The sequence below is a fragment of the Lepisosteus platostomus genome, chromosome 24, assembly GCF_059453375.1.
Source record: "Lepisosteus platostomus isolate fLepPlt1 chromosome 24, fLepPlt1.hap1, whole genome shotgun sequence".
NCBI lineage: Eukaryota > Metazoa > Chordata > Actinopteri > Semionotiformes > Lepisosteidae > Lepisosteus > Lepisosteus platostomus.
In genome coordinates this window covers 9,384,013-9,880,569 of record NC_142634.1, presented here as the reverse complement: position 1 = coordinate 9,880,569, position 496,557 = coordinate 9,384,013, and the positions used below count along the sequence as shown (strand labels likewise).

The window sequence follows — 496,557 nt, the reverse complement described above, 5'->3', positions numbered from 1 at the left end:
CAACTGTTACAAATGTTTATCAGCCCCTTGCGTCTACACTTCATTGTGAGCAACTGCAGGCTACAAATATCTCTTCTTTTTCCTTACATTACAGAGTCTTCCATTTAATATTAAACTCCCACAAAAAAGGACATGTAAGAAATAAATCTGTATATATTTTTATACAAAAGGTCATTCAATAAAGGATTTAAAACATTAAAAACATTAAAAGAACATTTATAAAGTGAAAATGCAGAACTGGTGGACATTACACAGCAATCTTTGAACTGGAAGCCATGTCTTAAAGTGTACCAGAGAGGTAGGGAATTTAATGAGATTGGCCTGTTATTCCTCTTAGTCTTGTGAGTACCAGCAAGAACTACTTGATGTTACATGTAGTGTGGATCTATGTTGCAACATTACACTCCATCTTCTTCCATTGATTAAGAAGCACCATGGACTGACACTCAAAATCTTACTGCAGTTGATTATCATTAAAGATTTTTTGTTTCATAAGCCACTTTTTTAAACTCCAGTTCTTCAGATGCCTTCACAAAAAAATTGGTAATATTATCCTTTCATTCTGAGTGACATTTTTTATTGTGGGATGCCGCTGCATGATAAAGAATACAGTGTAATCTTCATTCCTTTCAGTGTGTGATGCTGAATTCAAATTTGAATGCTGTATTAATCAGTTTCTCTTGTGGGAGGCTTGATTGTGGGACGCAAAAAGGTCTAATCAATTTAAATTATGCATTTCAATGACAAATAATGTAAAAATGATACAATTTTAACACACCAATTCGCAAAGGAATTGAGAGTCATGTTAAAGTACAACAGGAAGGTGAAACTTTCAAACATTCCCAGTATTTTTTGAGACGCAAGCATTTGCAAACATATTTGATGTGCCATTAATAGAAAGTATCACGTTTCTCTTTCCATTTGACGCAATGTTGTGTGCAGCCTAGCCTTTTCTTAAAAATGGATTTTCTAATTATTATTTCTAAGACTGTTGCTAGCAGTAGCAATGTGGCAGGGCTTTTGCATTGAACTGAATGATCGGATTTTTCATGGTAAAGTGTCAGCTGGCAAGAATATTGTCAGATAAATTTCAGAATTGTCATTTTTGCTGTAAAGAGACCTGTGGATGTTCATTGCAGGAAGGAGAAGTGAAATTCTGTTTGTTATGATGCATTTCTGTGCTGGTCTACCACAGATGCTGTGTTTACTGCACACATAAAAAAATCACCTTTTCCTAAAACCCACATTGTTTGGTATATGCATTTTAAATTCATGAATATGTCATTATATAGTGCATACTGTATATGCAATGCTTTGCATGCTTAGGAGTTTCTATGCTAATATGCTGCAAATAGACCACTGTTTTTGTGAGTACTTTTAGCTTGTGGGGTATATGCTCTTGTCTCTTTTTACAAGATGTGCATTTCCACATTAAACTTCCAGTATAAATAAATCATCCTGATGGATCCTGGAGTATAACCTAAAGCATGTCTGAAGGCACCCATTGGCCAGCTCACATTAGGTATGTGGGTGTGAATCAAGGCCTTGGAAACAGATCATAGAGATGACTAATGCAGAATATTCTAAAAACCATCCAACGTCAGCTATAATCTCCCGAAGTCTGGATGAGCAGGCTGCATTTTGACTCTATAATATAAACTGAAAATTCATAGTTAAGTTAACGTGTAAAAACAACAGGACCCCATAATGAAAATACAGAAAATATTAATGAGATGAACTCATCACAAAATATGTAGAGGAATTGAAGGTCAATAGTTGACAGAGAAATTAAATATCTGTTAACTTTTAGCTTTGAAATAAAGTGGCAATGAAACTGTTCTTCCTGAGTTCTGCCAATACCTGAAGCTCATTACTTCGAAGACATGTGTGGGAAAATAAATCATAAGGATACATCTAAGCATTTCACAGCGAACTTTTATCCAAATACTACCCTCTCTTTCTTAAGGAGTTGCAAATCCACACTGTAGCCAACATCACCCATTTCTCTCCTGTTGTTTTTAGCGCTAAACATTTGGGTTTGATAAATGTTCATCTAAGATTTAACCAGACGAAATATCAAGTGAAGTACACAGGAGCTATATTTTCAACAAGATAAAAAAAGATTTGACTAGATCGCAGGAAAAACAGGCTTGCATGAAATCACAACCAAAAAAGCTAAATCAATTATATTACACATATATAACTGTATGATGTACATATTGTATATATGTATCAGGTTCCTTTGTAATCTTCCCTGTTCAAGACTAAAAAGGTTCAGTAACATAAGATCCCTCAATTTAACTTTTCTACTTCTAATCATATATCCTGACATTTTGTTTGCCTTTTTTTTGCTTCCCCATGTTGTCTAGAGCATTTGTTCTTAAAGTGTGGTCCATGGGCCACTGGTGGTCCGCAAGCATGTGCCAGGTGGTCCACGGACTGTCCTAGTCATCTCTCTTAAAGCAAGTCTAAGAAGCTCCATTCTTCACATTAACTTTCTAATTAATAAAAGCATTTGCAAAATAAGGCATTTTGTTCATACAAATATTAGTATATTAAATTCAATATTAATTTTAGTACTTTAATAGGTGATTTTTACAGGGTAAGAAGTGGACATAGGCATAGGTGGTCCACCGCATCTGTGACTTGGTGTAAGTGGTCCATGGACCATAGAACTTCGAGAACCAGTGGTCTAGAAGACATACTGTACTGTAAATGATATGTTATTTACTATAAGCCTGCACTCTTTACTGACAATGGCTCATTATGATGAAGAATCACAAAAAAACGTTCAACAGATTTCATTGCTGTGCACGTACTGTAGCACACTTACTTCAGTAATAATAATAGAGCTGAAGATGTGAATGAAGAAAGGATGGACACTGAATCATTAAACTCTGAATCCTTTGTGTTTGTTGCAAGTGTAAATGTATCAGAAGAACTATTTGTCTTCTCTTAGAGATGCTTCATTTTTAAGAACCTATTTATGAAATATTTGCCTTTATTGACACAGCAATTGTCATTTTCTATCTAGACAATGTGAGGATATACAGTATACTGTAGTTAAAAGCACAGAGAAGAGCAAGTGGTACTCTGACAGGCTAAAAGAATTGAATAAACTGAACTGAAGTTCAGAGAATAGTCCTCAAAGACTTGCAAAGTTAACTCTCTGATTCCCCCCCCCCACCAGAATCAACAGTGAAACACAAACCAAGAACAAAATAGAAACTAAGGGGAAGTGCATTTAAAATTAGGTGTAAGGGGGACTAATTAACACAAAAGGTTGTGGGAGTTTGGAACAAACTGTGTAGCTGTGTTGTTGAAGCTGATACACTGGCTTCTTTCAAATAGCTACTCAAAATCAAATGAGATGGATGGGCTAATAGCCTCTGCTTATTTGCAAACTCTCTTATGTTCTTAAGTTCTGACATATAGAAAATTCCAATGGCTTCTTCTCACATAACAAAATTAAGTCAACAGTTAAAAACTGCTCCCGTTATGTTTTTTACAGCAGAACAAGACCAGAAAAGCACCTCTGTTTTTGTTTGTCATGAAATGACCAAGATCACTGTGTATCACTGCTTTTGCAAAATGGGTTGAAGTAACTAGTGATTCGTTCTGATCTACTTTTCGTACTCAAGAACTGCAAGAAATAAAAAAAGACAGCACTCTAACCTCCATGTTTAAAGTCATTCAGATTCATTTATACTGTGTTTCTTGTTTTGAAGTGCACTTAAGTATTTGAATAATATCACTCATTCACCTTTCTTCTCCCCTTTTGAAAGGATTAATGTGTTTCTTTTTCATTTAAAAAAATTATCCTGTTAAGACACTCTTGGCACATGGTGGGTGTGTAAATTATGGACCTAGCCTTGCTGTACTGTGAGATTATTGGAACAAAGGAGTTCATGTACTGTTTCATTTCTTTCAACTTGATCACAGGAACTATAATGGAAACAGATTTTCTTTTTTTTTTCAAACAAAGCATCAAAGAGGCTTGAAAATTCAGAAGATGATATACAGAACCTGAGTCAATTGAGTGTGTGGTCATGGTACTAATAACTCAGGCTGTTGTTCTGCTTTGTAGTTTTCCTTCTGACAGCAACAGCTGTCATTTAAGTTACTTTTCTTGTCTTGTAGTGGAGCTGTGAAAGTTTCCAGGTGTTCTCCTTTTTATCAGCCTTTTTATTGGCTCTGACTAAATTAATTAAAATACTTGAAATATGGTCACATCATGTCCCTTGGGTCTTACAAACACTAAAATAATGTGCATATAAATATTGTTTTCCTCATTTATCTATTTATGGTAAACAGTATCTCTGATTAAACACACCGTCTCTTCTTCAAGATTGAACAGAGCTTCTGAAAGGAGCTGTTTAGGAACAGATTGGAGAATTTAGATCAGCCTGTAATCCATAAGTGACAGAAATAGCATTAGACTCCCTTAACATGAACACAGATTAAATCGCAAATTTTCTGATAGAGTGATTTTTTAAAGTTAATAATTAACTGGAAAACAACTTACTTTCATTAATAAAAAATACTGCAAGGATTTGTATTTCAACTTTTCACTGCCAGACAATTCACTGGCTGTCTGGGGTGATGGCATATTCTTCAGAATTTCATTCATATGCAAATCATTTTTAACTTGTATGTATACGCTTAGGGGTCTTGTTATACTTTCTTTGTTGTAGCAACAAAAATACAATCCTATTGCCTAAAGGCAGTACCAGTACTGATTTTGTAATAGGCTACATTCACTGAATTTAATGGCAAAGCTCGCTAAGCATATTGTTTTTCTAAAAGGAGAGAGTTTACTTCATTCTGTAGAAGTAAACAGCCCACTCAGTATTGATGGAACGGAAGTGGAAACAGTCACCAGCTTTAGGTTTTTGGGAATTCACATCTCTAAAGATCTAACCTGGACTGTGAACACTGACTCTATCATGAAGAAGCCTCAGCAGCGCTTTTATTTCTTGAGGTGCCTCAAGCGATGGGGGATGCCAATACATGTGTTGGTGAACTTCTACCGCTGCACCATCGAGAGCGTCCTCACCAACGGGATCACCGTGTGGTATGGCAACACCTCTTCGCGAGAAAGAAAGGCACTGCAGAGAATGGTCAATATGGCCCAGAAGGTCATCCGCTGCGGTCTCACCGAGATTAAACAGCTCTATGAGGACCGCTGCCGTGGTAGAATTCTGGCCATCACAGAGGACAGTCACCACCCCGGGCATGAGCTCTTCACCCCACTGCCCTCAGGCAAGAGATATAAGAGCATACGGACACTTACCACTAGATTCTTCAATAGCTTCTATCCACAAGCAGTGAGACTGGCGAACACATTTATCCATCCCCCTCGGACCACACCTACACCATCACCATCTACCTCTTTATGATTTCTTATCTATTGCACATCTCCAGTCATTGTTTACACGTCTGTATTGTTTACATTCAAACTGTCTACATGTTTACTTGCACATTGTCTATTGTTTGTTTGTACATTGTCTTGATGCATTGTCTTTTGTTTTTTACACTTGTTTTACAATCTAGAGACGTTCTGTACGTAAGAATTCCATTGTACCAGTACCGGTTACATATGGCAATAAAGTTCAAGTTCAAGTTCAAGAACATGTTAAAAAAAGGAAGTTGTTTTGTACAGTAAATATCAAGTTGAGGAAGTTGGAATTTTTGTCTTTTAGGAAGTAATTTCAATATTAGAAGTTTAATTTCAGAAAAGAAAAGTTAAAAAACTTAGAAATTTATAACAACTTCAAAAGCAAATGTCACTCTAGCAACAGAACGGTCATTTTCTTTCCCCATTTTTTGGTTTAACACATTTGGCTATGCAATTAAAATTCTCACACAGTGCTGAGTGCTCCAAAATGTGGCTTTAGCTGATAAGGAGTGATCCAATCAACAGAATTGAAGATAAGAAATAACAAAACAACAATAAAAATGCCCACTGTTATGGGTGAAATGAATGAGGTAATTACACAGCATGGAAAAGTGTATTTTCTTCTATCGCTGACCTATCAAAATATTTTTTCTGTTAGTCATCCACCTAAATTCTTTAACAGAAACAATTTGCTTCTCTTCATGCTTCACAAAGAATTGCAAACCAAAACATTATAACTCTCAATTCTAATATATCATACTCTATAATAGCTCTGTTTCATTTTACCTATGCAACATGTGCAGCACACTTACATTCCTTTTCCAGTAAGTACCAGCTTTGTGAACTGTATTAAATGACTACAGTAAAGCCTCAATTTCTCTATAGTATAAAACATGGCAGAAAGGAAGGGTGAATGGAAAAAACTTAAGAAGACAAGATGTGATCATGTGCGTTATATAGTAAAAACTAATTTTCTCTACAGGCCTTAATTAGACCCCTAATATAAGACTGACACAATTCAGTTTATTTTGTTGTTTTATGTACTAGTATCTAGAATGAAAACAAACTGGCAACAAACCTAGTAAATAGGTGATTAATGGGAAGTATTAGGAAAATGAACAACACGTTGAACAAAGATGACAACAATTGACTGGTTATGTATTTGTGGCTTAACCACACCAAGGGTTCAGCTGACAATGGTATCATGTTTTGCAGCTTGGGTTTTGTTCACTGGCTCTTACCTTTAACTTCTCCATTCTCTGGTCTTGAATAGCTTTTATGAATGTGGAATTGTACTGTTCAATGTGGTGTCTAAGTCTAGATAGCAAGACTGGATTTTATTTGCAAGGCGAGTGTTATAGTGTTATGGAGAGTGTTTGCCACCTTCTCTGCCATAGCAGCTCACTGTATCCTGGCAAAGTGTCTGAGTCACAAAGGCTCTCCAGACCATGGTGCCATGTATTTTTGAACCAATCATTGCAAATTCCTTTTCCGATCTCTGTAATGGATGCTTGATGTTTTTATTTTTATATAAAGGAGATGCAGTAAATTCTGGAAAGATGACTTCATTGCTTACACACATCCAAAGTGGTATTGCCTTAAAATAACCGTAAGCCTAAGATAGGACAGTGGCAAAGCTGACAAACAATACTTCACCCCAACAGACAACAGCTTTGGCTTTTCAAGCAAGCTTGCAAATTTTTTTAAGGTGCATGACTTGGCGTCTAAATCAAGCTGCTCTCTTTTTGGATGCTGAGGACGGTATGTTGAGGTTTAGACTTCATACACAGTCAGCTAACCTTCATCGACCGCAAGGCTTTTTGTGCGCCATCCAAAACCACTCACCATCTCTTAATACTTTTGTTAACTTTTTTGGTCATTTATTCTTAATAACAGGGAAAATAACAAAGTCAATGACAACACGATTATACCGTATAAAATGATAAAACTGAATGAGTTGCTTTATCGGTATTGCCTTGATTTTGATAACATGCTGCATAAATATTTTAAAATATTAAAAGTTACAGGATTCTAGTTATTTAACTTATACTAGCTATTCAACTTATGGCAGCAGCTATATCACAACTGGCAGCCCACTGAAGCTCAGCAGATGTGAGCCTGGCCAGTACCTGGATGGGAGTCCTCCTGGGAAAGCTAAGGTTGCTACTGGAAGAGGTAATAGTGGGACTGGTAGGGGGCCCTGTGTGGGTCCTAATGTCCCAGTATAGTGATGGGGCCACTGTATTGTAAAAAAGGCATCATCCTTTGGATAAGACATAAAACAGAGATCTTGATTCCCTGTGGTCCTTAAAAATTCCCAGGAAGTTTTTCAAAAAGAGTACCAATTGAGATCTGGCAGGATTTTAGTCATTGGTCAAAGTCATCCCTTTGATCTCTGCTGAAGATATCATACAACAATAATAAATTAGTCAAGAAATCTGGTGCATTAAATTTTCAGCAGCATTCCAGCTCTCACAGCTCCGGTTCTATTTTTTGAAAGAAATAAAAAGCTCCTTCAGAGACAAGCAGCTGGATGAGTGTGTTTCCCACAATAAGGAATTACTTGGAGCTCATAAGCTGCTGGAGAATATTGGTCATGTGGTCATATGTCTGAAAAAAAGAACTCATTACTTTATTTTCCTCGGTCCATTAGGCACAAGAACGGCTCACACCAATTTCTGCAACATGGCCTTGACAATAACATGCTGTCTTACAAGAATGTGTTGGTTCAATCAATGGAATTGCATTTGAAAATTCTATCATTCTGCTCAGTGGTTTCCATGACGTCAGTTTCTTCAGCATTTTAAATCTCTAAGGATTAACCCTTTGCAAGTGTCTTCTATTAGGTTGGAACACCTGTTTGTCTCCCAAACCTATTTTTTACACATCTTTTAGCCATTTAACTCCTCACCAAAATACATGGCTCTGATGTACACTACCTCATAAAGGTTTTCATACTATAGTAGAATAACACGAATACTTCAACTCTTGTATATCACTTTCATTTGCAGAAAACATTGACAGTTCTACATGCAAATGAAATATAATGGAATATTGATGCTATTAAGAGCAATAACTTGGTGTAAATGTAAGAGATAAACAACCTGTTAGAAAAGTAACTACATTAAGTGTATACTACAATGTGTCTAAGTTAGATAATAATACTAATAGTAATACTACTGCTACTGCTACTTATATGTATTTATACTGTTCAAAAGATAATGTTCATAATGTGATCTGTGGTGTAGGTGAACTTCATTGGGGGATAAAGTGGGTCCCCTCCAAAATGCAAAGCCCTTTGGGAACATCTGAAAACAACTATGGATCCATTTAGCCTAAGAATTGTTAAGGTTTTTCACTGCTTTATTGTATTCTGTTTATTGAGGTAAAACTGTTTAAGCAAGGAATGACAGACGTGTGCTTCCTGACTCGATTGACCTGTTTACAATTACAGTGACAAAAGAACAAAAAGGGTTTCATGGTCTGGATTTTGGACAGCAACCATGGTAAAGTTCTTGAATGTGCGTTTTCACAAAATTGTAAATGTCATTGTTAATTTTAAATGACCTTACATAAAAACATTTCTCGGTACATTAAGAGTCCATGTTGTTGTGTTCTTTTTCCTTTCTGGCCTCTGAGGAATGTGTCAGAGGTACCAGTCACATGTAAGAGTCCAGAGTGGATGTACAGTAACTGGCTCATGCTTCAACCTATTTTGCTTATGCTCTTGAAATTTGCACTATGTACTATAGAATCTAATATTTTTGACATTATTCAAAGGCAATTTTCCAATCGGAGAATATACACAAGAACAAAGAAACTGCAGCTACAATGTTAGAAGTGCTATTTACAGCACCTTTGTGTTTCAAAAGGGTCATTTTACAAAATGGTGGCAATTCATCTTCCTCACTCATGGCAGGAAATGATACCGAGACAGACATTGGCCAGTCACATACATATATCCTAACTATTACAAAGCCTTGGGCTACTCACTGGTATACCCATTAAAAAAAAACTTGCACTTAATGTGTCAAATTCACATGTCAATGTGCAAGAACTGCACGGATTGAGAGTACCACATTGTCCATGAGCATTCTAGTTCTGATTTTACCTGGGCTATTTCACTTGCATTCCTTGAATGCACTTGTGCTCTTTCACTTGCATCATGCATTCTAAAATGCAGTAACACCGACATAACCATTAACAGACATGTAGATATTAGAGTGATCTGACATGAGTTAATTACCATGCAATCAATCATTATTAAGGGGCCAGTCTTTGTCAGGTTATTCAGATTCTATTCATTTTCTGTCAATCTGTTACAATGCTTTTTGCTTTGAAGTTATTGAGAAAACATTTATAAATAGAACATGAAATCAAAAATCAAATAAAATAAATAAAACAACCCAACTGCATTATTGTTCACATTTTTGTATTGCATCTAAACTTCAAGGCTAATGTCATGATTTGTAGAGCAGCAGCTCCTGTATAATGACCTAAAGCACATTAGCAATTCTGTGATGTCTAATCAGTTGTCCCTGCACATTTTATATAGAAAAGCTTTATTAAAATGACACGTATAACCTCTTGATTAGATGATCAACATACAGTTTAGGGAAATCAGGCTTCCTGAATTAGGTCAGGGACAGAACACTGTGTGTATGTGTGCTGTGTGTGGAGGAGGATGTGAATACTGTCTTGAATACTTAATATGTGGACTATAAATAGTCTGGGGACTGTAAAAGTGATGGGACAGTAATTTCACACAGTGCTGCGAATGCAGTGTCTGATGCCTGTCAGTATGATACACATTGAAACACTAATAATGACTTGAATGTTTTGAATTTCCTAATTGTAAGAATATATTCATCTTAACAACAAAGGAAATCACATGAAACTTACATCTGGCTGTAAATAACTCGGGACCTTGAATTTCACAGCTCATCATTTTTTCTCTTTACTGTAGGTCTTTGATTTGCCTGCCCAATAGAACTCAAGCAGGCGCCCATCCTAACTATTAAAATATTAGCAATATCAACTGCTGAAAAATTAGGCATGATCTCTCTGTGCCGGGACAGATGCGATGAGGAATAAATGTTGGCAATGTGTGCATTGTAACATTTGAAACTGCAAATTTGATAACCAGTTTGTCAACCTCACAATTGTACTGATGTGTTAACAATGTGCCCAGGCCTACCAGTCAACTGTATGTAAAGCAGTGCAGCTTTCATCTCTGTCTTTGTTCTTCCTGTTGGGTACTCCACTACCCCCTCATATTATCTTATACCTACCGTACAGTAATATCAAGTGATGATGAAAATAGAATGCAATTCCTCTGATGACAAGGGTTAACTTTTTACATTGATAATAAACATCTTTGTTTGAAGTTCTGTCCATTGGCAAACTATCTATATGAAGTAGTTCAAGTAGGTACTGTAGCCGCGTCAGCATACAGTACGTAGGCTGCAAAGGAACAAGTAATAAGTTTATTTCATGCTGAAAAGAGAAGAAAGGAAACACAGTGTTTCTGCTGTGGAGCCTTCTTCGGGTGCTTTCCATCTCTACTACAGTATAGACAGTTGCCAGATCTGCCAACAAAGTAAAATAAACTGTTGTATCTTGTGATGATTTGGGCAGGAGAGACTAGCTGCTACAAAACTGGCAACTAGTCAAGCAAGGCAAAAGAATGTAAAGCACAGCTATTTCCTTTTACAATACATTATTTGCAATAACTGAAGTTGTATGTTTGTGTTTTTGAATCACACTGATGTGTCATGCTTGGAGAGGAAGATTATAATGCATAGGAAGTTGTGCAAGTAAGCAAAACAGCAGAATAAATCATTTCAGCAGTGATGGGACATCTGTGTAAAACTTATCAGATAGGTTAAGTACCAAGACGGCAATGTGGTAATGTGCTTTTACAGTGTGAAAACCCTAGGAAGTCAATTCAGTAGCCATTTAATTTTACCTAAGACGTATACACATTAGTTTATGGAAAATAGACATGTTGATAAACATATCTCATCTGTTTTTTTAAACCTTGTGAAATTTTCCTGGTACATTTTTATTGCTGTAAGAGAGTATAAAGAAGACATCTCACATCTGTTTACTCTTGTGCTTTTCCTGAAGACAGTACTGATATTGTATTATTTGCACTTTCTTATCAGAGGAACATTCATTTATTGCTTGAATTGTTATTTAATTATTAATATTATTATGAATGATTATTATTGTACCTATAAAGTTTTAGTATTTTAAACACTATGCTTTTCCACATTACAATCACTTTCATTGCAGCAAAAAATTAAAAACCATTCCAAACATAAACTGGAACAATGTAAATATGAGTCCCTTGAAGCGGCTCATTCATAGTTAATATGTGTTTAGTTGCTCAGTGCGTTTTCTGTGTATGGGAGTTTTTATTGAAGTAATGGCACATTAGCACATAAAGAACAGGATTAAGAAACCTCCACCATTTTGTAAAAAATTAATCCATGGCTTCATTTATGAGAATAGGGACTGAGAACCTGGCTTCTCTCTGGATTCTAAAAGTGTGAGAAGATAAGATAACCTACAGACAACGAAAGTCAAGAAGATTGCCATCATTATCCAGAACGGATTGAAAGATTTTACTCAGATTTTTATTCAGTTTTACAATGATAACAGAGTAGTGCAAATCAATAACAACAAACTGCATGGCACACCCAAAGATAAATGTGCTTAAAACCAATTTCTCTATGTTGATAATTTGACATGGGATTGTGTTTACTGTAGACACGACCATGTAGTGGCTGGTAAAGCAAACTATTATTATCTGACTGTGGTGTCAGAGAGCTCCGATGAGGGTGTGCCTGGAAAACCAAGCAGCCCAGCCAGTTATAACACTGTATTTACCATTCGCTCTATGTGGAGATGTGGTAGGAGGACACTGCTGAACATTTTCAGAAACATTACAAAGGAGGTCAACTTGCACATTAGACTGAAGTGCCAATGGTAATCATTAACAATATACAGGACACAGTAATGGTGTAGGGAACAAGACAGATGAAGAAGACAGAAACAGTCAAGCTGAAGAACTTGTTGATGTTGATTATTTCTCTCATCTTGCATAGTAGAATTTTTTCTATATCATTCCCAGACAATACCAGGACAATGTCATAAATCACAATGATCATTTGTATGTGAAATGTGGAGGTTAGGTGCACAGAAGACAGATTCCAGTAATTTAAAGTCCCATTTTGGGTCTGTGTGAAGTTATAAAAAAGTAATAATTTTCTTTGTCATACAGTAGTTGCCCATTATTGCCAAAATAAAACAAGGCATTTTTTCATACAATAAGCATCAAGATAAGCTTATCACTTTATACACGTATACTAGAAAAATAACAATGAACAATGAACACCAGATTTTGGAAATTGATTAATGTTTTGGCATCATTTTGATTAATTGATCATGGCTGACTGTGAAACACTTCAGTGACTTTGTTGCATAAGCAATAAACTACCTTATTAGTGAGAAGATGAGCACAGATGATGAGGTGAAGGCCAAAGCTGGTGAAAATCACAAATGAAAATTACAGAAAGGAAACCAATGTGCCTTATTGTGTCTCAAGAAAACAACACCTTCATGCAGCCAGTATGTTTCAGTAGTGGAGCACGGGTAGCTTTAGTGATAGATCAATTTGTCCTGTAAAAGTATTGTGTGCAACAGACTAATCAATGGAAAGGATCTTGTGATAATCTGTACAGGAGTGACTAGTTGCTGCAAAACTCACATTTGACATTTAACTTGACTGCATGTCTTCAGACTGATCAAGTCCTGCAGACTCACTCACTGACGTTCCTGTTGGCCCAGCCTGACCTACTTTGAAGGGTACACAGAGGACAGAAAGAGCTCACATTTTCCGATGTGTGGTGATACCGTAACACAGATCAATATTTTTAATAATGAAATAACATCATAGCACTATGACTGAACCTGTTTCATCTTGAATTTTAGATTTTAACTTTTAAATTTAGTTCAGTTTTAATTTAAATTTTACAGTTTAAGTTGCCTCTTGATACTGTGCTTGCAATATCTAACAACAAAGAGGAAGGCAGTCTGTGCTGGGATTTGAGCCCAGGCAGCACCCACAATCTTGATAATACACCTGTAGAATGGGCGAACAATCTTGAGAGATACTGTAAAACTGTCTGACTTATTTGTCGCAGTGCATAGATTTTGCAAACATACACTGGCGTCATAATCATTGCACAATGTATCTCACAGCTGTCATGCTTTCGGAAAAGATAACTAAATGGTAATCATATGATTATTTAGGAAGTCAGAGTGAAGCAATAATGTTGGGATGCACGTGCTGCATTGTTTTAACTAAATTAAGTTTTTAAAGAATTTCAGAGGACTTTCAAGGTTTAGAGGAAATTAATCTTCAGACTTGTGACAAGAGTCACTGGCGTAATAGGAGTGCCTGCACAGATAGTTTAGTTTAGATTAAATAGATAGTTGCCGAAGCGATGTTTATTTGAGAAGAATCTGACACATTCCAAAAAGCTCATTTATTCTGCACAAACAAATATGACAGCACTTCATCATATTTACTGTCTCATGAACCACCAAGAAAACCAGATAATATGTCAATGAACCAGTACAGGTTTTGTTTACAGAAAATGTGTGTTAAATCAACAAGCTTCTGGTATTCCACTGGGCAGAAGAAATGTTTAACCTATTGTAATTTGTATCAACATTACTCCTTTACGGAACGCCATTAAGCTAATTATCGCAGGGTGTTACAGTATGATAATAATATAATATTATGAAACTATTATATAAGATGATAAGCAGTCCAGAGAACAAAAATGATTACAACGACATACTTTTAATGTATGAAAATATTACATAGGTCATATCTTATTCATTAAACTCACAAAAACATCATTGTTACAGCACAACATACTTGTTAAAAGTAAATAAAATTGCACACAGTTCCAATAACATACTGGTTCTGTAACTTAAGATTTATTAACATTAACATCTATTATATTAGCGTGTTTAAAGTGCTTTATAAAACCAAAGAACTTAAAATATTAACCATGAATGTACACTCATTACTTCACAGTATTGACTTAAGCATAAACACATTGAATAATTGAGCCTTTTTAACATAATGCATTATAGGTCCATATATATTAATTAGGCAACTACAGCTGTTTTCACTTCTCATTTAATCTTTGTTTTTGAGAATTCAATTTTGCAATACAGATGACCTTTGATATTGCACTGCAGTATTACAGTATATTGGTCCTGGAGTTCCACAGTCCTGTATTGTTCAAAGGTAAGACCGAAGTCCTGGAAACAGTAGTACTGTAAGTCATTAGGAGGTGGGGGTAGAACAAAAAAAAACTATGGCTGCATATACAAGGGTAATTATCACTGGTATAGAACTACTGTAGTCCTTGACATACTGATATCTACATTATCAGAAGACGGAAAACCTCATTCATGATAGTCTTCAATCAATACCATAACACTACAGACGTACCTCAGGAATATGAACACAAACATGGAAAGTAACTCCACAAAAGCCAATACTGAAATATATGTCTTGGCTGTTTTTTGTACATATCTTTAAATGTAAAAGTAAAAGTAAAAGATGCAAGACAAAACACAATTTTTTGTCTTTGGAGCCTTTCTTTAGATGTGATAAATGATATTGCAGGTCAAAAAATGTTATAATACTATAACGCAACGGGGGTTCAGGCGGGCGCCCTTGCCGCATTAGGTCGGCCCCCCACCGTTGAGGGCTCGAACCCGGGACTCCCGCGTCACTCAACAGGGACCCAGCCCGGTGAGCTAAAGAAAGATCTCTCCACAGCCCAGTAGCTGTAGTCCTGCTATCACAGGGAAGGGCGGCGACATCACCTGCTCTGGTAAGCCGGCTCTTACACACCCTGATGGCAGTATGCGTTACAATACTTTTATGAGGAAGAAACATGCTGAAGATATTTCACTGAACATCCCCTTTAGTTTTCGTGCAGATGTCATTTGAATACATTCTTATGTTTTACTTTTTCTTCTCAGACGAGATTTCTGAATTCTTCCACCCATCGAGACTATTTTGTGCTGATGTGTGTCTTACTTTTCTAGAAGAAACATGAACACCTGTACTTGTATTGTCATTCACAAGATCCTCACCTTTCATGCAGAATATGTACTCTGGGAACATTTTAGAGAGTTCTAATGTTTAACTGTCCAACACTAACTTTTTGTGTTCCAGTTTCACACCTCCCCTCCCTCCCCCATATCATTGGTTGAAATGTGAAGTTTTGCTGTTTTCAGTAGGGTTTACCACCCTTTGTGAAAGCTTTGGTATCTCTGCTCTTATCATGTGAGATTTCCTGTATACTGTTTGAACACTTATGTTTACCATTTACAGATTAGTATAATTTCCAATACTTATTGAGCCCTTGAAGCAGAGTGATTCTTTCTGATGTGACTGTTGTCTGAGAACCAATAGCTTAGTATCATGTCAGTAAAATCCTGCATTTTGTTAACATTTCCATTTTAAACAAAAGCCATGAATGCATAATGTGTACAACATGCCCATGTTACTTTTTTATCGTAATTATTATTTCATATATATTAATGATCTCCCACTGTTTCACAGGTACTGCAGGAGCTACAACTCTTAGGTTAGTCACATGTCTTAAACAAGCGTTGAACCTTTTTCAAATGCTGAACTTGTCCTTGAAATCCGTCTGGTTGTGGTGCGCGCATCTTCACTCAGAGCATTTTCGATTTTCGACAGAAAGGAGACCCTGAACTTCTCCTTGAAGTCTTTGCCCATGAACACATAAAGGATAGGATTGAGGCAGCTGTTAGCAAAGGCAAGGGAAACTGCCATACTCATCCACTTCAGGAAAATATCAGGGCTGTAATTATAGTGGTTTATCTCCAGGATGATAAAAATGTGATAGGGTAACCAGCAGAGAAAGAAAGTCACTATGATGGCAGTCATGATCTTGAATGGTTTCAAGGATTTTGCCATTCGGTTTTTCTTCAGTTTTATAATGATAATGGAGTAGCAGAAGGCTATGACAATAAAAGGAATGACAAATCCAAAAATGAATCTTGTTAAAGCAACCACTCCATGAAGATTTTTTTTAGACATACCAGAGCCATATTTGTTAAAACAATGAGTCTTCTCAGATCTGACTGCAGTGTCTCGGAAGATCAGTGAGGGTGTGCTCAATAAAGCAGAGATAATCCAGGCAATGAGGACCACTACAGTAGCAAATCGTGTGGTGCGGTAATTTTGGGACCATACTGGGTAGAAAACTGACACACTTCGGTCAATGCTGATGATGACCAGGAGGAAGATGCTGCTGAACATGTTCAGGAACATTATGAAGGAGGTGAACTTGCACATAAACTTTCCAAAGTGCCAATGTTGGTCACTGGCCATTTGTACAATACTGAACGGAAGAAAAACACAGAATAAGAAATCAGAGACTGCCAAGCTGAGGAACCAAGTGGTGTTAATGGTCCTCTTCATCTTGAAACCAGTTATACAGATCACTATACCATTTCCAATCACTCCCAGGATGAAAATTATGGAATTTATCACAATGATCATGATATTCATTACAGATGGTTGTTGCATAGTATATGGTTTTGAGTAAGTCTTTTCTGTGCTGTTATGATAAGAACTCTTATCACTACTAGAAATATTGTAGTCATAGTCATAGGATTGGTCCATTCTTGCAAGAATAAAATACAATTTTTCTTCTTTCTCTGTGAAAACAAGACAATGAAACAAAAAACGCATAATGAGTTCTAATGGTAAGAGCATTGAATGCCAAACCCTGGACAACTCCCTTTGCAAGTCCATTACAGGGCACGTGCGTGCACTACACATGCATTACATACACCAGTCAGCTCAATATTGCCAAAATTAAAGATAAAATATCCTAAAAGTGTGAATAATGTGTCCATTATGTGCATAATACAGTATATAGCTACTGTAGATGGTTATGGATCCCCGATCACATGTTGAAAAGTACTGTAAGTAGAAAAACACAACATTTCTGCTGTGGAGCCTATTTGGGTGCGTAGGGGAGAGAGGAAGAGAGAAAACATCTGAAGCCGAGGAGTGGGGTAGGAAAGGCCGAAGAAGGGAGTGAGAACAGGTAAGGGAGGTGAAAAGGGGTCTAAAGAAATGGAAATCTGGCCCATGAATTCCAGGAAATGTGGGGAAGGAGTCAATATTTAAATAAATGGAGAGTGTAGAAAGAGAAATGTTGGTCACTGAGTGCTTGGAAAATGACTGAACCAAGCTTACGGATAAATTTGGCTTCTAACGTGTTTCTGGTTTTGGAGTCTTTGAAAGCCTGTGTCAGCAGAGATAAAATGGGCAGCTCTGGGCTTGGAGAGATCTTTGATCTTCTCTGCTCTATTTGCAGCAGGACGCATATACTGTACATGTCCCCTCTAGTCACCTGAAGGGCATTGTGCTTGTTCTTTTTTTTACTGCGTTTGCTGCAGAGAGGGATCTGCCATTTACATTGAGGAAACCATAAAGAAGACCATGATTACAATGACCATGTTGTCTGCATCCTTTCACAGGGATTCACAAGCTCCTACAATACACGCAGTAGTATTGTAATTGAACTTTAGGAAAGATTCTTCATGTTATTCAGCTGCTTGACATTTTACATATCAGAAATACTATAGACGAATTCTGGTTGGTATGGCCAAGACGGAAAAGATATTTCAATCACTGCATCAAAAAAGTTTTAAATATGATTGCGGTGGAGGGCAAAGGCTTTTCCTTTCATCTTTCCAATGTAAAATGCTTTATATTCTATTCTGATTCTACTTCTACAACAGCAAAGTAGCACCATGGAGAAGTGCTCTAGATTTATTACTAAAGAAATTAAATTAAATTCGAATCAATCCCCAGATGAGACACTGCGGTTTTATCCATGAGTAAGGTACTTCATCAGAATTGTTCTGCTAAAATCTTGTACTCAACTGTATAAATGGGTGCAAATGTAAGACATCGTAAACACATCAGCCGAATATATACTGTTTGATTAATTAAAAAATCTGGATGTACAGTATGTGAACTGAATGAAACTTATTTTCTGAAATTTTAAATTACATTCTCAACAATCATGTTATATGTATATTTTTAAAGTGTATAGGAAAACATGAATGCCCAGAAATTAATAAAATGTTTCAATAGGCTTTTGAAAATAATTTGGTGTAAACAATTTATTTCTTGCTCACGTTTATGTTTAATGAAAAATATCAATTTTAAAATACAACAATGCTGCTGAAAGACATGAAAGGTTTTTGTTTTCATGTGAAAGAAATTCCCTTCAGGATCCCAAGCCAGATATTTCACCAAACTTCTTCCATTATAATAATTGCCAGGTTTTATGGACTCACTCCAAGTGTGGCGATGTACATGTAAATAAACATCGCCACACTTGGAGATTAAACTGATTTTAAATGTCAATTCAGAATGGATCACCATTTCAAAGGAATTTGTAAGATGTAATATGAAAAATACTAGATTTGCAATTAGCATTTATCTAATTTTATTCATTTGTCTTATTTCTAGTTAGACTGTCACATCATAAAAGTGCTGTCATGTCATAAATAATAGCGAAAATGAATCACCTTTTTATAATATTACAATTTCATGAAACTGTCCTATAAACAAGCTTATATCTATTTTTCCAGAATTTGATCCATTTTGTATGGACATAAATATGTTTAGATTTCATACATTTACATTTCTGAAGGGAGAGTGGGATGATACAAAGAGAAAGGTAAGAAGTTAAAACTTACCTTAAGATTGTAATTGACAGCAAAAGGCAAATGCTCAAGTCTCCAGTCTCATCTGACTGATCACAGGCAACATTGCACTAGTGTACAGAATATGACCAAAACCATACTTCCGTGTAAGCATCGTCTTTGGTCAAAAACTTTAAGACACAATCTCCACCTATTGTTTGACTTCTCCAAAACCAAGACCTCATTCTGGGTGCTGTGTTCTTTACTCCCTCCAGTGTTGCTTGGGTGTCATAGCTGTTAAGCTAGTATCACCACTTAAGTTAAATGTGGCTTAATTAGGCCATTGGCATATTAGGGAATAACGCCTAGAAAGATAACTCCAATGCTCCAAAACTTTTTTTTTTAATTTAAAGCCATGTAAGAAAAGAAAGTTACAAAAATTGAAGATGCTGTGCAGGTGACGTGTATTCTGAACACATAGCTTTAATTTACTTTTTAAATATATAGCACTAATTAGCCCGGGCTCATTAGTGCAAAGAGTTTAGGTTTAAAACCTAAACTCTTAGGTTTAGGTTTTATAACCAATGCCCTCAGGCAGAGGACGTGGGGCGACCTGGTGCTAGGCGGGTCTCAGGACATCCAAATGACAGAATGCTGAGCGAGAAATATATAGCCCCAGAGAGAGAGACACCGGAAGGACAGGAAAGCACCAGAAACAAGGGACAGGACAGAGAAGGAGCGCCCTCTGGCTACAAAAGGCGTGACACATATGAGGACAGAGAGATAAGTAATTGAACTATACAGTATACTATACATTTCAGGTAAAGAAGAAAAAAAGAATTTACCAATTGTTACCTTCAAGTTGCAACATGGCGAATGCATAAACCTGTTATTATTAATAAATACATTATTATTAATAAATTATTCAGAGTTATGCCAGCACATTTCAGCACTTTACTGATAGCTTCTTCGGTTTCACATTAGTTTATCCTGTAAAACTGTTGCCATCTGTGAGACAAGCTGGAGCAATTCTTTGCTGCTGCTGTCATTCTGCTGACAGCACAATTAGGAGGTGGTGGATAATGAATTTTGTAAAGCTGTAAATTAAAAAAAACAGAATTGTCCCAATCTCTTGGACGAGATATATTGCTTTGTAATTGCCTTTCTTTTAAATGCTGTATGTAATTTTGCGAATCTAATGACATATATTACGAGTATGAAAGCTTTATTTCTTAATATGGGCAGCAAAAAAAACCCATGAAGGCATTAAATCAACAACAATACAGTTGAGGAGCTTTTAAAAACAGAATAGTCACAGAGGAGACCGAGGGCCACACTCTCTTTAGATTTCCAAACGTTGTTTAAATCAAAACAGATTGTGTAAAAAACATCTATGATTTCAACCGATGTGTCCAACCTTCATCAGACAGGAGAAGCGGGTGTTTTTTAAAAAAAGGGATCAGTCATTCAGATGACAGACTTGTGACAAAGAACTATTAATTATCAATCTATCAAAAATTCAATTGGGCACTGTACAATAAAACGAGCACAAAAATATTAGATATCATAATTATAAATATTAATATATTTTAATAAAAAGCTCATAATTAATTAACAAAATTGCTATAGCAACTGTTTATTAGTAAACATTTACACAATTGAATCACCCCAGACAGGATACAGATAAATCAATTGGTGTAAGCGAAAAGATAACTATAAGATGGAAAACGTATTTACTTATTTTAAATAAATCTAAAGAAGCATAATACACAAGGATCAGTTGTTAAAAACAGATGCTGTAATAAAATCTAATTTAAAACTGAAACCCAGAGGCATCAAGGTTCCAGTAAATCCAGTTAAATCCCATATGTTTCTCAAGATTTAAGAAAGATATCAATACCTCTTCGCCTTTTATTTTGTGTCACAATTTCAAATAGAAAAAGAGATCAGTACTATACAGATCTCTTTATAAAAAATGATATGGTTCAGGAATGGTCCGATCTTTACATTTTCAAGTTCCCTTGCCGTTTTGCCTACATAGAACAATCCACAGGGACAACGGGTAACAGATACCATTAAAGGAATCATAATTAATCACTTCTCAAGTCTGAATTGCCTAGTTGCTATGGGGTGGAAGAATTCTTTAATTTTTCGAGTACAATGACATTGAGTTTCCATATTGATACTTACATGAAGGCAATAATAAAATAGGAATGTTTGGTGCAAAATGTGACAAAATACTTTTGTCAAATAATTTGTTAAATGTCACAATACATACAATGGTGAACTACATACTTATTATATGTAGTTCTCCTATGTGTTAGGAGGTTATTCAAACATACAGTATTACCAAGAGAATCAGGAGAGAATATACCAGTGTTTTCAAGTGCACCATATAAGTACTGTATTATCATTTGAATACATCTTGTACTCTGTACATTGGATGTAGTGAAAAACTCTATTCTTATGCAGTAGGATGGCAGCTGTTGACATATAAAAACTTTTATTATTTAAAAAATGTTCTGATAAAATATCTGAAAATGTTGTCAATCCATCCTGTAGCTCCGCTAAGATAGTTCCCTTCACAATTCACTCAGACATCCAAGACAGTAATATGGCCACATTTCAGCATAAACAGAGAATGTTCTGGGAACTTCCTTCTTTGGTAGTTCTTGACTCACAAAGTGCAACTGTAACCCATCTGTTCATTCCTAAAAATAACATTTTTTGACAACTTTAAGGTAGTTCACACAAAATTAAAGAACAAGCTAACCTTCCCATGCAGTGTTAGAAATGCACTCAGGACAACATTACGTTCTGCGAACAAAATACTACTGTTGTCATCAACATTATATATTGGGGATTTGGGATACAGCTGGGATTTACTGGAGCAGGGTGAGTCAGGTACAGTACCTTGCTCAGGGGCACAACAGTAGCGTCCCACCTAGTATTTGAACCCATGACTCTTCAGTCAGGAGATGCCCAGACAACAATCAAGGTCTGTCAAGGTCTAGCTCTGAAACATTGTTCTCTGCAGTTTTTGTACAATGTTTTATCACAAAATTCAAATGCCAAGTTGTCCTTTTTAGGTATCCTAAATCTTTTCTTGTCACTAGTAGAAGTCACAACCGGTATCACAAACAGCCATTTCCTGGTATTCCTGGAATTTCGCCAGTATCTTCATGTCGGGTTCACATGCTTATCCAGCAGCCATATCACCCTGCAACTCACAACTGGCAACCCACTGAAGCTAAGCAGGTGTGAGCCTGGTCAGTACCTGGATGGGAGACCTCCTGGGAAAAACTAAGGTTGCTGCTGGAAGAGGTGTTAGTGGGGCCAGCAGGGGGCGCTCACCCTGTGGTCCACGTGGGTCCTAATGCCCCAGTATAGTGATGGGGACACTATACTGTAAACAGGTGCCGTCCTTCGGATGAGACGTAAAACCGAGGTCCTGACTCTCTGTGGTCATTAAAAATCCCAGGGCGTTTCTCGAAAAGAGTAGGGGTGTAACCCCGGCGTCCTGGCCAAATTTCCCATTGGCCTTAACCAATCATGGCCTCCTAATAATCCCCATCTATGAATTGGCTTCATTACTCTCTGCTCTCCTCCCCACTAATAGCTGATGTGTGGTGAGCGTTCTGGCGCACTATGGCTGCCGTCACATCATCCAGGTGGATGCTGCACATTGGTGGTGGTGGAGGGGAGACCCCATTACCTGTAAAGCGCTTTGAGTGGAGTGTCCAGAAAAGCGCTATATAAGTGTAAGCAATTATTATTATTATTAACCCTTCACATCTTCATACTGAAGTCTGACGTCATCGTCAGCAAACAAAGTTAAATACAACATGTCTCTATATACTCTACTCTACTATACTGATGGGAAAAAAACGCAACATTTTCTGGAAATAGAATACTATATTTATAGCTTGTGTACTTTCACAAAAAGTTTTCAATTTGTTTCAAGCCCTCTGACCAGCAATACAGCTTGTGCTTTGAGGCATTGCAACTTGCCAATCACACGAAAGCTCGTTAGGTGCACTTTTACCCAATGAGGTCCAGGTGGAACAATGCCTGATCAGGTCACCTTTAAAAAGGCCTTAATTCAAAGCTGAGGTCTTTGCAAGAAAAAGGCCACTCAGTTTTCTGTGCTTTCCATAATGCCTCGAATGTCACCAGAAGCAAGGGAGAGGGCCATTGGCATGCTGCAGGCAGGCATGTCATGTGCCAGCGTTGCCAGACACTACGGAGTAAGCCACTCCACTGTGTCCAGACTGCAGAGAAAGTTTCAGCAGACCGGCAGGACAGATGACCATCCAAGATGCGGTTGCCCTCGAGTGACCACACCAGAGCAGGACCAACGCATCAGACTGGTCCATCCAAGAGATCATTTCAGATTTGCCACCTGTACTGCTGCTGAAACTGCCGGAAGACACAATGCCCACATCAGTGACAGGACAGTGAGGCTTAATGCTGCTGGCCTTAGAGCAAGGCAACCTGTCAGAGGCCCTCTGCTTACACCTCCTAGACGTCACACACGACTGGCTTGGGCCAGACAGAGGCTGCGATGGACTCGTCAGCAGTGGCATCAGGTCCACTTCACGGATGAATCACTCTTCAGCCTGTCCCACGCAGATGGAAGGGCCAGAGTGTGGAGGAGGAGGTGTTGCGTTTCTTTTTTCCATCAGTATATTTTTATGTTGTGCATCTTTTTACTTAGTTGGCATGGTGGTGCAGTTGTTCGCATTGTTGACTCCTGGGTTTTCTCTGGGAAAACTGGCCCTGGTGTCTGATCCAGGGTGTATCCTGCCTTGTGCCCTTTGCTTGCTAGGATAGGCTCTGACTCCCCCACAACCCTTAATTGGAATAAGTGGTTAGAAAATTGATGTTTTTTTACCCCTGTTGTTTGGGTAAGATTTGGAAGAGACTCAGCTCTGCTTAGTAACTACTCCCCATAATCTGGTCCCTTTAAATTTATTTTCTTTTTAAAATGTATTTTAAAAATATTTATACATTTAGTTAAATATTGCTAAGAATTTAAAGGCAGCTATCATTCAACAACAAAGACATTGAAGTTCATAGGACCCAAATTTTATTAGAGAAAATGTAAACAAAATATGGTATTTAATAGTAAACAAAGAAATAAAAATGTGATATATTTTATTACAATGTTGCAATCACAGTACAAATAATTGTTCCCTTTATTACTCACTTAAAGGAAAATGATTGTATCACTTTGAAAATATAGAGCCCACCATTCAGTTTTTTTAAATCATTGTTAGAATTATTAAAAACACATAAGTGGGTACAATTTGCTTCTTTTTTTACCCTTTTAGACCAGAAGGCCACAAGTGTAAATCTCTTTGTGAGTACTATATAAATCCATTCAAATCTGTTAATCAAATTGGAATGATGATTTTGGTGCGTGACTTTTCGGGTTTTTCAGAGAAAAACAATAATCAGAAAAAAGCTGATATTTGAATGCTAAAGGTTGTTTTGGTTGCTTGTGGTCTAGCATTTAATAATTCTTTTATTCCAGAATTTCTGTGATTCATCTTTTAGTTGATAGATTCATTTTCCATTCGATAAAAAGGATGTTATTAAAAGCACATACAGTAACATACATTTGTGATTAACAGTTTAGTGGAAATGGACAAGCTCTGCCTAAGTCTTACTGTTATTTGTGAGAACGCACATTATTCTTGTATACACAACTTTTGTAGAAATACATGCAGCAGATTTCAAACCCATTAATTACACAGCAACAATTCAGTTCGATTTGATTAGATTGAGATGTGATTGACTATATACTGAAACACTTTATATAGTATACTTAAGAATTTGTTTTGAGTTTTCGATTTTATGTTTTTAAAGATTTTGTTCCATGTGATTGAAATTGATTACATGATTAATTACAGTACATGCATATTAATGATGATTAGAAAATAGTCTAGCACTGCCTCAGTTATTACATTAGTCATACAAAACATACATTGTTTTCAAAATTTTCTCCAGCTTTACTACAATTCTACATTCACGGCTTGCCATTTCTTTTTAGTGATAATCAGAGAAAAAAACATCCTCATTTTTAAATCTATTACTACATTACCTGTCAAAAAAGTTTCTTGCTGGTTGTTTTATAAGCAAAGCTTCTGAAGAAAACCAACAAGAAAACCTAAAATTCACCTTTAATTCTATATCTTAAAATTACCGGCTGACTTGTAGTAATTGAAAAAGAAGGTGAAATATTTAGATTTCTCCAGTAACACTCTCCTTTATATATTAGAAAATATTTAGGATGAATTCATGTGAATCTGTAATATGCTGAACGCAAGTTAGCAATGTAAAAAGGATCAGTCAGAATCACTTCTGTGCCTCAGTGTCATTTTTCTTTAAGGGTTTCATTTCTTCTGCACTTTTTCCTTCTCCGCTATCCTGCACCCCTGTGAGAAACGCATCCTCCATCCAAGACATCTTGAGGTCGCCGCCCATGAAGATGTAGACGATAGGATTGATGCAGCTGTTTGCTACTGCCAGCACTGTAGTAATGGGCAACCCGTAAGCAAATATTTTGTGCATGTACGTTGGAGCATTGAGAGCCATGAGCATGAACACGTGATAGGGTGCCCAGCACAAGAAGTACAGGAAGATCATCACACGGACAATTCGATAAGTTCGGGAGGACTTGAACCTATAGCTGTTCTTCAGAAATGATACCAAACAGGAGCCAAAACAAATAATAAATAAAGGAAGTACTATACCAAAAATAAATCTGGTGGCAATAACAGTTTTAACTCTAATTTCACCTTCCACGGTGTTGATGTTCAAGAATCCAGACCCATAGTTGTCATAACAGACTGTTTTCCCAGATTTATTGGCAATGTCACGTAGCACCAGCGATGGAGTGCTTAATATTGCAGAGGCAAACCACGTGGCCCAGACCATATTGGTGGCTGTCAGAGCTGTGCAGCATTTTCGAACACAGCCATCAGCTATGGCTGAGAAGCACCGGTCAATGCTGAGCAAGGTCAGAATCAAGGCAGTGGAGAACATGCTGATGAACATGACGTAGGAATTCAGCTTGCACATGATGAGCCCAAAGACCCAATTGAAGTCGTATAGTGCATAGATGATGGCAAAGGGCAAAAAGAGGCAGAATATGAAGTCTGTGACAGCCAAGCCAAGGAACCAGATGGTACTGGTTGTTTTCTTCATCTTGCATGTCATACAGATGACTAAGATGTTCAGAGACACTCCTAGCAGGAAGACCGTGGAGTATAAGACTGCGTACATATACTTCAGAGGTACCTTCTTCTCCGTTACATTAAGTTCTCCTGGAAGACTGTTGTCAATGAATGGATTATTGTTTGTTTCACTGTCATTGGCGACATAATCATAGTCGTAAGAAAATGGTGGTAAAGTCATCATAGACAATTTCCTTTGTCTGTGTAAAAACATAAATCAGACATAGTACAAGCTATAAAACACCTCAGAAAACAGGGCACATGAAAAAAAAATACATAAAAATGAAAACTATCATCTACAAATACTCATGTACAAATGTGGTACACATTAAAACATTCTAATGCCCAAGGCCCCAGTATGGTGACAGGGACAGAGATCTGTAGGACAAAATATTAAGTATTTAAATTAAATATTCTATGAGGACATACACACTGCATACTGTATGCCTTCTTGTTTTCACTGCGATTGGCAAATATTGTATGTCTTCCTACTGTCCAACTGCAGTCTTCTAGCTTTTGTCCTACAGTAAGTGGTAACTGGGCCATTTTACCACTTAGGGCTATTAAATAATGAGATTGAACATCTGTTTTTTGCAGTTAACCATTTGTTTTAGAAAGGTTTTACTTTAAACATTCTGTTGATGAGAAATGCTCTCTTCAGCTCTGCTCTTAACTTGTTGAAAAACTGTTGCTCTCTTGCCACTGTCACAGCAAGTATTAATGATGTATCAGCCAGAGACAGAAATAGTAACTGCATTGTATCACAGGCATTGCTACTATTATACTCTGTAGGGTGCTGTGCTTAATTCCAGACAGACATCAGTTGGAACACAGCACCCCAGGTCTGGAATTGAACCCAGGGCCCCAGTGCTGCAAGGCTCTACGGTGCTACCCACTTCAATGGACTTATATAATCCAAAAATCGTGCAGAGCGGTGGCTCTGTGGTTAAGGATCTGCACCTGTGGCTAGAAGGTTGCAGGTTCAAATCCTGCAGCCGGCAGAGAAATCCTACTCCATTGGGCCCCTGAGCAAGGCCCTTAACCCCAACTGCTCCAAGGGCACCATATAAATGGCTGATCCTGCACTCTGACCCCAAGCTTCTCTCCCTGTCTGTGCATCTCATGGAGAGCAAGTTGGAGTATGCAAAAAAACAAAAACAAATTCCTAATACAAGGAAGTGTATACAGTATGACCAATAAAGTGATCTTAAAATCAATAGATGCAAAACAGCTGGTAAAAGTTAACCTAAATTACCAGGATTCGCAAACGGCAGAGACATTCATCTTTTGTTAAAAGGGTGCAATGTATCAGAATGGCTCATGTCATTTTTTTAACAATCATCTTTTGCAGCTTTCTCACATCTTGGCAACAAAGGGCTATTACGCAAATTGCTTACTATCACGTATTCCGAGGGGAAAGGTAGGGGAAAAGACCGCGTGCAGAGTCTAAGAGTTAAAACTTCATTCCAGGGCGAACGTAACTAAATCGTACGGTAGAGCAAGGTCAGTGGGTCAGAAATTGAGAGGGTCACAGGCACGAACTAGAAGTCGGAGTAAGACGCTAACCGGATGCGTATAGTACCTCAAGAACGAGTGGAAGTTTAAATAAACAAGGTGAGCGATCGGCTGCTCGTGGGAATGCAACTGTGCCTGCGTGCGGTCTGTGACACAGTACATCACCAATGTAATTTAAATTTGCCTTGTTATAATCAAAGAATCAATAAGCATAAAAATGTGTTAGAGATGGCTGAATTGCACAAAATAAATGACTGAAAGAAATAAGTTTTGTGTTGCGCACAAACGTTAAAAAACACAGTATAATGCTTAACTTTTCCTTTATCCTGCTGCAACTGTTTGTTGCTGCGTTCACCATTAATAAAAAAAAAGTCTTAACTTACCTGACAAAATCACATACAAATCTGTGTTTAAATCTATATTAAACACTGGTTGGCACTGTTTTTTTTTAATTGCTCAATTGCCCCGTCTTCAGTTTCCACTGGGATAAAAAAAAAACTACGTGAGAAAATGTATAGATTTTTCCTTCGAAAGAAAAAAAGGCTCTGATTGCACAAAAAAGCAATCACAGATTGTATGAAGATATCCTTTCGGAATCTCTTGAACTAGGAAATATGTTAAAAAGAAACAACGTGCAGATGAAATTTGAAGAAATTAAGTTGTCCCTTCTCTTTAAATCCTACACTAGCACTTAATCTAATCTAAACATGGTTTTTGGCTTTAACTGAGCTGGAATGTGGACAGCATTCTCTTTTTCTCAGTATTCCCCACCTACAATTGGGACGATTAGATTATTCTGCTCAGAACGAAACTGAAAGTATGAAATCCACAGAAAGTGAATCTCCATGTTGATAATACCAGCAAAGAAAAAAGGCAAAGAAAAAATGGCGTTAAATGGTTGACAATACCTTGACCTCATTATTGTTCACATTAATTTGCATCTTAGTATCTTACAAAACTTTATAAAATAACAACAAAAAAATTAAGGGAGCACATTTTTTCCCTGTTGTTGACATTAGGACTTTTTTGATCCAGAATATCTGTTCTGGGGGAACAGCATGGCTGTAGCATACTTATCTAAACATGCTGAAGCTTGTCAGAAGAGTTTTTTAAACATAAAAGTGTGAAGACATCACGTTTTTTTGTGTGAAAGTTTATGTTTTACAAAGCATTATGTTATGGAATTTTCCAGTTCTTAGCTGAGGTTCAGAAATGCTGGATGTTGTTTCTCTAAAAAAATGAACATGAATAGTGATCACAGGTTGTATACTGTAGTTTTTTAGCTTGACTTTCGATCACTTGTATACTGTATGTACAAATATTGTATTTCAAGAGACAAAAATAATGAAACAGGAAAAGGAAGCAGAATAGAGTCAATCCAATGGGAGCAGCTGGATATAATAATGGGATGTTTGGAAAAAAACGCTTTGCAGGAGGTTTGCAGTCCCTACTTATCACTAATTTTAGAGTATCTAACGCTAATATACAGTAGGTAAGTGAACAGGACAAGTGTCACTCACAGACCCAGTGGGCCTGTGAAGCCATTCTCTTAATTATTAAATCTGGATTCTGCCTTGTTGAGAGATATGATGGAGCAAGCAGATGAAGAAAACCGTGTCTTGCTGACAGGACGAAAATCCAATTGCTAGAGCCCAGTGACAGCTCGGAGACAGACAAGTGGTGAAGGGGATAGTCGGAGCAGGACAGAAGGCAGAGGCTGAGGGAGGTTGCTGGGACAGGACGGAGAGTGGTAGCAGACAGGACCAAGCAGTGAAAGAAGGCGAGCGCGGCTATCAAGACAGATCCAGGCAGGCAGGGTGGCCGCGCCACCTCGAGGTTTGCGGGCAGGAGGTTCGGAAAACAAGCTGCCAGTCCAGTGCCCGGCTCAGAGTGACAGGGTGCAGGTGGGAAGACCGTGTTGGATTCAGGCTAGGTGTCCTTCTGAGACGCTGTGAATACTACCCAGGTCGGAATGTCTCTCAATGACAGAGCACTGGATCAGTGGCAAAGCATGGGATTAGCTCCCCTTAATAGCGGGAAGACAGCTGGGACAATTGGCCCAATTAAGTCCAGACAGCCCCGAGCGCCTTCATGCAAATGCTTACAGTTTCCAAGGAGACCGAGATCTGCCAGCTTTGGCTCACCCAGACATAACACTGGTCAGCTACTTCATGCAAGTGAAATACGAACGGGAAATTTGACTTATGAAACTGGTCCCCGGTTCTCAAGGGCTGCAGTTCAGAGAAGTCCCTGATTTCAGCAGTTAGTGTCCCTTGATTACGTAGTTTAATGTATCCTAATTGTAAGAGTATCTTGCATTCCATCCTATTTGGAATCCTGCTTCTTAGAAAAATTGATCTGGGGTTTGTGTGCTTTTGTGGTTTGTTGCTAAGCAAGATATCTTTCACCCACAGTGTCCACATATGTCTGACTCTGATAAGGATGTATGACCCAAAGAATTTGTGCTTACCACACTTCTTTTACTTCCTGTGCATTGCATGTACCGATTGAGTATTCTAAGTTGGAAAATATTTAATTAATAGTTCAATAATTAAGTGATGGCACTCTTAGCCCCTCCTTGCCTCCATGAATTTGACAGTCACAGCCATTGGAAGTCCCATATAAATATCTCAATGTAACATTTCATCATGTCACATTTAACATGTTGGCACATGTAACCAGAACCATGGCAGTTCAGGCCAATTCCTTTTTACAATGACAACCTGGAAGATACTCGTTTGGACAGCACAGATTGCAGTGGAGCTATCTGAGGGAGGTATCTTGCTTCAGGTTACAAGAGCAGGCCTCCATCTGAGATTTGAGCAAACAAACATCTTGTTATATTTCTGGAGCACTATCCCTATTCTGCACACCTAATTATTAACAAATAAAAGCTTATAAGTTTAGAATGCTAAAATGAACTAGAAACATAGCACAATTCCCGAGGAATTGCACTGTTGGCCTTTAACGGGATTTCAGTTGTTTGGTCAAATTCTAATAATGGTGAAATGAGCTGCTGAAAATAAGGGGATAGCTTTGTATTTAACTCACCTGTCTGTGGAAATGACAGTGTTGATGAGAAATCACCTGGTCCAATCCTTTCTCACTTACGAGGAATGAGCCAGGGAGACCTGCTGCAATGGTGATGTTGGGGTGGAGGGAGGGGTACAAGGGTGTTGCGTGCAGAGCTGTGTTCGGCCAATGAGCTTTTATGCACAGGGATGCACAAGTGCAAGATTTGAATTTTACCTCCACCCGAACTCCTGTTTCTGTCTGTAACAAAGTTCAGGGATGAGAAAACGTAAGCGTTTGGCTTTCTCCAGACAGATCTTCACCTTCAGGTGGGAAAAAGTCCACTTCCTCTTGCAATCCTGTATGGGATAGTCTCATTGTATTCGTATTTCCAAACATAGCTATAAATATTGGAAAAGAATGAAATAAAATAATAGAGAACACAGACTCAAAAAATGAGAGGTTACTAGAAAGTGATCAAAACAGGCTTTGCAAACAATTTATTTAAAAAAATAAATGGCTCTTTATCAACTGTGTGCACAGTACAAACATTTAATAACCATTACAAGTATTTTAATTGCAATTAACACAGTAACTAAGATGGCACAAATAGATTTCCTTCAAATACATTATTGTACACAGAGATTAAGAATCGACCTAGAGGCTAGATGTGATCTTGCACTGCAGAATCCAGGGCAATATAATACACAGTAATTATGTTCAGTAATCCCCTTCTCACGTTTGGGATCCAGAATTAACTAATTTAAAACTCAAAAAGTATCTTGTTTAAATGCAAAAAAAAATTTTTTTTGGAGCAAGCTTCTGTAAGAGAGGCAAAAAATAATAATCAACTTCTCTGTGATGACCAAGATATTAACTTCACATTTCATGTGTTCTTATTTTTTCTTCTGTTAGAATATAATTTATCCTAATATACATAATAAGATATGATAAGAACACAGCCTGGCAGTTTATCACATGTATCACACGTGTCACGATGGTAATCCCTCCTCTTAAGGGCGCTCCGGCTCTTCTATATTACCTCATTACATGCGCCCAGTCCTGCCCCTCCTTATTTAAGCCTGGTGTTCTCGCTATTCTGGGCTCAGCACTGGGAGATCGACGTCCGGGAGCCGGCCTACCAGCGGGTCCAGGAGCGACACGACGGCATAGGCTTCATCACCGCATCCTGACCATCTGAGTCCGGGGCTCGGAACGTCTGGTCTCGTCATCCTGTTTTTATTTCCTGTCCCTGTACCGGATCGCGTCCCGTTTTTTTTTTTTGTCCCTGTGTTTTGTCATAGATGGATCACCCACTTTTGGACCTTGGACTTCGCCCCGGACTTCCCCCCTGGACTCCTTGGACTTGTTTGCCTGCGCCACGCCCCCCGAGCACCAGATCACTGTCATCACCCCCCCTGTCTGTCTGTCAACCCCTCCTGATCCTCGTCATCCTTCTCCACTTACTTCCGGATTATACCGACTGCATAGGGTCCTGAACTACGCTTCGCCTGGACCGGCTCCCGTTACACATGTGTGCCCTATTTAATATCAGCAAAGTAACAGTTAAATTCTTAGAGAATAAATCCATAAGTAACAGACAAAAATAGGTGAGTTTAGCAACATGGGGACAGATCTGTACACATTTTGTCTTAGTAAAACGTTTTAACATTTTTGCTACAAAAATATCTAAGGTTTTCATCCTGGAAAAATATCACAAATGTTATCATTTAATGTGAACATCTAATCATTTAATCTAATAATAATAATAAAATAATAAAAATATCTTTCACTTACAACATATAACAGACACTTTTCTGGACACTCCACTCAAAGTGGGGACTCACCTCCACCACCACCACCAGTGTGTACCCCCACCTAGATGATGCAACAGAACGCTTACAACACATCAGGTATCAGTGGGGAGGAGAACAGATTAAGCCAATTCATAGATGGGGATTATTAGGGGGCCGTGAATGGGAAATTTGGCCTGATGTCAGGGTAACACCCCTACTCTTTTCAAGAATTGCCCTGGGATTTTTTAAGACCACAGAGAGTCAGGACCTCAGTTTTACATCTCATCCGAAGGACGGCACATTTTTTACAGTATGGTGTCCCTGTCACTATACTGGGGCAAACCCACACAGATTGCAGAGTAAACACCCCCTACTGGCCCCGCTAACACCTCTTCCAGCAGCGACCATAATTCTCTCACCCAGGTACTGACCAGGCTCATGGCCTTAGCTTCAGAGGGTTGCCAGTTTTCAGTTGCAAGGCAACATGGCTGCTGGCACTCTCCAGTGTGAAGGAAAATTATTGAATTTTCCATTGCAGCCTCTCTATGCTGAAACAGCTCCCGATACAAACCTCTTAAATATCAAACGAGTGGCACTGAAGTAGAAAAAGTCATATACTGTATGAGAAATACATACTGTAGTTAAGAATGGTAAAAATCAAATCAAGGCAAATTTGGTAAAATGATGCAAAATTGGTCTAAATTTGGAATGTTGTGTTCTGGATTGCTGCTCCAAAAGTACTACAAAACAAACCAACCAGAACCGAGGGAATTCCACATTCAGACAGTTTAAGGGAATAGAATGATTTGTCCTGAAACAGAAAAGTTTACCCAGGGATTTGAATTGTGTATTCAAACTCCTGAGAGGCAAAGACCATGTCACATCATACTGTAGGTGACCTCTCCAAGATCAACAAAAGTACAGTATAAGGAAGGAAGACACATATAAAAAATAGGAGAACAGAAACAGATATATGTTTTTATATTATAATCAGGTAATATGGTACACAACAGAAAATCCCTGATAGTATAACTAGTAAACAGAATCTTGTGATAAAGGGTAATTAGCAAGCTACCTTACCATACTGAATATCATTTTATTTATACAAATGTAAAAATCGTTTGAAGAAAATACTGACAGTTTACTTAATTGCTGGATACAGTCTTTGCACACTGTTTGTCCTTTACAATGGTTCACTGTTCTGAGATTTTTACATGGAGCTCCTTGCAGTGATTTGTGAATCCTCAGCCAGTGCTTTCTTTAGCCGAAAGAAAATAGACTGCCTGAGTATACCTTGGAATTCTGAGCCCATGAAAACATACAGAATAGGGTTTAAAAAACTGTTGGCCGAGGCCACATTAAAGGCAACAGAAACAAGAATCGTGCAAGTTACGGGCCTTTCATCGCAAAAATATATCTCGAGGATATGTACCCCATGAAAAGGCACCCAGCAGATAAAAAAAGCCACAATAATGCTCACCATGATTTTAAGAGGTCTGGAGGATTTGGCAAGATTCCTGCTCTTTAACTTCCAGGCGATGATACTGTAGCAGAGAACTATCAGCATGAAAGGAATAAGGAAACCGACAATGAACCTCATGAACACAACCATTTCATGAGCCGGGAGCCCCAAGCTGGTCTTGTAGTTGTATATGCACAGGACTTTCTTGTGAAGGGGCTGAATATCCCGGAAAAGAAGCGAAGGGAGGCTCAGAACAGTAGAGGAAACCCACGCAACCAGCACCACGAAGGACGCCACTCTCACGGTTCGGTGGTTCTGAGACCAGACGGGGAAGGCGACCGTCGCACAGCGGTCCACACTGATGACGGTCAGGAGGAAGACGCTGACATACATGTTGAGCAACAGGATGAAGGAGAGCGCCCTGCACATGTGAATGTCGAAGAGCCAGTCCTTGTCTCTGGCTACATTCACGATGGTGAAGGGAAGGAAGACACAGAACACAAAGTCAGCGATGGCCAAGCCGAGGAACCAAGTGGTGTTGACTGTTCTCTTCATCTTGAAGCCGGTAATCCAGATCACTAAACCATTGCCGCACAATCCCAGTATGCAGGTTATTGTGTGCAAGAATATATTTATTATTTTCAAGGGTTCGGGTGCTACTGAATCTACAATTGGAATATTTGTACCAGGCATTTCTGGTAGGGGATAGTCATCAGTATAACCATCAGTATAATCTGCAGGGTCATCCATTTTTGTAATCTAAAAGAAATATAAAAAAAAATTACAATGCTAAATTCACTGTTGCTTTGTACATATTAACCACAAACTACATAAACTACTGTTGCTTATTTGGAAAGTCACTACCTCTAGGTTTGTATCTGTCCAATATATCTCAAACTGGAAATGGTAGCATCCTTAAGTGACACGCCACTTGCAGATCTTAAGCTTCAAAGTATTGCAAGAAGTCACTAGTGGAACGTCTTTTGAGTTAATGAAAAGCTGTACAAACAAAATTTTTTAAAAAATTGGACAAATTCCCCCACTTTTTCTTGCTCTTCTGTGGTGCAAGAAAAATAATAATGAAAGTTGAACCTGACATCATGGTTGCTTGTTATCAGTATTTCTTTTTTGTTTCTGGGAAATACTTTTATTTATTATATTCTTATTTATTTATACTAAATATCAAGGCTTCTCCATTTTTTAAAAGACAGCATATTCTTTTTTTTTTAAAATGAGATGCCTGTGTTATTACTGGTATAAACAAAATATAAACCACAAATATTTGATCAATCACATTCTTTTTGGCTTTTTTCTTTTTACTGTTTTTTTTTATTTATATTACTAAAGGCACCGAACCCTGTTCTAAACATTTTGGTCTCCCCTTACTTGATCTTACATTTGCTTCTTCTTTCTTTCCCTCTTAATGCATATAAACTGTAATTTTAAAGTTTACATAAAGTATGCCAAGAACACAATTAAAGACAAATATATGAAAATATCCATATCAATCCAGATAAACTTACCAGCATACGATATGCTCAGTGCAGTTGTATAACCAAAGAATTTCAATTCAGTTTTGTCTGTGAAATCTTCAATGCTCTGAAATTGTTAGGAGTGAAAGTCAGATAGGACGTTTGACGATATCCTGTACTACAAGAAGGAAGTCAAAATAATGAGGTGAATCTTACAAACCTTGCAATGTACCTTACAGTACATTTAATATGAAAAAAAACTTAAGAACACAATTTTGATACTCATGTATCCAATTTAGGTAGGTTCCTTATTCCATGTTGTTCAAATATAATTAATGATACAAAATGAAAATATAGACATATTGAAGAATCCTATTGTATATACTATTCATATACAATGTAAGTCAGACACAATGTCAAAATATAAAGGGTCACGAGATAAAGGTTTTTGTAAAATAGAAGTGTATGACATAAGGTCCTGTTTGTAATAATCAAACTAATTTCTGCTCCCCGCAGTGGTAGTAGCTCTACAGTTTGATGTCATTGTATTGAATGTATAGGTCAGCCTACTTAAATATTCTAGCCAGCCTTTTAATAAGAAAATGATTAATCATTTTTGATTAATATTTATGTATGTTTGGAAACGTCTTAATGTACCTCGAAGAAGTCTCTGTTGTCCATTGGAGGACACAGTTCGCCTTCATTGACCAATTGAGGGGAAGTTTGTTTTTGTCATGATTTGTTGTTATGACTATTCAAAAGAAGAAAAACTTAGTCATCATTAATGATCATCATTTCCTGTTAATAAATACCCATTCAATATGGCAACGACTGTTTTAAATCGTGTATTTGAAATGACCAAAAATACTCTTAAAGAGATAATACAATTAAGTTATTTTGTTTAAATAGGATGGTGTGAAGGTGTGTGACCTTCAAATTCTTCAAATTTTCTCTGGTTTAGAAGCAGTAATAAAACTCTGCCGTTGTGCTTCACATCGTGAGTTCACCACAAAAATTCACAAGTCACATTCTGACAGGAAGAGTAAAATGACACCTGATAAGAAAAGGTTTATTTAGAAACAACTTAGTATTATAAGTAAAATAGCATTATCACACGATTTTGCTAGATGAGGTTAATTAGATGTGCGTTGAGATAAAATATATAATGTAAGGATAATACAAATATATTGATTAAACAATGCTTAAACACAGCACTGTTCCCCCCAAAAAAAAAATAACTTGGAGGACTCAGATACTACTAAGGAATTCTGAAATCATAATTGATTATCGATATAAATATTATATACTTTAAGTAAGAAACAAAAAGTGAAGATAACATTGAAATATCACTTTTCCTAACTTTCATTTCTGTCCTTAAACACAGCCATGCAATCCAAAACGTTGTATGTTTTGTCGAATCCTAACCCTAACCCTAGCTACGGGTTTGCAAGAAAAACAGGTCCCACAGTCTTACACTGGTTTTATTGCAAGAAATACTTTACTAAATAAAATGTTTATTGAGAAATACCTCCATCAAAAGAGAATGTTCAGATTTCATTTTTGACAAATATTTAACTTTTTTCTCACTTTTGATCGATCGGAATTTACGAGCGTTTCCTTTCAGGCCAATGCAGTGTAAATAGTCATGTATGTATGTAGATATTCTTGTATTTATTGCTATAAATCAATGAGGTATAGTTTCATGGTCTGAAATATTCAATTGATTAGAATTGCGCTCAAACTTTAGATGATTGGGATTTGAAACCCTTGGGTGATTGTTTTACACGATGTGATGTTATTTTATAAATACTTAATCTAACTCTGCAAAAAAAAAAATCTTGACTTTTATGAAATTATATATGATATTGCTGAATATCAGCCTGGCATTGACTTGCATTTCATTCTTAGACATTGGCTTGCCAAGTTTAGCAATGTGCAATTTTGTTTTTGTCAACATATCTTTAAAAAAAATCCTCCTAGCATAAAACATGTTTGAAGTGACCAAAAGTATCAATCATTTTAAAGGTTCATGATGTGCAGGCTACATTTTTTAAAGAAATAAAAAGACTAGAAACAAAATCGTTCTTTTAATTGGGATGTAGAGGTGATGTAGCAACTGTTGAAAATTGTTTAAGTTAGTAAAAAAAAAAAAATTTGAACAAGTCATGTCCTTTTAATCTCTTTCAAAAAACTGCACACTGTAATGTGTTTCAGCAATTCAGCAGTTTTAACAAGTTTTTTTTTTCATTATTATTCATAGCAGGTCTGTCTGCTTTATATGAAGGAGGGGGAAATTCTTCTTCTTGATTGTAATATACACAGTCAGCACTGTGTCCCGTTACCAGACCTACAAATTTAGGCAGACCTTGTGAAAAACACAATAGTGGAAATATGCCATACCTGGAATAAGCTTCTTTTTATTAATGTTTAACTTATTTAGTTAATAAAGTCAAAGAGATGTTCCTACATTCCATTACTTATTATAGTGTACTTTACTAACCAAAGTAGTTCAGGTGGGTAGCTGCATCAGCATGCGTAGGCTGCAAAGGTAGGCTTCACGGCCGAAATGTTGTGTCTTCTTTCTTCTTTTTTTTCAGCATGGAATAAACCTATTACTTGTTCCTTTACTAACCAAATGCCACACAATGACTAAATGTCTTTTTTTGTGTGAATGACAAAACCATTGTGGAGACTTCAGTTAATTATCAAATGCTGCTCACATTTGATTTATCTTATTAAATGTTCCATAACTGGATACAAAATGTGCCACTGCTTTGTGTTTTAAAGATGCTAAATTAATGGGATGCATATATAGTATGCAAAGGGAGATATGCATTTTGAAATATTTAGGTCTTTTTTAATGGTTGTTTGACTCTAAGTAGCAACTTTTCAACACTAGCATATTTGCATTTTATAAAAGATTCTCAGAAAATACCTTTTTACTTTACATGAAAATTGTCCTTTTTTACAGTGGTTCTCTAAAGCCCTGTGTTGTAACTGTGTTTACAAGGCCACTTGACTGAAAGGGACAATTCCTGGGTGTATGAAAGAGGGCTCTCCCAACCAAGAGACTCCTTCTCTGCTGGTGGAAAGGGGATGGGGGAAAGTTTGTTTAGCGCACAAACACTGACTTCTGGTTTTCAGCAGTAACTCTATTAGCACAACAGGTCTTCAATTTATGTTGTCTGGTTGCCATGGAGAGGAGTTCTGTAGTGCTGGCGTTTGCATAACGTGCTTGCAGTGACAGGGCAATCGTTCGTTTAATAAACAGTTATTTTTAGATGCCTCACATCTTTTCCTGTCTACTACTGTGCAGTTCTCTCCATTGAATGTGAAACAAAAGCTCAAAACTGTGAGATTCCATGATGTCATTAAACAAAGCAGGTACAGCTAATAAAAATACTTTGATGATTCCCCTAGTGCAAAAAATCTGTGGCAAACAATTTAAAATGCTCAATAGCCTTTTAAAAAAAGTAACCTGTTATTTATCATTCTTACTTCCAAGCTCTGGTAACTCAGCATCTTACTTTGCTGAGTATTATTGGCTGATTAAAAGAAAATGATACATCTAAAGATCCTACGATTTTATCAACTTTTGAAAATTTAAATATCACAGAGATTCTGTTCTGTATCAGTATTAAATGACTGAAGTGAGATAGGAATTCAAAGGTATAGATGACATTGATTTCCTCTCTTATGGGTCTGTGCTGCATTAAAGAGTTGCAGGGGGATAAATGACAGGGTTTGCGCAAGCCATAAAGCTGGGGTCAGTAGATTGAGCCAGTAGCCTTGTGTGAGCAAAACATAACATGTACTGTAGATTTGAATAGCAATGCTACAGTATGATACTGTATGTCTTCAATTTTTGTGAAACACTAACTGCACTTAAAATCCTGATTGTTATGCCTTGGGTATAATGCCAACCAGTGTTTACTAGGGTTTTTTGTAGTAGGAGATGGCCTTCAAAAACTATATTAAATTATGTTATTCTCCCTGTGAAATATCAGCTTTAGCCAAAGAAAGAGAAACAGAACCTAACTGAGCCAAGCACTTAAAACAATGCTTATAATCTTCCTCACCGTCTTTATTCTACATAACATCTTTCAACTGCACAACGTCTGAGGCACTTCATAATAACACAAAGCCAGAACATAACCATTAGAAAAACATAATTTAATTCAATACATTAAACAGAGTCAAAAGCTAATAAATAAGTTTTAAGACAGTGCTGACTGACTGGCAAGACAGTATATAACATGGAAGGTTATTCCACAACCCCAAAATTCAGAGCTTTGTTTTGGGAACTGAAAGTTGTCCAAAGTCCACAATGAGCAAATAATGATGTATAGATGTATACCATGGGTTAACTGGGAAATAACATTTCACTGATGCAGTGCGGAAGCATAATATTTTAAATTTTATTCTTATATCAACAGGGAGCCAGTGCGAAGACGTATACTTTGATGATGCTTGTTTTAGTAAAATATGAGTAACTGAGTTCAGAACATATTGACATTAATTCATGTCTTTAATGTTACAGATTTTTTTTAAAAATTCACAGCGCTAAACATGAGCTTCAAATGACTCAGATCAAATGTGATACCAGACTTCCTGACCAGAGTCTGGAAGATCTACTTTCAAAACTATCAATAGTCAAAGTAGCACAGTTCCAGGGGTGATAAAAACAGCCAATGTAAGCATAACTGAGATCCTATCAGAGTTTGGATGTAAAAAAAAATTGTTGTATACATTTTACCATCATTTAGGCAGTCTTGATAAGGCAGATCGCTCTTGAGATAAATTTCAGTTTTCATGCAAACACAAATCTGAATGCATTACTAGATGTATTAAAACTGCAGTTAGATATATTAGTATATAAAATGAGTCGGAGTCAGAAGATGCAATCTGCCATTTGATGTAATCAATTTTAGAGTAGGATAACTATTAAAATTGATTGCATTGATCCGTAGAGTTTTCAACTGCAGTTTTCTTAAGCACTGTGTTAAGCCATTTAAGAATCCCCATTTGGAAAAGTTTTTAAGACTGTATGAATCACATTACCTGATCTACACTCTCATTTTCCACTGGAAGGGCTGAACAATTAAAAACAAAATAGAAAATATTAGCTGATGCTTGAGTTTTTGTCCCACAGAATGTCTATGGATGTTAACAGTGAGATGTTGCCAGTGTTATATTTACACCTGTCAGTTTCTTGACTTTGCTGTGCAGCTGTGACGATTGACATTCCAGGCAACTCTGGCAGAAAGGAATTCTCTCACACAGAGCTCAAATGCTTGAACTTTCTGCACTTTTCCTCTTGTGAATACACAAGAGCAGATGCCTGATTATGCCTTTAGCCGTGGCAGTCTCACAGGAATCATGAAGCACAGAATTTATTTCTTTAAACAGATACAGTGCAATTCACCTTGTGTAATCACAGCACTTAAAGCTTTACTTGGAAATGGCCCAAGGGAGAACATAAAATTAATGTTATGGAACAAAGTTTTTTTTCATTTTTTTTTTATTGGGTAACTGTTACCTCAGGCCTGGGTTAATTATCATTTCTTGCAGCTACCAGGGATCTGAGATTACAAGCTGCACCTGAACCAGATTGTTTCAATTATGCTGCTTGGTCAATATAAGCTGAGTTTCACTTAAATGCTTTAACATTTTGATAAAACGTATATTCCTCAACTTTTGCATTCTAAAGCTGACTGGGAGATGACCCAAAACATTCAGAAGGAAATTGCATTTTTCCAATCTGCTTCTTCTTTAGCACAACTAACAATCAAAAAGCATTACTATTTTTTTAACAAAAAACTCCAAACACAAGAATCAGAAGCAGAATGAAGTTTATCTGGAATGATAACTCTATACATACTAAACGTCAGCTTGTTGTAACGGTATTATTCTTCATTAATATTTCTGATAAAAGTTATAACAATAATATTAGAGGGTGTGTGAATGGGAATATGTACATTTTGAAAAAATATCACAAGGGCCCCATATCAGTGAGGTAAACCTTGTCTGGAATTACAGAGTTAAACAGATCAACCCAGTGTAAAAACACCTAAAGTATGCAGTTTAATTGATAATACAAAATAAAATACAACGTAAGGTGCTGTGTTTTAACTTTTTAAAGTTAACTTATTCATGAAGGTTACAAGAGAAATCTGTGATGTTCGAGAATGATAGTTATGCACTCATGTACAGTCATATACCCGCATAATGTGTTTAACAGTACAAATGTTTTAAATAAAAAGATTGCAAAGAATTCATGAAATTGCACACTGAAAAATGTATAACACCGCTATGCCAAATAGCATGCACATTATACATAACAGAAGCAAAGATAAAGCAGGGGACATGTGCAGCACAAACTGACAGTGAAAAAAAGTCCAGCTGTATAATATATTAAACACTGTAATTGAGAGATTGGTCCTGAGTTTTACACGTTCAAAGTTGCAGTTCTAGTGGGCTGGAACAGTGAGTCTCACAAACATGGTGCCAGCATTTCGAAGTGTCTTTCTCCTGATGTGTGGGGCCTGCCTGTCATAAAGGAAGAATTCCTGATTAAAAATTGGTCTATTGTCACGTAACAAGTAATCTTATTAAGATAACCTTGATCTAAAACTTCCAATACTTTCTTATGGGAGCATAATTATTATATTTACAGAGGATAGGAGTTATGTGCTGATGAAAAGTTTTTTTTAGTTACTACAGGGTGGCGGATTTCTGGACTGACTGAAACCTACAGCATTTACTATCTTAGTTGACTAAATTAGATGTCTCATATTAATTAATTGGAGGCACATTTCAATATTTCACCATCAGATATGCTGAGAGAGGGTCTTAGCCAAGCAATGTTATACCCTTGTGATATTGCAGCATGTACTTCAAACAATGACCATGTTGTGAACAATTTCACAATTTTGCAACCAATTTAAAGCTGGGAACCAGTGAGCAAAACCTCAGACTTGTCACAGTTGAGCTTATAATCATTCTGTGGTATTCATATCTGACGTTCAAACTGACACCTGCAAGGCACACAATGCTGTGGAACAACCCTGTGTGAAACAACATCAGATTTGAAACAAGAAACATTGATGAATTGAGGTTTCTATCTAGACAAGATCAGTCATTGAGTGAATTAGCTTTGACACTGTGCTACATTCTCTAAGTCTTTGGCTCTCTCACCAGCCAATGTGCAAAAAAGAGTGTACAGTATGTTTATTGAGAAAAATGTCAAAAGAAATGAAAACTAATTTCCTTCTGAACAGAACAAAGTAGCTTTTGCTGTGAAGCGTATCCCATCAGGAACTTCTAAGAAAGAAGTAATTGATTTTCATAATTAGCTTCCTCAGCATCTAAATAAACATACTCAATAATACTGACGTTCATTCCTGTGGTAGCTAGATGGATGGTTTAGATGGCAAATGTGCAACAGGGGGAAAAATAAACCTTTATTGATGTATTGATGTACTTAGCTTTACTGGGGAGGGTAGATGCTGGTGTATATCATTCAACAGCAAAAAGCAGATTCTTAAAAATGATACACTTCAGGATAACACCACTGAATTTGTTTTGCAGTTACAGCATGTCTGGCAAAAAGAACTGTTTATCAAGCCGGGGTATTGAAACTCAAAGGGAATCACCATGTTGGTGTACAAGGCATGCAGGTTAGGCGGGAGAGACTCAAATAATTTCCGATAAGACCGAATCTTTTACAGCTTAGTGAAAATATTTTGAGTTTTGTGCCAAGGAAAATAAGTCTCAACGCTGCTGTTTTGTTTTCATAATACACAGAAATGCAAGCTGTTATATATCCTGGCCTTTTCTTATATTTCAACACCTATGATTACTCTAGACACTATAGGTTAGATCTACCACTGATAAAACTATGGTTACACACAAGGGTTATATGAATGATAATGCCTGAAAGACTAAATGCTTTAATAGATAATGTTGCTGTAGGTGTCATAAAATGAATAATGTTGCTGAAATTCAGCCACAAAATATCAGGAGATTCTTTGAGATTCTTTACTTTTCTTCTCTCTTCTTCTCTCTGCTCTGCTGCTACATCTTGATGAGAGGGAACATTTAATCGATAATTAATTCTTTCTTTAATCCTGGGAATTTTCATGACACATCAGTAAACAATTTTAAAAGCATGCACTCTTATCAATAAATTGCATTCAAACCTTTTTTAGCTTTTTATTTTAATTCCTGTTTTTTTAAAGTGTCTGTAAGAGAGCAGCCTTTCAAAGGAAACAAAAAAAGACTCTGACTTCCTCTCAACTACATTTTAAAGAGTAATAAGATGCTTTGAAATATATTGCTGTTGTCCTTTCTCCTTCAAATAATGATTCTTTTCATGATTGGGAATGGCTCAAGGGAGAATATAAAATCAATGTCATGGAACAAAGTGCAATAGAACTCTGTTTTTACCTTCAGCCAGAGTTAATGAAACTTTCCCACTGCAACCTGAGTGTTGTGCAAATCTAAACAGTGTTGTAAATGGATCTTTTCAGTTCTGTTGCTGGTCCTACCTAAATGCATTAGAATTTAATGAAGGGTATATTCTTTTACATCACCATTTCTAAATATAAAGGGAAGGAGAAAAGCAGATCTGAAAAGGTCCTGGTTTGGAATTTGATAAGGCAAACGCAATTCTGTGTTGAGAAAATGCAGCAAAATTGTCTCTCATGAAAAATGGATTGCTTATGGCTTTAACCCAGTTTTCCCTGCTTCACCACTCCAATTTGTTGCTCTTCTTTTAGATACCTGCAACTGAGGTCAGGCCTGTGGCAGAAAAAGTAGCTTTAATTCAGAAATTTGCACAAAACAGATTCACAAGGTGTCAAAGTGCCCTCAGAGGGGCACAGCTCCTCACACATACAGTACAGAAGCTGGGGGAAATTGCATTTGAGTGCTTCTGTATTACTTTATATGGTAACTACACACACTGCATAAATCATAATCATTGATGATTACGTTGAACTAATACACATGGGAAGTTAGATTTTGAAATGATTATTTTTAAAAGGTAAATATGAATTGACAAATTAAGGAATATTCCTGTATGGTACCTGTGTTTATATCTTGCTACGGTAGTTAAGTTTGATCTATTTTTGTAAGGACCATATAAATTATTCAAGCACATATCATGTTCTGTGCAGAGAAAAACCTCAAGCATCAGTGCAAGCTGTTAGCTTCCTGTGAACTGCACAGAAGAGTCTAGATCAGACGATTTGTTTCAGTCAGTGTCCACAAGATGCCTTCACCCTACTTCACCACACTGATGCCTAGTCTGAGTGTCTCTTCCAGTCTGGTACACACAAATAGGTTACATTCTTCACTAGAAACTCTGAAAGTAATTTGTACTGATGTTTCTATACAATAAGTAAAAAATAAAAAAATAAAAAATGAAACCATAAATTTAATGTTGTTGCTGAAAGTGCCAAAAAGAAATCACGAATAAATGGAACTTTTTAAAATAATCATCCTTTCACATAAAACCAGAAACTCCATGCTCACATTTAGCAATTGTAACAGTTTTTTAGGACAAAATTTGGAAGAAACAGACTGTTTTCACATCAGTGCAACAAAAGCACAAGGAAGATAAACAATGTATAAAAATGGTAAATGTTCAATACGGACTTGTTAGTCATTTAGGAGGCAGTCAATCTCATACTTGTGCTCTCTTACGTATAAATATTCAGTCTGCTGAGCCCCCCTTAGTGCTCATATTTTCTCACACCCATCTTTCATCCCACCTTCACCTTTGAAGCAGCCTCCCTGGTTCATTCCTTTTATGTGAGAGGGTCTGTCTACTCCTTAAGGAAGTAAGGTACTGTCTTTAGCCATTTCTTGTCACTCATTTAGAATTTGACCAACCACCTGAAACACAGCAGTTTGTCTCTTTCAAATATGGCTAATGAGTCCAGAATAAAGAAATGAGTATAAAGGCAACAACAAGGCAGGATGTGTCCCAAATTAAGAGTGATTCGTGCTTACATAAACAGAAGGAAAAATGTCACTTCTCAAATTTGAGTCTGAGCCTCCTTGTCACAGTTTTACCACAGGGGGCAAAATCAAATCAGTAAACCAGTGGGGTACTTAGGAAAGCTGTTGATGAAAAAAAGCAAAGACAATAAATTAACCCAAATCCTGATCAAAAAGAGAAAAAATAATAGAAGTTTTGAAAAAATAAATAAAAAAACAAATTAAAGCCCCAGTCAAATGTATTTAGTGATTACAGAAATTTCTTTAGTCGGATCAAGAACTCATAATCCAAGTCCACTAGAAAATGGTGAAAAGGTTACTTTCACTGGAGATGGGGGAGTTTTGGGGATCCAGACAAGTCATCAGTCATGGTGCTGTTCAGTTCCTTTTCTTTGATTTCCAAACACTGTTTTCCCCTTTTTTGTCCTCTAGTTCCTTAGAGCACTAAAACACCTTACTGACCAGTAAAACACCTTACTGACCACTAATCTTCAGTGTTTTGCTCCTCATCCTAATCTTCCTTTTATCTTTGCACATCTACCCAGGTAGTGACCATGCCCAGCCTTCGAATTGTCAGAGCTTTGCAGAGTCACCAGAGAGATAAACCAGGCTGAGCTAAACAGAACTAAAATGAAACAGAGGAACTACACCTTCAACTGGTGAAATCTTTAATTGGGTGATATGAAAGTAATTTAATCCACCCATCAATAAAAGCATTTTAAGAAAAATAAGAAACAAGCCCAGTCGTGGGATAGCTCAGCTGGGATGCAGTCAGATATGAGCGATATACAGCATGTTGCCTGTAAAGAGAGTGTACAAGATTCCAAGGCCCTCTGAAGATGATTTGTACAAAGCTTTGGGTTGTGATTCTCGTGTGTTTCTCATTATTGTGTCTGCATATGCATCGAACAGCATTGTAGTAATGTGTTACACATTTCTGATAGTGTTTTTTATCAATATGTGTATGTTTTATATCTCTTCAATAATTTGGCTCAGAAGTAATATTTAAGATATTTGCAAATCTAGTTTTGAATGCTTTGTTCTTATACAGCTGTTAAAGATACAAAAGTTGATTTTCTGATTTTCTGGATAAGGTGTGTTTTTTTGCAAAGATGTAATACTATCATTATATTCCATAGAGGCTGCATTGCCAGATATAAAGTATTTTCAGGTTGTTTTTGGTTCTAACAGCTCCTGGATTATACACTAGAAGGGTTCCTGAGAATCTAAGAGCTATTATTAATTTCTGATTATTAGTATTACTCATTAATGTGAAAAGGGCAAAGCAGACAATGTGTTTATTCATCAAAACCTCTGGTAGTGCCCAGTTTGGAAAGATCGGAGTCATTTATATTTCATTATAACATTATTACAACTCTTAAAATGAAAGCAACAAAGATGGAAAACACATCATTTAGTTGGTGATGTCTTAACTACAAGACAGTTCTTTAATGAAATAAAAATGAAGCATGTTTCCTAGAAGCAAATGAAAGAGCATGGTAAAGATTTGTACACAGGAGTCCATCAAATAAGAGGTGTTTGTGTTCATCAGCAGCTCCGTGCTCAAGATACATTTTTACATACAGTACTGTCACGTTTTTTTAAAAAACCGAAACAATTAGTTTTCATTCTTTTGTGTTCGAGCCCTCCTATTAAAGGTCAACTCACTAATTCTGAGTAGAACCACTGCATCTTGATGTGGTTTCCTCACATAGAGGTATCAGGCTGGGCCTGTTTTCCCTTTCAAGACGAGTAAATGCATAGGTATCATTGCATTTGATTGACTGAGGACCTTCTGTCATTAAATGTACTGTCTCAGTCTTCCTCTATTATCACATGATTTTACCCACAACATTGTCTTCTTCATACTTCTTGTGTGTGCTACATTCATGTTAATACCCTATTGCTTTAGAATGTGCTCAACACCTGTTACATAATCACACAGAATGAAGAAAGGGTTTTGTTTTTTCTCTTTGTAGCTAGGCTAAATTGCATGTTAGCCAAGGACACTCCACAGCTCCCTCTCCCATGTGTACGAAATACTTGGTTTGAATCCAAGATTGCTACACACCCATAGTACAGAAACCTGCATTTCAGGCTTCTGTAAAATAAAGACTAAAAGAGAGCTGAGGTGTTTGGAAAACATTTTATTAGGAGCAGTAAATACATTCACACTGTCACAAGCTCCCTTAAAACTCTGCTTCCCACTGTGCAGCTAGATTCAAACCCAGAGGATACTATTAAAATTTAAATTTGCAGAATATTTTTAGCCTTTTGTTGTTTTCTATATACTGTACATAAACCATGCATTTAGTTTGCTTTTGCTTTGCCCTAGTTTAGGAGTTTGTTATCCATTCTATGCATACCTGTCTATGAGAATGCATACCAAGCTACAACCATGCATGTGTACCTACTGTATTGTCATCTATATCTGTCTGTGATTGTGCATGCATATGTATGTTTTGGTCATATTTGGTCATGATTTCACTCTCCTCTACTAAACCTTGCTCACCTTTTACCATGGTAAGCCACTGCAAAGTTTCATATATATGTAGTTTCAGGTTAATATATAGTTAAATTATGATAAAATAGTTTTAGAGGGATTTGTTGCAAATTCTCCTTTTGTCTTGTTCCACTGTACGACTACTGTATGTCATCACATACATTCCTGTCTGGTTAAACTAGTAAAAAACCTCAAACATGATCATTAGCCTTGATGCAGTTCAGCCTCTAAATTCCTATAATTATGGTAGAATTGTATAGGGAGGTTTGGACTACTGAAAATTCCATTCAAACAACTAAGATGAAACAAAAAGCACAGGTTACAAGCAAAGGATGCAGTCTGGCTCAGCACCCTAGAGTGTGGATATAATATGCATCAGTATACAAACATCTAATCATATACAACATGAAAAGGCGACAATATTATTTCCTTGCTGCCCCTTAAGGTACTGTACAGGTGAGAGTGAACATTAAAAAACAAAATCTCAATCTGATGTGTTGCACTGAGGTATGGCTGCACAAAAAGGCATCTAGTTGTGTCAGTGAGTTATGATTAAAAAATTTTCTACAAGCCTACAAGGGGCTTTTTTCTCTCAGCTTCATCTATCAATCTGTCTGCAGTGCTTTCCACTTATGAGCAGCCAGAAGAGAGAAAAAAAGGCTTTACAATGCGGCATCTTGAATAATTCAACAGCCACTGCTGCCCTTAGGATAAAAAAAGACTCCTTCATGGCTTCATGCAATCTTTTGAAGAAACAATCCATGACTTTTTATGCGACATGGACGTCTTGTTTTCTGCATTATATATATTTTCGGAATCTCCTCCTCTTGGACTCTGCTGACATTGCATGCATCCATTTGTGCTAGGGTCAGCAAACAACCCCTGTAATGAAACCATTTTAACTCTCCCCATTTACACAGGCATGCAACTTTGTGGGCCTCTCCATCACTGAAACGCCAAGGCAGTAAATCTGCATGTGCCATCGATGTCAATAAGTGAACGTTGTTGGTAAAAATTGCAGAAGGAATTATGCATGCACAAGTTCAACCTCAAATAACATCATGTAAACTAAGCATTTTGAAAAGCTCAAGCACAGCATTCCAAATCTACAGGATGTGTGATGCAGACTATTTATTGAAAGCACAGCACGGTATGTACTACAGAAGCGTCTTTGCATTTTCACTGGAAATTCTTGAGCCATACAGTAAATCTTTCTATTGGTATTGTTGTGCTCCTTCTTTACATTGCATTGTACTGCTTCTTATTTGATTAGTTTTTAACATCAACCTTATTATATCACTCTGCTCATTGTAATATAATCATTGCCTTGCTATTATATTGAAAGTGACCATGACATTAATCTACCTTACTGCACAAATTGATTACGTTTTGTAAATTGCCTTCAATACAGGGATCTCCTAGATAAACTAATAACAATTACATTATGCAACACCTTTTGCTTCCTAATCTTCACTGATCTTTGAAAATCTAAATATTACACCCATATCTTAAATCTCCCCAAAATGCTGCATTAAAAAAAAATCTTTCCAGGTCCTGCTTTATTTGTTTCATATGCCCAAGTATTTTGATTAAGAAATATGAAAGTATACCAGGCAGCAGTTTTTGTTCCCATTTGTTCTAGCAAGGCAACCAAATGGAGAGTCATGATTTCTTTGTTGAGTCAAAAATTGCAGCACTGCAGCATTAAAGACAGAGCCACACATTGTAACCTTTTTTCTGTCCTTGATTGAAGGAGAAGGAAGTTTTTACAACACTGTTGGAAGGATTGTAGATCAGTTCATTAGTCATCAGTTTTTATCTCTTTCTGTATGTTAACTAGTGAAGCTACAGTATTTTAGCATTTTTTATTTTTTTGAATGTGCCTGCAACATATTTCACATCAAGTAAAAGAGTAGATTATTATATTTATAGTGAACTTTCTCAATCAGTTCTTGTGGAAAGTTCTAGTTGCACTTTTTTTCTCAGTCAAGGTTAATCTTTGATGAATAAAATTTATGCTGTATGTTTGTTGTTTTTTTTTTAATCCCTGCATGATTTGATGGCAGCCATCTGCAGTGGTTTTCCTAATATTTATTGTTATTTCTTTATATCCATTTTTGTAAAGGGCAGTTTTTCCTATTTCAAAGGTGTATGTGAATTGTTTGCTATTCTTTGAAAGATGCAATTGTTTTCACAGTTTATTGTTTGTTTTAGAGGGGAGAAACTGTCAAAGCAAACTGCTTAATAAGGCAAAAAGGAAACAGAGCTTATAGCAATTCATGTGGAAAAAAAGCAGATTTGTAAAAACTTATTCAGGCTTCTTGTTACTTACTGTACTATCTGTATATATATACTACATCTGACATACAGTATGCAACACTGAATACAGTGAGGGTACTTTAAATATTAATGTGACTTTCAATGAAAGCATCTGCATGTAGTAAAGCTTTACTAATATTTAAACCTATGCAAAATAGTTAAATAATAATTAAATAAGTTATTTATTAATTCTGAGATTGTAAAACAATGAAAGTGTTGATTTTTCTGATGTTATATTAACACAGGGGGCACTTCTGTCAGATTCGACCTTCACATTTCTTTCTTAATGGAAAAGTTTAGATATCAAATCTGAGTTGGAAGTGTGTACGATTTCTCTTAATTGATCCTGTGTGTCTCCTACAGAAGCCACTCTAGTGGAGGTACCTATTGCACATCACTGTCTGAGGAATAGACAAGGCACAGGACATAAGAAGGGGGGACTCACCAGGCCTTGCCTGCATGCCTCTTGAATTTTACATGATTTGTTTGGCTTTGAAATGATCCACTGACTACTGCAATTGAGACAGGTTCATTAGAGAGGGATGTGAATACAGCCCTTATGTCATTATTGTTAAAAAAAGACAAGGATCATGTACTTTGTGTGAGCCTTTGTCCCATCTCTCTGATTTGCTCTGACACTAAGCTGTATGTTAAAGTGCCTGCATGCTGACTTGAGCATATACAGTATGAACAAATTACTGCTCCATGATCAGATATGCTTTACTAAAGGGTGTCCTGTAACTGACAAAATTACCTCCCTTCTCCACGTTATGCATGTGGATACAGATATTGCCTCTCCTTCCTTGCTTTTCTTTCAGTGGGTCATGAGAAGGCCTTTGACTGGCATGAGTGGGACTTTTTTGTGTATATTTTCATATGCATCTAATATCTCTATTATATGAGGTTTGGGATCAATAAGGTATGCTAGCCATTAGGTGCAAAATCTGTAGGTGGCTGAAGGGGTGAAGTTGAAGCACCCTCAGATCCTCGACATTCCCTTTCCTGTCATCAGTGAATCCTGGTGGTCTGGGAAAAGGTGCCACATCTGAAACAGTGGGGGGGGGGAGGCTGGTAAGTGGGGAATTTCACAGAGGAAATACAGTGTTTGTTCTTGTTCTGTTCATTTCATTAGTTATGGTTGAATAAAATTACATACAGTAAATCTGTTCACAAAAGCAAACTACTAAACTTTCCTTAGCCTTCAGAAGTACACGTCTAAAGATCCCATAATACAGCAATACTAACACTAAACGCCCCAGATTCAAATGTATTGTTTAACATATTGGAAGAACAACAGCTTTCATTAAGATTGACAATTAAAATATGGACACTGAAGCAAGTGAATAAGAGTCTTAGTACAGAAAACATCATCTTTAAAAAAGCTTGTGCTTAGTCATTTTGAAGGTCCTTCACAGTTTGGTTTTCTGAATTTGAGGACTGGCTCATGTGCATATCTCTTTTTTATAAAAATAAAATATCTTTTTTTTTTCATTAACGAAGCACTCGGGAGACTAGATTATGGTCTTTTTTATATTCCACGAGCTCCTACCAGCCTCAAAGAAAGTAATTCTAGTCACCAGTCTCGTAGCATTGGAACAAATTACCTGTTAAATTGAAAAGTATCAGGAGCATTCATGTATCTGAAGGCTACAGGGTGATCTTAACGAAATGAGATTTGCAGAGGCAGCCAGAAAGACACTTAGCCCCACCTCAAGCTCCTGTAGCTTTTCCTTTGATTTATTTTTTTGATTCATTCATTAACTCATTCATTCATATGTGGGAAATTATTTCAGTGGGATTGACCAATGAGATGTCACTTTCTATGTCCAAGCTTGCTTTACTCACTACAAGAGTCATAAAATTTTAAATTGCACTTTTGTTCCCATTTAAATTACAGAGCCCTAGTGGTATTTTGCAGTTCTGTAAGCTAGAACATTGGTGATTTCTTCCATTTCCATACTGTCACTGTTTTTAACAGATTGTATCCTTGAGAGTTTTTAACTCTGTATGTAAGAAATCCTCCATTATTTTTCTTAATTTCAGTGCTTCTGTTCAAGTCTGCATGTGGTGCATGTAAATGCCTTTGTAACATTAAAAGATATTGTTATAGGTACTTGTTCAGATACTGAACAAGTATCTATTCAGCCTGCTGGGCCAAACGGAAAAGGCATGGGTTTCAAGATGATATTATTTCACTTTCAAGGTAGTATTGCAAGGGGGAGCCAAACGGAAAAGGCATGGGTTTCAAGATGATATTATTTCACTTTCAAGGTAGTATTGCAAGGGGGAGCAACCCCATTGTTAATCAGGATTAACATGATCAAATAGATAGTGTAATAGTCTACACTACAGACAACATTAAACAACTGGTAGTCATTCCAGAACTGTTGCATTCAGGGAACACATCAACTTTCCCAAATCCAACCAAAATTCTGTTTATATCTAGCTCTCATAAGACAGGAAGGTCTCATACGTCTCATGTCTTTTCTTTTTTAAGGCCCAATATGCATCATTCAGTTTGGATAATAATAGAATAGTAAAAGCTATTCAGTAGTTTGGTAAAATTTGAATAACAATGAAACAAGCTGACATATATAAAGGGACTACATATTGAATACTTTGGTGTTCACTCTCCTGGCTGAGGAAATGACAGCCCCGGCCAAAGATTAGAGCTGTTACAACCCCCCTCACTTATGAGGAATGAACCAAGGAGGCAGTTGTGGTGGTGAAGCTGGGATGCAGGAAAGGGTGCTAGAAAAGATACACAAAGAGTTTGAGCAGCCAGTGAGTACGTATATGTATAAGCAAAAGTGCAAGATTATAATTAGACCTCCTCCTGAACTTCTGTTAAAGAAGGGTATTTGTGTGCTACATGTACTCACCTATTACTGAATAAATCTCTGCTAAAATCCACAGTTTGATACAAGTTTAATTTATCAGATGTTCTATCAAATGTTCTCTTTGGACAAACACATTGGGAATATACTAAAGGCACTTGAGGAAATTCTGCAGTTTTGGCTCATTGTTAACACATCACACTGCCTATAGCAATCTCAAGGAATAAGGTACACCTTCCCACAGAAAGTCTCACAGAAATTATGTTTACGTATCAAAGAAACATACCAGTTCCAAGTAGGTTAGATAGGCTGAATTCCCTCCTCTTGTTTTTAACTATTCTTATGTTTCTGTATATCTAAAATTGGACTTGTTCTTGCCTCAAGCAATAAATTGCACGACATGAGAACTATTTAATTGACTTCACTTCAAAAATTTAGAGTATCAAATCTTACAATCCTTCTGACACATACAGTATAATTTTCTCTTCGTAAACCAAACAGACTTGCCTTAAATTGCTAAAGTTATTAGATAGTGTTGTAATTGTTTTTTTCTGGCAGATACCATTCTGTATTCTGCACAATACAACACGAGTGCTACACCACACTCATGACTAATTATTTCATTACTACACTGTACAGAAAGGTGCATTTGAAAATGTCAAGCCATGATCTAAATGCTGGAACCCTGGGAGTCTTTTGTTTCAAACGGGATATCAATTTGAAATATCTGTTATATGACACACATATTAGCAGTTTAAATGGATACAAAAATGGGAAAGATTGCTATATTCCAAAATAAAGGTCATATCTGTCATTTTTATCCCTTTTTTGACTGCACTGCAATTATTTAAGAAACGCATATTGGCTTAAGACAAGAATTGTAATACAGCTCTATCTGATGGCTTCTGTGAGCTCTTAGGTCAAGTAAGCCACTATGGTATCGATCAAAAAGCTTCCAATTTTCCTGATGGGATCAAGCAACTTTTTGTCTTTAATGAATTAGAGGCATGTATAGTTTGATAGAACTTTACATTGTTGATGGCTATAATCCTTTCTGAAAGCCATACTTCAGATGTCCTCTTTCATGAAACACACAGCAAGTCACAGGTCAGAAAAGCCAGAACATTCTAAAGATAGAAAAACATCAAATATGATACTGAGACTTTATGTTTATTTTGTTGTGTACATAAGTGAACCTATTTTGGTACTTGCATTATCTGAGAAAGAAGTATCAAAAACATCAGCCAAAACATACCATTAAAAGTACTTATGTGTGTGTAAGTTGTTACAATCTTTGTCCAACATACTGCTTTAAAATCTATGTATTAGACATATTTCTGCAAGGCACAGTTGCAAGGAGGTGACTCTAATCCAGACCTGTTTAGCTGTATAGCTCTTTTTGACAGCAAGGCTTTGACTGAAGGAGCATCCTGTGTGTACATAAATAGTTTAGTACCTAAACCTTCTGGGTTTCAGTCCCAGAAGACTCCATTTCTGTCCAGGTGGCAGTCCAGACAAAGTCACTTTCTTTTCTGCTGTCACTTGAGCCAAAAGCCTAGACAACAGGAAAAGATTAGGTTTCTTACTTGGACTTGCTGGTATAAATTATTAACATAGACAACAGCTTAAAACAGGGGACTCTGTACTCTGGACTGTGTACTTTGGGTCAGACAAGGAGATAGTGATAGAAGAAGTAAAGTAAAAACACCAGCAGAAGATAAGAAGCCAGGCCCTACTATCCTTTCTATATTTTGGTTGAAGTTTAATTATGACAAAATGACCCGTTGTAAATAACGGGATAGCATACTTCATAATTTACAGTAGTGTTTGGCGCTAACTCACCTGGCTGAAGAAATGGCAGCACTGGGCGAATATCAGTGCTGTCACAACCCCCTTAGCTTACGCGGAATGAAACAGGGAGCTGCTGCAATGGTGAAGTTGGGGTGTCTGAAGTGGACCTAGAAAAGTTTTGGGCACAGTTGTGTGCAGCAGGCAAGTATTTATAAGTAGGAGAGTAGAAATGCAAGATGACAATTTGATCTCCTCCAGAACTTCTGTTTAACTGCACTGGCACTAGGGGCTCTGTGGCTAAGGATCTGTGCCTGTGGCTGGAAGGTTGCCAGTTCAAATCACATGTGTGGCAGAGCAATCCTACTCCTTTGGGCCCCTGATGAAGGCCCTTAGCCCCAGCTGCTCCAGGAGTGCTGTATAAATGGCTGACCCTGTGCTGTGACCCCGAGCTTCTCTCTCTTTGTCTGAGGTATGTGAAAAGACAAATTCCTAATGCAAGAAATTGTATATAGCTAATAAAGTGATCTGATCTTATTTACAGGAGCCATAAAGAGCCAAGAGGCTCTCACCAGACATAAAATTGCAAGTCACTTTGTAGTGGCTCCCCCAGAGACAGGTATTTCAATATTTATCTGAACTAAAGTGTTAGGAGTTCAAAAGGCACAGAAAAATATGAAACATCAGATATACTGAGGTGGCTGAAATTTTGGCATGACACAAAATGTTTTCAGAAATCAACTGTTCTCTCGCAAACGATCATTCAATAATTTCATTATTTTGAGCTCAGGTTTTATCCTTGAAAAAGGCTTGACAGAACAGGCAGAGAAGTGCTGCCTTGTCATTCTGCATTCCTAAGCCTTCTTTTTAGATCCCTGTTAAGATGGTGGGTGTTTTCTATGTTGAGCAAGGATCACAACAGGTGCAAGATGACCTTCTCCTGCTTAAAGGCAAAAAGTAGTGAGGTCGAGGGGTTACAAATGCATTGCATATCCCATGTTTAATCAGACCTGATCATATACATTTTAAAGTGCATAATCAGACTGCACAGTTTATAACATGCTGGCAAAACAAAAATCACTTCATCTGTCCGTGCCTATAAATAAATGCCATACTGCTGAGATATGAAGACTGACGTGGATTTCCTGCTCTTTTGTTATCTGAGCAAGCATTAAGTTCTTTTTTGATCAAGGAAATCTCTGACATGGTTTGCATTGCAATGGTAAGCTGGAGATATGTATTGATTGATCAAAAGCTGACAAAACATCCTCCAGTATAAATTCTATTAAAAATGGGAATTTAAATTATTTAAATGTATTTAACTCACATGGACCTGGATATAATTAGGGCTGGGATTACTGTGTTTTCTCTGGATGCAGATGCTGAACACTTGCATTCTGCACAATTGGAAAAATTACTCAGCCATTAAATTGGTGCATTGTACAACTGCACCTTTCCCTAAAGCTGAGATTGAGTCAAAATGTGTTTTTCTTACTTCTGAAGAAGAAAAGAAGAAAGAAAAATAAGAACATTGTGATTTGCTCAGCTTTAAATATCTCTATTACCACTGCAATCATAACATCTTTAGTCTGTAAGGCTCTCATCTCAGCCTGCTTTGTTTGTGGAGGAAAGAGGAAACAAAATTAATCTTCTAGACATTTCTCAGGCTTGCATTATTAATGCCCTCATTTTCATTGGCTACACAAATCATTAATTCGGACAGTACAATGGAAACTCATGAAGTGTCTAACGAGATGATAGCAGCATAGTTCACACTAAAACAATAGCATTTCCTCCAAAGCCTTTATGCTGCTACTCCCCAATTGACAGTGCCTTCCAAAACCAAACAGCCCATAAAATATTTCTTTTGGATTCAAAACCAGAAATGTATATGAATATTAATAACAGTGCTTGTATGACCTTTGTAGCTATGTTTAGTGCTTGACTGAACAAGTCTGACCAGGGGTGTAGAACAGTTGTGATCCCAGGTGACACATATGTGTATCACACAACAAGGAAGAACTGTTGCTGATACCAGCCCCAGGGGTAGAGCTCTTGACACTACAGAGATGACAACTGCTGAAATGAGAGCAGTAGGATTAACAGTGTGTGCGTAAACATAAACCCTCAACAGCTCTGTGGGACTTCAGGATAATATACCAGCAGCGAAGGGATTAGAAAAACAGATCTCATGGATTGAAGTGGGAATGCACACCTTTATCCTGAAAGATACAAGGATAAAAACAATACCAACAGCAACCAAAAATAATAATTTTACCAGTGTCTTGTAGATGGGACTTCACCCCATCTGCCTATAAATTACAATATGACTGTGACAAATAATGTGATCATTTTGAGAACCCATATTCTGTTAGCAATGTGCTTTCTTCAGATTTGGTGCAACACAGTCCAAAAAAGCAGTTATCTAGTAAATCTATTGTGTTATATTTCAAGATGTAATAGAGTTTGTTTTCATACTGTATATCTACTGTATGTATGTTTTTAAACTATAGGACCATTTTTGCAATGAGCCAAAAAGGCTATAATAAGTCTGCAAAGGAACAAGTAATAGATTTATTCCATGCTGAAAAAAAGAAGAAAGAAAACACAACGTTTTGGCCATGGAGCCTTCTTCAGGTGTGTGGGCAATGTTGTGTGCAGCAGGCAAGTATTTATAAGTAGGAGAGGGATCTCTCGCTAATGATCATTCAATAATTTCATTATTTTGAGCTCAGGTTTTATCCTGAAAAAAGGCTTGACAGAACAGGCAGAGAAGTGCTGCCTTGTCATTCTGCATTCCTATGCCTTCTTTTTAAATACCTGTTAAGATGGTGGGTGTTTTCTATGTTGAGCAAGGATTACAACAGGTGCAAGATGATCTTCTCCTGCTTAAAGGCAAAAAGTAGTGAGATTGAGGGGTTACAAATGCATTGCATATCCTATGTTTAATCAGACCTGATAATTCTGACCTGACCCAACCTGACCTGATCATCTGAAGAAGGCTCCACGGCCGAAACGTTGTGTTTATTTTCTTCTTTTTTCAGCATGGAAGAAACCTATTACTTGTTCCTTTGCAGCCTACACATTCTGACGCAGCTACCCACCTGAACTATAATAAGTCTATATGCTGGAATATGCACTAATGTTTTGTTTGTTTAACATTTTTCCTTTCCAAACCTCGTCACTTGGGTCTACAATTGTCATGGGCCGCAGTCATTAAGCTCTATGGCCTCTATAGCACACTGTAAGATCCTAGACTGCTAAAATACTATAATTGAAAGAACTTAGTTAGAGAACATCAGTTCAATGTGTCCATGCACACAATGTGTACAAATGAATGGGATCTGTTTGAGATTCCCCCCATGTTTCGGATTTTCATTGTGGTCTTTATTTAACAAGGTTAGTTAACTCCAGTTTAAGCCATTACAATGAGTGTATGATTAAAATTACTAAGGTGGTTTACAGATTTGAGATTTCTCACATGTTCATTCCAATACATATATTTTCTTATTGTGAGATGTAGATTATGGAGCAGCTGTGCATTACAGAACAATATTTTTAAAAACAGAGTTTCATGAGGATGTGCAGACACATAAGATGATAAACACTGGTAAATTTCATTGCTACAGACAGGAAGTAACAGTAATAATAGTTTGGTATGCATGTGCAAATTTGCTTACATGACTCACATGTGGCCAAAACAGGGCAATATCCTAGTTTCCTTGCAATTACATTTTTTGGTATCTGTCACACTAACATTAAAGCTGATCTGAAGGACTACAAGACTTCACTACAAATTGTAGGGTGTCTGGACACCAGCCATCAGAAAATCTAATTTGGATGGATTATTGTCGGGCTCTTGCTCCCTAATATTGAAATTTGCATTCCCCAGGGTTCCTGCTTTCCTGACAAGAATCCCTTCTAACTAGATGAGAAGCAGTACAGCTCATCCATCTGCAAGATCAAGAGATCTAAACTCATCTACCCATGGATTTGCCTCATCCTTATCCAACCAGCAGCCTCACACCAAAGGCCAAGCAGAATGTCCAGAGCAAAGCAGAATGTGAAGTGTTTAATGCACATGCAAGAAACGTTGTGATCTGTAGATGAAAGTCTGTGATTTTTGTTTTCAACCAGCATTTAGATAAAACACATAGAGACAGAAAATCACAACAGAGGAGACTCACCAACAGAAGTCAGGGAGATTTAATTGGTTTCCCCGTTATTGAATATGCGAGACGTCTTTTACTTTCATGCATTTTTTAAGTCATGCAAAACCCCCAAATGCAATAGTGGAATACAAGGACCCTGGAATCACACATATATAGATATAAAATGTGCTGCATATACTGATTGCACAAACTGAAGAATTACAACAGTATGCATTTAAACTGGAACTGAATAAAATAAGTGTAATTACTGCATTGGTATTCACAGGAGATGTGTTTTAAGTGCAAATAAAATCCCAGTACTGTAAGGCAATTTATCAGCAGTCAATAGAGTATTCCTAAAAGGGAAGGAAATAAGGGTTTAGCAGTCAGAACAATCTGCTATTCATTTGATATACATGCAAGGCTCTTTAATTGTAAAATGCCCTGCAGATCTGGGATAATAAATATCAGAAAACAGGAAATCCTAAAGGGACACAAAGAACACAAAGTATCAGTAGTTTGATGTGTATGATGTAAGCCTTATAGAGATTTTTTTAAAGATGTAACAAAAGTAGACGTGCAGACAACATTCCCAACACATTCTGCAAGGTAGAAGTTTCTAGATATGCAATGGGGCTGTGCACTTAGTGACGTTTGCAGCGACAGAATTTCCCCTTGCAGGGTAAAGGTGATATTCACAATTGAATTGAGGAAGCCTATTGACTTGAGGATTCCCTGCTCCTCCAAGGTAAAAAATCCAGCTGTTTTTGCTGCAGTTGCTTGATTGAACCAAAAACCACATTTTCTGGGACTTCCAGTTTTTTCCCCCAAAGATTTTATGACATCTTTCCAAGGGAAGTAGCACCAAACTCCTAGGAACAGTAGAAGCCAAATAAAAAAAATCCATTCTTTTTCCAACATTCTTTATTCAGTGATGATTTTAATGGTTTTTGTGACATGTTATGCTTCAGGGACAAGAAATCAGTACTCACAGTGTGAAGTAGATTAGGAGATATTTTTGTAATTCACACTAGTTTGTGTGTGTGAAATGACTGCAGATATAGCTCTAACTATATCAGTATTATAAGATTTCAATGTATTGTAATTGAACAGTTTAAAGGAAATTAAAACCTTGATTATCCTTCACCCTCCTGGCACTGCTGCATCCCTTTATTAAAGTACTCAGTCCAGGATGAGATCAATGTACATTAAAAATGAAAGGCTTAACGTTCAATAAAACAAGAGACCGGCTGCCTTTTAAAGGAACGCAATCTCTGCTGAGACCACATCCAAGAAACAAAATAGCCTTCCCATCAAGATACATGAAGTTCATTTTTCATATTCTTCCAAACAAATACATCGAGTTTACTTCTTCAGTCGTCTATCTTCGAAATATCCAAATGACCAACATGTGAACTTCCAACAATGAAAGCTGTTGGATATGACCAGGTAAAGACACAGTCAGATCCAGTATGTTTTTGTTAAATATTATTTTGGCAGGTTTCTGTAGGGCTTGACATATTTTGAATAACACTTTGTTTTAACAAAGCACATGTTTTTATGCATTTGGTTGACAAGAAATTAATCCACAATAGTGTCCCCCTTCACATAGAAAATATGCAAGTCAGATGTCGTCCTTAATTGCCACCAAGTGTCAATAACAGTAATAATTGTGAGGATGAAAGTCTATCACTCTAATAACAAAAGACAAATCTGTCTATCTTCAACAAGCCAAGAGCAAAACTGACCTTATTCTTGTCACTGAAAAATCCCAGCAAAGCTCTCAGGATTACTGGACAAATTGCCTGCGATGAGTAAGAGGCCAAGACAGGTTATACAACCGGTCAGCACTAAGTCACAATTTATCAGCTACTCAGTAAAGCCCCTCTGCCAATTGAATGCAACACCACTGACCACAGCAGCATCAGTAATATAGAAGTGAGAATGTCTATCTTCATTTAAATGTGAGTGACAGTGGGTCAGATGACGTCTAAGATCTTCCGCACATTCAGGTTAACGATACTCTAAAACAAGATTAAAATGGGTTTTATGCTAGACAAAAAGAAACAAAAAAAAAATAATTTAAAAATCACAGAGCTATGGATTTATTCAGCTCTCTCTGGTACCTAAGAAGGTTTTTTTCTTTCCTGTGGTAAGAAATAATTGCTTGTCCCACATCATTAATGTGTTCACTATATTGTCAAGCTTCTGAACAAAGAACTTCTTTACTGACAGGATTCTGTTTAAAGTCTGTCGAGACCAGGACTGCACGACACGTTGTCAGACAGGACCATTGTAGAAATGCACTCATTTTTAATTCGGGATTCGGTCAGCTGGAGATGGTCTTTGTTGCATATGTTAGAATGAAAAGGTCCAGAAATTTGCAAAAGTGAGGGGAAAGTTTTTCACAGCAGCATGACAAGCATGACAAGTTGAAAAATGTATACTGTATATATAACGTTCTGAGAAAAGTCTCCTTGTATACTCATCGGAGAAATGAAATAAAACATATTGACCAAAAAAACTGTGAAATATTTTGTCCAGTCACTGGTTCTGAAAGCAGATAATACCTTTGCTCTGCTTATACTTTAATATAATTCAGTTTCTGATGAAAATGTAAAGAATACAGGTGGATTATAATTAAATCACAATTGACCATTAATTATTTGTCAACTTTTGTCATCCAGCAATTCTAAAAGTGTCCTCTGATGGTAAGTTTACACTTGCTGTTCTGATTCTTTACAGTTTTGTGAACTGCCAGGGTAATTACTGAGTAATTAACTTCGTAAAGAAGATATAGCTTTATCACTGTTCCTGCCTTGCTTCTCCCTTTACTTTCAAAGATACTAACTCTGTGATCATGCTTTACAGCGTTTACAAGTGGGTCAGAAAAAGACAAGGTGACTGCATGTTTCTTTGTTCCATATTCCAGGGCATCAGCTTCAACGGCATGCCTGGCTAGCTTGTTTCACTCTCCCTCCGCCCTTTGGTTGAGGAAGAGCCTCTGGTTCTTAGTTTTAAGTGTAGTTGATTCCAGGCTATTCATGTGAGAGGTGTATTGCAAAGTATGGGTCACATGTGTGGGCACACCAACACCTCTGGCAGTCGTGAAGCAGAGCAATACTTTCCAACAGATGGAGTATGTCACTTGCTGAGAGACTATGTCTCACAGCTCAGTCACTTGTTCTATCTACTCTTACACCAGTTGTGTGTGTCGTTGGTTTAAGCATAAATAATGCTTGTGGCTTGTGAATAATAATGGAATAAAAATGGATAAATTAATAAGAAAGTGAAAACTCATTCAGTGGCTCTAGATGCTGATGAGTGTATTATGAGCTAAAATGTCCATAGTGTTGGCCTGCACTGCTTACTCAGGGTCTTATGTTTCAAGTCATGGTCTTTCTGATCCCATGGACTGCTGAAACATACTGTATACTGTGGCTCCATCAAGGTCTGTAGAGTAAATATTAAGAGTAGAGTAATATAAAGCACAAACCTGAACCACAGCAGGTCATTGCAGTTTCTATAACATTAAAGAGACTAGAGAACACTTGAATCTCCCTGGGAAGTACTCCAGTCTATCACTCCAATGACCCCAGGTTATGCTGGTCCCCAGTTATTTAGCTGGGTGGACTGGAGCAACTAAGATAAGGATTTCGCACAAAGGTACATTGCCTGCAGCAGGGTTTGAGCTCAAAACCTGTCAGTCACGACTCTATAGGGTTACCCACTGCACCGTCTCCAATCAGCACAGTGAAAAACAAAATTGTTCTTGCTTGTACAAGTCTGCAGTTTTGTCTGTTGGCCCTTGATTGCAAGCTTGAGTCCAGGTAATCCCAAAGCTGAAGTCTAACCTGCAGTTACCATAGCAATGTGCAGCTAACACACAGCCGGAATTCTAAGCACTGGTGTCCTCCAGTTGACTGAAAACATCGACCTAATAAAGAAAGGGAATTCCATGTCTTAGGGTTTAAATGATTAAAATATCAATTTTTTCCATGACATTTTGAAGCGATAGCCCTTCTTCGGTTGTTTAGAAAGACATATTGCATACAGTGTGCTTTGCAAAATAAAAAAAAAAGAACTTTCTTCTCTTTTCCCAGTGCAACCTGCTATAGAAATGTCAACTTAATAATTTCCAGTTGTTCAAATGTGACAAACTCTTGTTCGTTTGGATTATTTCTTAAAGGCAATGATGATTGTAATCATACATGAAGACGACTGTAAGAATAAGAGGATACAGCCTTACACAAAGCCAGCTTGCCACGTCTGGTGATGCATTCTTACCAGCATCACTCGGATCTTTCTTGTGGTCATGACCTCACGTACAGGGTGGTTTCATTATTAAAGAGATTTAAGCAAGCTCTCCTGATTTAAATGAAGTGAGTCTTACAGATAGGATCATTGCCAAGAAAAAAAGAGATGTCTGACATTTAAAGAGTGAAAATTCTGCAAGTAAACAAATATACTAGTGAATATAACCCTACTGATGATGACCTCCACTATTTCAACACAAAACTGAAAGAGACAAAATTCCTTGTGGTTTTCTTTCAAATATTTTAATAAAACAAAGTGAAGCCACAAGGAGGCTTGCTTCCAATTTTAAATATAATATATTCTTTGTTTGTTTTTTGTTTTTTGTTTGTTTGTTTGTTTGTTTGTTTTTTGCTTTGCTGAATGATTTGAAGTCCAAAACTAGTCAAACAGGTGATGCAGGAAACAATGGAAGGATCTTCGTGGGAAGAAAGGAATTAAAAAACCAAAATTAGTGCCAGAGAAAAGGATGTCTACTGCTGTTACATAAAGTAACGTGGAGCTGTTTATTCAGAATGGCTCCAGTAAGGGAACTGTAGGGGTCCTAAGCAATTAATCAGCTTTGACTAACCCTTCAATAGGCCCATCCCTATCTTTACCTTTGATTTATTATTGCAATTTGGCTCAGTGACCTGCTGCCGGTTATTGGTTCTAACATAGCTCTGGGAAAAGAAACAAATGGAAACAAGCTGAACTGACAGATTCGTCGACTGCTGCGGCTCAAAGGCGCCTGAAAATACAGATACTGGGGATAATAATCGCTTTTTAAAAGCAGAATGTTTAGCACACTATTCCAAGTCACCAAGTTGCGTTTTAAAAAAAAAAGCATTTGCAAAAGTCGGTTAAATCACTACTGTGCTTGGAACTGGAAACGGGAATTTGTCAATGCGCTATATAATATTAAATCACTTGTTTTGTGTCCACGGGTTATGTTTATTGGAAGCGCGTTATTAACGGAGCCGCCCGAGACGGTAGGCGCAGCGGGTGGGCGGCTCAGAGACCAATCGGTGAGAGAAAACAGGGTTGGCGTTCTCACGATACAGCAATACTTAATACCTGCAGCAGCTGTACCCACTTGTTCTCTGTATATAAAAAAAAAGGTGTAACATACATTCTTTCCTCTATGTCGAAAGAATTAGTTTTGGCTGTGGTAACCGATTAAAAAGAGCTGGGAAGGGAGTACGTCAGTATTTCTAAAAGGTTAAGCTTGAAAGGGAGTAGCTTTCTCATCGGTTAATTTTCAATTGTAACCCAGTGGTTACATGGACAGCCGGTGGGAAATACAGACAAAAGTTAGCCTGGGATGTTTCTCCCTCCACACTTCTCAAGCTTTTTTCTCTACAGGGTGCATTGAAAAGTGCTGGTTAGGCTTAATGAGAAGCTTAGGGAAGCTCAACTCCTCACCAAGTTGGTGGCAGCCCTGGACATGGACTGTTAATGACAAATTCAAGAGGGGCTTGTGAGCTATGGCCCTACCCAACCCAGAACCTACTCTGAGGCGGTCCGAAAATGTATATACGTGTAGATTTATAGTTGGAGAACATGTTTTGGATGACTTTATCAGGAAGCTAGGGCTGGTGAAAAGGCATTCTGCTGTAAATGAGAGAGGCATACAGTGGCTTTAAGTGCTAGATATTCCTTTCTACCTAGCTTGGATGCTATTTGTCTTGATGAATAACTGAAGAATTCAGGTCCAAAAATTTCAAATGCTGTATGTGATGGGTTCCTCTAAATTAGAAAGGGTTCAGGTGTGGTGAAAAATGAATTAACCAAAGCTTTGATCTATAAAATGCCACCTACTGTACAGTATATCCATATCTTCACTTCAGTCAGTTGTCTTACTTCTTACCTGAGGATCTACCTTCAAGGCAGTATATAAAGAATGCTAAAACCCTGAGTTTCTTTAAATCAAGCTGCAAATAGATTTGTAATGTTTTCTTTTTTCTTAAAATCGATTGTCACTAGAGCAAACTTGCTCTAATTGTGCAAAGCCTTCTTAAACCTCTCAGAATGAAGGTTATGAAAAAATAATGTTGTATTGTTGTGGACTGGGAAAGTCATCTGTTGTGACCTATCCTAGAACATTGCTTGTAGCTAATAGTACCTTTCAACACTGAGCCCTGTGCAGGAAATACGTGTACCACAGAAGTACTCTTCACTTACTGAACAAATCCTGTAAAAATAAAGTCCTCATGAAGTGGAAGGGGTTTTAAGCTAAGAGTGAAGGCTGCAAGATTTCACATTGTTAAAAGATCTGATGGTTGTGGTGATGTTTTAAATCTTAAGATTAAGAGCTTAAAAATAGATGTCAAAGAATCTTTGCCAAGATGCTTAAAACCTTAAACAAGTTTCCATTGTTTGAAATCTTCTGAAGTATGTTAGATAAAACAGCAAATTAAAAAAATGCCTTCCACACCCAATTTCCACTTCTGAGCAAGAAGGGCATATTTTTTTTTTTTTAGAATGTGTGCATATGCAGTAGATGTAAATTTGTAGCTGGACATAGTTTTGGGTGATTTTAGCAGAAAGCAAGGATTGGTGAAACAGCATTCTGCTGTAAATAAGAGGCATTCAATAGTGGCTTTTTTAAAGTGCTAGATATTCCTTTCTAACTAGCTTGGATGCTGTTCGTCTTGATGAATTCAAGGTACTCAGTTTGTGTGAGAAACAATCGGGTATTTCAGTTCCTTCCAGTCAAACCTGAATCCCAGCTTTGTCTTTGTTATATTTGAAAGATGAAACTGTCAGCAAATTAAATGTTTTTATAAATGAGAGAGGACAGGTCTGATAACTGATACATTTTTTTTTGCCAATGAATTAATGGAAGCCTTACTATTTCGACACATCACAAGGCTTCAGATATGCTTTGCTTATTGTAATATGAAAGTCTTTTGTAAGAGGTTAATTGCTATAGACACATTACATATGAGTGCAATTGGGTTGTTCCACACTCTCTGTAGTGAGTGACAGCTTGTTTTATACAAATTCATGTATTTTACTCTTGAAGCAGCGAGCTTGGATGAAACAACCTTGACAGGCATTCAAGAATATTATCTAAACAAATATGTACTTCAGCAGGAATGCTCATTTAAGCATACACAGCCCTGCATTCAAAATGTTTAGGTACTTAAATTCCCATTACTTCTTATGGGGAATTCAAGCAACTGAGTGTTTTAACTATAAAGCCCACAGTATTGTATAAGAAAGTATTTTCCTATATTTTTTGCAGTGTGCAGTAGGTCCACAACATGTCTTAATAATTGCTAATAGTTATGGTTGAGTGTGCTTGATTTTACTGTCAGAAAAATCCCACATTCATATGTGTGATATTAGTGTGTGAATGGCATATATTGAAATGGTGTGGTACAAAGTCTTTAACTTAATTCACAAGTACTCTGTTTGCAAAAAGTGACTATTTCGCACCTTTTAAAAAATCTGAATACTGTATAAGATACTTTAGGAAAGCTTAGTTTCATGCTTCAATTAGCGTTTTAAATCCGGTTTCTTACACAGTATTAATAGGAAATTGAGCTGTAGGTCTAGAAATCTTGTAACAACCTTGGGAATGTCACCGAGACCCATTTAATCATGTCCTAACGTCTAAAGCAATTTTCTGCACTAGAAATAAGGCAGACACAATTATTGGTGCACTCTATTGCCAAAAATACTATTCACTAATTAATCGTGTAATGAATACTATGTGTTAAACTGTGTACAGTTTGTATTAATAGTTTTCTTAGTTTGATGAACACTCATTTGTGGAAAGGTTTCTAGTGAATAAACTTATTTGAATGCTTATTTCTAAAACTCTTCAAAAACCTGTACAGAAGCAGAAATTGATCCATTCGGCTTTCCTAGAACAAAACAAAAATCTAAAATATGACACCCATCAGAAATATTTGGAAAATTGATAAATGGGTATGGACCTAAAATTTCTGGGACCTGTGCCTACAACTGTAGACTTTTTTGTGTAATTCTGAAATAGCAAAGCATTTGCTTATCCATTAAGTTTTTAAAGATAATGCATGATTTTTCAAAGCTTTTGTTTGAGAACTGACGCCATCTTCTACAAAATGATTCTTAATGTATTCTTTTCCCCAGATAATGGATAGCATTGTAACGATTTTCCTAAATACCAAAGCCATCTATTACTGTGCTGTCAAAGACTCGATGCACTTCACCTGCTTGTGACTCCTCTTGTCTACAGTGCCCTTGTTGCTGGCGTCACATTTTGCTAAAGGACGTTGACAGTTCCCCTGAACTTCCTCTTGTGAATGTGGTGCATGACTGAGTGTGTTGATAACAACCTTGAAACCTGGAAAAGGGGAATACAGTACGGCAGAATTAGTTATTGATTTTTAACAAATGTGTTCCGAAACACTGCAAGCAGCTAGTGTGAATCTGCATTAACAGAAGAAGAACAAAGTACGTATAAAAAAAGAACAATGAATCTACCATACCTACAGGATATTTTATTAATAGCACAAGCTATCATTTGCAGACAGTGTATGCAAGCTTATGTGAAGACCGTTTTGCCCCAGTAAAATCTGTGTTTTTGTACTGCATTGTCTGATAGTCAGGTCTTATTTAGAGACTTAATAAATATCTCTAATAGCAAATTCAAACCCATGCAAAAATGTGTTCAGTTCTCCAGCAGATCATTGTCTTTACTTTGATTCTTTTGGAAAGGTGTACCTATACTGTACATGCATGTAATTGACTAGAATGTTTCATAATTTAAAACACATAAACCAAAGGAAGTAAAGAAGACTACAACATTTGGTACTGTAGCTACACAAGCCTCAAAAAGCGGAACATGATGAGATTAAATCTGTATGTCACCTACAGTTGCTTTTCACTGATTGGTAGTAAAACTACTCGTGAGGCCTCAATTAGACTATTGTGTACAATGCTGCTCACCATGTTATGAAGATACTGTATTGCTGCTGGAATCAGTCCAGAGAAGAGACACCAGATACATCTGGGGGTCTGAAGGAATGTCTTGGCCTGGTTCCAGATTGAAAAAGTCAACCCAGTGGAAGCTTAAGAATAATCAGTAGAACATGAGGGAAAAATATGTGGAAGTGCGTTTAAAATTCAAAACATTAAGAACTTTTTTATATAATGGGCTGCGGTCATATGGATCAAGCTATTATTGAAGCTGAACCTCAGTCTTCTTTAAAGGAAAGGCTTGGTAAGCTCTGTGGATCAATTAGGTACTATAAAAAAAGGCATAGATGAACCTCATGACCTTTGTTATGTTCTCCTGCAAACCTCCACTGTCATAGTTCAAGACAATGATTTAGTTTCACAACTGTGCTCAAACAAAGGCTGGATACAAATTATAAATGCAAATTATTATTAATTGTCAGGAAACTGATTTAATTTAAGGGACTGAAACTTGTCGCTGTATCTAATTAGGACATTTTACTTGGTTTCACCACATCCTAGGATGGGTAAAACAATTTGAATCAGTTTCTCCACAATTAATTTTAATTAAACTGCTTTAATTGTTTGAAGTAGCTTAATCAAAGCTCTATCTGCTTTTTTAAATTTAATGAAATGTGAAGCTTTAATGATAAGTAAGGGGACATATGCCTGCTTTCCTCCTTACAGCTGTAATGTAGTTAAATTATCTGCCATTCCTCTTTAATATCATTGCTCATTGAACATAACGCACCCAACTGGTAAGGTCAATAGATCGGGACAAGAGCACAGCCCACTTTTCATTGTAATCATTGTTGCTAAAAGTGTTTTAATTATCCGCCTAGGAATAACATTTTAGACTGTTATTGTGATTGACTGTCACAGGGAATTTCTGTATGTTACAGTGTTGGAATTCTCACTTCAATGTTGTTTATTAGTATTTTTATAGAATGCTTGACAAAAGTTCAGGGTGATATTACTGTACTTCCCAAATCACTTTCTCTCCATTTGTTCTCAATCACAATCATATCCAGAAAGCTATAAGAACCTTGAGTAATACATTTCTTCTAAACATTTTTTTCTTCAATCCACTCTACTGTGCTCACGACACTACAGTATCCAATCCACATTGAAGAAAAGGCTTACCTCACACAGAGTGAATAATCTAATGTATCCATTGCAAAAAAATGATCAGTTGTGGGGCCAAAATCAAATTCTTTGTAATAAACTGATGAAAGCAGTTACTGTATGCTCTGTTGTGATTGGAAGATACATTTCAGTTCAATCCATGTCTGATTTTAGCTCAATTCTAACCTTTTTTTGCCATGTAGACAGTTAATAAGATAATTAGGAGACAAGGGGTTGAGAGACTTATTATACAATGGCACAGTAACTAACAACTTGACATTCCCTACTGTACTCTGATTTTTGTTTTAGTTGTATACTGTGTCATGTAACGCATTCATAGCTCCTATTGCATAAGTGATGACTAAGACTCAAGAATGAAAATTGTGCTGGGCTATGGTTTTAATACTTCTGCTTTTTACTTATGGGAAACAATGATTATTTTCAATTACAGATTAGTGCAGGAGCTGTTTTCTGTACTCTGAGCTTTCCTTAGGATGCCACAAAACAAGTTTTTCTCTTAAAACCTTCACGCCTGAAAATTATTTAAGTTTTGACATAACACAGTTGAAATAAGTGAGACATTTGGAGCTTTTGTTGACTCTTATGGCTCATTAGATGCTAATCTGCGAAAGCTTTGCGTTTCCGCAACCCTACTTTATAAGGATATACAGTTGGTGCGTACGCTCGAGGTAAACATGATAACTGGTGTTGCACTGCAGTTTCAAGGCAGAGATAATTAAAACGTGTTGTCCTCATCACGGTGTGTTAACTCCCTAAAGGGCATGGGGCTAGGAAAGGCGACTCGAGCTGTAAACAATGAATTAAACATGCAAAGCAGTGCAAGCAGCAGGAATACATTACATCAATGCAGTTGCTGCTGTTGCTTGTACTGTGCCCATGACAGTCAAAGCCTGTTTTGTCATGTTCCTATTTAAGGGTCTCCTCACCCACCCCCTTCTCCACCCTAAGAAGAAATACAAGGTTACCTGATAAATAAGTTTGTTAGCAAAGATGAATTATACATTCTTTTAAGGGGTCTAGTGTCAAATGGTAAGTGGCTGTTTTAACACTCTCTGGCTTTTGTGGGTCTCTCTGCACACAATTCACAACACACCACTAAGATCTTTTTTTGAAGGTTCTGTTTCCCCCTCTAAGCAGTGTTGGTATCTCTTCATATTTCACACCAGCTTGTGTTCCAGATCTCAGGCATCCATCTCCAATGTCTCCAATGTGCTCAGGAAGAACATACAAAAACGTTTGGTGCACCTCCCCACGTAGGCTTTTAAACAGAGAGAAAAAAATGTGAAGCTTCCAAACACAGCAGCCGAGGGGATGACAATTACAACTAACAATTGCATTGTAATCTTGATGACTTTCTGTTGCTATAAACTGTGCTCTACCTCCAATTTGACATCGCTTCTGACATGCTTCAGAATGGTGCAAATCTTTATTCAAACTGAAATCTGGAAGAACAGAAGTTCTGTAAAAATGGAACATTTGTAGCTTAAAGGATAAGGAACAATCATTAAGTTTGGAAGGGTGATTTGCGATAGCAAATCTATGGACATACCTGTACCATTCACTTTAAACTATAGTTTACCCATCTATACAATGATCTTTCTGGGTCTCAGTCTCATCAAGCACATTGAAACATTAATATGTGATCTGCGTTGCTGAAACCAGGCTCTGCAAAGTTATCAATTTTATTATTCTCACTGATCAATTCTAAAAGGTGGTCTTGAAAAATCCAAAGTAAGCTATTTAAACTTAATTAACCTTGAAGAGAATGGGTTTAGGAGTGTACCATAGGCCAAGTGTTTTCCATCTCAAAATATGGCTTGTGATAAAGTGAAGAGATACTGTAAGCCCCAACCCTTGTTATTTATTAAACAAGTGAAATAGAAATAAATGCCACAGCCATCAAATCCCTGTGTATTACGTATTTAATTTATAGCGTGAATTAATCTCAGAAAGGGACCTTTTAAAAAGGATTATATTGTAAAAAGATTATGCTTTAGCCAGCACCTGAAGCCAGTACCAGACCCACACAATGTTAAAGGAGAGAAAAAATGATGTGCAGAGGAAGCACTGTTTTTACTGATGTTTGCATTAATTTTAAATATCTTAATCATTCTCAGAAATTGGACCAGGCCATGTCATTGGAGCTAGTGCTTTAAATGCATACCACCTTCCATCTCACAGTCAGAGATGTGGCCAGTTATATTTTCATTACAATGATGGCATTCATTTAATCATCTTTATTGCGTATTTCCAACTAGGCTAAGGGCATAATCCTTTCCATCCTCAAAATCAACATCGTTTTGCTAAGCATATAAGAACAAAACATCTGGGTGGATCACGGGTCGTGTCACAACCCCACAAAAGACCCACCCTTGCTTTCTTGCAATATCACTGGAAAGCACAGACAAACATAGGATTGCCAAGAAGATTTAATGTCCTCCTGACCCCTAATGAGAGCAGAGACTGAAGAGCACCCTGAAAAGCAGGGGAGTAGTGTTTTTGGCAATGGTGATGGTGACCTCCAAAGAGATAAGACTGTCTACAATATCAGATTGCAATTCAGCAACAGGATGGCTGATGAACACAGCCACTTGAGGAAGTTCAAACACAAACCATAGACATTCTGTCTCCAGTAAAGGAAGTTAAATTGTTTATCTGGGATAACCTTAAGTGTTTTGAAAAAACAAAAACCTCTGAGCCGTGTTACTGTGTAGATGTGGGTATTTCATGGAAACAAATATTTTACGTAAACAGAATGTCTGAAATATACTCCATCTTTGTATAGAACTCTACGAGATGACTTGGATACTGTAGCTCGAATGTTGACTCAGCCAGATCTACTCCCACAAGATTGATAAGCAACAGCATATCTCTTAAAGTCTTAAGAACTTATATTGAAGGAATTTGACATCAGATAATTTCAGAGATACAGATCCAACCGCGATATCAGACGGGTATGATATACTGTAGGTTACGACAGTTTGTACCCTGTAAGTTTCCAATAAATTGGATGGACTGTTACAGAGACTTTATAAATACACTGCACAATTAATGCAATTAAAGATACGATTAAAGAATAACATCAAATACAGGTAGTGTTACAGTATGTGCAATGTTGCCAGTAAGTATTAGTAAGCATTAGTTAGAGTAGGAGCTATGTGCTTTAACTGTCATTACCTGATCAATTTTACCACACCGCACACAGTATCGATGCCTCCTCAACACTGCCCACTCTTTCCAGCTCTTCGCTCTACTAAGCAAGTGTGAGTTTAAGTTTTTTTTTTCTGTTCAGCACTATTACTTCTCCCTTCCCACAGGGCCTTTGAGATGAACACAGTTCAGAACTGACTGCTCTACAGATTGATGCTTCCATTCAATGGCTATAAACAGGCCAGCGGCCAATGTCTTTGCAAATTGTCTTTCTGTGCAAATGGCCCTTCATTTTCCAATCTGAGCACACTAATCCGCAGATGGGGACTATCACATGCTTCCGCTACTAAAACATTGCAGAAGAACACTTGCAGAGATGAGAGGGCTGCTGGTGTATTATTGCAGAACGTGCTTTCAGCTCTTGGGGATGAGGAAGCAGGAAAAAAATATATATTTCTGCCCCATAGGGAAACCTTTCACACATTAGGTGATCACTTCCAGATATGATAATACACAGGCAGCAGATCCAGCATGCAATCTTCCTGAAATCATTAACCATTTCACAGTGCTCTTCCCTTTTTATTCTTTCTTTTTCACATACAGACAGAAGAAAATGGAACAAATAAAACAAACAAATAAAAACGTCAATTAAACATACAGACAGACATGTTGAACAAAATGCACAGATATATAACACACACAGGCGCACAACAGAGGACAGCAGATGACAGGCAGCAATAAAATGTAGTAGGTTGCATCTACACAAGTAATATTTCTAGAGTGGTACGTGTGAAACTGGTATTTCTAATGTTGGTAGCGGAAATAAAATATAAACTAAAGAAAGTTCTTGTAGTGTTCTACTCCCAGGAGTGGCCTGTTTGGGAGCCTAGAATCCTGACCCCTTTTCCTGCCTCTATAAAAAGGGGACCCCTTTCCCTCTCTTTCTGTCTCACACCAAACCCCAGGCTGAGCAGTTGCAAACATTCCTCTTTCTCTCCCCTCCTAGCCTCCTGCCTGCCTCTCCTCTCTCATCACTAGCACTGCCTTGTACAGGAAAAGGGCAAGCAAACCAGTGATCTGCAGTTACCATCTCCTGCTGCTCACTGCAATATGAATACAGCAGATATTAAAAGAAAGGGAAAAGAACAATAACTACATTTGAAATGACAATGGTCTACGTACTGCATGTGTGAGGTATCTGGGCTGGTGTATGAGTGTTCGTTTGAGGAGGTGTCATTAGCACCTCTGCAATTTTAGAAAGTGGTAACCATATTTCATATCATTTTAGTTTTTTTAGAGAGGTTCTGTTAATAATTCTAACCATTGTGAGATGGAAAGCTATCCACAATTGTTTGAGTTTATCAGGATTGTTCTTTTTGCAATAGTGAGGGCGATGAGTACGTGGGTGGTGTTTTTACTGAACTGATTGATTTTGGCAAGTTTTCCAAGTAAGCACAGGGATGCTGCAGCCTAAAAGAAGTGATGTTTTGATAACTCCTTGCCAGAACTGTTGGGTTAGTGTGCAAAGATGTGAATGCTCCGTATATACAGTATCTATAGTGAGCCTACAGTGTTTGCATGTATCTGAGCCAATTACTCTCATTGTATAGATCTTGTGTTGTGGGATACAGTATGTTCTCCAATTAGCTTTGTTGGATTTTAGTCATGTTGAAAGAATTCTTACAGATTTGTGTCCAGATGTCAGCATTGGAATTGCCCTTTCTGTGAATTGATATGTGTTTATACAGTTTGAAGAGGAGTTTTTATGAATTTATTATTTTATCAATATGTTCCTTGAGTGGAGGTGGTTGAAAAGTGTTATGTCGATTTTTGCTTTTATTGCATTGTATTATGAATATATCATGGTGGCATTTCTTGAAAACTAAGGAGTGAGTTATTGAGTTACAGTGAGTAATAAATGCTGTAGATATGTGTCTACCCTCCCATTAATATTCAGCATTTAAAACATGTTTTGAAAATAGGATTAACAGGTGACGTAAAGCAGACAAAATACTGTATATGAGGAAATATTTTAGAGTATTGGGTTTTTTCAGATGTACGTGGTAATTGGAAGTGTAAACGTTTCTTGCCAGTTCTGGAGTTCCTGTCTGTTTGAGATGGCTAAACTACAACAGAGCTTTGGCTGAACACCGAGCAAGTCTGGATTTATGTTTGGAAAAAACACACTTGTTAGGGCTTATGTTCCTATCATTTGCCTATGATTGTGTCTTGTGTTCCAGTACAAATCATTTATCTGAAAGAGCTTGAATGCATGTACACATATTTTCAGAACTCTTAACGGAAACAGTCCCTCTTAAAATGATTAGAATATTTGTTGATTCTCGACACTTGACTTTTTTCAGCAGAATTCTATGCTGTCATGAATAGTTATGGCTTCACTCAGCATGTGAAGATATCTATTGATTAGAGAGGCCAAGCACTGGATTTTATCAGCTGCATGTTATGAAAGCCGGGCTGGTCTCCCTTGGAGGGTGATGTTTAGACCCTATGTAAGGCAGCAAATCCAGAAAGAGGACCATAGAAAGGGTTCAGGGGGACTGGTGCTCACAGTGGAGTAGGGAAACTTCTTCTCTCTCTCTTTTCTGAAACGTTGTGCTTGTAACCTTCAAAGGATGTCTATCTGTCTGTCTGCTCATTATCTTTCAGGCAACATTAACAGTCCTATATCAAAGTACTGCCTGCTGCTGATTCCCTACTACAGCTGCTGACTGATGCTGCTTCTTGGGAAGTCAACAGAAGAAGGAAAAGTAATCCCGGAACTCTTTATGTCCACAATTCATCATCTCTTAAATCCAGTTAAGAGTACCACTCTTGAAGAGTCTACCGATCAATGCAATTGATTTTCTGAGCATTTTCACTCTAAAATTGATCATATCAGAAGTGCGACTGTGCCTTTTGATTCCACTTCCAAACACAGTTTATGTACTTTCAAGCTGAGTGCTTCTCATGTTGTATTTTCACTCACTCTCCTCAATAGACATCTGAAACGATCGTTTAAATGAAATCCCTTGCATGTTACTTGAATCCTAATCCAGCTGTCTTGTGGTTTTCAAATGATGTAATTCCACAAGTCCTACAGTCATGCATATTACCAGTGAATGATTAAGATTTGGAATTTTTCTCTACAGTTCTTAAACTTTGGTTCCCATCTATTGTTTAACTTCTGGTCAATTTTAGGTTCTAGCATCGACTAGTGCCTTTCAGTGCAAGTTCATTTATTTTACTGTTACCAATTTTAGTACAATATGAGTTTTTAGTGCTGAAAAGAGCCTTTGTTAGGATTACCGATGAGTTATCAATAACGTCAGAGTGGGAAGCTGTATCAGAGTGTGAGCTACACAGGAGGCAGCAGAGGTTAATTCCAAAAAGAAAAAATGTTTCAGCTGTCCTGTCTTCCAGGAGAGTGGGTGGGCTGGTGCAGAAAGCAAGAATATAAACACAAGGGTAGTTTGTAACCTTTCTAATGTTCTTTGGTTGGTACTGGATCCACTCCCAAGTGGGTCTGGGAACCTTGGCTTCAAGATTAATCCCGCATCTGAAACTCGTGATCACAATGTTGTGAAGATTATTGCGATATGTTCAGAACTCAGGTTCTCTGATCTTAACTAAAATGCGTGGGTATTTTTTTCCTGTGTAAATTTCCTTTAGAGGCACTCAGTGGGTTTTGGAATAATATTTAATCTTTGATGGCTTGGATGCTAGGAGTCCCGACATCAGTGAACTGTTGAATTTCCTTACACACACTCACATCATGCGCACTCTTCAGTCTCTGGTCTTTCTTCTGTTCCCAGCATGAGCCTTTGAACATGATTAGATACTTTCTGCTCAGTTGCACCAAGTTTTTGGAATGATTATATAAAATATGAATCCATTAATGTCATGGTAGATCTTTCTAGTCATTCAGCTCTTTTAAATGTTGACTTTAAACGTACTTTCATTAGATGTTAATTTCTTTTTCATGTTTTAGCATTAAATTGTGAATTCATGAGTGTCTGAGGGTTTGCTTTTGTTTTATAGTAGAGCACCTTGGGATGATACTGTACATCATGAAAAGAGCTACATACAGTACAGTAAAATAAAGATTTTTAGTAGCACACTTTCAAAACGTTGAGAGAATACCAGCAATTTCTCACTTCAGATTGATTTTACACTTCGTTAAGTGCTTTAATCATTAATGTAAAACTAAAATTCAGTCAGGCTGAAGAAGGAATACAAACATTTTTATCTGTCAGTCTGCCTTCTGTTAGCAGCTTAGACTTCGGAAATTCAAGCGGCGGTAGGAAACTATGCACAATGTTTCCACCAAAGATAACAGACCCCAGTGACTCCTGGAGAAGACCTGAAGTAACAAAGAAGTAGATTATTCATTTGAGCAGGTCAGGCACAGAATCCAGAATGGCGTATGAAGATACCAGTGTTACATGATCTGTGACTAATAAGTCATCTCATGCAAAGACATTTTAAGAGAGCCAAGAAGAGAGTACAGTTTGCTTTTTCAGTCTTACAGATGAAGCTAAATGGCATCAATATTTTTAACCAGTGCGGAGATGCATTTCTCGAAACACACATGGATATGTCTACAGCAATTATTCACTTTAAATTACAGAATGCAAGAAAGTTTCACTGGGTTATAAACTGGGTATGAAGACAGCTCATTTCATTTTATTCACCATCTAAGTTATATTGCAAAGAAAATTACCAAAACAAAGGATACTTTTGCAAATGCCCAGAATGGAAAACCTAAAAAAGCTGTTTCTTCCATTTTTGTATTTAGTATTTAGAATCTGTTCTGCCTCCTGAAATTCTGGGTCCTGGAGGTTACCTTGCTAGAATGCAGTTCTTCTCAGAAGACATTGCAAATTCAAGTCTGGGTTATGCCGCTTGTCACAATAGTGACACACAAATGGCTTAGCTTCCCAGAGTTAAGCTTAGAGAGCTTACTAGAGGTCTCTGTGCTTTTGGAAAGCTGGACTTCCACCTTCCCAAGTGCCTGCAGGCCTGAAGCGATGTCCGAAAGCAACCTGTCTCTCCTTCAGTTGACACAACACTTATTTTTCTGTAAGGCACTATGGTGCTTGTATTTTGTGAGCAGATGAATGGCTTCTTGGGAAAGAAGAAAATGGGGGGACATGATTTAATTATTCCGAATCTATACTGGTACAACCCAAATGACGTCTTCAAGATCAAACGTGAAACCACAAACCAGAGAACACAGAAGTCCAATTAAAAAGGGGAATTAGGAGACAGGAGTTAGGAGCCATTCTTATGCCCTTCATGTTCTTAAAGTTTAATAATATTGCAATGAAATACCTAACAAGACTTTAAAATCAGAACACTTAATGTATCACATGAGATTTTGAAAATTCCTTATCGAACAAAACATGGGATTCAAACACTTCATTACATATGTAACATAAAAAATATAAATGTAGTAGTTTTAATTAGTTTTGGTGACTGAGTCTATTTTCAAGCTTTAACCTCAAATAGCATTTCCCATAATGTCTTTGAGAACAGAGGAGCAGAACTCGGGGACCTCTGCTACTTAAAACATCTTTCTTATTAATAAATGAACAAGGTTCTAAACAGTCTGTAGCAGCCACAGCTGAAAGCAAATTAAAGGGAAGCAGAGCAGTGTGTGCTGTACTAGGGACTGGGGGGATGCATTAAGCCAATGAAAATGTATTTAAAAAAAGAATCTGTTACAAAACCTAACATCTCACCAAATAAATTCAAAGTGAAGCATTCATGTATATTAATGCTGTGAGCAGACAAACTGTAGTCTGGCACTGTAGTGACCATGAATCTGTCTGATCCTGACATTTTTGCAAACATTCATTTACATTAATCCATGCAGTCTGTGAACTGCGTAAACCTTAGCCAACAATGGATTCAGTGCCAGTTTCTGGCAGCTGTGCTGTGGTTATCATTACATTAATCTATTTTGAATCCCCTACCTGCATATACAGTGCTACCATTTCATTTGGAGATTAAAACCAATATTCAGAAATTGGATGGGTCGGAAGGGGTATAGATAGTGTCAGCTCAGGAGTCTATTTCACACTCAGGAGGTGAAAGGACAAGAGGTCATAATGAATTTCTAATGATCAGAATTCCCAACCAGGTGAGTGAGGCTGAAACTCGGGGCACTTTTATGAAATGCCTGCACAAAAGTTCAACACCTAGCTGCTAAACTGCATTCTGCTAGAAGTATTTTCCAGCAGTCAAGTATATGTAACCCTAACATGATCATTAACACTGTAGGAGGCCTCTTGTAATAATACAAAAGAGGGCAGCAAGCTATTTTTGTTTGCAGGTGGGAGTGTAGACAGGTATATACAGTTTAGGCCATTTCACTCAGGTGGTTCTATAACAGAAATGAATGATTTCATCATTCCGATGCCAGAGTGTGACAAATAATATGACGTGTCTGTCACATGCACGTTAGGATATGCCAAGTCTTCTTCATCTTCTGCGCTTCACTATGTAGCTGTGAAAATGCTAGTCAGACTCAAGGTCAATGCAATATTGTCTTAGCCTAGGGCTATTGTGTAGAGAGATTTGAGCTTGTTCACCTTGAGGCATGAATTGTTCTCAAGAAATGCGTGTTGCCACCTGAGAGGTACGCTTGTGCGTTCACCTCTGACCAACTACTGTATTTCTATAACCACTGCAAGTAAAAAAAAATCAACCGAAAAGAGCAAGCAGATGAATACCTCTTAAGCACCTGCCTAAAGGTTCATGCACCTTTGAATGAGTCCAGATGTGGATTTGACACACAGACCAGAAACAATTGCCCGCTCTGGCTCCTAACAAATCACTCCTAGTACAGTACTTTTTTTTATTAAGGGGCTTGTGGCAACCACACAGCTGCAGACAAAATGAGTCATGTTAAGTACTTGTGAAGAATCATTAATTTATTCTTCTAATTTTAAATAGATTAAATGTTTTATACCAAACCTTTAGTACTAACGTTCCTTCCTGTGTAGCATCATAAATTCTTCTTCATCTATAGCCAATCCAATGACAGCTTTTGTGGTCGATGAAGAGTTTCTAACCATGCCAGGACGGCCCAGAATAACTTGTGCATGTAAACACTGCAGCTTCTGCATAAAAGGACTCATAAACCAGGCACGTTTACACAGGAATGTGCTGTAAATATTTATACTGCATAACAAACTGAGGTAATTAATTTATGCAGGACAATTTTTTTCTGAAATTTATTTTTTAATCGCATTTGTCTTCTCAGTTTGTTCAGATATCAAAGGGCATGTTGTTCAAAGGCTAAAAAGCAGAAGTTGGCTGCCGACAGATTGTTGCTTTTTATCCCCTTTCCCCCTCTATGTATTGTTTACTCTATAAAGCAGATGCATGTTATAAATCATATGTTAGGATTAATGCAGAAAAATGCATAGTTATTTTATTCTGTAAGGTTAATCTAATTAAGAGTCATTCATCATAAACCTCCTGGGCACATCTTTTTCAGCTGAGCATTCATTAATCAGGGAAGGATTTTTCAAATATTACAGAGAATGTCTTTAAAAAAAACAGAAACACTATCCTCTCCTTCCTATTCACATCAAGCTCTGCTAATAAAAGTAAAATTAAAATAACTGTTCCAGACAAGCAATACTGAAATGTGGTGTCATTAAAAAGAATTATCATTTCAATGCCTTTTGACACACAGCATCTTTAAATCAAATGCTATATCAGATTCAATAAGCTTCTCTGCTCCAGGAACTGTTTCAATGACTAATACCAAACAGAATGAAAACAGACAGCCACACAATGATTATGCAAATACAGTCCAGTTGCCTCATCTTTAGTCTACATTTAGTTGATTTGTTTTAGTTCTTTCTTTCTAATAGCCTTTACCATTGATTGGTATATACAAGAAGACTTATATTACATTCTTGTGATGCATTCACACATCGGTATATTTCTCAGAATCTGTAGCTCATTTCTAGATTAATTTCCATTTTTTGAGCCTTGAATTCAGCAGCCTATTGTTGGAGAGACTTATGAAATTAATCACCAGAAAAGATCAAGGCTGTTTTATCCCAGCTTGATGAATGTAGGGCTTTCATGTGTTCTTTTCTCTCATCCACACAAACCTTCCACTGTGGAGATCATCGCATTAGATAGCCATTAGGCAGAGCTTTTTCTTTTTCCAGTCGTATAAAATGTACTTTCTAAGCCATCATTAGGTTTTAACAGAATGGAAATGCATTTAAATCAAGCCGGGATATCTCTATGGTTTTAAAACAATGTTATTACACAATGCAGATCAAATTTGGCATTTTTAGAAAAGCTATATTATAAAAACTCTAAGTATACTTAGCAGAAGGTAGCAATACTGCAGAGATAATCTTCGCTTCTATTAAAAGAATTGAAATTGAGTTAAAGTAAAGGGAATCCTTTTGGTCTGTTTCCATAATCAACCTAAAAAGGTTTCAGTGAAGGTCTGGAAAGTTAAGTTTCGTATTGCATTTTAGGTATAATTTAAAGATCTCCTTTCCATCTTATATTATTTGTCCCAACTATTATATTTCGTCTTCTCTGTCTAAATTATGGAGAGATGTTTTCTGTGCTAGCTGTATTCTTCTTAATTTGTCTTGGCCCTTTCTGTAGGACAGCAGGACATTGGTGCTCTCATTCACCAGCAAAACAAACGGTTTGGCCATGCAATTTCCATAAAAGTGCTTCACCTCAGTGAAGTACAGTAAATAAAAAATAGAAAACTACTCAGCATTATTTGCATTAGTAGAATTTATCATAACCTTTGAATAAAGTCCCAGCCGGTAGTGATTGATGACTTGCTTAGATGGAGACTCTATAATCCCTTCACTTTCATGAAAGATATCATTCTCATATTTTAATGAAAGATAATACCGTTAAGATATTGATACCATTAAGACGACATTGTCGCAAATGGCCAGTATTATTTTTAGGGTTCACACAAAAAGGGACCATTTCCCTCTGACAAGTTTTTCGTTTTTATCCATAGCCTTGTTATTTTTTCAGTGGTCGTTTTGGGGATTTAATTTAATTTCTGGCTAGTGAGTATACATCCTTAAGAATGATATGATTGTAGTGGCACAGCACCTTGAATTGACTTCTATTACAGCCATAACGTTATTTAGATAAGTGCAGAAAACAAAGCGAATGATTTTAGTTGCTTGATCTACAAATTCTAGTCAGAAAATGAGTTTAATCTCTGTGTTCTGCCAACTTTTGGTCAAAGAAAAGGTTTCTGTTGTCTTGTCTAATTTCAGAGAGTGTAGTCCATAATGTTGAACAGTCCATTAATTTCACACTTAATCCTGAAAGACAAATTGCCAACAAGATCAGTGTACGTTTTTACTCTCTCCCCTCACTTTTAATGAAAAAAGAAAACACATTTAAATTATTGTAATACCGGGTGGCTTTTATGTCCCACCATTAAGACAATAACTGTAAAAATATCCCAGGGATTAGGTAGACTATAAACCACTGACCTTTGATCACACAGTTTATGATGTATCTGCACCCCTGTGCTTCATTATCCTCTTGTAATGGACTCCCAGGAATATATTATCCAAAAAGGAGAAAATTAATCCTCAAACTGAAGAATATTCAGGCATATAAGATGATTACTAGCCAGAAGAGGCCATTCTAAACATTATGCTCATTTGTTTTGTTAGTAGCTTATTGATCAGAGTGTCTCAGCCATCCATTTCTTTAATTGCCCCAGGAAATCACCTTTAAAAGCATGGCATGGGAGCTTGTTCAAGACACCCACCACCCTTTGTGTAAAAAGCTCCTCTTGGTACACTTTCTGTAAATTTGCTGTTACAGCTCTGTGAGTTTTGTTTGCTGCTGAGCATAAAGAAAACCGTGGGTATGGTTTTGACAACACCCTTCAGGATTTTGAATATGTGATTGTTGATTATAAAGCCCACTCATAATGTCTTCTGCTTCATTTTTATGCATAACATGCTTTTTAGACCTGGGATTATTCTGGTTGTGATATCCTTTTCATACTATGGTTACAAGAATTATAATACAAGGAAGTTTAACTAATACATTGTTGAGGTTTTACAGTACATTATTGTTCATTAAAATATAGAGTAACCTATAGTTTCCAAGCTAATATACAGATCTGGACTGTCATGTTTACTTTGGAACACTGGTATGCATGTTATTCTACCTATTTACTATATTATACCTTAAAAGATAAATAGAGAATATCTGAGTCTTATTATACTGTTTCCAGATTTAGATTATGAATCAAACATGTTTAAGAAAGCTAAAACTCCCCCTTAATATTCTTTGTAAAGCACCTTGATACATTACTTAACATGAGCAGATCCTCTATAAAACATGATTGATTGAATGCCCATCTACCAAGGAAGGCAAAATTCCTGAAGGCAAAACAAAATATAATCTTCCACTTCTAGCACTGTCCCAGTCATAAAACCAGAAAGCAGATAATGCATGTCTAGAAAAACGTAACAGTTCAATATTTCTTAGGCTGTAAGAGGTGGTAAAATTATAATAAACAGTTGATGTTATCTTACGATCTCTAGATGCTGATTTATTTTCTATTGTCTCTGGACACTTACCTTCTACAATCTGTTTGTCCTGATATGCCTTAGGAAAAATGTGAAAGGCAGATCTTTTGTGTGAAACAACTGCCTTAGTTAGTCAAATACAAGATTTCACATTCCAAAGTAAAACGGAAAGTGAAACTGACCATCATCAAATAATGGTGACCACCATCATGATTCAGTTAATATGTATGGTGATTCCTGCAGATTAACCAGTTCCTTTATGATAGGGCTTTGGATAAGGTAGTCTTAATAGATATAGAGCTATATCAAGTCTGATTCTGATATAGAATTACATGTTAAATCCCCTCGGGCAATTGTGTTACCTCCATCTCTGTTTGTTTGATGCTTTGTCTCTCAGTGGGAAGAACAAGGACAATTGGTCTAATTAAAACATAAAAATCAGGTAATTGAGTTGCCACAGGCATGGATTAATGGACTTCTCTGCTAATGCCTTGTGAATTGACAGTGGCCCAGGCTCCTGCTGTTCCCTGCCTTTGGTCACAAAGGCTAGGTGGCTGCCTGTCTACATTTAAGACAGCCCATTGCACTAGCCAGACAAGTAACCAGAGACACAGAGTCTCATAGCCTCCAATAATCGAATAACTCGGAAATCTTTCCTAACATCAACATGTCCTGCCTACAGAGCTGCATCTATTGTTTGCTGCAATGAAATGGTCATGATTTTTTTTTAAATCATATTTGTAGATCAGAGTAAGGACCTCCTGAGGCCAGGACACTAGCATTCTCAGTTTCTAAGTTGGCATTTGAAGGCTGCTCTGTGGACATACACAGCATGGAATGATTATATGTGAGTAATCGGCCTTCACCATCTTGCCACAAATGGTCTGTGTTTTCTCCATGGTGTCCATTTGCTTATTTCACACTTCATCTTTCAGATGAGGCCTTCAGTAAAAAAAAAAGGCTCTGGTTTTCTGAAATGCTTTAGTTCTGACGGCTGCTTATCTTCAGCTGTACAAAACGCTGCAGAGGACAGCGTTGAAGATAAAGGCGCAGATACAGAACGCCAACGCCGGATTTTCGCATCTCCTCAGTCCAAAAGGCAAGGACACCAGATCCAAATCAAGGACACAAGATCAGCTTCGGCTGTGTAAAGGCAGCTGAGACAACAACTAGCCCATGAAGCCCGCCTGGCGCTCTTGCGGTCTGCTTCGGCTGTCTGCCAGACCATATAAGCCTCAACTCAACACTGATTACATAACGGTCTTAGCACCCTTTTTAAAAAGATTCATTTAACCCTACATAAAAGATTTTTATTGCAACAAACTGACTCTCTACAACATACACTATGCCGTCAGGGTAATGCTGATAACTATTTCCATCAGGTAATGTCTTAGAGGAACAAAACGTTCTTCTTTACCTATATTAGTTGAGCGACATACTGTATATTGTTGTTTCTTCAATGAAATGGTCTATTTTAAAAAAAAGAAAAGAATTTGGCTTGCAGGTACTACAGCAGCTCTGCACTGGCAATCTTTTGGTGCTATTCCCTAATCTTGGTGATCCCTTTTCTTTTTGGATACATAGTTTCTGGAGCTTCCCACAGCCTGGATTAATGGGCCTGGAGGCCTGACTCTTCACTCCTGGGAAATCTGGGATAGAAATTCACAAAGCTTCTGCTCCAGTCGCCTTTTTCTGTTTCTCTTCTGGCGTTTTCCATCTGTTCATATATTTGTTTTCTTTTATGCTGGACTTTTGCTTTGGCTGACTGATGATGTATTTTTTTTAATATGGGGCAGGTTTCCATACTGGGAGTGATGGGAACTGGAATTTTCCCACATTCTTTTTTTCTTCTTTAGTCCCAACAAAATGGTATTTCTCCTGCTCTCCTCAAAGGCACTGCTGTTCCCCTTACGTCACACTCTTCCTTTCTCGAAATCTCTCGGTATTTAGCACCTGTGGAGCTGAACCTGAACAAGACTCCCTGCTACATAATTAAACAGTAGAAGTAAGTGCATACAAAACGAAGCATCAAATCTGAAACTTCTTTAATGTGAACAAAGTACATTGTAATGAGAATCAAATAAAATAAGTCCAGTATGCAAATGTTAGTGTGTGCATAACACCTAACCACAATAAAGACAAAGGGAATTAAATTAAAATGCTTGATCAATTATTTGGGAAATTTTCCATTTGAATACATTTTTTTCTAGCCATTAGTAAGAAAGCAATTTATTTAATATGTGTGTATTTGATCACCTTTTCAATTTAACGTGGGAGATAACAACAACAGCTGAAACTCTGATCCAACAGAAATTTGGTGAAAATTGAAATAATAGTTCTGCCCATAGTTCATTCTATCTATCTAAGCAGCTGAAGGCATTTTGAACAGAAGAACTGTACCAAAAAAAGAATTTTGTAATCATTTAAACCTTGTATGCAACATAAAAATGTGCCTTTTGTCAGTCATCTACGTTTTAACAACCATTGTAGGTCCTGCAAGATATGACAGCATACAGTCATGCCAAAACAGTGCTGCACATCTTTAAAATGGACCTGCGTCCACTGGGGCTGCAGTCACTTGCTTTTTCCCTTTGGTGTTTCTGAGTCACTGCCTATATATTGACTATGAGTTTCACATACACTTCACAGAGCTCACCGAGGCCTGAAGCCATGTCTAGTAATAGGGCTTAGTGCTGCTTTTGTACCAAATAGTTTTCCAGTGTGTGACAGAAATGTCAAGTGACATGGGTCTACCAATGCAATAGACATGCTAGAATCAAGCAGAAATAAAAATAAAAAACAGAAGTGTTCCTGTGGGGCTCCAGACGTAGACCAGAAGACATACAGTACAGCCATTGCTGTAGAAATAATGTTAAAAAAAAACCCAACAGCTGTGTGAGATATGATTGTAACACTAATATTTTTAATCAACACTTTCATATTTGGAAATTCAATAGTTCAGTTAGCTCCTAATGAATGTGAGAGAGAAATGAAAAGGAAATTTGGTGAGGCTGTCCGAGCTCCAATCCGAGTCTGTCCAATGTTGGACAGCCATCCCAAACCCCTCCTAAGTATTGTGAGGAGTCAGCTAGGGAGTTCGCTATAGGGTGTAGCTGGGGAGATGGGGGGGAATCGAAGAGAGACAGGGTGAAAGAGAGTCCCGGGTACGAGGTTTATACTGTATACATAAGCACCCAGAGGTGTCTCTCAGGATCCATAATTCCTCCTGAACTTCTGTTATGACTTGTTGTAAGTCAAGAACAGGTGGTGAAATAGTCTGACCTGAAAACAGGAAAGATGGCTTCAGAAAAGCATGCGTCATATTAGTGTTGATAAACCAAAGATCTGGCTACTTGTGAAAGTGATACCATTAGACTTTCAACCCCTCTCCCTTATTAATCAGCCTGTGGATGTTGTTCAGTGTTTCATATACCTAGAAACAATAATAAATGAACATTTAAACTTTGCAGAGAATACCCATTGCACCTTTAAGAAGGTGCTCAGAAGCTCAGCTTTTATTTTTGATCAGGATATTTGAAACCATGTGGGGTGAGTTAATTAATTTTAGCGAGGGTTTATAAAACGTTAGCAGAAAACATCCTTACTTTTGGTATCATGGAATGGTAGCCTGAGTATTAAGAGTAAAGGCCAAAATTGTCAATATTGTTATAATTTGTAAAATTATTGAACGATCACAGGAACAGCTTAATGAGCTGTGTAACAATTTAAAGTAAAGCTCAACTTATCATTGATGACTTCTCCCACCCTCTTCAATCCCAGTTCCTTTCAGGGAGGTGGTTTAGAAAATGTAAAGAAGAAATGTTTTGTTCCCTGTGCAATCAATATATTAAATACAGCTGAGTGACCACTTCCTGCATGAATCTATCAGATAAGTATAATGATAGGGTAATAAGAACTTTATTACCTTATTAAAAAATAAGATATTTATTTATTGTCATTTGTTTTTTGTAGTTTTGTATAACTATACCAAAGACAAAGCTCCACCCTTTTGGAATGACAAAGTTATATCTTATCTTATAACTCCATTAGGTGGTTGCCTAAAAACTCTGATTGTTTTTGATGTATGTTATATATTAAAACTTTAATTATATTATAACAAAAATAATAACCAATTTCATAACCAATTAGATAGGATCCTATTTCCATTTCCGCAGGTGCACTTTACCAGAAACCACATGATCACAGTACAATGAAGGGATCTGCTCTGATATTTATCCACAAACCCCAAGGTTTTGTCTAGGATTTACAAAATTCCTCCTTTATTTCACTTCAGAATCCCACATTCGACCATGCTGCAGAATTCTAGGTCTATTCCACCCATGTGGAACAAACAACAAAAAATATATTCCCAGTTCTTCTTGGAAACTGAAAAGTGTTGAATGTTTTGTGAACTGACCTAGAAAACTCTGCCCTGGGAGAAAATAAAGTGGGCACATCATGCTAAGAGTAGGAGCAGGTCTAAGCAGCGCTGAAAAATGTACAATATACAGTATACACTTTATGCAGTTTGCTATGAAATTTTACAGTCTATTATTTATGCACACATGTAAATGTTTGTTTTTTCTTTTAAATGCATAAGAAGATTACACTGCAGAGAGAAAGGAGCAATGTGGCTCTAACCTGGTCTGAATAATGAGGGCTGCTCATTCATTATCTGGACTGTTATAGGCCACACATTCATAAATTCACCATTCCCTTTCTCGATCCTGTTCTATAAATAGGAAACTGTGACAAACCTCTTCACAGCAGACCTCTGCTCGGCCTGAGGGTGTGATTAGTGCAATTAAATGTCTGCTGAGTCCATTACCCATTATTTCCAAACTCATCACCCAAAATTCCTTTCCAGTTTGGTTTGCCAGGCACTGGCATTACAGCTACCTACAGGTTTGCGGCAACGTGGCTGACTCACTTGAGGATTAGAGCTGGCAATGGGCCCCCAGTCGTAATCGCAGATGGGCGAACATGCTTTTGTGTTTAATCTTTACATTAACAAGCCTTTTCCGTGATCAGTTCTAAGCTCACGAGGTGAGTAAGTGAATGAATCAGTGGGTTTTTCATGCGTCCTGCATACGCAGTTGGGTTTGCCAATACAGACAGCTTGAGTGCCCCCATGTGTTTGCTAGCTCCTGTGCTGTTCTGTTCTCCCGGCTTGATCTTCTTGCTTCTGTGCCCAGGGGCACAGCCGGTTGTGCTGATCTGCGCATGACATCCTCCATGAAGCAGGCAGACGCTCATTTCAGGGCATCTTTAACTGGCCTCAAAACACACAAGCTCTGGATGTGGAGACCTTAATGATGACATCGCGGCTTTGATGCTGGTGCCTCTGAGGTCTGCCCAAACATTCTGCTCCTGGGGTGATGTAGGGTTCCAGCATCATCATGGCACATGGTGTGTGTTTCCATAAAACACCAGCTTGCCAACCGCTTGCTCAGCTTGAAAGCTACATTGAACTAAACACGCATGGTCAATAGTGTCGGTCACGGCCACAGCCATGTGGCAAATTTACTTATTTGTATCATGAATTGTATGTGTAGACATACTGTATAAGTGCATGTGTATTCAATACTGAGAGGCATTAACAATGCAACAAATTCAATTGGTCGCAGTACTTATTTGTTGCACTTTTTACACATTCCAATATATATATACTATATAATCATTCAGCAAATTGACTGTCCTGCAACTAGAATGTGCTCATTGCCCATCTAGAGTGTATATGTATATAACTGATAATCATATAAGCCATCTGTAACTCTCACAGCACAAGGAAGAAAATCAGAATTATATTTGCCCCAACGTATTTTCATCAGTACACAACAGTAAGAAAGAATGGCATTTATGCAGGCTGAGTGAAGAGTAGTGTCAAAATCATTTGTTATATAAATGGCAGGTGTTCTATTATTTCCTGAACACAAGCAATAACATTGAGCACAGGTGAAATCCCAGGGCAGTGGTATTCTAAAGCATTTGTGACTATAGACTATAGAAAGCTGGTATGCACGCAGGACAGGGTGATCTCCAAGGAACAATGTCAAGGCTCCTCAGCACAATGATGACTTGAGGATTATATGTCACTTACCAGGTACGGCACAAACCATTCCAGTCTCCCCACTGCCAGAACGCCTGCCATTCCATATCAAGCTGACCATGAGCAGACGTCTGGAAAACTATAAGCGGTTCCCACCTCTAATGAGCCATCTCAAAAGAAGCAGTTGATCAGTTCTGGCATGAATTAGCAAGAGAAACCATCAGCATCACCTCCTTTTCCTTCCTCTTCAACTGCTGCAGAGCGCTGATGATAAACGTTCACCGGGGACAGTGCAGACCGAAGGGGAATTCATTTCATGGAACCACTTGAGAACAGAAAGAATTTTTATTTGTTTGTCTGGGCAGACGGGCGTCTGTATGTTTTCTTGTTTTTCTAGCTCACAATAGTGTTGGCTTGGGGGTAATTAAACATTCTTGTCACAAAAAGATCAGTAGGTAACCTCAGGTCAGATGTTTTTATCCCTGGAGTAGAAATGGTGTCAGCTGAACCCTTTATATAGTGTCTTTCATAGTACATCATCTCTTTAAACCTTTTCAGCCAGAAATACAGGAAATACTTTGTTGGTACTATAAATGTACACTACCAACATTTACTAAGCTTTTTATATGCTTTATATAGTTACTATATAGAAGTCAACTTTTTAGTTGGAGAGCAAGCTGGGGTATGCGAAAAGACAAATTCCTAATACAAGAAATTGTATATGGCCAATAAAGTGATCTTGTCTTCTCTAATGTTTTTATATTTAATAGCACAGCAACAAGATCTGAGGAAGGCAAGAGTAATAGGAAGAAAGTGTAATTGCTTCCAAGAGTCTTGTAGTGCGTCCAACAACATCTTAATCTGGAGAAAACCCAGAATGGAAGGGTTGCAGTTTGAGTACAGCGCTGCAAGAATATTAGACTTAGGAAACATATCTTTCAAAAGATTATTAAACATCTTCTTGTCTTTTTAATGGCAACCATCTAAAAAAAATCCCTCATTATTAGATGAAGGGCTACCAGTGAGTGTGTTGTACCAGTGAGAAAATGCGATAAGACCGTTAAATGCAGAAAAGGAACATTGAGTTGGAATTATATAGTATTAGATTTTCCTTAAATTAACTGAATAATTATAATATAGTTAACCTATAACTACTGTGTATAGTTGTCACCATATACGTAAAGAAAGATATTTCCTATAATTACTAAAATAAGATACTCAGGCTCTTAAACTACAACAGCTTTTCATATTTGTTTACAGTTCCTGTAAAGCTGTGTGGTCACCATAAGTGTTATTAGTAATTTCCTGTGTTACATACCATTAAGGTTGCTATGCTTATTAAAACAGGGCATCATGTTATTTTCATTTAATCTGAAATTTGTTTAAAGTTGATATAGGCAACCTCAGATACACTCTTCTTTCCCAAAGCAGTGTCTCATCAGTGACATATCCAGTGCACCCTCACTGGAATCCAGCACGTTAACAAAACAAAAGTATTTTTCTTTTTTGTTGATGAAATTTACATTGGGTTTTTTTGTGTAATTTTCTTTATCGTTCAATGACACAGTTAAGAGTTTACTACACCCTAGGTGATAATATTTTTTGCTAAAAAGATCAAGTACTGTCTAAATTGCTTCAAATTGTGGCTCTACCCTAAAGCACACTACTGCTTATCATTAATTCCTTAACCTACTGCAGTCCTCTGTGTGAATTTCTTTTTTGGATGCAAAAAGACATGCTGTAATAAATAAACCTCTAGAAACACCTATGATGACAATTGCATGACTGGAGTAAAAATATACAACTAAAAATGTTGTAAACCAACTTTGACAAATGCATCCAGAGTACAACCCCTACTGTAGATCATAACAGTACAAAGTCAAATTGGTACAGTACAGCTAGTCCTATGTGCTTTCAAACTCAACTCAAAAGTAATAAAGTAACAGCTATGGGTTTCTATAACTGTTGGTACTTTGGATAGAAACACAAATCTTTTTTATCCGGTATCAAAAGTTTACATATACTGTAGCTCTGCAAGAACCAGGAGTGTATTATTTTACTCTGTGTGGATTAAGGAAATAAAATTAATTACAAACTAATTGGAGCAGCTGATTTTTGTTCAGTAAAGTATGATTAATCCCGTATATCACAGTAAAGCCCAGAGGTTTAGAAAAAACCTCCCTGAACCTTTGCCCATCTAAATCCACTCATCTGCTTATGATCTTCTAGAAAGAGGATAATAAATCATAAGCAGTTTCTTAACAAACCCAGGCATGAAGCTGCCTTTTGTATGACTGCTTGCCTTTATTTATGGGGCCCAGGTAATGGTTTGAGTGTCGTCCTGGTAATGGAGGGACCATTGGAAAACCAGTTTAGATTCTCTAACAGTCTAATAAATCCTTGGGTTAAAGCTCTAGATATTCCTCCTCACATGGCACAGTTAATAGTGGTTATTATACATTTCCTTTTTTTCAAGTGGTGCCTCCACATCCTGTCTAACACATCTTTGTGTTAATGATCACAAGTATATATTTTGAGATGTACTTGACGGTAAAATATCAACAGGTTTGCAGGGAGTGAGCTGGATGATGGTAATCCAATGACAACTGCTGAAACACCCTCATTCCACATTGACTGCTTTCTGTACATGCACAGGATTGTTTGAATTTATATTAAGGAATCGTGAGCTGAACAGGAATGAATTTGTAGTCACTTAATAGTGCCTTAATTTTAATAAACATAATAATTTTATTAATGTCAGCATCTTTGCTTTACCATAGCAAGAATTTGTTTTGTTTTTGATGGTTGTGTAGCTGAATAAGAACAAATAAGAACATTACTCTTGTTAGGGTGAAATAATCATGTCGATATTATTGGACTTAGTATTTGTAATTAGTGTATCCTTCCTAGGTAATAAAATACAGGAACAGCAAAAAAAATGCTTTACATATAAGAGAAACTCTGGAAACAGCTGCTGCTTTGACTCTGGAAATCTAGCTAATCTTTCAGGCTACAGACTTTATTAAAAGCACTGTAACATCCTTTTGGCATTATTATCTCAGCTTTGTCTGACACCTCCCTTGACCAGAAGAGAATCTTTGCTAAAGCTCTGAGTCTATGTTGAATTCCCCCAACACACCAGTTTTGCACTTCTCTTCTGTAACCGTGTTGCTTTTCACAGCGTCTTTCTTCTGTAGAGACTTTCACCTCACCTTGACCCGGCATGCTTGGTTTTAATACAATATTCGACAGCATATTTAAACAGCTTAAGCTCTGGGAAATCGAAGGCTACACAGCTGAAGTGGCAAGGAGGCAGAGAGGACGATCAACCCAGGAAGAATTAACCCCTGAAAGCACTTCTCCTGTTTGTACTAACACAAAACCCAGTGCATCACACTGGAATTTGTGGTAGCTTTTATTCTGCTTTTTCTTTAACAAATTCAGTTGCATCCAAGAACAGATCATGCATTCTCAATCTCCATAATGCTGGAGAGATGTAAAGGAAGCTTACTGAGACTCTCCATACTGAGACAAATTGTATTCCTGATAGAATTAACTTAGTGCGCTGGCTTCCCAAGCGAGCCATTTCGATGACCTGACCACCCTTGTTTTAGAATTCACCTACATCCCAGTATACATTCCTTTCAATATAAGGATGAAAGGAATGTGTTTGTCACAATGGCAGCTCCCAAAATTTATTTTGTTGGCCTCTACGGATTGATCTGCTGACAGAGATATTAATCTGGGTCCCAGAACACAGTTCCTCGGCTACGACAGCCAATACCTGTTCAAGCGTAGAACTCTGGATGCTTCTATCTATTGTATAATGTTTCAGCCACGCTAGTATCTCTGAAGTTAACCCACCCAATGGGTTGGGTTGAAATAAGCTGAAAATAGAATTAATTTCACAGGTTATGCAGGTGATCCAACAAGCCAAATGGGAGCGATGTGCTGCACAGAGTTTTCCCCTTTAAACCAGGACCCTAGAATCGACAGCAAGTCCCAAACAAGAGAATAAACATGGAAGTATTCCTTAAAACAAGAATGGGAAACTATTAGAGTCTGGAACAAGCTATCCAGCCATGTTGTTTGAGACAGTGCCCTGTCTTCTTTCAGGAAACAGTTGGACTAGATTCTTGAAGCAATTTGCTACTTCTTACCAAATGAGCTTGATGGGCGGTGTGGTCTCCATACTTGTGATTTTATCCTAAGGTTGAGTCGAGACTCAATTATTTTCTAAGTTTAATTAGCCCCTTCAACTGAAAACAAACCGAGTAAAAGTGCGCAGTGAAAATCAAGTCGTGCCTGCCCAAGCTGCCTGTCTTTGTTGTACCATTATGAAAATAACAAGCAGCCCTTGGTTCTTTGCACTCGCTCCTGTGCTTTGCCAATGCCTGCTCATCTACAGAGGCAGCAGTGCTCATTTACATGTTCTCAAGGGTTTTCTCTGAGTTCAAAATGGATGCAGATAGTGACAAGCTGGTCAAAGTTCAAATATCTTGGAGGGACCTGCCGCATTTTTCAAGGAAGCTGTTACCTGACAGGGTGCAAATTGCTAAGAGATCCACTGTGGCCTATTTTTTGTGTTCACTAGCGACAGACAATATTAATTGCCTACAGGGGTCTGGCCTATTGCCAAAGAAGCTTGCTTCAGGATGTCACCGTTTCTCCCTGATAAGAGGTGTCTGCTGTTGCTATGCAAACTCCATACAGAAACAATGACACCTTAAAAACACTGCGCCTTGCATTTCTTCCTGATAGTGAGATAATGCTACTGCCTCATTTTTGCAAGCAGGAGAAAAACGTGCATCCACGTTCATTGCTCATTAGCTAGCGTCGCTGAATACATTCTTCATTCTTCTATGAGACTGCATAAGACTTGAATGCAGTTTTGTTAGACCAAGGTCTGCCACTGCAAACGCAGGGTGATACTAAGATTTGAATCCCTTCAAGCTTCGGGTTGTTTAAAGGAAAAGTCTTGCTTGCTAGAGATAAATTAAACAGTGTGGATTGAATGAGGTCCCCATTTCACACAGCTGTTGTTGATTTTGTGGCTGGCTTGACATGAAAAGTGAATGATTGTCCTGTAAACAGCAGAGGTCAATCAAGCTACATCAGCTTTTTATCTTCCTTCTGCATGTACAGTTTGTTTATTCTTCAGTAACAACATTCTGTTTCAGCTAGCCTAAAACACAACGAATGCATTTAAGCTTGAAGGTACAGTAGAATTCCACAGCAACAAATACACCTGAGTTTTTCAACATGTGGGTACTGCAGGCAAAAAAAAATCAGGTTAATTTTTAACCAACAAATAATTTTCAGCGGCTTTCTGAAAACTTGCTCTCAAGTGTACCCACTTCGACGCCCACAGCTCATTCTCCATCTGCACTAGTGTCTGCTGCAATCTCAATAGTGGATATAAATAGCTCCAGCCAAGCAAGTGGGGGTTTTACATTATTTATACAAATTCTGGCAAGTGGTACACTTAGGCAAAAGAACCATCAGATGCTTCAATCAAGGAGCAAAGGGAAAAAAAAACATGTGACTGGAGCTTATTAAAAAGTGGGGGTTAGATGTTTCACCCCTTGGTCCCCTTAATTACATTTGTTAACAGACTAACTGAACAACGGCCATCCCTGATGAACACGTGTTGTTAAACTCCAATTAATTTGTGGTCAAGTAATCAGAGAAAACTAGCGGGTACCTGCTGGCAATGAGAGATAATAAAATATGCAGTGCACATACTGTACATGGAGCTTTGAAATCGTTCTGTATGTACTGCTGGGAATAATAAAAAAGGAATCTATATAAAACATGGTTGGCATCAAATGTATCCCATCTCCCTTCCTTCTTCTGCTTGAACAGCACTTCCTTCTGTGGAACAGGACAAAAATTGAATGCAGATTTGAATAAAGAACGACACCACAGAGCCATGGCCCAAAGCATTCTTTTAAATTGTGCAGAAGAAAAGGACTCTCCCAGAAAAAAAACATTAAATGAAACATAAAAATCTGCCCGCTACCCACTCCCTGATACTCTCATTGCTTGAGCTCTTACATTCAGGGTGAAAGGAATAAAAGCTTTTAGAGAAATGGCAAGAGTAAACCAGTAGGAATCACCTCGTCGGAACCTGGAAATCCATCAATTCAGAGCAGCCTGTAAAACTATTTGCCAGAGTTTGCCAAAAAAGCAACTGAGCACCGTCACAACTGTATGGAGTATCATTGGAAGGGAACCTCTACAACAATGTTCCCCTTGACTCTGCAAATATGTCTGATCAGTTCTCACTTTCATTTCTAGGTTCACTGGCCTTTACTCATCACCATTCTGCAATAATCAATCAACAATAACCATCTAAATGAAAAGGAGCTAACACATCCCTGCATAGCTCTGCATTTCAATACATTAGTAGTCAAGATCAATATTGCTTTTGTCCTTCTATTTCTAATAACTTCTTAAATGGAAAAAGTAATCAAAACCAAGCAAAGCCCAGACTAACAATGGAAAGGCTCATTTAATTATTGAATAAAGAATCAAGCATGCATAAAAACTTTTCTAGTCTTTTTTTTATCTTCAGGCATTTCTGAGTGACCATATCAAGTCCTGTCTCATGGTAGTCACCGTGCATGAAACAGCTGCAAATGTCTGTTCTGAATGAATCTGGACTGGCAGGAACCTTCAGCTTGGAATCATGTGCTAAATCTTTCTCGTTATGCAGATGTTGAGTTCATGAAGCCTGAGGCCTTTGTACAAATTATCATGTTTGCTGATGGGTCACAATGCAACTCCACCAGACATGAACTTGCTACTTAAACAACATATGGCTTGCATTTATGAATTATGTATCGACAAATACTGCATTGCTGGCTCAACACCAACAGACATGTTGCTTGCTTTCCAGATTGCTTCAGACAGCTTCAGTGAGAGTTTAAACTCAGGATGTCCTCAAAAATAACTTGATAAAGGCTTGTGGACTGATTAATTCAGTATGCAGATATGCATACTGAATTTGTATGCATATCCTCTACAAAACAAATGTTCATTTCTTGACTTAAAAGCATTTATTAAAATTTGAATTGAGATAATAAGCCAACCCAAAACTTTTCAAAGCAATTTGTAGTGATATCACCCACCCCAAATTTTGTTTTGATGGAATACCAATCACTTTTTTCTGAACCTTGAACAGTTCAAGCACTGGCTTAATTGCTAATTAGTGATCACATCAGACCAGGTGTGCTCTTCTTGTTTAGTTTAATACGGTTATAGATAGCACTCTGCTGGCAGCATCGAAGCATGTCAGAACACAGAATCGGACAGGTGAGTCTTAAATCATTATATCTGAATGAGACTCTCGCCCCACTCTCCTCCAGTGTTACATGGTATTTGGGAACTGCAGCTGTGCGTTAATGAAGCAGTTTCATCTCACTGGTAGCACTTGGTATTTCATACATTATGTTGGTACAGAAAAAAACAAGCAGGATGAGGCAGATATTGCACTAAAAGGTTATCTCCACACCTTCAATAAGACTCAAGGAACACTAGGCAATATGTTGATTAAATGTAAAACATCATTAATTGGGATTGCTGTAATTTTATGATTGAACAGGCAATCACACTGGGTTTGTGAAAATGTAATAACATTTCTATAAAAGACAGCTGAACTTAATCTAAGCAAGCACTCTGAAGTATTTAAAACCCTTCAATAAACTGTGCGGACCATCAGTACTATTTTCAGTTGGTCAAGGAGATGTTGGGCAAACTGTGATGTTAAAAGACCCATCAGGCAGAGACCTACCACTTTACCATGTGTTCACCATACTTTAATCTGCAGTTGGGCAAAGGCCTTGAGTGCAGGTTTCAGAACCGCCTTTCAATTAGTCACCAATTAAGACCTGGAAAGCACAGCTGATCAGATTACTCATCTACTTAATTAGTTCAATTAACATCATTAAGGTCTGAGATGGAATGAAAACCAGAAACAAATGCAGCTTTCAAGGACAGGAGTTAACTACCCCCAATCCAGCTAATGAACATTATGGGTAATGAATCAGAAAGCCTGCCTTCATTATTCTTTGTGTGTTTCTACATATAGAATGCAGCAATTAAAATGTTTCTGCACAAAGAAACAGGTTTTTAACCCTGGCATTCATTTACTGAAGAAAGATGATAAAGAATTTTAATCTGTGTCGTAATTAACTATAGAATCTAATAATAATAATATTGCCTGCTATTTATACAGCACTTTTAATCACAAAGGATTTTATGAAGCTCTTCCAGAAAGTAAGTTTCAATGTTAAGTCAATATTCTTCAACTAAATAAGACGCAATATTCTGCTTTGCACACATGTTAAGTGGCAATAAAGAATCTTAAATAATCTTACTTTGATTTCTTGGGGTAATTTTAGATTAATCTGTTAAGAAGGAAAATTAGTTGGTTATAAACTCTTTAGCAGTAATCCAATATTTGCTTCAATATGATAGCATTTCCCCACGGGTGGACTAAAAAAATTCCCATTTCAGTAAAATTGATAGCACAATTCCAACACACAGCCCTTTGTGATACATTAAGTAAAAAATCCCATTACAACAAAAGGTAATTAAAAGAGAGGCCTTATGGTTACAATCTTTTCAAATATCGTTATTGAGAACATGCTTTTGAAATAATTGTTTTTGTAAAAATGCACAATTGGAAACCTAATTTAGTGAAGTCTCAGAGTGAGATTTTTTTTTCTCCAACTTTAGGTATCAAATAATCAGGCCAATGAAGTCTATGCATTGTGCCAGCACTGACCCCCACCCAAACAAACCAATAAGCATATTAATTTGACATAATATAAACTAGTACCATCACAGGTCCAATGAAAAACTCTTTCCACATTTCCCTGGAGTTTATTAAAATAAATGTGGGCCAGTTCTTTGGCTCTTCTGACTCCAAGTTGTGATTACAGTCATGTTGTATTTACCTACGGGTAACACTATTCATTATTAATCCATGATGAATAAGCAAATATGACTAACTCATGAATTTAATATATGACCAAGCTCATCTCGTGTGAACTCTATCACTCCATATCTAAATGCATTAAGAAGAAACAATAGCTATTTATTCTACAGAAGTGGGACAATAAGGTATATTCCTGGGAATCAGAGACTACAGCTCACATATTTAATGCTCCTCTGAGGCCAGGGGTTGCAGTGGAGCTATTTTTATAAAGCTTTTCCTCCACTCTGCCTCTGTGTCTGCAGTTCTTTGCATATGATTGTGTTATTCAGCCCCACTGGTTCCCAGCTGCCATGGCACAATATCCAAGCTGCCTTTGTCAAGAAAGAGCTCTGAGCTCGTTAGGCCCTCAGTCTGTGAGGGCACTGAACAAGAAGACGAACAACATGAAACATGACTTTTAGCAAGTGACTGGGCCAGATCAGAGCTAAGAAATACATACAGGACAGTGTAGTGTGTCATGCTGAAGTTCTCCTCCTGAGGTTTTATCTCATTTCTGAAGTGAATTGTAATTGTCTGTATTTCTGGGGTTGACTGACATCTGTATGCTTTGCGTTTATGCGTTACTTAACTTCAGATGTAAACTCGCAAAGGTTTTAGCAAGAATAGAAATCTGTAAAGAACGTATAATGCATCAAAATACCAATGTTTTACACTTGCTGTGGTGGCTTATATATTAACCAAGGAAAAATGGCAGTGAGGTAGCACCAGCGTTATGGTTAAGCAGCAGAGTACTGTTAGCGCTTGCATTGTGGTAACCACTTAGAAAGCGCTTTAGATGTACAATGACACCAGCTACCCTAGGGCACAGTGTAATGGAATAAAAGGGGGAATGATAAAGGCACAAAGTGAATTCATAAAATCCATTCTTTTCTAATGAAAGAGAGGGAATACTCTAAGGAAAGTGTCCCCCTTCAGACTGTATCATCTTTTATCACCCTCTAAATTCTGATGGCATTTTGGAAAGGCGTTGTGTTGAAAAAGTGCCTTTCCCCTCTGAGACTCTGGTGAAAGGATGACCTTTCTTTCAAATTAAATGCTCGTGAAGCTCAATAATAGGATGCTAATTAAGGCTAGCAGCTTTTTCTTTTTCTCTGTATCCACTCTGCAGGACAGGCGAAGTATTCTTACACCCTCCACCCCCTGCAGATAGGTGTAGTGTCTTTAAGAATGATATCAGAGCATCACTTGCCATCCTCTTCTGGCAGTTACTGCACTTTTTTTTTTGCTGTTTTGTTATTGAAACATTTTTGTAACAAAAAAAAAACAAGGAAATAAAAAAAAAACAAAGAAACAACTGACCTTCCCTGTCCTGTATGTCTGCATAAGAAATTCCCCTAGAATCCATCTAAAAGAAAATCCCACCCTGTGGTAGAAACATGAAGACCGGGAATGATTGTGTGGAAATTTAAATCAAACAGATAAATCATTTCCCTGCTGAAATCGTTCGTGCATTTGTGAAACATGCAGAAAGCTAAGACGAGATATAATGAGATTTTTTATTGTGATCTGAGAGGCTTCTGGCTGTTTAGAACAGCTCTTAAGTCCTGTTTTCATGGGTTGACCTCAGCTGCCATAAAATGGTAATGAAATAAAACTTCTTCCACTGCTGTGAAGATTTAAACTAGGGTGTAAATGAGTTTCCACAACAAAGGAAACTAACACCGTTTAGTTTTTCTCTTCTGTATCATTATTATAAGCACATGATTTAACCTTAAGCTCAGGGAATAGAAACACAAAACTCTTCATATTAGGACCTGTTCAGTTAATCAGTACAAGATGTGAAACAGACTTTGTAAAATCTTTTTCTTTGGAAGTATTATTATGATGTAGTCTATCCAGGTGATACAATCACTCTCTAAATAAGATATATATTTTTTGTAGACTGTCTGTTGTCCTTAACTTAGTTTTTACTTACGTATCCTACTTAACTATTGGAGACCATATTATATGCTTGAAACATTTAAGCAGCAAAACAGACTGAAAGGTACAGTAACAAAATATTCTCAAAGAATTTCCCCACTCTTTCAGGTGAAGATAGACTGTTCCGATTTCTGTAAAATTGGAAACACCTTTAAGTGCCACTCACTAGCTTTTAGGATCCTCTTGCTGTTTTTTAAAAATAACATACATTTAATCTATCAAGCAGTAGAACATACAGAGTACTTTAGGTGTACATATTTAAACTTCTAAAGCCATGAAGCATAATTAAGATAATTTTAGGTTTTTAATTCTTCTAAGTGAGAAAAGCACAGCAGCATTTTTCTGCTCAATATAAAAAGTAAAGAATCTACAATTACTGTATTTTGTCCATGTGTTGATAGTGACCGTGTTAATCACTTGTTAATGCAACATGGTGTATCTATGGTTACTGTAAGATAGTTACTTTGTAGTCCATGCGTATACTACAGCTTAGCTAGGCTTTCTCAATCTTTGCTTTAGAGTTTCACTGACACCTGCTACAATTCATCATTTTAACTTAATTCACATCCATGGCTATAAACAGGCAAACCCTTCACAAAATATCAGAGGTGATATTGATGTAGTTAGTTCAAATCACAAGGCTATCAATGATGAGAGTCATACAAAATATGACAAAATAACAGACATTTGGAAACAACATCAATAACCCCTGTTCAAAGTCACATTAGGTGCTGTGTAGGTGAACCGAATATAAAGTACAGTACATCTGATTTCTCCATGTATTTCTGTTTCTGTCATGGATGATAAAGTGGAGAACTAACTTTTTTAACTCGAGCCTGGAAAACACGCTGCTTTTTCAATTATTTTTGAAGAGCCACTTCTCTCTCGTCTTTAGTCACAATCTAGGACTTCTGTCTGAGTTTGTTCTGTAGAAAACAGCCCACAGTGGTCTCATCCTACCCAAACAATTATGTAGAAGCAAGTGCTTAGAGCCAGACAGCCGTGTATTTCCTATTGAAAGCCACAGATGTGTTTTCATTTATTTCCCCCCCCTGTTAGACACTGACAGGGAAGGACAATATTTTTTTTGCTTAATTAAATCAGCCTCTGTTTCTTCTTCAAGTGCGGAGGCTTACAGCAGTAATGAAACCCCCAAAACATCAACTTCTTCACACCACAAATTATTATCACTGCAGCAGCTGGCAGCTGTGGGCTGAATTATTACAATGTTGCTGCAGCAGGAGAAATAAAACCTAAAGCAAAACAAATCTGGCATCTTACTATAGACAGAGGAAACTAATAACAAGAATCCCAGCCTTTCCTCACAGTCCCACACTATCGCTTTATGCTGTAGCCTTTAGAAGCTTGTTTGTATTTAATAAAATATCACTGACATCAACAGAGGGTTAGTAAATAATGCAGAATTTTATTTATTATTAAACCTCACAAAATCATGCAGGACAAATGGCCAGCTCTTCTCTTTTTCTTCTGCCTCAGCCTTTCATTTTCTGTGCTTGCAAAATACATTCCTTTTTCTTGTGCTATTGCTCTACAGTCCTTCCTTATGTTCCTGAGGACAGGAATGACGCAAAGGCAAACCACAAAAAGGATATAAGTAATTTTAACGCAGCCCTTGAACCCCACATCCTCTAAACCTAGAATGATGTTGAAATGCTGTGAGCAATCGTCCCTTTTTTTCCTGTTTTACTAATTCACTATGGAAGAACTGTTTTGGGCAGGAAGCTGAAAAAAAAGTCTTGTTGCTTTTTCTGTTAGGCTCAGGCGTTTCTTTGTACCCTAAGGTCTTGATTTTCCAGTGCTGTTAAAAAATGTTAATTCTTTTTAAAATAGCAATTTATGTGAATCAGGATAATTGTTCCGAGGCATTCAGCATGCGTCACAGTGAAGTTAATGATTTTCCATGTGTCCTCACATAAGGCTGTGTGGTCATCTCTGTTTTGCTGTTTTGGAAATTCCTGGAGGAAGAAGAAAAGCACTCTTTCTTTCTTTCCTCTTTGTGAGCTTGAGACATCCTCCTTTAATCTCCCCAGCAAGGCCTCACCTGACCTTCTGCTGCTCATTTGTTGTCAAACTCTTCCATTCCTCAAATTTCTAATGTCTCCATCCTTGCCCCACCCCACCGCCACTCCCATCACGATCCTTAACTCTCACAATTACATTTGCATTGAGAACCCCTCAGTGGGCTGGTTATGTGTGAATTGAAAAAAGAAAACCAATGCAAGTTTCTGAGAAACTGGACCATTTTCTTTGTAAGAATCAGTTTAGAAGCTGTTGAAGCAAACTAAAAGGAAGCAAAAGTAAAATCTGGTTAATAGAGGACAAAACAATTCTTTAATGTTATTAGAACACAATACCTAGTATTAGATGAAACTGCTAAATGTGATACTGCAATGTGCCAGAGATTTGGTAGATCCTGAATATTAAAATACAGAGGAAGTATGAAGTATAACAAAGCATTAAAATCCTCATTAAGTCACAAAGACTATTGAAGTCACAGCTAGGGACCTAGCACAGGAAGAGTACAACTGTCATGTTAATGAAGTCTGTGGAGATCTTTATTATACTCATAATGACCCCTGTGGTTTTATATTCTGCTTTCTTAGTTGTAAAGATTGATTAAGCTACAGCAGAGGGGCATACATCTACCTGCATTATACAGGCTGCTTTTCAAAATGTCTGAAATGCATAACAATATATTTGATTTTTTTCTATCAGTTAGACCCCGGGATAATGTAAAGATAGGCTCACAAAGAACAGTCAAAGTCGATAGCTCATACACAATCTTGGGATATTGATTGAGCCATGGTAATTTTTTCTACAGTAAATTAAACCCCTGACCCAGCAATTGACTGTCACCTATGCTAACCTCAAGGCCATTTAGGTTGTAACAGGATGACTGGAAAAGAAATCACTGTACTGGCTATTGATTTGGAAGTAAACTCAATTTATATTACAGTGCATTCTGTGCTCCTAGGAAGGGAAATAGAAGTACAGTACACAAGCATAATAAAAAGCAAAACAGGACATGTGGAATAAAAAACATTCTTCATCTTAACTCAGCTGTTTTTTTAATTTTCCTGAAACAATTAATCAGGTGGTGAACCAACTAGTTAATTTGTGTGGATTTTAACATTTGCACAAAGCCTTTCATGACCAAACATTTAAGAGAGCCATATTATTTTAGCCTGCCCAGATTGCCTTTTCCATATTTCACCAGCTGGATTCACGAGCGAACGCAGGTCCTTGTCTAACCCAGAGAGCCTTAGCCGTGAATTGTGCCAGTCTGCTGACCTCAGACGTGAGCAAAGCTCAGACGAGCTGGTCGGCGTTGGAGGGACAGGACGACTGCTCAGTGCCGACTGCTGTGTCACACTGAGGCTAGCCAGCTCCCGCTGAGCTCCACTTTCTATCCCATGGCCTCAACAAATGTCATGTTGCATTCTCTGTGGGAGATGCTGGCAATGTGGGCAACTGTGCAGAACAGTGACACTCTAAACATGTTGTTCACCCTAAAGGTTGCCCTGTATTACTTTGATTTAACAATGCAAATGCTTGTCCAATTTTCCCATCTATACTCACCTTTTAAATAGGATTGTTCATGCTGGCATGCCTGTCTGCCTCTGACATCCCTGCCCATCGCCTTAAAGAAGCATGTTTGTTTTAGGCCTAGAAAAAAATGTTTTTAATTAAACTTTTTTTATTGGTGACAATCTGAGAGCCGAATTCTTCAGGAAGGAGCCAATGGGAGAGGAAAGGGATTTTTTTTTTTGCAAGTTGGGACACTGAACTCCAAAAGACAAGAGAGTTCCTCAGAAAATCAGGGGTTACAGCAAGTTAGTTTAGAGAACAAGAGAGTAACCCTCTTTCCTCTGGTCTCAAATATCGTCCCCACTCAGTTGCGTTGTAGATAGGAAGTTCCGTATTGCTGGGGCACCATAAAACATGTTTAGACTGAAGATGATAAAAAAACTGCACACTCTTTCTGAAAACTAGTGGTGCTAATCTGAAAGAGCCTTCGGCAGATATAGTAAAATTTAATTCATGCGTTCTAAACAGCCTCTGCCTTACCGATTCTAAGACATCACAGTTTCTAAATTCCCTTTCATTATTCATTAAGATACCAAAGGAAAAAGTACACCAATGTCATTTTGGCCTGTCATTGTAAAATTAGTGGGAGAATCAATGTATAAAACTAGCCATCATACAATAGTGTTAACACACCTTTCTGGTCCCATTTGTTTAAGAAAGGATGCGATAATATGTATTGAAAAGCTGTAGAAGATATTTAGTTCATCTTAATTTTATCCAAAACCAGATTGACAAGATGAATGTCATTTGGGAAGCATCAAAAGCACATGTGAGTGGGATTAAATTATCACGAATGAAACTGCTGAACTCTATTTAATATCCTATCAGTCAGGCAACTGCTCATGAAAAAACACCAGTATACAGTAGTCAGCACCTAGTGTACTTTGTCTGACGTTCTGCCAGACTGTTTTTCTTTGCTTTTGATAAGAGATCATTAGATAAACTAGTTGGGGCATATGATAAAGAATATACAGAACAGGTAAAACACGTTTTTAAAATAAATATTAATGCATGATGCTGCCGAAACAGTGTCTCTTTATATTCATCTTCTGTCTGTGGTTTAAAAACAACATATAACAAAACTCTCAGTGGCACTGTAACTCTCAGGCACTGTCAGATAAACTCTGTTTCCTTCCTTTATTTCACCGTTAATTTTTTTTCAAGGTCACAGCTTGTGCATATCCTTTTTAATATTTCATCAAGACCTAAACCACAGTTCAACCGCAGTTTCTAAAACTGAAATGGTTTTTACTTTAAGTTCCCAATTCTTGATAACCCACACTTTCATCCCCGTGTTTGACGGTAATCCAACTTTCAAATTCCAGTTTTCAAGTTCCTGCCATAATCATTTATGTGAACGAGGCAAAAAGCACACTCATAACATAAGCACAACAGGACTACTCATTTTCTCCTGACCTCTCTCTTCCTAGAGTTCTGCTCTTTGCTTCCAACTGAAGACATGGCACCTCTCATCATGAGACTTTACAAATAATTGTGTGCCTGTAATGTCATGTGCGGAAATGATTGTAAAGGATTATGCATGTTGTTAAATCATCTTGTATAGTGCCTTCAGAGGAGTCCTGATTGACTGTTTTTAGCCTGATTGACTGTTTTTAGCCTTTTAAATAAAGTATTACCTAATGATGTGGCTGTGTATGTAACACTATTGATCACAGATTAAGGAACCTTCCCTAATGTGGTTTCTTATCCAGAACTCTACAGAGAGTTTTTGTAGGAGGTGTAAGATTCACATATGCCTGTATCCATTGCTGCATAATTAAATGTATCGTAAAGTATAGTGTAATTACTTGGCAGTAGTTCGATAATTATAACATAACTAGAGGATAAATAAATTTGGTCATTACCAAAGAACTGACACTTCAAATGGATACTGACAAGCACATTTCATTTGCAGCTGTGCTTAATTAATTGCTTCAGGCATACTATAGCTATTACACCCATGCAGAAATTGTTCCGACAAAAAAACTTGTGAGAATGATGATGTTATTGTTATTTAAATACAGTCCCAATCATTTAACAAGTGAAGGAGTTGTGTGCAGCAGCTTTTTTGATAAGGAAAAGGCGGGACACTTGGATGGAAATCATTGTAGCCAAAATTTCTCTGACATCCCAAAAGCAGGAAATCTTTAATGTAGTTGAGACGGATCGTCAGGCTCTTAATTGTGGATCTAGTGACAACAGGCATCCAAGAAATGTGTCAGTGATTCAACAGGAGACCTGCTTGTTAGGGACAGTAAGGTTTAATATCATCTTGCATCAGGCAGAGTCTGATGACAGAGGTCCACTTGGGACAGATACAATACCACAGGTTTGGGTTTCAGCTGTACGGATTCCAATCAGATGCCAGCACCTAAATCCAGGACAGATCTTTGTTTAGTCCTGGGAAAGAGCATCCAGAATTCAGTTACTGGGACCTGAGTAAAACAGCATTTTGTCTTATCTTCATGCAGGGATCCAAAAAAGGGCAAAGCAACAATTGACATTTTTATACAAAGAAACAGGTGCAATAGTGGGGGAGCAAGATTAATGCTTTCAACAGTGAAGTCATTAAGTAATCAAGAAATGGTGTGGAAGAGCATCCTGCTGTTTCTAAAGTATTTTATAGGAGTGGGTGTGACTCATTACACTGTAGAAACTTCATGAAGATTGTCTTTAAACTAGTATTGTAGTATAAAGTGTAGCATATGTTTACACCATGTTGCAGTACTACCACATTGAATTATACGACTGATCATTTAAAAGAATGCATGCTGAACCCCCAAAGACAGGGCCTAGTACTAAATTCCTGCTATGAAAAGAGAATGTACAGAAGCTCTATTCCATACAAAGAAGCAAACTGTTTCAGAATTCATTAGCGCCACATATTATTAGAGAACTTAATTGATTTTATTTATGAGTTAGGTGAGAAAACCATCATCCATTTTAATTGATGAGGCTATTTTGTATTCATGAAATTAGTATCAAGGTTAATAAGGCAGCTTGTTAATAAAGCTTAGGGAATCCTTGAGGGCTTTAATGCCAACAAACTGCAAATGGAATAAACTGAAAATTAAAAAAAGAAGAAGAGGATATTGTTTCCTAAGACATACCTTATTAAGCCTTTATTATATAGTATTCCGAAAGGATCTGAAATTACAGCTTCTTAAAAAACAAAGACAAACATGTTTCATTTTAAACATACGGGGAGTAGTGTTGTGCCGGTGGTCATGGATAAGGCATTGTTGGCTCAAGTTAGCTGTGTAAACATTGCTATGGTTATAATATTATATATTATGTTGTATACTGTACGTGGCCCTGATTGTCCCAGTCTACATAGCTGGGGGAATGGGCACAATGACTGGTGGCAGACAATCTTGTGATGGACAATCAGGGGAGAGGTAGGCAATCCTGCTTGAGGAGTGCTTCTGCAGGAGCTCATCCCTGTGTTTGATCAGATCAGTTTTTCCCAGGTCTTCAAGAGTGGTGCTTTAAAAGGACTCGGACAAACTGCGAGTACATTGGCCATCCCTGCTATGGTCACTTAACATTTAAGACTGGGATAATGTTTGGCTGGGTGAGCCACTAAACTACTGAGGATGATCTTTGCTTTTACTATTAAACGTACCAAAGAATTTGTGATATGCAAAATGTGGTTGCCCATCATTGATGGAATCATGAATTTGTTGTTTTATCAGCCATTCATTAGCTGAGCTGAGAGTAGGTCATGCAGCAAAGACAATTATCCTTACCTACCAAGCAAACCTACAACAGAAGGGCTGCAAATAAGAAATTTAGCATTTTGGACAGGCCAAGTCTGTCCATACCTAACCACCCCTGAAACGTTCATACAAGGAAATCCACAAATCTCACCAACTGGAATCACTTCTGTGAGGAAGAATGGGCCAAATGTCATAAAAGCCGATGCAAGAGAGTAATAAACTGTTTTTCTGGTCAAGGAGGTGCCACCAGCTACTGAATATTAGTAATTAATCTACACAAGATATCTTGTGTCTTTGTGTTGTACATTATCTTTTAAAGACTTTCTTTAAGAACTAATTAATTTTTAGTTAGTTTGATATAATGGACCAGCCTAGAGTGTTCATAAACTTTTTCTTGGCCCTGTATACTACTGTTGGTGTTGCTTTGGACTGTCTTTTACTGTACAACTAATTACTTTCACTGTTTCCCTGGAAACAGCATGTTCGTCTCAACATAGACAATAGCAAAAACCAATAAACCCCAATTGAAATCCAATTAATAACTACAAACAATACCAATTCTACTGTTCAACTAGTGTGTTATATCCACTATCCACATTACTCAGCTGTTATGTGGATAAAAAAGGAATTAAATTGTTTACTTAGACACTCACTTAGATGCACAATAAACATTTAAATCCTGACAATCTATCTTTCTGTGGATGCAAACAGCTAGGTTTATTTAAAGTACTTCTCAAAGACAGTGTTTAAAACTAATTGAATAAAAACTGTATATGCTGTATTTCTCCTATAAATTTAAAAAATGCACCATTTCTCATATGGTAGATTATCGTTTTTCGAAAAAGATCTGCAGCTTAGCATCTGCTACTAAGATGTCAGCCTGGTAAACTACCTTTGATTTAGCACTGTTATGTAGTGTTCTTTAAAGTTTTGGATGAGTGCTGTACTGGAAACACAAAAAAAAAACAGTTGCAACCTTTCGATGGATAAATTATTTAATGAATGTTCAGAAGGTGAGGACAGAAGCCATGTATTCCTTCACTTCTGCTACTCTAATTTGTAATCCTCCATGATGTCTCTTCCTAAAAAGGTAGAAAAGCCTTAGTGAGACCCTCTTTCTTGCTCACATTTATTTCTCTGTATGCCTCATCCAGCCCATATCAACGTTTGGGCTGCCCCTCTCTGCCCCTCTCTGAATCTCAACCAAGCAGGTTAACCAAAGCTTCCTACAGTATGTCTGGCTTCTCAATCACCATTCCTAAGCATGTGTCTGGGTGTTGTTATCCCTGGTGAACAGAATCTGTATTTGCAGTGGTTTGTGGCTTTGGTTTCAGTCACCTGTTTAGAAAACCTGTAAAAATGAATTCTAGCTGAACAGAAGGGAGAAATGAAAATCAAACTGACAGGAAAAACCAGACGACCTGCAAATCTCACCAGTAATAATACTGCAAAAAAATCATAAAAGAAACAAATGAAACTGTTGTTCATCATTGCTTCAGGGGGCAAGTGGTAAGGTCAGTCATCTGGAGAAACATAAATGTTAACATGTTGGAAAATAAACTGATTAGATTGTAGAAAACGTATGCTATTGTATTTTAACCTTGAGAGCTGCTCATCCAGGTCCATATTGCTCCTTGGGAAATCCTGTGAAAATTATTTTATCCAAACAGATCAGCAGAGCAGTAAACATTATTTGCAGAGTACAGTGTGTGCAGGAAAACTACAGTAGCTGGAAACTCTTTCTGTCAGTTGTGAAAATGACTGTATAAATCACTGAATAAGAGGATGATAATTCCACATTCAAAAGCAGAAACCACATTTTGCCTGTGGTACAGTATCTTCTTCAGGAGTGTGGTTTCATTCTTGAGCTTTTGTCCAATATGCTGTCCAAAGAAATACCACACATTTTTGTACCTTCTGAGGTATCTCTTCCTCATTCAATCTGTTTGGTGATCAACTCTAAAATGTGATTAACTTTCTTGCAGTTGGTAGGTATTTGAAGAACATTAAATTCTCAAATATTGGTGGTTTGCAGTTTCCTCCGCCCTTGAAGCCATAAACAGATTTCTATATGATGTCTATTTTGAAATTCTGGATTTTGTACAGAACTTAATGCAGTCATGGGAATGTAACTCATTTTTGTTTGAATGTGCATGATTATAATGTATGCACTTTCTGTCTATGTTTATGAGAGATGGGCTATAAAAAACATCTTTAAATGGTACCAGTGTTTCACACACCACATTTTAAATTCATTATGTAATAAACCATACAGAACAGGGTGCCTAGCTTAAAAATATGCTTTTTCCAGACAGTAGCGGCAGCATTCATATTTTCTGAGTCATTAGCAGGGGCTGTTATCCTTCAATTAAAATGTAATTTAGACAAAGTCATTTTGTTAGCAAACCATGGCTCACAATTGCTTTAGGGAATTACTGCAATTACCTACAGAAATTGCAATCAAATTATCCATAATGCTAGGTAATTTAAATGAAGATCAACGTGTTTCAGGTACATAAATCTATATATTTTTTTGCAAATGTGCGATCCCAAATTCAGGGCTGGTTGTACATTCAAAGATTGGTGCCTTAATGGTCTTTGTTCTTAATAATACACTTTGGTAAGATTTTATTTTAATGTAAAATTAAAGGGCATTTTTTTGTTCATGAGTAACTTCACGTTTTCAAAGATGGACTTTATTCAGCTCTGTCTTTGAACATCAGAAGTACGGATCACATTAATTTCCAGCACACTTGTGAAAAGTGCTAAAGTTGTTTTTTATCATAAAGCTTGCGAATTTATTTTTAAAAGCTAATCATTGTTCAGAGCCTCTTCGGTTGCAATGTACAAAGACCCAGTTGTCACTTCAAGGACACAATTTCCTCTAATTTGAGAGACCCGGTACTATCTGGGCAATATTAGTGGTTTTGATTTTTTTTAAGAGCAGAGTAATGGCCCTGAACTTTCAAAATGGGAGAACAACTCTCTGAATCACCAGCACTCTGCATTGCTGTAGAATTACAGTTTCCTGCTCTCTTCACTTTCCAGAAGGCTTTTTGTCCTAACTGTCCTAACTGTTTCATGCACATCATTCTCTGCCATAAACACAAGCTTTGCAATCTCCTTAAAAGCTTTGTGCTCATATTGAATGATACCTTCAGCTCTTCTGTAATTAAGCTAGGGCTTGGGTTTAATTGTGCACTTAGTTGTTTTTGGTTGCATTAACATTCCTTTTTTGTAGAACACAATAAACTGATGGCTTGTATTTAATCAAGATGAAGACAGAAAATTATATACTGCCACACACATCACAGTATTTGAATTCATAATGGGAGGAGAAATTCTGGCTTCTCAAACAAGAGATTTTAGGTAAAAAAATTAATGAATTACAGTTTAAAAGCTATAGATGCTGACGATATAATGTACAATATTTTAGCCTCTTGGACTGAAACATGGGTAGCCTGGGGGAGACCTTAACAAATTGTTGAAGACATTAATTGTAAGGGTTTTTTTCTTTCCAATTAGCTACTCTGTGGGTTTCTGACTTTAAGGAAGCGATGTGGAAAAGCAGAACTGGACTGCAGAACTGAAGGTTATGGCTATAAATCCTGGATGGCATATTACACTTCATCTTACTCCTAAAAAGGCTTCTTTACTCAGTAAATATCCAAATGTATAAACTCCTGCTCTCCAGCTCAGCACAACAAATGTGAATTTGTCACCAACTGATGTATTTGGTTAAATAAGGAATTCTGTCATGAAATATCAAACTATTAAGCCAAATAATCCAAATAGTTCTACATCAGTCAGCATATGGATTCAATGTAGTTCTATTTAACAAACTTGAACAGCCAAGCTATCCCAGCTTCCCACACCCTGCTTCACCCAGTACAAACTTCTCTGTGGTGAGGCACAGTGCCTTGTCAACAACTGGGTTTCTGTGCAAACCGAGTGTTCTTGTCCAGAAGTCAAAAGCTTCTTTCAGTCATTCCTTCCCACTCACTCATGACCCTTTCATCAGACCTGTGACTCGAAATAGCTAGCATTCTTTTTACTCACCTTGAGATGGATAGAACTGAGGTCATTACTGTCTCTTATGCAGTTAACTTCTGAGAAACAGCTAAGTGGTTTACATCTGAATCCTGACACTGCTAGTCACGTGAAAGTTTCAGGCTTTTGTACAGTCCCCTACTGTAACAAGCTCTTTTATTTATTTCCTAATAAAAAGATACAGTGCTCTGTGATACAGCATTTGGGTATCTTTTCGCCTGTTCATTAAAAAATAATGGCCTGCGTCTATACTTTACGTAAAAGTCCATCTTTAAAAAAAGGCTTATGTCTCATTGCCTCTTCCTTGAGTTTAGAGATTTCCTTGTGTTGATTTTTATTTAATTAAGTAAATAACATAAACATTTGTCATATTACCCTGGACTTCCATGTAAATAACACTTGCAGGGGTTGTCATGGAAACTAGCCTGAAGCAAGGAGGTGGGAGGCTGCTTACAAACTGTATCACAAGTTTGATACCCTTCAATGTAGCAGCAAAGTCAGATAGGTAGCTGGCGTTTGTGTTTGGGTGATAAGTTAACAGTGAGGTGATGCATGCAGACAACAATTACGTTACAAAGTCACTAGCTTGTGTCTGTCCCAGTCTAACCGACATCTGTGCCTCTAACTTCATTTGAAAACTGTCAAAAACACAGGGTACCTTGTACTGCTCCCACAGACTCCAGCAGGCAGGTAAACCCATCAGCACCATGGACAGAGTCCTCTTCGCCCACCCAACACATTTCACAAAGAGCAATCTAGAGTTCTCAAGGCTTTTTGGAAGAGAAAAGGTGCATCACTTGCAGAACTCTGAAAGCCAAGTATTTCTCATTTCTTTTCTGCTACTCTGCCTAATCTTTAGAGGGGGCCTGCCTTTACAAGCCTTCAGCCTGTGCGGTGTGGTTTCCTGATTGCACGTTACTAATGCTGAACACTGAGCACTTCCTGCAATGACACAGAGAGGGACTTCCCAGCTGTGACTCTCATTCCCCCACCCCTACCCACCCCACCTCCTTACACACACAAGCTCCCTTTCCTCTTTAACGCAGAGGGACAGAGTGTGCAAAGCCCCAGCACTTTCTTCTTCTTTAATGAGACTGCTGCATTTTAATAAGACTTTAAATCCCAGTTTATTTCCTCATATGCAGCACTCGCTCTGTCGCATGCAAGGTTTATAGGCTGCAGGCTGGTTTGATAGCCTCTTTATATCATTTTTAATGCAGAGGAGTATAGGCCTGGGTGTTTTGGATAGGTCTCCTTATTATTATTAATGACTATTGCCAGCTATATCCTCTATTTAAGTCTTACAGGGAGCGGCTGCAGTACTCCCTTGGTTTATGATTCAGCTGGAGTTATACCAGGTGTATACCTGTCTCACTGTTTAAGCGTCATGAAATGGAGCTCTGATGAGCATAGCATTACCCATCCCCAGTTGTTACCTCGACTGGTAATTTATTAGAAATTTGATCATCTCATTCTCACAGGATTTTTAGACTAATATCCAAATGCGCTACCTTTCGAGACACTGTGCTGCTTGAGGCTGTTTTCTGTTTGCAGTCACTCATGGCTGCTAGGGAAATGCCAGCAGCCCTCAATCTTTGGAAGGGAGCTATTTCTTGAGCAGCTTCAGGTGACGCCAGACAGACAGATTAACAGGCTCAAGGACATCACTCTGTTGGATGAATGCATGCAGAAGTTGTGAATGTTCATGCATTAGAATTAAAGGTTGTCTGAAGACCGCATGTAATGTGTTTGCATTACATGATTGAAGATTTAGGACGGTTTTGAAGAAAAAAAGGCCAACGTCTTGCTACATTGGAAATGGCAGTGAGCATGGAAAATGGAGCCATGCTAGAGAATGAAATTCCCTTGAGATTAGATTACAGCATTAAATTAGGCTTTTTCCATCTCCCAGTCTTTATGTAATATATTAAAAACATATCTGTTTCTACAAAGAAAGAAAGCAGTAGAAGCATGTGGTGGCACATTACACTAAAGTTTTCTGACTTTAACGTTGGCTCCTTAAAGTGAATCTACACGCTATTGACTTAAAGAACATCAAATCATCTTTCATGGTTGTCCCAAACTGTGTACCCAATCTCAATTTCCATTGATAAATTTAGTAAACCAATATTCATTTTAAGGAACAATATACTTTTCACACGGTTGTTCAATAATCCAAAAGTTCCACCGTACAGGAATTGCTGACCCAGTTAATATTGTAGGTGGCCACTCTGATATCACAGACTCGATCCTTCTGGACTGCTCTGACGTTTCGGGCAGATGCCATTTTTCCATGCTATTGCTCAAGCATTACAAACACTACAGCCGCTCCCCTGTGGCGCAGAGCATTTTGAGACTTTTCTTTAAATAAAAAAGCTTTATTGCAAATGTATTTAACAATGACCATTCCTTTGCTCAATGTTCCTCTTCATGGTTCTAGAAAAGGGGGGAAATAAACATCTTATTCCTGCTGAAGTGCATTTGCTGTCATTTGTTAGCAAGACAATTTACACACAACGCAGAAAAGAGAATAATTTTCAGTTCCATCTTCCTGCAATACATGGAAAGGCCTTTGTTGCAGGAAATAAATAACAAGGCTGACAGGGACAGTGAAGCACATTTTGGCTGCATTTTATCTATAGTGTACTGGAATCTCTTTGCATTTGAAGTAATGCATCTCAGAGTTCAGTTTCATTGTGAGTTTTTTGTTAGTACTATCTTTCAGCCTAGACAAATATTTGGGCTACTGAAAAGCCCTGGGTACAAACAGGCCCCCCAAAATACACCCAAACAGCTTTTACATCACATCTGTTATGAGATTTTTTGTAAAACAGCAGTTTTAATTTCAAAATGAATGTAGCCATCAAACTGATCATACTAGACTGAAGCAGAAATGATCTCTGGACTGATGTCCTTCTTCATTGTGCCATGCTGTAAAGAATGGGAGAAAAACTAGTGGGACAAGGATAAGACATGACTGGGTTTTGTTAGGAATTTAGCCCAGGCCTCATTAATCCATGATCTTGAGATCGTTAATTTACTGGATTACTGAACATTGCACTGTTTTGTTTCTTGTATTCAACTCTTTTATAAATTCTGTTACACATTGTGTAGTCTTGCAGTGTTTCTAATAGTCTGTGATTGTAGCAGCTGATGCAAACACCTTTTGACCTATAAACATGGGCATACTGTTTATGCTAAGACTTATCCGTCCGGATGTAAACTAATATTTCCCCATTTGCATTAGATTAATTTTTCAACGCTGCTGCAGAAAGTCAAGCTGAGGCCAAACCTGCATGTTATTCAGCCTCTGCACAAGCAAGTCTCTACTTGTGCCAGCACCACGTCTACTGATTTCTGTACAATGACACACAGAGAAGAGAATTACAGTACCTTGTCATATTTCCATGGGGTCACAGGGGAGCTCTTGTTTAAGAATGCTTAGCAGCCAAAGAACTAACATGAATGAATTGCTTTACTTTTTCCAAGAACTGACAATGGCGTTAAACCTCTGACAGCAGATCAGGATTTTGGTATTTTTCCCCTATGTTAATGCATTTCCTGTTAATGTGTGTGGGGAATGCTTTTTAAGTACTGGGAACAGAGGCAGGTCATTAGGAGCTATACAAATGAGTCACACACCGTCTTCACATACTAGTGTCATTAGTGGCACCAGAGCCACAAGAAGAAGATTGCCTAATGCAATATTAAGTCACCACTGAGCTGTGACATTATTGACAACCAAATTATCCCAGCAGCAGGCAGACATATTTCAAAGAGGTCGATGAATACCCCCGTTCATTCATATTCCACATTTTTAAGAGATTTTTCCCATGTATTTAAAAGGGACCCCTGATATTTATTATAACACTGGTTCCATCCGAGATACCGCTATGCTTCACAGCTTTCCCCTGTGGTTAATTATGTATTTTTATGAGCTCTTTTTCATTTTATTGTCAATTTTCTGCTCCTACGATTGTGGATGTTGCAATCCGAAAACTACCTCCTGAAAAGGAAAAAAAAAATCCATAAATAAATGATGGCACAGCACATGCTTCGCTGTATTTCTCGCAGTCATTTTGAGAACAGTTGCTGTCAGTGGCCCTGGCTGCAAGAACACCCTGTTGAGACATGATTTCTTCCTTCCAACCAATGAATAATTGAAACGGGAAAATAAATAAATGATGGCGTTATTATTCTGTACTACGTTTTAAAAAAGTATTTACTTTAATAACCTAGAAAAAATGGTACATGAGTCACAGGCTTTCCTTAAAATCCAAAAGCCATTGTTGTACCATTTTCATTGGCTCAATACTTGCTGTTGTAGCTCTCTGAAAAGAGAGCTTCAATTGAGATATATTACAGGACAACTCCAGTTGGTCTGTTGGTAAACCCCTGGGACTTGATATTTTCTGTACATCTCAAAACAGAGTATTGTATAGGAAATCCATCCCCAGATCCCATGGAGTGAAATGAGCACGGCTGATCTAAGTTTATCTCCCCAGCTAGGAAAGCCTGAACTCGGCCTCTCAGGTTAAAGCACACACAGTTTAGGGGGGAAAGGTCACCAGCAGCTCCTTTGACATTTTTTAGCACTCGGAGGATCTTCATAAAGTATAACGTAATGGGAATGAATGTCTGACTTTTGGGAATTAGTTTTGGATTTCATGAGTATCCCTTCCCCGAAGGTTGCACTTTCAGTTTTATTCACTCTGGTTACCCTTTCGTTTTATGAGAAGCATTTGTTCCCTCTTTCACTTTCTTTTCAGTTGGCTTTCTCTGCCCGCAGACCTTCAGCAGCCAATCGCAACCACAGCAGAACGCAGATTACCACAGGAGTATGATGTATGCGACTTCGCGGAATGATCTCTTCACAGTATAAACACACCCCAGGTAAACAGCCAGGTATAGATTTAAACCTCATCATCGACAATCATGTATTTGACTTGTCATGAATAAAACCCTGGCACACATTTGTATTCCGCTTCTATCTCAGCACAGCTCTTAGAGTTTTTCTAAGTATTTCGCAGCTTTCTAGACACCTTTCTTCCAAGGTTAATCTAGATTAATATTAATAATGTTTACGCTATAGGTTGAGGAGAGTGCTACACTGCGTCATGGGAAAGCACAGCTTTATTGATCATGATACAAACAGCCAGAGGGAACTTAATCTTATTAGCGAAGAGCATGGGATCAATATGAACAATATAAATTGCCAGTCCTATAAAGGTGCCAGGCATTCCAGTGCCTTGGGGTGTGCAGATTATAAATTACCCTGATATACTAGTCGATGATGGCAGAGTCAGGTAACAGTAACTGGCTGTATTGAAACATTCAAGTGGGCATTTATTTGATATATTTAAAAAAGGTACAGATAATGTAACTGCATTGACGATTTGAACCATATTTCAGCTTTGGGGAATGCGGATTGCTATAACCATCTTCTCAAATAATTCCACTCAAGTGGGGGGGGGTAAATACTGAAAGAACTATGTAGTGTACAGTACGTGCTGGGCTTCTTACAAATAACATTGCTGCCAGATGGAAAAAAAGTGGCACTTTACACTGTGAAGAATCTGCCTTCAGGGTTTATCAAGAACCTTTCTGGAAGTGGAAAGGACCTCACTTTATAAATCATTGCAGCAGTGCCTTACAGCCAGACCTCTATTATTGAGGAATGACCAATGGGCAAGGCAATGTGTGCGTTTTCACAGGATCGACCTCTTTTTGCTGTAAACTTTTGCATCTACAAAGGTGCTTTCTTTTACAACAGACTGTCAGTTTAATGGCATTATTGTATAACAGCAGTTAATCATACTGGACGTTTTGATTAAAGTTCTCTCCAGGACCACGTTCTCTTTTGCCCCTCACCTCACAGGCACACAGGAATCTGTAAATACAGTTGGCCGCTCAAATGGCACAAAGTACTGGCAGAATCTCCCAGATGTCATAAATCTAGCACTCCACTCGTTTGTCTTTTTACAACCATGCGGGGAAAGCTGACAGCTACTGCTTTAACCAGTTCAGCCCCAGAGAAGTGTTTGTAAATAAGAGGAAAGGGACAGAGATCTGCTGCCCTCACATCCAAACCATCTTCCACGCAGGCCGTGCAGAGCTGGGCTTTCACAGGCTGGAGCAGGCTGGAACTGACCCATCTGTGGTAGCACGTGGACGAGTGGATCTGTCTTGAGTGAATGGAGGAATCCAGTGTGGATGATTCCGCTATAAAATTCCAGCGGATTCAGTTTAAGCAGAATTGCTAAGAACTTCTTTTCAATTCTAAATTATTTTTTCAAAGTTGTCAAAGATGACAGTACTTTCTATTAAAATGGCAAGGTTTTTAAGTTGTTTTTCTGTTCTGATGAGCCATACTGTAAGAGGACCATAAATGTAATTTTGTGAAAGGGAATGTGAAAACCTCTGTGACAGTACCTTAATATTAGGCTCTGAATTGCAGGACAAAAACAATAATAAATGGACAGAAAAAAGGCGTTTTGAGAACACACTAGCACTGGGCAGCAAGCCCAAAGTCTATAGATTTATATGTCAACATCTGCAGTCGGTTTGAAGCTCCAGAATTCCCCCATAATACAGGTTTGCTGCCACTTGGTGTTTTTCTTGAGCACTGGGCTGTGAAAAGAGAGAAAGCATGCCAGTCTTGCCAGGTCTCTGCTTCCAGACAATTCCCCCAATGGGTTTCTACTCTGCAGCACATGAAAGGATCTACCACACGGTGGCTGACAGCTGCATTGTCAATAAAAAAAGGAAACAGAATAATGGTTTTGATCACAGTTCATTAGAAACTGAATGGCTCTAATGTCACTCTTGTGTGCTTTTTGAAAAGCCATACTGTGTAAATTTCCATTGTATTCATACTCAGTTCTTAAGCTAGAATTCGCCATGCACATTATGACTGCTCTATGTCCGAGCAGATTTAATTAGAAGCCTTTTGCTTCTTTTTTTAAATGTTGTTCAGAAAGGCTTTTTGGAGTGTGTAAAGGCTGTCCTCTGGTGTTCACAAAGGGAACAGCTCTGAGAAGGTCTTAGGAAGTGGTGGAGGTTTTACCACAGGCCAAATTCTTGACAAATGTTTTTCTCTGTACTTCACGATGCAGGTCAATACATCACTCTTTTTTTTCCTCAGTGTCTACAAGCTACACATAAAAGACACACACAATAATCAGCCTTCATTTAGAGTATACTTTCTTTGCATGTTGTTATTTTTTTAATTCCTCCTGTCATTTTAAATCAGTTTTGTCAATTTAACTTTGCAGCTCAGCTGCATTATTGCACCAGAAACAATTATTAATGTCAGAATTAATCCAATCAAAAGCAGGCATTTTCCTCATGAATATTGCAGTGGGCTATTTTTAGTTATTATACACAGCAAGTAGCTCTGATTCATTCTTATGTTATTCTTTGGCCGGAAAAGCAAGCATACTTTCAAACTGCATTTGTCAGTGAAGTCTAATAACAAGAAAGGCAATCAAACATCATAATACACTTTCTTGCCTGTGTGTTAGCACGATACAGGAAAGGTAGAGTGAAGGGCACTGATTATAGTGGGAGAATGGGAGAAAAAATAAGACCAACAGGTTTTTAAACCAGGAATCATAGTGGAATTATCATGTAGTGGATGTTTTTTTTCCTGTTCCTTGTGAATCCATTGATTGTTATAGTTTTTCCCAAGTTACCCCTCAGTTACTCGAATAAACCCATCTTTGAACTAATATCCTGTATATTTAGACCTTTCCTGTAGCTCTTAGTCTACAAAAAGTAGTTGATCTCAATGAACACACAAATTACAGAGTGAAATTGCAAATAATTTTTATACCTGAAAATTGTATTAATACCAGAAGCCAATTAAATTATTTCAGCCAGATGTCATTTCTCTTTGTTGTTAATTTAATTCTCCTGTGGTGCTCCAAAGCTTTGGAATTCTATCCCCAAGGATATCGGAGAGTCACCTTTCCTGATCACTTTCTCAAAACCTTCTCCATCGGAAAGGCTTGTGCCTTATTGAAATCTGTGTCTGCTTCCCCTTTGCATCTTCTACTGTATTATAAACCCTTGTTTATATAATAATAATAATAATAATAATAATAATAATAATAATAATAATAATAATAATAATAATGCATTCTGCCAGTGAATCACTGTGAAGCTTCAGGACACATTTACTGATGGTTGGCAGGAAGCTCAGCTGGCTCATTTAAAATGGTGTGGTTGCTGTTGCTGAAATGTCATTCCTCTGTATAGATAAATGCACAAAAAAAGACATAGCCACATGAAACAACATAAAACAGTACAGCACCAAGCAGACTGTCCTTCTCAACAGAGCCTCAATAAACCCATCACTGTCTCGTTCATTTAAATTCACATTCCAGCTTGAGCCAAGCTGTACAATCCATTTGTACTTATCCTACCCCTGTAGAGTGCTTTCATCTCTTTTCTCATTTAGCTCAGGTATCAATTCTAGTGCATAAAAGGCAACACAGTGAAGGTCAAGGTCTCAAGCATGGTTCAAACCAATTATTCATTGTGGAGCTGAATGTCACATACAAAAATATTAAGAGTTTTAGGATCACTGGTGCATTTACACATTCAAAGACGTCTGCTCATAGAGCTGTTTAACTGCGTCAGTCCATTCTGTGTAAGAAGAGGATATCATCTGGTATAATTTTCCAAATGCTGGGAATGGCTCTGGAACAGCACACAAATCCCAAAGCCAACAAATGCTTCACTCTCCACAGTGCATCAGTGTCTGCTCCAAACAGATAAAGCAATAAAAAAACATAGACCCATAAATTAGATATTCTGCATTGCAATAAACTACAAACAAACCCAATTCTGCCAATTCCCAATGACTTCATCAGTATTCTGCAGTCTGGCACAGTGTTTGTCTTTCCCCAGTTTTAATCATGATTTCAAGACTAACACCCGTGGGTTCAAGATTTATATTATGAGATGTAGAAGCTGTATTTACAGCAGAATAGAGGGAAATGGGTAGACGTTTTTCATTTTTCTGCTTATCTGTGTTTCATCATCTTCTCCCCTGGGCAGAAGCTTCTTTTTTCCAGGCTCATCAGTTTTTTAAATATTAAGCAAGGCAATCAAACATTACGTAGCTTAATCTGAGCCCTTCCTGGACTGAACATACACACTTACTAAATGATCTACAGGTGTCTTGCATAAAATAGGTTGCCCATGCTTTCCAAACTAGCGTAAAAGGAAAAGAATTCCAGTGATGCCATCGAACAGCAGCAAGTGACTTGATGTCTCAGTTCCTGCAGGCGTAGATAACCTCCAACTGCTTCACAACCGGAAATGAATCTTAGATTATTCAGTTTTGTACATAATTGATTAAATTAAGAAAATGAGATCTTTGAGGGACAAAACAAAGAAAACAATGGGCCAAAAACCCATTGGTTCTTCAATCTCAAGGACTGAACACCCCTATCATTGAGGCAGAAAGAACTTATTCAGTATTAAACAATAGAGCACATACAGTTACTATGTCATCCTGTGTCAGTAGATATCAACATGGTCAAAAGAGAGAACAGTCCTGCCAAAACATGAAGTATTTCTTGACCAAAAACTGACAAATACTGACCATTTCTTGTGGTACTGTCACAGGCTTAAAACATTCTGCTGTTAATCTTGCTTAACATGGTGTTACTCCAGTCTAATTAGTGTTTCCCATCTTCAAAAATGACCATAAAATATTATTCATCTGAAGAATTAGACAAGCTTGCTTCACACCGTGTTTTTATCTCAATGAAAATAAGAGTCATTTAAAGATTTTGTGAGGCCTCCATTCTACAGCTGCTAAGCCCCTTACAATTTCATCTCACGTTTTAATAGTTTTTTTTTTTTACAAAAAAGGTTCTATTCTTCATTAGTTACAGATTTAGTCCTCTGCGGTTGATGTGAGCTGAGAAAAAGAAATCAATGCATTCCTGAAAGTAATTGCTACTTAACTAAGAATATTGATTCAGGAGCAATCAGCCTATCTTTTCAGTTCTAATCAAATGACAGGTGAAGAAGACCCTGCAGGGCAATGTGGCTGCTTTTCTCACAAATCACTCCTTTCTGCCTGAAGGTTATGGGGCTCCTGTCTTCAATGGTATGACGTATCTGAAGTTTGCTGTACGAGATGTTAACTCACTCCTCAACCTCCACAGAAGGTCTCAGAATTGTCCTTGAGAAGATACTTCCTGTCAAAGATGGGATGGTGAGGGCCAAGATCATGAAATAAGCCAGCAGTGGTCAGAACTATCATAATTGGGTGGGCATGGGTCATTCAAGGTCACCTGGATAGTAACCCCTGTGACTCATCAGATCCGGAAACCCGTGTTCATGAGCAATGCATAAACGGCTCAGATCAGTGCTCACTGTGTTACAAGCTATTCTGCATCTACTGTAACACTGTGTTCAATGGCAACTGGCATGTGGAAGATTCATTTTCTGTCCCATGGCACACAGACTTTGTAGTAGTGAGACTCCTCCTGGAGGTTCTCCGCTGGCAGAATACAAAATGGGAAAAGAAGAACAGACAACTTCAATCTTTAAGGGAAAAAAAAAACATTAAAGATACATTCTTGAAATACAAGACTGCAAAAATGACAAAGTGAGAAGAAGCTGACAAACCTGTACTTTTTATAGTAGTATATTAGTATCTTTTTGAGTCTGTGTCCATGTCAGGACCAATTGATGCACTGTTAAATAACACTAACCTATACCAGAACCCCCTGCATTGTTCTGGGGTATTGTCAAACTCTGCTGGGAGCCCATTTGCAAAGACACTGATGGAACATGCTAGCACCTGCTTTGATAAATATCAATAGAGTCCAGCTGAGGATTAAGGTCTCATTTTAGTAAACTGTATTATTCCCTCTCTTGGCAGAAACCCAATAGTCCAACCTCAGCGGCAGGAAATGAATATAAAAAAAACTCAAAAACAGTCCGCATTTCGGAGGCGCTCCCTGTCCTGTACAAAAGGAGAGGTATTAGATTCTCATTTCTTAGCTGAGGTTTCCAGGCAACACAAAGGGCACCACAATAAACCTAATCTGCTATTTATTAGCATCATTAGGCAAGGGATCCTGCCTGGACTGACTATGTGAATGTCAATAACTGGTAAAAAAGAGCCCAGTGTTTCATAAAAGGCCTACAGATCCCCTGCAATGCTGCTTATAAAATCAAACTGACTGTAAGATGTGAGAGTTACTGTATCTAATGCCTTGATTGCATTTATGATCATAGGAAAACACATTCTTATTCTTGTAGGAGTTCTGTGTTTCAGAATCGTTATTTAACTAAAACAAATACAATCCTAAATGAAGAGTTTTGCTTTTTCATGAGGCTGACATTGTTGAAATCTTGGAACCATTCAGATGTCATTTTTTGACAAGTGTTCATTGTACACTTCTTGAATATGGATGAGAATGATTTTCTGCAAACTATTTTGACTGCTTGCGCAAGCCTTTTACCAACAGATGGCAGTATAATCAAATGAACAAGAATTGCACACTGCCAAAAAAACAATAAACAGATGTATGTATTAGAGCAGATCTTGAACAGTAGCAGAACATCGCATGCCTGGCTGTGATGTTTTCAAAACTCTTCCAAAGTATAACTTATATTATAATCTTTGCAATAGAAAATGAAAAATACAGTCTGATCTGAGTCCTTCATTTACAGTATATGTGTTAAACATCCTTGTTTGTTAATGCCACAGTTCAGCTTAGAAAAAAAAAACTTTATTTTATTACAAGCATTGATTTAAAGAAACTTTGATAAAATCAAGGAGTCTTTTGAATTTTATTATTAACTTTGGATATATAGACCTGCCAAAATGGTAATCCTAACAGTGAAAGACCCAACCTCAAGTGGTCTCTTTGGGCTCTTTTCTACAATTCTTAATTCTTAATACAAACACAGGACTACGCTAGATTATAAAGCTATTTGCAGCAAACAATGTATATATTATGTATGGTGTAGGCTTTAGAGGCTATAATACAATATATGATTTTTTTTTAGATGCTTAAAAATAAGATAAATGGAATTCGTTGTCCAATGCTCCAGTCCAGGTCCTGTAGAGCCTCAGTTCAGCAGCTTTTTCAGGCTGCCTTTAAATCATCCATTTTTAAAAGTATGGAACAATTTAACTGAGATCAATTAAAGAAGTGGTGTGTTCAATTAAACAATTTAGATATAATTGGGAACATCTATGCATCCATTTTCTAACTGATTCGTCAAATACAGCACTGCAGAGGTGCCAGAGGCTTGCCCCGCCAGCAGCAGGTGCACCCCAGATATACCCTGGATGGGAGGCACAGTTTTTCCCAAAAGCCAGTTAACGTACCAGTATGTGTTTGGACTGTGGGAGAAAACGGGAGCACCCTGAGGACAAAGGGAGAAGACACACATTGCTCACAGATATTACCCCAGTTATGGAATTGAATCCAGGGCCCCAGTGCTGTGAGGCAGCAATACTAACCCCTGCGCAACAGCGCTGCCCATCATTTGGAAGAAAAATCAGAATATTGTTCATTCCCCAAGAACCAGTGATACCTTCACTGATAACTTACTTGCTAAATCGACCAATTGTTTAAACAAGTGCTCTTAATCTTTTAATAACAGGTGATTAAGGCTGACCTGCAAGAATTGGAGGATCTACATGACCAGGGTAAATTACAAATTTCAGTTTTAAACCCAATGCATGTAGGATGTTTTTTTCTGGCGCAAGATCTGTAGCGACATCTTGCGTCCAATTTGTGTTTCATTCGGCTCCAGAATCTTAAAAAACGTTAACACAGCGGTTGTATATGGTGCAGTTTGTAACTGTGTGTTATTTTTAAGTGAATATGTTGATCTTTTGAAAAAAAAATGAGAAAACGTTAGGGTTGTGTCCAAAAAAATAAAAATCTTAAACATTGGAGCCTGTTACTTAAGATACAGAGTCCCATTCCAAAGTTCTGTCAGTCACTTTAATTTAGGTGCCTCTATTCGTTAACAAAATAAATATTATCTCCCTCGCTACCTTCTATATTGTAACTTTCTTGTCCTTCTTCCTATTAATATATATAGACGCAAAGTATCTCTCCTTTTTTGGTGGATCACTGCATCAGTCTGCATGTTATTACGATTTTCAGAATAACGTATTAAGGTACTGATACTGCAGCAAAAAAAACTGCTTCGTAAAGGACTTGCCAATCAATATGGAAAAATAGGTGGATACCTTCCGGTTCCCCCAATCGACGGAGGATTACGAATCTCCAGCGGCCAATCGTATAGTTTTACGAGCCGGAATTTCCGTATCTAATAAGGTGCGTCACGCAAGGAATAAACCAATCATACCTAAGAAGCAAACTATAACGGGCCAATAGCGTTGAAGGATACAGACCAGCCTCTTCCTGTCATCTTGGGTGTTGAGTTGATGATGATGTGTATTTCAACTACTGTAGAAGCAGATTTCTAGTTAAAACTGCTCATGCGGTGATTAACTTGTAAAACTGACATTCTTTTCTTAGTGTGGTTGCATCATCGGGATTCACAGTGGTGAGTGTAGTTTTAATGTTTTATTAATTATAGCCGTAGCTGGAAATGATACTTTTAAGATAACGATGCTTTTCATAATTTAACAGTTTACCTGTATCCACTCGTTCAGAATTTCAGGCTAGCAGAATCTTTTTAATCTAATATTACTAAATGTGTATTGGCCTGTTCGTGTTGTCTGTTGCAGGATACAAACGTGTTACTTGGTTTTGAGGTGGAAAGAGGTGAAAAAAATTCCTTTCTCTTGTTATGTTTCTTAACTTCGGTCATTTTATTCGATGTATATTAATTGATGTATATATGTGACGCCAAAGTTGTTTAACATCCATTTCAGGAGATTTGGCAGCTGTTTGGCCACTGTTGCGATTTTGTCATGAAATATGCGCGACAAAATAAAACCTAACCAAACATCTCGGGATCCCATACATTTGTTTTAATTATGTCTACTAACGTTATCGTTTTACAGTATGTAATGCTAAATATTGTATAATGTAAAGTTTCATCTTGATGGCTTTATCACTTCGATAGCTACCGTAGCTACTTCGTCATAGCGACGTTCATGATATTGCTGTGTTCCGTGACCTGAATTAACGTTATTCGCGTAGTCTATTGGTTTATCCGTATGTGTGCACTTCGTGAATGCAATTCAGGACACACTGACTTTTTTTGTTAACTGAACAGTAAAAGGTGTTGGGGGGGGGAATGTAATAATATCTCTCGGTGCCATTTTGCATTCGGATCTGAACTTGATCTTGATGCACAGGCAGATGCGGCCTCTGGGTTTTTCCGGGTGGCATGTTGGCGTCCTGTAGGCACCTGTCACGTCATGTGTTGGCGCTTTCCTTGGTTCCGACCACGGTGTCTTCCTTCGCCTCTTCCAGAACCCGCGCGCTGCTGCTCCGGACTCGCGGCGGGCGCGCCATGGTGGACGAGCTCCTCGGGAGGGGGCGATGTTCCAGCTGATGGCGGCGGTTGCCTTGCGCTATGCGGGCGGCAGGCTCCTGTGCGGCTGGACGCCTCTGCTGTGCCTGCTGGGGGGCACGCTGCTGGCACTGCTCCTTCCCTTGGCCGGAGTGGAGGAGCACTGCCGCGCCACGCTTAAGGGGTTGTCCTTCCTGAGGTGCCACCTGTGGGGAAATGACTGGCGATCCGCTGTGCACTCCACCAGCCTCACCGTCCCCTACACGGGCCAGGACCTTTTGCCCTACAAGCCCAAGCCCAGCACAGGTGAGCCGTCGTCAAGTGGTCAATGGAGATGCACATGCTTTGGTCATGCTGGTGTCTGGCCAGCAGACAAGCAGGAAGCTGGTGAAGAAGCTAGTAAGATGAGCTTGTCACAAATGCTATCAACCAACCACCTGTATTCCCTGTTTTCCGTGAAGATAGCATGAAACCTGTGGAATTCTCTCCAATATGCCACCTCAGCTATGGAGTCAGATGTATTTTTCTTGGAATATGGATAGCTTATCAGCTTTTTGTGCTTAATCACTTTTGCTTGCTGCTTGTAAATATTTGGCCTGGCACAGTGAAATGGGTCCAGTGTCTTTCACCCATTCAGCTCTTTTATGCCCATTACATAATTAATAGGCATCTTCTGAATCCCAGGAAAGCAGAAAAGGAAGTCCAACTACTTGAATTCTGCAGCAAAGAGTTACAAATGCAACAACTATTTCATTACAAAACCGTTTCTATTTTTGTACTACTTATCACAGAATAAAAATCTCATATTTGAAAAACAAGCTAAGATTTTGTGCAATTGAATGTAGAATGGAATGACTATACTAGATTGTATGTAGATGCATGTAGATTTGGAAGTATTGCAATTGCATGGTTTCACAGTACAAAATGCCTTGTTTTGTGGATAGGGACTCTGCTCTCAGAAAGGAAAGAGTAATGTAGGTGATATTCCTTCTAACGGGCAGAGTCTTTTGTTGTTTAAATATTCAGATCCAAAATGGATGGTGTGTTATTTCATTCTAGAGCTCCAGTTCGAAGCCAAAGCAGCTCTTCAGCAGGCCGTTGAGATGAAGAGACAGGGGAAGAGAGACAAAGCACACAAGCTCTTGGTGCATGCACTCAACATGGACCCTGACTTTGTAGAAGCTCTGACTGAGCTGGGGGCCATCCTGGAAGAGAACAAGGATGTCATCCAGGCTGACCACCTCTACTCTAAAGCCTTAGCCATCTCCCCCTGCAATGAGAAGGCCCTGGTCAATCGGGACCGGACCCTGCCTCTGGTGGAGGAGATTGACCAGCGCCACTTCAGCATCATTGACAGCAAGGTGCGTAAGCTCATGTCCATCCCCAAGGGCAACACAGCCCTACGTAGGGTGATGGAGGAGACGTATTACCACCACATCTACCACACCGTGGCCATCGAGGGCAACACGTTAACCTTGTCGGAGATCAGACACATCATCGAGACCCGGTACGCCGTGCCGGGGAAAAGCCTGCTGGAGCAGAACGAGGTGATCGGAGTGGACGCCGCCATGAAGTACATCAACACCACGCTGCTGTCTCGGATCGGCTCGTTCGCCATCGCCGACATCCTGGAGATCCACAGGAGGGTCCTGGGCCACGTGGATCCTGTGGAAGGCGGCAGGCTGAGGGTGAACCAGGTGTTCGTGGGGCATCACCTCCCCCCTCAGCCCCAGGACCTGGACAGGCACATGCTGGAGCTGGTGCAGTGGCTCAACTCGGAGGAAGCCATGAATCTTCACCCTGTGGAGTTCGCCGCCCTTGCTCACTACAAGCTGGTCTACATTCACCCCTTCGTGGACGGCAACGGGCGCACCTCCCGCCTGCTCATGAACTTGATCCTCATGCAGGCCGGGTACCCGCCCATCACCATCCGCAAGGAGCAGCGGGCCGAGTACTACAGCACTCTGGACGCGGCCAACGAGGGCGACGTGCGCCCCTTCATCCGCTTCATCGCCAAGTGCACGGAGATCACCCTGGACACTCTGCTCATTGCCACCACCGAACACACGGTGGGCCTGCCAGCCTCCAGCCACCAGACCTGTTCAGACTGCAAGCAAACCCTCCCGGTCAAGAACTGACACTTCACACGGCCAGATCCGTATCGGCATGCCAGCCAGTTGGCGCCTGTGATTGTGTCTGGCGCCTGTTTTGATACCGGCATGCAACTACTCTCCTTCGAGGAAGAACCTTGGGCAAATGTTACAGTAGAAACTTGCCAAAATAACCAATTCTCATTTTTTCCAGGATGTACAGAGCCCTTCAGCCGTTGTGTTAAGGTGTCAACATGAACATAGGCATTCGAAAATCTATAGGTTAAATTCTATTCAGTGCTGGCACGTTGTAAGATTGTGTGAACTAGTTGCTGTGTATTTGACGTTCAATTACAAGAGGAATATTTATTTTTTGGATTACCATCCAAAATGGATAAAATGCTTTGTGAAAAGTATTAAAAGGAAGAAGAAATCGTGGAGTAACTAAGCTGTTTGAGAGTCTGATTATTATCTTGACGAACTTACCACAGAGACTAGGACCACCGTAGTTTGAAGAAAGATGTGGGATTTCTTCAACTTCACTTGAAGTTGATTCATAGTCTGCCTGTTTTTCTCTAAGGCAATCTCAGTACTGCTCCTAAATGTACACATTGGATGTTTATCAGAATAAGTGGATAGGAAGCCACATCCATTTGTTGTATTTGTAAAAAATATATAATTTAATTTTGTTGAACAGTTGGCACAGCCAACTACAGCTATCGTGGCTTGGTGCCATATCTCAAGCAACTACATTTCCTATGGTTTCAAAGCCTTTTATCACTTACTGGTGTAAACAGCTGAAGGACTGTTGTAGCAATATGTTGCTAGTTAGAATCTGTGATCCTGCCCCATAGTTACAAATACCTATAGGAGTTTTATAGGTTACCACATGCAGATAGAATACTCCTAATTATTAAAACAGCTGCAAGAAGAATGAGAAGAATTAAAGTAATATGACTTTGTTATAGTGCACCACTTGATTTCTTCACCTGAAAATTCCTCCCTTGTACATATTTGTATACATTTTTATACTTGTATACACTTTCCCTTGTAACACAGGCTATAGACCCATAACTTACCGATAGACTGAAGCATTTTGCCTCAGTTGTCCATACTAAAGGTGGTACGGTCTCAGACTCTCCCTTTGAGTGTACTGGATTATATGAACATGGTTTGACTGTGATTAAATATCCATTTTACAAAAATAGTACAGCACATGAGATTCATTGTGAAGTTCTCACTGAAGGCTTACAGGATTCTAGAAGGTTCTTACACCTCATGTTGTTATACTTGTTTAAAATAATTATAATTCTAGTTTTCCTTGCCTGCTGTGGTAACACTGACTTGCACTTTCATAACTATTTAAAAAAGTTATTAATTTTATTATAAAATAAAATTATTTTATTATACATAAGCCCTGTGACTGGTGTGTTTATTAACATATACTGTACATTATTTTCCTTCTTTGAGTAAAAGGGTTGTTTAAACTGTCTTTTTTTCCTCAAAATATTTTAAATGAAATCAGTTTTATTTGTCCAAAGTCTCCAATTGTTTTCATCAGCAATTCTACCCATCAGTTAGTATTTAAAGTGAAAAGAATAAAAAAATATTTAATTGCTTTTAATGTAGCGTTTTGTAGGCCTGAAACATCACAAAAATTCAATCACATGAGAAGACAAAAGACTTAGGTTTTTGTACAATATCAGAAACAGCCAAAAAACAAAATCAGGAAACCTTTAAAGAAAAGCCAGAAAAAAAAAACGCATAAAAATAAAATGGTCCATGTGTAACTGCCTGTCGGCATTTAAAATTTTAAAACTTAAAAAAAAAACTTCAATAAATGATTTCCAGCACAATTACCAACATTGAGGTCAACAGACCAACATATTAAACATCAACAAAAAAAATACATTTTCAAATGTCAATACAATTTGAATACCACCCATTGATACGGAACATCAAACGGACATAAGCTTTTTTTCTTAATTCCTTTTACTAAAATAGGCCACTGCGGTGATAAATGTCACTAGCAATCGCTAATTTTATCCTCTTGTTTTAAAACATACAAACTCTATACAAAACTATGGTCAACAATTGGTGATGCGAGCACTGAACATCTGACTAAAACAGATTCTAAGTGTCAGTAAAACAAAAACAAAAAAGGCTAGCTGGTGAATCTATTTGTTGTTTTTAATTTTACCACAAAAATAAAAAACATACTGCGTGGAGGGAGAAGTGTTTTCTGTACACACTGTAAGTGTTGTTGTTTTTTTCAATTGAAATGTGTTCCGGTTGGCTTTATTTTCATTCACTTATGAAGACGTGTTCTTGGAGAAAGATCAACGTAAAGAGGAAAATATCACAGCTATCCTATGAGCTTGAGGATGGGCCAGGAGTCTTGCAAAGTTCCTTGAATGGTCATCAACTCGTCTGATTTTAGTCCATGATTACGGTATTGCTAGTTGAAGATCGGTGACTATTTTACAGAGCACATTTCAATTCTACGAAAATGTAAGTTTCCGTAAAGAAACGTCTACCTACAATAAACAGGTGCATAGATTTTTCTCAAGCTGCTTCCACGAGAGGAAAATGAGGAATTGTTTTTGCAGCTTCTTCGCCGGTTTCAAAAGCTAAACCACCATCTGTCAGGATCTTGAACTTCTCCCAGACCTCTCCCTTCTGCAGGTTATGGGACCACGTGAGTAATGGGGGGGGGGGGGGGGGGGAGGGGGTCAATGAATTGTAGATTATCTTTGCACTACTTGCACACTCATTTGGGTTTACCAAGAGTTTTGTTAAAGACGTGGCTGTCTGGCAATGACCTATGTACAGTACTCACTCAGAAGAGAATGAGACTGGTAGGCCATGTAACATTACTCTATGGGCACAGGTCCCTGGTAATTCACCGTCTGCTGGAAAGAGCCCCCTTCTGGAGCATTCAGCCAATTATATGCCCCCAGTTAGGGATTCCTAGTCATCGTTGTATACCAACACAACCTAGGCTCGGACTCGCACCATCTGGGATAGAGACTTGAACCCCCGTTTATCTGGGAGTGACAATGATGCCTGCAGGAGGAATACAGGTTAAGGCAGGGCTACACTAGATAAATGAAGCCAGCGACAGAATAGATTTCAACAAGAATCACACAGAAGTGTTCAGAAAACCAGGTTTACCTTTGATATTGGCTCAAACTCCCGAGAAAGCTGCACAAACCAGGCAAGGTGCGTTAGGCTTGTAACTGTGTATAGACAGCATTCATCTGCAATGTGGCCCGGGCTGGGATTGTACCTCGGCAATATTAGTTAACAGACATTAATCAACCTCTGCTGGGAAAACAGCAAAACTGGGATTATTTTTTTAAATAAGCGCCCTCAATGTGAGAGATCTCATCACCAGACTTCAAATCAGAACACTGGGTTTCAATGGATAACCAAAAAAAAAAGCCTTAACAACTGCCTATGAAGAGTGCCATAAATTAGCAAAGACAAAATAAGGTAATATTAAAGGTTACAGGAGTTCTTTGTTTCATTATGAGTTGGGTTAGTATGGGACAGACTTCCCTTTGTAGGAATTCCAAGAAGGTTTTGAGAACTGAAGGCAGAAGCAGAGAACTGGTTGAATAGTCAGACAATACTAAAAAAATATTTTAATTGCTTACTTAAAGCGTGACTATTTCTCCATTTTGTCTCCTTGAAGTTGTTTAAAACACTAGGGATGTAGTTTCCCTAGCGGAATTTCTTTAAAGACTTTTTTATACTTAGTCACATGAAGGAGTTCCAAATGTAATGTTCTCTGAGTAATACATCTGAAAAATGTCACTTGCATATCTGCTGATAAACCTTTTTACCAAAATCGTGCTTTTAACCTTATTTTGTTTTTGCTGGAATGAAATGTGGAGATTGGCAACCTTTCTTAAATGCATTTTTAATCATATAAAGGCGTCACTTTATATTGTTAAAAGCTTCAATAAAACTCAGTTCTTACATATTATTAAATAAGATATTTAAAATGGCAAAGGAGGAAAACCTTTCTTTTACGTCACCATTATCCTGAGAAGTTATATACAATGCAGTTTCTGTCAGCATCATTTTCAGAATGCCTACAAAATTCAATCTTATTTCTTATTCTGTAAAAGTTTCTACTAAAGTTCTAAGATCTACGGTGTATGCAAAAATTGCCATAAGATTACAAACCCTGTATTTCCCATTCATGAACAACAATTAACAGAAGCCGCAAGGTAAAAAGAAAATCTATAAAACATCATATGGTAAGGATTGGAGATAAAAAAAAAATAAAAAATGAACTGAGCTTTATTAAATCTAGAAATCTATATATTGTAAAAGTGAATAATATTTGTAGGCTTACCAATCTCCAAGTAAATGTAGGCTGGTCTGCCCCCACCCCCACAAAAAGACTTTCAGAATGTGTGGAGCCCTGGATCATTAAGGCTTTCTCTCATAGAATTGGCTACAGGGGTTTTCAAATATTTACAGCAAAATTACAATTTTTCTTTTTTTTTTTTTTTAAGGACACAAAATGGCTTGCGTTAAAAAGGCAGTTATTTCCCCATTGCTCTGAATGTCCACAAAGTTACTTCTTCAGGAGCAGCCCGGCGAAGTCCGCGTTGGACAGGGGTTTAGGCTGTGCTCCTGAGGCGGACGTCGGCTCCTCTCGTACCGGGCCCTCCGGCTGGCTCTGCAGGGTCCCGTTCTCCGCCTTGGCCTGCAGGGCAGGCTGCCGGTGCAACGCTCGAGGGAACATCGAGAGCTGGGTGCGGCCTTTCCCCCTCCTGCCGAATGCGGGGGACAAAAACAAGCATTGGGCTGCGATTCCCAGGTGTCGACATGCCGTCACGTTTCATTTCGAACAGCCCGGGCCTTGTTTCTCTGCCACACATCTTCTACACAGTAGAAAAACAGCCCCCCGATTGCTTGAGGTCGAGCAAGCATTTACAAACCATACACGGGCACAAGAACAGGCCAGCACAAGTGTCTGAAATCTAAGACTTTGTCTCCTCCTTTGTTGAGTTGCCTTAAGGATTTTAAACTTAATCATATCTGCTGTGACTGCAAATCCACTCCAAGCTGCCAATCAGCCTAACGACTGCCATTCTGTTCAGCACACTGGATCACCTTCTTCTTGAACACAAAAGCGTACTGTGATCTCTTGTTCATTTTGGACAATCAAAAATGAATATAACTTTTTTTTTATCACTGGATAACATGTTGGAACTAAGAAGAAACAGCAGTCCATCACAGTCGGCGCAAACAATTCCACACAGAGTTTAGGACTCTGGTGGCAAACATATCAACTTTGATTTTTTTTACTTGTATTCAAATATAAGCAAGCAGCACAACCCTTTGAAACACAATACAACCTTGAAACCTGGGGGGAAAAGAATGTCTATTTTGGGTAAATACAGTATCTGCCTTCCCCTTATGTGACTTATTGCTTTTGTAACATGAAGTAGGTCAGAGTCAACAGGGTATACTTACGCCCCATAGAGTTGCCTTGGAATCATGGACCCCAGGAGTCTGCTGGACTCTGGCTTGCCCGTCACATTCCTCTGGGGAGGATTGCTGATGGCCACCTTAATGGTGTGATCCTGGAACACAATTCCGTCCATCTTAAGGACGGCACGGGAGGCCTGCTCCTCGTTCTCGAACTCCACGTAGGCGAGGCCCTGAAACAAACGACATCTAAAGACACGGGTATCCACCACAGCGCACCGACGCACAGTCGGGTAATGTTACTTTCCCGGGCAAGAACAGAACAGCACTAAAACCAACGCATCGCCAAACTGTTTTCGAACATTTTTCTAAAGTGGAAAGGTCTGAGTGATGTGGGGGGTTTTTCTGCGTGCCCGCTCACCTTGGGTTTCCCAGCTCGGTTGGTGACGAGGCGGATGTCTTTGAAGGAGCCGTGCTCTTTACAAAGCTCCTCGAGCTGCTCCTTGGTGCAGGAGAAGGGCAGACCCGAGATGAAGATCTTGTGTTTCTCCAGAGAGCTGCTGTATTTGAACACCTGGAGGGGAGGCAGGAGATGGAGGCAACGTCATCACAAAACCGCCCAAGCCATGTTCAAAACACATTAAGAGAGAGCAATTTTTCCAAAAGAACCAACACTGTTATAAAGTGGCTTTCGACTCTGACTTACTCAATGCCTGCTCCAAAGCAGGATGCAAATGTTGTCCAAGTTCACGTGAAAAACCAATTGCACGGCTTCCCTGCCCAGCAACCCGTATATATCAGGCCTCACTACCATTTTCCTAAGACAAACATTCTTCTCTCATACTACTGCGGGAGTCAGTAACAACTTAAGCAGGAGTAATGCCCCACACTACTTAAAAGTCTTCCGAGGGCTGACCATACCCTGATCTTCCCCGGTTAGGTCTCCTTACAACTGTACCTTGAAGTTTGGATTCTTGCTTTTGTCCACACAAGGGGAGACAAACATGGGTCTGCCATCCATCTCTTGTCGGTCAAGCTTAAGGGCCTCCGGGACCGTCTTCGGGTCTTCAAACTGCACATAGCAGTACCCTCGGAAGGTGCCGTTCTGTTTATAGACGGGACGCACTTCCTCAACAGGGCCACACCGTTCGAAAAAGTCCCTGATTTTCGTCTCGGGGTCCTCCAAGGTGAAGGCCAGGTTGCTGACGAAGACGCTTTTCCTGTCATTGCGTTTGTCTTGGTTGCCCTGCTTGGCGGCAGCCACCTGGGGTTTCTTTCCAGCAGACACTTCCGATGTCTTCGCCAAGGGGGCTTTTCGGCCAAACAGCCCAGTCTCTGTCTCCATGGCTTCTTCTCCAGCGTCTCTGAAGCCCTGGTCGCCCTCCCCTTTGTGCTTTTTCATGGGCTGTTCTGGAATGATTCAGATGACAAGAAAGTTAAAATAAACACTCGCTAGTATTTAGTTAACTTAATCATTTTCATAGACTGAGTAGGATTCTGAATCCTCTGCGATCCATATGCGGTGAATTTATTAAGGCTTGACAATTCCTAACCTAATTAACCTAACAATACAGATGTAGACAAAATGAACACTTTTTTCCCCACTTAAGCACAGTTCTGGGGTTTTAAACAGATTAAATTAAGATGAGAAACATGCTATAAAAAATGTTCTTTAGTGTTGAAAATCTTTTTTTTAGTTAAATGAAGAACTTCCCATGCAAATGGTGCAGACTAATATGTCATAACAAAAAATTGACTTGAGTTTAGAGTAATAAGATTTAAGAGTTAGGATCCTAGTAAAGACATGGATTATTTATCATTTGGATGACTGTAATCTAAGGGACAAAAGCAACTCTTTACTACATTTCTGTGCAATAAGCCACTAAGAACCAGTTTTTCAATGACATATGATGCCAGCCTACACAGGTTTCATGTTGCACAGCTGATAAGCGGTCACTTGAGTGCACGGCCACCCACCAGATTCCTCTCCCCACTCATCCTCCTCTTCCTCCTCTTCCTCAGCTTTCCTCTTCTCTCCAGTCCGGCCCATTTTCTGGGTCTTCCTCTGAGCCTTCTTCTCCGCTTTGGCCTTCCTCCTCTGCTCCGCCTTCTCCTCCTCCTGTTTGGCCAGCAAAGCCTCCTTCTCCGCCACCTGTGGATGGACCAGGAGTTAGCTCGGCGCTGTCAGACCTGCCACATAACCTGTGGCACTGCATGCAGATGAATGTTAGAAGAAAGGACTTGCTTTGGCTCTCTGCTCGTTGACTCTGGTCAATCGGTTTTCTGTTTTTTGCACAGCAATGTCCCACTCTTCCAGAGTGCCTTGAAGAGAAACAGAACATTTCTGGAACATACATGTATGCTTAATTTCCAAAATAAAATTCTTAATTCTAATCGGAAGAGAAAGCAGGACAGGTGGGTTGTTATATTCTGACAATGCCACCAAACTGGAATCAAAGCAGGACAGGTGGGTTGTTATATTCTGGCAATGCCCACAAATGTGGAATCATAAAGACTACTAACTCCAGTTAAAAAGGAGATTTAGAACAATTTTTTTAAGGAAAAGAAAACTCCAGCAACACCCGGATATTGTGCACATTCCAAATAGCAACTAACCTTCCACCCTCTCGAAAGTGAGCAGGACCTCGCACACATGCTCAGGGTAGTCAGAGGTGCACTGGACAGCACGGTGTAGGGCCTTCCTGCAGTGCTGGGTGTCTCCATACGACCTAACATTCACACCAAATACACATCAGAGCACAACACAGCCAGCCTCTCTACCAAAATGCAAGCAAGAAAAGACCTACAGTCCCAGTTCAGTTTCAAAACTGAACGAGTGTCAGACAATTCTCATTTTGTACATATAATTCAGATCTCAGACTTCACAGATAGTATCCTGACAACAAGTGTTCTAGGGTAGAGATCTGCCAGAGAAGAGCAGTAGATACCTCTCCAGGTTGTAGTACTCCAGCCACATGTTGGCATACTTGGCATTTCCTTTTGTCATGATGCTATCCCACAGTTCCCTGGCCTTCTGCATGTTCTTACAGTGCAATGCCTGGAAAACAGCACATTGACATAGCTCCTTCAATAAACATTTTTATTCATCAAAACTTGGGACCTTCATATCTAAGCTCCTAACCGCAACATATCCGATATTCTATATGTAGGCTCTGTAGTCCTACAACCGCATTCAGCAAGTAACAGGTAACTATAACTCTTGACTTGACAGAACAGCATCCCTGAAATCCCAAATCTGATACAGCAGCATCACTGTCCCTCTCTGCCAATATTGCTCTCTCCCTGTATTTACACTCGGTTCACACAGAGGTGTAGAGGATCAGGCTGCCTAGTAATATGTGAGCAACAAAGATCAGATTACTTGCGCTGCGGTCAGTGGAAACATTTGAGATTAATCAGTTGAATTTAAATTTAACAGAAACAGAAAAAATAAAACAATCCCCACCTCTATCCTGGCCCAGATCTGCATAATCGTACAGGAAGGGTCACCGCTCTCACTGAAGCCTAAAGAAGAGCAGCACATTGTAATCCAAGAGATTAACACGCAACTTTGATCTCAAACACTGAACACTGTACACAGGTCTGCTCGGCTCCAAGATGGCACACAACAGGAAACCAAATGCTGAACTCACGCTCCTCCACGTCCTGTTTCATGTAGTCAAGAGCCCGGGTGAAAGCTGCCCTGAGCTCCTCGAGCTCTCTACTCGACTCTGCAGCGAAAAGACACAGAAAGAGGAGGTACCCCTGTAAAACACGTCTTCTCATAAAACGCAGCCAGCACAACAAGGCTCAAATCCATCTCAAGACACAAGGGAATTACATTCTGTGATGCAAACCCTGTGAATATCAGTAAAAAAAACAGAAGAATAGGTGTGTACACACACACACACACAATTACTTAGACCTGAAGCTCAAACTTTAATTACATGGAACCTCGTGTGTTTATTCCTAGGCTGTTTGTAAAGCTACAAAGCGGCTGTTGGCAAAGTATTTCAATATGTTTTGCAGAACATGCAGAACTTAAGACCTCAGACGTCACCCTACCTTTGCTGAAATCCACTCGCCTCCTCAGGTAGTCCAGGTAAGCTTGCCATATTTCAACGTAGTCCGTCGCCTGAATAAAGCCGGCGTTCAGGGCCTTTTCAAAGTTGTCTACAAAATAAAAATCCAACATTACTCAGGCAATTCCTTTCCCAATGACACAACTGCCACCATTCCCTGGATGGGCATGCCCAGGGTAATCTGCTGGAGCACTGTGCAAGCCAATCTGTGAGCCGTTTTGTCCATTCCCATGTAAGATGATTGTTATGCTCCATAAATTTTGCTTAGAATGAGTTTACAAATGTGCAAGAAAGCTTCAGGAAGCAGGTTCAATGTTGAAGGGATTTTGCCCAGTGAAAGATGGCGCGCTCTGGGGAGTACCTGACACAGTCTGGTGCTCAGCGCCATGCCTCTCCAGGGCCAGCAGGTAATTCTTCCACAGGCCCACTGTCCAGGGGCAGTTCCTCACCGCACGGTCGTGAGAGGAAAGGACCAAATCTTTAATCTTCAGCTGCCTGTCCTGAAGAGACAGAAAGAAAGCCTCGTATAGTTGGCAGTCCTTTCCTCCTAAACATTATGAGTAAATACTGTTCATACAACAACTACTAATATGCTGGCTACTTTCAAAATGATCGTCTTTTATCCTTTTTAAATTAAGTTGCTTAATTGTCCAATAACTTTCCACTAAATTCTCAAGACTAGAAACAATGTTGGCAATATGATCATCTATTTACTTTGTAGTGCTCACAATAAATTTATTGAAGCCTCTGGGGTAGAAATTCTAATAAGGACATGCAAAAAATTTCCATGAGTCCCTAGTGCAAATCCCTCCTCTTCTCGCTAAAGGGTTTTATACACATATATATAAATCTCATGTAGGTCATTTAAAAAAGATTTGGCCTTTAATGACTTGGCTCCACAGCTCCTTACCAGGTACTGTGTGTACTTGGCCCACATGTCAGGCACCAGGCAATTCTCAGCAAGCGCACGTTCAAAGATGACCTGAATTCGAGCTGGATCGCCTTCCTTTAGCTCGTAATCTATGTAGGCCTGATATTCTGCCAATTTAGGTGGCTCGGCCACCAGCTGCAACAGAGGGGATGTAACAGACATAGCCGAGGGTCACATTATAGTCAAGAGAGTTCACAATTTTCAGGACGCAAGTGACAAACTGCAGCCAATAACACGATTCCTTTAACACGATTCCTGCAATCTTCACCTTATCGCTTATTAATCATACATGTGCTTTGTCCATATCAATTAATATGTGCTAACACAATAATATTCACGAATTAAATAACTTCTGGCTTGTTGAAAAATCCAACAACATATGAAAAAAAGCTAAAAAGAATACAGAGTAGCAGTGCTTTAGTTTAAGTGTAAAAGAATAGAGAATAAATAAAATACTGATCTAACCAATTGCGGTTCTCTAAAATGTTTTTAAAAATTATACTTGTCACCATTCACACTAATTCTAACCTAATCTGATCATCGCTTGATATCTATTGATATTTAATTAACCTTTAATAGCATCTTATAGGAAACTGATGATAAATTAAAATGTCTATTAAACCTTCACTTATGCAGTTTAATCTAAAGCATGACCCAACACAAGATGTCTGAACTTAAAATAGTTGGAAGATTAAAATGGGAACTGCAGAGACAGAATTAAGCTGTCAAGGGGAGGATAGAAGGTCAATAAGCAAGCTTAAGACGTGCACAGGTTCAGAGGGCTGGAGCCCTGAAGGATCAAGGCCTTGTAGCAGATGCTCAAGATGTAGACAAGAGATTAAAAAACAAATAATTACCAAAGCCTCCTCATATGGCTTGCTCTTCTCCATCTGCTGCAGAGCTTTCTTATACTGCTGAGTAACAGCAGCTGAAATAGCTTTATCAGACCACTCCTCGTACTCAGCGTATGTGGCCTCCATATCTAGATTAAAAGAAAAAAAAAAAGAGAGAGAAATGTCCTCTGTATAGATATGCATGGTAACCTTCAGGTATTTTTTATATTTTCATCTTTGGCAACACTTCTGAATTATTATTTGGCTTGCAAATAACGCATTTTCCTTTTCTCTTTCACAAGGCTGTCCAGCATTTTCTAAGAACCAAAAGCATAGTACAGCAAACACCAACAGACAGCACAAAGAAAGCTAATAGACCGCAGCAGGCTTGAGGGCAACTCTCTGCAAGCTCACAGGTGAACATGCTGGCATGGCAGAGTGGGCCAACCACACCGAGACACGGCTGGGACTCCCTCGCTCGAACGAGGTCTGGCTTTTCGGCACGGGATTCAAGTGAAAAAATCTATTCATTTTCACTGAAAAAAGCTGGATAGGATACAAAAACGCCTTCTGACATGCTGTGAAGTGCAGCTACATCTCTCGTGCGATAATAGCTTTTTCATTCAGACCTAAAGAGTAGCAAGGGGAGGCATTTCAGAGTTTGGAGCCCCTAAGCCAGAACTCCATCCAAGGGCCTAATGCAACTCTTCCTAAGTGGCTGTCTTTTTTCCCCCCAATAAAGCAGAAAACCTTACCCAATAAAGGGACAGCCAGCTGGCGCCGGAACAGTGTGTGGATTCGCTCAAGCTGTGCATTCAATAGCGCCTGCTGCTCAGGAGTGGGAACACTGCCTGGAAGGGGCTGTGGATATAAAAAGGTATTGTCAGGTTTTAACCATATGGAGCAGAACTAGCAGGCATCTGTCTAAAGGGAAAAACAATGGGGAACTAACACAGAAATCATACTAGAGGCTCCAGGTGCAAAGGTATGAGCTCTTCGTGAAGTACTCGCAGACCAGGTGGACACAATACTTACTGGAGTGTGCATATACAAGCTCTGTGCCGCAGATGAGCACATAATGTACTTGACACACTTCCACATTCAAATTGCCATTGATCATTTCCAACTCAGTCCTGGAGAGCCCCAGTTCAGTGGGTTTTATAACTAACCATGAAATCACTCATTTCTAAACACTTACATCAATTTCCTTTGCAGGTGATTTGTTAAACGTTGCCATTTTAAAATAATATGAAACGGAAGACTATGCCTCAAAGAACAGGGTTCCTTTAATTGAGCACATTTTTACTTCCTAATATAGTCATTTACAAGGGCTCTTATTTTTTAGAAATGTGATTAAGAGCGACCTGTAAGACTTAGTGGATTGGTCTCTCCACAAGCCTGGTTGGAGACCACTGATTTCAGGACCAGGACTGGAGAGGCACCACTCTGCCCGGCGTGCCTTACCTGTACAGTTCCCAGGATAGCGTTCTCAAACTCTCTGAACGCCTCCCACACGGCCGTCCCTTTAGTCATATGCAAGCCCACAGCTGTCAGGGCTCTTTCAAAGATCTCTCGCACTTTCTGTATCCCACCCTGAGTCCCGATCCCCCCAATGGAATACTGAGCGTATTCCAGCCAGATCTCGGGGCCTGCATTCCAAAACAACATGGCAGGAAATTAAAGAGTCCTGATGAATAATCAGTTACAACAGTGCTGGAGACATAACCTATTAGCATCTTTTTTTGGTAAATGAATAAATGTCGTTGAGCCTAAAAGTATTTCTGGTTTGACATATCTTTTGGTGGTTAAAAAGTGATAGTTTTGCAATTCACAAAATTCACATGAATTTAATAAAGCACCTTAACATCACTCAAGGAACACAAAGACAAAGAGCAACATATAAAGGAGATGGCAGGGCTTAATTTGGTATGCAAAATAAGAATGGGTCAAGCACAATCGAGCCCAGATTTTTAATAAATTGTAAAAGAAAACAGTCTTACTTACAGATGTAATCCTTGACTGCCTTCTCAAAGAGCTCATACACTTTCTCCCGATCAGAATCTTGATCTGCCATGCGTATTTCATCTTTCAGCCAGTCCAACCAGATCTCTATGTAGAAATGCATGAGACAAAATACTTAAATTTATCCACAGAAAATACAAGTATTTCCTTCACTTTTGTGCAAACAAATCACTGCACGGGACTGAGGCAGTCTGTCTCAACTATCCATCTACAAGGTGCAAAAGATCTGAACCGAGCGCTTGCAGAGAGGGTAAGACAGGGTTAATATGCATTTTTACCCAGGGAAAAGATGATGCTCAAATTTTGCTCGTTTTCCCCTTTTCACGCAATTTAGTTCTTTATTGAAAGAATGAAAACTGACATGAATATTTAAAAAAAGCTTCACTTCCATTTTTGCAGCTCCATTTCAAACACTTGCATGTACTGGAAGTGACAGACAGCTACTGTCCTATGGGACCATGTTCGTGATCGAGATCAGTCAGACTGGTGAATCAGTGGACTCCAATGTGTACAATACACAGATTGGCTCATATGTTTCTAAAGCCTGTAATCTCAGTATCTGAAAGGGGTGTTTAAAGGCGAAGTTAACGAATAAGCGTAGTGAAAGAAAACATGGCCACCCACCTTCCGTGAGAGGGAAGAGTTCGCTCATCTTCTGCCGCGCTCTGTGCAGACGCACCAACTCCCCCTCCTGGCGGAGCAGTTTAATCAGGTCCACATGGCAATTATAGTCGAAGGCGTTGATGGACAGCTGTTGGGCAAGAGCACATCACAGGTGAGCAAGCAAAGCCCAGTCCACCCAAAAACAAGACAGTGTCCAGTACTTTATACAGAGTGGGGAACAAGAGGGCCATAAACTACTAGGTCTTCTCCCCGAATAACACAGAAAACTCACTGCAACTTCGGTTTCACCGGCCCATCACCACAATCTGGTAAAGTCACAGCTACCCAGAAAACAACACCCTAGAAGACAGGATGTCAGTCCCATCTCGAGACACTCACACTCACACTCACACTCACACTCACACTCACACTCACACTCACACTCACACTCACACACCTATTGAGCACATGTCTAGAAACACCCTGTGAAATCCTACACAAGAAGAACATACAAACAGCTCAGGAGCTGCCCCTGTCCAGAATCAAAGCCAAGGTTCAAGAGCTGCGAGGCACCAATGCTTACTGCCACACCTAGCTTAACAGCACAGCCAATATTTCCTCTAGGCTTCTAAGCCCATTTGCCACACAAAACACATCCCAGTAAAGACATTTTTAAATTAATGAATGAGCAACCCCCCCATCTAAATATCCATTTTACACCACCTGTCTTTTTTTACTTAAATGACATGCATTGTGAAAATGGTTGCAGCTGTGGCAATAGGACACTTTAAAGTTGATCTTGTGGTCTTTATCACACATAGCACACAGGGCATTTCAAACAGGTCTTTCGTAAGAGGAAAGCAGAAAATTAGACCATGAAGCTTATTTCTTTGAAGCAATACTTTGTCTTACTAGTCTTTTGTCAAAAGATTAAAGATTGGCTATATGTAAGGGAGCTGAAACGCTGTCTTCTTCCCAAGCCAGTTATCAGCTAACACAGGCATGTGAAAACAGATTTCTGTTTCTCCACTCTCAGACAATACCTTCCCTGCCACCAAGTAAATGGAGCCCATTATTTAGCCTTATACATAATTTATCATTATAACATGCAACCTTATGCAGCATGTCTTTCTCATTATAATTTATACAATGTACACATTCAAGACTAGAAAGATCATATTTGCTAAGGATTTAAAGTCCATTTGGCTACATTTAATTAACCTCTGTGCTATGATCCCCGCTCTTGTGTGACGACTTTCCTCTTTAGCTCTTAATTGCCTTCCATTGCTTTCACCCATAAAATATTTCACCGCATAACGACTCTCTGCGCCTGTTTCTTTCCCTGGCTTGTTTTTCCGATTACAGACACCCTGGACAAGAGCGAGAACAGGGGTAAGGGCTAATGGTAGCACAAGTTTCACACCCGGTAAAAGGATGACGGCCAGTATCCTTATGTTAATCAAACGCTAAAAGAGAGCTAAAAAGATCGATTTTAAGGATTAAACGCAACGACTCGTCAATTGTATTTCAGTAATGTCACTGCTAGCAGTGTCGGGCATAAACAGTACAGTACTTGTAAGTCAGTAAAAACGGGGTTTTATCGGGGAATCGTCACGTGAGGTTAACCTATATCTAGAGGGGCACACGATCGTTACTGACTTCTGGGCTTCCGCTGGGAGCTCAGAGGACGACAGAAATAAACCCCGCTTCTCTAAACGTGCAAACCCGCCGCACACCAGCATTTACAACAGCCTCCTGCACCATTCGGCAAATCTGCGCAGCATGCCGGGCGATGCAATGTGTCAAAACCGAGGGGTTACGTACGTACACACAGTTTAATTACATTCGTATTAAAGTGCACAACCTCCGAAGTGAAGCAACGGTGATTGTGAAGTGTAGCTAGCTAGCTCTGCGTTTCGGTAAGTACGTTGCTTTCACCTGCATACGGTGCGCCTGCTTGCTAAATGAATGGGCGTCGGAAAGGACTAGATAGCGCAGTAATTTAAATCCCCAGGCGTGTATGAATATGCAGCTATAAAATACAATTTTTTTCATTAGCGGTCCAATTGCGTTTTCTCAACTGATATGCCCTTTGCCGTTTCCACGGCCTGCATTCGCCTTGAGCTCGTAATTTTTTTTGTGCAGTTAGGACTTTAGAAGGAAAATATTACTGCTGGGCTGCAGTTTAATTAAACACCATTTGCTAAGTGAATCATTCCATGTCGGTGGTGCACTTGCAATATCGTCCAGCCCCATTCATTCATTTCCTTACTTGTTCCTCCAAGCGCTGGATTTCAGCCTCGTTTTCCTTCTCATCGTCCGAGGAGTCTCCCTCCTCCTCCTCGTCGGAGCCTTCGACTCCCATGCCTTCCTCTTCGGACTCCATCTCCCTCTCTCCGCCGGCCGCTTCTTCCTCCATGTCTTGCAACTGCGTCTCCTCTTCGCTCCCCGTCGCCGCCATGTTGGGACTCGATCTGCCTGGTAACAGCGGTGAGCTGCCCAAGACACCGCCCGGCCCCACGAAAAAATCACAAGGCGGAAAAATATACAACGCAGCTCAATGAAAGCGCGCCGACCTCCTTCATAAATCAACGGTGGGAAAGGGCAGTCAATCGCGATACGATTTATACGTATAATTTCACTTGAGTCGACTCAGATGTTCAGGCGATTTCACAGGTGTTCAGACGCACTTTTTCCTCAGGACCTTCAGTCACAAGGGACCAGCAGCGCTTGCAGTGAACCACGTGATTATATTAATGCAGCGGAGGGCCATGTTTCATAGGGTCTTCGAGTAATGATAGAGTGTTACCGTAGTAATAGTTCAAAAATTCCCACCCCCTACGAATAACAGAGTGAATAAATATACACCAGACAACTACATCATTATATTTCATTTTACACGTAAATATTTTTCCATTCAACCATTTACCGGGCAACCTTGAATTTTCAGTAACGGCTTCGTCCAATACACGGTCAATTAATACAGCATTAATAAAATATATTTTTTTTAAGTACGGTATGTGGAGTTCGGACTTTTATTAAGATACAGACGAAAGTGCAGCACTGTCACTGTCCCTCAGTATCCCAGTTTTCTTGCACGTTAAGTTATGGTTGTGTAAGCCTACTGTTTCATAAGCTTTTGAGCATTTATTTCCTCCTGCTGTGTTGATTTTCCTTTACAATAAAACGGATTGGCAGATGGAAAAGAATAGGTGTACCCCTCTTTTATTTTTCAAAAATGTAATGCAGCATAAAATAATACAAAAAAAAGTGGAGAAACGGACTCCAAAAAGATGGGAACAAATCAAAACTCTGCCAAGAGTTCATTACGAATCCGAACAGAATCAGTTACAAAATGAATATCCGTCAATTGTGTTGGTGCGTTCGTGATGTTTCGAATGTAATTGCTTAGGTAATATTGCATGAAAGAAATGTCCTTTGCAAAACGTGTGGGAGGTATTAGACACAACTCCTCCCCCCGTTACGCACGCGAGCAGGAAGGTGCTTATGCGCTCGCTCCGGCTGCCTCGGGACAGTTGCTGTCTCGCATCCTCGCTGGAAAGATGGCGGTGGCGATGGTGAAGAGGTGTTGCTCCCCGCTGTTTTTCTTCAGAAGGCTTTCGGCGCCGGAACTCACCGTGTCGTTTCCTTATCACAAAAAGGTAACGTGGAAACAGGGTCGTCTTTCACCGCTGCCGTCCAGGTGTCTGCATTCTCACCGTTTGCGTTCCCGACTCTTTTTTTATGTAGTGCGTATGTCGTAATGGGATACCTACAGGGGGCGTTCCTTTCTGGTGTAACTTTTAACTGCGTTTTAGAAAAACACACGCTTTCGACAACGACACCTACAAAAAGAAGCAGCTGTGGGAATTGGCCATCCGATTCCAGGTGGAGTTTAAAACCCCTGTTTTGTAACGTTGTTTTTAATGTCACCTCGTGTGACGGCATCGGGTCGGGTCATGTTTTGACTGTAACGACACGGCGGTGAACCCCTCCAAGTCTTCTGTATTCGATAGGCGACACGGTTGCCTTTAGAATTTTTCAAGACGTAAAACGTTTCAAGGCGTTTTTTAATCTTATGTTTGGACTGAATCATGCAATACGGCGCGCTGTTATGCTGTCATTAATGCCGCTATGCGCGTAGCGTTGAGATGACTGTAGTGACGTAAACGTAATACGGATGACTTGTTCTATTCTGCAGTTTTTCGAAAACTTGAACCGCTTTGATCCAGTCAACAGTTAAACCAATTTGTGTTTGAGAGAACGGTATTGTAAGTACTTTCAGCGGGCATCGAGCTGTCTCCTACAATACCCCGCTCGCTAACTAATTAACTGACGAGAGAAGATAGTGCTTTTCCCTACAAGTTAGTTCCTGTATGCATTCTAGAAATAGGTTTTATAGGGTTTATACAAAATAGGGGCTATACTTAGTTTGTATAGCATTTAGTTTTAGTAATGAAATCTACCCCAAGGTAAACAGTATTGTATAGCAGTTTCATATTTCAGTGAATCCCTTTTCTCAAGATCTTTGAGGAAACGGTGTCTCTCTTACTGGAGTTCACTGCCTACGGCTCTTTTGAGCTTTGGTTGCTCAACAAAGCATATTTAAGAAAGATATGAGAGAGAACACAAAATATGAATGCATATAAAACTCAGATGACAAAGAGTTAGTAAGCTTTTTAAGAGCAATATTTAGTATTAATACAGCCTTGCTTAGCTTCTGAGATCAGACAAGATCAGGCTCCGAGGTTGTGTCACAACAGCACATTTAAGTACCCGCTACACTTGTGAGAAGAAATCTGGGTCACTTAAATGTTTATACCATGCTTAGAGCTAAGCTGTTTTTGTCCTGGCTAGCATTAACCCACCTTTTGTCTGTCACTGACATGGTGGTGATTTCTGCTTGGCAGAGTGAAGATGAACAGCCTTGTCTGGATTACAGTGCGTGGTAAAATGGGCATTTGCATTAAGTTGTTAAGCCCCTTGGGTAAGCGTTCCCAGACATGACCTGAGTTATGTGATCTTCCTTTGCAGGGTACAAAAGGTGATGGCACAAGAGATGAGTAATAACGTGTTTATCATCTGTCCTAATTTGCTGAAGCATGAACTTCGGAAACTGATTGCAAGCTTTATTCGGAGAGGAATGACACTCATTCAGAGTGTGCTTTTCAAGAACGATTCATGATTCACCCTTTTATTGCTTGTCTTGCCACAATATAATGATTAGACACACATGTTTTTCTTAGCGTATGTTTGTGAGGCAGTATTGTCTGGACTGGGGTGGCATGATGGCGCAGTGGTTGGCATGGCTGCCTCAGAGTGCTGGGGCTCCTGGGTTGCTGTCTGTGTGGAGTTTGTATGTTTTCCCCGTATTCACATGGGTTTCCTCCAGGTGCTCGGTCTCCTCCAACAGTCCCAACACATACTGGTAGGTTAATTGGCTTCATCCAGGGAGTCTCCTGCCTTACTCCATTGCTTGCTGGGACAGGCATCCGCTCCCCTTCAACCCTGTGCAGGTCAAAGTGGTTAGAAAATGGATGGATCATGTCCGGACTTGAGAATTTGAGAATGACCTCAAGATTTTTTTAAAATAGATTCAGATACTTGGGATGCGACGGGGACCCAGACTTTTTTCACTCAGATTTGTGAATATCTAGTTTTATAAATGTTTTTTTTTTTTTGAAAGCATAGATTATTGTAAACTATATGGCATTGGGGGGAAAAATTACCTGGGCCCAATTGCACTATAATGATCAGGTTGTGTGAAATGTTACCCACACAAGGTTTTCCTTTGCTGGTCACCATTAAAAATAGTTACTCTCAGTTTCACGCAGATGCCACATTTTACAGGAATCATAATCTTGTGTTCAGCTTTGTCTGTAATCTATTAAAGCCCCATTAGCTTCATCAGTAAACCTTAACCTGCTGTTTGATGTGTGAGAGTGTGACTCGGTGCTGCCCAGAATACTCTATTGTAGGGTGGGGGTGAGGATCGGGTGCTTAAATGTACGATTGACAAGATAATCAGCCTGTTTTTCAGTGGATCAGTCTGTTCTGGTTTTTGTTTTGGAAGGTGGTGGGACTCATCTTACTTTTTTTTTTATCATGGTGTCCTTTAAAGTCTTCCACCCATGGGGTCACGATTGCAATAAAGACATAGAAGAATAAACCAGGGACATTTTTGTTTCTTTAAAGGTGGTGGATCATTATGAGAACCCCAGGAACGTGGGCTCCCTCGACAAGAATGCAAAGAACGTTGGCACTGGACTAGTGGGAGCGCCCGCGTGTGGCGATGTCATGAAATTACAAGTAAGTTAGTTGTGCAGTTACCTGTGCATGATACACCCTTTACATTCCTGTTCTACTGTGATTGCCACATTTTCTATGATAATGTGACCTTAACTGAATACAGCTACCATCCAATTATATTTAACACGTACTTTGTCAGGATAAATACAAAAAGTGTTATGTGCTTAGCTTTTGAAGCTTTAAAGCAAACTGTTCTTGGTATCCGTGGCCATTAACAGATGAGCTTGTGACTCCCATGAGACTTGCGCTCGTATGGGATGTTTGCAGTTGAGAAAAACTAAATTAAGCTCACGTTTTGGATGAGAAGTATTCACCGTTTTTAGTAAACCCTGACCTTGAATTTGGCCCCGTGTCTTTGCAGATTGAAGTGGATGAGCAGGGGAAGATTGTTGATGCCAGATTTAAAACGTTTGGCTGTGGGTCGGCAATTGCATCCAGTTCTTTGGCGACAGAGTGGGTTAAGGGCAAATCGGTAGGTAACTTTTTACCTCTTCCACAATTATTTTTGGAACATTTATCTTATTTGCAAGGATTTAATCACTGAATTTGATCTTTTCTTTGCAGATTGACGAAGCCCTTAAAATCAAGAACACTGAAATTGCCAAAGAACTTAGCCTTCCTCCTGTCAAACTGCATTGCTCAAGTAAGTTAATGCACTATTGTTTCCAATCTGTTTTCAGCACAAGACCCTATCACCATCTTTTCATTCATCTCCTAAAATTGCTAAAAAATGTAAATTTTTATCAGCTGTAACGGTGGGGTTTTAGGACTGATTTCCCATACTCAAGTTAGTACCGGTCCAGAACTGCTAATGTAGATTGTTAAATAGACCCTGTTTAGCATTAGTCTTGGACTAAGAAACAAATGCATTGACTTATGAACCTATCAGTGTCCATTCTTTTTAGAGCACCTAACATCTAACAGTGTTGCCTTTATTGAAAGTATTGACCATGACAAGTCTAACAGTTTTTTCTTTGTTTTGCCAGTGCTTGCTGAAGATGCTATTAAAGCTGCTTTAGCTGACTATAGACTGAAACAGCAAGACAACGATAAAACAGCACAAGCCAGTAATTAGACGGGCGCCATCTACATCATTCAAGACAGAGTTCTCATTCCAGCATTCAAGCATTGCAATGTCTACAAAGGCGAAGAAAACAGCAAGTTTTACACAATCACTCTAGACTGGAACGCACAATGTAATATAGCTTCTTTGGTGATTGATGTGAAGTAAAAGCCTTATCTGTCAGGAAGATTGCATAGCTGTTTTTTTATTATACTTGTTTTGCAGCCATTTGTTTTTTTCTGATTTGTATCTTATTGTATGGATTAGTTTTCTGTTTAAACATTTTGAAAACTGATAGTGGCATTATAATGCGCACACACAAGAAACAGGTGGAGTGATACCAACATGATAAAAATATATGAAGCCCTACCAAGACCTGCAGGACATACCTGGAATTATTTTGCATCTTCATTAGTAACACAAATGTGTCTGTAACGGGAAAGAAGAAAACTGCATCCAGCATTCACATTTTATACCATGTTTATTTGCTGTGTATAAATTGGCAGTGCAGTTCTGTGTTGGCTAAATGGTTGTAAAATGCATCTCTTTACAGTATGTATATAATACAGTGTGCAGTCTGTATAATAAAAAAAAATCATTCAAAATGGCTTACTGTATGATAACTAATGGTCAAAAATACTTATTTGTTACATTGGGAGGTTGGGGAAAAATGCTGTTCACTACGGCTGTAGTCTCATTAATGTGACCTTTTGAGGAGAGGGAATTCTTAAACGTTTTTAGCAAAATAACATTTGGCAGATTTCTGTGCTCCTTTTTGGTGAAACAACCTGCCAGCTAAATTGGTACAATACCATTAGGATCGAGTGATCGTTCGGTTTGCATTAGACATTGCTTGTACCCATTAAAAGCATGCCAGAGCGCCTTTCTTGTTTTAAGACTGTTCAATAGGAGCCACCCTCCGGTTTCTCTCTAATATTTTTTTCAGCACCACTATTACAGCCAGCAACACGAGGAGAACCAGCACGCAGAGAACTGCCAAGAGGGCCACGATGGCGTTTTTTTCATGTGGGGGGACTGGCCTGTAAAGGATTGTGGGCTGGAAACTGGCCTTGTCGGTTGGGAGTACCACACTAGTAATTGTCACATGGGTCACGTTTTCATGAGGAGAGCTGCCTGTTGAATCCTCTGAGCATCTGGGACTCTCCGAGAACGTCGGCTGCGCTGTGGAGGTGAACGAAGCTCCAGGAGATGTGACGTCGTTCCCAGCCATAGCTTGGCAGTCCACATAGTTCATTTCCTCCAAAGTGTAACGTGGGGCCAAATCTTGAGGGTTCTGCTGATTTTGACGAGAATACAAAGCAGTGTCTTTAGATAAGTTTTGTTTGCCCTTAGATTTAACTGCACGGGCCTGAATCAGTGAATATGTTCCAGTGATGGGCGTAGAAGAAGAGATCTGAGCGTTATTTGACAGTGCTTGTCTGGGGCTTTCCTGCAATTTATGAGGTAAACCAAGAACATTATAAGAAATTCTTTCATTTGGCCTGAGAAAAGTGGGACAAATGGCCACCACAGACAAAGTCAGCAGGAGCCGCCTTGCTAAATGAAGAGGAGCTGCACATACCAGATCAGTAGCCATCTTCAGCCTGCTGTTTAAAAGCCACCTGTAGAGATACAAAATATCGCACTCGCAGGCCCATAAGTTGTCGTCCAGCTCTACGGCTTTCAGGCTTGGCAGGCTCTCAAAGGCTCTGTCCGGTATATATTTTAAATGGTTGCTGTTCACTTTAAACATCTGCAGGTTCACCAGGCTGGCAAGAGACGTCAGGCCTAATGTGGAGATGCAGTTATGCGACACGTCCAGGTGTACCAGGGAGCCTGGCAGAGAGTCGGGGATGGAAGACAACCTGTTGCCTTTCAAGCTCAGAAACCGCAACTGCTTCGGGCCATGAAAGGTTCCGGCCTGGATGACGCGGACGCGGTTGTCCTCCATGTCCAGCCGGGTCAGGTTGCTCAGCTGCCTCAGGCTGCTGGCCGTGAGGTAGGTTATCCGGTTGACCCGCAGCAGCAGGGTCTCCAGGCCGGCGGGCAGGCCCCTGGGGAAGCGGCTCAGGTCGTTGTGGCTCAGGCTGAGCTCCCGCAGCCGGGAGAAGGGGAGGAGGAGGTGGTCGACGTCGCACAGCCGGTTCCGCGCGACGGACAGGGCGGACACGTTGGGCGGCACCGAGCGGGGCAGACTGCGCCACCCCTGGCCTTCACAGAGCACGGAGGAGCCCGGGCCGGGGCAGCAGCAGCCCTCGGGGCACCAGGGGTGGGTGTGCGTGCTTCGTGAGAGGAACAGGAAGAGCAGCAAGCCACAGAGGCAGCCAGGCATGGCTTACTGCGGGGAAAGAGAAAGGCACAGCCATCATACTGCAGTGGATTGTCCTCGTTCTCAGGCATACAAACCTCAATTTCGGGGTTCCCTGTGATTTTAGAACTAGCTTCATGCCATGTTCAATGGTCCACAGAATTATATAGGTAGGAATCAGTCACAAGTATGTCTTGTTTTTTTTTTCCATATTCCCAACTACTCTACAGATTCAAACAATACAAGTTTTTAATCATTATCACCATATCACCCTGCAACTCACAACTGGCAACCCACTGAAGCTAAACAGGTGTGAGCCTGGATGGGAGACCTCCTGGGAAAAAAAAAAAGGTTGCTGCTGGAAGAGGTGTTAGCAGGGCCAGCAGGGGGCGCTCACCCTGCGGTCCATGTGGGTCCTAATGCCCCAGTATAGTGATGGGGACACTATACTGTAAACAGGCGCCGTCCTTCGGATGAGACGTAAAACCGAGGTCCTGACTCTCTGTGATCATTAAAAATCCCAGGGAAAAGAGTAGGGGTGTAACCCCTGCGTCCTGGCCAAATCGGCCCTTACCAATCATGGCCTCCTAATAATCCCCCTCTATGAATTGGCTTCATTACTCTGCTCTCCTCCCCACTGATAGCTGGTGTGTGGGGAGCGTTCTGGCGCACTATGGCTGCCGTCGCATCATCCAGGTGGTGCTGCACACTGGTGGTGGAGGGGAGTCCCCATTACCTGTAAAGCACTTTGAGTGGAGTGTCCAGAAAAGCGCTATATAAGTGTAAGCAATAATAATAATAATTCTGAGATGTGATTTTCTGAAACTGAAAAGTGCCACACATTTCAACTGTCGAGTTTTTTTAGACAATGATGTGTTGTTGTTGTTGCCTATTACCATAGACTCAAAAAGACGTAAAAATGGAAGATCGATCTAAAAGGTGATGCAAATGGACCATCCAGGCATACTATTTTTGCAAAAAGTAAATTGTGATGTATTTTTTAATAGCTCCTAAGAAAGCCCACTATCTCTATTGCATTCCACTGCCATAATTTCAGTGAACCTGTGGCCGTTTTCCTAAATTGAACCAAAATTTGTATTTTTCACATTTTTACATTTGGATATAAGAATTTGGATCACTTGAAAAGTTTCTGTATTTGGATACAAAAAAAATAGATCTACAGTATGGTAATCAGGTGCCCAATACACTCAAATGAACTCTGTGTGAAAATGGCAACATGATCTGGATTCCTAAAATCAGAATTAAACAGGGCCTACCATATCCATAGACGCCGAAGATGTCTTCTCCTTGCCGACTGTATAAGGACTGGGATTTTCAACTTTCGCATAGTCCTGCGTGCTTCTGTGATGCTTTCTAGAAAGAGGCTGGTCTGTGCAAATCCCAAACCATCAAAGTTTAATGGGATCTTAAGGTGTTCCATTACTTGTGTGTCTTCGCTATCTGGATAAATTGAGAGCTTTTGTCCTGCTACACCCGTGACGTCGGTCGCGGGGTAGTTTTGTTGATTTGTTTTTTAAAAAATTAATGAAGACTTGTTTATAGGGATGCTCAATATCATTTATTAGCAAGAAGCTAGTTATTCGTTTTGCCGTCTGTTAAGTGTCTTCGCCCCTGGTTTGCATTGCGCACGAAGTCCCGAGAACACAAAAGCACGGTGTTAATTGAAGTTCATGGAACTGGCAAACACGCCGCCCAAGATCCTGAAGAGCAGAAGTGAAGGCTGCAGTGCACTATATTCCGGAATTATTTAACACCTTGCCGATGCTGAAATGCTGAAACCCGACCCTGAAACAAGGTACCTGAAAATGCTCAAGTTTCAGCTTTCACCGAGGGCTCTTTCATCTGCATTGTCTTCGGGGGTTGTCACTTTTTATCTTTGATGTTGTGATCTTCATTCATTTTAGAGCATAGCTTCCTGTCATGAAACAAAACAAACAAACAAACAAACAACATTTACAGTAAAAAACAATCCCGGTCAGAAGAGTGGTTTTGTTAACGTACTATATCTTCATAACGACTACTTTTCGGATCTTCTGGGGACTTTTCAAAATTAGTTTGGACAGAAAACGGAATAGCGGGGAGACTACCTTGCGAGACAGCCTTAAATCCAGCCTGCTTTGCAACACCTATATGAGTCACAAGATGGCGGTATTGAGGTTGTAACGTCGCGTCTCAAGACACTCGAGAAATGAAAGTACTGTAGAAATTAGTTCATTGTAATAGGTTTATTCCATGCTGAAAAAAAGAAGAAAGAGAACACAACGTTTCGGCCGTGGAGCCTTCTTCAGGTGTCCAGGTGTTTTTTTCAGCATGGAATAAACCTATTACTTGTTCCATTGCAGCCTACGCATGCTGACGCAGCTACCCACCTGAAATTAGTTCATTTACGAATTGCTCCCCAGACGAATCCCTCTCCCAGACAGACTGTTCTTGGAACCTGAAAGGTATTCAAGATCAAATTCATAGTTAGACAAAACAAGTTAGAATATCACTTTTCACAGCCTTTTCACTAGTGCACTAAAGACAAAGAGCCAGTGAACCGACCGGCAGGCAGTATCACAACCCTGCTCCCATCTTGAGCTGCTTCATTTTCATTAATCTGCTCTGGAAAATCACGAAATTAAAGAGCAACTGCAAGATTTATTATAATGGCAGTGTAAGTGCTGCACCACACAGAAAAAAAATTAACTGTTGGAGCATAACAGGAAAAAACAATCCTGTCCACGTGTGACGCAGGTCTTTGCATACAGAGTTGGAAAATCAAAAGCACCCCTTTTACATACCAGAAACTGGCTCTTAATTTCAAATAAAAAGGATTAGGGGGGACTGTATAATAACGTCTATATCATGTTAAACTCTGGAGTGAACTACTACACAGTTGTATGAGATTTTAAACATTTAATGGCCGAACCAAAACATAATGGCAGGTCTATGCCACCGCAGTGGAAGTGCTTTTAAAAACAAATCTCTCAGACAATGAGTTATTCAGTTGTCCACTTGTTAAATTTCAATGTGTGCAATTTTGTGTAATTGGCTGCTGAAATATTTATGAAATTTTGTAGCACTGCCAAGATTTGAAAGAACCCTTTGCATTGTTGAGCTCTGCTGTTTTGGAATCAGTAGCTTTGGTCATATGGGTGTTAAGTGCCAGACTATCTTTGATGCCTGTTGTAATGGTGCCAAGTCAGTGTTCATTTTCATCCATGTGAATTACATAGGTATCTATTAACAGGGATCTATTAAGCTGAGAATTAACAATCAGCTGCAAATTAACAGCTACATATTCTGTATTTCGGGCGTACGTATAGTAGAGAAGAACAAAACACTAAGGAAATACAGTTGAATGCCACCTTTTCCTACTGATATCTCTGTCAGTGAAGGCTTCTAAGTGTAAAAGTGAACAAGTGGTTTTAGAAAGTGACACTAAAATAGGTTTGTTTTCCTGTATCCAGTTTTCTTTCCACTGTTTTATCAAAACCTGATTCACTCTGGAGTCGACCATACAGTATCTCCATATTCAAGCTTTTCAAGTAGGCCCTCAGTTCCAGTTCTGAAAAGTTGTCTTTTACTTCACTTAAAACCAGCAATAAATATTGAAGAGGTACAGCTGTTGGTTTAATTCTGCTTTAGCACGTAAGTGCTGGAGAATGCCTGTAGTAAGCAGCTGGCTTGGGTCATTGTGACCACAGGATGTGAAGAGTGGATCAGGCCTGTTATGCCCAGAAACGCTGGCTGACTTTTCATAAAAAGGAGTGCCGTTTCTTGACCCTGGCCTCTTTCAGCAGCAGGGCAGAGGAGCACTGTCTAGGACATGAGAGAGCAGAGGCTCCAAAATGACAAGCCACAGAAAGTTTATTGGGAACTAAGTCTTGTTTTGCCATTGTTTGTATGATAGATCACTTTCACCCACAGTGCTCCTGCTGCCTCCAAGCTTGAGGCTGGTGAAATTCTTGAGATGACGTTAATGTATACTGTTTCCCATGCAATGCTCTGATAGCTATTTTCTGCCTTGTTTCAAACATTTCCCCTTTTTGCGAAGCATGACTTGTCAAATGTCGATATGACATTTATGCACTCTAAAATGTTTCATTTCGCTGTGAAATTGCATCTTGAAGTCAAAGATCCCTAAAGGTCAGTTTGGCCTTTCAAAGTCACGGATATCCTAATTAATCTTCTCATGTTGAGTTTCTGGAGGGATGAGAAGTATGGTATCTTAAGTCTAGAAAGAAAGAAAATATTTTTCTGTATTATTTCAGTTCAATTAATTTAACTAAGCAAAACACATTTATATAACAATATCTTCTTCTTGTCTTTTTATATATCAATATCCGGAATTGTCATTTATGAACCACAAGGACTAACTGCTCACACCTTTTCCTGGATACGGGCTACCATTGTCCTGCAGAGTTCTCAGCAGGGACTGCACGAACAAGAGGAGTGAACTAACCAAATCAAGCACTTGAGACAGCTGGCTCGTGGTATAGCCCAGACCTGAACTGGCAATATCTTACAGTAGATTATAAGACTTAACCTTCAAACAAGTGTCTTTATTGTTGAACCATATGGAAGTCAACGATATCTTTGGCTCACATTTGGTTCAACAATTATATGGACACATCCAATATATCGACATTCTGAACTGCCAGAAAATTGGGACGGTTATATTGTGCCATATGGGAGTCTTAAGCATTGAAGTCTAGAGGTGTTTATCGAATTGTAAAGTTGCAGATGTGACAACATATTCATTTATTTTAACTCGGGACACTTGCGTTTAAAAATCAGTTTTTCCCTTCCATTTCTGCTTCTTCTTTTCTCACATGTGTATTGCATTTTGGCTAAAAAGCTCCTTCGTAGTTTTCTGCCCCTTGTGTAAGTGGATTAAAATCTAATCAAAAGAATTTATCTTGGAGGAAACAGGCACTGTGTTGGCTAAGTACTGCTTAATTTCCACTCTTCATTTGAATCTGTGTCAACTTCTGTGCATAGAAAAGAGGTGAGAGGGAGACTTTGGAAAAGAGGCCTTTCATTTTATTATTCCAGAGGGAATAAAAAGGAAATAGTCGGCATAGCTTTTGGCCCTAGTGAAGGAATGAAAGGAGAATGGATATAACAGCATGCTCATTGGAGCCAGCATTTCATGATGCTTAGTGACCTCTGATGAATTATATGAACTACCAGAAAATCAGGACTGTTATATGTTCTATAGCTGTAGCTCTTGTTCTACTTTATATTTCAAAGAGACAAAGTTTGTGAGAATTCCTCTAGTGATGATAATGTGGCATATCTTTCTGCTTGCTTTACAATGAAGTGCTTGCCACAGTGCATTAACTTTATCAAATGAATATCAAATTTGTTCTTTTTCTTTGAACTGCATATAGAACGAAAATGGGTGGCAGGGACATTTTTTTAATTACGATTAAATACCAGGAACTATATCAAAAATAAAAGGGAAGATTTATGTTAAAGAAAAGAATAAGTAACTTTTTACTCTCCTGCAGAAAACTGTTGAAACCTCTTCCTGGACTTGTGGTGTAAAAATATTATAACAGAGTTTTCTTGACAGTGTATAATCTTAGAGTCACTCTTTCAATTTTAAAATCTTCCAAAGCTGCAATTTCAAACCGGTCATTTATTTTTCTTGGAACACAAGAGAACTTCTTTCAATTCCATATTTTTTTCACCAAAGTTGCCTTAATTTGGCTTCCATGATGTACGCTCCAATTTTCAGTGTGTATTTATATCAGTCAAACTGAGAGTCAAGCTGTAATTTAAAGCAGATTAAGGCTGCGACTGCCAGTGTTCTTTATTTGTAAGACAAACATCTAATTTGGGGTCTGCAGCTTCTTTAATGTTTTAAAAATACGAAGGGCACTCTTTGTTATTTTTATGTCATGAGGTAATATATGCTGAAGTCTCACTAAGCATGAATCCCACACGATTCGCCGCATATGGGCCCACCACAAACAAGAAATTAGTTATTTGTTCTACAGTTTAAGGAGACTTAAATTGTAAAGAATTAAGAAAATTATTTCTTCCCGGGGATCATGTGTAGAAGCCACTGCTGTTTGAAAATCATTATTCAGATGGAATAGAATGGTGTAATGGACATGGACTGGTACAAGTGATCTTTGCTATCTTTCCTCTACACTTTTCTTACAGAGTACTTACAGAGAAGTACCTTCAGTGATGGCTATCTTCATCGGAATAGGGCTAGACTCAATACAAGGCATGGTATATTTCACTGTCCTTGCATTAATAGAAGTCTTTTAAATGGGAGTTTGTCCAAAATTCATAATCAACTCACTCTGGAAATTTTAAACCTCTCACCTGGTGTAAGGTAATCTCATGATTTGTATCTCAAGTATTAATAATGCTCAATCAAACCTATTTGCTCATTGTTTAAAATTTAAATACTTTTATGTATGCGATCAGTGAGCTATTGACGTAAACTTGTTGCAGTTTCATTGTAAATCAGTGTCGATTATATTAACTTGTTCCTGGGGGCAAAGTTATCAAAATAATCCATGCTTACACAGAGCCACACACAGCGGGTTGACGCAAATATCATGTCAAATGCTCACTCGCACAAATCTCTAAGAGCACCCTTTGAACGCGGGAGATGTTTAGTGGCACGTCATGATTTTCTAGAGGGAAAATCAGATTCCTCTCACAGAGAAAAAATAAAAACCCACAGAGGGAAACTATGACACCAGCTCATTTCAGGAATGTTCGGATTAAATATTTATGCAGTGAACTATTTTGGTGATGCTCATCTATTCATTCTGGAAAGAAAAGAGGAGGCTCTTACATTCTTAACATCTCGAGTGTACTATTTTAAGTTGCTATGAGAAGCATTTCAAGCCAGGCCTACAGAATGGTTCCTGCCCCTCTTGTATGAATAAGGAAAGGGAATTAAAAAATGAACTGCCTGTTATGCTTTTTCTTACGTCCTTTTATATAAATCTTGTTAACTTTGAGACCATTTTTAGTGATGGGAATGGGTATACATTTTCAGTTTAATAACTGTATTAATCCCAATAATTAGATCTGCATTTTCATAACCAGATGTGGGATTTTGTCATTATTAATGGGTCATTTTAGCAGAGTTCACCATTCCTCTCTGAGAGTGAGAAAATAGTTCTGATATTTATTGGCCAACATTTGTGAGAATGTTCTACAATGACAGGGGTCACTGTTTTTCTTCTGCAGCATTAAATAATGAAGTACTGTTTCTCAAGAGTCTTGTGTGAATATTTTTGTGGGGGAGGAAAACTGGGCACAGGGTGATAGGAAAGAAATAAAACTGCAAGCCTTAATAGGAATTTTTCACTTTCCCTTTTTTCTCCTCTTTCAGACTTCTGCAATGTATTTATGTAAAAGAAAAAAAATATATTGTTCAGTAATGTTTTTATTTCCCTATAGTCTTTTTCAGAAGATAAATGCAGCTGTAGGGTTCCAGTAAGGTGCGTTGGCTCCATAAATGAGTGTTGAGAAACCTCAGAGTTCCCAAGTGCTTTTTAAAACTGAAACACCTACACTTAACGGCTAAGGGCACTATAAAAAAGTGTTTTAGATAAAGCGTGTAGGTGTATTCAAAGGAAAAGAGAATGTTTTGTGATCTTAAGAGTAGTAGTTAAATAAAACAATATTTTGAAACTTTCAGTTGTGATATTCAAACAAAAAAGCACAAAATCTATAATTTAAACGCATTCCTCTGTTATTGGTGTAGCACACGTTACACATTGGACACTGTTTTTAGTGTGTCATGAATGCCTGGCAGTTTTTTGATTGGTTTAGGAAGCAGATGGAGAAGGCAGAGATGTGGCAGCAAAACAGCTAGCACAGGCCTGTGACAGCAGAGATCAGCTGTTTTACATTGTCAGTAGTACAGTCGAGTACACTGCAGCTGAGCTGTGGCCTCTCATAACCAGTTTAAAAATCGCCGAGAGGAAGGTACTGTAAGAGTTAAAGTACGAAGCAGTAGTTCAGAAGGATGCCAAGATATCTGTGCGGACAGTCCCACTTTTGGTCTTTGTGTTAAAATAGAACTGTACATATTCCTCAAACAGAATATGCACCACATGTTTTATGACAGGGCACTCAAACTGCGATTGTTTACAGTGTTGCAGCATTTCAGATCTCTTTGGACAGTAAATTGTTTGGAATGCAGTTGCAATTGCCTTTTACATTTATCAGTTCCTAAGGTAAAGCTTTCTTTTCTATCCTTTCCTTTTAGCCCAACATTTTCCTTCAACATTTAGAAACACAGACCCCCAGATTAGCGTTCCCAGGGCAACATTCTCCATTACAGCAAATTGAAGTTTTGCTCAGTTTCTAGTCAATATCAAGAGGGACTCTTACTTCTGATTTGCACTGCAGTGAGAAGAAACAGTCCGTGCAGACCATCAGCAACCATTATCTATTCAGGATGTATTAAGGTCAATTAGTAGGGAGAGTGATCTGGAATGTGCAGCTGCTGAAATGAGATGGCTTCTACACATTGTGATTCAGGTTGATTAGCAGGACCCTGAAGACAAATGGTTTTAACAAGCCCCTCAGGAAACCTTGAACCAAGGCTGTGTTATTGGTGGGCTGACAGCCTGTTTGTTGCTGATTGATAGGGGTTTCTAACATCGCCAATGTGCGAAGCTTATTTTTCATGGGCTTTTTAGAGAAAGTCAGGATTATTACTTATACATGTCTGTATGTATATAAGGATGTATCCAGAGTGATGTTAAAAATGTTTAATGGAACATGCACAATAATTCGTTTGAAGGTGAATCAAGTCCAATGTAAGAGGGACACTGAGAATGTGTAGATGTGAGTACCTTGATCTCTTGTGCTCTGAGTCTCTGATCCTTCATAGCTTTATCATATGGTGCAGTTTGAATATGAAGTTTATCATATAAAGGTTGTTGCAGAATTACCTTGAAGTCATTTCATTTGTTTTGATTCACTTGGTGGAGAAAACCGGGCAGTACCTGACTGAAAGCATAGGGGTGTGTCCAGGGTGTGGTCACTTAGGTTGCTGTTACTGGGGATCACACGTTGGCAGCGCCCTCTCTGTAGGTACAGCGCCACTTCAACGTTTGCCATCATAAAGGCAGTTCAGACAAACACGGCAAAACAGACTCGGGGAACACGTAAACTTAACTTTTTCTCAATAGATTGAATTCTTGCGCGGGATGCTTGCATCAGATATTTTTCAGACATGAGGGGATTTATTAAAGGAAACCAGCAACAGGAAGGCCTGTCGTAAACATTATCTTGCAGGCAGACATTCGCTCTTCTAATTAAAGCGCCAGCAAAGACAACATGACTCACGATCACAAAAAAGGTTTCAAAAGACACATGTTGAGGTCAAACTTATTTCCAAGTGGAAAACAAGGAAGTAGATGAAATGACCTACAAAGCAAAGGAACAGCCCGTAAAACAATTTTGTTTTTACACAATGCAGAAGACATGGTTTCGCCTGTTGTTTTGTTTCCAGGCTTACTTTACTTTAGTGCGTCTAAGGGTTTATCACCTGCATGGATAAGGCATCCAGCTAAAAGTTCAAACCAAAACATTAAAAGCCACAAACAGATGGAGAGGAAGAGAAAAAAAATGACTGTGCTGATGACTGGACCTTGAAAACAGTTTATTTAATTTATAAAAGAAACATGATTATAATATATCAACCCACTCTAGAAGTTAGAGTAGTGGTCACTTAAATATTGCAAAAATGAAACAAGAACAAATAACTGCAACAATACTGATGGCTATTCTATTTCTTCTACGCTAGAAAAAAAGCCGAATATTTTCTTTGGCATAAAACAGCACCACTGAGGTGAAAAGGCAATTATTAGCACATTATTTTTTCCACAGGAAGAGAAATATTAAGTGTGATGTAATCATCTGTTGACCATATCAAGGATGTTAGCATTATTTAACTATTGAACTGCATGTTCTGCATGACGAGCAGGATGTGGACTGGTATCCCTTATAGACTTTCCTGTGTTGTAAGAGTATGCTGAAGTGTAGGTGAGCACAATGAGGTATGTTAAGGCATAATTTGGAAAGTCATGGCTAAGCAAATTCAATATGTGGGATAACCACTATACATCTATGGAAAAACTGCAGAAATACCATGGTATATCATTGTAAGGGCTTGGTCGATTTGTCACAATTGTTTTGTTCATTAAGCCACAATAGACCTACCTTCTTCTTCACAGTCCTTGCAGGAGTTCAGTGTTGTGAATGAAGCAGTGTGGGCACAAAGGGCAGACATATCAAGCAGAGTCACCAAGCGCATAATAGAGTGAAAGAATGACATCGTGACTTTGGAGAATGAATCGGAAGAAATAGAGCAGAGTTATAGGCTGTACATGAAATTTACACTGTGTGTTCTATTGATTAAGGCATAATGTTGAAAACTCAAGGGGAACGTTCCTCAATAATAATAAGTAGAGGGACATACTGTATTGTACTTGAAAGCATCAAGCAATATTATTCTCGTTAAAAGAGCTGAGTGTATATGATTGAGAATATCTAACAAGCATTTTTAATGTAGTATATATCATTATCTGTCAGATTTTAAATAAATGTTTCTAGAGTAATCGGAAGGGTTTGTATATTGGTAGATTTACAAACTTATTGCAGTGAAGAAAATTCAAAAAGACAAATAGTTTTCCAGACTCGCAGAGTTATTGCATTCCACAGAGAAATATTTTTGCAAAAAAGGAAATGTGTCTGGCCCTGCCAGGATTTCTTCTTATTAAATAAGTAAAATAAAAAAAGAGCATAGGCTTAATTCGAAATGCAAAGTACCATAGCTTTCTTTAACAATGACACTGTCCCAATAACCACAGTTTGGCTTACGACACATTTTACAGGTAGTCAATATCAGAACACTTCGTAAAGCAGTCATATTTCTTCAGGGAGAAAAGCTTTCCCATCCAGGTCTTAAAATCTTAAGCCGATCAAAAAGATAATTAATGAATATGGAAAAATGAAACAAAAATACTGTAGATTTGTTTTCTTTTTAAGGCCTCCTTTGGTATTCACATAATGAAATCAACAAATTCGGAGCTTGTGAAGTAACATTGTGGAAAAGATCAGAGCTTTCTGGGGGGCCCATCTGTTAAAATGCTGTGGTCTCCCCACTGACAGTTTGAACTGCTGGTGCTGGAGTGTCCTGGGGTTGGTCGCTCCCGGCAACCACAGGCTGCGGGTCAGTTGTGGTGACTTCCTGGGCCTCTTCAGTGGCAGGCTTCACTTCCTGCTCAGCCTCCTTCTTCTCTTGGCCAGAAACGTCTTCACCCTGATGAGGTTCCTGCACTGTGGGGCTTTCTTTCGGTGGAAGTGGGTCTTCCTTTGGGGGCGTGGGGTCCTGCAGCTGGCTTTGGCAGTCCTGAGGTTGACACGGACACGAGTTTTGCTCAGACTCTTTGCTCGGGGTTTGGCTCGCGTCTTCTCCCGCGGGAAGCTCGGGTTGGCTGGCGGTCTCCTGGTGAGCCGGAGCCGGAGGCTGGCTGGGCGCTTCTTCTTGCACAGTTACTGGAGATGCAGGGGAAGCCTCCTGGGGACTGCTGGTCTCTTGTTGGGTCTTTTCCTCCATGACCTGTTTGCTTGGCTGTTCTGCGGCTTGTGATTCTTGGTTGGTCACAGGAGCCTTGCACGGGGATCTCAGACTCTGGGCGGCTGCCTGGATATCTGCTTGGAGCTGCTTGGTGGAATCCACCGGCTCCTCTTGCTGGGAGTTGGGTGCCTTTTCTGGAATCTCACTAAAGGTCTTTGCGCCCCCCGACTTGTCCTTCTCATCCACGTATTTCTTGGCGGGGAAGGAGGAAGGGTAGTAGGCGTTGACCTTGTGCTTGTGCCTCAGGATGGAGGCGCAGCACACGATGAAGATGATGACCGCCAGCAAGGAGGACACCACGATGATCAGCAGCATGTTGTCCCTGAGGAAGTCCACCATGTGGCTGAGGATGAAGGGTTTGGTTCGGGTGCCATTGGAGACACGCACCGTAGTGGAGATGGGATGGGAGCTCTGTGTGGTGTGCAGAGAGAAGGATGTGGCCTCGTAGTCCCCGTCTCCACTTGTCTCCATAAAGGTGCTGCTGTTGGACTGGAAGGGGGTGGAGCAGCAACGAGGAGCCCACAGCAGGAGGAGGGACACAGACACCTGCAGAACAACCAGGGAGCTCTTCATGGTTCCTCTGATAACCTGCAGCAAACAAGGGCGAACAGTTGCTGTTGATGACGTAGTGTGAAAACATAAAAGCTTGATAACTTAAACAAACGTATGAACAGGCCAGATATACAGTCATACTGACACAATATCCAGTGCTCAACATCCTTGGTTCAATTGTGTTCTGTCCAGTTTGACAACCTTGAAGCTGACTTCTTTGTTTAACAATTTTCTTGTGTGAGTAATTTGCTACCTCAGGAATAATCTCATGGTATTAACTGGCTTTCAGATTTGTAAATGATGTACATGTGCTTTAGTAAAATAATGATGTTTGAGTCATAAACGACATGTAGTCAGTCCTGCACCTGTAAATAAGAGTTGCACAGTTATCTTCCTGGTGCTTGGTGTCTCTTTTAAAAACATTGGGGGCTTTGGAGAATTGCTCATATATGAAATAATATATGTATATAAGGTAGAGACTTGTTTTTTGTGCTGTGTGTGCAGATGAAGTGGGGTTTTATCTTTACTTTTCTTAACAATCCATCCATAATGGTTCTAATCTTGTGACTTAGCACATGTGTAAAACACATGTCTTAACTGTTTCTTCAATATCCTATTAAGTACTTCAATGCTGCACTAAGATACAGTACCACATTCAGAAGCTACTATGTCTAATGTGTGTGTTGAAGTTAAAAATTCTCTGTGTGATTTGGTGAACAAGTCACTAAATGAAGGATGACCCAGATTAGTTAGCAGAGATCCATGAATCTTTTACTAAATAACCCAGTTACTGTAAGTATAAGTCCGTTAACCTGGTCAAAAGCCAGAAGTTGTTCTATAATAATAATTTTGCAATATTGTGCTGAGATAATTGTTCAAGTGTCCTTTTCATTGTGTATTCTTTATTTATCATAAGTGTAAGTGTCCTGCAAATTATGGTGCTTTTATCACACATTTGACATCTAGGCAACCTTAGAACGGAGAGCATTCCTCATTATTGCGCTTCCTGCTCAACTCATCCTGACTACCTTGTATAGCTAGGCAGGATATGTTTAGATTTCTGTATAAACACAACCTGCTGTGTTTGGGAACGGAATTCTTTGTCAGACAGGAAGGAATGCTGGTCCTCATACTGCACACACGTGTTGCATAGTCTATTTCTGTCAGCCAACTGCTGCGCTCTTCAATTCAATTCTTCACATCTACATCTGGATAGAAAACGCATATCTTAATCCCTAATTCACTAGCTTGTCTTGCCACTGAAGACAATCCCATCGTTTCAGAGAGTCTGGTGCACTCACTACCTTCCAGCTACTTCTGTGTTACAACTGACAATAAATTCAGCTAAGGCCTGCAGTCAAAGAACAGTTTACATTTCTCTCCATCACCAGTCCACACCAAATGGTGTGGTTTAACACTAAGACAGATACCTTCATCATCTGAGTCTTCTATGATTCTGGGGAAGTTTGAAATACACAACATTTCGGCAGCAGAGCTTTCTTCACAAATTAACCTCTGTATGTTCCTCTTCTCTAATTCTGGACAAAGGTACAGTAGTTGAGCTTCTGCACAATTTGACCTCAGTCTTGACCTCAAGACTATACTGTTTCCAAAGGGAGTTAAAAAGCAAGGGAGACACAAAGCACTTGATTGGGGTTGGCTTCTATTATTACACATTGAACCATAAGACCAGTATATAGCAAACAAACAATCAAACAACTGTAATAGAACTTTTTGCAGGAAGAGGCAGGAATGCTGCTGAGCATTTTATTAACCTACAGTTTGGAGCATTTGGTAGCCCAAATATAGTTGCCTGTTTTCATTTCTATATAAAGCACATGATTCAATTATTACAAAATTATTTGATTAGTAAAAACCAAAAGTTCAGGGACATCAGGGTAAGCATAAAAGTGAGAAACTTTTAAGTATTTCAGAACAGGTTTAGTTATGACATAGGTCTTCCTGTCTTTTTCAACAGCACATGATGAACATTTTTACAGCTGGAACTAATGTGATTATGTCAGTCCCTTAAGGAGTATCCAGATTTTGAACATTTTAGGACATCATCTAATTCTGTCCATGCTTTGCAAAATGTAATTTTAAAACTAGGGTTTAATTCAGTTAAATGTTCTTCTGGCAGGCATACTGAGGTAAATGCAAGGTCATAAATACATATTAAAGATTGAATACATGAAGAATGTTTACTGAATTTAAACAAGATATGAGTGCTGGGCAAACTGAATCAAAACAGACTGGTTGTTAATAAGCCAAGAAAATCAAGCAAAATGTAAAACTGTACTATATACTATTAAATATTAATATGATCCTGTCTAAAATCCTAAAATCACCAATGATGTTTCAAAAACCATTACAAAATTATACTTGAAACCTGTTTCCTGGCAAAAAATGCCCATTACAGCTCAAAAGCATCAGAATAAGTGAAGGACAATAAAAGGTAATGATAACGCATCTGGAATGAGCTCTTCATCTCTTTGACAGATTGAGATTCCGTCTTAATTACAGCACAGCTGTCAGCTTATGGAAGAGAGCGAAATGTATTTGTCTGATTGGTTTGGAAAGCTTTCTTTTCTTATTTTGTCCTTTTAAACGCCTTGTGTCTTAGCAGTTAGCCTCCCAGGCCTTAGTGGAGCCACATCAGTGTGAGCCGAGCTTTTTCTGAAGACGCTGCCTCTGAAATGATTAAGTACCATGGGAATGTGGAAAAGTAACTCGGGCTGATATGCTGGGGAAAAGGGAGAAATGGGGTTGACGTCATAGACAGTAAATTGATGGTCCCATTAGCGTCCATTGCTGGAAGTGCTTTATCAGATGCGGGGTAGCTGGCACAATGGAGACACGAGGTCCCTCTGTGAGTTCCTGGCAATTGCCCTGAGGGGGGCGTCTGGTGCTCAGCGGGCTGTCTCTCAGGGACCCATCACAGCACGTCCTCTTTCCAGCCTCTGACCCCCTGCATTAACAGCTTGCAGATTGCCCTTAGAAGTCTCTTTTGAAGGAAGCCGGACTCCTGTGCAAGTAATTGGGGAGCAAGCACTTTACAAACCGCTGGTTTCTTCATAATGCGGTTAGCGTAGTGTTCTTCAAAGAACTCCCGCCACAAGATGTGAACTTTATTGGGTTTATAAAAAAGTCTGTTGATAGTTCTCCAAAGAGTGTTTTTCCTTTATTTGCCTCAATGTAAACTAAAGTTCCCCCTAGTACAGCATTGTTTATTTAAACACTCGTATTATTTAAACACATACGTATTTGCTGAGCATTACTGATCTCTGGGCTACATTTTGACCTCTAGCTGTTTTATAAGGTAACTGAATTTGCTCAAACTTGTAGGTTTTGCAGAAGTACTACCATATAAGTTAACAATGAGTCTCCTATACAATGATGTACTGTATATGCCTCCAGTTATGTTGTCTTATTAAAAAGATATTCAATTCAAAGTTGGAATATTTTAATGAAGGCACCTGGTTTCAACAAAACAACTCCTGAACTGGACATGTTACTGAAAGCCATATGCTATACCCAGCCGCAATATTAATGACCCTTAATTACATCATAGCCTGTTTGTCTTGATTCTTCATTCCAAACTCACCCACATATACCCTGTCCTGCAGCTGCAGGAAGTTTTACCTCCCTGTTCTGGTGCTTCAGCACATCTGAAAATTGCTTGGTCTGACCACAGTTCACCAGTCAGAACCAACTAACTAAAGCAAGCTTTGAATGTAATTCCATTCAGTCTATGGAAGCAAATGACTTATTGCTGGAAAACGGAAAGATAATAATGAACTAAATTCCTAAATACTGCCTCCTCTCCATCTCAAAGTTGTGGTTTCATATGGTCTTTCTTTCATCTGTTAGACATTCAGACAACAAAGAGCCCTGCAAGGTCCTCTGTATTCAAAAGCATTTAAATAGTCACTAATTGAATTCTGATGTTAAAAAAGGCTTTTTGGAAATGTGAAAGCTGATTTATTTCACTCTAATGCAAATGACACATAGACAGTGATTAAAACTAGTTAAAACAAAAGTTAATTTGCAAAGAATTCATGTAGCTGAGTTTTCTATAGGTCAAAGATAGAGCTTATTTTTAAAATGGAACCACTGCGCTGCTCTCCATTCAGCTACAGTACATTCAGAGGTGTGGAAGCTGATTACTATAATAATAGCATGTATGCCCCAAATAAAATCTGGTTTATTATCCATAAGCTGTGCAAATCATATTTATAATAACCAAATTCAGTATATGCTATGTGCTCAACTGATCATTCAGAAGTCACATAAATGTGTCGAATTTTGATTGAATTAAAACAATAATCTTTTCCCCTGGATGTGTTTTTTTTTTCACAGTTGAGGTAAAAGGGAGATAAATGCTGAAACTTATTTCAAAACACTGTTAATATTACAACAATTTAAATTTAAACTAAATTCTGCCAATACTGTATAACTGAGCTTTTGTTTAACCGAATACATTATCCAGACAGAAAGTAATCCAGTTTTTTATGTTGAGTGCAAATGAAAAACTTGGAATAGATCTCCCTCTAAAATACAGCTGTACAAATCTGTTTCAGTACTCACAGACTTTGAGTGCCGAGCGAGACAGAAGTCTTTCCCTGTGTCGTGCTGCAGAAGAAATCCTTAAAGATGAGAGAATCTTTTTTTTTTCTTAAAAGTGCGAGAGAGATGTGGCCAGGTTCAGCTTCTTTGTTGTCTCGCTCCCTCCTCCCAAGTGCTGCTGCAGCTTCTGACTGTTGTACTGTAGGTTTCCTCACAAATAAAAAAGAAAGCGAGAAGGGGAAAAATCCTCTGGAAAAGTTCCTTGCTGTTTGGAGAAATTCCCTCCTCTCCACCTCCCCCCCTCTTCTGTATTTCCTCCTCCTCCTCTACAGACTGGCAGTAGACTTTCTGGGTGCTTTACAGACAGATTGTTTTCATTAGGCTTGGTTTAATGTGGTCTGGTTGGTGGGGAGGGGGGACAGAGCTCCTACAGACTTCCTTCCCCAGATCCCTCCAGCTCTGCAGGAATAATGTAGCTCAGGCAGGAAACACTGCATTTATACAGCACAGTTGGGGGGTCACAATGTTAGGGGGTAATAGGGAAATCCCACTACACCCACCAGGTAGTGGTTCCGCACTGGACTGTGTAAGGGCGTAATTCACCACGGATGGGCAGATCCATTGCTTTGAAAGCAGTTTCACACCCAAAATGAACCCGACCCAATGCAACAGAGAATACATATGGATTTGCATTAGGATTCAGGGTGGGGAAGGAAAGATTATTACATTTCAAACCAGTGAAAATGTTAACAATTTATTTATAATCTCTCTAAGTTTAGCACTCACCTCCAGAATATTACACCATCCTGCATATTTAGTCAAAACTGCTGCTCATTTTGAAACAGTAACTGGAAAAATTGATACATCTATTCATGGTAGAATTTGTGTGTTGAGAGGCAATATCTTTCCTTCCATTTTCAAACTCCTTATCCAAGCCAGGATCACAGGAGAGCCAGGATGCATCATTAGGGGCACTAGTGAAGTTTGAAACTTAACACTCTGAAAGGATTTAGGCTACCCTAATTTTTAACTCCCTTGAAAACAGTGGACCAGTAAAAAGTGAGTGTAAAACACTCTCAAGCACACTAAGCCTACTGTATGACCATCATAAACTCAACAGAGACACAGACACAAACATTCGTTGAGAGTCTTGGACTTTTTTATTCCTGCTGCATAATTGCATTAGAAAGGTTACAAAGGAGAAGGGATCATGTGGGCTATCTAGCATGTTTGCTTGATAGTAGCTAATTGATCCAAGGTTCTCATCCAGCCATCTCATCATGGCTGGGTAGTTACCTACGCTACCAGCTCTTTGTATAAAGTGGTGCTTCCCTTTTCCCTACTGTAAGTGCAGTTACTGTACATGTACGGTATTTTCCACTTCTGTCACTGTTCATTCTGAAGACATTTGCTGTGTTGACTGGCTTGGCAATGCCACTGAGCATTTTGAATACTTGGATCGGGTCCGCTGGTAGTTTTCTCTGATCGAGGTTAAAAAGTTCTAGTTGTTTTACTTCAATTTCAATCTCCTATCCTTTCACATCAGTGCACACTCGCAGTGAAAGCAAGACCTGATACAACATGAGTGACAACTGGAAAAATGGTCTGATACTGCTTCTCCCAGATGCTGAGGTACTGCTACAAATTAGCCACTTTTCCTGTGAATTCACATTTATTCACATTTCCCAGGAAATGTGTTTTTATTCAGACATTGTTAGTAAAGACATAGACTGAAGTCTTTGGAGTAGCTCATCAAACAGGAACAAAGTACAGAATTGTAGCAGGACTAAATGAGCTAGTAACTTTTACATTTTTAGAAATATTTGAAAGAAGACAGGCTTATGAGATTCATTTAAGCTGTGTAAAGGACTTCAAAAGAAATGTTCTTGTGTTGAATTCTTGTTTCAGTTCAAATTTAAGGAAGGAATGATATAGATGTGAAACTCTATTGATCCTTGCTACCATACCTATCCTTTTAGATGTCTGTAGTATGCCACATAAGAAGGACAGTGAATTTGATTTACTGCAGACATGGGTTTCAGTGAGCATGTCAAAGTTTTGCTTCACTTAATCAAGAAAAACTACACAATATGAGTCAAAACTGACAAGTTGAGTTCAGTAAAGTTCAGTTTACAAATAGAAGAAAATCTGCACTGCAAAACTGCATACTGTATGTTAAGTGTGTACAGAGGTCAGCACAAAGTATTGAGGAACCTCTGTCCAGTAACTTTGAGTGTGTTCTCAGAAATGCACACAGCCTTTTTCAGTGGGACAATCCTCTGACATTATAGGCCCCTGGGCCTGCAGGCTTCTCTCATAATAACCTATCATTTGGCAGACCTGGGCCTCCATGTCTTCTCTTTAATTTTAACTATGTGATTACAGCCATGTGTACCACACGTACAACACCAGCCCAGGGAGCTCATACTTATTTCCATCCCACTCCTCCACCCTTTTCTTGTTAAACGCCCAACCACTGAAGACTGTTCTCCCCTGCTGGGACCATGCCCAGTCCAGTGCTCAGCTGCAGTCTCTTCACCCAGTACAGTATGTCTGCCAGCTATGCACCAGATGGAAGATGAGAAAACTGCTCAATCTGCATTAAAGGTGGTAGCATTCCCCCCAAAGTACTCTTCTTTGTTAAGGCTTATTTAAATGTCTTGTGGTGTTCCTCTAGTTTCTCCCTCTGTGATCTTACTTTGCTATCATACAGAGCTTCCTGCTTGCTTACACTGTATGAATCTATTCCTGCTTCTTAAAGGCAACTTTGCACATCTCTGCCTCATTTTCCCAAAAAGATCACATATTTTGCTGCTGTGCTATCTTTAGATCAACGGTACTCGTTTTAAGGCTTCTGTGTCTCTTCCTAAATGTAACTGAAAGCTCGCAAACAAGGCATCAAGCGACAAAATAAAACCGTTTGATTCCTGGAGATATTATTCACTTGGCAAAACAGAATTCTAATCCCTTCTTTCGACCAACAGAGGTCGCAAACGAGTTTGGTTTTTTTTGTCGGCTTCAATTACTAAGTGTAGTTTCTTAAACCTTATCCTCCAGAGGAGACAGGGGCTCCAAATAACTTCAGGCTGAAGGACCCCTTTCCAAGAAACCCCTTGAATAAAGACACACACACACATTAAAGCATAAAAATAAAATGAAGTCTGTAATTATTATCCAGAATACTGTTATTTATTACCAAATTATTAAGGTTGCTGGTCAGCAGACTCAAGGTGACAAAATGTTCACTTTTCACACTGCTTGACTCTTGTTTTTGGAGACCTGGTTGAAAATCTCTCCTCTAGAACAATCCTATCTCACAGGTTTCGAGAAGAAATGATAACATTTAAATGTGGAAATCTACCAGAATGAAACAGATTTTTTTTTGCACTTAAGCATTATCTTGGGAAAAATGAGTATCTGAAATTAGTAAAAGTAGAGCAAATTCTATAACCGAGCAATGTGCCTAAAAATTCACCCCTTAAATGGTATTAACACAAACTAGTAACAAAAAAAAATAGCTATCACAGATTTGTGAACAGACCTAAATCTGTCCGCATACAGTACCAAGAGACAAACACTAATTTCCTAAACTGCAGTACTGTTAATAAAATTTGGCATGAGATTTAGACAGCTTTCACAATCCTTTTGTAGTTTAAAAAGCAGTTACCTTCTTTTTCTGTCTGGACTGATGTTCTGCTGGGGGCCTGAAAAACTGTTAAGTGGAAGATGTGAGATTTTTAAAGATCCAGAGAATCCAGCAATTGCACAGACCTGTTTTTTTTTTGCTTCAGGGTTTAATTTTGTTGTGACTTAAATTGCAAGGGCACCTCAGGATGTCGAAAGAAGGGCTGTGATAAGAACACACCCTAGAGTACCGAAAAGGGCAGCTGAAGGCCTCCATCGCGCTCCTCTACAGATTAACATTGCCCCAAACAGGAATAATAACAACAAAATCATTTCCTGTAAGACATCCTATTAGAATTTTCACTTATCACTTCCTAGCTGTTTTAGCCACCTTGAAACCTTGAATGAGGAAAAAAAAAACATTACATGTTGCTCCATTAAATCCCAGTTCAAGACCATGTTATTTTACAGTGTGCAACAGGTGGATCAGCTGGAGTTTTATCTTTAAATGGGTGTATGAGAATCTAGACTGTGACGGCAGCTTACGTAGTTACTACTTTGGGCACAGCACCAACCTTGGACGGATTTCTGTGTTTTTGGCATTAGATGAAGAAAATAGCAATAATGAAAATGAACAGTTGTGGCTGAATATTTGTAATATGACATTTCCCCCAAACAATTTTAATAGCTGAATTATTTTTGAGGCTTCTCATAGAACAAACATTGCTAAGATTGTATCTTATATAGAATATTGCTTTATATTACATTACTTGTGTGCCCTCTTATCCAGTACAATATATTTTATACTAGGAAAACTACATATTTTATGGGTCAATACAGACAACAAGAGAGCAGTGTAAGACTGTTTTATTTCACAATGAAGTACAAATGAGCATGTCTGGTATTGGGACTGATAATGAAGTTGTTGAATAGGCATTTATTTTAAAATACTCCACACAGTTTAGGACAAATGGGAACTTTAAAATAAACCCATGAAAGTGTGTCTGCCCTTGGGATAAGGAATATGACCCTCTTTAGGAAAGAAAGCCGTCCATCAGCAATAAGTTATCTGGGAGAGTGTGGGGGGAGCAGACTTATGAGACATTCTGTATGGAGGGGTGACCTCTGTTTTGACTGGATTTTTTTTCCTTTATTTTCCCAGGGATACTTCACAAATTAGTGGAAACGTTTTCATTTTAAGTGCCAGTAGTAGGTGGGATCAATTTCTTTTTTATTTTGCTTTTTTTTAATTTCATTCTGGGATCACTTTCCTTTTTGTATTTTGTTCTTTTTTCAATTTCATTCTTTCTCCACTGTAAAAGAAAGATGTCAACTCAGGCTTTTGACTTTGCTTGTTTAATTGAATGTTATTGAATATTGCACGTCTTTATCCAAAGCAATAAACAGGGGTACCATTAACGAAAATAAAACTGCCTCACGTATAATGATTCTGGGAGATCCTGTGTTTAGCAGGATGCAATACAAATCCTTCTGATGATTCCTCAAGCCAAGAGGATGTGAAATAGAGGAGATTGTGACATGACCACTGCAAGTCAATGCTCAACAGAAGGAAATGGGGAAATTTGGTGAGGACACTGTGCAGGCAGATACAGTGCTAGTGCTGTTTAACACAGAAGAGAATTGAAAGAGTACGTCTTCAAAATCGTTTGTTGTTTATCGTTTTTTATTTTCTTCAAGCATTTTTGGACAAGAAAATGTTTTAGTGTCCTAAATACCTGTGATCAACTTGGAACATCCAATTTAGATTTAAACCTTTTATTGCAAAACTGGTGAAATCGTTGCATGCATTGCTATACATGCAATAGGCTAAGAGGTCTTGGGAAGACATTAGTCTGCCCCGTTGCTCTTGAGGAAGCCTGGATGGAAGGCACAGCTCAGGGGAGCATGTGGTTGTCACACACAATCGGTCTCGCCCCCAATCAAGCCCCAGCTGGAGGTAGTCCCCGCAAACACTGCCGATCAGATCCGTTAACCGATCAGGACAGCTCACTGGATACCACACCCTCCACATGCAGACATATTTAAACGCTCTCCCGTTCTCATCTCACTGCTCTGTATTGGTAGCTCCTTGGGAACGCCTGGCCTCACATTTTGTCTTGCTCTCTCTCTTTCCAATATTACGAGTGGCCTCGAATTCAGAAACTGTCCTCGACTTCGTTTCTCATCTAGCAATTTGGCTTTGGTGTTACCCATTACTTTCCCAGTTCACATCTTTTCTGACCTTCGTCCAGAACTCCGCATAAGAGCTACTGCCTGCTGCCCGGGCTAAGGGGAGCATTTAGGAAATTCAGTATAACACATGATGGGACCATAAGACTTGTGGTGGGCCCTGGCCATTAGCTGAAATGCATTACCTGATAATTTTAAATGAGTAAAACAAGTCACTTTCGTGCGTGTCTAGTAATCTGCACTGCAGACATCTCGCAAAAGAAAATAAAGGAAATAAACCATAGCCTTTTTTTTTGTTAAAAAATGTACCATAGTCCTTTTTGTTAAAAATGCCAAACATTCCAACAGGAACAAGAAATTCTGTGCGTTTTTTTGAAAATCCTGATTTGATGACTTTTTTTTATCAACCCCCACTAGATTTCTGTTGGTTCTTGGTTTGTATTCTTGCATCTTGTACACCCTTGAGGTGACCTTTGAACCTATGCAGATATTTTAATGTGAAAATTAGAAGCGCCATAAGGGTATTTTTTATTAAACGTGTGTAATGTTGTTCAGTTATAAGAGTCTTGTTGTATCTACCAGATGCTGAAATATAAATACATAACTTAATTTCATTAAAATAGATTCATACCATACTAAATAATGCTTTACCTACTGGGGGATCTTCCAAGTTATTATTATAGGCTTGAGTTTGTCAAGAACCTTGTGGCTCATGTGCTTACTAAAAGTATTTATCTTTTGATACTTGTCCCAGGTTATCTTAACAACTTATTGCATGATTACAGTCCATCTCTTATTTTGAGATATGCCGACTCTGGTCCTCTCACTCTGCGGAAGACCAGACTCCGCACAGAGGATGATAGATCATGTGTGCTGCATCACATCTGTGGAACTCCTTGTCCAAATCCATTGGAGACTCTCTGACCATCAAAGTGTTTTTAAGTCTCACTTACGGACCTAGTTTTTCACTGTAGCTGTTAATACATCATTTAGTTTTTACTTTTAGTTTTAAGGGTTCAATGTTCTGTGCTTTTTCTTCTTACTCGTTATGTGTCATGTGCAGTGCTTTGACTTTCTGGAACGTGAAATTTACAGTAAAAATTATTTGCATTAAAATTATACAGTAAAGCCTAATAGTGATGAGTAGTTTGAGCTGGCACCTTGGAGTTACCCTGTACACTCTGGTGACGTAGTGCCACAGATCAAATGGATACAGAGATATAATCAGATCAATCAGATCATTGCTTCATGAAAATGTGTTGGGGCAAGAGAAAAGTGCTAAAGAAGGAAGGCCAGAGATTCTAACATGTTTGTGATTTTATTTGTTTTATTTATTTTACATGAAAGAATATAACTGAGTTGAGCATTTTTTGTCAAAAGGGAAATAAATCATTGGAAAGCGAACATCACTATTTTACACACGTAGCAACAGACCTCCTGAAGGCTCACTGGCCAGAAAGCACTTAGCAGACTTTTAATGACAAATTGAAATGTTTTCAGTTTTAGAGCCATAGGCATGTGAGAGACTGCTAATAAACTCCTCAAAATATGTTTCTTTCAACTGGCAATTAAGGATACAATTTTAGAGGGCTTTTCTCTGAACGTCCATGGCTCTATATGGAACTGTCCAGCCTTCAGTACACCAACTCACCATTAGACCTTTTCATTAAATGATACCAGAGTTTGAGCACTGAACACATTATGGAACAAGAGTTTCCTTTGTATTAAGCGGGTACACTACCTCCCAATAAACATATGGCTTCTGGGTAAATTCTGCATGTCCATCTTTTCCAGACAGGGTCTTTTATGATCATGTATCTGCTCTTTCACAAAGAGCTCTGTCAATTTCATGCCTCCAGTATTCCATTCACAAGAAGCAGTTTGTGCTCTACAACAGGGCCTGAAAAATAGCAATTTAAAAATAATAGAACAAAATCAAGGTAAATACTCCTTCTGCAACTGGGAAGTCAAAAGCTGGAAAAACACATCCTCAGGGAGGAGAGAAAAGGTTTTCCTGTACCTTTCAAGAATGGTCTGGGAGAAAACTGTGTAGGGTGAGGTCATCTCCTTCACTGTCGTCCGTGTTGGGAAAGAGGGCTCCATTGCTCTTCTGGGTCTTGGGTCTGCTCCTGTAGGAGTTACTGCCATCAGGGAGCAGTGCAGAGATGCACACAAGCTCTGTGCCATTTGCCTCCTTTACCCTGTACCTCTGCTTGTTGCTGGAGAGCTTTGTGCAGAGCACTATAGTGCAGACCATGAAGATGGTGGCCACCCCAGCCAACACAGCAATGGCAATTAAGCACTGGCTCACCAGACCATCTCTTTTGGGTGTTTGTGGGTTGCAGGGGAGTATGGAGTGGGTTGAAGTGCTGGCCCTAGGGTTTGCTCTAGTTGAGGTGGTCAGGCTGGGTGGTTTCTGGGTGGTCTTGGGTGTTTTTCTGGGAATCATCCTGGGTATCAAACCCGCCATGGAGGAATCGGTGGAATTGCTGGTGGTCAGACTGAAGGATGTAGAGGCACTTGAAGACACTGTCGTCACTTCAGGGCTTGTGGTGGGCTCAGATTGGCTGGTCTGAGAGTCGAAAGCAGTTGTGGTAACGTTTTCGGGAGAGTGTGATGTCACAATTGTTGTATCATTTTCAAGAGACTGAGATGATGTCGTTGATGGTGATGTCATTGTTACGGTTTCATTTTCAAAAGAGGAGGATGATGTCATCCCAGATGTTAGGGTAGAAGACACAGAATCAGTAGACACATAGTTAGCAGTTGAATGAGCAGTAATTGCAGTGCTGAAGGTATCACTCTCTATGCTATGTGTTATATATTCAGTGGTGTTTTCCACTGTAGCAGTAGGGGTAGTCTCTTTAATGATTGAAAAGACGCTGGCACTACTTTGCTGGGTATGAGTTACAGTGGAAATCTCCTCTCCTGTTGCTGAGGCTGGACTGGTTGACAATCCCAATGTGTTAAATCCCATGGTTGTTTCAACATTTTCAGTGGTTGCTGTGATAGAAGCGTTGGATTTCTCCTCTGGTAAATGATTATTAATGCTTGTTGTCATGTGCTGTGCTGTAGCCAAGGTGTTGTTCAGCTGACTTTCTTGTAGATCTGGGACAGTAGAACTTTCTGATGAATTTGAAGATGGAATATTTGGATCCCCTTTTTCAAGGAGAGCTGGGTGGAAATATATGAAGCTCAACAGTATGATCTTCCAAACCTCAGCCATCTGCACACAGGAGCGCTTGTGTTCTGCAACGGAAAAGAAACATACAATGTGATGACTTTGCTAAGTCAATACTTACTTTAACCAACAGATTTATACAGTACTTTATCAGGAGTCACCTCCTGTTTGTAGTCATATACTTGTAAACTGATGGGTCTCTTATTTTAAAGCCTGAAAAAGGCTTTTGCTGCTACTTCAGAATGACATAGACCTCAAATGCAGGGGGAAATTTGCACTGTAGTTAGATTGCTGTCCTGTGGGAATGTCTTGCTAATATTTAAATTAACAGATTATGTTAACATTTTCAGTGCAAGACATCTTGTGCTTGCAGTGTGCTGTACATTCTGAGTACAAAGACCTCTGATTGGAAGGTTTTCTATCATTTAAATGACATAAAATTAAATTAAATAGTTTTATATGCAAACCTTCAGTTTTTTATCCTTTCGCTAAATATTAATAGATGTACAATATTTTCCTCACTTGTTGTCTAACACAAAAAAAGAATGGTAATAAGCAATATTTTCTTCTATGATCTAAAGATCTAGATTCTTTCCAGCAAACTAATTTTATTTTGATGTTAAGAATTAATTATTTTGTGTTGCAGGAAGTCCAAACCAAGATTAAAAAATAAATGATAAGTATCTGCTAAAGCTTTATGACATAATCAATGTTTCATATCCCCTTCTTATTTTGGCTCCTAAGAGTGTCTTGGTGGTGGATGTTCACAGAAGAAGAGAAGCCCGACCTGTTACTATTTAATTACAAAATAAAACGGTAGTTTATTACTGTAGTTTACTGTAGTTCATTAGTAGAGGAAAAATATTTAAAGACCATCTTTTCCACTCCTTTATTCCTTCATGGCTGAAAGAAAAAGAAACTTGGGTAAAGCAGTAGTTCTCACCACGAAATAAACAAAGCTCTGAGGGGCCGTTCGTCCTGTTTGTGTGAGCATCAGCTCCGAGTCGTGTCAGTCAACACACTGCGATGAAGCCGTACTCAGTGGGGCGCTGCGAAGTGAGATATTGTTTCCGTTTCAGATTTTTCTCATCGGCAGTTGGGCTCGCGGTTTCGGCAAGAGTCCCTTCGCTTCAAAGTCTGTGACATGCGTGACCGTGCTCTTGGTTCAAAAGTTCACTGGAAAGACCAGGATTGACTGCTGCTCACCTGCAGCTGCTTCTGAATCAGCTGCACAGAAGCCAGAAACTCCATCACCGCACCTTCTATGTATTTTGCAGGGGATTCAGCCTGAATCAGTGTGAATCAATGTGCCATCTCTATGTTAAGCACATGTGCCACATGTCACTATGCAGCGGGAGATTTTTAGTTATTTACAGTACAAGATGCTGTTTTTTCTACTATCTTTAGTGAAATAAAAGGCAAACAGTTTATGAAGGATTTTATCTCTCGTGCTGCACTCGAAAGCAGTTATAACTTTCCTGTTCGGTTCACGAGAAGCGGGGGGGCTGTTTTGTTGCTGTAGAAGTGGATACACCCAAGCAACACACAGCAAAAAAAAAACAGGGGTGGGGAAGGAGAAAGAACAGCCACACCAGTGAGATTCAACATCAGACACGAAGTGCATCGACTAAATCGGAAGGACAGGTGTTAAACCTGAAAAACTGAAGTAAACTATGGCCGATAAGAAGACTGTGGCAACCTGGAGGCACACTGTCCATTCCATATTGTTTAAATTAGCCAGTCAATTTTACCACAGTTTGCTTGATGGCAAAATCAGGTGTGGAGTGCCATGCACAGACAGAAAAGCAATAGCCAGAGGCTGTCTTGTTTGCCAGCATGAGGGCTGACGTAGCTGTGAGAATTCATCCTTCCACTCTTAGGGTGGGACACTGAAATCTAGCAGCTCCTTCTGATTTTCACCATTCATGCACTGACTGGCAGTCATGCACCCTGGCTGTGCTTTGCCCTCGGTTTCTGTTTACTTCTGCTACACTGTAATGTGCTTTTACCATAAACTATCAATGTACTAAACACGCAACGCCTCCGGCCTGGTAAACTTTCAGAGATTGTGAGCACTCAGAGCAACATGGAGGAAAAAGCTTTGCCAGAAAGGTCGCTGGACGGTCAGCAGAACTTTCTCACTGGGGACCTTTTGTGACAGGAATGCAGGTGTACACAATGATATTTACAACAATTGTTATGCCCTTTCAGCAAAGTTCGAGGACAGTCTCTGTGCTGGCATCCTCAAGGCTGTCTAAGTGCAGGACACGCAAGCAGTCTTCGAGTAACGACGCCCAGCAAAGCCCAACTGAAAAAAGCACCCAAACCATTCTCTAACCGCCAGCTTTTGTAACACGTCACATCTGTACGTCCTGTGAGCTCTATTTCTGGAAAACGAGTTTATGCAATGATAAAGGAGAAAGTTGTGAGCTGGTGGAGAGGGTATACAAAATGTTCATTTCTTTCATATATAACCCACAGGAATTTACTTAATAGAAGTGCAATCATTTCTGCCTTCTTGCCTAAAATGTCCAGGATGGGAGTAACGTGCTTTCTAGTCCTCTTAATGCTACAGAAGCCAAGGTGAGCGGAGGCCCAGACAACCTGTGAACTTTACCCTCATCATTATCGCCTACATATATGTCAGACAGCTTAGAACTCCAGGCTTGTGGTAAAGAAGGGTAAAACTGTCCATCTTTACAAGAGTTACTCAGTACTGCACAGACTAAGTTTCACATAGCCTTTAATACAAGCTGTCTTTACGTATGAGACATGTCAATAATAATAATAAGGTTCACCGTTTGGCCTCTTTCATACTAATAGGAACTAATCTGGAAAAATCAGGATTTAAACTCGGTTTTGTATAATTTAAACTGTACAAAGTCCTTCTGAAGGAAAAGGAAAAATACAAAACAGTTTTTACGTTGTGAAGTTTACTCTTCCTTTGAAGAGTCTTACCTGGTGCTGTTGTGCATTTGAGCTTTCTTTCTCATGGAGGAATGGTCAGATTTGGACAACACAAAACCTTTATTCCAAATAGTTTTGAATAGTTCTGGTAGAGAAATTTCTGACCTAATGCTGGCGTGAATGAATCGGAAAGGAAGAGGAATCGACTGATTGTTCAACAGGTTTATGTTAATGAATTCTCTCCACAAGTCCCGGCTCAGATTGCTCCTAACCTCTTGTCACAGGCCAGTTACTCGAGCAGCCAGCGTAATGGATGGTAAGTGACTAAGCCCAAGATGACACACGTGTTTTACCATCATGTGCGTTCCGAAAGAAGGAGGCACTAAATGCTGTTACAAAAGAAAATCATGACTCTCAAAACAAAAAAATATGAACTGTTACAGACTTAGCAAGCTAACCACAGTTTCATGAACAGACTGAAAATTATTTCAAACCAAGTATTAACTTACATTAAAAATAGAATATCTCAACCTTGCAGTAAGACAGCCATGCTGTTTGAACCACCCCGAACTGCAGAACACGAACTTGACAAAAGGCACGATTTGAGGGAACCACGAAGTCAAACACGTACCTTCTTCACGGCAGACAAGAAAGGTTGTGGAAAGTGCTCCTTTCACGATGCCCAGACTGTTGAATGATTTTTCCTGCTTCAGCAAGACAGCATGTCTACTCAAACTGCTTCTGGCATGGCAAGTACCTGGTTGCAAAAATACAGGAAGTATACAACCGCTGTTCGCAGAAGTTTAAAAAAAATAAGTGAACTTGTTTCGTGCTGTCGGCCTGTTTGAACAAATTACGTAAGTGCAGACTGGCAAATGAGAAACTGGAGATGAGCTTTAGATTGCATATCTCGAAAACAAAAGGAAATTGAGCGATACAAGTTATTTTTCTTTTTTTACTTTAGAATTTTGTAGATGTAGCATTTAACTTCTTTTACCCATAAAAATGTTCAGTTCAAGCATGTTTTTTATTATAAATACTTTATAAAGTGTATCTATCTTTTGTAATTCAAGAAAATAGGTAATCATTGAAAGGGAGTGAAGACTTTTGCAAGATACTATACATTCCATTTAACTGAATTTTGTTTGGTCATTTTTGTCCTTCTGTCCTTCCATATGTTCGTTATTAATTAGTTAAGCATTTCATTGCTATTGTAAGTTTGATTTACTTGTCCTTTAAATTAATCTATGATGTGCTTCAAATTTTTCTATTAACATTTGCCATCCATTCTCTGCTTGTTTCACATCTATCCTATCACATTCTTAAACTCTCATTTAGGTGTGCTAGAATTGTAAATCTTTACTTCTGCAGCTATACCACAGAATATATCATATTATGATTGCAGAGCCCTAATGTTTCTCTAACCTCTGTTTTCCTCACTCTTGTTTGAATAGAATGGATCGATTCATTCTCTCTGGCAGGTTTTCTCACAGATAGGCAAGGTAGCCATGAGACATTTCCACCATTTCAGTTTCAGCTGCTGAGAGCATTTAATGATTTTTTTCCAATCTATGTGAGGAAAAGTCCATTTCTCTAACAGTAATCACTTCTTCATATATGATTTCATAATATAAGACTGAATCATATCTGATACCTGATTTTGGCAACCTAATATATACACCTAACAATTTGCACTTTGAATGCTTTTTATAAGCGTGACCTATGTAGATTATGAGGTTTTGGACTCATCTAGGTTATTTTACTCTGCCTGAATGAGCTTTTTCATATACAGTGCTACACCTCCACCTCCCCCCTTCCCATCTTAGTTTATCTACCCCACAACCAGCTTTACTTAATTGTACTTCATTCAAATGTTGTCGCTTAGAATGTAGACTTTACCTAGTGGGTTGGTGGACTGTGGTAAGACACGCCTACTGCAGAGGGAGCACAAAATCATACATCATTCCACAGTACTATGTGGCCACTAAACTTCTGTTCAAAGCCTCAGCATGGCCTAATGAAACTCATGACCGGCTTTGCAAGAGCTGAAGAACTTCATCCACTGCCTGCGCCTCAACTAGAAGGCAGTAAACATCAGTAGAGATAAAAATGAAAGAGATCACCAGCTACTGAAATAGCTCAAAAAGCCTGACAGTTAAAGCTGGTCATGTACAATCAGCATGATCATTTTTTAAATAAAAAAAACTGAGCTCTTGTTCATGTTCTTTAATGTCTCCCATGAAAAATAAGACTTCCTCCTTCATTAATGTCATGAGGCACAGAAAATATTGTTGGTGTATAGAAACGAAAGTGAAAAAGAGCAGAAGGGGATTATACTTCTAAAGCAGACTCCCACTTCTATTTTCATGGCTTAAACATGAGCCTTAAGAGATCCTGTTTTCACTGAGAAGGAGTTTCCTATTTCTGGCGTCTCTGCACATTGCTGCAAACCTGAACCACAGGAACATCACAGCAATGAAACTACGTGCTTATGAAACACAGAATATTTTGCACAGTTTTTGGATTATGAGCTTCCTGCTTTCCTTGTGGTGTACACTTTAACCAAGACTAGGTTAAGAGAACAGCCTTACCATCTTAAATCTAACCAGCGTCTAGAATGCACATACTAACATCATGCTGCCTTTTTTACAGTATGTGATGAAACCAGCCATGAGCAGCTCGATAAACAGAGGTCAAATCAACACACGATGGGAGCTAACAAGTCAGTTCACATCACATGTGCCTCTCAATTTCCCTTTTGCAGCAGTGCAACGTCAGGGTCTCGTGGCCTGCCCTGAGGCAGGCTGGGTGCACGACTGACTCCATTTGCCTTTCCTCCTGAGGCAGCTCATTTGATTCGAATTCCCTGGCAATGTCTTCTTACTGTGCGTGAGTGGCTTCACTAGAAACGTATTAATAACAGGAACTTTGAGACTGAGCACAGCTTCTGCTTCTCTGGAAAACAACTGACACCAGAAGCAAGGCTGAGGTCCTCTGTAGACTTACTGTAGGTTGATACAAAGTGCACTACTTCCTGCCTATAGCCTGTCTTTTTTCTGCCTGATGATAGAATGGAAATTGTTCACACACAAGTGTTAAAATGTTCTTCTGATTTACCACTACTTCCTCCCACTGTGACACAGACAGGCCTTCTCTGTCTCTGCCTCTGTCCACAAGGGGGTCATCCTCCTCACCGTCTCCTCTTGCTTTCAGGGCTTCTGCACTCTCGGGTGTCTCCCACTCTAAGTGGATTGCAGGGTTTAAGGCCGGGTTGGTACACAAGGGGCATCAGATGCAAATATTCCTGAAAGAACGCCCCTTCCCAATTCAAACCGGCACATACGGGCAGGGAAGTAACCAGGATCGAAAAGATTTAATTCCTTTAATATTCTTATCTATAGTACCCCCCCTCCCCAAATTGTTTTCAGCCACGAAACCAGTTCAAGGACTGGTCTAGCACTTTGCAAGGACTAGGTTAGCTGTGCGGCACCACAAGAACTGACATTTATTCAAAGGATTCAGCTTTGACTTACAAACACGGCAATACACTGGCTTACCCCCTAGTCTTATAGCTGGGTCCTCAGCCAGAGAAAATTTCAACATAGTTCATGTAGGAAGCTGCATCAGCATGCGTAGGCTGCAAATGTGTAGGTGAAGAAGGCTCCACAGCCAAAACGTTGTGTTTCTTTTTCAGCATGGAATAAACCGTTACTTGTCCCTATGCAATTTAAAAAGATAGTTGGTTCGTCAATACAAAGCTGCACATCCTTGTGCTTTATTTTGGGAGCAGCAAGTGCCAGTCAGCAAAGGATCTCATGAATGCAAAATAGATTTTGAAATGCTATGAACCTGTATGGAAAAAAGATTATTAGTGCAAAGCTCACTAAATGACACTGCAAAGGGCCATAATTTCACACGATGAAGGTGTGAAAACCTAAAAGCCATAATTATTTTGTACTATTGCAGCTTTCACACCTGCTTGTTGTACAGTGTTGCAGAGAGTGGCTATTATTCTCAATCACCCCTGAAAAAGCAAACACAAATGTTCACTTGCTTTGTTACATTTGTTTTCAATAATCAATCCCTAACACCAGAAGTAGAGTGTTTGAACAAAATGAGTGAAGATTCAGTTTTATTATTTTTCAATAGAGACCGGAGGTTCTGTTCTCTCATAAGCAGCACGCACAGCTGGTAAGGAAGCCCAAAAAAATGGCCAAAACTGATGTCACCCACAGTAACAGGAAAATGTTTCAGCTTCTCTGTTAAGTGTTTTAGCAATACTGTTACTGCCTAAACACACATCTACCCACCTACAAAGTTTGAAAACTCAGGAAGAAAGGAGGAGATCCTTTTTAACTTGCACTAAAAAAGGATCATATACCTTCTATTAGTTGTGTTCTACAAGGTTTTATAAGCTATGACATGCAAGAAAAACACAGGACTTTGATTGCATTACAGAAAGTGAAAATTGTAATATATTTTTTTCTGAGATGTTACACTCTGTCACTGGTGTTAAGAATAAATCCATTTCCACTGTTCAAAAACTAAAAGTGCTAAAACGATTGGATTTGCAGGATTTCCCTTCATATTTTTCTTTAATTGCATGACGTTTGATAGGAGCACTCTAAATCCTAATTTCCTAAGCAGAAAGTGTTGGGCTCTTGAGGGTTAATAACTTGAAGGTAAATGCGCTCCAAAAATGTGAGCAAAGCACATCTGTCCCACTGACCCACGTACCACTGACCACATGCTGTTCGCCAGTGAGGCAGTGCATAGCTTCAGAACAGCACTGGAAAAACCCTTCAGGACAGGACTAATAAGGCTTCGGAAACGCATCAGAACCAAGCAGAGAACTGAGTCAAACCTGTAAGTGAACATCAAAGACCCCAATACAAAGAACAATTCTTTCAGTTCTCTTCCTCGGTTCCATAATTCACAACTTGACGATGTTTTGCTTTGAAGCCCCCCCCACCTTGTCTGACACTGAAACACCAAGGAGAGTGAAGTTTCTTTCCTTGAATTTTCAGTCAGGTCAAAAGAGGTGTAACTGCTGGCACTTCTAAAGGGTTAAGGAAGTTAAGCAAGGGGATTTTGAAAACTAGCATGACTACGGAATGGCTAACACAGGCAGCTTTTGATATTTTAAGTCTTGGTGATACACATCATATTTCCTGTTTTACTCATGCAATCTATAATTACAACACTTGCAGTGATACTGCGTAACAGCCCTTGCACAGACCACCTATTTAAAAATACTTGGTAAAACTATTGTTTTGGAACATTATCCAATGCAAGTGAAGTGATCTTGAAACCCAAATATAGAACATTTTCTTTTAAAATCCAGTCATGTCTTCACAAAGTCCAAACTTAGTTTAAAGTATTAATTGTTGTCCAAGTAGAGAATATTTATTATCCATAAACTCATTTACAAGTTTAATTACTGGACAGAGCCTATCTGTTGTGTTTAGAACGTCTGAATTTCTCGTTCAACCGGAGAAAAGATCAGATCAGATCACTTTATTGGCCATATACAATTTCTTGCATTAGGAATTTGTCTTTTCGCATACCCCAGCTTGCTCTCCATGAGACACACAGATGGGTAGAGAAGCTTGGGGTCAGAGCGCAGGGTCAGCCATTTGTACAGCACCCCCGGAGCAGTTGGGGTTAAGGGCCTTGCTCTGGGGCCAAACAGAGTAGCCTTCCTCTGCTGGCCGCGGGATACGAACCGGCAACCTTCCAGCCACAGGCGCAGATCCTTAGTCACAGAGCCATCACACTGAAAAACGTGCACACGTGATGTCAGTTAGAAAACTGCAGGATTGAAATGGGTGTTAAACTGAGTGATCAGCATCACCTGTCACCTTAAGAGATTGATGAAGCAAAAACCTCAGCAGCTGTGATGTTCAGCGGAAAACAGCTCGGGCCTCATTTTATAAGGGCTTTAGGGTCTTTAACTGGGAAACAGAATAGGCAAAAGGCAAACAAAGTAACATTCTACAAGAACAAGAAAACTAATCAAGGTGGGGGCACTCGCAAACAAGCTACACAGCCTCTAAAACTAATCTCCCACATGCATTAATGGACACTGGAGATCTCAATAGATTTTGGCAGTTACCATTGCCTCTAAGACCTGTGTCAGCACAGCATATAAACCAGCAACATTAAGACCAACTGTGACTAGGAAGTCATTGGCTGATGTCGCACACTTAGTTGGGAGTAGTTGCCCAGGGTTGTGGGTGAATTGGTCAGCAGAGCTCTCTGTCCGTTTGCTGAAAAGCTGAGACGGTCTCCACTACCTCACACTTCCACCTTGCCAGCAGCCATTTCACCCTGCAGCTCACAGCTGGCAGCCAACTTAAGCTCAGCAGGTGTGAGCCCAGCCAGATACTGGATGGGAGACTTTTTGAAAAAACTAAGGTTGCTGCCGGAAGGGATGTGAGTGGGGCCAGTAGGGGACACTATACTGTAAAAAGGTGCTGTCCTTCAGAGGAGAAGTAAAACCAAGGTCTTGAAACTTTCCAAATTTCCTCCTGGCCTCCCACCATGGCCTCCTAATAATCCTAATAATAGAGTGTTATCACTCTGTTCTACTCCTCAATGATAGCAGGTGTGTGACGAGGGAACTGGCACACTCTGCTTGCCTTCGCATCATCCATGTGTGTGCTACACATTGGTGGTGGTAGTGGGATTACCCATTACCTGTAAGTGGCTTTGAGTGGAGTGTCCAGAAAAGCGATATAACTGCAGTTATGCTGATGAGCGTTGGGCGCTGTGGAGCTCGAGACAGGTCTCGGTGCTTGACGGCTCTGCAGACGGGCACCCAGGAGCAGCATGGCAAACAGTGTGATCCTCTCCCAAGCACATGCAGTATCCAGACCTATCGATCAACTGCAAAGAAATAATTGGATAAACTAACGAAGCATTTACTGACCTTCTCTAGGCACCATTGTGAGTCGGCAGGTTCTTTAGCTTGGATAGTAGCTAACGAATGCTATTTCAGGGTACTTCAGCTTTCACTTCTTTCTCCATATCACTTGGTGGAACACAGGGATTTTAAATTCAGAAGAAGAGTACTAGGACTAGATTACTGCTCTAGCTATTGTACAAGCTTTACTACAGACAATCTCATTCCACTTTTTCCTAGCGAGTTGTGATCCAGTGCAAGAGGAAAGTGCAGAATTTGATGGACGGGGAATTGAAGATTCTGTCACCTCGGGAACATCAATAACAAGAGTTTTCTGGAGAACAGAAAATGTTAACACTTAAAACTAAGGATCTGCCTCAGAGTAGATCTGGTCTGTCTTTTTTCAGAACAAGATAAACTCTGAGAAATTTAATAGCTTTTTATTCAAAGTTTTTTATAAATCAATTTCTTCAACCTGCATTAAGCAATTCAGAACACGTATTGAATGGAAATGGATAATTGTTTTTTCCAGCAGAAATATGCAAGGTGAACTTGCAGCATGAACAAATAAACTGCTTTCAGGTTTAAGGATTAAAAAGGGAAGAGGTTTGGATTTGTAGAGGTCTTAAATTGCAGCAAAAGCAGAAACATACGTTCGGTCAGAACACCAATTTCTTTTCTTTCCATTCTCTGCAGCTCTGAAGCCTCTTGGAAACAATTCTGATCTTCACCACCTGATGCTGAAAAGTAACTTTTAAATTACAACAGTGGTAGACAAGAAAAGCAACAGGAAAATAAACCTATTAACTTCAGCCTCAAACATGCTTGTTTTTAAACATCTTGGGAAGGGACATTACACTTATCCTCAATTTATTTTTTCAGAAGGATGTTAAATACAACTTTTGTCATTTATGTTACAATTCACAGGGACTATAATATTGAAAATTTGATCAGAGACCCAGCTTTAAAAAAATAATAAAAAACAATGCTAAAAAAATCAACATAAAGCATAAAGTAACCACAATAGCCATCAGGTTGTGAACGGTATCTTGCTACCAGTTTTTCAGTTTTTAAACTGGCTTGAGATCAAGGTATATAGGACAGAGAAGGCTAATGAAAAGAGATTAATACAACTTTAAAGAGATTTATTGTGGAGAAGACTGTTTTGAATGAGTAAAATCTTTATTGCATGCACAGACTGTTGTCAGAATTTGATGGGAAGCATGTGGCAAGACATTTGATCCCTTAGAATATGATCCACTGAAAAAAATCTAAAGATGCCTATTTTGTATAGTCTCGGGGATGCTAGTTTGCAAAAAACATTTACAGCAAAAAGGATCATGGATTCCTTAAGCTTTTCAATACCGTACCCCAAGCAATAATGGCAATAAACAAACATCAATTTCAATTTGATACCTCCCCATTCAGGAAATGTTTTTCTTTAGACAGTTTAATTGACCGCAAAAAACACCCCCCTTCTTTAAACAATACCATCCTATTGCATTGTCCCTTATGTTTTGTCTTTTGAATGCAAATAATAGCAAAGAAAAATACTGTCAAGGAGGTGTGTAAACAGAACTCCTTTAAGATTTGGCAATAAGAAATTAAGGGAAAAATGCAATACTGATAGCTACATATAAAACATCTGGGTATAACACAGTAAGTACAAACTGTTCACATCAGATTTTTCTTGGTCACAATTAAAAAAAAAATCAGACTTTTCAACAACAAAAAAAAAAGAGTCAGATTGCCACTTATTAAAATGTATGAAAACTTTCAATAAAAAGCTGGAATATTAATTGCAAGAATTGTTTTCACCGTGTTAGTGGGGGGCAAGGATAAGAAAAAAAGTTCATCTTGGAATGTTGCTTGGAATCATTGCTAGGCAACCGGCTTCAGGCGGGACACCGTCATCAAGGCTGGCAGTGACGTGCCCCGCCCACCTTGCCTCCTCCCAGCCAATGGATCGTCCTGAACAGTAGCGGGGGCGGGTCCTCAGATTGCAATCTTGGACATTTGCTCTTCTAGTTTGGCGATTCGCTTCTCTTGACTGCTAACGAGGTCCTTAAGGGATTTGATTTCTTTAAGGACCTCGTCCATCTTGGCTTCATTTTGCTGGTGGAGAAGGAAGAGAGCATCTGGTGAAGGTTCAGTTCCACATGGCAAACACAGTGCTGAAAAGTTTATCAAGCTCATTTAGGCTTCCGTAGCATCGACGGTACATAAGTTTAATTCTAGATGAGCTTTCCTTCCTACTCAACGAGGTATTTTAGATCAGCACCCCTCCATACAAACTCAAGTCATGAACGAAGGATACTCTGATCTCCCCCCATTTTCATTAAAGGCAGAGCCTTCCACCCAGCTACTGAAGTATGCAGAAGTGAGATAACAGGACAATTTCAGCTTTACACGGTATTCTTCAAAAGGAAGTGTGACGGGGAGCTGTAAAAACTGGATAAGACTGTGGGCTGGATCAGCAGGAGAGAAGATTTTGCTTGTGGTTGTTCTAGTCTGGTGGGTGAGTGGGTGGATGAGTTATTTTATAAAAAATGTACTTTAACAAATTTGAAAAGGCCTTTACCATGCCCATCTGTTATCCTGCGCTCACCAAGTAATCTATGCCAGAACGCTTCATACTTTAAAAAAAAAAGTCTGCTTGAAAAGGACTGAATTTCAGTGCCAGTAGGCTCCAGCCCCACGTTTCTTCTGGGAGATGACAAACTGTATGTGATTATAGATTACAGTCACAAGCTGGAGGTTCACATTATGAAGGGCTGGGTCTTTATTAATAAACGCCTTTAACCGAAAGGCTGCTGATTGCAGTGGGACAGGCTCTTGCTCAGTGACAAGTGGCATCTTCTGGTTTTGTGGGTCGGAAGGGAAAAATTTAAGCATTGCTGCCACGTGAGGACCTGATTGTAACCTAGTCTTTTTTTTTGCCAGCATCATACAACATGCAGATTGAAGAGTTAAGTGCACAAACATTCCAAGTCCATACAGTAAGAGCTAGATTTGTGTTAGAGCACCGTTCCTGAGAAAGCCTGCAAATTTGCAGGATTTGCAATGCACAAATGACAGACCCTACAGGGGAAAAACTGGGCTTGGTTCCCCGATTTAGAGAGGTATTTTATAGTACTTTCTTCCAGGTTATGTATTGACATAAAAAATAAACTGTTAAATCTCTTCATATATGTGTAAGAAATTAACAACTGCTCATGTTAATAAAATTGATATACAATAAGTAAATTACAGAAAACATTAACAGGGTCACCATTCAGGATTTTTAAAATTTTGAAAACTCAAATGGCACGTAAGGCACATGAGCATGGGCTTGAACATGCATTCTCCCAAGGAACAAAGCAGCAAGACAACCTGCCCCTGTGTGCTTTAGGCAACAGAATGGGTTTAAAAGGTGATAACAGATAAAAACTGTGCTGTGGGTTTTGTCCAAGTTAAACACCTGCTCTGGCTTATGTTATTTCTCTATCGAGTTGCATAGAAGAGCTCTGCAAACTCTCATGACCTCAGCAAACTTTCAAAGCAACTGCAACATCAGCTAGCGACTGGTAAAACATGGGCATCAAAATGCTGACCAGATCAGTGAACCTCCAAGTTCTACTGTATTAACAGGTCAGGCAAAAAGATTTTTTTTAAATGAGAAGTTACTGACCACCGACACCTACTGGCCACATGTGGAAGAACAAGCAGACTTCAATCTCCAGAATGGGGCCGTTCCTGCTGTGTAATACTCACTATTGAGGGAGTGGCAGAGGGGGTCTTGTGAGCCAGGCCCGTGTGCTCCGCCTTCTTGTTCAGCTTATTGTCCAAGATGTTCTTCTTGACCACTTTGAGCTCCCGGTTCTTCCCGGGGATGTAGCCTTGCTTGAGAGAGATGAGGATGGGGTCAGCGTTCTTGCCCTCGAACCACTCCTCGGCCTCCAGGGAGCAGTCCGGGCCAGCCGTGTCCGGGTAGAGGTCATCCTGGAAAAGGTCCGACTGTAGGAGGGGGAAGCAGAGATGGCCGTCAGGACAGGAAATCAAAGGGAATAGGAGGTGCCCAAGCTCATCACAGCAAGCTGCTTCCTGGTTCCAGGAGTCACTGAAGGCTGTCCACACAAACTTATCTCCTGTCCCTTTGCTGCCATTGACTTCTATTGGAAGGTCCCATTTTAATGTAGCACTATGGCTACACAAAGATTGTAGTTTGCTGTGTGATCTTGCAATGGACTATTAGACAAAGATGTACTTGGAGATATCAGGAAGGCAAATATCTGAGAATGCTTTAAACAATCTAGGGAAAAAAACTTACATTTTCTTACATTAATCATTCCGATGCAACTGACTATCGCTCATCCCTAATCAACTCACTGGACTCAAATACACTGACAGCTGTTTCTTAACAGGCTATATGTTTAGTATATGCAATAGTACATGTCTCCACGCGTTTAAATCTCACTCAGAACAAATTAGATGCTGCACAAAATCTACATTAAAGTGGACAAGTCAAGTACATGGAAAACACTGAATGCCAAAACATACTTCACTATAAAGACGTTCATGTGGGGTTAAAACCAGCCCTGCTATCTTCATTAAATTGTGTACAAGCATTCTACAAAATGCACTAGTTGGCACTATCAAGCATTAACCCGCTCACCTTTCTGGGCACAGTCATGATGATGGGCTCACATTTTCTCTCATGCAACTTATAAAACCTAGAAGGAGAAAACAATGCACATGTAACAGAGGTTAAGCAAATGTGGATAAAAGCAGGAGTAAAAAAAGACTGCTGCTGGAAATGTAAATTCTCACAGCAATCAAGTACATCTAAAAGCTTTCTGTGCTCAGGGGAAATAAAGCCTCTCTGAACTGCAAAAACACACTGTAGATTCTCGGAATGAGCAGGTTTTTCATTCTGCTAGAATCCATTAGTTCCAGCAATGACCAGCTGTGTGCTAGGTCGCCCTCCGGAGGAATCAACCAAAAACAAGACGCATGGAAATCTCATTTATTACTATAAAATAAGAACATGGTCATCATTTGAGGAGATTCTTAGCCCATTAACCCTAGAAATTCCCCCACCCCTATTCCCTGCAAGGGCTCAGAGTGTCCCAGATGCAGAGAGATGATCCAGCTCTTCCCAGCCACACAACAGCTCTGGGAGTGTCAGGTTTACCTGGCAATCTCACACTTGTTCACATCCAGTCCTCTCTTGGGCATGTAGCCCATGCCTCGCTGTGGCTCCTTGGTGGTAAAGGTGTTGAGGTAATGGACAAAGGGGGCTTCATCTGTGATCTCAAAGTAGCGAATGCTGCTGTCACCCTGGATCGTGCAGAAATAGCATGTGAACAGAGGTTAATGCAGGACAAGCATGACCGGGTTTCATTTTCCTGGCGAACCCCACAAGTGAGAATCACTACAGCCTCGAACAATGTAACACAGATAAAAGGTAGACAGTTATCCCATTTTTGGATTAGGATTGAGCATTCTATAAAACACATAAATCCGGAAGGCATCAAAGATGGATCACAATAAAATATTTTAGGAAAGATTAAATTTTAAACGAACACCGTCTTTATTTTTCTCTCCTATTTCTCTCGTATTTCCAATAGGGCCTGGAGCCACACAGTGCAGTGAAGAAAAATTTCTATGAAACAGAGGGAGCATAAAGGACGCTTATCTGCAGTTCATGCAGTACCCTCTTGTGGTTGCTATGTATATTGCATTCAAGTATAACATCAGCAAAGCAGAAAATCCCCTGGGCAGAAACAAGGACCTAGCAGATGTTTTTATAAAATCACACAATATTGTTCAAACACTACAAATGTTGGGGGAGAATCATAATTTTATATGTTGTGCTTTTTCACTTTGCAATCAAAGTACCAAAAAGTTAGCAGTTATAGGTACCTGATCATTTCACATCACTTATTTTGAACCAAAACATGTAGCCGTTAGTCATGAGAGAAGAATTTCAAAGTGCTGACTACCTTCGGAGCACTATTACAATTTAAAATGAGTACGTTTTTTGGTGTTCACAAGAACAAAGTGAACAAATGTAGCAAATAAATCATTTGGAATATTACAAAACAACTCTTGGTGCCAGTGGAATCACAAATGTCTCATCATTTAATGAATTTTTGTGGCAGGATAGCGATAACTTCTTGCATCTCCTTTACAACTACAGCCAGGCACAGAAAGCCATTGCATTTAGTGAAGGTCCATTTCTCTTGTCTAAAATCAACTGAACTCTGAAATGAAAGGAAAGCAGATGCGAAGCTTCAAAGGTATGATATTTAGGTGCAGGATACTGCCCTGCCACATGGGGGAGCTCCTTACCTTTCCACACAAATACACCACATTGGTGTCGGGATCGTAGAAAGGCAGGAGAACTCCATTACTGGTATCCATTTCATGCACCGAAATCGGTTCATCCATGTTTTGCTGTGAGGGAGGGCAAACAAAAACATGGAATGGTATGTTACATTGTTTCCTGGCGACTTATGCAGCTACAAAGAACTGTCAGCTCTAAAGTAAATCCCAGTCCAGCATGAGGAATGTACAGCGAGAGATATTTAATACTGGAACCAGCTGAATCTGAGGTATGTCTGCCATTCCGTAAGAAACTCACCGGGTTCCAGAGAGCGAGCTGTCGCTCACTCATGCGGCTGAAGCCTGTGGTGAAGATATTGCCATCAGCCAGGAAGATGGCTCTTATAGGGCGAGCACCTTCATGGGCTTTGTCCTTCTCCTGCAGCACACAGGCATGATGCACAACAATTAGAAGAGGAACAGGGTACGGTCCCAAACACTAATTTATCGTTTGACACTGAGATGAATGATCCCAAACCTCTGCTGCTACTTCACACCAGTGCAACTACATAAAGCAACCCCTATCCCATGGTGTAAGCATTAGAACCTGAAACTAATTTTGCAGCAGCGGCACATCAATAGGCTACAATGCAGCATGAATCGTGTCACAGATGAGCGATACTGTGATTCACTGCCCACGTTAAACCCCATGGGGAGAGGGGCCTACCTTCAGAAATAGGGGGATTGTCTGCCGTTTCTGTGGGCTGCATGGGTCAGGCCAGAGAATTAAATTCAGAGACTAAGCGCACATGTGACCATCAACTCAAAAAGAGTTCCTCGCCAATAATCCCCAGTCAATTGATATCCGGAAGCCTGATTTCTATGGCAAAGCAAATACAGTTAACACTGCAAGGAATAAAAAGCCGAACGCAGGACTCACCGCAATGATCTCCTCCTTGCGTGGATCGATGACCCGGATTTTCTTGTCCTTGCAGGCTGTGCAGAGGAGGCTGCCGTTTCGGTTCCAGCACACACTGTAGATCATGTCCGTGTGCATGTCCTCCAGCTGGATCATGGCGTCTCCCGTGCCCACATTCCAAATGATGATCGTGTTGTCACAGCCTGAGATACAGCAACAGTAAGTCCTGGTCACCACATTATAGAACAGACAGAGCGGCTCTGGAATCGGTCTAGAGAAGAGCCAACATATCTAATTCCAGGGCTTAAAGGAACGTCCTGCACTGCAAGCTGAAAAAAGCTCAACCTTGTTAGCCTTGAACACAAAAGACAATGAGGCAACCTGAGACAACCATTCAAAATCCTCCATGGCACGGCGAAGTCAATAAACTAGGAGGTATAATGAAGCAACACCCCGGCTTCATTTAAGAAATGGCTGAATGAGATCCCTTGATCAATTAACCGTCTACCCATTTAACAGGCTTTAACGGGCCAAATGGCCTCCTCTTTTGTAATCATTATGTTCTGAGGCAGTGTCTCTCAACCAGCGTGCCTGCAGAAATTCATGGGTGTACCATTGAATTTTGGAAAAGTCACAAGACTTTTTTTAAAAAAATGATAAATTCACGAAAACAAAGGTTTTTGTTCAAGACATGTTTTCAGTTACATTATCTGGTGTACATACCTGCACAACATCTAACCAGGCTCTGAGGTGCAACCACAGGCAACGTTACTTTTGATGGAGTGACTGTCTTGTGTTATGAACTGCACCAAGCCTTAAAACAAAATCTAGTCGTCTAATGAGGAAGTCTGACTGTTCAGGATTTAATTGCCGAGAAGAGACCAGGCCCTGCACGAGCGGAGTTGGAGCCCCCTGGTTTGGAGTGTCAGGTCAGGGCCCACACATTGCGGCAATACCAAAGACCCACCAGCACTGAGCAGCACATTGCGAGCCGTAGGGTGCCACATCACAATGCCCACTCTCTTGGAATGACCTTCCAGGACCACGACAGGCTCAGAGAGGGGGCTGGTCAACCCATTCTCAGGAATCTGCCATACCTGTAACAGAAGAATGCCAACTGAGAACCCGTCTGACAACAATACAATACAGCAGTACAACGGAGTAGTTATTTTTGCTTTTGGGTAGTTTTACAACTGGTAAACTATTTTCTGCAGGGAATTTTAAATAAATTAATAATCAAATGCAGTATTTGCATGTAAGACCACTAGTTCTTCACTAATAGAAATATTTTAAACTGATGCTGCACATTAGAAAAAGTTAAAAATCTTACAATGCAACAGTGAGCTCTCTCGGCTTTTAATGTCAAATTCACTTGTATGTATAAATTGTCGTGATTTCTGGGCAGAAAACGATTATGTTGCATTATGGATTAAAACTGCTGATCTTGTAGCCAAGTTCACAGATAGTTTGCTGGATGTCCTTGCTTCTGGTTATTCCTCCCAGAGAGCTCTGTAAGCAGTGGGTCTAATTATTTCTTATGGTGGCAATCAAAAGTATTCACCCCACCCCCATTTTACTGTGTTACGATAAAGAATCACAATGTACTTGGGATTTTTTGCCATTGATAAACACAAAATAGTATGATGTCAAATTGACATTGCATAAGTATTCACCCCCCTTTATCTATGACACACAACTAGGCTCTGGTGCAACCAAATGTCTTGAGAACTCACAATTTGTTGAATCGAGTCCACCTGTGTGCAATTGGGGTGTTTCATATGAGCTCAGGTTAAACATACCTATCTCTGGGAGGTCCCACAGTTGATTAGTACAGCTCCCACCAAAATAAAAATTACACTTATACTTTGCCAGACAGCATTTGAGAGACTGTGGTCTGACGACACCAATATTGACCCTTTTGGCCTCGACATTAAGTGTTATGTTTGGCACAAGTTTAACAATGAACATCGTAAGAATACCATCTCTACTGTGAAGCATGCTGGTGGCAGCATCATGCCATGGTGATGCTTCGCTGCATCGGGGTCTGGAAGACTTGTGAAGACAGAAGGAAAAATGGATGCAGCAAACAGAAATTCTAGAGGAAAACCTATTGCAGTCTGCAAGAGACACAGGACTTGGGAGAAGATTCATCTTCAAATAGGACAATTACCCAAATATTGACTCAATGGGGGTGAATACTTATGCAATGGGTTATTTTGCTTTGGGTGGAGTGTCCAGAAAAGCACTATATAAGTGTAAGCAATTATTATTATTTTAGTGTTAATATCTAATTTAGGAGAAGTGTTGAATTTGGTTTTCACTTTGACACTGAGTGTTTTGTTAATCAATGGCAAGAACTCCCCGTTAAAAACATTGATTCCATATTGAAACAATAAAATGTAAAAAAAAGTCCAAGTAAATTGACTTGCAACCACTTACAGTGGAGTCCACTGTAATTGGAATACTTCTAACCTCTAAGAAATGAATTCTTTAATTTAATTTAAATCAAAAGACTAGGTCATACCAGAATTGTGCTGGAAAGCCCAGCCTCAGAAATTTGTTTGAGGTGATGTTAGGATTACTTCAATTCTACTTGGAAAACTACAGATGGCAACAGAGAGCTACTTATACACACACAGACTTCACTTTGTGAAACAAATGTATTTGAAACACGTATCTTTTCCACCTGCTTCATTATGTTTTTGAGAAGTTAAGCAAGACAAAAGGATCTTGTTCTTACTGTACAAAATAGGAAGTCCACAGTTCTCCTATTTTGTTCAAGTGAAACTGAACTGTCTGGGTTATCTGGTTTAAAATTATCATTCATCTTTTGGAGTTCTCTTGATTACAAATCAACCGCAATTGATCCTAATGGAAATATTTCTGAAATTCTTGTGCAGGAAGAATGACTGTGGAGGAAGATTAATTCTTTTGTATCCACTCAGGTTTCCATAATGCAGAACATTTCTCTATTTAAATCACTGCCACAAGTAAGGGTTAAAATGTTACTTTTATACACATCACTAGCAACAGAAACAATGAGGACTCCTCTGCTACACAACAGAAGCAAGGTTGTAGAGCTTGGGGTGTAAGCCAACGTCAAGAGGCAAATTAAGATTGCAACAGGGCATCGGAGAGAAACAAGTTAAAGGAGTATCTTGGTCAATATTCATAAATACAAAAACAAACCTTTTCACTTGGCTGGGACATATGCTTCACTCTGAGCTTTGTCTAACAAACCCTATTGTGGTCAAAATAAAGGGAGCAGATTTCCCATGTCCCATGAGCCCCTCAGAGTAATTCAGGACAATTTCTGTTTGGGCAGGAGGGCTGTGGCTTCACCCCAACAGATGTGAAAGGACTGATCCACCCAGTTGCTATAAACCAGCTATCCCAACTCTATTCTCCAAAGCCACAACCAACTACAGTACAGGCATATGATATTTTCTTTTGTTTGCCTGGTTATTTAATAGGCCCCTTAAATCTGCGAGCCCAATGGTGGTTTTGTGGAACACGCCCATTCTTAGTCTTACAGCCAAAAGACCAAATAAGGGAGCACACTCAGAATGAACGCAACAGAACCCATGAATCACTTCTTTTTAATTACTCTTGCATTCTTCTCAGCCTAATCGATCCCAGAGAAAGTGACAGTGTCTCTCTGTTTCAAGCAAACAGCGATGGCTGCAAGGTAGGTTGAAATCTGAAGGGAAGGTTTCTACAGCACTTGGCAAACACAACCCTCTGCTACCTTTTGTTACATTCCAGGTGAGCACACCATAGCATTTTACGTGTGGGTTCAGGGGTGGGATTAAACCAGTCTTTGAGAAAGGGAGACCGATTCATAAACAGGTGCTCATTGTCATGTTTGCTGGTTTGTGAAAAAAAAGACGAAGTGACCTTCACCGTTGAGCCAAGAAACAAAAGAGGGGTGAGAAACATTGAGAAGACAGTTCTGTACCATCACAGTGCAATCCTCCGACCCACTGGCGATGACTTGATCATTGTGTGGGCACCAGTCAATATCCAATACTGGACCTGTGTGGCCACACACTGTAGGGTAGGCTTTGTCGATTCTTCCAGTCTGCAAAGAAAACAAAAAACAAGTTAGCCTTTTTCTCATCACAAAGGAAACAATGGCGATATCAAAATTTGAAAGAATGAAGATCAGTAAAAAATTAAACACTGGCCTCCAAATGGAACACCATCTTTCATGTAACAAGTCAAGGGTTTCAAAATGAAAAGACAAAACTGTTTCCATTTCAAACTACAAGGATGTAGACCTGACCAAGGGCTGCTTAAAGTTTAGGGACCGCTTAAAGAAGGAACTGAAGCCTCTGAAGACCCTCCAAGTTAAAACTATCCATAGTACAAAAAGCATTCGCAGAACTGCCTTTATCACTGTTTCCTTTCATAGCCAAGGACAACTTAGAGACAAAGAACTTCACTTAGTTGTTTTTTAAATTTAAGATGTGTATGCACTCATTGTGTGACATCTCACTCTACTGTTTTGCCATACAAACTGCCTGCTTTTCAAAGTCGCAGGTCAAGTGTGAACATCTGTCCTAGTAGATTAGTCTTCAATCTTAAGAGAACAGATGTGCATTGTTTAAAATGTTAGGAGTGATTTTTAATATTACTAAAGTAACAACAAATGCATTTGATGGGAGGACACTACTTCAAGGTTCAATGTTGGCTGTTTCTAATTTCCCGTGTATAAATAATCACTTATCCAAAATTTAACAGTGTCAGTTATTCCTGGAGATCTGGCCTTAACAATCAAACCTTAACAAAAGCTTCCAACAAAAGCATACTCTTCCACCCAATCAGCTGACTTCCTGATGACATCATCCAGCTCACTGGGCCAGTTCATGACCCATGACCCCTGATGAGTGTCAGGTGCTCTAAGTGGCGTCAGTGAAATAAGAGAAATGAGTGATCTGCCCACCCCTTTGTTCTGCTAATTCAATTAACCACACAGACTTCTTCACAAGCATCTTTCTGGGTGCAGGGCTGAAACTGCAAAAAACAGTCATCTAAAACAGAAAGAAATTGGTCAACTTTGGTCGCTAGCTAAATGTGTCAATCTTTCAGATACAAAAGATTTGAGCACAAGGCAGAGAAGTGCCATATGGTTTAAATAAAAGTATTCTGAGAACGAATCTAAAAATTGTTGGGATAAGCAAAATCACTTGAGGAGTGCACTTAATGTACATCCAGTATCCACAAACCCTTCTAACACATGCACAGGACAAAAATCTTCACCTGACATTTTAGACGTCATAGCAATACTTAAAAAAGAGACAAACTAATCATTGCAAACTTCTGAAAAACACTATTTTGCTGGATGATGAATTAAGCAGCAGAACAAAGTTCCCTTGCAACAGTCACTGCTGAGAATCAAAGTGATTTTAAGATTAATCACTGCCTCAGATGAAGCAGTCTTTAGACCTTAACATTTAGACAATGTTTTAAAATTTACAGTTGAGTCAAAACATATCCAAGGGTGACCCACTTTATCCTCTCTGTATAGCACAAGCCAGCACTCATATATTGTGCTCAACAATCTGACTAAGATGCAAATTCTCTGAAGAGCCTGACATAAAAATGCAAGGGAAATTCTGCCTTGTGTTTAAGAATCCTTTTCCACCAAAAAAGTACCTAAACACGGTTTGAAATCTGGTATTCTGGTACACAAAGGGAATAAAAAAAAAACACCGGTTCTTTTGTTTAACTTCCCCTGACAACTCAGTTTTCTATCGTTTAAGGAAGTGACTCAAAACATCCTGGAAGTTTTATTCTGAACACAAAAAGTTTCACAAAAGTAAAACAGATTGTAAGAAGTACATGAAACCTTTTATTTGCAACCTGAAATTCTCATTTTTTACGATTAAATCAGATTTTTACTTCTAGAGAACTGGTCTATAAGTACCTCAGCACCTCAAAGAAAACTGCATGTGATGGAGTGGGATCTGAGGGAACAACACGGCCGACCGCGGACAGAAACCTGTGGCGAGTCGTCCAAGTATTAAGTTATATGCTGTCGCGTACTACAAGAAGCCAACTCCCTGCAGACTCACATGACAGAAGTGTAGATGAAGAGTGACGCATGCTTTAATGGGAACGTTAACTCTGGCTGAGGATCAAAGTCTAGCAAGCAGGAAGGCAACCGTATTTCCACTCGAAAACCAAGATCAGGGGCAGATCCCAAACTTACTACAGCGCTGATTCTGGAAAGAATTTAATGGGGAACTGCAGTCCCAACTTCTCAGCCCTGATATTAAATTGGTAACAAAAATTAATTGATGGTATCACACAATTTATCAAATTGCGAATGAAGCACAAAATGGTTTCCATTTTGTGGCTGACTGAAGGAGCACGGTCCAGCTTTAAGTGGGGTCTGCAGGCACGTTTCCCCACAGGGAGAGTGGTCGTTCTGGAAAGGAGGAAGTCAGACATGAGCAGCAGCAGCAGCAGCAGCAGCAGCAGCAGCCTGGGTTCTGAAAAACATCTGACCAATGTCCCAGCATGCCGCAGAGGTCAGCTCTCAGTCCACAGACGGGAACAACGCGATGGCCGGTGCTATTTCAGCGGAGCACAGAGCTCGGCTCTTAAGACGGCTGGGCTGTTTTTAAACCTCTGAAATTAAATGCAGGGATACAGCAACCGAAGGATACAAAAATGAGTTTTGACAGCATTAAAAGAAAAACGAGCATATCTAATAAACATGCAGTTTGATAGCACATTTAATCGTAAGTAAAAAAACCACTATAAAATGCCTCATTAACCATGATGATAAAGCCACTGGCCTGGGATTTATGCTTTTTTGGTACAAAAAGAAGACAGGGCCACAGAATACATGCTGGATTTAAATTAACTGTGGCTTTCTATTTTTTTTATGATGCACAAAAAAATGCAACACAGGGGGAGGTAACAGCTTTTAGCACGTGGCTTCTCGCACATAAGGAGTGCAGAGAGGGTGGATCCCAGCTGTAGAAAAGCCAGGAACATTAGCCTGGAGTCCAGATGGTTGTAAAACACTTACTCTGGAAATGACAAGCTATTATACAGACTCACTTAGCACTAGTGGCAGGGACTATTAACCATTACTCAATCACTCTGCTATACAAGTCCCCAGATCTAAGGCAGAACAACCTCCGGGTGTCAGACATCTTCATAGGAAACAAAACCTAACGTAAAAGCTGCATGCAAATTCCTATAGGTTAGCAAGACCTGCATTTTCCAAGTATTTCATTTAAAAGGAGCTGTGGGGCATACACCATGAGATCAGAGTTTTTTGTGGTAGGGTTTTATTCCCCTCTGGAGACACCCACTAATAATGCACACACCATCCACCATCCAAAGGACAGATGGCTGACCCTGTTTTGTTACAGCTTTACAGTCACTTCACATCAAAGGAAGCAGTAAGGGGCAAAATAATCATTAAGCCTTATTTCAATTATTTAAGAAAAACACCCTGTGCGCTGGCTGCTCAGATATGGCACCACACAAGTAAGCAAATGCTGCAATGTCATCTGACAAAACCAGAGCCTGTTTGGGGCAACAATACAAGCTGCTTGGCTCATTCTTTGGTAGATCTGCTCTCACATTCAAAGACAGCAGGAATGAAACAACCACCCATATTACTTTAAGGTGCACAAACCCAGAGGATTCCAGTATGAGCTCAGTTTTGTAGACAGAAAATTTCAGACTATCAGAACAATTTCAAATGCACATCTATTTTTTTTTCTGGGCACCCTCTGTACAATAATCCCAGCAGAAGATGCTGAAATACCTTTACACTTGATTGCACAAACAACCAAACGAAAATACATGTACACCCCCACTCAAATGGTTAGTGAAGGTGTAGTCTTTCTATATAGCCTTAGTCATGTTGCTCAAAGGTCAGAATGCATTGGCAGGAAAGTGCAACATGTTTAGTATGTATCATTTTGTATATCAACGTCATTTTATATATAACCTGCTTAATTTAGGGCTTTGCAGACCAATCTAAGGTGTGGCGCATTACTGCAAGCTGATAATGAAGCAAGAAGGATCTATTTTAAATCAGGATTTGAGGATGGGTATAGAAAGTAAAAGCATTTTCAGGTGGGAAGATAGGAAATGTCCATATAATGTAATATGAAAAAGTAAACTGGATATTTTTAGTTATAAGAATTTTACCAGTTTACCTCTTAATATTGCTCTGCAACAGCCAATTCCAAAAAAAGACTAAATGAAATACTCCAAACATGGCTGGTATAAAAGATAAAAAAAGAAACAATATTGCTGATATTGTTAGGAACATATGCAGCAAAAAACTTGGCAGGTCAAACCTACTGCAATGGGAGCTTCGGCACTCAGCTCTGGAGAAAAAGTAATCTGGTTTCTCAGTGCTGCACCAACAGCAGAGCACAGACACAGCTCACAAGACTTGCTGATTTGTGAACAAACTGTGACATTCCTCCACACTCAGGGCATTTGCAGGTCTGCCCACAGACGAGGATCAAAGGGTTTAGGCTTGAGTTTATCATCTTTCAGACGGGTAAGTAGGTTTGCTTTTGGTATATGCAATTAATTCCATGGTTGGAAACTCAAACAAGGGAGCTCCTGTTGAGCTTGGGAAAATATCATTTGATAGCATCAAGTTCTTAATTGGAGAATCCAAAAAGGCAGAGGAATGCCTGTGGAAATAAAATTAGTGTTACTACAACTAGGCTGCCAACTTTTACAGAAGCCCAGCCTTCAAAAGAATAAAAAAATAGAAGGTCTCACTTCACAGAATTTAGTGGCAGGATTTCCAATTCCACTTGCATTCCAAATATTCAAATCACTGTTTTTAATTAAGTGGTGCACCACACAGGTGTCATCTTGTTTGGTCTCAACACACCCATCAAGGCAGGTGAGTGTCCAGGTTGGGGGAGTGGAATGAGCTGCACTTAAATGTCGGCCAATACTTGTGGCCAGGCAAAAAACTTTGAACTACCAACAAAGCAGTCAGCCTCCAGTGTCTTTAGACCATTTCTTTTAATTAATTAATGCTTATATTTATAATTGTAGAAGACCAAAGCCTTTCACATCAAGTTAAAATTACTTTGACTAAAATTGAGAACGGAGAGTGATGTATTTGTACTGCTCTCTACCAGTAGCTTCCAAAGAAAATGACCAGTCTATTACAGTGGGAAAGCTTTTCATTCAGCTGAAATGTGGTACATCTGAGCTTTAAAACTATTTAAGCTATTCTAGTGTTAAACACAGCTATTTGCTTGAACATCAAAATGCATACTTCATGCTATTTGTAGTGCACTATGACTTCAAAATTATGCAATGCCTACACAAACTTGCTGGCTGTTAAAAGTCGTGTTAAACGGTGCAACCTTACCCTATTCTCAGCCTGTTGCCAGTGAGATGACACAGGTAACAGGACAGGGGCAGAGGTACCATCATTACACACTGGGCTGAGCCTGGTCCCTCAAACAGACAGTCTGGGGCTGAAACGGTACAGCCTTCCTTCATGGCCCACCCTTTTATTCTGCACCCATCTCCCCTACTCATGTCTAACCTCAAGCCCAAGTGTGAAAGGCAATGAAGCCTTAAAAAGCTTTTGCTTACAAAGGAACATTTAAGGCATAGTACAGGTAGATTGCTAAGACTCAACTTTGCAAAGTTCTTAGCCACTGATCAAGATCATCTGATCTTAGCTGGATTTGGTGCACAGGATAGTTGGTCAGGCTTTCTTGCTTTAAATGTGGACAAACCATCAGCCTCGCCCATTCTGGTGATAGGGGAGAGTGGGAGGGGTGTTAGAATGGGCCTATTTTGCATAAGCTATACAGCAAATTGACACTTGTCACTTTTTTTTAAAAAGGCAATACCTTAGAAACGATTGAGCTGCCGACACTGTGGGCAAGCCACAAAACCGGTCACCGAGCATTTGCAACTGTTTTAATTGGCAGTTCGGCGTCTTGCTTTGCCGAATCCTAAAGCCAGCGAGGGTTCTGCAAAAGGCAATCTTCGAGGGTGGAGGGACGAGGAGTCATACATGTACCAGAAGGCCAACTCACATATCAGTTTTATATTTATAACAACACCTTTGCCCATCTCAAAAAACACCTTAAACATAAAACTAACAATTATTTCACGTTCATTATAATTCATATAATCCTACATTAAATTTATATAGTACCTTTTGCAAGTTTTGCATACAGGTATGACTCAAGCACGCTAAATGTAACGACGAATGAAAGACAACGCGCTGGTTTTTTAAGTTTGTTTTATCATCAGAGAGTTCGGGAATGTTCCATGTGGAAAGCGCATTTGTTAAGGATGCTACACAGGCTCTAAGGGAATTTTGTGGTACTGTTACACAAAATCACCTGGATCTATAAAAACAGATTTTCTGCATGAACCAGAACACCACTAAATCTAATCCTGTCTGGACAGCCCAGTACTTATAACCAAAGTTTGAGTCAGCAGCAATATAAAGAAGCTGACCTCTTTAGGTCCACAACATGCAACACACCGTTCAAAAAATGGTGCACACTTCAATTACACCAATCTCCGAGAAATTAACCATACAGAAAACGGGAGTATCACCTAATGACACTAAATGATAGCTTTACGAACAGCTTACTTGAAAAGCTGATTTAAGATTTCACTCTACACAACATGAGCTAAAGGAAAAGAATACTACCACAGTGGTATGGTGGACAGCAGCTTAGCATTCCTAAACGTGAGTGTTATTCAAAGTTTTACATAAAGAAGCAGAAGGTCAAAGTAAATTATTCAGATAAAGGAGAAAGATACTTCACGCATGTAGATAAAGAGGTATCCTAGAAATTGTGTTATCTTCTGCACATCAAGGACAGTGAGACATTCTACTATCAGCTGCATTTGCAAAAGGCTAGAATCTTTGTATCAAATTTAACAGCTGAATGAGTCTGGGGCACAAAAATCCCCAGTCAAACGGATGAATCGAGTTTGGTGGAAAATTAGAAGTACTGGAAAACCGGATTGCTAGGTTCTTTATTCCCCTAATCCACTGGAAACGTAGTGCAGCATGTGGCCCACCTAAACTGGATTTCAAAATAAAAATGCTAAAAAAGCCTACGTAGAGCCCAAGAACAAGCCATACCTTTCATAACCCCTCGGCCACAAAATATTTAGTGATTTTCTAGGAATCTGCCAAAACACATGAAAACTTCGTCACAAACGAAAATGCACGCAGTAAAAACACCTGTACATTGAAGTAAAACTGTTTCATGGGGAAAAAAGCTTCCAAGGAATATTCCAAAAAAAAAATGCTAGGCAGCCTTTCAGTTTCTGAATTATTTCAGTTCCCCATGCTTAAAACACATTAAAGATGCATTTGATCCAGTCTGCGCATCAATAAGTACTGTAAACATTAAAGGGAAAAATGCATGAAACGTTTTTGGAATGAGTCCCAGGAAAGTCGACAATAAGTCACCCGTCTTCTTGTAGCGGTAGAAGAGCTGTCCAGTACAATGCAGGCTTCTCTTCAAGGGCATAACCTTAAATACTTCGCTGCGACGATCACAATACACTAACCATTAAACTGCTTGGGAAGCAAAGGGAATGGAGGGGATTACGGATTCAATGGGCACCGAGTCATTTCCATTCCAGACCAATCAAAGAGTCGCAGAGGAGAGAATGATTAGATCTCTAAATCAAAAAAAAAAAACGAATCACAAAACCATGCTGATACAAGATACAAGTGAGGCTCAATCAGTTCCACTGAGCAGGTCCCCTCACCATGAGAGACACGTCAGGCTGTCCTTTCCCCCAGATCCTCCTGTCAACACTGCTAACAGGAACGGAAAATTCCACTTCCTCATTCTCTACAACAGGCTTCGGCTAAAAGGATTTCTCCTGCCTCGCCTTCAGACCTGATATGGCGACACTGAGAAACCAAGTATAAATGTGACTTCTTTCTTTTTCAATAAATAATTATCCCCATGTTCCAGTCTCTGTGTCACAAATGGGAAGGCAGTAGGTCAACACTGGGGGGAGGGGACAGTAAACACCTTCACAAACACATGAACTTCTGAAGTGGATCACTCTCTCTGCAAATATGCACGAGTGCACTGCAGCCTACAGCAGAAAACAGCACCGGAATGCCCTCACTTAGGAGCTGAGCAGGTCACGGCCCCTGTTGGGCTTCACTACGGCCTGAAAAACAACTGGTCTTCTCCAGGGTGGGGCACAGCCACCAGCCTGCGAAGCTCAGAGGCAGGCAGGCTCCAACACGAAGGGGCAGAGCAAGGAAGAGAGTTGCTCTTTTCACCCCGTCAGTACAGGTGTCGACATGTCTGTCCGAAATAGGCTGCAAAGATTTGCTATTACTGAGCCTGCTGACTAGTTATGCAATACTATTAACATGACTGTAAGTGGGGGGGGGGGGGAGATGTTTTTAATGCAATAAAAGATGGTGTTCAAAAAGCCACATTCACAGATATTCTAATTGGGGTTTCATTTTGAAAAGCCCACCTCAATTATGTACACAGATTACATTCTCATTCACTAGCAGACAGTGAAGAAAAAAATGTTTTGTATCATTTGTCTGCCAAGACCTCCTAAACTGGCAGAGGCCTCTGTCCATTTACATGGAAGGCAGCCATTACAAATGCTGTGGAAACAAACCTTCTTTCTATGGCATTCAACAAGCTTCCTAGCCTAGAGAGACCTCCTATTTTATCATTAACAATGAAATTTAACTTTCCTAGTTCAGAAAAAAATGGAAAACTGATTAAAAAAATGCAGGAAATAACTTAATTTCAGTCAGACCTCAAAAAACATTATACCTTGAAACAAAACAGGAAACCTGGACATTTAATGTAAATCAAGAGAAATGGCATGTGATCTTGAATGCTTTAAGGCTTGGAACGTGGTGGAGGCGCCTACAACACTGGACTCAAAGTGGAGTCTCTTTTTGCATTTTTTCCTCTTTAGCTGTATCCACCCCTATCCCACAATCCACTGGGCACCAGTCTCCCTCCCAGCCAATGGCAAAGCAGGGAGGAAATAGCCCTGGAAGGCTGACAGGCAGAGAGCTCTGAATGGCCATATATGGTAAAATCTGCTGTCAGCAGGGCTCTCGAGTGCAGCGGCAAGCTCCTGGAATACAGATTGGGGAGAATCACGCCGCACTCAAGGAGGGGACACGACACATACACAGGCGCACGAGCAGAAGGGAGAGCGAGTGTGCCCGCGCGCGTCGTGGGGCGGGGGTGCCGTCATGAACACAAGCACTGAAGCAGACCGTAGCCTGAGGCAGGAAAGCAAATTTGAGGGCTGAATAAATAAAATCTGTTTCGTCTGTCTTGGCTTTTATCAAGGCCAATACAGAAAGAGCGGTATCCAATCTCGAGCGCGCTGCCCTGCTTAGTGCCATGCAGCGATGGTGGGGCCCAGAGGCGGCTCCCAGACCATGGGACGGGAGATGGGTTAACGATGAAGTGTGGGGGCGGGGGGCAGCTGTCTGCCATCGGTACGCGAAAGGAAAAAGCAGCGCAGCTTGCGTACGAGCCGGCCATGCCTGCCTGCGTCCGTGCGCGGGAAGACGGGAGGTAGCAGTGAGCAGAGCCAGAGAGCGCCGTGAAAAGAACCACTGTAATCATGCAGCTTGGTCAAGGAACACAATACCGCAGGAAAGAGGAAGAAAGCAGGACCCTTTCATAGGGCCTGCGGTCTGCTTCCTTTCTCCAGCTCCAGTCCGAGTGGGATTACGGGAAGCAGTCCGCAGGGCTGGCAGGGGGGGTCTGGTTTTTTTTCATATGGTAATGAGGCAAGAATAAACGATCAAGCTTCAGATCGAGATCTAAATACGATTAGTCAGACACCTGATGCCCTCTCCTCCCGCCGCCGCCTGTGTCCCCCGCAGCCTGCCGGGGAGCAGGAACAAAGCCCTGGGCTGACCCGGCCACGAGGCCTGCCTGGAGCACCTCTCCGCGCGGAGGGAGACAGGCATGGCTTCCGCCCTGTGCCCAGGAGAGCGAGATTATTCACGCCAACAGCACAGCACATTTCAGGGACCAGGAATACCAAGAGAACGAGGGACTGACAGTTTGCAGTCTATATAGGAACCACAAGCAGCATTTCAGCTCCCCTTTAAAACAAGCAGGAGTGTGGAGCAGAGATCAGGGTGGCGCTGGGCTCTGGAAGACTGTGGTTAAACCCCGGGTGTTGTGCCCCTGAGCAAGGAATTGCAATCGGATTTCTCCAATAAAATACCCCACCGTATGAATGGGTGCAAATGTAAGTCACTTTGGGCAAAAGCACCTGCCAGATATATTGGTAATATGCACCGTTCACAGATTTAAGGTGTTCTACAGATCTATGAGACTTATGAATACAGGTTACAATGCACATGCTATGCGTTTTCTTATACAGAGGAGACATTTCAAAATGCATTCCATTTGACATACGGAATGGTACAAAAATCCAATCACAGAGAACTTGTTTACAAAAAGTACAAAAAAATCTGGTTCGGGTAAATTAAAACAAAACCGTCTTCACACGAGGTGGAAATACAAGGTCCTCAAAGGCTTTCCCTAGTAAAAAGGATGCAGAAAGCAAACTCCAAAGAGCCCAACATTAAGCCAGAGGACTCCCATGGGTGTTAAAACAAAGCCATTCTGCAGGAATGACCCGTTTAATGGGCTCCAACTCCACTGGAAGCCTAATTACAACAAACTTGGGGCAGAGAACCCTGCAGGGCCTTAGGCATGCTCCAGAATAATGACTTGCAAAGCACAGCTGATCACAAGAGAACTAGAATGAGGAACAGCCTGGACAGCTGGGACTCAGGACAGATGCTCCACTGACATGTAGGTAAGAGACGCAGCATATGGGGTAAATCTCCAAGCCTGCTGCCATACACAAATAAGGTTTGTCTTGTTCCTCATGCACAGAGTGTTACCATCTGAAATCCCACACTCAAGTAAGTTAAACATCCATGTCATGGCAGAAATGGATTAAACGTTAAATCACTGCAAACACTCAATGTGAGCTCCAGTGCTCCGGATTCTGCACACGGTCCACGCCTAGAACCAAACTCGCTGTCTAGTGCACTTGATGGGGGGGGCTAAACCTTAACAGAGATGTGTTTCCGAGACCGTCTTCCCACGAGGCTGTAGTCGCAGGGCCTCAGAAAGTCCCGTCTGCTGGAGAAGCCAGTATGACAAAGCAGCCGCGTCTGAGCAAACCGCAGCGCAGGAGGCAGAAATAACAGCTCTTCCCCTCTTTGTCTCAACTACGAGGGGTGGCCCTTGTGAAGTCACGACCACACTGTTTGTTTTTAAAATACATAAGCATACTCAGAGCGCATTCTATAAAAACAAAAAGATACCAATACCATGAACTTAAAAAAAGAACTCAAGGCCTCAATACTGAGTAGTGTAATCGACATGACGACTGGGCGCAAGATCGTACTCAGACCCCAGTGACGGTCCAAGAACAGGCTCATTTCCAGTACCCTAAGTGACTGGTTGAGGTGCTGGTCAACAGCAGCTCTACACAACAAGTTATCACGTTCTTACCTGTCAAACCTGAGGCTGCTGTAACAGAGCTAAGGCAATTGGTTTGCGAGAAGAACAAACCAATGCTGTGGTTTACTACTGTTCTACAGATCAGAATCAGCCAAGTCCTATTCAGTGACTGAAGCGCTGCAATTTGTAAATATTTGCATTAAGTTTACACAAAACAAATGCGGACCCTTTGTAGTTTTCATTTTTCGGCTCAGCATTTTTTATCCCACAGAAGGTCCGTCATGCAGAGAAAGAAAAAGTGCTGAAACCGAAAGCCTGATCTTGTTGGTTTGCCATACAGACCATTCATTAAGCATTTTCAATGCATTGATGATTTAAGAATAATGAGTATTTTTCACAGATTCAATAAGTAGTCGTGCACAAAATACAGAGGAGCAGTTTAAGCCATCTTGGACAAGAATGTCATCTAAACTGCATTCAAATAATGACACGTTTGCAAAAAAAGCTGAAAAGGGTACATCTGCATCAGACACTCCTCGAGTATTTTGATAACAATTTAGCTTTTTTTAGTTTGCCATATAATCAAATGGTTTGAAAATATTGCCTTTTAAAAACTGGAACTGCTTTCAAAGCACCACATGCAACATACTCTTATTCCCCCCATCGCGAAAACGTGACACCTGCCAACAAGCAACTCCTTTTGAAGGGCCTACATTCAGCCCAAGAACCATTCTTACTCAAGCCATTGAGCTTGGGAAGCACGTTAATGTTGCAGAGGTAGGCTGATGAAAGAAAAAAAACATTAAAATCACAAAAACATCAGTATAATAAGCTTGCCCAGGGTACAGCAGAGAACGGCCAGCAGGAAGTATGACCACAACATCCTTGTGATATCTACCACAGAACTGCTAAAAGACACTCCCCAATGTCTTCATACAAACTAGCAACTGGAGACTTCAAACTAGACTCATATGTGATGCATTGAGTTATTAAAAATCATTAATAGTTCAGGGAAAATTTCAGGAAAATCAAATCTATGATTATATCTGATCACTGCACAATAAAAAGATAATTCCTGATCATTCAGAATGTCAGCTGGACCTAGAACAAAAATCTTATTTGTGAAGCATGCTGGGCTAAGATACCACAATGAAATGTGTCACAGATAAGCACAGGCTCTCAGCAAACACCTGCAAACCTCTCCCATCAACAATACAAGACGCTACCTGTAAAATAACAGCTGAGGTCTAACACAGCTCGTCTCCGGACGAGCCAGCAGCAGCACAGTTCAAATGCAAATGTTTATTTACAGTTGGAGACCAGGTGATCTCCAGAAGTGTCACAGCGACCTTTTATTCCCTAAAGCCATCCCACTGCTGTTGCAAAATAAACAGTCTGAGGGCAAGTCACTCCCCCTAGGCATTTCAGGAACCGCTGAGTGCTATGTGAAGGAATCTGTAGCATGTGTGAAATAATTTATGATCACCTGCGCCGATATCATACTGATTGTATTAAGTAACAGACTGAGGCACAATACAGATTTTTTTCAATCATCAACAAGTGATATTTTCCCCAACTTCAAAATTCCTAATCCCTGTGGCAATAGCCATTTTAAGTTATATCCCAGAAGCAGGAAGTAGGACTCTACACAAGTGACCGTAAGATCCGGTAATTTGTGATTAATATAATCAACTGCAGAACCGCAAACCATGTATTTGGTGTGTGTTTAAGCACATTTACCCCATCACCCGTTTTAAAAACCAGAGGTATATTGTGCTAAAAGAACTGCCACATCACAGCATGTGTATAGCACTCTTGTCAGACAGAAACAGTAATGACAGGACTCGGCTCTGGAAGAAAAAAAAACTGATCTAGACTCTGATGGCGTCATGCTGTTGCTATGTCAGGGCATGTGACAAGTCCTCAGGGTGGACAGAATATGCTTACTCGCTGGAACAAATGAGCGAGAGAAAAAAATATCCCTTTAAATAAACTGCGGGAAGAGCTTTCCATCTCACCAACTTGTGATTTAGCAATTTCAGACTAGCAATCTCAGCGGTACACTCAAATCTACATGGCGCGGAGGGTTACTGCATGCAAGTTTTTAAAAGTGCAGGCTTGGGCTTGGTGGCTGCCTGTGTCCAATGCCACAAAGCCAGTCATGATTTGTGTTTGCCTGTTGCTTGGGAACATTACACATTAGCCTCAAAAACAGATCTGACTTCTAAGCTATACGAGCTGTGCACATCTCACACGGTTGAGCTTACTTACTCCGTCAGATAAGCGTACAAGGAGATGAATTTTGATTTCAGGCGCTCTATTAAGCATGCCAGATTCTTGGCTCCGGTGCAGTGGCACTATTGATTTAATCTGTACTTTGCTTGAAAGAGACAAAAGATCAAAGAAACACCCTTCTTTAAAGATCTGAACAGACCAGACACATTAAAGTTCATCCATGCCATGCAAAGGCAATTTCTCACAGGCGCCTCTTCCCATGAAGTCTTCCACTGCTTCCCCCTGGGACACTTCACATTACTCCGAAATCTAACGCCAGTGCTCCGGGCTCAATAAAACGAGAGGAGTTCCTTACCTTGTGCAGTGGAAGAACCAGGAAAGCCCCTCCTCCACTGGCCTCGATGATTATGGCAACGAATCTGGGGTTGACCGCACAGAAGGAGCTGTCCCAGGTGACCCGCGACACCCGGATGTCATCGTAACACTGGTCGTTCTTCACCGCCTGGCCAAAGACGTGACGGAATTTGCTCTGGCGCACAACTCGTCTGAACATATCTGCGGAGGGAAGGGGGCAAAAATGAGGTCCAACACTTGACGTTTTCAGACAGAAAAGCCCGAGTGCCCCTGTGCTAACTGAGCAATGCGAGACAGCGCAACCCTGAACATAATTCCTGGTGTGCATCTTTAGGAAAAGGAGATGTGAAACTCCTGTGGTATGGAAACACCGGTATTCTGCATATCTGAATAATATGCAAATGCTAATCTTGCGGGAGCTAGTGGCCGATGTTCTAAAGCTTGATAAACTCACCGTGATCTGTGCGACTTTGAAATGCATAAATACAGCAACAGTGCCACCCTACACCCCTCTAAGCTTTCTGATAAAATTCAAAACAGTGACAGATCTCTCATCTTTATTATCAGGTTTGCTAGCTGCACTTCAGCCTGCGACCTCCAAAAATGCAAATTGGCAGGGAAATTAAAGTCACGTGACTTCTACAAAACCGCAGACAACTTATTTTTCTAAAAAAAAAAAAGGCCAGGCAGGTGAAGATCTAGATCAGGCCTTTTCAGACTTGGCCATGCAGGACCTCGGAGTACCAAAAGGGCAGCTCTGTTATTTCAGAGGGGCTACCATGTGGACATGGTTCCTTTTCATTTTCTTCTAGAAATGCAATATCCAAAAACTACACAGCGTCCACGTTGCAATATCTTCCCCGTTTCAAACAAGTCCAATTTTTGCAACAGTAAAGAAGGAAAAAAACAAGGTCTTCAAACTGCAGCTTCAAAACCACGGGTAGCTCACAGGCTATACAGTGATTTAACTTAAGAAGGCTACATCTATAGCCACAAGATGTCCAGTGAGGTTTTAAATCGCTAACAAGTACACCAGGATTTCCATTTCCATAAGAAGTGATGCCACAATGGAAACAGCACTACTGTTTAGTCATCAGCTGATAAATACAGCAGGAAGCTGTACAGCAATCACTTACCAAGTGGATAAGTAACTTAATAGCTGCCCTGCGCAATGAGAAAAGCAATGTTTGTGCAGTGCAGGCAGGCAAATACTCTGGAGGGCAATTAATGGACTGAGGCAGAGTAAAGCAGGGGGTATACAAAGCTCCAGAACAGCAGTATAGGACAGCTGTGTACAAATACAGACTGATGCACAGTTACTGCAGACCAACATCACCGGGAGACAAACTGGTTTTTCTGATTTAGCTTTTAAACCTTACCCTTCCCACCAATATTAATCTAAATTAAACAGTAAGAAAGACTTACAGGGTGCACACTACTATTCCACACTTTAAGTCCTTTAGGTATACACTTTGCTCACTATAGTTCATGTGCATTCCAGCACAGAGCTCTAATAGATTTAAAGTCACACTCAAAGAACTTTTTCTGATCAACCACTGTGAGATGAGCCCATAATATTGCAGAACAGCCTAGAGGACACTACAGATTTGAGATCATGACTTCTTTTACAGATAAATTAAATTGCACACGCTGCCAAAAGAGAACAAGGAGTAAAAAAATTACTGATTCAGAGTTTAATACCATCCCAAAGAAACGAGCAGTTATTTCCCAATGAGGAACTAGACAAATTAGAATTTCTTAATGTATTCACACAAAGCCAACGATGATAATAGCTTGTTAGAATGTAACAGTTATATCCCATTTAACAAGGCCCTTGACTGTATTAAAAAATTGATGTCAATTGAAATAAAACTGAATATTTGTATATAGAAAGTCAATTTAACATCTTTATTGTAATATGGACTTTAGTTTAGGTTTACATTTAACTCTAGGAGTTTCTGCACCGTTTCCCATAATGAAATATTTCAAACAGCTGTCATTTCCCTAAACAAATAAAACAAACTTAAGGAGATCTTTGTAGCCGTCCCAGCTGAAATATACACACAGTAAAGCTTTGTGAAGTTCAATGCTGCCGTTCCCTCATAAAACTCAATTTATGACCGTAAGTTTCGGCAGCCCTGCAATGTAAAATACCACATGTTACAATCTAAATATCACATGCAGTATACTGAAACGGCAGTTCAGATCACTTCAGCTTTTTCCCCAAGGGGCATATTTTAAATAGAACACACTACAGAAAAACTGAGGAAGTTACAACTTTTCCTGCACTGAGCATTATTCTAACCACTACAGGCTGAATGCATCGTAAACATACATTTTAAAACTACTACAAGCAAAATCAGAAAACTGGATGTGCGTAAAGACAGAAGTAATGATTGTGGGGGATTTTAATTGTCCGCAAATAGATTGGGGGGGAAAACATCAGGTTTTTCTGGCAGAGATTAACCAAAATGCGAGACAAGCAACATGAAAATGAGAGCTGGTTAATGGAAACAGAACAGTACAGATAGCATCAATTCTTATTTGCTTAGTAAACTAGTAACTTTCCCAAATTAAAGGGCTAATAAATACTGTGGTTGTGGCAAAGAGACTTATACAAGTCTAGACTGGGCAATCACCTGGCAGAAGACATTCAATGTAGACAAGAGAAGATTGTTACATGCAGGTAGTAAATCTAAGCTATAAAATTAAAAAACCTGAATTTAAGCCATTTCTTGGATCAGGCGTTAACGTTGATATTTATATTTTCTGCAAAAAAAAGTGGGGAAGCAATGAAAAGACAAACAAGGTTAGGATAAATGTGCAGAATGTAAAATAAGGGATGTTAAATTAAAATTTTACAGTTCACTAGTAAGATTTTTGTCACTTTACAAAAAAGATTATTGCTTCCCCACATTAAAGTTTAAAGAAGAGCATCCAGAAACGTTCCTGGACTCATATCGCATGTCGTACTGACAGGCTAAAAGAGCTGAATATAGTCGCCGGGAACAGAGAAGTTCACAAGGGAAACTGCATCAATGATTAAAAAATTCCCAAATGCCCTGGCATTCCCAAAGGCAACCCACAGGCTTCTTCTGAATCAAAAAGGAACTATGAACAAGAGGACTTAAGTGAAAACTACAGGGAAGTGCAGCTGAAACTGAGAAAGAACAGGAGGCACCTTTGAGAAAAGGGAGGTTTATCATCTGAACAACCTGCCCCACCATGCTATAAGTCCACACCCTCGTTATGTCAAGAAATACCTAGAAAAGATCTTAACAAAAAGAACACAATGGGCCACATTTGTCATCTCTATGTTCTTGTGTGCTGTTGGACATTGGCCTCCCTCTCTCGACTGCGTGTGACGGCTGTTCTGTTCTGTCCTATTCATTCACACTTCCGATTTAAAACATTCTCCCTTTCCCCAACCTTAGCAGTATATCACCCTGCTCGGATGCTGCCGAGATCCTGCTCTGATGGGCACAAAGACAGACATCTCAAGTCTCCTAGAGATCAGCGTCTCCTCCCTGACTCCCGCAAGTGATCCATAATCTCCTGGAAATCGCTCCCTGCTCTCACGCTTTTCTCAAATCTGCTAAACAAGCCGAATCAAGTGAGATTATTCAACTGGCCTGGTGAGTTATAGTATTTATAGTGTATTGGATATATATTATAGCACCTATCAGATGATGTCTGCAAAGACATGAAATTCTAATTTTAAAAACACATTCATCACCAACTTAAACCTTGAGTTAAAATCTGACTTTAGCTACACAGGGCATTTAATATCCCACTCCTAGTTTGAATCTTTCACAGAATCTTTTTTCAAAGCATGACAGCATTAATCTTTTATTATGGCCAGAGAACTACTTTCATTTTAAAGTGCTCCTGAGATTTCTTGAAGACTGCACTCAGCTGCCCGACGTATAAATACCTACAAAGACATTAGAGCAGGTTTATCGTGCTCTGTTTCACAGCATAAGAGTGCAGCATCATGATGGGTGAACAGTCAGGTATTGAATATTCACAGCCTTTTATAAATGTTTTTCAGTAAGTCAACAAAGGAAGTTACAGCTCAGAAATCTCAGCCCAGCATGCATTTAAATCCAATGTGGTCTGTCTGACATTTCACAAGAACCAGCAGATCTTCATAGGGTGATAATGTAATTTGGGCTGCAACCTAGAGAAAGTGTGACCAGTTTTTTTACAGAAGTATATATTATTTTTTTACTTCTCTTACCAACTAGATGTGCTGCATATCTGTAATTAAAAAACACTCACATTTCACCTTTCCCAAAAGCTGCACCCAGCTCTCATACATCATTGCAAAGATATGTCGGTTTATTTCCAGTTACAAACTTTCTAAGCCACTGTCCGCGACTTCCATTACACCAAACTAATGATTCCATTCACAGTTTTATGAAACTGTGAAGTTTTAATCAGGCATGCATAAATGTGAATGACCTCTGAAACATCCCTTAACAGAGTGAGTATAATTCATTCTTGCAATGAACAATCTATTTGTCTTGTACTACACAATAGCCACAGGCACTAATGGATTCAACTCAAGACAGGGAGAATACCACAGAAGACCAACTTAACAGTATCAAGGAAAAGAACCTCAGAACTCAAGCAGATTAACCCCAATGGTCACTAAGCTACTGGGCCACACAACCCATAAGAAAATCATCTTAACACTTAAAAAAATACTTTTAAAGTATTGTAAGTGTTAAGGTGATTGCTCCTTGCATGACCTCTTATAGTACAGAGACAGTCTTTTCCAAGACATCAGCCCTGAACAAAGCTCCACAGTACCTCCAGTTCACTTGCAGTTTATGGCTTTGTGGATATTTCAAGGCTCTGGCAGTTAGGCTGAATATAGAAAGGCAGGATAGGTGCAGGAAACACTTCCTGTAGTGGGGCAGGGCGACTTCTGAAGCACATGTGCAATGCATCACCACCCTGTGAACCAAAGGATGTCTCCCTGAGGGAGTGTGGGCTGTTCCAGGAACCACCATGTTAAAATAAAAAACATTCTGGAGTTAAATCTACAGAGACCTGCGCCTCACTCGCACCTCGCTGACTTTCTCATCAAATCGGCAAGCGTTCGATATCCGCTTTCTCATCTGCATCCATTTCAGGCAGCAGCCAGAAGACAGGAGAAGTGCTCTCTTGTTGGACACTGTGGAAGCGCGCTTTGCAAAACCTACCATCTGCAGCAACTTTACAGAGAAAAAAAGACTGCGTTCTCTTCCTGCAACCATCTCAAATGAAACCTGTAAGGGAGGGGGAGTTCATGAGAAATAAACAGCAGAAGTGAAACACAAAGGACAGACGGGGTTTTTCGGATAGACAGAACCACAAGCATCTGTGTAAAACGCTTTTCCCCGATTTCTACTCCCTTGGAAACAAGGTTTTCCAAACAGACTGCCTGGCTCCAGCACAGTACAGCACTGTAACAGCTTCTCCACTTGGAGCTCACCCAAGTAAAACACCTCTTCCGCTGTGAGCCAGCAATGGGTGTCAAATAGGATCAAGAAGAGCAACTTCCTTATTCCTACCTTTTTGCACATTGCTCTGTGGATTTGGGGGTTTTTAGTGCATATGTAAGTGCTAGCCAGACCATAGCACACTAGTGCTTTTATAATAGGCAATAATAAGGTTATTTATTGGTAGTGAACTGTGCAATAAATCTGTAAGATATTATGCATAAACATTTTCTAGGAAATATTTTGTATTGTTTAATTTTCAATCACATTCACTTTTCTGTCAACACAATTATATGATTCTGCAGTATTGTCTCTGAGCATCTGATACGCCCTAACACACCCACAACTACTGCTTTACCAAAAGCATTCCTGTTCAACAACTGCAAAAAGCAAATAACTGTCCGCCTATATTGTTCAATGTGTTACATGCAAAAGACACACCCACAACACACCATATAGAGTTTTCAAGAAGCTTGAAAGAATCAGTCAAGCCAACCTAAGATACTTTTTTTTTGCTGTACTACAATGAAGGCAATCTGAAGAACGCTGCTTCCTGTGTACCTTCTACTTTACTGTATTACAGAGGACTGCAAGTATAAAACATAATAATGGGAAGAAATCCCAGGTCATTTAACAATCTACCAATTGTCCTGCCAAAAGCACAAATCCTCAGCAACAACTGGGACACGAAAGATTAGGAGTGGAGCCAGCAGAGCACTCCATAATTGCAGAGGAATTTGGGCACTAACAACATGTCTTTTGGTCGGATTCAGCATTTTTGTTTTGTTAACCCAAGCCCAGTCAAACATGTTGTGCAGAATTAAGGGACTGCATCACTAGAGCTTATGTACGTGTATGTCAAGAAGCTGTAAGATAAGCAGAGCCAAAGGGTACCATCCCTTAGCTTCCTACCCATAGCACAGCACTGCAAACCTGGCTTCACGGAAAACAGGACAGAGCCAACCTGCTGTGATGGTTCGAGATCTCTGACCCTTGTCATCCTGGTTTGTGCATTACCAAACTAGTACCACTACACTCAGTCAGTCAGCACTGCTTAGTCAAACCCTTTCCAACAGGAGCGAGGTGATCCTAACATCTGTTTCTGGACTGCACCACCAAAGGTTTGACAGGAAAAGAGGTGAAAAAGAAAACCTTACTTGCACAGCGTACCTCATCACAAAAACTGCAATAGCCCTGAAATGCTGGCGATCGGTTAGCATGTGGGCAAGTCTGCTGCGCTGGTAATCTGCGTGCATACAGAGGACAGCCCAGGCTAGCACCTCAAGGCTCAACAGAACGAGAGATTTCACCTAAGTTACTGCTCCAACCTGCAACAATCCTGGAGACTGCCCCCACCCCACTTCCTCAGAGCTGAGACCCCCACAACACTTCCACACGTGTGCCGTCCCCACCATGATGCCTGCTGACAAGGAGGCATTAGGGGCCTTTAAACACTGAGCTGGTAACGAGCCTCTTTGGGATACCCCATGTTAAGCAATTAAAAGAAATGGCAGCTGCACCAACATGCAGTCAGGAACCACCAGCGCCACCACACACACCTGCACAGGGCAGAGCTCTTCCAGCCCCCAAAAACAGCTTCAGCTCCCAGCAGCACCAGGATGATCCACAGCAAGGCCTTTCCACAGGAACAAATGCATCCTGAAGCACTGTTCGAATTGTCTGGCTCCACTACCGCTGGTCAGATATCTTTCCAGCCGAAAGATGCTCACGGCCCAGTATAAAGTCTTAATCTCAGACCTCATGGTTAATTTCTTCAGCACCATTAGGAATATCTTCCCCGTGCTGAAGACAAAACACTAGCTTGCTTGCTAAGCTGTAGAAAAACACTTCTCAAAATGTATTTTGAGTAACACTGCAGGTCACTTAGCAACACTACATAAACATGAAAAAACTAATACAGGATAGGCACTGAGTCAGGAGTAGATTAGCTGACGAGTACAGCCTTTTATGTACAAAAGTAAATGGGAAGAAACAAGATAACTTATCACTGGTCCACCTTCAAAAATTTTACATTGCAAGACAGCAGGTAAACTGCATCATTCATTTCCCAGACCTTTATCTTAATTAGATTTGAGTTGAAGTTGACCCAAGTTCAAGCGTAACTATTTATGGGTTTAAAAAGATCCTCTTGTTGCTTGTAATGCACAGGTTTTAAACAACTGAAGTCAAATATGCAATTTACTCTTGGAAAATTCAAACATGCCATCCTCAGAGGCTTTCATTAAAATCTCCTTTCTCTGGAAATGTGAAAAAAGGACAGTTTTCAAATTAAAAAAAAACTTGCACAGCTTGTAAAACAGAACACTATTATCAAAGTAGAATGTTTTAACTGTTATCACCCGCCACCATTATGAATTGACACCATTTACATCATTCTTTGTAAGCAAACCAGTACATACCCCTTTTAATAACATTTTACAGTTTTTAAATACATGTTGTTACATTTACTTTTTATACTGAAAAGGTAAGAGACAGCAAGGGATTGTGAATGCTAGAAAACCAATGACGTATCAAACTAATTTATTCCCTTGAAACAGACTACTCTGTTTGTCTATTATTTTTGTAATTAACAAACTCCTGGTGAAGTCATTTTAAAAGGATACAGAATTCCCCCCCACCCACCCCCTCAGTTTTGATAGGAACATTGCAGCAACCCTAACACTTGGATGGCTGATAAGTAACAGAGCAAGCATTATCAGGCCTTCTGCATCTGCCCAGGGAAAGCAGCTATCTGTAATCTCGGCAGCTATTTAATGCAGAGCCAAATGTTTATTTACATGTCTAAAGGACGTCACACGCCAGCGCCCATCAACTCCGCCAGCCTGCACAAGTGTCAGCTTGGGCTCTGGCAGTCTCTCTCACTGCAGCGACTACTGGCACATTTGTAGATAAAAGGATTAGTGTCCAGCTCATGGACGGGGAGAGGTGAAGCAATTCGGATGGGCTAAATTAAAGCAGAGGCTCAATTAAATCAAATCTCAGGGCAAAATGACTCATTCCAAAGGTTCTGGGAGCGTAAATTACTTGCAGATATTTTATAGCTTTGTAACGCAATTTACCGTTTGTCAGTACAGTGAAGCACTTTGCCGGAAAACTTTAATTTTCTGTGATGCACAAGAACCACAAACCGATTTCAGAATAGTTTCTCTCTTCTTTTGTGAAGGGCATATCTAAAAATTGTTTCATCAAAACGCTAGGAGGTATCTGTCGTGGGGGGATTACTGTATGTATTCAATGTGAAACGTGAAAATGGAATTCATTGAAGGGTACAGTTAAATCCATCACCTGGTACCACTTCCATCCACAACATGGTATAACTGGGGCACATCACCTCCCATTGTCTCCGGGCAGCTTTGCAAGTACATACACTTATTAGCACATTAGGGGACATAAGGAATTTGTACAAAAACTGATGACAACATGCATCAGGGATTCCAGAACGCTGGCAAAGACAGCTATTGAAGCCTTTGGAGACTACGCTTCAGGCTGGAATTTGCTGCATCTCGCAAGGCACACAGAGGAATCTGACCAGCCTCCATTTTCTCGACAATTAGGACCTTATTGCTTTCACTCCAAAAAAGTTTAGCTAACACAGGGTGAATTAACAATTCCACATCAAACAGCTCTAGCAGGGAAGCAAAAACTACAAACAGCAGGCCAGCAGATGTCTGTACATGTATCATCTGTTAAGCAGTTTTTACACAATTTAGTGGCGGTAGTCAGCACTGCCAGAAAAGACAAAACATTAAAAATGGTTCTTTTTTCAGATTTCATCTCAGATATCTTCCTAAACAACAAACAAAAACGCCCCCGCTGACCGCTGCAGGAGAAATGGACAACATTAAGGCTAAGCAAAAACACAAACAACAGGAATCTGGTATTATTTTAATTGACATTAAGCCTGCTGAGCAGTGAAACTAAAAACTACTAAACATGAACTGCTCATTTTATAGTCATGTTCAGTAAAATTGACATTTTTTGCCCACTAAAATTGGGTGGAAGATGTTTATATCTTGAATCCCACACAGACGCAGTGAAAAAAGGAGACGATGAATGCACTGCTCAGCGATCCTTGGGGAGGTTTGCTCTTTTTCGTCCATTCACCGGCACACAAGCAGAGACCTTGGTTCTCCAGCAGACCACTATTGAAGAGGGTCCGCAGGCCCCCTTCTCATGTGCAACGGTTCTGACGCTGCATCGTCTACCCCCCCACACCCAGTCTCTCTCCTGCTAACCAAGATCAGAGGAATGAATCACCTGCTGCAGGAGCCCGGTGTCGCAGCCTGGGGAGGTCACACAGATCGGGCTCCCGCTCCTGGTCGGTAATGAATGGTGCCGGGGCACTAGGGCTGGAGGACAAAAGCTCACCTCCGACTTCACCCACAACCTATCTCACCCCACCCGCAGTACAGAGGAATTCAACAGGACTCCCCGAGATAAAGGCTGTGGATCGTTCTACGGTCATGTTATTTGGAACTGAAACACTGCAGTTAATATTCACCCATCAAAATTAGTCACCAGCTATACCACTACAGAGACCAGAAATTGTACTTTTTATTATTATGTACAAACATCACATATACTAATACTGTAATGGATGCCCTTATAAGATAAATATATTTAGTGAATAAATTACTACTGACCCATAAAGGCAAGAATGCGGAGACTGTTAAAAGCTCAGCTGCCCCCCCTTTCTGATACGCAGAGCACGACTTACAAACTGGTGCTCCATCCTCCCTCAGTGGAAAGTTTCCAGTCTCAGACTGCAGCCTTGGAAAATGGGAGACTGAACTGGCATCAGGTACTGGCACCCACTGTCCTCTTCGTCACATCACATAATTCTCTTTACCATATTAAGATAAAATAGATAGCGCCCTTATCTGTCTGCTTACACAAGCAATCCAATGAGGCTGAGGACAGAAAGGAATGCCACTCACAGTGTTCAGAAATGCTTATTAATAAAACTAGGGTTAAGAAAAATTTACCAAACCCCCCCTCATCCACCCCCAATATCTATTCACATCTGTGTGCGCAGCCCAAGATAATAATTGATTATTGATAAGATCTGATTCTGCACATTATTTAATGCCTTCCCCTCTACCCGAGGAAGATGTGAATAGATATTGGGGGTGGATGAGGGGGGGTTTGGTCAATTTTTCTTAACCCTAGTTTTATTAATAAGCATTTCTGAACACTGTGAGTGGCATTCCTTTCTGTCCTCAGCCTCATTGGATTGCTTGTGTAAGCAGACAGATAAGGGCGCTATCTATTTTATCTTAATATGGTAAAGAGAATTATGTGATGTGACGAAGAGGACAGTGGGTGCCAGTACCTGATGCCAGTTCAGTCTCCCATTTTCCAAGGCTGCAGTCTGAGACTGGAAACTTTCCACTGAGGGAGGCCCACATGCTGAAGAATTAAGTATGCAAACGATGGATTTAAAACGAACACTGAAAAACTACCCATCCAAGACCACCCGTCAAAATTTAAGCCTGTTAATGAGAGGAAGCCATTTGACCCATTCTGCTCATTTGGTAGTTTAGTAGCCAAAAGTTACAATTTTGCACAGTCATTTCTAGGAAATTACACCCATATCTCTTCCAGTAAAGAAGGTTTAAGCTACCAGATGTGATCCCATATTCTTATTTCTCTACCAAGTGTGTAATTATGCCCTGGGCTGACCCTTTTCACACCCCTTAGGATTTCATATACTGTACTTGGATCAATTGTTCTACTTCTGTTCTTTGAAAAGGGTTGGCTGCCTTAACCTGACTATGTATGACAGCCCCCAGAGATCAGGAATCATTCCTTGTGCTCTGCTTTGAACTTATACCTAAGGCTATAACATCACATTTCTGTGGTGTGGTAACAAACGTAACTTTCTAAATCAGGTCTTCCTAACATATTGAATTCAATATTGCACTTAACCTCCCTGAATTTGAAGTAACTCTTTGTTCTATGCCCAAGCATCCAGTTTGCCTTTTTTTTATTGCTTCCTCACATTGTCTTGACGAGGAGATAGAAGAATCTGCATGAACACCCAGATTCCTTTCATGTTTAGCTACCTGCTGCTCGGAACCCCCAGATCAGATGCCTGAGGTTCAATGTGCACACTAGCACCCCAATATTTTTGATCATATTGCCACTGTTAACGCATTTGTACTTTGTTCACGTTTTGGCAGATGGCCAGGAGAACTGTAATTACACCATACTGAATAATTTAAGGTCTTGTCTGGGACGCCAAAATCAACCTCCCTCTCTATTAATTATGATTCTGTTAATTTATTAATGGCTCATTAACGAACCACAAGAAACTGATGTTTGATCTAAAAAGGCAACTGCGGAGGACAGCAACTGAGCAAACCCAGCATATGCTAGATCTTTCAGAAAAGGGTCATTTTGTCATGCGGAAAAACAGCGCTAAAAACTCCAGTATCTCCACTCAACCTGACCTGACAGTAAGAAAGTGATTATCCAATGAGTTTAACGATGGCCAAGAAGCCTGAACACCAGCGTCGAAGCAGAAGTCCGGGCCAGACATATCACCAAAGCAGAGACCCACGCGGCTCATCTTTAATGAGAAAGGAACTTCTCTTTTCACAAATTAAGAGCTTGTTAAAGGTTACTAGAAAGGAACAAACCCTGTTCTGAGAACGGATTGGATAGATTTCATCATGACACAAAGTTCTGCAAAACAAATGCGGTGTCCCATATTCACAGAGATTCGGTTTCTGCACACTAAAGACACCGCAAATAACTTCATTAGCATGAAGCGCAACACAAAGCAACACGTTCTTACTATTAATCAAGCCTTCATTAGATCAATAGTGCGCATTTCCAATACCTGTGTAGATCACTATATCATAGCTAAATTTAACTTGCCAAGCATATTAAATGGTACTCAACCCATGATTTTATTAAGTCTTAATAATTCCCTTGCTGTTATTTCCAAATTGACCACTCTTCCTATTTTTATATCAAATCATTGATACAGATATGGAACAGCGTTTGCTTTCTTTTTTTTTTTACACAGAAAAATCCATCCAATTGCTCTTTAGAGAAGCGTAGACTATGACCAATCTGAGAATGATTTGGGACCGACAGCAACAGATGAACGAGGGCTACGGAATCTATGCATGACTTCTGGAAATGTACAGCATTTTCAAAGAAAAAATCAGTTAAGATCAAAGATCTTAAAACTTCAAAATCAACAGTTTTCAGATCTAGGCTATTTCTGAACAAAAACAGTTATACATTTCCTGACCGTCTGTTGAACATAAAACTTGTCAGTTCACATCCAGTAAAGATAGACATATCTATTCACATTCAAATTCACTGAAAACATCACACAAGGTCATTCAACTTTAAAAATGGTTAAATACGCAACACAAGGGAATGTGACATTCTTTGAAGTAAACCAAATTATTTTTACAAGACATTAAATTGTTTTTAATTACAACATACAAGAAATGAAATTGTTTAGCCTATGTCCAACTGTTTTCAGTAGAGTGATCCTCCCCAAAAAATGGTCTTTGGCTTTAAGAGAAAGGAATTATCTGATTTATATTCCTTAAGATTCATATGCAGTTTTCGTTATGTTTTAAATGACTAACTGTATGTTAATTCCACATTTCTTGACAACTACAAAGCTTAAAAAAGGGAAAGCCCAATATAAAACACTATGCAAAACTAATAAAATACCAGCAGAAGTAACTGTAAACACCAGTGATCTGCTAGATGTAGCCTTTAATAGAAGAAAGCTGTGGAACTATGAAGGCAGAGGGCTCATTACAGCCTGTGGCAAATCACAGAGCCCAGCCAGTAGCCAGACTGCAGGAGCCCGCAACACTGCAGTAGCACGTGTGCCCAGTTTATTACACTCCTCTGTCTCCAGAGCCAACTTCAAAAGCTTCCAGACACGGACCGGAAGTCTGCTAATGCTGCGAGCTCAACAATGTTTTAGAAACTAGGCCACACTGTAAACTCAACTCTTACATGCATATGAAAGCTGCCTGCTGGTTCAAGGCATAACTTAGTAGGCAACATCTTAGGCACTGCAGAAAATGCAAAGGGATTCATAAGTCTGTCAATCAAACCCAAAAACCAATCCTACTAAGACACTACGTCCTGCCAAACAAGCCTAAGTGTGATGAAAGGACTGGCACCATTTCACTTATCACAAAGCACCTCATAAGAGGAAAGAGGAGGAAACTGGGTGGAATTATACATAGGGTGTGTATTGTCACAAGAAAATAAAGCAAAGCAATTAATCTGCTAAAAAAAATCCATACAAAAATAGCAGTATTAGTATATTTCCCTTTCAAAGGAGATAAACAATGCCTAAAACACTTCCAAACTTTAATTAGTACAGGTTCTGTAAAGCACTGATACTTAACATTCACTCCGTTTAAAATCACTAATTGCCCTGATATATTTTTTCCCCATATCTGTCAAGATAACACAGCAAAAGAATGATTTCCAAGGTGCAGCCTGCCATAGCAAACCGTGCTTATTAATTCACTGGAGGTTATCAAATTCAGTGTTAAAACCTATAAAGCCTACCGTAAATAAGTTAAATGCATTCAGGCTGTTCATCTATAACGCACAAGACCAGTAATGAGAAAAAGCCATGGCCATGAATGCAATTCAGGCACACAATCAAGAGAAGGCCAACAACGAGCTTTGCCTAGATACTGCTGCCGTGGTCTACAGAAGTCACCAAACCCATTGTCTTCCCCCAGTCCATCAAAACCACTATATTACCCGACAAGAGGGTTAGTTTCCATTAGGAATCCAAATACAGTTTGTGACAAAGGGGTATGGAGATTTGTCAAATTCCATGACGATTCTGGGAAAGATGCTCTCCTTCACTGTTCAATAATTACCAAGCTGTGTGGCCTATAACAGAAGCAATTATATTCTGACATAAGGCTGAAGAAATGCTATAAAGTACTTGCAGGCTTCAGAAGAGGCCAGATTGACCGATTTTATTTCAAATATCTGCATGGCCAGATTGTAAAAGCCATAAATGGCAACGTTCAGCATTTCTTTCACCACACGCTCACTCGCTCTCCTCTCTAAATAAAGGGCTACCAGCACTGAAACAAGGCCACAGGGTGCAGCAGAAATCTCCCCTGCCCTCCATTAAGTAACACGCTGCAATACACTGCAAGGGCATGGCTGAGATCACCCTTAGAAAGGACCATGCTGGGATGCCAGCTTATCATTAACAGACTAACAAAACTGCTCACGGATATATATCCAAGGCTACCTGCCAAAAGTTTGTGAAGGGGCTAGCATCTTGAATAGAACCGAAACAGCAGGATGCACAAAAAAGAGCCTTGTCTTCTGCGATGCCCCCAGCTCTATTAAGAGAGCCATTGTGCGCTGCAGTCAGTCGGCGTGTCATGCCCTCCCAAGGGTAGCCTGGTGCTATTTATAACCAGTCTGGAGAACTGAACCCTGCAAGGGGGGGAAAGCAATCGCCTTCTTTTAACTTACCAACCACCAGCCCAGCACAGTTACCTGATTTTCTTTTTCTTTTTAACATGCGATATTCGAGTTAGGCAACATACAATGCCATGACGCATACTGATGACAGATGGACCATGAAATAAAATGCAACCATCAATTTTGGTCTCACTTAGGGCAGAGGAAGATTTTAGAAGGCACCACTAGGAGCATTAATCATTCTTCCACGCAGTGCAGTGCGGCCTGCCATGCAGAAGACTGAAGCCAGCGTTACTGCTAGAGGGGTCTCGGACACCATGTGGGAGACCATGTGACAGAAGACTGCATTCCATATAAGCAGTCATAGCCCAGCCATGTTTCCACACATGGAGCATCTCAGCATGGAAACACACTTTAAAGATCTCTGAAGAGGAGAAAAAAGTACAACCTGTGGGTTTTTCAGACTCCAAACGACGGTGAAAGGAGATCCACGCGTTTCCTATGGGTGATACAGAGTTGAGAAAAACTCAGCTTGCGACTAGTGAATATTGTCAACAGCTCATGGGACAGTAACTCGGGAGGTTCAGCAACTGGCATCTCTGGAAACATCCAGAGAGGATGTGGAGGTGGGGAGGGGGGAGGGGGGAGGAATCTGGAGTTTTGCAGCTGGCAGGCTGGTCTTTACAACTCGGCAATTCAACCACTGTGTCCAGCCAAGAACAGCAGTCAAAGGCCAGAGCACTGCCCACTTTTATCAGAATGGAACTTAGTTGAAATAATTACCTGCTTTTTTTTACACATTAATGAGTTACCAATTCAAATGAACAAGTCTACTGGACTGCAACGTTTGAAGATGAACTAGCTACCCTCAGCTAAAAGCATGCCATGTCAAATCACAAAATGCACTGCCTTCAACATCTACTTGAAAGAACTACGAAAATTCAAAATGTGTTGATTCTAGAAAAGCACTTAAGAGTGTAAGTTCTTTGCCTTTCCTTCCTCAATTTCCTAGACAGCCAGGTTACAGCAACACAATTCAGGAGCTCCGTTGCTCAGCTGAGACTCACATTACATCATTAGAACAGCATCCTGCTCCCATAAAATCGCTTTAGAACACTTCCTTCCGAGTGTGTCCCTGTTCTGTACGCCCAGTGTCTCAAGACATTATTTTAATAAATGATCCATCTACTACTACAAAGCCTTTCCTATCCTGTAGGCACAGGGCCTACAAGGCAGGACTACACCATGAATGGGATGACAATTCAATGTAAAGTAGACGCACAAAGAATTAAGAGATGCCAATTCATCCAGTCAGTACGTCTTTGTACAGTGGTTGGAAAGTGAAGCCCCTCCAGAGAAAACCCACGTTAGTACAGTAGTTGTTTCAGTCCAGAATTGAACATAGGACACGAGAGCTATGAAGCAGCCGTGCTACCCACTGCTCCAGCCTTATAACCTAAATTACAGGATAATGAATTCTAGCTCTTTTTAGCTCAAGTCCAAGGAATCTCATGAAACTGATTGGAAAGACAGCATTTTGCAGGGGAAAGAAGCATTTTGAGTTTCCTTTTATATGTGTGTGGGTATGATCTACCATCCTAAAGCAACAGCCGAGACAAATTTCATGTTCCTTTATTCTCTGGGAGTAAAATCATTGAATAACTGGGAGGCTCAAATCTCAGGTAAGACTGTCGTACCCTTGAGCAAGATACTTCAAGCTAAATTGGTCCCCAGAAAAACACTCAGCAGTATAAATGGTTACACATGTGAGTTGCTTTGGATAAAAGCATCAGCCAAACAAATTAGTAGCCGGCTAATGAAATGCACTATCCAGGTGAGCCAACTTGTTCTTCTGCACAGGAGGAAAGAATTATGACTGCTGTGAAGACGGTGATCCATCAATTCAAGGACAAAAGAAGCCAGAAGTCACATGCAGGCTTGCTGGTGCATGACGCACGTCCATCAGAAATCGCAATCGAGACTGATTAAGCTCTTTTTTTAAAAACTACACTCGCCTTGATAAACATTCACATGCAAGAAAATGTAAGACATACTCTACCTGATTGTTTTAATAAATACAATTGTTTGTTTGCTGCTTTTGGCCACAATGGATCACGTAGAACCTTAACAGTACTGATGCTATCTAGCATTTCATCTCAGAAGGAGAATATCAGTCCTAAAAAAGCAACTTCAGTTTCCTATTTTGTGACTTACAATCGCTCTATCTGAAACTTGGAATAAAACAAATAATACAACAGTTTAAACTTCAGTTTAGAGGCAGATGATGCACACTAAATTTTCAAGACAAATGCTACTTCATTTCGACATAATTATTGGCTAAGACACTGGTACCCTGGGCAGAGGGACAGGAGGCTGAAGGCGGGAGGTTGGTTGGCACCTTTATGTCACTCTTAATATTTTAACACCACACTCCACTTGGAAAACCTCTAAATTAGAGGCTGCAAATGTGACTCGTCAAGTGTTAACGATTAAATAAGTGAAACTGCTGTCAAAGCAAAAATAAAAAAAGTAACCAAAGCCATTTCCTGGAAGAGGAAGATGAAGCTCGTTTTGGAAAACGAACTCTGACAGCTTGAGTTGGGGGGGCTCACACACTCCCCCAGCGTCCTTCCTCCTCGCAGGGGCCGCGCACAGCTCTGCGGAGAGACCGGCGGATCCAGGAAACTCCAGACACTCCATCCCGGAAGACCCGTTTCCCAAGCCATTCCTGCTTTCCGCTCAGGTGGGACCAAAGCATTTCTTTGCCATAAAGATACTGCCCACAGCCCCCCTCCTCTCTTTGACTAAACTGAAGGGGAGCTGCAGGCCCAATTATTTCTCCGACTGGTTATTAAATCTCAGTAACAGAAGTCTTTCACAGTAGAGAAAAAATTCACAAATTCAGAATTAAGCACAAAATTGTGAACTGTACTGTAAGTCGCAAACACTGGTGTTCCCACAAATTGCTGCACTTCCTGCTCACTAGTCACTGGAATGACTAATGTAATGTGATGCACGAGGGAATAAGGACAGGCCATGCAGCAGACACTTCACCGCAGAAATGCTCAAACGTGATCTGCATGCAGAGTTAATAAATAGTATTTTGGGCAAAACCGGCTCAAAACCGAGAGTAATATTTCTGTTGGATTAAAAGAGATGTATGCAAGAGCCTGCTTCTTTACAATGCAATAGGGCAGCTTCATGTCACCGGGAGTTTTGGTGTCGCACTCCGAATCGCAGAATATGGTGCTGTCCATCCCTGGAAATTTCACCTACTTGGTGGTTTTACACATTACTGTGCATTTCACTTTCATTGTTGTTTGAAATGCACTCAATGCGGATTCTTTCTAACCCCAAAATATAAACAGTGTTGCCGTTCCCATTTAAAACTTGGATGAAAGAGAGCAATACACATACAGTTTAGAATGTATATTATTTTCTACGAAGTTAGTACCTTGTTTTTCTATCATTCTCAAGCATGTCTCAACTTAATACCTGGGGCTCTTTTATTCTATATTACCACAGTTCAAAGAGGGTCAGGCAGAAGCACAAAGAAAGAGAACAGTGGAGCTACTATCCCACCTTAACTCCGATTATGAATGATACACGCGTGACGAGCATAAAAAAAAATATTCATGAATTCTGTTGCTTTCTTTAAAAAGAGGCTGACAACTAACTACCGCCAGGCTAGGTTAGAGGAACTCAGGCGTGACGTGGAACAGGTTCTTACAAGCACAGCAACGCAAGGTTCAGGGTGCGTGCGTTTTCGCACACAGTCATAGGTCGTCTTTGTACAGCGGATTGCACAAATCACAGCATCTTCACAGAACAACATTCCTTTGGCTTGAGTTAGGTCACTTCAAAATTCAACATCCATCTCTCTTCTTACCATTCCAATTAAGAGGGGGGTGGGGCGCACAGTTTTACTACTGCTATATTTAGGTACAAGCCGAATAAGTTAGACAGAAGCTGCTTTTATTGCTCCATTCTAACCCATCTGCAACATTGCATGGTGTTCCCATCTATAGGCAAGTCCACATGGATAACCACTCCCTTCCTGTACCAGTGGCGGCCTGACTGTCAACTTTAAACCCTGACAAAGGAGGACAATTTTATATCAACCACACTGCACTGACCTCAATCCAAGGCAGTTCTCCACAGTGCATACTGTGGATCTGAGTACACTTTTGACGTGACATCACAGAATGTCTTCCATGTGTTCCTAACCTTAGACTAATCTTGGGCGCGCTTTCAGCAGATGTGGTGTCTATAGACTCATCCCACAACAAGAGTGAGTGCTTTGTAATTGTTAGCTTATTTATTCTTGATAAATCAACTGAAAAAATTTAACTTACAAACTAGACACACCCGCAAAGGTAGATGGTTTCAATGTCCTCTGTAAATCAGTCAGGTCACCCCTGGAAGCAAGCTAAACAGATGTGCCCATAACTTTTTCCTGTACATCTGTACACTGCACTCCATGCTACTCCTTCCAAAATTTACAACAGACATTTCAAGGAAGGCACAGTGCTTCAGTTTGAGCAGGGCCCGGCAGTGCTGTAAGTGTGGAGTTTGGACGTTCTCCCCATGTTCACGTGAGTTTCCTCCCACAGACCAAAAACGTACTGGCAGTTTCTGCGAAACCTGGCCCTGGTGTTTGTTTCTGTCTGTCCTGTGAAGGACTGGTGTCGCAGCCAGGGGTGTTGGTAGCCGGTTGCTGGCCGGGAAAGACTCTGGCTTCGTGACCCTGAACTGGAGGAAGCTACTAGAAGATGGATGCCTGGATGTGTGCCACTGTCATGTTATCTCTTTAGCCTTCTTCCACAGTCATACTGGCATTGGAAGAAACTTAAGTGAAATGCTGCACTGCTTTGCCAATCTGGTGTAAAGTGCACTTTACTTTGCACTAGATGTTGGGACTCTACAGAGAACGCACAAATTTCACTCGAGCAACTTCTACCCCAGTTGTAAAGGTCCTTTTACTTGAAACAGTCCTTAGATCAGCTTTGAAGTGTATAATCTACGTCACTTTCTGCATTTAACAAAACACTATCCCCCACCGTTTTACTTCTTCAGCTCTCTGGCTCAGGGTCATTCCTAAAAACCTGCAACATACATCCAATACTGTAGGCTTCGCTACAAAAACAATGTTTTTTCTTAAAGCAGCTGAGCTGCAAGAGGAACGTGCTGACTATTTTCTTCTCTCTGCTTTCTTTTCCATGGATCCTTGTGTGTTTTCCAAATTAGCAACATCTGCTCTTTATTGGCGGCAAGCACATGAAATTGCCCTGCACAAGCGATTTGCCTTTGGAGGTCACTCAGGTTTGAAGATTGCCTGTCAGCTGGGGAAAAAAAAGGCGCAAGTCCCATGATTGAGTTGGACAGCACTCAGGAACAATGATTTGAGAGAGACGTTCTACTTCACTTCCTCTTAATTTTCCCGATTGCCCATTTCACTGTTAATTTGTATGCTTCCAGGTAGCTTTCCAACAGCCTTACACATACAGAACATTTTCAGTCATTGGCACATTCAGCATTCTACACCAGTCAACACTGAAAAACTACAAAGATACAAGTGGTTCATTAAGATGATTTCCAGTGGATCCAGTTGAGTTAGCAACATTTTTAGAATTTTCTTGATAAAGACTATGCCCAAACCAATTTAAACCCTTTTAACAACTGATATCCTGACTGAGGTCTTCATGCCTCCCACGTAATTTTATATACAGTTCCACATAAAACACTGAGACATTGTGAATCATATACAGGATACGGTGTGCACGAGTCTTAAAAACGCCAGCAAGGCAATAGATATGCAAGAGAGCCATAAAAGGCTTGCAGACAAAGATCAAAATCGAGCATGCTGAGCAGAAAAAGGAACGCCCCACAAGTCCCTCTGAGTAATTCAGAGTGTGGATTGTCCTGTAGCTCTCCTACAGGGCTAGACGCCCCCTGGGTATCCTCCAGTTGATGGGATTTCACCAAAGATGCACATTTCACACACCACACAAGCACTGCCCCATGGCACCCTGGACAGATGACTGTACAGACAGACCTGAAGACACTTCCTATCATTCTCTGACCGCAGCAGACAGAAACTCGGTAGTACTTTGCCAACGCCTCGCCGATATGATGAAATGCAGTCAGTCAGGTTTCTGTCAAAGCCCTGACAGTGAAGGGCTCTTTGAAGCTCTGGCTGTTTTAACTTGCTAATATTGCCATCAGTGGAGATGTGGGAAAGCAAGCCCTAGCTATTCCATGACCTAAGGGATACAGCAACAACGCAGAAACGAAACAAAAATAAATGAAACGAAATACTTTACCAGCACAAATTAACCTACATTGCGATACATTAATGAAGACACGTCACCCACCGATTATAGATGAAAGATTACGTTATGCACATTTAAAAATGCCAGATATAACCCTGTGCTTATGTTTGTCCACTGAACAAGCCTAAATGGAAAAAAAAAATGGAATCTCACTTATTCTGACAGCGCTGGCCACTGAAGACGAGATGAACACACCACAAGTAGAAAAAAAGTATGGGACGTTTCGGAGGAAACTGCTTTCGCTCTAAAACACAGCATATGAAAGGTGAATTTTCTTTTCTGCAACTCACAGCCATCCACCCCTCTTCTGACTGCTTCTTCCAGTTCTGAGTCTCACCGGCGAGCCCACCCCGGCCAGCAGCCCTGCTACACCCTGGACAGGGCACCAGTCGGTCGCGGAGACCACACGCTCACACCAGGGCCAGCTTTCCCCAAAAGCCGATTAACCCACACCTGTTCTTAGACTGTGAACACAAAACCAACGGAACACAGAATGTTCTGCATGAACACAGGAAAACGCCTCAGAACTGAACCCAGGGACCCCGCGCTGCGAAGCAGGAGTGCCAACCACAGACCCCCCGTGCCACCCCGAACCACAGCCGTACCCCACTACGTGCCACCATGGGGAACTGAACGCCGGCACCGAAGAGCTGCTGAAAGAAAAATAAAGCACCGAGACGTAGCTCCCGGTGTGCGAAAGACTCCCGCCAAGTCCGGGCCGAGACGGGCAAAAAACGCAGATACCGGCTTCGAGGTACCCGAGGCCACGCAGTTCCCCGGCCTACTCAAACGGCGGCCCTGTCGATGGCCCCCGAGAAGCCAGGTCATCTGCTGGGGGACATCTGCTGCTTTTCACAGGCCACTTCCACCCACTCCCTCCTTTCCCAGGCTTGCCTGCCCCGCGAGGCTGGAAACATCAAGCCTGGAGCCCTGCCGCGGCCTCGGCCATCTGCACCACCCCCCCGGCCCGGTTTCCTCAAGAGCGCCCGCCGCGGCGCCCTCCTCCACCGACAAGCCGAAGCCTCGGCGACGGGGGAGGCGTCCAGGAGCCGGGCGAGCGCTTGGAAACAAGATAAACCGCCAGAAAGGCACGGCTTCTCCCCAACCAAAAAAAGGAAGGGCCGGCCACAGGCCTCAACCGAAACCGTTGGCGTTTTTCCTCCACCATCCCCTTAGGCTTCCGCTTGGATTTACAGGTCTTGCCACTGCGGGAGCGCTTCAGAACCCCTCGCGCCAACTTGAAGCTACGGAAATCACACCCTGGCCTGCTCCGCAAAACGTGGTTCTAATTAAACCCCGCGCACACAAGCCAGGAAGCGCTGCCCCAGATGCTCCGTGTAGCCACGGAAACCACCTTACATCCCACTCTCCATTCCACACACATTCCTTTTCAAGCCAGATTTCAGATATTTCCGCACGGGATTTACCATGGCCCAGAAACCCCATCTCAGCTCTCCCAGCGACCAAGAACAACACTCAGTGGAAAACTGGCCTTCTAAGAGCGAGCAATCAGGCTTTTCGCAGGCCTGTTCTCCCAAGAAACTGGAAGTCTGCAACGCTTGCAATAAAACACCCGACACTAAAATCAACAATTAAAAACAGAATACAGAGGATGCCACAATGACCTAGCCTTGACTGGAGAGCTTAAAGACAGTAAAAGCTCATCTGTAGATCTGCAGTGGTTGAGGCAGAAGACATGAATATTTCAGATCTCGCAACATGGCACACATTTTTCATAGTAGAGCATCCGCTGCCTGTAAAAACGCACAAGCACAGAGGCCTGGTACTATATTCAGGCCGGCAGAGCTCCCTTCCTTTCTCGGTATGTCAGCTTACTCCCACGACCATCATTACTGAAAATGGCACATACCACCTTCCAAATTCCGGCAACCGCCCTGTCCCTCGTACCGGGAGGGGAGAAAGGGGCGTCAGGTGCCTGGCCATTTGGAAAGCATCTCTCTTCCTCCTAAACCGCCTCGCCAGTGATTAATCGGTCACGGCAGGCATCTGAGTGGCAACAGCGAAAGGGTGGCTTAGGGTCAGCGACAACTGCGCACCGGGAGAAGCTTTTACATTTCGTGCCGAAGACCCCCCCCCCCGCCACAAGTCAGAAGCGTCGGCGATGGAAAAAATGCATCGGGAAAAGAAAAGAAAAAATGAAATACACCTGTTTTACCTCCCCCCCCTCCTCTACAGGACCCATCTCCATCTTAACTGAGCCAGCGCCGCAGTCACGCAAAAAAAAAACGCCTGTGTTCCAGTTCACGGCGTCTGGCCCCGGCGGTGCGGCTCTGTCGGAGGCGACCAGCAAACACATCAAGCAGATCTATTACACTTTACGATCCGTGTAAAGCCCATTAATGGCCTTCATTTGGCCGAATTGATTTTATCACCATATTTCTCCGATAACGTTGATGGCATTCATGCGGACACGCCATTCAGTTCAGCATCGCGCCGTTACACTAAACTCACACACGCTGAACGGCTCCGTTTTGACACACACGATTTTTACAGCGGGTTTGAAACCTCGCCGTTTATAAAGCCGGACGGTAAGGCGTTCAAACTCAAGGCTGCATTACATAAGCGGGCTTTTTGCTGTCACCGGGCACACCTCTTTCAACATTTCGTCATGTGCTTCCCCGCAGAAGAAAACGGCTCGATTCACCCACCCAGCATAAACCTCACGAGTGGAAAAACGACCCAGTCTAATTTCCCACCAACGGAATCGGTCGATTACAACGGCCCCGGTTCCACTTCAACCAAACACAACGGGCTTGTTAACGAAAACGGGAAGAGATGGGGGGCCCCGAGTGGCTGGCCTCTCTGTTTTTCTTTTTTTTTTCTGGAAAGGGTGACCCGCTTCTTTCATTTTTGAGGAGACTACGAAATCATCTTTTCCCTTCCTCCCCCGCCCGTTCACGGCGCACAGCCGCTCGCTTTGATTTTTCCCCCATGAGACGATTACATGTCGCCAAAATGGCATTTCGAAACGCGTGGAGACACCCATTTCCAAACACACGCCGCACCCCCCCCCACCCCGTGAATTTCCATTCACTTCCCAACTGCACGGCGACAATGCAAAGAGCAATCCCCACAGCAAATAACTCGAGCAGCACCGCAAATATGCACCTCGCCTGCTCCGCACAGCGCAACCTTTGCCAGAATTAACCTAAAAAAAAAAGACGACGGGACCCGGTCCTTTCACTCCCCAGACTTGCAAACCCCCGTTTCCCCCCATTTTAAACTGTTTTATCCATATTAAACGGGCTCAGGAGGGGGGGGGTGGGGGGTTTCGACACTAACAACAGACAACGAAACGAAGAGACCCGCAGTTTCGCATGCAACTAAGCGCGGCCACAAACCACGTCCCCCCCCAAAAACAGGCTACATTACATGAGCTTGCTCATTTCAGAGCTTCAGCGAAGCTTGTTTCCCCCCCGCCGAAAAAAAGGCAGCTCACGACTGCATCCCTCTTCCTTGCCATTTCACAACGCACCCGCCGCCGCCGCCACCGCCAACGCAAGACAAGAGGGCGTCACAAAAGGTAAGAAAGCGCACGCTTACCTTCTGGGTTCTAGGCAGAAATTTAAACCCCTGGCTGCTGATTGAATAACTTAAAAAAAAAATCATGCAACTCTCTTTCTTCCCCCAGTCGCGTTTCCTCCCCGCCGCAGTCGCCTAGCGCTCGCCTCTCTCCTCTCCGGATTCCCTGGCACCGGAAGCTACGCCCTGCTCCTTCCCCGCCCCCGCCGCCGCTCCTGCCTCTGCGGACAGGCTGGGAGGCTCCGTGAGTGGCAGCCCGCCGGGCCAATCGCCGGCAGCTTGGTGGGCAGCTCGGATACCGCCTCCAAAAACAAGTCCTGGAGGCGGGCGTGGGAGGGGGGAGGAAGGTAGACGGTGCGTGGAGAGAAGGAGAAGTGGAGCGCAGAAAATAACTGCCCCCGACCCTCCCCCCCCCCCCAAAAAAAAAACCCGAGATACCCCAAGGGGTTTCCTGGCTGCGTGTGTGCGGGGTGCGCGGCGAGGGTCTTGGGTTTTTGGATGTGATCCGAAGTGGGAAAGCGGGGCTTGTTCCTTGGGGAGGGTGTGGGGGTCGTCCTTGGAGAGAGAGAAGAAGGAGAGAGAAAGAGAGCTGTGTCCCAGGAAATCTTGTCTCGTTCGTAAATCAGATATGCTGCTGCACTGAAAACCTCATTGTGCCGCGGCATCTGTGAAATTGGCAGCCATTCGTCTAAAGCTTCAGTTCTGAGAAAGATTACTGGGCTTCGCTGGGGATTCTGTCACAGCTCCTGACGCCTGTAGCTGGAGCAAATGTCAGAAAGGGAAAATGCGTCAGTTATGAGAGCTGTAAGATAAAGCACGTCCCCCCCCCCCGTCCTTTCTGAGGCAGAAAAATCTGTATGTACAGCAGCTGTGCCGGGTTGTGGGTGCAGTACGTATGGTATAGCACAGGCTGGCTAATTGACCAACCATTGTAACACTTTGTGTGCAAACGGCACACCAAGCTGCATAATAATAATTTTCTTCCATTTACATAACACCTTTTATCTTATAGGATCTCGAAGGTCTTTAGACTAGTATTGGAGAGGTCCACATCACTCAATACTGAAATACAGCCCAACCTACTGTATACACACAGCATATTCACTCTTTCACAAAGGTATGCAATGCACAGAACTGGGAGTACTTCTGGGAGGTGGCGAGAACTGAAAAGGTATCACTTGTTGTCCACAGCTGTTAATAACATTTAATAACTGACTACTGCTACCGGTACTCCTGGTGTATTAACGCCAAAAGATATAATAAAAAAACATCAATATCTGCCATTTCCATTTTGAGATAACAGGGACTGCAAGATGCAGACAGGCTCTTGCCCATGATTATACTTTGAATAAGTTCTTCTTTCTAAAAGAAAATTAAAGAGAGCATACTTTCTGTTTAAACTCTGTGAGAGGTGACAGATTTGAGAAACCAATCAACCTGATGAGTTGAGGGCTCATTTATGAAGAAAACAAGGTTGGAATGTTTTGCCAAGAGGCTGGTGGTGAAAAATGTAGAGACACCAGTTGACCTAGCTGGCATGTCTTTTGGAGGAGGTAAGTACTGTAAGGAAAAAAATCAGGGAAAATCCACCTTGACATGATGAGAACATGCAAACTCCACACAGAAGGACCTGAGAGCTGGAATTGATCCCAGGACCCTTGAACTGTGAGGCAGCAGGGATAACCTCAGCACCACTGTCTCGCCCATATTAAGGATTTCAGATTGCCTGCCAGAGTCTGCAGATGTCAGATTTTTGTTTTTACAAAATGAGGTGAAAACCGAACAGACAGCCAGTAAGGAAAGCAGTTTTGACTCGTGGCTTAATTCCAGATAATTAGGTGCTTCTGATATAACTTGAGAGACTGACCAATGGCTTCTAATGGAGATGCTGGTTGCAGCTGTGCTTGGGCACGCCATCTGCTCTGTGAAGTTTTACACAGATTGCATATGTGAGAGCTCACACAAGAACAGTCAGATCTGATGTGCTGCACTAAACTGGCTTCATCCCCACTGAGAAAAGAACCTGCACGGTCTTTAAACTTAATATTGACGATATATTTTAATTTTCATATAAAGGACTAGTTTACCAGTTCCAATGACTTAACTGGTTCTGCAGTTCTGTCTCTTTTGAGATGAATCGAAAGAGCAGGGCAGACCAAGACCTTACTTTGAAGGCAAATCTCCAGATCTCCCTGACATGGTGGAGTCCACTTGAATGCATTTGCCTCTGTTCCACCTTTTGAAACAAATGTTGCATTTTTAAATCAAAGACATAGGTGCATAAACCAAAATATTGCATTGAACAGATTTGTGCATATTTGTTTTTAAAAAATCATACACCTTTGATGATAGCCTTTCCCTACAAAGAAATCATACATTAGTATGATGAGTATGATCAAAAGTGATTACCTAACTGGAATAAGGCTTTAGTCAAAATATTGAATGTGTGTGTGTGTTGGAGGGGTGTGTGTGTGTGTGGGGGGGGGGGGGGATTTGACCTTGAAAGTCTGAACCATTACTTTTGCAGCCTGACAGTGTAACTAAGGGAAGACAAAAGGATTGCCCAGATGGTTTAATTAGTGAGCGTCCATTACTACTGCCTTTTCCCCAGAGGACGGAAGGTTATGTAGCGAGATTCGTGACGCGAAAATGAAACGCGAACATGTGGATATGATATCACGAATGCTTGCTCAAAGTGTTCAATTACAAGGGGCAAACTAAACCAATTGTGAAATATGAACAATCATTCATATTGCAGAGCGATTGGGAAAGTGCTCAGTGTGTTGTCAGCTGGTGACATAATGGAGGTGGCTCAGGAAAGCGCAAAGGCAGTGGTGAAGTCAGCCCAAACCCAACACATTCGGAAAGGTTTCACCCCAACAGAAGACCGGACTCATGCACCTCCCGTCTTCCGGGCCATTTATTTAAAAGCCGCAGAAGCGTTTCAGTTGTTTTCAATGTGGTACCTGTGAAGATCACTCTGAGTAATGCATCACAATGAAAAAAAGCGCACAGCAGGGCTAAAATAACATGGTACAGTACGTCAGCAGGGAACAGCGTTGTTTGTTGTGTATCGGCACAGTCAGTTGTGAATTTATTCTACAGCCAGTTTCATCTATTATGTTTGAAATCCAGGGCACAATTTAAAAGGAGTCACTATAATATTGAAAAAAATCTATTTTTATAAAGCCGAATAAAATCGTTTCAGAGCTGTTTCAGAATCAGCATTCAATGTTGGTCGTCTCTGTCATGTAGTGAGACCGATGTGCGACAGCTCCGGCAATGCTGTTAAAGGATAGATTAGGTAAGAATCTCATTTGGGGGACAGCAAACCACTTTAGTCAGGACTTGTGTCTAAAGATTTCTCCCAAAGATGATGTCAGCAGACTATGACTAAGCTAATTAATTGACAAAATGGGTCAGGGGCATTTATATATAGCGCTTGGTCATACAGTACCTCCAGGCAGGGAGCATTTAATAAAGTTAAGATTTATTTTCTTGGGGGTCACTCCATGTGCTTAATGACTTTATGCACCGCGCCAACCTGATGTGCTGCCAAAATGCGTCTTCCTCTGTCCTGTCGGAGCACTCTGAAGCACTCCATCTCTATGACAATTTATTTCATTAAGCAGCAGGTCGTTTGCACACTTACAAAAAGCAGGATACCCATATGAAGTCTTTTTGAGTGCAAACGGAAAACGCTTCCCTCCCTGATCGCCAGGATAATGTAGCCTGATTTGCAGGAGAGAGAAACCAGCTCGACTGAAGAATTATGGGTATTTAACTGCTTCCCGTGCTCCTATTGCTTTTAAGAGACGCACCAGTATTTTATAGGATTGGAGGCTCCTGGTTTGTGTAGAACCCAGGACTTCAAAGAGACTGATAATATGCAAGAGCAAGACTTGAACACTCGCTGCCTCCATATGGTGCTAGCAGTGCCAAATATCTCATCTGCTTGTGTCACATTTTATTTTATTTTTTTTGCTCACTGTAAAATTGTTGCACCTCCTCTTTCGGATTGTGCTTCACGAAACAACATATTTTCAACATCTAAGAACCACGGCCTTGCTAGCAAATGGGTTCCTGCGGTTAAACTGTAGTGAAGCAGACTAAAAAGTACTGAAGTGCTCACACGGGGTTGCTCGGCGATTTCACTACAAGCTGCAGGTTTCAGAATCCATTGCAACCCACATCACCTGGAGAGACCAAGCTGCAGTGTGACGAGCTGTATCTACCTGGCGTTTTTTTTAACGAAATTACGTATTACTCGTTTCGAGAGCGAAACGTGTCTTAACAGAGCGGGCCATCGACGTGTTTTCGCTGACACGTACGAGGCTTTTAAACCAATTAAACGGAAGCAAGCTCTGTCAGAGAAATAGGAATCACGAAAGCATGGTTTTATGTAGGTGTGAGAAAGAAGAATGCGGTCTGACGCCTTTCTAAATTTGTGCTTTTAATGGCATATGGCACACAACTGCGCAACACTAAATCATGTTGAGCTGTTACAGTAGTTTTGGGAGGGAACCAGAAACGTGTTTGTTAACCATAGTTGAAACCTGCATGTTTTTAACATGAATATTAATTATAATTCTCAATTCTTCAAATGTGCGGGAAATAGGGGTTAGCGTACAACAATTTATAAAGTGTGAACACACCTGAAAGATCTATCGGAACTGGCTTTCACAAGCGTGCAGTAAGTGAAATAAAAAAAAACATTTAACCTATATATCAATCCATTCATAAATTACTGTTACTCTACTCTGAAACAGTAGCCTTCCGACGTACGAGAGGTGGTTGTAACCAATGTTTTGTTTTTTCATTTTGGACAATAATTTCATTTATATAACTGGAAAAATAGGAGAACTTTGAGCTTGGTTAATGCCTAATGTTATTAATAAAGTCCACTAGGTGGCGCTGTCTCCCAATTCCTTTAAAGCTGCACATAATTTATTAATGCTGTTATTCGTACTCATTTCCGAGGTAAAGTTGTATACCCGTTCCAATTAATCACTTGTTATGAATCTTAGAAACGACAGACAACCAGCTCTACAAAGAATAACATAATAAAATAAAGTAAATGCTCTTGAATCACAGTTTACATTCAGTTGATAAATGAAAGCGATTTCTAAAGCAAGAATAAGACCATGTGCATGTTTTTTTTTTAAATACTCTTTTGGAAAAAAGTACGTGGAAATAATACGTGCAATTCAGGATGACAGTAAATAGTATAGTAATTATATTTGAGACATCTGCCATTTTATTGGTGTAATAATGTTGAATAATGAAGGTATTTTTATTCATGTTTTTAACTCATGGAAAGATGAATTACAATAATAGGAAAGAAAACTGCTGTTGCGCAGGTGGAAGGTCATCTTGAATAAAGTCTTTGCTTCTGCAGTCTGAGATCCCCTATCTGCAACAGCAGCATCTCCCTCTGTAGTTTGAGACTTTCATTTCTGTCATTCCTACATGTCCAAGCAAGCACCCCTCACAACTGTGCGTGAAGAGAGGTAGGTGACTGGGTCACTGCCTGCTGGTCGTCAACACGTTTTCCCAACCACAGCTAGGTGACAACGACATCTTTAACATAAGAACACAAGAAAGGTTACAGATGAGACAGGGCCCATCTGCCCCTCTCGTTCCCTTTTAGCAGCTAGTGGACCGGAGGAACTTCTTGAAAGAAGCCAGGGGATCATGTAAGCACTGCTCCTTGTAGGCTGAGGCTGGACCTTAGGTCACTGCACCCCGGACTAAATCTCTGCACCATTGTTATGGAATGCCCTTCCTCAGATTCCTCTTCAAATCTATATCTAAAACCTGCCTTTTTACCAAGGCCTGTGTGTGATTGTCTTACAGTTTGTCTTGTATGTTCTTGCTTCATTTTATTTAGTTTTTCTCATTTCTTCTCTTTTTTGTCTTGATCAGTTTGTACAGCATCTTCGGATTTTGAAAGATGCTTTATTAAATATTAATGATTATTATTATTATTATTGGACTTGGACTCTTTATGCCTCTGTATCTTCACACTCTTTTGAATAATTACCACACTCTGGGTGTCGGATGATCGTAGAGACTGGCCAGGAACAGCCTTCTTTCCAGCCTGCAGGTACAGTAGGTACATTTCTGTACAGAGTCTTTGTTTCACTCATGGCATTTCAGTCAGGTGCTTTTTAAGATTGCTGGAAGCGATTAAAAACCGCACACAAATGCAAACCCGAAAATGTAAATAGCTAAGAAAATATCCAAATTCTCCTCATTAGAGGCGTCTGATAAGCCACATCACTGAAGTCACTACTAAAGAGCAATGTGACAGGAAATAAAAACAGCTCTTTTTGTCCACAATATTGAGGAACATCTTCATAATTCCTGAAAAGCATGACAAATGATCTCACATGTTCAAGAATTAAAATTTTAGCTTGTTCAAATTGAACTGGAAAATCTAAAACTGAATTTCACTGAGATAATATTCACTTATGATGACGTTCTACTTTATATTTATCTAAATTTCTATTAGAAAATGTGATGAAGGTGTCCTCAGAATGTAAATGTAAAAAATATTTAGGAACACAGTATACAGTATTGTGATAGAAGCCACTGTAAAAAAGTGTGTCTAGCACTTGAACTCTTTGTCTTCAAGCTGATTTGCATCTGCTATTACACAGTACACCCTGATCTCATTTACCGAAATGATACTGTTTTTATCTTACAATACACAAACAGGCAACCTGCTACCTTTTAGAACTTGCATCAAATTTCTATTTGACATTTACAGTATATACATAAAGTAAATCTAATATTTAATATTTGGGTTATTACAGTTCAACTTAGACCAGAGCATCTTTTCATTCATTCCACAGAAGTATATTAAAATAAAATTGTAACCTCATGAAGAATTATTGCATCGACAGCGATCTCGATTTTTTACTAAAGCACTGAAATCCAACCATACATCCATTTTCTCACAGCTTTATCTAATCCACTGTACAGGGTTACTGGGGAGCTGGAGCCTTTCCTGGCAAGCAACAGGCTCAAGGGGGTATACACCCTGGACAGGCAGCAACCCATCGCAGAGCACTGAATTCTTATCTGTGAAAAAATTATCTGTGTATAAATACAACGTAAAATATAATACATAACAAAACACTGTATTATAGAGCAGTGGTGAAACCAGTAGATTATCACACAGTTAATGCCTTACTTGAAGATCATTTTAAGTGTTACAATAATTAAAGCATATCACTGCCATCAAATCTAGATTCAGGGAACCAATATAATTCTGTATACTGTCACAGGTCCTATGTCTACATACGTGTAAAAAAAGGCTTTCTCTTCAGTGATTTGTGTTTTTTGAAGTAGCCTGGAGCACTGTGGTATTCTCTCCCACTGTGTGAATGTGCTTGCTTTCTCACAAAAGGAATGAACCCATCACACGGGGAACATACCGAAGAGACTTTTCCTTTTAAAGAGATGCCTGCTGGCCGAGGACGTACCACAAGGATTAAAATACACACAGCAATACAGATGTCACATCACCCGCCCTTAGTTTGTTTATGCTGAATGCAGCTCCTAAGATAATACTTTTTTTTTTGCTTTCAGACACAAATAGCTGCTAGCATTTAGCACTCTTTCCAGCCCCACTCCTCTTTTTTAAGTGTCCTGCTTCAAACTCAGATTTTAACCAACGATTGCTTTTTTTCACTTGAATACTTTTTTAGGATTTTTCTGGTGAGCCTCCCGGCACTGTATTTGTTGTGCACTCTTTATCTCCTCCATATCTACACCAGAAAGACTATCTCATAAAAAATGTCTCTTCAAAAGTAGGAAACATGATATGCAGCATCTTTTTACTTGGTGCATGTGTCTGTTTTTCACACACCATTGTTTCATTAGAGTCTCTTTTTTTGTTCAGCAACTTGGACCTGGCTGATCTTCATTGGATCACTATGAACTTTTAGGCTTGTGTAGAAGTTGGTGGTTAAATTTTATTGTTTCCCGAGACAATAGAGTGCACTGCTCCCGAGAACCATACTGTAAACACTAATCAGACGGATAAAAAATCTTAGCTCTTAGCTCTGTCTTACCTTTCTTTGGAGTGCTCTTTGTCTCACAAGCCTTTTCCTTGGTCTTTTTGGGAGAATCAAAGGCCTTTTTCATTAGTGCCACATTTACCTTCTTCTCCTGCTCACCAGCTGAGTCTCTCATCCCCTCATGCTGTTTTTGACCATCCTGTATGTCGGTCTTTTCTGAGCTTCCTAATTGCAGCTCCTCCTTGGTCTTTTTTTCCTGCACCTGAAGTCCTTTGTGCTGGTGTGGCCCATCTTTGCAGTGCAGGTTGCCTGGAGTAGTTGTGTTTTGGGGCTCAGTTGAGACCTTCATGGGTTCCATGGTATCAGGCTTCATTTTCAAACCAGAATCGTTCTCTGTTATGAATCTTGAACTGGTGTCTTCTAATGTGCATTCGCTTGATGTCTTCTCGCTGAAGCAGGATGCCCCATGTTTGGTGTCACCTTTATCTGGGCCAGATGCAAGATTGACATAGAGGGTTTCTACATCGTGGCATAACCCTTTTGAGTCCACATTTTGCTTGTCACCCTTGACGCCTTCGCATTGTTTAGGTGCGGAGTCCGCATTACCTAGGAGGGTTTCAGAGGTCCCTGCATCCACAGGAGATTCAGTGCTGTCATTAACCTGAATGTCTCCTCTCTGGTCATCATTGATTCCCTGTCCCTGGAAACCGGGTGACACTTCAGAAACCTTTTGATTTTTCAGACAGCTTGGTATCTCTGGAGTACACTCTCCTTCACTTTCAAGGGATTGATCTGCACCTGTAGGATCATGTACTTCTGCCATAGTGGTTTCTTGGATCACTAACAGGGAATCCTGAAGCTCTCCTGCTTTGGCTGCCCAGCTGGATTGTTCTCCTAAGAACTCTGGCGATGGATGTTTTTCCTCTTTTGAACATTTCCCATGCGGATGATCTTCTCCTGACAACTGAATGGTCAGTGTAGAGCTTTTTGCCGTTGCCCTTCCCATTGTCAAACTGTTTCCCACCTTTCGATCTTCCACCTGCGTGCATGAACATGGGCTGGTCTCCCACTGTGTCTTCCTGTCGTGGGGGCAGGCTTCACCCCCAGTTTCATTCTCAGCAGGCTTCAAGTCCTCCTTGTTGTCCTCCATTACCCTTTCCTGAGGGATGAAAGGAGTGTCTGCCTGAGGCCCCTTCTCCGTTTGCTCCTTCAAGTACATTACCATTGGATCAGAGGTGGACGATACCTCCTCGGCTAAGCTTGTACATTCTGCTTTCTCGTGGTCTAAATGGCAGTGGCTATTCACATCCTGATCCTCCTGTGGGTACAATTGTTCACTCGTCCCTTCCTGAGCCATCTCAGCCCCTAATGTGTTTTCTCTGTGCTCTGAAGCAGTCCTCGACCTTCCTTTGGCTTCTGCTGAGTCGTGATGAGTTCCCCGATCCGTGCTCTCAGAGCGTTTGCTCTCACTTGGGCTGCTCTCCGGCTGTTTGGGAGTTCCTGGAACTGAGCTGCCTGGCTTCTCTCCTCCCTCATTGGCAGGGAGGACCGTTACTCCCTGTGTGCTCCCCTCTCTCTGCAGAGCAGGTGCTGCTGGCTCCATGCCTGATGTGTCTTCCGAGCTCGCTGGGTTTCTCTTCACAGCCCAAGTGCCCTGCTCTTCAGATCCACTGGCCCTGCCTTCCTGATGGGCTGAGCCCCCTCCCTGCATTGCAAGTGCACTGTTGCCTCCAGAGGGATTTCCAGAGCTTGAGTCAACCCGTTCATTGTCTGTGCTGACGTCTGGTGCAGCACCACCTGCGCCATCTTCAGGACACTCCTCAGGCGTGTGGTCTGTGTCCAGTTTTTGGCCCATTTTCTTGTCTGTGGAAAACAGACATAGCATTACGCTTGACAAAAAGCAGTCACCTTCTCATGATCTTATGTGTTTGGAATGCCTTCCAGCAGTGTGTTTGACAAAACTGCATGCTCCTTCTCCCACGCCAGCTCTATCTCCCTGGAATGCTGCAGGATTTTAGATAACTGTGTTGGCGTTACTCGAGACCAGGTTTGATGGTAGTTCATAAATGAACTAATCATCAGGTTATAACAACTAGAGAGTAAGATGTAAAGGGAAGAAAAAGAATCCCTACCAGAAACATGTAAATTTTTTTCTAGTGCAATAAACAGTGGGAAGGAAGCAGAAAAAATACAAAGGATAACTAAATAATTAAGTTGATTTCTCGTTTAACTCATAGGGTATATAAGGTTGTTTATCTCTAAAAAAACTTAGAACACATTAAAACATTTAGACTACATATTAATATTTTTGTAAACAAAACAATCTTGCAAAAAAACATTTTTCGCCCACTCTTTTTGAAAAGCAGTGCTTGCTAAACTAGTATTCAAATCACTGTAAATGATTATAAATACTATATTGAGGCTTTATGAAAAAAAAAGACTTGAACAACATACTGTGTTATTAATATGTACTGGCAATGGATTATCACTTCCTGAATATGTCTGAAGCAAAAAGCTTAAACAAAACCTAAACTATTCGTCAGATCCATAGAGAGTGGGTATGTCTGAAAAGTACTGCAGTCTGACACAAACTTTACATGCTTCACATTGTGCCCACTGCTGAGTGATTGATTTTCAGGCTTGCTGGGAGACACAGATTCCTCAAAAGGACTAACTTCAGCCAGGAGTTCTTTAGGAAGACATAAGAACATAAGAAAGTATATAAATGAGAGGGGGCTTTTGTTTCAGCTAGGAGTAGCAAACAGGCCCAAAGTCCTTCACTGGGTTACTGATCACTGCAAATGTTACAAACTCTTTAAAACCCCTGTAAACAATATGTTTAATCACCTGACAAGCTCTTTCATTAGTGCAGTGCGGGGAAATAATTGTTTGGGGTAAGATACATAATGGACCGCTGATAAGTCCAGAAGCCTATGAGATCATCTGGAACAGACCAATATGGAGTTATTTCAAGGTAGCCTACAAGGGATGAATTCTGTATTTTCCTTACATACATCTGAGTTCCATTTGTATTTGAGTTAAACCAGCAATCATTTTTGTCACCTAACAAATTGGCTTTCTTGAACTGACCTTCCGATCGTCCAATAACTGAAAAAAACAAATACTGACATCAGCTTGTGCTGTGTCAATCCCCCGTTTCTCAGGCCAAATCGGTCTTTACATTGTCAGCATCTGGACAGCTGTGGGTGACTGAGAATCCAATCGCAGCCCCTCATCTGTGCAGCCATATCGAGGTTGAAAAGTGACATCATCTCAGTTTTATTTTTCCAGCTTAGCTGGTGAAAACAGTTGCCCCTCATTAAAATGTTTATTCTCCATCTCACATCATAATGCTGGTGTCTGAAAATCACAGCCCCGGGCTGGTTTAGATGAGCTCTCCCCCTCCCTCTGCTAAAACCAAGAATTGTATCTGACAGAGAAAAGATCTTTTCGCTACACAGTGAACACATTGTTACAGTGACACTCTGTTCCCAGTGAATCCTCCTGCCCCTCCTTCTTAAGTCAGCTCGTTCCTCATGTGATACAGTAGGTTATTTACCAGTGATGCATCATTAGAACCTTTCTGAAGAAAAATGTGCTTTTCATAGAAATACTAGACGAAAGGCCATAACATCTCAATTATTCAGTCTTTGGTTTCCTATAATCATAAGGCTCCAATGATTATAATACAGATAGCATATTGCAGAGTTCCACGTATAAACAGATGTATTTTAATACGAATTTTAGGGGTATTCATCCACAAATCCACATGCTTGCAGCTTGTCTGTTAGGACATCATTCAGCATCTTCTTGTTTGAGTTCTAACAGTTAGACAGATACATTGCATATGTAATTAGTTCAGGCATTACATTTGTCACCACTGCAGATATTTACAATAATCCTTTTCTGATTCTTTCAACATATACTGATGCTAAAAACCACATTATCTAGCAGCTCTCAAGACTGTTAGGCAGCAACTATTCAGTATCTAGAAAAAACATTTTTTTGATCATTTTAATTAAGGTAATGTGCTAACTGAGCACTCTGGTAGGAGTGTGCTCAGTACTGGCTCTGTGTACATCTGTCTTGAAGGAAACACAAGCTTGTCTCTAAAGACTTTGGAAGTGCATGGTGGGTATATAATTCAAAAGCAGTAAAAGACCAGAACCAGGATATATTCCAGAGGACATATTCCAAAGGAGACCAGGACTGCATCATGTCTCATTTTTAACGCCAGGGCCAAAAATTGTCCAATGTGAGGGATGCCAAGTCCCAATTAGCCATCCCCAACAAGTTTAATGTTTTCTAAAAAACTGCAGCAATCAGAAATTATTGGCGGCTCTGAGGCTAGAAAGTCTTCTAATTGACAAGCAATAATTAAAAGCTATAGCCAAAGTCTTGCTACCTCTGGGATCCAATCTCAACCCTGCTCTACTGTCTCATCAAGCACTGTAGACACCCTGCTTAAGGCGGATCACTTGATTCCCTTGTGCTTCGATCCTTGCAAGTGCAGAAGCCTAAAATGGCAAGAGGACACAGCCTGGCAGGGTAAACCAAGAGTTAGAAGGCACAGATATTCCCCTCTGGAATTCCCCAGCTGTACATTTTCAGCTCCTCAGACGCATCCAAATCCTGTACAGAGATTTTCAGCGAGTAGTGAGATCACAGCATTTTTAAAAGTTTGCCAAGAGAGACACTTACCAGTGTGGATGCAGCAGTAAGCAGCTTGCAGTCTGTGGACTATAGAGCCCCTATTGTCGGATAGTCCGCTTCTGACTGTCAGGCAGGGACGCTCACTTGCTTTAACTTTTCTGCTCATCTGTGATGTCAGACTTCATTTGCCTAATGCAATCAGTTACCCTTTGACTTTTCTTTTCTCAGTCACTCTTTTTAATACTATCTTCCAGGGTACACTGGTGTGACTAGATTTCAAAACACACGACACTTACTCTGTCCCTGCCTGCCCATCATCTGCTTAAAAGACTTGACATATTTTCCACCAGTTTCAATTGTTTACCAATTCACGTTTTCGAGACCTAACTTCTTTATTTGTTCAAATAGTTATATTTCTGAAAAGTTCACATTTGAACTAATTTTAACATATACTTGATGATTAGTCAGGAACATTACAGTGACAGCTCTTCAGAAGATGTTGAAAATTGATTTTTCAATAGAATCATATCTCCTTTATCACATAATACCATTCAACATAATAGTGTGCTAGTTCACATTGCCAATAATGTATATGGTCCTATTGCACTTAGTATCTAAACAATTCAGGGTTCTCTGTCTTATGGACCCATACATTCTATTCTATTATATACATTTTAACTCATGGAATACTGGAGTTTTAGAATACAGACAGAACAGGGCTAATAAATCATGTCATGTTAATAAGGCAATTATGCAAAATATCTTCCGTACTGCAGATTTTTAAAACTGCAAATGATAAAATCACACAATAGACCAATGTTGTTTTTCATGAATCATACTTCATGGTTTTTCTTCAGTGTGTCCAAGAAAACATTTATTCTCTCTGACTCACTACACGAATTAGAAGTCCACAAATAACCATTAACATGCTATTCCTCTTGCTAGCCCCTTCATAGTAAATACAAGGGACATTTATTCATTTTTAAGTTAATACAGCATTATGAGCCCAAATGTTATATTTCCTACTAATTTTAGAGTGCAAAGACAATGTTTTCTGGTTTCAGCCATTAAAATGCATATGCTGACTAGTCATGTGTGCATCCAGGCGTACAAAATCTGATCCAGACGAAATTAGGACACAAGCTATCTCTTCAGTGCCTCACTAGAACCTGGATTTCCAAAGACAAAGCTCGAAGAACTGACCTGTCAATGCTACATGTTTACATCACTCACTTCTCCGAATCCCTGGTCTTGTGATTGCTGTGAGGGAGAAAGTAGGAGGACCTGCAGCCTGACTGGTGTCTTACAACCCCAACAGCCAGGCGTGGTGACGAAGCGCCTCTCTTATTCAACGTCATTAAGTGAGTGACGGCCAGGGGCACTGAGAGAAATGTTTGCTGCAGCCCTCATGGAGAATTGAATTGCATGTTTTCTTCCAGAAATGCTAAGAAACTGTATTTTTCTGGACAGACTTCTCAGCCTGTCATACCTGTTTTTCCCTTGTTCATGTCTCCTACGCTTCAGGAACCAAAGGCTGAAATGTGTGTTGCATCACTCTCTGGGTGAAGCTCTGCACCAGCCTGCTTTTTGGAATTATGCTGACCCACTTTTTGTTTTGCAGAAAGAAATGTCTCATTGGCAATCTCAAGCATTGAGCTCCCTTGAGCTGCAGCTGTCCTCATTTAAACTGCCTAGGTAGACTGTCTGCTTCATCTGTCCATGGGCCTTCCATAACACAGCCATGACAGCCCTGTTCCTGCCTTTGCTATAAGTGCTGCACGCCACCTCATGACGGCGGCTGTGAGCAAAAGGAAGATATGGTCTGTGCAGCCACACCAAGAACTTGGTGTTGGTGTTTTATGAGGGGTCTGCAAGGGCAGTGTGGCACAAACCTCCTCGAAGCATTTGTATTTGAAAGTAAGAGCAAAGAAGTTCCAATCTGAAGTTTTTAAGCAGCTGGCAAGCTAGTATCTGAGGCAAGAGGTCTTGACTCTTGTACTCTCTGCACACTGACTCTCTCTGTCAGGTGGCACTGGAGACATACAGTATGAGCAAAACAAACTACTGCTATTCCTCCTGTCTGCCGTGAAAGGCTTTACCGGTGCAGACAAAGCCCTGCCAGACTGGGAGGAGAGAGGAAAAACATGAAATGTGTTTTTCGCAGGTCTCCGTGGCAACTCGACAACAGGATACTTCTCCAGATAATAAAACAAAGGGAGAGTTATGGTTCCGATGGCAGCAGTAGTGCTCACCGGTGCTCAGGGCCTAGGGGTCAGGAGAAAGCTGGCTCATTGCTCTTGGGAGATCGCTTGCTCTTCACACCAGGGGGACGCCAGGGTTTGTCTTTAAATGAGCTCCGTACAACATCCGAGGTCTCTGCCTTTCTCCAGTTCAAGAGTTGATATGGACTGCTCTGGAATGACAATTGCAGCAGGCCACGTAGTGTGACCCTCAGAGTCTTGGCTTCCCAGGATTTTGCAAATAAGTGGAACCTGATCAACCGTCTTGTTCAGCAGCCAAACTCGACAGCCTTTAAAAGACAGGCCTTTCCCATTTGCACCTTTTACGTTTTCCTTGCCTTTAGGCAGTTGTGGAACCCAAGTAAGAATCTTTCCTGGCATAACTGTGCCCCTGAGCTGGAACTAATGTTGCTCGTAAAAAGCAAAAGCTCATAAAGAAGTCTGGCAAGACTGCACCTTTATTTTTGCAAATCACCCAATTTACAAATGAGGGCAATGAGATGGTTACGTTCTATAAGTTGATATTTAAAAAGAACAGCTTACCGAATGATGCTTATTTCCAATTTCAGAAGAAATTGAAGTGCAATAACTAATTGAAGTGATGCTCACCGTCTGCTCAATGGGCATGCACTGTACTTGTGTTTTTCACTTATTTCTTTATTCTTGAGAATTGGAATAGTCTAAAAGAAATGTAGAAATAACCCTGGTAAACAGGATTACAATGTTGTAAGCATATAAAAATGTATTAAAAACCCAAAACCCTTGTATTTTACACATGCAGGAGCCATTACACCTCCAGTTTATTAGGAACCATGGCTATAAAGGTCTCACAGTTTCCATCTTAGTAATAACTTTAAACCCACAATCGTAAGTTAATGGCATGCCAACAGCCTGACAGCCAAATATTAAATATTCCAAGAACTGTAAAATTGCAATGGTTGTTACCAAGGTACACAGCAAACAAAGATGCTATTTTAAGAGGCCGGCCACACACTATCATACAATGCATTGCCAGGTTTCTTATGTTTTTGTGTAGTGCAACCAAGAATGACTGTGATGAATGCCAACCCCCGAGCCACGAGCTGCAGTCCTGACCCAGCGTCTCGGCTTGCATAACCCCCTCAGGGCTCCCAAGGTGTACCGGTAGTCCCCTTTTGGAGAAGCCTGCTCAGTCCCAAAAAACAGTCCTTCACAGAGGTATTAGTTCCCAAAAGATCTTCTGCTCCTCTTCACACGCGGATCAACTCTATTCCACCTAGAGAGATGGAACAGATTAAGTCCTGACGAACTTCCGAATTTTCCATTTCTCTTCTTGCCTATCCAATATAACTCCTTCCTCTCAATCCCTAGCACCTCTGGTGCACTCAACTGGGCTCTCCCATCTCTGGCCACACTTCCCTTTCCCAGGAAGAATCCTGTCCCATTCCTACTCTGGGACCTCCTGGAACACTCAACTGGGCTCACCCTTACACTGGGAGACATGTTCCACATCTCTTCCGAGACCTGCTGGCGCCCAAATACAAACACTATAAAATATGGTCACAGATGCGGTGGACCACCTACAGTATGCCTATGTCCACTTCTTGCCCTGTAAAAATCATCACCTATTAATGCACTAAAATTAATACTGAATTTGATGTAAAAATACTAATATTGTTACGAACAAAATTGTATATTTTGCAAATATTTTAATTACTTAAAAAGTTCAAGTGAAGAATGGAGCTGCTTAGACTTGCTTTAAGAAAGATTACTAGATCAGCTCGCGGACCACCAGTTGTCCACGGACCACACTTTGAGAACCACTGATCTGGTACACTACAAGGGCTACAGAGAATTCAAATGAATCCAGGCATACAGTACACATTAGAGACACTACTTAATTCTCTCTGTGGATCCATCTTTCTTTATTGAATCCATCCATAACAAAATCCTTGCAAGTCTGCATTAGATCTCTCCAACTTCTCAAACCTCAGATGGACCTAGAACTGCCAGCTGGCTGTGGATGCTGATGCTAAAACTCGCTACAATAATGCTTTTGCCCTTAGAGACAGCTCCATGCCCTCTCCACCTGACTGCTGCTGATTGAGGAATGTCCCAGGTAAGCACAGGGCCAATCACCTGAATCCTTTCCTGCCTGTGGAATTCCATTCCCCTGGAGTTCAATCCGTTGGCCAAGGCTGGTGTGTCCAATTTACTGCAGAGAAGGAAGAGGCTTTACCTAAGCCCCAGGTTGCTCCATAACACTGGCATATCATTAATAAATTTCATATGTAAAAAAAATAAGAGATCGCACGTAAAGAAGCCATTCGGCCCAACTTAGTTATTTAACCTACAGGCAGAGAAGTGATTCGATTGATTTTTTGAAGCGGGCAGGGCATTAGCTTTTGAAAACATGGCCCGTGTAGCTTTTTCCCCCACAGCCCTTTTGTGTAATTAATAGCCTCTGGTTCTAAAAACACTCCCACCACGCCTTGCTTGACATTCCTGAACAATTGAAGAGATTCCCATATTGGGCTGCGTCTGCTTGCACAGGCTGTACAGAAACAGGTAAAGGTTCATTCAAAAAAAGTGTTTCGGCTGTGAGGCCTTCAAGTGCTTCTTTCTTCATTTCTAAACAGTGCTGTCCTCAGTTCTTAAGAGTCCAGGAAGTCCAGTTTTAAACTGCTCCATTTTAGCTAAAAGAGGGCCAAAAGAATTGTTTATAAAGGTACAGTAAAATGTGAAATGGGACTATTACCTTTTAAAGAACTGTAAGACTACTCATTGCACTTGTGCAATTGGTTTGTTACCATACCCTCAGTGGTTCCAACACTGCCTTTTCTTTTTGCTAACACAGCCTTTACACAGCATTTCAGCTGTGCTGTTCCAATATTCTGCATAGTCATCATAGACGAAGTAAAGATCATCTACCTCCAAAAAAATACACTTAAAACCCACTCAACATTTTAGATATTTATAATTACACAGCACCCGATCTTCACCCTAATGAAGTTCTTATGCATTAAGTATTTATGTTAAACACCCCCTGGTGATGTATTTACTGTACACTAGTGTGGTCAGTAATAACTAGTGGGTGCTTGTGATCGGCTATCGGCATGTCATGTTTTTTTCCTGACTGATAAAAGACGAAAGACAAATGTTTCAGGGAAAATGAATCAATTTGGCTAAATGAAAAAAATTTATTTCCATAATAAACACATACAGTACATTGTTTTAACAAATGTAAAAAAAAGTGCAATATGCATTCAAACTACAGCAAATTTACAGTACAAAAAACAAGTTACTGCATACTTAAATATAAAAAGAAAATGGTAACAAAAATGGTAAAACATCCAGACAGAAAAAGTCACTATTGAAGTGATCCTTTGCATTTTTCTTCTAAGGACCCACAGTAATCTTGATCAAGCAATCTGTTGATGAAAACAGTAGATGGTATGGCCACATATGGACTGCACTACAGTCCTTGCTACACTAAGACTTCAGCATCAGGAGTGCACAGACATATCCTGGGCGTTTCAAGTCCTGAGAGCCTCATTCCCAAACCAACCCTTTCAGTATCTTTCATGTGGTGTGCATTCCAACCCTCACAGAGAGCTCCAGCCTCCTCCGACATCAGAGGAAACCAAAACTGTTTTGACTGAACACCCCCCCCCCCCAAAAAAAAAAGGTAATTATGGCTAATGAGTATAGCAAGATAAGGGTATTGTAAGAAGGGATCCGGCAACAATTGCAAGTGAAGTTCTGTAACAAAATATCCCCATGATGCCCTGCACTACCTTACCCCAGAAACGAACTGAAGTGAAAACAAATGAAGCAGCCAGTTGCCACAGCAGCTGTAGGACTACTGAACCCAGCTAGTTGAGGAATAACGCTGGGGAGGAGGGGTGTCCCTTTCCAGACACCCTCCCCGAGATCCTCCTTGACAGCCAACAGTACGACACAACAGCATACACATACACACATAGCACAACGCCTATCGTATCATGAGTTAAGGCACTTATGTGTAAATATAAGAAAAAATAGACGAATAAAAGCAGTAACAATGGAACACAAAGCAGCAGCACTGGTCATGCAAAAACACAGAGCAGGGCACAGCAGCTGCACTGAAATGAATGGCAAAGGGGCAGACTTCCATTTTCCAGAGCACACTTCAAACGTGTTGGCATCGTTTCGCGTTGCAGTACCTGGGATCGTGCTCATTGGCAACCAAAAGCACACACACCAGTGGCATGAACTGAACCCTGCTGTGACTGGCGAGGCAGCAGGAGGGGATTAGGGCAGAGAGGCTGGTATTGGATAATTTAGTTTGAGAGAGAAGCCAGATCCGCTGCAGAAATGATCACACCTCTAACCCTGCACGTCAGTGACATGGGTTCGGAAATATAAGTAGTCTACAGTACAGATGACCACACTGTTAAATACAGAGTCAGGATGACAACCACAATAGCCTCAACTGTAACCACAAAGCAGAAGTAAGATACTTGGGTATGTGTGTGTACATATATAAACATGCATACTGTATGTGAATGTCAGTATAATACAGATGTAGGAATAAAATATATAGGCCTATATATATATACAGACACACACATTGCAAGCTTTGTAAAGAACTGCTAAAAACAGTGTAGAAACTAATAACCCTGATCTCACTGCACATTTGTCTCCTGATATCCCTTAAACCCAGATCTGACTGGCATTTGTTGATTTGTAACTCTTCTTATGGTTTCTTCATCTACCTGCAATATCACATACGTACGTGGAAGAGAGGTATGTATGCAAAAGTGTATACAGTCTTCATTGTTCCTAATGACCACAAACTATTTTTAAATATTTCACAGTAATTTTGTAACGCCTGTGTTACTCGCATGCACACACACAGAACTGACACACTTGAAATACACCGATTTGACTGCATAGTGAATGGTACAAAATAAAAAAAGAAATTCAATGGCAGAATAGCGTCAGATTGCATACAAAATTCCTATGAACAGATCTGCATATTATGTGCCAATACATAAACATAATAAATACAAAATAAATAAATAAATTAAAACATTGGGTGACTTGGAGAACCGACACAATCTGAATTACACAAAAGAGGACTTTGTCTCTATAGTGCAGTACAGGGGCTGTAGTTTCAAGAATTTCCAAGCATGTAACCTCACAGGCTAAAGAAAAGGTCACCAGGTTTAGGAATCGGGTTCAGATTAGATTTGTACACCCTTTTTAAAAAGCCTGAAAGTCTGGACTATGTAAATAATAGACATCTCCCTTCCCTACACAAGGCCCAAATTCAGGTAAAATGTATGTGAAGTATAAAAATGCAGTAATCTCTTCCGAAAGAATAAGAAATGGGGTTTTTGTTAGTGTCTTAGACAGTCAACTAAAGTAAAAAAAAAGGCTGCATTTTACAATCTACCAGTATTGACCGAAATATCTATGGAACAATTTATCTTAGACCGAGTTGCCAAATCGGACTAATCCAGCAAACGGGCTAACCTTTGTATTGCTACTGTAGGACAGAATACTTCGATTTCACCAGGACATCCCACTACAATAGAAAGGCTATGGGATGAAGTAAATCTCGATGGAAGGAATTTCATTTCATGTAATGCAGTGGTTTGAGCTCAAATCTATATTACAAAGTATTTGGAATTAAGAGTGATCTTGTTAACCAGTGTACAGGACAGTAGAAATTGCCCAAACGCACAGCTCCAGAGGGTACAATAGCTGTAAAAGAGCTGTAACTAGTGATGTGATAACGAACCAGTGACGATCAAAATCCTTTAAGAATACCCATCAACAATGTAATCATAATACTTTTGATTAGCCAGCACACCTATAAGATTACAGTATCATAATCCTCATCTGGGTCAAATGTCCAGTTAACTATCAGCCACCTGCAGAACAGATTAGAAACTTTCTACAATGGATTCAATAACTGCTTTCACTGACACTGGTCTATTGTAACCACAGCTGTTTCAGTGTTTCAGCTCCAGGTCTAGACATTACTCTTTAGATAAGTACTGTCAGGATGGAGCACCACTGTAGTTCTATGCAGCACAAGCCCAAATTAGTACTTGTATGTTTGTTTTAAAAAATAAGATGGTATTCACAGCAAACCCTGAATGAAACCTCATGATAAACTTTTAAAAATAAATTTGAACTCCGTTTTCAGAAAACTGATTAGCCTTTTGGTGACAGAATGTTATTTTTGTGTCTCCCTCTGAATTGTTACCTATTTGATATGACAGTCTTCTTGATGGGTCACAAGTACCATCTTATCCAAGTCTTCAGCAGATGAAAGATTAAAAAAAGATAGTCTCTACAACCTTAACATCTACAATTAAAAATCTGACACCCTATGTAGTAGAGAAAGACATTCTGTAAAGTGATCAACAACTCTAAAAAACGTTTTTCTTAAACTGGTCTTGAATGTGGATGAACAACATTTTCACAGACCTTATTTCTGAATTGCTGGTTAACACAAACTGTGATTCCGTTTTGTAGTCACGTGCCCAGGAAAAACTACAACACCCAAACATTTATCCTATTCTGAAATATTGGAGGTAGAATGGTCCTAGAATTTTGAAACAAAACAAACGGAAAAATGAAAAAAAGATTATGTCCTTAAAGCTGCAGAGAAACGGGGCACTACACTGCAAGACTGCTCTGCACCTGACACTAGCCTTGGAGAAAGGGCTTCTGTTCTGAACCACCAGTCTTCATGAACACTGCCTACCTCAAAATCGGACACTGAGGACCAACCAGAGTTTCAAAAAGGCATTGGTTCATCCAGAAAAACGTTTTAGGCAGGGAAAGAAAAATGTCAGTTTCAAATGGCTGCAGGATTTTAAAATCTAGAACAGTATTTCCTTGTTTCCTGGCCCTAATATCCTATTGTCAGCTGTAAGGAAATAGTTTGAGTTGTATGGCTTGGGTGGACACTACATCTTCATGGCCATGCTATCAAGTGGGCAACCTATATAGTTATTGCAATGAAATTAAGTAAGCAAAACATGGTGCCCAATAACCTTCTCTCATTTGCATCTTTCAGGAACCTAAATATATGATGAGATTCACTAGTAGTTTCTTTCTTCTTTAATAGGAGATATTGATATGCTGTCTGTATCCTATTTAACACACCCTGTTGAGTCAGTTTCTGAATTTGACAGTCAAAAAAAAAACTTGCACTGATGATTGGCTCTGATGACGTTCAACCCTTATGATAAATCCCACAGGAATAAAGTAGGTGGTTTACAAAGTGGTGAAAGAGACCAGGACTCATTTTTACAACCTGGTACCCCTGGCACTAAGATTAAAACAGAGCTTCTGCTGATTAAGAGACAGTTCTTTCTCCTCCACATTACCAGTGGGGAAAGCCTATGCTGTGTAGCGCATATTATAAACCAGAAAGCAAACGTAGTCCAAGTCATTACATGGAACCCTAACTCCTAAAATGCTGAGTACCACTAGAAAAAACAGCCAGAACGAAGAAGCATTCTTTAAACGTTCTTCTTATTTGAAGACTGTTTTACTAGAAAGCCTTTTCTTTCCTTCTTTTTAAAATGGCTAAAATATTGAACCCAGAGAATATGCTAAAAGTCTTATCTAATTTTTGAAATTCAGAACTGGCAAGACGGCAAGAACAGGAAGAAAGAACCTGGACTGCAAATCCTATTGCTGGTCTCATGGCACCCTACAGAGAATGGCAAAGCACAGTCCTGCTGAGGTTCACTTGCACACATTCATAGCGCTCCATGCGGGAAAAGCCTGATACCAGAAACCACCTATCAGCAATATTTGGATTTTTAAAAATATGATGTGGAATTATATTAATATATATAATATGTATATATATTACACGTTTTCTTAAAATTTTTATAATTTTGCATGCTCGGTCTCACTCAACAAATGCCTTTTCTTACTAATGACAAGCAAGGCAGGAGTGCTATCACTCCCGATGAACATCTAAGCTGAAAGAGATCAACTCTGAGGAGGACATCCAGGACTGCTCCCAATCAGCGGTTTTGTCCAGCTTCCTTGGATCAGCGTGGCTTTGACTGGGTGGGAGCCTGGTACCAACCAGCTCTCGGCGTTACTGGCTTCAGCAGACGTGGAGAACAAGATGGTGTTGGCGTCTGATGAGGAGCAGGCGGAAGACAGATCCTCAGAAGAGAAGGTGAGGCTGCCCAGCTTGGCCAGGGAGTTGGACCTCTTCAGCTTGGAAGACACGGTCAGCCCAGCCAGACGCAGCCTGGTCTCGATCTCCTGGGTGCGTTGCTTGACCAGGCCAGGCTTCCCTCTCACGCTGTGCAGGCTCTCGGTGCTGGAGCTGCGCGTCAGCGTGGAGCCGTGTGGGGAGGAGACGGGAGTCAGCCCACCCACCGTCTTCAGGATGTCATTTGGCAGAGATTCCGTGCCCTCGAGACGGCCAACACAAGGCGTGGAGGTTTTGTGGCAGGCCTCCGGTAAAGTATGGGAGTCGATCTCCATGTCCTCCACTGTCTCTATCCCATCCGGCTCCTCAGAACAGGTGTCCATTTGCTCTGGAAGTTGGCTGCATGGTTTGGGGGACTCCAAGGAGAGACTTGACAGCTTTTCCAGCTCCTTTGTGTGCTTGCGGACCAACCCTGCCTTCTGGAGCTGCATTATGGACTCCTGATGCTGCATCACATAACTGGGCACTATGGGTCTCTCCGCCTCTAGACTGAGCTTTAGCAGACTTAAATCTTTAGCAGATTTTCCAGAACCCTTTCTGTGCTCTACTTCAGACAAATCATTCATGGACTCGGCCTCGAACTCCCCGTGCTGGTCTCGGGGCAGCTCGTCGCAGTTCATCGGCGAAACCTGTTGATGGCGATAGGCTTCCATATGTGCTGCCGATGCCGAAATACCACTGTTGGCACAGTTACTCGGTGAACAGCGTCTACTGGTGGTCCTGCACAGCCCGGACAAAGGTGACATGTTGGAAATGGTGGCGTGTTCGGCTAACGCGGAGCCAGAGTTCTGCACGCAGATGTTTGTGATGCTACACATTTGCGCAGGGTTAAGGCGATGGGCACGCTCCACAACCATGGGCTCACAGAGCTGGCTTTTTGGGGAATGCATGCAGTCTGTACAGGCCTGGTACGGAGGCTTGATTTTGTATGTGTTCCTGGTGTTAGCACTGTCCTAAAATAGAAGGACAAAAAAGGAGGAAAGAAGAAATGTGTGGTCAAGAGTTGCAGAGAAGAATGTTTTTTTGATTTTTCTGTACCTGTTTTTAATAAAAAGCCACAACACAGCTGCCAGGCACGGTCACAATTTAGTAACACTATGTGCAAAGAAGGTCTGATCAAACGGTTTAGATGCACATCTTCTACTGATCATCCATGAGTTACTATGCAGTTCAGTTGAACACCTTCCCTCTAGGCCAACGGAGAAAGTAAGAAAAGGCCATACTCACATCAAACCCAGGTGGGCAACTCCTTTTGCTGCTGCTGAGGCTGTTGTTGTTGTTGGCATTCTCATTGTTGAGCCTGTTCCTGTTTGCCAGGGAGGAGGAGCAGGGAAGCGGCCCGCCTTCTTCCTTCTCTTCCTCAAGCATGCCTTCGCTCCCCCCGCCGCCCCCTCCCCCTCCCCCTCCCACCCCCGGGGCGGTCAGGGGCACCATGTCAGCTTCCTCCTGCTCCTCCTCCTCCTCCTCCTCTTCGTCCTCGTCCTCCTCCTCCACCGTGCCGAACTCCAGCTTCATGCGGATGTCGGCCTCCAGGGGCTCCAGGCGGCAGCAGGTCTGTGCGGCGGTGCCCTCCCCGGGCATGGCAAAGTGGGGCAGGGGGCACTCCCTGGTCTCGAAGCCCTCGTCGTCCAGCAGGGCGTCCCGCTCCACGTCCTCGATCTCGATGAACACGCGCTCCATGTCCAGCACGGGCGGGGCCCGCACCGGCGTGCAGGGGTCGCTGTCCAGGGCCGAGTCCGAGAGCCTCCTGAAGTAGTAGTTGTAATTGGGGGGGTCGGCGGGGTCCACCTCCACTCCGATGGCCCTGCAGGGCGAGGGCCTGGCCTCCTGGCCCCCCCAGGCCTCGGCGGGCTCGGGCGCGAGTTCCCCGGGACCGTCCGCGCTGCCGCACTGGGCGGGGGGCTGCTGGCCGTCGGGGAGCTCGCTGTCCGAGTCTGGGCGCCACAGCTTGTTGTGCCGCTGCTTGCTGTGAGGACACAGGGGCAGACAGACCCGGGAGAGTTGACCACTATCGACTCCAAGCAGAGCTTATCATTACGATACCTGCGTGAAACAGCGGCTAAACTAATAACCCTGATCTTGCTGCACGGGACGACTGATATCCCTTTAAGGCCAGATCGGATTGGCCTTTGTTCATCTGGATCTCTCCATCTCCCTGCAGTATCACATACTTACATGGAACAGAGGTATATGCACAGTCTTTTGTATACATACAGAGATATGTATACAGTCTTCATTGCCCCTTATGCTCTTTTATTAAAAGTGATTTTTAGATATTTCACAATCAAACCTATTTTTAGATACGGGATCTTTGTAATGCCCCTTACTCGTATGCAGACACGCACAAATGCACAACTGCCGAAGAAACTTTGTCTTAAGACTGCGCCTGACAACAGAAAAGCTATAAGCGTTACAAACCTATTCCCTGTAGGCAATCAAAGGTCTCTAAAATCAACAATCCTATGAACAAAATTATTGGGGAGGGAGTCCGATACTTTGAATCCTTAAGGAACCTAGGACCAAAACTGATGTTTTTAAAATCTTTAGATTCCTAAATTTCTCAATAACATGCCAAAGTTATTTTAAAATTTAAACAAATCCATAAAAATAATTACTAATGCTAATGTTTTTGGGAGTTATTTATACTTAGGTCCTCTGTAGGAAATATACAGTAAGTGATAAATAAAAACAGAAAGAAGATGTCTATCTACTGTTCATTAGAACTACAGAATATTGTGCACAGTGATGCAAAACTAATAAATATATCTTCTGATTCCACTTATACCCAGTAAAATATTACACTGAAGTAGAGAGTTATGTATACATTTCTGCACTAATTCTAGATTATAAACACTTACAGTTCTTCATAGTGACAGAGGAAATAAATATTAATTCCGAGTTAAATAGAGGACCATGCACATTTAGAGATTACAACAGTGTGAAACCCAACCACAGGAAGAAAAAATGCTCAATTCACAATTCAGCTGGGACTTGGTGTCATCACACGGTGGGAGTCTCTTTCTTTTGCGTGTCCAAGGGTCGAAGAAAATCTCAAACTTCGTCTCAGGCCTGACAGCAGAGACGCATCGCAGCGTGCCAATTGATTTCTGAGGTCATGCCGGCGGACAGGTGAGCGAAACGCCTCCGTGTCCAACACGAGAAACGGAGGCACAGGCGGCGCCTACCTGGCATCGAGGATTCCTTCGTACTCTCCCAGCTGCCTCATGAACCCGGCGTTGGGGCGCGTGATGCTCCGCTTCTGTTTGACATAATTGTAAGCCTTCTCCAACGTCCAGCCGTACTCCTTCATTGCGTAGGCGATGACGGTGGATGCAGACCTGCTGACACCCATCTTGCAGTGTACCAGACACTTGGAGTGGTTCTTCCTGTGTGGGGGGGGGAGGAAATATTTTCTTTTTCAGGCCCAGTTCTCGGTTTTTCTGGCTTCTCTATGAATCTCTGGATACATTTCAACAGCCTGTTCTACTGTTTGATAAAAGGGGACAGGATTGTAGCTGCACATATCGGAAATCTGAGAGGTATGCCGATCTTGTAAGTCACAAGCCTTATCAGAACCCTGAAGGTTAATGTACAAGTGCCCAAGAGGCTCAACCAGTAAAGGAACAGGCTCATTCAAGCCAGGGCCATTGCAAGCAATTTAACCATACTTCAGCTCATTTCTATTTGGCTAGCCAACTCTCGTCTTTGACCCTGCACTCCTCTAAGTAGTTCTCGTCGCCACAGTTCAGTTGATTCCCCCTACAGTTTGGTCCATCCACTAGCTAATACAGTTCTAAGCATCATAAAATCAGTGGTCCACTCATTAAAACGCAACCTGTGAACTTACTTAGCTTTAACTATGAAGTTGTACGTGTCATTCCAATGAGCCAGGAGATCTGTGGCTTCATCATCATAAACCCGTATATTGTGATAGGAAAACATGCCTGGGAAAAAGTTGTCAATTTCTCTGGTCACGTTCAAGATGTAGCCAACACTGAAACAGAACACATTTATAGTCATGGCATGCATGGAAATTGTGATATTTCTCCAGAATTTATTTAGGCTAATATTCATTGTTATAGAGATTATTAACAAACACAATCTGGAATTACTTACACTTGTGAGGTCATTTAAACAACTCTTAGACTGACTTATGAACTGCACAGCTTTGCATTACTTCACATGTTAAAGAGAAAAGTTCTTTTATTTTGTTTTTAACACAAACTTAATTCCCCTGGCTCCCAGGAGCATTGTGCATTCTGTTCATGGAATAAAACCTGGCAACTTCAGATGTTTCAAAACAAGGCTTTAAGTAAAAAAACTGCCACTACTGACACCTAGCAGTAGCATCAGAGAACATACAAAATAGGTTTGATAGCTTTAACATATTATAAATAGCTACTCCAGAGTAGCTCGGTCTTCCACCTAGATCATTGCAGAGGTGCACTGAGCACATCTGTAGCGCAGAAGAGATAAGGCAGCATGAGGAACAAAGTTCAAACTCAAGTTACCCGGAGTCCTGCAGTTCTTCTAGGTTGGAGGCATTCCACTCTGAGCCCTGCAACAGAAAAGCAGTAGGGTTGAGCCAGGATTTCCCTAGTCATCAGTGCACTGTGCAAATGGCACACACACTCCTTCCTCTCCAGAGCCCTCCTGCCAACCCAACCTCTTCTTCACGCAAGAGACAAGAGCCCTCGTCTCCAAGCGTGGCTCTTCCTCCCGGCTCCAGCCATAATGTTGAGGCTGGTTCCCATGGAAACGAGAGTTTCCACAGAAACACCACTGAAGCTACCTGTGTGGTCAGCCTTAAGGGTGGCTAATGACAGGAATGCCTTCTTCCATTTATTTATTTGCTTAATTTTCTTATATTTTTCCTCAATTAAGGACCACTTACGACCAATTAAAATTCAATTAGAGAACACTTCAGACATTCCAGAATACAGGTGGAGCAACTAATTGGGAAATACCCCAGTAAAACATGCAACTTATCTGTATTAAGTTGCAGTTGCCATTGAATTTCATCTGTGCTTTGGTAAGGTAAGGCATTGAACAGTTAATGACAAGTACCTTACATCTAAAGCAAGATTATCTTCACACCTATCACTGTTCTTTAAAGTGGAAGGCTACAGGTTTAAAGTAAATGTAGGTGTAAACAGTATGGAGCACTTCCATCAGCTACTATAATTGTAAAATTAATATTTGAATGCACAAATGTTCAGTAATTCTATGGTAATAGATCTCAATATATGGTCTCCATAAAAAAAAGTTTGTGTACATGTATACCATTTTTATTTTTTCCTCAAACAAGCAAAACTGAATGATGAGAACCTGTACTATGAGTATCGAAAGCATCTTAGAAAGATTCCATAATCAAAACAAGCTTTTAGTTTCAATATAAATCTTGGTAATTTACCGAGTTGGATATGCTGGGTCAATCCAGGTATGATCCCTTTCTAAATGATACATTAGTTGAACCTCTTGTCAGGAGGTCAGAGCCTTAATCACTGTACAGTCATGATACAGTTCGAATTCTACTGCCTGACAGAAAGTGTTACAGTAACTAATTCGATCCTGATCGTACCAGATAGAGATGGTCGAAAATGAGCGTGGCTTTGTCCATTTGCCCAAGGATGAGCAGCATCTCATTATCAATGAACTCTTTGTACTCCTTTAGATTACAGTTCATGTGCTGCTCCAGCTCATTTCGAATCTGTAAGAAATTGGAAAACAAAACAAAATTTTTACAAAACAATCTAAGTATGAGATGAACAGGTAGCTCATACACGTGGTTCCTCTTCTATACTTATTAATTGCAAATTAAAAGACTTTGGTTTCATTAGTTATTGCTGCAAATCTTTGGAGATGGAGAAATATACATACAGTATGGCTGTTTAACAATGTTAGCAATTGCACCGTGCAACATTCTAAAGCTATATGTGTGTGCTTCAAATGTAATTATACCTCCAAAGTGCTACTTCATGACATACTGGTATTCTCATATAAAATGAAAGTCAAAATAAATATAATTAGAAGTCTTCATTTTAAAGGTTACCTGCACAAATGTCACATGTCTTAGTATTATCTGTCATGTACAAGTGGGAATCTTAACATGCTTGCAGTTTTCTCTTACAAACAGGGTGCAGGATTCACCAACCAAGAAACCCTGGAGCACTATGACATAGTCGATGTGGAAGATGGACACCTGTATACCGTAGAGGACAAAGTCCTCAGGACATGCATATCACTGCCATATAATCTATGATCTTCTTTTCAAATGAAGAAAAGACAAACCAGAAGAAATTAGTCACTCAGAGACTTGCCTCTTAAAACAAAGAGTGTATCATAATTCATGACGTGTTTGATCAGCAGAGCAGGATATAATGATTGCATGGACTTCTACTCCATCCCTAAATGCTGATAAGCAATGCAAAGGAATGACAAACGGGAAAACACACTGGCATGGTTTAAGCTTTTTTTTTGCCAAATCAACACACACCTCCTTGGAAGTAACATTCTCCAAATCTTGGAACATCATTATGCTCCTGAGCTTGGCTTTAATAAGGCACTCTGTTCGCTCCCTCTCTGTAGGCCTAAAACAAAAGGAAAATAGAACAGCATGGTTAAGTGCAGAGTCCTACAGCTAGGCAGGGGTAATGTATGATGAAGCAGGGCAAAACTCATACTCTAGAACAATGAAGCTCAGAGCTGGGGAAGAATGTTAACCTAGTCTCTGTGTCTTAGGAATTCCAAGTTTCTCAGAACACTAGAAAGATAAAAGGTACAGTACTTACGAAATTTGAACTTGATCAAGATTATGGGGCTAAGTACCAAGAATGCCTCTATGATGTTTCCTAACTTGTGATAGATAGCGCCTACTGTATGTGTCAGAGGGTTCAACAACAGCCCACTTACTTATCAACAAACATGGCAGGGGAGTCAGGCCGCATGGTCTCCAAGTCCTGCATGGCGTTCCACTCATTAATGGAGCTCTGGTCAGAGGAGATGCAGCTCTCATAGTAGCCCATCCAGGTCAGGGCCATACCGCCTGGGAAGTAGTTGTACCTCCTTGACACCTCACATGCCTTGTGCAGGATCTGCAGTGCTGACCTACACACCAATAACAAGGTTTTTACCATCTGCTGCAAACAAGCACCTCTTTGCACAAAGCTCCACAGCACTGCTCTGTTCATGTCCCAGAGAAACGCAATGCAGCTGTCCACAGCTGGGAATTTTCCCCTCTGTAGGTGACGAACTGCTCCAGTGACCACTGTACAGTACAACACGTGCAAAAGCCCTTAACAGATATATATATATTTTTTTTAGACCGTCAACGGTCATTATATGACATCATTTGAAAATTACATTCAGAGAAAACTACTCCTCGTCACCAGTTCATTCGTAGGCCACTAGGTGGTGCAGGGGCTCAGCAGTCTAACGTGAGCACATTTAGATGAAAGCCGTATGTATCATTTTCATTAACTAAACAGTTAACCATGCATTTCAGTCTGTACTTGATATTACATTCTGTATCCATACTTTATTTGATACAATCATATATGTCATGGCAACTAAGATAATGCCATGTTTTAATCACTTGTTAAAGAAACCAAGAAAGAATGCAGTTCAAGGGCAAAAAACCAGAATGAATCAGGTACATTGCTATTTTTACATACCACATGGCTTGGACAGACACAGGCTTGAAGACGTGAGTTCTTCCTGCTGTATTTACACTGAAACCTCTGTGCCAAAAAAAAAAAGAATTTTAGCAACAAGTTGCAAAAGTGCAAGTGGTGTGCAAAGGCTGGGCTAAACAATTGCAACATTGCAACAATAGATAACGAAGAAGCATATGAAGCACATTGTGCTGGGAAGATACAGAAGTGCAGATTGCTAGAGCTCTAGCTTCTGTCATCATAATTGTCTGGGAGCTCTTTGGTTTCATTAGTTATCACTGCAGATCTAAATACAATGTCCAGTAGATGGCAGTGCTGCTTAATCTCCCTAAAGCATCAGAGCTGTGCTGCATCTAGAAAACGAATGCATCTTACCCATCTCCATCCAAATGGATCTTGGTATCGCTCCACAGCGGCAAAACCATTCCGATTGAGCAGCTTTTACTGCAAAATTCAACATGATACTTTCTCAGTGCTTAACCAAAAAAACTCTACAAGGCTTAAACCAATTTCTATTATTTTTTCATATAAACAAGCATCTGTCTTCACATTATCAGTCTCCCTCTGCCATTTAAAAGCTCTGCACCACCCTTTTATTTCAACAATCAATATATAAACGATATAGTTCAATTTCTACGATCAAGGGAATTCAAATATCTTTTTGCTTATAGGACTATGTACTAATACAGTAAAGTTAGCTTGATATTAAATCAGTTAATGGACAAGTATTATAAAGTGATACAGCAATGGTGTGATGTGATGTGACCTATGTACCTGTCTTTGTTGATGAAGTCCATGCCCAGCAAAATGTTCTCTTCTGTGTCCTGGCGCCCACTGGTGTAAACTACTACCATGTACCGCACGCGATCTGACCACGCGCTTTCCAAACGTACTGCCTGCAGAAAGAAAAAGCACAGAGTTCCCACCTCAGTTTCCAGGCCTTTTTAGAGCATCCCAGAAATGGGTTTTTCAACCATCCCATGTAGAGAACGTTGCTCAATAAGCGAAGAACAGAAAACTGAAAATAGACCAAAAGAAATGTAGTTCTACTCTTTAACATAACCTAGATAAAAAACACAAAGACACTGAACTGACAAGACGGTGCCAGAAGTCACAACATCTGTGTTTGTATGGGGACTTTTTCCAGTTATGTTCTCACCAGTTTAATTCTGTCCTCTGAACGGAGAAGATTTATCATCACCTGCAGGTGCTGAGGTAAATCACCTGTCAACAACAACAAAGCATAAATATAGACACCAATAATTTTAAAACAAATCATTTGAATAATAGGCCTCCTGGGGATGATTTGTGCATTAACACACCTGTACAGAGAAACCATCGCTGTCTCTTTAACCAGTTTAGAATTGAGCCTTGAGGTCATTAGTAACTTTTGCTAACGCTAATTACCGACATCTCCACAGAAAATAAGCCTGGTAAAAAACTTCACATACACTTTCTGATTCTTTTGAATAGACACTTGGACACAAGCACTAATGAAGGGTCCTCAAGGGCTAAGAAAAGGCCTTTCTGAGGTGACAAAAGCCTGTTCAAACTAACCAGGGGTTAATAAGAGTCTGTTAACCCACCAGAAGGAAAGTGCTGACTGTTTATGCCTGAAGGCACAGGGCAGAGCCTAGGCAGACCAACAGAAAGGCTTTGTGCTGCAAAGTGTTTACCAAGCAGCAGCTGGACAGTGGTACAGTGTGTGCCTCCCACTGAACAACTGCCCCTGTCCTCCGTTTCAACCAGCTTGCTTTATCTCCTGCACAAAGGCCTTCAAAGGGCTCTGTTTACAGCTCCTGTCGTGCAGCTATTCACAAGGTCAACCACATCCACTGCAAATGGAGGCTCTCACCCTGCCCAAATTTCTCCCAAAGTAAAACTGGCTTGTTACTGTGGATCTGAGGTTTTCCCAACATTCTCAGATAAAGCACGCTTTCTTTCCTGAAAGTACACGGTGGACTGCTCATTGTAAATTGCTGTCAATCCTGCTTCTCCACATTGCGTGATAAATTGAGAGACTCCTTCCCTTTCTTCCACTTACATATTACAGAATTAGCATGAGAACAAACCGCAGCAGCTGAAGCAGGCAGGAAAAGAAACATCTTGCAATCGAGGCAACCAAGGAATAAAATGGTCGAAGCATAAAAACATGGCTTCAGGGCAGTTTTAATTCCATCCGATGGCATAAAACAAATTACAGACTGCCTCAACGGTGCAGAAGCTAGTCATTCGTCATGCAATAACGTATGTGCACACGGCATGTTAATTTAAATTGCTTAGCTTCTGGTACAAGTCTGACAGCTACACCTTGACGTTCAAGCAGGTTCACACGAAACGAGACTGCATGCCTTCTGTTACTGACACAGGAATGTTCCCTTTGAACCCTGGAGTTCTTTTGGTCTTAAGAATTTGTTTAATTAGATCTTATTGCAAAGATGTACCTCTTCATGAAGCAAACAGGTTGATGGGGAAACATGAACCTGGAAGCAATGCATTTCAGTAACAAAATAGTAACTTTTATAGTCTATCTTACACAGAAACACAGCTCAATTAAACCTTAAGGATCTGTCATTAACAGCCATAATTCACCACTTGGGCTATCAGTACCCAGCTTAAACAAGCCAGATGATGGGATTCATATTAGTCTGGTATTTTACCTTTGGATTCCCATTAAGGAAACTCAAATGAGAGCAGGAAGCAGAGCTGGATACAGCTCAACTTTTAGGTTCTCAAACAGGATGTTGCGCTCTGACGTTTTATTTTGTCTCTTAAATCCTGTTGTTGAGTCATGGACAGGGCTTTGTTCAGTATTCAGTACATCTAGAGCTACCTCAAATCCTGCTGCAGAGATTAAATTACCATGCACAGAAGTCCTAGAACAAAGCCTTTGGCTACCCTACTCAAAGGGGTCAGAGAGAGTTTGATCCTCAAAGTCCACCTAGTCTTTCAGCGTCTACATCTGCGCTCACCCACCAGATGTCTACCAACAATAACATTCACCCACACAGACAAGGTAAACGTTGTGGTTACAATAAGCAACCATTTAATGATAAGGCTAGTAAATATACTGTAATCAGACTTCTGGCACGCTGAGCATTGTTTAACTGTAATTGACCATAACCCTCTTGCTATTCCGGACCACGTAAAAACCGAGATCATCTAAACGTGGGCTGTGGCAGAGCTCTGCTGCACTGCTGTTTCCAAGTGGCCTTTTACTTTCTTTAGGGACGTGTGATCAATCAGTTCCTGTGCCAGCTTGGGGGGAGAAGGAAAGGGAAACCTAATTTGACTTGCTTGCTTGGCACCATTATTAATAGCTCCAGCGTGTGAAAAGGGAGTGTGCGGACAAATCTCCTGCTAAACGGGCCTGGCCCTTTGATTTAGGTTGAGTGTTCATCTTCCCTGTCTAGAGCAGAGAAACTCGGATCCTGTGTGCAAGCAGCACCATTTAACAAGCTGGCAGGATACACCTAAGGCTTCTTCCTGCTTTGTTGTCCCGTTTCTGGCCCACATCTCAGCTCTCTGGAGCAGACTACCCTTATCAGTCAAGTGCTGCACATCGTATTTTTAAATCGTGTTATACTACACTATGTGCAAGTAATCTTAAATTGCTGGCGCAATTGAAGTTCTTTTCACATTCTGGTGACAAAATGTCCTGGAGAACGCGTTGAGACTGAAAACCTACGTGTGCTTTTTATGCTTCTACGTTCCTCACTACCCGCATAGAATGCTCTGAGATTGCAACACGGATTTAGATCTATCCTTTCCATTTCCATCACAGAAATGATGACAATGAGTGCAAGGAGAGTTACGCAGCGTTAAAATCGCAGGTAGTGTGAAAAAAAGTAAATATAAAATTACTTGTAAATATGACGCACACCCTTATAATGTACACTAACAGTAATCTAGGACAAATCGCTAGGTCTACATTACATTGATCTGCGTTATTGCACTGCGCGCAAATACTAAGGAGACTGCTTATTTTTTACACTGTACGTGCTTATTTCTTATACACATCATGTTGGTTACTCTGCAATGAACTTTGTCCTTTTTTCAGTGAACACATATACTGTAGGTTGTCTTCATACTTCCTCTACTGAACCCAACTTCAATTCTGTACTGTACTTTGTCGCTCAAATAAATATTCGCAACATTCTCAGACACATTCGATGCAGCAGAGGGGCACCTTTACTAGTTAATCTAAAGATATGGTCCTCAGTTTACGTCAGCCCCTATCAACAACTCTGTCCCACGATGAAGCACAGGATGTCCCGGAGCGTTCAGTAGATAAAAACAACCCACTCAGACAGAACTCAAAACACAGTGTTGCCTTTACAAACCACTATCTTCTGTTTTCTAAGATTCCATGCCTGATCTTCACTGTCGGACCAACCATACCCGACAAAGACAGAGACGGTTCTTTTAAGATTGGTCTAACTAGTTTTAAGTCACATATTTTCCGGGAAAAAATCTGCAGAGTCAGCACACAATGTTTTCAAGCATCCCTCAGAATGATCATTTATGTGAACTTCATTATCTAACCTGAGTGCCAGGTAAGTGTACCTTGACATGATCAGCACTAAAACCAACTGGATCAGGGTCTTACTAACTAACTCCAGCTGAGGAGTGTTTAAAGAGGAACCCAAGCCATCACCCTGAATCTGACCTCAGGCTTAAATCTTGCACCTCTTGACTATAACTTTACAAAGCCAAACCCAAGTTATGCGGTCTCTTGATGCATATTTAAAAAGTTCAGCTCCTTAATCCTTTTTGCGTCTGGGACATTGTTACTAATGTCTGCTGCCTACGTCAACACAAAGCATTTAGCGTAATGCCATTGTCTGACACATCAGAGATGGGGGGGAAAAAAATGCATTGTCTTCAACACTGAGCAGGTTATATGAAGATAAGAAAAGCAGCACACGTCAAGGGTTAGAAGGAGGGTGTCTTTGCGTTGCTTCGGAATCACTTCAGCTGTGCTTACATTTGAGCTCTGGCTTCGTCCAACAATACATCCCACCTTCCGCTCCCAGACTTACCTGCATGTTTGTGATGGGGGTGTACCTTCTGGCACTGCGGACTGCTTCCCTGCTGCAGAAAGAGAGCTGCTCCCTTCACCATGAAGAAGCTCTCACTCAGGCTGAAACACAAACGCAGGGTAAAATGACATCTTGCGCCTTACACGGCACACAAACCACAACATTGCTTAGAGTGGCAAAGGCACAGGATGAAAACGTAAAAAGAGGAGCTGCTAGCAGCAATCAAGTACTGCTACAACAGATAAGAATTTAATTTGAGATCGGTCACTGTGAGGACGGTGATAGTACAATGCTGAAAATGATACAGTGTTCAGAGAAAGTTATCCCCGGACCTCACAAGCTGAAACATCAATGCAGACCTAAGTGCTGTCTTAGTCCTGTGTTAGTTAATATACTGATCTTAGCAGCAGGATCTCTGAGCCCGCTAATTGAATGTAGAGACTTATCAGTAATCTCCCAGAGTCCGATGATGAAACAAAAAGCCATGAGCTTAGTGGTTCTGTGAATTACTCTTTGATATTCTCCAAGTAACAACCTAATGTATTGTGAGTTTCATTCTATAGTTTACCTGTTACCTTAGAACAAGTCGAAATCTGCTTTTCATAACACTGGGTGCGTTCCTCAGTAATACAAAATATATAAAGAGGCATTCTAATATTAGTATAGCTTCTGAAAACATATTCCCAGCTCTTCAGGCTCCTGTGACTAAAGGTTTAAAAAACACAAATTCAAAAATAATCCTTACAATTTACACGATGATATCCAGAACCTCTAATTCCACTGGTTTTCATTTTCATGCTAAGCCAATGAGATAATTTAGCCAGACATTATGTGAAAATGCACAGCGCGCACAATGGCACAGACTGAAATTCCCAACCCTTTCTCTTGTGGCTTTAAAAGCCTCTCACTGGTCTGTGCTTGTCCCTTCCGACAGATAGCAATTAACTATCCAAAACCATGACAGCATTTTTCAAGCTTTTGAGTGTAAGCTCTACACATAATTCAAGATAAGATACAAAATAATGGTCAACGAAGAACTCGATTGTGTACAGGCTTTTCAGACCCTGTTTACTCGGCTCAAACGGGTTCCTCAATTCTAGGAAAACACCTCTCATTGTGTTCTCAGATGGCTCGGAAACGTGATCTGTGGGGGGGGGATGTAATCATATCATGCCTTAACCTTGGTCAGATTCATCAGTCATGCCCTATTGTCTGCAGCTCTGCTGAGATCACTGGACTTCCTTCATCCAGTCCGAAAGGAACCAAGCCCAACCTCAGGAAGACGAACTGGAAAGTCAAGGAGGCCAGCTTTGGTCGGCAGTCAAACTGCCTTTCATAACCAAGACAATACCCAACAATGAAAGGACAATGTGGTGGTGCTTGTTACACGGTTTTCCCTTTTTCTAAAAAGCTGAATACCCAGCCTTTCAGGGGCCAACAAATATAAAGCACAGCCACGCAGGGACTTATTTTTACTGTGATCAAGATGTTAAATGACCTTGTTTTCTAGCTTTGTCCTCTGTACACAGTCCTGCAGACATAATGAAGTGATTTCAATGAACATAAGCTGTTTGTAATGGTAAAACAATGAAGGTCAGTTATATATCTGTTTTTATAAACCTGGACTTGTCAGGTGTCAATTTATTCCATCCATCTAAATTAAAAAAAACAACAACTGTGTGTATACATAATATTCATACAGACTGCACAACCTTTCTTTTAAAATAAATATTGCACGCATAGACACCCTAATTATCCAGACAGATCCTCAGCAGTCTCTCTGGCAACATGTCAGAAAACAAGTATCCCCATTATCAGACAGTCTCCACAAAAGCCTTGTCTAAATATATCTCTGCTGATGTGCATTATCAAGCAAAACAAAACAGGCTTCAAAGGAACATTGGACAGTCATCCCTATTATTAATATTACACCCTTTACACTGGGCTTAAGACTAGCATGGCATACATATTACTGCTGCAACTTACATACAATCATAAATTACACTAATTTAAATATTTATCTGAATAAAGTGCAGTATATCTCACCCACTCATACAAAGAGTGCATGGAGCTATGTGTCAGAAACCATACCCTGCATTACCACGTTTTTATATTAAGTTCAGAGACGATGCCTTCTAAGAACATATTTCATCCGTACATTCCTGATTTTTCACAAATTGTCAAGGTTCAGCTATTTGAACGAAGACACATCAATTCACATAACTTCACTATACAATATACAGCTTTCTCTTGAATACAGAAATCTTATATAGAATGTTTCTCTGAATGACCAGAGTTCAAAACGAAGTCAAAATAATAGATATCAATAGTATGTATAAAAATAACTCCACATGGAATGAAAAAAAAAAACATTTGGCTGTTTAGCCTTCTTAAAAACTAAATATTTTACTTAATGAAAACAACAAATCTAGGTATACACAGCACTGATGGTAAAAATATTTATAAATACCAAAATAAGATGCATATATGCAAAAATTGTTAATCAACTCTTCTTATCTTTTCTGGTTTAATGAAACGTTTATTTTAAAAGACACACTAATGCAAGAGTGTGGACTGTACAGGACACACGAACAAAACCTCTCTCTCACTTTTACAGTAACTTACAGTACTTCACACTCTGATTGAATACAGGCCTAAAGCTCCATTCTTCCACGAAACATACATCTAAATACATTTACACACACCGCCAATCACTATAGTTAAACACAGTTCTACAGTAGAGAAGTTGTGCCGTGCACAGCAAGATCTTACATGCGATAGATTTCATTCTGACTCAGGACAGCATTCTCCATAAAATAAGGCAGCATCTTGAGTACAGCGTCTTGCGAGGATTCCACTACTAGATGCATTCTGGTTCGTTTCTTTTCCTGGCGCTGGCTCTTCTTTAAACGGCAAAAGGATTTTCAGATCCGCAGGTGTAACTCTGAGGAAAAGGACAGCAGCTAGTCTGGCCCCATCCTTCACCGGAGATGGACTGCTGTGTGAACCCTCCCTTTCTCAGCACGCAAGCAAGACGCCGGCAGCGCTCGCCCTCAGCGGCCGCAGGCTGGGGCTTATCTCAGCAGGCTGGCTCAAATTCAGCAATCCTGCGCTCTCTCGTTGAGAGCCTCCCCTCAGCAAATTACAAAAGCTCCAAAGAGGTTTCCTTCACAGGGGGGAAAAAAAAAAAAAACCTATCTTCCAAAACTGCTGTTCGGAGGAGACATTTCCCGACGTTCAGCAGTTTCCCGACATTTCAAATTGGCTTTACTGAGGCTTCCATCGGCTCACGCTCAACTTCATTACCCTTGAATTTAACATTTGTTGCAGAAGAGCTTGCATTAAATCTCAACAGAATGTGCTTATAGACTTCTGTCCCAGTTTAGCTCGAAAGCAGCAAAAATAGCCACCTCTTCAAGAGAAATACATCTTGGCCTGCCTGCCTCTCTCTCCAGGAACACTTTCCAGCACTTAATTCCTGCAGGTAAAAAAAGACTTAATTTTTTGCTATGAATTCTATTATTCACGCTAACCAACACAAACAAAATGGTATCGAATGGTATCAACTTATCAAAACCAAAAATCCAGCCTTACTCAAGTTTAATTCCTTTTAAACGTCTTAATTTTCTAGTAGCACTGAACTGCACGGCGCCACCTGAGCTACTGATTCTACAGCAGCTCTTCCAGTAATCTCTCACATGGAATGCAGAGGATAAGGCTAACCAATGTGCCTTCCTCAGAGTGATCTGGCACAGCAATACTCCTTCAACTAAAATCTTATTACCCTCTCGGCAGCTCTGGCCCTAGCTCAGCAAAGGATATCACCTTATCTTTCCTCTTAAGACCAGCTACTGCTGTCCAAGAGTCCCATTAAGGATCCTAAAGCTGCCGACAACAGAGTAGGACAATACGTAAATAAGAACAGAGAAAAAAATGCGGAGTATGAAAGCCTGCGCTGAAATCCATACGCATACACCTGTGTTTCTTTCCTTCCCTTCTCTGCCTAACCTTGCTCGGAGGCTGACGGAGGACTAGAGGGCTCCAAGGACTCTGTGTACAATGAAGGAAATGAGATGCTGAGGAAGTGAGAACACTCAGCACACTCTGTCCAATGAGCCCACAGCTGAGAGCACATGTAGACACACAACTCAGATTAATGGGGGGTCAGCTAGGGGGGCTCTCTACTATAAAATACCAGGCAAATACATATCCCAGCGTAACAGGGCCCTTTCAAGGGGGGTCCTGTTAGGCATTCTAGGGAACATTAGGGTGAATCTAAGTAGCTCATTATTCTCAACTGAATAATCAGTGCAATGTCAAGTGTTAACTACTTTCAATTTCATACTCAATCTGGATCTACCTTTCTGTTTGGATCTGTATCAACATCTTTCAAGGGATGAGGAAAAGAATTACTTCAAATTTATATGGATCCCTTTTCCTGAGGAAGAAGTCTCTGTGTAAAATCTCACTAAAGGGTCCATTGCTAAATAAAAGAGCAGTGAAAAGCAAACAAACCAAACCTGATGCAGTCTTCCCCTCTTCAAAAGTATTAATAATGTCTAAATATACATGAGCAGTTAAGAACAACCATCTCTCATCTAATGCAGGGAGGATTAGCAAAGGGTCCCAAGGAGGGAGGTACTGTAGGTACTTCAAATCAATAATCAACACTCTATCTAGCGGCTGTTCTAAAAACTAGAAGTATCCAAGCGATGGGAGCTCAACTTGCTCCAACAATCACATGGTTTAGCATTAGAATAGCTTAAAGTGCATCAACGTATTTCAATTGGCTTTTACCCCTCTTTTTGCACATTTTGGAGTGAAATGCCTAGGGCCTACAACCACCAAAATCCAGCCCTGGCTACCACGTTTGTAATGTTGAAGCCAAAGCTCAGGTTTCTCTTATAGAACGGATCCTTTGATCAATTAACTGATAACTACTATCAATGAGCCGAGTGGCCCCACTCTCATTGACTCGCACTCTCACTAGTCCTGTTTTCAAAACACTGACACAAAGCTATTTACAACTGTTGACACCGTGATTTCTCAAACTCGTTAATGGAAAATCAGCTCCTGTATTTTTTTTTTTTTTAAAGATGTTTTCAGGTCTGCTGATGTACAACTGCCCCAGAAGCCCGCTCTTTTTGGGGACTGCGACGCCAGAAGCCATTGAGGCGAGCACGTCCCTGAATTTCCAACTTGAAGGATGATTTCAAGCCGGGATCGACTGACAGAAAAATTACTACATCTCCTTCATCTCACAACAGAGGCGCGCAGAGCTCAGCTCCGCTGGGAGCTCGCTGACCTTGTGCTACACTGCAATCTTTAAAATCGCTGCCCTGCTCTGCGCAGAGCCCTGGGTTTCAACTCAATGCGGAAACAGGAGACGGAAAGACAGCACCAACACCTGTGTTTTTCAAAGAGCAAAAGCGTTTATAATTTCAAGAGGCCTGGGTTTCACAGGGGACTTACTCCTGGCAGGCTTTCTCCAAGAACAAACTATTTGGTCAGGCAGATGACTACAGTATGCCACTGTATGGATAAAGCTAAATTAAATCAGGGTGAAACTAAAGGGGGTCATGCAGAACAAGCCACTACAATAAATCAAAACCAAGAGACCAAAAAAAAATATCACCATCACTGTCTTTTTCCTGATATTCCTTCGATTCATGCCAGAGCTGCTCTTAACTAAAAGGTTATGTATCTCACTGTTCCCAAAAGTGCTTGACGGTTTTTTCTGCTGTCCTACAATCTTGCAAAAATAATCAGCCTTTGCTTTATGAATGTGTGCAATACAAGAGTCCTGTGGATATAGCTTGAGGTATTCTAGTGCTTCTTTTACTAGAGAAAGATACTTCACTTGCATTGTTGATCAACTGCAGAACAGGAGTGTCCCATCTGGGACTTGAAAGAGGTACTCCTTATCCCTCTCTCCCAAATTTCCAATTTCGTAAAAAAAAACATTTTTTGGTACCTGTTTTTACACCTGGCTTTGGCTTTGCATATGTTTGCACAGGTAGAATCATCTGGGCAATGTACTTTGCTCAAAGTGTCCTCACCTGAGATTTGAACCCGTGATCAAATGCCTAACTACTGACCCACATTGCTGTGCTTGCTGTTTGTGCTTCTCCATTAACCACAAACAGTTACTGCACTTCGGTCTGCTATTTACAGCCACTCCTGCCGTTTCTGTGAAGCTTTCTACAGGAAGTAATGAGGCATGGAAATATTTCATTGCTGTGCTTTCTTCTGTGCACCCTCCGATATAACGGCAAAGTGATAGGCAGTGCCTACTACACTCACACCACATACTGTACAGTTAAATTTGCAATCATTCCTTGATCTGTAAAAGTTATCAGAACAAAGAAAAGAAAACCAAAGGAGAGGCGATATTAGTATAAAGAACAGGGAATCAGGAGTTTTAAAGCACACAAAAGGCACTGATGTATTCTCATAATTAAAAAACTAAGATTTAATCCTAGTTAAAAAAGACATTACACACAGAACTCACTAACATTTCATGAACAATTCCCCTGAAAAAAAAATCACACTTCCCCAGAAAATCTAGAGAAACGTACAAGGGATTCGGAATACTGAAAGCAGAAGCCCTGTTTGCAAGAGAAAATGCAACTCTGTAAGCAGAACCTCATGTTATTTTTTATAAGATAAGGGTGACTTTTCCTGTCTAAAAGGCTACCTTTCTGCCAGGAGGCTTCATGACGGGTGTGGTGGATTTCAATACCTCCCAAGTGGACACATCGCAGGGTCCTGCCCACCCGCCTCAGTGCTCTGTACATGCCTGTGAAGTGAAGCCACTTTCCACCATTCCAGAGCCGCACTGCTCTCAATCTGCAGTTCTGAAGGGCATATGAGGGGTGTGAATGACAGTGATAAATAGCACATCTTTCTGAGGGCAGAGAACAGAACTTCCTATGCGGGTCAGAGAACAATATGGAGCTGAGAAAACTGAAAGACACTTCTTTCGAACATCCGTCTATAAAGGCAGATTTTTGCTGTCTCTAAAGTAAGCTTGTATACAGGCTAACTGTTACTTAAGAGTATTAATTGAGAAACATTTGTACCCAAACGTTAGTCTGCCAGCTGCTGCTCGGCCTGCTTTCCCACTCACGTGCTCTGGGACCTGTGCTTGTCAAAATAGACCCGCAGTGACGCCCACCCCCACAGAGGACCAGTCCGTTTCCACATGTGCCCAGTGCCCTGACAGAGAAGGCTGCTGCCAAACAGCCTGGCCCCAAAACTGCACCTGCCAGGGGTTTTCAGACCCTAATCAGACCTGCATTTACTCCTGTGATATCGAACGCAGAATTGTGATATTTGCATCCACAATCACTTAGTCCATGTCTTTGTTGCGCACCATGAATAATGTGGTTAGTTACCCCGAGAACTTCTGTACTCCAATCCTAGGTTGTTGTTGTTTTTTTTTTTACTACATCAGCCTGACCACCATGATTAATAAAATGAGCTCTGCTGGAAACAGCGGTCCTCTCGCAGATTTACTTCCAGGCCTTTAGCCCGCGCTTTTCCTCAAAGATATTTAGCTTTTTTTAAACAAATAAAACCACCCCCCCCTCAGAGAAAGTAGACAAAACTACTTTTGAATTTTGAATTTTTTTAATTCAGAATTTTGAAATTCTGAAAAGTGGTGATTTTCTTCATCTTCAAGAATTCAACACTACTCTTAACCCAAGCCGGGTATTCTGGCTTGCTACCCAGAGTCTGAATATGTGGGTCAAGGTTTAAGCTTGAGGGATAGAAATGACCGATTCGCTTGCAGGCCGGCCAAAAAAACGGTTAGGCCTGCCTCTTCAGACGACGTTCCTGTAGGCAACAATAAATCTCCCTGTCCAGACTTTACAGAAAAACCCCAGCAGCAGCTCCGCCTCGGGGTAGAAAAGGCCCAGAGCTATTTATATCAATATCTTGGACTAAGCCACATCCATTCACTGAGGTCAAGACACGGCTGCTTCCCCAACTCTTCCCTATTGTCCCAGCACGCAAATGCAAGAAGCAGCCTCTCTTGCCAGGGTGTGACTCAGCATCCTGTTTCCAACAAGAACAAAAGTCAGCAAGTTCTACAGAAAACAAGTGTCCAGAGAGAGAGAGAGGGGGGGCTGGGAGAAAAATCACCCTTCAGGTGAGCTTGATCTGTGAACTACAGCATAACAGGGACGGGCTCGTGAACACCATGGCGCTCTGAGGAGTCTGTACAGTAGATCATTTCACCCTTCCAGAGGCCAAGAGCAACCTGCTCCAACCCCCCCCAAAAAACACACAGCATCTCCATGAGATGTGGTACCCATGTGGTACCTAAATGGTTAACTCCGCCAAGCTTCAGGAAACCATGGCTTTAAAAAAAAAAAGCCTTTCTGATGTTGCCTTTCATGAATAGATTCTCCAATGTTTCATAGGGATTCAAAAGAACTACTGTTTGAGCACTAGTCTGTGCTCCAACAGAAGATCTTTTGAATCTCTGACACACACTGTACACAGAACAATCACTAGCTGAATAACACATGAACACTTTTTTTCAGCTTGATTTTGTTTTCCACGTAAGCTTAACTTAGCTGAGAGCATCAGATAGTCTTCAAGACTTTGGATCAACTTGAATACCTTTTCAATGTCTGTACTGCTTTACTGTACTCCTGGAATTTCTCTACTTGTCAATACAATACAGTTTTTTGGTTGTCCTGAAACTACACGAACGTGGAGCTAGATGGAAATTCTTAGCCGTAACATTCCAAATTTTAAGACAACTATCAAATACAAAGTTTTCTTTACTGTTTGACAGTAAAATTACCAGATTGTCAGGGTTTTGGATGACTAACATGGAATTAGAAAATTCACATGTAATCCTCCAAACTGTACAGCAACAGGTACAATAATTTTTTAGTGATTTGATATTAGCCTAGTCCATTGCCTAGATTCAAAATAGGTGACCATAAAGCAAACCCACTGGGATACAGGAGAATGGAAAATGAAAAATCTCAGAATTAATTGACTTATTCATGTAACTCTTTAGCTATTCATCTATCATCAGAGCTGCATCCTAATATGGCACGAGTAATATAGCAAAGTTAAGAAGAAACTCTAAAGATCAAACTTTCTGGCTTCAATGTGCTTCATTTTGAAAAGGAGCACAACTCTCCCGATACTAAGCCTAGATTTTAAGTGTAACAGAGGCAATCTAGGACTCTTTTGACAGTCTGCTGGGATTTCAGAGCTTCTTTAAGGTTTCCCTCTTTGCACAAGCTTGGAAATGCATAAAGAATGTGACAATATCATCACAGTCATTTTTTAACACGCATCACAGCACCACTGCTTGGGGATTAATTAGGCAAATACAATTTTCAGATTCCTTTCACAAGCTGTGACTTGATTTCATCAAACTCTCCTGGTTTTCAAATTCTCAATAGCCAAGGAAAAGCATGATCAAAAGTAGATATCAGAGTATGTTTAACACCTTTACCCATTTCTTACACCTGAAGAAATTACCAAAGTAAAAAACAAATCTGAACAGTCTGGAGCTCCAATAATTATATGAAATGGTGTAAACAGACTGCCGATTTAGAAAAATGTACAGAAAGCAATTTGGCACGACTGTCATATCTGTTGACACTAATTGCAATACTTCAGCTTTAAATTCCTGAAAGGTTAATGGCAAGAAAAGAAATTTTGACCCTTAAATGTTTGTGTTGAAAAAAGAAACTGAGAAGTTATTTTTCCTTACTTACCTCTGGTTTAATCTACGCTCATCATCGCTTCCAAAATCCTGCAACAAAAAAAAAGTTAAAAATTAAAATCATTAAAGATAAAACTCTTCAGAAATTGTCTTTTGAAATTCATACCTGAACGGTGCATGAACTTGAAATGAACAGATTGCAATCCAGTGATGTGTACGAACATGATCTGAAACTAGCTACCAGGGCAAGATCTGAATCCAACAGGTGGAGAAGCAAGCCTCTGTTATGCATGACTCAGGTAACTCAAAGGATTTATGTGAAACACTTATTGCCCTGCTGCAGTTTTTAGCTTTGCCTTTGAAAACGTGACATGTGTTGATTGAGTACTATTTTTACTACCATTTGTCCAAAGAGCACTATTTGTCTAGTTTCTAAAAATAATTTTCAAATAGCAGTCATTTGTAAAGAAGTTTTAAATTTACACATTCAACACTTGTACTGTACATACGATGGGCCAGTAAGACAAAACGCATCAAAATCAAATCCATACTGCTTGTATTTTAGCTCTCTTATACTAAGCTGTAAACCTAGCAAAAAAAAAAAACACAAAACTAATTGAAGAACATTAAATCATAAGTGTTTATTAAACTGTATATATATATATTTCTAAAGGTCTGCTTAAGCAGAGAAATGTTAAGTGAAAGTGAAATCGGGGGGCGCTCACCCTGCGGCTCATGTGGGTCCTAATGCCCCAGTATGGTGATGGGGACACTATACTGTAAACAGGCGCCGTCCTTCGGATGAGACGTAAAACCGAGGTCCTGACTCTCTGTGGTCATTAAAAATCCCAGGGCGCTTCTCGAAAAGAGTAGGGGTGTAACCCCGGTGTCCTGGCCAAATTTCCAATTGGCCCTTACTAATCATGGCCTCCTAATAATCCCCCTCTATGAATTGGCTACATTACTCTGCTCTCCTCCCCACTGATAGCTGATGTGTGGTGAGCGTTCTGGCGCACTATGGCTGCCGTCGCATCATCCAGGTGGATGCTGCACATTGGTGGTGGTGGAGGGGAGTCCCCATTACCTGTAAAGCGCTTTGAGTGGAGTGTCCAGAAAAGCGCTATATAAGTGTAAGCAATTATTATTATTATTATTAAATCAAGTTAACATTGTAATTGGGTCTTCTTGAGTCACATTTCAGAATTAAATTATGAAATATTTACATTAAATCAGGATTTAAAACGTCACAAAGTTCACCTAGACGAACTCTTGATGATCATAACTAGTCCTCTGGTATTACACCCTCACAGCCGCAGGCCCCCACAGTGCATTCGACAGGACATTGCGGATTATAAAACTTTGTAAAACAATCCAACTTGGACACAAGCAAGGTCATTACAGATTCTTAATGGACAAAGTGCTAACTCAGAGGTGAGAAAGCTGGAAATGCTGGGTACTGTACTAAAACTGGAATGCAGCCACAGTGCCTTTCTTCTACTGCCCACCTAGCACTGCTCCCTTTCACAAGCACATTCCACACCGGGTTTTCGTTGCAACAACCCCCTCAGCTACTGTACATTTTTATGTTTTTCAGCCTGATGTGAAAAGAATAATAATGACAGCATTAAATGTCACAGGCTGTTAGAGCTGTCGAACTTGTCCTGGGAGGAATGCAGATTAAAATGGTACCATCTGGAGGCATGACGTGCAGAGTTTGGAGACTACAGTTTCAAGTTTTGGGATAGTTTTCAGGCCGCGAGGTTACCCTTCTGAAACTCAAAATGTTTTCACACGTTGGACTGTTTTAAGAACAATAGCCTAAGCATGAGAAATAATGATATTACACTATTATGTATAACAGGTCAATGAAGAGTGTTCTGGATAATAAAGGGAACCACACTATCCAAAGATCCCGAGATCCAGCTAGACTGTGACAGACACCTGCCCTCGGGGAAAACAAAATAACTGCATTTGCCATGCAAATTGTGTTATAGCCAAAAAAAAAACCCGAGATGATTTGTTTGCTGTCGAAAACACTTAATCATGCAGCATATAAATCAAATTACTCGGCTAAGCTTTCAACTCTCTTACTTACGTGTCCAACTAACTTTTTTTTTTAAATCAGATTTCTTAGCAAATTAAAAAGTGCCAAATCCGCCGAGCACAGAAGTCTGACAAACGATTTTTTCCTCTCATTTCTATTCTCGGTATATGCACATCGTATTTGTACGGCTGTCACAACGTCACAGCCATTAAAATAAATGGTTAAACGATATATAAGGGCTTGCCAGGAAAAAATGTTCTTCATATTAGCGCAGCTAATGAAAACCAATCATAATATTTTTTTAAAGTAACCTGAAACCTTTACCATAACAGCACGCTATTGTGGTTAATAACAGAAACTAGTTTTGAGGGAACAATGCAGTAAATGTCAGTGAAACTCACTTTCCATCCCCCAGAGAGGAAAATGACTAAGTCAAGAACAGTGCTGCCACTTTTTCTACCACCTCAACAAAAAAAAAAATGAGATGACACTACAGGAGAAAAAGACATTGCAGTATCCGGTCAGACAGGCACAACTGACTATAACATGTCAGCAGAGAATAATAAGATCTATGCCTATTTAGTGTCCTTTGCTGTGTTTAAGAAAGGTTTCAGTTTCACGCTAGGTAACCTAAAACAATTCACAATGACAAACCTTACCCCGCGGGCATTAGACTTTAACTGTAAGAACTGAAAACTGAGCTGTACTGCAAATTTGTGCTGCAAGAACCAGGAACTGCCTTTCAACAGAAAAGTGGCTTGAAAGAAGAATCTGGTTTTACGGGGACAGTTTTCTGGCATTATAAAAGTATTTTCCTAAAAAGGCGCAAAAAAAATAAAATTCAACTGGAGTGCGAGGGCCAACTGCCCACTAACAAAAGTGCTTACAGTGAAGACCTTCATGAATTATTTACAGTATTTCAGGAATGCATTAAAAGCGGACAGCAGAACAGGAGTGCTGTTTGTCTTGGGTCCACAGCGAATGCAATTCAAATGTCTAAGCCCAACAGGGAATTGGCAGCTCTCATCCACTGAGGCGCAAGGCCTGCCATGTGCAGTCTGCTTACTGGAGAGAAGGTTTCAAAAAGTGTCGCAATACAGAGATCGTGAGCAATTGGGTTAAGTGCTTAACAGCTTAGATTAACTGGGAGTTCCCTTCTGTGCTCTTAAGCACAACAACCTTATAAGATACCATGTGGACAAAATAAAGCTGCGAATCTGTGCATGATAAACTTTCATTACATTTTAAGCCTTTAAAGCTAAGGCTTCATCAGAGGTGCAGGAGCATGCAGTCTTCAATCATGGACAATTCGGTACTAAACTCGCGAGAGGGCCTCATTCCTGTCCTTGAGGATGTTGCGTTTTTGCTTGGACTCTACACACACAGGAAACCCACCGCACTCTTTGATCAGTCCCCACAATGAAAAAGGTTCAACGGCTCAGTGGCGAGCAGAGCTTTGTTTCTGAAGAGGAAGTGATGATGAGGTTAAAAGCGGATGGAGGCAATTTTCACAGGCCGGAGTTTCCTTTTATTTCCCTCCTACCCACAGAAATAAAGGATTTTACTCTTGAATGTGCACCTCCACAAATCAAAATGAGGTTAAACTTTTATGTTTTGTTTGGTACTTTCTGCTCTTCTCTATGCCGGACGCAAGACCATTGTTTGGTTGTCGGAATATAAAACTGTAGTTATTTCAAAAAGATCTCATCAAATGAAAAATAAAACAGGTGAATGGTTCATCTCTACTTACAGGGTATATAAAATTCTTCTGTAGCATGAGAAGACTTCCATTCAGAACACTGAAGCACTGCAAATTCTTCTGGCACGTGATCAAAATCGCTGTCTAGCTGCTGGAACAAACCACCCCTCCCCAAGAAAAGTCTATTACATCACTGCTGCAGTCGTCTCCTCCAGACCTCCCTGCGTCTGCTCAGAGAGGACTGCGGGCCCTGCTCTGAATTTCAAATTGAGCGTGAAGAACCGTCAATAGGGAATCAAGCTTGTGTTCCCTCCAGCCTTTTCCTGGGGGCGCCTCTCCTGTCTGAATCGCCGTGATCAGGCTCGAACATCAGAGAGCAAAATTAATCCCTTTAGTCCCAGCCAGGACCGCGCCACACCTCTAAGTTACCAGTACAAAATGAGCTGAGACCCAGATAGGATCCAGGTGCTCTCCCCCTGTTGTTGTTGTCTGTCCTGCAAAAACTTGATTTCCCTCCAAACAGCTTACTACATTTAAGCTTCAGTCTTTAAGCTCTGCCTTAAATCTAATTTGTTGTCAACAGTTAGCCCTCTTTAACATCTCTAAAATAACAAAGTGTTCAGGCTTGTCTAGCATATTGATTACAATCAATCTCTGGATTCTGCTCTTTGGCTGCTCTACTGCCTTTTTTTAGACAGCACCTCTCCGAAACCCCTACTTCTAGGGTGATTATGTGAAAAACAATCACCACTGCAGATGGCTTCTGCACAGCTATCTGTACGTTCCTTCCAAAACGTGCTTATTCCCATTCACGTAATCAGTGTTACCATTGCAACCCAATAAAATTTCACCATGGAAAGTAAGAAAGGAAAAAAAAAAAACCTTGTTCCTAAGAATAACACACCTCTATTTGCACATCAGCTCGTGATCAGAGTGCTCAGCCTGTTTCAGAAAATCTATATTTTTCCAAGGGCACAAGAACGGATTTCTATCAGGATAAAGGGAGATGCTTGATCAACCTGAAGGCACAAGGGCGCCCTCAGCTGTCTAAACACCTACAGTGATGCTTTGTGAACAATTAGTCTAAGTGTTTTTTTCCTATTTCCTTCATCTCTGCGACACAGCAACTATCCACGTCTATAAATATCTGCCATTTTGCACAATTACAGCACCATCTTTCTGTATTTTTTTTAAATTGTGATATTTCAGACTGCCTTAATCAGCAGTGAGGGACAGAGTGACAGACCCAGGCTACGAGGCATTTACTTCTCAGTTTCACATTCCAGTTCTGTCACTGAATCTCCCTGTGACACCTCTCAGGGACAGATCACTTACAGTACACTGGTACCTCCACCTTTTGAAGATCAGATAAGAAAAACAAACAAATTTCTTAAACCTCATTAACAAATAGAGCTACGTTTTGAGGTGGTATTTATTGCAAGAGCATGCCTACAGGCCTAAATATTTACATTACATATGTAAACCTCCAGAAATGTTATGATTTCAGATAAATGATCATCTACATTTGAGCTCTTAGACTTCTCAATTAGCAGATGGAGAAAATTCAGCATGTCTGTCATTTACAATCCAAATATTATTTTAAACAAAGCTTGCATCAAACAATTAGGTTTAGACTATATACAGCAATGTACCAGAGAGGAGATGTTCACAGTATATATTGTACTTTTATTACAGTTCATTTGAGGTTAACACAAAACATAAATGTCTTAACTTTTCTAATTGGGCAGTAAAAAAAAACATAAGCCCATCTCGTACGTTTCAAATGTTACTGTGAACAGCATAACTTTCACTGGTATATCTGATGGTTCTGTTTGTCCTTTTCATTTGCAAGTATAACATTTTAATTCTCTACATTAAGCCTATGGAAAACGCAGCATATTATATGGGTACACAGGTATCGCTGAAGAAATCCAGCTAACACTTTCATACCCTCTTAACTAAAATGAGGAGTCGATTAAGGTGACCCTATAATAAATAAGCTTCACCTGTTGAGGGTTCTAATGCAAACAGGTCTATCTAATAAACCAAATGTTCACCAGGGTTCACTGAAGCAAAGGGATCTCAACAGTGATTAAAATTAAAATAAATGTTATTTTCTTTTTTGTTTTTAATCAAGTCCCTTAGGGTATAACTTTTTCCTTCAGGTTTTTTTTTTTAAATGTCAATATGAAGTTCAACAGAGCACACTTGTATCACATACTCTTAATTGAATATGGACATTGAAACTGCCTATCATCAGAGGGAGGGCTGCAGATTTCAGACTGAATCATATTGCAGGCCAGTAATGACAAAAAAAAATAAAGGTGGTCCTCTCTGAAAAACACTGTCACCCTGGATCCTCTACTTACAAACTTTTTAACAGCTTGGGGGGAAAAGAAAAGGTAGAACATGCAAAATCGAAGTATATCTGCCTGTCTGTTGCATGCAGCGAGTGCATCATCACACACAATACACCCTCCACATGATGCCATATGACTAAACTACCTTTCACCTCAGTCACAGCTCTTTCAAAATGTGATGACTAGGCATGGTTTAGAAAACCTAAAGCAGGGGCCGGCAAATCTGGCCCTGGAGAGTCACAGTCCAGCTGGATTTACACATCAGCTGCACAATCATCAAGAGCCAAGGATTTGGAACATGTGCGTTTTGACAGATTTAGTCAAAGAACTGATCCAGTTAAGGCAGGAGTGGCCTACTGTTGCCCTTGAGGGCTATGAACTGGTGGTTATTTCATGCTTACGTCACCTCTCCTATTTAATTATAGGTATCACCTGCATGAGTGACTTAAACAAAAGCATTCCAAGTGTGGTCCATTGCTCCAATCTTGCTGGACTGTGGCTACACTGGACCAGGGCTGGCCCGCAGAATAAATGAAAAGATGAAAAGAGAAAACAGTCTATTGCCCACACACAGGTTTCAGCTGAAAGCTGAAACTCCACTCTTATGTATGGCTTCCAGGCAAAACGTTTTCCGAACAATCTGTAAATGTCTCTTAACTAGAACCAGTATGACATCATTTCTAATGGGAGCTGAGGTAGGAAAGCAGAAACGCACTGTAAGGAAGTTTCCTATTACTTTTTTTAAAAAAAAATCTGACATTTAACAAGCTCCCCATAAAGATGTTTCCAATCGCTTTAAAATGGTGTTGCTCCCTCTAGTAACATTCTATTCAAATCATATTTGTTTCTTGAGAAATAATGTTTGCAGTGCTCATCGGTTCCCTTAAATAAACACGAGACTGTAAATCTGAAAACTTTGCACATTCCAAATACATATACACCAGAGCCTTAATGTAGATTTCTCCATATATAAACCGGTTTTATTCTGGATAATAAGCCCATATCTGTGATGCTCTGCTATATGTCCCATAATAACATGAGAGCCTGAATTCAATATCAGCTGGTACAGATCTTCAATTCTCCACCTTTAGTCTGACTTTTTTAAATATTCTATGTGGCTTCCTGGATACTTGTGTAATTAAGCACAAGTATCAAGTGAAATTAACATCTCTAGGTGCAAAAAGAAAAGAAAATATCAAAATGAACAAATCAAACCGTTTACTTCCGCCAAGAAAAAAAAAATACCCACAGGGACGTTATTCATATAAGTCACTTCTTAGGAACTTCTCGTTTCTTAGCAGTTCCGAAAAAAATAAAAATATCTGTCTAAATATTGTTAGATCTGATCGCTAATAATGACTAAAAGGCAACTAAAACCAACAATAAAAAATAAATGGTAGGACTTTTTAAAGCAAACTGAAGTTGATACTACAGTTATAAACATTAAGAACAAGACAAAGCCTGAACACATTTTTAGTGAACTGGGTTGACTTCAGACAATTGCTAAATAATGGACGATAAAACGTCTGGACAATAGGTATCAGAGGCCTTGTGATCTGAAGAACAGCATTATGAAACAAGGTTACCTTGCATGGGGTAAACTGTTTTCGGATTTTTTAAAACAATAAAACTTAAAGCAAATAACAGTAAGCTTCCCCCTCAAACGTCTTGTTGCTTAAACACACGAAATCTCCCTTGAGCATACGTAAACGCGTAAATGCAATGTTGTTTTTCCAATTCTGTATGTATTTTTACTGAATTTTAAATCGAGCCAGCTTGTCACTTGCAATGCCAAAAATCACCGAGACAGGGATCGGATAAGCATGCAATTTGCATCAAAGTAGCCTGCATGGATAACGACATGCAAAGAAATGTAAAGAAAAAAGCTCAGGGTGCATTAGAACCTACTGGGGTGTTATTTACCGTGGCTTAATTACTTAAAATAATGTCAGTGTCCTATTTACTCATCTCCCATCACGGTTTTTCACAACACAGGCCAGTGTTCGGAATAATAAACAGTAGCTCACAATCAGAAGCTACTGATGTTATTAAGGTTATTTTGCCATAACGCGTCTGGTTAATTCAGTTTTTTCCCCCGATTGTCTTCTGAACTGGCGCACGGATTTCTAGTCTGTTTCTGTCATTCCGTTTTTAGATACAAACACCAATCTAACAAGCAATGCCAAACCGGTATTTGAAGACACACGTCTTCATTTTTTTCCTCTTTCCTGACCAGTCCCTATAATAAAAACAAGATTTTTTTTTTAAACAGCAATACACCGTTTAGGTGGCATATACTATACCACTAAAACGGCACAGTAGTAAGGTAATAAACACACCCCAACCAAGACCCTTTTCCCTCTGACTATTAGGCCTACCCGACTCCTGCACATCCTCGGTGTGTCCTTATCAGCACGTCCCACGTAACCCTTTCCCTCCGCCCCTTATAGTATCTCACTCACCTCCCCCGCGTTGGTGGTGGCGGTGCTCGCAGTGGAAGCGGCGCTAGGGGTAGGTGAGCGCTGCAGCGTTACTAAAGCCATGGCCGTCAAGGGCTACAAGGGGGGCTTCCCTGGCCGGACAAAAGCGCTCTGGTACCGGGCAGGAGCCGCTGAGGTTGTCCCCTTGAGTTTGAAGCAGCGCCGATGGTGCAGCAGGAAAATAAGCGTGAACAATTCCAAGTGGCCGATTCCGCCGCCTTTATAATTAATCCATCACGGACTTTTGGCAATCGGTGCTCCGCAGTTCCTATATATTCTATAAGTGATGCCTACGGGAGTGACAGCTGAGAGTCCACTTTCTTCCTTCATGTATCAATTGACAGTTCAGTAGGGTTAAATACATACACACAACAGTTCCAGCAGGAAATAGGAGGGGCGGATGAGGATGCACAGATATACCTCTCCTTTCCCTTTACCGATGCTAGGTCTATCTCATGCGGTGTAGCTCATGTGTGTTTTCATGCAGCAAAAGCTATTTGATACTGGGTCACTGGTCCAAAATTGTTCGATGTGACGCAGTGTCACTGTCAGCCAGTCTCGCAGTTCAACTTAGGTGCCGGGCAGCCCCTCGCACTATGCCAGATAAACTGAAAATTTGAATTAAATGTGGTTTTAAACGGCAAATTACACATTGGCTGGATTCGCTGACAATTAGAAGTGAAAGTGCGTTAGGGTTTCCCTAATTTAGACGAGTTTTCCTGTACAGTATGTCTTTGTCTTGCTACAGTGCATTCATTTTGTAAACGACGTTATCTTTGCCGTGCACAGTATTCAGAAGCAATGCAGTTATGTTTGTGAGTAGCCAGGGCTAAGTCATTTTCCGTCAAAAGAATAGCTGTGTGTTGTAACCTCCCCCACGTCTGGGGAAGTAAGACCTACAACAGTTTTACATTTTTCCATTCAACACTAGCGGTTTCTTAATGTTCAAAAGGGGTTAACCTAGGTCGTTATTAGTATGTTAGTTTTCGGTTCTGCAAAATAAAATCAATTTTGTTTGGGGTAAGAGGCATAATTGATCAAATAGTTGTTTTATTGTTGATACAATATATGTGAAGTACTGCTCTTTTATATCTCATTTATTTTAATTATAGAAGTGCAGTTTCAGAAACATATTGGTGCCCACAAGGCAGAAGTCTCAAGCTCAGCTGCTAAGTGACCCTTGGTCTTCTCCTTTTCGTTTCAACCACATTCTCAGTTGCGGTGGTTCAAATTATTTAATTAGTTGCATAAATGTAATAGTTCTAATCAGCCTCCAAGGTTATTTATAAGGAACTGCACCTTTTTATTAAGTTTTAATTTTTATTAAGATGTCTGGTACCTTGTAAAAGACCTTAAAAAAATTCGATACACATATCCTATTTAGAAAATAATGAGGCTAATTGTTTAATTCACTACTCAGGTTGGAGCCAAAACCAGAAGACAGGAGGCCCCAGAAGTTCAAGAAACTCAGTAGTGTATCCACACACACACAAACTGTACATCGTTATTTCTTAAGACACTAATCATTAAAGAAATTGGTGACAAATTCTAACCTGTTTTACCTTGACATTGAATGACTACCAAAACTGTGAAGAGAAAATGAACATATAATTGCAGCAAGGAACCCACAAACATTTCTAGGTACGTGAGCCAGGCTAAGATGTGCATTATGGTATCCGATTTAAGTCACCTTGTCAGTAATGTTTTTTTTATACTCGTCAGTAGGCTTACAGAGGGGGGGAATCCCGCCACAGTAAATGAAGGAGCAGTTGTTGTGAGTATCTGTGTGACAGGCCTCTTAGACGGGTTATGACCAAGAGAGTTTCAGATTTTGTTGACCGAGGACAGAGAACATCTTACTGTAATGTTAATATACTGTATCTAATTTAAGGCTCCCTCTAGGTGAGTCAGCCAAGGTGAAAGTATAAGTAGTGTCACACATATGGCTCAGTGTTTGATCTGAGAAAGGTACTGTACAAGCTTAGCTCGCATTTTGAAAAGCCACATTTGGACAAGTAGACAGTGAATCTCCTTGCAGTAACAACAAGAATAAAATAATACTAATAATAACCTATTCAACCGAGCCATTCTGTATCTCTGTCCTATTCTGATTTGCTTTCAAATATATAATTTTTTTTAAACAAATTTTATCAGAAAGATGTCTCAGATAAGGGAGTTTTTATGCTTTGGGTCCAAACCTCTGCAGTATTTCATGCAAACCTATCATTAGCTTTGCAAAGCAGTTGCCACAGTGTCGGTAGGAGAGCCTACACACACACAATCCACAAGCAAAAGCTGAACGTGGACAAAGTTTTGATGATCTGTAAAGTGCTTGCCTCTGTACAGACAAGATGGGCCACACAGTCTCTCTTTCGTAACCTGTCTTGTGTGTGTGTGTGATAGTTGTGATCTTTGACTGGATACTAGAATTGCAAATCTGAATTGAGTCTATGTGAGTTTCATGCAAATTCTTGCTGTTTGTTTCTTTTCTACCTTGGTATTTCATGTACTCTGTATAATAACCTGTATTGTATACCACTGTGTTCTGCTGTAACACAACTTTATAAAGTGCTTTTATATCGTATGATATTTACCCTAGATAGGAAAGTTACAAAACAAAAATACATTTAGCCGATTGCCTATGAGACGGCTGGTTTGATCAGAATAAATTTTCAACGTGGGAGATAAAGAACCAAGTGTTAAACATTTGAGATGAAGTCAGTGAAAATATCGCAGCAGTTTTTTAAATCCTTATCGCGAGGACATCGTCATTAGTATAAAAATAAACAAATTGATAAAAATGTGTTTTTTTTTCTCCTGCACAGTGGGAACGAAGGAAAAAAAAAACAAGGAACCCAATGAAACATCACCGGTTCAAAGTTCTTTTTTTGAAATATGAAACCCAACAGGTACACGCCTGCGAAAATAAATTAGATGACCTCCTCTACCCTGTAAGGTGCGGAGCAATTCTGCAAGCACTTTTTAAAAGTAATCTTACATTTCTCGGTTTTTAAATGTAATAACATTTTCCTTTAACTCTGTGACGCGCAGTTACAAGTTAATATTGCAGACATAACGTAGAATACTGCAAAGGAACTACAGAAGCTTCAGAAGGAGGGGGTAGAAAACACTGAGGTTGGTGGAAAAAATCTTGTTTTTATATTTATTTCGATTGGATTTGCACGATGCATATGTGAATTAGTATTGCGGAAATGTCTGTTCTTCGTCTGTTGTGTTCCTCGTGACTGTAATTTGCTAACTCGAGACACAGACATGGCCAGATTCGGTCCTGATTCTATTAGCGCAGCAATCTGTTAATTCATAGGCAAAGTTGATACCGAAGAGAACATAATCTTATTAACACTTTCCTTCATAATAAGGTCAAAGTATAAACTTGTATATTTTCTACTTTTCTACATACTGCACTTCTTTCATTTTCTTTTTTCTCTTTGGAGTGGGCGTTATTTTTTAGTCAAGTCACGTGTTCGTTATAAATAGTAGGAACTAAAAGAGACCCGTGTTTTCTGTGAGTATTGAGTTTATGGGTTACAATCACACCTAAAATCGAATGATTAGAGAACTGTTTTACTCCTAGACTTGCTCATTTCAGATTTCTTTAACAAATAGTGCAGAGATCTTTTGCTGTAAGCAAAACAGTATTCATTATAAAAGCAGCAGTAGTAGTAACATTAAACTTGACACAAAAGAAAGAAAAACTAAAGAATACAGCGTGTCTGAACCAACAGAGTAGAGTGTTGAAAGTTTAAATAGACTCAATGGAAATGCTGACTATTTGAAGGGATAAGAAAGTAAAGGAAAAAGCCCATTCCTCGTCTCAAGCTGGGTTTTGTCTGGCTTTGATGAGGAGCTTATTTAAAAACCACCATGCTGCATGTGAACAACATTTAAAATAACATTGGGGATGTACTTTATTTAGACTTCCTCTGCTATGTGCTTTTGATGAAAAGATTTGGTTCTGTCATTCATTAATCATTTCTAGCACCCTCCCCTCTGACCTGTACAGACTGTACTCTTTTTATGACTTGATGGCCATACTGTATTATGATTTGGAATCAAAGATGATATTGTAAATCCTTATCAAACTTTTCCTGACTTGCAGAGTATGTTCTTATTCTACACATGTCCCCAGAAATTCCCTTTGCCCCCTTTTTATTGCTTTCGTGCAGCTCCTACTGTAGGTGCAGACAGGAACAGCTCGTGAAGTTGAATTTCGCAAAGGGGCAGAGCAGCAAAAACTTCAAACAAGCTTCGTCTCCCACAAGGCAGAACACCTGGTTTGCAACAGAAATGAAAACGGTAACAAGAATGGTTTTGGTGCTTTTCTCCGGGTTTCTTCCCAGAGTTCCAAAAACCGCTAGTAGGTTAATTGGCTTATGGGAAAATTAGCCCTGGGAGTGAGCACAGTATGTGTGAGCCCTGCAGTGGACTGGTGTCCCGTCCAGGGTGAGCCCTGCACCTGCTGCTTGCTCCAGTTCCTGTCACGATCGTCATCCCTCCTCTAGGGGGCGCTCCGACCCTTTTGTATTTTAGTTTCACTGTTGACGTTCACCTGCCCCTCGTTCCCCGTCTGTTATTTCAACTTCGTTCCTCTGAAGCTCAGGGCTCTGCACTGGAAGACGGACGCCCGGAGGCCCGCCCAGCATCAAGTCGCCCTACATCCGCGGCGTGAGGGCGTAGGCTTCTGAACGGCGTCCTGACCAGCCTCGTCACTCCGTTTTTAACCACCTTGTTCCTGTTCCTGTCCCTGACCCTGCTCCTGCTTTTATTCGTGTCTCGTCTTGGATGGTATACCTGGTATTGGATTTCGGACTGCGCCCCGATTTCCCCTTTGCACTGTTCTGGACTAGTTTGCCTGCGCTCTCCCCTTGCACCTGGAGCACTGTTTGCACCGCCCTTCCGTTCCTCACCGTGTTTCCCCTGTAGCCCTTCTCCAGTCACCTCCGGATTATACCGTCTGCACAGGGTCCTAAACTACGCCCTTCACGGGAGTCAGGACCGGCTCCCGTTACAGTCCCCCAGCGACCCCGAACTGGAAGAAACAGTTAGAAGATGGGTGGATGGATGGCTTTCGATGTTATGAAGTATCCCATGCCTGACCGTGAAATCTGACTATTGCTCTTCCTGCGTCTCATTGCTGTCTTGTTCTCCCTAGACATGCGGGTGGCTGTAATAGGAGCAGGAGTCATCGGGCTCTCCACAGCCCAGTGCATCTATGACCACTATCACTCCACTGTCAGCCCTCTGACTATCGAGGTCTATGCCGATCGCTACACCCCTCTCACCACCAGCGATGGAGCTGCAGGCCTGTGGCAGCCCTATCTCTATATTGAAGGAAACACTCAAGAAATGTAGGTCTGCTGTGTTTATTTCCTGTTTTCTATCTTGGATTATGGTGGTGACATAAGGTTACACATGCATTTTGTTTGATAGAAGTAGATATAAACCATGATTGCATGCAGGTGGGGAGATGCTGATATACAGTATGCTTCAGTGTCTACCTTTTTTAAGTTTAACACTGCCTCTTGTTCCTTTCTTTCCTTATAGTAAGTGGAACAAGGAAACATTTGATTACATGTTATCCTACATGAACTCACCAGATTCAATTCAAATGGGAATTTTCACCCAGTCTGGATACAACCTCTTGACTGAGCCAGCCCAGGTGAGTGTCTTTACTCCCCCAGCGCTTCATGCAGGACTTTCCCAAGTAAACCAACACCATCCGAGGGCCACATCTGGAACAGCTGTCCTTTTCCAGTAGCCAAAACTGAACTTATGCTGGCCGACACATTTCTGAATGTTCAAGCTGAATGTCTAAGCTAGTGCTCCTGAATGTCCAAGACATGTTTCAAAGCTTCTCTTGAAACTGCTAAAACCATTCTTAGCAAACCCTTCGGTATTACCCCTTTTAAGGTTATGGAAATAAGCTTTAAAAAATATGAAAGGAAGCAACTTTCAAAGAACGAGTCAATGTTTTTTCATGCTGTGTTCCATTCCATGCAGGAACCGTTTTGGAAGGACATTGTGCTGGGATTCAGACACCTGACCAAGCGGGAACTGGAGATGTTTCCTGGATACAGGTATATCCCAGACGTCACACCTGACTCTCATCAGAAACCATCGCCTTCAAATTGTTGAAGGCTTTGCACAATAAATTGCATTCCTTTTCAGCCTGCAGTTTGTTTTAGTATCAATGTCGGATAAGGAAAAAAGTGCTTCTTACAGTCTGAGGCACGTATCGTGTCTGAATTTTTACATTTCTATGTTAATTTTTTTACATTAAATGCTTTATCTAGCATATCATGCCATGGACTAAACTATTTATCATATTGGATAGACGAAGGGATTCAGTTCACACAGAATGAAAAACTATCACAGTAGAATAAGGTGCAAAGGACATTAGGTCATTCAGCTCATGCTCATTCAGGTCATTCATTCGTGGTTGTTTAGTAGCTAAGCAAATCTAAAATTTAATCGAGCCTCTTCTTGAAGTCCAGAGTTTGGGCAGCTATGTAGCTGGCATCGCTGTGCCAAATACATTCAAATCTTCATGTGAAGAAGTGTTTCCACTTTTCTGTTCTAAATGAATAACTGTTTACTTTCCAACAGTGATCTCAAGTCCTTGGTTCACTGAGTACAAAATAGTCCCTTGGGTTGATACTACCTATAGCTTAGAAGCATTCATATACCTGGATCAAATCTCTTTTAAATTTCTTTTGTTCTAGCCTTGTAATATTTACTGTCTGCTACCTGTACGTACTGTATATGACAATCCTCTGTGATCAGGAATCATCCTTGCTGTTTTCTGAACTCTTACTAACACTATAGTACCCTTTTTGTGCGAACCAAAACTGAACACAATAGTGAGATCTTACTAGTGCATTGTAAAGGTTGTTCTTCACTTCCCTTGATTTAAATTCCACGTTATTTTCCTTTGTGCCCTAGCATGCAGTTAGCTTTTTTACAGCTTCCCCACATTGTCTCGATGAGAGCATAAATGAATCTGCATAAACTCCCAGATCCCTTTCATGCATAGTTTCATGCAGTCACCCACGCAGTACGTGAGAGTTTCTCCGACCTCTGTGGATCTCTGTACACTTTGCACAGAGAACCAGGACCAAAATGGATCCCTGCAGCACACTGCTGCTTACATTGGCCTCTTTATCAGTTGTGGCACATAACATAGTGTGTTGTTTTCTGCTTGCTGTACAGTTGTTAATTCATTAACACAACCCTGTGTGGAGAGGATGCCATTCCCTGCTACTGCGGCCTACAGCCACCCAGTTGCCAGTCTCTTCCACTGTGGCTTGAAGCGTCCTGCTCTCTTGTAATGCTTGTGTAGTGTTTCTGATAGTCAGAAGGTGCTTTTTGTCCATTTCATTGCTACAGAAAATAACATGTAACATAACATTTATCCTGTAATTAAAGCATTCCATGAATTCCTCCTTATTTTTAGTTATATCTGGCTGATCGAAATTTGCCTTAAGCAGTGAATAGCCGAAAAGCCCTTTTGAAATGCTTGAAAGGTGAAATGTCCAAGCAACATGTGGTTCACTTTAAGAGCCAGCCCTTCTATAGACATTAATGAACATCTGGCTGTATCCAGTATAATGATCTTCCATCAATTAAGTTAGAACTAGGTGTGATACAAATCAATTGCACTGCTATCTCTCAAGGGTAAATACTGGTGGTAGTGTATCAAAAGAATGAGTGCACATATCATCTACTCTTATTTTCTTTCTTTCCCATTTGTTTTATTTTCAGTTGTGGATGGTTCAACACTGCACTCATGATTGAAGGCAAGAAATATTTGCCTTGGCTCATGGAGAGGTAAGTCATTTGTTAATAAATATTAATTATTACAATCAATCTTCTATCTAACTTTAGCATTCAGCAGTCAAAAATACATTAAATCTTATTGTTTAATGTAGAATTTTGCAACTCATTTCCTAATGGGTATAAAAAACATTGCACAATTGTTAAAGATAATTCAGTAATAACTGTAAGGGTTTCAGCAGAATGCGTATTTTCCTTTCATTTGTTTTTTTCTAGGTTAAAGGAACGGGGAGTGACATTTTATCAGAGGACCATTGGATCTTTCAAAGAGGTGAAAACATTTGACAAAAGCACATTTGTTAATACTTACATAGGAGCCAGGAATACGTGCTACACCAGACTCTCAAATGATTATCAAAGCACCAAACCAACTGCCGTCAGGACCAGTTCCTCAGACTACTCCAGGGCAGACTGCCCCAGTTCATGTCCTGTAAATATGACAGATACTGGAGGTCAAGCAGTGGGCCAATAAGGATGGCAAGAGAATACCTTGTAGAGCAGAGGGCTGGTGTGTCTGCCGGTTTTCATTCAAACCCATCTCTTAACACCCTCAATCAGCTTATTTTTGGATTAATGGGACCAGTTCAACAGTCCCCCCCCCCCCCCCTCCCCTTGAGGTGCTGCTGCAGTGAAGAGAACTAGAAACCCTGAAGACACACCAGCTCTCCAGCCCTGTTCTACTGCTTTCCTTTCACACAGAAGCTAAGCCACGGGTCAAGACATTGGTGCTGCGTGTGCCGCTGCCTGTCTCTGTCTTCCCCTCTGATCTCTTCCTCTCCTCCCTTGTGGCTGCAGCTGGCCGACGCCGGGGTCGATGTCATTGTGAACTGTACTGGGATAAGGGCAGGGGAGCTCCAGCCTGATCCGGAGCTCAAGCCTGGCCGCGGACAGATCCTGAAGGTGAGGCACGGGGCCCCAAAGCATTAGGAAAACACCTGGAGGATAAAGAGGATTTTCAAATGATAGCTGTTTTTCTAAACTCAAGAGAGCAAGAGCCTTATTCATGGCTTAATACAGGTAGAGTGGTCCAGCATTTGCCTTATGTACTGCGTAGCGGTGTTCCAGTGGTTGTTTACTCACTTTAAAATATGATTTTCCTGAAAATGGATCCCTTACCTGTGAAAATATTCATAATTGAGAGTTAAAGAGAACTGTTTCTTCACACAAATACCTTGGAAGGAAAGTACAGTTGTGTTGCTTGACACACAAAATTAATGTTTAAGTTTTATTGTTCATAAAGTGTTCTGAACAATGGAATTATCTGAACTCTCTAGTTCTTTTTGAATTCTGGCTTTAGGTGCATGCTCCATGGATAAAGCATTTCATATTGACTCATGACTTTAAGGCTGGTGTCTACAATTCCCCATACGTTATACCAGGGTAAGAGGAAATTTAACCTGAGCAAGTGTGTACCCACTGACATAACCAGTGAAAAGGCCAGCTTTTACGAGCTTAGCAAGTGATTAAAGAATGTTTTTGCTCACTTTTATAAACTTAAGAAGCAAAAACATCTTCTGTGCACATATTATACATCGCATTGTATAATCTTTGTCTTTCATTCATTGTGAAGTAATTATATTAATGCATATGTTTATGAAAACAAGATTGTCGTAGCATGTACTGTATATAATAATAATAATAATAATAATAATAATAATAATAATTGCTTACACTTATATAGCGCTTTTCTGGACACTCCACTCAAAGCGCTTTACAGGTAATGGGGACTCCCCTCCACCACCAATAATGTGCAACATCCACCTGGATGTATGTATATCATATACACTGTAAAAATAAATGTTTGCACATATATTTTTTAATTCTTTCTGTAAATAGAGGTGTCAGGGTAGCACAGTACTGCTATGTCCCAGATCTTAGATCCTGGGTTTGACTTTATAACTAATGTATTTCCTTCTTTTTGAAAAAAAAAATCAAAATAGGAGTGAGTTGGTGACTTTAGGTGGTATCTTCCAATTGGGAAACTGGAGTGAAGCAAATAACTCCGCAGACCATCTGAAAGTTTGGGAAAGTGTCTGCAAATTGGTGCCCAGTCTCAAGGTTAGTAACACATCTCACACTTCTCATACAAAGTCTTGTGTTGTCGCTCTGTAAAAGGTCAAGCTTTATGAAGCATATTCTTACTGCATAGTATCATTTGATGGTGACAGGATTTTAAATATCCCAGTCCAATTACCGTTGAAAGCTTTTGGAAACCAAGAAGATAAGTTGACAACTTTAAGAAAATTGTGGTTCAGATCTCAAAGTAAATGTGCTCCTGTAACCTCCTGAGCTTACCAAAGCTGTCAGGTGTCCTGAACAATGCCTCTGTGCTTAATGAACAGTCTGCTTCATTCGCATTACTACACCATCATGAACATGTGCAGACTCATACCCTGTACAAGGGTATGCAAAGGAACAGGTAAAGGTTGATTCCAAGCTGAAATGAAAAAAAGAGACACAATGTTTCAGCTGTGGAGCCTTCTTCAGGTGTCTTCACCAGCCTGAAGAACATGACACATGAAATGAACATTTTCCTGTTTCCTTGCAACTGTGATATCTGACATGAATCCCATTTCTCAGCATGCCAAGATCGTGGATGACTGGTCAGGTCTGAGACCCGTCCGCAGTAAAGTCCGTGTGGAAAAGGAGACGCTAGAGTTTGGAGGAACCAAGTGTGAGGTGAGCACTATGGTGACAAGACTGGAAACCAAGTTTGGGCAGAGATAAGCAGCAGAAGAACTGGATCGCAAGGGGACCGAGAGATAACCTTAAGAACTAAGTACCTGCAAATGCCAATTTGTTTAGTAGCAGGCTACTGATGTTCTAATGTACACTAATGTCAAAGGTGCAGGTGAAAAACAAGGAGTGCTGTTCGGTTCTGTTTCACTGGAATTAGAAAGAATTACAGTGCATTTGACTTCTGTTCAAGAGAGAGTGATTTTAAATTCTAAGCAAGACAACAGCGGCAAAAGAAAGTCCACGAAAAAAGGGGTTTCTAAAACCCCAAAGATAAATGTAAGTTTATTTAACCAACATTAGTTCTGTGCACATATCAACATTCATTTTTGCACATCCATTTTTACATAACGCAAGGATAGCCCATCAGTGCTTCTGCTAGGTTAATTTCCATGATGTTGGGGTGAGTGTTCCTGCTAATTCACTCAAGCCTCAAAAAGCATTCCTTGCTTCATACTACCTAAGCGAGTCTGTTAAATGTCTCACCTCAGGCAGCATTATTATATATAGCCCTAATTTATTTGACATCAGGTAAATGGAGAGGCTGCAGTGCTGCAACATTGCACATTACATTTTCAGAACATGAAGCTAGTTCAGAGTGAAATCACAGACCTGTTGACCGTGCATCTAAGTGCACAAGTGAATGATAGTGGTGATTTCTCCTTGTTCAGGTGATTCACAATTATGGCCATGGAGGCTATGGCCTCACCATCCACTGGGGCTGTGCTATGGAGGCTGCTCGTCTCTTCGGACAGGTCGTTGAGCGGAAAGGCAGGCGGGCACTGTCACGCCTGTGAGACAGTGTGCTTCGTCAGCTGTGCATCTTTATCATTATAGGCCTTTTGAATCCACAGCACACTCAGAAAATAGGAAACGTAAACCATTTTCAACCAACCTGAGAGTTGAAAGCGTTGTAAATCACCCACAGGAGCGATCGTAAGGTTGAAACCACAGTGCTTGCTGCAATTAAAAAAATTCTGTGATAGCCAGACAAGCATAGAATCTTTAAGAATTGTCCACAGACAGTAGTTTCACCTTCTAATCAACAACACTAAAGATTTTTTATTTGAATGCAAATGTTACGTGTATTAATGTTATGTCTTCCTTAATGTTTTGGTTTAATCATTGGTTAAACTGGTGTTTTCTAAAAGCACAACAGCAACACTAAAAGTATTATAATTCCAGATATTTACCATGTATTTTAAAAGTAACAGAACAGGTTAATGCGATTGTTCATCAAACTCTTTTCTTTGTCAGTATGTTTGTGTTTTAAAAGTTTTCAATCACATATTGCAGTATCAGGTGACAAAAAATAATGGTACAATCCGCATAGAAACGTGTGATTGAAACTTTTAAGGTAACAGATTTTGTGGTATCAATTTTACAAGAATTTTAAAAGAGTCCTAGAGAACAAACATTTAAGAATAATCTTAAATTGTAATTAAATTCAAAGTTTTATATATGAATGTAATTTTGATATATCGATTGTTAACATTTTGTTTCAGATTAACTGGATAATGTGGTGCCATAAAACTAGAAAATAAATAGCCAACACTTGCACGATGTAATGCTGTTTTTTTAAACATAGTTCATTGTATCATACACATTTACATACAGTGCAGTGGCAAAAATCTGTGTACAGACACGTAAATTTAGCAATAAATTACAAAGGCAGGCATGTAATTGACAGATTGTATGATAAGTGCAGGACTTTCCTGGTCACTTTTCTTGGTTCATTACTTGCAAAGAGGCACAACGCCTTTTTCAAATAACAGCATCAATTAAAAAAAAACTCACATTTCGTCCCACACTCAAAAGTAATTGTTCTCAGAGACAAATCAGCATGTGTACATTTTACCTTAAACTTGAAAACTGCATTCAAGGGGGCCTGATATGTAACCTAAATAGGCATGGGTAGTGCTGTTATGGACCTGATATAGCTAGAGCTCTGCATGTTAGTTCACTGTGCAATCTGATTTACCAGTGGTCGTCGTTAGAGAGACCTGAATGATGGAATCGGAACAAGAGTTGTTAAGCAATCAGGAGTTCCTTTAAGCATAGACAGTAAATACAATAGCTCTGCTTTAAAGCATGGTCTCTATCAAGCTACAGTCAAATGTGGAAATTTAGTTTAACTAATCTAATGTAAAAATGGAAACCTACAGTGTTGCAGTTTTAATTTTATGTTATCATAACCAGGGATTGAAATATAATAGTGTGTGCCCCCCTGGCAATTGTGTGGTTTCTCTTACTGTTGTAGCTGCCTCTTTATTTAAGTTTATTATAATAAGAGTCACAGGTGAGATCTCAGTATCTCTTTATGCTGTATGCACAATCTGTGATCAGATTTGAAAGGTCGCATTCAAGGTTTATTACAGTATTTATTCCAAAATGAAATTAACCTAAGAAGGCTTTTTATATCTTTCAGTACGGAGGGCTTCTGTTTTTCTTTTTCCTTCAAATAAAAGCAAACAAGTAGGTAATGAAACACCGTGACTCGTGTCTTCTTCAGGTCTATCCAGGGATGGTTTCACACTAAGGAACACAGGAATCAAAACGTTCCTTGCTAGCTTGTTTGTCTTACAGTCTCTTACGTGCTACCGCACAACCTCTCACAGAAAAGACAGCAGTCTAATCTGTGTATGAGGGAAGAATGTTAAGAACGTTTGGCCCGTGTAGCTCGTTTTGGGTGCAAGCAGGTTAATTGATCCGAGGTGTGACGTTTGATTAACAAGGAGCTGATCAAAATGTTTGTTTCAAGGCTCCGTTGCTTCGTAAAAAGTATCAGGGAAGATATCTTTCACTGAAAAAAACACTCGGGACCTGGAGACCCGAGTGGACATTGTGGGATCTTAAACACTCTGCTTGAAGGAGACAAGGCCAAAGTCGCTTGTCTCCTTTTCCCCCACTGCTCTGATTCTTCCCCTGAAAGGACTCACCGCTCTCCAGCAGAGCAGTCGCTTCACCAGGGGGGACCCGAAGACAAGGATCTTCAGAGACGCAGAACCTGTGGCCAGTAAAGGTCACATTGGCAAGGTCATTACATAAACAGTAGTCAATGATGGGACAAAAAATAGAATGAAACCATTGCACAGGCAGGCCTCCTCCCAGGATGCCTAGGTACAGACGTGGTGATCGTCCAGGGCTGTAGGGAGACTTGTCTTGGCCCCATTCCCGTCGCGCGCTGCAGTCCACCGTTAGTCCTGTGACCCCGAGCTGGATTGTGGGATGCCCCCGGATCTGTGCGAGGCTCTGCCCATCATCTCCTGACCCCATTCCCTGTGGCTGGACTCCTGCAGGCCCCTGCCGGTGGTCTCGATGGGCAGCAGGCACGAGGCGATGGCGGCCAGGATGCAGCAGGAGCAGTAGACCGACAGGGTCAGGTAGACTGAGGATTCCAACATCACCTGGGCAGGTGAAACAGTGTGAAATAAGGGAGGCGTTAGGACATAAGGCCATAAGTGGGGTATTGACTACAATACAGCATCTGGGCCATTTGTTATACACACCTGGGACAAAACACGCCTACAGATAATTAATATTTGGATCCTAAGGTGTTCATCCACGAAGTGGCTCCAGATATAGCTTCAATTTATGCAGGTTAAGCAGTGTTTGGGGAGTTTGTTACATATCAGGTTAAAAATATTTAATGTCATTTATACGCAGGAGAAACATGATTAACCCTGTTGCTTCCCCCTTACTGAACAATCTGTAAAACGTTTCTACGATTATACATTAAGAAACTTGTTTTTTTTTGTATCAACTCTTCTCGCCGATAAAAGTAAGAAAAATATTTTAAAAACACAAACTCGATCTGTGCAATAAAGACTGTCACAATAAGGATCAGGGTGTATTAAAAAGATTGCAGTTGCAGACAGGGAATACAACAGTAGTTAACAAATGCCACACAATACAAACGTACCTGCGAAATGAACGGGGTGATGAGTGCACCCACCCTGGCCATCCCACTGCTAGTCCCTAACCCTAAGGCTCTGGTAGCAGTGGGGTATACCTAAGCAACACATAGAAAGCAATCAGTAACAACACCTGATGCACATTGAGCTGAATGACACTCAGGCAGTTTCAGATTAGAGGAGGGGGTACACTTTTGACTGGGGGTTTCAGATTCCATTTTTGATTTCATTATAATATGCAATAGATTAAGAGTATGTTAATAACCAAGTATAGATGCTTCCCTTTGACAGGCCAGTAATAAGTGAGCAACATTCCCCAGAAGCCTGAGGGCGTAACCTACTGTATGCTGTGTCACCTGACCACTTTGGTAACAGTGATTGGTCAGTTGACAGTATATAAAGAGGAAGCACATGGCCCCCCAAGGTCTGACATCTGTCATCTAGGGATGAGGAGCAAATCCACATCCACATTTCCACACATGAAGTGTGCTGCTGTAATGGATTGGAAGAACAACCGACCAAGACAAAGCTGAAGATTTGTGAATTTGTGATTAGGAGTGGTGCATTTGTTGATTTTGTTATAGAATTGAAGAATTTTAGCTGCCCCGTGTATACGTAGGAACTTTGAGCTAGGCTTTTGTTTTGTTTTTGTTTAGAATTATAAATTATATGACAACATTTCATCTCATTGCTGGATTTGTTTCTATTTCCTGACACTGCACCTAATTAAAAGACCCATGATACAGTGGTAACACATTATGAATGATTAATGTTGTTTCACGCAAAATAGCAGTGGGTCTCAATTAAGTGTTAATGCACACCTTGAGGTTTCCAAATACATTATTGAGGATGGGCTTGAAAAAATCTCAAACCCTTTGACTTGGGGATTTTTCAAAGTTGCTGGTTTGCTCTCCTGTAAAGAAATTTAGAGGTCTGGGGCTCTTCTTTCAAAACAGCAGGATACGTTCTGGAAATTAAGGGCTTGTTATAAAATGACAACAACCTAGATTACAGGGGTCCTTCAATAAGGATTCTGAATGTTTTACAATATGCTTAACAACGGGCTTTGTCTATAGACTCCCCAGTGATTCCACACACATCCCCGGAGGTGAAGAAGAGGTGAAGAAGAGGTTAGAGAGCCTGGACAGAGGTACTGCATGCAGACACAGAGCGTCCTTACCTCAGGAGTATAGACATAAGCTGCTTGAAAGCCCCCAGCAATAAATGCCCTTGCAATGAAGATGAACACAGTGAGAGCTGTCCTGTAAAAGCAAAACATCAAAGAATGATCAGAGCTCCCTGCCCTTCAATCACCAACTCTTCAAAGACATTCTTAACCTCTCTTAGAGGTCTTCCGGGTAACAGGATATAAGCCACTACAAGGAATCTAAGAATTTAAAAATGCAGTCTTTTACTTTCTGAGATGCTAAAAATGACTTCAGGTCTTTCTAGCACTCTTAGTTTATCAGTGTATTTTAATAAACAACATAATAATGCATTAACACCAAAAACATTCTGCTTCAGTTCTAGGATTAATCAAAAACATATGCCTGTAGATCTAACATCACTAGAAAATGCATAGACTATGGGTCTCCTGCACACAACTGTATTTTTTTGTGAAACACTTCACTGTAATGCTTTAAATTCACCACACAACATGCATGTTCCTGTGTGGAAGCAATCAGATGCTACTCCCTCATCCCTCACCTTCCCACACAGGCAAACATGGGGAGTATGCAGATAGAGAAGATGAAGAAGCAGAGGGCCATGGTTTTCTTGCGCCCAATGCGGTCGATGACCCACAGCGTTACTATCAGGCCTGCCAGAGACAGAGACAATGTCACTGAAGCAACACTTCCTCTCACTTGCAGAGAGACCATCAGCATAGGCAATAGGCACAGACAAGTAGAAGACCTATCTTATTAGTTGGAATAACCTTGAGAGCAATTCTCCTCCTGAATCAGTGCATTTCACTGTCTGCTAGTACACACTGTTTGCAGTTGAAAAGCTCATTATCATAGCTGCAAAAATGTGATTTGGACTACTGGCAAATGTGTGTTAATCATTATGCTATCTTCTCCAGACCAGAATATACACAGCTCTGGAGATCGTGGACCAGTTTATGGTCCTTGCACTTGAGTTATAGAGTTGTTTGAAATTCAATCTATTGTTTGTACATGTTCACTGCTTATGGATCTGTCTCGTTCATTCAAAGTACAGTTATATGGCTCCTTTGTGGTACCTCTGTCTATGTGGAGTGGAGGTTTAGAAGAGAAAGATGTGTGGAAATACCTGAAACAAATTCGTATTTAATGGCAATTGAGAAAACGTTGAGCTTTGTTTCCTTCCTTTCCTAACCTTCTGACAATGTGGCACTTCAGGAACTGAAAGAGGTGGCACAGTGCCCTGGCAGTTAGCACTGCTGCCTCACAGTTCATGGGTCCTGGGTTTCACTCCAGGATGGGGCAACTTTTCTGAAGGCTCTCTGGAATCCTCCTACCTTCCAAAGACATGCTGGCTATGTTAATTAGTGTCTCTATATTGCCCTGTGTGTGTGTGCCCTGCGATGGACTGGCTTCATGCCCAGGGTGTAGCCCAGCCTTGTGCCCTGTGCAGCCAGGATAGACTCTTTGCTGCCACAATCCTCACCAGGAATAAGTGGATTGCTGGTAATGGATGGACACTGTAAAAAAAGACATTAAATGGGACATTCATGCTGTCCCCTATTCTATATCAGAAAAAACGGTCTGGTTTAGGTGAAGAAGTAGAGGGAACACTTGGTAAATTCGCTTTTTTATCCCATGCATAATTTATTTTCCCCACTGGACAAAACAGCTCTTTCTCCTTGTCTAGTCCTAATGATTTTACCTGAAGGTGCTTTGTGTGAGTGATACAGGTTAGTTGATATTCACCTGGGAACTCTGACAATGTCGTCCAGAGCAGGTCTTTGTAGTCATCTGTTGACAAGTATTTACATTCCAGACTACACCGGGGCTCCATTCTCCTGCCCTTGGAGACTGAGAGGAGACAGTATATTGATTAGGAGATGCTCTGTTTTATTCATATATACAGTAGACGATAAACTTCGAATGGGTTTCGCACAGGGCAATCTGAAAGTATGACATGATCCTTGATGAATCATTGTCTTGGTTTATGGTGCATGCTGAATACAACAAGTTTAGTGCTAAAGTTGATCCAAAGGGCAGCTGAAACTACACTGTCACAAAATTTAATTTAATGTCTAAAGGTTTAAAACAAACTTCTGCAGACAAATTGGTAGGTTGCCACCTGTATGATTTGACCTTGTTTTCAAAACTAAAACAGCACAAATCTAGCAGTATTTTGAATAATTTTGTAACTAACTGATTCATCAGCAGCTGAACAGAGCAGGCTCTGAGAATAAGAAATTGTCACACTCACCACCACACACATCTCCTGCTTGAAATAGCTCTGTGGTCAACAAGACCAAACCGTAGTAAGAAAAGGCATTGGAGAACCTGAAACAGAAACATCAAGATGCATTACTTTCTCATAACTCCTCCATCCTGGTGAGACCAATGGAAGGAACCAAGCTGAAGTAAAATGACAGACCAATTGCACCCATTTCATTTTCCAATTTACTTCCTTACTAGGAATTCTAGATATATATTTTACATGCACCTGTCTTTCATAATGATATGTATCTTATTCTAAAAAACATCATAGCTTCCCATACTGCCTGTTGTTCATTTTGTGGGTGATGTTTCAATTTTATCTGGAGTTCTTTACATACTGATGCAGAGAGTTAACACTTGGTGGTATCTAAGTCCTGTACTTGTTGTGCTGACCGAAGCCTTAAAACTCACCAAATAAACCACAACAGCACCGTGGTCCATCGGAACTGAGGCGAGAAGAGATCCTGGATCTTCCCACGGCTCTCCTGTCACACAGAGACAAACAGGGGCTACTGAAAGCAGGGCAGAATGTATTGTGCAGGGTGTTAACCCTGGTGTCCTGGCCTTCTTATAATCCCCATCTATGAACTGGCTTCATCACTCTGTTCTCCCCACTGAGAGCTGGTATGTGGGGAGCGTACTGGCACACTATGGCTGCCGTCGCATCATCCTGGTGGGGCTGCACACTGGTGATGGTGGAGGGGAGACCTGTAAAGTATTTTGAGTGGGGTTTCCAGAAGATCACGATATAAGTGTAAGGAATTATTATTCATTTTAGTATTTGACCATTCTTCCTCTTCTTCTTCTTCTTATTATCATCATGAAAATGGTCACAGTTAAAATGAAGACAACACAGCTCTCTCCTGAAGTGTCAGACACTGTTAAATTGTCCTTGGAGGGGCCGAAAGAATTCCTGTCTGGTAATGCGATGTGATATTTACTCCCAGTGAAACCCCACAATAAACAACTCCAAATTCTGGGTAATGTGCTACCTCGTGTCTGTTCAAACTCGGAACTTGCGCAGCAAGTTAAACAACAGCTCAGATTCAGCTGAGCTCAGTTCTAATTGTCCACTGTCAGTCCTTTATGAAGTACTTGAAATCCCTCAGTTTGCAAAGCTCGGTAGGATTCGTGCTCAGAATATTTCATTCCCCGCAGTGCATGACAAGGTAACGGGCCAGTGAGCTGATGAGGTAAAAGGTCAAGTGTGGTATGGACTCCCACTGGGGGTACCCAGCCTATCCTCCTCTCCTCACCTGTCTAGCAGCGATCAGTTTCCCCAGGGGCATGGGCGCCCCGTTCTCAGTGGCGATTCGTTTCAGAGTGTGAAGGGCCTTTTCCTGGTTCCCTGTCAGGACGTCGTACCGCGCGCTCTCCGGCAGCCACTGCAGGGGCCAGGGAGACAGGGCAGAGGGTCAGAGCCAGGAGACATTCACACCCCCCTGCTCGTGGTGAAGGGACGGAGCTCGACACGTTTGTCAACTGGAGCCAAATGAACCGAAAGACACGTGCTTTATCTTTTAATAGTATGATTCAATTTAAATGGCTTTCATACACTATATTGAATTTGTAATTAAAACCTAATAATTTTCATTTTACGATTTCATTTTCATTTAAGTTCCACAGATTGGGTTTTCTCTCTTCTTTAAACCCTCAAAACCAGGTCATTTCTACATGTTTATTTCTGTGTGTAAGCACAGCCGTCTACTGCTCTCTTCTTCTGCTAGTGAGACTCTCTCATTCACCATTATGGACCAATAACAGTGAATCACCTGTAGGTGTCATCAGACACTATACACATGGTAAAAATCTGAATGTACTGCAACAGGAAAAGAGATAATAAATTGAGGTCTACAGATCATACGTTATATATTCGGTTATGGGTTTAATTTATTTGAGATTTCACTGAGTATGTTTTAAATTGCGGAAGCAGTCATACTCTAATGGCAAATTCTGTCTTTGTCTTTTTTTTTAAGTTTGAAACTGAAAACAATTTCAACAGAAAGCAATCCAGTTTTCAACAGGGGAATTCTGAACACGTAATGTGTATCATGCCAAACACTGATGATAGTGTATATTTACTTTTTATTATTAAAACAGAGCACAACAAAACTAAAACTACAAGGCAGTGCCATTCCTTTCTTCTCTGTTCCCCAGCACACCAACATCACCCACCCAACAAAGCAAGAGCACATGATGGATTAGGTATCGGATTAGAAAGAGTAAATTTCAGAAATGGAGGTTATACCCAATAGTTTGACACTGCAGGACAAATTCAATGTATTCCCAACAAACGTGACACAGTGAAGACACAGGAGGAAATAGATGCTTTCCTCCCAGCCCTGGAACAGGGCGGAGCTACTGAAACACCTGGGTTACTTACGAAACACAGGAAGGCAAACAAGATGAGCGGGACAGTGGAGAAACCCAGCAGCCAGCGCCAGCCCAGTGTTGGCATCACCATGATGGCCAGGAGGACTTCAAACACGGTGCCCAGAGCCCAGAACATCTGCAGGGGCAGTGCCAACAGGTCAGCAGGGGGAGAAAGAGTGCCTGTCTTTACAACGTCACTTAATCAGGAACTAGAAGGAACGTGATGGATGGATCATGCCTAGTGCTGGCATTTCATTTTCTGAAATAAGAACTGAGACAAATTGTATGCATTTATTTACAGCAGCAATGGCTAAGAGAGCCTTAGGGGATTTTGTTCTACATTTCATCACAACAGTCCCAGATTTTTGACAGAATACACATTTCTCACCAGTAAACCATTACAGTTATCTCGAAAATAAGTGGATTTTGGGGACCAAGGTCGCACATGATCAATAATGTATATAAAGGGAGACATGACATTTTTAAAAGGAAACACAACATATTAATTTGCTAGTTCTCTGTATTATTTTACCACATTCTATAGGGGACTATGGCTGGGGCCCATGAAGGCCCAGTGCTTAGCACACTGTATACCATGCAGGGGTTGGGCCCTGAGCTGAATTCCTGGGGTGCTGTCTGTGTGGCGTTTGTATGTCCCCCCTCCCCACGTGTTCCTCTAGGATACCTCTGGGTACTCCAGTTTCCTCCCACAGTCCAAATTATAATAACAATAATTGCTTGCACTTATATAGCGCTTTTCTGGACACTTCACTCAAAGCACTTTACAGGTAATGGGGATCCCCTCCACCACCACCAGTGTGCAGCCCCACCTGGATGATGCGACGGCAGCCATAGTGCGCCAGAACGCTCCCCACACACCAGCGATCAATGGGGAGTAAAGAAGCCAATTCATAGAGGGGGATTGTTAGGAGGCCATGATTCATAAAGGCCGATGGGAAATTTGGCCAGGACGCCAGGGTACACCCCTACTCTTTTCAAGAAACGCCCTGGGATTTTTAATGACCACAGAGAGTCAGGACCTCGGTTTTACGTCTCATCCAAAAAGACATACTGGTAGGTTAATCGGCTTCTGGGGAAATCGACCCTATTGGGGGGGGGTGTCTGTGTCTGCACTGCAATGGATAGCCTTTCAATCCAGGGTGCTCCCCGCCTTGCGCACATTGCTTGCCAGGAGAAGCTCTGGGTCCTCCGCAGCCCTGTGCTGGATAAAGCAGTTCGAAAATGGATGAATGGACTATGGCGATCTGAAGTCTTAAGTGGCAGACAGGCCTCAAGGCAGGACTACACCCTGGATATGATGCCCGTTTATTTAAGGGCATAAACAGGGCCAATTCAGAAACACCAATCACCCTGTCTTTGAAGATGGGAACAACCCAAAACACACGTGTGAAATGAACACAGGAGGCCCCCTAGGCTGTCATCAAACACAGAAGCCATGAAGGAGCAGTGGTAAACGCCTCGGGACGGGAAAAAAAGACGTTTTCCAAACCTCTATCAGCAAAATGCACGCGGCCCTGGATTTCATCGGAAGGAATTCTGCATAAAGCGTGACGCTGAAAAACAGAAGATCCAAGCGTGCGTAATGAATTCACAATGCCATATTACACTTCTCCTTCCAAAGTACGCTAATGGCACCATCCTAACACTCGTGACTTGGTGTGCTGCCAGTTCACTCTTCTATATTGCATGACCTTTGATGTATACTTGCATAATAACAGAAAAGTAACGATAACATCTATCATCTAAAACCTGGACTAGAGTATCACAAACAAATGTGTCTGACGCCCTTGTTTTCTGTTGACTGCTAGGAATGTTCCTTGGATACAAGCACCTATAAGTACCCTGTGTCCCTGGTGTATATCACTGAATCTGCACTGCAATGATTGCAGCTTCCATTAGCAACACTCTGAACAATTTTAAGGCTGCAGTTGGTGTTACAGAAACATTTCACACCACTAAAGGTTTCTGGACAAGAGAACTGGAGAGAGAGGGTGGCGACGGCCATATGACATAACCACTCCAAATCTCCCGTAAAAAACCCTCCAGCCCAGGACTCAACACGCTGCCTGTCTCAGGTCCGACTTACGATTGCGGAGTTCCTCCAATGCCGAAGCCCACGAGCGCTCGGAGGAAGAGGATCCAGCCGTACACCGGGGCAAAAGCACTGAGAATGCCGTAGTACATCGTCCACAGCACGCTCATCTTCAGGCCCTGCCAATCGCAGTCAGACAGCATGAGCGCGCCGACAAGCAGGCTAGCAAGACGGGCAGCGTCTAAGCAGTTTCATACGCTCATCAGCTGCCGCGTTGTAGAAAAGCATTAAGACCAATCTGGACCAAGGTGGTGCACAATGAAGTCTTGGAAAACTGAGTTTAGTGAAACGATACAGGCAGGGACAGAGAGGAACCTCTCAATAAAATTGGCGCAGCTGCCGATCTGAGCCACTTGAGGCCTCTGAGCGGATAAGCCTGCCAGCGTGCTGCCCGGTGCACACAGACATATTATAGATGCAGATTTTTTGAAATTACAGGTGAAGTCACGCCACGTGGAGACTTACCGTTTTCCTTCCGTACTTATCCGATATGTTTCCCCAAAGGGAGGAGCTGATCATCATCCCGATAAACACCACCTGAAAATGGCAAGCCCAGAAACAGGACAGTACTGGTGATAACCGTGCCTCTGGCAGTAGTGTTGATTAAAAGAAAAACAGTCCTAAAAAACTTCTAAAGACATATATGTTTCTAGATTTATATTTGGATCTAAAGTACAATAAAAAAATATTTTTTACACATCTTTCCACAAAATGGCTCTTAAGCTTAAACCCAGTTTGTAATGGTGCTGAGAATTAGTCATGGAAAACAAACGCTTCCTGAGCACGTTATAATCTACTATCAACTTTCAACAACTGGCCATACAGGATGAATAAATCTAAAAGTATATGTCAGATTAAAGAAGAACACCTAAACCTCTTCTCCTTTAAGGTCACAGGTAACTCATTGTTGTTTTGTTCTGTTGACTTTCTCAGTATTGTAATGCAATTTTCCACTTTTCAAATTTCCCATACTCTATGCTCATACGCTACTCATACGCTAGAAGGAACTACATTCATGCTTTTGGTGGTAGTGGTTTGGTGACTAATAAATTTGATGCAGTAAATCGCAGTAAATTCAGTAAATGTGAACTCATGCAGAGTAATATACTTCAAATATTTTTTACACAGTTATGTACTATCCTGTGAGCACGCTATGGAAATACTCGCTATGGTATGACTGTGCGGCATGAGACCTGTCTGTGTGAAAGGTAAGAGGGTCTGACACAGTACCGATGTGAGAAAGGCCACTTGCCAGCTGGGTAGCCTCCATTCGCAGTGCAGCTGTGGAGCCAAAATACTCAGAATCATCATTTCCATGGCATCTGCCATCTGGACAAAGAGAGACAACACAGAAAAGAGAGTTTTACTGGTACAGTGGCAGAGTAAGCACTGGCCTGCTTTAATTATACTGCTTTGAGTATTTTACTTATCCATTTTAATTTTATTATTACAATAATGACTAGACACCACGTAACCACCGAGATGTCTAACACAACTACACAATTCTGAAAGTAAAGTACATCTTTGGGTACCACAGGTTTCACAGCCTCAAGAGCAGGTCTGTGCCTGACGAAGGTGAGGCAATATGAGTCAGTAAAATGAACTAGAACTCATCACTTTGTTGCCCCAATGTCAAAACAAAACAGGATTCAGCATTTCTCCACCTTGATGTAACTAACATCTCCAGCACCCACAGGTACAGAACAAACTGGCTGTGTTGGGCTGGCTTCCTGCCTTGTCCCCTGTGTGATCCTCACCAGGAATAAACAGATGAATGGAAAACAAGCATCATATGCTAAAATATACACGTAATTCTAAGGTGGTAAGTAGATGTACAGACAATGTTGACTGGAATGTAGATCTGTGTATTCTTCAGTTTTAACTCAAGTATCAGAAAGATTCAGTAGACTTAGTACCTTTGTTACAGCACACAACTGAAACTGCGGCACTACTGATCATACTACTGATCTTATCAAAGCACAATCGATACTTATCACAGATGTCTGCACGGGTCTTCAGCTTTGTGCATGCCCCATCCCTGCAACAGAAGCGCAGCTCAGCTACAGTACATTAGCTTCTCACCCATGATAATCCTGTGAGAATGGAGAGCTTCCACTGGAATTTTCCGAAGCCAATAGCTTCCACCGCATCTTCCACCATAAATGTGTCTGAAAGGAGAGAGAGGTCTCTGAGAGCTGGCTATTCCTGACAGGAGGTGGAGAACGGGTATTGTGGTACAAAGCTTCTCCTGTGCCGAGCCCACAGTCTCCACAGGAGATCCCCATGGTCACTGAAGATCCATGCAATACGTGCATAACAAGAAATCAGACTTCTTGGAAGGTACGCTGCATGGATTATTTAAGACTGCAAACGTTTTTTTTTTCTCCAATACGATTCTTGTTAAAGCTGATGCAATTGCACAGCCTGTGCAATTAACTTCTAAGAACTGTACTCTTTTTGTGATAAGATAAATTATCATTCTGATCCACTGTCTGAGCTCTCACAATGCTGGATATGCTGGTACCTTCACCCCTCACTGCTTGACCTTTTTATGTTTCTCAGATTAGGGGTTTAACTGACAGAAAACGATAAGCCTGCTATTTCTACCATAATTCATGATTTTGGGCTACAGCTGCAGAAACAATTAGTAAACCAGAAACTGCAGTATGAGGGCACTTAACCTGAGTGTAATTAGCTATGTTTGTTGCCGAAGCAGAACTCTAAATGCACCAGTGATCAAGCCTAAGGGAGGATGGTATTTGCACAGGCCGTAATAACAAAGAGCTAAGTGATCTGGCTATTTAAATAAGTAGTGCAGTGTGTTTAGTCAAGCACTTGGTCTAAGTTTGGTTTTCTTTGCTAATTTTCTAAAATTGCCTTTATGTTGGGTGAAATGGCACCTGCTGCTTCTTGCTACACTTTTTTGGGGGATTTTTCATTCCCAACGCCACAGTGCAGGAATACTGCTGACTGGGTATTATTTTTTGTTTAATTTACAAATGTTTCATGCCAATGAAAAACCTTTTGCCAAGCCCAAAAACCTCCAGGTGTGCCTGCTGTTCTGTGTGAAGCCGTGCCTTGTGGTTGTTGAAATGTGTGCGTAAGTTACCATCGGTGGGGTTCGCAAACTCCCTGGGGACCGCAGCCCCATCGCCCAGCTCCACGGGGTCTAAGGGTGCCCGCACTCCCTCAATTTGAACTTCGTGCTCCCCGCACATGATGTCATCCTCTGAGCGCGCACTCTCCCCCGTGCGACGAAACTTCACCACACTGGGGACAAGCGGGACAAACACAGACAGAAGAATGGCGACAATCAGGTGCACTAGGTAGAATATGGAAAGCAGCCAGGGCCAAATGTGGCTTCCCTAGCCCTGAGAAGGTCGACCAGGTACAAAACACAAGCATCCAAGTATTATCCAAAGTGCTGTTTATGAAGAAAAGATCAAGCAACTTTTCCTCCCTCAAAGACTTACAGTACAGACTGTTGCATTCATGACTTGACGTAAGCGAGCTTTGATATTTAAATCTCTATAATCAGCCAGGATCACCCTTCAGCATCTGACTTCTGGGGATGTTTAATGCAGATCTTCTCCCATCCGTGTACTATATAATTATCCCAGGCCTGCATTTATTTCCCTTTAGTTTATTGTAGCATTTTACTTGATTGTGATACTCTTTGAAAAATAAAAAGTAATTTATATAAATGGCCAAAGAAAGTGAGAAGTTAAACTGCTTGCACTTATTTATGAAAATAGCTAATAACTGCAGCTACAAATTAACATTGCGTATTTGCATTGCAAATGTCACTGTATCCTGCAGTCACAGCAAAGAGTGAATTTTTCACTCAATGAATATCATGTCAGATAACAAATATGGTTCAATTGTGTGTGCTTCTTTAAAGGTTAGGTAGGAGTAAAGTGTCCCTTTTGCTTTCCTTTTTTAAAACCCACTGGAAAAGTGAAAGAACATAATTTATTATTTTTCAATTACTTTAAGCCAAGTGACAGTACACCTAATTTTTAAAATATGTTTTAAATGAGCGATACAAACCGGAAGATGTCATATCACTGCACTTATAATGTGATTATTATATACAGTAACAGTACAGTGAAAATAACAGAATGTTGTTTTTATTTAATGTTATTCTTAGATTACAGGTTTGTGCTTTTCTGTATCACACTTTTTGTCTGTAAGGGGTGCAATCTTATCTAATGCTGGAACATACAGTACATAGAAACATGAGTTAAATATATCTAGTATGAACAGATAGTGGCCCAACTGACTCAAAAATCCATACAGACATACTGTACCTTATTTCAAAGTAAGAACATTACAGAACAGAAGTGAGCAGATTGGAGAAGAACATTGTTTTTTTAATTACATCTGAAAATGTGTTGAATAATTTAACTGTAGGGAGCTGAGGGCACAGCCACAGTTTTCTGATAGTTATCAGAAGATACATGTTCCATTATCAGTTCCCTGATTTCATGTAGCTTCTCAAAATAATCGACTAATTTTGTTACCTTGAACTGGAATATTTTAGATTAAAATATATTATTAACATATTACTATAATATATAATATTATTATAAAGACGATAATGTTTTGAATTTAAAGGTTCTGTAAAATTCAATTTGATCCATTGTGGCACTTGAAATGCTACATTCAAGATGCACGGTGTAACTCTACCACTAAATTAAAAACAGTTTATTGCAAACATAACAATACAGGAATAGGTACAGTACGTCTCACTTGCATCAATACTAGGATATGTGATCTTGGACACAACATAAACCACACCGTGCTGATCCATATATTTAAAAATAAATCAATTCAATGTTTCTTAAGAGTTTTCTGAATTCATTTATTTCAAGTAATTAGAAGCATTGTGTTAAAAAAACATTACAAATACCTGATTCCAGAATCAGTGCAATTCTCAGAAGGGACCTTTTGGCCTGTGTTCATTTTAAAGGCTACTGTACATCTGCTATCAGGAAGCTAAGATTCACTATGGGCTGTCTAACCTGTTTTGTGTTCTGCTTCAAATTACAACAACGCCCTTAACTACAATTCCATTTTTTTGTCTTTGTTACTCTCTCACACACACACACACAAACACACACACACACACACACACACACACACACACACACACACACACACACACACACACACACACACACACACACAAAGGCTGGAGCTGAAAGAGTGGTGCGCCCAGTCTGTTATCGTGTATTATTCCAATGTGAAGTGGGACATACCCATTCTGTAACATGAGAATTCCCTCTTGCTATCCCCCCACTATGCTATGCTAGCAATGCCAAACCTTTAAAGTGTGCTTTACATAACATTAAAATAGGTTGTGTAAGCCCTGAGGGTAGGTAGGAAATGTAACACCCGAGAGCTTGAAACTGCTCATGCTGAAAACTAAGGCTATGCATTTTAACCCCGATCTCCCTGTACCTTATGGGTAGAGCACTCTTATTAAAAGGTGCCATGATGGAACTGTAGATCTGTCCTATTAATATCGAACGACAAGACGAAGATGATCTAACCTCCTCTGCATTTTATTGCATGTACTGCCTTCAGTGGGTACTTCAAAGTGTGGACCCCTGGGGTCACTTGGAGGGCCACCTGTGTGACTCTGAGGTCCAAGCTCAAACATTTGTATTACATACAACACATAGAGCTACCCAGCAAGCAACCATACCAACCCACTCCATTGCAGTACCTTAGGGCAACCAGCACCATAACTGTTGTATTGACCCAGCTATCTGTCAGTGAAGGGACTGAGGATTCTCCAGTGGAGTGGAAAGGAAGGGCTACTCAGCCATGTTGTCTAAGCTGAGCGTTGGCTTCTTTCAAGAAATGGCTGGATCAGATCCTGGGATCAATTAGCTGATGGAAAATAAACAAATGAGATGGCCCAGCAGTGCCTGTGACCTTTCTTGTGTGCTTGTGTTGCCTTGAAACTGCGAGTGTCAGTTCCAAGCCCGTTCTGTTTCAGGAGTGGTATAGAAATGTCAATCCCAAATAGATCTGAAAAGCCTGCCAATGTCTCTGGCTCACTGCATTGCTCACTGGAGCTACAGGACGGTTCCTTCTCTCTCTCTGTGGCATTTTAAGCTAAGACTCCTCAAGATTAATCTCTCGGAACTGCTGATCATACCAATGGCTGGTTATATAGATGTCATTTTAGTAAATTAGTTATTTTTGAAAACTAATTTACAAAAGATGGTATCCTAATCTCCAAAAAGATGTGTTGTGTGGACTGCATCTTAGCCTTCATGTTTCTAATGTTTCTTCATCATTTTCTCCTGCTTCTGCGATGAAAAGTATGCCTAAATGGTTAAATAAATACATACATTTTAACAGAAGAATTAGGTAGCTGAATTGTATTTTCTTTTTCCAGTCCACGAATAGTGTGTATGTGCATGTTTTATCAAATTAATTTGCATCTGATTTGCTTTACTAAAATAAGGCGAAAAACTGAATAGCAATTCAGTGCTATCCAATCCACACAAAAGCATACAAACTCTGCTGAACTTCCTTCTATATTACAGTAATCTTGTACGTCACAAAACGAGTAATGTAAATACAGACGACCAAGAACTGTACAGGCTTAACTAACCTAGATGAACGCTTAGAACAAACAGTGTAATATAATTAAATACAAACATTACTTTGTACACGTTAAATAATATTATATAATGAGCTGAGATTCCCTGAGAGACCCAAGGAATTCTCAAATGTTTTTCTAACACGAAATACGTGAGTACATCTACTCAACAGTTAAAGTGTCCATACAAGCAAACAAAAAAAAAACTGTCATTCTACAAAGGGCGTTATAAATGCCCCGATTATTTGCAACCATCCACCAGAAAATAAATATTATGAAGTCAACAGAGAGAGCGTGGACTGTAGGGTTCTTCATTTAGATTTCGTCCTCGTCTATTTACAGTGACCGTGAAATCCTGCTGTAAATAACCCTTTTGCGTTTTTATGCGACGAGGAATTTTTTTCTTTCCGTTTAAAACTGGCGAAGTGGTACACAAAGGTGTCAGCTAGCACAAGCAAAACGAAGCGAAATTTCTGCGGGAAAGCTGCCTGTTTCGCAAAAGGCCGTGATGCATTCCTGGAATAAAATTAACAATTTTATAGCGTGGTATCTGTGGCTTTTAAGCCCCGTAAAACATGACTTACGGGAGTTGTCGGAGCTGGAACAGATCATCGTCCATCGCAGATGCGTTTTTCGTTGTCTATTAGCGCTTTGTTTCATTGCAGTTACTGTACATTGTTTTCAAAACGAGCTGAGATGTCAGCACTACAGGCTCCTGGACAGCGACTTATTCTGACTATCAATGGAGATCATGCAAACGGAGGGGCGGTGTTAGGATTTGAGGTCTTCACGTCATACTAATTGAAGTGACGGTGAGAACGGCTGTTAATATTTAATGAGACGTCAGAGTGAAGTCGGTCCCATAATTACTTCGAATGACCATTGCAAATTAAGACACTTTTTCCTCGCGCGTTTTAAAATGAACGATAAATCTGCTAAAAAAGATCTGATAAATCTTTCAAAAAATACAACTGAATTAGAGGTGCAACCAAATCTATACGTGTGAGACTAATAGAATACACGATAATTTTACGAAATGAGTGGCAATGTTTTATTTTAGCAGACCGATTTTGCCCATTTGATGTTTCGTCTAAAAGCCTTGTAGATGTACAGTATCGACTTGCATTGTTAAAGTATATACAGTACGTAGCGCACCAGGATGTAAGAAAATAAATGGCATCATATTTCACCTTATTTATAAATTTAACGTTTACATAGAACTACAAAGGTTGTGAAACAGCGTTAACAAGTTAACAAGCGTTAACTTGGCGCCCAGAGAAACAGCAAAGGAAATCACTCTCAGTTGATACTGTTAAACCAATTACAGAGCTAACGTCGTCAAGGTTGGGATAAGATTGCTAAGCAGTGCGCTGTGTCGCACACGCTCCTAAAAGAGATTCTTCTCGAGTCATCTTTTTGATTGTGTGACACGAGGTGCTTCATTTTTGTCTTTCATTCACGCTTTCCACCACAAGAGCTTAGATAAATGGGGGAAACTCTGCTTATGAAATTTGGGAATTCTAAGGTCGGCTAGGGAACAATAGAACAAACGTAAATCCAGGTTGTTGTGTATTACTTATCCAAGATGAGTGAAAATCAGAACACCGAACTCTGAAACTATTCCAAAATGAAAGGGGTGTAGTGCTACTGCAGAGTTTGCCAGAGAATACTTTTAATAACAGCTCAGAAAGAAAAAAAAAAGATTCTGTTGGCTGCATTCCTTGAACTTGAGCGAAATATTGCATAATATATTGTGGCACACTTCGTTATTAATGCCTATTAAGCACGCTTTGTGGAATTTAAAGGAGAGCTTTTAAAAGAAAAATGTTTAAACTGAGCCGAGAAATGCTATATCGTCATTCATGGTCTGATTAATATTGTAACGCAACGGGGGCTCAGGCAATATTTATGTGGCTCTATATGGCAAATGGTCTTATTTCCTTCTAGCAGTGGAAAAGGCCATTGAGCCATTTCTTACATATGTTTGCTCTTTTCAAAGAAGAAAATCCAGTTATTTGCAGACGTTAAGGACAACATGCATTTGAGTAATTCACATATGGTACAGCACGATGCTGATAAACCCGTACTCTCCCCTTTTATGTTAATATCGATATTGTACTACAGCAAACACATGAACTAGATGGGCCAAATGAAGTTCGCTCATTTGCAAAATGAGTTTTCAACAAAAAAGTAAGAACCTTAGGAAATCTACACGCACCCACAACTCCCTGCTTAAAGGACGTGCTCCGCTGGTCTTTAAAAAAAGTTTTAAATGTGTTTCCATTTAGTTCCCACGTTTGTGCTCTGAGTCTTGTGTCACAGGCGTTCTACAGGTGTAGAAGGTTGACTTTGTCAGTGCTCTTGAGGATTTTCAGTGATTGAATCAGGTTCCCTCTTAATCTTCACTTTTGAAGACTATAATTATTTTTAGATTAGTTATTTCAGCCTGCCAGAGGAATGTATCAGATTACTCTTCTGCCAGGGTTGTAACATCCTTTTTAAGGACACAGAAAAGATTAAGAATGACAGGAGTCCACCTGACCACTCTCCTTCATTTTCTCAAGTGGCGAATAAAGAACATTGTATTTGTAACTTAATAGACTTTGATTTAAATGATGTACTTTTAATTACATATCTTGACATTCTGATTTATTTTTTATTTCTCACTCATTATTCTCCAAAAATAAACAAAACAAAAATAGCATGCCTGCATCCTGTGAATATCAAAGCCTTTCTCATGGATAATATCAAAAAGATCAGTGATCCCCAACTAATATTTATAGTATATATTTTTTATAACATGTTACACTCTGCACTTGTCTATATTAAATGTAATAAGCCATGCGTGTACTATCACACTGTCAGAATGTCAGAATTGATAAGGTCAAATGAATCTCAGGTCTAATTGTATGGGCTATTGATAGACTGGATTAACCTGACCAGATCTCCATTTAATACGGCTGATTTATTATAAATCGGTAAAACAGCACTATTTTGATTAACATGCGAAATCGATCCTGGAGCAATCGGGGGAGGGGGATGTCATTTTGATCTGTCGAGTGACGTTAAAAGTTGTCTAGGGTTGTGTGACCTAAATAAGATGGCGTCATTTAACACCCTCCATAACGAAGAGGGCCACTCTAATCTTTGAATATCTATGGGAAATACCGACGGCCGACTTTCCTGTAGCGCTGTTAATTGCCTCCGTGTAGGAAACAACAGGACCCGTCAGTGTGAGTTCCGGACACAGTTGCGGACGGCGTAGGACCGCTGTGCGCTGGGTTGTAGCCGCGGCGAGGATGCAGTGCAGGACTGAGGCCGCAGACAAGCTTGTGCGAGAGTTCCTCAGGACGGGATCCACTGTCAGGTCAGACCCGAACCGGTGCGGAGCAGAACTACAACAAGGGAAGGGAGCAAAAACACAAAACAAAACGTCAGCGGGCTGCGGATAGCGAGTGAGCACCCAGACCAGTAGTCCGATCATGGCAGTAATATAGTCGTTGGTAAAGGGCAGTGCGCTTACAAAAAGCGTCGATAAAGTTCATTTTCAGGCTGTGCTGTGCTTTTGAAAGTAGCATGGGCGATCGAGGCAGCTGGCTTTTGTGTTTTAAAAGAAAGCTGTGATTAAAGACGAGCTATGGTACAGGTGGAGAGTGGCTGTTTCAGCTTCGTGCATGCGTTTAAACGCATCTGACACTTCGCTTAATTGTACTCTGAACATGAAGGGCATTTATAACTAAGGATCTGATTCGCATGTTAAATTAACACGAGTTTGCGAATGAACACTTTTGTGACATATGGATGGCAGGTAAGCATGCGTTCTTTGCTGGTTTTATTTGTGCGCCTACATATGACAGCAGTGCACGTAAAACAGCCAATGTTCAAGTATTATGAAACAGACTTGTATTCTAGAGGTTTTGTAACTTTTGATTTGGTTTTGAACAGCAACTTTTTCAGTATTGAGTTGGATTTTGATGTAATGCACTCAGGTCCTCATTTAGTTTTAGTTTGTGTATATATTCACTCTCAAACTAGTTAAGTGTTTGTTGTTTAAATAAAACTATTCTTATTTTAATTTTTATGTATTATAAGAATGTTATTGTATAAGAATACTAAAAATATTAATTCTTATATATTAATACTGTATGCTATGACATTATTAATTGTTGTTCAGAAGTTTGCTAATGATTAGAGACTTGTATTTTATGTGGATATTTTTGCCCTTTCTTTGCGCATAACCGCAGCATTCAGGAACATACTCAATGTGCACAGAACTGCTCCAGGTAAAATATTTTTAATTTACAGTTCTCAGACTTGGGTCAAGTTCAGACACTCATGAACAGAGTCATAAAATGTCAAAGCTCAACTGTAAATCCTAGAAGTGTCTTGTTTCTAGACTTTGTGTTTTTTTAATAGCTAAGCTGAAGGGCTATGATGCAGTGTATCCAGGCCTGTCATAGGCATGATGACTAGTCCTGGAAAAATACTCCCAACATTAGTTTTTTTTTTCTTTACTGCCACTTAAAGTTGAACAGCTTTTCTCAATGTGTTCCCCTGTTAAATATAACTGTACCTAGCATTTCTTTGTGGAAACCTGTCAGCAAAACACGTCTTGTTTACGACTGTCCTGATGTGTCTTTTTGTGTGTTCTGTTACTGGGCTGTGAAGGACCCAAGGCTGCCAGCCTCGTTTTAAACTGAGTTGGAGCTGCTTCAGGATCTTTTGAAAGCACATTTCCACGATATTGGCCCCCTTACTTTGACACTGGGGCCCCTTTCCCTTTCGTGCATAAAAGCGAGTCGTAAAAAGCCAACTAATCTGAACATCACCCCTTCCGTTCTTCAAGGAATAAGATGATGAAAAACTGGGGAGTCATTGGGGGGATAGCGGCCGCCCTGGCCGCTGGAGTTTACATCCTGTGGGGGCCGATCACCGAGAGGAAGAAACGCAAGAAGGGTAAGCCGGGGTTTTTCTGGGAGGGGGGACGAAGAAGAGAGAGCGAAAGAGAAAACACTGTGTTAAAGTGCAGAAGCGTTCGCTTTTTTTCTGGTTTGGAAAAATGGGCCGTGTTGTAAAGACCCACACAAAAGGAGTGTAAGTATGGTTACAAATGAGAGGCATCTGGCCTGGTGTCTTAGACCTGACTACTGGGCAGGAAGACGTCCACCCCAGTCCTTGCTGAATGGGCGGTTCTTCCTGTTGGGGATGGGGAGATGTTGCCAATCGACCTACATGGCTTGTTCGTAGGAGCTTGGAAGAAACTAGAGAACCTGCAGAAGCATCGGGAGAATCGGGAAAATGTCTTTTTCTTATAGCTGAAGCCTGCAATGACGGTTGTAAACAATTCAATTGCTGGGCTTGCTTTGTTTTTCTCTCCCTAGGTATGGTTCCTGGGCTGTTGAATCTGGGCAACACCTGCTTCATGAACTCTCTGCTGCAGGGCCTGGCAGCCTGTCCCTCATTTATTAAGTGGCTGGAAGAGATCACGGGCAGAAGCGGTCTGGACCAGAACCAGCAGGAGAGAGAGCTTCAGCTCTCCAAAACCCTGCTGCATCTGCTCAAAGGTCAGTACAGGGCGACTGCTGAGGCAATTGGAACAAACTGTGCTGTGGAGGGTGGAATGTCTTATTATACGAGGCTGATCTGACACGTGTCAAATATCTGCGTATAATGTATTGATAAAAACAACACATTCTTTGAAAATTGTGAATAAATAGCTCACTCAGGCAGTGTGATTTTCAGTTCTCTATCCATAAATTGTAGATCATAGAACTTAATATCTTTTTTTCTGTAAAAATGTGCAAATCTAATCAGGGGTAGGACTCATTTTATGTTACTTTATGAATAATATAAATTATTTAAAACTAGTGCTGTCATTTGAAAAATTGCTGAATTCAAGAGAAGAGCCGCTGTCTTCCTTCTGCAGAGAGCCTAGTGTGAAAGTGATGATAAATATAGACAGTATTTGATGCGCTTTCCAAGCTTGGTTTATTGTAAGGGCCCATTTTAATGTTCTGTGTTACATCTGTAGCTCTCTCTAGTCACGAGGCCACGGAGGATGATGTTCTGGATGCGGGGTGTCTCCTGGATGTCCTCAGGTCGTACAGATGGCAGATCAGCTCCTTTGAAGAGCAGGTTAGGGCAGTTAATTGATTAATTGATTAATTAAGCCATTACGTGACAGTTTGGCTTTATGGGGCTTCTGCTTGGCTAGTCATAATGACAATAACGGACATGCTTTTTGAAGACATTGTGCGACACAAATTGTTTTTCTTTGAACCGCAACGTATTTTCATGAGGCTTGGAAGCAGTTTTGTGGTTAACTGAAGCACTGAAACAATGCGCTGAGCATGATAGACAGCAGTTTGACCCCATTTATGGGTCCAGTTTTATTTTTCTCAAACACTTCTTTGCTACTATAGAGCACAGTGGTTCATGTGTCCAAAGGACTATGTATATAATCTAGATTAAACCAATCACTAAGGGAAATCTGTCAGTACAGTAGGCAAAATATGACATTTATATTTAATTTAGAGAAAAATGAAACTGCATTACAAATGAGCAATTCAGGGACCTTTTTAAGCTTTAGTCATCTGCCATGACTGCTCTCTTCTGCAGAGAACGTTCTGCACTCTCACCACATGGATTAAGTTCTTTTCAGTGTAGAACGTGACCCTCCCGCCTCTCTTTTTCCTCCCCAGGATGCCCACGAGCTCTTCCACGTTCTCACGTCCTCTTTGGAAGAGGAGCGAGACCGACAGCCCCGCGTCACCCACCTCTTTGACATCCATTCCCTGGAGGTCAGGCTCTGAATCGCCTTCTTCCTGCCGGGATGAGCTTGCAGGTTTAGCCAAGATGGGATCATTCTGTGTCTCCTGACCACTGTTGAGACAATGGGAATTCTGTACAAACGTAATACTTACCCATGCTCTAAGGATGACGGGACATGTTTTTTTAAATAACTCTTTCTAAGGAATTATGTTGTGTTCTATCTTGGGACACGTCAGTAAGAGCAGAACAGGCTAAAAAATGTTCCTAGAAGTGTTAATCTTTTTCAGATGTTAACAATGAAGGAAGGTGTTTCTTTCAAGTCGTGTTTTAAGAACAGTTTAAGATCAGTTGCAAACCAGAGGCCATCTGGCCCATCTAGACAATCGTTTGGTAGTTGTTTTTTTTTGTCACTGATCTCAGTGCCTGTGATTCATTTCACAGAGTCCCCCAGAGCAGAATGAGAGGAAAGTCACCTGCAGAAGCCGTGGTGAGTCGAACATTTTGCAGCACATGAAGGATGTTTGCAACATCCCAGGCCATCGAAAATCCTAACCTGTGCGGAAACAGAGCGATTGGGCATGATTCCACTTGAGCGCTCAACTTGACTGGCTGATAGTGCATGCAAGACTACATCGCATTGAAGGTGTGAATATTCATTAGCTCATATCCTGTCACAGCACTCCAGGGAGTCAGCTGTCAAAAGTCAACAAGAGGTAGTGAGATGGCCCCCTCCGCCATAGTGCAGTCATAGGAAATGAGCGAATTAATATTAATATTAAGGGTGCATTGTCATTGTGTGACTCTTAAGCACGCATCCTAACCTGGAACGGTTTCCTTTGTAAGATAATATAGCGTCTTGTTTCTGTTTACAAGGAGGTTATGTGATTTGTGGAAGGGGTACATGAAGGACATGCTAGTCGCCCAGAGCTGTCAGGACTGTTGAAGAGTTAGAGGACTCTGTCGGAATTTAATTTTGACCCCAGCTTTCATGTAGTCTGAAACAGCTGCCTTTTAAAATCCACAGTAAGAAATAAAATCCCCCTGTCATTTTTATGACAACCTAGCTTTGTCATTCACGCAGGAATGGAAGAAAAGAATGACTGTGAAATTATGAAGAGCCCCGTACGAGGCAGCAGAACCCCGCTCATAATAATGCTCTGCCCCTGCAGGGCCTCTGCATCCTTTGCCGAACCCTTGGAAATCCCAACACCCTTTTCATGGACGGCTGACGAGCAACATGGTGTGCAAGCGCTGTGAACAGCAGGTGACTGATACAGTGCTGTCTTACCGAGTGAAATGCTGGCGCAGAGGAAAGGAAATGGCCTCTCCAGCTCATGACAGACTGCTCCCTCCCCACGAAAACAAAAGAACATTTACAAACGAGACAAGCCCATCTCACCTGTTTGGTGGTTCAATGGTTGGGCTGGATTTGGCCCCTCTTACCCACAGTGCACTTCAGCCACAAACTAAATAATAATAATAATTGCCTACACTTATATAGCACTTTTCTGGACACTCCACTCAAAGCGCTTTACAGGTAATGGGGACTCCCCTCCACCACCACCAATGTGCAGCATCTACCTGGATGATGCGACGGCAGCCATAGTGCGCCAGAACGCTCACCACACATCAGCTATCAGTGGGGAGGAGAGCAGAGTAATGAAGCCAATTCATAGTTGGAGTTAATTTAATGGAGTTTCATTAAACTCCATTAAATGAAATGGAGTTTATGGTTGAAGTGCCTTTTATCATTCCTATACATTTCTGCGATCAGTGTTTTTAGGCTGAAGTAGCTGATTCATTGATGAGTGAGTTCAATTCTGAGATATGATTCTTAACGCTGATTTATAAATATGTTCGATAACATTTACCCTGTTTTATTTAAAACTCTACGTGTGTTTTTTCTCCATTGCAGAGCCCTGTCCGGTATGATTCTTTCGACAGCTTATCTCTCTCCATCCCTTCAGCACCCTGGGTATGCACACGGACTTGGGATATTGTCAATAATATATTCACTAGTGCTATTGATTCAGTCTGGTTGGATACATATATTATGCCTGATGCCTAGTCATTATGTTATATTATAAAATAAGCACAGAAGCAGGTGTTTAAATTTAAAAAAATCTTTAGATATTTCTTTTTTCTAGCACTCGACTAGAAAATTGCTAAGAAGCTGAGCAAATCAATATTTCTAATAGGGTTTTTGACTTATCTTTAATGTTACAATCATGTTAATTAATATGCTGCAGATTTTTTAAAACATTTTTAGGAAATGTTTGCAAAAGCCAAATTGATGTAGAGTTTAAAGCCTTTCTCTAGTGTGACTGTGGAGTAGAATGCATTTTCACGTGAAACTGATCAAGTATATCCTTCAGGGTCATCCCATAACTCTTGACCATTGTCTCCAACATTTCATCTCCTCTGAGACCATCAAAGAAGTGGAGTGTGAGAACTGCACAAAGGTAAGTTGGAGCCATCTATATTTTCAGCACAAACACTTTAAGGCTTCTACTTTAAATGTACAAATAAATCAACTAATATGGATTTAGTGTGATGGATCGTTTTAGCAGGATTGTACAAGTAATTACACTTCCACAGTCGTCTTCCGATTTGCTTGAGTAAGTCTTTGCACTATTAATTTGAAGGTGCTATATGCTTGAGACTTTAATGTATCATTTGGTATTTTAAGAATGATGCTGTTTATTGATTGATTTTTATGAATCAATATTTTATTGGCTACAGTGCTCTTTGTTACAGTTTTCCACAGTGCACTTCACAGATTAGCTTGCTGGCCATGCAGGCACAGACCAAAGTGAAAACTCTCCAAGTGGGAGAAAATAAATCTCTGGGGGTCCCAGGTCTGTTGGTTGCCCTCCCTTCAGGCTCTGGGTTTGTGGAACATTATAGTAGATCATAAACAGTATCTGCAAAGTTCAGGGCGGATATCCTGTGTTCCTGTCTGCCATCTTGGTTATCTGGGAGAAGGTGAAGCAGAAATTTGCTGATTTACTTGGGTCTGGCATTGCAGCTTCTAATGTCACAGGCCATCGAGGGGACATACATGATGTTAAGAAGGATGCATAGGTCTTTGGCAGGAATGCTCCTCAGCGCAAGCAGAAAGCATGCTGTTGCTCTGCTGTTTACACTGTGTTGGCTGGTCTGCTTTAGATCCAGGCTGGTGGCATGCTGAATGGACAGCTTATGGAAAACCAGAGGACAACCTTCATCAAGCAGCTGAAGTTGGGCAAGGTTGGTGCCAATTTGTTCTTTCAGATCCCCAACCTATACGTTCTACAGACAGATGCGCTTTGTAGCTCTGTGTACTGTGCCTGGAAAAATGAGTAATATTTAAGCTTTTAAGTATAAAATGAGTGGACTACTATCAGAAACGTGATCAGTAAATGCGTTGGCATCGATTTCTTTCACACATTTACAGGATTACCACAAAGGAAACAGTAGACCAGATTCCCTCACTGAGAATCTCATTTCCATTTTCTACTTGAGAGTCACGCTAAGGAAAGGCTTCAGACTCCACAGATCTGCTCAGAAGATTCCACTTGCGTTGTAAACCTAAAAACGTTATAAAGGGGAAATACATTTGTAACTCCTCTGTACGCCCCAAATCGTAGAGGTGCAGTTCAGTAAAAAAACAAAACTTATGAGATAAACCGGTTGTGCGCGCAAAAAAATATTAGAATTTGTCACTGTTGTGGCATACAGTACCTCTGTGTCGTAGCCATTCCTGCGGACGTGCCGAGCCCTCCAGAGAAAATGAGATGGTGAAATGACAGCTGCTCTGGGAGCGAAAAGGCAGTGAGACCGGGGGGTGCTTACCTCTCCTCACTCCTGTACGGATGACATTTGTTTGGAATCATTTAAACTCTCTGGGGTGTTTGGGATACAAATTTAGTGATTAAATAGGCAGAAATCGAACCCGTTTTGCGAAATGCATGCTGGGAAGTGCAGTCTACTCCCTCTAGAGAATGCTTGCTGGGAAGTGCAGTCTACTCCCTCTAGAAAATGCATGCTGGGAAGTGCAGCTACTCCCTCTAGAGAATGCTTGCTGGGAAGTGCAGTCTACTCCCTCTAGAGAATGCATGCTGGGAAGTGCAGTCCACTCCCTCTAGAGAATGCATGCTGGGAGGTGCAGTCCACTTCCTCTAGAGTACATGTGTGGTCACAATGGAGATGGGGGGGGGCCCTGATAGGTGAATCCCCGTTAATTGTCCTCTCCTCGTGTGTCTCCCGTTCAGCTTCCCCAGTGCCTCTGCATCCACCTCCAGCGGCTCACCTGGTCCCACCAGGGCAGGCCCCTCAAGCGGCAGGAGCACGTGCAGTTCGCCGAGTTCCTGTCCCTGGACTGCTACAAGCACCGGGCGCCAAGCCTGAGGTCCCGCCAGCCCAACCGGACCAACCGGCCGGCCAGAGGGGACAGCCCCGCAGAAGCTCAGGAAAAGAGCTCCCCCAGGGGTTCAGGTAACGGCGTCTCAATCTCACCGACTGTTATCGGCTCTGCATTAGCTTCTGTTCCATCGGATGAGCATGGAAAAGAGAGACTAAAACAGATTTTCAATTTGCAGAGACAGAACGCTTGCGCAACAATAGAAAGCTGGTGCCCAACGGAGCATGCTCAGCTTTGATTCTGAACTCCCCAGCTTTGAGCTCCCAGTTCCCAGCAGTGTTTGACTGCAGGTGAGTGGAACTTCTCCGAAAAATACAGTGACAACCGAAGATCTGGTCACATAGCTGCCACTGTTATGGGGAGGAACAATGAGCTAGAGAAGGAAAATGAGCCTGCCTGCTGCCTGGTGAGTATAGGTGTAGAGGAAACGGAATGCCATCCATAGCAGTGATGGAAAATGCTGGAGATTCATTTCAAATTTGGACAGAAGGTAAAACGGAGTAAATTTCGATCTGTCAAAAAATTGCCATGCTGGCAGTTATTTCATATAACCATTAAAGCAAATGAAATGCAGACACTCTGCCCGATGTGTGTTTTCCCACAGCTCTTCTGTGTACCTGTTCCGCCTGACAGCTGTGTTGGTCCACCACGGAGACATGCACTCAGGACACTTTGTCACGTACCGCCGCGGCCCCCCGTCCCCCAGGAACCCCCTCGCCTTCAGCAGCCAGTGGCTGTGGGTGTCCGATGACTCAGTGCGCAAGTCCAGCCTGCAGGAGGTGCTCTCCTCCAACGCCTACTTGCTCTTCTACGAGAGGGTCCGTCCCGCCAGCACGAGGCAAGAGTGTGAGGCCACTGGCTGCCCGCACTGAACCGCCCACCCTGCCGCCTGGCGCTCTGCTGTGTGCTGGACATCCCTACCTGCAATTCTTCCAGCCCCGCGTGCAATTCTGATTCACCTAGTGCTGTTCTTTTGTCCAGTGTCCCGAAACTCTCTGGGAAAGGAGTGCAGGAACAGATGGAAGATGGAACTTTTAAGTGATGGATCTCCTCCTATCATGGATGAATCTTTTCAGAGTCACACAGAGAGAGGAAAGAAATGACAGGGCAACTGCGTTGCACCCCCTCTCCTCTCCTTCCGCTTACACTGTCCTTCGAAGTGATATCGATCTCCTCAACACCTTAAGCAGTGACAAACCGTAAAGGAATGAAGGGGGCTGTGGCCACGAGGATGCCTGTTTTGCCATATAGAAGCAACGCCTTCATTCGATCACCAGATCCAACTGAGAGCGGGAGACCTCAAGCATTATAGCAGAGGTAACAGAATGAACTGGGTGAAAACATATCTTTACCACATGCCTAGATCTGTAGCATTATCCGGAACTTAATGTGCCACTCTGTAATCAGTGCTAATGGATCGTTTAATTTCTAATGAATATATAATGGAGCAAGGTTAAAGACAGACTTGAAAATCTGAAAATGAAAAAAACTGGCACAGGGGACAGAATATTTGACTGTTTTAAGGTTGTCTCAGTGGTATTCAAACATCTTCTTCCTAAAACGCACTTAAGACCTTGTTAGTATCTTAGAAATTGATTCCAAAGGCTTGAAATAGCAAAATAAGAAAATGATTTTGAATAAAGTGCCTCCTTGCTGGGCTGAACTAGAAGTGGGGGTAGTGCTGCTCATCCTTTGTTATTCAGGGGATCACAGGTGTTTTATTGTTATTTCATTGTTAATTAAGAAGGGATCATTGCTTGTTAAACTTTGTCTAGGATGCTTTTGTTTTATTTAAAAAAAAACCTTGGCTAATTTACCATAAAAGCAATTTGGGTACATTTATGAATAATCACTCAAAATCCAGCATTTCAGTTTTGATCCAATATATCTTTATTAAAAAGTTCTCTGCATCACGGTATACTGCTCAATTACTTGTAGATATTATGGTTTTTATGAGATGTGCCTCACTACACTGAAACTGCCCCATCTCTCTTCGTGAGAAACAGGTTTTGTATGCTGTTGCATCTTTGATGTCTTTTTGCAAACAACAGGGGGCATAATTATTTTTACCCTTTGCTTATATTTATATAATGTGACAGCTACAACAAGCATTTGTACTTTGATACAGGCTTGGCAGTGATGGCTTCTGTTTTCTGCCCCTTAGTCAGAGCCCCTGTGTGTACAAGCATGTGGTTGATTAAAAATGTCCTCAGAGTGACCAAAGCCCCTTTTGTACAGTATATCCAGTCAGATTGCCCTGGGATAATCCAAGAATCACCAGAGGAGGTGACTACAAAGACCAAAAAAATAAACTTGCCGTTTTCTGGAGAAATATGGAAATGTCATATTGATGTTCATCTTGATGTCTTGCAATAGTGTCAGTATTGAACTCCTCAACATTGTTATTAGTTCCAAATATGGGGCAACAGCTTACAATTCCCCTTGTCCCGTTCCTCTTGGGAAGTGTTTACATTACTGTATAAATTCTCAATCAGCTCGAATGGACTTGAATTTAATAATTTCATGGCAGTACTGTACATGCCATCTTAGTGCACAGTTTTTTGTTGAGAGAAATGAACTGCATGATCAGAGATACCTTCCTAATTAGATAACATCCACAGGTTAATCCCTTTAAAAGAAGACAACAGGATAACATATTTTGTGCAAGTCCCCTAGATCTGTGATTTTAATAGGAACAGGAACAAGCCAAAATGCTATGACTTGCTGAACATACAATTTATTACATGAACCTTCAAGCTGTGAAAACAAACCTGCCACTAAGTCTCATTGCTGGAACTGTAGGACAAAATGTACACCCTGAAGTAGTTTGCTCACTATCAGAGTGAGAATATTAATGAAATTGTTTAATGCAGATTTTATACAGGGGTGGCACAGTGGTTATCATTGGTTCCCTGGGTTCAGTTCCGGACCCGTGTGAGTTTCCTCCTGGTACTCCAGTTTCCTCTCGCAGTCCGAAGACAAACTGGTGGTTTAACTGGCTTCAGGGAGAAACTGACCCTGGAGTGACTGTGTGCACGTTTGTTTCTATATGTGCCCTATGATGGACTGGTGTCCCATCCAGGGTATATCCTGCCTTCCGCCCTGAATTGGATGAAGTGGTAAGAAAATGGGTGGATTATGTTATAGTGAGATATAAAAGGAAAACAGTAGGCTGCATTTATTCCATACTTGCTCCTATATGTAACTCCCCTGCAAGACGTTTGCACTAATGTATGTTTTTAGTATTTGTTGTGCGATCTGTTGCCATGCCAAACATGTTTTGACGTGTTCATAGATTTAAATATGAACAAAATGGAAGAAGTTATTAATAAAATGGATTGAATAAGATAACGCAACCAAGTTTTTTTCCTCTGTTGTTTCTGAATAGGTATGAAAGTGCCTTGTCTTCAGTCAGCTTTAAAGGGGAACTGCAGTCCCAGCTTCTCAGACCGGTTATTAAATGGGGGAAACAAAATAAATTCAACAACGCTATAGAAATTTTCAATTTTCCACAAATTCCATTTATCTGCGACAGCGTCCAGAAATCGGGAGCAGTATTTCTATTGGATTAAACGAGATGTATTTACAAGCCTGCTTGTGTACAATGTAACTGGGCCACACCACATCACCGCATGTTGTGTCGCCTCGTTTCTAAATTGCAGAAGATGGCGTTGCACATACCTGGAAAATTCATCTATTTTGTGATGTGAATTGAAGGTTTTACAAATTATTGTGCACATTTTACTACGTTCATTGTGGTTTGAAATGCACTCATCAGCGCTGGTTCTTCCTAACCCCGAGAACCCTACAACTGCTAAGTAACACAACTAAAATTCTGCATTTGATTCAAACTCCCACCTCCTCACGTGATCGTGTGATATGATATGGTACCACAGTTGGACAAGGTTCTTCGCTGCCTCGTGGGTCTCTTAACAGTATTTATTTGTTCGTATAATTTTTAGAAAGTCAACATCTCTCGTGGGAAAAGCGCTGTTTTACTAGAACAGCAGAAACGGACACTGTGCCGTTTGCAGCAGTCTGCTAGCGGGGGAAACGCGCTGGCGTCAAGGGGGGGCGCTGTGCCCGGCGGGCGCTGCTCTCCCCCGACCGTCCCGGAGGATGCGCCGGAAGGTGAGGTTGACGCGGGGCAGGAGGACCCTCTTCCGCACGGGCAGGCTGTGGTACCAGCGGGCGTTGGTCGGGGGGTTCATGAGCAGCAGGCTCCCGTGCTGCAGCTCCAGCCTCACGGGGGCGATGCGGGGGGCGGGGGCCCGCCGGCCCCGCGCGTCCTGGTGCTTGAACACGAAGTCGCGCGCGGCCCCGAAGGACACCGAGGCGATGGGACAGGCATGGTCGAGCTCCCGCTCGTCGTCTCGGTGCTCCCCCATGTGGTCGCCTCCGTCTCTGTACCTGTCGACGGCCGAAGACAGAGCAGGCTGTTGGGCGCGACCGCTGCCCTTTCCGAGAAGCCCCAGCCTGACCTGCGCCCCCATGTGGGGGATAACTGTACAGTTTCGTCCTAGAGCTTAAGACGCCTGAGGACTTCAAGCGTCTTAAGCTCTAGGACGGCACATCGCCTAATCAAAACTGTGTCACATCCTTCAGGGCAACTAACAGCAAACAGTTCAATTCAAACCAAAATGTTTTTTACGGCATACCCCACTCAGTTTGGGATTGCTGGCTAAATGTTTAAAAACAATTGTTTACACTGTAACATTTAGCAGTACTGCAGAGGGAGAATGCGGACCTGGTTGCTCATCTTTTGATGCCCTGTAAGTGGCTACAGGGGAGTTAATTATGACGAGGTGTGGTGCATCTCTGCCTGACATCACTGTGGACCCAACAAGTCACCAGAGAAAGACCAAAAGACCTGGGCAAACATCAGCCCACCCTACCCTAGCTCAAGCTGGGCTCGCTCTCAGGAGCCCCAACAGCACCTGCAAGCCCATCCAGGATGATGCTTTCCTGGGAAGTGTGGAAGTCTGTAGAGGTTAACGACTTGAAAATGGGGAGGAATTGACTGACGTTCCTGAACTTAAACAAATAAACAAAATTTACATTCTTTGCTTTCAAATCCAGTAATAATTGATAACATTTTCTGAGCCTAACCTTCGATGAGGCAACCCCTTTGCATCAGCTGCGGCTATAATACCGTGTGAAAATGACACATCAGTGTTTCCCAGCTACTCTGGAGATCTTTCCCTGCTACGAAGTTACCTGTTCACGAGGACAAAGTTGAAGGTGTGCCCGGTCGCCTTTGTAACGCAGTCCCGGATATACTCCAGCACAGGGGTCCAAGGCCTGGCCAGGTGATGAACCCCAGAGAAGGAATACATCAGCCCAGGGTCTCCGTAAGTCGCTTGCTTCCTCGGAATATTATAGAACTTCCCGAAAACCTGCACCTTGGCTTTCTCGCCTGCAATACACAGGGGATTTGCTGATGGGATATGTGCACACACACATCGCTTCGACAAAACCCAACAGGTAGAGCAGTGCTGGTAAGTGTAACATCTTCAGGCAATTCCTCGGACAAAAGCCATCATTACTGAAAAGTGTCTGAACACTTTGAATATCGGGGCATGAGGAAAGCTGGATGGCAGTACAGATGATTTCAGATGAAGACACACTGGCAGCATGTTCATCTTCAAAATCTGGGCTACAACCTACCTTGGAAGGAGAATGAAGGTAAGATGTTTCTCGTTTGTTTTTTGTATTTCGGACTGCAAATAGAGGGGCATTTTTCCATCTATCCACTTTATGACCACTTCATCCAAACTAGGCCACTGGGGAGCTTACTGTGTGCAAGCAAACGGCACCCTGGACAGGAAGCCAGTCCATCACAGGGCACACACACTCACCTCAGGGCTAGTTGTCTCTGAAGCCACTTCACCTGTCATCATGTCTTTGGAGCGTGGGAGGAAACCCATGCAGATATAGGGAGCAAATACAAACCAGCTGCGTTTGTACTTCATAAAATCATCCAAATAACCAGGAACACTAAGAGGAAACATGTCAGTCGTGTTTCCTCTTTCCTGTCTGGACCACTATCGAAATGCACCTGGAATGATGCAGAACCAGTGGAGGCTGGCGTGCAGTTGAACCCTATGAGCACTATTAGTCAGTGCAGGGCACTGTAAGAACACGAGTCGGACTGTACCTGAGAAGTATTCGATCTCTTCCTCCAGCTTTTTAAAGAGCCTGTCCGCCTCTGCTTTCGAGAAGAGCACAGTATAGTCCAGATCCAGCGCCTCTGCCTCAATTTTCTGCCAGGGAAGAGGAGCAGAAAACTCCCCGTCGTATTCCTCCTCATCCCCGGACACCGCGCACCGCGTCTTCTTTCTCTCGTCGGTCGTCTCCAGCTCGTTGTGTGTCGCCACTGCTACTGCTGTTGTTGTTGCTGGCCGTTTCTTCGTCCTGGTCACAAACCTGTCCATACGAACTGCTGCCAAACAGAGGGGAAACACTGATCTCAACACAAAAATAAGAAGCCCGCTGCAGTCCTATAGTCCAGACGTCCAATCGCAGCTGACGACAGCCGAGAACTACAGTATGGCCAAATGTTTTTTTTTTTAATTTTGGAATTTCAATTCCCAATGTAACAAAGCATTCGGATAAGTTCAAGCAAGTGCGTCAGCACGCGTAAGCTGCAAGGGAACAGGTAAAGGTTTATTTCGTGCTTAAAGGAAAAGAAAAGAGACACGTTTCGCCTGTGGAGCCTTCTTCAGGTGCGAAGTATTCGGATGACAGTGTTGCATTGCTGGAGTACAGGATTAGCTGAAAGGAAATCCTGGTTTCCCTTAAAATTCAACGTGCAGCCATACCTTTGAATCATAAACTTATATTGATATATTTTATATTTAAGTAATTGCAATGTGCACTTCAACCTGGGAAAGCCATTACATAATATTGTGCGTTTTAAGAAATAGGTGCGTTCTGCACACCCTACCTGCAGACAACAAACAGATGCACAAACACAAACACACACACCAGTGCGCTGCTCTGCCCGCCCCGCTCACTTCCTCTTCGGCTTGTGAGCGAACTCTCGCGTGGGGCTTCAAAGCTGGCGGGAAAAGCGCTATTCCGCAGCCTGTGCGCTAGTGAAGAGGCGCTCTGTTCTGGCTCCCCGAACTTTAATATTTTTATCACGTATATAAAGTGTTGTAAACGCGCGGAAATAAAATGATTGGGCAGAAAACGATTAATTCTTATTTTAACCCCGTGAACAAGAAAAGGGCTTTAGAAGAGAACAATGAGGCAGGAGAAGACGCCAAGGAGAAAAAAGCGGTAAGTATAATTCTTAAAACGGCAACGCGCTTTCATTGTGCTTGGAAATGAGATTGTATTGCTTTATACACATTCCAGTTTTAGAATATGTTAAGACTGTTTTAATGGCAAACGTTAAAGTGAGTTAAGGTCACGTTTGCGTTATGGTCCTATAACTAAATGGTATACCTACGTTTGTAAATCTAAACCTCTAAACAAAGTTTTCAAGTTTTAATTTTATTTTGAAAGCCGCTATAGAAAAAGAAATCGTATTTTAGTCATTCATCCTTCTTTTCATCCAGAATTGGGAATAATCTAGACACCTGCTTGTTGTAACTGAAACCTGGCGTTATAATACCTCAGTTCTTTGGTACCATGAACGGAACGTCCATTGTATTTGCTTCTAGATAGATAATTGATAATTTTTCTGTTTCTGTTGATTCAATCTTTTCGACCACGTTGTTTTTCCCCCGCCTCCTAGCTTGTGGCATGGAGTTGGTTCTAGGGGGCGTGGTTTAGACCAAGACAGCCAATAGCTGGGAAGTGGGCGGGACTTCAAAGCTTCTTTTTTGCCGCGAAATTACTGCATGGGCGCCATGGGCTCCGGAAGTAAACATGTTGTACATCAATAATATTTAGCATTCATAATAGAAGCTCGGTTGCAATTTTTTTAAAGTACTTCACTTTAAAACTACCTTCTCGGAGTTATTTATTCGAACGGCATATACTAAGTAGTAAATCATTCTAAAAAATGTTGTTTTCGCATGGATTCAGGTGTGCGTCAGTGTTTAAAATCAGAAGCAGGGCTAGTTCAGAGTTTATGAAACTCACACGCGGCATTATTACAAAATATACCAAGATCACTCCGGTGAAAAGGCAGAAAACGGCCAGCGATGAGGCTCCGACTTCCCCGCCTCTGAGTCCAGAGCAGCTCGGCCGAATCGAGAGAAACAAGCGGGCCGCTCTGGAGAGACTGGCTGCCCGCAACGTGCCGGAAGGATTCGGAGAGAGCTGGAAGAAGGAGCTGTGCGCCGAGTTTGGCAAGCCGTACTTCATAAGGGTGAGAGCAGTAAAACCGCTCTGTTCAAAAACGGCTTTAAGTGATGTTGTTTTTTAGTTTAGTGGGTCGCTCTCCGACAGCATCTGCTTAACCACTTTGATAATTACTATGATAAAGGTCAAAGAAGCTGTGACTCTTCAAACAGCGGCTAGAACAGTGGGTAAATTCTCAAGTTGTGTATGAGTTGCATATTTGAAACATCTGCAGATTCTTTCCAGTGAGCCACCTGCACTAACTTATTCAGGATACATTATTTAAACAAAAGAACAACTGAGGCTGATTAAGCCCCAGCAAAGAGGAAGTCACAACCTTCAGACCTTTTTTAATTAATCTGGAACTGTTTTTGCACGGTAATGCAGTTTTTGTTTCTTAATGCTGTCTAAGATGTTTAAGTCTAAATGCATTAGTTTAATGGATATCTAATGCTTTGCTCTGAAAACAGATGCACAAGTGCTGGCTGTGGTGTGGACGAATGTGATGATTGTGCATTTTTCTTGTCTTCAGCTGATGTCGTTTGTAGCCCAGGAAAGAGGACGCCACACTGTCTACCCACCCTCTCATCAGGTGTTCACCTGGACTCAGATGTGTGCCATTCGGGATGTGAGTGTTCTCCTTCTGTGCAACACCACAGTTTCAGATTTTTGTTACGAGCATAAATTTATATGTATATATTCAATATAGTTTAGGACAAGTGTCTCCTATCCTGGTCTTGGAGAGCTCCAATCCAGTTCGAATTTTAGATCACCTGTCCCTAAAGATTGGTAACGCATATAAAGAATCAGTCAGTCAAGTCATCAAAGTGTTCAATCAAGAAAACTGTAGACATTTAGGGCAGAAGAGTACTTAAATCTTATTCCTAAAGATTTCTGAACTCTATAAATTAACATCACTTCTTTAGTTGAGTACAATGAAATTGCATCAGGTCTTTTGACATAGGTATGTAAATAATGACCTAGGAAACCTGCTGGACTGTGGTTCTCTAGGGCCAGGGATAGAATTCCTGTTTTAGGAGAATTTAAAAGATTACCAGTATTTGTTGCTACTTGAATCCCTTGTACCTCCTCCAATGTGTCTCTCTTTAAGCTTTCCTGAATTTGATTTGAGCCTATCGATGACAATGTTTTTGTCGTGACCTACAGGTGAAGGTAGTGATCTTGGGCCAGGACCCATACCATGGCCCCGGGCAGGCTCATGGGCTGTGCTTCAGTGTGCAGAGGCCCGTTCCACCCCCACCCAGGTATTGACTTTCAGACTTCTACTGCTGGAACCCGTGGGGTTGACCAGTGTGTAGTCAGAAGCTGGGGAGCCCTGTATTGTCTTCATCCTTCCAGATGAACTCATCTACAGCATGTAATGTCTAGAATCCTGACCAGGCCATGTGCAAGTAATCAGATTACTCCCGTCCTGGAGCTGTTGCACTAGCTTCCTATCAAATTTTACATCAACTTTAAAATCCTCACGGTCACCTATAAGGTGTGTGGCCTGGCGCCTCAGTACTTGTCTGACTTGCTGTCGTCCTGCTCCCCACCTACAGCCTTTGTTCTGGCCTCCTGTCTGTCCCCCAAGCCTGTCTGCACTCCGTCTTCTCCCACTAAGCCACACAGCTCTGGAATTCTATCCCTAAGGATGTTGAGTGTCACCTTCCCCGAGCCCTTTGAAATCAAGAGTCGAAAATCAAGCCCTTAAGAAGGGCTTTTATTTAACGGATCTATGTCTGTCCCCCCCTGTGCTTTCTGACTGTATTCCAAACCCCTATTATAATTTTGTAATCCTGATGTCTCCTCTCAGACTATATTTTTTTCTTACTGTAAAGTGCTTTGAGAAGCCACTTGTAAAGGTGCTATATAAAATTAAGTTTATTGTGTAATGATAATATTATGAAAAGTGGTAGTTGTAGGTTTACCAAGGTCTTAACCTTTTTAGCTTAATTGTTTAGAGCTTTTTAACTGTACATTTTCTAGATGGGAAATGCACTGCATAAGAATTTCCTAACATAATAATAAAATATTACTACAGACATAAAAGTAATTTAAGTTAATACACTTATGAATGGAGAATAGATTTTTGGATTGTCAGAAGTGGTACTCTTGTGGACTCACGGGGACTGATAGAGGTATATGTTTGAGTGCATAGTAATTGATTTCATTTTCCTTTGCTTGTATTTTGGTTTTCTGCAAGTTAAGTTAAGTCTGTCGTGTTGTCCGCTTTGTGACTTTGTCTTTTGCTCCCAGCTTGGAGAACATGTATAAGGAGCTGTCTACAGATATAGAAGGTTTCCAGCACCCAGGACATGGTGATCTGACAGGATGGGCCAAACAAGGTATTTGGATTCAACCCAGCAGGAAGGAATACAGTTTTGACAGTAGCATGTATTTTTGAAATATTATAAACTTCTTAAAAAGAAGAAATGTCCAGTTTGGAATGCTGAGAGGATTTCACACAAGCAATAGCCTGTTTTACACAAGTAGTAGAACTGAAGCCCAGCTGTTCTTGTGTACATGATTGGGGGTTTCCCCATGAGCTCCGAGACACTGGGTCCTGCTCACTGCGGTTCTTGGCTTCAGGTGTTCTGCTGCTCAACGCAGTGCTGACTGTGAGAGCCCACCAGGCCAACTCGCACAAGGACCAGGGCTGGGAGCAGTTCACGGACGCCGTGGTGCTGTGGCTCAACAGGAACCTCGAGGGCCTGGTCTTCATGCTCTGGGGGGCCTATGCCCAGAAGAAGGGCATCGTCATCGACAGGGTAATGTCAGCTCGGCCTGGGGGAGGGGGGGCTTCCAAAGAAGTGAGCAAAGCCAAGGCCATGTCATCTCGTTGTAGTGTTATCAGTAATATAGGCAGATAAAGAGGAAGTTTATAAGCTTTTTGAAATTGCTAACGACGCCCAGCTTGGAGGGCTCCCCTACAGTCCTGGAGCCCTGCTGCACTTTTGAGGTGTCTGATGTTTGGGGTCTAACGCGGGCATGCGCTGCGCTGTGCTGTGCCTTGCAGAAACGCCACCATGTTCTCCAGGCTGTCCACCCCTCTCCGCTGTCGGTGCACCGCGGCTTCTTCGGGTGCAGGCACTTCTCCAAGACCAACGAGCTGCTCGTGAAGGCCGGGAAGAGCCCCATCGACTGGGAAGCGCTGTGAGGCCCAGCCTCGGCCCGAGACACATCTGCCACCGGTGGGCCTGCGCCTGTGCCGCGCTCGAGCAGAACGGAACGGCGGAGCCCGTTTCCGAACGGCGTGCCCCAGCGCGCGGCCTGCCATGTGGTTCGGCTCTGTCCGTTTGTGCTTGGTGGACGAGCCCTCGCTAAACACGGCAGCTCAGCTGTCCTTTCTCTCAACCGGGAGGATCTGGTGTGTTTGTAGTGTGCACAGAGCTGCAGTAGCGAGAGAAACTGGGCTTTGAATTTGTGAGGTTTGACTTATTTTATCATCGTCTCTTCAAGCACGTAAAGGTGCTAGGAGAGGAGAGGTTTGCTGGTCCATTATTTTTAAATGATGTTTTCCATGTCACAGTTCCATGTAAGTTAGATTGGTTATTGTATGCGGTTTGCTTTATATAAAACATGTTTTCACTAGCTCTTTAAGCTACAGGATATTTTTGGATTAAACACTGTAATAGGCCAACATTGTAACAAATGAAAGTAGAATTATTTTTTTTGTTGAATAAGCTATTTCGATGCAAGTACTTTTTTTCTTCTGTGTCCAGTGCATTGGTTTTTTTTTTCCCCATCAGGCACCTTGGGGAAAAAAAAAGGCAATTTAAGCCATCTCGGTTTTGATTTGTAAATGTATGTATTATGCCTAATCACTTGCATTGTAAATATTTGCTTTTAGGTTTTTGTATGTATAAAGTTTATAATGTACATTTTAAACAAAATAAATTCTTGTTTCATATATAATTTTAATGACCTTTTTTAATTGTTCCTTCACATTTCAAACACCACTCTTGCATTTTCTTTATGCAAGTATGTGCAAAAATGAGGAAGTCACCTTTGTGTCTGCAGAAGTTTTGATCTGCCTGGGATAAGAAGGAATAAAGACGTTTAGACAACTTATTTTTTCCTACACTGTGAAATTGCAGGTGTGTGTTTGCAACGGGTTTTGAGAGTCTCCGTCATCAGTTATTGCAGGATAAAAGACTAGAGATGTTGGTAAGAAAAAGCTAATTTTGGGACAGCTGAGGAATACACTGATAACAAGAACACTTCCTAATGGCTCCTCGAGGCCTGTAATCGTTTTGTAATTGCTATGGCAACCATCATGTCACTCTCTCGGCGACCGGAAATGAAGTGTCACAAGAGGCTGGGTCGTCTCGTTTGCAAACGAGAGCCGGGGGGCTGAGGGGGCGGGACCTGTTCAAAACAACCTGTTAGGAAAAGCGACGCGAGTTGTAGTCCCGCAAGTTTGTGGTGTAAACCTTCAGCTGGGTTTCTTTTTCAAGAGGAAGTAAAGCAATGCGCCCGGACCATGAACCTCCTGTGAAAAGATTAAATTAAATGATGACTTGTATTGAAAATGGTAAGAGTCACTTTTGCGGAGGTGTTTTTTTTTTTTGTGATGAACGTACTCAATTCGACAATGTGCAACGGTATAACATTATCGTTTTGTTTAAAAAAATGTTTATATATTACCATTTAATTTTTGGAACCTAGACTTTTTATAGGCGAAATCGTACATATTTATGCACACATGCCGAATCAAACGCACTACAGTATATTATGTCGATGGTTAGTAAAGGTTGTTTCCGTCCGTTATGTTGGTGATTATGAACTGTAATATTAGGAGAGGAAGCTTGTAAGAAGTGTTCAAGTTGCGTGTTTCTTCAAGTTTAAAAGGACGCTTTTAACTGCAGCTTCAGCCTGTGGTTAGCACTATAGACAGTTGTAGCTTTAAGAGACATGCACTCGAGAATGATGGGTTCGTTCTCTACTTAGAATTAAGAGTAATTGTATTTTTAAAATGTTTATTTTTAAAAACTTTAACGCTGCAATGACGCGATTTCTTACAGCATTTTTCTATTTTAAATGCATAATATTTTAAGCTGTAGAAAATGTGAAGAACATTTGTTGGAAATGATCTAAAAGAAAGGTTTTAAATACAGTATAAAGGGGCATACAGTATGTGACTGAACTCATTATTTTATTGTTTTCACCTTACTTACAGTTAACCATTCATGAAACACATGGGAAATGTTATTTTTTCATATTGCCCCTCGATGGCTATTCATTTGAATATTTCTTTCAACAGTAGTAATTGTGTGGTGTCACATACAACTATTACATGTTGCATTTACTGAATTAATTAGTGCTTTGGCATTTGTAATTCTTGTGCTGGTAGTTTAATGTCTTAGTGAGAGTGATTTAGGAATGAGTGTATTTTTGAATACCCAGATAGTTTATTTTGGTCCTAATCTTATGTTGAGAGCAGGATCAAAGTCCAGTAGATAAAATCTGACTTTCAGAGTATTGCAAGGATGTGTGGAGTTAGTTTTACAGACACGGAGAAATACATTGAGAGTCAAAGTTAGCAGCTGAAATCCTGTCCTGAGCAGGACTTCAGGAATAAATCATGTACTCCCCTTTCCATGCTGCCTGTTATTTCTGGGTGCAGTCAAGGCTTGTGCTGAACAGTATCTCCAGATTGCTTTCAGAGAAAACAACCCTTCAAAATACTTTGAAAATATATATATTACTTTGAAAATATATAATATAAACTTAAAAATATAAGATATAAAAAAAATATTTCTAACCTTCATTTTTACCAGTAGTTCCCGAATACATTTTTAAGTGTTTTATTTTACAGTAAAAGCACAAAAATCCTATATTTAAAGATCTGACGAAAAAGCCATTTCAAACACTAGAGATTAAAGACACCAAGGCAGGTTTGCTTTGTTGAAATAGCAGTATGTTTTTTTTCATTTGTTCCTTTTAATACCCCCAGAGACTTTCATATGCAAAGCCCTTCAGTTAAATCAGAAAATTCCCTGAGAGTCAAAAAGCAAGCAGCCGAAAAGCCCTTGAGTTTACAGTGGGAGGTTTACACTGCAGTAAGTCTGAACGTTTGTACAGTATAACCACCTGGAAAAGGGTTTGTCGCCAGGTCAGTTGAAAGTGTGACTTCTCATGCTGGAATTATCGACAGTTTTTAGCACTTGCTTTTTATTCCCATAGGAACAAGCAACACCAAAAGATCAACAACATTGCATTGAACAGAGGGTTTTTTAGGTGCTTTTTTTTAAACCCAGTGACCTTCTTGTCTGCTCGGTTTACCTGAGCTCGCCTGCTTTGTTTGTTTGCCCTCCCTGTGTCTTTTCCCCTGTGGCTCTCCCTGTACAGCCAGCCCTTTGCCCGCATTGGCACCGCGGGGGGCTTGGGTGGGCTGACTGGGACTGTTACATGCTGTTCCACCCTGTCAGCTGTCCCAGACATTCTGTTCAGGGAAAGCAGTAACTCAACACCCTGCCGCCCCCTTTCCCTCTTGTAAATGCCAGAGTCTCAGAAACAACCCGCTTCAGGCGGCTTCGGTTTTCGAAAGGCTAAAACGCGTTTGAAATTCTGTTTGTTTTATTTTTAGTGCGTTGACCCTCCTTCTTCACACGTGTGACTGTGTGTGTTTTGTATACTGCCTGGGTTCTCATTCCTACTGCCATTTGGGTTTAGGCCCGCGGAAGAGACTTATTTTCTTTCCTGTGCCTGGCGATTAGAGGTAAACATCTCTTCTGCGTCTCCAGAGAGTAGCACACTACAGATAGCATTCTGGGATTGACTGTCTCGTTTACTTGAGCCTAATTATTTTTTAATGTGTATCAATAAAAACTGATTTGTTGTTATTTTTGTGAAAGGCATACAGCATACTTTTAGAATTAATGTAGAAAAATACCATGAAAAATATTGTGTTTAAACTGGGATCTTAAAACACAGGTATAAACTATGAGGGCAAAAATAGTCTCTGGCTAAACAATATATACGGCCTGGGGATTTGTTTCAAGTGTCTTCAAGCTTGTGTTCTTTTTTACATTTTTTTAAAAGTCTCAAAGGTCTTGATCTGTGTCTGTAACTCAAAATATTTACTCTCCGATCAGTTAAGCACTGAACTAATCATTTAGAAAAAAACAGATACGGTGAAAAGTCGTATCACCACATAAAGGAAATGACTCACCTCGTGGCTATTTTCTGCTTTCTTAATGCTCATTACACTTGAATGTTATTTTTAAACAACTCAATATGTTTATAGTAGTGCCATGCTAAGTAGCATTTTTTTGGCTACCATACAGTACATACTGCTCCAGATGATATCTCATATACTGCTTTCCTTATCAATCTATTTTTAAGGAAATCCTGTATCACTACTGCAGACCCCCACTTTTGAAGTTCAGTTCAAAAGATCCGAAATGGAAAAATGCCTTTTGTTTGACAATCATTGGTTTATTTTCTTTGTAAATAAGATTTTGTCTGGACAAGGTTAAGACAAACATTAATTCAAAATATGTTTATGTCCTATCTCATAGGGAAAACGTTCTTGAATGATTCTCCTACTCCTCTCTGGACTCTTCATATTATGGTTGGTTTGCAACACCTTGAAGGCCAGGACGAAGCCTGAGACTGAAGTGAAAGGGCAGGCAGAGGCTCAAGCCTGTGAACCCAGACAAGAGATGGAGACTCAGCCCTTAACACAGTCCCAACCCAGTGGTGCTTCAGGTCAAGCTCAGACCACAGCTCATTCTCCAGCCAGTAGCTGTCAGACATCGCCACAAACGCCTTCTACCTCAAAAGAAGTCGTGGAGACATCAGTTGCCAGCATTTCTGTCTCTTCAGCTCTGGGACAATCACGCACGTCAGAGGCTTCTGATTCGCACCAGGCCTTATCTCTACCTCTTACTGAGGACTTTGTGTCCCCCGGGCGGTCTAAGGATCTTCTCACTGGCCCTGCTGTGCCAGCGCCAGAACACAGGGCAGGCCACAAAGGCAGGGATCGTCTCAAGTTCATCCTTGGCTCCTCTGAAGACAACTCCTCAGACGATGAGATGATGGTCTGCGACCGGAAAGAGGGACAGACACTGGGTACAGCATCCCTCAGCTCTCCCATGATGTCAGGATCCCCCTTGTCATTCCGATCTTCATCACTGCCATCAGTCTCCTCATCATCAAGGATGCGGTAGGCTCATATTGATTGGCCAAAGAGTTGAGGGGCCACTCCAGCCTCTGCTGTTTTTACATGTATGACAAAGAACATCAGATCAGGTAGTGGAGAACAAATGTTTCAAGCTCAATAGCTTTCCTTGTTTGTTTGTCAGGGAATACTGAAAAAACTTTTAATACCTTCTTCAAAGTCCTTGCATCACCTTTGTCATTTTAATTGTGTTTTTGTTTCGGTGACACTGTAGCAGTAAGCTTCACAGACCAGTCCAGGGTCCTTATAGATCTGCTGTCAGTTCCAGCCTAACTCTTAATTGAGTGAATACTCTGATTAATTAGACATTTGGAAATGTTTTCTGCTTGCAGTTGAGGTTTATCTATCGATTTATATATGGTAAATCATAATGTCTTACTGTTCTAGAAATGAAAACTAAGTAAGGCCTAAGTAATTGGTTATATTTGGAGTTGATTTGAATTCTGAGGATCTCATTAGGAAAAAAAAAACACCACCAGACACTGGGGTCAGGTGAACCTAGTATAGGGAGACTTAAAGAACCTAAAATTCAATCTAACATGTTTAATTTAATAAATTACAATGCCAATATTAGTTCAACAATGTGAACAGTTCTACAGTTAATCTGGTATTGACGTTTATGTGTTGATATTTTACAAAATAGCTTTGCCATTGCCGTTTTATGTTTTTTTTCATGATCATAGGTATTCCTTTCCTTATATTTCTAGTGATCTGTAAGAAGTTGTTGAATATAAAAATGCACAAACAGATAACATTAAATAAATATGAAATAAACCAGATTGAAATATCTGAGTTACCTGTATATTGTGCCTTTCCCACTTGGAAATTAAGGCTGTCCATTAAGAAAATGTCTTTGAAATGCTCCATCCTGCTTTCAGAGCAGAATGTGCCTTTAAGATAACGAGGAGCAGGTTGAAGGGCATGAAGTGTGAATGGGAAGTTATATGTAGTGGGGAGCAGAGGGTGGGGCAGCTGGGAGCTTTTGCAGGTGTCAGGTGGAGTGATTCCCTGCCTGCCTGTGTAACACCTGTTTTGCTGGATGTTGGTTTGGGCCTGTTCTGACCCTAAAGGTTTGTTGATTAAAAAAATTAATAAGTGGGTTTTGTGGTTTTTAGGTTGTTATGTCTTAAGGAGTGTTTTTGTATTAATAGGCTTCACTGTTTGTAGTGGCTTAGGTAAAAGTCTTGTTCTGTTTCATTCGATTACTCACATTTGGTTTTCAAGCAAGTGTAAATACAGTGTTACTGAAAGGTAAATGATTCCCATCTTTATATCTACATTCTGAATATTGTTCATCACAAGTTACCTTCAGGCAGAGGAAAATGTGTCAAATGGGTTCTTTGTAAACTGGAAATGTTTGGCTAAAAGGATAGCATTTTGAGATAATGTGACAAATTAAGCTCATGCCTAAAATAATGTTTGTCTTTGTTATTAACTATTTAGCTCATAACACTGCATTGAACTGAAATATGTAGAAAGTGGTCAGGCTTTTAGCCTGTCCTTGGACCTTGGGTTCAAAGTAGCCTCCAAAAGAAGAAACTGCTTGCCGATAATGGATATATGACGCACATTTAATTATCTGCAGTGGTAATCAGTGTTATACCTCGTGAATGGCGCTAGTAGGCGCTGTTGTTCCACTAACAAGCTGAATAGGAGTGAGTGAACGGTTTCTGCGATCTTTCAGCGCTATTTTAGCAGGCCCGGTGACAGGAGTACTTGGCTTGGTGCTATAAAAGGAACAGCCGATTCTGAGCTGAGTCTGGAATTATAACAAACAAAAAGAGCACGTGGTTATTTAGTGATATCCTTCAGTAAACCTTTAATGTCACACATGTTCAAAAATGTATTGCAGTGCGTAGCTTTAACAGAGAAATTATCCATTATCCATGAAACAGAAAATATAATTGTTTTGCTAAAACAAGTTTTTGTTTAATTTCAGTTTTGTGTATGCTGCTGCAATGTGCGAGCAATTTTAGATAGATTTTATGCTTGAGAAGCATATTTTGAGACGTGCAATTGAGTATCTATTCAAATATGCATTACATTGAGGATTTTAAAGATATGGAGCAAATATTCCATTTTGGAAAAATTCACATTTATAGGATGCACATGAAATACGTGACCACACTGCGACTGAATCACATTGAAATATGGCTGTCACCTTCATCCGGCTGTTCACTTGCTCCATCTTGGAGTGATTACCCTAATGGAAATAGTAGTCATGCGCTGTAAGAGGCAAATGCTTTTTTTATGCTTCCAATGTTCCAGTGAACAAAACAGTGTGCTTAGATTAAGGTAGGCTGAGGTCTTTTTCAGGCCTGAGCTTCAAATGTATTAACTTAGGAAACACTGTCTTGTGTTTCTGTTGTTCCCTGTAAAGTTGTCAAAACAAATGTAACATGCTACAAACTTAAACAATTGCAAGGTAATCCTGGCGATTTCCTTTTTCTTTCACAAAGTTCACGATTTGGTGCTCAATTTGAAATTTGTCATTTTCTGTAGCGTCAAAATAAATTTATTTTGCTACCAAGGTTTCGTAACCAGTCTGAGAAATGGTTTACTGCATTTCCCCTTTAATTGGTGTAAAGATCATAAGCAGCAGACATGCTAGTGCTTCTTAGTGATGTTGTGTAGCACTTTATTGCTGTTCCAGCAGAAACCTGACTTAAGTGTTATACAGTGAATAGGGACAGATAATGACTTACTAGGCTCCCTGGAACTTGCTCCCAGGATGGGCGAGGAAGTTCCAGGGAAAGGAGAGTGTATGGAATGTGGGAGGAGGTTAGGATTTTATGGTTAAATACAGAACCCAGGCAGTAACTTTGTATCATCTTACTGAACTGTACAGACACTGGTGTTATTGTCACCACCTGCACTGTCGGCACTAGTGGACCGTTATCAACACGTGAACATAACGCACAGGGCTGCTAATCGTTGCCATGTGGGTTAGTGATTGGGAAGGAAGTTGGAGTGGAGCTGGGGGGGAGGGGAGTGAGCTGAAGAGAGGAAGGGAGGGACAGAGGTCGCGGTGTTTTGGGCTGAAAAGCGCTCCGCTCCCACAGCGGTAGAACTCGTAACAATGGAGGGGGACGACAGACAAGCCCTGAACTGGTTTCAGTGTCTCAGGAGGTTAGTGTCCAGCAGCCTTAAGAAAGAGAGCAGCTGATTAAGAGCTCTTTCCCTCCTCTGTCGAGAGATCTGTGTGCAGCTTGAGGCTCTTCTCTGACTGCAGAGCCTTCTCATAAAACTTGTCTTGACAGTCAGAGGAGTGAAAGAAAGGAGGAAACGAGCCTAGTGTGAATGTGTTATTCGAACAGCGAGCTAGCGGTAAGTCCAGACATTATCCCTGTGGTCAGGAGGTGATATTGTGGATAAGAAAGAAGTTCTAGTTACACATTTTAAGAGCCTGGTTACAGGGGAGTCCTAGAGGTCTTGTGAATGCAAAGCCAGAGTTTTACACAGGCTGTTTCTCAGCTGCATCTGTCTTTTATCTGATCTGTAACAGGAGGCTATTTGTTTCCAGTAGTGTTTGCACAATAAAAGCATCTTCAAGACTAACAGCACTTTGTGACTAAAATAAACATCTTACAGGATAAATGTCTTTCCTACCGCAGCCATTTTTTTCCCAAGTATTTTTTCATTGTTTTTGTTCCTTGTGAATGCTTACTTTGCAAGGACACAGAAGTTTTAAGAGAGCTAAAAAAAAATTCTAGCTTGTTCAGTTTAAATGTTCATGTAGATCTTTGGATTTTGCTTTATTTCAAGGCAAAAACATTTGCAGATAATGTTTGTTGTCTTGAATGTGACTATCGGGTTATCTAGCATGTGGTAAAAAAGGAAGCTTTTTTTAAGTTGCATGAAAGTGCTGCTTGTGCTGTGATAAGACTAAATGTTTATATCATTGATGCACAACAGCCCCTACCTTGTCATCTGCTGTATGAGTTAGTAGATACTGTATGAAATACCAGTTATAGTTCTCATAGTCTGTATAGAAATCTGTAAGCATGTTTGTAAGGATGGCAATAATATTTAGCACTTTTTTTTTTACTTACCCAGGAAGTGTTACTGCTTAGCTTTGTTTCCAAGTTCCTGCCCAACAAAGTTCAATTTTACTCTAGTTGTTTATGACACGAACCCCGAATATTCTTGTAATTATATTTTTGTTTCCATATATATTCCCTTATGAATGATCCTTCTGTTGTGACCATGTATATGCTTGAAAGTAAGACCTTTGAAGAATGTTAAAATACACAGTGTCTTCATGAAAAAGCTAATATTAACACTGAGATACCGACCCCTCATCTGTTGTACTTCAGAGATCGTCTGGTATCATGATGTGTTGTGAGTCAATTGTTGGGTTTTGGCAGTTAGACCTGGAAAAATGCTGTCCTTGGCTTCAGGACGATTCCACAGGCAGATCAGCAATAAATCCCAGGGGCTAAATATTCAATAAAAAAAAAATCTTTAATGAACTGAGATAAAGGCCATTAAATCCCTCTGCCTTATATTTTGTTGTAGCAGCTTTTGCCATCTTTGTTACTGAAGGGCATAAGCTGCCTGGTATGTGGTCAGCAATGTTCATTTAAAAGAAAGACTATTGGATATTCAATGCAGAGCTAAATTTAAATTGTATATATTGCAAGGAAATATCTGCATACAATATGTAGCATTTGTGAATTCTGAGTTGAGAGATGCATCAGTCTGCATTGGTGGTAAAGAAACAAATAAATGTTAAATTTTGCAATACATTTAATCAATCCTTCAGTAATGTAATTAATTGCAAGAAAAAAGTATAGCTTAAGTACTTTTATAGTAAAACTATAAATGTATCAGAGATGTACTTTATTTCCTTGATGGTGTTTTGTTGAAGAAGGTTCTGTTTATGTCTTGTGGAGTCACGTGATCGGTTCTTTTGCCCTTTTTTGAGCGAGCAATTAAAAGTAACAGCACTTCACTTTCTGTTAACCCCTGATGTGCATTGGGTGTCAAGAATAGTTGACTTACTGACTCAGTTTCTCCTGATTTCAACATTTAGAACAGTCTTACCTTCTACATTCAGAAAAACGTCGTTTATGAGAATAGTTTCCGAGACTTTTTGAACTGTTATTAAAGTTCCCTTTGATTACTTTTCAGTTTTATGTGTAAATCCTCTTTGGGTCTCTTGGGTAATCCTTTTGAATTTTGTGCAGGGATTGTGTGTGTGGGGGAGGTGCAAAAAAGAACTAAGCCTAATGAAATGGCCTTTTTCTGTACTGTTTTTATGCACCGGGTATATCTGTCTGTGAAGGAATTATGAGCTTGTTAAAAAGAAGCTTTTCCATATACTGTTGTGTGTTTATGTGCCTGTGCCTTGTTTTTCCCTTGGGTGGTCAGTCAATCCAGCGAAAGAGTTAACTACCTCCAGGGTTTGATTTTGATAAGTTTACCTCTGCAGTGCTGATACGGTCTGGTGAACTTTAAAAGCAGGTCAGACAGAGAAGTTAATGAAAGGGGAACATGGTGTCAGGTAACAGAAATAGGATTCTTAACTCTGCAACATTTGTCAGACTGTATACTGTCTGACTGACAATAAAAATATTTAATACTGTTGATTGACACTTGTTTGATGGGGAAAAGTGGATCTACAAGGACCAGCCTTGTACTGCAGTTGTTAATGACTTTCAAATGTATTTTTTACAGCAGGGGATAGGCTCAATCAACTTCAAAAGCTCTGAGTGATATTTGAAAGCAATTTAATGCATCATTGTTTCTGATTTCAGCACTGATTCTATTAAGTGCCTTTCAAATTTATAATCACTTCCAGTTTTGTTGCATTTTTGTATTATTCTTAGTAATAAGTAACTTTGTGAAATTCCTATCTGGTGGGTATTTCATAAATTATGTGCGTCCTCAGCAGTTCTTGGCAATAGAAGGGAACAAACTGTTCTTTTACAGTGCGATATCAACGCACAATATCAAGTGTTTAGTCTATGCAGTGATCATTGATGTAAGAAAGCTTTTAGAGGAGAACAGGTCTTGTTCAGATGGTTCTGCTGTCTGTTATAGTGGACCATTCTGCTGTCTTCTAGGCCCAGCATGTCCGGCCTGCACTTGATGAAAAAGGGCAGAGACCACAAGAGACTGGACCTTCACCGGGATTTCACAGTGGCCTCCCCTGCTGAGTTCGTCACTCGCTTCGGTGGCAACCGTGTTATCGAGAAGGTCAGCCCTCTTTCTTCGCGTGTTCTCTCAGCGCACACCAGAATCGTAACGCAGGGCACACCTTGCCACGCTGTAGCTATCAACAGATTCTCCCGTCTGCTCCCTCTCAGTTCAAGGAGTCACTCCACATGCCTTCCCCAGTGGCCTTAACGCTCAACGCTGGCTCACAGGGAGGATGATTACTGGAAGGGACAGGTGTTAAAATGACTGTTTCTGCCATTCTTGCGCATTTATCCTATTCTCCCCCGCATCTCGCTCGGCTTGCCCCCGCAGGTCCTGATTGCCAACAATGGCATTGCAGCTGTCAAGTGCATGCGCTCCATCCGGAGATGGTCGTACGAGATGTTCCGAAACGAGAGGGCGATCCGCTTTGTTGTCATGGTTACGCCTGAGGACCTCAAGGCCAACGCAGGTACGGTCGGCTTGCTCTGAAATTGGGGAAGCTCTCGGTGTGAGACGTCCCGATCGAGAGACAAAGAGGACCCACTGTGTGTAAACTATGACTTCAGAGCACTTGGAATATGACATCCTTGTACTGATCTGTTCATATGAGTTTGTCACTAACTTTTATTACCAATGGGGAGTGCCTAAACTAGTTCTTATCAATTGCTATAAATGATAATACTGTGCTTAACTGTAGATTTTAACTGCATGATAATTCCTTTCCTCTCTTTCCCAGAGTATATCAAAATGGCAGACCATTATGTTCCAGTTCCTGGTGGACCCAACAATAACAACTATGCCAATGTAGAGCTGATTGTGGACATTGCCAAGAGAATCCCTGTGCAGGTGTCTGATTTGACATTTATGATAAGTGATGAAATTCAATTGCTCACCTAATAGCATAATAGAGCATTTGGGATTTGCATAATAGAGCATTGTAAAGCTGTTCAACGTTTTTAAAATGTTATGCCCTGTTATGTTATGTGCTGGACCTTTGAGTGAGACATGATGGTGTAACTCCCTCTGTAGGCTGTGTGGGCTGGTTGGGGTCATGCTTCTGAAAATCCCAAACTCCCAGAGCTGCTGCAGAAAAATGGAATAAGCTTTTTAGGTAAGGTTCAATGTATTGGTTGCTCACCTCTCTTTGCTATCCTATTAATGCTAGCTGGCTTTAATATGTTGGCGCAGCACTGGCTTTTACTTTTCTTATGTGCGACAGAACTACTGTATAAAAATCATATTTCATGGATGTGTTCTTTGAAGGAAAAGGGAGTTATTGTGTTTTACATGGTTTTTCTAAATATCAGGTCCTTCCAGCAAGGCCATGTGGGCATTAGGAGACAAGGTGGCTTCTTCCATAGTGGCCCAGAGTGCAGACATTCCCATTCTGCCTTGGAGTGGAACAGGTAGTGTGTGCCATGCTTTGTCATTCTGCGTATACACCAAACCAATATGTTTTTATTACATCCCGTTATGGAATGACTAGAAACAATGGCTGTCATTTGCATGTGAAAAAATATGCAAAAGCAGTGGTCTTCTTTAATGATGCGCTGGCGTTGCCTTGTCAGCTTTGTGGAAAACGTATCAATAACAGTTCAAGAATGGCAAAGATCTCGCTCTGCTCTGACCCCTGCAGGACTGAGAGTGCAGTGGGCAGAAGAAGACCAGCGGCTAGGCCATGTGATCAGCGTGTCCTCGGAGCTCTACTCGCAGGGCTGTGTCCGGGATGTAGATGAAGGACTAGCGGTAACTCTCCCTGCTGCATTCCCATAGAAATCCCACTGTCTTTTGGAATAATGTACAGTAGCACAGGATAGGATGACAGAGATTGAGTAGCCCTGCAGAGGTCAAAAACGTTCTTGAGAGATATACAATCATGAAAGTTTACTCTTCTAAAATGTTATTCCAGCCTTTCATCAGGCAGTTGAAAAGGATTAATTTATTTCTGCACAATGTAGTGAATTTCACTGATGTATAAGAAGGCTCCAAGTCCAGTTAAGTACTGGACTTAACTTGGTCAATTTTGGAAAAATAATGGGAGAAGAGCATCTATCTTCTGAAATTATTGTTTGTCCTTTATAGAGTGCAGCAAAAATAGGTTATCCTGTGGTCATCAAAGCTTCGGAAGGAGGAGGAGGAAAGGGCATCAGGAAGGTGGACAGTGCAGAGGACTTTCCCAGCTTTTTCAGGCAGGTAAGTGAGACCACATCTTCCTTAGGGGTTCGAAAAACCTCGGTATCAGAAAGTATTTTGCAATTTAGAGGTACCCGTTATTCTTTCGTGTAGGTTTTCCTAATTATACTCATTGGGGAAAAAAAGACTCCTCCATGTCTGTATTAACCTGTTTGGCAGGTGGTCATCATCGTAAAAGTGTGGGTATAGACTTAGGTCCTAAACAAATATGTGCAGTATCTGGATGGATGTACTGTAGATGGGGTGTCTGTCGATAAAGAGCTGAATTAAGCACCGATCTTCTCTGTTTTTTAATTGTGTCTGCAGGTGCAAGCAGAGGTTCCTGGCTCTCCCACTTTTGTGATGCAGTTAGCAGAGCACGCTCGGCACCTGGAGGTTCAGATCCTGGCGGATCAGTACGGCAACGCCATTTCCCTTTTTGGGCGTGACTGCTCAATCCAGAGGAGGCATCAGAAGATTATTGAGGAGGCCCCAGCGACCATAGCAGCTCCATCAGTCTTTGAGTACATGGAACAGGTAGGGGACTGTGTGGGTCAGTCTGCACACTTGGATTTGTTCCTGACAAAGCTGATCATTTACTTGCATCTAATCTGCTGTGCGGCTTAGGTTTTTCTCCCTTTTCTGGGAAGGGTAATTAAAGCAGCATTTTAAATCGGCATCTCTTGCGACGACAGGTGTTAAGCCATTTTCTTAAGGGAATATCGTAAGCCATAGTTGACTTTATCCTGTTTCAGTAGGGCTGACGGTGTACCCTTGTCTGGCAGTGTGCTGTGCGGTTGGCTAAGATGGTGGGCTATGTGAGTGCTGGGACAGTGGAGTACCTCTACTCTGAAGATGGCAGCTTCCATTTTCTGGAGCTCAACCCTCGTCTGCAAGTGGAACATCCCTGCACTGAAATGATAGCAGATGTCAACTTGCCTGCAGCTCAGCTCCAGGTGAAATTCAGTATTAGGAATACTGCAAGACCTGTTTTCTTTATCAGAAGGAAAAAATCACTCCCCGTCTGTCATTAGTGAAATACTAAATGTTTTCTAATGTAACACTGATAAAAATCCACCATGGTGTAGCTAAGTACACCTTCAACCCTGTGGTTATAAACAAATTACAGATTGTGCTGGCTGATACACTTACTGTATATGTCTCGTCGTTAGAAATTGCAAAGTGTAAAAACGATATGAAGAGTTTTGGGGAAAGGGATTTGGGAAATTTCCACTGAATAGAACATAGGTGTAAATCTGTAATTGTAATTGCAATTTGTAACGGAGGATGCTGTAAATATGCTTTTCATTACCTACTGCAGATTGCAATGGGAATCCCCCTCCACAGGCTCAAGGATATCAGAGTTCTGTACGGGGAAACACCCTGGGGAGACTCGCCCATCAATTTTCAGGCTCCTTCCAGTCCTCCCAGCCCCCGGGGTCATGTCATTGCTGCCCGAATCACCAGCGAAAACCCTGATGAGGTATGGGACTGAACGGGGGAGGACTTTAAAGCACAGTAAAAGGCTCTCTTAACCCTTAAAATAAAATAAGTAGACTTTTTTACATGTACAGCTTTGTAGTAAATGTTCAATGTAGTAGACATTTTTAGTCTAAGTGTTTTGGGGATTTTTTTTTAGTAGCAGTGATTCAAATTAAGTGGATTTAATATTTCATTGCAACCTGATATGATGGTCAGCTTCTCACAGATGCTACATTAACTAAATATTCAGTGGAAATGTTTCCTTTTAAAGGATTCTATAATGGTCTCTGAATCCTAATTACTAAGGCCCCATGTAAGCAGTATTCCATTATTTCCCAGTGTAGAGTGTGCTAATGTTTGCATAGCCTCCTGTGTTTGAAAGTTGGTGTACTGTCCAGTTAAGAATTGGCATCCACTTGTGAAGAACAGCGGGGCTGTTGACATTACTGTCTTTCCCCAGTCCTTTAGATAAAGACCTTTTTTCTTTGTATTTTCTAATTTAGTACTTTTCAACACTGTTAAAAGTATACAGTAAATAACCATTATCTTTTAGGTTTTTTTTTTAATTTCTTTGAATTTTAAAATGAGTTAATTCAATACCAAGCTCATAAAAAACTCCAAACTTTGTTCTAGCAAGGCAGTTAATGCTGTATCTGAAGTCCCAGGCTGGAGGTGCACTTGAGGAGCTGCAAGTAAAGCTCATGTAACTTCTAATCTGCTGTCTTGATTTTTTTGGTTTTGATCTTCACAAGGGTTTCAAGCCAAGCTCGGGGACGGTCCAGGAGCTGAATTTTCGCAGCAATAAGAATGTTTGGGGATATTTCAGTGTGGGGGCAGCAGGAGGTCTGCATGAATTTGCCGATTCTCAGTTTGGCCACTGCTTCTCCTGGGGAGAGAACCGAGAGGAAGCCATTTCGTAAGTGTTGCTGTTAGCTTTTATTAACTTTTGTCACTCACCTCTTATCGACTTCCTGTATCGCAGATATCACGGTATTCTGTCATTGGTTTGAATAACAGACACATTTCGAGACAATATTAAAAGTTTGCCAACTGTTGGACATCATGAACAAGCTGTTTTCTCGTCATCTAATCTCTAAAATGTCTGTGACAATTATGAGGCTGGAATTTGTAGTTACTCAGCTTGAAAGAAAAGGGTGTAGGATTTCTTCCATTGGTCTGTAATAAATTTTGTTCCAGGAATATGGTAGTGGCTATGAAGGAGCTGTCCATCCGTGGGGATTTCAGAACCACAGTGGAGTATCTGATCAAGCTCCTGGAGACTGAGAGCTTCAGGAACAATGACATTGACACAGGGTGGCTTGATCATCTCATTGCAGAGAAGGTGCAGGTGAGACCTTGTGTAAATCTGTGATGTCTCTGGACCTTAGTTGGGGGTCAGCAAACTCATGCAGTCACGTATTAAAGGGCTCTATGATAATTACTGCTAAAGAATGAATTAATCCCCTGCTCGTTAGAATTGAGGTTAAATTTCAGTTAAGGTTAGGTACTGTTGTGGTAATTAGTCAGGCTTCGTTTCTTGCCTCTGATATATTTTTTACAAAATATGAAGTAAAGGTTATGAAGGATGGTAGATGTGGAAACCTGAACAAAAGTATTTGTACTCTGCAGAATTGTATTGACAATAGGTAAATATATACAGTTAGTACAGAGTCATTCCTGAACATTGTTTTTATTTGTGTGATAACCACTGTTATGTGCTTTTGATGTTTCAGGCGGAGAGGCCAGACACTGTGCTGGGTGTTGTGTGTGGGTCACTGCATGTGGCAGATGCTGGTTTCAGGAAGAGTATGTCTGAGTTCCTGCACTCACTTGAGAGGTGAGCAAGACCTTAATCTCATCAGTCTCAGCTGTGTCGCCGTAATACAGTTTCTTAAATTATTTGGCAAGGCAACAACGGCAAGATTTGTTTCTGGAAAGCGGAGGAATAGTCACAACCTGTCAGATGTCATCAGCAGACTTGATACCACTGTTGATGTCCCCACAGGGGCCAGGTCTTGCCTGCAGACAGCCTGCTTAACGCAGTAGGTGTGGATTTGATCTATGAAGGAGTGAAGTATTGTCTCAAGGTATGAACCATTTAAGCAGTCTTCATTTTATTCTGTTGAAATCAGTGTCTTCCAGGAGTATACTCTCTCCATAGTTTGTACTATGCATGTGAAACCTTTTCTCTAACCCCACATGATCCATAAACCTAGGGACAATCCAGAAAACAATGTAAATGAAAGACTATAGAGAAACTAATTTGAAAAACCATAGCAAAACACAGGGCACACATCACTTTACCATATTCCTTATTTCTAGAATAGCTTGAGAAAATTGCTGCTTTACAGTTTGTCTGCAGAGGTTAACTGAAAAACAGATGAGCAAGTCATTTTGCTGTTGAGTTGCAGAAACTTTTCCTTAGGCTGTGTCTAACCATGTCTCTTGCAGGTGGCACGCCAGTCCCCAACTACATATGTGATCATCATGAATGGCTCCCATATTGAGGTTGATGTTCACAGACTGAGTGATGGAGGGCTCCTGCTTTCCTATAATGGCAGCAGCTACACCACATACATGAAAGAAGAGATTGAAAAGTGAGTCTGTCTGCAGCAGCTGTTTTCCTAGCTGACATTGTCTGTATTGGGTATAGGTCTTGCTAATAAATAGTAGTATGAAACTCTCGTGAAAATGAACATAATTTGAGCAGTCTGTCATGTTAAAATTAGATCATGTATTCTAATAAAATATTTATTTTGAAGGTACCGAATCACAATTGGCAATAAAACCTGTGTGTTTGAAAAGGAGAAGGATCCCACAATTCTAAGATCACCTTCTACTGGTAAACTGCTACAGTACTTGGTTGAGGATGGGGGCCATATCTCTGCTGGCAGCTGCTATGCAGAAATTGAGGTATACAATGCTGCTTTTCATTAGTTTTCACAACTTGCGATTTTTAAATGTGTTGGGGCTTGTGTAAATTCCCTGATCCTCTGCCTTTTGACGGCTACACCTGGATGTAATGTTACTTGCTTTCTAGGAACCATGTATACTACACAATAAATTATATCTCTGCTTTTTTCCTGAGCTTGATTGTGAATTCTAGGCTCTATATCTCAAACCTAGGCTTGGTTCGTCTTATCACAGCTCATACAAGCGAGAATGAATTTAGCTTACTTTGGTGTATAGACTGACGTGGCCTGGGTGTGTCTAGGTGATGAAGATGGTGATGACTCTCAACGTGCAGGAGTCGGGCTGTGTCCGCTATGTGAAGAGGCCAGGGGCCGTGCTGGAGTCCGGCTGTGTAGTCGCTCGCCTGGAGCTGGATAATCCCACCAGCCTCCACCCGGTAGGTTCATCAGGCCTTTATGGTGGACAGTACATTGGCTGAGCTACATATTGGGCATTCAGCTGACAGCTACGTCCATGACATAAGAAATGGAGCCAATTCTTCGGATATAAATTATAAGCAGAATGCCTCCTTCATCCTCACTAGCCTTCAGTTAAATAACCACATCATGTATGGTGAAGATTGTTTATCTGCTTTAAGTGAAATGCTAATGCAGTCTTATAATTGTGCTTCTGTCTGTGGGTAGTTATTTTGTGCCCCACACTCAGGCAGATGGACTAAGCTGTTTCTTTGCCTTCTCTTGCGGCTGCAGGTTGAGCTAAATACAGCATCCCTGCTGCCACAGCAGCCCCTGCCCATCACTGGAGAGAAGCTCCACCAGATCTTTCACAGTGTGCTGGAGAACCTGGTGAAGGTCATGGATGGGTACTGCCTCCCAGAGCCTTATTTCAGTACCAAGGTATAAAGATTGCCTTCATATTTCAAATTTTGCATTTTAAGAAGAGGCAGTAAAGTTGATGTGTAGGTGTAAAAAGCACATTCAGCCCTAGGTGGGTAATTCAAATCCCTGTCCTTCTCTACAAACCTTATTGCACTGTCCAGCCTCCTTCCCAAAGAAGTGCCGGCTAAAAAATTCATAAAAAACACCGAATGTCACATGAGATTGTATTGTACTTGCTATTAAACATGAACGGATCTTGCATTCTGGGTTATGGCAGAGCAAGAAGTGAAAAGGACTCTCCCTCTTTGTTAGGTCAAGGAGTGGGTTGGGAAGCTAATGAAGACCCTGCGAGATCCCTCACTGCCTCTTCTGGAGCTGCAGGAGATCATGACCAGTGTCGCTGGCCGGATTCCTGTCTCCGTGGATAAAGCCATCCGTAAAGTCATGGCCCAGTATGCCAGCAATATCACCTCAGTTCTCTGCCAGTTCCCCAGCCAGCGGGTTAGTGTTCGGCTAATATGAACTGTAGCATGTGCTCTCAGACGCAAGTTCTCAGCTCATTCAAAAAAGTCTCAATAAAATTGATAATAGGGTCTAGATAGTCCAGCCTGGGGGTTAAAGAAAATATCCTCAATTTATGTTCAATAGTTGAGAAATTTGTTGGGATTAAGACCTATTTAAATGCGATAACATGACAGTGCTGTAAAGGACCAGTGCTCCCTTTCAGATAGCCAATGTCCTGGACAGCCATGCAGCCACACTACAGAGAAAGGCTGATCGAGAGGTCTTCTTCATGAATACACAGAGTATTGTGCAGCTAGTGCAGAGGTGAGTGTTTTTATCTGTAGATATTCCCCGTTGATGATGAAAAGCAGCACTTTTACCAGCGTACGTCATTGTTTGTCTGTTTTTCCCCAGATATCGTAGTGGCATTCGGGGTTACATGAAATCTGTAGTGTTGGACCTGCTGCGGAGGTACCTGCAGGTGGAGATGCAGTTTCAGCAAGGTAAGCATTCTTAACCCTGCAGAAATAGGGAAACTATGATCACTTCACTCAGTATTTCAAGTTAAAATCTATATATAATAATGGAAAAGGGGTAGATTAAAAGCTGTATTGTAGATGTCTTTGATTCAGGAAATTGAACTTGCACGTTGTTCTCACACATGCTTCTGTTCTCAGATCACTACGACAAATGTGTGATCAATCTGAGGGAGCATTACAAGCCTGACATGACTCCTGTGCTTGAGTGCATCTTCTCTCATGCTCAAGTCTCCAAGAAGAACATCCTTGTAACTATGCTGATTGTAAGTTTTCAAGCTTCTGTATTTACTTGCAGTGCTGTAGTTCAAAAATAAACATTTGCCTACAGTTTTATTCCCTTATGTGCGAATTCCTTTGAGTGTAAAAGACATTAGCCTTTTAAAGCTGTTCAGTGGAGAATGTGATAATGCCTATGGAATAATCAATACTTTTTCTCTTACATGAAATGAACAGTTGCAACAACATGCTGCTTGTCAGACTTTTGATTTGACTTTGGAGATTTTGATTTTGTAGTACTGAATATATGTTCCAAAACTGGCTGGTAGACCCCTCCTGCACCTTTCATTTCTCTCTACACCAGGATCAGCTGTGTGGAAGGGACCCCACTCTAGCCGATGAGCTGATGGTCATTTTGAATGAGCTCACGCAGCTCAGCAAAACTGAGAACTCCAAGGTCGCCCTGCGAGCCAGACAGGTGAGGCACTGGGCACTGCTTAGACATCAACTTCCTGGTGCAGAAGCTCCAGTCTGTGCTTTTTCTGAAGAGTTCGTTTGCAGTTTTTTTTCCTACCTAACTTTATATTGAATGTTGGCAAGGGCAGAACTTTTGTTAGGTGGATCTGAACTGGCAGGACACAGCAGTGTGGAATAGTGGGGTTTCTGGACTCATAACTGGACGTTTGTGGGTTCTGGGCCCAGGTAGAGTACTGCTGTCTTCCAGTGTAAGTCACTGAGGTTGCTCCTGTTAAGTACACAGCTCTATAAGTGGTTACAAATGCAAGAATAAGTCTAGAAATTCTGATGACTGGATAAACTTAATAAATTACATTGTGTGATATGTGGTGATCAAATCTGAAGAACTGACTTCATTTAAATTAAAGGCGCAAATCTGACTTCATAGTAGTAGGATGGGCAAAAACAAAGTAACAGTCTATCACAAAACTGTAATGAATTGGTCATTTTTAATTCTCAGGCTTTGATAGCATCCCACCTGCCATCCTATGAGCTGAGACACAACCAAGTGGAATCCATATTTCTGTCAGCCATCAATATGTATGGACACCAGTTCTGCCCAGAAAACCTCAAGGCAAGTTGAGTGGCTGAATTTTGATATTTTTCTATCTATTAACACAATACTTCTCCTACCCCCCATTCCTTATCCTTCTTACATTTTGCATCCTAAATACAATTTCAGGCACCCCATAGAAAAAATCAGGATAGACAGACTTTAAATATTGAGGTTCTGTTCCACCTCGTGAACCTGTTTATCAGACTCTGTGGGGCTGTCCTGCTCTGTTCCACATTCCCTGTAGAAGTCAAACCTTTTTTTTTTGTTGTGTGATTCACACCAGGTGATAGCCAGATACATTTTACTGTAGCTAATTATAAAGCCTTTCCACCTTTCTCTCCAAGCAGAAACTTATCCTGTCTGAAACCTCCATTTTTGATGTTCTGCCCAACTTCTTTTACCATTCAAACCGGGTGGTGTGCATGGCAGCCTTGGAGGTAAGTCTGCTGACAGTCTGTTAGATGCCTTTTCCATTTTATCTTGCAGGTGAAAGGATGTGAGGAAACATCAAAGGGGCATGAGAGCAGTCTTATCAGTTATTGCAGGCACTTTGATTACATATTGGTGGCCAGTGTTTTAAGTACTTCTCTTTTGGTCTTGCCAATTCATGTTTGTTTTCTTGCAATTGAGATGTTTTGTCATTTCTTTTTTAGGTTTATGTGCGGAGGGCTTACATTGCGTACGAGCTGAACAGCCTTCAGCATCACCAGCTGCAGGACGGGACCTGTGCAGTTGACTTCCAGTTCATGCTGCCTTCATCTCATCCCAACAGGTAGGTTTTTGAGGTTGAAGTTGGGGATGTCATCTTTTCCTTGTGTTGTTGGAAAGAATGAGGTTAAGTACTAAAGAGCATTAGATAACAAAATGTTTTCATTCTTTAAAAGAGAGTTTAGAAATGTCATTCTTTACACTTTCTCAATCAATTATGCCTTATTGAAGCATTTATAAATCAAAATACGGCTTTTGCTAAACACGGTTAATGACTGGGGGATTTGCTTTTGGAAGTCTTGTCCAAGTCCTTAAAGAATTAACACATGGAATTTACAGTCTCATTTCTTTAAATAGTTTTAAGTCAGAAATTTGACAGTAACTTCTTACCTGTTTGTCAGTCTTGCAATCACTGTGCATTTTAAAGTTATTTAAAAAATGATCAACCTTTGTCTGTCTTGTGTGTTCATTATGTAAGAAGCCTCTACTCTGCCATGGTGCCAGTTTTAATGTTTTAACATACTTGTAGCCTGAACACATTGAACATAACCCCTGTACTAGTGGACTAGGTACTATGTACAGTAAAACCAATTAAACTTTAACTTAATGCCAATACTGCAGTGCATTGCAGTAAAAATCCAAATCCCCTGCTAATGTATACATATTGATCTTATTACAGAGGAAGCAGCCCTACTCTGAACAGGTAGAGTAAAGCTTCTTATGCTTGTGGCACTTGTAATTGCACTTTTCCGATTATCCTAGCTTATTTGTATACAGCATGCCTATATATGTACTGTTCCATGACGCCTTTTTCTTATTTTTTTCCATTGGTAACTGGGTTATACGTAAAGTCTTCGTTCATTTTTATTGGGAAGACCTTTTCAAGACATCGCCTCTTTCTGACAACCTGCTGTGCATTTTTATTTTCTCTTTCTGTGTACTGAGGTACGAAAGCCTGAGGAAATTGGCTTCACTAAGCGTATAGGCTCCCTCAGGTGGGGATGAAAAAAGTACCTTCCATTTTTTTCCACCATTTTCTTTGTGGGAACGCTCCTGGATGTGTATAAAGGTGCACATGCCCACACACAAAGTCACGGACCTCTCTGTCCAGGTGTTTTAAAGACTCAGCTTCCACTCCTTCCCAATGGCTGCTGTTCCCCATTAGGGTGTCTTCTCTTCTGGCAGGATGTCTCTCCCTGTGAGCGCTGGCCAGTTCGAGATGAACCGGCAGGGTAGTGACCTCTTCATGGAAGGGGGTCTTTCTCCACCATGCCAGAGAATGGGGGCAATGGTTGCCTTCCAGTGCTTTGAAGACTTTGAGAGGTAAGAGACCATCAGCAAGGATAAATTCTGCAAAGCACGTGGTTTTTGGGAGGTTGTAACTCTTAGAATAGAATATGTGAGCCATGCTGGGTGACCCAGGCTCTCGGTTATACAGTTCTCATACATTAAGACACATCAAATCTGTTGGAGAGGCCTTTAGAAACTCTTTTTTTGCTGCTGTAGTTTTCAGTGAAAAGTACATGTATGTACTGGCAATTCAGTTAAATTAAAGGCGCAAAAAACCCTAGCCTTTTAGTGCTGCAGTGTTTTCTGATTTTGATTTATCACCACATCCACTTTTGAGGGGGGTGTGGTGGCTCTGTGGCTCAGGATCTGTGCCTGTGGCTGGAAGGTTGCTGGTTTGAATCCTGCGGCCGGCAGAGGAATCCTACTCCATTGGGCCCCTGAGCAAGGCCCTTAACCCCAGCTGCTCCAGGGGCGCCGTACAAATGGCTGACCCTGTTCTCTGACCCCCAGCTTCTCTCTCCCTGTCTGTGTGTCTCATGGAGAGCAAGCTGGGGTCTGCGAAAAAGACAAATAAAGTGATCTTGTCTTTATCTTCCCCAAATACCCCCTGAATCTAGAGCTGCTGTTAATCTGTAGTCCGCAGGCTACACCCTTGCAAGACCTGAACTGTGCATCCTTGTATTTAGTGTCTGGCTCATTTTTGTATTGATTGGTGGAGGTTTTTCTTTTTAGGAACTTTGACGAGGTGATCTCATGCTTCGCTGACCCCGTGCTGGAGAGCCCTCTGTTTACAGAGGCACGGTCTACCCTCTATGACGAAGAGAACGGCAAGGTGAGGGTCTGGGTGCCATGCAGGTGAAGTGTGTCCCCCTTCATAGTCTAGAATTCTGCAACGATTGATCCTCTGCTTCTTTTCACCAGCAGAGTATGAGGGAAAACCCAATCCATATCATCAACGTTTCTATCAGGTCCGCAGATACAGAGGACCATGATGCCTTGGTTGCAGCCTTCAGCTCTTATGCCCAGTCCAAGGTAAGACTGTCGGCATTTACTGTAGCCCCTATTCTAGCAGGATAGTACTCTGAGATCTGCATGGTGATTCTCACTTAATTGTGGAAGTAGTCTGATAATAAATGCAAGTTTTATGAGCATATCTAACCCCAAAATATATACATCTATGTATGTTGTACTCTGCATAGATATTTTCAAATTTATTTATTTTTTTCCCCCCACATAAAATGCCTGTTATTAAAAAAATGGGATGGAAGTGGCAGATTGTGATGTTGGATTATATTTTTCACTAAAAATGAAAAGTCAAAAGTATATGACTTGGCAGTAAATGTAAAGCACACCTTAATTTGAAACTTTTTTTCTTTCAGAAAACCATCTTCTTTGAATATGGAATAAGAAGAATCACATTTTTAGTTGCACAGAAGGTGAGTGAAGCCAATCTCTTATTTCATTTGAAATTAATTAACCCCCTAAAGGAGTTAAGAGTTTACAAAACTGCAAACTGTTCGCATAAAATCTTGAAATCTACAGGATAAATGCCTGTTTAAAATAAAAGTTTGCTAAATTTTTACATTTTACTTTTGTCTTCCCCTTAACAGGAGACTTTCTCTAAAACTGGAGCAATATTAAATACCGTATGTTCAAATCCAGTAAGCATTTCACTTGTTTTGTGTATTACAGAGAGAATTCCCCAAGTTCTTCACCTTCAGGGCAAGAGATCAGGTAAAAGGTTAACTACGGTGCAAATTTCCCAAGTGATTGTGATTATATAGTGAATAATGTGCATTAGGAGGTATTTCAGCCTTGTTGCTTGCAATGCATGAATGTGGTTTACAGCCAGCAGTGTTAGTCTGTCACACTGCTGCAGTAATCTTGTCACTGTCATAGTGGGATTATTGGTAAGCCCGTTATGGTGTGCCTGCAGTTTCTCTTTGCCGTTTGCAGTTCCAAGAAGACCGTATTTACCGCAACCTGGAGCCTGCCCTGGCATTCCAACTGGAGCTGAACCGCATGAGGAATTTTGACCTGACTGCCATTCCTTGTGCCAACCACAAGATGCACCTCTACCTGGGGGCTGCCCGTGTGGAACAGGGGGCAGAGGTCACAGACTACCGCTTCTTTGTGCGGGCTATTATAAGGCATTCTGATCTCATCACCAAGGTAAACTCTCTGGGTTCCACTTTTCAAATCAGCCTTTTTGTGTCTCGGGCATGTAGCTCACGTCTTGCTAACGTTCGCTAATTCTCCTCTGCCTGGAATGGAAACTTTAAGAACTTTTAAACCGTCCTTACCAAATGTTTTACAAGGAACAAGCAGGAGGGAAAACTGAAAACTATGCTGGGCGTGAAATGAAACTGATCACTCTATACATGTATGCTTAAAATATGTGGGTTTTGTAAACCGATTAAATTGATCTTTCGTGATTGTGCTAAATTTGTATAACTGTTGCATAAAACATTGAACCACCTCATAGTGGCGGAGTTGGTCAATGTGTTGTGTTAGACTACCCTGCCTGGCTGTCAGTGTGTGAAGCAGACAGGCAGACTGGTATGCCAGTGGTTGATTGACACACAGAAGATCAGTTGAATGGCAGATTTAGAGAATATGCAGGATTGCAATGCAGCAGCTACACTGTTGACCATTCCCTGACCAAAGAGAAAAGTACTGTATCTCTTACTGTGCCCTGCTTTCCTCTCTCAGGAGGCATCTTTTGAGTACCTGCAGAATGAGGGAGAGCGCCTGCTGCTGGAGGCCATGGACGAGCTGGAGGTGGCCTTCAGCAACACCACAGTGCGCACCGACTGCAACCACATCTTCCTGAACTTCGTCCCCACCGTCATCATGGACCCCTCGAAGGTCAGGCTGCCCAGCTGTCTGCGTGCCGAGGCTTTTGGGGTTGGGGCTTAGCCTCTACCCTTTTTTTAATTTGAACCATTCAGGATATAGTTCAATTTTTGGGGGGGAATGTATAAAAGAATTTTCAACCCTCACAGTGCTTCAGACACGTGTCTCTGGAAGTCAGTTCCTGACTCCCCCAATCCCCCGTGTAAAGAAATGTGTGCTTAGTTGGATATGAAATGGCCCTAAACAAAATCTCCAGCTGTGTTCCTAGATCAAGTCCCCTGCGTTGACTTGGTCAAAGCCATCCAGAATCATAAGTCCCCAGGTAGTTTCTTCCAGGCCAAAAAGATGCAAAGCTCTTACTCGGAAGCAAAACAAGGTGATGAGTGCTTAAACTTGTTTTTGGAATTGCTACCTGATGCCACATTGTATAGGGTCTAGTATAAAGTAAATTGAGAAGGTACAGCTGAAAGGTACCTGAATCTTCGAGGAAATGAAACTTCATTATGTTTGTAACATGTTTCCAGCTTTGCCTGGCAGCACTGACTCACCCCGTGCTGTAACCTGCAGATTGAAGAGTCTGTCCGCAGCATGGTGATGCGCTATGGCAGCCGGTTGTGGAAGCTGCGCGTGCTGCAAGCGGAGGTGAAGATCAACATCAGATTGACGCCCACTGGCAAGGCCATCCCCATCCGGCTCTTCCTCACCAACGAGTCGGGCTACTACCTGGACATCAGCCTGTATAAGGAAGTCACGGACCCTCACAGCAGCCAGGTACTGTGCTCATCAGCCACAGCCCAGTGGAGCATGGTTATCAACACGTGATCATAACGTTTTGAAAAATAGTGGCTCTGAAAACGTTTTGTAAGGTACATGAGAGATTCGCCTGGATATTTTTAAAAAGGATGCACTATGTGTCTGATAGCTGCACTGTAGTGAGACAGTTGGTTTTAACCTACTGAAACCCTATGTGTTGTTGCAATAGTCATCTTGCTCAATCTGAGAGGAACTGCAGGTTCAGACATCTGGGGTCTGCGATTGCCTGAGGAGCCAGTGGTACTGAGATACCATCTGTGGGATTCTCACCGGACATCTCTAAAACAGTCTTCCCTCCCCCGAAGCATACCAGTGTGGAATTACTGTGTTGAAGATGATAAAAGCTTGTTTTTTTAGATATATGAAGATAAGGACTACATATGTATGCTATCATATATATGCTATCATGATGAATCATGTCTAATATGTGGTGCTCAAATCTGAAGGAGTTTGGCATTTGGTTCAAAACCACAGATGACCAACATTCAGAATGCACAATTTTCAATATCTTCAAGTTTCTATATCTTGTTGTCCAATAACTCTCATCCATCTGTGTTTCCTGTACAGATCATGTTCCAGTCCTATGGGGATAAGCAGGGTCCTCTTCATGGCATGCTTATCAACACTCCATATGTCACTAAGGATCTACTGCAGTCCAAGCGGTTCCAAGCGCAGTCTTTGGGAACCACCTATGTCTACGACTTTCCAGAAATGTTCCGACAGGTACGGTAGTACACCTCTGTTTGTCGGCTAGATCACAATGAGCGCAAATGGAAACAGAGCACCTTCTCTCCATGATTGTAGTCAATTCTGCACTGCAATGAGAAGCCAAATCCAAAATCACACCTGTGAAACCTGTAAGACTCATCAGACATTTTGGAACCTCAGTCATAGGATCCTGTAGCTGTGCTATCATTAAAACTGATTGTGATCTTACATTTAGATCAATGGGAAATGTATTAATTGTTTTTTATATGGAGACATTTAGCTACAAATGAGAGGTGACTGGGTGTTCAATGTATTAACCTAGCCAATGTGGCTGGGCAGCTTATTTCAGACTGCCACAAACCTTTTCTCCTATAAAAGTGCTTCCTGTTGTTCATCTTAAATGCCTTTTCTGTTTTCTGTGGTTCATGTTTCTCAATTGAGTGATTTTGTCAATGCCTTTGAAACTATTGAATACTTGAGTCCCCCCTCATGGGGAAATTAAAGTCTGTTTTGGGTTTCAGTAAAGGGGCAGTGAATTGAGGATATCTTTTGAGCAGGTTCATCAATTTCAAAAACATTTTTCCAGGCTCTATTTAAGCTCTGGGGCTCAGAGAAGGATTATCCAAAAGATGTGTTGATGTGTACAGAGCTTGTGCTGGACCCTCAGGGGCAGCTGGTACAGATGAACAGGCTTCCTGGAGGAAATGAGGTACGTGGGTAATTAATAATTCACTAACTGCTATGAACTGTCTGCAGAGTGATGTCCAAACAATGTTGTTTTATACCATCATCTCAAGTGACTCTAAGGACCACATTTCAGTGAAAACACTTTTTGGAAGTCAGAGCAATGGCGTAATGAAGACAACACAAGAAGTCAGAACGGGTGTTAGGTGGCAATTTTCTCCTCTGCTGCTGCCAACAGGTGGGGATGGTGGCTTTCCGAATGAAGATGAAGACCCCGGAGTACCCTGAGGGGCGTGACATCATCGTGATCTGCAATGACATCACCTACATGATTGGGTCATTCGGCCCACAGGAAGATCTGCTCTTCTTGCGTGCCTCTGAGCTTGCCCGGGCTGAGGGCATCCCGCGCATCTACATTTCTGCCAACAGCGGGGCGCGCATTGGGCTGGCTGAGGAGATAAGGCACATGTTTCAGGTGGCCTGGATTGACCCCGCTGACCCCTACAAGGTGCAGAATCTCGACAGGGGCAGAGGCTGGGGGTTTATTATAGAACATGAAGTTATATGCAACTAGGAAAGCTGTCAAAATATTCTTCTCTCCTTTTATACAAATGTTTTCAGCAGTTGAAACTGTTAAGATCTCATCTTTGGCACTGGTTTAAAGTACTTTTTTTTTCTCGTACAGATAGGTGCTTACATCAAGCTTAAATGGTCATGAACGGATGTTTACTCTAATTTTTCAAATTTGGGGCAATATCTGTATTGTTAAACTGAAAATTAAAAGCTACTCATTAGAAGGCAAAGATTCAAATATAGAAAGGACTATGAGTTGATTCTCAACCCTAAAACCTGACTTGAGTTTACCTTATTTTTTATATTGATTTCTCTGCAAAGCTCTCTCATTGACGCCGGGGTTTGTGTTGTAGGGTTTTAAATACCTTTACTTGACTCCCCAAGACTACACCAGAATCAGCTCCACCAACTCAGTGCACTGTGAACATGTGGAAGAAGGTGGAGAATCGAGGTGAGCACAGACCCATTTTCTGTTGATAACATTTTATGTGCTACCACACAGAATACATGCTGGAATTTATAGTCAAGGTCAGTGCAGGCCAGTGTAATCCAAACTAAATTATAATATGAAAAAAATAGATTTTAACCATTTTGGACTGATGGCTAGCCTTAATGTGCTGTAGCGTTTATGATACCCAGTGATTAATACACAGCCATTTGGATGCTTCTGTATGTTGTGTCAGTGTCCTACTGTGTATTTGACCCCTGAAAATGATTTCTGTCAACCAAGAGCTGGAAAGATGTCTCGTTTAACGCATTTGCATCGCAATTAAGCAAACTATTGTAACTGGGGCTCAAATTCATTATTAATGATCTTTTTGTTCGTATTGTATTCACTTAGAACTAGTAGAATAAAATGTTAAGGTGGTGTGTATCTCGCTGTATGAAAGAGTGGTTCAGAGCCTAAGGGAAGACAAGCCACAAGCAGGGGTGAGAAACAATAAAGGAAAGAGTACAAGAGAAAGGAGTGAATGGTCAGGGAAGGAAAGAGCAGGGACAGTGGCTCAGGGACAGGACACGGAGAGCCAGGCAGACAAAAGGGAAAGGCTGGCCCGTGAGAGCCAAGGAGCTGTGAAGCCTGCGAAGAGGTGAGGTCAGCTGCAGCTCCTTCCGTTCCTGCTGCCTCGCCCCCCCCCGGGCTCAGTCACGCTGTCCCCGTCCTCTCCACTCAGGTACATTATAACCGACATCATCGGGAAGGAGGACGGCCTGGGGGTGGAGAACCTCCGGGGCTCGGGGACCATTGCGGGGGAGTCTTCCTTAGCCTATAATGAGATCGTCACCATCAGCATGGTGAGAGGCGGGGCCGCTTCAGCTGGTATCGCACACGCTGCATGCAAAGAAGAAAGCCAATTGTGTGAAGCGCACTGCATATCGCTGCAACTGTATTTTTAAGCCAAGATGGTATCCCTCCGTTATGGCATAGTTTTTGATCGATAAGTAATTGCTTAAGATTTATTCATTATAGAATTCAGATCTGTCAAATCCAAGATGCACTTTAGCTGGGAAAAGCCTTAATGCAAGCCCATGTCTGCCTGTGTTTGTAGGTGACATGCCGTGCCATTGGGATTGGGGCCTACCTGGTCAGGTTGGGCCAGCGGGTCATCCAAGTGGAGAACTCCCACATCATCCTCACAGGAGCCAGCGCCCTTAACAAGGTTTAATGTTATTGATTGTCTCGGCTACCTGCATGTCAGAGATTGCTTTCTTCCTCTCCAATTACAGAAAAAAAAATATTTCAGTCTCAGTTGTATGATATCTCAGATGCAAGTGGTATGAACAGCATGATACAATGATTAAAAAGCATACTAGAATTGTGATTTAACAGCTTAACCAATTCCTTAAGTTGTATGGAAATGTTATTGAACCAACATGATGAGGGTAAATTTATTATGTTAACATTCGTAATCAACAGGGGATCTTTAGTGAAAGTCACAAGCTAGTAGAATGTGTGATCGACACCGGGTGGAGTAAAATGTGTGATGCGTGCTTTGCACCAGCTGCAGAATATGGCTTTCCTATTCTGCTCATATTTCCTTGACAAGCTGAGCAACAGCACGTGAGATTTAGTCCAGCCTTCATCATACAAAAGTTATCTTGAAAAGCGGGACATTTGTTCCTTTCTGTTTTTCTTGATTTACACAAGACTAGGCATTCTGTATGTGATTTAGTGTTAATATAGTGTTTTCAGCGTATTTCAGTCCATCATGAATAATCACTTACAAAGATGCTAATATTTATGGATTTTTGTAAAAATGTCTAAAATCCTTGGGATGTTCGTATTTATCCATTGAGAACTTGTAATAGTCAAATTAAGCTTCTCAGATGGGACCCTTGTGTTTTGTAAATTGACTTTTAATATATGTGAGTAATTTCTCAATATATTACTATTGTGTTAGTTACCAGTGAGTTGTTTGTAAGGATTATGGCTGAAAAACATCTACACTTCTAATGTTAATGTAAAATCTGAGCTTTATTTTTGAAGGAAAAAAAAGGTTAAATGAGTTTTAATTTGTTCAGATAGGAAAGATTTCAATTAAGTAAAGTTCAGTCCTCTCATGAGCTGCATTCTTACAGGTGCTTGGCCGTGAGGTTTATACCTCGAACAACCAGCTCGGGGGAGTGCAGATCATGCACAACAATGGAGTCACACACACCACAGTTCCAGATGACTTTGAGGGAGTCTTCACAATCCTGAAGTGGCTCTCCTATATGCCAAAGGTGTAGTACATAACCAGAACTCTGCTGCCGCCTTGTCATCTGGTAGTCAACGTTCATGAACATCATTTACCTGCAAGGGTTTTGATGCCAGCATGTCATTTCAGAATAAGCACAGTCCTGTGCCAGTACTGCCACCCACCGATTCTGTGGAGAGAGAGATTGAGTTTGTCCCTACCAAAGCCCCTTATGACCCACGCTGGCTGCTGGTTGGGAGACCACATCCAAGTGAGGATCGGCTTTTATCTTTTTTCAAATGCTACTTTTCTCTACATTTAACTGTGCTGTTTTGTTCTCTTTAGAATTTTTCATAGTGTGACAAACTGTAATTGTATAACATGGAAGCTTAACTCTTGTCTGGATTGTGCACAAAGCCAGGCAAGGTCAAAGTTCATTTCCTCTTGGCATGTATCTCCATGACTGTCTGCAGCTGTAAAAGGAAGTTGGCAGAGTGGCTTCTTTGATCATGGATCCTTCATGGAGGTGATGAGCTCCTGGGCACAGACTGTAGTGGTGGGCCGAGCCAGGTGTGTTTTGCATATTCTCACAACTCAGATTTCGTGTCAGTTTTTGTTTTATTTCTGTTTCATTAATGCCGTATTGAAAAAAACTCTTTTCAAAAGTTCAAAAAAGCTTTTCAAGTTTTTCCATTTTCTGTAACCGTTCTAGGTACTGCATTTTGTCACTGATGGCAGAATGTGGCCTTGTGATTTCTGAATTTTAGAAAATAAAGGTTGATGCCATGATAAGACCCCAAAACTTGTTGCTTTAAACACGCCGACATTTAAATGACTGACATGCCAGAGTGGTTTTATAAAATCAGTGTTGTGAAGATGAAAAGTGATAAGTGTGGTTTTTAGCTGTATGGAAGCCTACCGAGTCTAATCGTGGGGTTGATCTGCCCTGTGTGCTGTTCGACTGGTGGACCCGCAGGTTAGGAGGGATTCCTCTGGGAGTGATTGCAGTGGAGACCAGGACTGTGGAACTTGCTATACCCGCAGATCCTGCAAATCCAGACTCGGAAGCCAAGGTAAGTCTTTAAATTACATCCACCTTAAATATAATGGATCCGGCATGTGTAAATGCTACGTGTACATGTGTTCAGCAGTCATCTTGCATAGATTGGTGTTTATTACATCAGGAGAAAAAAGCAACACTAGCAGTTTTTTAGGAAATGGGGTGGAAAGGTGAGAATTCTTGCCTTTATTTTTAATTAGGTTTTGAAATTTGAAATACATTTTATACTATATCAAGCTGTGAGGCTCATTTCTATAAAACGTAGATTTTGAAAAGGCTGTGCAAAATTTTTCTCTTCTTTCTTAATGTTTTATTGGTTATTCACTGCTTTTTCCACTGTTGCATGATGTCTGAGATGTAACTGACGGTCTGGTCTCCTCCAGCTGGTGCAGCAGGCTGGCCAGGTGTGGTTCCCGGACTCTGCCTTTAAAACAGCCCAGGCCATCCGTGACTTCGGCCGCGAGCGTTTGCCTCTCATGGTCTTCGCCAACTGGAGAGGCTTCTCTGGAGGAATGAAGGGTATGTTGCGGAGCTGCTCTGAGGCCAATCATTTCATTCAAAATGAATGTGTGAGCTACAAAAATGCCTTATTCTTCTGCTCTTTAGTCAAGTAATATGGGTGTGTTCAGTTATTTCAGTTTTGAGAAGTCGGTCATCTCCCGGTTCTTTCATGATGTGGTGGTGTGTTCAACTGTGATGTTTCTCTCTCAGACATGTACGACCAGGTGCTGAAGTTTGGCGCGTACATCGTGGACAGCCTGCGGGAGTTTCACCAGCCCGTCCTGGTCTATATCCCTCCTCACGCTGAGCTGAGAGGTGGGTCCTGGGTTGTGATCGATCCCACCATCAACCCCCTCTACATGGAACTCTATGCAGACAAGGAGAGCAGGTACACTTCCTTCTCCTGGCTCCCCTCCTGGTGTCTGGGGATGATATCACAATGTTGGGCTGTTCCCAAGTGGCAGTCATGTTTGTGCTGTGTTGTACATGAGTGCTTTTAAACGACTTTTGCACCATTTCTGGTCAGGTTCGGAACTCCTGACCTTTTCTCTTGTGTGCATATGTGGTCACATCAGTACATCAAAGCTGACAAGGATGTTTTTCTCCTTCCTGCGTAGGGGTGGAGTGTTGGAGGCTGAGGGCACCGTGGAGATCAAATTCCGCAGGAAGGATCTGGTGAAAACCATGCGCAGGATTGACCCGGTGTATGCTGGTCTTGCAGAGCAGCTAGGTAAACGAGGTTTTGCAGATATTCACGCAAGAGCTGTAAACTGCATAACACTGTACAGAACACTCCATATTCTGCCTGCGTAAATACAATATTGGTAGTGCGAGCTAGAAACTGTTATTCCATTATCTTGATAGAAAAGCAGTAGCTTTGGGTCCACTCCTGTGTGCATCATTTTGCAGTGCAAGCTCATATACACTGCTGCTCATGGCTGTGGCCTGTTAATCCGTGTTCTCATGGATTCATGTTTGGGGTCTAACTAGAGGTCATAGGCAGAAACCAGGCCTGGAGGAAAGCTACTTTCCCCACCCATTCTTCAAGACTTGAAATATAAAGGAACCTTAAAAAAAACACAAAAGGCTTGCTTGCATTACTGATGATGGAGTGTTTAATGTAATTGATGTATTTGCTTTGATTATTGCAATATGTTATGGGGAACTTTACTTTTAAGTGGTACCATTCCTGTTAACAAGAGGCAGAGCTTCTGAAATACAAAGTAGACTTCAAACTCCACTCCCAGTCTCTTACAGTCCTCAATCATAGTGTTGGTGGGGTAATGATCCCTGATGTACACGTTTGTTGTTCCATTATATAACCTTTGATTTATGACAAGCCAGATTTTTACAGAGTGATTTTAAATGCATTTTGAGGTCTTAAAATTACTTACATCTCTTTAGTAATATTAGAGATCTTTAACACTCTTTGTGATCTATTTAACTTGATTAGAATGTTGCAAATTTACCTTGAAAATGATTTGAGGAAATTCTTCAAAAAGGCTCACTTGTATTGATATCTTAAATTTGGCTTCCTTTTGTTTTAAATGTCAAAACAATCTCCAGTTAACATATAATTTGATATTCTGATGTGTCTTTTTCCCCACACATTTACACTAAGGCCACAGCAATACGGTGACAGAACCTCAGGTTTTTATAAGAGGAATATAGCAGTGTATGTTTGTGCTCCCTTGCTCCATGTCATTTTAGTTCACGGAAGCCTGCTGAGTCTCGTGGCTCATGATGTAGGCTCTGTCATTTAGGAACACCAGAGCTGTCAGAGACGCTGAGGAAGGACCTGGAGAGCAGACTGAGGGCGCGAGAGGAATTCCTGCTGCCCATCTACCACCAGGTGGCAGTGCAGTTTGTGGACCTACACGACACCCCAGGGAGGATGCAGGAGAAAGGCGTCATCACAGTAAGATCAAATCCTTCATAATTCCCTGGTTCTTTTCATATTCTAAGAGAAATTTCTGACGCTAGCGAAGTGTGCGTTACTTGATTCTGAGCTGAAACCATTGGAGTTAGAAGGGTTCTTTTTGTAAGTTTATAGAACAAATTGCCAGCACTGATTCTTTGTTTTTCTCTAAGAAGTACCATGATATTCTTGTTTTAATGACTAGGCACCGCACATGCGTGGAGTGGAATGCTTTCTTTTTATCTGTTGTTCTTTATTCTCTTACTTTGTTGTCTTTGTTTAGGCCAAGAGGCCAGCATGGTCTTGGAGTATATTTGTTTTTTCTTCCCTGCCAAGTCTCAGGTGACTTCTCCCATTTCAGGACATATTGGAGTGGAAGAACGCGAGGGTTTTCTTCTACTGGCGTCTTCGGCGCCTCCTGCTGGAGGAGGTGGTGAAGAGAGAGATCCTTGAAGCCAACAGTGAGCTGAGTGATGGACACATCCAGTCCATGCTGAGGCGCTGGTTTGTGGAGACGGAAGGGGCTGTGAAGGTGGGGAAAAGACGATTCTGGTGTTTGGGGGGGAGCCGGAATATCAATATTAATATTAGAGTGGGAATAAAGGCGGAAAAACCTTAAAAGCAAGGGGATACGTGTAATTCAATATGAAAGCTGCTTCAACTGATAAGACACTGGAACAATCTGGTTCCTTTGCCTCATGCTTCCTGCAGGGCAAGTGTTCATCTAGAGGTACTGTATGTTGAGGGAAGGTACAGTAGGTAGGGAAGCTACTGTTGTAAAGCTGAACAATTCCGCCGTTCTCGGGGTTTGTGCTGTTCAGAGAGTTAGGTGGCAGCTGGGCTCTGGTCTCAGTGCTGCCCGGTGGCTCTTGCAGGCCTACCTGTGGGACAATAACAAGGTGGTGGTGGAGTGGCTGGAGAAGCACCTGGCCGAGGAGGACGGCACTCACTCCTCCATCAGGGAGAACATCAAATACCTCAAGAGGGACTTCGCGCTGAAGCACATCCGCAGGTCAGTGATCCCCAGCTCCCGGGGTACAGAGCGGCCCATGACGGGAGAGCAGACTACTCTTGGCTTGCTGTCAAGGCCCGTCTCGGTCAGCCATCTTTCATCTGAAGGCACCCGCTTTTGCATGCCTTAAGTATTTTTTTTTCCCAGTTTGCTTTTCCCTCCTTCTCCTTGTATTCCCTCAGGAAATCGAAGTAAACCTAGCGTACAGCCCTCTTAGTTTTCAGAAGGTCTTGGACACGGTTGAGCGATGGTGTGCTCAATAACGGTAGTTCTCTTACTGAGTTCTTTTTTAACTAGCTTGGTGCAGGCAAATCCAGAGGTGGCGATGGACTGCATCATCCACATGACCCAGAACATCACTCCTTCCCAGAGAGCTCAGATCTCGCGGCTGCTGGCCACCATGGACAGCACACCCTCCAGCTGAGGCACTGCTGGGCAGTGGACAAATCTTAGAACGCACGCGCACACGGGATCCTCGAAGGATATTCAGGGATGAATTTTGCTGCCAGTCAAAGAGGAGGTTTGGCAGCTGGTTAAAAGCCAGGATTTGGGGGGAGGGTTGAATAAACCCATTTTTAATCTGCTTATTACTGTAGCTGAAAAGAAAAAACTTACTCCTGCGACTTCTACAGTGCTCAAGAAAAAAAAAAGTTTACCACTCGTATCAATATGAAAACACCTTTCTCTAGCATCACCTTCGGTATTGCTGGTTTTTCATATTGCCTAAACTAAATACATTTAAGTCACATTAATACCACCAAGCTACACAATTGCACAAAGTGCACCGTCTTCAGGAGCTGTAGTTTCTTCTGTTCCCCTTCCACTAGTTTATGTATCATGTTCGGCTACAGGAAACCACTGAAATATCCGTTTGACCCCTACTTGGCTCTTCCAGATAAAAATCCAGTCAACTTTTCAAAAAGCTCTTCTGTGCTTCCCATTTGGAAATGAAAATGAAGTTCTTTTAATAGAGACTGAACAATTTAAGATAGTCATGCCTTCCATGTGTTTTCAGGGATTTATGTCTTTATATACTGTAATAAATGAAAACAAAAAAGATGCCTGCAGTAACATAAGTGGACTGCATACCAAAAGATCCCATTTGCAATGCTATCAAGGATCAATGAGAATTCGTTTATATTGCTTAGTTCTTCCTCAGCTCTCCTGTTGGTCTTAGAGCAACATAATCACAGGATCAATTACCTTTTGGTGGCACAGATTTGAAAAAGGGTAGATGTAAAATGAGACATTTTACTGTTTTTTGTGAGTTTTCTACTGATACATTCTATATGAATGAGTAAGTTTCATCATATTGAATGAGGCTTGATTTTTCATAAATCCTGTGGTTAACTAAAACTGACTGCTTACATGACTGAAAAAAATATTTGTATACCTCATGCTCAGATCAGGCTCTGCTCTGTGTCTTATGGACCAGTTAAAGAACAAGTAACTTGTTTTGCTGCCGAACTCTATAATGAGATGTTATTGTTCACTCTGGGGTTTATGAAATTGGGGATGCTATTATTTTAACTTCCTTCTATTGCCAACAAGTAACATGATTTTATGTGATTGTATTTATGGTTTACACCTCTGTAGTAGCCTGTAGTATGAGGAGGCAAATCAGTTTATTAAAGGGAGTCTTAGTCAGTTGCAAAGTACCAATAAATGTCACTGTCTGATAGCTCCCCTTCTAAGACAAAACCACTTCAGCTTTGATGCTCTTTTACTGTATAGAACAGGGCAACAGAGTCAAGATTTTATGAGTGTCTTTTGTCCTGTAAGGGATGAATGACTTATGTTTTGATATGTAATTTGATAAAGATACAAAATGGTTTTATGTAAGGATTAATATCCTCATTTATTTCTGTGGCCTTGGAATGCTATAACCAAAATTGTTGCATATTGTATTTTTGCAAGATACAGACCTGCAATATTTTATTGAAGATGCTTGATCACACTACGTATTTATTATAACACTAGTTTTGAGTATTGAGTATGATGACAGACGTTCAGAGCTGTGTAGGGGGTAATCTGATGAAGTAGCTTTGTAGGATTGCTTTACACATGTTTATAAGTGCAAACATATTGTGCAGTGTTTTACAGTCAATAAACTACTTTCATTGGTATTTGCTCTGTAAGCTGGGTCTTGGATAAAATGATGCTTAAGGGAACTTGAATGTTGTATCTTTATGCTGAATGATGCTCTGTGAAGGAAATTACTTCCAGGGAAATTTGTGCAGAAAAGACGAATTGCATACAACTGTATTTTTTTATCTAAGGTGATAGACATAGGTGTACGCTCAGTTAAAAAGAAAATGAACTATTTTTGCAACCTTTTCAAAGGTCACCTATAAAGTAGGGTTCCCCTTCATTTCCTATCCTTTGAGGGTTGTGCTGAGCCAGAGCTACACTTCATCACAGAAAATGTGTAAACCCTCTCACTCACACACTTTCCGGGACCAATTCAGAGACTATAACCTAGACATGAAGTCTTTGGACTAAGGAAAGAAACTGAAGCTCCTAAAGAAAATCCATATGGAGAGGTGGAGAGCTGTGGACTGTACACCGCAGGTGCCCCAGTCCAAAACCCAACTCAGGACCAGGAGCTGCAGTGCTACGCAGCTGCTCTAGAAGTAAGATTTAAATGTTCCACTTTTTTGTTTCCTACAGTACAGCTGCATTTTCACAACAGTTAGGAATGGAATTAAACTGGTGGGTCCCTGGTTCGGAAGGGTATTCATGAGGTCAAGGGATGGCAGTCTGTTACATAACTAAAATAATTTGGCATATTTAGATCTTTTCAGTTGCTTCCAGGGCCACAGGTGGAGGCGATTTAGGTAATTCTTCAGTAACGCAGCTGACAATCCAAAAGGGCAAGAGTTCTTCATTTTCAGGGCAGGAAACCACTGCTCTAAAGAGTCAAAGAAAGTTTTTTTTTAAACTAAGTTGTCTTGGCACTTAATATTTTTGTTGTGTATCTTTAGTGTGACCTGAGAAATACTTGTTCAGCCTTGAATTTCAGCTTAAAATGTTTTGCACTGTCCCACTAATTTCTCTCATTTACAAAATTGCTTGTTTACCTGGAACAAGCTGGCCTGCCCTCTAACGTTTCAGTGACTGGAAATCATGGTGCGCCTTTAATCCAGTGTTCAAGAAGACTGCGTAAAGCTCACATAGATCACTCCAGTGATCAGTACATGTATGCAAACTAAGGAGTCTGGGTAGATTTTTTTTCCATTCAAATTTATTACTAAGGGTTGGATGGTTTTACATACAGAAATGTAGTTCTTTTCAATTTTTAGTACCTCTGTGTAAAAACCTGAATGTAAAAAAAAAACTTTAAAATGGTTGCAGGAAAAAACACTGTACACACTCTTAGTAAAGAGTGAAGCTGCAATATCCCCAGTTCAGTTTGTTGCCATGTTATGGCACATTCTGATCGTCAAAGTCTCAATTATTTAATGGAACACTCGGAACACGGTAAAATGTGAGGCAATTTCATTAGTATTCCCTCTGAAAGGACACTGCAAAGCTATCAAGAGACAATGGCTACAGCCATTTTTTAGTTCTTCAAATTTTAGATACCATAAGACAACACCAAAGGATATTTTTCAGGGATGAGTTAAACCGGCCTGATTGAATGTTTAGCAAATGGCAATTTGTTGATTCCATAAACTATATTCTGTCAAGGTATATTTTTTCCTCTCACCAAAGTTTTGGTGAAATTTAAGATTTTTTTTAATTGCATATTAAAATTTAATTACATTTTTAAAAAGTCTGTTTTGGACCACTGCATGAAACACATAACTCAACTTAAGGGTAGAAGCAGAGTGATTATTTTTATTTTCTCTTTTGTGATTCAATCAGTGCGCCATTGATGTAGCTCATAATTCGCTTTCTCATTCTGGTACATTAAGGGATAATGCAGCTCAAGAAAATGTAAACACTGCCTGAGTGATGGGTCTCATCACTACTGTGTCACATCAATAAATATAAATAAACATATACACCGTAATACTGTCTAACAAGTACAAAAAGCACAGGACACTTAACTATCGTTGTAAATATAACATTCACAAGAGGAGGTAACAAAACAACTTAATCCAGTTTTGCACTGAAGAAGTGAACTCCTTTTCCAGTGCGTTCTAAACCTTTGGCTGGCCATCAGCATCCTCTTTATATGATCGCTCATAGTGTTCAAAGTTTAAAATGTCCCAACGGGGCCAGTCTCACAAAGCTCCTATTAAAAGACTGGAGCGCTCCAGTACCACAGGTTAGACGTCATCTTCTCCATTATGGTTTATTTTTTGCTTGGAGATCTCGGTACCAGTCCATGCTGGTGATAGGTCAGGTCCAACACAAATACTGTATCTTGAAGAAATAGGTGGCATCAGCTCTCCGCTCAAAATCTGTGTAAGGAATTTCACCGTCTTCTGATTAACTGTATTGTGTTGGTTTCACTGCCTTTCTTGTGTGCCTTTGCTACTTTGTGTAACGGCACGAAAAATAAAAATCATAAAATATCAGTCTGCCCTAACCGAGGACAAAGGGATGTTCTTCTGTGAAACCTAGCTGGATGAAAAATGACCCTAGGTACTGCAATCAACTAGCAGTTGCAAGCTGGACTGACACACGTTGTCCCCAAACCTAAGAGGAGGTGGGGTTTGATGCCAGGGAGTGGTTTCAAGAAGTCATTCCACTGTGGAAAAGGGAGATGTTTCATTTTGCGTTATTGTATTCTTTAAGTTCTTGTAGTTTGCCGTGATGAGGTCCGAGGTCTCCAGAAGAAATCCCCTCCTGTACGTGTTAGAGCAGGGCGATGGGTTTGTTGCTGCCCTGTGTGTTCATGCACTGGGATGACACGGAGTCCAGTGTTGTGTAAGTGGTATACAGGCCAGTCACCTGCAGGTCAGAGAAGGAGAGGTCACTGCCCCCAGACACCGGGGTCATGCCAGACGTCCCCAGCTCGCAGTCGGAGAGACGCAGCGGAGAGTTGCTGAAGGCGCCCAGTGATTCCAGGTTGAAACTTTCATCTTTCATATCTTCCCACAAATTTCCTGAGGAGGACATTAATGGGAGAACCTTATCTTAGCAAGTAAGCACTCTCCTGGTCATTGTTAATGACAATTTTGCAACTGGCCTATGGTTAAACTTGAGGTTCCGTTATTCTTTTGCATGATTTCAGGGCATTGCTTTTACACCTGTGATTTTAGGCTACAGTAAAATATAGTGTCCAATACAAATGCCTTGTGACCAGTTTCTTACAGTTGTTAAATGCGGTTAATACTCTCAGGACTGTGGCTTTGCACAAGAGACGAGGCCAAAAAGCACAAACAAGGCCCGGCCAAGCAAACTGACACAGCGGTGCGAGCATCTTAGCTATAAAATGGTTTCCATTTGTTACAGGAAACCAATGGAAGAGGTAAGTTTCTTTTATTTGAAAAAATCCTAAAATAAGCAACTGTAGCCTGTTGATTAAGAGTACTCGAGCATTATACCCAGCTACATTAGTATTAAGTAATTCCTAAGACGCCCTGTTAGACTGTGCTTTTCCTGAGAAAAGGATAAAGAAATGAGCAAGCCCGGAGGTGTGTGGGCTGCAAGACTCACCCTGTAAAGCGAAGTCCATGATGCTGGGGTCCAGAGAGTCCACCTCGGCGCTCATGTCGCCGTGCAGGCTGTAGAAGTCTTGCGCCGGCTTGCCGTGCTGGGGGGCGAGGGGGCTGTGGGAGAGGTCGGGCACGGCGTGCAGGGGTGGGGTCTGGGCCGGGGCGGGCGAGCCGGGCGCCAGGCGGGCCTGTGCCTGCAGCTGGTGGTGGTGCAGGGGCAGCGACTGCAGGGACAGGGTCATCACGGGCTGGGGCGGCAGCGGGGGGTGCAGGGTCAGGCCGCCCTGCCCGGGGGGCAAGCGGGTCATCCCCGGGTCACACGCTTTCCGGCGGCAGCTCTCCGGCCGGTCCGTGATCAGCTTGTCGAGCTCGTCTGGGTGGAGAAGGGAGGGTTCAGAATTTCATTAGTAACATTCTTTCATGACGCGCTTATCGATTTCCATCCTTTCCTGTTAAGTGGAACAGATTTGTGCCAAACACTTTTACCCTTTAGGATTAAAGTGTTCATTTCCCTGGGTAGAAATTGTCAAGGGGTTTATAAGTATATTGCCGACCATCCATTTTCTAACCCCTTCAGGGTTCCGGTTCAGGGCTGCAGAGGAGTCGGAGCCTATCCCAGCAAGCAACAGGCACACGGCAGGGTACACCCTGGACGGGACGCCAGTCCATTGCAGTTTAAGTATGTTTCTAAATTCGAATTCATCATGCTGGTAGTGGAATCACAGAGCTGAGCCCCGGTGTCCTCTGCTGAAGAGCCGGGCCGTGACGCACCTGGGTTGGCCATGCTGCGCCGGATGGCCGGCAGGTCTTTGCGTTTCCACTTCTGCATCTCCTCCTCCATCTTGTCGATCTTGGCGGGGTTGAGGGCCCACAGGCAGCCCTTGCGTGAGGAGCCGCTCATCTTGTTTTCCACCTTCTCGAAGCACTTGTTCAGGGACAGGTTGTGCCGCACTGAGTTTTTCCAGCCGTCTGGGGCCGTCTGCAAAAATGGAAGCAATCCAATATTTCATCAATTCCTCGAGTCACCTCCCCCCCGCTTCTCCGCTCACTGTATTTGATGAGTCCTTGCAGGGGCCTGTCTCGTTGCCTCGTTTTCCTGCTTTCTGTCAGATACTCGCCCATCCTTACCTTGAAGTAGGGAAAGTGTTCCTTCATAAAGCTGTAGATTTCGCTGACTGGGAGGCTGCCGGTCTTGCTGTTCTTCAGAGCCATAGCAATCAGGCAGCTGAAAAGGAAATCTCAACGTTATAAACCACGCAGACACCAGGTGACCTTCACAGCAGCTTCTTCTGACTTGTGGAGAAAAGTGAGTGAGTGATCAGACTTGGAAAAGACCGATTTTAAACCTTTTTTAACTATTTTAAAAAGCAAAATGTATTAAGCAAAAAAACTTCACAGACAAAAAGCAAAAGAAAACCAAGCTCTCCATTGAACTCTGCATATACTTCAGATATACTATAGTTTTTCCCGGGCAGCTACCCCAGTTTAACTGCTACCTAAATCCACTGTATATGAATGACCAACTTTTTGGTCTTTGGTCAACTGACCCACAGAGAAACATTCTCTGTGAATAACCACATGAGCAAATAAATTGATTCCATTCAGTTAACAAGCGGTCACAGGTGAGCTAGGCACAAGACGGCCCTTTCTACTGCAGCTTGGGCATCTTTCAGCAGGTTCCAGCCTCTCAGAGCTGTCCCCAGCCACGTGCTGTAGTGCGATTATTTATCCCAGCAGCGGGCAGTCACTTGAATGGGATGACAACAAGCCGCTGAGGCCTCACCTGTAGGAGTAGATGGGCTTGGGGTAGGACTTGGGCTGCAGGTCCTGGCTGTTGTGAGGGGCGAGGCGGGGCTGGCTGAACGGGCTCTGGCTGCTGTAGGATGTGTTACTATAGAGACCAGCTGGGGAGCACTGTGGAGGGATAATAACAGGGGTGAGACACTGGGGAAGGGAATGTCATCGATTGAGCATCAGTGCCGGTGTTTCTTCCCTTTGACTTCAATATCTATATAGGGTTCCATTATTAAGTCAATACCAAAAGCTCTAGAGCAGATAAATCCTAGCTATGACTGAACTAACATTAGAAGAAATGTACAGAAACCAAGACATTTGATGGCATTTACAGCAAATACATAGTTGTCACTGTGCTGAAATGGTGTGTTAGGCAACTGTAATCAGACACCTCAGACATAAAAAAGCACTTTTTATATTTAAGTGCAACACATTTTGACCTATTATGTTTTTGAAAATTACTCCAACTGTGAACAAAATACCACTTATATTTTTGCTGTACACTGTAATAGCAGCTCCATGGGAAATGTCTTGTATTAAAACAGACCTTGGTTCTACACGTCTCAACCCCCAAATTTCTCAGGGTAGACACACTTCTCTGCTGATCTTTTCTACATGGGCCACACCCCAGTGGCAGGACCCTGTTGGTAGAAGGTGGTACCTGCTGGCCGGCCTGGGCAATGGAGAAGACTTGCTGAGCGGAGGGCTGGTAGACTGAAGGGGGGGACTGGAATCCGGGGGAGGGCTGGCCACTGATGGAGTACTGTGGGATCTGTGAAAAATTATGGACTTTACATCAGTTCTATTAATTACATTTATTACATTTACATTACAGTAAATAAACAAAAAGCAGAACATTCTTATTTGAGGATTCCTTCAATATTTATGCTTCTCTTTTTATATTGAAAGTGCTGTATATTTGCAATTGCTTAACGGCACACATTTTCTATTATGCAGTACTAGGCTCATGTATTGCCTCAGTGTCCCAGACGATTCTGTAATTGGTCATAGAATACCTACTTTGCACAATGTACTGATTTATTCCTGAAACTCATGTAACAAGTTTCTTCATTTTAATATCCAGATGTCACCTTTCAAATGTCCTATGCCATTAGTTAAAGCCCTGAGTGTCCAGTAAGTCCACATATACTGTACAAATAAAGACACAAAATGTTCACACTGTATGCTGCAAATTGCACACCATACAATCCACTTGTAAAGAAATCTGGTGTGCTTACATTTCCACTGTGTGTTGCCATTGCACTCATTCCCAGAATGCTGTTCTGCATATTGCTCTGCAGGTGAATCATGGTCCCTTGTCCTCCAGCTACATTCACGTTGTTCATCTGGGCTGAGAATCAAAGATGATCACTTTACAAAACTGAAAACGTCAATTTGTCTTTTCCCGTGTTTTAGTGTAAACTGAACCTTAAAATATTTCTCTCATTCTTCCATTAAGGCCTTAATCAAATTTTAATTTCTAGAGACACTTGCTCTGCGTCCCCAAATTTTAATTTTGACCAAGCCTAGTACAAGAATACACTTGGAATATTCTGTCCAAATGTTGTTTTTCTGTTGCAGTTGTTTTTGCAAAATATCACATTGCTTTTGTGAGTTCTATTATGAAGAATAAAGCATGCTGGTAGATATTGCAGTATCCTATATGTCAGAGTACACTGAACTACAGTATCTTCCTGAGTCAATGCAGGTGTGGTGCTGTGTCAGTGTTGAGGTTCAGCTACCTGGCTGCTGCAAGGCGTTCTGGGAGCTCATGCTGAAGTCCAGGCGGCCTGTGGCCATCTGCTGCAGTCGGGGGACGTCCACTGAAGTCAGCCAGGACAGCGACTGCAGGTCACTGGGGAGCTCATCCTCGCTAAGCTGGGAGGGGTCTGTGGTCAGCAATCTGCAGGTAAGCATGAGCAAGGTTCAAGAACCCCGTTTAAAATGCACATTTTAAACTGGCCCAGTGATTTCTTCAACCTTTATACAGTATGTGTGTAATTTTATGTCCAATTTGTTTATTGGTTTTTCAGGAAAAATAATATTGTGTGTGAATTTTTAAAGCATTGAAAGGCGGGTTCCCATCGTTTTCATAACATCACTGTGTTTCACATTTAAGGAACTGTGATTTGCTGTTGTTTTCACTCCTCCTCTTTTAAAGGTGCAGATTTGCAAGAGCTCCAAGCTGGCTTAACGCAGGTTTGTGCGGTACCAGAGGAAGTACTGTTACAGTATGTTCAGGACCTGCACCCTGGTTCTGAGCAGAGTTTATGAAGATCCATGCCTTCTCAAACTGAGTTGGCATTGGTTTCTTTTGAAGCCATTCACACAAGTCAGCAGACTGAGCTAGAATCACTGTAGAGGCAAAGAGGCTTAGCTTTTGCATTATGAGGTCACTTGTTGATCTTTAATTTTGAGGGCTAGGTGAATGGCTCTTTTCCATTTTGTTCTTAAATGTGATTTTTCTGTGTGCCAGTGCAAAGTTCAAGTTGGTCAAGTTCAAATTCTTAATGGTTGCTTTAAAAATATTCAAAAACCATAATCATAAATCAACAGTAAAATAAAGTACAATAATTTTATTTGAAGAAATCTGATATTTCTGATATTTAAATGAAGTAATTTTAAAACTTCACGTGCCTAATAAGTAGCAGGGGCCAACCGAACTACGTGTACGGCATATATCATGGCTTATTATACATGCGTTGTTTTACCGCTGGGTAGAGAAAAAAGAACTGAATAAATAAAAACCAACAAATCACTTTTCCTGCAGCGCTTAAACGTCTAATCCTGCCACTTGAGTGCCTATGGCATAATGAGAAATCTGTACTCCCTCTCTCTCTTTTTCTTTGTAAAGGAAATGGAGATGGCTTCTAAAAAGAGAGAGCCTCCCACTTGAATCCTCTCCAATCTTCCCCACACTCCTACTGTAGACGGAGAGTGCAATAATTAGGATCTCCATGGTAACCACTGCTATTCAGTTATTTTGCGAGACCAGGCACTGTAGGGTCCAAAAAAAAAAACCCATCAGGTGACCAAACTCTCTCCTTCACCATTGGCTGAATCATAAGTAAACAAGGGCATGAAATAATTTGAAATGTGGGGTAGGCCCATGTTATTTGCAACAGTTGGCTTCTCTATTGAAAGATGATCACCCATTGTATTGCAAACGACTGGGGCCCAGTGGCACGTGGCCCTGTTGTTCCCTAGACCCTTCCTTAATTGTTTTTTCAGTCCCCCCCCCCCCCCCCTTCATTTTTTTAACCTGCCCGCTTGCATTAATCTGGCGGAATGACAGTGGACTCACGGGGGGGACAAATGAAGTGCCATCTGCTTTCCTGTCCTGTTCCGGCCCTCTTACACCGCCTCGCCCCCGCTGGTGCGCTGCACAAGGTTCAAGGGGGCGGTGGGGGTCAAGCTGCACTGCACACGCCTCCTGTCACCCGATAAATCTTAAATCATTTACCCCAGCCCAGCGCGCAGCCTCCATCCTCGCAGGCTGGCCTTAGTTACCCTCGCCCGGCAGGAGGAAGGTCTACAGAACCGGCCTACTCGCCCAGGGCCGGCCCCAGTTTCAAACGAAACCTGATTTTATCTCTTGGCTTTGTCATTTGAAGACCTCTCCCCCATCACCGCAAGTGATGTAACCCTTATTTCATCCTCGAAAGTTCAGAAATATTAACCGACCGCTGATATTGTAGCCCATGTGTGTATTAAAGTACCATCATCTTCTTTTGCAAACAGTCAGGGAGGTAAGAATCGTAACCAGTGGGACTGAGAATCATTGCCCTGTGCTTGACTGGAGGTGAGGAGATGCATGAGATGGATTTAGCTGGGTAGATACACAAACAATCCCACAACCTCCTGGGACAAAATAAACTGCACTTTCTTTACCATTTGCAGTATACTCCTACGACAGGGACACAAACCTTGCTTATTGAATTAACAATGCAATTACCTATAAAGACCTTTAATTGCTTCTATGTATCCATTTAGGTAACACTACAAAAAAAATCAAATTTACATTCTCTTTTCTTGGAATAGTGCCCTTACAATTCAATTGACACTCATACACTTGAGTGGGCCCTCAGCAAAGTAGAATCTCATGAGTAAGAAGAGAATCTTGAATTGAGGAGTTATAAATCTCCTGGTGGAGCACGGAAGTTCCTTTTGTACATGAAGTTGTCCGCCACTCCTCATAAATTCAGAACCCCGATTTTTATTTTAATGACTTAACCTGGGCCATTCATTCTAGATTATTTTATTTTCCTCCATAAAGCTATTAGAAATCAAGCAACAGCTAATCAATCTGCATTTCATTGCAGGGCGTGATGTGTTCAGAATGTCCTGTTGCTATAGCTCAGTCTGTTATGCTGCAAGGTCACACAATGTTTGTATGTACAGAACATGAAATTGGAAGGGCTCTTGAGATAACAGCACCACGTCACCAGTAGTGTACGCAGGACAGAAACCATTAAAACAGAATGGCCAAATAAGGAACAACCAGAGATTTCGTGAGAAATCAGAATTTTAATTTTACCAACGAGAGGGGGCTGTGGTCCCCATCTTGCTCATTCAGTAGATAGCAGCTAACAGATCCAAGCCTCTCTTGCAATATAGTTGCGTTTTCTTAAACAGTACATCAGATCACAAAATGGAAGAATTTATGATTGTTTCACTGTGTTTTAAAAATACAATGCAGGCTATGTAAGAAACATCTAATGCCCATTTCCATCTTTTCTTCAAATAGGCTAAGCATGTTTCTAATATATAAACCTAAATATATTTATCTAAAAAAACTATTTCAAGCTTGCATCTCCCAGTCAAGAATGAAGGCTAGATACACTCTTTTTGATCAATTAGTTGCCAAAAGATTTTCAGTGCCTTCTGGGGTCAGACCATATAAAGAAGGATCAGCTGTATTCCATGTTTCTTAGTTGGAAAATTTCAAAGAGGTGAGCTTTAGAAAAGAGGTGAAAAGAGTAAATTGTATATTAATATAACGGATACCTTCTGGGGAAGCATGGTGGCTTCACAGCTCCAGGGTCCTGGGTTCGAATGTGGCTCTGTCTGTGGGGACCTGGCATGAACCCCGATTTAATCCCACAGTCCAAAGACATGCAGACCAGACTAATTGCAGTCTCCGAACTGCACGCCGTATGCATGCGAGTGAATGTGTCTGTGCGCGCCTCGCCCAGGCTGTAGACACGCCTTGTACCCTGTTCCGCCGGGTTAGGGTCCGGCTACAGCGACCCTCCAGGATAAATTAGCAACTGGGAAAGGATGGATAATGCTTTTTAAAGGAAGCACGTTGACATGATGAAATAATCCAAGCAGAAGTCTGTAATGTTGTTTAGGGCTGTATGGGACTTACTGAACCTTAAGTAACTTCCACAAAGGTCACTGCAACATAATTAGACGAATCAAAGTAAACTCGTAGAATAGGGCTTCAGCCCCGTCCAAAGCAAACTTACATCTTGGAGAACCTCCGGAGGTTTTGTAAAACGAAAACTCGCTTGGGAGAAGGGAAGTGTTAGCAGAATAACAGTACATTTAAATATTGTGATTGCGAACAATGACATTTTTTAATCGTTTCCTTCGTGATTTATTAAAATAAATATTAGCTTTGTTTTCCAGTCTTCAAAATACAAGCATGTTAGCTGGACTATTCTGCCAAGACGTTAGTGTTCAATGGTGACTTTCGCCGCGATCCTTTTTGGAGAGAGAGTAGTTTTTCGGAAGATTCCTGAGGATCTAAGGATCACGATCGTTAGATCCGTCCCCAGACAGTTTTCTAGTCATCTAGTCCTTAGAAAGCCCAGGGGCTCATTGTACCTCGTCCCTCGTTACTACCGTATCAAATTCAGGAGCTATTTTACGTCTCTCTCCCCTTAACAGTTTCCCTAACAACGCCTTTACTATAGCGTTCTACTAAGCAGCTCTAGCCTTTACAAAAGCCTCAGTCGTAGTAAGAACGACCACCGGTTTTAATAGGGCTGTTTCCCAAGAACGTTTCTTAACATGTCTTTTCTTATCTGTGCACACAGTCTTACAAATAATGGGGACATCAAGACAAGGGTCATTCCAAAGACCAAAACCGATGATGGAACATTTACATATGCAATTGTGATTTAATGCAAAATGCACGTTTTAAATATTTGGGAACTCTAGAAATATTCATCCGAACTTGGACTACGTGAAGACGTTTACCCACTCCACTACAAATGAGCACATTAGCGCTGGGAGTTTTTTATTTGCCATTACCCAGTTAAAATGCCATCTCAGTATTTCGAGGATGACCGGTGAATCTCATCAGTGCATTTCCACGCGGTCAGTCAGAAGACATGACTCGTGTCTGCAGACGGACAGACGTGTCTTCGGATGCGCGCGGCAGGCACGCGCTCCGGAGCGGTCTTCTGCTGGAGCTTCACTCTGCGCGCTCGCGGTCCCGCCCGCTCGGGGTAGCGGAGCGTTCGTGCACTATCCAGCGCCACTTAAAATGCTCTCGGTCCCGAAAGACGTCCATTAAAAGTACCTGAAAGGAGCGTCGTTCACGGCTTATTAATCCAATGTCAGGGTGTGAATCCACCAGTTAAAGTGACTGCTCAAAAGCGAATGCCAATAGCAACAGGTAAACAAACATTGCAGGCATACTGCCATAAGAACCCGGTCATGCGTTCATCTGCACACTGTAGAAAGTAAGAATCGGTGCAGAGCGATTTCCAGAGTGCTCACTACAGACTATCTGGTGCGTTACTGCACAGTTGCATGAGATTTAGCAAGCATTCAATCGCAGTACAAACGTCATTAAAACCAAAAAGACAAGTTAGCGCGGTTATGTAGCCCCTAATATAGCCCTAGGGTGAGACTTTGTAACGAATGGCGCTTTTGAACCCTTAAAAATAGTTTTACAAATACGGTTTGCAAATGAGTTGTATAGAGTTCGCAATGCGAGTCTGCATCACCATAACGACGCCTGATGTTTGAATTACGATAAGCAACTATCCCTTACCTTCCCGCACCAGGTCAATGGGTAATATTAGATTGCACTCAGCACATATACATAATTGCATAAAACAAACACATTCACCCATCATCGCAGCACAACAATTAGCCTTGCATTTCGGATAATGGCGTAGGGTCAACATATTCGTGCACAATTCCATACCCAAAGTGCTACTGCGTGCATTTGTTTTTGAATGTATATTCTTGTCAATGGGAAAAGGCAAAGTTTGTACAACAAGACGTGTATAGTGTCTCCGTCCCTTACAGAACAGAAAAAGAAAATCGGTCGCATAAGGTTTCCCAGAGCAGCCCTTGCGCGCCTCGCTAATTGGAGGCCATTACCCCTCATCAGTGACCCCGAGAGCCCTCCGCCAAGCGCCTACCCGCCCGATCCGGGGGCTCAGTCCCTCCGTGTGCCAGCAAGAGTGTGTAAACAGAGCTGATGGGTTCTGACAGATGCATTCAGACCGCAAATCACTTATTCTCGTCGTCGTTTTGTACTCGAGATTCCCAGAAAAGACAGATACGAACGTTTTACTCGTGGAAAGCCGCACAGACGGGCAGCGGTTTCAAGTACCCCCCAGCTGCGTTTCCAGCACACTTCCTCCAGACTGGAAAAACACGGGTTTGTCGGGCAGTAACTGCTGCCTGGGAGCAAAGCTAACCCCGCGTTAGAGTAAAGGAAGTGGTTAATTCTGATATTTCATTTTACAATGCGCAAACTCATTCCCCGCTTCGGTCATTCCTTTTTCCCAAATCGACCCAGCCGAAGAGCTAATTCCGAAGCTCCATTTAAAAAAAAAAATGTATTCATAGCAATGCCTTTGTCCATAAGATTAACACAAACTTTCAAACTTGTCAGTGCAAACTAATAATAACAACAGCAACAGCCTTACCTATAATCCTGCGCTGAAGGGTGGTGACTTTGTCCTGAATTTCCAAGAATCCCTGACATCCTGGAGGTAATTCCGCTTTCTATCATCTCCTAAAAAATAAACGGATTTGCTTTTTGTGTTCTAGGTTTCGTCTGAAATAAAATAAATGCCCCCCGACGTTTACAAAAAAAAACATATCTAAACTTCTTATGAAAAGCTAATGTACTTAACCCAGCATGGCTTCCTTATCAACAGCATCATACATTTAAAACCCGGGGCTAGCGTTACCCTTTGACATGTTCGTCATATTGTACTAGAATCGCATTTTGTCGCCAGTGAACGACAGTCACTTCAGTGTCTTTCTGAAATTTCCCCCAAGTTACTATACCTAGTAATTTTTTTAAAAAAAAAGTGTACTTAATGATAAGAAATAAATTGTCCTGTAAGCCAAACAAACATGTACTAGAAGGAACTACAGTTTCGAAACGATTGTAATACATTTTATTGTGGATGGCAGATGTCAACACGGTTCATTGTGTTTTTAAAAGGAAGATCAGCAGCAATCTCGGTGCGTAAAATTAATGACAACAGAGTAACTCACAGACTGGCTCAGGACAGTTTCGCAACAATGTCCTTCCTTGTAGCCGAACCAGATGAAAGCCCCCGAAACCAAACGGGCAAACTTGACTGGAAAGTGCGCTAATTTTCCAGCAAAACGGCTGCCTCGTCGTAGGGTCGCCCCCCAAATGCCACGCAGTAAAGAAAATAACAGCACCGGCTGCACCTTTTTTTTTTTTTTTGGCACTGCTGCTTTTCTATTCGTTTTTAAGATTTAAAGAGGTAAGGGAGAAAGAGAAGTCGTACCTGTCCGGGGTACAAACGCCGAAGTCCTGGTGGGCTGTCTCTGTGTGTGCGTCTTTGTATATTGACTGCGCACTTGTCTCTCTCCAAACCGTTTTTAAATTTCCCTCTCTGGCGCTGTCCAGCCTTGGGACATGCGCACTGATCGCACAGGGGTCTCGCTCGGTGTGATGAGAGAGATCAGTTCAGGGGGGCCGGGTCGTAAAAGTTCAGCAGTTTCTCCCGCAAGATAACCTGTTTGACACGGACATCATATGAAATTAAACCCCACCTCCTCCTCCTACTACTCTTCGTCCTCCTCTGGATGGAATAGAAACAGCCCGTCTTTTTCTCTCCGTCCCGTACGTGACTTTTTGTTCTGATTTTTTTTTTTTGGGACGTCCAGTGATTTTCAGGTCCACATATTCTTCACCCAACCACTGAATCACACCATTAAAAATAACGATGGGCGTTAAAAAATACAGTGACCTCCCACTATCTGGAGTCCAGCTTCGAGATTTCTACACCGATTTATATATCATGTTACGGTCTAGATCTTTGAGCCGCTAAAACCTTTAGCTTTTGGGCCGTCTTTATTTTTTATTTTTTTTAATGTATGCTCTGGTTCCGGATGCGAAAGCTGAGGAGTCACAGAGGCAGAGCTGGGGTGCTTTTGAAGAAATCCTATCCCCAGGCAGATGCAGTGTCGTTTCTGAAAAGACCGCAAGGTGTGTGGGCAACAGGTGCAGCAGTCGCCGGCTGAGCCCTGATTCCGCACTGCCTTAGCTACCTGACAAAAAAATAAAGAAAGAAAAGCCTTAACGTCCTAGACATGAAGCCAACACGCCGACAAACTGAGCTATCCCGAGCTCATGCTGGTTTCGGGATCCATGCAATCACAGCGGCCTTCATTTGTGTTTAAAGTGGAAAGTTTTTAAAGTTTTCCAAACTTTTTTTTTGTAGCCCTTCTCCCCAGTCCCCCAGCCCCCCCGTTTTTTCCCCCAAAGTTCTCCGCGGAAATTTTTAATCCTTCCAATTTCGGGTAGCGTCCCCCTCTTCCACGGTCTTTCTGACTCCTCGTTTGTGGGTCTCCCGGGCTGAATGAAGCCGTTGACTCATGGGCCAAAACACTAGACCGAGAAACTCGCTTCCCCGCCGCTCTGCCCGCGTCTCAGCCCCGCGGCTTCAGCGGGAAAAGGTGGCCGGGGTGGCGCGGGGGCTGGAGGGGGGAGGAGGGCAGAAAAGTCCTGGGAATATACGGCTCATACTGTACCAAAGAGCAAAAGCGAGCCTAGATAATCAACAGGGTGGGGACTGCAAACAAGAACTTCGTATTACTGCATCAAAAGATTAGAAACTTGTCTTCGTTGTATACTGTACTTAGATAAAAGCCTACGTCAGTCGTAGACGTCTGTACACAGTTACCAGATTTGAAGGGGAAAGGTTTTCCCCGTCTACCACAAGGGGCATGGCAATCACCTTGGCAGTTTATTCCTGAAGGCACGCGTAGATTTGTTTTTTAAAAAATATTCAAACCGAATGTTCTGTTTTGCGCGGCCGTTCGGTCAGGTGTCATTTTGACACCTCGACCCGTCCTGACGTGCCTGACCCTGGGTCCCCCAATCCCCTCCTCTCTCCCCCAAACCCCCGGCTGTCGGGTGACATTGTGTGCGAATCGTTTTTATCAATGCGTGCTTCTGACAGGATGGGAAGTTTTATCTTTCAGTCGTTGTTTTCCTTGCACCTTTTAATGTTTTATTAAACAGTATTTCACTTTTTAAGTAAAACCTGCGTTGTTTAATGTGTCAGTGAACCTAAGGTTTTTCGAACGTACACCTGACTAAAAGTGTCTTACACATATTTTCCTTTCCTAAACGACCAGTCACGCAGTTTTTGTCGTCCGAAAAGCCGTTGCGTACTGGGGAACATGTCAAAACAAGTTTGGTAAAAACGACGTGTGTTTGTAATATTACGTATTGCTAAATGGAGCCTCAGCATTACACGTGAACCGGTGGTCTGTTATCGGTTGGATGAAGGATATTAACACAGACTGCAAAGTCCTCAGTCTCAATTTGCTGTTACTTTAGCGGTGGGAAATTTGATTAGATTATTTCTAATCGATACTGTCGCTAAACCTTAGAATGAGGTTCTAATTGCTACATATATTGCTACACAATATGTAGATTTTCCCATAAGAATGGGTATTTTATTAGTCTTCAAAATATCTTGTGTGCAATTATACAGTGTACCTTTAGTCATCTTGATTTCAGATTTTGTTTAAGATCGTAATTTTGTTTTGGGATTTTCTTACAGTCTTTTTAGTACTTTGTACAATGAAATAGTAGTCGGAATGCTTTTGAATGATATGGGATGAACGCGAATGCTTGATTAATAACATCTTGTTTGGTGCCCCATGTGAAGGTACACTAATACCGTTTTTAATACCACATCTGCACACTTCAAACAAAAAGTTTCAAATAGTTCCAAGATTTCTCTTTGATTTTTTTTTTTTGCCCTGGCAGGAAATAACTGTATCCTTTGAATAATTTGCGCCCAGGAGTCGTTAAGTGTGAAATTGTAGATTAATCCTATAGGGAGCGAGGTCTGTGTCAGTCGGCTCACCCCCACGGGACAGTGCAGATGGCGAATCGTAATTTTACAATGGGCACAATCGATGATTACATGCATGGACGTAACGGACAAAAAGAGCGGCCTCTTAAATCCAATGTATTTACGAGGTCCTAGCGCCCGACATACAAAGTTAAGATATTCTGAGCTACGTCTCCACGCTTTGCAAATACTGTACAGCGTGGGTAATGATGATGTCTAGGAGCGGCAAGTTCAAAATAAATCTCAATTAAAATGACCATTGCTCAACTGAATTAATTTCTCTCCGTATTGAAATTTAATACTGGTCCATGGTACCTGGACAACCGAAGTGTGGTGCTGCCCAATATGAGAATGGTACCTGAAGCTCCTGACAGAAATGAGGGTTGTATTTTTATGCAAAAACACAGTAATCATTCCTCGATTTAAAGACCATAACACTTGAAAGACGCCTGTACGTTTCGCCTTGTCTCATGCTTTTCAACAAAAGCACCGTTTTTAAGCTTGCAAGTGCCGATTTTTAAAAACTACAATACAGAGTTCTTCGTCTTAGAATTTGAAAACATAATTGTTGTAACTTTACTATGGCTGTGTGTAAGCTGGAGTAGGATTCAAAGGAAATGAAGCATTGGTTACTAGACAGGTTTGTATCAATAATTAATTATTTCCACTGGTCTCCGGCCCACACCTTACAGATATTTTTTTTTTCCCAAAAAACACTCAAGCCGTGAGGCTCTCGAAGCCAGTTCATCCAGGGTTCTGTAGAGTTCAGCAGGCTGAGAGCATGCTGGTCTCAAGGGAAACTAGCCCATTATAGTGCAACATCTAGCAATTCTGGTACCTGGTACCTGCAGGTTGATGGACTGGAGAATTGGGGATTTGTTCAGGGGTAGCAGTGTCTATATGGGACTCCAGCCCACATCCATTCAGTTATAAAGCCCTAAAAATGACTCCATACTGCTCCCTTTACTTACAAAACTAACACTGTACCTAAATTTGCACCCTTTGAAGCCAGTTGTTTTAATCGGCCTTACACTGTCTAACGTTAATGCTGGAATGTTGAATGAATCCCTGTCTGTTGGCAGTGAAAGAGATGATGTAACCGGAAGTAAGTCAGAGTTTTTCTTGTGTCCTCTTTTAAGAGCTCAATTTCCCTACAGGAAAATAATCTATCAAGATTTATCTTTCTCCTGGAGGACATGCGGCAAGCCAAACGTCTTGTGTGCAGAAACAGACAAGTACATTTGAACTGCGATGGGCAACTTCCCTCGTTCCCGAAATAATAATAAAAAAATGCACCGTATTCCGTAGAATCAACCTTATCACTTCATCTTCTCTCCGCAGTCTGTGTGTTTGCTTGAAATCAGCTTTTTAAAAGCGGGGTAGGGCTGAGCGCTGCTGGATAATTATTGAGACTGATAGGCCGTGAATCTGCCGGCTGCACAAAGGAGACAATGTTGTCACTGCACAAGAGCATCAGACCTGAACGGAGGCTCTCTGATAAGTGCTCCGACCACCTTTTGTCATTATTGGAGAAACAAGGATGTCCTAATAAATGGTTCCCTGCTGATCAGACCTCCTAGAAAGGACAGAAAAGACGTTTCCCAGCATACTTAACCACAGATAATGGAATCAACAGGGTTCCCACTCCACAAGGCGGTCTGTGTTTGTTTGACCTGTTTTGTTTCTACTAAGTGTTTACCAAAACATGTTGTCATGTAGAGGGACGGTCAATTAACCCTTCCACTCTCCTAGCAGGCCTGCTGGGAGAAGGTCAGTTCGGCCAGGGCTGACATGTGACCTTTTGTGACTTCTGAGTCTTGCCCTGTCTCTTGCTGCCTGTCTCAAGAAAGACGATACTGTAATTGCATTGTCTCCAGTTGAAAGGCCAGTGGTGCCCGAGAAATGCTGGCTGGCTAAGTTTTGTGTTGGAGGCTACTCATTGGAACTAAGACGGACAGACGAGGAGGTAGGCAAGCAGACAGACAGTCACTTGCTTTGTGTTGGCCCAGATTAGTAGCTGCCTGAAAGAGAATTCTGGTAGGAGTAGCTCTGGCATCCTGGCATAATGGTTAAAGGGCAATAAAGTTCTGTTCGTTGTATGGGTTTGTAAAGCAGTAGTTTTATATATGTCGGCCCTTTTGATTGTTCAGATTTTTGTTTCCCCTACCAAACATGTATGCAAGATCTCATGGTGTGCATCCTTCTTGCACCTGTGTGCCGAGGAATAGAGGAATTCAAAATCCTTGTGGGATTACAAATTCCCCTGGATTAGAACGCCAACCAGCATTGTGAGAACACATTGGGAATTCATTGACGTGGTGGCCTTTTTTTTTGGGGGGGGAAACAGTTTAAAAAACAAATGCCCAGCATTTGCCACTGTTGGGGAAAATACATTTGCCATGCCAACAGTCTTGGAGGCATACTTTTCTGTGAAGTGGGTGGAATTCAAGCAAGAAGGGTCATTCTGCAGATTACTCTGCCTGTCCTCTGGTTCACGGCTAGGGCACCAGTTGATGGCCTTGAGGGGACTGTGTAGCTCTGAAGGAGAGGAGACTTTTCCTTCCTGACAATGTCCTGAACGGCAGCTCTTCCAATCCCCTGACCCCGGGCCGCAGAATTAGGTCACCAGCTCGCTTGCTTAGAGTAGTGTGCACATTCATCTGTGGCTAATTGCTGGTTGTTGTTCACTAGTGATCAGAGCCAGCAGTTGGAGACAACATGGGGGAAAGGGAGGAGACATAGGGATCGGCCTGTTACCCCCAATTAAGGGATTAGGGAACAAAAGGAGCTCCTGAACACCGAAGGGTGAAATGTGCGGGACAAAGAGGGCCAGCCTGGCACATAGCCTGACTATCTAAGTCTTATGGAACGATGGAATCCCCAAGTTATAGGAAGTTCCCCCAAAGGAATTCTGAACCATTTATAAATGTATTTTACTGCATTAAAGGGTGTTTTACAGTCTTTCTCTATAAAATTGTATCTTATGGCGAATGTCTTGCTGTATCGTTTTTGGTGGGGTTTTTTTAAAGTTTGTTTATTTTGAACATGACTTCTCAGACCTTTTGTTATAAAATGCCTCCTAATGTCCCTTCAAATGTTCTTGAAGTCTCTCAGGTTTTGCAAAGGCATGATGGTGAGACTTATTGAAGCATGTGAGTAATATATTGTATAAGTATTATTCTAAGAAATGGAGTTATTACATTTGAAATATGCTATTTGAGCGGATAGTCCAAAACCACAAAAGGCAATGTTTGTTATTTTTATCATTTTCTTTAAATGTTGTTGTCCAATAATCAATCAGAATTGCACTTTGGTGTAGTTCTGTTTTATCTATGGATGTTCTACAAGTAGATATCTCAGGTAGACCTGAGAAAAGTGACAGACACAGATAGGCCAGTTTTTGTAGATCCACAGTGCTTTGTCTGGAACAAAATGCAAAATATCGTTACAGCCCTTTCCCTGGCCTGTAATGAATGCATTTCTCAAGGTGACCAATTCCAGTAGACATGCTTTGCAATATTTTCCCTTTCTGCTGTGCTCATCCTTCATGGCAATCGATAAGCCTAATTGGAAACAAAATGCTGGCCCCGCCAGATGAGGTTTATTTTAATTACCCTGAGAAATGGACAGTGTAGTTAATTTGCTGGTGGATTTCATTCACTCCTTATGTCTTTGGATTTTCTGTTCGAAGACTGCTTGGCAACCCGGAAACACACAGCCTTCTTTTTCTGCACTGATGCTCAGGGGAGTGAGCCAGACAAAAAATAGGACACCTTGTGACGCTCTTCAGAAACGAAAGTGCATCGCTTGCTGAGGTGCCTGCATTGTGGGGTGGCTATAAATCCAGGTGACTAATGTAGGTGAGTCTTGGTGCCCTGATTCAGCATTCACGAAAACCTTCTTCTGCACTGCCTATCTTGGTCTGATTTAGACACAAGACATCGGCCACAGCTAGCCAACCTGCACCATTCACTCTTTCAGCAAACCACAGAAGAAAATGGATTCTTTGGTAAGAATTTTCTTTCTATTTTCTCATTTGTGCATGTATACTGTACATTCAGTATAGTTTCTCTAACAAGGCATGTCACAGGGGCTAAGTCCAGGATAATGTACTGCCTATTTCTATGTTATTACATATTTTTTACAGCAATCAGCTCCTTTGTCAAATATTTAAAGCCCAATTGCTCTGTCTTTTACTGTTTATGCTCTACTTTTGTGTTATGAAGTGTGGAAAATATCTGTAAAAATACCAAAAAGCAAGCACAGAGTTTAAACAAACAGCACTTCAAGGAATTAGCATTTCCAGCGATGTGAGTATTCATCTTTTCCTAAGCTTTAGAGTTCTGCCTGGGTTTATAATTTGAGGTCTTCTATGTTCTCATTCAAGTTGGACATGTATGTTTTTTAGCTGGAAACCTTTTTTTGTACAAAACATGGCAAGTCATCAGATCCATCGCAAGGTGCTGATTTTCACTAAGTACAAATACTAATGTGCTTTTTTTTTAAGCCAGGATCTCCTCTCTGACTTATTGTACTCTTTAAAAATAAATTATTTTTAATGTAAGTTTTGTTCACAGTTAATTGTTGTATGCCTAAATACATTTCTGATTTGAAGCAGTTGTCAGGCTTTCAAGCAAATGAGAAAAGTGAGCATCAAGGAGTTTGAGCAAATAATGTATAGTTTATATTTCAATATACAAAGCATACTCAAATACCTTAATATTGACATAGGATAGTGGAACAGGGAATTGAAGTGTACAATAACTGAAATGCATGAATCATTTCGAAACGCATACAGTACTGTACGTGAACTTAGTTTAATGCATATACTTTCCTTTTCAACATACCATGATATGAGGTAACACGGTTTTGGTAGATCTTAATGGAAGAGGCTTCCGTTAATGAAATGATGAGTGTAGTCTGAGGAGTCTCTTAATCAAGACTAAATAAATCTCCACATTGAATGAGCAGTGATTAAAAAAAACACTGACTCGGGATCCAATTTAATTGGTCAGATAGCCACCCAGGATGTTAAGTGATTGAGAGAAGTAACTTTCACTCCTTTCAATATCATGCAATACTTTATTTCCCTTATTTAGGTCAGGCAGGGTTTACTTAAAGGGATTCAGAGCCACATGGGTCAACACGACTGACCCTACACCCAACCTCGGTCATGACCTTGGTCTGTGTCGGCCAAAGGATACAGGCCATCACTGATTGAATAAAAACAGAACAAGATGCCTGTCCCCTCCCCCATTCACACGTCTAACAAAGGCAGAAATACTTGGGAAATCATTCAAAGTAGTGCAGAGTTTATCCCCATTACAATGTCTTTTGAAAGGCCTGTGAGTTGCTCAACACGCAATATGAAAGTGTATGTGGTTACCGATATGGGACGTTCACAAGTGCTGAGGAACAATGTTCCGAATGGCTCTATCTCTGGATTCTACAGTAGGTGTTTGAAAGGAAGAAAATTGTTAAAGTGCATCTTCAAAAAGAAGTGACCAATTGATAATTGCTACATAACTCCTTCTCTTAATTCTATTTGCCAGGAGAAGTCGTGATTATCAGTATACCAAACATTCAAAAATTCCCTGTGAAAGACTGATTAGACTTTGGTGAAGTTCTGTTTCAATACTTATTTGAACAATAACCAATATAAGAATACTGGTCTGCCATGATGCTTTATCTATTAATGGGAAAAACATGCTTTCCATGACATGATTCCTTAGTGCAGTTTATTCTAAATCCATTTGATTCCATCATGTTTGAGTCCTTTTGAAGGGTCTTAGAACAGGTTCTAGATTTTGGGACACATTTCCGTGCAGAAGGGCAGGTAAGTGTAGTTTAGGGGTCCAAATGCTCAGCACTGTATTGCAGATGTGTTTTTTTTTGTTGTTGTTTTTTTAGGGAAGGATCTAGTTTAAAAACATTATGACTGCATTTCAAGCAGACAGTGGAAAGTGGCTGGCTGAAAGGCAGCCTTCCCTGTCAAGGTTTGGGGTAAGTTATTGTGCAGTTAAATGAGCTGCTCGGTAGAAACAATTGGCAGGAAAAGGGATTGTTAGCAAGGTCTATTGGAAGTAAGGCTGTTGACCTTGCTGTTTGGCTGGGATAAGAATTGATGACAAAGTGTTCGGCCCTTAGTGTTAGGCCCCTTGCCCTACTGTCTCCCCCATTAAAATGACTGATGGAGAGACCTGGTGAGACCCGCCTGATGTGAGGTTATCATCATCGCTATACTCAGCATGAAATCTTTAATAGGAAAATCAACCCTCTGACTTGTGTGTAATTGGATTTGCTGGGACTCTTGCTAAATTGAGCCTCAGTGGGTAGCGCAAAGCTTGTTAAGGCTGGACAGGCATCACAGGACTGAAGGAGCAGAGGTACTCTAGACATGTGGAAGAGCACTGCCTAACGTCTCTTGTGACAGAGCCCTTCATATGCATTACCTGCAGAGCTCTAGCCACAAGAGGTAACATTGGCAATCAAGCCTTTGGAGAGGCACAATACATTTTCCTGGAAAAAAAGCACTACATACGTTCATCACCACTTACTGTAACTTGATTTGCATTATTCCAGTAGTTTGGTGTTGTCTATGTCTATATTTAACAACCTTCACCTCTTCTCAAACCACACAACTATGTTGTGCTGCTGTGCAGATGGCTCCCACGGACTGCCAGGTGGCTCACTCTGCTGTAAACCACTTCTGTGCAGAACCGGACTCTGGTGAGGAAAGCAGGAATGAAAGCAAGTACAGAGCATCACTGGAAAATTGGATAGAATTGAGTAGAAAAATAAGCTATGAGGAAGTTACCCACCAAAAGGTGAATTAATTAAAAAAGCAAACATAATGCTAGGATGCATAGTCAAAATAGAATAAATAGAACTTAATTAAGGGATAACATACTAAAATTATATAATGCACCAGTAAGACCACTTAGTTTTTTGCATACAGTTTTGGTTACTGTTTGACAAAATATAGTGCTGATCTGAAATCGCTCCAGAGCAGAGCAACTCGATACATTCTTAAGCTTAAGTGAATGTTCTCCATTGACAGGCTGAAGGAGCTGAATCTATTTAGTTTTGAACAGCTAAAACCCTGAGAGGCCCGAGTGTAAATATTCAAAATCATCAAGAGCATTGACAAAGTCAAACCAGGGGATTTCTTCAGAAGTAGCAGTGGAGCATGAACCAGAAGACACAAGTGGAAACTATGTGGAAATGAAAAACTGCAAGCAGGAGACCCCTTCTTTACTCAAAGGGTTGTGGGAGTCTGGAACAATTTACCCAGCCATGTTGTTGACCCTGTAGTTACCCTGACGTCTTTCAGGAAATGGCTGGATGAGATCCTTGAATCAATGAACTGCTAACTAAGGGCTAGATGGCCTGCACTTGTTTGTAACCTTTCTTTTGTTCTTATAAACAGAATACCAATCCCACTCTGCAACAACAACACTTCAGCAGATCTTGAGACGGGAAACCTTTCACCATACAAATGTCATTACCCTTTGAAGTTTTCTCTTTCCCTTTCGAATGACATCACAGCTACCTGTATTCAGAACGCCAAATTCCTGCTCATCTTTCTTAAAATAATTCTGCTCACTGCAAAGAAAGGGGGAATGTAGGTGATTTTCTCTGAGAGATGAGATTTTGCAAGAGACTCTGTTGCTTCTCATTGTGTAAAGATATTGAAAATTTATTTTTATGTCCCAAGGCAGATAATCAGTGCCTGTTATCGGAATTGAAATGAATAGAAATGTATAATGATTTGGACAAGGATTGTATAGCTACCTACTGTACATAAATATGTAATTCTTGATTTGCCCTGTTTGCATGAACATTTGCAGTAGGATGTTGATGTGATGGCAAGAGACTCCTCTTACAGATTTATTATTATAAGTAATTTGCACATATGTCCCATTCCTGCTGCAGGTAGTCTCCACCTTGGGTTGAGGTGAAAATAGGGCAGTTATTCTGAGCCTTCTCTGAAAGATTTTCCTCTCTGTGCGTAGCAGTGTAAAAGCAACAGCAAAGAATACAAGGGTCTGTGATATGAGCGAGCAGGTAAAGAATGGACAGAGGGGCGTGATCTGTATCGTTATCATGAGAGGAGGTTTCATTGTTTTTGAAGAGGCCTTTTCATAATCTCCCGAATTATTGAATATTCCTTAATTTCCCTTCAGGGAATTAGGAATTTCTACAATTCCAAATAAACATTTTTAATTGTTTGCTGGTATAAATGCATATTAATGCATAATAATCCTTTGCTGGATATAAACATTGATATTTTCCATCATCATGTCTTTTTAAAATTTTTGCTCATGACATCTTTGAAATAAATGCTGTTGTTTTTCATTCTCAGAAATCCTATATTGTGAAGCCCATCAGTTAATGTTGACAGGATGCTCACCTTTAAATTTTAAATAGACTGAATAAGAGAGTGATGTTTCTCTTCTTAGCATCACTGCATCCTCTCTGACCGGTGGTACTGCTTCAAGCCCTTACTGTACTCCAGAGCATCTAATAATGCTGCTATTGCTCTTCTACTTTAGTAAAGGGAATGTAAACAGCAGGGTTTGCATAATGAAAGCAGATTGATTTTTTTCCTTATACCTTAGTTCTAAAAGATGCAGGTAATACATCTGAAAACCTAAATGAAACTGGTGATTTACCATGTGTTTTCCAATTCACACCTGCACACATTTGGGAAGGCCGATATATCTCATTAATATGGGTTTGGAAATTTCAAACTGTATATTACATGATTGAACATAGAGGCAAAGCACTTTTATTAGCGAGGTGTCATAAATGTAAATGCTAATCTATGGAAAAGGACACACTAATATGTAGCAGAACCTCTCTTAAAACACAACTGGAGGAATCTGAGAAAAGTTACAAATGAGGATTCCAGCACCCAGGCTACTTTTTTTTTTTAAAAAAAGGCAGCAGTGCAGAAAGAATGCACTCGACCAGAGAGTCTTAAACAAAATAATATCAAAATCGCGGTGAATTGCCGAGTAGTTTGTAATTAGTTGGTAATGGATCCGTCTAATCAAAGATCAGTAATATGATGCAGGGGGAGAGATAGTGTTTCCAGTTCCTTGTGTTACACAGAGTGGCTGTAGACACACAGGTAAGCACTGAACAAAATCTCCCTGACTCTAAGGCATTAATCATTAACATACCCCCATGCAGGCCTAGAGTCAGGGCTGAGAGAGAAAACCTAGCAGCAAGCAGGAGGCTCTCTGTAAAATTATAGACTCATTTCTAAAACTGGGTTATGACAGAGGAGTCTGAGTCTGGTCACTGGTTTTCCTTCAACATACTGTAGGCAGAATGTAAACGAACAGAGTCTGAAATGGTGAAACTCGTGGTGATCTCAGAGAACTAAGCTTCTGCTAGCTGGTGAACCTACTGATGAAAGGCTGAGGCTGAAAGGCATGGAATACTGAAACGCCCACAGCACACCCAACCTCCTATTCTATAAGGTGTATTTTTATATGTATGCATCTGGATATCAGTGCCTGATAAGGGTATAAAAAGGATTCACCGAATTCGACAACCATGGACACTCAGGTATTGTCATTTTCTTCGCCCTCTGACTTTATTGCACAGGAATTATGATTTGTAAGTCTTTTATTTGCATGATGCTTTCCAGATATTTGCTTAAGGAATGGGTTGAGTGAGTGTGTGCTGGATATGATTTGTACGGCTTCCTTTATTTACAGACACTACAATGAACATACATCCAAGTTTGGGAAAAGAACATTGTCATATTAAGGGATGACACAAAGCACTTGTGAAATAAAGGCAGGATGCAAAGCAGCAAAAATGCTTATATGTCATGAGAATAAGTCTGCCTATCTGTGTCAGCAGGATTGTTGCCATGTCCTGGCTGTATTGTGAAAGTGTGTTTACAAGTATGCTTTCACAAGGTTTGGTCAAGAATAACTTGCAGGTGTTCATTCGGATTCATCTCTGATGATTGGCCAAGCCTTGTGAGAGAAATACTTTCACTTACTTGTATCTGACACCTTTTGTTTTTCAGTGTTACTGTTATTTTTCCTTTTTGCATTACCTTTCAAAATAAATTTGGAACTGGAACATGCATATCTAAAATCCCCAAAATATCAAGTGATTTGAAATGGCTACAGTATGTGTGCTAACCTTAAGGCAATGACATTTCTGTAACTGTATTGCTTAGCAGACACCCTTGGTACCGATGCTGTAGCTTCTATCAATGCTGCTCACTTCATGGGAAAGCCTTGAAAATCACCTGGCAAATTGCATCTCCTTACCTGCTGCAGAACCTTAATCAGCCCCTCCTTTTAGGGCAATACTGGGAGATGGGTCCTATCTCTTACATTAATGGCCTGTTACTTTGTGTGCCAGTAACAGTATCCTATAAAGCAGGGAAGAGATTGCTGTAGTACAACACTATAAACCAGTTTCTCAGGTAGTGCAGAATGAGGTAGATAGGCTTTAGATTTCTAGGAAAGACTCTGAGTCATTGCATGAAGGAAATTGAGTTCTTCTCTCTGTCTCCACCATTTGGAGACTGAGCAATCCTGTGCAGTGGTGCAAAAACACACAGTTTCACGATTACATCTTTAAATGAAGACATGCTAAACGGGGGCAGAAATTGTCAAGTTGCTGGCGTTAGATGTACTAGCAGTTTAGAAGAAGAGTGCTGTATTTTAATGACTTCTTCAAAGTACAGGAATGATCCAATTGGCACATTGTCAAACGAATACAGCGTTTTCTGATTGAAATCATGCCTGGAATGAGAGCTTAAGAAACGACAGGAAGCCCTTCTGCCCATCTAGCCTGTTGGGGAGTTAGCAGTCATTTGAGCCGAGGATTTAATCCAGCCATTTCTTGAAAGAAGCCAGGGTATCGTCTTCAACGCTATGGCTGGGTAGCTCTGTGAAAAGAAGTGCATCCTGTTCTTGGTTTTAAATGCATTTCCACGCTGTTTCCACTCGGATAATTGGATCTCATGGTGCCATTTTAGTTCTATCCAGTAATCAGATCATAAAATAAATGCGTACCAATTATGGGCAAGGAAAACAAAGTGTAATGCCAACTGGTACACAACCACAAATTAACTAAAGGATTTGAAAGGAGCCGAACTTTCTTGTCAACAACATACATGTAGCAACCTGTGGATTGTGGTGCTGTCCTGTCTGGGTAAGTGTCCGCTCGTTCTCAGTTTTATATACACTTCCCTGTAGTTTACACTGATGCCTTCTGGTTCATGTTTCATTGCTCAGGTTGAAAAAGTCTGGTTAGGTTGACTTTGTCAATGTAATTTATTTTAATTAGTTTCTCCCATAGTCCTGTTTGATTGCACAATTCAAGTCCTTTGAGCCAATTATGCTCTTTTACCTAGTCATTCTGTTTCTCTTTTTTATTGCTTCCCCCACATGTCTGCAAACTATCAACATAAATACCTATGTGCTTTTCATAGGCTCAGTATTGCCTATTTTATATCTGTAGTTTATATCAATGTAATTCTCTGCACTTATATACATTATACATCATTTGCCAGGTGTTGCCCAGTCTTGAATTTTGTTTAGATCATTTTAAATTTCCTTTGCACTTTCTACAGCAAGGTTGTCCACCATAGCCCCCTAGAGCCCCAATCCAGTCATTTTACATCACCCCTGGAACACATGTTAGAGCAATTGATTAGTTAAGCAATTAATGTTTTAATGAAGGGCTCATTGGACATTGAGGGTTATGGGATTGTTCCAAATAATTTCTAAATTACTTAACTGAACGCACCACTTAATTTAAAGGCTGCCTATGGAACCTGCTGGACTGGAGCTCTTCAGGGGCAGTGTTGGAGACTGTTTTTCAATGTTCATTAATCCCAATATCCAATACTTCCAATATTGGGATCATCTATAAATGTTTCTAGTTTTTTAACAACACCATCCAGCTGCCTTGAAGCTGTGTAATTGGTAGTTCGTGGTGGCAGTGATGGTAAATTGGGCATCTTCTATGTGCCAGGTGTTATTCACACAATGTGTACAACAGCATTGCTCTCATTCAAGATTGAGGCATCTTCAGCCGCGCACTTTGCCAAAAGTGAAGTGTCGTTTTCCCGTCTGCTAGACAAGTTTCAAGTCCAGACGTTCTTCCCAAGCCCCTCTCAAACAGTCACTGCTTTCTTTATCAAACACCGGAATCTCCCTGCGGCCCGGGGATCTGTCAGAACGTTCTCCTCGTTTGCGGATTGTAATCTCCACATCAGGATAGGATTATTGTCACCATCCTGGGAAACATTCATCTGTTGTGTAGGAAAAAGCATACAGTATTAATAAAAATATCTACAAGCAGGAATCTCGCAAAATGCCAAAAGACTCTCAGCACACATGCATGCTTATTATATTTCATTGTGTCAGTACTGCATAATGCAAATCCTTCTTATGAAATGTTACAACTGCCTGGATGTGTTGGAATGTTACAGTGCTGCCTGTTTGCATTGCAGGATACCTAAGGTTATCTGGACAATTTAGTATTCTACATTGGTTACCTTCAATATCTACAGTATATATAAATTTTTCCACAACGCTGAATGCAGAGCGCTGACAAGTCTGCCACGATATTATTTCCTTTCCATATTCCATCCAGAAACCTTCAGCTGTTGTTTTAATGCGAGCTGCCATGTCAATTCTTTATACACAACAAAAACAGGGCGGCCACGTCTGTCCAGTCTGTGTGCTCTATTGCCACATGACTGCATTTTCAAAGGGGAATTGTGTGGTTCTGCGAAACCTCTCTGGAAATGAATGTTGGGAGAGCCCTCTCCCGTGAGAGACTTGGTTTTTGTTTTGTTCTGTTTTTAACTATCGGAATGCGTCGGGCCGCAAACGCGGGGTCTTGGAGCCGTTTTTCCCAATGTCCCGCCAGGCTGGTTCCCATGTAGGGATGAGGGAGTTGTGGGGGGGGGGGGGGTTGGAAGAGGGGGTGCAACAGTCGTGAACCCCGACAGTCCATTGTGAGATTGATTCTGACATCTCGAATGGTGTTCTTTTAATGATATTGTTCACCTGTCTCGTTGGCTTAAAGTGGGGACAAAGTGAGGAGAGGTGGCCAGAGAGCAATGAGGGGTTGTCTGTGCATGTGGTGACGGTGGTGGTGGTGGGGAGGGGAGGGGGGTGCTGTTTTTGGAGGAGATGACAGGTGGAAGAAAACCCCTTTAGCAATGAGCCCCTGGCCTTTATCGGGGCCTGCAGTCTGAGTAATGAAGTCCAAATTACAACACAGGGTTGCGAAGAACAAGTCTCTATTGTTTCCCTTCTTCTCCAAATGGGTGTCACAGTGAGCCGTGGGGCAGTGACCGTTACTGCACAATTTAGTCTCCCCGTTGTCTCAAGAAGGCCTCATCTTAGTTTCTCAGATTAGACAAATAGCCCCCCCTCATCCCCTATCACCCCCTCCTCTCCTCACCCCCCCACCCCCAACTAAATAGGCCAAATCTCTTCTATTGTGTGTAGACTGCACAGTGTGAAATCCACTGTGACGTTAAATGTTTTCTAATGAATAATTAGTGAAAGGATATGCAGGGGGAATATGTGTAATGGATTGTAGACTGCATTTTAAAACTTTTTTTTTTCTCCTCTCCTTATTTTCCCGGACAAAAAAAAGTTGCCTTTCACATAAGTAACTGCGATTGTTACCAAAAAAAAAGGATAGGGAGTTGGGGAGCTTTGTGTCAATTTGATCCTATGGATTATCTTTTTAGGGTTTTTTTTTTTGCATAGAAGATTGCAAATCAAAGGATGCCTGCCCTCCTAAAAAAAAAAAAGAAAAGGGTTTTTCACTTAAAAACTGGCAGCCATGAAACGTATTGGCCAACTCGGGGTTTGATTTTTAAAAACGGGACAACCTGAGTCGTGGGATTTTTTTTTTCTCGCTGCTCTGCTCTTCTTTGATTTTGGCGGTCTCAAAGGTGCGCCTGTTCGCTTAACGTGCCCCCCACCCATAACCTCTGGAGAAACTCCCACAGGAGGGGACTGTGCTGGCTGCTGCTCCTTGTAGCTGAGGTGTGCGTACACACTCCTCGGGCTCTGCTCTTGTTTGGAGCAGCTCTGCTGTTTACAATCAAGAATCTCTCTCTCCCACACACACTCCACTCTCTTTAAACCCCCCCTACTGTCAACAGAGGGTTTAAAGTCTTTTATATCTAAATACCATGGATCATTGTTTGCTATTTTATGAAACGGCCACACAATATTCCAAAGAAATTCTGTAAGAGAATGAATTGCTCTTATTTGCATTATGCCTTCTGTACAGGCCTATTGTACAGTATATGTCATTGCTCTGTAGATTGTAAATAGAAACATTTATATATATATAAACCATACACAACTACTGTAAAATAAAACAAGAGGAATGCACATTCACTATTTGTTGAACAGTTTGTTTAAAGACAAAAGCTACGTTTATCCAAAACGTTTAGCTCAGCCCTCTGCTGAAGCACTTTGCATAAGGTCCAGATGTTGGTCAAAACATGCTAGTTAACTATTAAACTTCAGCTGAAAGTTTTTCTACATTCACATCACTGATGTAATGGTGGATGAAATTCAAGTTTAAAAATGGAACTTAAATTCTCTTGGGCTTATTTTACAGTCGGCACAGGTCAGAGCAGAATTCATCAAGCAAAACTACAGACCTGAACTAAAATGTGAAACATGGAGCTCTCTCCCTGTGCAGTAATGGCCCTTGATTTGGTACATTGATGCCCTGACGACTGTAGTAATTTTGTGTGTGTGGAGCAGTGAGAGACATTCCTAAAGGAATTTGTGTGTTTTAATTAACAGTGCCCTCATTTGGCTTGAACTCATTACTCTCCATTTCTGTTAAAGTTCCCCTGATGTTTCCTACTTAGGAATGTCACAATATCACTTTTAATTAGATCCAATTTTGCCTAAAACATGGGTACTGAATAAATGAAACATTGTTTAGTGCACTCGAGCTCCCTCTTCAGGACACAGCGAGCACTGGTTAGCTTTATGACCGCAGATAAACCGCAGTTTATTCGCCGGAGATTTTGGCTCCTTTCTATAACTTAAAGGACCTTAATTAAACAGGTACTGCAATTATTGATCACTTATCTCCGATGAGGAGGAGCACGTATGAAGCAGCCTGATATATCAATTAAAAAACTCCCTGCGAGCAATTTAGAATTAACCGATTTGGTCATTAATTAACAAGGTTCAGTCTGTAAAATACTAAGCAGTGTCCTAGCCTGGCTCTGTTGACGTCGGATTCCGACAATGCAAACGGGAATCAGCCGACAGGAAGTCTTTTAGTGAAACTTCGGGAAGTTGTGCTGAAGTACTGGTGTGCGAGTATACTCGTGGAGCGTTCGTGTCCTTCACGTCCCTCCCTGGTGGGACGAGAGCGTCGGAAAAAGCAGAGGAAAATAATAAAAATACGTGAATCACGGCAGGCTTGGACTATCTCCCACTTAAAGACAACACCTGGATGGTTTCGGGTTTCATGAGACTCGGAGCTATAAAAAAAACTCATTTGCCTTGAATAAGATAGATAATAAGAATGATTCTATTGCTCTTCAGCCGAAAGAGAGGATTTAACTGGCAAGCCTTAAATACAGATCTCAACCCCTCTCTTGCAGTCTGGATTGGCTGCGTTACTGTAGGCCTCCAAGTGATCACTGCAGTATTATTACAGAGGTGCATTCTTCCCATTACACTCTACAAGTGTAAAAGTGTTTAAAAACATAATGCTTGCTTTGCATTTTTTCCCCTGCGAGGTACAATATAACAGTTTACTGATTGTTGATTTCCATTGGTGATATGGCATATGTTTGTACATTAAGGTGTAGCAATGTCGAAAAAAACCCACTTTTCAGGAATAAGGCGATTTTGAATCATCGTTCTCATCTGAAAATGCAACTTATTCAAAAGAGTGCAATTGTGCCCCACCTGCTTCCTTCTCCCTCCCTCTGAATTTCTCAGTATGCTGATGGCTTCCTATTGGTGGAAGCTGGTTGGTTTTAATACTGTATGTCAATGTTTCCTGACTTTTTAAAAGAGTCGTTTCCCCTCAATATGCATCAGTACTCATTGAGTTACGGACAGGAAGCACATATAGGCAAGGTAAGATACTTCATTTTCATTACAAAATAAATTACAGAATTTATCATTCAAGCACAGTATCTTAAATTAAGATGTGATTCTAATGTCATCAACTGGGAATGGACAAGTGTAACGAAATACAGTTTTCTTATTTTACACTGACAATATATTTTATATATGGTCAAAGTAATGTATTACTTTGACCATATGTAATATACAAAGTGTTGGTGAGAGAAAAATAGGAATTCCAGTGAAAGCTAAATTAATTTGCTTTATAGTGGAAAATGAGATGTCCTTTTTTTTCTGAAAGGTCTTAAGAAACATTCTCTGAGGGACACTCAGAAATTAACAGTTGTTCCACCTAAACTCGATGAAGCACACAGGATGCTAAAAATATATTTCTTGTGCAACATGTAGTGAAGTACAGGAAGGTACTGTACATATGAAAGCAGTCAGAGCAGCTGCAAATTCTGTTTTTACACCTGCTCCAAGACTTGTTCGGGTCAGGCTTCATACTACAGTACATACACATTGGATCAGAATGGTGTCAGCCAGTTTCAGAGGAAACCTAGAACTTGAAGTAAGTGTCCAATATTCTCAGTTTGTGTTGAGTGTCTAATATGTGTGCATTCTGTTAAAAATACCTTTTACTGGTGTAAAGACAACAGCACAATAAAGAGAAAGTTTAAAATGTAAAACCACCTATACATTGTTAATATGCATTTAGAGGCTGGCTTATCTTACCTACTGGGGAGGAGTTTTTGTCAATTTATAATAGGTTCTAGGTTCATGCCAAATGTCTTATCCACGTCTTTAAGAGGTCAAAATATAAACTAGACGTATAGTCTGAGCTATACCCTACTGGTGATGTGTTGTTGCGATAGTAATCCTGCTCAGTATGAGAGGAACTGCACTTTCAGATGCTTCAGATGCTCTTTCTGTGCTTGGCTGAGAAGGCAGTGGTGCAAAGCCACCACCTGTGGGATTATGAGTGCACGCCTCAAAGTCAGAATCGCCCTGATCTCAGCTCTTGATTAAGAATGATTTTTCTTAAAACATGAATTATTGTCCACAAAATGGAGCTTTTAATCAAAGTATCCTGAAGATATGTAGACAGATGTGCTAATACGCCGCTAGTATATTGTGTTAAGTACCTTTGGGTGCGTGCAGAAAGGTTCTGCTAAGAGCTCTAAGGCTTTTAGGCGCTTTGTGAAAGGCTGTAGTGAGCTCAGTCTTCAGCAACTGAACACCTACCAGCCATCCCACAGGATCAGGTACCCTTTGCTTTTAATTTGCAAGGCTTTGTCAGAGTGACGAGCAGTCAGGTTAGAGTCAGGTTAGAGTTAATGCGTGTGACTCAATGTCAAGCACAAAGGCGAGCATGCCCAAACACACCAGTGGCATGTACATCAGACAGGGCCAGGCGTCGATGTCTGTGCTGAGCACTTAGTGGAGTTCTCTGCTGCAGCCGTCTGTGGAACAGAGGGTAAAGAGAAGCAGGGAAGGGGGTCCACCCAGCTGTGGCACGTTTTTGGCCCAATCTAGTGTCGGAAGGGGAAGCAGAACACATCCTCTCTTCCAGCAAGAAGTGATGGATTGTCCCTGGGCTAGGAAACAAGGAAGGCGATTAGATATGAAATCCCGAAATGAAATCATTCATACTTCCAAAGAATCCGTTCAAGGCCTTTGTCAATTCTGAAAAGGTTTTCTTTTGCTGTTTTAGAGTGAATCCCATGTGAACAATTTATTTTCAGAGACTTTCAGAGAACCTAGAAGACTTTTCTATTCTCCAGATAAAATGCCAGACCAGTAAAATCCCTTCAGAAAGGTATCCCATGAGACAGGCTGTGGTGGTCAGAGTTGTGGTCTGAATAATTGTTTGCACCAGAACTAATTTTAGATATTTGTTTTTACACAGACACCCTTTGGATCTATGTGAGAAACAGTGAAAACTGATCAGTTAGCGACTTCAACAGTTTTTTTAAATATAGAAACAAACAGTTTTAGAATGAACTGAGCTACACAGGAAGCAAGAGCTCTGTTCTCCACCCGTTTTGTTTTTGCCAGAAGAAGCCGATCCGTGACCACGAGTGGCGACAGTGTTGTCGTCTGTAGATAAACGTGAAGGAAGTGGGGCTCTGGGGACTGGGGGTGTTAAGTCCAGTGAAGGGTCAGGCATGACAGCGCCCTGATAAACTCAGACTGCAGGAATGGCCGCAGAGGCCCCATGCTCAAGGTACAGTACCACTCAGGAACACAAGCACTCCCAATAAACAAGGGAAGGGGCAAGTATATTAGTTGTCCATTGATGTTTTCTAAACAGAAGTGGGACACTGAGTTTTAGATGTCTATTTGGTGACCAGATCACTGCAGGATGGTCATTTGAAAGTTTTATTCTATAAGTGTTGTTAATATTATTTATTGGCTTTATGAAGGTCAGAGATGCTGAAGTTTGTTCTGTAGGGTGTTTTATCTTGAGGTGACTGAGTTAATGAAGATCCTGGAGTCTCACAGGAACCTTAAATTCACATTTTTTTACATTTCAGTGCTAGAAACCAAGCCTTCAAATGTTACCTAGCTAATACACCATTTGGTGGTTGTGACCTCTATTTCCAGTGACTTCACAGTTTTTACAATGTATGGTAAATCCGTTGTGACACATGTGATTAACCCTCGTTAATCACATTCACTGCCGGCTGTCTGAAAGCAGTCGCAAAGATTGTGGGCTTGGCAAGGCTCAGTGAGGCTCAGGGCCGGTGCTAGACTCCGACACGTGCTGAAGAGTCGGGCCGTGGCGAGAAATCTGTTCTGATTGGTTGCAGAGCCCGGAAGTGCGCAGCAGCCGTATCCAGCTGAACATGGAGGGGGCCCTGACCGCGCGGGACCGCGTGGGCATCCAGGACTTCGTCCTGCTGGACGCCTACACCAGCGAGGTCGCTTTCCTCGACAACCTCCGGAAACGCTTCCGGGAGAACCTCATCTACGTAAATACCTCTCGTTATTTCTCTGTAGAGAGCCACCACGACTCTTGCAGATACAACCTTTTCTTGACTGAGTTCCCTCTTGGGTGATTTACTGTTGATCTACTGGCTCTGTATAAATTCATGACTCCAACGCCACCTTCCACAGATAACTTATTCGACTGAGGATTTTATCACCTTCTTATGCAGCTGGGTATTTGACTGAAACCAATCAGGTGCAGCACCTTACTTAAGGGCGCGACAGCCATGTCTTCTCTGGGATTTGAACCCTGACCACTGCCCCACTCTGCACCTCCGAAACAAAAAGCAACTTCCAAAACCAAAAATCATGACCTTCCGAGGGAAATGCTTTTAATCGTAAAATCCTGCGCAGTTGCAGTTCACCTGCAATTTTTTTAACAAGCATGTTTTCAGAAAGGAATGGAGTCTGCTGCAGTAGGTTACCGTATCTTACAGGAGTCTGAGTATGTTCAATGTCAGAGACCCCCTGAAGCCTGAAATGATTTTTTATCGAGACCAGTCTTTCAGTTGTGTTGTAGGGTGATTTTCAGAAGCAACGGCTGCCTCATCAGAAGGGACCTTGTCTCAGAAACCTAAAAGTTGGTAGTGCCTGTACTGCAGCACTAGGGACTGTAGTGTGGAGACGTGGGTACCAGGTTTCTGCTGGGGTCATTAGAGATAATTAGAGGACCCTGACTCATTAGTAGCATGTACAGAAAATGTGTGTCTCCCTCAGGGTCCTTATGTGGCCCTGCTCTGCCTCACTGCTCAAGCTATTCAGCACATGACAAGCTGTAGATGGGTCAGAGATTAGAATCAGACAGTGCCATTCATGGCCCAGTGGGCTCCGAACTCTGGCTCTCTGTCTGCCTGTGTTGCTTAGGCTATTGTCCCTGCAAAAAAACAACAAGCAGCCGGGCATTCTGTTCCAAACAAAAACAAGCAAATTAGTCTGCAAAGGACAAAGCACATTTCTGCATCAGGCCTGGTTTGAGTATTGATTGGTGGCAGTGTGCTTTAGCATTTGGTCCTTCAATAAGACACTTAATAAGATTTCTTCTTCTCTCCTCTCATTCACTGATATTTAAGCAGTTAACGCAGTGAATACAATTCAGACAGCTTGGGTGCTTTCTAATTGATTTTTATCTCTTCGGATTCTCACGCAATCTGTTTGCTCTCTCAGACATATATTGGTACGCTGCTGGTGTCTGTGAACCCCTATAGGGAGCTGGAGATCTACACCAAGAAACAAATGGACCTCTACATGGGAGTCAACTTCTTTGAGCTGCCACCCCACCTGTGAGTCAGCCTGTGTGTTTGTCGTGTGTGTATCTGTGTAGAAGTGCATGATGTCAGCACTGACTGCAAACTTCAGGGCTGATCACTGGATCTTGCAGTCCTACAGGATGTGCCGTTGTCTTTTACATAGTTGGAAAGTGTTAATTTCACCACTTAAGCAGAAACAATGAATGATAAAATATTACCTAATAAATAAATAAGTTATCTTGGAACCGAATCCAGAAATGTCAGACTCTTATCTTAGACTGTATTGACACCAAGATGGAAGGCTGGCTTATTATTAAGTAGTGAAGTGCCCTCTGGTTTGTGTTTATTGTGTTGCACTAGTTATGCCCTGGCAGATAATGCCTATCGCACCATGCTGTCGGAATCCAACAACCACTTCATCCTGATCTCCGGGGAGAGTGGAGCTGGAAAGACTGAGGCCTCCAAGAAGATCCTACAGTTCTATGCTGTGAGCTGCCCCAGCACAGAGCAGCTGCACAGCGTGAGAGACTGCCTGCTGCTCTCCAATCCCGTGCTCGAGGTCTGAGCCCCTGTCACGTGCTCGCTACTCACTATGAGCCCAAGCTATGTTGTCTACCATGCAGCGGCTCAGAATAAGCTAGAATTAGAAATGCATTTGTCTTCAATTCTTTCATAGTGGGTGGAAGAACGTTTATTAGGTATGATCTAGTTATTGGCTAGATCCTACCATCCATTATCAGAAAGATGCTTATTCCCAGTGAGGACTGCAGTAATCTATCCCAGAAGCACAGCCTGCAGATTAGATGGGACACCAGTCCATTCTGGGTGTATTCACAGACACAGAGAGACAATGAGAGGCATCAATTAAGCAAGCCATCATGCTCTTGCAAGGTGAGAAGAAATAGGGACACCCAATGAAATCTTACTCAAACAGGTTGAACATGCACACTCCACACGGAAGGTGCTTCAGAGCATAATCAAGCCCAGGTCCCAAGTAAATACAGATGCTGTAAGATTATGTGAGAAGAAGCTCATTTGAGATATAATACCTCCACAGAAAATCCACATTTTGAGAATCTGTTAAGAGAATGTACTGTTGTCAGTATTACTGAACACTATGCACTGCCCACAGAAAAGCTTGTCGTGGTAGGGTGAGGGAGCATGTGAAAAAGAGCCTGATGATCAGGATGTCTTCATATAGTTTTATTGCACATCTTTACTAACATAAAAAAACAGTATAAAGAGGCTTTTAAAGAGACGAAAGTGACCATTGTTATGGTGAAAAACCTCTCTATGAAGCTGAAATCTCATTTTCTCTTCTGTGTCATTTGCACCACAGAGGGCAAATTGAAACAAGCCAGACTTAAACATCCCAGCTGTGCAGTCTGGAAAGCTTAGAGAAATGCCCAGGCAATTTGAATTGATAGGAATGAAACGGCTCTTGTCACTGAAGGTATAAGTGCTTTGAGTGGAGTGTGCAGAAAAGCGCTATATAAGTGTAAGCAATTAATTAATTAATTTAATTAATTAATTAATTAATTAATTAATTAATTAATTAATATAACGCATTGTGATGGATTCCAAAATATTTGTTGTAACATTCATTTGAACAGTCTCCATTTTACTTTCATAATATTGTAGAAATTCTTAGGTTACCTGCTGCATTTTGCTGTATGTAACAAAGAAAATGTCTTTGATATACAGGCAGTCTTCCTTAGTATATCTTTTGGATTTATGTTGTTTTTTTGACAGGCTTTTGGGAATGCTAAAACACTTCGGAATGACAACTCTAGTCGCTTTGGGAAGTACATGGATATCCAGTTTGATTTCAAGGTACAGCAAGTGTGCTCTGGTTGCCAGGGAAGACTGCAATGACTTTTGATCTGTCAGGTTTCTTATGAAACCACTATTAAATATAATTTATAAGAACAAAACATTATTAATGACCATTGGCTCTGGAAACAAAACTTCGTTGACATGGAAAGTACAGAAGATACCAAAGACGTACTTTAGAAGAGAGAAAGCATTTATAGCTTCATGCACATTTAAAATACTTTAAGGAGTATATCACTAGAAATAGGTTTATCTTCTGTTTGAGTGAAGGATTGAAAACTGGTGCTAGGAAAATAAGAGTTTTAGATAATAGTCATCCTTTATGATTTTTTTAAAGTTTTCATCACTTAATTTTCATTATAGATTTGAAGACAGGGGGCTTTAAAGTTTGGAAGAAGGCTAAGTGTCTCTCAATTTCCAGCATTCCCAGGACGTTCAGCTGCAGTAACATTCATCTTCCTGTAGGGGGAGGCGGTGGGGGGTCACATCCTCAGTTACCTGCTGGAGAAGTCTCGGGTGGTGCACCAGAACCATGGGGAGAGGAACTTCCACATCTTCTACCAGCTGGTGGAAGGGGGGGAGGAGGAGCTGCTGCGCTGGCTGGGCCTAGAGAGAAACCCCCAGCATTACAGCTACTTGGTACAGGTGAGGTACAGCCTGAAATGGCGTCATTCTGAGCAGTGACAATTTATGTTCTTAGAGGCAGAGCCCAGACCCATAAAATAAGATACAGAAGTGTCTTTTCCACCATCTCCAGTAACATCCAGTTCTCCTCTGGAAGTATTCTTGCTCTAGGGCCTCAGAGCCTGTCAGCCACGTGTTGTAGTGATTCCACCCCTAACAGGTGAAAACTACAGTGCTTTACTCCAGGAGGGACCCCCTGTACTTGACTGCGTGTGGAGATCACAGTGCGTCTCTTGTCTCCCTGGCAGGGGGAATGTGCCAAAGTGAGCTCCATCAACGACAAGAGGGACTGGAAGACTGTGCGCAAAGCTCTCTCCATCATCGACTTCAACGAAAATGATATTGAGGTGAGATTTCTTGTGCCTGCTCTCATGGAGCAAATAGGTTCTGCCTGTATGTGCTTTTAAGCCCCTTAGTGCCCGTGATCAGAACAAATTGAATCAAGGTTTGTTGAATAACTTCCTCTCCGTCCTTACGCAGCAACTGTTCGGGATCATAGCCAGCGTCTTACACCTGGGAAACGTCACGTTTGACCCTGACAGCAAAGGCTACGCCACCATCAAGAGCCACACGGAGCTGCGCTGGATTTCAAAGGTGAGACTGCGATGGCCTTCCAGGGCTCTTCTGCCCTCAGCCTGAGCCGGGGAGACGCAGGGGTCTGACTGTCCCGTCTCTTGTTGTACAGCTGCTGGGGGTCCCGGCTCTGGTGCTGCAGGAAGGCCTGACTCACAGGAAGATAGAAGCCAAAGCTGAGGAGGTGAGGCCGCCACACTGAGAGATCAGCGCCAGCAGGCTGAAGATAGGCAGCAGTTCACAAACAGCAGCAAGACCACTTGAAAAATGACTTTAATCCCTGCATGAGAGTTTACTCTGACCAGAACACAGCAAGGCTTAGGAAAGTGTTGTATTAATGGATTTTTTAAAATAAAAACATATATTGTAGTTATACTAATCGGCAACTCTAAAGTGGTACAAAAAGCAAATTATAATTAACATAAGGGAAATATAAAAACAATGCAAACTACCATACAAACCTCTAGAAAGACCTCTAGAAAGGACATGTGCCATTATTTCAAATCTGCAGCTTTTAGTGGTGTATTTGCAGATGTGGTGTATGTTTTTCTTTTTTTCCCCACACAAACATTTGATAGGAACACAGGGCTTCACACCCAGAGCTTCCAGTCTCACCGATGGTGGAATGCAGTCATTCTTTTCTGATTGGGTTGACTGTGGACAGGCAGGAAAGATCTTGAGGTGCTTCTCTCGTGATCTCTAGGTTCTGAGCCCACTGACTGTGGACCATGCCTACTACACCAGAGACGCCCTGGCCAAAGCAATCTATGGGCGCACTTTCACATGGCTGGTCAACAAGATCAATGAGTCTCTGGCCAACCAGGTGAGGGGAGTCCTTAATGTATCCTCAGTAGAATAATATTCTTTGTGAGTTGTGTATTTGGAATGGCTTTCTGAGAGCACAGCTTACAGTGCACCGATACAACTGTGACAAGGCTGAGATCCGTTTTTACTTTGATTTCAAAGGCAAAAGTGCATGAAATCATAGTGCTCTTATTTAGTTTCATGGATGAAAAGACTTGAAGGAAACTGATTGTCCCTTTGATTTGGAACTCAGAATAAAGCAAAGGCTACTGTATTCTGTCTATGGCAAATCAAACCTTATTATAATACACTTTTACTGTAGGTTACACAGCCTCCATGCTTATTAAAGCCTGCTTTAAGAAGCTCACACCTTACTGCTCACTCTGTAGTGCACTCCTCTTTCTTAATAGGATTCCAGCAGAAAGACTGTGATTGGCCTGCTGGACATCTATGGGTTTGAAGTTTTCTACATAAACAGGTAGGAGGCTCTTAATCTGCATGTATACATTTTCATTGATGTTTCTTTCAGTTCTTCAAGATAAATCCATTCAAAACAAGCTGCAGTACATACGAGTGCTATATACTAGGTTTTCTCACAACTGTTCCTAGATCAGGTCATGGAGAACTACACACCTTTTAGTTTTTGCTTCAGACAAACTCTCAATTATATATCTTTACCTTATGTTCCCTACAAATAGGGTTCATTTGAACTTTCGAATTGTTTTCGGCTCTTAAACGTTGGAGGTTGCCTTGTATCTTCTGCATTTTTTAAGTAACTTAAGATCTCCACCTTATGGGATAGGGGAAAATAAAAAGCTTTCAAAGGTTCCTATTAGGGTAAATTAAGAATTCAGTTGAGTAAAGGTCTTGGCTGGAATAATAACAAGCAGTAACAGGCTGGAATGCCCTGCTGTGCACTGTACTGTATATATGGGTCCTCTTCTTCGGGAGCTTTAAATCCATTCACCTCAGGTGGCAGTGTTTGCTATGCTAATTCTTGCATAAGAATTATTTACAAGTTCTACGCTGATATACAGCCTATTTTAAGTTAATGGTTTAGTTTAGCCCTAGTGATAGTGGCATGACTGTAATGAGTAATGTAGCATGTCAATGACTGGGTGTTTCTCTGCATTTCAGTTTTGAACAGTTCTGCATAAATTACTGTAACGAGAAGCTGCAGCAGCTGTTCATTCAGCTGACGCTGAAATCGGAGCAGGAGGAGTACGAGATGGAGGGCATTGAGGTAAACCTTTTACAGCCCTATATCACCTACAGTATATGCACTAAATGCTTAGTTGTTTTGGTAAAATTAAACTATCCAATAAATCTTTGGAAAGTTTTTGGTATGTTTAGTGCTCTTTTTTCACAGCTGAAAAGTCACACTGAAGTATATATATGCAATCTATGTTTTGTTCTCAGAGGGTGACACAATTTGTGTTTGGATGAGTGAGTGCTGTATAAGTGTTGGAGTATTACATACATTTGAGGGTTTCACACTCGTTTAGTAACACATTTGAAAGATTGAATGTGATGCACTCAATTATGATGAATAATTGTGATCAAACTCACAGGAACCTCTCCTGTTGACCTTTTCACAGAAGTCTTTCTTTAAGAGAAGTTGAGGCATTTTTCAATTAATCCACATTTTGCTAAACACTGAAGACTCCAGTTTTCCATTCTACATTTTAAACCCCTTTTCTCCTCTCTTTGTCTGCTTTACAGTGGGAACCTGTGCAATTTTTTAACAACAAGATCATCCTTGACCTCGTGGAGGAGAAACACAGAGGAATTATTTCAATTCTTGTGAGCAAACAGTCTTGGACACAAAGCACCCATGTGGGCATGAAACACCGTTTCCTTTCCTCCAGTACACTTTAAGATGGACATATCCTTCTGTTCTGATAAGCCGAAAAGACATTTCTGCTGAAATGACTACGTAAATACAATACAACTACTTAACTTCTTGGCAAACAAGATGTACTTGTTCCTTAGGGACTAACAAGTCCTTTTAAGCAGACAGAAGTACCTAGGACATCTATAGTCCAAGCAAGATTAATTTAGAACAATAAGATAAGACTCTTCCTCTCCTTCTTCCTGCTTTAGGATGAGGAGTGTCTGAGGCCAGGAGAGGCCACAGACCTCACTTTCCTGGAGAAGCTGGAGGAGAAGATGGGCAATCACCCTCACTTCGTGACGTAGGTACCCCACTTCAATCTTGGGTCTCGCTACAGTGGACCATGTGCACTGAGGATGCCCTCCACATCAGCTTAACTCAAGCAAAATCCCTTTTCTTGATATCGAGAAATACTTGAACACACCAAAACCAAAATGAAAAACTCATGTGACCCAGGTGTCCCTTTTTCCGTTTCTTAATCTTTGTAACAAAAGCAGTGTTGCATGTGTGAAGTTTGCGATCTTTAAGAATTGTACGCTCCTCAGCGCTGGAGCTGCTCAAGGGGCAACGGTATCCTAGCTGACACTTAGCTTCCTGTCCTGAAACCTTCAGACACAAACTGGCTGATCAGAGGACTCGGAAGACACTGGAGCGAGGAGACTTCCGTCTGCTGCACTACGCCGGCGAGGTCACCTACTGCGTCATCGGTGAGGGAAAAGAAGATGCTCTCAGCTCAACACATGCAGTGTACCTGCACAGTGATCTCCTGAGCCCTAAAGCAAATGAATTATTTTATTACTGTTGTGTGATTAGGATAGTTTGTGAAGATGTGCGGGGTGGTTGCTGTCTATTATTGGCTTTATGTTTGTATATTTATATTATATGAGAAACAAATCTATGCATCTAGGTGTTATGGCAATAAGGTATTGAACTTGAACTTGAAAGACAAGGTGCCAATATCTGAGATGGTGACAACTGGATTTAATGGGTGTTTGTTTGGGCGTTAAAAGTGAAGCGTTTTTACTCATTCATGAACTACAAATGTGCTGCCTTTTCGTTTTTGACTCTTTTCTCAATGTAGGGTTCCTCGACAAAAACAACGATCTCTTGTACAGAAACATCAAAGAAGTAAGTAACCTGGTTTCGAACAGTTAAATATGTTGACAAGATAAGGGAATGTGGGATAGTCAGTTGCTTAACTGTTTCTCCTTGCACATTAAAGAGTACAGTATAATTGAAATATTTAAGAAAGCTGATACGGCTGATTGCAATAAAATGAACTGGGAGAGCTGAGTACTGTGCAACTGGGGTACTCAATGTCCCAAATATCGAGGTCACAGTCTAGCAGGTTTCAGGGGTCTCTTTGAGCTACCATTAGTATATGAGTTGTGTAGGAGGGTTGGAGCAGTTGAATGAATCTGTAAATGAACTAGTTTAACTCTCTTCTTACCTTTGGCCTTTAGATGGATTGGCTGGATCGTTGCTTTGAGGATGAGGGTTGCAGGGTTCCTGCTTAAGGGCTTGCAGGGAGGTGTCAGTGGGACTGAGGTGTTTCTTTTGCTGTCTTCTCTACCGCAGGTGATGTGTCAGTCCAAGAATGTCGTTGTGAGGCAGTGCTTCTCCTCCTTGGAGCTGGACAGCAGGAAGAGGCCTGAGACAGTGAGCACAAGTGCAGGGGCAAAATAAACTGGGACTGTTGAACACGCACATCATTAGAAACACTCCCTTCAGCATGAAGAAAAAACCTATTTCAGACATAAGGAGGGGAAAACAAAAAAAAAAAAACCCTCTAAAATTAAGTTGTTATATAAGATTAGAAAATACTGCGATCGCAGTTCATCTCACCTGTCCCGAGTAAACTTAATTTACAGAGCTTTACAATGGTCAGTGTTACTCATTACCATGGGATCAGAGCTTTCCCTTGAGTTACTTATTTCGGCCATGTTTGTGTTTTACTACTCAAAATGGACAGAGACATTGGACGTCTGAGCAAAGTCAGGAGGGAAGGGAGAAAGCAGCAGAGGCAGAACATGAAGAATGCCAGATGGAGAGTGCACAGATGAGAAGTGTCCGCGTGAAAGCGGGAACAAATCGATACCGAGGCAAAACAAAAGTGTTGCTAGGCTAAGAGAGGAAGTCAAGATTCAGGATTTTTATTTGCCGTATACAACAAGTGTTTTGGAATGCTTACTCGTTTCAGCTGTACCCATAACAGTAGAGAAACAATAGGCACAAATGACAAACAGACATGGACAATACATTTAGACAATAGACGTTCTACAGCCAAGACAGGACATGGCGCAAACAGTGCAGCACCTTAAATTGCGGGTGCTAATTTGAGCTGTTTATGATGCAGACTGCTTGGGGGTAGAAACTGTTTTGGAATCTATTGGTCAGTGTTCTGATACAGCGATACCTCCTACCAGAACCCAGGGGTGAAAACAGATCGTGCCCAGGGTGAATTGTGTCCCGAAGTATAGCTTGAGCCCAGTTGTGGCAGCGGCCGAGATATATCCGGTCGATGGAGGGTAGCTCGGTCCCAATGATTTTCTGCGCGGACCTCGCAACCCTCTGTATGGCTTTTCCGTCCATAAGAAAATCCATCCAGACAGCAGGGTCAAAAGATGAAGAGAACATTTCTTTTTAGTTTTACAATTTGTTTCAAAAACAGCACGCAATGGTATGACACGACAATGCCCTGTTGCACCACACACCCCTCCTACATGACCCCTAGCAATGAATTGGACCCGGAGACAAAACGTTTCTAATGAGCTTCCTTATTTAACACACCGTCTCGCCACACAGATCTCATATTTCTGAAGGCTTGCCTGTGTCTCTGTAGGTCGCCACCCAATTCAAGAGCAGCCTGGCAGGCCTGACAGACATCCTGATGTCTAAGGAGGCCTGGTACGTTCGCTGCCTGAAGCCTAATGACGCCAAGCAGCCAGGTGAGAGAGAGACTACATAGGGGATGCCAGGCAGGGGATGGGAAGAGGAGGACCGATTTGGAAATTTGAAAGATTTTTGAGTGGGGGGGGCAAAGAGAACCAACTTGTGGGCAAGACGTTACTAAGCTTCATAGACAGTAAATTCGATTTTTTGAGTTGTTTACTTCGGTCCGGCTCAGTGAATCGGTGATGGAAGGTTTTTCTGAGCCGGGCTATTGGGGCAACACTGCACAATGGCGATGGTATCTCTCTCGCTCGCCGCCCCAGGTCGCTTTGATGACGTGCTGGTGCGGCACCAGGTGAAGTACCTGGGCCTGATGGAGCACCTGAGGGTCAGGAGGGCAGGATTCGCTTACCGCCGCCGATATGAGATCTTCCTGCAGAGGTGACCTCTTTGTTCCATCTCCCCTCTCTGTCTTATTGCTCTCCTTGGGTCTTGCGAATGGACTGCAATTCCACACTTCGTCACCCTCAACAAAAAGATCTTAGCGCTGCACGCTTAGCGTGATCATAATTTTATTATTTCCCATGCAGGATTAGAAAGGATTGTAGATTAATATATGCTGCAAAAGCCTCCAATTCTTGCACAAACCTTGTTGCCTCCTCTCTAAATGTGAATACTCCAAAGATGTGATGAGCATAGGTGTTCTACACTTTTTCCTGTCTTTCTGCAATATCTGCAAGTCCGCACAGCCGAGCACAGAGGGATGCTCTTGTGTGTTCTCAGATACAAGCCCCTGTGTCCCGATACCTGGCCACACTGGAGAGGCGTGCCTGCTGAAGGGGTGGAGCGGCTGGTCAAGTTCCTTGGGTACAAGCCTGACGAGTACAAACTGGGCAGGTAAGTGGTGCCACCCAGGCAGCTAGCAAACCAAACCTCTCCCAGCAATGGCTGTACTTGCCTTGTGACTGCAGCCAAAATCATGAGTCTAATCAAGTAATGTCATTTAAGATGATATAGTTATCCTGGCTGTGAAGAAACTGTTATGTGGACACTGTTATAATTGTTGTATCGCTACTACTGGGCCTTGAAACTTCAATATATACTGCTGCTGGTTGAACCTTTGTTTTTTCTGTGCTTGATCTAGAACAAACAACACCATAACACCATAATTCTTTCCAAGTGAAAACTTCCAACATAAGACATTTTATGTGCCATCTTTCATTGACTTCACTTTAGAAACTAATTTGTTTCTTAAAAATGTGCCTTGCCGCTTTTGTTTTATAATTTTCAAATTGTTATTGAATTGGTATTGGGCATCCCATTGGAATTACAGTACATCTTTGGTGTTAAAAAGTCATTTAACTTTGTCTTGAAAACCAAATACAGTTGCAATGAGTGCCAGTAAATTGTTATCCAAACCCAGTGATCTCCAGATGTTCTCCGGCTTTCTTCTAGGACAAAGATATTCATCCGTCATCCCAGAACGCTTTTTGCCACTGAAGATGCCTTTCAGATCTGCAAGAATGAGCTTGGTGCGTGGTTTCTCGTTGCCTTCCCAGCTCCGCTTGTCTGAAAAGGAACTGTTGTATGAACTCCTGTTTACTTGGGCCACCTTGTCCCTTTCTGAATATTGCAGCAACGAAGATCCAAGCCAGGTATAAAGGTTACCGTGTGAAAGGGGAGTATCAGAGACAGAAAGAAGCGGGTGAGTTAATGACTGCCAAGACACTGGCAGATTTATACCCATAGTGCACCTGCTCTTGTATTAATTCGCTCTTTCTATCTCTTTCTATAACGGGACAAGATAAAAAACACAACACAATTATATACTGTAGCTTTCTTATTCCTACGGAAGCAAAAATAACATTTTACTGACAAGCATCTTGTTCATGTGTTCTAAAAAATTAAATGCTAGCACAGGACACTCACCCCAGTCGTTAGAACTTGAAAAGTGAACCGGGGTATTAGTCACATGGACGCTGGGCTGACGTGACAGCTTGGGAGGATGTTGGTCTCCTCTGTCTCCTCAGCCACAAAGATAGAGACCTGCTGGAGAGGAGTCCTGGCCAGAAAGGAACGCAAGAGGAGAGCCTGGGCTGCCAAGACCATAAGGAAGTAAGAGGAAGTGCTCACCTGTGGTTTTCTCTCCCAATACTGCAGTGACATAAACCGCAGACGTATACTGAATATTTTTGTGCTCGGTCTGAGGTCTGTCTCACAGATTCCTGATGTATACAGATGCCCTCTTCGAAAAAGGCACCTCTAAATATTATCCACAGGTTCAGGCGTCACAGAACACTTCCTTGCCAGCTGAGCATAAATCAGCACTGTGTAAAGCCGTGCTATTCTCTAAAGGACGTTAGATAGCTACCAAATACTGCTGTGTTTGTGTCCACTCTTGTGGTTTCCTTGGTACTGTTCCACACAGGATGTAAATATGGGAGGGCTCAGCATTGATGCTGTTTCTATAGATTAAGGTATTAGAATGAAGGGCCAAGGGTTTCGTTTGCATGAGCACTGCAGCACATTTTGGATTCCTGTTTGGCCTCGTGCCCAGGCCTCCCCTCTGCCACAGATACAGCAGTGCTCGGCAGTACAACACAGCCGCTGGACGTCTAACATCACAAAACACGGGGACTTGCTGTCTGTGTCAGTCTGGTCTCGCCCCCCTTTCGAAACGCAAACAGTGAGAGGATTCTGTTTTCTCCTGCTAGGTTTATAAAGGGCTTCATCAACAGAAACCAGCCCCTTTGCGAAGAGAACGCTGACTATATAGCCTTTGTCAGGCACAATTATCTGGTGAAGCTGAAAGACCATCTCCCCAAAAACCTCCTGGATAAAACCACCTGGCTCAAACCTCCTTTAATGCTGGAGACGGTAGGAACTCTTCACACCAGGCTCTCCAGACACTGCCATGCTGCAGCTCTTTAATAATAATAATAATAATAATAATAATAATAATAATAATAATAATAATTGTTGTTGTTGTTGTTGTTGTTATTATTATAGTTTTGAAGGACAGGACATTTATTCTCGCATTTTGTTTTTGTCTCCTTCTTTTCACTCTTTTCTTATCTGTTTATGTGTGTACTGTATATGTACAGTATTTGCACATGTACAGTTTAACAGCTCATTATTGCATTGGCATAGAAATTCTCCCCTAATGTATATTCTTCCCATGTTCACAGTTGGTTGGCCAAAGTGGTATTTGAATTTCCCAAAAGCTTCACTATTAAAAAAACAATAGCAGGCTGAAATGGCAATTGGCTGTACGCTGTGAAAAGGCGAGTCTGGTGCTCTGTGAGGCCTCGCTGCATGCATCTCCTGATAAGCTCGCTCTCCTTGCAGACTTCTCAGATTCTGCGCAGGCTCTGCACACGGACCATGGTGAGGAAGTACGTCAGGGGGGTCACAGCCCAACGCAAGGCCCAGGTTCGTGCTGATGTGCCTCTTTCTCCAGCTTTTCAGGAGCACATTTAAGATTTTAGTGCCCATAGCATGTTTGAGAAAAATGCCAGATGTCATGTACTGGGCCACAAATGTTTGTTGTTGGTTTTTGGGTTATGGACATAAAACAATATAATCCAGATTGTTTTTCAGCACCTACTGTTTTGCACAGGGCTGTTTTCTGTATTGCCTTGATTGATGCTAGGCATGTTGAACACTCTGAAAGCTGAAATAGGTACTGTTAATGGAGCATTTTAAATCCATGGCTATAATCTGTATACAGACAGAATGAAGCCCTATTGTGGTCACCACAGACCCACAACAAGACTACAGTTCCACAGACGTCTGGTGTAAACTGATCAGTTATTCAAGCATTAGCAGTTGCTAGAAATGACTTAATTGTAGCCAGTTGTCTCGAAATCAACAATGATGGTGAAATACAGACAGATCAGTTTTAATGTGTTTCACACTGAAAGCTGGGACATTATTCCTCTTCTCCACAGTTGCAGCTGAAAGTGGTGACCAGTGCCTTATTTAAAGGGAAGAAGGATGGTTACCCTCAGAGTGTTGCCAAACCCTTTGCAGACACCAGGCTCAGTAAGTCATTTCCTTCAGAAGCCGTGTTGTGTGTAATCTGCAAAAAAATGTTGTTCCTTTTGTTGCATACCTGTTTCATTTAGGAAAGATTTGTTTGTGTACCAGTGTGAAGTTGTGTAGTCCACTTCTAAATCAATGACACTATTCTCAGCTTGCAAAGAGAACACAGAAACATAGATTTGACTCTGCTTTCTTACCTGTTAGACATGATCTCACAGAGCATTTATTTTTCTTTTCATTCTGGCTTCAGATGAACAGGACATAAACATGAAGGTCCAGCAGATTATTCGCAATGAGCGAGTGAAGGTAACATGACCAGTCAACTGCTTATAGCCCTGAAGTGGAACTCTGTCCTTCATCGAGGGCTTTCTTAACAAAAAGCGCTAAACCAGATTCCTCAGTATATTGTTTTTGACCATTTTATAGCACAATAATACATTAGCAACACTGTTATGTTCATGATATTGCAGTTTTAAGAGGCATGTTTGGAAAGGCCTAAATGTCACTGACCATCCCTTAATGAAGGCAGGAGCTAGAGACAGCTCGGACTGCAGGAATGTTTTATGACGCTTGTTGATAGTGAAACGATAAGTCCTACTTGTTTATAAGAAAGCAAAATGTGGTTAACAGGACTACACCCAGCTTACGTCTCTCTGCAGTACAGTGTTCCAGTGGTGAAGTATGACAGGAATGGGTTTAAGCCTCGGCAACGTCAGCTCATATTAACTCAGGCTGCAGCCTATGTGGTAGAGGATGCCAAGGTGAAACAGAGGGTGGACTACACCACTCTCAAAGGTAACCACCATCACCATCACACGCATTCCTTTTATAACACCTGGCCATGGAGTATTTTTTTAGAACCTGGTTTCTTCCTTAATACAAGGTAGATATCAATGTGCAAAGCTTTAGTGTTTATCATTCATTGATCATTCAATCATCCCCCACTCTCAGAATATATATGCCATCATATGGACATATGCCAGATAGGTACTTTTGCCATTTCTAACTTCTACATGTCTGGTAATTTTCTGCACGGCACATTGCATCAGGAATAGTTCAAAAGCTCGAGCTGAGTTATTCATTGAGGTGAAACGCTGCTTCTTCTGAGTGTGGAGACTGTGTGAGCCCTCTTTTTCCACAGGCCTGTCTGTGAGCAACTTGAGTGACGGCTTTCTCATCCTGCATGTTCCCCTTGAGGACAACAAACAGAAGGTAAGAGCCGGGGTCAGGCCCCAATGAGGACTATACAATACCTGCTGAGTAAGCCAGTCAACTGCTCACACTAAGGCCATGCACAGCATTTACTGTAATGTGAATGTTAGGTATAAAGGGATTAGAAATTTGTCTCCTTAACCCTGCTAAAAGGTTTTGTTCAAACAAAAAGGTAAACTGTCTGGTATTTTGAAATAAAAGATGTTACATGATATGATACCAACACCTTGTACAAAGATGTTAAGCCTATTCCTTTAGATATGGCAAATTCTTCAGTATCAGAATACCAGTTCCAGATGGATGGGTCTTATCTTAACTACCTCTTTCCTAGCACCAGTCATTAACAAGAGTTTGCTCTAAGGCCACACTGTAAGAGTGTATATATGATTTTGATACTGTCTTCTGTCTATTTCTCTGAACTTTTCTGTATAGGAGATTATCCTATGATTTTTTAAGAAAACATTTACCAGCGTGCCCATTCACCTTGAGCAACAAACTTCTATGTCCTGTGTTGCCTTCCTTTCTTAACCAGGGGGACCTGATCTTGCAGTGCGACCACCTGTTTGAAGTCGTGACAAAGCTGTGTGCGTTAGCCAACAAACAGAACTCTGTCAAGGTTGTGCAGGGCAGGTAAGCGTACTCCATTGTTCTCACCCGAGAGTCATGAATTTGGAGATGTCCTTCTATATGTAAGCGCTGATTGCAGGCTGCTTCACTAGTTAGAGGTTTCTTGGGAAGGGAGAGGATATAAACTATGCTACCGCTACCATTAAAATTATATGGCAGATTGCCCTGATGTTGGGCAATATGTTTCTCTTCATACATACATGTTCATTACTGTCAACTTCCAGTATCAAATTTGCAATCCAGCCTGGAAAAGAAGGAACTGTGGACTTCAGCACTGGACAGGAGTCAATGGTTTACAGGGCCAAGAATGGACACCTCATGGTGGTATGTAGACATTTGACTTTTAAAACCAAACAAAACCATGGGATTGGCTTTTAAATTTTAAACTAATCTAGATTTAAATGTATTTGAATTTTAAATCAGTTTAAATTTCCTGCTAGACTTTAGTTTTGGTATTGCTTGACCTAATGCCATGATCTTTCAGAAGACAAAATTGCAATAAGAGACAAATCTGCTCCAATATTTGTCTTTATTGTCCCAGGTATCTACAAGACTGAAATCACGATGACTTTTCAATGAACCTGGATGCTGTTCAATGACCTTTACAGACCAGTCTGTATCAATGCTGTGCGCCCTATAATATTTTATTTCAGCACACAACCCTTTAGGGTTCAATTTTATCCTCAAGAATATAATAAGGATATTGTAGCACATGATTTACTTTGTAATAATAATGCCTACAGTCTCCAGAAACCGCTTCCTCTATAACTCCATTACTCTCCAACGCCTTTGCCTGTGATTGATAAAACAAGGTTGTTCAGCTTTTAGCAGACAAACTGCTAAATGGAATCAATTGTGTTGAACATTAGGTCCTAGTTTGTGGCATGGGGGTGCGTATTGGGTAGATGGTACACCACTCAATAGTCCTATTTCAAATGATAATTTTTACAACCATATCAATGTATTGAATGTTATCCACAAACCCCAGAGATATACTTGTTGACAATTTTTAATCACTTTCAGTACTCATCTGTCTCTGCACTCTTTTAATTTGACTTGCACAGCAGTCACTGTAGGTCAGGTGCATTTCCTGATGCTAAAGCAGATCACTGGGCTCTCAGGCACCAGAAACTGTCAAGTTAAAGGCAAAACAAATCAAGGGCTATGCTGTTAGGCTATGCACCTGATATAAGGCTGCAATGCTGACTTTACACTTAATACACAGTACAAACCTCAGAAACTCATGTACTTAATCAAACTGTAGTGGATCTGAAGGACAGTTTGTGCACAAAAGGAATGACATCTCTGGGAATTGTGGCTGTATACTGATGGACTGTAGAAAGTAAAATTAATTTCAGCAGGTGTCGAAGTGCTTAATGTCTTTTTATGTATGCAAGTATATAGATAAATAATGGATCTCATTACATTCCACCTTAAAAAGACATTGGTTTATTTTGTGATATTGAAGCCATATGTACCATAACATTTTTATATGTACACACAAATTCCTGTTTAAAATAAAGCTAAATCACAAAGTGCTCCAGAATCGTTTATTGTGATTATGTATAAATATAGCTTAAGCCTTTCTCTGTGCACACTTTTACAAAGAGAAAGTATGTATAATGATTGTAAAATATACCTATTTGTATCTTACAAAATACAAACATAAATTCCTTATCTGTTATGCTGGGATGATGCACAGTGATGATTCAAACACTCACAAGTGCCAGAAAAAAAATGTAATCGTGTTGCCACTTTGTATTTCTATTACTTTTGTATTTCTGATTATTCCATTCCATTAACCAACTCAGCTGATCAACTGTAGATATATACATCACAATAAGGATCTATTCTCCAGCATTATACCTTATCTGGAAGTCTTCAAATTTACATCACACATCGCCCTCTGCTGGCTGTTATCTGCATTGCTAACATTTTATATTTCATACTGCCTCTCTGCTCGGTTATCTGCAAAGCTAATATTTTGTGTCTCAAACTGCCCTCTGCTTGCTATGATCTGGACACGCTGTTAAGGTACTGTCCATTCAATGTCCAGTACACAGCTGCACCTTTCATCACATTCCACACAAAACAGATTAATGTGCCATACAGTACAGCATCTTATTGTAAAACCACGCAATACTCCAGTTTCTCTCTGTAATCATTAACTGCTCTGCTTTCCAAACATTCAATCTGTATTATCATGACATTTACCAATAACCTTTCAGAAACACAAATGCCCTCCGCTTGCTTCAATATGTTTTTGTTCAGATGCTTTACTCAGCATACACAAGTTAAAACCTTTTAATTTTCATATTAGAGAATAAAAATTCTCAAAGATGTTAGTTACTCCTGTGACTCAGGCCTCAGCACTCTAGAAAGTTAATTGTGACACGGCCTGCAAAACAGCCAATGCACACAGTAATACACAGAAGGAACAGACAGTATATGGAGTGGAGTTCTCAGATTACAGACATTTTTCAAAACTATCAAATACAATTCCAGACTGGTAAAAGGGGTTAGGTACTAATAATCCCTTTATGGCAACATACATTGAACAGAAAAAAAAATGTATATACAGCAGCAAAACTTTCGTTTGTTCTCTAAAAGTTGTTTTTACTTAACCGCTGCTTGGTCAGGATTTGGAATGAACAGTGTTTCGCCCTGAAGACAAAAAGGCCCCTCTATTTTAACGTTAATACAATGCTGGGGCATGAAGCCTAATTTTAATTTATAGGTAAACGTAAAGGCTCCTACTCCCTTTGAGAAGCATCTAGTGTGCCTCTATCAAATAACGCACAAGGATCCAAGCTCCCACAGCCTGGAAAACTGCACAATCTTCCTGTCCCTTGAGCTTACACAATCCGAGATCTTTTCAGAGACAAAGGTAACTTTTATAAAACAAGTGTAGGGTTGCGTAAATCTAGGGGGGGGGGGGGGGGAGACATTTGAGTTCAGCTTGTGTTCTGATTGTGCCTTTTTGTTTTGTTTCTAAGAGTCACTGAGGTTTTAGTCTAGGGCAGTCGTGTTCTGAACGGCCACAGAAATCAGGGCTGCTCTCCAGCTTGCCTTATGTGCCCCACTACCACATGCAGCAGCAAGTCTTCCTACTTCACCAGGCACACTTTGTCTCCCCCGAAATGTTTTTCTTAACCTCACCGTTGCATAACACTTAACCGTTTAAACCCCCGTTGCTCTCATGTGCGCCTTTCAGTCTGCGTGAGCAGAGGAAAGCCACTTCTGAATCTGCAGCATTTACAGCTCCAGCCCCGGAAGGCAAGTTCAAATCCACTCACAGCCGAAGGCCGTGACAGAATAGCTGAACTGCAAAAAAAAAAAGGAAGGAATGCAAGCCAGACACATTTTTTTGCCATTTCTAGGGGAACAAAGGAAAACAAAACAGCTTCTTTTGCCGGTTTTAAACAAAGGGGCAATGCATGAGGACAGGTCAAATATTTTTTTTTTTAAAAGAAGCCACTCCGGCTAAAGGGCAGCAGTTACAGCGAGCTGCCTGTAGAGGGAGCCGGCGGGGCAGGGGGCTCGCGAGGAGCTGCGCCGGTGGCGGTCCGGCGGGCGGGGACGGGCCGCGCTCTCACTGGTGGTGGTGGGTACGGTCGTCCGGCCTCTTGACGTGGATCCTCCGCACGCGCTCGATGCGCTCCCGCTCCTCGTCCTCGTCCAGGTGGTGCGAGCGGCCGGCCGCGCCCCCCGTGGCCTCCAGCAGCGCGTTGTCTGGCCCCCGGCCGTCCTGGGACTCGTACAGCAGGATGTTCAGAGTCTCCTCGTAGATCCGGGCCTCGGGGAACTCCACCTGGGAGGAGGGGGGCAAGACAAGCTCGGTGTCCAATATCGAACCTGAACTGGTACCTGCTTCAGCTGCTGATCCGCGTACAATCAAGCACGAGTGAGTTAAAAGTTAACTGACTCTTGCAGTATTACTCCAGACTGCAGCCCCTTTCAGCACCACTGTTGAAGCATTTATTGCTTCGCCAAAAGAAGCTTCTTTCATGTCAAAAGCTCACACAGACCCTCTACACATGGGCTAGGCTGACTGCGTTTCACCTGGGGTCTCAACAGAGCTGGTAACCATCAGGCTGAAAACAGAAATGCACCTTGAAAATCACAACGTACAAACGTAAAAGGAAAGTTTTGCTCTCCCGTTTCACACTTCCCTGAAAAATCACACTCGATTGCCCTGACACACCAACCCACCACAGCCCCACTTTGCCTTCCCATATTGTCCAGGTGTGGGTGGCACACAGGTGGTGGTGGAGGGGATCCCCATTACCTGTAAAGCGCTCTGATCGCAGTGTCCAGAAAAGCACTATATAAGTGTGAGGAATTATTATTATTATTAATGACTTCTGATCTCTCAGGTCTAGTCTCCATGACACACAGTGTCCACCATTTTCTCATAGGCTGTCCACTGTCGGCTGAAGATCAAGTGACGATGCCTCCCGCTATCCCACATCTCCACCCCCTGCTGCACGCTGTCCGCCACAGCTGCCCCCCGGCCGTACCTTGGTCTGCTTCTTCTCGGTGGCGTAGACGATGGAGGTGCAGCACACCTCCGCGATCTTGCGGCCCTGCCCGTAGAAGGACCAGCAGCAGATCTCGTCCCCGATGACGTCCTTGATGAACAGCACCCTCCCGTTGAAGCGCAGCGACAGCTTGTCGAACAGTTCGATGTTCTTCAGCATGTTGTCGTCGGAGTTACTGCGGGCGACAGACGGCGAAGGTTTTAAGGCACTGATGCGAGGCAGGCTGGGGCGCTCGTCTGGGCCCAGTCAGGGGAGTCGGCCGCCACCATCACCAGCCAAGACAGCTTTCTTACCTGGTATAAGAATATTTGTTGTTGCTTCTATTGTATAACAGCTTGACAGTAGGCTGCAGATGGAAGAGAATACAAAAGACAGCACCGGTAAGAATTAAGACTTCTAGTATTCTCACAACAGTTTTTTTATGCTCAAATACACACCACATCACTAGGCAAGGCAAATTGATTTCTATAGCACATTCTCGTACACACGGGTAATTCCAAGTGCTTTACACGCATAGAAACCATAAAAAAACAGAAATAAAATAAAAAATAATTAAAAGAATATCATAAAAGAAATAATTAAAACCACAATAAAACTAAGCAAAAGCAGAGAATAATAAAACCATTTTTAACTTCGATTTAAAAATGTCTAAGGTTGGGGCACATCTAAGATCCTTCGGGAGCTGTGCCATTTCACCACGTTCAGTTTCAACTCTAGGCACCACTTGCTGACCAGTCCCTAAAGACAGATAGATACTTTACTGATCTCGTGAGGAAAATTGCAGAAAGATCTTAAGAGACCTACCAGGTCAAACATATTGGAAATATATTTTGAGCCTAACTATTGAGTGATTTATACACAAGAAGCAATACATTGAAATTAATTCTATAACTGGAAGTCAGTGTAAGGATCTTAGAATTGGAGTAATATGCTCAGTTTTCTTGGTCATTGTTAAAATTCTATCAGCAGCATTTTGAATGAGTTAAAACTGTCTAATGGTCACTAGACTAAGATATAATACTACAAGAGATGGACGCAGAGTTATCAAACCAGAAACTGCTTCATCACAGTATAACTTTTCTGATGATCAGTCCAACAGTACCCTGGGTTTTAATGTGATCCTTACCTTGTCAGAGGTGGCGATGAGTCTCTGTTCCTCCTTAGACGAGGTTACGAGCGGTACCTTGCAAAATGGTTCATACGTGTCTTTGTTCTTAAAAGACAAACAGAAAGGCATTTGTGTCGATTAAAAACCAACGCCGAGGGTCAGACTTTGCACAGATCAACGTGAAAGGTGTGTCGTGGACATGCTGGGCGGCAGTGCCCTTTGTGTCAGACGTGCGGGCGGTAGGATTTGCACCTGGAGAGCGGCCTGGCACTCATCGGCCAGCCCCTGCACCAGGTAGTACTTGGCTTCAGCCAGCAGCTCCTCCGTCTCCCTGCGGCTCTCGGGCAGGGGCACGGCTCCGTCCCGCAGGTAGTTCAGAATTGTCCCGAAGTGCTTGCCACAGCGGTCGATCAAGATCCAGCCTGTGGGAGGAGACAGATGGCTGAGGCAGTCGAGACACAGAGGAACCAAGCAGGCACAAAACCAGATGCACTATATGGGCCTCCTGGTAAATGTATTTTTAGATCTATAATCAAGATATAATACTACAGATAACGGTTAATTTTCTGAACCTTAATTATCCACTCAATAAATCCAATTTAATAGCAGCCTTGCAGTGACATACACTCAGATGAACTTCCATCTGACTACATACATAAGTTACAACACATCCTAGCATCCTTGGCATCCTAGGCAGGCTTTGCTTACATTTCACTCAATTACACATATTTTATTTCTCTAACAATTAATTTTTTTAAACATTTTCCTCTCTCAGTTTTTTTTTTTAGTATACTAAAAAGGCCAAATTCCTTTTCCACCTTCAGCTACAGTACGTCATTTATCGGCTTTTACGGTGGATTATGAAAAAAACAGGGGTATTTATAACCCCTCCTTCAGATGAGACGTAAAGCCGAGATCCTGACTTTCTGTGGTCCAGGGTGTTTCTCAAAAAGAGTAGGGATGTTACCCCAGTGTCCTGGCCAAATTTCCCCCTGGCCTTTATCAATCATGGCCTCCTAATAATCCCCATCTTTGAACTGGCTTCATCACTCTGCTCTCCTCCCTACTGAGAGCTGGTGTGGGGAGAGTGTACTTTGGTGCTGTGGCATCATCCAGGTGGGGCTGCACACTGGTGGTGGTAGTGGGATTCCCCATCACCTGTAAAGCACTTTGAGTGGAGTCTCTAGAAAAGCACTATATAAGTGTAAGGAATTATTAATTAAAGGGACATTAACCTCTAAAATATCTCAGAGCTAAGAGAACACATTACACTTTAACTGCAGTTAAATAACCAGACCCAGTGTGAAACCGAGAAGTCGGGTTGGAACAAAAACACGAGGCGCTCCAGGAACCGAGTCTGATCTGGAGTACGACACTGCTACACTACAGCTTCAAAAAGATTCCTCTAGCAACAAGGCGTTTTGAGCGGTACAGGCTCTGAGTGTTCTTGTGTGCTGATTGCAACTTCAAGCTCGGGTGCCAGCGGTGTGTTCCTGCTGGCGCGAGTGAGACCCGCAGGGATGCCAAGCCGGAGCCGACTGCGTACCCTCGCTGTCCGTCAGCACCTCCATCCTGCCGCTGAACATGGCCTTCAGCATGGTGTCCTGCTTGGTCAGGGTCTGCATGGTGGTGTAGTACAGCGCCCCTCCCACGTTCAGCTTCACGTACTTGGAGCTGGGGCTGGAGCCCTTGAAGGACGTGGTCCTAGTTGTAGCCGCCGGCACTGCCGAGCTCACCACGCTGTCACCCGACATCTCTTCCTACACGCAGACGCACAAGAAGAGAACACCGGCACGGTACTGAGGACAGGAAGTGACGCAGGCAGGTTATCACGGAGAGGCAGCCTTAACGCCTTTCTACAGGTGTACCTGCCAACAAGCTTGCGTACTCGGCGCAAACTGTACGTTACAAATTACACTAATCACACAACCTCCTCCCCCATGAAAGCCTGGGATTGGAGTACGCAGCTGGCGAGTGGATTCACGATTTGATCGATTTCCAGGCTGGAACAGTAGCCGGGAGTTCAACGTTTTCTATGCATATAAAAATCAACCATCCACATGCAAAAGATTATCTTTTAGGATTAAGGATTAAAAAAACAAACACCCAACGTTCATTAAATGTTCCAGGGGTGGGTTAGGGAGGGGCAGTAATAGCCCAGCCCCGTATCAATCAGCGCCAGATAATTAACTATATAAATCGGACCATTCCGCTATAATCGAAACCACGTTTAAACCACGGAATGGTTCTTTCCGCCGTTTCTTCATTGTTCTCGTCATTCTGGATTTTGTTAATTCAACTGCGTTTTTGTGACTGTGGCTTTTTCTAAATTCATTCCCTTAAGGTCTCCCAAAGTCTGTTGGGAGCAATCTTAAGAGAGGTGATGCATTTTCAAGTAACAAACACGTTTAAGGCAGATCCTAAAGAACCCTGTATAAATAATTCCCGTATAATCCCTGATGTCTTTGTCACAGAGATGAAATGGTGATGAACGGAAAAACTACGAAGTTTAAATATCCCCTTTCTCATCGCTACTTGAAAAAAAACAAAAATACTTTGCGAAAAAAATGTTTCTTAGCTAACTCCCCGTTTTGCTCTTTACAAACACAATGGCAGCTTAATAAACAACACGAGAAACTACAAGATTATTTCTAGTTTCGAAGTTAAAACTTCTTTGTTTCTTACCATAGAACCCAGAAACACTCCCAAATCAGACGAGAAGGAATCACCCACTTCCGGCCCACAGGCGGGGGTTCTGTGAGGTATTTCCGTTTGGCTCGACGCTCCGTGGGAGGGGGAATGACGTAACCATGCAATTATCGGAGGATTGTCAGGGCGTCCTAAGGGGCGAGTTCTATTCATAATGTACAGTATATACGTAACTTTATTATCCTTTCAAAAGGGTAGAAAGTTGTCTTTGGCATCACCGTACAAAAGTAAGTAAAACAAATAACAAGCAACGTTAAATACCCGTCAAAAACAAACAATAGTCCCAACCAATCAACAGTGCATATACTGTACAATAGACTCATCTCGCTCTGTGCATATTGCCCTATCATTACATTAATCTGATAGCTTCAGGCAGGAAACAGTCACTAAGCTGTGGTTAGTACACCGACTGTACAAGGAGCAAAATATTTCTTGTTTACATTTTTCTTGGACGTATGTTTTTAAAACGCCTCCCAAAGAGCACCTCGTTTTCAAGTCACAGTATCCACCAATTAAAACATAAAAGCGAACAGGTCCTTCCACGGTAATCTAAAACACATTGAGACGAATCACTTCTATGTGCACTGAACAGAGTTCTTAGCTATATAGCTTCATGTTCACTGTTGGTATTAAGTTAAGGCGAGTTTAAAGCATATGTACACATTTGTTTTAACGCTTTTATTTGGGCACTCTATGACAACACCGTTATATTGATTCTAATGAAGGTGTTATCTGCACACAAAAAAACAGAATATGGTATACGGTAAGGTAATTGCACATTATGATACATCCCATTAAAGATTTTTTTAACGTTGCGACAATACTGTGTAATTAACCAAAGGAATACATGTAACTTTTTTTCCAACCCCAGTTCTCGCTGCCAGCACTGAAACAGCAATCGTTTGCGAAACTTAAAAGTCGAAAACACAATCATTATTTTAATTCAACTGAATATTTACATCGTGGGAGCCTTTGCCTATATTGATTGGATGCTATATGGAATCATGGTTAAGATGTTAAAAAAAAGTTTAGATATCAACGTCCATAATTTCGCTGCTTGTTTTGCCCCTCAGAGAGTGCTTAAAAATCACCTCCGCCCCGCAGAGGGAGTAACCGTGAAAGAAATCCCACACATGCAAAAATAGTTCCATTGCTGCATGAAAATTCGTTATTTTAAAAGGAGTAATGCAAAAAAAATCAGTATAGCGTGAAATTTGTGACTGTAATTATACTGATTTTAGATCCTCTGCATTTTCTGATCTTTATCTTTAATGTTTTGTGATGTATTAAACAGCGTTGTTGTGCCTCCGGAAGGTTTTTGTGGTAACACCGAAAGGATTAATGGCTGCTTTCAGTGTATGGGTTTTGTTTTTATTGTTTACAGCTTTTTACCCCAGCTGAAGGGGTTATGGCATTTGATATTTTGTTGATTGAGTGCGTTCACGCATCGTCTAACTAATGCACGTTTATGATTGTCGTTGTTTGTAGAGCGAAGAATTGCGACATAGTATGTCTGAAAACAACATTAATTGAACATTTAGTAATAGGTACGATTGTAGACACCATTAAGCTTTATTATATCAATATATAAAATATATTGCACAGGAAAAAGGCAACGGACGGGTTTTCTATGTTGGTACATCGGTTCAGTTCTAGTTGCTGTTACTTGGCAACTTTGAATTCATGTTACACAGTAGTAGTGTATTATTTTCTTAGAAGTGTAAATACAGGGGTTTTATCAGCATTTTGACAGTTCAGGCAACCCGCTGTCAGGACCAAGGGCTAAAAGGTTTTTGAACTTGTGTGGGTTCAAAATGCGAGTAATAATTATTTTGGAAGGAACACGACCGAAGACATCATACGCACCCTGAGGTGCGATGTTGTATTTTGTGTGGTGCTGAATCGCAAAGGAATTGAAAGTATATACTTATTTTTACCTTCCAGAGATGACACCCTGATCAGCTTTTGCTGGGCTAATTTGGGTTCTACTGCAGTTTCCGGAAGGACTCTTGCTATTTTGGGCCTTGAAGGGAAAATTTAGCACATGCTGTTGTGTCTGTAATGAACTGGGAATCTCCTGTGACGAGCAAACGCCTTAGGTCAGTGCCCTTCCTATTGAAATGTTTCCTTGCAGTGTATGGATGTGAAAGTGGCTTGCTGTCTACGTATTTTAGCAGTACTACACGCCATTAACTATGTGATGGCTTTAAAACAGTCTTGTTAATGTTTGATAAATGTTCCATGTAAAACGCGTCATGATTCGTATAAGCAACAATGATATTTTTCTCTATGATGGCTTGCGGTTTATTCTAGTCTTTTTCGGGGATGTTGTAGAGATAGAAGGAATATTAGTAAAGTTACACAACTCTTTTTGCAAGTCAGTGCCCTTAGCCTAATTTCAGTCTACTTAAGTTAGCACTTTTGTGATAACACAACTCCTCTCACTACTAAAACTGGGCGGTGTGCTGAACGATTCCACTTTTTACTTCCACATAAGTGAATGGTGGTCCAGCATCCCTGCTAGCTCGTGCATTGCTGTGTGTCAGCCTCCTCTGTCAAGATGGTTTATTCAGAGTGACCTGCTGAGACAACACCCTGATCAGCTTTTGCTGGAACATATTTGGGTTCTACTGCAGTTTCCAGAAGGATTCGCGTTATTTGTGCCTGACTGCAAGTCAGTACAATGGTGTCCCGAGTCCTTAAACTAAGTACACTTTGCTGTCTTGAGAAAGTAGTAAACCACAACAGAGGTTTGTACTGCATCAGCATAGAGAGTGTAATTGCAGTCAAAAAGATGAAATGACTCTTAAGAACAGTTTGCTTTTCAGAAACATGATGTTATCGTCAATGCAGTTTTTTTTTTCCTTCATTAAGAATTATTCATAAAAAAAGGAAAGGGCCGAAATGAAATGGGCAGGTATTTGTTGTACCTGCTGTGAGTCTGTCAGTGCCGTTTTCCCGTCTTTCCCCAGGGGTGAAAGATGTTTGGCACAGTTCAGTCGTCCAAGTCCCAGTTCCTGGACAAAGCCCGGCAGGCCCGTGAGGAGAGGAAGGGCCAGAAGGAGCGGGAGAAGGCGGCCACGCAAATCCAGGCCCTTGTCAGGAGGTTCCTCTGCCGCTGCAAACTGCAGAAGCAGATACGGTCAGTCCAGCAAGCTTTCTCTGTGTTGGGCACTGCTAGACTGGGGTCCCCTTGTCATGTCCGTCAGAACACTGCAGCAAGTGTACATCACCCTGCTTCTTAAATGACTTAACTGCCCCCCAAAATATCAGCATGTGCAGTATGAGCTGTACGGTAACCAGACTGTTGCTCACTCTCTTGATTCCCTAGGAAAGAAGTAGATGAATTCTTCGAAGCCTGTGATACTGGATCTTGGAAAAGAAATGCACTTTCCATTTTTAAAATTGCAAGAAAGTTATTATTTATATTCAACTTAAAAGAAGACAAAGTGGTGAGTGTTATCTCTTTTAGACTTTGTTTTTCTCATCTTGCGGAGAAACGCAGAGAATCTAGTAGTGAATTTGTCAGGTTATTGTCGTTTTTTAACGGTGTGTGAGGATTTGGGATTTTTGTGTAGTCTCATGATGTCAGTTTTCCTTGTGTTTAATGTTTCATTTAACGTCTGGATTGTATGAAGTGGTAGAAATGTGGTATGTATTCACAGTGTTTTGCAGTCAGTTGAAATGTGTGTCCTATAAGTCATCATGGTTTGATTGTTTGGCTTTGTTTTATTTTTATCTAGAGATTTGAGAAATTGTGTCGCTGTATACTTGGGAGTATGGAAGTTGAAAACGAACCCAAGGTAAACATTTCTAATTTTTCCTGATAATAGTTTCCCTGGACCTGTTTTTTTTTCTTTTTATTCAAGTAAAAAAACACATTTTGCGATGTTATTTTCATTTTTAAACATTCTCTGTTTTTAATGTACACATTCTGTATTCCAGATCTCTTATTCTGGATTATTTCATGTTCCTGACTGATGTTGACATTTTAAATTCAGTGTTCTGTATGTCCATAGGTTTGGTATGTGTCCTTAGCTCTTTCAAAAGACCTCACCATCCAATGGATCAAGCAGATAAAAGATATCCTGTGGGTGTCCTGTGAGTTCCTGAAGAAGCTAAAGGTCAGTAGGTTTTCCTCAATTAAAATCCTGTAAATCATAATTCCTTCTGCTGTCAGAACTATTTTTTTTGCATAAGATTACAAACATTTGAGAAATTTAATTATAGCATCAACAAAATAACTAGCACTGGTGAGAAATATCCAATTTGGTGTTGTCATATTCATGTTTGAAACTTGTCTTAGACATATGAATCATAACAAATTCACTAAGATTCTTTGAAAACATTTGTAAATACTTATACTGTGCTATTTGCTTGCCATGGAAGAAGTGAATTAGCCTACACCGTCTGTGCTTTGGTAATAAATAAAGGTGTTGGTTAGCATTTTATGAGGGTATTTAATTGATTTGTTTGATCTTTCTTTCAGCCTGATATCCTTCAAGACAACAAAATGGTGACTCTGTACCTCACTATGCTAGTGACTTTCACAGACACATCCAACTGGAAGATTGTGAGAGGGAAGGGTGAGTGTTGGGCATTTCAGGATCTGGGATGTTTCCCGTAATGTCTGCAGTTGTTTTCAGAATAAAATCCTACATTTACAGTCCTGTAACTGTAGGATTTTTGTCCTATAAAGATGTTGTAGACTTCTTGTGTGAGCAGATCGGTTTGCAGACGTTTTCTCTCAGACATATTCTCTGTGTATTTCTGATATTTTAAAGTTTGCTAGAACTTTCCCGTTCATAGTTTTGTCAGATGATCTTTTTAATGCATGCATAAGGGGGTAACACACACTGTCCCTGGCTTTAAGTGATGTACCTCTTCTTACAGGGGAAGCTCTTCGGCCTGCTCTAAACCGTATTTGTGAGAACATCATGGGGCATCTCAATCAGAAGGGCTTTTATACTGTCTTGCAGGTAGCTTAAAGTTCTTAAATGTAATGCATTCAAATATGAAAAATAAAACCGGATATAGTGTAATTGTAATGTAGACTGACAATCTTGTTTCTTTTCATATTTCTTCTAGATTTTATTAACAAACGGATTAGCAAGGGCCAGACCCTCTCTTTCTAAAGGATCCCTAACAGCCGTATTTACACTGGCATTAAGGTATTTGTTTGTGTCAGTTGTCATTTGAATTTTATACTTTTATTCATTATTGTCATGAAAGGATGTGTGCTGATGTGGTTGCTTTTGACACGTCATCTGTAATGTGTTTCTCCTTTTGTTTGCAGGCCTGTTGTTGCTGCACATTTCTCTGATAACCTCTTGAGGTCTTTCCTGATTCACATCATGTCTGTACCAGCTATCATCTTTCACCTTAACAGTCTAACCCCGGAGGTAAACACTCAAGTATTTGTTTTATTTTTTGGGATTGGGTTCCCAACTCTAGTCCTTCAGGTCATCAACATCTTAAGTACATGAATGTAAATTTTTCTTCACAGATCTTGATTTAGGATTAAAGTAACCTAGAGAATTGTGTTGGATTGTGATCTTTGATGGACTAGAATAGGTATAAAGGCAGTCAGCAGTTAAACAATGACTGGCACCAGTCTTCAAATGGGTTTGGCTAAGTAAAACCCAAAAAGTGTTGTTATGAAAATGATTTGCTGGTATCCTTGCAGTGCATGACTGTGATCCAGACCCATGACCTCCTCCGAAAGTTTATCCTGTTCCTGAGCCGTGAGGAGCAGTGTGGGGATATTTGTGTTTGTCTTGAAGGAAGCCACACATTGTGCTTGCTAGGTATGTCACTCTCCTAGCTACACTTTTCCATTCTGGTTTGTTCATACTTCAGTAGGAAAGATCCCTTTGTAAACTAAAATCTAGATTATGTGCTTAATTTTAAATCGGGTTTTTAAGTCTCTCGTACATCTGTTGAATTTTTAAATTAATATTGCTCTGTTGAAATTATCCAGGATATATACAGCATATACTGCATGCTGCACCTTTGTTGTCAAATACCCCTTTCTTTACTGATGCATCAAAAAGTGTTCTTTTACTGCTTTGTGAAAGTATTAATAGTCTCTGGCAAAGTGCATAACAACACCGATTGGAGTCAGTGTTGTCTGCAGTGAAGTCTGTAAGCATGCTGAGCACTTTGAATGCATTTAAAATACATCATTAAGACAGTGATCAAAGAACTGAATCACACTGTTCAGTGTAAGACATGAACCATGTGTTAATTAAAATGGCCATCCTAATAATTGTGTACAGTATATATTCTCATCATGTGGGTCGGTAGAAACTTTGATATTCATGCATGTGCTACTGATCTTTAACGGTGTGTTATTGCTTAAGGTAACCTGATCCACCTGGCTTACCTGACAGAGAAAGTGCTAGAGGAGGAGGCAAATCACTTTGTGAAGGACCTGACAGACATGTTATCTTACTGCCAGAGATATGTGTCTCAGAAGAAGTCCAATCTCACACACTGGCACCCAGTCCTGGGTTGGTTCTCCCAGACCGTCGATTATGGGTCAGTAGAACCTTTCTGCAGTCTGACAGTGATTTGGAGTATTACGTTATGTTTGGCATTTGATGCAGTTGGCATCTGCACTTGTGTTGCTCAGAACAAGGCCGCTTTCTCACTCCGTTTCCTTGCGTCGTTCCAGATTGAACGAGTCCATGCCTTTGGTCACCAAGCAGCTGCAGTACCTGTGGGGGGTCCCGGTGATCCGGACCCTCTTCAGTGATGTTCTGAGTAAGAAACTGGAGAGCCAGGAGCCGGTCCCCGCACCTGCCCTGGCAGGGACATCACAGAACAACCTACCAGTCAAGAGTGAGTAAGACGGAGCTCCTTTCCCACTCTGTCTGCAACTGCTCAGTGGTATGGTGATACTTTAAAGATGTAAAGATTTCTGCTCTGGTTCCACGCATATTCTAGTGCTAGTACTCTCACCACACACCAGCTCTCAGTGACAAAACCAGTTTATAGATGGGGAGTATTAGGAGGCCATGATTGGTAAAGGCCAATGAGAAAGAGCACCGTTCCCGGTGACAGCTCCTGTTCTTTGTGTCCTCAGGCCTTTTCAAGAGGGCGTTTCAGAAGTCTGCGTCCGTGAGGAACATCCTGAAGCCGGTGGGGGGGAAGCGTGTGGACTCGGCGGAGGTGCAGAAGGTGTGCAGTATCTGTGTGCTCTACCAGACTGCTCTCACCACGCTCACCCAGATCAGACTGCAGATCCTCACAGGTGTGAACTCTACCATGAACGCCGGCTGGCGTTAGAGCCCTAAAGCCAGTTACTAAAACTGATTGCTTTTTCTCCGGTCATACGGCTCTTTAATTTCTTTACTTTGTGGATCTGCGATGAGCTGCGTTTGCTTTAATCCATGCCTGCATCATTACATTGCTGTGATGAGGATGATATTCTTCAGGATTCTTCTTTCATTTGCATTTTGAACCTTTGAGTCTGACTTTTACAGGGCATGTTGACTGAGAATGATGTTACATGTGACATGTTACAAAGTAGACGGGCAACCGACAGTAGAATTTTTTTTTCCTTTTGCGATCTGTAAGAACCCTTGCATTAAAAAACCATCAGCCAAATGTTCATGATATGCAGTATTTTTTACTCCATCGCTGTTGTGTTCCACGTGGTCATGACTGTGGTTTGTCAAAGCGTTTCATTCGGATATGAAGCGACAGGAGGAATCTAGTATCACACCTTGTCTCTCCCTACAGGCTTGACGTACCTGGATGACCTGCTGCCCAAACTCTGGGCTTTTATCTGTGAGCTAGGACCCCATGGGGGTCTGAAGCTGTTCTTAGAATGCCTGAATAACGACACAGAAGAATCAAAACAGCTTCTGGCCATGCTCATGCTCTTCTGTGACTGCTCTCGCCATCTCATCACGTAAGCCAGAGACGCATACTAAGTTTAGACTGGGGCAAAACCTAATGCTACAGCTAAGATGTCAGGTGCTGGAGTGAAGGGCGAGTGGGAGAGCTCTAACCTGGCATTTTCCTTCTTTATCTTGAGAAATAACCACTTGTGGTAGTTGTGGATATTATCTCATTTACTCTCCGAATCACGTTCCTGGCATTGTCTGCTTGCAGGATCCTGGATGACATTGAAGTCTACGAGGAGCAGATTTCGTTTAAATTAGAAGAGCTGGTGACCATCTCCTCCTTCTTAAACACTTTTGTGTACAAGATGATCTGGGATGGGATACTGGGTGAGTGCAGAACAATAGTGAATCGGTGTGCCTTCAGTCCCCTGTTGTTATACACACACATCTGGTGCTACAGGAAAATAGCTTTTCAAATACTTAAAAAAGGTAAAACACAGCTGTATTGGATGGTAAATGTACTCATAAAATGTATATTAAAAATGTAACAATTTATCTGATTGTATTTCTTAGTATGTATGCAGTTCAGGTAGGAAGTCAGATATTCGCTTTAATGTAGGGTGCTTTCGTGTTTTAAGTTTTTGAACGTGTTTTTAAGGATGCAGCTCAAAAATTGTATTTTACGCCAAAGGAATATAATGTTACGCCATCGTGGTCTTCTACAGATGTTTGAGTTGATCGGATTTCAGATACCATTGTGAAAAACCACAGCTTTGTCCAAACACCTTGACTTACAGAGTGGGTTTTGCCTAATTTCCTCAATATCCTCAGCCCAAGGAACATGTAAGAACAGGAGAGGAGAGAGGAGGCCATTCAGCCCATGTAGCCTATTGATCCGAGGATTTCATCCATGTGTAGCTTGAATCAGACGTATCAGCTTCAGCCACATGGCTGTGTGAGGTGTTCCATACGCCCACAATAATTTGCGTGAAGAAGTTCTCTTGTTTTAAAATGCCCGGTGTTCATGTGTTCCTTTGTGTGTTTGCAGAGAACGCGAAGGGAGAGAAGCTGGACCTGTTCCACTCGGTTCACGGTTGGCTCATGGTCCTGTACGAGCGGGACTGTCGCAGGAGGTTTGCCCCTGATGACCACTGGCTGCGCAAGTGAGTGCTGGGGATGATCGCCTGCGCTGGTGCTGCACAGCAGTGATAGTGTTGCGTGAGGATGCATGGCCAGATACGAACTGTGAAAGGGGGTAAACAGAAAACTAGTGCATCATTTCATTTAGCACAGTTTGATTTACTTGCCTCTCTTTTTGATCAGAGACCTCAAGCCCAGCCTTTTGTTTCAAGAGTTGGATAAGGGCAAGAAGAGAGCCCAGCTCTTACTTCAGTACATCCCTCACGTCATTCCTCATAAAAATGTAAGTATTGAATAATGGGAGAATGAAGATTTTGCCTATCAGCTTGATTCACTCCGGTGGGGTTTTTGTTTCTTTTTGTCTCTCTTTGAGATTCTGTTATTGTAGGAGCAACAACCTGTCTCATCCCACTGCCTGTTGACATATTCTCTCCTTCCTCCTAGAGAGTCTTGCTCTTCCGCAACATAGTGACGAAGGAAAAGGAGACTCTTGGATTGGTGGAGACGAGCTCCGCCTCCCCTCATGTCACTCACATCACCATCCGCCGCTCCCGAATGCTGGAGGTATCGGATGGGTTGAAACGGTGTAGGGCTTGTTCACATGTGTAATTCAGGGGAAAGCATTTAACCGTGAGGTCTCGACAAGAAGTTTAAATGAATCCCTTGTATCGAATATGCTAGCAGGTGCATAAGATGAGTGCTAGGTCTAGCCACAATTTTAATCAACAGAGCCCTACATCTCTCAGAGAGTGGAGGGTAGAAAAAAAATCACCTGTATGATCACTGCAAGCCAGAAACGTATTTGTAACCATCCTACTAGCACGTGGCCTTTGGTCTTAGGGGGGTCGTCTCTTTCTTCCTCCTGCAGGATGGCTATGACCAACTGCGCCGACTGCCTGTCAACTCCATCAAGGGGGTGATTCGGGTGAAGTTCGTCAATGACCTTGGGGTGGATGAGGCTGGCATCGACCAAGATGGAGTCTTCAAAGAGTTCCTGGAGGAGATCATCAAAAAGGTCTTCAACCCAGCTCTCAACCTCTTCCGGGTATGACGGATTCACATGTCAGCACACGTGATGATTCAGAGCGACTGCTTATAACTAATGAACTCTAAAGGTTGATCTTTTCTTTTGCCACAGACCACCAGTGGAAATGAAAGACTGTACCCTTCCCCGACATCCTACATCCACGAGAACCACCTGCAGCTCTTTGAGTTTGTGGGCAAGATGCTAGGCAAGGCTGTGTATGAGGTGAGCCAAGATTACAATGTCTAGAGAATCAACGAGAGAGAAATGTTACAGGTTTGAAGGCACTGCAGGATTTCTTAATCACATTTTTGGATCATTAAGAGTCAAACAAACAGATGAGCAGCCTGTTTTATTTCCTGTCATTTGGAACCCTTCTTGGTTGGGGCAGCTTTACTCTTTTGTTTCTGCAAGGAGTGATAAGCCTCATGTCTTCTTTAGCGTATGTTAGTTCTTGCCTTATGAGAGTCTAAACTTGCTGGTCACTGTGCTGTTTAGGGAATTGTGGTGGACGTGCCTTTCGCCTCGTTCTTCCTGAGTCAAGTCCTTGGGCACCATCACAGCACCTTCTACAGCTCCATCGACGAACTGCCCTCCTTGGACTCTGAGTTCTATAAAAACCTCACCTCTATCAAGGTAATAAAATTATACCTTACTAAATAAGTGTCATTATTCACGTTGCTTGTTGTTATGACTTGGGGCTTGATTTCAAATGACTTATGAGGTGTACATTCTCCTGCCATGAGAACTGTAACTGTCAATGCCATTACCGAGGGACATCAGCAAGAAGTCTCCTTCCTGCTCTTATTTGTCCTGCCCAGCTCAGGGCATACTCTACCAAGCTGTACAGAGACAGATCTTCCAGAGGGATACGTGCAGGCCGTCGAAGCAAACGTGTCTGTTTAAAGAGTGTTTAACTGCAGCCAGAAATGTACGATTCAGGTGAAATTGGACCAAAATGTTCACATGATCATATTTTTTTCTATCACAAGCGCTATGACGGGGATGTCAGTGACCTGGGTCTAACCTTGTCATATGATGAAGATGTCATGGGACAGGTAATGTCAGCTCTCTTCTTCAGTTGAGATTTTTTTGCTTACAGAAGAAAGTCTAATCTATACAATCTTAATTTACAGAAATGCTTTACTTCACATCAGTAGAGAGTTTGGAACATTACTAGCTATCAGTATGTGATCACGGAACCTTAAGGCAGGATTCCACATGTGATTCTTTCTTTAGTAGTTAAAGCTCTTTGGCTCTTTGTTCTTCTCAGTTGGTGTGCCATGAACTGATTCCTGGGGGAAAGACTATCCCAGTCACTAATGAAAACAAGTAAGTTAACCACATGCCGTGCTGGTTTCTTTAAAGGTCATGGTCATTCCCTAACATTTGTACATGCTTAGCAGAGATGACCTACAATTTAGGGTGAGTCGTCCAATCCCACCTAATTCCACAGATCTTTCTGAAGGCTTTTTCTAAAAAAAAAAGATTTGTGAAACTCAAAATGACAGTGTTTTGGGATTACCTCTGCTGCAGTGACGAAGGAAGTAGTAGGGAAAATGAATGGAATCGATATGAACATTTTTAAATTATTTTGACACGGGGTCATGATTCAATGAACTCATATATGCCACTTTGCAGTACCTTACATAGTTACAGACATTGCTATAATTAACTATGATTCTGAATTTGATGATGCTCCTTGCTCATGCCTTCTGTCCAGGATAAGCTACATCCACCTGATGGCTCACTTCAGGATGCACACACAGATCAAAGACCAAACGACAGCTTTCATCCGCGGGTTCCGCTGCATCATCAATCCCGAGTGGCTGCACATGTTCTCCACCCCTGAGGTGCAGCGTCTCATCTCCGGGGACAATGCCGAGATTGACCTGGAGGACCTCAAGTGGGTGTTCGGGCAAGGGGTGTGGGCTGGGGACAAAGATGCTCATGGCCACTGTGCTAGCTTCTTTAAAAATAGCTATGAGCTCAATACAAATGTAGGGTTTATTAAAAAAACATGTAGCGCTGTTTTGGAAATTCCACTCAAAGCTCTTTACAGGTATTGGGGACTCTCCACCACCACCAGTGTGCAGCCCCACCTGGATGATGCGACAGCAGCCATAGTGCGCCAGAACGCTCCCCACACACCAGCTCTCAGTGGGGAGGAGAGCAGAGTGATGAAGCCAGTTCAGAGATGGCGGTTATTAATAGGTCATGACTGACAAAGGCCGGGGGGACATGTGGCCACCTGGGTAACACCCCTCCCATGCAGACTTATTATTAAATAATAGTAGCTGACTCTGCATGGCATGGGGTCACAGGTGGGATTCTTGTTTGAGATCTCTGGGGCAACCTTCAGGGAATGAATCATGTCCTGGCTGGATGTGGTTATGTCACTTGACTAGATCTCTTTTGTGGCGTACTGGCTACGATGGCAAGTGGAAACTGGTCTTAGGAACTGCATGTACTGAAAATAGTGGAAAAGGATAGAGGACAAATACAGCTGATCTCATAATTTCTTTTTTTTTTATACAGGAAACATACAGTCTATTATGGTGGCTTCCATAGTAGTCACAGGGTAATAATCTGGCTGTGGGACATTTTATCCAATGACTTCACAGCCGAGGAGAGAGCCATGTTCCTTAAGGTAATCCTCTGTCATCCTCTCTGTCACAAAAGGCTGTGCCTAACATGCAGAAAAATAAAATACAGCGAACTGTTTAGACTGCAAAAATGTAAAAATCGTAGACTCTTAAACAGTAAAATTCTCTCATTCTAAGAAAAAGTGGTTTCACTTTATTGTGCAGTGTCTAGACTGTTTAACAGGCTCCTTAATGCTTATCTGGAGATCCCGGTTATGATCTCAGCTGTTGTTATCGGTTTGCAGTTTGTCACCAGCTGTTCCCGACCTCCACTCCTGGGTTTCGCCTACCTCAAGCCGCCTTTCTCCATCCGCTGCGTGGAAGTGTCCGATGATCAGGTGAGGCAGTGCAAAGTCAGTTTTGATCATTATTCGCTTTCCCACACTCCTTGGGTGTTCTCTGCTTCGTGTCTCCAGAGAAACCATATAGACTGGTGTGCAGGCATATTAAACTAATTTGATCTCAGGGTAGTAAAAAGATTTTCTGTGTTTTTTTTTTTAAGTGCATTCATTTCACTGCTAGTGCTCCCATTGGTTTTTTTAACGATTAAAAAAAAACACGATGACATGAATGTCAATACGGTCTGTTAATACTGTTAATACAGTCCCCTTTGAAGAGCTCTGTGCTTGTAGTTGGGAGGCCGCGTTAAGAAAAATGTTGTCTCGGGACGGGGCTGTTTCAGACTTGTGGTGTGTTTCTGTAGGACACGGGAGACACGCTGGGCAGTGTCCTGAGGGGCTTCTTCACCATCCGCAAGAAGGAGCCAGGAGGCCGGCTGCCCACCTCATCCACCTGCTTCAACCTCCTCAAGCTCCCCAACTACAGCAAGAAGAGCATCCTGCGGGACAAGCTGCGCTACGCCATCAGCATGAACACGGGCTTTGAGCTCTCCTAGCACATGGCCCAGGGGACCAGAGAGGAGCTCACGCCACACGCCAGACACTGGGGCTCACTTACTGCCTTTGCACTCCTGCTCCATTTGGGACGAGATTTCTCCTGTCTGAGATTATGCCCTTTAATGTCATTTTTTTTTTCAGCAGTGTGCAACACGTCATTGTCAGTGAGTCTGTGTTGTTGCAGTAATGATTGTGTCAGAGCAGAATCACCGAACAGAAGCAAGTATAGCTCATTACTTTATTTTTAGTCCCAGCCCATTTAAAATCATTTTATTTTGTAAATTGATCAAATGTCCGTGGCTTCATCTTAAGCATTTTACGTGTCTCAGGCTCAGTAATCACTCCCATGACTTTTAAAAGTAGTTTGCATTGTCTCAAGTTTTTTAATATTAAACTTAACGAGAAAGCAATACAGATTTAAGCCATGAACCTTTCTAGTTTCAGAAACCAGCTGTATGGCATGCAACATTCAGTATTGTTCTCCAGGTTTGCTAAAATGATCTATATGGAGATTAATTAGATATTGGAGAAATAAGTCCAAATACAGTACAGTACTTGCAACTTGTTAATTTTGACGTTGCCAAAAAACACTGCATCAGATTTGCTCAGATAATGGTGACTAATTTAGTTTTCATTATCAGAGACTATATAGCAACTTATTTTTAAGAGGAGGTGTTTTTGTGTTTCTAGGAATTTCAGGAAAGACTAGCTTTATCTTTTGTAGTGGGTAATTGAGAAAACGTATAATTTCCATTATTGTATGTTTTAACAACATACTTATTTACCTCCCCCCATATAACAGAAGTTACCTCAGTCCCAACAAAACTAAAATTACACTACTTTATATAGAAACATACCTCAGTTTGTTTTCTGAAGGTAGGCAGAAAGCTGCTGAATTTAGTTTTCAAAATTGATCTTGTACTGTGAGGTGCAGTTGTAGGATGTGTATTTGATCATATTGTTGAAGAGCAAAACAGCCCTGAGTTCTATTGAAGCAACTTTCTGTACTAATTGGATTTAAAAAACAACAAAGCGAAAAAAAAACACTATATGGCTCCTCAGATTGATGAAAGAGATTTGTTTCTTTTCACAAATTCACCTTGAAAAAGAAAGACTGATACTTCTTGAAATGTTTTGTTTTCTTATTTGTGAAGTATTTGCGCATTTATAGATTTCTTCCATTTAAATATTTTCAATTTATTGTTTAGTGTTTATAGAGAAATTAAAATTATGTACAGCTTTTCTTTTTGTATGAAAGTTCAGCATATTGTGGACAAAAGGTTTATGTTATCTCATCTTTTAATAGCTAAAGAATTGAATTTGATTTTAGAGCTGAACCTATGAGAAAGCATTGCATATTGAACCTAACCTTGGCATTTTGTCTAATTTGCTGTAGGTCAGTGGTTTAAACTGGAAAGGAAGATGTCAAATATTAAGGATAAATGATGTCAGTGTTTCTTACGGCTTTCAATACATCAAAACATGTTTATCCCAAAAATCAGAAATTTGTTTCCCCAGCAATTAATAGAGAGTACTGTTAGGGATTATGCTTGTAACTCTCTCTATTGCTCCTTATTGAATAATGTGGGTTTTTCCTCATCTGCGTCTAGTGCAATACCAATGTGGTTAGTGAGCATTTGTAAGTCACTGTTCTTAAACGAACAACAGATACAAAATAATTCCTTCCATGGGGTTTTTAATGAATTAATCTGTCATATTTTGTAACAGTGTAATGACATCCAAGACGGTTTTTGTTTTCTTCACCATATTGTTGCCTTTGGTTCCATCAAGGGATTTGCCTTTTTGATTGCTGTAATGGTGTCTTTTGGAACCAAGCCATAACTGCTGGGAAGACTCAATTCCAGCAAAGACTGAGACCTGACTGCAAGCCACACTTTTGAGGCATATCAGACTCTGAATGGATGCATCTTTCACCTGGGGCAGATGAAATAGAAGACTGTAGAAGCAGCTGAGTGGTGACGCACACTGTAACTTTGTTTAACTTGTGTATGCATTTTCTTTAAGAAGAAAGAAAAAGAGACTAACCCGTGGACTGTAGACATGCAGCATTTTGGATTCCATGAAATATATCCTGAATCACTCCTTGGAGGTGATGTCCCTATATAGCTTTCTAATATAGTGACAGTTAGTTGGCCTTGAGTGACCATGTCTGATCTCTGTGTGAAATTGAAAAGATTGCAGATCTGATGGGTACCGTCAGGGTTGTGTAAGTTCAGAAACAGACTAGTGTTGGGTAGGATGCACCTCCTCTATTCATTGTTGAGAGCAGCGCCTAGCCCATGCATGAGTCTGAAAAATGGGACCTAGAGTGGAGAATGAAGAGACCATGGAAGCAATAGCCGATCAAATTTAAATTTTTATTATGCAAACAGTGTACTTGCATAGCATCGTTATGTCAGTATGTGTCTTGCTGTGGTGCACCAGACCCTTTACAACACTGTATTCCTTTCCAAGGTGATTTGTCGATTATTTGCCTGGATTTGTAAATAAATACATATCGAGATTTTCTTTAAACTGGGTATGACTTAAGGTGTTAACAGCAGTTGCCTTAGAGTTCTTCTCAGATCTCATTTTTATCTTATTCCTTCTCTTGACCAGAAAATGTAACACATGGTTGAAATTAATACTTAGATATTATCCGTTAGAACTGCCTTCTATGGATGAGCTTAATGTTCAAATATGTTACAGCCATTTTGACGTTTATTGTTAATCTGCAGATAACCTCCCAGCATCAGTATACCTGCTAAAAGATTGCATGTACCCAGGAAATGAAGGGCTTAATTTTTGCCATTTGGTGTACAATATTGCAATCTAAAGATGTCTCTGATGTGTAGCCTCGTGTGCTTTGTGTACCACTGACCTAACAGATATAAGGCAGAAAAGTTGTTTTTATTTGACTTTAGAAGGAATTATGGTACAACCATGAAGACCGTATAAAGGGACTCCAGTCTTGTCTAGCACTAGTCATGAGAAGCTTTTTAAAACTATTCCCTGAGTGGACATTGAACATAATTTCCACACCCTTGTGTTTTTTCTTTACCTTAAATGATACAGGAAGAAAACTGAGATTTATTTTAAAGGTATCTGGGAAAAATGAAGAAATTGTTGCACTATGAGAAACGCTAGTTGTAATACTGTTTCAATGTAATAAACGTGTTTAAAAATGTAAAATCTTACTAAAATGAAATGACTGCTGTAAGATACTAGTTGCAAGTAATGCTTTGTTTTTTTTAAATGTATACTTTACAATGAACTGAGTGTGTGCTGTTTTTGTTTATTCCACTTGATAATACCTAAGAAATTTCTTATAATGAGGGAAAACGATTTTCTACTTCCTAAAACAGATAATCCTAATCACATCCCCTCACTAAGAAAAAATAAGAACAGGAAGATTTTAATAAAAATTACTTTTTCTTATCAAATAACATTTCCCACATTTGTTGTTTCTGAACTGTTTAAAACAATACTAAACTTAATTTCATATACCACCTTTAACAGTGTGATCTCAAAGCACTTTACAGTAGGTTTAAAAAAACAGTTATAAGGATAGCACATTTCAATGTATGTACTTTACAATGAACTGTGTGTGCTGTGTTTGTTTATTCTACTTGATAATGCCTAAGAAATTTCTTAGGGAAAAAAGATTTTCTACTTTCTAAAACAGATAATTCTAAACACATCGGCTCACTAAAAAAAAAAATAAGAACAGGAAGATTTTAATAAAAATGACTTTTTATTCAATAAAATTTCCCACATTTCTTGTTTCTGAGCTATTTAAAAGTATAATAAACCTCATTTCATATAACACCTTTAATAGTACGATCTGAAAGCACTTTATCCAGTAGGTTTAAAAAATAGTTACAAGGATAGCACATTTCAAAGTATGTACATATAAGACAATCGGTTAAAAAATGGCGTAGTCAAAGACATTGATTAAGTACAAGCCTTTCTGGAAAAGAAAGGTTTTGAGTTTAGATCTAAATGCATTCAGGGTAGGTGAATCTCTGATAACCCTGGTGATAGTATCCCAGAGCAAGAAAGGGCCCCGGACTCTCTAGAATGTATACGAGCTTGGGGGACAAACAATACAAGCGTTTGAAAACTATTTCAGATCTTTTTTTATAAGTATTTTAATCGACGTGTGCTGATAGCCAAATACATACTAATATAAACCTATAAGTTATTGTATTGGGTCTCAGAAAGGGATTACGAAATAGGGTAGTGACAAATGGGTTTTGTTTACGCTTCAACTTTTAAAAAAAAGTTGGAGTCATCAATGGCTGATTAAAAGCCCACCTGCGTTTTTTTTTCCCCGTCTGTAATTTGTGGTTCTCCTGTTTTAGTCATGGGGTAGATCAACTCTACTGCGCAGCCTCAGAGACCCGTTAATACTTTGAAAGTGTCCAAAGAGACGCTAAGATTTAAACGCCAAACTTTTCTGGTTAGTCTGTTTCTGCAGTAACATTTTGTGAAGGATGTCCAACTTGCAGACAAGTCCCTCTCCTTCTCGGTGGTTTAAGTCATTAAGGAGGTAGGTGCGGTGTGTTAATGTCGATCTTTAATTCATCATTTTTTATAATAGAAATAAAATAAGAGCCCACCGAAGTCAACATCCATGTAAACAGATATGCATAATTTGCTTATTTTCTGTATAGTCGCTAAAGCAGTTGAATAATGCTTAGATACCCAGCAAACATCTTAATTCGTGTGACCATTCTTTTGATAAAGCCTTCAGTATTGTTCGTAATATTTTTTTCTGGTGTTTAATATTGTGTTTGCATAACGTTAAATGGCTGCATATTTTTATTTAGGTATTTTTCTTAAATGGACAGCTTTGGTTTTTCGCTCATACAAGCTCTGTTCTTAGTGAGCTCTTAATTTTATGTCTGTTGCTCGTTGTCAGAATAGAAGAGCTTCAATTTAGCAACGGTTTTGAGGGTTGCGCTTAAAATAACGAGCTAAACGACAAAAGTAAGCTTAATATTATTCCCACTTTCTGTCCCTTCTCTGAGCTCGGGGTGTGAAGCATCTCTCACGCTTGCAAAACTGTTTTAAGAACATCGGTCTGATTTTAACAGCCTCTTAGAACTCAACGAAGAAAGTTCAGACGACCCGTAACAATTGTGTCCCAGCTGGAAGCAGAAAATCAAAACATTAGTTGCAAAGCAAGCAAACTTAACTTTTTGAAAGGTTGGAAACTGATCTAATCCATGTTTAAACGTGTAGGGAACATTTCAGATGTAACCTCTTAAGCAATATTGTATTAGATCCTAACAGGACATTACAAAACCTCCCTTAAAAGTATATCAAGATTTTGTTTCCTCCTAAAAAATATGAGCTGGTCAAATTCCTATGGTTTTATATTTTAATATAATTACAAATGTACAGTAAAAGCACTGGTTATTGTTGCCAAAATGTATTTTTGCTTGTATATCATGCATGATGATTTGTGAGGCGACTGAACACAAAGAGTAGCGACGTGCGTATCGGACGTGCAGAGGGAAGCTGGTGCGGTATATTGACGTTTTCTCGCCTGTAGAACCCGCTCCAGTGATCTGTGCGTGAAGTCCTGCCCTGCGCTGTGTGCGGAGCTCCTGAAGAGAGCCAGGGCTGCCCTCCAGGCTGGCAGGACGGCGCGGGAGTCCTTCCGCCTCGCCCAGCTGGAGGGGCTAGTGCGTATGCTGGGGGATCACGAGAATGAGTTTGTGGACGCCCTCTCCAGAGACCTCCACAAGGTGGGCACGGCGGTCTCCGGATGCCGGCTTGCAGAGCATGCCGGTTCAGACTTGTAGCCGGTTCTGCCTCGGGCAAACGGCATATTGAGCTGGCTGGTGGCTTATGCGAGATCGAGAGCTCAAGCAGTGCAGCAGAGGATTATTGTACAAGAGGTCAAAGCGGCACAAAACCTGTGACCGCTTGCATTAAAACAGAACTGCCTTTTAAAACTGTTAATGCGGGTGTGAATTTCTTTATCCGTGTTGAAACAGGTGTTTGTGCCCAACGTTCTCTTGGCTGCCTCACTTGTATTTTTATTGTTCGAATCAGTAGTTCATAAGAAGCCCCTTTCGACCAGGTTTTGTGCTGGTGAAGTATAATGAAAGCCTATTTTTGATTTATTTTAACCCTCTGGGCCATCATAAACCTTTTCCTTAAAGCCTTTAAACGCAGCCCTCTCAAAACGCTCATTACAGTATGACTTCCATTTGGCATTGGTGCTCTGTTCCTTGCAACACTGCTTAAGTGTTCTGCTAGAAAAGTGGATCCCTCCTCCCTCGGCAGCCCCGCTTTGAGACCTTGCTGTCGGAGGTGATGCTGGTGAAGAACGAGGCCCTCTTCGCCATCAACAACCTGAAGAAATGGATGGAGCCGGAGCGCGTGGAGCGCACCCTGGTACTCTTTTTGTTTTTTAAGATCACTTTATTGGCCATGTAAAGCTTCTTGCATTAGGAAATTCTTTTCGCATACCCCAGCTTGCTCTCCATGAGACACACAGACGGGGAGAGAGAAACTTGGGGTCAGAGCGCAGGGTCAGCCATTTATACGGCCCCCCCTGGAGCAGCTGGGGTTAAGGGCCTTGCTCAGGGGCCCAAACGGAGTAGGATTCCTCTGCTGGCCTTGGGATACAAACCGGCAAGCTTCCAGCCACAGGCGCAGATCCTGAACCACACAGCCACCACACTGCCTTCTTACTGTTTGTGTGGGGTTTGCTGGAAAAGTGCCTGTGTGCCACCCTATTCCCCTCACGATTGACCCTTGGCGTGCAGTGTCTGGTAGGACTAAAGTGTTACATAATGTCACGGTTATGTAGTCGTCTTATGAAGGAACTTGGATCTCGGATTACGTTGGGGGGGGGGAGCTCAAGGGGCCTCCTGAAGTAAAAGGATAAGAAACCGTTCAACTTCGTAAATCTGTGTAGCAAAACATTGTGCAATTTGCCTGTCTTACAAAACGGTGCATTGTGCGCTGTGTGCCAAGGATAACTCTGGCTCCAGCTTGTTCCCCTCGCCATGGGTTTAACTGGGGTCTGTCTGCCTTTCTGCCTCGTGTGCTTTGGTAACTGCAGAATTGTGTTGGAAAACGCGTCTGGATTAGTGCCGGGTAGGAATGGGGAAAATAAGAGTTTGTGAAAAATGTCTTATAGAAACCTTTGGGATCTCCTTCCGGTAGGTCGACGTTCTGGTTTACAGTGTATTGAAGGAATTGAATCTTTGAGAACTGACAAAAGTTTCAGGGAGGGGGGGAAAAAAGTAATTTATACTTCCTACAAACCAGTTATACACAAGTAAACTCAAGCTTTAAATAATCTTAAATACCCAAATGTGTGTTGTTCTTGGGGGGGGGATGACCTTGTTAGTTGTCTCGGTCAGAAACACGGTGTGCCAGCAGGTGGAGGTGTTTGCTGTGGAATAGCAGGGCCTGCGGTGCCCCACTGTGAGGCTGGCTGTTTATTTCTGTGACAGACCACCTCGCTGGATGAGTGTTTCGTGGTGAGCGAGCCCCTGGGGGTGGTCCTGATCGTTGCGGCCTGGAGCAGCCCTATCCAGCTGTGCCTTGTCCCGCTGGTTGGTGCTATAGCCGCAGGTAGGACACCTGCAATGCCCGGGGTTCCCCGGACACGCAGTCGGGGGGTTATGAGGATTTGAAAGAGCGCGTTAGTCAGTCCTGGATCTACCTGAAGAAAAAATGTATTTGCTCGCACCTAGAGATGTTACCTTAGTGTGTCTGACGATGTAAAATACCTACTGGTAGTGTTTTACACTACAGCCTAGTTACGTTGACAGCTATAGAGTTTGTTTATATTCTAGCAGAAGTTTTATCCACGTAGTTGACCTAAAAAACTAGGAGATGGGTGGCTGTAAAGAATAATGCAGAACATTGCTTTTTCTTGGTTATTCCCCATTGAAACGTGACTTTAGTTTCCCATTAGCTCCCTTTTCACATGCATTAACAACCAAAGATTAATATTCTTGGGTGGATATCCACGTCAAGGTGGAGAGAGCTTGCTGTGTGTTTTATTGTGTTTCCCAGGCAACTGTGTTATCATTAATCCCCCTGAGATCACCTCTCATGCTGCCGAGCTGCTACAGAGGCTTCTCCCCTCCTACCTGGACAATGTGAGTTTCTGGACCTTAATCGGACAACTCCCCTGCATGGGCTGCCTCTCTCGTCATCTTAATGAAGAATTGAACTCCATCCACTGTGCATCAGACTTAACAGACCATGATGCCAGGGCTTCTGGAGGCTCATTAATTGCTTAACAGCTACTTTAATGGGGCTCTTCAGAGGACATTAAGTTAATTAATGGACACTTGCACAGGCACTAAATTTAAGAATGATGAATCAGGTCAGGAAATGGTTGTTCTTTGCTACGTAAATGGTTTGGAAATCTGTAAATTGGAAATCCTCTTTCAGTAAGTTTCTGTAGTACACATTCAGTTCCATTGGTCATGTGCAGAAGTGCAATGAAATGCTTATTTGCATGTATGCTCCAATGCAAAGCCTTTAAGCCCTCTAAGGGCTTAGCACTCCCCCCAGAACAGTGTTCATGCTGGTTCTTGTCTCAGGAGTGCTATCATGTGATCCGCGGTGGGCCTGGAGACCTCACTGACATGGTGGAACTCAAATTTGATCACGTCTTTTTCACAGGTAACCACTTTATTTCACATTTGGGTAATTCTTTTTTTATGTTATACATGCCATCTTGCTAGCATTAAAAAATATTTACCACTGGCATTGATTCTGTCTTGATCTGCAATGCACCGCAGTGCTTAGAGAGATGTCCTCAGGCTTTCCAAACTACCCCTTTTGCCTCATTTGAAAACTGGTGACGAGTTTCTCAGAAATGTCCCAGAGGACGAATGCCAACCTGATCTCTGGTTTTGCTTGGCCCTCCAGGCAGCGGTGTCGATGGGGGGAGGGTGATGAAGGCAGCAGCCCCCACACTGACGCCTGTCACTCTGGTCCTGGGAGGAAAGAATCCCTGTTACGTGGACCGGGACTGCGATGTAAGCACTGCCGCTCGGCGCATTGCCTGGGCGCGCTTCCAGAACGCCGGCCAGAGTGCGGCGGCGCCCGGTTACGTGCTGTGTCACGGCGAAGTTAAGGACAAGCTGGTGCAGGCCTTGCGGGCCTGCCTGCTGCACTTCTATGGCCCCGACCCCCGCCAGTCCGGCAGCTTCGGGCGTCTGGTGAGCTCGGAGCACTTCGCCCACGTCCGTGACCTGCTGCAGAGCTCCGGGAAAGTGGCAGTAGGGGGCCAGGTGAATGAGGCCGAGAGATACATAGGTAAGCGTGCCTGGAAAAAGACATGCATCAAAAGCTGTAATACTGGTGCAGGTGCAAGGCTCTGAGGAACGGTGCAAGAATCGATGGCTCTCAAAAGCAATGGGCTCCAGTTCCTGCAGTGTAAAAAGTTAAAGGGAACCGAACTGATCCCCACTGCCAATCAATGAGTACAGCAGTTTGACTGTAGTTCTCTAGCGCTTCGCTACAAAGGATGTCTCGTTGCTGAATGAAGGTGAAAGCTTAACGTGTGTTCTGAAAGCTTCTCTGTAGGCCCTCTTCGGTTTCAACCGCGGAAACAAATCTTTACTACGTTGGCCCTTTCACACGTGTGAACCATGAATAATGGCAAACCCATCAATACTATTTATCTAGAAACGTCTCTTGTCCCGTCAGCTCCCACAGTGCTGACAGATGTGCAGGAGATGGACCCCATCATGCAGCAGGAGGTCTTGGGCCCAGTTCTTCCCATCCTGACCGTACACAGCGCAGAAGAGGCCATCTCCTTCATTCGCCGGCAGCCGAAGCCTCTGTGTCTGTACGTCTACTCTAACAACAGCAAGGTACAGCACTCGCGCACGCAAGCAGACAGTCAGGACCTGCTTAGCCTACATGGATTTTAGTGGCCAACTGGCGTATTCTGAGAATAGGATTATAAAAGAAGGAAAGATTTTGCTGAATAAGTTGAAATGCCTCCAAAGCTAACTAGCAAACTCTGTGTTACTGTATTCCATCTGGGATGGGACTGAAATAACCTCTTGGTGTTTGTTACAGATTATTTCCCAGATGATGGAATGCACCTCCAGTGGAAGCTTTTGCTCCAATGACAGCATTCTGCAGACCATGATGGCCACAATGCCATCTGGAGGAGTCGGTAAGGAATGGAGGCATTTGAGAAGTTTGGTATTTGCCTTATGTCTCTTATGCATTTCTTTCCAGTGTTGGGCAAAATTTAAGATTTTAAATGTACCTAAACCCAATCTGATAAAAGGAAAAGGTGCCGTACCACAATCTGCTCAATACTCATAGTAATACTCAACTGAAGCTAGGGGTGGGCTTAAGCAGGCTGACATAGTAATGCCAAGAATAAATTCATTAAAAGCTTTAGTATAAAAGTTAAGCGAACTTTGGCTATAAAAGTTATGTATTACTGCTTTAGATCTTAATCCTGCTCCCGAAACACCACCTTGTCAACATTCGCAGCTTGAGAGATACTTAATTTCTTACACCAGCGATTTTTCTGGACGCTTAAAGCACTGCATAGTACAAGTCCGCTCACCACACACCAGCTCTCAGTGGGGAAGCCAATCCATAGATGGAGGCTGAATGCATTGCTTCTGACGTTCTACAGTGACAAAGTTCAGACCACACATGCCAGTTCGGCCTAGAAGACATTTGGTATAATTTTTCCGTGGACAAGAGTAGGTAACCTTGACTCTTTGGGTCCATCTTGCTTACAGTAAACCCCCAGTTTATTAATGTGATATTCAGTAGCATGGCCATTCAGGTAATGCACAATGGTTGAAGCTGTACTTGAATTCAGACGTTCTGCAACGGACGATTATTGCAAAAGCCAGCACTGCTCGCTTCGGCTCGCTCTTCTAACCTGGTCCTCTCTGGGCCAACAGGTGCTAGCGGGATGGGCTCCTACCACGGGCGCTACAGCTTCGACACGTTCTCGCACAAGAAGTCCTGCGTGCTCCGCGGCACGCGGATCGAGTGCGTCACCTACCTGCGCTACCCGCCCTACGAGGACCGCAGCCTGTCCCTCATGATGTGGGCCGGCTCTCTGTCCCGCAAGAGCCAGGCCTGGTGCCAGATCCTGTGAGGGCCCGAGCACCCCGCACCTGGAGTCTTGCGTCTTTCAGAGACATGCCTTTTGCAAGGGAAGGAAGGTATACTGGTCTAGTGACCCACCTGCTTCCTTGCTGAAATGGAGCAGAAGGCACCAGATTTAACACTGTAGGACGCGAGGTGTACTGGCCAGGACTGAGCTAGAGGTGTGGCATGTATCTTCACAGGTCTTGGAGCTGGGTTCACTTACCGGTGACTTAGGTGTTCACTGTCTGTTGTCTTTGTGATGCTGTTTCTGTGTGTAAGGGGGGGGTCTTGGGTTGACATTGCAGGAACAAATTTACAAACCACTTTAACAAGATGTGCTTTGCAAATTTGTTTCCATCTGTATCAGCACTCTATAGTGCCGCTATATTTTAAGTGCAACATTCATTGCTAAACCATTGTAAGTGGTTTAGCTTTATCGGCATTCCGAAAATGTACAATTTGAAGGCAGGCACAAAAGGTCATGTATTTGATTAGCATTTTCAAATGGTACACAGTAATCAAACAGTAATATTTTACTAAAAATTGCAATGTTTTTTGACATAGTCCCTCTTAAAATGGAAAAAATCTGAATTCAGTAAAAGTAGGCAGTGGTCATGGATAAACAAGTCATGTAGTGTTTGAGAAATTTCTCCCTCACTGGTTTTGAAATAATGATTTCATACATAAGATTGACTCTTCAGGATGAAGGTACATAATGCATTTAACTTTTGGTTAAGAAACATATTGCGCTTTTAGAAGGATTTTAATCTTTCCCTAATTTTAAAGGAGGATTAGACATTGTAATGCAGTACAATTATGTTCTTATCCAGTCTGTTCTGCATGCTCGTCGCATCAAAACTATTTCTGTAACTAAATAGCTAGTGCATGCCCACAATGTTGAAGCTACTTTAGAGACCACACTATTGAGTATCGCACAAATGTAGGAGTGTTGTCACGTTATATTAAAGTATGGGAGTCTGAGGTCAACCCTAAGGGTATTTTGCAGTGCTTACAGAGTCACCTTCGGGTATAATATAGGCATCTGTGCAGTGTTTGCATAACTTTAAACTTAGGAAAAGGGGGATTTCTTCAAAAACGGTTACAGAAATGTGATGGGTGCAGAGTTAACTGATAGTCTCCTACAAAGCAAACAGACTGAAATACTTAAGAGATAACTGTACTGTAAACCTTAAATGAGAGAGACTGTTTCAAGGACCTGTGAAGGTGATGTATTTAAGATCTGAATGATTTTGCACCTCCAAATGTAAAAGGAATTTATAACCAGTTGTACCAGTATCCTAACACTTCCCAGCTATTCAGGTTTTAAACATTTACTTTTTGACTGCTTTGATCAGAATCATACCCCTTGTCTTTTTTTCCCCATAGGCGCTGCTTGTATACCTGCTTGTGATGTTGCCAGTTTCTAACTTGGTGGCTTGATTTCTTTGTGAAGTGCTTAATCTTAATGTAGAGGCCACTTGTTTAACTGCCTGGTCCGTGTAGATTGATTTACACGTTTGTCACACTGTTTGCATGTTGTGCATAAAATAAAACATATATTTGTACAAAATATTCTTGGGGAGTCTGAAAATAAATAGTAAAGAAAGTGCTAGCCATGCCTTACTTTCTTTTCCAGATTTAGCCAAAAGTAAAAGAACATGGATCCTGGAAAGTATTTTCAAAATCAGGATGCATTGCATTTTCATTAGATATACATTTTTGAGTATATTGCAACAACACTTAGGAAAAAACTGAACATGCCACATCTCTCGTATATACACGGTGGCCTCTTCAAGGTGCAGATGTAATGACTTTCCCAGATGGGTTATTTCTCTCCCTCTTCCTTTGGCCTCCTGTAGATGATCTCTTTCTTTCCTTCTTTCATTGCTGCATACCGGGCCAAAGTGAACAGGTAATCGCTGAGCCTGCGAGCAAATGCCAAGGGAAAATTTTCAGCGAATCAATCTGTTCGCCTTAAAGCATACCTAGAGCTTCCTTCATGTGTGATGTTATACTGCTCATGCAGGGTTGCGGTACACTGCTGCAGGATGTCCTCCAGTCTACATCTGGAGGCAGAGAATTGCCCGAAACGTACCGTACCTGTTCAGGTACTTGGCTACGTTGGCATCTGCTTCTCCTGCTCGTACAATCGGGGCCACGCTAGAAGACAGAAAGTTTAAGCCACTCTACAAAACACCACTTATTTAGATTATTCCTAAACATTGTTTTTTTTTTAAAGAGTGTACAGGATGAGTCATCATGGGGAAAATATATCGATGGGTTTCTCAAAATACATTTTTTGCTTTCCAGTTTTTTTTTTTCTTCTGGTAGGACCTAGAGTTTGTGAACTATTTGCCCAATCTTTTGACGCTGGGCCCCTACTATGAGAAGTTTCATTATACATCATTCTAATCTATTGAGAAAGCAGTTTCCCCATGTGCTACAAGATGTTGAAAGTTATCCTGATACCCGATGTCTTTGGGTTCCAGTCCCAGCTACTGTTAATAATGCTGGCTGTGAAGCAGCACTGACCTCCGCTCTGCTCTGCGACACACGGCCCGGGCCAAGTGCAATGTGGCACTGCTCTTGCCTCCAGACTGCAGAAACAAAGAACAGGCATTGGTGCTGAAGTAAGAGACAAGATGTTAAAAGGGTTAATAACTTAAGTCAGTTCTGCCTGAAAATTAGACTTCTAAGCAACAGGGGTTTATGGCAGGAAAGGGGGTTAACTGATAAGGATTCCAGATGCGAGCAAGGAACCCCCTGGGGGCATAATCTTAAACTGACCATTTGGCCAGGGCCTCTCAACTGGCCAAATACCATGACCCCCCCCCCCCCCTTACCATAACACCGAATGACATCTGAAGCAGCAAGCAAGGACTATATAACCTAAAAGTTTGTACCGGCACATCGAACAATACTTCGGTTTTGTTGTTTCTTGCGGGAAACAAGACTTCGGCTTTATTGTTCCTTGCATGCAATAAACTAATCTGTTTTACTTCATCTTGGGATCAAGAACCTTATTCCTTCTGTTACAACAGTGCACAACATGCCATCTTCGTCCAGTACTGCACAGTGTAAAGGTATTTCAAGATTGAGCATGTCTTTATATAGCTTAGCAGTCATCTTCATGAAGGGAAAAGGTACATGCAATGAGTCGCCAAGAGCCAAAGTAATCTGGTAATCAAGTCACTCTATCGGAGAGATGAAACTAAATTAATACATGGAAACATGGATCCACAATGGCAGCTCGTTGGAGTTTTTTTTTTCCTCCTCCTTTCATGTTGTGGCGACCTTGTTAACATATTCACTTAACCATGCAAAGTGCCTGAATGGATGTTTTACATGTGACCATTCGCTTCTGGTTACCGTTCAAGCGGATGCAAGTCACTGGCGGTAGGTGCATGCTGTTCGGCGAGTCGGGGGCTGTGCCAGGGGGCTTTGGGAAGAGGCTACTCACAGGCAGGATGAAGCTGGTCAAGGGTGGCAGCTCGTCTGTGTATCTATCAATCCAGCGCTCCAGCTCGAAGACTGGCTCTGTGCCGAACTTTGTCCTTTCTGCAACGTGAGCATTTTAGGGAGGTTTTCAGGGGAAAACTGGAATTAGAGCATCTACAGTACAACACTCCCATCTCTTCATGTAGTTAGCTGAGAGAACTGAAAAATCCTGATATCAGGAGGAATTTGTGACCTATTACATTCTTATACAAGTGGTTACGTGTTAAATCCCTGGTTTAGTCCTAGATTTCATTTTATTGTATACATAACCTTCATTAAATATTGTAAATATTACATTGACTCAAAGCCTTGAAACCAGCAACACAAGATTGTTTTCAGTGATTTCTGCTCCCATTTTCCTCAAGGATTAACTGCTACTTGTGCTCTGAAAGTTGAGGATACGCGGTTTAGGAGCTGGACTCAGCTTTGCCAGAAACCCAACCAGCACTGCTTTTGTTTTTAGCATTACCCAACCAAACTCATTTTAGTAGTTACCTATGTGGCTCTGTCTGGCAGATGTCAGGGGAGTGGCGATGTTTGATCCAACATCTTGCAGGACACACTGAATCTGTGGATGAGCAAATTTGAACTAATTTTCCGGTCTTAATGTGTTATTTTATTATTTTATGGTGTAACTGGAGTTTGGAGGATGACCACCATCCATACTATGACCCCACACGATTATGAGAGTGTGATCATGAAGGAATCGTCAGGGAGGTTAAGTGAATTTGAGACAGGCTAACTATGAAGTTGTTTTTATACTGTTGATTTGAACACAGCCCACAATTTTTTCCTGTTTTCCTTTGTTTTTATTCAGCTGTTTACTAAAAATCTCCAAACTATAAACCCCTTTTCTTCATGCATGATGTTTTGAGCGGCGTATGACCCTCCAAAGCCTGACCTTGTGCAGCTCCTCTGTGAAAACATGGCCCTGATCCAGGCAGAACTCTCTGGCTAATCTGGAGAAAGAACAGAGAGTCCTATCTAGCAAGGATTTTACACCATTGTCAAATATTTTACATATCAAGGATATCAGAGAGTCACCTTCTTTAAACTCCTTCAAATCCAGACTCAAAACCCTCTTCAGAAAAGCCTTTACTTAACTGGTTCCATTCTTCACCCCTCTGCTTTTCTTAGTACTACCATCCATGGTCTCCTCTCTATATTGTAATTGTGTTTTATCTTGTGTATTCTTCTTATTTATTGTTGTTGTCATCATGTAAAGTGCTTTGAGAAGCCACCTTTAAAGGCGCTATATAAAATCAAGTTTATTATTACTATTATTATAAATATACATCTGTTACACTACAAGAAATCAAAGGAGCCACGATTGGAAAATATGTCTACCCCTTGATTATTTCTTTTTGAAAAAGGTGTTCTCCTTTTTTAGAAAGTGCACTAAATTTAACATGTGACAAATGGTCCATCATCCATCCATTTTCTAACTTCTCCTTCCAGTCCAGGGTCACAGAAACACCCTATCCCAGCATGCAATGGGCTCAAGGCAGGATACACCGTGGACAGGAAGCCAGCCAAACAGAGCACACACAAACAGACACACCGTCACACCTAGGGCCAATTATCCCAGAGGCCAATTAACCTACCAGGATATTTTGCACTGTGGGAGGAAGCCCTCACAAGCACAGGTAATCATACAAACTCCAGGCAGGTCGCTCCCCATGATTGGGATTGGACTGGGGGCCCCAGTGCTGTGAGGCCACAGTGCTAACCAGTGCCCCACAAAACACCCTTATGGATATTTTAATTCTGTTCTCGCTGAGCCTGAAGCACGACCCCGTCCTGTATGATCACACTGTTCATTGTCAATACTGTATATGATGTAACTCCATGATGTTCAGGATCAGTGGCAGCAGCTTTGCCACCTTCCAGCCTAGTCTGGTAACATCTCAGATTCAAAGCAAGACTGATTCTGGTCAGCAGTGGGGTGGGAGGCCTCCAAGGAAAACCAGACTGCTGCTGTAACAGATGTTTAGACCAGTAGGTGGCGTTCTTCCTTCTTTCCTTCTGTATACCCGATACGGATATCATCATATTTACATAATAGTAGGGGTGTCAACCCAGGTGTCCTGGCTACGCCAGAAAGGCGACAAACACGAGGGGCGTCTAGCTTTTTCGGTTGTCAAGTGATCCGAGGATCTCATCCACATGTTTCTTGACTTGAAAACCGCCAGCATATCAGCTTCACCAGCATGGCTGAGTAGCTTGTTCCGATTCCCACAGCCCTTTGTTCCATTCCGCTCCGGGTTTGCAGGATCGGGCTTAAATTCCCCCTTAATTCAAGTGGGGAAGCAATTTCTCCCTACTGGTCCAGAATGGTCCAGGTCCATTCTCAAGGACCCCAGTCATAAACTGTTTTCTCTCCTACCGTCCGGTAAATGGTACCGAAGCATTCAGTCAAAGACTAACAGTTTACGGAACAGCTTCTGCCTCCAGGCAATAAGACTGCTAAACAGCCAACCTGCAGCTCCTTCAGCAAATCACCCCTAATGGCTACATGGACACACGGTTTTCATTGTATTCGGCACACTGCACTACTTGGACATAATATATTGCACACACCCTGGACACATTGCAGCTCTATTTATATTGAGCTCTGTCTGAGTTTATTTTATTCCATTTCTAGCGCACTATTATGTATTATTATGTAACCTTATTTTGTAACTTTAATTTTGTGATATACACCCCCCAAGCTCGCAGAAAAGACATTTCATTGCCAGCTTCTACTGCTGCACGCTGTATTGTTGTGCAATTGATAAACTTTGACTGATTGACTGATTGATTACATGATCTGCTGCGTAGTGGGGCTGCTGGTACAGACTGGATGCAGCACTTCACTGATGAGGAGCCCAACTGTATATGAAGAGCTTTGAGTTTTTTTGGGATGTAGTGCACAGCAGGAATGTAGGAGTTTGTTCATATTACCCAATAGCAGAAGACAGCTCGTCTGTTGTTCCTAATGCATCGAACACCTGGTCTTCCTTGGGCCTTCTCTCCCCTGTGAAAGTGCTGGAGAATCCTTCCGGCAGAGAGCAATAACAAGGTTGATTTACTGATGAGATCCTATCAGGTACATTTTTTTTAAATCGCGGGGGGGAATATTAACTCGACGAATGCTTATTTCATTATGTTGTAAAACAGAGACGGCACCAACCTTTATCTCCCGTCCTGGTGTAAATCTTAGGTATTGGTGCATTGTTGCTAGTGCTCGTTGAACTAAGAATTAAGAATGATTAAAATATTGCGCATTAGACAATAACGTAAAAAAAAAGCTTCAATGTTTACGTCTGTGTTTCTAATAGAATATATATTTTTTATTTTACGACTGTTACAAAATGCAATATTATAGGACGTGAAATATCGAGCTAGCTAGATAAAATTCCAAGAGTCCGGGTTTTGTTATATTGGTTGGACTGCAAGTCATTTAACTAACGTGTTAGCAAGAAGGACGATATTTTAATTTGTAATTAACCCCAGACCTATTTTTCTCCTCGGAGCGACAACATATTAGTAATTAATTGTTAAGGTACACGCCAATATGCTGATACTGTAATGCAGCTAGCTAAACACCTCACCCTCCCTCTTTTCCGCTGACACTTAAAGCCCGGATCCACGACGTGCTTAAATGCTTGCAGGAGAATTGAAGAGCACAACGGAGAGGGACATTTTTTACAAACAGAGTCGCCATTCATAAAAGCGTTAGTACCACAGCGCGCAAGTCGATTAGGTGTATCCACCTCCTGTGTTTAAAGGTGGACAAGGTTTGTCCTAGTGCGGCTGCCGTACTCGGTCCCTCTGCTCGGGTCATCGCACGACCAATGGGACGAGTGTGCAGCCAGCCCGGTGATTGGCGCTTGCGCGGTCTGTACAGCCCCTTTCAAAACCTGACTGGCTGTCAGCTGCCAAAACGCTCGTCCGGCAGGTCTGACGCTTTGCTTTGCTTTTCGGTATTATGCTTGCAAGTGGGGGGTGGCATTTGTTGCGATGCGCTACTGGAACCGAGGAAAAGGATTGGACAGATGTTTTAAGACTGGCATGTGTCCCTTACCATTCAGGGGATAATCCCAATGTTTTGTCTCTCTTGGAAATTGCAAAACTATTGGGGATGATGAGGACCGCATAGATACCTTGCTCATTGTGGATGACAGCAGCACTGAGAAACGTCGGGAGTTTTAATTGCGAGCAGGTAAGCTGAATATCTGTAGTTGGGTGCATTTTTGTTTTAACACATGAAGTGTCTTTTATGGGAACGTGCATGCTGTTTGTTATCACTTTAAAGTGTGGCAAGATGCTAGCTTACACACTCATCCGTTGTACTGTATCTGAAAGGTGCAGATGTGAAATACAGTAGCTAGCGTTTGCCCTTGCGTTACATACAGCAGACGGAAATGTAGTCAACAGTTATCTTGCGGAGGTTTGTGGAGGTAGTAATCTATTTCTTTAGATATGTGTGTGATATAGCTTGTTGCTCTGTAACGCCAAGTTAATGCCTTTTCTTTGTCAGGGACACGATTGAACCATGCAAGCGAAGGAGCACATCGTGTCTGCGCCTGGGAAAGTCATTCTTCATGGGGAACACGCGGTAGTACACTGGAAAGTGAGTCCGCGTGTATCATAATATCAGTAAGCTTCAAATGCAGAAACCCATTGTATGGTATCTGTCCATTGTGTTGTCACTGCATCTTCACCCCGAGCCTTAATATTACCTCTCTTTTGAACTGCTTTTATCTGCATTGTTTCAGCTGGCTCTGGCTGTCGGTTTAGATTTGCGGACCTACCTGCGCCTACAGCTGAGCTCTTCAGGAAGAGTCTCAGTTAACCTCCCCAATATTGACACCTTCCTCAGCTGGGACTTGTCCTCGCTGCAGGACCTGCTCCCAGATTGCAAAGGTGGGCGCACTGCTTCCCTGTAAATCATATCTAAGTAACTCTCTCCATGTGCTCCAGTCTGTTATGTGAAAATTGATAGTACAGTGTTCAAGAGGTGCCATTCAGAGTGCTAAAAAGATAATCTTTCATGGACAATGATATCTCCAGCTGGAATGAAGGAACTGAGTGGGTGTTAATAACTTTTTCTTAGGAATCCAAATTAAAGACTGATCTCTATTCAATGTGGAACTCCACTGTCCAGTTAAATGAGCGGTATTTTCAAAGTGCAGTTGTACACTTGTTCAATTTACACTCAGTCAAGTGCTTGTAAGTTCTTACAGGTAACCCCAAAGATTTTATTTTTGTAAAAAAAAAGGCTAAGTTAAATCTGTAATAGCCTGTAAAGGTGGGATTACTGGGGGTTGGGTGTAAGATCTCAGCGGATTCAACAGAAAAACCCTTGAACGAGGAAAAATTTTCCAAGTAAAACACATACATGAAGCTTTTGTACAATTTTACAAGTGTACAGTTGCACTCTTTTAGAACAATTTGCATTGTGTCCAGCAAGGTGCGAAGGGGAGGGGTTGAATACAGAAATGTCGTGAGTTAAAACTTGTTCCTGCCCGGTAGGCGCTGACCTTTGGGGCGCCTGTGAGCCAGACCCCGAGTTTGTGAAAAAGCTGTGCCTCTTCGCTGACCTCTCGGACCGCTCCCCTGACACTCGCAGCCTCGCAGTTCTGGCCTTTCTCTACGTCTACCTTTCAGTCTTCTCCCGGTCCAGGTACGACCCCCCGCCGCTGTCGGACCCCGACCCCACACCGAAACTGGTGTGGCGCTTGCAGAAAACACTGATTTTCACATTTAGCAGAAGTAAGGAGCTGAATGTGCTGGAGTTAGTGTGTAGACTAGGGATTCCCAATCCTTGCCCTTGTCCACACACACAGTCGGCGGTTTTTGTTCCGACCCACTTGACAGTGACACCTCTGAATTTGTAATTGACTTGATCACAGGATGACTTGGAACTGTGTGGCGGTTTTCAGATTTTAGACCTGCCAGAGGAGGTGTTTCAACTATTGCATTTCCTAATTCCGATCAAATCCCGAACTCTTTAGTCGAAAAGGCACTCGCAGATGTTCCGATTGGGCATCTCTATAATTCAATTAAGGCTTCAATGAAGCAGCCACACTCAGCCGGAATGAAAACCAGCAGGTGTGGGATTTGAAACCCCTCGTGTAGAACCATCGCTGAGGTGGCCAGCAGCACTGCCCTTGTGACTGAAGCCTGAAGGACCCACATTCAAAGGCGGGTGAGACGAGACTCCTGCACAGGGCCTCAGTGTAGTGTTGTGGTCAGATTGCAAGTAGCAGTGTCTTTCTGGTGGGGTGGGGTTTTCCTGCTTGATAGTTTTTTTATCTTAAAGAGACTCTTAGTGACAGTGCTGAAAGTCATGTGGCTCCTTCCTTGTCCAAATCACAAATTTCAGCAAAAAAAACATACTGAAATGACACGAGTGAAACTTGTTTGTTAAAATTGTAACCTGAGCACGGCTTTCTGACTGACAGGAGCACTTCAAGAGGGTGGTGTCAGTTGTTTTGTGTCGTGACATGTATTGCCTTTCATTCTCGTTTTCTTTTTTTCTTGTTTTCTCTTTCTGTGCGGGTTCCACTGCAGGGCACTGCCCAGTGTGACCGTGTCCGTTTGGTCAGAACTGCCAACGGGTGCTGGCCTGGGTTCCAGCGCCGCCTTCTCTGTCTGTCTGTCCGCGGCCTTGCTGTCTGCCCAGGGAGCCGTCGCCTGGCCTCAGGCTGCCGAGGGACACACTGCCAGGTACCCTCCTCATCTGGCTACAGCCCCCTGCCAGAGCGTGCAGTTTGCAGCGATGCCAAAGGATCCCCTGCTGAACCTCTGGAAACAGCACAACAAAACAAATATCCAGGCAGTTTGCTCCTAGAACACAGCAGACACTCTGCACACTAGAACCTTTTAGATTTTACTGTGAAATGAGCTTTGTGTATTTGTGTTTTGGACTGTATTATTTTTAAACAAGAGTGAGAAAAAATATTCATTGTTTGACGGTTAACAGTGTGGAATAGAGATCAGGGCCCTGGAGCAATGGAGCAATGGTTTGAACGCAGGAGGGTCCGGGTTTTTGAGGTGCTCTGGTAAATGCCAGTCTGTGTAAACTGATACATCTCAGGTCTTCACAAAAGCAGTAAGGCTTGCGTTTGGTGCACCTGTATGAAATTCATGATCCCCATAAACCATGAACGTAAGTCCATTCATCCATCCAACTATCCATGTCCTGTTCTCTTCATCCAGTTTGGGGTCGCAGGGGAGCTGGAGCCTATCCCAGCAAGCAGTTGGCATAAGGCAGGGTACACCCTGGATGGGACTCCAGTCCATCGCAGAGCAGACAGACACACACACCAGGGCCAGTTTAGATAGAATCCCATTAACCTACCCGCATGTGTTTGGACTGCGGGAGGAAACCCACGTGAACACGGGGGGGACATACAAACTGCACGCAGTTAAGGCACTAGGAATCGAACCCAGGGCCCCAGCTCTGCGAGGCAGCAATGCTACCCACTGCACCGGCATGCCACCCAATGTAAATGTGATGTTAAATTGTTTCTGTTTTAGTAGTTTGTAGTTAGCTGTTACGTGGTCTATGGATAGAAAGTGGTCGTGCTTTCCTTGATCGTTTGTTTCTCCTGGTGGGTGTTGAAATGCAGGTGGAAAGAGGAGGAGCTGGAGCTGATTAATAAGTGGGCCCTGCAGGGAGAGAAGATCATTCATGGGAATCCGTCAGGGGTGGACAATGCAGTGGGAACGTGGGGTAAGACCAGTCCCCTCACCTCCGCGCCCGCAGCCGTGTGGTGTTGAAGGTTTAGAGGTTTTGATTTCATTCAGTAACGGCGCAGTAATTTCTCTTGTGGGAGAGCTTAATCTTCTCACAAGTGTAGCATGCTAGAAATATTGGCTTCTCAGTTTGAATGATGAAGTTAAATGCTATCACTGTGCATTAAGGAATTCCATTTATTTCCCTGTAGGTTTATTAAATAGTTCAGCATTTATTTTTGTTGAAATATGTATTACTCTGAAATATATGTTTTCCAAAAGCAAAGCCCAATATCGGTTAGAGGAAAGCAGTGTTTTGTTTTTGAATTCGCCTTTTTTTTTTAAAAAAAAGAAACATGAATATGCTGTTTAGCTTTTATAGGTATTTTTTTCAGACAACAAAAAAAAACAGGAGATCTAATGAACACTACTGTATGTACCCGTGAGCTCTTCACTTCAGGATACTGTACGTGCCTGGAAACATTGACAGGGCATGTTACTTAGGAAAAGTAACAAGTGAGAGGAGCTATCTGACCCATCTAGCCCATTTGGTAATTAGTAGTTAATTGATCCGAGATCTCAATTGGCTAGAAAAAAGCCAGACTTCTACAACATCGGCTGGTTAGCTTGTTCTTGACTTCCACCACCTTCTGGGTAAAGAAGTGCCTTCTATGCTCAGTTTTAAATACACTCCACTTTAGAGTTGTAGCATGAAATGGAATCTTAAACAAATCCTCATGAATATATATTTTTGTATTTTCATTTTATTTTGTGTCCCAGCTTAACAGTATTTGTGCAGGTTGCCCTGCTCCTCTGGTCTCCATGCCTGTTTTAGTGCAGCTGCTGAACAGTGACGTTGTACTTGTGATTTTAGGTGGGGTACTGCGCTATCATGCGGGGAAGATCAGCCCATTGAGCAGGTAAGGAAACCCATTTCCTGCATGTTCCTTGAGTGCTTCGTGTCATTATGACAAACTGTAACTACCCAGAGGATAAATGGCAGCTGCCACTGCTGCTCTTCTGAAAGTTTGCCACTTTGTGTTTGCATGAAGTTTTTGGGATGTTCTCATGGTTTTGTTGTGCTTAAACTGGGCATTTTTCCTTTCCTGTGGTATTCCCTAAATGACATCATTCATCTCTTGTACTTTCTAAAAATCCTGGCTTTTCTTCCAGTGCAAATATATTCCATAAAATATATTGCTCCTCATGAGTGTTTAATTTTTATATAAAAAAAATGCATGGAAGGAGAACTTCTGGACCTAATCCAATTGTGTTGGTAAAAGATTTTGAGAGTTGTTTTGAAAGTAAGTGTAGTCAAAATTGCATGTAGGATTAAGTGAATTATAATAACACATGCAGGCAAAACATTTCAGTTTGATGTTCGTATATTTATGCATGTGTTTGTTTATTCTTTAGTGTACCAGTGTTAAGAATTCTCCTAACAAATACCAAAGTTCCCCGCAGTACAAAGGTTCTAGTTGCTGGAGTGAAGGACAAAATTAACAAGGTATGTATCCAGTGTCTGCTGTGTTATTATCCAGCCTGTAATTATGGAAATAGCTGCTGCTTTGAGTTTAAGAGATATCCTGGGGGCCTAATGTCGACGGGTTTCATAAAACATGAACATTTCAAGTGCCTCCATTTCAAAAGCACCCTCGTCTGCCGTTGCCTAGACAACTTTAGCAGGTGTCTGTGTCTCTGGGAGTGCCGGTGCAGGACATGGCAGTGAAGTTCAGCTTTAGGTTAAAGAAGCCTTATAGAGGTACAGAAACAGTGGTGAAAAAATGTCACCCTTCCACCACAGATTTGAAATATCACGGGCCATTAAATTTGCTGTATAAATAATGAGCAGTGCAGTCCCATTTATCTTTCCTTATGGAATGGCAGCAATATCATTTTTTTTTTTTTTTAACCTGTTGGACTTCATTGGAGGACACGATATGTAGGGAAATGCATTAAATACTGAGAACAAGGAGCACACTTTTACACGAAGGATTGTAGGAATCTGCAAAAAGCAATCCAACCGTGATGTTAAAGCTGATGCCTTGTCCTCTTTCTAGAAACTGCTAGATGAGATTTTTCAAATCGCTTAGTTTCTAGCAGCCAAGCAAGTGGCTAGTGACCTCCTCTTAATATGTAACCTTCCTGGGTTCTTGTGTTTTTTCCCCCTCCTTTAGTTTCCAGCCATAATGAATCCAGTGCTGGAATCAATAGATGCCATTTCCTCCTCCTGTGAGAGGACACTGATAGACATGGCCAGTGAAAGCAGACCCGAGCACTACGCTGTTTTAGAAGTAAGATTCATAATGACCTAGAATACCTTCGCACTTATTTTGGTTGCATTTAGCAGCGGTCAAAAGGATCTCGTACTTTATTCAACTATTATGATTGCAATTTCTTTTCTTCATCTTAATATGAGTACTCTTGGTGTGCGTGTAATATTCTATCTAGATATAGACTGGCTGCTACGATCTGTCCCAGTTGCTGTTTAGAACAGGGGTCTGTAACAGTTCTGTAGTACAACCTTCTCCTCCTCCCGCACTCCTGTAAATCGGATCTGAGTGGCAAGGTGTTCTGTCGTAGGAGCTGATTGACATGAACCAGCACCACCTGAATGTGATTGGCGTGGGGCACCCCTCCCTGGACACACTGTGCCAGGTGACGTTGGCACACGGCCTGCACAGCAAGCTAACAGGAGCTGGGGGAGGAGGCTGTGGGATAACTCTTCTTAGACCGGGTAAGTGGCATGTTTTTCTGTCAATCTCCGGTCACAAGCTGCAGTTGACTGGGTGTTCAGAACACAAGGCAATGGTGTTCTTTATCCATGCAGCTGCAACTAAATAATAGTGGTGTTTGGTTTAATTAAAAAAATCGATTTGTTTTTGTTACAAATTTTCCAATTCAGTATCTTGGAGGGTAAACTTGTTCAAGCACATCCCAGAATACTAAGGTTTTTTTTTTTACTTTAAGAGCAATAAATAACTTTTTCTTAGAACAGAGTGTATCTGTTGTTGCTGAACCCAGCTCCAAAGCAGAATGTCCTCTTTGGGAGTGAAGGAAGAAAACGTTATGATCTCTGTGGAAAACGGAAGACGTGTGAAAGTGCAGTTGTTTTCAGGTAGCCCAGACTGCAGGGGCAGTGGCATGGAGCAGTGGTCAGAGTTCTGGACTCGTAGGAAGGTTGTGGGGTCAAATGTTCAAATCCCAGGTGAGACGTTGTTGTTGTCCCCTTGAGCAAGATACTTTGCCCTAACTTCCCCCAGTAAAATACCCAGCCGTATAATTGACAAATTTGAGTGGCCCTGGGTAAAAACGTCAGCAGAATAAATGAATGTAAATGTAGACGTTTGAGTGGGGGAGATGTGCCAGAGTGGAACAAGTGAAGGTTAACTCTCCTCTGAGGTGCTGTGGATCTTTCCAAATGGCAAACAGCTCTGAGGTTTGGAGTGTTAGAGGAAACATGAAAGGGAGAAAAACAACAGTTCCTATTTAAAACAAGGCAGAATGCATAGTATAATCTTTTGAACAGATTTACATTTAAATACTGTAAGCCAATAGCTATGCTGTTATTAAAATAGCACATAGTGTGAGTCTGTGTTTTCACTGTTTATATTTTGGCATGGGATGCTGGATTAAGCCTGCCGTTTGCCGATCCTGTTTCCCAGTTCAAAACACTAAAACTCTGTTTTTTGCTGAGCAAGGCCTGTGCTCTTTTTCTCAACGCATCACAGCGGCTGAGCGTTTTACCTCATCGGTCCATCAAGCAGAATTTACAGGAGAATAGTCACAACTGCAGTATAAAAAAAATATCTGATTTTATAGAGGGAAATGAATATGTTTGGTAAAAATCTGGATCTAGTGAAGACACAGTGACTGCTTGTTGCCTTTTAAGGGGGGGTATTTTGCTATAAATTCTATGCTGGAGATTCACAGGAGTGATATTTAAAAAAAAAAACACGCATAACAGCCAAATCAGACAAGGTAAGGCAAAGGCCTGCCCTGCACATTAAGCATCACCTTCTGAATGGAGGTGTCGCAGCTTTGTGGTTGAATGTAGGCAGCAGGGGACGGTGCTAGGGGCCTGGTATCGCTGCGGCGCACCTCCTTCACAGCCCTCCATGCCGACGATTTTCTTCCGTGCGACTGCAGGACGCGCTGGTCGGAGAATTCTTTTTTCTTCTGCGTCTGGAACGGGGTTTGTGCCAGCGAGGCGGAATCTCATTCAGGCCTGGCACCTCGGGTCTCTGTACTGCTCCGCGGCCCCCTGTTCCCTCATTAGGCCAACACAGCAGGGGTATTTTTCCACAGTTATTACAGAAAATCGCCCTACTGATTAAGGCAGTCATTTCCAGAGTGTTTGGAGCTTTTATTCACAGACTAATGCGACATTCTTTACCAGCCACTTACTCTGTGCCCATTACTCCGCACCCTGCTGTGTGCCCTCTGTAGCCCATTAGAGTGATTTACTCATCCCTCCTCCCTCCCAGCCCCCTTGTCCCACATCACATTGTTCTTGCCCAGGATCCCTTCTGCTCTGTTTAGAGTTGGCAAGTATAATGCCTGGGTAATGGGGACTAATGCCCCTCAAGTGGAGAACTTTCTGTGGCTTTCACTGTCCTGCTGGAGTGAGACGTTTTTGCTTTCGCTACACTTGGAGCAAATTGACGTTTGTGAAAATGTAGAATCTGGAATTAAGTCATCAAGAGTGCAGCAACCGTGTAGTTGATCACTTTTCCCCCATGATTGGATACGTGACCCCTTGTAAAGTAAAGAAGTTGATTATTAGTAATGATCTATTAATTTTCTAAGAGTTATCTGAAAGCTGGAGCTTCCTTCAGTCTTAAACTGGTGCTCAGATGCTACAGGAATGAAAAACCATCATTCTTTGCATCTGCGTATCAGTCTTCATCCCGACGATGAAATATGCTTTGTTTTGAGGGGGTCCCCACTTCATTCCCCACTAAAGTGCCAGCTCTTGTGCACCAGCAACCCTGACGGACAGCAGGTCAGGTGGGAAAGTGAGACATTTCTTCAGCAGTTGAATTATGGGGGAACTTTAGAGAAGCTAAATGGTGTGGAATTGAGCCAGAACAGGAGGCAAGCCATCACTGCTCTTTTGAATAGTACCACCCATCCAGTTTCTAGCCACTCCATCCAATTCATGGTCGCGGGAGAGCTGGAGTCTATCCCAGCAAGGAACAGGGGGCAAGGCAGAGTGCACCCTGGATGGGATGCCAGTCCATTGCAGGGCGCTCACAGGCACCAGGGTCAAATTCTCCCATAATCCAGTTAACCTACCAGCATGGCTTTGGACTGTGGGAGGAAATCAGACATGGGAAGAATATACAAACAGTACCCAGATAGCACTCCAGGCCTGGAATTGAACCCAGGACCCCAGTGCTGCAAGGCCACAATTCTAACACCTGCGCCACCGTGCCGGCCTGAGCAGTACTGTGTGATATTTATTGTCCAAGTAGCGAGGACCTTAGTTTATCCGCATCTCATCAGAATGAAGGCATCACCTGTAGCACTGGATGCCTGGTCACAGTACGGAGACATTGCTTTGGAAATTCTAGGCCAGAGAATGCCTGCCACTGATCCACCAGCACTGTTTGTAGCAGCAGCCTGGTTTGCCTTGGAGGTCTCCCACCCCAGTACTGACCAGGCCCAGCATTGCTCAGCTTCTACAATTGGCTGAAATCGGGCTCCGAGGTGGAAATAATGCTCATGCTAGTCAGTGCATTGCTGTCCCCTTGCTTTCTTCACTAGCCATTTCTCTGGGGTCAGCTTGCTTCACTTATTGCTTGTTATGGAAAATGTTCCCACAGGGTGACACAGCTGCAGTCTCAAGTCCTTTGGAACTGTCCATTAGAGGATAGTGGAGAAGCTGCTGTCTTTTCAGATGTATTGTCAGGAGCTCATGTGACCAGTGTCTTGACCTTATTGACTTTGATACTGTTGAGTGTAATTGTTTTGTTTTTTTTCTTTCTTTCCCTTTCAGACACTGACTGCTCAGTGGTACAAAAAGCAGTACAGGAGCTGCAGGATTGTGGCTATGACTGTTGGGAAACCAGCATTGGTGCTCCTGGTGTGAGACTCCACTCGCTGTCCTCCGTGAAAAGCGAAGTTCTAAAGATTTTAAGCAGCTACTGAAGTGACTGCCCGATTAAACGGCTGAATTTGAACAAGCTTTAAGGAACAGTTTTTAATTTTAGGTCATGTCCTCTTACCTGAGAGGTCCCCAGCCCTTGATGCAATTTGTCTGCAGCAGATGACACATGATGTCATCTGGGTATCGGATATTGCCAGGGGGTCCCGTGATTCATGATGTTGCCCCCCGGAGGTTTCATTGGAATGGCTGTTCTCCTGTTCTGCTGAGTACCATGACTCACTCTTCACATACTGTTTGTCTGATTTTCAGATTCTGTGGGGGGAAGAAGAGAGAGAAAGGAGCAAGCAATTTATATTAGGGCAGCCCACAAAAATCAATATATTAGCTCAAGCCCACACTGTAAATTGTTCTACCTTTGTGAAAGGTGCCCTGTACTGTATCCTCTGCTGACTGAACTGGGAGCAGGTGCAATGTAATTTCCTGTGCGATTCTGGCAGTGGCAGTCAGGAATGACACAGCAATAAAAGAAACTCAGGCGAATGGAAATTGGACATTAATTGTGTTTTCCCTTTTCTGATTATTTCAGTATTTAAGCACCCTGTGAGAAGATAAGCCCTGTGAAGCTTGTCAAATTATAGCCCCAAAAATGCCTTTTAATGCTGATGTGGATGATCCCAAATTAAAGAAGGGTATCTAATGTCCTTCTGGAAGTTCTCTTGGAATTTTTAGAATGGGGTTTATGATTGGTCTTCCGATGTACTGAACTGTATTCACCAGTAGGTGGCAGCGATATGCAAGTGGATGCCAGTCTTGATTGAGTAGAGGGGATTTGGAAAAAAATTGAGGGCAGAAAATGAATCTCTGGGTGTTTGTTTAATTTCTAATTTTTCAAGTATACTATCAGTTTTCACCACATCTGCATTAGCTTGCTGTGACTTCTGTGGTTGCATATGTTCTACTGATCCAATGGTCATTATTGCAATATAATTCAAGAATTCTATCTTGTGTGTAATGAATTTGCAGTCATTTCCACCATTAGAACATTTTTGTTTAAATAAACGTGCATTGCTAAAGTACATTTTTCTTAACTCTTCCATCCGCAAACAGAGGGTTGTAAGTTCTAGACGCTCAAATAAACTGCTTCCACTCTCTACCCCCCAAGAGACAAGCCTGGAGCAAAATAAAGCTCGAATTGAACATGCAAGAAAAAAAATTAAAAGCAGGATAAGATTTATTTTCAAACGACCTTTTGGCACTGGCTGTTGAAAATGATTACGTTCTGAAGATGACTCTTAATCCGTAGGAAGGGGAGCTGAGAAGCACTGGCCTCCTTCCAGACATACTTTTACAGTAGTTCTTCCAGACGGGATTTAGAAATAAACCCATGTGTTAGAAAGATAGTGGGACAGATTTACCAACCCTGGAGCTCTAGTGCAAGTTCTCTTTTTTTTTGGTGAAGAGATAAAGGGCCGTCTTTTGAAGTGTTGCCCCCCAGCTATCAAAATGAACTGCAAACAACTGAGCCTGTTCCTTTCGGAGTGAAAGAGCCAAACTTTGTCAGCACCCCAACCTCTGAACTGCTAAATCTTTGATTTTATATCGGTTTAATGTTTTGAAGGTGCTGCTGGCTCTGTATTGACTATTTTTGTTCTCTTGTTTTTCTCTTTCTTTTATGTTATTTTTTGTTTTGTCTACTTCAAGCGATACAGGCCAGATATGCACAGATGTGGCCTCTGCTCTGTTTCCTGAGCTGAACTGTGAGGGATTCTCATTCAAGTGAGAGCCCAGTTTCTCTCACCTAAGGGCACAGAGAAGACCAATGTGTATGAGTAACCAAGGGAAATGCTCAGCCTGCTTCTAAACAGCGTTTTTCTTTAAAGGAGTCCACGGGATCCGCATGTTTCTGTGGGAGATTTATCTCTGAATTGTGTTGAGCGTTACATGGCCTTTGCTTTTTGTGGCTGGCTCGTTTATTTGAATTAAAGGAATTAAAAGGCTTCTCCCTTTAGCAAAAAGAGCACAACATAACATGCCTCTTACTGATGAAATGGGTCGCAGTTACAGTTATTCCATCCATCCATTTTTTAACCTCTTCATCCAGTCCAGAGTCACGGGGGGAGCAGAGCTTAACCAGGCAAGCGACCGGCAGAAGGCAGGGTACACCCTGGGTGGGATGCCAGTCAGTCACAGGACACACACACTCACACCAGGGCCAGTTTTCCCAGAAGCCAATTACCCCCCCCCCCCCCCCAGTATGTCTTTGAAACTGGAGCACCTGGAGAATAGCTGTGTGACCAAGGGGAGAACATACCAACTCTGCGCTGATAGCACCCCAGGGCCCCAGCGCTGCAAGGCATGAATGAGAACCACTGAGCCCCCATGCTGCCCTAGAGCTGTCCCGAATCCTTCAAAAATGTTCTGTCCCTGGTCAGGGAAGGTACATTCTTCTAGGTAAATTTTTCTCAGTAAATTCTCAATGCGACACGAAGACAATCGAAGGAAAAGTCGCTTGTCCTAGGACTTGACATGCTTCATGGTGATGCTCATATGGAATACGGTGATGGTTAGGGTGGCATTTTTACCACTTTTGTTTAACATTTTGATAACATTTTTCGTCAATAGTTTGCCATAGGGATCACTGTTGTCAGCTTTATTGGAAAAGCATCTTGATAATGTTACACTAAGACTTCAAAAAACTGTTATTCTTAAAAGTCAATTAGTGATTTCCTATGAATGACTTCAGATCTGTAGTGAATTTCACTGTGCATATTTGATCACCCCTTTGAAAGTGACTGGGGAGCGTGATTTGCACAGCCTCACACCGCTTTTGAGTGGCTCTGGCAGAGCACAAGAATGACGAGAGTCTTTACTAGCCCAGTTGTCCAATTTGGTCTTGCTGGACATTGGAAAGGTGTTCTGAAAGAACGAGAAAGAAGTTAGATGGAGCAAAGTCTTCTGATTAAAGTGCCAAAAAAAAATGTCTTTCAGAAACATCTGAAAGATGAAATTGGAATCGAATCATGACCATCATGTTTTTTTGCGTGTGAGAAGAAGCCGGCTTAATGTCCCGATCCCCTTTGTCCAGTCAATCTGCCTTCCGCCTTCTCCCAAAGGTCAGGCCTTGTGATTTTTTTATTATCATCTTGGTTTCTGTCTTCAGCAGATCCAGAGAGTGAGTTTGCCCGGTGCCTGTTGGGTTTTATCCATTTTGTCCTACAGTGGTCCAAATCAATTCCCCTACCTGTCAGCTCGGGGGGGAAAAAAATGAAAATCACTTGAATTTGTTTCTGAGCATGCCAATTTATTAGGATTTCTGAAATCCCAGTGTGCCTTGGTTTGTACGCCCCAACACATTTTCTGAAAGGTCAGGGTCTTTGATAGATAGATATATAAATAATATATATGTGTGTTTATATATATATACACAATTTTTTCTAGATGTCAAGAAGATTGAGTGGTATGGCCGCCAGTCTTTCTGAATTAATAATAGGCGTCATGTGTATCTTCCTTCTCCTCACACAGTCCCCCTCCCTTTCCTTGAATTGTGTCTTCTTTATGTCAGGGCTGCCCCTGTTGAAACTCTGCTTCATTGCTCCTAACCCCTGCTGGAATTTAATTACCACTGCGCTTTTCTATTTAAATGGCAGACGAGAGAGGGGGAACTAGAGAAAGACAGCAGCGTGAGGTTCATTTGAAGCTTTCTTTCCCCTGCGAGGCACAGATGGTATTTTTTATCAATGTCAGCCACTTGCTTCTTTCTGCTCTGATGAATAGATTCCAAAGAGGCCCTGACATTATTTGAGATAACAGAGGGAACAAGAAAAACGGGGTCAAGGATGGAGAGAAAATGTCAGCATTGTGGAGATAAAATTGTCCGAAAAATAAAAAAAGAAAGTCCCTCCACAGGAATATTAAGAAAAGGGCGACGTCGGTGTGTCCATGCACATTTCTATTTCAATTTTAATAGACTCCTGCGAATTCGCCCCTCCTGCAAAAATCTGCATGCTGAACAATGTTTGATAATAGGATAGTTCCCATTATGTGAAGCTTACTGAATTTTATCTCACTTGAATAGCCAGGGATACCAGAGCTACAAGTTGAGAACTGATAGATTTCGCCTCCGATCCCTTGGTATCGCTGTAGACGTGCTGAGGCAGCTGTTCTGTATGTACCTGACCTGTGTAGCACGTGTCCTATTGCATTACACTATAGAACTCAGCTGAGTTTTTGTTGGGTTTGTCACCTCTATATAGACCAGTGGACACAGGAACTTAAAGTAAGAGTTTAAAAAAGGCCTGTCGTTCAGAGGGGAAGTCTTTTTTTTTTACAACAGTTTTTCATGAAAGCACAGATTTCTTGGAATGGTGCAGTGGGAAGCTTCTTTCCTGAGCCAAGAGCAAAGCTCTGAGGCATCAGTAGAAATGACTGCTTGTGGAAGGGACAGTGTGGACTGTATCTCTCTCTTCCAGCCGAGGAGATTCAGGATGAAACCACCTCAGTTTCCACTGGGCAGGCAGTGCCAGGGGGGGAACCCTCTGTTTATCCACCAGCAGTGCTACAGGCCTCTAGGCTGAGAGGTAACATTTGCATGCTAAGGTTCTAAGGGCTTGTCCTGATGGTGGCCCTAATTTTTGTTCCAGTGAGTTCTTTTCCCTGGCTCTTCATTTCCTCTTTTTATAAAAAATAAATCTGCATTCGAGCAACTGTGTAACACGGCTGTCGCCCAAAGTCAAAAGTGTTCGGACAAGTATCCAGGACGACAGGGTCGGATGAACATATTAACTTATTAAATCATCTTTAATTTCCTGCAGTACGATGAGCCGCGCTTGCATTTAGGTGGAAACCTGGAAGCTGTTTCTAGAGCTCAGGCCTCTCTGCTTGGTGGCGTTCTGTGCATGTGGAGGTGACATGTGGAGCTGAGTCTTCACCCCGTTTCTGTGAGTCCTGGTTTCTGGATGGGATCCAGTACTCTGCGAGATTTCACCGGGTCCATGCCGGAGCCTGCAGTCAGGTGGAACTGGGCCAGAATCTCGCAGGACTGGAAGCAGGCATGCCCCAGGATCACAAGGGGCAATCGGTGTGCCTCACAGCCTCAAGCTTCATCTGCTCAAAAAACAAGTCACTGGAGGAAATAGCAGCTCCTGTCTCTGACAGCTGGTTTCCCTCTATTTCATTTTTTTTTTATCAAAAAATTGATTCAATTAGACTTCTGGGATGCTTTGTGAGATGCCTGATACTTTTCTGTACATAACAGGATTAGTGAGCTTCTGAAGCATGTTTTTCTCTTTTTTCTCCACTGCACTAGTGAAGAAGTGAAAGATTAGTCTCATTTATAATGAGTGTGTGTGCACCTTTTGTGTTTGTGTATGTACTAGTAATTAGGAATACTGCTGAGACTAACTTACCTGAACAAAGTAATGTGGACACTTATTTTGGGAAGTCTGATTTTTCTTGAAATGCCTTAGGTTGCTTGAAGTTCCTGTGCTGCAGTAGTGTGCATGCAGTGGGCTTTGCAAGAAGGGACAAACCCTAATCTTTGAGGCCTTAACTTCATATATAGCAATAAAGCAAGCTCTTTCTGAATATTTCTGACTCTTCAGCTTTATTTATCCAGTGTCCTCTTTATTCTCTGAACAGATTAATTTCCTGCAATGTGATTGCAAAGAGTGCATCTAAAAATGGCCATTTGTGGGACGTTTCTTTGAAACCAAAGTTTTGTATTGTCACAAATGCAGTGTGAGAGGCTAGATAGTTGAGCATGAGTTGACCATAATGACAGAGTATTATGAGAAACCCTTGTGTGTGGGGAAATAACGGGGGAGACTTTGTTACTGTTATGGGTTGTTTTCTAGAAAAACATTAGAAAAGACTAAAACATTTATAATCACTCTGCATGACACCTGTCTTAGCTTTATTTGTACCTTTGCAATGCTTTGCCAGTTTGAAAATCCCTTTTGGCGAAGTTACTCAGAGCACATGAAATCCGTCAGAAACAAAAGCTTTCTCGATTCAGGCTCCTTGACATTGATGCTTTCCTTACCATCTCTCTTTGTTTTTGTGTCTCGACACAAAAAAGCAGAAGAAAAAAATAGCTGTTTTTCTCTGTTTGACGGTTTTTAAGGCTGAGCGTGTTGTGAGCCTTCAAGGTCAGTTTTTAACAGCGGAGTCTTCTAGAGAAGAGGACAGAAGACAAACTGGCAGAGCACCTGCTGTATTGAGTTGGACTGGAGACCTGCCTGTGGAACAGAGCACAGCTTATTGAGGGAAATGGGTCTGCCAATATCATCCCGCTGAAAATATGCTGCGGAAAATAGGGAGTGTCACAATAAGTAACTGTGAAGCCTTTCCCTCTAGTTACTGTGGACAACACTGGACTAGCAAACTAAATCAAGGTTTAAGGCTGAAATGTCCATTAATATTTCTTATTCAGACCCTTGCATTATCACTAAACATTCAAAAGAAGTGCTGCATGATGTTTGAGAGGTTTTTGTAGTCTTTCAGTTTTTTTACAGCTAAAGGGGTCAAGCTTTTTGAATTCCGTCTGATCAATACTGAGAGACCCGTAAAACGATTTATGTGGACACCTAGGACATAGAATAGGCATAGAATGGATCCTGAAGTCCCAAGAAGGTTCAGCATTTGACATTAACTCCTAGTGAAGGTGACCTACAGTGAATTCAGATATAAACCATCCATAATAGCGGTTCAGTTGTCAGGTTCACTGCTTGTCATGCACCGTTCCAAGAATACAATTGTAAAATACATGGCATTCAGTGCAACAGGATGTCGAGACTTGGCTACCCTTCCTTTCCATCGCAATAGGCGTCAGAATCCGTGCGCACTTTTGAAGTTAAAGACCCTGAACTACTCCTGCAGCACCCTTTTTCCCTCCGTAGTGGTTTCTCCTCCAGAGGAACCCCTCAGTGTTTTTAAATTGCACATCTTGTTTCTTCAATTTAGTCTCGTTTCACAAGGGTTGATTGTGCGTTAAGAGTGAGCTATTCTGAGCTCAATTAACATCCTGAAAATTAAACAAGTGGATGGGCTGTTTATCCTGGCTGTTACAAAGCCATTAACTTCCATGTCTATTACTCTGACTGCAGCACTGCAGTTCCACTGGGCTTCCACTTCCTCACACTGAAACCAATAGCAGTTAAATTGACTCCTTTATAATTATTACAGTCCAGGTAGGAGTCCTAATATTTCATCTTGTATAGTAGAGATAGCATCTAATAATCCAAAAGCATGTGAAATCTGTATCATTGCTCATGCATTATGAATGAGCTACTGATTGCTTTTGCATAGATTAGCAATCATTGTTGGAGCACCTTTCATATAAAATACACCGAGAGGGGTTTTTCAGAAGATGAGGTTGACAGATTATCTCCGTTTTCAGATGTATATGATATATCAGGTGATTTTTAAAGCTTGCTTGTTTTTTTCCCATGCATACTTTCAAGGGGAGGGGGGGTAGTTTATATAATTTGCATTTCCTCCTTTTGCTCAATTTCTTGTTTCTCTTGACGCATGATTTTTCTGATTTTGTTTCTGTGTTGCATGGAGAAAAATAACTTCTGAAAAGTGTTCTGAGAAGAAACGAAGCAAGAGGTGAACGAAATTTGGTGTTCAAATGCCACTAACTGTGAAGCCTTTGCAACTTTTTCTCATGAAAAAGTTTGTTGCCTTAACAAGTTTAGTTACAATGTCAAATAAACTAAGCCGGAACAACAAAGCGCAGTAGTGATTCTTAATCAAACTAACCAAGTATAAAAGTACAAAATAATTTTATGATCTAATCGCTAGAGTGCTAGTTTCACCGATTCTGCATTTTAAGGAAATGTGTACATCTCTCCTGTTTAAGGAAACATTTGTCAGTGGCCTGGTTGCATTTACTCATCAAAGAAAACAGGACTGATGGCGTATTGCAAACAAACTGCTGTCATCATCAATTTGTCTTTAGCAAAATATTTCCAGTCAGGGTAAAACCTGCGACAGCTTGGGTACAGAGACATCATCAGTCCCTGATGTGAACTGTCCAGCAGCATATTGTTGTCTGATGGTGCATTGGAAAACCCTTTGCATTTTGAACAGCTGTTTTGCGGACTCCCTGGCCGATGACGCAGGGGGGCGATGAGCTCCAGAGCTGAGGGTTGTTTTTTACTAGCCTCTTGTTCCTTCCTAAGAAGGGGGCTGGGTTAAAGCATAGGTGCTACAGTACACGGCCCTGCTGGTGCCACCCGCCGGCCGGCAGACGGCCAGCCAAGCGGACCTGCCGGAGTTGGCACTCCGCGCCTGTCAGGTGGCCGCGCCGGAGCTGTCCCACCGAGGGTCCGCGAGGGCCGGTGTCCGATTGGAGCGATGTGTGAACAGCCCTGTCACACTCAATAAGCCAGAGCAGCGACCTGCATAGGGACATATGGCATGTTTGACAGGGAGAGAGGGTGCGAATGGCATTGAATGATAAAATGGTGTTTTTCCCCCTACGGCAATGTCATGCTTTCAGAAAACGTGTGGGCTGTCACTCACTCATGCACTGACTCCCAGCAGTTCAGCCACCTTTTCTAAAGACCCAACCTTTATTCTGGCCTCATTTGCTCTGCCTCTTCAATGAATCAGTGGTACAGGACACCTGGAGGAATCTATAATTCATCTCCCTTTTTTGTATTCCGTAGAACTAAATTGCTCGAATGCAGCAATTACATTTTTTTTAATTGTTAGCAGCTGAAAAAAAGAGTTATTTCACTCATCTTCATTGCATCGACAGCTTAGCGGGAGTCTTGAACCTTGTGGCCTAATTTAACATCATGTAGTACTTGATTATTCTGTAATAAGGCTTTGCACACAAAAAAATTGCCCCAGATTGATACATTTGAACAGTGCATGGTGTCTTAAATCTTTAAACAGCCGAACTGTCATTCGACTTCTTAATCAACAGACTAATGAAGAAGGATCCGTTGTTGAGGCCTGGCAGAATTTTTGGAGCGGAGTGACTGCGAGGGGTTTTAATGTTTATTCAGTTTAATGGCACATTTCAACCTGCTGTCACCGAGCCTTTATTTTTAGCAGAGCAAGCACCACACACCTCCTGTCACAGATCAGGGAGAGTGTTTATTTATGTACGAGGCAGCTTTGAGATCCTGCACACTGGCTTCACAATTCCGACAGGCCTTTCCCGTCTCCAGGGCCGAGGTCAGAGCGCCAGGCCTCTCTGGGGAGGGTGGCAGAGAGCCTGGGGTTGATATGGCTGTTATTCTTTGACAAGCGCTTTGGGATCTCCCATCAGAGCCACAGACAGGACCAGGCCCAGCCACTGTCACCATGACTACTGTCATTCATTCTGTGGGCCTGGGAAAATCGGTTCAATTTTCAAACAGTGGTGTTGTCTAGCGTTTCTGGGGGAGAAAAGAACTGGTTGTGTCCTAAGAACTAATGTTTGAAGTCTTTTCAAAAAGTTCTGATTGCATGACTTTATATAAAACGTTCGCTTGGAATGCGCTCATCTTTCAATGTGCCATAAAATGTGTATTTTTTGGTTTTGCGATAGGTCTTCCACTAGGCTTTGTCCATTTATTTGAGGTTTCTCTGTCTTTTTTGAGTTAGACTTCCATCTTGAGATAAGCACTGAACTATTTAAAAGAAATAAATCGGTCAGCTGCATTGTTTTCATGTGTTCTCTTAGTACAGTCTGAAAGCACCATTTCTACAAGAAGGAGCTGCAGTTCCAAACGTGTTGGATCTCCAGTGAGCTGGCGCTCAATGAAAGCAAGCAAGTGGTGATCTGAAATAGGATCGTGTCAGCCTTTCCAGAAGTTCCCAGCTTCGTCTTTTAGTATGTCTGGTTCAATGAGGCAGTGATTGACAGGTGTCTTCTGACGCAATTTAGTTAATGAATCCCAGCACAGACTATTGGCTTTGTACCTAATAATGAGCTAATTGATGAATTATATCTCAAGAGGAAAAGAAGATTTCTGTGTCTGAGCTTAAAAACACTTATTATAAAACTGTTTCATATTTATTTTTCCTACATACAGCATGTGCTTAAAGACTGGAGGGGTTTGTGTGCTCTTTTTTTTTCTGGCAGGTTAAGTAAAGCGGAGGCAAAGCAGATCTTGCCCACACAGTCTGTGTGAAGTTGCCCAGCTGCATGGCGAAGGTGACAGTGCCCCCTGGCGATTGCTGGCGACAAGGTGAGCTGCTGGATAGCATTCCTCACCTCAGTCAGCCAGTGCCCCACTTTAAGTAGACAATACTGGCAAGGCATTCAATGGACTATTCATGTATTTTGTGAAGAGGATGCTAGAGGCTTTGCTTTCTTTGCTGGGTTGCAGATGGAGCACAGATATTATGGAGGCACTGGAAAAATATATTAATAAGTGATGAGGCTTTAAACTGAGACCCAGGTTCAGGACTCAAGTGTCCAGTGGGTCTGTCTTTTCATAAAGCTTGTATTTAGTATGTGGAATGCTAATTAATAATAATTCTATTCTAGACAACTGAACCCAAAAAACGAAAAGAAGGTGCTCTTGTTTTATTATAGGGATGTATAATAATAATGGCTCACTGGGCAAATTGAATTGAAAATCTCATTCAAAATCGCATTGAGGGATCGTCATTTTTTTTTGCCAAAATCCTGAAATCTACTCTGTTTCAATGTAAACATGTTCTGTTTGTTTTTGAAAATGAAAATTGGAAACGAAACCAGAAGGGGGGGTTGTGCCGACCAAGAAAGAAACTTGCTACTTTTGTGTAAAGGTCAAGGCTGTTTGAAGGATAATGTAAAAGATTACCTTGTGGGTCCCTGTGATTGAGGGCTTTATCAGGCCTTCTCCTGTTCCGGCTTCATTGCAGGAGAACCAAAGGCACAGGGCTGAGATTCCTTTGTCAAAACCAGGGTGATCAATGCAGAGATCAATAGAAATGACAGATCCTTGCCAAAGATGCAGTCCTCTTTCTTGGAGTGGAGCAAAGCCCAGATTCGGGACCTTATAAAGAAAATGGCTGGACAAGCTGTTTGGATCAATTGGCTCCTAAAAACCAAAAGAGCTAGGTGCTTCAAATGACCCAGGCCCATTCGCAAACATTCTTCTGTGGCTTAATTTTGTAAAACTGTCCTGAAATAAAACAGAGGAAAGCTGAACCGATATGCATGACTAAAAATGAAAGAAAATAAATGATTGTAATTTTAGCAGGTGCTGTGGTTTACAAGACAAAATTAGATTTTTTTTTTAAGAAATCCAGTTTTCACTGTGTGCTGTTGGCAAGTTATCAGGGACTGGGGGGTGAAGGAGTGGCAAACGGGGGTACACGTGTGTGTTATTTTGGTGGGGGGGGGGGGTGACTGGGGTACATCAGCATTCTGTGCCATCCCTCCCTGCTGCTTGCCCTATAATTAAGAAAAACATCTTTTCTGGGAGATTACAGGGAGACCCGACGTGCCATTGTGTTGGTCTGTGTGATTAATAAAGGCAGCTAATTTCAGACTTGGAAGCAAATGCTCAAAAATGGCTTCTAATTACACATTAGGCTCTGAAAGGCCCCTGCTGCTCCCCTCCTGCTAAGGGACACAGGCTGGCATCCTCCACCAAGGCATTAATTGCACTCCGAGCAGCGGCTAATTTCAGTCAGCCCGGAACACAATCAGCAGCAGATGTCGGGAATCGAATATTATAAATTATGAATATCCGGGAGATGCAGATTCCTGCGTAGTAAAAAAAACAGGGATGTTGAGCCAGACAAAATAAAATGATCCGAGATATTTTTTCAGCGGAAACTCCAAAAAAAAAAAAACCCCATTGAAGTCGTTTGTTTCCTTTTGACTTTTCAGAAGGTTCAGGGAGTCTTTTGTGGAAATCCCATGCAGGGCGCGGGCGAGATCAATTCAAATGTGAAATTACCTTCCGGTAAATGGTGGCATGAGCTGGCACTGTTAGGCCTGTTTAATTGTAATAAATCTCTTTTGCAAGGAGAGATCTTCCCCTGGGTTTCAGGCTTGGGAGCGCAGTGGGTATCCGATCCCAGGCAGCTGGAGAAAACATGCTGGAGATGGGAATACAAAAACTCTCCCATCACAACATTTACATTATAATATGATTACTGTCGGGCAGACAAAAAAATAGCAGCAGCTGTGAGCGAGACTGGCAATTATCAAGAGGGAGTTTGATTTTGATTTCAGATTGCTTAAAGCTGTGAGAGAAACTGACCACTGGGTGGCACTGTTTTCCATTCAGCCGTCCAAGGTTAAAAAACAGTTTGCATGGATTGATTTTGCATACTTTTGTGTTTAATAACTGAAAGTCTTGATGCTGCAGCATTTCAGTCATCCATAAACCTAATAGTAAAATTCAGGATTAAGTTAGCTAAGAAAAATCAAGAAAATGTATTTCTTTTTTGATGCCTTTTTTTTTCAGAAATCAAGTAGGGATTGCACAGTAGTATTTATTTTTTATCTTTCCTCAGGTTTTATGGTTTTCTTAACGGGGAGCTGGGAACATATTTCTGCTAGTTTTTTTCCTTTTCCAGACTGTTAACCTGAAACTGAACCCTAAAGTTTAAACTAGTCAAATCCAGAGCCATCTAGTGCTTATTTCTTGAATGTGCAGTGCTGGGTATTGTACTGTCAGTTCATGCTCCATGTACAAAAATAAGCATAAATGCATCCAACATTTGTTAATTTTGATGTTGAGAGCAGTTTTTCCTCTACTTTTTATTTTGGGGATCGATACATTCTAATGATTTTTTAACATTGATATTTTGTCATATTGATCTTTTGAATGGGAACACCATTCACTGTTATTCAAGTTGATAAAAAGCAAGCAGTCACAATGTGAATTAATGTGAATATTAAGTAGCTCTGGTGGTATACGAGGTGCTTTATGTACAGTAGGTTTGCCAGCAGTATGTAGCAGCCAGTAGTATGCCAGCAGCCATATTACCCTGCAGCTCACAACTGGCAGCCCACTGAAGCTAAGCAGGTGTGATCCTGGTCAGTACCTGGATGGGAGACCTCCTGGGAAAAACTAAGGTTGCTGCTGAAAGAGGTGTTAGTGGGGCCTGTACTGTACTGTAAACAGGCGCCGTCCTTTGGATGAGACGTAAAACCGAGGTCCTGACACTCTGTGGTCATTAAAAATCCCAGGGTGTTTCTTGAAAACAGTAGGGGTGTAACCCCGGCGTCCTGGCCAAATTTCCCAATGGCCCTTACCAATCATGACCTCCTAATAATCCCCATCAATGAACTGGCTTCATTACTCTGCTCTCCTCCCCAGTGAGAGCTGATGTGTAGTGAGTGTACTGGTGCACTATGGCTGCCGTCGCATCATCC

General features: G+C 41.1%; 23 protein-coding genes and 2 long non-coding RNA genes across 60 annotated transcripts; 10 read left to right on the top strand and 15 right to left on the bottom strand.

Moving 5' to 3' along the window:
* Positions 1 to 13,938: 13,938 nt before the first annotated feature.
* Positions 13,939 to 20,015, bottom strand: LOC148641590 (chemerin-like receptor 1). Of its 3 annotated transcripts, XR_015929723.1 has the most exons (3): positions 19,253 to 20,014; positions 15,950 to 17,188; positions 13,939 to 15,911 (listed from the first exon to the last, which is right to left on the bottom strand). XR_015929723.1 is itself a non-coding variant. In XM_088617846.1 (2 exons), the coding sequence occupies exon 2, from the start codon at positions 16,857 to 16,859 to the stop codon at positions 16,101 to 16,103; it is 759 nt and encodes a 252-aa protein (XP_088473972.1). In that variant the 5' UTR covers positions 16,860 to 16,869; positions 19,253 to 20,015; the 3' UTR covers positions 13,939 to 16,100. The 3 variants fall into 3 exon arrangements, 2 of the variants coding, with proteins under 2 accessions (XP_088473972.1, XP_088473971.1); XM_088617846.1 differs by having other exon boundaries at positions 13,939 to 16,869; positions 19,253 to 20,015; XM_088617845.1 differs by having other exon boundaries at positions 13,939 to 17,188.
* Positions 20,016 to 24,270: 4,255 nt separating this feature from the next.
* On the bottom strand, positions 24,271 to 28,741 carry LOC148641589 (chemerin-like receptor 1). The gene is made up of 2 exons (XM_088617844.1): positions 28,338 to 28,741; positions 24,271 to 26,639 (listed from the first exon to the last, which is right to left on the bottom strand). Exon 2 carries the CDS (start codon positions 26,621 to 26,623, stop codon positions 25,559 to 25,561), a length of 1,065 nt encoding a protein of 354 aa, XP_088473970.1. The 5' UTR covers positions 26,624 to 26,639; positions 28,338 to 28,741; the 3' UTR covers positions 24,271 to 25,558.
* A 2,699-nt stretch (positions 28,742 to 31,440) lies between these two features.
* Positions 31,441 to 35,889, bottom strand: LOC148641588 (chemerin-like receptor 1). 2 transcript variants are annotated; one of them, XM_088618237.1, is made up of 2 exons: positions 35,748 to 35,889; positions 31,441 to 34,983 (listed from the first exon to the last, which is right to left on the bottom strand). In XM_088618237.1, the coding sequence occupies exons 1-2, from the start codon at positions 35,751 to 35,753 to the stop codon at positions 33,973 to 33,975; spliced, it is 1,017 nt and encodes a 338-aa protein (XP_088474363.1). In that variant the 5' UTR covers positions 35,754 to 35,889; the 3' UTR covers positions 31,441 to 33,972. The 2 variants fall into 2 exon arrangements, with proteins under 2 accessions (XP_088474363.1, XP_088474364.1); XM_088618238.1 differs by lacking the exon at positions 35,748 to 35,889 and adding an exon at positions 35,089 to 35,379.
* Positions 35,890 to 125,163: 89,274 nt separating this feature from the next.
* Positions 125,164 to 129,745, top strand: ficd (FIC domain protein adenylyltransferase). Its single transcript, XM_088618809.1, has 3 exons — positions 125,164 to 125,323; positions 126,202 to 126,547; positions 127,301 to 129,745. Exons 2-3 carry the CDS (start codon positions 126,271 to 126,273, stop codon positions 128,377 to 128,379), a joined length of 1,356 nt encoding a protein of 451 aa, XP_088474935.1. The 5' UTR covers positions 125,164 to 125,323; positions 126,202 to 126,270; the 3' UTR covers positions 128,380 to 129,745.
* A 190-nt stretch (positions 129,746 to 129,935) lies between these two features.
* Positions 129,936 to 145,609, bottom strand: sart3 (spliceosome associated factor 3, U4/U6 recycling protein). The gene is made up of 19 exons (XM_088618807.1): positions 144,526 to 145,609; positions 142,275 to 142,401; positions 141,633 to 141,737; positions 141,093 to 141,277; positions 140,384 to 140,489; positions 139,653 to 139,777; positions 138,775 to 138,930; positions 138,226 to 138,364; positions 137,848 to 137,955; positions 137,436 to 137,513; positions 137,249 to 137,307; positions 136,731 to 136,840; positions 136,399 to 136,511; positions 136,028 to 136,104; positions 135,760 to 135,934; positions 134,741 to 135,192; positions 134,204 to 134,356; positions 133,828 to 134,015; positions 129,936 to 133,121 (listed from the first exon to the last, which is right to left on the bottom strand). Exons 1-19 carry the CDS (start codon positions 144,712 to 144,714, stop codon positions 132,923 to 132,925), a joined length of 2,844 nt encoding a protein of 947 aa, XP_088474933.1. The 5' UTR covers positions 144,715 to 145,609; the 3' UTR covers positions 129,936 to 132,922.
* A 136-nt stretch (positions 145,610 to 145,745) lies between these two features.
* Positions 145,746 to 150,230, top strand: iscua (iron-sulfur cluster assembly enzyme a). The gene is made up of 5 exons (XM_088618810.1): positions 145,746 to 145,915; positions 148,449 to 148,562; positions 148,924 to 149,034; positions 149,127 to 149,205; positions 149,549 to 150,230. Exons 1-5 carry the CDS (start codon positions 145,817 to 145,819, stop codon positions 149,635 to 149,637), a joined length of 492 nt encoding a protein of 163 aa, XP_088474936.1. The 5' UTR covers positions 145,746 to 145,816; the 3' UTR covers positions 149,638 to 150,230.
* Positions 149,854 to 154,033, bottom strand: LOC148641584 (keratocan). The gene is made up of 2 exons (XM_088618808.1): positions 153,211 to 154,033; positions 149,854 to 151,963 (listed from the first exon to the last, which is right to left on the bottom strand). Exon 2 carries the CDS (start codon positions 151,955 to 151,957, stop codon positions 150,518 to 150,520), a length of 1,440 nt encoding a protein of 479 aa, XP_088474934.1. The 5' UTR covers positions 151,958 to 151,963; positions 153,211 to 154,033; the 3' UTR covers positions 149,854 to 150,517.
* A 7,544-nt stretch (positions 154,034 to 161,577) lies between these two features.
* On the bottom strand, positions 161,578 to 176,665 carry tmem119a (transmembrane protein 119a). 2 transcript variants are annotated; one of them, XM_088617944.1, is made up of 2 exons: positions 176,527 to 176,665; positions 161,578 to 164,162 (listed from the first exon to the last, which is right to left on the bottom strand). In XM_088617944.1, the coding sequence occupies exon 2, from the start codon at positions 164,145 to 164,147 to the stop codon at positions 163,077 to 163,079; it is 1,071 nt and encodes a 356-aa protein (XP_088474070.1). In that variant the 5' UTR covers positions 164,148 to 164,162; positions 176,527 to 176,665; the 3' UTR covers positions 161,578 to 163,076. The 2 variants fall into 2 exon arrangements, with proteins under 2 accessions (XP_088474070.1, XP_088474069.1); XM_088617943.1 differs by lacking the exon at positions 176,527 to 176,665 and adding an exon at positions 168,714 to 169,374.
* An 817-nt stretch (positions 176,666 to 177,482) lies between these two features.
* LOC148641582 (uncharacterized) lies at positions 177,483 to 181,493 on the bottom strand. Its single transcript, XR_015929755.1, has 2 exons — positions 181,226 to 181,493; positions 177,483 to 177,755 (listed from the first exon to the last, which is right to left on the bottom strand). It is a non-coding gene; the product is annotated as an uncharacterized LOC148641582 (long non-coding RNA).
* A 7,135-nt stretch (positions 181,494 to 188,628) lies between these two features.
* On the bottom strand, positions 188,629 to 247,585 carry LOC148641581 (coronin-1C-A). 3 transcript variants are annotated; one of them, XM_088618618.1, is made up of 11 exons: positions 245,732 to 247,250; positions 212,817 to 213,016; positions 198,682 to 198,804; positions 195,691 to 195,820; positions 194,745 to 194,926; positions 194,124 to 194,243; positions 193,832 to 193,936; positions 192,672 to 192,817; positions 192,153 to 192,210; positions 191,252 to 191,494; positions 188,629 to 189,613 (listed from the first exon to the last, which is right to left on the bottom strand). In XM_088618618.1, exons 1-11 carry the CDS (start codon positions 247,032 to 247,034, stop codon positions 189,494 to 189,496), a joined length of 2,730 nt encoding a protein of 909 aa, XP_088474744.1. In that variant the 5' UTR covers positions 247,035 to 247,250; the 3' UTR covers positions 188,629 to 189,493. The 3 variants fall into 3 exon arrangements, with proteins under 3 accessions (XP_088474744.1, XP_088474746.1, XP_088474745.1); XM_088618620.1 differs by lacking the exon at positions 245,732 to 247,250 and adding an exon at positions 237,672 to 237,839; XM_088618619.1 differs by lacking the exons at positions 188,629 to 189,613; positions 191,252 to 191,494; positions 192,153 to 192,210; ... (5 more) ...; positions 198,682 to 198,804; positions 212,817 to 213,016 and adding an exon at positions 244,447 to 244,736 and having other exon boundaries at positions 245,732 to 247,585.
* Positions 247,586 to 255,729: 8,144 nt separating this feature from the next.
* ssh1a (slingshot protein phosphatase 1a) lies at positions 255,730 to 292,274 on the bottom strand. Of its 5 annotated transcripts, none has more exons than XM_088617638.1 (15): positions 291,772 to 292,274; positions 283,259 to 283,296; positions 273,507 to 273,607; positions 269,624 to 269,688; positions 269,239 to 269,360; positions 268,840 to 268,908; positions 268,465 to 268,530; positions 267,704 to 267,898; positions 267,288 to 267,381; positions 266,373 to 266,501; positions 265,303 to 265,349; positions 264,639 to 264,785; positions 263,977 to 264,177; positions 262,019 to 262,757; positions 255,730 to 261,744 (listed from the first exon to the last, which is right to left on the bottom strand). In XM_088617638.1, exons 1-15 carry the CDS (start codon positions 291,850 to 291,852, stop codon positions 260,557 to 260,559), a joined length of 3,282 nt encoding a protein of 1,093 aa, XP_088473764.1. In that variant the 5' UTR covers positions 291,853 to 292,274; the 3' UTR covers positions 255,730 to 260,556. The 5 variants fall into 5 exon arrangements, with proteins under 5 accessions (XP_088473764.1, XP_088473767.1, XP_088473766.1 ...); XM_088617641.1 differs by lacking the exon at positions 291,772 to 292,274 and adding an exon at positions 291,688 to 291,739; XM_088617640.1 differs by lacking the exon at positions 291,772 to 292,274 and adding an exon at positions 287,001 to 287,057.
* A 2,412-nt stretch (positions 292,275 to 294,686) lies between these two features.
* LOC148641579 (D-amino-acid oxidase-like) lies at positions 294,687 to 303,942 on the top strand. 2 transcript variants are annotated; one of them, XM_088617833.1, is made up of 12 exons: positions 294,687 to 294,924; positions 295,977 to 296,106; positions 296,963 to 297,158; positions 297,355 to 297,469; positions 297,811 to 297,887; positions 299,572 to 299,637; positions 299,860 to 299,914; positions 300,439 to 300,543; positions 300,941 to 301,023; positions 301,584 to 301,701; positions 302,224 to 302,322; positions 303,051 to 303,942. In XM_088617833.1, the coding sequence occupies exons 3-12, from the start codon at positions 296,965 to 296,967 to the stop codon at positions 303,174 to 303,176; spliced, it is 1,038 nt and encodes a 345-aa protein (XP_088473959.1). In that variant the 5' UTR covers positions 294,687 to 294,924; positions 295,977 to 296,106; positions 296,963 to 296,964; the 3' UTR covers positions 303,177 to 303,942. The 2 variants fall into 2 exon arrangements, with proteins under 2 accessions (XP_088473959.1, XP_088473958.1); XM_088617832.1 differs by lacking the exon at positions 295,977 to 296,106 and having other exon boundaries at positions 294,689 to 294,924.
* Positions 303,935 to 321,618, bottom strand: svopa (SV2 related protein a). 2 transcript variants are annotated; one of them, XM_088617831.1, is made up of 16 exons: positions 321,417 to 321,618; positions 317,323 to 317,483; positions 316,296 to 316,381; positions 315,444 to 315,542; positions 314,679 to 314,750; positions 314,208 to 314,332; positions 313,611 to 313,674; positions 312,111 to 312,236; positions 310,984 to 311,112; positions 310,139 to 310,212; positions 309,714 to 309,790; positions 309,206 to 309,310; positions 308,001 to 308,112; positions 307,474 to 307,555; positions 306,302 to 306,391; positions 303,935 to 305,786 (listed from the first exon to the last, which is right to left on the bottom strand). In XM_088617831.1, the coding sequence occupies exons 1-16, from the start codon at positions 321,449 to 321,451 to the stop codon at positions 305,577 to 305,579; spliced, it is 1,647 nt and encodes a 548-aa protein (XP_088473957.1). In that variant the 5' UTR covers positions 321,452 to 321,618; the 3' UTR covers positions 303,935 to 305,576. The 2 variants fall into 2 exon arrangements, with proteins under 2 accessions (XP_088473957.1, XP_088473956.1); XM_088617830.1 differs by lacking the exon at positions 321,417 to 321,618 and adding an exon at positions 319,126 to 319,267.
* A 2,426-nt stretch (positions 321,619 to 324,044) lies between these two features.
* On the top strand, positions 324,045 to 334,337 carry usp30 (ubiquitin specific peptidase 30). 4 transcript variants are annotated; one of them, XM_088617814.1, is made up of 14 exons: positions 324,052 to 324,199; positions 325,077 to 325,115; positions 325,679 to 325,788; positions 326,214 to 326,396; positions 326,864 to 326,967; positions 327,534 to 327,632; positions 328,045 to 328,090; positions 328,773 to 328,867; positions 329,519 to 329,578; positions 329,979 to 330,065; positions 330,772 to 330,852; positions 331,857 to 332,079; positions 332,184 to 332,295; positions 332,610 to 334,337. In XM_088617814.1, exons 1-14 carry the CDS (start codon positions 324,132 to 324,134, stop codon positions 332,875 to 332,877), a joined length of 1,575 nt encoding a protein of 524 aa, XP_088473940.1. In that variant the 5' UTR covers positions 324,052 to 324,131; the 3' UTR covers positions 332,878 to 334,337. The 4 variants fall into 4 exon arrangements, with proteins under 4 accessions (XP_088473941.1, XP_088473940.1, XP_088473942.1 ...); XM_088617816.1 differs by having other exon boundaries at positions 324,058 to 324,640; XM_088617817.1 differs by having other exon boundaries at positions 324,059 to 324,287.
* Positions 334,338 to 334,662: 325 nt separating this feature from the next.
* On the bottom strand, positions 334,663 to 339,068 carry alkbh2 (alkB homolog 2, alpha-ketoglutarate dependent dioxygenase). 4 transcript variants are annotated; one of them, XM_088617821.1, is made up of 4 exons: positions 338,993 to 339,068; positions 338,163 to 338,447; positions 337,223 to 337,421; positions 334,663 to 336,415 (listed from the first exon to the last, which is right to left on the bottom strand). In XM_088617821.1, exons 2-4 carry the CDS (start codon positions 338,437 to 338,439, stop codon positions 336,070 to 336,072), a joined length of 822 nt encoding a protein of 273 aa, XP_088473947.1. In that variant the 5' UTR covers positions 338,440 to 338,447; positions 338,993 to 339,068; the 3' UTR covers positions 334,663 to 336,069. The 4 variants fall into 4 exon arrangements, with proteins under 4 accessions (XP_088473947.1, XP_088473946.1, XP_088473950.1 ...); XM_088617820.1 differs by having other exon boundaries at positions 338,952 to 339,036; XM_088617824.1 differs by having other exon boundaries at positions 338,163 to 338,444; positions 338,993 to 339,014.
* unga (uracil DNA glycosylase a) lies at positions 339,062 to 344,218 on the top strand. 2 transcript variants are annotated; one of them, XM_088617819.1, is made up of 7 exons: positions 339,062 to 339,289; positions 340,128 to 340,328; positions 340,833 to 340,928; positions 341,468 to 341,565; positions 342,560 to 342,648; positions 342,893 to 343,071; positions 343,320 to 344,218. In XM_088617819.1, the coding sequence occupies exons 1-7, from the start codon at positions 339,185 to 339,187 to the stop codon at positions 343,458 to 343,460; spliced, it is 909 nt and encodes a 302-aa protein (XP_088473945.1). In that variant the 5' UTR covers positions 339,062 to 339,184; the 3' UTR covers positions 343,461 to 344,218. The 2 variants fall into 2 exon arrangements, with proteins under 2 accessions (XP_088473945.1, XP_088473944.1); XM_088617818.1 differs by lacking the exon at positions 339,062 to 339,289 and having other exon boundaries at positions 339,346 to 340,328.
* A 451-nt stretch (positions 344,219 to 344,669) lies between these two features.
* Positions 344,670 to 381,332, top strand: acacb (acetyl-CoA carboxylase beta). Of its 11 annotated transcripts, XM_088618623.1 has the most exons (56): positions 344,670 to 344,837; positions 346,893 to 347,024; positions 347,827 to 348,473; positions 354,557 to 354,689; positions 354,963 to 355,101; positions 355,369 to 355,478; positions 355,662 to 355,743; positions 355,940 to 356,038; positions 356,269 to 356,378; positions 356,715 to 356,825; positions 357,132 to 357,341; positions 357,590 to 357,760; positions 358,126 to 358,287; positions 359,039 to 359,202; positions 359,484 to 359,634; positions 360,020 to 360,123; positions 360,292 to 360,373; positions 360,738 to 360,883; positions 361,049 to 361,199; positions 361,501 to 361,635; positions 361,949 to 362,095; positions 362,390 to 362,578; positions 362,805 to 362,905; positions 362,996 to 363,084; positions 363,259 to 363,383; positions 363,701 to 363,814; positions 364,313 to 364,426; positions 364,756 to 364,845; positions 365,062 to 365,180; positions 365,796 to 365,819; positions 366,302 to 366,439; positions 367,139 to 367,238; positions 367,328 to 367,438; positions 367,786 to 367,842; positions 368,099 to 368,140; positions 368,363 to 368,578; positions 369,119 to 369,274; positions 369,830 to 370,033; positions 370,643 to 370,798; positions 371,370 to 371,492; positions 371,706 to 371,975; positions 372,394 to 372,491; positions 372,931 to 373,128; positions 373,213 to 373,333; positions 373,588 to 373,698; positions 374,618 to 374,761; positions 374,866 to 374,986; positions 375,189 to 375,285; positions 375,692 to 375,788; positions 376,159 to 376,294; positions 376,487 to 376,664; positions 376,894 to 377,006; positions 378,040 to 378,194; positions 378,556 to 378,726; positions 379,070 to 379,206; positions 379,504 to 381,332. In XM_088618623.1, the coding sequence occupies exons 3-56, from the start codon at positions 347,842 to 347,844 to the stop codon at positions 379,628 to 379,630; spliced, it is 7,581 nt and encodes a 2,526-aa protein (XP_088474749.1). In that variant the 5' UTR covers positions 344,670 to 344,837; positions 346,893 to 347,024; positions 347,827 to 347,841; the 3' UTR covers positions 379,631 to 381,332. The 11 variants fall into 11 exon arrangements, with proteins under 11 accessions (XP_088474749.1, XP_088474750.1, XP_088474748.1 ...); XM_088618624.1 differs by lacking the exon at positions 346,893 to 347,024 and having other exon boundaries at positions 367,331 to 367,438; XM_088618622.1 differs by lacking the exon at positions 346,893 to 347,024.
* A 1,098-nt stretch (positions 381,333 to 382,430) lies between these two features.
* On the bottom strand, positions 382,431 to 396,579 carry foxn4 (forkhead box N4). Of its 3 annotated transcripts, XM_088618635.1 has the most exons (10): positions 395,351 to 396,579; positions 394,508 to 394,596; positions 388,352 to 388,512; positions 387,848 to 387,960; positions 387,271 to 387,381; positions 386,599 to 386,729; positions 385,944 to 386,040; positions 385,587 to 385,794; positions 384,817 to 385,188; positions 382,431 to 384,263 (listed from the first exon to the last, which is right to left on the bottom strand). In XM_088618635.1, the coding sequence occupies exons 2-10, from the start codon at positions 394,591 to 394,593 to the stop codon at positions 384,013 to 384,015; spliced, it is 1,530 nt and encodes a 509-aa protein (XP_088474761.1). In that variant the 5' UTR covers positions 394,594 to 394,596; positions 395,351 to 396,579; the 3' UTR covers positions 382,431 to 384,012. The 3 variants fall into 3 exon arrangements, with proteins under 3 accessions (XP_088474761.1, XP_088474762.1, XP_088474760.1); XM_088618636.1 differs by lacking the exons at positions 394,508 to 394,596; positions 395,351 to 396,579 and adding an exon at positions 392,871 to 393,730; XM_088618634.1 differs by lacking the exons at positions 394,508 to 394,596; positions 395,351 to 396,579 and adding an exon at positions 391,617 to 392,026.
* A 17,350-nt stretch (positions 396,580 to 413,929) lies between these two features.
* Positions 413,930 to 434,399, top strand: myo1ha (myosin IHa). 2 transcript variants are annotated; one of them, XM_088617672.1, is made up of 32 exons: positions 413,930 to 414,072; positions 416,874 to 417,035; positions 418,216 to 418,331; positions 418,659 to 418,857; positions 420,051 to 420,131; positions 420,597 to 420,776; positions 421,064 to 421,162; positions 421,296 to 421,409; positions 421,501 to 421,572; positions 422,092 to 422,211; positions 422,603 to 422,670; positions 423,330 to 423,435; positions 423,915 to 423,995; positions 424,296 to 424,387; positions 424,699 to 424,793; positions 425,168 to 425,214; positions 425,665 to 425,745; positions 426,929 to 427,034; positions 427,302 to 427,419; positions 427,762 to 427,875; positions 428,434 to 428,510; positions 428,615 to 428,683; positions 429,009 to 429,093; positions 429,693 to 429,855; positions 430,327 to 430,410; positions 430,929 to 431,022; positions 431,273 to 431,328; positions 431,682 to 431,817; positions 432,164 to 432,234; positions 432,767 to 432,864; positions 433,086 to 433,185; positions 433,403 to 434,399. In XM_088617672.1, the coding sequence occupies exons 1-32, from the start codon at positions 413,980 to 413,982 to the stop codon at positions 433,427 to 433,429; spliced, it is 3,204 nt and encodes a 1,067-aa protein (XP_088473798.1). In that variant the 5' UTR covers positions 413,930 to 413,979; the 3' UTR covers positions 433,430 to 434,399. The 2 variants fall into 2 exon arrangements, with proteins under 2 accessions (XP_088473798.1, XP_088473799.1); XM_088617673.1 differs by lacking the exon at positions 413,930 to 414,072 and adding an exon at positions 414,504 to 414,631.
* LOC148641572 (uncharacterized) lies at positions 421,645 to 429,354 on the bottom strand. Of its 2 annotated transcripts, none has more exons than XR_015929702.1 (3): positions 429,112 to 429,354; positions 425,537 to 425,737; positions 421,645 to 424,859 (listed from the first exon to the last, which is right to left on the bottom strand). It is a non-coding gene; the product is annotated as an uncharacterized LOC148641572 (long non-coding RNA). The 2 variants fall into 2 exon arrangements; XR_015929701.1 differs by lacking the exon at positions 429,112 to 429,354 and adding an exon at positions 428,908 to 429,038.
* On the bottom strand, positions 434,288 to 441,318 carry kctd10 (potassium channel tetramerization domain containing 10). Its single transcript, XM_088617674.1, has 7 exons — positions 441,196 to 441,318; positions 440,057 to 440,270; positions 438,763 to 438,932; positions 438,529 to 438,615; positions 437,696 to 437,748; positions 437,382 to 437,577; positions 434,288 to 436,672 (listed from the first exon to the last, which is right to left on the bottom strand). Exons 1-7 carry the CDS (start codon positions 441,196 to 441,198, stop codon positions 436,454 to 436,456), a joined length of 942 nt encoding a protein of 313 aa, XP_088473800.1. The 5' UTR covers positions 441,199 to 441,318; the 3' UTR covers positions 434,288 to 436,453.
* A 1,190-nt stretch (positions 441,319 to 442,508) lies between these two features.
* ube3b (ubiquitin protein ligase E3B) lies at positions 442,509 to 458,051 on the top strand. 2 transcript variants are annotated; one of them, XM_088618079.1, is made up of 28 exons: positions 442,509 to 442,575; positions 443,164 to 443,318; positions 444,192 to 444,361; positions 444,551 to 444,671; positions 444,963 to 445,022; positions 445,239 to 445,343; positions 445,709 to 445,805; positions 446,113 to 446,198; positions 446,308 to 446,390; positions 446,516 to 446,621; positions 446,906 to 447,026; positions 447,582 to 447,759; positions 447,896 to 448,062; positions 448,307 to 448,474; positions 448,966 to 449,137; positions 449,341 to 449,459; positions 450,121 to 450,235; positions 450,396 to 450,495; positions 450,657 to 450,776; positions 451,081 to 451,257; positions 451,351 to 451,461; positions 451,735 to 451,872; positions 452,229 to 452,294; positions 452,510 to 452,568; positions 452,960 to 453,142; positions 453,775 to 453,886; positions 454,127 to 454,219; positions 454,585 to 458,051. In XM_088618079.1, the coding sequence occupies exons 3-28, from the start codon at positions 444,201 to 444,203 to the stop codon at positions 454,774 to 454,776; spliced, it is 3,210 nt and encodes a 1,069-aa protein (XP_088474205.1). In that variant the 5' UTR covers positions 442,509 to 442,575; positions 443,164 to 443,318; positions 444,192 to 444,200; the 3' UTR covers positions 454,777 to 458,051. The 2 variants fall into 2 exon arrangements, with proteins under 2 accessions (XP_088474205.1, XP_088474206.1); XM_088618080.1 differs by lacking the exon at positions 442,509 to 442,575 and adding an exon at positions 442,582 to 442,766.
* A 1,117-nt stretch (positions 458,052 to 459,168) lies between these two features.
* Positions 459,169 to 467,471, top strand: aldh3b4 (aldehyde dehydrogenase 3 family, member B4). The gene is made up of 10 exons (XM_088617793.1): positions 459,169 to 459,329; positions 460,338 to 460,533; positions 461,078 to 461,188; positions 462,259 to 462,379; positions 462,827 to 462,912; positions 463,363 to 463,444; positions 463,694 to 464,083; positions 464,477 to 464,643; positions 464,855 to 464,954; positions 465,709 to 467,471. The coding sequence occupies exons 1-10, from the start codon at positions 459,274 to 459,276 to the stop codon at positions 465,906 to 465,908; spliced, it is 1,509 nt and encodes a 502-aa protein (XP_088473919.1). The 5' UTR covers positions 459,169 to 459,273; the 3' UTR covers positions 465,909 to 467,471.
* Positions 467,472 to 467,574: 103 nt separating this feature from the next.
* On the bottom strand, positions 467,575 to 473,179 carry mmab (metabolism of cobalamin associated B). The gene is made up of 9 exons (XM_088617796.1): positions 472,993 to 473,179; positions 472,572 to 472,633; positions 472,343 to 472,436; positions 470,301 to 470,358; positions 469,895 to 469,967; positions 469,362 to 469,459; positions 468,434 to 468,498; positions 468,002 to 468,061; positions 467,575 to 467,826 (listed from the first exon to the last, which is right to left on the bottom strand). Exons 1-9 carry the CDS (start codon positions 473,103 to 473,105, stop codon positions 467,727 to 467,729), a joined length of 723 nt encoding a protein of 240 aa, XP_088473922.1. The 5' UTR covers positions 473,106 to 473,179; the 3' UTR covers positions 467,575 to 467,726.
* A 130-nt stretch (positions 473,180 to 473,309) lies between these two features.
* On the top strand, positions 473,310 to 484,236 carry mvk (mevalonate kinase). 2 transcript variants are annotated; one of them, XM_088617795.1, is made up of 11 exons: positions 473,310 to 473,603; positions 473,922 to 474,014; positions 474,160 to 474,307; positions 474,917 to 475,067; positions 475,958 to 476,113; positions 477,019 to 477,122; positions 477,999 to 478,044; positions 478,541 to 478,631; positions 479,302 to 479,418; positions 479,708 to 479,861; positions 480,243 to 483,119. In XM_088617795.1, the coding sequence occupies exons 2-11, from the start codon at positions 473,937 to 473,939 to the stop codon at positions 480,356 to 480,358; spliced, it is 1,161 nt and encodes a 386-aa protein (XP_088473921.1). In that variant the 5' UTR covers positions 473,310 to 473,603; positions 473,922 to 473,936; the 3' UTR covers positions 480,359 to 483,119. The 2 variants fall into 2 exon arrangements, with proteins under 2 accessions (XP_088473921.1, XP_088473920.1); XM_088617794.1 differs by lacking the exon at positions 480,243 to 483,119 and adding an exon at positions 483,126 to 484,236 and having other exon boundaries at positions 473,315 to 473,603.
* Positions 484,237 to 496,557: the final 12,321 nt, after the last annotated feature.

Coding starts and splice junctions, on each gene's coding strand:
- acacb (XM_088618622.1), top strand. CDS start 347,842: ATGATTCTCCTACTCCTCTCTGGACTCTTCATATTATGGTTGGTTTGC. Junction 371,976..372,393: donor ACCCCGCTGACCCCTACAAG/GTGCAGAATCTC, acceptor TTTGTGTTGTAG/GGTTTTAAATACCTTTACTT. Junction 372,492..372,930: donor GAAGAAGGTGGAGAATCGAG/GTGAGCACAGAC, acceptor GCTGTATGAAAG/AGTGGTTCAGAGCCTAAGGG.
- mmab (XM_088617796.1), bottom strand. CDS start 473,105: ATGGCGACTCTGTTTGTAAAAAATGTCCCTCTCCGTTGTGCTCTTCAA. Junction 469,968..470,300: donor TCACAGAGGAGCTGCACAAG/GTCAGGCTTTGG, acceptor GCTCATCCACAG/ATTCAGTGTGTCCTGCAAGA. Junction 468,062..468,433: donor TGTCGCAGAGCAGAGCGGAG/GTCAGTGCTGCT, acceptor TCTGTCTTCTAG/CGTGGCCCCGATTGTACGAG.
- LOC148641579 (XM_088617833.1), top strand. CDS start 296,965: ATGCGGGTGGCTGTAATAGGAGCAGGAGTCATCGGGCTCTCCACAGCC. Junction 297,470..297,810: donor TCTTGACTGAGCCAGCCCAG/GTGAGTGTCTTT, acceptor CATTCCATGCAG/GAACCGTTTTGGAAGGACAT. Junction 299,638..299,859: donor TTGCCTTGGCTCATGGAGAG/GTAAGTCATTTG, acceptor GTTTTTTTCTAG/GTTAAAGGAACGGGGAGTGA.
- LOC148641590 (XM_088617845.1), bottom strand. CDS start 17,153: ATGGACCAATCCTATGACTATGACTACAATATTTCTAGTAGTGATAAG.
- usp30 (XM_088617814.1), top strand. CDS start 324,132: ATGCAGTGCAGGACTGAGGCCGCAGACAAGCTTGTGCGAGAGTTCCTC. Junction 329,579..329,978: donor CCATCCCTTCAGCACCCTGG/GTATGCACACGG, acceptor TATATCCTTCAG/GGTCATCCCATAACTCTTGA. Junction 332,296..332,609: donor CCAGCAGTGTTTGACTGCAG/GTGAGTGGAACT, acceptor GTTTTCCCACAG/CTCTTCTGTGTACCTGTTCC.
- kctd10 (XM_088617674.1), bottom strand. Junction 438,933..440,056: donor GGTGCTGACGGACAGCGAGG/GTACGCAGTCGG, acceptor CTCCTCCCACAG/GCTGGATCTTGATCGACCGC. Junction 437,578..437,695: donor AACAAATATTCTTATACCAG/GTAAGAAAGCTG, acceptor TGTCGCCCGCAG/TAACTCCGACGACAACATGC.
- unga (XM_088617818.1), top strand. CDS start 340,020: ATGTTGTTTTCGCATGGATTCAGGTGTGCGTCAGTGTTTAAAATCAGA. Junction 341,566..342,559: donor CCCGTTCCACCCCCACCCAG/GTATTGACTTTC, acceptor TTTTGCTCCCAG/CTTGGAGAACATGTATAAGG. Junction 342,649..342,892: donor GACAGGATGGGCCAAACAAG/GTATTTGGATTC, acceptor TCTTGGCTTCAG/GTGTTCTGCTGCTCAACGCA.
- tmem119a (XM_088617944.1), bottom strand. CDS start 164,147: ATGAAGAGCTCCCTGGTTGTTCTGCAGGTGTCTGTGTCCCTCCTCCTG.
- myo1ha (XM_088617672.1), top strand. CDS start 413,980: ATGTCAATGTTTCCTGACTTTTTAAAAGAGTCGTTTCCCCTCAATATG. Junction 418,858..420,050: donor TCTCCAATCCCGTGCTCGAG/GTCTGAGCCCCT, acceptor TTTTTTTGACAG/GCTTTTGGGAATGCTAAAAC. Junction 431,818..432,163: donor GGACTACACCACTCTCAAAG/GTAACCACCATC, acceptor CTTTTTCCACAG/GCCTGTCTGTGAGCAACTTG.
- alkbh2 (XM_088617821.1), bottom strand. CDS start 338,439: ATGGACAGGTTTGTGACCAGGACGAAGAAACGGCCAGCAACAACAACA. Junction 337,422..338,162: donor AGAGATCGAATACTTCTCAG/GTACAGTCCGAC, acceptor TGTGTATTGCAG/GCGAGAAAGCCAAGGTGCAG. Junction 336,416..337,222: donor AACTTTGTCCTCGTGAACAG/GTAACTTCGTAG, acceptor GGCCGTCGACAG/GTACAGAGACGGAGGCGACC.
- aldh3b4 (XM_088617793.1), top strand. CDS start 459,274: ATGTCCAACTTGCAGACAAGTCCCTCTCCTTCTCGGTGGTTTAAGTCA. Junction 459,330..460,337: donor TGGTTTAAGTCATTAAGGAG/GTAGGTGCGGTG, acceptor TCTCGCCTGTAG/AACCCGCTCCAGTGATCTGT. Junction 464,084..464,476: donor TGAGGCCGAGAGATACATAG/GTAAGCGTGCCT, acceptor TTGTCCCGTCAG/CTCCCACAGTGCTGACAGAT.
- iscua (XM_088618810.1), top strand. CDS start 145,817: ATGGCGGTGGCGATGGTGAAGAGGTGTTGCTCCCCGCTGTTTTTCTTC. Junction 148,563..148,923: donor GCGATGTCATGAAATTACAA/GTAAGTTAGTTG, acceptor GTGTCTTTGCAG/ATTGAAGTGGATGAGCAGGG. Junction 149,035..149,126: donor AGTGGGTTAAGGGCAAATCG/GTAGGTAACTTT, acceptor TTTTCTTTGCAG/ATTGACGAAGCCCTTAAAAT.
- ube3b (XM_088618079.1), top strand. CDS start 444,201: ATGTTTGGCACAGTTCAGTCGTCCAAGTCCCAGTTCCTGGACAAAGCC. Junction 446,391..446,515: donor GTATTTACACTGGCATTAAG/GTATTTGTTTGT, acceptor TTTTGTTTGCAG/GCCTGTTGTTGCTGCACATT. Junction 451,462..451,734: donor TAGGCAAGGCTGTGTATGAG/GTGAGCCAAGAT, acceptor TGTGCTGTTTAG/GGAATTGTGGTGGACGTGCC.
- sart3 (XM_088618807.1), bottom strand. CDS start 144,714: ATGGCGGCGACGGGGAGCGAAGAGGAGACGCAGTTGCAAGACATGGAG. Junction 135,935..136,027: donor TCAACGAGCAGAGAGCCAAA/GCAAGTCCTTTC, acceptor GTCCATCCACAG/GTGGCGGAGAAGGAGGCTTT. Junction 134,357..134,740: donor GCAAGAATCCAAACTTCAAG/GTACAGTTGTAA, acceptor CCTCCCCTCCAG/GTGTTCAAATACAGCAGCTC.
- ssh1a (XM_088617637.1), bottom strand. CDS start 283,498: ATGCATAACAGAGGCTTGCTTCTCCACCTGTTGGATTCAGATCTTGCC. Junction 269,361..269,623: donor CAGAGGACAGAATTAAACTG/GTGAGAACATAA, acceptor TTCTTTCTGCAG/GCAGTACGTTTGGAAAGCGC. Junction 266,502..267,287: donor AGAATGTTACTTCCAAGGAG/GTGTGTGTTGAT, acceptor AATTTCTTACAG/ATTCGAAATGAGCTGGAGCA.
- foxn4 (XM_088618634.1), bottom strand. CDS start 391,771: ATGCATACGGCGTGCAGTTCGGAGACTGCAATTAGTCTGGTCTGCATG. Junction 386,730..387,270: donor TTGCCCAGGCCGGCCAGCAG/GTACCACCTTCT, acceptor ATCCCTCCACAG/TGCTCCCCAGCTGGTCTCTA. Junction 385,189..385,586: donor GCGCAGCATGGCCAACCCAG/GTGCGTCACGGC, acceptor TTCTCCACCCAG/ACGAGCTCGACAAGCTGATC.
- ficd (XM_088618809.1), top strand. CDS start 126,271: ATGTTCCAGCTGATGGCGGCGGTTGCCTTGCGCTATGCGGGCGGCAGG. Junction 126,548..127,300: donor CAAGCCCAAGCCCAGCACAG/GTGAGCCGTCGT, acceptor ATTTCATTCTAG/AGCTCCAGTTCGAAGCCAAA.
- svopa (XM_088617830.1), bottom strand. CDS start 319,178: ATGAACACAGGCCAAAAGGTCCCTTCTGAGAATTGCACTGATTCTGGA. Junction 314,751..315,443: donor AAGTGGCCTTTCTCACATCG/GTACTGTGTCAG, acceptor TGCCATTTTCAG/GTGGTGTTTATCGGGATGAT. Junction 306,392..307,473: donor CTTATGTCTATACTCCTGAG/GTAAGGACGCTC, acceptor TGTGTTGCTTAG/GTATACCCCACTGCTACCAG.
- LOC148641584 (XM_088618808.1), bottom strand. CDS start 151,957: ATGCCTGGCTGCCTCTGTGGCTTGCTGCTCTTCCTGTTCCTCTCACGA.
- mvk (XM_088617794.1), top strand. CDS start 473,937: ATGCAAGCGAAGGAGCACATCGTGTCTGCGCCTGGGAAAGTCATTCTT. Junction 474,308..474,916: donor CCTGCTCCCAGATTGCAAAG/GTGGGCGCACTG, acceptor CCTGCCCGGTAG/GCGCTGACCTTTGGGGCGCC. Junction 475,068..475,957: donor TCAGTCTTCTCCCGGTCCAG/GTACGACCCCCC, acceptor GTTCCACTGCAG/GGCACTGCCCAGTGTGACCG.
- LOC148641589 (XM_088617844.1), bottom strand. CDS start 26,623: ATGATGACTTTACCACCATTTTCTTACGACTATGATTATGTCGCCAAT.
- LOC148641581 (XM_088618618.1), bottom strand. CDS start 247,034: ATGGCTCAGGAAGGGACGAGTGAACAATTGTACCCACAGGAGGATCAG. Junction 198,805..212,816: donor TGGTTCTTCCACTGCACAAG/GTAAGGAACTCC, acceptor TTTTCTTTGCAG/ACTGGAAGAATCGACAAAGC. Junction 189,614..191,251: donor CCTCTGCCACTCCCTCAATA/GTGAGTATTACA, acceptor CTTCTCCACCAG/CAAAATGAAGCCAAGATGGA.